General features: G+C 43.5%; 15 protein-coding genes, 7 long non-coding RNA genes, 8 other non-coding genes and 2 pseudogenes across 59 annotated transcripts; 13 read left to right on the top strand and 19 right to left on the bottom strand.

Annotated features, from left to right (window-relative positions):
* The first annotated feature begins 53930 nt into the window (after positions 1-53930).
* On the top strand, positions 53931-54866 carry LOC102951586 (olfactory receptor 4D1). The gene has a single exon (XM_007086711.1). It carries the CDS (start codon positions 53931-53933, stop codon positions 54864-54866), a length of 936 nt encoding a protein of 311 aa, XP_007086773.1.
* A 10927-nt stretch (positions 54867-65793) lies between these two features.
* Positions 65794-67937, top strand: LOC102951873 (olfactory receptor 4D2-like). Its single transcript, XM_007086712.3, has one exon. The coding sequence runs from the start codon at positions 65794-65796 to the stop codon at positions 66727-66729; it is 936 nt and encodes a 311-aa protein (XP_007086774.1). The 3' UTR covers positions 66730-67937.
* A 9574-nt stretch (positions 67938-77511) lies between these two features.
* LOC102952172 (olfactory receptor 4D2) lies at positions 77512-78447 on the top strand. Its single transcript, XM_007086713.3, has one exon. The coding sequence runs from the start codon at positions 77512-77514 to the stop codon at positions 78445-78447; it is 936 nt and encodes a 311-aa protein (XP_007086775.2).
* Positions 78448-86330: 7883 nt separating this feature from the next.
* Positions 86331-101773, top strand: EPX (eosinophil peroxidase). The gene is given in 11 exon segments (XM_042965449.1): positions 86331-86469; positions 86829-86889; positions 87733-88012; positions 89077-89395; positions 90053-90213; positions 90602-90640; positions 90643-90865; positions 91302-91465; positions 91468-91477; positions 94188-94425; positions 101664-101773. Coding segments are annotated over 10 exon segments (1623 nt in total). The 3' UTR covers positions 94415-94425; positions 101664-101773.
* On the bottom strand, positions 96105-108545 carry MKS1 (MKS transition zone complex subunit 1). Of its 2 annotated transcripts, XM_007086714.3 has the most exons (18): positions 108450-108545; positions 107929-108038; positions 106454-106524; positions 105630-105785; positions 104467-104564; positions 104140-104268; positions 103772-103876; positions 103078-103186; positions 102230-102286; positions 101133-101175; positions 100809-100874; positions 99295-99365; positions 98907-98976; positions 98700-98807; positions 97865-97998; positions 97253-97335; positions 97070-97167; positions 96105-96968 (listed from the first exon to the last, which is right to left on the bottom strand). In XM_007086714.3, the coding sequence occupies exons 1-18, from the start codon at positions 108527-108529 to the stop codon at positions 96877-96879; spliced, it is 1680 nt and encodes a 559-aa protein (XP_007086776.2). In that variant the 5' UTR covers positions 108530-108545; the 3' UTR covers positions 96105-96876. The 2 variants fall into 2 exon arrangements, with proteins under 2 accessions (XP_007086776.2, XP_042822876.1); XM_042966942.1 differs by lacking the exons at positions 104467-104564; positions 106454-106524; positions 107929-108038; positions 108450-108545 and having other exon boundaries at positions 105630-105722.
* A 23314-nt stretch (positions 108546-131859) lies between these two features.
* Positions 131860-166077, top strand: LPO (lactoperoxidase). Of its 4 annotated transcripts, XM_042965906.1 has the most exons (14): positions 131860-131923; positions 133015-133104; positions 138073-138147; positions 139014-139101; positions 143296-143456; positions 145090-145207; positions 145556-145685; positions 146452-146658; positions 148147-148471; positions 150362-150522; positions 156158-156410; positions 157268-157441; positions 158444-158681; positions 158868-159515. In XM_042965906.1, exons 3-14 carry the CDS (start codon positions 138075-138077, stop codon positions 159073-159075), a joined length of 2136 nt encoding a protein of 711 aa, XP_042821840.1. In that variant the 5' UTR covers positions 131860-131923; positions 133015-133104; positions 138073-138074; the 3' UTR covers positions 159076-159515. The 4 variants fall into 4 exon arrangements, with proteins under 4 accessions (XP_042821840.1, XP_042821841.1, XP_042821839.1 ...); XM_042965907.1 differs by lacking the exon at positions 133015-133104 and having other exon boundaries at positions 131910-131923; XM_042965905.1 differs by lacking the exon at positions 131860-131923 and having other exon boundaries at positions 132624-133104.
* LOC122233494 lies at positions 133098-136707 on the bottom strand. The gene is made up of 3 exons (XR_006211037.1): positions 136473-136707; positions 134971-135056; positions 133098-133257 (listed from the first exon to the last, which is right to left on the bottom strand). It is a non-coding gene; the product is annotated as an uncharacterized LOC122233494 (long non-coding RNA).
* On the bottom strand, positions 160866-170433 carry MPO (myeloperoxidase). Its single transcript, XM_042965910.1, has 13 exons — positions 170337-170433; positions 170110-170203; positions 169631-169806; positions 169289-169412; positions 169047-169176; positions 168755-168961; positions 167580-167898; positions 165579-165739; positions 164092-164347; positions 163476-163646; positions 162627-162864; positions 161649-161863; positions 160866-160964 (listed from the first exon to the last, which is right to left on the bottom strand). The coding sequence occupies exons 1-12, from the start codon at positions 170413-170415 to the stop codon at positions 161656-161658; spliced, it is 2163 nt and encodes a 720-aa protein (XP_042821844.1). The 5' UTR covers positions 170416-170433; the 3' UTR covers positions 160866-160964; positions 161649-161655.
* On the top strand, positions 169181-172080 carry LOC122233492. Of its 3 annotated transcripts, none has more exons than XR_006211035.1 (4): positions 169181-169312; positions 170131-170439; positions 171346-171460; positions 171870-172080. It is a non-coding gene; the product is annotated as an uncharacterized LOC122233492 (long non-coding RNA). The 3 variants fall into 3 exon arrangements; XR_006211033.1 differs by having other exon boundaries at positions 169181-169356; positions 170355-170439; XR_006211034.1 differs by having other exon boundaries at positions 169181-169356.
* Positions 172081-181868: 9788 nt separating this feature from the next.
* Positions 181869-207811, bottom strand: TSPOAP1 (TSPO associated protein 1). The gene is made up of 31 exons (XM_042965909.1): positions 206593-207811; positions 205682-205789; positions 205271-205396; positions 204510-204689; positions 203771-203956; positions 202433-202510; positions 202263-202346; positions 201959-202048; positions 201655-201777; positions 201294-201398; positions 199819-199869; positions 199393-199413; positions 198382-198586; positions 197599-197771; positions 196298-196413; positions 195903-196012; positions 192265-193095; positions 191964-192115; positions 191247-191624; positions 190943-191161; positions 190414-190605; positions 188982-189842; positions 188248-188347; positions 188002-188156; positions 187262-187430; positions 186823-186894; positions 186367-186399; positions 186086-186189; positions 185930-186001; positions 185559-185669; positions 181869-183133 (listed from the first exon to the last, which is right to left on the bottom strand). Exons 1-31 carry the CDS (start codon positions 206926-206928, stop codon positions 182954-182956), a joined length of 5721 nt encoding a protein of 1906 aa, XP_042821843.1. The 5' UTR covers positions 206929-207811; the 3' UTR covers positions 181869-182953.
* Positions 184525-187840, top strand: LOC122233493. Its single transcript, XR_006211036.1, has 4 exons — positions 184525-184748; positions 184882-185026; positions 186287-186418; positions 187036-187840. It is a non-coding gene; the product is annotated as an uncharacterized LOC122233493 (long non-coding RNA).
* A 15082-nt stretch (positions 207812-222893) lies between the features above and the next one.
* SUPT4H1 (SPT4 homolog, DSIF elongation factor subunit) lies at positions 222894-228963 on the bottom strand. Its single transcript, XM_007086719.3, has 5 exons — positions 228834-228963; positions 228186-228292; positions 224801-224856; positions 224482-224535; positions 222894-224047 (listed from the first exon to the last, which is right to left on the bottom strand). Exons 1-5 carry the CDS (start codon positions 228900-228902, stop codon positions 223980-223982), a joined length of 354 nt encoding a protein of 117 aa, XP_007086781.1. The 5' UTR covers positions 228903-228963; the 3' UTR covers positions 222894-223979.
* LOC122233651 lies at positions 228281-228980 on the top strand. Its single transcript, XR_006211303.1, has 2 exons — positions 228281-228657; positions 228768-228980. It is a non-coding gene; the product is annotated as an uncharacterized LOC122233651 (long non-coding RNA).
* A 1415-nt stretch (positions 228981-230395) lies between these two features.
* RNF43 (ring finger protein 43) lies at positions 230396-293042 on the bottom strand. The gene is made up of 9 exons (XM_015539550.2): positions 292639-293042; positions 246794-246916; positions 239367-239441; positions 239124-239255; positions 238387-238491; positions 236857-237018; positions 236213-236315; positions 234190-235539; positions 230396-231876 (listed from the first exon to the last, which is right to left on the bottom strand). The coding sequence occupies exons 1-9, from the start codon at positions 292888-292890 to the stop codon at positions 231830-231832; spliced, it is 2349 nt and encodes a 782-aa protein (XP_015395036.2). The 5' UTR covers positions 292891-293042; the 3' UTR covers positions 230396-231829.
* A 4763-nt stretch (positions 293043-297805) lies between these two features.
* Positions 297806-341288, bottom strand: HSF5 (heat shock transcription factor 5). 3 transcript variants are annotated; one of them, XM_042967079.1, is made up of 6 exons: positions 340606-341288; positions 335109-335483; positions 323522-323619; positions 320419-320961; positions 317963-318140; positions 297806-300056 (listed from the first exon to the last, which is right to left on the bottom strand). In XM_042967079.1, the coding sequence occupies exons 1-6, from the start codon at positions 341246-341248 to the stop codon at positions 299986-299988; spliced, it is 1908 nt and encodes a 635-aa protein (XP_042823013.1). In that variant the 5' UTR covers positions 341249-341288; the 3' UTR covers positions 297806-299985. The 3 variants fall into 3 exon arrangements, with proteins under 3 accessions (XP_042823013.1, XP_007086851.2, XP_042823014.1); XM_007086789.3 differs by having other exon boundaries at positions 320419-320940; XM_042967080.1 differs by having other exon boundaries at positions 335109-335285.
* Positions 341289-341395: 107 nt separating this feature from the next.
* Positions 341396-359067, top strand: LOC122233518. 2 transcript variants are annotated; one of them, XR_006211085.1, is made up of 2 exons: positions 341396-341594; positions 356141-359067. It is a non-coding gene; the product is annotated as an uncharacterized LOC122233518 (long non-coding RNA). The 2 variants fall into 2 exon arrangements; XR_006211084.1 differs by lacking the exon at positions 341396-341594 and adding an exon at positions 355405-355924.
* Positions 342768-368396, bottom strand: MTMR4 (myotubularin related protein 4). Of its 4 annotated transcripts, none has more exons than XM_007086720.3 (19): positions 368289-368396; positions 367064-367102; positions 363263-363352; positions 362789-362905; positions 362166-362248; positions 359977-360137; positions 359769-359865; positions 359485-359598; positions 358445-358641; positions 358068-358196; positions 357528-357639; positions 356845-357040; positions 356428-356613; positions 356181-356351; positions 355875-356029; positions 348363-349761; positions 345822-345932; positions 345498-345586; positions 342768-345064 (listed from the first exon to the last, which is right to left on the bottom strand). In XM_007086720.3, exons 2-19 carry the CDS (start codon positions 367064-367066, stop codon positions 344887-344889), a joined length of 3588 nt encoding a protein of 1195 aa, XP_007086782.1. In that variant the 5' UTR covers positions 367067-367102; positions 368289-368396; the 3' UTR covers positions 342768-344886. The 4 variants fall into 4 exon arrangements, with proteins under 4 accessions (XP_007086782.1, XP_042822144.1, XP_042822143.1 ...); XM_042966210.1 differs by lacking the exon at positions 368289-368396 and adding an exon at positions 368042-368096; XM_042966209.1 differs by lacking the exons at positions 367064-367102; positions 368289-368396 and adding an exon at positions 364780-364997 and having other exon boundaries at positions 342768-343041; positions 344853-345064.
* A 1593-nt stretch (positions 368397-369989) lies between these two features.
* On the bottom strand, positions 369990-393232 carry SEPTIN4 (septin 4). Of its 10 annotated transcripts, XM_042966047.1 has the most exons (15): positions 391943-392020; positions 391533-391751; positions 390890-390934; positions 389620-389627; positions 376385-376678; positions 375913-376006; positions 375384-375470; positions 374756-374879; positions 371691-371825; positions 371461-371578; positions 371271-371372; positions 370986-371082; positions 370735-370897; positions 370472-370571; positions 369990-370217 (listed from the first exon to the last, which is right to left on the bottom strand). In XM_042966047.1, exons 2-15 carry the CDS (start codon positions 391726-391728, stop codon positions 370158-370160), a joined length of 1623 nt encoding a protein of 540 aa, XP_042821981.1. In that variant the 5' UTR covers positions 391729-391751; positions 391943-392020; the 3' UTR covers positions 369990-370157. The 10 variants fall into 10 exon arrangements, 9 of the variants coding, with proteins under 9 accessions (XP_042821981.1, XP_007086784.2, XP_042821982.1 ...); XM_007086722.3 differs by having other exon boundaries at positions 391533-393230; XM_042966048.1 differs by lacking the exon at positions 391533-391751 and having other exon boundaries at positions 391943-392009.
* Positions 393233-393334: 102 nt separating this feature from the next.
* On the top strand, positions 393335-421777 carry LOC122233507. 2 transcript variants are annotated; one of them, XR_006211060.1, is made up of 5 exons: positions 393335-393529; positions 394227-394274; positions 400913-401186; positions 403629-403897; positions 421585-421777. It is a non-coding gene; the product is annotated as an uncharacterized LOC122233507 (long non-coding RNA). The 2 variants fall into 2 exon arrangements; XR_006211061.1 differs by lacking the exon at positions 421585-421777 and adding an exon at positions 406683-406759.
* Positions 403194-524311, bottom strand: TEX14 (testis expressed 14, intercellular bridge forming factor). 7 transcript variants are annotated; one of them, XM_042966043.1, is made up of 33 exons: positions 524175-524311; positions 508625-508667; positions 494653-494789; positions 467140-467254; positions 461037-461202; positions 459875-460011; positions 455572-455653; positions 454550-454680; positions 452673-452786; positions 451478-451601; positions 448164-448342; positions 443211-443362; positions 441606-441796; positions 440831-440981; positions 438357-439258; positions 434941-435047; positions 432580-432668; positions 430957-431238; positions 429983-430083; positions 428289-428408; positions 426807-426873; positions 423771-423852; positions 420684-420746; positions 420050-420177; positions 418930-419135; positions 417792-417888; positions 416314-416388; positions 413538-413615; positions 412705-412804; positions 408034-408126; positions 405614-405723; positions 404307-404358; positions 403194-403858 (listed from the first exon to the last, which is right to left on the bottom strand). In XM_042966043.1, exons 3-33 carry the CDS (start codon positions 494786-494788, stop codon positions 403822-403824), a joined length of 4467 nt encoding a protein of 1488 aa, XP_042821977.1. In that variant the 5' UTR covers position 494789; positions 508625-508667; positions 524175-524311; the 3' UTR covers positions 403194-403821. The 7 variants fall into 7 exon arrangements, with proteins under 7 accessions (XP_042821977.1, XP_042821979.1, XP_007086786.1 ...); XM_042966045.1 differs by lacking the exon at positions 524175-524311 and adding an exon at positions 432872-432997 and having other exon boundaries at positions 438357-439255; XM_007086724.3 differs by lacking the exon at positions 508625-508667.
* Positions 467986-468200, bottom strand: LOC122233910. The gene has a single exon (XR_006211629.1). It is a non-coding gene; the product is annotated as a small nucleolar RNA U3 (small nucleolar RNA).
* LOC122233912 lies at positions 479926-480080 on the bottom strand (annotated as a pseudogene).
* On the bottom strand, positions 485841-486053 carry LOC122233911. The gene has a single exon (XR_006211630.1). It is a non-coding gene; the product is annotated as a small nucleolar RNA U3 (small nucleolar RNA).
* LOC107180066 lies at positions 487689-493889 on the top strand. Its single transcript, XR_001510808.2, has 3 exons — positions 487689-487797; positions 491969-492028; positions 493674-493889. It is a non-coding gene; the product is annotated as an uncharacterized LOC107180066 (long non-coding RNA).
* On the bottom strand, positions 491124-491340 carry LOC122233909. Its single transcript, XR_006211628.1, has one exon. It is a non-coding gene; the product is annotated as a small nucleolar RNA U3 (small nucleolar RNA).
* On the bottom strand, positions 497267-497430 carry LOC122233830. Its single transcript, XR_006211557.1, has one exon. It is a non-coding gene; the product is annotated as a U1 spliceosomal RNA (small nuclear RNA).
* On the bottom strand, positions 505260-505425 carry LOC122233852. Its single transcript, XR_006211577.1, has one exon. It is a non-coding gene; the product is annotated as a U1 spliceosomal RNA (small nuclear RNA).
* Positions 507166-507300, top strand: LOC122233913. The gene has a single exon (XR_006211631.1). It is a non-coding gene; the product is annotated as a U4 spliceosomal RNA (small nuclear RNA).
* LOC122233506 lies at positions 510014-510514 on the bottom strand (annotated as a pseudogene).
* On the bottom strand, positions 513567-513732 carry LOC122233875. Its single transcript, XR_006211600.1, has one exon. It is a non-coding gene; the product is annotated as a U1 spliceosomal RNA (small nuclear RNA).
* On the bottom strand, positions 514351-514513 carry LOC122233864. The gene has a single exon (XR_006211589.1). It is a non-coding gene; the product is annotated as a U1 spliceosomal RNA (small nuclear RNA).
* On the top strand, positions 524099-561071 carry RAD51C (RAD51 paralog C). 2 transcript variants are annotated; one of them, XM_042966063.1, is made up of 10 exons: positions 524099-524266; positions 524906-524986; positions 527747-528005; positions 528602-528768; positions 529946-530079; positions 539810-539941; positions 548706-548772; positions 549700-549760; positions 557714-557774; positions 559478-561071. In XM_042966063.1, exons 2-10 carry the CDS (start codon positions 524962-524964, stop codon positions 559565-559567), a joined length of 996 nt encoding a protein of 331 aa, XP_042821997.1. In that variant the 5' UTR covers positions 524099-524266; positions 524906-524961; the 3' UTR covers positions 559568-561071. The 2 variants fall into 2 exon arrangements, with proteins under 2 accessions (XP_042821997.1, XP_015395041.1); XM_015539555.2 differs by lacking the exon at positions 524099-524266 and having other exon boundaries at positions 524811-524986.
* Positions 561072-576716: the final 15645 nt, after the last annotated feature.

Here is a 576716-nt window from a genome sequence, read left to right as displayed (position 1 = left end):
CTTGCCATATGTGACAACATGGATAGACTTGGGGTATTAGGTTAACTGAAATAAGTCATTGAGAAAGACAAATGCCATATGACTTCACTTATATGTACAATCTAAAAAACAAAACACGAATAAACAAACAGAAAGCAGAACCAGACCTATAAATTGATGGTTGCCAGAGGGAAAGGGTAGGGGGTGGGCAAAATGGGTGAAGGGGAATGGAAGATGCAGCATTCCAGTTATGGAATGAATAGGTCATTATTCATAAGGTACAGAATAGGGACTATAGTCAATGTTGTAACAGCATTGTATGGTGACAGATGGGAGCTACACTTGTGGTGAGCACAGCTTAATGTGTAGGGAAGTCGAATCACTATCTTGTACACCTGAAGCTAATGTAACACTGTGTGTCAACTATACTGAAATTTAAAAATTTGTAAAAATAAAAGAACGTCCATTGCCTGATGTATAGATAAAGAAAAGTGTTGTATTCATCCAATGGAACATTTTTTGGCCATAAAAAGGAACAGAGTACTGACTCATGCTTATAATATGGATAAACCCTGTGAACGTTATGCTACGTGAAAGAGACCAGACACAAAAGGTCAAATAAAACCTTTAATAATACTAGTAAGATAATAAATGCTTATTGTTTTGGGCCACTAAGGCCTGGGAGGAATCTGTTACATTAGCAATAGATCGCTAATGCAGTGGTTTTATAAGAATTAATATGAATAAGGGGATGTATGTGAAATGTCTAACACATAGAAGGCCACCATAACAAATGGTGGCTAGTATTACTGGGAAAAATGTCCTCCAGCTCCAGAGATTATCTCTTGTAGGCAACCAGGGGTGAGAAGAAGAGTGGGGCCAGGGCCTCAGCCCTTGCCCCAGCTGGGCATAGCCCCCTCTGGTCACTCTCTGCCTGCCCTCATCCTTTATCTATATCCACCTCCTGTTTAGGGTACTATCACTTTGTCTGTTGAATAGAGTTTTATAAACACAGTTATACAATATGTAGCTAGTATTAATTGTTATCCATATAACTAATATATATTCGTTATATAAATACTCCTTAGTATTTATATGGCTGGAGGGCAAAGCCTTGTCTTGTTTACTTCTGCACATCCAACACAGTGCCCTGCACACAGCAATGAATATTTGTGAAAAGAACAAATGAAGAATAACTTGGGAAGTAGTTACTGAACTGAAAAAGAATGACCCGCATGTATTGACCTAGCTCACTCCTGGGAATCTATCAGAAAGTGGGTGTAGGGAGAAAGCCATATATCCGAAGATGATTATTGCAACATTGCTTGTAATGGTCAAGAAGGAAACCTTGGAAACAACCAGACTGTCCATCTTTAGAGGAGTGGGTGAATATATTGTGTTACATCCATACTTTGGGATGTTATGCAGCAATTCAGAAAGGATGAGTTGAGGGTCTGTCCACTGACTTGATGTCAGGTGACATGAGCAAGTGGCAGAGACGTGCTTATGGCATGGTCTTATGTTGTCACACAAACAAGGCCAAAGTACCCTCTAAACAGGGTATGTGTGTCTGGACACAGCTATGTGGGTGTGGAGTTGAGAATAGAGGGCCATGTCCAAACTGCTAGTATTGAGCAAAGTTGGGAAGAGATTAATTACTTTTTTAAGTATGTGGTTGTCTCACTAGATGTAATAAACATGAGTAATTTTTGTCATTTTTTAAGGAAAAATTCTAAAGGAAACCAATGGAAAACTTGGGCCTAATTGTCCACCTCTCAGTTGCCCGGATCAGTGAGTTAGGTGAGAGGAATGTGGACTCACTTCACCCTCAATTTTGAGGCCACCACACTCTTGCCTTTGTGATTAAACCAGGGAGAGTTGCCCATCTCTCACAGGAAACCCCTTTTTAGCCTCAAAGCCAACATCTTCTGGCAAAGAAAGACTCAGAGAGATGGGACTGCCTTTCTCCCACCCGACATCGGGCCTGGGAGTGAACTCTTCCTGTTCTCTAGGGAGAGGTCTCCTTCCTACCCAGAGGAAGAATGTCTGTGGCTACAGCCCCCTTCGTACGGGAAGGGAGAACGGCCAGTGTTTCTCCAACCTGATTTTGTGCACAGTCCTTTTAAAGGGGGAAAAAAAAAATTCCCAACACTCCCAGTGTTGACTAATTTTGTTATAACATTACTTAATATGTATAAGCATAAAACCAGGTATAAATGTATGCTTATAGCTCTTATGTGACCATGAAACTAAAAGCAAATGGGTAAATTAAATACCAACAAAATTGCAAAAACCTATAAAACTCAAGTGAACGACATTAATGGCAATTTGTTTTCTTTCTGTGTCTAAGTCACACTTGCTGCCAGGAACATGTGTCTGCCAGCCACAGCTCGGGGTCTTTTAACTAGTATGCTGTTCTGGGGTGGGCCAGGAGGATCCCTCGTCTCTTCCTCCACTTGGTTTGACGTGAACCCTTACAAATCCTCCCTGCTAACAGTGCTTCTTGGGGTCATTTGACTTTCCCGTGGTATGAGTGCATTTTCCTCTCATTGGCTCTGAATAATTACAGTAGCCACAGCTACCAGAGGCATTAAAATGGGGAGGCAGCTCTTAGTTTTACTCTCTGTCTCAAAAAATAAACAAACATTGAAAAAAAAGGGAGGGGGCACCCGGGTGGCTCAGTCGGTTAAGCGTCCGACTTCAGCTCAGGTCATGATCTCACCGTCCGTGAGTCTGAGCCCCGTGTCGGGCTCTATGCTGACAGCTCAGGGCCTGGAGCCTGCTTCTGAATCTGTGTATCCCTCTCTCTCTCTGTCCCTCCCCCGCTCATGCTCCATCTCTGTCTCAAAAAGAAATAAACATTAGAAAAAAATTTTTTAAGCGGACACTCAGCGTTCATTAAAAAAAAGGAAGTTATCATTGACACAATATGGATGGGCCTTGAGGGGATTGTTCTATGCGAAATAAGTCAAACAGAGAAACACAAATACTACCTCATTTACATGTGGAATTTAAAAGCGTCAAAGTCATAGGATGGAGTAGAAGGGTGGTGGCCAGGGGCTGGGGTGTGGGGGAAATAGAAGATGTTAATCAGAGGCTACAAACTGTGGGTTATAAGATAAGAAAGTTCCAGGGATCTGATGTGCAGCATGGTGACTACAGGTGACAATACTATACACTTGGAAGTTGCTATGGGAGTAGAGCTTTAATGTTGCCACCATAACAACAACAGATGGTAATTGTGCTAGGTGAAGAGTGTATTAACTAAGCTCATGGTGGGAAACATTTCACATTAAATACGTGAAACAAATTATCCCATGTTACATTGTCACAAAGTTACTTATACAATGTTATATGTTAAACCTATACAATGTTTTGTCAAGTGTATCTCAGTAAAGCTGGGGGAAAAAAAAAAGATCAAATGAAAACATAAAGGAAAAAAATTATTCTAGTGAATTCTTGTAACCCCAAGGGCACTTGAGCTAAACTGATTTAGGGGAAGAGGGGCAGACTCAGAGGCTGTGGACCCCAACTTCCGATCTGCTCCTCAGCAGTCATGTGTACTTGGGCAATCTTGCTGAGTCTCAGTTTCTTCATCTGCAAAATAGAGCTAATAATGCTTACTCCTCAGGGTTCCTATGAGGATGTAAATGAGTGTATATGAAAGTGCTTGACGAATTAGCAAGAACAGTAGAAATATCAACTATTATTCTTAGTTGCGGGCCACACTGTGCTTTGGAGTTACCTGGTGATTTGGCCAGATCCCTTATGGTTGCTTCAGTTCTCTCACCTGTAAAGTGGGGATTAAAAACTACCACCTTGCCGCATAAGTAATGAGATAGGCAAAGGCACTTTATTGATTCAGATGTTTGGGGAGAATCTGCTTTGTGCCAGGCACATTGTTCTTCTTCCCATCTCTCTCTGGGCCTCATTTTGCATCTAGAGGACTGAATGCTCTTTTTTTTTAAAATTATTATTTTTAAATTTTTATTATTTTTTTGAGAGAGGGCGCAAGTGAGAGAGGGAGAGAAAGAGAGAAAGCGCGCGAGAGTCCTATGAGGGGCAGAGAGAGAGAGACACGGAGAGAAGAGGGGCTCACCCGGAGCGGGGCTTGAGCTCACCCGACTCGAATCCACAAACTGTGAGATCATGACCTGAGCCGATATCGGATGCTGAAACGACTGAGCGACCCAGGCACCCTGAATGCTCTTTGATCCTGTCACTCTGGCCTTAGGCTTTGGGTCTCTATCTCCAGTTAAAACTCAATACAAACTTACCGATCATCAGCCAAGTGCCCCATGCTGTGAAAACTATAAAGAAGTGGAAATCAACATTTACCAAGCACCTACTTCATACTTTTATCATCTCTGAGCATAAACAGAATGCCAAGTTTTTAAAAGAAGGTCGCTCTGTACGCAGCACGTTTTGCGCACAGAAATGCAGTTGAACGGGCACGGAGAAGCAGCACCATCTTCTGGCTTACGTGGGTAATGCAGGGTCGGGAGCTAATTCTCTCGGGTGCAAGAAACCTCTGAAGGGAGCGCAACAAGAGGCTGGGTGTGTGTGTGTGTGCGCGCGCCTTTGTGTTAGCACTCTGCTTTTCCAAATTTGCAGCCCTCCACCATTAGAATTTTAGCCTGGCAATGGTTGAGGCATCCTGGCCGCTAGAATGAGAGGGTTGCTTTGATGAAATCGAATCTAAACCATCCCCAGCCTCCCTCCTTGCAAATAGGGTAATCAGGCTCAGGTGAAGGGCTGGCTCAGTGTCGCCATGTTACCGTGCAAGGTAGTGCAGTGGCAAGACTGGAACCAACACTCCTGACTCTTTCTTCACGGCTTTTCCCAGAACCCCAGCCAGAGACTACTCTCCTCCTGAAGGCTGTATTTTTGGCTTGTTTTTTTAAAGCCATAATCTCTTTGAAGTGGAAGTGGAACTTGAAAAAAATCATTTGGCTGTTGGTTGCACCAGGGAGCAAGGGTGGGGAGTTGGAAATACCACTTACTGAACACACTATGTGTCAGGCACTTAATATGTACTGTCTTAAACTCCATCATCTGTACAATGGAGATGATAATTGCAGCTATTTGAAGGGGTCATTATAAATAAAGTAATATGAATATAATAACATACGTAAAATGCTAACATACGTAAAATTGCTGGAATATAGTAAGAGTAAGCGTTCCATCAGTTTTAGGTTTAGGTAGATTTTCTAGGATGCAGTGAAGTTACTTATAAACAGTTTGACTGGTTTAGACCTTGCTTTTATGAGGCAGGTCTGGAGGAGTGGTCCATCTAGGACTAAGTGTTTTCTGCTACAGAGGCACGAGCTTCTTGAATATTCTACTCAATGCCCTGTGAGTATGAGTTTTTGTAGTCTGGCTGGTGGCAGCAGACTTCATTTCTGGCCCTGCGAGAGTGCAAGGCACTGCTCTTTCCTTTCACGGGGTTATCTCCCTGGCCTCGGGTAATTTCCTCACATGCATGTGATGATCAGTCCTCCGAGAGGGACCCTCTGCACATCTCCAGGGGTCTGTCTCCTCCACGCTCTGTCCTGAGAGCTTTACCTACCTTGGTCTCTTTAGACACTCAGTTATGTCTCCTCAACTCAGGGCTTCCCCAGGCTTCATCTGCCTCCCCCCCCCCACCCCCCACCCCCCACCATCTGCACTGCCATCTGGAAACTTTCTAGGCAGTAAGCTGAGGCAATCTTGGCTGTCACATCATTTATTTTGCTGTCTTTTGGGGATCACAGTCCTTCATTACCCACTCAGTGTCCAGAGCCTTGCTTGGTTAATTTGGTTGCTTCAGGTAGGAAGATACATCTAACACCTGTTACTTCATCTGGGGCAGAAGCATATGTCTATCAGATCTTGCTGCGTAACAAACTACCCCAAATATGGTGGCTTAAAACAGCCATTTACTTCCTCATGTTTTGGCAGGTTGGTAGTTGGGACCCAGGCAGTTCTGGTTGGGCTAACCCTGGGGTCTGCAGTCAGCTGCGGGTCAACTATGTGGCTTTCCATCCTGGACATTTGCTGGCTGTTGGCCAGGATGATGGGGACAGTTGGGCCATGTGTCTGTCATCATCAGGCAGGCTAGCCTGGGCTTGTTCATATGGCAGCTGGGTTCCAAGAGAGCAATCCCCCGTGACGAGCAACATTCAGGTCTATTCTAGCATTACCTTTGCTACTGTCCCTTTGGCCAGAGCATGTCATGAACTCAGATTCAAGGAGCTGAGATATAGTTTCTTGGTGAGATGAGGTACAAGGTCACAGTGCAAGGGCATAAATATGGGAAGGCAAGAATGTGTAGCCATTTTTAGAGGTTTGTCTTCACAGCTATTATTATTTCATCCAAGCCAGGTGGTAGATCTTATTGTCATGTCACAGACAAGAAAACTGGGGCTCAGAGAGGTTGAGAGACTTGCGTAAGATCTCACAGCTAGCTAAAGGCAGAGTCAGGATTTAAATCAGCATCTGTCTGACTGAGCCTTTGCTCTAGTCACTGCCCTGTGTGCTTGGGGTGGTGTATGCTTGTCCATGCGTGTGTGTGCATGTGTGTGATTCTGATTAAGTATATCTGTATTCAACACCATTAAGTGTCCATGCCCACTTTGGTCCCTGTTGCCTCTGGGGCTGCCCATGCAGCTTCCTGACACTCTCTCCCATCCCCCACAAAAGAAAGGCCCTGGCCCAGGTCCCGTCCTCTTGGGCCCTGTGGGGGTGACAGATGCTCTGAAGGAGACATCTGTGTGTCAGTGTCTATGTGTAGGGGAGTTTGCAAGGGCTGATGACCTCTGTCCCTATCCAGCTTGTTTCTCAGTTTGTTGGCCAGTCCCTTCCTTTCTGTGCTGCTCCAAAAGCCTCCCTGCCTCCATGGTCTTCCGTGTCCCCATTCCTCATTCAGGTTGAAGATGGTGGGCCCTTGAGAGGCCCATGTTGATCACACCACTCTACTGTCTTTAGTCTTCACTGGCTTCTGATTGGTTTTGCTAGAAAAAAGCTAAATTCATTTTCCTGGCACTCAAGCCCCATATGATCTCATCCTAACCGACTTTCCCATCCTATTTCTTACCACACATGTTCAATTGCTCCATAAGTTAGCCAAGGACACCATGGCTTTGTCCCCTCTGGGCTTGGTCCCTGGATCATCCTTCTCCATCCGTACATAGCCAACTCCTACTCCCTTGTAGCACCTCCCTCCTTTGCTCTAATTTGTGTGTCGTGTCTGATAATTCCTTTCAGGCTGCACCTTCTTGAGGGGACATACCTTGTCTCATCTGTGTTTGACCAATCACAGAGCCTGTTTCTTGAAGTGCTCCAGAGAAAGATGATTCAAAATACACCAACTTACTCTCTGCCCCTGGGAGGTCCTGCTGCCATGTTCTGTGTCCTCACAGTAAATTTTCCTTTTCTGCCCAAGAGAATTTGGATGAGTTGCCATTTATGGAGAATCTGAGAATTCTGGAGAATCTTGGTTAAGGTAGGGAAAACGTATTTTAGCTTTCCTGGATAGTATTTACTAGTAAATATTTACTAAATATTTACTATAATATTTACTAGAGTCTTGGAAACCTTAGGCGCAGAGATGATTTTTTAATGGTGAAAACCTTGTGGGGTAGAGGCAGTGAAGAATAGAAGGTACTATTTGGGGATTAGAAGGGTGCCCTTTGCTGCTTTTCAGATCCTGGTCTAACCTGCAGGGTGAAGTCTGGGAGCTCCTTTGGCATCCAAGGCCATGGGTACTGTCCGTGGTCCTGAACTGCCATCACTGATCTTTAGGATATGACTTTCTTCTAACCCAGGGAACACTAGTGACTCTCGTGGGACATCTCTCAGGGATCTTGAAATAGGTAAGGAATAAGAGTGGAGAAAAATAAGAGATGAGGGAGAGAGATTGAAAGTGTGTGTGTGTGTGTGTGTGTGTGTGTGAGAGAGAGAGAGAGAGAACACAAAGAGGCTGTTAGAGTGGCACAGGCCAAAGGGTTCTTTGGTTTTGAAATATTTATTCCTACTATGAAAGAAATCACCTTCGACCTAGACTATGGCAAAAATACTGAAAAGCTGAAGAATATGGAGAAATTTGTACCCAAAGCTAAGCTAATGTGGATGAGTGTGAATAAGATTGGGAGAATAATATCAAGATGGTTCAAGTGAAATAATATCAGTTATTATACTAAGGAGCCCACAGTTTTTATTTCTTTATTATTAAATTAAAGCCATATGAAAAGTTTACATATTATGTAATATGCATATTTATAACTATCATATGATATTATATATGTTTTATGAACATCATGTATAATGTATCATATATTTTATATAATATATTGTGCATAAAATATATTTATATACACTTAGAATTATATAATATTACATGTAAGATCAATAATGTTCCCTATCATATATTTCCTACAAAATTGAGCCATATGGAACACCTTAAAGAAGAAAGCAACAAACTATCCAGTTGTATCACACAGAAATAGCATATATATTTCATCAAGTCTAGGTTTTGATTCTAAGACAAATCATTTTTTATACTGATAAAAAATGCTTCCAATTAAACCATGACACAATGCTTTTTATCATAGTTTTTTTATTGAAAGAATTCCTTTAGACTTACTGAAACATACATTTTATAATATATTATTCTTATGCAAACATAAAAAGACAAATTGAAGTGAAATAAATTGGACAATATATTCCTAAACTATTTCACATTTAGAGTTTAACTCTTGAATCACTTCTTGACCCTAAGTCACTGTGGTGTGTGTGTGTGTGTGTGTGTGTGTGTGTAAATACAATATAACACTTTGTGCTCCAAGAGTACAGGTAATGGAGCATTGCATTTCTTAAAAGAGTGCTCAGCTAACATCTCTGGACTTTTCCTTCAAAGAACTGATACACAGGTATGAAATTCTGATGCTGGCATTTTCTTGATCTTACCAGAAGATGTCAGCAAAAACAACTACTTCACTACTGGCACCTGGCCACCAGCCTTTGTAGGATCTCACTAGATTTCACATTTGTTTACATGAGAAAAAAATAAATCTGTATTTTAGAATGGATGAAAACAAACTCGGACAGACATTATTTCAAATCTCTCTTCATGCTCACAAAGAAGGATGAATAAGTGAAAGAAAGTTTTCAATAAAGTTAGACTGAAATGGGGGAGCCTGGGTGGCTTAGTTGTTTGAGTGTTTGACTCTTGATTTCGGCTCAGGTCATGATCCCAGTGTTGTAGGATCAAGTCCCACGTTGGGTTCCACGCTGAGCATGGAGCTTACTTGAAACTCTCTTTCTCTCTCACTCTGCCCCTCTCCCCACCCTCACTCTCCAAAATTAAAAACAAAATATTTAAGGAGTGCCTGGATGGCTCAGTCGGTTAAGCATCTGACTCTTGGTTTAGGCTCAGGTCATGATCTCGTGGTTCATGAGTTTGAGCTCTGCATCGGGCTCTGTACTGACAGTGTGGAGCCTGCTTGGGACTCTCTCTCTCTCTCTCTCTCTCTCTCTCTCTCTCTCTCTCTCCCTCTCTTCCCCTCTTATATTCTCTCTCTCAAAATAAATAAACTTTGAAAAAAATAAAATATTTTTTAAAAAGTCAGACCAAAATGATTTTGTAAAAGTTGATCCCCACTCTACATTTTATCAACACATGTGCTTAATTGTAATTAAATCCAACAGAAGAGAAAGAAATTGAAGTAGTTCTGAAGGAAGTGATGTACTTTAAATATTTTTCCACCACAGGAGATATTAATTACTAAAAAACCTCCCGAAGGTTAAGGCAAAGTGATTATGAAAACCATAAAACCATAAAGAGGTTAGAGTCATTGATTTTTCAAACCTCACATTTCAATTTGAGACAGTATTGATTGATTTTTTGCTATATAAGTGCCATGGCTAGTGCAGTTACACTTCCTCTCTATCAACCTCCCAATTTTGTTACTTCTGTTGCTTTTCCTTTCATCAGGGTTTATAGTATTCATATTCTGTTCTGTAATTATAATTTCCATATTATATAATTAAATGTATCTAAAGCTGACTGACTAGTCTTTTTACACTGACTTCCCCATTGTCAAGTTCTTTTGATTTTGTAATTCTTTCTTTTCAAAGTAATACATGCACATAGTTTAAAAAGTCAAGTTTTACCACTTGGTTCTATGTGCAAGATAGCATTTCTCTGCTCCATGTCCTTACACATCCAAATCTCCATGCTCTGAGGGAGTAATCCCCATCTCCTACAATATTCATATTTATGAAATTCAAAATAATTATGAATTGAATCAGTTGCTGGATTCACAATATTGCAAATGACTGCAGGCTCTCCGAAGTTCCTGTAGGAAAAAAATCACAACTATTTATCTATGAATTTTTATATCTACTTAATAGACTTTGTAGCTTTGGGATATAGTCTGGTATAATAATATTTTAGGTAAACAATTGTCCAGTAACTATTAGGTGATTTTTAAAAAATAAAACTGAAATGTCTCCAAAAGGTACATAAGAAATTAGTACTCACACTACTAATGTCATTAGTTTTCTGGATCCATTCTTTAGCTTTAAAAAATTAATTAGGAAGATACATTTTAAATTATTCAAATTAAGTAAAAAATTATGAACTAAAATTTGTATTTATCAACCAAATATATTACACCTTGCAGTTTACAATGTTTCACTGTTTTATATTTTAATCACAAATAAAAACTCTGAGTCATTGCATGAAATGATAATTAAGGTAACCCAAATTCTGTTTCTTTGCTCTTACAATTACCATGATTGTTTAAGAGCAAGGATATGTGGTACCACAAGATTGGAGACATGAAGTGTACCTAAAATGAACTTGAACAATGATTCTTAAAACAAAACAATTGCATATAACTGACCCCATGTGTGCTGGAGACCATCTGTACAACTGGAAACTCCTCAACCTAACTTTCATATAAGATAAAATGTTCACTAAAAGATAAATAATAAAAATGTGTTAATTTGAAGCCTACAAATGTTATTAAATCTCAACAGTAATTTAAAATTTCATTTATAAATTAGACACATAAAAGATATTTTTTGTGTGGGGGGGAGGAGTGTTTTATCATTGACATTATCTAGAATTGCTAGTACACAGGGACAGTGAAAACCATACTGACTTTTAGTAAGTTATATTATTGTTTTTAAGTTACCTGCAGAGAATTATTGCTGCCCCTTATTTCTTGTGCTTGGGGCAGGTTGTTCTCATCATCCTGCTTTAGGTATGCTACTGGCTCAGTGGTTCTATTACCAACATAATGCAATTAATATTGATAGGCAAGGCATACACTGTACTGTAATTACATTTCAACTTTTTTATTTCCTGGAGATGATGATTGCCTCCTTTTTATTTACTTAGGTCTCTATACACTAATTCATTTTTAAAATTGTCACCAGAACTGAAAATCTTCTTTGAGCTTATGTCCAGACACACCAAATGAGCTATCTATTCCACTTTTTTCGTGATATCAATCCTCCAGGACCTCTATGTACTCTTACTACACTTACTACAAACTTGACAGATCACTTCATAGACCTGTTGCATGTCTGTCTTCTTGGCACTTCTATTAAATATTACTCAGAAAGTTTACGTTATTTTTCTCTTGCATTGATGCTCATGTTGTCTGGATACCATGTTTTTCTTTTTCTTGTTTAATCTTTTCATCATGATATTATGAAAGAACATCTTTCAGTAGCTTTTGGAGAAAGGGTATGTTGCGGTAAATTTTTAAAACGTGACACATTTGAAATGTCTTTATCCTCCCAGCTTTTTTATTTTTTAATTTTAGTTTTAAATTACATATAGGAAAGGTGACTTTTTGGGTATACAGTTCTATGAATTTTAACACATGTGTTGATTCATGTAACACCACAGGATATAGAACAGTTTCATCACCTCAAAAAAATTCCCTGATGTTACCCCTTATAGTTACACTCTCCCCCAGCCCCTAAGCCCTGACGACCACTGATGTGTTCTTTATCACTATAGTTTTGTCTTTTTCATAATATTATGTAAATAGAATCACATAGTATGTATTCTTTTGAGACTGGCTTCTTTTACTTAGCATAGTGCCTTTGAGAATCATCCAAGTAGCTGCATATATCAGTAGTTCATACTCACTGAGCAGTATTCTATTATATGGATGTACTGCATATTTTTATCTATTCACCCACTGAAGGACATTTGGGTTGTTTTCAGCTCTCTTTTACTCTAGAGTTGTTATAAATCTGTAAATTTATAGATTTTTGTATGAACAGGTTTTTTTTTTTATTTTTCTAGGGTCAATACTTAGGAGTGCAATTGCCAAGTTATACGGTAAGTGTATGCTTAATTTATAAGACTGCAAAACAGTTATTCAGAGTGGCAATGTCATTTTGTATTCCTGTCAGCAGTGTTTGAGCTTCACATTCTTGTCAACACTTGGTATTGTCAATATTCTTTTATTTTAGCCTTTCTAATAGGGGGATAGTAGTATCTCATTGTGGTTTATTTTGCATTTCCTTAATGGTTAACAATGCTGAGCATCTTTTCATGTGCTTACTGGCCATCTGTAAATCCTCTTGGTGAAATGTCTTTTGCTCATCTTAAATATGGATTGTTTTCTTACTGTTGAGTTTTGTAAGTTTGTTTTATATACTATAAATCCTTTTTTTGGATATGTGATTTACAAGTATTATATCCCAGTGTGAGATAGTCTTTTCTGTTTCTTACCAGTGTCTTTCATAGGGCAAAATTTTAGTGTTGTTTGTTTGTTTGTTTGTTTTGAGAGAGACAGAGTGTGAGCGGCGTAAAGGTGCAGTATCTGGGAGAGAGAGAGAATCCTTAGCGGGGCTCAATCCCTCATATGACCCTGGGATCATGACCTGAACCAAAATCCAAAGTTGGACACTTAATTGATTGAGCCACCAAGGTGCCCCCAAATTTAAGTTTTGATAAAGTTCAACTTCCAATTTTTTTTTCTTATATAAATCATGGTTTTGTTATCATGTCTAAAAACTCTGTTTAATTCCAGGTCACAAAGATTTTCTTCTATGTTTCCTTTTAAAAGATTTATAATTTTACGTTTATAATTATAAGTCATTTTGAATATGTTATGTATAAATTGTGACGTTTAGGGCTTAGTTCATCTACTTCTTTATGGATGTCCAATGGTTCCAACACCATTTGTTGGAAAGAATATCCTTTCCCACTGAATTGGCTTTGCATCTTTGTCAGGAATCAATTGACCATATTTATGTGGGTCTATTTCTAGGCTCTATTCTCTTTCATTAATCTATGTGTCTATTATTTTATCAATACACACAATCTTGATTACTTTGACTTTATAGTCTTAAAATCAGGTAGTGTGATCCCTCCAACCTATTCTTTTCAAAATTGTTTTGGCTATTCTAGATCTTTTGTCTTTCCATGGGCATTTTAGAATCATCTCACCAACGTCTACTAAAAAATCTGCTGGGATTTTGATTGCGTTTCATTGAATCTATACATCAATTGGGGAATGATTAACATCTAAACAATACTGAGTCTTTTGGTCTATGAAGACAGTATGTCTCTCCATTTTTTTTTAAGGTCTTCTTTGATCAGCATTTTGCAGCTTTCAGCATACAAATCCTGTACACATTTTGCTAGCTTTATACTAAATACTTCATTTTTAGAGCTATTTTAAATGTTTTTCTTTACATTTTGGTTTTAAATAGTTCATTGCTAGTACACTGCCATCTCGCTAAACTCATTTATTAATTTTAGGAGTATTTTTGTAGATTCCTTGAGAATATCTATACAGACAATCATGTTTTCTGAGAATAGGGATAATCTATTTGAGTTTTTTATTTCTTTCTATTGCTTTTATTTGCTGGCACAGACTTCCAGTAGGATGTTGAATAGGAGTGATAAAAATGAGCATCCTTGCTCTTTTCAACTCTCACAGCTTCTTACACATAAATGCCTAGGCAGGGATTATTAAACATTTGAAGCAAGAGGTCAATAGGAGTCTTTCTTAGTCAGTTTGGGCTGTTATAACAGAATATCATAGATTTTGTGGCTTATAAACAACAGAAATTTATTTCTCACAGTTCTGGATCCTGGCCAGTCTAAGATGTAGTCCAGCAAATGTAGCGTCCAGTGAGGTTCACTTCCTGGTTCATAGATGACTGTCTTCTCACTGTGGCCTTACATGGTGGAAGGAGGGTGAGAGAGCTCCCTGGGGTCCCTTTTATAAGGGTATTAAGCCCATTGATGAGGGCTCCATCCTCATGGCCTAATTACCTCTTAAAGGCCCTACCTCCTAATACCAACATGTTGGGTCTAGGACTTCAACACATGAATTTGAAGGTAACTCAAACTTTGAGTCCATTGCAGAGTTCTTTCATTTGTTCTTGACACTTAATTGATGTTTTGGCTGAGATTGGAACTGTATATTGAAAATAATTCCTCTCTTCCCAAATGCTGAAGACATTCTTTGATTTTCCTCCAGCATCCAGTATGCTCTGAGGATTCTGAAGCTGTTCTGTTTGTTCTTTTGTGGTGGCCCATTTCTTATCTCTTATTCTTATCCTTTCAAAATCTCCTTTTTTTCTTTAGTGTTCTGAAATTTTACAAGGAAGTGTTTAGTACGAGTTTTATTTCTTCTACTGATATTTAATGGACCTTTGCAATCTGGAAAAATTCCTGTATTATTTCTTCAATAGCTTTTTCCACCTCTGTGATTGCCATTCTTTGGGGAAATTCCTATTGAATTAATTTCTAAGCCTCTTATGTATTCTCTCCAGTTCTTTACCACATCTTAGCTTTTTATTCTACATTCAAAGGTAATTTTAACTTTATCTTCTAACTCTTCTGTTGAAGATGTATATTTACATCTGTAAATATATTTGAATTTCTAGGAGCTATTTCTTGTTTTCTATTTTTTCCTATTCTTATTTTATAGATATATCTTCTTGCTTCTTTCCAAAGATACCATTTATATGAAACAGAGATATTTTTTTTAAGTTTCTTATGTTCCCTGCATCATTTGTTCTCTTCTCATTTACTTCTTTTCTCATTTACTTCTTTTCTCTTGGAGGTCTTCCTTAAATGCCTGTTGATCCTTGATTGTTTATGTCCGCTTAAAAGTAAGGCAGTGAGGGGTGCCTGAGTGGCTCAGTTGGTTGGGCATCCAACTTCAGCTCAGATCATGATCTCATGGTTCGTGAGTTCAAGCCCCACATTGGGCTCTGTGCTGATAGCCCATAGCATGAAATCTGCTTCAGATCTGTGTCTTCCTCTCTCTCTCTGCCCCTCCCCTACTCATGCTCTGTCTCCATCTCTCAAACATAAATAAACATTAAAAAAAAGAGTAAGACATTGAAATGTTGATTGAAACCTCTATGTATAGGTGGGGCTTTTATAGTGATAGACTTCTCTTTAGGCGATCAAGTGGGAAATCAGCAATTCAGTAGAGGACCTCCAAGTGCCAGTACATTGAGGCTTATGTTTCTGGGGTTGTTCCTTCTCCAAAGAGAATCCTTGGTTCTTTACCTTTTAGTTAGATGCTAGAGTTTTGTACTGGGTTAAGGAGTGAGATGAAACTAAATTTTCTTTTAGTCAGAGAAGTAAACTCTCACCCACACCCTCTCGTTTACATTATCAGCATTTGAGTTTGTGACCCATGGTATTCTGTACAAGGTAGTCTTTGTACCATTCTCAAGATTCTCTTGTTTTTGGCCCACCACCTTCATTCTTGTTGCTTGGTACTTTACAACAACATGACAGATGCTGAAAGTTGCCTATTCAGCAGCCATTCCAAATGTCTCTCCTGTCTCCTACCAAAGTAGCTGAAAAACAGGTATGTATGTTCCCAGACCACTTAGCAGCCAGTAGTAGTCATGTGATCAATCTAGTAATGACCAATAAGACATAGGGATGCTCACTGGGGAGTTTCGGGGAAAGATTTTTCCTCCATGATTTAAGGCAAGAGATACAGGAGGAGAAAGAAACTTCCCCACACCTCTTTATTCACCTCCAGACTTTGAATGAGAGTGTGTGAGGATACACATGATGATTGAAGCCATGGAGTTCATCTTGGCTCATGAGGGAAAGGCCAGGAGCATCACAGGGTCACTGAAGTGGTGTCTTGATATTATTGGGCCATAGATCCCAGCTGGCTCACTGGCTTTACTCTCTGATTTTTCTGAATCACCTTTTTCTCCTCCTCCTTCTTTTCCTTTTCTTTCTTTTTTTTAAAAAAATATATGTAATATATTGTCAAATTGGTTTCCATACAACACCCAGTGCTCATCCCAATAGGTGCCCTTCTCAATGCCCATCACCCACTTTCCCCTCTCCCCCACCCTCCATCAACCCTCAGTTTATTCTTAGTATTTAAGAGTCTTTTATGGTTTGCCTCCTTCCCTCTCTGTAACTTTTTTGCCCCCTTCCCCTCCCCTCCTTGTCATCTATTAAGTTTCTCAGGATCCACATAAGAGTGAAACCATATGGTATCTATCTTTCTCTACCTGACTTATTTCACTTAGTGTAATACTCTCCAGTTCCATCCATGTTGCTACAAATTGCCAGATTTCATTCTTTCTCATTGCCAAGTAGTATTCCATTGCATATATAAACCACATCTTCTTTATTCTTTCGTCAGTTGGTGGACATTTAGGCCCTTACCATAATTTGGCTATTGTTGAAAGTGCTGCTATAAACATTGGGGTACAAGTGCCCCTATGCATCAGCACTCCTGTATCCCTTGGGTAAATTCCTAGCAGTGTTATTGCTGGCTCATAGGGTAGATTTATTTTTGATTTTTTGAGGAACCTCCACACTGTTTTCCAGAGCGGCTGCACCCGTTTGCATTCCCACCAGCAGTGCAAGAGGGTTCCCGTTTCTCCACATCCTCTCCAGCATCTATACTCTCCTGATTTGTTCATTTTAGCCACTCTGATCAGCGTGAGATGGTATCTCAGTGTGGTTTTGATTTTTATTTCCCTGATGAGGAGCAATATTGAGCATCTTTTCATGTGCCTGTTGGCCATTTGGATGTCTTCTGTAGAAAAGTGTCTATTCATGTCTTCTGCCCATTTCTTCACTGGATTATTTGTTTTTTGGGTGTGGAATTTGGTGAGTTCTTTATAGATTTTGGATACTAGCCCTTTGTCCTATATGTCATTTGCAAATATCTTTTCCCATTCCATCAGTTACCTTTTAGTTTTGTTGACTGTTTCCTTTGCAGTGCAGAAGCTTTTTATCTTGATGAGGTCCCAATAGTTTATTTTTGCTTTTAATTCCCTTGCCTTTGGAGATGTGTTGAGTAAGAAATTGCTGCTGCTGAGGTTAGAGAGGTTTTTTCCCTACTTTCTCCTCTAGGGTTTTGATGGTTTCCTGTCTCACATTCAGGTCCTTCATCTATTTTGAGTTTATTTTTGTGAATGGTGTGAGAAAGTGGTCTAGTTTCATTCTTCGGCATGTTGCTGTCCAGTTCTCCTAGCACCATTTGTTTAAAAGACTGTCTTTTTTCCATTGGATATTCTTTCCTGCTTTGTCAAAGATTAGTTGGCCATACATTTGTGGGTCCAATTCTGGAGTCTCTATTCTGTTCCATTGGTCTATGTGTCTGTTTTTGTGCCAATACCATGCTGTCCTGATGATTGTAGCTTTGTAGTAGAGGCTAAAGTCTGGGATTGCAATGCCTCCCGCTTTGGTTTTCTTCTTCAATATTACTTTGGCTATTCGGGGTCTTTTGTGGTTCCATACAAACTTTAGGATTGCTTGTTCTAGCTTTGAGAATAATGCTGGTGCAATTTTGATTGGGATTGCATTAAATGTGTAGATTGCTTTGGGTAGTATTGACATTGTAACAATATTTATTCTTCCAATCCATGAGTATGGAATGTTTTTCCATTTCTTTGTATCTTCCTCAATTTTCTTCATAAGCTTTCTATAGTTTTCAGCATACAGATCTTTTACATCTTTGGTTAGGTTTATTCCTAGGTATTTTATGATTCTTGGTGCAATTTTGAATGGGATAACTTTCTTTATGTGTCTTTCTGTTGCTTCATTATTGGTGTATAAAAATGCAACTGATTTCTGTACATTGACTTTGTATCCTGCGACTTTGATGAATTCATGTATCAGTTCTAGCAGACTTTTGGTGGAGTCTATCAGGTTTTCCATGTAGAGTATCATGTCATCTGCAAAAAGTGAAAGCTTGACTTCATCTTTGCCAATTTTGATGCCTTTTATTTCATTTTGTTGTCTGATTGCTGATGCTAGAACTTCCAACACTATGTTAAACAACAGCAGTGAGAGTGGACATCCCTGTCGTGTTCCTGATCTCAGGGGGAAAGCTGTCAGTTTTTCCCCATTGAGGATGATATTAGCTGTGGGCTTTTCATAAATGGCTTTTATGATGTTTAAGTATGTTCCTTCTATCCCGACTCTCTCGAGTGTTTTTATTATGAAAGGATGCTGAATTTTGTCAAATGCTTTTTCTGCATCGATTGTCAGGATCATATGCTTCTTATCTTTTCTTTTATTAATGTGATGTATCACATTGATTGATTTGCAAATATTGGAACAACCCTGCAGTCCAGGAATGAATCCCACTTGATCATGGTGAATAATTCTTTTTATATGCTGTTGAATTTGATTTGCCAGTATCTTATTGAGAATTTTTGCATCCATATTCATCAGGGATATTGGCCTGTAGTTCTCTCTCTCTCTCTCTCTCTCTTTTTTTTTTTTTTTTTTTTTTGCTGGGTCTCTGTCTGGTTTGGGAATCAAAGTAATGCTGGCTTCATAGAATGAGTCCGAAAGTTTTCCTTCCCTTTCTATTTTTTGGAACAGCTTGAGAAGGATAGATATTATCTCTGCTTTAAATGTCTTGTAGAATTCCCCAGGGAAGCCATCTGGTCCTGGACTCTTATTTGTTGGGAGATTTTTGATAACTGATTCAATTTCTTCACTGGTTATGGATCTGTTCAAATTTTCTATTTCTTACTGTTTGAGTTTTGGAAGTGTGTGGGTGTTTAGGAATTTTTCAATTTCTTCCAAGTTGTCCAGTTTGTTGGCATATAATTTTTCATAGTATTCCCTGATAATTGCTTGTATTTCTGAGGGAGTGGTTGTAATAATTCCATTTTCATTAATGATTTTATCTATTTGGGTCATCTCCCTTTTCTTTTTGAGAAGCCTGGCTAGAGGTTTATCAATTTTGTTTATGTTTTCAAAAACCCAACTCTTGGTTTCATTGATCTGCTCTACTGTTTTTTTAGATTCTATATTGTTTACTTCTGCTCTGATCTTTATTATTTTTCTTCTTTTGCTGGCTTTGGGGTGTCTTTGCTGTTCTGTTCCTAGTTCCTTTAGGTGTGCTGTTAGATTTTGTATGTGGGATTTTTCTTGTTTCTTGAGATAGGTCTGGATTGCAATGTATTTTCCTCTCAGGACTGCCTTCGCTGCATCCCACAGCATTTGGATTGTTGTATTTTCATTTTCATTTGTTTCCATATATTTTTTAATTGCTTCTCTAGCTGCCTGGTTGACCCATTCATTCTTTAGTAGGATGTTCTTTAACCTCCATGCTTTTGGAGGTTTTCCAGACTTTTTCCTGTGGTTGATTTCAAGTTTCATAGCATTGTGATCTGAAAGTGTGCATGGTATGATATCAATTCTTTTATACTTATTAAGGTCTGTTTTGTGACCTAGTATGTGATATATCTTGGAGAATGTTCCATGTGCACTCAAGAAGAAAGTATATTCCATTGCTTGGGGATGCAGAGTTCTAAATATATCTGTCAAGGCCATCTGATCCAATGTATCATTCAGGGCCCTTGTTTCTTTATTGATTCTCTGCCTAGATAATCTAACCAGTGTTGCAAGTGGAGTATTAAAGGCTCCTGCAATTACCACATTCTTATCAATAAGGTTGCTTATGTTTGTGATTAATTGTTTTATATATTTGGGGGCTTCTGAATTTGGTGCATAAACATTTATAATTGTTAGCTCTTCATGATGGATAGACCCTGTAATTATTATATAATGCCCTTCTTCATCTCTTGTTACAGACTTTAATTTAAAGTCTAGTTTGTCTGATATAAGTATGGCTACTCCAGCTTTCTTTTGACTTCCAGTAGCATGATAGGTAGTTCTCTATACCCTCACTTTCAATCTGAAGGTACCCTCTCTTTCAATCTGAAGGTGCCCTCAGATCTAAAATGAGTCTCTTGTAGACAGAAAATAGATGGGTTTTGGTTTTTTATCCATTCTGATATCCTAGGTCTTTTGGTTGGAGCATTTAGTCCATTTACATTCAGTGTTATTATTGAAAGATATGCTTAGAGTCATCGTGATATCTGTAGGTTTCATGCTTGTAGTGGTGTCTCTAGTACTTTGTGGTCCTTGCAACATTTCACTCACAGAGTTCCCCTTAGGATCTCTTGTAGGGCTGGTTTAGTGGTGATGAATTCCTTCAGTTTTTGTTTGTTTGGGAAAACCTTTATCTCTCCTTCTGTTCTGAATGACAGACTTGCTGGTAAAGGATTCTTGGCTGCATATTTTTCCTGTTCATCACATTGAAGATTTCCTGCCAGTCCTTTCTGGCCTGCCAAGTTTCAGTAGATAGGTCTGCCACTAGTCTTATGGATCTCCCTTTATATGTTAGAGCCTGTTTATCCCTAGCTGCTTTCAGAATTTTCTCTTTATTCTTGTATTTTGCCAGTTTCACTATGATATGTCATGCAGAAGATCGATTCAAGTTACATCTGAAGGGAGTTCTCTGTGCCTCTTGGATTTCAATGCCTATTTCTTCCCCAGATTGGGGAAGTTCTCAGCTATGATTTGTTCAAGTATACCTTCAGCCCCTTTCTGTCTCTCTTCTTCTTCTGGAATTCCTATGATAAGGATATTGTTCTGTTTGATTGCATCACTTAGTTGTTTAATTCTCCCCTCGTACTGCTGGATTTTTTTTAATCTCTTTTCCTCAGCTCCCTCTTTTCCCATAATTTTATCTTCTAATTCACCTATTCTCCCCTCTGTGTCTTCAATCCTTGCTGTGGCCACCTCCATTTTATTTCGCACCTCATTTATAGCATTTTTAATTCATCATGACTATTTTTTAGTCCCTTGATCTCTGTAGCAATAGATTCTCGGCTGTCCTCTATGCTTTTTTCAAGCCCAGAAATTAATTTTATGACTATTATGCTAAATTCTTGTTCAGTTATGTTGCTTAAATTGGTTTTGATCAGTTTGTCAGCTGTCGTTACTTCCTGGAATTTCTTTTGAGAATTCTCCCATTTCATCATTTTGGCTGGTTTTCTGTCCCTTAGGCATTTTAAAAGCTTGTTGTGTGCTCTGCACCAGCAAGCACTGTTACATTAAAGGAGGGTCATACACCGTCCAGGGCCTGGCCCTTCAGGAGGTATTTTTTCGGAGCTTGTTACTTGCTCTCTGTTGTGACTTTGGTTATTTTATTAACCTACTCGTAGTGATATTTTGGACCCTTCACCAGGTGTGCTTTGATTTGTTCCTTGGAGTAACCCTGTAAAGGAAAACAGACAAACAGGAGACAAAACCACACAAACACACAAACAAACAAAGACAAAACCTTAAGTCTAAGAACAAAAAAACCCAAAACTCTGACTACAAGTAAAGAAGAGGGTGGAGGTGGTGCTGATGTAAGAGCACATACAAGGAGAGAAATGACAGGAACGCGATGGGGGGGGGGATAAACATTGACTAGGAGAGAGACTAAAAGACTTAATCCAGAGAGAGAGAAAGGAAAATAAAGAAGGAGACAGGGAAAACAAAAGGAAGATAAAGTTACCCAGACAGAGAAACTCTATGGCTTGATTATTCCAGAGAGAGAGAGAAGGGAGGGTAAAGCAGGAGCTGGAGAACATGTATCAAGACAATGGATTAAATATGTCTATTTAGACAGACCAATAACCAGAGTAAGCAGCCTAGGGGTGGGAAGAGATAAGGAGGAGAAATGGGGGGTGGTATATATCTATATATCCAGAATTGACCTAGAGTTAATCCAGGCATGGCTTGTCGGGAGTAGCTGTCCACAGGGTCTGTGCCACTCTGGTGGATGCGCAGTTACCCAGTGCAAGGGGGCGTGGTTTGGTGTAATCTGAACCCACCTCCACTATGGGCCCCGGGACTGATCCCTGAGGCCCTTGGTGGGGGGGGGGGGAGCAGGGGGGGATGGTGACCCCCCAGTATCTTCTCCATGGAGCCGGACCCAGTGAACTCCGTTTGAGTCGTCCTCACTGTGCGGGGGGCAGTCCTTCTCTCTCCACCAACTCCCCTGACCCTGCTGTAGCCTAAGATTCAAAGTCCCGCTCGACGCTCTGGCGCTGGGGAAGCGCCTCTCAGCGCGGCGATATGTGGTCCCAGCTGGCTTTGTCTATGCCCCCCGCACTTCAGGGAGAACCGCCTTCTACTGCGGACTGAGCCGTTGCCCTCGCCGTGAGACCCGGAGTGGTGGATGCAGGCAGGCTTGGTCTTTTCCCACAGCACTCCAGGGAAATAGCCACCTTATCCTCCTGCAGATTGCGCCCTCAGCCCAGCCACTGTGCTGGCGGGGGAGGGGGGGTGGGGGGGGGGCGGGGGGGTTGCGGACGCAGGCAGATTCTGTGCTACCACGCAGCCCTCCTGGAAGGGAACCACTTTCTCCAGCTGCTGGACTGAGCCCCTGACCTACCACCGCACCCTGGGCTGGTTCCCCTCCTCCCCAGGTGCCAGAAAAGGGAGCTGGCCCCAGTCCAAAGAAAGCCCTGCAGTCACAGATCAGATCCCTCTCAATCTCAGTCCAAGGTCTTTCTCCTGTCCAGATACGGTCCTGCACTTTCCTAGCCACTCTTTCTTTTCCCTTTGTCTCTCCGCAGAGGGGGTCCCCCCTCCGTGCCCACGCGGCCTTTTTTATTTCTCCCAGTTCGCATTTACCTACCCATCTTCTTTCCAACTTCCCCATTTTCTTCCTGAAGATTCAGTCTCTTATCCTCCCAGACTCTAGTGTTCAAAGTCCTTTTTGGCTTCTGCACTTCCTTGTTTGAGAGTCGCGGGAAGTATGGATCCCCCTATTTCTCCGCCATGTTGGCCCCTCCTCCCTAAAATAATCCCTCCTCCTTCTTTTCTTATCTCCCATCTCCTTTCCTTTAACCTCTCTTCTCTTCACTCTCCTCACATCTTTAAGGGTTTTTGTTTTTGTTTTTTTAACGTTTATTTTTGAGACAGAGAGAGACAAAGCATGAACGGGGGAGGGTCAGAAAGAGGGAGACACAGAATCCGAAACAGGCTCCAGGCTCTGAGCTGTCAGCACAGAGCCCGAGGCGGGGCTCGAACTCATGGATGGCGAGATCATGACCTGAGCCGAAGTCGGCCGCTCAACCGACTGAGCCACCCAGGCGCTCCTCTTTAAGGGTTTTGAAGCTGGGATGGTATGAGTCGAGGACGCAGGCAAAGTTACAGGCCCTTACTGCCCTCGTTAAGTCTTTGCTGAAACAAGATGGGGTGTGAAGAAATGGAGGAACAGCTCCCCCATGTCTGTTCCATCCACCCTCTCATCTCCTTCCCCCTGTGGCTGTGGAGGCCTTCATCTATAGGTCACTCTCCTGCATCATGCTCTCCACTGGCTTCTCATGTCCTGTTAGATAAATCTAAATTCATTAACCTGGTTCTTCCAAGCTCTCCAGAGTCTGATCCCTGCCTCCTCTCCTCCCTCATCCCCCACCACTTGCCCTGTGCTCTGGCCTTGCTGAGGTGCTCGGGGTTCCTGGAGTAGATGCTGTGCCATTTCATCTCTGGGCCTCTGTTCTTCCTGCCAGAAACACACTTCTGCCTACATGCATGAACCGTCCCTTTGTTCAAATGTCCCCTCCTCTGGGAAGCTTTCCCTTCTCTTCCAGGCATGGCTAGATGCTCAGTCCTTTAACCTTTGAGTCCTTCCCTGATAGAGCTGTTTTCTCCTTGATGTGAGTGCATTTATGTGTTTCTGGATCTGTTTTCTGCACTAGACTGTGAGTTCATTGAAAGCAAACTGTATGCCTTATATTTGTGTCCCCAGCACTGGACAGAGAGGTGGACCCAGACATGTCTCTTGCTGCTTTTTAATTCTTCAAGACATTTCATTTCAAATGATGAATTTCATACTTCACAAAAGTGTGCTGAATGCTCACAATAGACCAGATATGATATACCAAAATAATTAATCACTTTGTAATCAATTTGTAAAATAAAGAAAGGAAGAGGATAAACAATCCAAAGCTCCACATCCCTTAACACATTTATTGTTGAGTTTTGGGTATTTACTGCAGGTATTTTTGAAAAAAACAACTTTTAAAGTGGTTCCAGTGAGCCTTATTAGCTGCAGTGGCCATGGCTCTCTGCCTGGTACTTCCATTAAAAGTTTACAGGCCCAGGAGAGTTGGTCGAGCCAGCTTAGCCCTCCCACGGGTTCTGACCTTCCACTGGGGCCCAGCAGTGAGTCATTTTCCAGTGGGGATTGCCAGTGAGGTTGATAAGCTATCGTTTGAATACAACTTTTTATTTTCCACGTTCCCACAGTAGCAGTAGTTAATTTGTTCTCATCTATAATCCTCACTGTGCCCACTGCGCAGATGAGGAAATGGAGGTACTCAGTGAAGGGTGATGGAAACAGCATTGGTATAATAGTGCTGTGTGTAAGACCCACTATGCCATTAACCAATCACCTGACTTGGAGCAGATTATATCATATCTGCAGGATTTGGTTTCTGCATATTTGAATGTAGAACGTTGGATTAGATGACCTCTCAAGGCTTCATAGAGCTTCAGAATTCCATGACTTTTTGTGCTCTTCAAGGTTATGTAGGAGCCAAGGGCAAGCTTCCCCAAAATGTGCCACTTTGCCATATTGATTATTTTATTTTATTATTAAAAAAAAAGTCCATTTGTTTTTGAGAGAGAGAGAGAGTGTGTGTGTGTGTGTGTGTGTGTGTGTGTGCAGGAGCAGAGGAGGAGCAGAGAGAGGGAGAAAGAGAATCCCAAGCAGGCTCCAGGCTGTCAGTACAGAGACTGACATGGAGCTCGATCTCACAAACGACAAGACCATGACCTGAGCCAAAATAAAAAGTTGGACATTTAGCCAGCTGAGCCATCCAGGTGCCCCCAATTGATTATTTTAAATAAATGTTACTTAAGAGACACCCTGTGCAAGAAAGACACTCAGCTCCTCCTCTGCCCCCTGAAAGCAGGAAATCAGTCTCCCATATTAAAAGTACCCTCCCTATACCAGTAAGTGAAGAGACACCTTTATCACCACAGACAAGAAATTTAAAGCCAAAAAGGCAGTATAAACAAGACTTGTTACTTTTACTAATTTACTACCCCAGCCCAAATTCTGTTTAGAATTCCTTACTAATTGAGGCTTGCAATGTTGTTTTCTTTGTCCTGTCAATGCCTCACAGATTTATTGTCTTTGTCTAAAAATTGTTAAAACTTCCTGCCTTGGTTATTTCTTTAGTTCTCAATTTCATTGTTGAGCTTCCATGCACACATAATAGCACTTTATTTTTTTCTCCTGTTAATCTCGCTCATATTAATTTAATTCTTAGTCCTGCTGGAAGATCTTGAAAGGTAGAGAAAAAATTTTTCCTTCCCTACAGTTATATGGCTTGTTTGTGGCAGAACCATGGCAAGAATCCAGGTTTTTTGGCTTCTGGTCTAGCGCTTACCCAATCACACCACAAAATAATCTGAGTTCTTCTATGAGAATTTCCTCCAGAATGAGTGGATGCTGTGGCTTCAATCTCTCCACCACCCCCCGCCCCCCACCCATTGCTGGGATAGAAAGATTTGGTTAGGAGGAAGGAACAGGGAGTGGGTCAGGCGGGCTAGAGGGTAAATGAAATAAAAGAACAGAGCTGTAACACTTTGCACTTAAATCTGGGTTATAAGAAAAAGTAATGCAGGGTATAAGTGGTGGAAATCTTGGGGGAAAGTGGCCAAGCCACTTTTTTGGAGCATTTTGAGGAGGAAAAGAATGAAACTCAGTCACATTTCTTCAACCTTGAGTAGTAAGGCAGCTTTAACAAGAATGAGATAAATATAAATCTGATTTTAGGGCGCCTGGCTGGCTCAGTCAGTAGAGCATGCAAATTTTGATCTCAGGGTCATGAGTTTGAACTCTTTGTCAGGAGTAGAGTTTACTTAAAAAAAAAAAGTTTGAATCCATAAACAGAGATATCTTTGAAAGATAACATATGGCAAGGGGACAGGAAAGCCACCTAAAAAGGGCAGAGGTGGAAGTTTTGTGAATCTGTAAAATAGCCTTGAGGTTAAAGCAGAAATGAACTGAATCTGGATAAGGAATGAACTGGATAAGGAAAACTAATCCAAGACAGTTGACCAGAGAAGTGAGAGACCACAGAGCTCTTGAGCTCCTGTAACTCCCATTCACTTTATCATGGGGTGACTTTTACAGCAGAAAAGGGCCAGGAACATGCACCCACGCACATGGAAATGAGACCCTGGAGAGGTGGGAAGATGGTAAATCCACATTATCAGGCCTAGACAAGCTCATCTCTCAAAACTCCAACTACGAGTGAAGTGAGCCAAGTTTGTGGTCTTTTTTTCTCTGTTTTCAGACTGGATAATTTCTTTTGCTCTATCTTCAAGTTCACAGACTCATCCTTCTGTTATCTCCATTGAACCCCATTCAGTGAATATTTTATTTCTATTGTATTTTTCAGTTCTAAAATTTGCATTTGGTTCTTTTTCTACAACTGTCATTTCTTTGCTGAAAACTGCTATCTTTCCACACGTTTCAAGAGTGTTCACTTTTACCTCTAGGAACATGTTGATAATAGCTACTTTAAAGTCTTTGGTAATTTCCACTTTGGCATCATGTTAAAGTTGGTGTTTGTTGGCTGTCTTTTCCTTGCAAGTTGTGGAGAATTGCCCTGTTTCCTTTTTCTTTTAATGTTGAGTAATTTTGGATTGTATCCTGGAAACATTACATTGCGAGACCTTGAGTCTGTCAATATCCTGTGGAGAATGCTGATTTTGTTTTTTGTTTGTTTGTTTATTTTAGCTGTCAGTTAACCCTTTAGTCCTGACCTGTATTGTGTGAGGTGTGCTTTCAAATGTCAGCAGACTTTTCAAACCCTTTACACTGCTATTTGGGTCTGCACCATGTCTCTGGCACCTAGGAGCCAGTCTGGGACCTCATCGGTGGTATACACTGTACCTCAGTTCCTAAAGCCTTTGCTATGCTACTTCATATCAGTGTTGCCTGTGGGGAGATTTAAGGACCCCTTTTTCTCTGTGATTTATGCCGTCTGGCTCCTAGGGACCCCTCTTCCTGGTGCCCTGGCTACAGAGCCAATGTTTTCACATCCTTGTGCTGTTATGAAATTCCTATGACTAAATCTGGTTTGGGGCAAAGTGGTGAAAATTGAGAGAGAGAAAAAAAAAGCATGAGGATTTCTGCCTCACACTATTTGGACCCTGTGAGCCTGTTGATCCAGGGCCTCTGGCAAGAGAGGGCTTTTGGTCAGAGTTTTACATGCCTGTTCAGCTGCTGCAGGATTGTAGTTCTATGACTGGCCTTTTTACTTGGGATAAGGCCAAGAGACGAAATGGAGAAATGGGGGGAAAATGGAGATTTCCCCACATATTCTCAGTTCTGCAGTGGCCCCTTTCCCAGTCCTCTGACTGTAAAGAGAGAGCTTTCCTTGGACTTTTTTTGGGTACATGTCCACTATATCCTTCTGCGACTCTTAGAGTCTAAGGCAATAGCTATGGAAGGCAAAAACAAATCAGGGAACCGGCTACACTACTGGGGAGTATTCAGGTTTCTACTTCCCTTCCCAAACTGCCTGCTCTTGCTTTCAGTTTGGTGTCCTCAGATTTTAGTTTTTGTCTGTGATAAGTGGGAGAAGTTGGATGATGCCTTAGAACCTCTACATTGTACTTTTGATTTGCTTGGTGAACACCTCCTTCTGGTGTGATCATATTGTCCTCGGGCTATCATTCTACTTTTTAGTCTTTTATTATTTTTTATTTTTTATTTATGTATTTTTTTAGTCTTTTATTTCTTATAGCTACTTTGTTTTTTTTTTTTCAATATATGAAGTTTATTGTCAAATTGGTTTCCATACAACACCCACTGCTCATCCCAAAAGGTGCCCTCCTCAATACCCATCACCCACCCTCCCCTCCCTCCCACCCCCCATCAACCTTCAGTTTGTTCTCAGGTTTTAAGAGTCTCTTATGCTTTGGCTCTCTCCCACTCTAACCTCTTTTTTTTTTCCTTCCCCTCCCCCATAGGTTTCTGTTAAGTTTCTCAGGATCCACATAAGAGTGAAACCATATGGTGTCTGTCTTTCTCTGTATGGCTTATTTCACTTAGTGTAACACTCTCCGGTTCCATCCATGTTGCTACAAAGGGCCATATTTAATTCTTTCTCATTGCCACGTAGTACTCCATTGTGTATATAAACCACAATTTTTTTATCCATTCATCAGTTGATGGACATTTAGGCTCTTTCCATAATTTGGCTATTGTCTTGTAACTACTTTGTATGGGATTTTCCCTTGATTTTTTTCCCCCCTGTGGCTCATTTTTAGGCAGAAATAGTTTTTTTTTTTTAATTTTTTTTGCAACGTTTTTTATTTATTTTTGGGACAGAGAGAGACAGAGCATGAATGGGGGAGGGGCAGAGAGAGAGGGAGACACAGAATTGGAAACAGGCTCCAGGCTCCGAGCCATCAGCCCAGAGCCTGACGCGGGGCTCGAACTCACGGACCGCGAGATCGTGACCTGGCTGAAGTCGGACGCTTAACCGACTGCGCCACCCAGGCGCCCCAAGGCAGAAATAGTTTTGCTGAACTTTTGGAAGAGGGCATGGTTCACACATCCTCCCTTCTTTTTTCTTTCTTTCTTTTTTTTTTTTTTTTTTTTTGTAGTATTGAAAATGTGGTTTCTTGCTTTCTGAGATTTACTAGCTCTGTTAGAGCTAGCTCTGTCTTCCCCACCTTTTTTTGTGGATAGCTCTATTTCCTTTGTCTCTTTTGTCTCATCTGGGTCAGTTTTGATCTCATTTCCGGCAGCTTCTCTTCTGTGTGGGGTGTGTGCTGGAAAGAGGCTCTGGTCCATCAGTTCTGGGAGATTTGACTACAAGCTTCTTGCCTTTGTCCTCCACTAGATTTGGAAGAACCACTCTGTTTTAGCTGCTGTTTTTGAAGTGGTCTGCCATCTTTTCCAGATAATACCTGTTGGCTATTTTTACTTCCTTCCTTTTAGGTCTGCCCATTGCTTCCCTCTGCTTCCTCCTTCACAGATGCTGATGCCATGCAGCCCTTATCCAGGGATTTTCTTCACTTGCTTGTCTGGGTCTGTGGAAATACCTCATTATCCAGTTTTATTGTAAATGTTGTCCATGGATATTTACTTTGCTATCTGTTGCTCTGCTGTTTTTTTTTTTTTCTAATTCTTTTATTTTGGAAATTTGGAATAGAAGTTGAGAAAGCCTAAGTGGCATTCCAAAGGACATACTGTTAACTTGTAGTGAAGCTGACACTATAGCATATGTCTTCTGAATGCTCGCCCAACATTTTGTTGTTGTTGCTTTTAATTGAAATTATTGTAGATTGATATGTAGTTGCAAGAAATAATAGAGACTTCTTGTACACTTTCCACAATTTCCTCCAGTGGTAATGTTTTATAAAATTACAGTGTAGGATCTCATCCAAAGTATTGCTGGGTATTTTAAAAGAGTGAAATCACGCAAAGTATATTCTCCGACTACAATGGAAAGAGGCTAGAAATTAATAAAAGGAAAGGTGGAACATTTTTAAATACATGGAAATTAAACAACAGTCTTAAACAACAAATGGATCAAAGAAGAAATCACTAGGGAAATTAGAAAATATCTTGAAATAAATGAAAATAAAAACTCAACACATCAAACCTTAGGGGATGCAGTAAGAGCAGTACTTAGAGGGAAATTTATAGCTATATATGCCTACATTAAAAAAGAAGAGGGGTGCCTGGCTGGCTCAGTTGGTAGAACATGCAATTCTTTTTTTAGAGTCTATTTATTTATTTCGAGAGAGACAGAGACAGAGTGCGAGTGGGTTAGGGACAGAGAGAGAGGGAGACACAGAATCTGAAGCAGGCTCCAGGCTCCGAGTGGTCAGCACAGAGCCCAATGCAGGGCTCGAACTCATGAGCTGTAAGATCATGACCTGAGCCAAAGTTGGATGCTCAGCTGAGTCACCCAGGCACCCCGCAATTCTTTTTTTTTAAGCCTATTTATTTCAAGAGAGACAGAGTGAACAATCAGGGGAGGAGCAGAGAGAGAGGGAGAGAGAGAATCCCAAGCAGGCTCCGCCCTGAGAGTGTGGAGCTTGATGCGGGGCTCGAACTCATGAACCACAAGATCATGACGTGAGCTGAAACCAAGAGTTGGATGCTTAAACAACTGAGCCACTCAGGCTCCCCAAGAGTGTGCAACTTTTGATCTCAGGGTTGTGAGTTCGATCTCTGTGTTGGGTATAGAGATTGCTTAAAAAAAAATTAAAAAAAAAAGAAAAATCTAAAATCAACAATCTAACTTTATACTTTAAGGAGCTGGAAAAAGAAAGCAAACTAAACCAAAGCCAGCAGAAAGAAAGAATAATAAAGATTAGAGCAAGATAAATTAAATAGAGACTGTAAAAACAAACAAACAAAAAGAATCAACAAAACCAAAAGTTGATTCTTTGAAAAGATGAACAAAATTTACAAACCTTAGCTAAACTAAGAGAAAAAGAGAGAGGATGCAAATAAATAATATCAGAAATGAAAGCAGAAACCAACCTTATGGAATGAAAAGAATTTACTAGAATAGAACATATTACCACCTTTATAGAAATAAAAAGGATTAAATAAAATATTATGAGCAGTTATATGCAAGCAAATTAGATAATCCATATTCAATGGACACATTTTTGGAAACATACACATTGCAAAGAAATTACTCAAGAAGAAATAGAAAATCTCAACAGATCTATACAAGTAAAGATTCAATAAGTATTAAAAAACCTCCCGGCAAAGAAAAGTCCAGGAGCAGATGGCTTCACCGAATTCTACCAAACATTTAAAGGAGAGTTAACAACAATACTACTCAAATGCTTACGAAAACGGAAGAAAAAGGAACACTTTCTAACACATTATATAAAGTCACCATTATCCTGATACCAAAGTCAAACAAAGGTAACACAAGAAAATAAAACTACAGTGCAACATTTTTTTATAAATAAGGAAGCAAAAATCCTCAACAAAATACTAGCAAACTAAATCCAACAGTACATGAAAAGGATTATACACCATAGCCATATGGATTTATGCTGGGAATGCAAAGATAGTTTGCCATAAGAAAGTTAATCACTGAATGCACAACATTAATAAAATGAAGGAAAACCCCACATAATAATGTCAATAGATGAATTAAACACCCTTTTATGGTAAAAACACTAATAAAATTTGGAATAGAAGGGGGCATTTATGAAACTCACAGCTAACATCATACTCAATGGTGAAAACTTGAAAATTTCCCCTCCCCTCTCCCAACTAAAATCAGGAACAAGAAAAAGATGCTCACTTTAACCACTGCTATTCAATACTGTATTGGAAGTTCTACCCAGAGCAAATAGGCAAGAAAAAGAAATAAAAGGCAGGAAGAAAATAAAGAAGAAGTAAAACTACCTCTATTTTCAGAGGATATGGTTCCATATATAGAAAATACCATAGAACCCACAAAAAACTATTAGAACTAATAAATAAATTTAGCAAAGTTGCAGTGTGCAATATCCAAAAACACTTTATAGAAACATCATTGTGTTTCTATAAAGTGGTAAAAACCAATCAGATAAAGGGTTTAAGAGAACAATTCCATTAACAATAGCAACCAAAAGAATAAAATCCTTAGGAAAAATTTAACCCAGGAGGTGAAAGACTTGGGCAATGAAAAACGGAAAACATTGCTGAAAAAAATTAATAAGGGTTTCTTCTTTTTATAAAGATGTAAAATAAATGAAATGACACTCCATGTTCACACATTGGAAGGATCAATATTGTTAAGATGGCAATATCTTCCAAGGTGATCTACAGAATCAATGCAATTCCCATCAAAATTCCAATGGGCTTTTTTTTTTCAGAAATGGAATTCACAATCTTCAAATTCATATGCAACCTATAAGAGGCCTCAAATAGCCAAAACAACATTGAAGAATAAAAATAAAGTAGGAGAACCTCACAATTCTTAATTTCAAAACTTACTACAAAGCTACAGAGATCAAAACAGTGTGGTACTGGCATATAAGAATAGACATATAGGCCAATTGAGGGGAATTGAGTGTCTAGAAATAAACCATAACATCTATGGCAATAGTGCCAAGGACATTCAATGGAGAAAAGATAGTCTTTTCAAAAAATAGTTTGGGACAACTGGATAACTACATGCGAAATAATAAAGTTGGACTGCTACTTCACTACACATAAAAATTAACTCAACATGAATCAACTACCTACACAGAAGAGCTAAAACTATAAAACTCTTAAACAAAAACAAGCAATTTAAGAAACAATAGATATATTAGATTTAATAAAAACTAAAATTTTTTTGCATCAGCACATTATCAAGAATATGACAGGATAACCTATAAAATAGAAGACAATATTTGTATATCACACATCTGTATAATGGTTTAATATCTAGAATATATAAAGCATCCTTAGAACTCAACAAAAAGAACTCAGTTTATAAAAGGACAAAGGATTTGAATAGACATTTCTCCAAAGAATATATACAAATGACCAATGATCACATGAAAAGGTGTTCGTCATCAATCATTAGGAAATGCAAATCAAAACCACAATGAGAAGAACAAGACAAGGATGTCCACTGTCACCACTTTTATTCAACATAGTACTGGAAGTCCTAGCTGCAGCATTAGATAACAAAAAGGAGTAAAATGCATCCAAATTGGTAAGGAAGTAGTAAAACTTTCACTATTTGCAGATGACATGATGCTATACACAGAAAATCCTAAAGACTCTGAAAAAAAAACAAAAACCGAAACCCTACTAGAATGAATAAATGAACTCAGTAAAGTCACAGGATACAAAATCAATGTGCAGAAATGTTGCATTTCCATACACTGATAATGAAGCAGCAGAAAGAGAAATTAAGAAACAATCCCATTTATGATTGTGCCAAAAGTAATAAGAGAGCTAGGAATAAACCCAACCAAAGAGGTGAAAGACCTGCATTCTGAAAACTATAAAACACTGATGAAAGAAATTGAACATGACACAAAGAAATGGAAAGCCATTCCATGCTCATGGATTGGAAGAACAAATATTGTTGAAATGTCTATATTACCCAAAGCAGTCTACTAATTTAATGCAATTTCTATCAAAATACCAATCACATTTTTCGCAGAACTAGAACAAAAAATTCTAAAATTTATATGTAACCACAAAAGACTTTGAATAGCTAAAGCAATTTTGAAAAAAGAAAAACAAAATTGGATATATCACAATTTCAGACTTCAAGTTATGTTACAAAGTTCAAGTAATCAAAATAGTCTGGTACTGTCACAAAAATAGACACATAGATCAATGGAACAGAATAGAAAACCCAGAAATAAACTCACAATTATATGGCCAATTAATCTTCAACAAAGCAGGATAGAATATCCAATGAGAAAAAGACCGTCCCGTCAATAAATGTTGTTGGGGAAACTGGACAGCAACATGCAAAAGAATGAAACTGGACCACTTTCTTTCATATATATATATATATATATATATATATATATATATATATATATATTTAGAGGGACAGTGTGAGTGGAGAAGGGGCACGGGATGGGGGGGGAAGGTGGTGGATGGAGGATCTGAAGCAGGGTCTGTGCAGACACCTTCCATGCTGACAACAGCTAGCCTGATGTGGGGCTCGAACTCACAAACCATGAGATCATGACCTGAGCCAAAGTCAGATGCTCTGCTGACTGAGACACCCAACCACCCTGAAACTGGACCACTTTCTTATGCCATACACAGAAGTAAACTCAAAGTGGATCAAAGATTGAAATGTGAGACCTGAAACTATAAAAATCCTAGAAGAGAGCACAGGTAGTAATTTCTCTGACATCACCCATAGCAACATTTTTCTAGATATATCTTCTGAAGAAAGGGAAACAAAAGCAAAAATAAATTATTGGGACTACATCAAAATAGCTTCTGCATGGCAAAACAAACAATCAACAAAACTAAAAGACAACCTACTGAATGGGAGAAGATATTTGCAAATGATATATCCAACAAAGGGTTAGTATCCAAAATACATAAAGAACTTCTATAACTCAACACTAGAAAAACAAATAGTCCAATTAAAAATGGGTAGAAGACATGAACACACATTTCTTTATTTTTTTATTTTTTTTTTCACCCACCCTGCCCTCCCTCCCACCCTGCCCTCCCTCCCACCCCCCATCAACCCTCAGTTTGTTCTCAGTTTTTAACAGTCTCTAATGCTTTGGCTCTCTCCCACTCTAACCTCTTTTTTTTTTTTTTTCCTTCCCCTCCCCCATGGGTTTCTGTTATGTTTCTCAGGATCCACATAAGAGTGAAACCATATGGTATCTGTCTTTCTCTGTATGGCTTATTTCACTTAGCATCACACTCTCCAGTTCCATCCACGTTGCTACAAAAGGCCATATTTCATTCTTTCTCATTGCCACGTAGTACTCCATTGTGTATATAAACCACAATTTCTTTATCCATTCATCAGTTGATGGACATTTAGGCTCTTTCCATAATTTGGCTATTGTTGAGAGTGCCGCTATAAACATTGGGGTACAGGTGCCCCTATGCATCAGTACTCCTGTATCCCTTGGATAAATTCCTAGCAGTGCTATTGCTGGGTCATAGGGTAGGTCTATTTTTAATTTTCTGAGGAACCTCCATACTGTTTTCCAGAGCGGCTGCACCAATTTGCATTCCCACCAACAGTGCAAGAGGGTTCCTGTTTCTCCACATCCTCTCCAGCATCTATAGTCTCCTGATTTCTTCATTTTGGCCACTCTGACTGGCGTGAGGTGGTATCTGAGTGTGGTTTTGATTTGTATTTCCCTGATAAGGAGCGACGTTGAACATCTTTTCATGTGCCTGTTGGCCATCCGGATGTCTTCTTTAGAGAAGTGTCTATTCATGTTTTCTGCCCATTTCTTCACTGGGTTATTTGTTTTTCTGGTGTGGAGTTTGATGAGCTCTTTATAGATTTTGGATACTAGCCCTTTGTCCGATGTGTCATTTGCAAATATCTTTTCCCATTCCGTTGGTTGCCTTTTAGTTTTGTTGGTTGTTTCCTTTGCTGTGCAGAAGCTTTTTATCTTCATAAGGTCCCAGCAATTCACTTTTGCTTTTAATTCCCTTGCCTTTGGGGATGTGCCGAGTAAGAGATTGCTACGGCTGAGGTCAGAGAGGTCTTTTCCTGCTTTCTCCTCTAAGGTTTTGATGGTTTCCTGTCTCACATTCAGGTCCTTTATCCATTTTGAGTTTATTTTTGTGAATGGTGTGAGAAAGTGGTCTAGTTTCAACCTTCTGCATGTTGCTGTCCAGTTCTCCCAGCACCATTTGTTAAAGAGACTGTCTTTTTTCCATTGGATGTTCTTTCCTGCTTTGTCAAAGATGAGTTGGCCATACGTTTGTGGGTCTAGTTCTGGGGTTTCTATTCTATTCCATTGGTCTATGTGTCTGTTTTTATGCCAATACCATGCTGTCTTGATGATGACAGCTTTGTAGTAGAGGCTAAAGTCTGGGATTGTGATGCCTCCTGCTTTGGTCTTCTTCTTCAAAATTACTTTGGCTATTCGGGGCCTTTTGTGGTTCCATATGAATTTTAGGATTGCTTGTTCTAGTTTCGAGAAGAATGCTGGTGCAATTTTGATTGGGATTGCATTGAATGTGTAGATAGCTTTGGGTAGTATTGACATTTTGACAATATTTATTCTTCCAATCCATGAGCAGGGAATGTCTTTCCATTTCTTTATATCTTCTTCAATTACCTGCATAAGCTTTCTATAGTTTTCAGCATACAGATCTTTTACATCTTTGGTTAGATTTATTCCTAGGTATTTTATGCTTCTTGGTGCAATTGTGAATGGGATCAGTTTCTTCATTTGTCTTTCTGTTGCTTCATTGTTAGTGTATAAGAATGCAACTGATTTCTGCACGTTGATTTTGTATCCTGCAACTTTGCTGAATTCATGTATCAGTTCTAGCAGACTTTTGGTGGAGTCTATCGGATTTTCCATGTATAATATCATGTCATCTGCAAAAAGCGAAAGCTTGACTTCATCTTTGCCAATTTTGATGCCTTTGATTTCCTTTTGTTGTCTGATTGCTGATGCTAGAACTTCCAGCACTATATTAAACAGCAGCGGTGACAGTGGGCATCCCTGTCGTGTTCCTGATCTCAGGGAAAAAGCTCTCAGTTTTTCCCCGTTGAGGATGATGTTAGCTGTGGGCTTTTCATAAATGGCCTTTATGATCTTTAAGTATGTTCCTTCTATCCCGACTTTCTCAAGGGTTTTTATTAAGAAAGGGTGCTGGATTTTGTCAAAGGCCTTTTCTGCATCGATTGACAGGATCATATGGTTCTTCTCTTTTTTTTTGTTAATGTGATGTATCACGTTGATCGATTTGCGAATGTTGAACCAGCCCTGCATCCCAGGAATGAATCCCACTTGATCATGGTGAATAATTCTTTTTATATGCTGTTGAATTCGATTTGCTAGTATCTTATTAAGAATTTTTGCATCCATATTCATCAGGGATATTGGCCTGTAGTTCTCTTTTTTTACTGGGTCTCTGTCTGGTTTAGGAATCAAAGTAATACTGGCTTCATAGAATGAGTCTGGAAGTTTTCCTTCCCTTTCTATTTCTTGGAATAGCTTGAGAAGGATAGGTATTATCTCTGCTTTAAATGTCTGGTAGAACTCCCCTGGGAAGCCATCTGGTCCTGGACTCTTATTTGTTGGGAGATTTTTGATAACCGATTCAATTTCTTCGCTGGTTATGGGTCTGTTCAAGCTTTCTATTTCCTCCTGATTGAGTTTTGGAAGAGTGTGGGTGTTTAGAAATTTGTCCATTTCTTCCAGGTTGTCCAATTTGCTGGCATATAATTTTTCATAGTATTCCCTGATAATTGTTTGTATCTCTGAAGGATTGGTTGTAATCATTCCATTTTCATTCATGATTTTATCTATTTGGGTCATCTCCCTTTTCTTTTTGAGAAGCCTGGCTAGAGGTTTGTCAATTTTGTTTATTTTTTCAAAAAACCAACTCTTGGTTTCGTTGATCTGCTCTACCGTTTTTTTAGATTCTATATTGTTTATTTCTGCTCTGATCTTTATTATTTCTCTTCTTCTGCTGGGTTTAGGCTGCCTTTGCTGTTCTGCTTCTATTTCCTTTAGGTGTGCTGTTAGATTTTGTATTTGGGATTTTTCTTGTTTCTTGAGATAGGCCTGGATTGCAATGTATTTTCCTCTCAGGACTGCCTTCGCTGCATCCCAAAGCGTTTGGATTGTTGTATTTTCATTTTCGTTTGTTTCCATATATGTTTTAATTTCTTCTCTAATTGCCTGGTTGACCCACTCATTCGTTAGTAGGGTGTTCTTTAACCTCCATGCTTTTGGAGGTTTTCCAGACTTTTTCCTGTGGTTGATTTCAAGCTTCATAGCATTGTGGTCTGAAAGTATGCATGGTATAATTTCAATTCTTGTAAACTTATGAAGGGCTGTTTTGTGACCCAGTATATGATCTATCTTGGAGAATGTTCCATGTGCACTCGAGAAGAAAGTATATTCTGTTGCTTTGGGATGCAGAGTTCTAAATATATCTGTCAAGTCCATCTGATCCAATGTATCATTCAGGGCCCTTGTTTCTTTATTGACTGTGTGTCTAGATGATCTATCCATTTCTGTAAGTGGGGTGTTAAAGTCCCCTGCAATGACCACATTCTTATCAATAAGGTTGCTTATGTTTATGAGTAATTGTTTTATATATCTGGGGGCTCGGGTATTTGGCGCATAGACATTTATAATAGTTAGCTCTTCCTGGTGGATAGACCCTGTGATTATTATATAATGCCCTTCTTCATCTCTTGTTACAGACTTTAATTTAAAGTCTAGTTTGTCTGATATAAGTATGGCTACTCCAGCTTTCTTTTGGCTTCCAGTAGCATGATAAATAGTTCTCCATCCCCTCACTCTCAATCTAAAGGTGTCCTCAGATCTAAAATGAGTCTCTTGTAGACAGCAAATAGATGGGTCTTGTTTTTTTATCCATTCTGATACCCTATGTCTTTTAGTTGGCGCATTTAATCCATTTACATTCAGTGTTATTATAGAAAGATATGGGTTTAGAGTCATTGTGATGTCTGTATGTTTTATGCTTGTAGTGATGTCTCTGGTACTTTGTCTCACAGGATCCCCCTTAGGATCTCTTGTAGGGCTGGTTTCGTGGTGACAAATTCCTTCAGTTTTTGTTTGTTTGGGAAGACCTTTATCTCTCCTTCTATTCTAAATGACAGACTTGCTGGATAAAGGATTCTCGGCTGCATATTTTTTCTGTTTAGCACACTGTAGATATCGTGCCAAGCCTTTCTGGCCTGCCAAGTTTCAAAGGAGAGATCAGTCACGAGTCTTATAGGTCTCCCTTTATATGTGAGGGCACGTTTATCCCTTGCTGCTTTCAGAATTTTCTCTTTATCCTTGTATTTTGCCAGTTTCACTATGATATGTCGTGCAGAAGATCGATTCAAGTTACGTCTGAAGGGAGTTCTCTGTGCCTCTTGGATTTCAATGCCTTTTTCCTTCCCCAGTTCAGGGAAGTTCTCAGCTATAATTTGTTCAAGTACCCCTTCAGCACCCTTCCCTCTCTCTTCCTCCTCTGGGATACCAATTATGCGTATATTATTTTTTTTTAGTGTATCACTTAGTTCTCTAATTTTCCCCTCATACTCCTGGATTTTTTTATCTCTCTTTCTTTCAGCTTCCTCTTTCTCCATAACTTTATCTTCTAGTTCACCTATTCTCTCCTCTGCCTCTTCAAGCCGAGCCATCGTGGATTCCATTTTGTTTTGCAATTCGTTTAAAGCGTTTTTCAACTCCTCGTGACTGTTCCTTAGTCCCTCGATCTTTGTGGCAAGAGATTCTCTGCTGTCCTGTATACTGTTTTCAAGCCCAGCGATTAATTTTATGACTATTATTCTAAATTCACTTTCTGTTATATTATTTAAATCCTTTTTGATCAGTTCATTAGCTGTTGTTATTTCCTGGAGGTTCTTCTGAGGGGAATTCTTCCGTTTGGTCATTTTGGAGAGTCCCTGGCGTGGTGAGGACCTGCAGTGCACTTCCCCTGTGCTGTGGTGTATAACTGGAGTTAGTGGGCGGGGCCGCAGTCCGACCCGATGTCTGCCCCCAGCCCACTGCTGGGGCCACAGTCAGACTGGTGTGTGCCTTCTCTTCCCCTCTCCTAGGGGCGGGATTCACTGTGGGGTGGCGTGTCCCGTCTGGGCTACTTGCACACTGCCAGGCTTGTGTTGCTGGGGATCTGGCGTATTGGCTGGGGTGGGTAGGCAAGGTGCACGGGGGCTGGAGGGGCAGGCTTAGCTCGCTTCTCCTTAGGTGATCCACTTCAGGAGGGGCCCTGTGGCAGCGGGAGGGAGTCAGATCCGCTGCCGGAGGTTTGGCTCCGCAGAAGCACAGAGTTGGGTGTTTGCGCGGAGCGAGCAAGTTCCCTGGCAGGAACTGGTTCCCTTTGGGATTTTGGCTGGGGGATGGGCGGGGGAGATGGCGCTGGCGCCTTTGTTCCCCGCCAAGCTGAGCTCTGCCTTCCGGGGGCTCAGCAGCTCTCCCTCCCTTTGTCCTCCAGCCTTCCCACTTTCCGCGCAGAGCTGTTAACTTATGACCTCCCAGACGCTAAGTCGCACTTGCTGTCGGAACACAGTGTGTCCGGCCCCTCCGCTTTTGCCAGCCCGACTCGGGGGCTCTGCTTGGCTGGCGAGCCGCCCCTCCGCCCCGGCTCCCTCCCGCCAGTCCGTGGAGCGCGCACCGCCTCGCCGCCCTTCCTACCCTCTTCCGTGGGCCTCTGGTCTGCGCTTGACTCCGGAGACTCCCTTCTGCTAATCCTCTGGCGGTTTTCTGGGTTCTTTAGGCAGGTGTAGGTGGAATCTAAGTGATCGGCAGGACGCGCTGTGAGCCCCGCGTCCTCCTACGCCGCCATCTTCCCTCAAAATCGAACACACATTTCTTTAAAGAAGACATCCAGATGGCCAACAGATACATGAAAAGATGCTTGACATCACTCATCATCAGGGAAATGCAAATCAAAACCACAATGAGATATCACCTCATACCTGTCAGAATGGCTAAAATCAAAAACAAAAGAAACAAGTGCTAGTGAGGATGTGGAGAAAAAGGAACTCTTGGCACTCTGGTGGGAATGTAAACTGGTACAGCCACTGTGGGAAACAGCATGGAGGTTCCTCAAAAAATAAAAAATAGGAATTTGGGGAGCAAGACGCTGCAAAAGGTAGGGAACAGCTTTTGTGGGCAGAAAGAGGACAGAGACTGGGGAGGCGGGGAGAATATGGGAAAAGCACTCCTCCCCAAAAGCAGCTGGAGAGAAAGTGGAAAATTGGAAACAGCTGCAGAGACTAAACTAAAAAGGGAGAAAGGAGAAAGGAGAGGGTTTAAATTCCATTAAGACTGTAAACAAGGGGAGCGCAAAGGCTGCAACTCTGCAGCTTGATACCTGGTGGTGCTCTGGTGGGAAGGGCAAATCCCCAGGAACAGGGTGGAGTCTGGGAGGTTCTCAGGCCACACGGGGAAAAGTGGTTCCACTGCTGGAAGGACATTTGGTAGAGACTGTTGAAGCTACCTGGTCCCAGCAGACCCTGGAAGGCGGCCACATTTGCTGGTGCTGGGGCAAGGCTGTTAAGGGTGAAGCCTGGTGGCAGATATGTGTTGTGATTTTCCACAATCCCTGAACTGCTGCTGCTACACTGTCTCGCAAACTTTTTCTGGGGTGGGCTGGCACCTGGCTGCAGTCTCAGGACACCAGCAGCAGCAGGGTCCAGCAGGGCATTCCTGGGTGCAGCCAATATTCGGCATTGCTCCTTCAGCTGTTGCTCGGTGAGACCCTCCCACAGAGGGGCAGAACGGGTCAAAGCCTCAGTCCTTCAGAAGTAAGGGGCCGGGGAAAACAGCCGCATCTGAGACAAAACTTGGGAGAGAGGTACTGCCTGGAGCCTGGTCACGGAGAGTGAAAAAGTGGTGAGTGGACGAGAGCTGAAGACAGAGGACCTGTGTGCGATTGCTGATCTGGGAGAACAGACTGGGTAGCTGGGTGGCGCCATTTTCACCACTCCCGTGCATGCACATACGCACCTATGAGTGCCACAACAATCCACCCCAGTGGGCTAGCAATGCCATCTAGTGGAGAGTTGAGCCGTTACACTGAGCACCGCCCAACTGGGCTAACTTCACTCTTCAAGAACACAAGTCTCACCGCCGGCTTAATTTATGGGCAATAAAGAGCTACATAGACTGACCTCTAGGGGACAACGAAGTAATTTCAGTCCTACTTCAATCTGTTAACAGGTTCATCTATTCAATTTTCTTTCTTTTTTTCCCTTCTTTTTCTCTTTTACAATTCTTTTCTTTTTCTTGAATACAGAAAGAAAAAATTCATTATTTTTAATGTTTATTAAAAATATTTTTCTTTAATTTTTGTTACTATATTTTTTATTTTTGTGTGAATTTTTTAAAATTCTACTTTATTTCCATCATTTTATTTTAGTCTACTTCAGTGTATTCACCTTTTCAAATTTTCAAGTAATTTCCTTTTTTGTTCTTTTTCTTTTTTTCTCTTTTTTGTTTCTTTTCTTTTCCTTGGACGCAGAAAAACTTCATTTTTACTTTCAATTTCTATTAAAAATATTTTTATTTAATTTTTATTACTATATTTTTTGCTTTTATGTAAATTTTTTCAAATTCTATTTTACTTCCATCATTTTACTTTAGTCTACTACAGTGTATTCACTTTTTCAAATTTTCAAATGATTTCTTTTTTCTTTTTTTATCTTTTTTCTCTTTTTTGATTCTTTTCTTTTTTCTTAAATACAGAAAAAGAAAAATTCATATTTATTTTTAATTTTTATTAAAAATATTTTTCTTTAATTTTTCTACTATATTCTTTACTTTTGTGTATATTTTTTCAAATTCTATTTTACCCCCATCATCTCATTTTAGTCTACTTCAGTGTATTCATTTTTTCAAATTCTCAAATGGTTTCCTTTTTTTTTCTTCCCTCCCTTTTTTTTCTCTAATCTGTCAAACCACTTTCAACACCCAGACCAAAACACACCTAGGATCTAGCATCATCTATTCGATTTGTGTGTATGTGTGTGTTTAATTTTTAATTTTAATATTTTTTAATTTTAATTTTTTTTAATTTCAATTTTCTACCTCATTAATTCCTTTTCTCCCTTCAAAATGACAAAGTGAAGGAATTCACCCCAAAAGAAAGAGCACGAAGAAATGACATCCAGGGATTTAACCAATACAGATAAAAGCAAGATGTCTGAACCAGAATTTAGAATCATGATAATAAGAATACTAGCTGGAGTTGAAAATAGATTAGAATCCCTTTCTGCAGAGATAAAAGAAGTAAAACATAACCAGAATGAAATTAAAAATGCTATAACTGAGCTGTAATCATGAATGGATGCAGCAGCGGCAAGGATGGATGAGGCAGAACAAAGAATCAGCAATATAGAGGACAAACTTATAAGGAATAATGAAGCAAAAAAAAAGAGGGAGATTAAGGCAAAAGAGCACGATTTAAGAATTAGAGATATCAGTGACTCATTAAAAAGGAACATCAGAATCACAGGGGTCCCAGAAGAGGAAGAGAGAGAAATAGGGGTAGAAGGGTTATGTGAGCAAATCATAGTGGAAAACTTTCTAACCTGGGGAAAGACACAGACATCAAAATCCAGGAAGCATAGAGGACTCCTGTTAGATTCAACAAAAACCGACCATCAACAAGGCATATCATAGTCAAATTCACAAAATACTCAGGCAAGGAGAGAATCATGAAAGCAGCAAGGGAAAAAAAGGGAACATACAAGGGAAGACAGATCAGGTTTGCAGCAGACCAATCCACAGAAACTTGGCAGGCCAGAAAGGAGTGGCGGGATATATTCAGTGTGCTGTATCAGAAAAATATGCAGCCAAGAATTCTTTATCCAGCAAGGCTGTCATTCAAAATAGAAGGAGATCGGGGCGCCTGAGTGGCTCAGTCGGTTAAGCATCCGACTTCGGCTCAGGTCACGATCTCACAGTCTGTGAGTTCGAGCCCCGTGTCGGGCTCTGGGCTGATGGCTCAGAGCCTGGAGCCTGCTTCCGATTCTGTGTCTCCCTCTCTCTCTGCCCCTCCCCATTCATGCTCTGTCTCTCTCTGTCTCAAAAATAAATAAAAACGTTAAAAAAATTAAAAAAAAAAAACAAAATAGAAGGAGATATTAAATGTTTCCCAAACAAAAATTAAAGGATTTTGTGACCACTAAACCAGCCCTGCAAGAAATTTTCAGGGGGACTTTCTGAGGGGAGAAAAGAAAAAATATATATATATACACACACATACCAAAAGCAACAAAAGATTAGAAAGGACCAGAGAACACCACCAGAAACTCCAACTCTACAAGCATCATAATGGCAATAAATTCATATCTTTCAGTACTCACTCTAAACATCAATGGACTCAATGCTCCAATCAAAAGACATAGGGTAACAGAATGGATAAGAAAACAAGATCCATCTATATGCTGTTTACAAGAGACCCACTTTAGACCTAAAGACATCTTCAGATTGAAAATAAGGGGATGGAGAACCATCTATCATGCTAATGGTCAACAAAAGAAAGCCAGAGTAGCCATACTTATATCAGACAATCTAGACTTTAACATAAAGACTGTATCAAGAGATGCAGAAGGGCATTATATCATAATCAAGGGGTCTATAGACCAAGAAGACCTAACAATTGTAAACATTTATGTGCCAAATGTGAAAGCACCCAAATATACAAATCAATTAATCACAAACATAAAGAAACTCATCCATAGTAATACCATAATAGTAGGAGACTTCAACACTCCACTCACAGCAATGAACAGATAATCTAATCAAAAAATCAACAAGGAAACAATGGCTTTGAATGACACACTGGACCAGATGGACTTAACAGATATATTCAGAACATTTCATCCTAGAGCAGCAGAATATACATTCTTCTCCAGTGCACATGGAACGTTCTCCAGAATAGACCATATACTGGGACACAAATCAGCCCTAAGTACAAAAAGATCGAGATCATACCGTGCATATTTTCAGACCACAATGCTATGAAACTCTAAATCAACCACAATAAAAAAATTTGGAAAGGTAACAAATACTTGGAGACTGAAGAACATCCTACTAAAGAATGAATGGGCTATCCAAACAGTTAAAGAGGAAATTAAAAAGTATATGGAAGTCAATGAAAATGATAACACCACAATCCAAAACATCTGGGACGCAGCAAAGGCAGTCATAAGAGGAAAGTATATAGCAATCCAGACCTTCCTAAAGAAGGAAGAAAGATCTCAGATGCACAACCTAACCTTATGCCTTAAAGAGCTGGAAAAAAAACAGCAAATAAAACCCAAAACCAGCAGAAGACAGGAAATAATAAAGATTAGAACAGAAATTAATGCTATCAAGACCAAAAACCAGTAGAACAGATCAATGAAACCAGAAGCTGGTTCTTTGAAAGAATTAACAAAATTGATAAACCACTAGCCAGTTTGATCAAGAAAAGGAAAGGACCCAAATAAATAAAATCAAGAATGAAAGAGGAGAGATCACAACCAACACAACAGAAATAAAAACAATAATAAGAGAATATTATGAGCAATTATATGCCAATAAAATGGGTAATCTGGAAAAAATGGACAAATTCCTAGAAACATATACACTACCAAAACTGAAACAGGAAGAAATAGAAAATTTGAACAGACCCATAACCAGTAAGGAAATCATATTAGTAATCAAAAATCTGCCAAAAAACAGGAGTCCAGGGCCAGATGGCTTTCCAGAGGAATGCTACCAAACATTTAAGGAAGAGTTAACACCTATTCTCTTGAAACTCTTCCAAAAAATAGAACCGGAAGGAAAACTTCCAAACTCATTCTATGAAGCCAGCATTACCTTGATTCCAAAACTAGACAGAGACCCCACTAAAAAGGAGAACTATAGGCCAATTTCCCTGATGAACATGGATGCACAAATCCTCAACAAGATATCAGCCAACCGGATCCAACAATACATTAAAAAAATTATTCACTACGATCAAGCGGGATTTATACCTGGGATGCAAGCCTGGTTCAATGTCCGCAAAACAATTAACGTGATTCATCACATCAAGAAAAGAAAAGACAAGAATCATATGATCCTCTCAATAGATGCAGAGAAAGAATTTGACAAAATATAGCATCCTTTCTTGATAAAAACCCTCAAGAAAGTAGGGATAGAAGGAGCATACCTCGAGATGATAAAAGCCATAAACTAGCGACCCAACACTAATATTATCCTCAATGGGGAAAAGCGGACAGCTTTCCCCCTAAGGTCAGGAACAAGACAGGGATGTCCACTCTCGCCACTGTTATTCAACATAGTATTGGAAGGCTTAGCCTCTGCAATCAGACAACACAAAGAAATAAAAGGCATCCAAATTGACCAGAAGGAGGTCAAACTTTCACTCTTCGCAGATGGCATGGTACTCTATATGGAAAACCCAAAAGATTCCACCAAAAACTGCTAGAATTGATTCATGAATTCAGCAAAGTGGCAGGATATAAAATCAATGCACAGAAATCGGTTGCATTCTTATACACCAACAATGAAGTGACAGAAAGAGAAATCAAGGAATCGATCCCATTTACAGTTGCACAAAAAACCATAAAACACCTAGGAATAAATCTAACCAAAGAGGTGAAAAATCTATACACTGAAAACTATAGAAAGCTTATGAAAGAAATTGAAGAAGACACAAAAAATGGAGAAAGATTCCATGCTCCTAGATAGGAAGAACAAATATTGTTAAAAGGTCGATACTACCCAAAGCAATCTACATATTCAATGCAACCCCTATCAAAGAAACACCAGCATTCTTCACAGAGCTAGAACAAATAATCCTAAAATTTGTATGGAACCAGAAAAGACCCCAAATAGCCAAAGCAATCTTGAAAAACAAAACCAAGGCAGGAGGCATCACAATCCCAGACTTCAAGCTATACTACAAATCTGTAATCATCAAGACAGTACGGTACTGGCACAAGAACAGACACTCAGATCAATGGAACAGAATAGAGAACCCAGAAATGGACTCACAAACGTATGGCCAACTAATCTTTGACAAATCAGAAAGAATACCCAAAGGAATAAAGACAGTCTCTTCAGCAAGTGGTGCTGGGAAAACTGGACAGCGACATGCAGAAGAATGAACCTGGACCACTTTCTTACACCAGACACAAAAATAAACTCAAAATGGATGAAAGACCTCAATGTAAGACAGGAAGCCATCAAAATCCTCGAGGAGAAAGCAGGCAAAAACCTCTTTGATCTTGGCCGCAGCAACTTCTTACTCAACAAGTCTCTGGAGGCAAGGGAAACAAAAGCAAAAATGAACTACTGGGACCTCATCAAAATAAAAAACCTTCTGCACAGCGAAGGAAACAATCAGCAAAATTAAAAGGCAACCGATGGAATTGGAGAAGACACTTGTAAATGACATATCAGATAAAGGGTTAATATCTAAAATCTATAAAGAACTTATCAAACTCAACACCCAAAAAACAAATAATCCAGTGAAGAAATGGGCAAAAGACATGAATAGACAGTTCTCCAAGGAACACAACCAGATGGCCAACCGACACATGAAAAAATGCTCCACATCACTCATCATCAGGGAAATACAAATCAAAACCACAATGAAATACCACCTCACACCTGTCAGAATGGCTACCATTAACAACTCAGGCAACAACAGATGTTGGTGAGGATGCAGAGAAAGAGGATCTCTTTTGCATTGTTGGTGGCAATACAAGCTGGTGCAGCCACTCTGGAAAACAGTATGGAGGTTCTTCAAAAAACTAAAAATAGAACTACCCTATGACCCAGCAATTGCACTACTAGTCATTTATCCATGGGATACAGGTGTGCTGTTTCAAAGGGACACATGCACCCCCATGTTTATAGCAGCACTATCAACAATAGCCAAAGTATGGAAAGCGCCCAAATGTCCAACGATGGATGAATGGATAAAGAAGATGTGATATATGTACACACACACACACACAATGGAATATTACTCGGCAATCAAAAGAATGAAATCTTGCCATTTGCAACTATGTGGATGGAACTGGAAGGTATTATGCTAAGTGAAATTAGTCAGAGAAAGACAAAAATCATATGACTTCACTCATTTGAGGACTTTAAGAGACAAAACAGATGAACATAAGGGAAGGGAAACAAAACTAATATAAAAAAGGGGAGGGGGACAAAACAGAAGAGACTCATAAATATGGAGAACAAACTGAGGGTTACCGGAGGGGTTGTGGGAGGGGGGATGGGCTAAATGGGTAAGGGGCACTAAGGAATCTACTCCTGAAATCATTGTTGCACTATATTCTAACTAATTTGGATGCAAATTTAAAAAAATTAAAAATAAAATTAAAATGTAAAAATAAATAAATAAATAAAAATAAAAAATAGAACTACCTTATGATCCAGTAATTGCACTACTGGGTATTTACCCAAAGAATATGAAAACACTAATTTAAAGGGATATATGCACTCCTATGTTTATAGCAGCATTATTTATACTAGCCAAATTGTGGAAGAAGCCCAAGTATCCATCAGTAGATGAATGGATAAAGAAAATCTCATGTATAATATACACAATGGAATATTATTCATCCATAAAAAAGAATGAAATCTTGCCATTTGAAACAACATGGATGGAGATAGAGAGTATAATACTAAGCAAATTAGAGAAAGACAAATACCATATGGTTTCACTCATGTGTAAAATTTAAGAAACAAAACAAATGAGCAAAGGAAAAAAAGAGAGAGCGACAGACCAAGAAACAGACTCTTAGGGGCACCTGGCTGGCTCAGTTGGTCAAGAGCACACAACTCTTGATCTCAGGGGTTGTAAGTTCAAGTCCCATGTTTGGTGTAGAGATTACTTAAAAATAAAATTTTTAAAAAATATTTCTTTATTTTGAGAGAGAGAGAGAGAGAAGAGTGAGTGGGGGGAGGGCAGAGAGTGGGAGACAGAGAATGCCAAGCAAGCTCCACACTAGCACAGAGCCTGACACAGGGCTTGATTTCACGACTGTGAGATCTCATGACTGTGTGATCTCAAGACTATGAGATCTTGATTTCGGCTGGCTGAGCCGAAATCAAGAGTTGGATCCTCAACCGACTGAGCCATCCAGGTGCTCCAAAAAATAAAATCTTGAAAAAATATAAAGAAATAGACTCTTAACTATAGAGAACAAACTGATGGTTACCAGAGGGGAGTTGGGGGGGGGGTAATAAGTGAAATAGGTGATGGGGATTAAGTTTTTGTTGTTGTTGTTCTTTGTTCTTCTTAAAGTTTTATTTATTTATTTTGAGAGAGAGAGAGAGAGAGAGAGAGAGAGAGAGAGAGAGATCACACAAGGGTAGGGGCTAAGAGAGAGGGAGAAAGAGAGAATCCCAAGCAAGCTCCACACCAGCAGTGCAGAGCCCAATGTGGGGACTGAACTTATGAACCGTGAGATCAGGACCTGAGCCAAAACCAAGAGTCAGACACTTAACTGACTGAGCCACCCATGTGCCCCAGGAGTGCACTTGTGATGAGCACTGGGTGATGTATGGAATTGTTGAATCACTATATTGGACACTTGAAACTAATATAACACTGAATGTTAACTATACGGGAATTAAAATTAAAACAAAACCACTATGAAATACTTTATTCCCACTAGGATGGTTATAATAGAAAGACAGATAATAAGAAATGTTGGTGGAAAAATTATCCCTGCTTGTACACTGCTGGTGGGAATAGAAGATGGTGTAGCTGCTGGAAAACACACCGGCAATTCCTTAAAAGGTTAAACATAGAGTTATCATATGACCCAGTATTTCAACTCCCAGGTATATATTCAAGATAATTGAAAACATATGTCCACACAAAAACATGTGTACAAATGTTATATAATAGCAGCATTATTCATAATAGCAAAAATTAGAAACAAGCCAAGTGTCCACAAGCTGACTAGTGGTAAACAAAAGTGGCATGTGCACAAGCGGAGTATTATTTAGTCGTAAAGAGGAGTGCAGTACTAACACAACATGGGTGAAACTTGGAAACATTGTGCTCAGTGGAAGAAGCCAAAAGAAAGAGGACTACATATTCTATAACTCCATTTATACGAAATGTCCAAAATAGGCAAATCTGCAGGGACAAAAAGTAGATTAGTGATTAGTGGTTGCCAGGACCTAGGGAGAGAACAGGCTGGGTAGAAGGTTGCTTTCAGAGTGAGGAAAGTGCCCTGGAGTTAGATAGTCGCTGGTGATGGTTACACAAACCTGTGAATATGGGAAAACCCATTGAGCTGTACACTTTAAATTGGTGAATTTTATGGCATGTGAGTGATATCTTGAGGGTAAACTTAGCCAAGTTGTTTTTGAGAAGGTCACGCTGGCTGTGAGGAGAGCAGATCAGAGACTGGGGTGAGAGATACCTTAACAGTTGGACACGTGAAAAAAGGCTTTGGAGTTTACTCTACCGAAGCCCTGACCTGCACCATGTCCTAGAATAGAGTTCACTTTTTCAGTTACTGTGGTGGTAGCAGAGGGTGGAGGCCTTGCACTGCCCATGGTGCTGACCTGAAAGGCTTTGGTTCTTATAAACCTCCCTGGGAATTCATTTCCTGAAAGGGCTCTTAATCCTCTTCATTGTGGTCCTATGATCAGCGCCCCCAGAGCGTTGGGTCCCAAGACAGTTTCTCAATGATAATGTGCATCTGATGCAACAGTTCACACACTTTTTAATAACTCCCATTGCTCTTGCCCTCAACAGCCCCAGCCCAGCTTCACTGCATGAATTAAGCCCAAGTTTCATACCCTGAGGAATGTCCCTTCCCTTAATTAGGCCAATCCTCTGTGTGTTCTTGGTCTGAGATAGGCCAAGAGAAGAATGGAGCTGTGGGAGAAGTGTGACCTGGAGGGTGGAGGCTCTAAGTCCCCTTGGCCACTTTGGGCTGAAGGTAGGTGATGGCCCCAGTGTCCTTCCCATGGACAAGTCAGCACTGAGAAGGCTCCCGCAAAGTCTATTGTAAGACAAGCATGGAGTGGAGGGAAAGCGTGGGGGCAAGAATGTTGGGGCAAAGGGATTGGGGGAACAGTTGATTTTATCTGGAACTACGACTTTGGTCTGTACTAGCTTATGTGTTGTGTAGAATTTAGGACAGAGGGTGGGAGGGATAGCAGAATATAGACACAGCTGGTTTCTCCCCCATCTCCCACACACATGCTCCAGCTTCTTCCCACACCTAGAAGAAAACACACCAGGTCTTTATCTCACACTTCCCACCCTCTAATGTTTCCCTTTAAGTCCCCTCTTCCACCCACTCTGAGTTTCCATTCCCTCTCTATTGCTATACCTCTATCCTCCTTTCTCCTAAATCTTGTGTTAATAAACCTATTAATACTTCCAAGATGACCCCAGACTAGATTCACCTCCGTTTTTGGAATTGCTTTTTCTCCCTCCCCTCCTCTCTTTCAGTCCCGTGTGGATGGATTTCCTAAGAGCAAGAGGGATGGGAAACAAGGTTGAGCAACAACAGAAAAGTGTTTGGGATCCATCTCTTTATTTATTTATTTGTTTGTTTGTTTAATTTTATTTTCCATCTAAATCTATTCTCTTTGCATGTAGGTGGAAGAATCATTTCCAAAGATTCTTACGAGTTTGTGCTAAGCATGCTGGCCATGCTAAGATGATGCTTTTGTAAATGTGGTGATGCTGGGAATTAGGATTTTGGGTTCCTTTCAAATTCCCTTGAACTGAACTCTTTCATTCGATGGCTACTCCCTCTCTTCTCACCTCCCACAGTGCTCGGGGCCCATGCCAGCACTCCGCCCACCATCAAGCCGCCAAGCATTCTTTTGGGAACCATCTATGAGAAAGGCTATGTGCACCCTAAGGAACTGTGTAGCACTCGACATATCAGACTTGCACTGAAATTACAAACACAAGCGAGAAAATAGAACCATCCTCATGGAAAAATACTAGTCCATGATAATGTAATGGATTGGCTAATTACTCTTGGGCCTTGAAGGAAAGGTGAGATTCAGATAGGTGAAGATGGGAAGGAAATCCAGGTGGGGCACTGGCCTGATGAAATGCCTTGATGCTTAAGGAACTGAAGAGGAGATCAGTTTGGTTGAAGCCAAGGGTTCTCATCAGGGAGCAAGTAGGAAGAGAATAGTAGTTAGGAGTGCAGATTCTGGGACTAATCAGACCTGGGTCAGAGTCCCAGAGTAGCAGAGCTCTGCTACTCACTCTGTGTGACCTGTGGCAAACTATTTACCAACTTGAAGCCTTAGTTTACCCATCTGTAAAGCGGGGATAATTAATAGAATTTACTGTATTTTATAAGCATGCAAAGATTATATGAGAATTAAACAGGCTAATGTTTATGAAATTCTTAGCATAGTGCCTAGCACATAGTAAACACGCAGTAAATGTCTACTACTACAACGACAACGATTCCTGCTATGAGTGCAAGAAACGTTTACTACCTCAACTACTGCTAAGTGACAGATGGGTGTGCAAAGAAAGGTAGGAGCCAGTTTATGTGGAAGCCCTTGAAAACTCATGTAAGTGTGAATTCTTTCTTGTAGACAATGAAGAACCAGGGAAAATTTTTGAAAGTTTGGATCTAGAGGGAAAATGTCTTTTAGGAAGTTGACGTTACACAGTGTGTATTTCTGACTGATAAAGGGATATAAAAGTGCCTTAATGGGGCATAAATCTTAATAGGGATAAAGATAAAAACAAGGATAATAAAACTGTGCTGTTGGCATTTTGGAATCCATGATCAGGTGGGAGGGTTGGGATTGGGGTAAAGAGTTAGGAGGTCAGGAACTTTCTCAGAGAGGTCAAACCAGGCCATTTAAACTGCTGCCCACCCAGATTGACCTTGACACCATGTGGTAGAGCAAGGACACAAAGCCAGAGACAAAGACATATGATCCTCTGTTGGGGTTGCTCTGACAACACCCCTGGAGTGCCAGCTCCATTTTCGCCTGTCTCGGGGCTTATCCCTAGTGTGCTGGGATAAGCCTATTTTAACTCTGTCTCATCACATCATTTCCCACCAAAAGGCTTACAGGGGTTCTTAGTTATCCATGGGGACATTTTTCAAATAGTTTTATGCTGGAAGTTGGTGAAGCCACAGAATAAACAGAGTGAATCTTCCTAGAACGCAGTTTTTACACAAATATTGGGGACAAATGTGAGTTTTAGATAATATAAACATGACAGTATTTTCAATACTGTAATACCTCACAGATAATTTCAGAGATAATTCTGTTTCATATTTGCTAGTAGAAATCTTTTCACACATATTCATTCAATTCCCTGTGAAAAGTACCTCAGTGCAATTGCTGCTGTCCTTCCCATATATTAGGTGGGAACCAGGGAGGAGAAATCTTGTTCTGTTCTATTATCTTCACAGGGTGGGGCCTCAGGGCAAATTTTCCTGAACGATTAGAGAAAACAATTTTAGAAAATGTAACTCAAGTGAATGGGTTTTAATATTAAAGAACTCAGTTTATTTTTCAAGTGAATGTCCTTCTGGAACTTTCACTTACTGAACTAAAGAAATTGATTTCTTCTTTACCTTATATTTTCTATAACACCTTGGCCTTAGCAATCAAAGTTTACAAGCCACAATACTTAAATTTTAAAAAGCCTCTCAAAGATTGTCTAGAGATATGTGTATAATAGAAAGTTACGTAAGTGTTAAAATATAAAGCTTGAGAGTTCAAGGAATTTTTGCATTTGTCCTGGGCTGATTTGAATTACCCCCACAGATGGCCCCATGGCAACAAATACCATTAGAGGAGTTTTTATGTGGAAAAGTTTGAGAAGTGCCAATCATCCCAGCCCAGCTTCAGCCAAGATCATCTGCTTGTTTGCTTTACATTTGTTTCCGAATTAGGACATGACAATCTCTTCTAATCCACACCTCTCTTCCTTCAGTGGTGAATCATGCAGCTCTTCAAATCCCTGCCAGGAAAAAGCATCTATGTGTTTATCTAAAATCATTAGTTTTTATATCCTCTCAAGATTTATGCATCCGGGTTGATGACGTTTGTGGTCACAGGTATTTGCTGATATGTTTATTCATTCATTCATTGATTCATTGTATTTGGGGAGCCTGTAGTTCACAAGGCATTGGGCACATCTGGTGTGAATCAGACTTGAAACCCATGGATGAGGACAGTGATACAAAGGGGAAAAGATCCATAAATGTCTGTAATACATTGTAGGGTGTGGTTAGGGAGATAAGTCTGTGAGAACCTTGAAAATGTATTTATCTCCATGGAAGGCTCCCCTAAACTCCATCTTGAAATATATTCAACAGTGACTTTGATCAACCAATTCCTGACTCTCCAAAGGAAAACAATGGAATTTTCATAATTTTTGTTTTGCACGGTTTTCCCTTAGGCATGTGGGGAAGAGCCCATGGAAGCACAGAATATCACAAGGGTGTCAGAGTTTATCCTCTTAGGATTCTCACAGACCCGGGACCTTGAGAAATTCCTGTTCCTGGTGTTCCTATTTGTCTATGTCACCACTGTTGTGGGAAACCTCCTTATCATGGTCACAGTGACTTTTGACTGCCGGCTCCACATGCCCATGTATTTTCTGCTCCGAAACCTGGCTGTCATAGACCTCTGTTATTCCACTGTCACTTCTCCAAAGATGCTGGTGGACTTCCTTCATGAGGTCAAGACCATCTCCTACCAGGGCTGCATGACTCAGATCTTCTTCTTTCACCTCTTGGGAGGTGGGACTGTCTTCTTTCTCTCAGTGATGGCTTATGACCGCTACATAGCCATCTCCCGGCCCCTCCACTATGTCACCATCATGAACACTCAGCTCTGTGTGGGGCTAGTGGTGGCTGCTTGGTTAGGGGGATTTGTTCACTCCATTGTCCAGCTGGCTTTGATGCTCCCCTTGCCTTTTTGTGGTCCCAATGTTCTGGATAACTTCTACTGTGACATCCCACAAGTGCTGAGACTTGCCTGCACTGACACCTCCCTCCTGGAGTTCCTCATGATCTCCAACAGTGGAATGCTGGTCCTCATCTGGTTTCTTCTCCTTCTGATTTCTTACACAGTCATCCTGGTGATGTTGAGGTCCCATTCAGAGCAGGCGAGGAAGAAGGCAGCTTCTACCTGCACCACCCACATCATTGTGGTGTCTATGATCTTCATTCCCTGTATCTATATCTATGCCCGGCCCTTCACCCCCTTCCCCATGGACAAGGCTGTGTCCATCAGCTACACGGTCATGACCCCCATGCTCAATCCCATGATCTATACTCTGAGGAACCAGGAGATGCAAGCAGCCATGAAAAGATTAGGCAAGCGTCTAGTAATATGTAACAGGGAGTGAACTTAATATATCTTGACTCATGAGTGTCTGGGTGGCTCAGTTGGTTGAGTGTCCAACTTTCAGTTTTGGCTCAGGTCATGATCCCAGGGTCGTGGGCCTCTGCCCCTCCTCCCCTCAAATAAAAAATTAAAAAATTTAAATATCTTCACTTTAAAATGACAAGTCTTCCCTCTGAACTTCTGTTTTCCCATGTGAAAAGTGGAGGAAAGTCTTTATAGAGTATGACATTTGAGATGAAATCAATATTTCTATGGACCCACACCTGTGTCAGGTTACTGTATTGGGCACTTTCTCACTTCTATCTCATTTTCATAAAACTGATAATGGATATGTTATTATTATTATTGTATTAAATGCTTTAACAAATGAGAGAACTCAGAGAGAAGTGACTTGCTCAACGATGAATAGCGAGTGGCAGAGCCTGGCCGGGACTTGGTTCCTCTGACTCCAAGTTTAGAGGTAGGGCTATGGGTGGGATTTGAAACTCGGGATCTCCTACAAACACAAGGGAAAACCTAAAGAGTTCCTCGGCTATGGATGAATACCTGTGATAAATGGTGAAAAATTTCATCTTAACCCTGGAACAATAACACTCTTTTCGGTCCCCTGCTTTTAATCTTCTTTCTTTATCTTTGGAGTTCTGTAACTTTACTCAGCTATGTCTTTGCATTCATTGATGGTTGTCAATTTTCCTGTGGCCTTTCAATCTATTGATTCCATTTATAAATGATCAGAAGTCACTTGCTGGTTTTATTTTTTAAAAAGTGATCTTGAGTCACTTTTTTAATTTATGAAAATTTTACTTTTATGTGATCCAGAACATCAATTCTAAGGATGGTAGGAAGCATAGAAATTCTAATTATAATCTATAACATTGACCTAAAGGAAAGAAATGGGGAGAATTTCCTCAGATTTATCTTACAGGTGATCATTTCACAACACGAGATACTCAATTCTGAACTGACTTGTGGAGACATATCCCCTTTTGATGAACATAGCTATATCCATGAGAATTTAAGACATCTCTTACTGAAGTTATGCTATGTTTATGATATAAATGTGACTCAGATATAAATTAACACTAAATGGTTAGGTGCAATGTCTCTCACTATAAAGAATGTAGAGGAAAAAAATATAAAATACGTTGCTCATAACGGCTTAAATTTAAAAAGAGCTCTGGGAATTCTGGTTAACAGAAACTTTCTTTTTTGTAAATTTTTTTTAATGTTCATTTATTTTTGAGAGACAGAGTGAGAGCAAGGGAGGGTCGGAGAGAGAGAGGGAGACACAGAATTTGAAGTAGGCTCCAGGCTCTGAGCTATCAGCCCAGAGTCCGACATGGGGCTCAAACCCACGAACTGTGAGATCACGACCTGAGCTGAAGTCGGACGCTTAACCAACTGAGCCACCCAGGCGCCCCCAGAAATTTTCTAGTAAGACAGAGGGCTTTTTTATAATTTTATCATGTGGAGAATTGGAATATTTACATATATGCCTACTTTCATAAAATACAAATGTTTTAGAGAAGAGTTAATTCCCCATTTCAGATATTAGGTACTATAGGTACCGAACAGTGGTTCGGATATTTTTTTGTGGGTTGCCTGGCCAGTTCAGTAGGTAGAGAGTGCAACTCTTGATCTCAGGATCTCTTGAGCCCCACATTGGGTGTAAAGGTTACTTAAAAATTTTTTAATGGCTTTAATTAAAACTTTCCCCATGTTCTGATGCTGTCTTAAATTGTATAGTGAGACAATAACAGGATTTGAAGCCATGGCATTCCATCCAGGCTTTAACTCCTGCTGGCTGTGCTCCTTTTGGACATCATTGAATCTCTACTTCTTTAGCTATAAAATTTAGCTGTATTTCCTCACAGTGTTGTGTGGGTCAGTGAGGTAAACGTAAAATTCCAATACAGTACTTGGTATATAGTAGGCATTTAATTAATATTAGTTCCTCCACACATTCCTATTTAAAATTATTTTTTTTTTACTTTCCATCAATACTTTTTATTAAATTTCAATTTCAGTATAGTTAATATAGAGTGTTTAGTTAGTTTCAAGTATACAATACAGTGATTCAACAATTCTAGACGTTACTCAGTAAGTGTGCTTAATCCCCTTCACCTATTTTACCTATTCCCACACTGACCTCCCCTCTGGTAACCATCAGTTTGTTCTCTAGAGTTAAGAGTCTGTTTTTTGGTTTGTTTCTTTTTTTTTTCCCTTTGTTACTTTGTTTTGTTTCTTAAATTCCACATATGAGTGAAATCATATGATATGTGTCTTTCTCTGACTGACTTACATTGCTTAGCATTATACTCTCTATCTCCATCCATGTTGCTGCAAATTGCAAGATTTAATTTTTTTATGGATGAAAAATATTCATACACACACACACACACATATATATATATATATATATATATATATATATATATACATATACCTATATTTTGGGGTTGGAATATATATATATATATATATATATATATATATATATATATACACATATATAGGGGTGCATACATCCTTTCAAATTAGTGTTTTTGTATTCTTTGGATAAATAACCTGTAGTGCAATTACTGGATCATAAGGTAGTTCTGTTTTGTTTTTTTGTTTTTTTTTTGAGGAAACTCCATGCAGTTTTCTACAGTGGCTCCACCAGTTTGCATTCCTGCCAGAGTGCATGGAATCTTTTTCCACATCCTCATCAGCACTCGTTTCTTGTTTTTTTTAATTTTTTATTTTAGCCATTCTGACAAGTATGAGATGATATCTCATTGTGGTTTTGATTTGCACTTCCCTGATGATTAGTGATGTAGAGTATCTTGTCACGTGTCTGTTGACCATCTGGATGTCTTCTTTAGAGAAATGTGTGTTCATGTCTTCTGCCTATTTTTAATTGGATTATTTGTTTTTCTGGTGTTGAGTTGTGTAAGTTCTTTATATATTTTGGAAACTAACCCTTTGTTGGATATGTGATTTGCAAATATCTTTTCCCATTCAGTAGGTTGTCTTTTAGTTTTGTTGATGGTTTCCTTTGCTATGCAGAAGCTTTTTATTTTGATGTAGTCCCAATAATTCATTTTTACTTTTGTTTCTCTTGCTTCAGGAGACATATCTAGAAAAATGTTGCTATGAGTGATGTCAGAGAAATTACTGTCTGTGCTCTCTTCTAGGATTTTTATAGTTTCAGGTCTCATATTTAGATCTTTAATCCACTTTTGAGTTTACTTTTGTGTATGGTGTAAGAAAGTGGGCCAATTTTATTCTTTTGCATGTTACTGTCCAGTTTTCCCAACACCAACAAAGTTGAAGAGACTGTCTTTTTCCCATTGGATATTCTTTCCTGCTTTGTTGAAGATTAATTGACCATACAATTGTGGATTGATTTCTGGGTTTTCTGTTCTGTTCCATTGATCTATGTGTCTATTTTTTGCCAGTATCATATTGTTCGATTACTACAGATTTGTAGTATAAGTTGGAATCTTCCCATCAATACTTTTAAATTAAACCTAGATACAGTAAAACTTTGGTTTGCTAGCATAATTCACTCTGGAAACATGCTCGTAATCCAAAGCACTTACATATCAAAGCGAATTTCCCCATAATAATGGAAACTCAGATGATTCATTCCACAACCCCAAAATATTCACATAAAAATGATTACAATACTGTTATATAGTACAAAATAATAAAGAAAAGTAAACAAATGAGCCTGCACTTACCTTTGAAAACCTTCATGGTTGGTGTGAGGGAGACAAGAGAGAGGAGGGTTATTGTGTAGGATGATTTTCACTATCACTAATGGAATCACTGCTACCTATTGGCTCAGTGGAACCTTTTTTTTTTTCATGCAACTTTAACAAGGAACCTATCCAATGACACTTGCTTTTGCCTTCTTTCAAGGATTTCGTGGGAATGTGAATTGCATTGTCGTTAAACAGATTCATCGTTCACACTGCTACAGCCTTATTTGGGTGGTGCTTTACTACAAAAATTTTCACTGTTTCCCACAATTTACACATCTCCCTAATCTCATCTGAAGGGATTCCTCTGCTTTTTCCCCGTCCTCCTCTGCAGACGAGATGCAGACGTAGACATCTTATAAAATCTTGCAATTTCAGCCATTTGCATACCTTGTTTGTACTTCTCAACGATTTCCTTCTTAACTTCCACCGTAATCATCTCCTTCTTCTTGCCACCTTTCTTCTCAACCTTTTCCTGCCTGGGGGCCATTGTGTACACTTGCACGGATGTTGACTACAGTACAGTATTAAACACTTGTCATATACTGTATTTAATGTAACTGGCAATAAGGCAGAAGAAAGGGTCTATATCTGCAGGCAGCCTGACCTAGAATGAAGCAAATCATTCCTAAGCTTGCTCTTCTATGTAAAAGCAAAGGACTGTCCATAGGTACTTTGAGGTGACAAAAAATACACTAATGCCAGTTTAGGCACCACCCAATGTTCTGAAAAATCACTGATTTCTGCCAGACACCACAGCCTGAGGCCAAGCATCTGCGCATGGGAGCTGATCATCCATAAGCATGCAGCATGACAGAGAGAGAGAGATTGAGAGAAAGAGGGAAGAACCATTGGCTCAGTTGTGATCAGGTGACATCTGGCATCATGTATTGTTCATATTGCAAGACATCGCTTGTTTATCAAGTTAAAATTTATTAGAAATGTTTGCTTGTCTTGTGGAACACTTGCAGAACAAGTTACTTGCAATCCAAAGTTTTACTGTAGTTATCAGGTTCCTTAGGGTCTAAATAATCAGATTTAGTCAAGTAATGCTTTTTAGTCACTTTGTTTACATAGGATTAGTGAAAACAGATACAGATCTCTTAGAAGTTGTTGATGGAAGGCTGTAAATTATTTCAGTGATAGATTTAAAAAATCAGGGGGTGCCTGGTGGATCAGTCGGTTAAGCACCCAACACCTAATTTTGGCTCAGGTCATGATCTGATAGTTTGTGAGATCGAGCCCCACGTTGGGCTCTGAACTGACAGCATGGAGCCTGCTTGGGATTCTCTCTCTCTCTCTCTCTCTCTCTCTCTCTCTCTCTCTTTTCTCTCTCTCCCCCTCTCTCTGCCCCTCCCCTGCTCATTCATGCTCTCTCTCTCTCTCTCAAAAGAAATAAATTAAATAAATAGATAGATGATAGATAGATAGACAGATAAAAAGAGTAAACATTCTGGTTTCTTTATAAAATTTCTTTTCTATTTGAGTGTAACTATACTCAACTGACACAATATTACATTAGTTTCAGGTGTACAACACAGTGACTCAACTTTTTTTTTTTTTAAGTTTATTCTTACAGACAGAGAGCACGAGTGGGGAGGAGTAGAGAGAGGGAGAGAGAGAATCCTAAGAAGACTCCATGCTCTGTGCTGAGCCCCACGCCAGGCTCAAACTCATGAGGGTGAAATCACGACCTGAGTCAAAATCAAGAGTTGGGTGCTTAACCAACTGAGCCACCCAGGCGCCCTATCATCTTCTCTATGTGTTATGCTCCATGGTTGTAGATTGGGTCTGGCTCAAAGGATACTTCACTTCTCAGCCTTATTAATCCGTCCATCTTGCCATTCCAGTTGTATTTATAATCAAGTTCAGGGATGATTGATGTATGAGGAGGAAAAGGCCTCAATCAACCTCACATAAGATGTGTTTTTATTTTATGTTTGATCCATAAAAGGGGGTATATTGGTCAGGGTCCCACCAGAGCAACAGGACCAGTCAGATATAAATATATGTATATTAAGAGATTTATTGCAAGGAATTGGCTTACATGATGTGAGACTGAACCCTGGGCCAGTAGAAATGCATAGGATGGGCATCAGAAAGTGCAGGAGAGGACTCTGTATGAGCTGAAGCTGCAGTCCAGAACACTTTCAAGAAAACCTCAGTTCTGCCCCCAAGGTTTTTTAACTCATTGAACCAGGCAAGTTCCAGATTATTTAGGAAATTCTCTTTTACTTAAAATCAACTGATTATGGGGCACCTGGGTATCTCAGTCCATTAAGCATCTGACTCTTGATTTTGGCTCAGGTCATGATCTCACGATTTGTGAGATCAAGCTCCATGTTGGGCTCTGCGCTGAGCATGGAGCCTGCTTGGGATTCTCTCTCTCTCTCTCTCTCTCTCTCTCTCTCTCTCTCTCTCTCTCTCTCATCCTGCCCATCCCCCACTCACTCGCAGGTATATGCAAGCATATGTAAGCTCTCTCTCTAGATACGTAAACATTTAAAAACTCAACTGAGTATAGACATCAATCACATGTGCAAAGTACCTTCACAGCAACTCCTAGGTTAGTGTTTGATTGAATAACTGGGAACTATAGACCAGTCAAGTTGACATATAAAACCTACCACCATAATGTAAGAATAACTAATTATCAGAGATGCAGGGTCCCCTCAATGAGAATATAAATGAAATTCCTTCTGTATGTATCCTGCATCCATTTAAGTTTGAAGTTGTAGCAACAGTTAAATCTGACAAATATTTATTTTCTTGGGTATATAGTGCATAGGGAAATACTTTTCTCAGTTCAGTTTTCCGTGACTAGGTCTTTAGTGTAAATACTCCATTCCTGCCATCTGGTCTTTGGAATTCATTACATTGGCTAGTGGATGCAGTGGTGAAGAGATTAGGTTTGGAGGGCATTCCGCAGACCCGTATGTGCCTTGACAGGGGAAATATATTAATTGGAACATATCAGCTTTCTCTTAGCGAAAGCTAAGCCAGAATCAGAACTTAAAATCACCCACATGGTAATCAACAAAATACACAAGTCCTGTCTCCTTCCCCAGAATCAATCCAGACCACTTTTTCACATGACTATATTTTAAAAAGGAATGAAGCTCTACATGAGAATTCGTGGTTTGTTTGTTCAAAAAAATTTTTTTAATGTTTTATTTATTTTTGAGAGACATAGAGACAGAGTGTGAACAGAGGAGGAGCAGAGAGAGAGAGGGAGACACAGAATCCGAAGCAGGCTCCACGCTCTGAGCTGTCAGCACAGAGCCCAATGCGGGGCTCGAACTCACGAACTGTGAGATCATGACTTGAGCCACCCAGGCGCCCCTGTTTATTTGTTTTTTTAATCTACATCTCTTGAATGTGGAAAATCTTCACATGGTATTCTTGTCTGCCAGAGGCAGATACTTTATTTAGCCAAGTGTAAACATTTGCAATGAAAGAATTTAGAGTAACCTGGAAATGCTATGTAGATCAGAGAGCTCTAAGAAATCAGGTTTTATGGCACGTCAAGTTTACAACGGCAGTTAATTCCAGTTTTGATCTGTTTTCATAATGAGAAAATAAGGGTTTCTTGCACCAATCCTCATGTTAGAAGTAATAATAACTCACATGTAAAAAATGCTAGCATTCTATAGATAATGTGAGTAGACCTGGATACGGTTGGTAAATCAACACGGGGGTTGGGGGTCTGGTTGGTAAAATAAAGGACAAGATTTTTAATATTGTTCCTATTTAATAAGGAATATTTTATAATAATAAATAATATTAATATTATTAATTAATTATATTATATAATATATATTTTTATATATTAATGTATATATAATATATATAATATAAAATATATATATAATATATAATATATAAAAATATATATATAAAATATATATATAATAATATATTATTATATATTATATAATATATATATTATATATTAATTAATTAATTAAAATAATATTAATATTAATAATAAATAATAATGTAATAAGTTCCTATTGTAGCATACATTTCCCCACTTATGACTTTCTGTAAATAAAGATCAATTAAGTTCAAAAGTAGAAGGAAAAGGAGAAAGAGAAGAAGAAGGAGAGGAGAAGAGAGAAAGAAATCAAAACAGCTTGATGATTCTGCACACACGCATGAGAGAGAGAACAGTCAGTGGTGCTGAATGTGTGGCCCTAGAAACAGGAACATCAGCATTATCTAAGAACTTGTTCAAAATGCAAAATCTTGGCCCTATTATTGACCAACTGAGTGAGAAAGTCTGGGGCCTCGGGGACACACTAATCTATCTTCTCACATGATCTCCAGGGGATTCTTTTAAGGGTAAGAATCACTGGTCTAACAATTGGGTTTGTCTAACACTCCCAGAGTCCATTTCTTTGGAAGAGACTCTCATCCTTTTAGACAGTGGCCTGAAAATCCTACATCCTGAAAATTTCTAAAATTTTCAATGTCCTTGGTACTTTTGGCCCCCAAGGAAGACCTCTGAGAGAGTAAGTGTTTTTGAGACATTTAGAACTTTTTAACAACTCCCATTGTTCCCTTGCCTCAGTGGGAATAGGGCTAGAATCAGCCCAGCTCTGCTTCCTGAGTGGAGCCCAGTCCAATAGCATCTCCCTGAGGATATGCCCTCTTTCCCTAGGGTCACCCCCGCTGTCACACGTGATGTGTGGGCAGTGACCAGGGACCTGACGCTGCAGGGAAAGGCTCTCCAAGACAATGTAAGACCTGAGGACTTTCTCCGGTTCTGGACTGAAGGAAGGTGAGAGACCAAGGTTTTCTCATCTGTAGATAAATCAGCTGCAAGAAGGACCCAGAATCACTTACTGGAACATGGAGAGAATATGTCAAATGACATAGACTTGATGGTAGTAAGTCTAAAGTATGAGGAGAGTCTCGGGAAGTTATTCAGGGGAACTGAGATGTTGAAAACAGATGCCTCAGGTTGCATGTGGAAAGCTCGGCTTTTAACAACCAAGCAGGGATGGAGGGTGCTGAGGGCTGAGCGTGAGGAAGCGCACCACACAATCCCCCACCTAGTTGCATAAAATCAGGTCACATACTTATACATTAAGTTAACAAATAAGTTTTGAGCAACTGCTAGATCAGGGTTGCTGTTAGAGGTGCTGGAGCTAATTTGCTGAATTTACAATCTAGTTTAGAGGGACAAGAAAAGAACGTGGAAGATGCTATAATGTAGGTATTTATAAAACATTATTGGAACCCAGAAAAAGAAGGGATTAATTCTGCATGGGAGAGATATGGGGAGGAGTCACAAGAAGGTGATATCTGAGTCCTTCTAGGTTGAGAAGGTAGTAGAAGATATTTCAGCAAACAGAACTCATTACCAAGGCTACGGAAATAACTGAGCATATGGCACATGTGAGAAGCTATGAATTTCTTGAATGGCATTCTGTTCCTGGGTAACAGGGGTATTGATTACAAAGGCAGATGAAGGCTACATTTCATAGCCTGTGTGACATGCCGATAGGGAGTTGCAGGCACTTCTGTAAGTATGTTTCAACTCTGTATAAATCCACAAAACCTGTGAGGCAGCTTCTAAGAGCTGGAGTTTTAAGCTGTGAGCTCTAGGCAGTCATTAAAGATTATAATGGGAGAGAAACGTGATCAGACATGAGTTTAGAAAGGTCTCATTGACTGTCTTATAGAACCAGACTGCAGTGGAAGCAAATGGAAGCAGAAGGATGAGATTAAAATGACCTTTAATACATAATGGATCTCAATAGGCATGTGAGAGACAACAGGACTGAGACAGGGCAGGAGTGGGGAGGCCACCCACCCCTAACCTTGTGCCCCTCCATCTCTTTCCTTCCACCTTCTTCTCCACCTTTGACACCATTCCCTGCCCCCTCCATTGCCCACCACCTCCCCATTTCCCCTTCCTTCACCTGCTCTGTTCCTCCCTCTCCTTTCTCTTCATCTCCTGCCTTGATTCCTTTGTCTATTTCCATTGCTCTTATTTCAACATCTTCCTTTGTCTTCTACCCTTGTATTCAGTAACATCTTCTAAACTTCTTATTCCTTTCAGAAGATCTCCTTGAGTCCCCATCATACTATATTCATCATCTAATTTTTAATGCATTCTTTTTTAATGTTTATTTATTTATTTATTTATTTAGTACACACAGGCACCTGAGCGAGCAGGGAAGGGGCAGAGAGAGAGGGAGACAGAGAATCCCAAGCAGGCTCCAAACTATAAGTGTTTCTCACGATGGTGAGATCATGACTTGAGCCAAAATCAAGAGTCAGACACTTAACTGACTGAACCACCCAGGCGCCCCAAGAGAGTCTCTCTCTCTCTCTCTCTCTCTCTCTCTCTCTGGACTCTTTCTTGTCTCAGCACACACTCCATCACTTCCCTGGCCTCACTGGGTAAGGGGCTATACCCCATAGCTCCTCTCCCACCCACTAGTCCACACCACATGCTTTTGGAGTGTTGACTGTCCACCAAGATGGGCACTGTGGGGCAGAAATAAAGATCTGTGTTTCTGCCTCTGGGAGTTTTCAGTTAAATTACAGAGGAAAAACATGGACACAGGAACAGTCCATTAAAATGAGGATGGGTTAAATGTTGCATGAAAAATGATTGCTAGAAAAATGTATTGACACTGGCAGAAGGGAGGATGTATTTAGAGGAGGAAACTACCCAGAAAAGAGTGATTGCCAGAGTGATTTATTTCCAGCACTGTTCCAGGAACTTCATGTGTTATTTTATTTAATCCCCTAGACAATTCTATAAAGATGATGTTTTAATTCCTATATTGCAGATATGGAAACTGAGACCCAGAGAGATGAAGTAGCTTAATCAAGGTCAAATCTCAAGGAGGCAGAAGCCCTGAAATTTTACTGATGTTCTGTTGGACTCCACCTATCTCTCTACAATTGTATCACATGGAATCTTTGAAAGGCAGGTTGCATATGTCTCTGGATGTCTTTAAAGATATGTCACGAATGCATATGACAGCACCAACTTGTAAACTCTCCACAGACAAGCCAATTTCATCAGCACCTAGTGATATGGTCTACACATGAGGCTCCATCATCTGGAGCTGGACAACTCTGAGCCCTGAGCACTAAAAGTGACTTCATGCATGTATACCTATGGTTCATTTTCCTTAGGTGTATGGATGAGATGCCATGGAACCAGGGAATCTCACGTGGGTATCAGAATTTGTCTTCCTGGGGTTCTCACAGACTCGAGAGCTCCAGCTTTTCCTGTTTCTGGTATTCCTGATTGTCTACACCACCACTGTCGTGGGAAACCTCCTCATCATGGTCACGGTGACCTCAGACACACGGCTCCACACACCCATGTACTTTCTGCTCCGAAATCTGGCTGTCTTAGACCTCTGTTTCTCCTCTGTCACTGCCCCAAAGATGCTGGTGGACTTCCTCTCTGAGAAGAAGACCATCTCCTACCAGGGCTGCATGGCCCAGATCTTCTTCTTCCACTTTCTGGGAGGCGCCATGGTCTTCTTCCTCTCAGTCATGGCCTATGACCGCCTTGTTGCCATCTCCCGACCCCTCCACTATGTGACCATCATGAACACACAGCTCTGTGTGGCACTAGTGGTGACAGCCTGGATGGTAGGTTTCGTCCATTCCATTGCCCAACTGGCTCTGATGCTCCCATTGCCCTTCTGTGGCCCCAACGTCCTGGATAACTTCTACTGTGATGTCCCACAAGTGCTGAGACTTGCCTGCACTGACACCACCCTCCTGGAGTTCCTCATGATCTCCAACAGTGGGCTGCTGGATGTCATCTGGTTCTTTCTCCTCCTGACCTCCTACTCAGTCATCCTGGTGATGCTGAGGTCCCACTCTGGGCAGGCGAGGAGGAAGGCAGCTTCCACTTGCACCACCCACATTGTCGTGGTGTCTATGGTTTTCATTCCAAGCATTTACCTCTATGCCCGGCCCTTCACCCCCTTCTCCATGGACAAGGCTGTGTCCATCAGCCACACGGTCATGACCCCCATGCTCAACCCCATGATCTACACCCTGAGGAACCAGGAGGTGCAGGCAGCAGTGAAGAGACTAGGGAGGCGCCGGCTGGTTTGTAAAAGGGAGTGACAATGAGTGGGTCACTTCTCTCTGGCTTTGTTTTCCATTTGTAAAATGGAGGGAAAGCTACTGTGTCTGCTGGCTGTCTTCATAGCTTGTGCATATGTTGTGGAGGTCATCATAGAAGTGAGTGAGTTTTGAAACTAAGCAACTGACTCAGATTTTTGGGAAAAAGGGAAAAGTCCCCTTTGGTGGCTAAGGTTTGTGCCAGGTTTCTAAAACCCCTGCTCACTGAGAAGTGTTCTCATGACTCTGGAAAGCTACACCCTTCTTTCCCCCTTCTTGGGGGATCGTTTCCTCTTGTGATGAGGGCATTTCCCCCAGCGAAGGCACTTCTAGTTTATGTGTTTTGACTTCTCTTCCCAGCACCCCTTTTGACCTGTGTCCAGAGTGTTAGAGAAAGCACAGACCTTGAAGACATAGCCTTAGCTTGGGAGCCCTTGACCCATATGTTACCAGACTGCTGACCTTGGATAAGCTACCTGGCCTCTCTTGAACTCATGGATTCCTCCTCACCAAACTGGCATAAAGCAATATCTGTCCCAATAATCTCACAGATTCGTTATAAGATCCAAAACGTGTATAAGAATATTTTATCAACCTTACATAGAACCTATGTGAGGGTTATTGTCATTGTTATGATTATTCCTGACATATATTTTTTCATGGGTTGAGCGGTGTTTTGGAAGTGTTTGGTGGCGATTCCTCAGTGTGGTGAGGGAGGCATGGAGAGGGTGGGAGCTGAACTTCAGAGGGCCATGCAGCATGCCCATGAATGAAACAGAGAACAGAGAGTGAGCATAAATTCAGGGGCATGTCTTCAAGGAAATATTCTTATTTTTATTTGTGATGGATGATTTGAACTCTTCTATGACAGTAAGATATATTCTCATAGGAACATTCTGGAAAGCCACACTCTCACACATTTCTGCCTTCTTGGTGGACAGTTTCCTGTTATTATGACACCATTTCTCCATAAGAGCATTGTATTTTCTTTATTTTGACCCCTTTTTCCAATACTCTGTTTTGGTGTGAGTCTGGATTGGTGGAAATAGCACAAGACTTAGAGGTTAAGCTTTAAATGAAAATCTCTAACCCATAACTTACCAAACTGATGATGACCTGGGATGAACCACTTGACCTCTCTTGGCCTCGTGACTTCTTCTTCAATAAATTTGCTTAAATTATTATCTGACCTCCAAACCTCCCAAATTTATTATAAGAATCAAATAAAAAATCATGTGAGAAAACATTGGGGAAACCATGTAAATATTTTTTCTTCCAGTCTTTTTTTTGATGATTTTATTTTATTTTCAAATTTGAAAATATCATGAATGTCCAGATTATTTCTGCATTACATTTTCAGTGTAGAATAATGATTGTTACAAACAAAGGATTATCTGTAAAATACATGTAAGTTCTAGAACATTATAGCATTATGAGAGCTCCTAGAAAGACTACTTGATTTAAGAAATAGAAGTTACCAGTAACTTATACCTACCCACAGGGTCCTCTGCCTCACATTCACTCTCTCCTCCCCAGTGAAACTGTTTTCTTGAATTTTGCATTTGCCATCCTATTGCTTACAATAGGATGGCACGTTTTTACATAATCAGTAAATATACTTTTATCACGTTTTTACATAATCAGTAAATATACTGATTCTGTTTTGTTTTATTTTGAGCTTTCTGAAAATATCCTACTGGACATAATATTCTTGGATTTACTTCTTTTTCCACTCAACATTATATTTTTAAGCTTATTTGGGTTGTTTCCAGGTTTGTTTGTTTGTTTGTTTTGCTATTGAAAACAGTGCTATTTTGAATATTGCCTTATTTGTCTCCAGTTGCCATGTTGAGGAGCTATGGGCTATACCTTGAGATAGAATTGCTGGGATGCCTGGAATTGCTGGGACGCCTGGGTGGCTCAGTCGGTTGAGCGTCCTGACTTTAGATTTTGGCTCAGGTCATGATCCCAGGGTTCTGGGATCAGGCCCTGTGTTGGGCCCTGAGTTGAGTGTGGAGCCTGCTTAGGATTCTTTCTCTTCCTCTGCCCCTCTCCTCCACTCTTGCTCTTTTTTTTTTTTTAATTTTTTTTCAACGTTTTTTATTTATTTTTGGGACAGAGAGAGACAGAGCATGAACGGGGGAGGGGCAGAGAGAGAGAGGGAGACACAGAATCGGAAACAGGCTCCAGGCTCCGAGCCATCAGCCCAGAGCCCAACGCGGGGCTCGAACTCACAGACCGCGAGATCGTGACCTGGCTGAAGTCGGACGCTTAACCGACTGCGCCACCCAGGCGCCCCCACTCTTGCTCTTTCTATAAAAGGAGAGTGAGAGAGAGTGAAAGAGAGAGAGAGAGAGAGAGAGAGAGATGGAAATGCTAGGTTTTAAGATCTTCAAAAACAAAACTTTACAAAACGGTGCCAAATTGTTTTCCAAAACTGTTGTACCAAATTACACGTCCATAAGTGGTGTCTAAGTGTTCCCACCAATTCACATCCTTCTAGCAGTTGATATTCTGAAACATCTTAATTTTTGCCAGTTTCATGGGTAAAAAATATTTTCTCTGTAGTCTGTAATCATTTGCATTTCTCTCCTCCCTAATGGTTCTTTCCATGTTTTTATTGCTTTCACTTTTCCTGTGAATGCCTTTCGTTAATTTTTCTCTTAACTTTTTCTAGTGAATGTGGGAATTCTCACATAATTTGATTACTGATCAATTGTTGGTTATGTTATATACAATACCTTCTCCCAGTTTGTGATTTGTCTCTGTCTGTGGTGTTAATTTTACTGTAGTTGGATATATTAGTCTTTCATTTCAATATGAACTCATTGATCTCTAATTTAAAAAAAAAATTGCTTCTTACCCAGAGGACAGAAAGATATTCTACATATTTCTTTTATCTTAACTTAAACAAATTTTAACTTCTTGAAAAATCTGAGATTTATAGAAAAGTTGCAAGTGTAGTAGAAGGACTGTTTTTTCCTGAAAGCTTGAGGATCGGTAGCCGATCTGATGCTCACCATTCCTTAATACTTGAACATGCATTTTCTGCAAAGATGTTTTCCTATGATACTGCCACACAGTCATCAACACTGTTGCAGTAACAATATGTTGCTAGAATCCAGTTTTCAGCCTCTATTCAAGTTTTGCCAAATATCACAGTAAAGTCATCTAGAAAGAGAAGCTGGATCCAAATCACATGTTGCATTTAGTTGTTGTGTCTTTTTAGACATCTCGAATCTGGAAGAGCTTCTTGAATTTGGTTATCTTGGCACTTTCAAAGATTACAGGCCAGTGATTCTGTAGAATGTCCTTTAATTTGGATTTGGCTGATATTTCGGGTGATTAGCTTCAGGTGATGCATTTTGGTCACTCTTTCAAGGACATCCCAGAAGCCATGCTGTGTGTTCTTATTGCATGTTATGAGGTGCGATTGATGTTGCTTTGTCTCATTACTAATGCCCTATCACTTCGATTACTTGACTGAGGAGGTGTTTGTTAGGATTCTCATCTTTGTTATCATTTTCTCTTGAAAAATAGTAAATATTTTGTGAGGAGGTACTTTGAGACTATGTCAATATCTGGTTCTTTATCAAACTTGCAGTTTATTCTTTTGTTTATTTCTATCTGTGTGGACTTGTATTTTCCTTTTTTTTAATCAATTGAGTTATAATCTGTTACTAATTTGTCCCAGAGTTGGCCAGTTGGAGTCTCTTCAAGGTGCTTTTTCAAGCACATCCTTACTTTCTGGCACAGTGTCATGCACATGCTTATCTTATATTTTCCTGTTCTGGCCCTGGAATCAAGTATCTCTCTAAACAGTCCTGCCAAAAGCAATTTTGGTGAAGAATGGTGTTTACGGGTCACTATCTGGGTGCTGGGAGTGCTCACTGATTTAGCCAGGGTCATGAAGATTTACTCTAGTTTTCTAAGAGCTTTATAACTTTAGCTCTTATATTTAGGTCTTTTTTGAATTTTTTTTTAAGTTTATTCATTTATTTTTGAGAGAGAGGGAGCATGAGCATGAGCCAGAAAGGGGCAGAGAGAGAGGGAGAGAGAGAATCCCAAGCAGTCTCCACACTGTCAGCAGGGAGCTGATGCAGGGCTTGAACTCATGAACTGTGAGATTATGACCTGAGCTGAATCAAGAGTCAGACGCTTAACCTACTGAGCCACCCAGGCGCCCCTCGAGTTAATTTTTGTATATGGTATAAGGTAGCAATCCAACTTTATTCTTTTTTGTGTGGATATCCACTTGTCCTCATGCCATTCATTGAAGAGACTATTTTCCCCCATTGAAGAGTTCTTTGAAAATCAATTGACTGTAAAATAAATAAATAAATAAATAAATAAATAAATAAAAATAAAAAATAAATCAATTGACTATAAATGTATGAATTTATTCCTGGACTCTCAATTCTATTCTTTGGTATATACATCTTTTCAATGTTTCTTTGGAGGGATGAGTCCTGGGAGTTCCCCACTCTGCCATCACTCTATCCTTAATTTATTAATTTATTTAATTTATCTCCCTCTATACAACCCACTGCCCATACCAGATCCATTTCCTTACTGCACTTGGGCTTTGGTATCACACTGCAGGCCAGCCCCCCAACTCAGTCAGCTTCTTACACTACTCATGCTCCAAAAATCTCACCTCATAATGTCCCCCATGTGGACATCCTCCTCGCCCTGCTTGGTCTCCAAGTCCTGGTGTCAGACTGAACCCCTGCATGAACACGCACCTCATCCCTTTGAAGCTTTGATTCCTTGCACTGAGTGATGTTCTCCTCACCTTGCTTTAACACCCACAATGGGCAGGTCCTAGGAGGGGACACCCAGGCTCTGACAGCCCATACTGGGTCACATCCTATGGACACCCCATTCGAAATATGTTTTCATTCTACATTCAGAAGGGATTTTATCAACTCTATTTTCAAATTCTGCTATTACAGTTTTCATTCCTGTCAACACATTTTAATTTCCAAGAACTCTTCTTTGTTCTGTGACTTTTGTCCATGCCATCCTGTTCTTATGTTATGGCTACTCTACCTTCTTGCTTCTCTCAAAGGATGCTAATTATATAAACTGGAGATTAAAAAAAGTTTTCTTCTGCTTCCCAGGCCATTTATTTTTTCTTCTCATTTATTTTTCTATTTATTTTGCGTTTGCCCTTTCTGTTGGTGGTCTTCCTTAAACTCCTGGTGATCTTCGATTATCTGCATTTAAGAGTAAGGCAATACAATGCTAATTGGTACCTCTATGTATAGTGTAGATTTCACTTCAGGGGTTCAGGTAGAACCCCTGAAGAACCCCCAAGTGACAACACATAAAGGTCTATTTTTCCAGAGCTTTTTCTCCAAAGGAAAAAAAATCTTGATTTTCTGTCTTTGGCTTAGATGCGAGAATTTTGCACTGGGGTGATGAGCCTCAGTACCTCTTAGTATAGAAAGATTCCTACCTGACATCCCTCTCTCAAGTACATTACTCACATCTGAGTTTGTGACCTCTGCTATTACGAATTTTCTTGTGTAAGAGAGACTTTGCATCATTGTCAAGATCCTTTTGCCTCTGGCCCATTATGTTCATTCCTGTTCCTAGGTGCTTTATATGAATATAACATTGCTCTTGGGTGCCTACCCAACAGTCATCCCCAGCCACTTCTCCCTTGGTTGTCCCTCTCATAGGTGTTCACTTTGCCAGAACACTTTAAAGCTAGGAGCGCTCACATGTTCATGTGATCCAGGAATGACAAATACTACAAAAAGTGTGTTTTCCAGAGAGCTTTTGGGAAAGATTTTTCCTCCATGATTAAAGGCCAGAGATGTAGGAGGAAAAATAAACTGTCCCACACCCCTTTGCTTCCCTCTAGCCTTTGAATGAGAGTGTGTGAGGACACACATGATTATTGAAGCCGTGGAGTCCATCTTGGCTCATGAGGGAAAGGCCAAGAGCATCACAGAGTCACTCAGGTGGTGTCTTGATATCATTGGGCCATGGCCACACCTGGCTCATTGGCTTTGACTCCCTGATTTTTCTGAATCACCTTTTTCTCTCCTCCTTTTCTTTTGTTTTTGTTTTTTTTAATTTTTCTAATTAAAAAATTTTTTTAATGTTTATTTATGTTTGAGGGAGAGACAGAGTGCAGTGGGAGAGGGTCAGAGAAAGAGGGAGACACAGAATCCAAAGCAGGCTCCAGGCTCTGAGCTGTCAGCACAGAGACCAATGCGGGGCTTGAACTCACCAACCACAAGATCATGAGATGAGCCAAAGTCACCCAGATGCCCCCTCCTCCTTCTTTTCATATCTCCCATCTCCTTTCCTTTATCCTCTCTTCCCTTCACTCTCCTCACATCTTTAAGTGTTTTGAAGCTGGGATGGGATGAGTCGAGGACACAGGCAAAGTTACAGGCCCTTACTGCCCTGGTTAAGTCTTTGCTGAAACAAGATGGGGTGTGAAGAAATGGAGGAACAGCTCCCCCATGTCTGTTCCATCCACCCTCTCATCTCCTTCCCCCTGTGGCTGTGGAGGCCTTCATCTGTAGGTCACTCTCCTGCATCATGCTCTCCACTGGCTTCTCATGTCCTGTTAGATAAATCTAAATTCATTAACCTGGTTCTTCCAAGCTCTCCAGAGTCTGATCCCTGCCTCCTCTCCTCCCTCATCCCCCACCACTTGCCCTGTGCTCTGGCCTTGCTGAGGTGCTCGGGGTTCCTGGAGTAGATGCTGTGCCATTTCATCCCTGGGCCTCTGTTCTTCCTGCCAGAAACACACTTCTGCCTACATGCATGAACCGTCCCTTTGTTCAAATGTCCCCTCCTCTGGGAAGCTTTCCCTTCTCTTCCAGGCATGGCTAGGTGCTCAGTCCTTTAACCTTTGAGTCCTTCCCTGATAGAGCTGTTTCCTCCTTGATGTGAGTGCATTTATGTGTTTCTGAGCCTGTTTTCCCCACTTGACTGTGAGTTCGTTGAAAGCAAACTGTATGCCTTATATTTGTGTCCCCAGCACTGGGCAGAGAGGTGGACCCAGACATGCTCTCTGTGCTCTCCTGCTCTTCAAGGATAACTTCCACTTGTGCTAACAAACATTTACCGAATTTTCAAAATAGGCCAGCTACAAAACTCCAAAGCAATAAGCCACAGTGTAATCAATTTTAAAACAGATAAATCATCCATAATCTCACACGGAGGAATCAACTTTGGGGTTGACATGTGGTTTAGGAGACATTTTACAGACATTTATGTGCCTTGAGAGGAGAAATATATAAACTAGAACATACATGGGCTTTCTCACTGAGAGGTAAATCAGAATCATAAGGATTTAATCTAGGTAATTTAATTAGTTACTGTGAATTATCTTATAGTTAGTGACATCTGATAGTTAGTGAGATTGATAAAGGCTATTCCCTTTTCCAGCATTAACACAGGCTATTTTTACAAGCAGCTGGATTTTAAAATGGAGTATAGCTCTAAATTTTGGGAAGAAATAGCTTTTTAAGTTTATAGCTCTCGTATGTTGGAAGAAACCAAAGCTTTGCATAGTGTTTCTATATGCTAGAGGGACTTCATTTTATTAAGTATAAATATTTGTACTGAAAGAACTCAGACCAACTTGGAAACTTCATGTGGAACAGAGAGATTCTATCTAAGAAATCAAAGTTTCCATAGTGCACCAAATTTAGGAAGCCAGGCAATTCCAATTCTGACCAGTTCGTCATAATAAGAAAATATATGCACTTCCTGTACTAGTCCTTGTATGAAAGGAAAGATCTTACTGAGTAATAAAGAGTACTAGAATTTTATAGAAGGCCCAATAGAATTGGATATGGATGGGGAATCAACTTTGTGGTCTGGTTGGCAAAAAGAACCCCACAAAGTTTACAGGGTTTCAGTTTCCAAGGTGGTATACAAACATTTTTCCACCTATGAATTGCCCAAGTTAAGATCAATTAAAATTATTTTTAAGATAAATATCAAATAAATTTTTTTTAATATATCAAACTGGTCGTGTTGGTGATGCTGTGAGGGAGAACTGTCCATGTGCTGACAAACCTGAGGTAAGTCGTTCTCAGACTGCGGCCCCAGAGAAGCAGCATCAGAATCATCTGAAAGCTTGTCAGAAATGCCAGTTCTCAGGCGCCCACAAGACCTACTCAATCAGACACTCTGTGCGGGCTGAGTTTCAGTGCACCCTGCAGGTGATTCTAATGCATGCTCGAGTGTGTGAACCACTGCTCTATGAAATGGGTCCTTCCAAAAGTCTCAGACATATTAATTCTTTTGCAGAGACTCTGTCCTCCTAATTCTATATTTCATGAATCTCTACAATTTTCAATGTCTTTGGTAGGGTTTTTGTTTTTGTTTTTGTTTTTGTTTTGCCCTCAAGGCAGACCTCTCAACTAGTGTTTTTGAGAGACTTAGCAACTTTTTAACAACTCCCATTGCTCCCTTGTCCCCAGTGGGAATCATTCCAGCTCTACTTCCTGAGCCCAATAGTTTCTCCCTGAGATTATGCCCTCTTCCCCAGGGTCACACCCATGAGTGTGCATGGGGGTATGGGCTGGCACCAGGAAGCTGCAAAGGGACATGGAAAGAACCCCCCCAGAAAGATGTAAAACCTGAACTCTCTTCTCCCATTCTGGGCTGAGGAAAGGTGAGAGACTGAGGGTTTCCTCACCTACCAATAGGTCAGCAGTAGTTGGGTTCTTGAAAACACCTGCTAGAGGGTGGGCAGAATAAACAGGTGACATAGACTTGAAGGTAGCTAAGTCTAAAGCGTGAGGAGAGCCTCAGGAAGTAATTCAGGGGGAATGTGCTGTTAAAACAGTGGCTTCGGGTTGCACGTAAAACCTAGTCAATTTAGCAACCGGGCGTAGAGGGGGCCTTAGGAGGTACAGGCAGGGGATAAGTAAAATCACTCAAAACTTCTCCACATAATCAGTTGCCTACTTGAGACATTAATTTGACAAAATTTATTGAGCATGTGCCATATCAGAGTTGTTGTTCCAAGTTCTAGGGTTACTGAGATATTGAAATTATAATATACTTGGTTGACAGAAGATGGAACAAATGAGTGATGATAAACCTATAACCGAGGTATTTTTAAAAATATTATAAGAAGCTGAGAAATAGTAGTTCTGCAGGAGAGAGTTGGTGAAATAAGTGGCAGAGAAGGTGATGTCTGAGTGGGTAGTTTCTAAGGCTGAGAAGGTGGGAAACAGGATTCTAGGAAACAAACATGGAAATAAGCAAATATGTGGCATGTTTGAGAAACTACAATCCATTAGAGACAGTGGTTCATCAGATGCAGAGATACTGAATTGGAAGGCAGAAGGAGGCTTCATTTCGACAGCTCGTATGACATGCTGAGTGGATGGTGTGTGTGCATATGCAGGTATGCATTTCCCCTCTGACATGATCTACAAAAAGGATTCAATGTGGCTCCTAAGGAATGCTAGTGAGCGGTACTGTGCGGAAGGTGGACTTGAGGGAAAGCAAATGGGCGCGAGCAATTCAAAGAGAAAGCTCTCTAATAGATACTGGATTGCACAGGCAGGTGAGAGAGGATGGGAGACTGAGGCCCCCCTAACCCTGTTTCCGTTGACCTCTCCACCTCCATCACCTTCTCCAGCTTTGGCCCCGTTCCCTCCCCGGCCCACTGCCTTCCTATTTCCCCTTCCTTCACCTGCTCTGTTCCTCCCCTTGCCCTTCCTCTTCATCTATCCTTAATTCTTCATCGATTTCCATTTCTTTTCCTGTAATATTTTCCTTTCTCCTCTACCTCTGGATTCAGTACCCTCTTCTGAAATTGCTGTCCTTTCAGAAGAGCGGAGTCTTCTTCAAACAATATATTCGTCACCTATCACTTGATGGCATGAAAGTCCCTTATGTCCTCTTGTGTCCACACATGTTCTGGGGAGCCTCACCAAGTAAGGGAACACCTATGCTAGAGGGTGGGGGAGACCAGATATCCCAGGTGTTCAATCATGTCTCCATGGGCTCTTCCATGGGCTCCTCTGCACGAACCTGCATACCCTACTCACCCACCCAGCAGGCAACATCTGGCACTTATTAAGTACCGACTGTGAGCGTGGATGGGGACTGAGGGACACAAATATATTGTGAAATTGAGACCATCTGTCTGTAAGATGACATGGTTGAATTGTGGAGGAAAAACAGACAATATAAAAAGTTCATTAACATGATGATGTTGTCAATATTGTGTGAAAAGTGACTAAAGAAAAATGTCTTTGGGAAGAAGAAAGGGTGTCTTTAGAGGAGGAGGCTACACAGAGAGTGATTACCATTTATTTCCAGGCACTATTCTAGAAACTTTGTATGTATCATTCTACTTCAGCCATCTGAAGAGGCCATAAAGTATTTTTATTCCTAACTTTCAGATAATCAGATAGACCCAGAGAGATTAAGTAAACTTAATCAAAGTCAAATCTTAAGGAAATGGAAAACTTGATATTTGACTGATGTTCTGTTGGACTCCAACTGTCTCCCTACCACTGTCTTTGAAAGGCAGGTTGATATGTCTCTGGATGGCGTTAAGATATCTTATGAATGTATATTACAGCACCAACCTGTAAACTCTCTAGAGATAAGCCCATTTCATCAGCACCTAGTGATATGGGCTACACATACGATGCCCATCATATAGACCTGGACAACTCAGTTCTGAGCTCCAGAGCACTAAATAGACAAGTGGTAACTTCATGCATCCTGTGGTTCCTGTGGTTCCTGTGGTTCCTTTTCTTTAGGTGTATGGAGAAAATTGCCATGGAACAAGGGAACCTCACGTGGGTATCAGAATTTGTCTTCCTGGGACTCTCACAGACTCGAGAGCTCCAGCTTTTCCTGTTTCTGGTGTTCCTGTTTGTCTATACCACCACTGTCATGGGAAACCTCCTCATCATGGTCACGGTGACCTCAGACACACGGCTCCACACACCCATGTACTTTCTGCTCCGAAATCTGGCTGTCTTAGACCTCTGTTTCTCCTCTGTCACTGCCCCAAAGATGCTGGTGGACTTCCTCTCTGAGAAGAAGACCATCTCCTACCAGGGCTGCATGGCCCAGATCTTCTTCTTCCACTTTCTGGGAGGCGCCATGGTCTTCTTCCTCTCAGTCATGGCCTATGACCGCCTTGTTGCCATCTCCCGACCCCTCCACTATGTGACCATCATGAACACACAGCTCTGTGTGGGACTTGTGGTGGCTAGCTGGATAGGAGGATTCGTCCATTCCATTGCCCAACTGGCTCTGATGCTCCCATTGCCCTTCTGTGGCCCCAACGTCCTGGATAACTTCTACTGTGATGTCCCACAAGTGCTGAGACTTGCCTGCACTGACACCACCCTCCTGGAGTTCCTCATGATCTCCAACAGTGGGCTGCTGGATGTCATCTGGTTCTTTCTCCTCCTGACCTCCTACTCAGTCATCCTGGTGATGCTGAGGTCCCACTCTGGGCAGGCGAGGAGGAAGGCAGCTTCCACTTGCACCACCCACATTGTCGTGGTGTCTATGGTTTTCATTCCAAGCATTTACCTCTATGCCCGGCCCTTCACCCCCTTCTCCATGGACAAGGCTGTGTCCATCAGCCACACGGTCATGACCCCCATGCTCAACCCCATGATCTACACCCTGAGGAACCAGGAGGTGCAGGCAGCAGTGAAGAGACTAGGGAGGCACCGGCTGGTTTGTAAAAGGGAGTGACAATGAGTGGGTCACTTCTCTCTGGCTTTGTTTTCCATTTGTAAAATGGAGGGAAAGCTACTGTGTCTGCTGGCTGTCTTCATAGCTTGTGCATATGTTGTGGAGGTCATCATAGAAGTGAGTGAGTTTTGAAACTAAGCAACTGACTCAGATTTTTGGGAAAAAGGGAAAAGTCCCCTTTGGTGGCTAAGGTTTGTGCCAGGTTTCTAAAACCCCTGCTCACTGAGAAGTGTTCTCATGACTCTGGAAAGCTACACCCTTCTTTCCCCCTTCTTGGGGGATCGTTTCCTCTTGTGATGAGGGCATTTCCCCCAGCGAAGGCACTTCTAGTTTATGTGTTTTGACTTCTCTTCCCAGCACCCCTTTTGACCTGTGTCCAGAGTGTTAGAGAAAGCACAGACCTTGAAGACATAGCCTTAGCTTGGGAGCCCTTGACCCATATGTTACCAGACTGCTGACCTTGGATAAGCTACCTGGCCTCTCTTGAACTCATGGATTCCTCCTCACCAAACTGGCATAAAGCAATATCTGTCGCAATAATCTCACAGATTTGTTATAAGATCCAAAACGTGTATAAGAATATTTTATCAACCTTACATAGAACCTATGTGAGGGTTATTGTCATTGTTATGATTATTCCTGACATATATTTTTTCATGGGTTGAGCGGTGTTTTGGAAGTGTTTGGTGGCAATTCCTCAGTGTGGTGAGGGAGGCATGGAGAGGGTGGGAGCTGAACTCCAGAGGGCCATGCAACATGCTCACGAGTGAGTATAAATACAGGGGAGTGTCTGCACGACTCTGACTACCATCAGAGCCTGCCATCTACCCATTAAACCCCATTTTCAGACTCAACACTTCTTGCAAACAGGAATGGGAAGATCCATTCATTTGTTCATTCATTCATTTTTGTAAAGATACATTTGGGGCCTGCTGCAGTACTTTATGCATAGACAGTGCTCTGTAACAGTTTGCTGGCTCTCTGTTTCTCTTTATCCCCATCCCTTTTTCCTTCTCTACCTCCCTGCATTGATTTCTGCCAGTTCAGTCTTTACATCCATCTGGGCTTTCCCTCCATCGCCAGTTCACTGGTGTTCCTTGCTTCCTCTCTTCCTAAACCTCATTGCCATGCACCCATCATATCTTTCCTTCACTATCACACTGGGGCTTTGGGATCAGGTTGTTAGACAGAGTTGAAGAGAAGAAATAGGTTATGGTTAGAGTTGCAAGGGGTTGCAACCCCGACAACTTTCAATAAAAAGAGGAGGTTTAAAGTTCTCTCTGAAGTTGCATATTGTGGGTATAAGAAGCTGTCAGAACTGACACAGCTGGTCTCTCCTCTTTTCCCTCCCTCCCTCCTAATGCGGTCACCTTATATATGGCTCAGATGGGAGCCTCAGCCTGAAAACCTGACTTTCCCATTCTGCTTTCTGCAATCAACTAGCTCAGTGTCTCAGGTTCCAATTCCAAAACCCTATGAAAATAATCTGATTGGCTGAGGTTGGGCCACATGTCCCATATGGCTGAGGGGGTGTGAATATCATGTGACAGAAGCATGACCATCAAGGTCCGTCCCTTCAGCGAGAATTGTGGGTGAAGGTTGTTCCCAGAGAAAGAGCATGTGGGTAGACAGACTCCCCCATAGATATATCTGCCATGAAAGGCACAAGGAGGATACCCTTTAAATGACACCATCCAAGGAACTTGTAATTAGTTATGTCTAGACATTCATGTGTTTATTCATTCATTAAATAAGTATTCATTGAGTGCTTTCCAATTTAGTTTTTCTGTTCTACTTGTCCTTTTTACCCCAGGTTCTTAGGGAAACTGTCTTTGTCTTGGCTGAACTGAGGGGAGAGAGGGCAGTGTCCTGGGGAAGCAGGACATTCTCAGAGGACACATGTGGCAGCAGCAGTGGCTGATCTAGGAGAAGCCATCAGCAGTCGCTGGGGGAGCTGGGATGCAGAGAGAACTGAAAGCAGGAGAGGAAGCAGCTGAGGCACCAAAGACTATGGTGCCTGCCTGGACAGCCATGTACAGGCATATCTCCTGCATCTCATGGATGCAGGGACATACCAAGGAAAGGGCAGAGGGTGCCTGTGCAGGCCATAGAGGGATCTTTTCCTGTGGAGAATTTAAAACAATAATAAAACTGACTAAAGGTGCTTCAAAAAGTACCATGCCTGGGCAACTCTAAACAATGTTGGAGCTAAAATTCTCCCTGCCAAGTGGGTTATTCCCACCACCCTGCCTTTCATAAACCTGGTGTGTGTGTGTGTGTGTGTGTGTGTGTGTGTGTGTGATATACAGGCAGGACCCTGGGAAAGTGGGAGAAATAATTAGAACTAGAGAAGGGAGAAGACCAGAGACCTTATGAGGGAGGAGAGTGTATGCAGTGGAAAGAGAGAACTTCATGCTTTCTCTGATTCTGTACTGATGTCAATAAAACAGCAAGGTTATGGGGAGACCACTGAGGTGAAGGCCAAGGGGGAAAGACGAGTTTGAGCTGTAGCCCTGTCTCCCATGACAGGGAATCTGCCCAGGGAGCCCCTTGCAGCCCCCCTCAAGAACATGAAAATGGGGCCCACAGGCCCTTGGGCTTGCCCCATGCTGTGAATTGACAAAGAAGCTACAAAAACCAGGACACCTACTGCTTTGCAGTGAGAGCTCTCATAAGAAAAAGACACATCATTTGCTCCTTTCATCCTCCCCACAGGAGGTGCTGGAAAGAGGAAGGAAGAAGTGTGAAGGGACAGATGAGTAATAAATGGACACATAAATAATTTCAGGAACAAAACCTATGAAGGAAAGGCATGGAGCAATGTGTCTGGTAGGGTGGGCAGTATATAGTAAGATGTGGTGGGGGAAGGTATCTCTGAGGAGGGGATATTTGAACAAAGATCTGGATAATGAGGAGTCAGTCAGTTCAAGATCTGGGTGATGGGCAAGCATTCCAGATAGAATGAAATAGCAAGTGCAAAGGTCCTGAGGTAAGAATGAACTTGGTGGCCAAAGGAAGAAGAAAAGAGACTATAATAGGAATGTGGTGAACAAAGAGGATCTTGGTAGGAGGTGAGCTCTAAGATGGTGTATTATCTACTACTGCATAACAATCCCAAACCTAGCAGCTTACAAGTAGTCATATGTTATCTCTCATGAGATCCATGGGCCAGGAGTTCTAGCAGGGCACAGCACAGACATCCTATCTCTGCTTCTTGGGCCTCGGCTGGAAGACTCAAAGGTGAGGGGTGGAATCGCTTGACTTTCATTCACCCGACATGTCTGGCTATTGATGTTGGTATCAGCTGAGTACCTAGGTGGGGCAGTGGACTGGTCTCTCCGTGTGGCCTGGGCTCTCTCACAACCTGGTAGCTGGGTTCCAAGGACATATGTCCTGGGGGAGAGAGACAGGTGGAAACTCATGTGGCTAGTCTCAAAAGTCAATGAGCATCACTTCTACCACATTCTGTTAGACGAAGTGAGCCACCAAGTATAGCCCCCATTCAAAGGGGGGACTTAAACTCTATCTTTTGAATGAGGAGGGTCAAAGAATTTGTGGATATATTCTTTTTTTTTAAGTGTTTTGTTGTTTTTATTTTTTTTTCAATATATGAAATTTATTGTCAAATTGGTTTCCATACAACACCCAGTGCTCATCCCAAAAGGTGCCCTCCTCAATACCCATCACCCACCCTCCCCGCCCTCCCACCCCCCATCAACCCTCAGTTTGTTCTCAGTTTTTAAGAGTCTCTTATGCTTTGGCTCTCTCCCACTCTAACCTCTTTTTTTTCTTCCTTCCCCTCCCCCATGGGTTTCTGTTAAGTTTCTCAGGATCCACATAAGAGTGAAAACATATGGTATCTGTCTTTCTCTGTATGGCTTATTTCACTTAGCATCACACTCTCCAGTTCCATCCACATTGCTACAAAGGGCCATATTTCGTTCTTTCTCATTGCCATGTAGTACTCCATTGTGTATATAAACCACAGTTTCTTTATCCATTCATCAGTTGATGGACATTTAGGCTCTTTCCATAATTTGGCTATTGTTGAGAGTGCTGCTATAAACATTGGGGTACAAGTGCCCCTATGCATCAGCACTCCTGTATCCCTTGGGTAAATTCCTAGCAGTGCTATTGCTGGGTCATAGGGTAGGTCTATTTTTAATTTTCTGAGGAACCTCCACACTGTTTTCCAGAGTGGCTGCACCAATTTGCATTCCCACCAACAGTGCAAGAGGGTTCCCGTTTCTCTGCATGTGGATATATTCTTAAGTTACTATTGATGTGTAGATAAGAGCCAGATGATGAGAGAGTTTGAATTTTATTCTGAGCGCAGTGAATCTTTGGAAGGTTTGGATGGGAGGCGGGGTGGTAGCATGACTTAATTTATATTTTAAAAATGTCATGTTGGCTGCTGGACAGAGGATGAGTTATAGAGGTCAGACCTGGTAGAGGGTGGTGAAAATTTGACTTGGAGAAAAGAGAGCTGGATTCAAGTTCAAGTTCCTGCACTAAGTATCTGTTACCTTGGCCAAGTCTCCCAACACAAGGATATAGGAGTACCCTTTTGCATTTATATGAGGATGTACCTCGGGCTTCTCCCTCAAACCTGCAAGGGCCGATGTTTGTTTCATGTCTCTCCCCTGTTCGATGCCTGTTTTTGCTCACCACCCTAATCCCAGTGCCTAGCACAGGACCTAGAATGTGAAGGCTCTCCACAAATATTTGTTCAAAGAACAAATGAACATATAATATTGTAAATATTGTTCCTTAACAGCAGACCTCTCTGACCTTCTGGTCCTGGAGAGTATCCACCAACGCCATAGGCCTTCAGTGATAAGGCTGTGGTGAGGAGGAGCATTGAGGGAGCATCTGGCTGCATCTCTTCTGGAATGATCCTGTGCCCATTGTATTCAGAATGCCCATTGCATTCAGAACCATTATCACTGTCCAGATGTACATAAAGAAAGCAATTCTAAAGGTTCAGAGCCATCGGGGCTGTGGCTGCTGTTGCACTTGATGCCTGCCATCCCCTGTAGCATTGCATATTCTTGCTTGTAAATAGTTGGTTTGATACAGCAGTGAGAACACGGTGATTGCAAAGATGAAGAGACAGAACTTGGGTTCCTTCAGTTCCGTCACTTTATGTGACCATTTGGAGTTATCAGTTGTGTATAAAATTTAAGACCGTGAAACAGAGTATAAACTGCGAAGTACAATGTTCTTAAACGGAAATTTTACTTCATAGATGAATGGTGTACTGAATTTGAGTATCTTTACCATTGAAATGTATTCTTCTTTTAAAATTCCAAATTGTTTATTTTAAAATAAAACAAAAACCACTAGAAACTGTAAGAATATATTAAATATTATATTAAAAACACCAATTTGTAGGTAGTTTTTCTCCTTTATTTATTTATTAATTTTTAAATGCTTATTTATTTATTTTGGGAGAGAGTGTGCGCACACGAATAGGGGAGGGGTAGAGGGAGAGGAAGAGAGAGAATCCCAAGCAGGCTCCGCACCAGTGCACAGCCCCACCTGGGGCTCTGATCTCATGAACTTCAAGATCATGACCTGAGCTGAAATCAAGAGTCACACACTTAACCGACTAGGCCACCCAGGTGCCCCTCCCCTTTATGTAAAACATAGTCACATAATTAAAAAGTATTAATCCAATACTTTTTTCCTTTTTATATTTTAAAAATATTTTTTAAAAGTTTACTAAGAGAGGGGCGCCTGGGTAGTTCAGTCAGTTAAGCATGCAGCTTCGGCTCGGGTCATGATCTCATGGTTCGTGGGTTCGAGCCCTGCGTTGGGCTCTGTGCTGACAGCTCAGAGCCTGGAGCCTGTTTCAGATTCTGTGTCTCCCTCTCTCTCTGCTCCTTCCCTGCTCTCTTTCTCTCAAAAATAAATAAAACATTTTTTAAAAAAAGTTTACTAAGAGAACTTTCACACATTTCCAACCATTATCATTACTTTTTTCATTATGTAAAAGAGGGGCTATCAAAAAACAATCTGCTCCTGGTACCAGATACTCGAGGTTGCCACTGGGCAACCTTGGGGCCACTGGGGGGTAGAGGAGGGCCGTTGAGGTGGGAGGCAGGGGCTGCAGAGGCCGGAGACTGGGTTTAGGTAGGGCATGGGGACAGGAGGTCCGGGGGCAAGGACTCTTAGAGCAGGTGCAGGTCGATACTGAGGAAGGGATGGCCCTGGGGCAGGAACAAGGACAGACAGGCTGTGGGGCCCGGGGGTGGGGAGTGGGGTGGGGTGGGACGACGATCCTGGAGCTGAGCAGCAGCTAATGTGCTCTGCAGGTGGAGTAGGATGTGGGGGAGCCAAGGACGATCTGCGCCTAGCGGAGGACACATGGGAGGAAAGGCCTGGTTGTGAGAAGGCGTGGCCCTTGGGGGCCTTCCACCCTTCTGATGTGGAATTGGAGGCCCGGCTGGGGTCACACAGGTAGTGACAGAGCCGATCCAGACCTAGGCCCCCTACTCAGCTTGAGCCTGCCGCTGATGTGCGCCGAGGAAGCCCGCGCAGGAGCACTGAGCCCAGGACAGGACCTCTGCTTGCATGGAGGCCTGCCACCATCGCTCTGCTGGTGTGTTTCCGGTGACATCTCATTGTCTCCCCCGATGGCCCCATGATGCAACCCTTTAATTTTCAGGGCTCAGCACTGCCTCAGCCATCACCTCACCCTCTCCTGGCATCTTAGAGCTGGCAGGGATAGGGAGTAAGGGGGAGGGGCCTAGTCACTGACCCGAGGTTTTTCATGCACTCAGTAAACATTCATTGAGCACCTGCTGAATGCCAAACCTTGTGCTGAGGGGTCTGGGGAGATACAAGAGTAAGGCAGACCCAATTTCTGCCGGGGGAGGAGAGGAGCCTTTCCAAAGTTCTGGCCTAAGTCCCATTTTAGGGATGTGGAAACAGGCCTGGAGAGGGGAAGTGACTTGCCCAAGATCGTACAACTACTTAGTGTCAGGACTGGGCCCAATCTTCTGAGGCTTGCTGCCCCTCAATCTTCCAGCAAATACACACTGAGCAATGCCTGTTCCAGGCGCTGCCTTATGCCTTGGGAGAAACTCATCAGTGAGCTCAGTAGCAAAGGGGGCTGGGGGTTCAGTCTCACAAGTCCACTGAAGATCAGAGGGAAGTTCCAGAGCTCCACCTCAAGAGGCTGGACTTCCCCTCCCTCACCCTAGGACAGGATATAAAAGTCCCTTCCCAGCTACTTCCAGAAAAGAGGAGGAGGTGAGAGGTCAGTTTGGGGATCTCCAGGTGAGAAGGAAGCAGGGGACCCACCTACGTGCAGGATGTGGGTGTCAATCCCTTACCCCACTGTGGCTGGGGTCTCACGGCAGAGAGGAAGCTGTTCCTAGCCCTGGCAGGGGTCTTAGCTACACTCATCCTGGCCCAGCCCTGTGAGGGCACTGTCCCAGGTGATATCCCTCTGCACAGCCAAGGAGGAGGGCAAAGGAGGGGGAAGTGCTTGGGTCTGGGGGAACCTGTGGTGCCCCTGGACCTTGAGTCCCCTTCCCTCTGGACAGCCTTCCCCAGGACAGTGGAGACCTCGGCCCTTTGGGGCTGTCTAACAGAGGTCCCGTTGCTGGTGAATGCTACAATCAGACTCAGGAGGTGGGCCTGGGAGGGTTGATGAGTGGGGTGAGGGCTCCAACCATGGTCATGTCAGCTATCACCTGCCCCTGGGCACCTCGGGTAGAGAGCCTTCCTTCCATCCATCCATCCTGTCCACACTGCCCTGACTCTCCGCCACCAGGCTGGAACTTCCGCTAGGTAGCTGAGCTTCCTTTCTCCAGCCCTCGCCCTCCTCTTGCAGGTTCAAGCAGCAGCTTCACCGCTGAGGCTTGGCCAGCCCCATGGACGTCCTGTTCTACTTCAAACAACCGTTAGCAGCCACCAGGACAGTGGTTCGGGCTGCTGATTGTATGCACGTGACTTTGGGGCTGCTGGAGGAGCAGTTGCAACTCCAGGGATCCAGTTCCTTCAATGTCACTGGTACTGTGCCCCTCCACGGAGTCAGGGACTGCTCTGGCCTGAGAGGGCAGGATGCCCAGCTGGGGGTGTTGGGAGAAAGAGGGTACAGGGATGGGAGATGTGGAACAGACCAGCTCAGCAATATGAGGTAGGTTTTATACCTGAGATTCAGCTATATTACTCGCCCCAAGTCTCTTAGCTGGCCGAGGGTCAAGCCTGGATTCAAGCTGCCTCTGGGCTGGGCTTTTACTTCCCATGCTTGTAAGTGATGGAACATCTTCCAGACCCTCAGCTGCTACTCACGAGAGGGAGGAGGAAGCCATCGCACCTCTTGGTGGGTGTCCAGCTGAAGGGAAGTGACAGCCTGTCCTCTTACTCAGCTGGCAGCCAGCGGGCCAGGGCCTGGTTGGAGGCCCCCAGCAAGGGTCTTTCCCTGCAGCAGTGAGTGGGCTCCAGTCAGAGGGTTCTGGGGCTGGAGGCCACTCGGTGTGGAGTGAGGGGTGGAGGAGGGGAAGGGAGGCACCCTTGGGTCAGGGGCAGCCCCTGCACCCACTTGTTGCATTTCCCAGTGATGGTCCTTTACTTGTCACTGCACTTCTCCTCCTGGTCCCGGAGAGCACAGCCACTGGCCTGGGACAGAAGCTGAAGCTGGGGTTCCATCAGCATGTGTGGGGACAGGAAAGGTGGGCAGGGGCCTGGGTCCAGGGTCCTAGCTCCTTCCTGAGCTTAGTATAAGCATCTATATAGGGTGTGATCTATTAGTACCAGCCATTATAGTATTGTTTTTTCTACAAGAGTTAGTGTCAAAGTATCTTGCTAAATATAAAGAGTGATGTGCCTTGTTCTATGTCTATTGATCTAAATGATTTCACATTTATCAGTTTATCAATTTTCTCTTCATATGTCAATATAACAATCAATCACCTACTCATCTACCAACATCTATTTATTAATTCTTCTTCCATCTATTCAATTCTCTCTGTATTTATTATCCGTCACCTACCAACTAGGCATCTATCTGTCAGTCCTGTCATCTAGGCATCCATTGGTCCATAAATTGATCTATCAATCTGATCTATTTACCTCTTTGGAAATGCTCGTGGGGTCTCAGCCAGCCAACCTGGCTTCTCCCCTTCTCTACTCCTGGAATCCTCAGGGCCACACCAGAGACCATCCTTCTCGGGATGACAGCCACACAGCAGGTGGGGATGGGAAGGGAGGGCAGGAGAAGAGGAGACACTGTGTTAACTCCAGCAGGAGCAGTCTGCTGCCCCTGAGTCCCAGGGTGGCCCCAACATTTTGTGGGGTCCAGGAGCCCACGCCCCACACTGACCTATCTCCACACTGGGTCTGGGCCATCTCGAACCAGATTGTGCTCTTCTCCAGTGAGAGGCTGACCTCCCACCAGGGCCTGACCCTTATGTTCATGCAGTGCGGCCAGTTCATTGACCACGACTTGGACTTCACCCCTGAGCCCCCAGCTAGAGTGGCCTTCACTGTGGGGGTTGACTGTGAGAGGACCTGCACCCAGTTGCCCCCCTGCTTCCCCATCAAGTTACCCCCAGCCAGTCCCCCAGGCCCCAAATGTGGCCCCCACCCCAGGCCCTGAGCTGGAAGACTACCATGCCCTCCTTAAGAGCTGTCTATGATGTTTGAGTATCAGACCAAGGCAGGAAGCACGGCCCGGGACAGACCCTCAGTTCTGTGCGTGTTTGAGGGCAAGACTCTGGGCTGCTGTTTTTGAGAGCCTGTAGGTTCCCTTAGCTCTTGCCCTTCTCTCTTTCCTGAAGTCGTCCAAGGGCCCTGTATCTCTCACCATCTCCTGGGATCATGTGCGAGCAGGACACTATCCCTCAGGCTGAGAGGCAAGGGTGGTGTGGAACACTAGAGAAGAAAGGATGGATTCCAGGGAGCAGAGCCTCTCTGGGAATCTGGGGCGGGCGGTGGGAGAACACATATGCATACACTCCCACATTCAGCGACATTCTTGGGGCATGACGTGTGAGGGCTCCTGGCTGGCTCCTCCCTGTTGCAATCTCACCCCTTCCTCTGGCTCTGGTTCGGGAGCACCTCCTTGGGAGAATCGTCCCATATTTTCCTATCACACCTTTCGCTTTTGGCTTTTAGATCAAGCATAGCAGATAGCGTCTCAATTTAGAGTTACGTCTCTATGCGTGCATCTGTTTTCACTGAACGCCAGCTTCCTGCAACGTGTGCTGGGTTTTGTTGAACTTCGTAGTCTCCAAAGCACCAGGCATAAGCGTGCTTAGGAAATGTCGAATAAAATGGAATAAAAGAAGCACAGGCCTAAATGTCAAGAGAACTAATCCTTCCTCTCCTGCTGAGTAGTTGTCACTACCCCTCTCTGAGCCTCAATTTCCCCATTGGTAAAATGGGGATCTAAGGCCTTACCCGTTCCTAACCTTTCATGACTCTACCATACAAAGTGCTAAGGCTGCTCAGACTGACCTGACTAGTACTGCGAGCAGCACTAGTCTGGGTGAGTCAGGGAGGGCTTCCTAGAGGAGGGGATTTTCGCCCAAGGTTTTGAAGCAGGTGGGGGATGATCGAGAGGAGTGAGCTTGCTCTTCAGGGGCCCCCGTGTCAGTGGCTCCGCTTCCACCTGAGATCCCATCCAGTGACCCCCGCATCAGGGACCAGAGTGACTGGATCCCCTTCTTCCGTTCAGCGCCCTCATGCCCCCCAAACAGGAACCAAGTCCAAAACCAGCTCAGCGCGCTCACTTCCTTCTCAGATGCCAGCATGGTGTATGGCAGCGAGGTCTCCCTCGCCCTGCAGCTCTGCAACCAGACCAATCACCTGGGGCTGCTGGCCATCAGCACCTGCTTCAGTGACAACGGCTGGGCCCGGCTCCCCTTCGACAACCTGTGTGATGACCCCTACCTCCTCACCAACCCCTCCCTGTGCGCCCCCTGCTCCCCGGCAGGTCAGCCCCAAGCAGCCTACTGAAGAGTATGTTAAATAAGACCTTGTACAAAAGGTTTAGTTCAAAGGCAGCGGATGACTGTGTGTAAGGCCCACCTTCAGGAATTTGCTTTCCTTCCTGGCCTCTAGGAGAAGCTGTGGCTGCAGGAACAGGCTTCTCGTTCTCTTTCCCTGGGGCCCCTGGGGAGAGCGGTCTGACACCAAGGGCACAGCTGGGGAAAGGTCCAGCCCTCAGCAGGGAATGTGCCGATGGATACAGTTCATGGGATGGGTGGGTTCACAGTCCCAAGGCCAAGGTTCCCAGAGTCATGTGGGTCCCTCGGCCAGCCGTGGTCTCGCTGACTTACAGAATAGAATCCTCAGGCCCGAGTCCAGAAGCTGCTCCATGCTTTCCCACCCTGCCTGAATCTGTTCCGGTAACGGGGATCTGAGACCCACAGTCCCCCTGCTCCTGACCCATTGTGCTGGAGCGGAGGGTGGCAGTCAGTGAGGAAGTTCATAGCACAGTTGAGGAGACGGAGGTCTGGCCAGGCCGGGGAGCCTGGCCCAGGTCACATAGTTCTACCACCTCTTTCTAGTCCCCAGAGCTCTGTCTGCTTCAGCAGAAAGACACTTCTCTGGGAAGGGCTGTGGTGACTCTGAACTCGGGGTTTTCAAGGGGACTGTCGACCATCTGAAACCCCCAAACTGGCAGCAATGCATACCCTGTTTATGCGGGAGCACACCCGGTGGGCTATGCAGCTGAGACGCCTGACTCCCCCGTGGAGTGGAGACACCCTGCTCCAGGAGGCCCGGAAGACCGTGGAGGCCACGGTCCACGTGGGGAGTCCTGGGTCCCAGCATCCCTGAGAAGACAATCTGGCCTGAGACACCATTTGAGGGAGTGGCTCCCACTTCCCCTAATGCATCCTTTGGGGAAGTGCCTCAAATCAGCTAGGTCTGGGTGGTTGGGAGTGTACCTGAGATCCCACCTGTACCCCAAACTGTGCCACTAACTGGCCGTGTGTGACACCGTCCTTGTCATCCAGCTATCTGGGCTTCAGGAGCTTCACCAGCCAATGGGAAATAAACATTTCCACTTTTGACATGATGGCAATAAGGAATTAATATGTCTGAGCAGCCCTTCGGAAAGCGGAAGTTTTGTCCAAAGGCAAGGGGATGGGGTGGGCGGCCTCTAAGGTTATGTTCCTCCGGTCTTCTCTTGTAGATCATCACCTACTGAGACTTTCTGCCCCTGGTTCTGGGCGAGGCCCAGGCTCCCCCCGGGAGAAAACCCTGGGGCCCTACCGGGGGTCTTGCTCCAATGTGGACCATCGTGCGGCCAGTGTCTTCACCCTGGCCTTCCGCTTTGGTCACACCATGCTCCAGCCCTTCATGTTTCGCTTGGACAGCCAGTACCGTGCCTCAGCACCCAACTCATGTGTCCCTCTTAGGACTAGCTTCTTTGCCAGCTGGCGAATCGTGCATGAAGGTGACCAAGTTTTAAGAGCAGATGGGAGTGGGGGTGGGGCCAAGCTTAGTGCCAGGAGGCCAGGCTGCTGCTCAGGCCCCTGCTAATCATCTCCCCAGAGCAGTGAAAACAAGGCGGGTGCCACCAAGACCCTCGGTCCTGGGCATCCCATCCCCTCAGGGATCAGAGGATTTCCAAAAATCCTCATGTCTGACTGGTGGCTTGCGGGCCTCACAGGAGCTTGTCTTCTGCTCCTTCTTTAAGAAGTGGGGGTCACTACTTTCTCTGCCAGCCCCAGCACACTTCGAGTCTACCCAGGCCTTTGTTTCCGGATACAAACATTATAGAATACAAGCGACCAGCTTGTCCAGCTCTGAGCTAACTTGGCGTCACGCGATGACCCCAGGGCTCCCCAGAGGCTGATCTAGTGTGTGCTGTTCACGTTCCCCACCACCAGGTGGCATCAACCTCATCATCCCAGGCCTCATGGCCACCCCTGCCACGCTGAACCCTCAAGATTCCGTGTGAGTGGACGAGCTGCGGGACCGGCTCTTTTGTCAAGTGAAGAGGATCGGGCTGGACCTGGTGGCTCTCGACACGCAACGCAGCCGGGACCACACCGCGGCCTCCCGGGTCAGGGGGCTGCCCGTCCCTCCTCCCAGGCTTTGGCCTCGGGTTGCTGCTGCTGGTGGTGAGCGGGTTTCAGAGAAGACCCTTGGTGCATCCTTTCTGACTGCCACTGTCTAGGCGATGTTCTGTGGTCGAGAAGCATGCGAGGCCACGCTTCATGTGGTAAAGCATCCCTGGGACCAGCCTTTGGCCATCCTGTCCTATCTTCTCCAGCCACTGTACGGCCTCTGGCTGTAGATTCACAGCACGGCCAGGACTTGGACACAGGAGTGGACAAAGCAGTTCAGGAATTTCCGGGTAAACAGTAGATCCAAAGGGCAGGGAAGAACAGCTCCATTCCCCACTTACCCAGGCGAGCTCCAAGGAGGAAGACTCAGGTTCCAGAGATACAGAAACTGATTCCTGCTCTAAGCGCAGAAAGGCCAAGAGCCCCAGAGGCAGGAACAGTTGGAGTAAAATTAAGACAGCCTCGGCTGTTTTGTGACGACACAAAAATCCCAGGAAAGAAGAAAAATTCATCCCGGAAAAGAAGAAAACGTAGGCACTCTGCTAGGAATTTTCATGGATATTAATCATTTAGTTCTGCCAATGACCTTGAGAAGCAACGATTACAGCCATTTTTATAGATGAGGAAATAATCTCAAAGATATCTAGTAATTTTCTGAAGGCCACATAACTAGGAAGTAGTAAAATTTGAATCAAGTTCAAAATTTCTTTCTTCCCCTTGTTTAAGCTACAATGTTAGGGGAAGGCTTTGGTCACTACCTTGCTCCCCTCTCCCTCCCCTGAACTCCCTACTTTTTTGTCCAAATGCAACCCAAAGCCCCATCTGCTTTGGCTAATCTTTGGCCGTGTATGACGGAGTGGGGGCAGTCTCTACTGCACCTAACACAGCACTTGGCGGGCACACAGCAGGCACCCAGGAACCTGAGTTTCTTTCCTCCTTACACGCGGGTGCTATTGACAACTAAAGAGCTATGGGCGCACCCTGATGGAGAACTGAGATTGCTAGCCCCCGGCCCCCACCCAAGGGCCACACAGTTTTTGTGCCCCCACCCCCCATACCCTTTCCTCCAAGCTGTCCCAGAAATATTCTCCAGATACTAGCTCTGACAGTCTCCTCCATTCCAAACACCAAACCTGGAGTTGGAAGATATTGTTTGAACTCCACTTAATGGTGGAGTGACCTTAAAAAAGTCACAGTTGGGGGCGCCTGGGTGGCTCGGTTAGGCATCTGATTTCGGCTCAGGTCATGATCTCATGATTCCTGGATTCGAGCCCCGTGTAGGGCTCTGTGCTCACAGTTCAGAGCCTGGAGCCTGCTTCGGATTCTGTGTCTCCCTCTCTCTGCCCCTCCCACACTTGTGCTCTGTCTCTGTCTCTCAAAATGAGATAAATAAATGTTAAAAACATTCATTTTTAAATTTTTAAAAAATGTTTACTTTTGAGAGAAAGAGAAAGAATGTGAGCAGGGCGAAGGGGCAGAGAGAGAGAGGGAGACAGAATCTGAAACAGATTCCAGGCTCTGAGCTGTTAGCACAGAGCCCGACCCGGGGCTCGAACTCACGAACCACGAGATCATGACCTGAGCCGATGTTGGATGCTTAACCAACTGAAGCACCCAGGCACCCCCATAAAATTTTTTTAAAAGTCACAGTTGCTCAAGCAAATATCCATTGATACAATGGGGATTACAAAATGCCTCACAAAGGTATTGTGAGGATCAGAAGAGATGATCACATAACTGTGCTTAGTGAGGTAAAACATTGCATCATTTTCCTTTGCTCAGCTGGAAGGTGGTGTTTGTGAGTTGTTCAATGGACAATATTGGGCAAGCATTTCTTCAAGATTGGGCCAAACCTCTCTCGTATCTTGCTGGTCCCCACCCCATCATCGGGCTTGGTTCTATTGTGGGATCCTAATAGCAGAGAAATCAGTATGGCTGGTCTTTGGAAATTTCTGAGCAGCTGAAAACAAATTTTAAAGCAACTTTATCGAGACATAATTAGCACATCCCAAAAATCACCCATATGAAATATATGATTCGATGACTTTATCAATGACTTCAGTAAATTTAGAGTTGTGCATTGTTGTTTTTGTTTTGTTTTTGTTTTTGTTTTGCCTGTTAAGGTCTTTGGCCCATTGATCTCCATTGCTAATGTCAGAACATTTTCATCACTCACAAAGAAACCTTATAATAACAGTCCCTCCCCATCCCCACTCCAGCCCCTGACAATCACTGATCATCTTTCTATCTTTACATAATTGGCTATTTTGGGTCTTTCGTGTAAATGGAATCATAGCATGTGTTCCTTTTCTGAGTAGATTAACCACATTTCATTTCTTGGTTTGTTCACTTATTTACTTCTTCACTCATTCCTGCTACAAACCTGATTAAGTCTTTTATGTTCTAGGTCCTATCTTATTTGCACCTAATTGATGTGCCTGAGCCCAATAAATCATATCCCTGTGGTTATGAGTGTTGGATTACTACAGCTTCTTACGTTAGGACACACTCACAAAGCCTGGTTGTCTACTTGCTTTGAAAATTAAAGCGCAGTGGTTCGACATTTGGAAGGTTCGGGCCTCTTCTGTCAGCAGGGATCTTGTCCTGCCTAACATTTCCGGACCACAGAGCTCTCTCAGGAGAAACTGGAGAAGTAGAAGCTAAAGGGAAGTCAGACTGAATCCGCTTCTGCCCCTTTCCCTACAGGGCACAACGCTCGGAGGCGCTTCTGTGGGCTTTCCCAGCCCCGGAATCTGGCACAGCTTAGCCAGGTGCTGCAAAACCCGGATTTGGCAAGGAAGCTCCTGAATCTGTATGGGACACCCGACAATACTGATGTCTGGATTGGGGCCATTGCAGAGCCTCTTTCGCCAGGGGCCCAAGTGGGGCCTCTTCTGGCTTCTCTTTTTGAAAACCAGTTCACAAGAGCCTGAAATGGTGACAGGTAAGTGACCCTACCCTAAAGAGACCAGCCCCAGAGGCAGGGCAGAAAAGCACTAGCATTTCAAGTCTCAGCAAGGGGGAAAGTGCCTTTTTTTTAGATTCATTTTTTTTCCAAGTTCACAGGGTCTAAGACCAGGAGGCTCCTCTGGGGAGAGACTGGTCAGAGGGAGAGAGACAGTGGGCCAGGCAAGGCTGATATTGCCTGAGCTACGGACATCTTTAACCCATGAGATGACTGGTCAGCCTCGCTCTTCCTGGCTAGTGGATCCCAGAAAACATGGACAGAAAGGGCTAAATCTGGTTTCCTTCCTAAACTTATGGTTAAACACTTGACTTATTTGGATTTGGTATCCACCTGCGTTTAAATCCAGTCCTGGCCGCTAAATTACTGTGCATTTATACTGGGCAATTTACTTGACCGCTGAACCTGTTTCTTCGTCTATAAAATGGGAATAATACCTATTTCACAGGAATTCTGGAGAAGTGAATGAAATGATGTGAAGCACCTGGCATGCAATGGGTGCCCATCCTGTTAATTCCTCCCTACCACACGAGGCCCTGAGCCAGGTTTCCTGGTCTGGAATTGCGTATGACCATACTGGTATCCCCACCATTTCGAGGGACATCTTCAGGGCCAACACTTACCCCCAGGGCTTTGTAAGCTGCACCGCATCCCCAAGTTGGATCCGTCAGCCTGGCAAGGCTAATGAGGCCTCTGCAGGTAAGGGGGGGGGGGGGCTCCTCCAACAGCCCTGGGTGGGGCCAGGCTTCCACATCCTTCCCTGGACCAGATGGCTGAGACCCTTTAGGCCTCTCAGCAGAGACAACAAAACTCGTCACTAGGGACAGGGTACTCTCCCCTAGTGGCTTCCCGGTATGCTAGTTTCTGGACTGTTAATCCAAGGCTCAGGACTTTGGGGGCAATTGGGAAGTGTCGAATCAACCCCAGCCCAGTCATCAACACCCCGACACAGCTCCATGTCTGCACACCCAGCAAGTTCCACACTGGCCCACTTGTGCTGCTTCCGCAGGAGCCCATTCCACGTCTGCAGCCTCGGACACAGGATCACGTAGGGAAGACCACAAGGCTACCTTCTCCCCCGGAGCAAGCACGCCTGCTGACGCTTTTGCTGGCTATGGCTCAGGGCTGGTTCTGTGGCTGGGAGTCACGGCTGGGGCTCCCAGCAGCAGTGAACCCTCCCACCTTGGGAACCTCTTAGGTAGAAGGTCAGGCATCAGCTCTGGGTGAAAGGAGGTCTTGAGGCCCAGGCAGGAAGAGTCATCTGAACGATTTCCAGCTTCTTTTTTCTATTTCCCAGCCTGTCCCCCACACCTGCCCATGGCTGCAGGCCACCCCACACCTGGTCCTGGCCATCCCACAATCCTCTGCTGGAGCCTGCAGGCTGGGCAGCACGCTCTGCTCGTACCAATAAAGGACGGCTGGGGGGCAGGAGCTGGTTTCTGAGTTAGGCTGGGGAGGGCATGACATTTGGGCTTTGCTCCAAATGTCTAGAAGGAGCACAGCCAGGACACCGGTGGCACTAACCCCTAAGGCTCTCCTGCGGGCTCACATAAGAGAACCGAAAGAGACACTATGGATAGGAAAGGGTAGAAAAGGGGAAAATTCAGAACACCTTGGCCACACCAGCAACCTGAGCAGAAAACCAGCCAACACATCAGTCAATATACAAAGTTTTTATGTACAAGAAAACACAATAAAGGTACTACCCAGCTAGCAGAAAGGACTGGGCACTGCCTTTAGCCTTCATTTACTCCAGAAATAAGCTGTATCTCCAAACACAACAAGCCCAAGCAGCAAGCCCAGGCTACCCTGGAAAGAGGAGGCTGAGGCTCTCGGGCCAGGAATTCAAGATATCTCTCACCTTTCTTTAGCCTCCATTGTTCTTTTTACATTTTTTTTTATTTAAGTAGGCTTCACGCCCAGCACAGAGCCCAATGCGGGGCTCGAACTCACGACTGTGAGACCAAGACCTGAGGTGAGAGATGAAGAGTCAGACGCTGAACCGACCGACCGCGCCGCCCCGGTGCGCCTCGAACCTCCATCTGTAATGCAGGCTGCAGACCAGGAGTTGCCTGCGGCTCTCCGCTGGGAGACGGTGAGACAAGCCAGAAAAGAGGCCGTGTTGAGGACTGAGCTAACTGTGGGGTCACCCCAAACGGAGCTAAACCAATAAGTCTGCCTTGGGGTGACTCCCACTTGCAGTAAATGAAATATGAAGAGGGGGACCATAGGGTCTCCAGCTTTATTGCTTCGCAGCAGGGAGGAGACCCTGCTGAAGACCAGGCAGAGGCACCGGCCTGGGATTTTCTCAGCTTTTCTGGTTCTCGGCAGGTCAATGGGGTCAGCAGTCAGAAGGACGAAGGTAGGGGGACACCAGCGTTAGCCATCACGCATCTTGTCCTCTTGCCCAGGGGCCAGTGCAGCAGTGCGCTAGGACGCCATGGTTCCCGAAGGGCTCACCAGGTCCTGGGGAAGGCTTTCTCGGGCCTCCTGCATGCGGCGCCGGGCGCGACGGAAGGCCTCTGCGAGGGGAGCAAGTATAGCAGTCAGCTGCCACGCTGTGGGGGGGAGCGTGGCTGCTGCTGGTGCTGGGTGGCCGGCTGCGGGGGGCAGGGGGACCTACCCAGCACGCTGTGAACGGAACTCTGCTGGCTGAATCCCTCCAGACGGTCCAGCACACTCCGCATCCTTTTCCGGAGGAAACTGGACTCCATGAAGGCCCTGCACACAAACCCACCACACGGCCACAGCTGCTCTCCAGCCCTCAGGGGTAAGGCTCCCCGAGGCAGAGGCCAGGGTTACTCACCTGGATTGCTGCAGACAGTGCAGGCGGAAGGTGACGCTGCCTGTGGTCTCAGTGCGGAACCCAAAGCGGCTCAGACGCTCTCCCTGTGGTGTGCAGTTAAGACAGCGTCAGGCTTCTGTGGCTTCTAGATCCCAGGAGCACGCTGGCCTCACCCCCATCCTTACTCCCATTCTCGGAGAGAATGGGGAAACCTCATTCCAGCACCCAGACTCCATCATCTCAAGGCTAACACTGGGCTCCCAACCGTACATGAGGGGACATTCCAACCTCCCTGGAGAATAGCAGCCTTATAAGCGGCCTGCCAATCCTCTCCACCTTCGATTACTGAAGCCTCCGTGATGGGCTGGAAGGAGGGGCCAGTAACTCTGACGGGACCAGGGGAATCTCTGAGTATACTCATTTCCAGAGATCTCCTAGGATAGGAGATTTCCTAGGATCTCCTATGTCTGTACCTGGTTCAAGATGTGGCCATGACCTCCAGCTTAAACCACAGGCAGGAAGGGACTAAGTAATAATGATGCAATTAAGGGGCCTTAACCCTGATCCCACCTTCTCCAGAAGAGACAGGAACCTAAGCTCCCAGCATGAAGTCTGCCTAGAGACAAAAGTGACCTTGAAGGTTCCCGGTATCCGCACGTAGGAGAGGTCCTCCAGTTCCAGAGAGCCGCCAATGAAAAACCTCCTCAGCTCAGCCACCGTGCCAAGTTCCATGGGTCTCCACGTGGAGACTGTCAGGGTGTGAGAGCCTATGCAGAAAGGACAATGGGGCCACAGCCAGAAAGGGCATGTGGTCTCTCACTGACCCCCAGCAATGACACAGGCCTACCAACCACGAAAACACCTGACCTCTGGTGAAGGTTATCATGGGGGCTTGGGGCACCTGTTTGGAAATCAATCAGCTAGAAATTAAAAGCTCTGCCAGTTGTTACTTGCATACCCAGGTCAAGTTTCTTAACCCCCATGATCTCCATTCTCCTCACTAGTAAAACGGAAACGGTATAGCGCCTACACATGGTATACAATGGTATAGCGACCTCGCAGAGAGGTCGGCAGAATGAAACGAGACGCGCTTCGTGCAATGCCTGACAACAGAAGACAGTGGCTATTACTTCAAAATGAATGCTGATCCATCCAATACATGTGTGCCGAGAGCCCACCCTGCCTGAGCCGGTCCCTCAAGGCCGAGAGTCAAATCAGCGGAGCTCGGAGCGGACGCCACAGATGCTCAGGCTGCTCTACTTTGCGGTTACTTGCAATTTCACTCAGTTGTCTCTAACAGAGCGGGGGAAATTCCTCAAAACGAGCAAGGAATATTGCAAGTTAAATGCGTCTAATTCCTAACCGTCCCTACTTCTCACTGGAAGCGATGGAATCTTTTGGAAGTGTTAGTCTCGCTCCTAGGAGCTGGGGCACAGAGGCCACGTGGAGGGCAGGGACAAGAGGTCACCTGGGGTGGCGGGCAGCACCACAGCCCCGTAGCCTTCCACGCGATACCTCTGCCAGAAGTCCAGTGAGAGGACCTCACAGTAGAGCACAGGCCACTCTGGGAGAGCATCTGGGAGACATGAGAGAAGCAGCAGGTCACAGGAGGCCTTCACCAAGAGAGGGTACCACCAGAGGAGATGCCGGGCCCAGGATCTACTGAGCTACTCACCAGCAGATTCGTCTTCATGGAGGAAGGAGGCCTCAAATGTGAATGGGTAGGAGAAGTAAGCCACCTTATCCTAAAAAAGAGAAGTTTTATTTTATACTCGGTGTCATGGGATAGGCTAGGCCTCAACGGGAACTTGTTCTCTCTGTGGCCGATGACATACCTTCACGAGGGAAAAACTCTCACTCAAGATAGGAAATAAGAGGCTGAGAGGGGAGGGGACGCCCAAATACAGGCTGCTACCATCCACAGAAAGACAGAGAGGGAGCCCCTGGACCAGGCAGCCCTGCAGAGCCCACAGAGAAGGGCCAGAGCCAACTCTGAATCCTCCCCAGTCCTGATAATCTTCGGAGTCCTGTTCCCCTCCAGATACCCCTCTTGTTTTCCATACCAGTCCCAGGGATTTGGTGGCACAGGTCTGTGTTATTCCTGAGAGCTGCTGGAATGCTGGGCTTGACCAATCTGAAAGCCAAGGGGCATATATACAGTCAGTTGACCTGGGAGGAAGGCAAGTGGTTGAGAAAAAGACAAAGTTCCTTTATCGGTTCATTCACTCACACACTCAGTCATTCACTTAACATTTACTGAGTGTCTCCTATGTGCTATGACCCATCACTGGGGAGAGAAAAGATCCCTGTCTCTCATGGAACTGACATTCCAGTTGGCAGGGGAAACACAACAAACCAGCCAACAAGAGGCTATTGGGTAGTGACAGATGCTCTGCTAAAAATAAAACAGGCTCATTTAGACTGGATGGTGAGGGAGGACCTCTCAAAGGTGACACTTTGGCTGAGACCTAAACTCGGAAGAACCATTCGTGCAAAGATAGACAGAAAGGTTTCAGACAAAGGAAATGATCCCCAATAGGCCCTAAGGTGGAAATGAACTTGGCATGTTCAAGAACAGAAAGTCTGACTGGAATTCTGTGAGGGAGAGATAGGCAGGGGCCAGTTCATTCAGGCTCTGGAGCTTGGTTTTTACACTAAGTGGGAGGGGAAGCTGTTGGGGTTTAAAGCCGAAGAGAGACACAGCTAGCTTCCATTTTCAAAGCCATGTGGCTGTGGCGCCTGTGGCAGATGAGGTATAAAGGAAGCAGCAGGGTAAGTAAGAAAGTTAATGCATTGGCCACGGCAGAAGATGAGAGATGCAGGTGGCTTGGTCTAGGGTGCTCGAGAGAGCAGATGTTCAGGACATCTTTTGAAGACAAAGCTGACAGAACTGCTGATAGAATGACGGGCTGCAAGGAGCTAGAGAAAGTGAGGAATTCAGGGTGTCTCCTGGGTTTTCGGCACCAGCAACTAAGTAAATGACATGGCCATGTCCCTTAGGGAAGGGACTCTTTCCCTAAGATGGGGGAAGACCATGAAGGCAGGTTTGATGCAGGAAGGAGAATCAAGAGTCCTCTGGGTCATGCTAAGCAGAAATGACAAAGAGGTAGCTGGATATGAGCCTGGAGCTCGGGGGAAAGGCCAAGGCTAGAGAGAAATCTGGGGGGTCTGAGACGCCATTACAAGTCATGGATGGATGGGACCACCTAGAAAGGCTGTAAAGACAGAATAACAGAAGGCCCAGGCCCAGCCATGGACACTCTAATGCTTTAAGACCAACAGATGACCAAACAACCAAGGGGACTGACGAGCCACCTACAAGAAAGAAGAGAGAAGTGTGGAGCCAGAAGCCTAAAGGAGTTTCAGTGAGGAAATGCAAGCTGGGCCACGAGCTTCTGAGAGGTCATGTAGGGTGAATGCACAGAGGTCACCACAGGATTTGACAACTTGGAAGTGATCTATGACTTTGAAAAAGACAATAACTATTTCTTTGAAAAAAGGTGGGAAGGAGGCCTGACTGAATTCCTCTAGAAAATTGTCAGAATGGGTATAAAAGAGACTTATGAAAATTACTTACTAGTGGTTGGCAATTCCACAAAGAAGTGCACATAGAGATTGTCATACTCGTAGCCTTGGGCTGAAACTAAGAAAACAAGAAATGATTTCAGCTCATTCTCCTATCACCCTTAGCACCCGACTCAGTCCTGAAAGGCCTACACACTTCAGGAAGCAAGTCCCTGGAGGGCCAGGAACTCTCTGCGTTTCCAGGAAAGACTCAGGACTGAGTTTCCCAAGTAGTGCAGACAACCTGGTGCGTCCACTGCGGCTACAGGAGCTACTTCGCAGCTCTACGGGGCCCCTGCCCAAGCATCAAGGGATCTCTGTCTGGCAAGGCACTTACCTACCTCTCCGTTTACAAAGAGCCGGAGGGCACCTGGGGCAGTCTAAGGTGGAGAGAAGCGGGAAAAGATCAGGGCATCTGGGGGAGTCAGCACTTCTCCTCCAGCCCGTCCACGAACCCCAGGAAGACCTGACACCGGCCGCCAGATCTGGGTGCGTCACTATTGCGCTTCCTCCCTACCCTGCCACTCCACAGATCGGTTTCCTTCATTTCTAAAATTTGTAACAGAAAAGAAAGCACATAATTTAAAGGGTGAGGAGGGCAATGAAGTATGGAGAGTTTACAGGAATAGCCAAGGGAAGCAACAACCGCCGCCCTTCGCCATACAGGGTTGGGGGGCGCAGCTGGACACCCCTGTTCCCTTTCGACCCCTGGTCAAGGAAGGAGGGAGCTCACTTTTTGAATTACTTGTGTTTTCTTATCTAACTTTTTAACACTGCCCGTCTACTGTTAATGCAATATAAAAATAACGAATTGGTTTGGGGAGAGAGGGAGACTGCTGGGTAATCCTGTGCTTGTTTCCTGACCTAGGAATGGAACTCCCGGAATAAAGAAGACAAAGAACAGGACCACAGAATGACTGACATAAACTATTTTGTTTTGGTTGTTTAAGAGCTAAATTATTTGACAAACAGAAATGATTCCCCTTCCCTCTCCATGGGGCATCTTAGGAAAAATATCCACATGAAGAATGAGGAAGACATTTTTCTTCCCTACATTTATTTTTAAAAACAATTATAAAGGAACACCTGCATGTGTTAACCACTGATAAAAACGTAAAACTACTAAGTTTAGGGAATGCAAAATAAACATTCCTGACGTACCCCTCTCACCACCCAACCCCCACCCCAGAGAAAGCAATCCATAGCACGTGTGCCCTTTTAGAACCTTTTCCCTGACATTTTCTTTTTCATTAATGGTTCTGTCAATATGCTGTATTTCAAAACACGTAACAAGAACTGTGCTCTACATGCTATCCTCTGACTTCCTTCTGGCATAAAGAATATGTCCTTTAAGAAACGTGCTATTACTCAGCCACAGTCCGAATGCCCTGGCCAAACCCAGCTCGTGGTGCTGCGGGCAGCCACGCTACTCACCATCTCAAAGTCAGTGCCCACCAGGCTGCTGAGATATTCCTTGTGGCGGCCGTAGAGCTGAGGAAACAAACCACATGAAAACTAAAGATGCAGCCCCAGCCAGGCCATGGGTCAGGTCTGAATGGGTGGGAGAAAAGAAGCTGTGGCAGGAAATGCCGCAGAGAGCTGGAGGCCTAAGCATCCAAGCCACTGACTTTTAAATTAAATTAAATTTTTTGAGAGAGAGAGACGAGGGAGAGAGAGAGAGCGAGCGAGCGTGCACATGAACAGGGGCGGGGGGAAGGGGCAGAAGGAGAGGGAGAGGGAGAGAGAGAATCTTAAGCAGGCGCCACATCCAACGTGAAGCCCGACGTGGGGATCGATCTCACACCCGCGAGATCATGACCTGAGCCGAAATGAAGAATCAGACGCTTAACTGACTGAGCCACCCAGGCACCCCAAACACTACTATCACTGACATTTTAAAGTGAAGCACAGAGGCTCTGGAGTCTGCTGGTCTGGGACCAAATCCTGGCTTTTGCACTTACAAGCCCATGACCTTGGGCAGACTTCTTAGCTTTTCAATCTCAGTCTCCTCATTTATAAAATGGTAATAATAAAAGTATTCACCTCAAAGGGTTGTAGTATTGTCTAAATGAAATAAAGCATGTGAGGGGCCTAGCAAAGCTTGGCAAACACTCAAAATAAATAGTCATTGTTATCATGTTATGTGATCAAAAACTTGTGGCTGACACTCAGCAGTGCTTCCCATGTAAGAAAGACTGCAACTGCGCACATCAACCTCGGACGTGGGCTCAGCTCCTGGGCACCAAGGCTCGTCCCCGCGCTCGGAATGAACTCGCTCTTACATCCTTGAACACACGTTGCTCCCGCTCCTCTTCCTCTGGCTGTGCGAGGGAGGACACGTTGTCGATAGTATACTTCCACAGCTCCTGCTTCTCCCCCTCGGTCTCAATTCTGTCAGGTCAAACCACAAAAAGACCAACTCTCACCAACGATGAAAAAGGCCAAATGATGAGGAGAGAGAAACAAAGCGGAAGAGCAGAAAGGGCATCAGAGTGGACACAGAGTATAGGTCCGGGGCCCCTTTCTGCCTCACAGTCACGGGGAAGCCCTAAAGCACAACTTCCCTGGCACCCGGTTCTCTCACCCGAAAAAACAGACAGGTAGGTTTAGGTCATTTCTAATTTATTGTCCTGTTATTGTAAGACATGGAGGCAGGAATAGCCAGCCCAGAGGAGGAGATGTGGCTGAGCTCCCCTCGCCCTGTTCAGGCCGGTCCCTTCATGCAGCGGCACCGAGGATTATTTTCACTTAACTACACCACCGAAGTTATCCCTTTCAAACTGGTATAGCTGCACGCTTTCTGAGAACGGGGTCCCCACGATCCTATGAGTCTATCAGAAAACAGAATACGAACCATTGCCTGGGAATAAGGAAATCAGAGAAGATGAAGGACTTCTCAGAATCCCAACTAGGGGCCAGAAGTGAAGCCAAGGGAAGGAATGCCAGTCTCCACTCTCCCTTACTTCTTTCCCTCACCTGTAGGGTCCTTTGAGGCCGGTGAAGTCAGGTTTTACTGTGATCACACCATTGCTGTCCACCTTCAGAGTACAGAGGACATGTTCATACTTCTTATAGCCAAGCCTAGATACCAGAAAATCAACACCCAGGTTCAGGACCACTGGTCCCACCTCCAGAGAGAGGAAGACATAGTCAGCCCACGTCAGGCGAGAGGACAGAAGCTATAGCGAGAACTGTCATAGTACCTTCTTCTGAGTACAACTAAGAAGTAAAAGAGGAAAAAGTCCCTCCCTCCCACATACCCCAGGATGACTGTAACAGGTAGGTGATGGTTAGCGAGGGAAGAGGAGGAGAATCTGAGCTGGGGGGTGAGAGGCTTCACTCACTTTCCATAGGGCCCCAGGTCTGCCATGATGTACATTGTCTGAAGAGGGGTGTTGATGACATGGTTGTTCCTGACAAATTCTTCTGATGGTTCCCAGATGACAATTCGCGACTTGAGGATGCCGCCCTCCCTGGGAGACACCACAGGAAGGGTCACTTCCCTGGCACCTCCTAACGAGCCTAAAGGAGGAATCTAGGGGAGCACACCCAGGGAGGACCTACTGCAGAATGGGAAGCTCGAGTGGGTGAACATATCCGGATATTGGCCTGGAAGGACTACAAAGCCCCCCCCCACCCCCACTCCTTCCCCCATACAGATTTGCACTCACATCCCTCGCCTGTCCTGCCGTCGCCGCCTGACATTTGCCATTCGCTCAACCAAGAACGATGGCACCTCCCGGGCTGCGGTGGTCATTTTCTGACAGTGCTAGGAGAAGAGAGCAGCCCTGTGTGATCCATCTGGTCAGGGCCACATGGGATCAGGTACTGAAGGCAAGCCTTCCTTCTGAAACCTCATCTGGGACCCGAATCTAACAGTCACACCTCACAACTGTATGTGTCAGTGGAGGAGAGCAGTAGCACAAACATGGCACAGAAGATTCCTACCATGCCTTGGTTTGCTCCAAGATTTTAGCAGCATATCAACCTTCAGAAATGAGTTTCTTTATGATAATATTAAAAGGAGTCTACAATCTCTGAGTACACACCAACAAAAAGTTGGGCGAGTGTGCCTGGTAGCTGTTGACATTACCAGGTACTTGGAAGATGCCAAATGGGATACAAAGTATCGCGTGAAAAGTCCCTTGCATGGGTAATTCAGCACTAAGTGTAATGTCATTTACTTTTCTAAAATAGAAAACCCAAATTTTATACGCTACCAACCCAGAGCCTTCCTAACATAAGCACCAATCTTTCAAAAACATTCATTTAATACCTGCTCCTTGCAGAGCTACAAGGTCATAGACAAAAATCAGAAAATACAGGCTCCACTCTCAAGGAGCTTAACATTTCCAGGGAAGAAAGAACATGTCCTACAGGGACGAACATGTAAAGCAAGTCCACAAGGGTACGTGAGCCGCTCCCGAGGGCTGTACTGAATCCCTCTTCAAACCCACAGACTCAGAGTTGTGGCTGCATCCCCTGATGAGTTTTATCTAGATGGTTCAGGACTCCACCCACCTGTGTCATCTCATGATGAACGGAGGAAGTCCAGCCCAGGGGCTGCTTCCCTCGGGTCCGTAGTCTGCAAGCCTATCATTAGACACACTACCAGCTTCCCCGGGCCCTCTAGCAGGTGGAGAAGGAGCAGCCACACCACCCGAAAACTGTGCCCACTGTCCAGCTTGGCTGCCAGCAGCACGAGGCAGTTCCTACATAGGCTGTCTGTTGCCCCTTAACAGGCTTCTGGCTTAACATACAGAACCCGGTGAGACCCAGAAGCTAGGGGAGGAAAAGGAGAAGGAAGCCATGGGACCCCAGAAAAAAACAATACCTCCTCCACATTGGTGTATCTATCAGAGTCAGTGTAGGTAAAAATTCGTCGGTTCTTCCTGCCACCCGAAGCCTCCAGCTTCAGGATCTCTTGACGGTACTGATGATCCAAAGGGTTCTGACAGGCCGCTTCATTTCGGTACAGATCCACTTCAAACTGAGGTAACCAGGACACAGAGATGTACTGAGAATATGTCAAACTTTTGTCCCTGTAACTGTTTAGTCAAATCAGTTCTATAGAGTTAATGCTATTTGGGGTGCGTGGGTGGCTCAGTCGGTTAAGCGACCGACTTGAGCTCAGGTCATGATCTCGCGGATCGTGGGTTCAAGCCCCGCATCAGGCTCTGTGCTGACAGCTCAGAGCCTGGAGCCTGCTTCAGATTTTGTGTCTCCCACTCTCTCTGCCCCTCCCCAACTCACACTCTGTCTCTCTCTCTCCCTCAAAAACTAAATAAACATTAAAAAGAAATTTAATTATAGAGTTAATGTTATTTGACATGTTTTCATAGCCAATTTCCATTTATCTGAATTAATGCAGGGCAAGCGATCCAAGAATGTTAGATCTAAAAGGAACCAGAGTGATGGTCTAATCCAACTTTGCTGTTACAGATGGCAGATTTCACCCAGAGGTGAAAAGTGCCTTACCCAGGATCATAAAACAGGGTAGCGTTGGTCACTATGTTATACTGCCCTTTAAACACATCAGGGGAATGTATAAACTGCTATAACTTTCTGGAAATTAGACAATATGTGTCAAGAATCTTTCCCTGCTACCAGCCAGGTGGAGGTAGACCAGGTAGAAGTAGGTAAGTGACACTGGCTTACCTGGCTAAAGAGCTTCTCCTGCCACCCAATCACGACCTCTTCCTCTTCCTCTTCCTCTGAGCGGTGTCCACCTCCAAAGACCACAGAGTGAGTCAAACGTCTGAGTCAAATCAGCACCACTTCTTGCTCTGTGATTGGTTATTACTGAAGTCCCTGCTCTAATATTTGCCACAAAACCAGCTGGAGTTTGGGGATTTATTAAGCACTCACTCTAAACAAAGGTTAGAGAGGCTGTGGATATATGTAGAAGCCAGGATTAGGACCCAAGAAGTTTTAATTACTACTTTAATTTGAATAAAAGGAAGTCGTGGCTCCCAGGAATTACTTAATCTAATTCAGTGTCAGGAGTCAAATTTAGATATGGGCTGAATACCTCTTCCTCAATCCCAATTGTCTACATTTGCTAGATAGGAACCCTGGTGTTTTTACCTTTACTGTTCCTGAAACCATATATCTAGAACCACAAGCCCTATAACCTTTAGGAGACCAAGTGCCAGAAGAGAGGAGGAAAGGTGAGTATTTAAAGAACCAAATTGAATACACTCGTAGCTGAGTATGCCTTTTTCAGAGACACATGCTTCACAACCCACCAGCCCACCCTTGCCCAAGAATATATCTGAACAAAAACAACAAAAGCAGAGAGATTAGTGATTTAACACAAACACACTGTCCTCTCTTCCTCACTCTTCTGGCTTCCAAGATAAGGTAAACTGCAAGACACCAGTTGATGTTAACATGTTCCCTTTTCAAGCAGATGCCAATTAAGAATTATTTTTAAATAGTGTGTATGTGTGTGTGATATAGATATAGGTATAGATATATGTAAAACTTAAAGTTATTTTTAGGGGCGCCTGGGTGGCTCAATCAGTTGAGCATCCGACTTCGGCTCAGGTCATGATGTCACAGCTCGTGAGTTTGAGCCCCGCATCAGATTCTGTGCTGACAGCTTGGAGCCTGGACCTGCTTCAGATTCTGTGTCTCCCTCTCTCTCTGCCCCTAACCCACTCGCATTCTGTCTCAAAAATAAATAAACATTAAAAAAGTTTTTTTAAGTTGTTTTTAAAAGCGTGTGTATATATAATATACACATATATTAGGAATTTGGGGCATATTTTCTCTTAGAAAAAAATGCCACAAGCAGTATTTAGGTTTCTAGGCAGATTTATAACATATCTAAGGTATAATCTTTGTTATTTTACTACATTTGACCACAATTCGGATCAACTCCTGATGGCAAGAATCAGGTCTTACTCAATTTCCATACACAACATAATGGAGCAATTAAAACTGCTTGGGATCAAATCCTTGCTTCAACATTTACCGACCGTGTGACCGTGTGACCGTGGGCAAGGAACTCAACCTCTCTATGCCTTTTCTTAGACTACAGAACCGGGTCTACTAGGTCTTAAAAGGTTACTACCGCCCCAGGCCCTTCCCCAGATCTCCAAAGGGTCGCATCACCACCAAACACCCACTGGCAGTTGGGTGAGGCCTAAAAGTGGCCAAGTCTATGAGGTCCTTCCCAGGCTGGGCAGCAGGCTGGTAACGGAGGAAGTTGCTTGATGTGATTCTTTGCAGGTGGACTCTGTCAGGAAAAGAAAAGCCCGAAATACTGATTACAAGACATACAACCTGGAGATGAACAAAGAGCAAAGATGGGGGGGGGGGAACCAAAAGAAAGAAGAGGGCGGGGCTACCAAGGTGGGCCTGGTGCACCTGAGCGCGGCCCGGGATCCTAAGGGAAAGAGTGCCGATTAGAGAGTGTATTGGGTACACAGAGCTCCGAGGAATTTGAGAAGGGCAGAGACTTGAGAGGGCTTGGACAGGTCTGGAAGTTGTGAGTGGAGAGGGTTGAGGGTAGTGAGGGAGACGCGAGGAGACCAGAAAGGCAGAGATCAGGATTGAAAGCGGAAGTGGGCACTCAGCAAACAAGTGAGGTTCAGGCTCGAATTATTTGAGAGTATAAAAGCACAGGGCTCTGGGACGATGCGACTACCGGAGACGCAAGTTGCGCACGGGGTCCCGGGAGCGATACACAGCCTCCCCGGTGTCAGTGCTCCAAACTGTCTCCGCCATGACAGCTGCGACTCGTCGCGACAGCGCCGGAAAGCGCACAGCCCCCAGTTCCCCTGGCAACGGAGACGCGGTGTTTGGGAGGCGACGGAGGTGCTGCGCGCGCAACCTACGGTTCCTGGCACGGCCCCGCAGGCGAGCGACCGGAGCTGGCGGGACCCTGCCGGAGCTATTGGGTGCGGTCAGGTTGCGGTACCTCTGGATCATGTGCGTGCGACCTTATCGCATGTACGTGCGACAAAGCTCGTTCACACCCAGGACCGGATTTGGTGCCCTTTACAAGTGAGAAAACTAAGGCAGCACCATCGACTCCTTTCACAATGGTGAAATGGTGATTCCGAAATGGTGATGGAGATTCAGACCCAGGTGACCTGAGTCCTCGACTCGACTTGTCTTATCACGCCACACTGCCTTCCACTGATGCTCGAAAACTTTGACCTGAAAATCGGTGAACGTGATTCAGAATGCACCCATTCTTTCAGGGAAGGCGTTGGCACTTATTCAGACATGAAAATATATTCTTGGAAGAAAACAAAAAAAGTGTCAGAAGAGTTATTAGTCCTTGAATTGGTATTCCCTGAGCCGGAGAAAGAAGGAACAAGGAAGCTAACAGTAAGGAAGGAATATTTGTTATTATTGAACAGTTTTTTCCCCTGAATGTGTTGGTTCCGGATATTTAAACCATCTTAAGAAATTGCACTAGCCTCCTGAAAAGCCAACAAAGTGCTATTCGAAAGTCATGTTTCATTGGCCATCAAAGCAAGACACACCATTATATGGAGTATGGCTCTCTGGCACCTTGAGGTATATCAACAGTTACCGAACTCTGACATTTGCTACTCCCCCAACAGAGTAAGCAATTGTCCCCTGAACTCAGCAATCTCTTGCCAGTTTGATTATATGGCTTTGGGAGCCCTGGGCAACCTAGCTGCTGTTGTGTAACACCGAGGACTTAACCATAATAATAGCACCATTTATTTAGCATCCAGTACAGCCTGGGTGCTTTGTTTGCATTGTCCCTAATCCTCATAGAAACCCCTTAAGTAGGGTTACTCCCATTTAAAGGATGACATTAGGGAAGGCCAGGGTTTAAAAGGCTTATTAAGATTGAACTCTAGTAAATGGTGAAGGAGCTGGGATTCCAGCCCAGGTCTGTCTTTTGAAGCCTGAACACCTTCCAGTCTGCCTTGCAGCCTCTCACCCACCATTTTATTTCATAAGAGCACACAGTTTCCAATGTGAGAAATAATTATTTCAACAGATGAAACTGGAGGCAGAATTCTAGCTCTTAAGAAATGGTCTAATTTTTCCTTTTAAAGTTGTAAATAGACAACACTATGCCACATGAACAACAAATGATAAAGGTGGAGGATGCATCAAGAGTTTAGTTTATTGGGGCACCTGGGTGGCTCAGTTGGTTAAGTGCCTGACTTTGGCTCAGGTCGTGATCTCACAATTTGTGAGTTTGAGACCCGTATCAGGCTCGTGTGCACTGACAGCTCAGAGCCTGGAGCCTGCTTTGTATTCTGTGTGTGTGTGTGTGTGTGTGTGTGTGTGTGTGTGTGTGCCTCCTGCCCTGCCTGTGTGTGCTCTCTCTCTCTCTCTCTCTCTCAAAAACAAACGTTAAAAAAAAAAAAAGTTTAGTTTGCAACCAAATCAAACTTATAGCCAAGTCAATCTGACATAATTATAAGCAAAATAGGAACTGTACCACATGGTATGGAAACATAAGTTATTGTATAAGTAACTATAAATGAATTATTTTTATACTGGTAAGCCAGATTTTTGTATTTTCTCTTTGTTTACTGGTATCTATATATCAGGATTCTTAAACCTGGGGTCTATGACTGAGGCTCAATGGGTCTATTAAGTCTTTCCCTAGAATTTTGTGGCATGCATTTTCTGGAACAAGTTCATGGCTTTTATCAGATTCTGAAAGGAGTTTGTACTGTGATATCAAGAATGGTGTGCTTCCCACTACACATATATACTGACATCTTGTTAAGAGTCAAAAGTTTGGGTTGTATTGGATAAAGGACAAAATCTCTTGAACCATCACCAGCAACCCTACCACCCTCATCTGGATGGCTCAGAGTTGACATTTACTGTGTTCTCCCTAAAATAACACCATCATGTGGAGAAACTGGTGTAGAAAGCATTTGTACAAACCATCATGAAGGGCAAATATTGCCTTCATATCACATATTTATAAACCAAGACATTAATTAAATTTTTCACATTCTTATGACAAGGAAGCACAGAACCTGGGCTTATATTAAAGGTGTTCTGACTCCAGTCTGTGGGCTTTTCTTTGCATTTTGATTTTTTTAATGTTTATTTTTGAGAGAGAGAGAGAGAGGCAGAGAGAGAGGGAGACACAGAATCCAAAGCAGGCTGCAGGCTCTGAGCCGTCAGCACGGAGTTTGGGCTCTCCTTTGAATTGTGCTGTTTCCTTATATCTACTCCTGCCCCAACCCCTTCCCTAATTTTTTCATTACAAAACCAGTGAGCCACATCAGAACAGTCCAACACTGTCCCTTTCCCCTCCCCAACTTGTACTTTATAGCTTACTTGGGCTCTCCTTACTCCTTACTTAATAAGACTTTAGGAAAGCATGAAAGGAAGAACATTATTATAGTTCTTCAAAAACTTGTCTCGGTCCCCCAGTGTCCATGCTGTGTGCCTAATAAATATCCCTCAAACTCACCAGTCCCAGGAAGAGATCCTCCTGAATGAAACAACCTTAGGAGGCGTAATAGGATTGATTTCTGCTTTATTCTCTTTTTCTCCAACTTTGAAGATGGAGGAAGGGGCCATGAAATGTAGACATGCCAATTATAAAATTGTTTTAATGTTTATTTTATTTTTAAGAGAGACAGAGCATGAGCAGGGGATGGGCAGAGAGAGAGAGGGAGACACAGAATCCGAAGCAGGCTCCAGGCTCTATGCCGTCAGCACAGAGCCCAATGCAGGGCTTGAACCCACAAACCGCGAGATTGTGACCTGAGCCGAAAGTGGACACTCAACCTTCTGAGCCACCCAGGTGCCCCTAAACATGCCAATTATAAATCAGAGATTGTCAGATTAGATAAAAAGTAAAATCCAACTATATGCTGCCTACAAGGAACCCACTTTAAATAAAAAGATAGTTTAAAAGTTAAAGGATGGAAAAAGATATACCATACAAATATTAAAAGAAAGCTGGAATGGTTATATTAGTAACAGGCAAATAGACTTAAAAATGAGGAATATTAGCAGAGATAAAGAGGTGTATTTTATAAATTTAATTATATATTGATAAATGCAATTCATCAAGAAGACATAAACCTAAATGTTTATATACTTAATAACAGAACTTCAAAGTACATAAAGCAAGAAATTAATAGAAATGAAAGGAGAAATAGGAAAATCCACAATTACAGTTAGAGGTATAACATATTTTCTTAGTAGATGATAAAATATGTGGGGAGAAAATCAGTAAGCTTATAGAAGGCCTAAACAACATCATCAACCAATTTGACTTAATTGACATTTGTAGAACATTTCAGTCTACAGCAGAATGTACATTCTTTTCAAATGCACATGGAACATTGACTAAGACCATTTCTGGGCTATAAAACAAGTCCTAGTAAATTTTAAAAGATTGAAATCATACGAAATACATTCCAAGACCAAAATAGAATCAAAAGCAGAAAGAGATCCAGAAAATTCCAAGTAATTGATATTTAACTTCTAAATAATTTTTCAAGAAGAAGTCATATTGGAAATTAGGAAAGACCTTAAGATTCTCTCTCTCTCTCTCTCTCTCTCTCTCTCTCTCTCTCTATATATATATATATATATATATATATATATATATATATATTTCTGTCTCTCCCCCTTCTGCCCCTCTGCCCCTCTCCCGGCGCGCTCTCTCTCTCTCTCTCATAAGTAAGTTAATTAATTAATTAATTAATTAATCCACCTTGCAGGAAGGTGGACAAATGAGAAACTTCCAGTTATAAGAAGAGTAAGTACTAGGGATGTAATGTATGACATGATGACTATAGTTAACACTGCTATATATTATATAGGGAAGTTGTTAGGAGAGTAAATCCTAAGAGTTCTCATCACAAAGTAAAATTTCTTTTTCTTTCCTTTTTATTGTATCTATATGAGATGATGGATGTTAACTAAACCTGTTGTGGTAATCATTTCACAATATATGTAAATCAAACCACCATGCTTTACACCTTAAGCTTATACAGTGATGTATGCCAATTATTTCTCAATAAAGCTGAAAAAAAGTACAATTTTTTCTTGTACTATCTTTTTTCTTTCTATCAGATTTGAAAGACAATTGCATAAAGGAAGAATTTAAAACTGTGTTGATGAACTTATCAGGAATAAAGATGTAATTTGTAGGACAATAAAGGAAGAGGAAGGGAACAGAGCTATACAGGAGCAAAGCTTTTGTATGTTATTGAAATAATAATGGAATTAATCTAAACTGGGTTGTTATAAGTTAAGATATTAATTATAGGGGCACCTGGGTGGCTGGTTAAGCATCTAACTTTGGCTCAGGTCATGATCTCATGGTTTGTAGGTTTGAGCCCTGCATTGGGCTCTGTGCTGACAGCATGGAGCCTGGAACCTGCTTTAGATTCTGTGTCTCCCCCTCTCTCTCTGCCCCTCCTCCACTCACACTCCATCTCTCTCAAAAATAAATAAACGTTAAATTAATTAATTAATTAATTAATATATTAATTATAATCCCTAGAGAAATCACTGAGAAAATAACTCCAAAAATTTTTTAACGTAGTAAAAAAGACAGTAATGGAATTTAAATGGTACACTAGAAAATATCTAACACAAAATAAGGCAGTAATAAGGGATCAGAAGAACAAAAAGAATACATATAGAAAACAAATTTAAAAAATGGCAGATGTGCTCTGGAAAGCAGTGTGGAGGTTCCTCAGAAAATTAAAAATAGACCTGCCCTATGACCCAGCAATAGCACTGCTAGGAATTTATCCAAGGGATACAGGAGTCCTGATGCATAGGGGCACTTGTACCCCAATGTTTATAGCAGCACTCTCAACAATAGCCAAATTATGGAAAGAGCCTAAATGTCCATCAACTGATGAATGGATAAAGAAATTGTGGCTTATATACACAATGGAATACTACGTGGCAATGAGAAAGAATGAAATATGGCCTTTTGTAGCAACGTGGATGGAACTGGAGAGTGTGATGCTAAGTGAAATAAGCCATACAGAGAAAGACAGATACCATATGGTTTCACTCTTAGGTGGATCCTGAGAAACTTAACAGAAACCCATGGGGGAGGGGAAGGAAAAAAAAAAAAAGAGGTTAGAGTGGGAGAGAGCCAAAGCATAAGAGACTGTTAAAAACTGAGAACAAACTGAGGGTTGATGGGGGGTGGGAGGGCGGGGAGGGTGGGTGATGGGTATTGAGGAGGGCACCTTTTGGGATGAGCACTGGGTGTTGTATGGAAACCAATTTGACAATAAATTTCATATATTAAAAAATAAAATAAATAAATAAAAAATAAAAAAAAATGGCAGATGTAAATCCTCACCTTATCAATAACTATATTAAATATGAATGGATTACATACACCAATCAAAAGGCAGAGATTGGCAGAATGATTTGGAAAAACATGATCCAACTATATGCTGTCTACAATAGACAAACTTTTGTTTCAAAGAGAAATAGGTTGAAAGTAAATGGATGGGAGAAGGTATACCAAGCAAACAGTAACCAAAAGAGAGAGAGAATGACTCTACTAGTAATATCAGACAAAATAAACCTTTAGACAAAAATTGTTATCAAGACAAAGGATATTTTATGATCATAAAAAGGTCAATCCATCAAGAAGACATAATTCCTAAATTCAAGAATTAAATAGGGGCATTACTACAGACCTTACAGAAATAAAAAGGATTATAAGAGATTACTATGAACAATTGTATGCCAATAACCTCAATGAAATGGACAAATTCCTAGAAAGGAAAAAAAAACTACCAAATATGACCAAAGAATCAATTAAAACTCTGAATAGACCTATAATGAATAAATTGCATTCCTAATTTAAAAAATCTTCCCATGAAAGGAAAACTCAGGCCACATAACTTTGTTGGTGAATTCTTCCAAACATTTAAATAATTAATGCCAATCCTTCACAAACTCTTCCAAGAAACAGAAAAGGGAACACTTCTCAATTCACTCCATGAAGCCAGTATTACCAAGATAACAACCAGACAAAAGACAAAACAGGGAAAGAAAAATGTATACCAATATCCCTTATAAATATAGATCCAAAAATCCTCAAAAACTACTAGTAATGTGAATCTAGCAATATATAAAGGGCTAATACCTCATGACCAAGTAGGATTTATCCCAGGAATGTAAGACTCAACATACAAAAATCAATCAGTGTGATACACCATATTAATAGAATAAAGGATAAAACCATATGGTCATCTCAATAGTTGCAGGAAAAGCTTTTGACAAAATCCAACACTCTTTCATGGGAAAAACACTCAACAAATTAGGAATATAAGGAAACTCCCTCAACCTGATAAAGGACACCTAAAACAAAAGAAAAACAAAAAACCAACCATACCTAACATGATCGATAATGAAACACTACAAGATTTGGAACAAGATAAGGATGTCTCTCATCATTTCTATTCAACATTGTTCTTGAGGGTCTAGCCAGGGCATTTAAGCAAGAAAAATAAATAAAAAGCATCCAGATTGGGAAAGAAGGAGTAAACCTATTTCTACAGAAGACATGATCATACTTACAGGAAATCTTAAGAAATTCACAAAATAACTATCAGAACTAATCAATGAGTTCATCAAGGTTGTAGAATATAAGCTCAATATAAAAATTCAATTATATTTCTATACACTAGCAATGCACAATCTGAAAATTAAATTAAACATTCCACTTACAATGGCATCAAAGAAAACAAAATATGTAGGAATAAATGTATTAAAAGAAGCACAAGACTTTAAACACTGCAAACTTCAAAATATCATTGCAAAAAATGAAAAAAGACTTAAATAAATGGAAGATATCCCAAGACTTAATACTGTTAAGATGACAATACTTCTGGGGAGCCTGGGTGGCTCAGTTGGAGCATCCAACTCTTGATTTCAGCTCAGGTCATGACCTCATTGTTCGTGAGATCAAACCCTGAGGGGGCTCTTCACCGACAGCATGGAGCCTGCTTGAGATTCTCTCTCTCTCTCTCTCTCTCTCTCTCTCTCTCTCTCTCTCTCTCTCTCCCCTCCCTCCCTCTCTCTCTCTCCCCCTTCCTCCCTCCCTTTGCCCCTCTTTCCTGCTCTTAGTCTCTCTCTCTCTCAAATAAAAAATAAAACAAAATTTTTAAAAATGACAATTCTTCTTAAACTGATGTACAGACTCAACATGATCCATACCCAAATCCCAGCTTCACTTTTTTTTCCAGAAAGTGACAAGCTTATTTTAAAATTTATATGGATGGGGCGCCTGGGTGGCTCAGTCGGTTAAGCGTCCGACTTCAGCTCAGGTCACGATCTCGCGGTCCACGAGTTCGAGCCCCGCGTCGGGCTCTGGGCTGATGGCTCAGAGCCTGGAGCCTGCTTCCGAATCTGTGTCTCCCTCTCTCTCTGCCCCTCCCCCGTTCATGCTCTGTCTCTCTCTGTCTCAAAAATAAATAAATGTTAAAAAAAAATTTAAAAAAAAATAAAATTTATATGGATACTCTGGGGCACCTGGGTGGCTTTGTCAGTTAAGCGCCTGACTTCAGCTCAGGTCATGATCTCATGGCTTGTGGGTTCAAGCCCCACGTTGGGCTTTGTGCTGACAGCTCAGAGCCTGGAGCCTGGTTCAGATTCTGTGTCTCCCTCTCTCTCTCTGCCCTTCCTCTGCTCATGCTCTGTCTCTCTCTCAAAAATAAATAAACAAAAAAAAATAATAATAATAAAAGAAAAAAAGAAAAAAAAACAAAATAAATAAATAAATAAACATTTAGAAAATATTTAAATAAAATAAATAAAATAAAATTTATATGGATAATCAAAGCTGGAGGACTCACACTTTCTGATTTCAAAATTTACAAAGCTAAAGGAAGATGGTGTGGTACTGACATGAAGATAAACATATAGATTGATGGAATAAAATGAGACTCCAGAAATAAACCTTTACCTTTAGGGTCAATTGATTTTTGACAACTATGCCAAGACAATTTAACGGCAAAGAGTAGTCTTTTCAATAAATGGTGCCAAGACAATTGGATATGCACATGCAAAAGAATGAAGTTAGATTCCTACCTCAGGACATTTATAAAAGATTCAAAATAGATCAAAGACATAAATGTAAGAGTTAAACTATAACACTTTTAGAAGAAAACAGGCATAAATCTTTATGACTACAGTAGGCAAAGCCTTCTTAGACATGACACCTAAATAGAAATGATTTAAAAAAATAAATTGGACATCATCAAAATTCAAAATTTCTGCACTTCAAAGGACAATGAAATATTAAGAAAATGAAAATACAACTCATAAAATGAGAGAAAATAGTTTGAAATAATGTATCTGACAAGGTACCTGTATCTAGAATATACAAAGAAGTCCTACAAATCAATAATAAAAAGATACATAATTCAAGTAAAAATATGAACAAAGGATTTGAGCATACATTTCTCCAAAGAAGATATACAAATGACCAAAGAGTACATGAAAAGATGTTCAACATCACTGATCATTAAGAAAGTGCAAAGTAAAACCACAGTGATATACACTTCACTCCCACTAGGATGGTTATAATAAAAGGATAGATAATAAGTGTTGGTGATGATGTCAAGAAATTGGAACTCTCATACACTGTTGGAGGGAATACAAATTGGTGCAGCTGCTTTGAAATTCAGCCTGGCATTTCCTCAAAAGGTTAAAAATAAAGTTAGCATATAATGCAGCAATTCTACTCTTATGATATTTACCTTGGAGAATTAAAAACATACGTTCACACAAAAAGCAGCTAACATCATACTTAGTGGTGAAATACTGAACACTATCCCTAAGACTGGAAACCAAGAAGAATATTTGCTTTCACCAACTATACACAACATGATCATGTATGTAAACAATCCTAAATAATCTACAAAAATACCACTGGAACTAACAAGGTTAGCAAAGTCACAGAATATAAGGTCAATATACAAAAATCAATTGCATTTCCATATACTAGGAACAATTTGAAATTGAATTTTAAATATTAAAGCCATCTGCAATAACATAAAAAAAGAAACAAAAATTAACAAAACATGTGCAAGACTTATAAAACTTCAAAATATTGGTAAGATAAAATAAAGACCCAGTATATTGAATGAGGTAACAGGTTTATGGATTGGAAAAATTAATATTAAGATAGTCTCCTGGGGCACCTGGGTGGCTCAGTCGATTAAGCATCCAACTCTTGATTTCAGCTCAGGTCATGATCTCATGGTTTGTGAGATCAAACTCCAAGTGGGGCTCTTCACCGACAGCATGGAGTCTGCTTGAAAGTTTCTCTCTCCCTCTCTCTCTCTCTGCCCCTTTCCCGCTCATGCTCACTCATGCTTTCTCTCTCTCTCTCTCTCTCTCTCTCTCTCTCAAAAAAAAATCCTCTCCCCAAAATGATCTAAGTCTCAATAAAAATCCTAGCAGGTTTTTTGGAGAATTGACAAACTGATTCTAAAATTTACATGGAAATGCAAAAGCTTAGCCAAAAACAATCTGACAAGGAAAAACAGTTGAGAGTTTACAATATTTGGTTTGTAGACAATATAAAATACAGTAATTACTACAGTGTCCCATTGGCATAAAGGTAGACATATGGATCAATGGGACAGGACAGAGTCCAAAATAGATCCATACATATACAATCAATAGATTTTAAATTTTTTTAACGTTTATTTATTATAGAGAGAGAGACAGAGAGAGAGAGAGAGAGACAGAGCATGAGCAGGGGAGGGGCAGAGAGAGGGGGAGACACAGAATCGAAGCAGGCTCCAGGCTCCAAGCTGTCAGCACAGAGCCAGACACGGGGCTCAAACTCACAAACTATGAGATCATGACCTGAGCCAAAGTTGGTCGCTCAACCAACTGAGCCACCCAGGTGCCCCTACAATCAATAGGTTTTAGATTTTTGACAAAGGTCCCAAAGTAATTCTATGGAGAAAAACAATATTTTCAATAAACAATGCAGAACAACTGGATATCTATATGCAAAAAAAAAAAAAAACACCCCAAAACAAAACAAAATCAATTCCTTACCTCATAGAATTTAACAAGTTAAAGCAACGTGGATCATAGACCTGAAGTAAGAGCTACAACTACAAAACTTGTAGACAAAAACACAAGAGAAAATCTGTGAGATCCTGAGTTGGGTAAAATTTTTTTCTTAACATCTTTTTATTGTATCTCTCTTTTTAAAAAAATTATAGTTGACAGGTAAAAATATTTTTTAGCTAATACTCAAGATGTACAAACTACAAAAGAAAAAAGCTAATGAATTGGTCTTTATCAAAATGAAAAACCGTTCTTAGAAAACACCTGTTAAGAAACAAAAAGATGAGAAACATATTGGAAAAAAATTGTAAATGCATATGTGATAAAGGACTTATATCCAGAAAAATAAAGTACTCTCACAGCTCAGTTATCATAGGACAATCTTATATTTTAATGGCCAAAATATTTGAACAGATATTTCACCAGTGAAGATATATGAATGGCAATATGTCCATGAAGAGATGTTCAACATCATTAGTTATCAAGGAAATGCATTTTAAAACCAAGATAAGACATTACTGCACATTTATTCTACCTATTAGAATGCTAAAGTTTAATGAGTAGAAAATAACAAATTCTGGTAAGGATGTTTAGCAACTAGAACTCACGATATTGCTGGTCAGAACACAAAATAGTATAGACATTTTGGAAAAACTAGACATTTCTTACAAAGGGAAACATTTACCTACCATATGATCCAGCAATCCCATTCCTAATTATTTACTCAAAAGCAATGTCAACATATGTCCACACAAAGATTTATATGTGAATATGCATAGCAACTTTATTCCTAATAGTAAAAATGGGAAACAGCCCAGATGTCCACCAGCATGTGTATATTTAAATAAATTGTATAGTATTTATACAATGGAATATTACACATTAAAAACAAAGTAACTACTGATACATAAAACTACATGGATGAATCTTCGAAAGTCATTAGGCTAAGTGAAGGAAGCTGGACACAAAGTGATATATTCTGTGTGGTTTCTTTTATATGGCATTCTAAAAAAAAATAAAAACTATAAAGATGGAACACAGATCTGTGGTTGCCTGGGGTTGGGGTTGGAAAGACATTGAGCATAAAGGGGCAGTGGAGGGAATTTGAGAAGTAATGGAACTATTAAAACCTATAGAACCATGTGTGACAATGAGTGCATTTTATTGTATGTAAACTCTTTACCAGATTGTGACAGGTACCTAAACTGTAATGCAGAGTATGACAAAGAAATTGAATTGTGTTATAAGTTATTCACTTAATCACACTGAAGGAAAAGACAGCCAACCTAAATAACCTCAGAAAACAGTATTTTGATTAGAAACCCAAGGCTAAAGTAAAAAGAACTGTACACAAATGCTGTACTATAGTTGGTAAATTTCTTTCTCAGGGGGGTGTGGGTTAGCAATTCTGAAACTAATTTATGTGTATACTAAGTTTGAACTAATACGTAAATATATTGTAAATAATGAGAGACATATTTCTCCCTGCCTGAGATAGAAATTACAAATAAGGGGAAGGGTGAAGGCAAGAATGAACCCTGTGGTGCTGAATTAGAGTTGGAGTTAGCAATAAAAACTCATGGGTATGTAAAAATATGTATAAAAACTGGGTCAGAAATGAATGTAGGTACATATGTATGCATGAGTTGGCATCCATACACAGCATTCTTAGCTCTGTCCACTGAGAGAGCCTAGACGTAATGACTCCCCAGTAGAAATAAGCCCTCCCATACCCAAACCTTAGTTTCTAACTACCATACCACTCCATTACAAAGCAATCAGGGTTTATTGAAGAATTGATTGACTCCCTGAAAGAAGCAGAATAGAACCTCTTAGGCAGCTCTAGGCTAGGGAGCACCCATCAGCCAAGAGCAATCCTGAGACATGTGCATGTATTAGCTGTTGACAGACAACATGCTCAGCAGTTAATCAAGTGGACCTGGGCAGGGCACCAACAGCATCTGTTACAAGTATATTTGAGGGATGTGATCCTAGGAAACACTGGTATGGGAGTGGCACTAAACCCAGGCCAACTTGCTCAGGGCATCCTCACTCAGACAGTGTACCAACAGGTGGAATAGGTAAGACTACATGGGTATTTCCACACTGACATTACCAGAGTTGGTAGGAGAAGAAAATACGTCAGTGGTACCCAGAAGTTCAGCTTCTTCTTTTTAAAAATGTTTTATTTTTGAGAGAGAGAGAGAGAGAGAGAGAGAGAGAGAGAGAGAGAGAGAGAGAAACACAAGTGGGAGAGGGGCAGAGAGGGAGGGAGACAGAGGATCCAAAGCAGGCTCTGTGCTGAGAGCAGACAGCCAATGTGGGACTTGAACTCATGAACCGTGAGATCATGACCTTAGCTAAAGTTGGATGCATAACCAACTGAGCCACCCAGGCGCCCCTAAAAGCTCAGTTTCTGAATCAGTTCACTCATATGCCCCAGTCAGATCTCAAATGCCTTTTCACAAGAAATATACTCAGTTGCTGGTAATTAACTGCTTTTATCTTGAGCAGCCTCATTTTCCCTACAGTGTGTCCCAACAGGTTAGCCCAGGTCTTCAGTGACTGTTCACTCCTATCAGTAGGAGTGTTCTAAATAGTAGGACTCTGATGACATTGGCTTCTATGGTCCCTCCCCCTCCAAGATGCTTCAATTTTTAGAAATACAGAGACTTTAAAATTCACCTTTCACGCTCCTCCCTTTCTTGTATTTCCTCCTGGAAATACAAAGAAAGTAAAGTTTTCAATAAATTCTAATAAGTGGCAGAACTTTCTGCCAGCTGCAGGACTCCTTCAAGTTTAATCTTGTTAAAGTCTACTGACTTTTCCCAAGTCAGAAATGACCTTTTGACAGTCTATATTCATATCTACACAATAAGTTTGATTCAAAGTTTTGGCTATTCTCTCAAAAAAAATTATTTGGCTACAGTTATTGGTATTGAAAGTAGACGGTGATGAAATTACTTTGAGTAAGGATTCTCGGCAATTCTGTCCAAGCCCAAGATGTGGTGGTTATGAGTTTGTTCCACCATTCATCAATTAATTCACTTCATTTATTCATTTAACAAATATTTATTGCTAGCCTCTATGTGTGGGGCACTGTGTTAAGCCCTGGGGATGTACAGTCTCTGACCTCATGGAATCTACATTATGGTCCAGGTAAATAGAAAGTAAACAAAAAAGTAAAACACGGTACAATATATAGTGGTCAGTTCCGTGAAGAAAAATAAAACAAGGAAGGATGATAAGAATTGTGGGAGGAGTTTGAAATGTTTTTTAAGGGAAATCAGGAAAACATTCACTGGAACTGTGATATTCAAGTAAATACCTGAAGATGGTGATGGAGCAAGCTACATGGATATCTGGAGAATAAGCATTCCAAGCAGAGGAAACAATGCAAATCTGGGTGATGGAGCATGGGTATGCATTGTATTTATTCTCAACTGTATTATGTGAATAATTATAATAGTATACATTGTTAAATTAGATCTGGTTCCAAGCTTCCACTCAGCAAAGCTGATGGAAATCCAGTGTCAGTCAATATTAGCAGCCTTTTCCACTCCCTGGAGTAGTGTCCCCCTGCCTTGGAAAGACATCCACTCCATCATGGTCATTACTGGGATGGTCATGGTCTGCACTCTCCGAGGAGCAGCTACTTTCTGATCATCATGTCCATCTTCCTCATGACTAACTCATGTCCATCTTCCTCATGACTAACTTCCTCATGACTAACTAATCCCCAGCCTTAGGGATTAGCCACAGATATCCATGTGCCACCCCATTAGAGGTCCTGCCCCATCTAGGAAAGCTGAAAAGGAGCTGAAGTTCCCTGTTTCTTGGCCCTGCATCTCCAACATAACTAGCAATCCCTCCATCCCTTCAGCCTTCAGAAACCAAGCTGTCTCCTTTCTACTTTCCCTCCTCCCCTGAGTACCTCGACGGAGCTCCCTAACCTTTGTGAGCTACGTTTGTCAGTTATGTTGTTGTTGTTGTTGTTGTTGTTGTTGTTGTTGTTGTTGGCGGCGGTGGAGGTGGTGATGGTGGTGGTGCGGGGGGGTGGTTAATTTATTTGCTTGTTTAGGTAAAACAAACGCTTATTAATTTCCCAGGAGGCAAGGAAAATGCAATCCACCAAGACACAAAACTTTAATTGCTTTCTTGAGGAAGGGTTGAGGGGAAAGTATTTTTATTCTTTCAACAGAAGAAGATAGAGTTAAGGCCTCAATCAGGTTAATCTACCGCATAAATATCTCTGGAATCTTGTTTTGGCTCCCCACCTCCAGGACAACCAATCACTATCTTATTTCAAGTTACCACTAGCTCTTGCCTAGATGACAGCAATAGGTTCCCACCTGACCTCTCCGTCTATAGTCTTTCCCCATCCAACTCTTCTCCATACTGAAACCAGAGTGACCTCTCTAAGGCAATAATCTGATGAGGTTTAAAATCTCCTTGCCAATTAAGAAACCAGCATGTGATCCAATTCAGGCCAATGAGATGTGAGAAAAAACTTGCCAACATTACTGGGAAAGCTATTCTCTCTCTTCTGTGAGATTCTCCGCCTGTCTCTGAATGTGGTTGTGTGCCATCTTGCTTCCAAAGGAAGGATGGCTAGAAGCTTGGAGAAGGCAAAGCCAGGAGAACTGTAGAGTAAAGGAAGCCAGAACCACTGAATTAAGTCAATCCTGAAGTCCGCCTTATCTCTAGACTTCTGGTTAGATTTTTTCTTTTTTTAATGTGTATTTTAGATGATCAAAAATGTGGAACAGACGTTGGTTGCACAATGACGTGAATACATTTAATACTGAACTGTGCACTTAAAATGATTAAAATGGTAACTTTTATGTTAAGTATATTTTACCACAATTTTAAAAAAGTTACAATGATAGAAATATGGAACAAATAGTATTAATGACTACTTGTGTATCTAGCATCCAACTTAAAAATTTCCCTATTAATTAGGCCAACTTGAGTTGGCTTTTTGGTGACTTGGACCCAGCAAATGCATGATAAGTAATGCAGAATTTGGTAGCAATAAGTAGGAATGTTTAAATGAACAAACAGATCATAAGCCTGATGGAATTGGCTGAACTGAAGAGATAGGGGTTGATCATGGGCTGGAAAGTCAGCAATCCTTTTTTAGGTGATTGTGATATACTTGGTTTATCTGCCTCTTGAAATTTAATGGGCAAAAAAAAAAAATAATAATTTAGGGGTCTCGTTCAAATGACTCCAGTTCAATAGGTCTAGGGTGGGGACCAAGAGTCTGCATTTCCTTTTTTTTTTTAAGGTTACTTTAATGTTTATTTATTTTTGAGAGAGAGAGAGGCAGAGTGCAAGAGGGGAGGGGCAGAGAGGGAGAAACACAACCCAAAGCAGGCTCCAGACTCTGAGATGTCAGTACAGAGCCCGACGCAAGGCTCAAACTCATGAACCCTGAGATCATAACCTGAGCCTAAGTCAGACACTCAACCGACTGAGCCACCCAGGTGCCCCAAGAGTCTGCATTTCTTTCTTTCTTTTTTCTAATGTTTATTTATTTTTGAGAGAAAGAGAGAGAGAGGCAGAGAGCAAGAGGGGGAGGGGCAGAGAGAGACAGAATCGGAAGCAGGCTCCAGGCTCTAAGCTGTCAGTACAGAGCCTGATGTGGGACTCAAACCCACAAACTGTGAGATCACAACCTGAGCTGAAGTTGGACGCTTAACCAACGGAGCCACCCAGGCACCCCTAGAGAGTCTGCATTTCTAACAAGCTCCCAGGTGATGCCAATGTTGGAACACACTTTGAATAACAAGGAATTAAACTCATGTACCCTGAAAGAGGGACCTTATATCATGCGGGCTGTTGCATCAGGAGGATAGTGGGCAAAATTCAGGGTATTGGAATGTGTTAGCAACTTATAACCCCGGGTAAGATTTTACAAGAGACATGCTTAGCCTCACACTGGCCTGTGTGCAAACAGAGAAAGAAGAAAATACATCTCTGTTAACACAGGTTCTCAGTCTGTGAACTACAATAAAGAAACGGCTGGAATTCTGATAATGCAATTATGTTTATCTTGGTCAACTTTTTAGAGTATCTCCATATTTATAGAAAATACAAGTGAATGGTGAATAAGTGAACTCACCATAAGAAAAAGCTGCTCGGACACATAATCAGCAAAGAAATTGAATCAGTAATTAAAAATCTCCCAAGAAACAAGAGTCCTGGGGCAGATGGCTTCCCAGGGGAATTCTACCAGCCACTTAAAGAAGAGTTAAGGGGCACCTGGGTGGCTCAGTCAGTTAAGTGTCCGACTCTTGATTTCGTCTCGGGTCATGATCTCACAGTTCATGAGATTGAGCCTCGCATCGGGCTCTGAACTGAAAGTGTGGAATCTCTCTCTCTCTGCCTCTCTCTCTCTGCCCCTTGCATGCTCTCTCTCTCTTGCTCTCTCAAAATAAATAAATAAACATTTAAAAAAACCAACAGAGTTCATACCTATTCTTCTCAAACTCTTCCCCAAAAAATAGAAATAGAAGGAAAACTTCCAAACTCATTCTACAAACCCAGCATTACCTTGATTCCAAAAGCAGACAATTGTAGGACAATATCCCTGGTGAACACGGATGCAAAATTTCTCAAAAAGATATTAGCAAATCTAATCCAACGGAACAGTAAAAGAATTATTCACCATGATCAAGTGGGATGTATTTCTGGGCTGCAGGGCTAGTGTCCTCCCAACACACAAGAAGTTCTCAGTCAGCATAAATACAGTGTGCCCCTTCTGTCTGATATCTGATAGATATCTGTCTGATATGTATTCCTCTACTTCCCGACTTAAGCCCACTTCCCTTCATACTTGCCTCACACCTCCCCTTGCTCAGGGCAGCCTCCTTCGCCCTCAACTATATTAGGCCCCTGCCATGTGCATTCAGATCATATGTACCCTTATTTCCTACTATTCATACAGCTGAAGTTGCACAATTAAAAGTGTGATTTAAAAAAAATTACTATCAACTCTAAGTTCCATGAAGGCAGAAATCATGTCTATCTTGAGTTCCAAAGCATTCCCAGAACTTAAGAGCCCAGCACATAGTAGGCACTTGCTCAATAAATGAACAATTATCTTTTTATATGTCTTTCTGCTCCACTAACCAGTGAGCTTTATAAGAGGAAGAACCCAAATTCAATTTATCTTTGTATCCTCAGATAACCCAAACAATTGCTCAATGCATAATTATTTGGCTTGTACTGAACTGAATTCAACTATCAGGAGGAGCAGTGCCCCAGGGACTTGGCTAGAGTTTAGGAGGAAGTTCCAGGGTTTGGTCAGGAGAGGGTAACAGTGAGGCCATCTACTCAGAGGCCCAGGTATTTAGATGAAGGTGGCCTTCTAAGGTCTGCAGCCAGAAGAGAAAAGAGAAAACACAGGTTGCTATCAGCACTGCAGATTGGTTTGAAGTGTAAGGCTAGGAAACCCTGCTAGGCTGCTTTCCAGGAGACAAGCATCACCACCTGCGCAGTAGTCGGCCCACAGGGACTTCTGAGAGATGGGAGCAGCTAGCCTGGGTTGCTGGGTTCGAGAGCAGAAATCCCGTCTGGGCCAGCTGCTATCCCCTAGGCTGTGAACATCCACATCCCCTCAAAAGGAAAACCGAGAGCTGGCCCCTTGGGGAACAGGGTGGTCTCCATGGTCCTCATTACTTCTGTCTTTCTCATCAGACACCAAGTAGGCCACAGGGGGGTTCTACAGTCACCAAGGCAAACAGGAAGTCCAGCAGCAGAAGCCAAAAATTTTTTTTTCCATTTCCCTCTTTCACATCTGTGACATGCAACCCAGCAATGAGAACATAGGATTTAAGCAGTTTCCTTTCTTAGTTTCAGCTTTGGACCCTCCTTGGGACTATAACTTGAGAGCCAGAAGAGACTATGAGAACATGGAACGTGATGATTCAAGAACAAGGGCACGCTGCAGTAGCTGCTCCCCCCCATGACTAAGAACTCTTCTTGATAACTAGGTATGACATGTGAATCATGCTTTATGTGTCTGCACACACAATCTCAGGTTATGACATATGCTGGTGCTACTGCTCCCTTTTGCCAGAGGAGGAAGCCAAGGTTCAGAGATCAAGTGACCAAGTGACAGCTACTGAGCAGGGTTGTTAGGATCCAGTGAGATCTGCTGGCCCCACTCCAAGTTCCCTCTCTGCCCAAGCTAGCTGGACACCTCTCCAGGGGAGCAGGAATAGCCCAACGAACCAGAACACAGGCTAAATGTGCCTCACACTGGGGTGTCTGCTTTAGCTAAATAGTAAGTAAATTTAAATTTTTTTAACGTTTATTTATTGTTGAGAGACAGAGAGAGACAGAGCATGAGCAGGGGAGGAGCAGAGAGAGGGAGACACCAAATCTGAAGCAGGCTGCAGGCTCTGAGCTGTCTGCACAGAGCCCGACGTGGGGCTTGAACTCACAAACTGTGAGATCATGACCTCAGCCGAAGTCGGACACTTAACCAACCGAGCCACCCGGGTGCCCCAATGGTAAGTAAATTTAAAATGTTTATATAAAAACAAACACAGATCACTTCTGCGGGACATGAAAGCAAATCTTTTTAAAGTTAAAATGTGAGATATCAAACTTTTAGTTGATAATAAGGTAACAATGTTGGTTCATTAATTGACATAAAGGTACTGCAGTGACATAAGATGTTAATCACAGTGGAAACTGCATATGGGTATAGGGAACTCTGTACTACCTCTGCAATAATATTGGAAATCCAAAAGTGTTCTGAAGTAAAAGTTCTATTAAAAAGTATGAGATATTAAAGAAATTGTAGAATCTCAGGTTCTTCCAGGGACACACGCTCATAGTACTCTTTTGTTAGAGGTACACAGAGGCAATGTTTCAAAAGCTTGCCCATGCCCTATTGTTTGCAGAGTAGAAGGACATTATACAGAATTCTTATTTCTTAAGGGAAGAACAAGAAGGCAGAATAGTAAATATTCTTTCACTGCCCTCCCTGGGCCTCTGTCCCTTCTTAGCACCCCAAGAAGAATAAGAGGCAAATAACCACTTAGCCCTCCCCAGGTTCCCACCAGAGTGGAAGGGATTCTATTATAGAGTTAGCTGAAGCACCTCACCATATTCTAGCCTCCACAACAATCTTCCAGAGCATGTTATTCTTGCACACCCCCAAATCTGGATGGAGCGCCATCAAGAAGTAATGAGAACTCATCCACTTATAGTAAGTCTGGGAAGCACACATCTTGGCACCCAGCGTGCACCACCCACCAGTGGTGGGCTAGTCAGCAGGGGAGCAGGGTGCCTTCTCAGGGATGTCCATTCAGTACTCCAGCCTCCGTCCAGCACAGAGACCTAAGCAACTTTACAAGACTGGGGTCACATGGGTCCTGCTGCTTCTGAAAGATTCTTCAGCCATCTGGGAAATAGACATTGAAGTTCTACCTTAAGTTTGAGAAGGGTATTTAAGCTACTCTTTTCTCCCAACTATAAAAGGACCAAGACTCAGATGTTCCTTATGATCACTTGGCCCTATTTTTGTGCAGCTTAGGATGGGCAGTGGGGCTGTAAGTTGGGGAAAGTAAAGGAGAAAAGAGAAAAATCCAGAAATTATTTCCTCTAGCTTCACCTTAAATAGTCACAGAATTTTAATCAGTCTAGGAAATGGTTTCTAGAAACAGCTTTAGAACTGACAGTCAAGAACTTGGACTTCAATGACTAAGTTAAGCCAAGTGATTTTTACACCACTGTCATCATCTTTATAATAAAAAAAAATATTATTGATTACCTAATATAACTTAGAGCTCTTAAGATATTGAGAATCTGATTTTGGCAACAGAAAAGATGCATAAAGAGATAATAAATAGGAAAAGCAAAAGGGAGAGAAAATAAACCAATGGACAGTGCTCTCTGGAGCTTGGCAGATAGGGAAGGCTTCATAAAGAAGATAGGGCTTGAGCTGAACACTGGACTTGGAAAAGAAGGGAGAGAACAAGCCAGGTATGGAGGACGGCAGAAGGAAAGGCACAGGAGCAGGATGTGCTTAGCATGTTGGAAAAAAGGAGCAGGTGAATTTGACTGGAATGGAGAGTTTGGGTAGAGGGATGATGTGTGATGGGCTTGGAGACATAGGAAGGGATTTATGGAGGACAATTGTACAGGAGTTGGTGACTGAGATGTGAGACAGAAGGAAGAAAAAGAGAAAGAAAAGAAGGAGGAGGAAAAGAAAAAGGAGAAGTAGGGGAAGAAGGAAGAGGGGGGAGGAAGAGAAAGAGGAGGAGAAAAGGGAGAGGAAGGAGGAGGAGGAATAGAAGGAGAAAAGTAGAAGTAGTAAGAGCATCCAGGGGGACTCCCTGGTTTCCAACTTGAGTGACTGAGAGAATGATCACATCCCTGCAGAATTTTTCTTCCTCTTTCTCAACAAGATTCCTCTCATCTTTTATTTCAGTTGTCCCCCAGAACTAAAGAAAACCCCACCTCAGCTGGTCCTGAAAGTGAATAACATAGGATTCTGGCCCCCTATTTGTGTAAAGAGGGTAGGTGAGGGTATGTGACTTGCACAGGATTGTACAAGGGGGCACGGGCAGACTGGTACTGGGACCTACTGGATCTGATGACAGAATCCTAAACATCAGAGCCTAGGGGAAGCATCACACTTATTTAGTGGATCCACTTCTCTTTTCAGATAAGGAAACTGAGACCTGCAAATAAAGAGTGACTTCCCCAAGGTCACACAGCCAGTGTGAAGCAAGCTACGACTAGGACCTGACTTTCTGAGTCTTACTCCAGCACTCCTTGCTCTTCCACTTATTGCTTAATGTTTCATCTATGTGTTCGCATGTGCACACGCAGCCTTGCTTGAGCAACGGGAATTTTATTGGAATGATATTTTCTTGTGTATTTACCCCCAAGGTATACCTCATTAGACTCCTCACATAGTAACAATAATAATTTAAGGTTGCTTTTGTTGAAAATTCTGAGTTTATTCATGACATATATGATAGTTAGCTTCTCTCCCCATCTCTACCTCAACTGTTTCTGGATTTATTTTGGGCCAACTTGTCTTGGCTGAACTCCGAGGTCTGTGCTTCTTCCAGTCCTATCCCTACATTACCCTCCCAAGGCACAGAACTGATCTGATGCCTTTTTCAGTTGAAATAAACTTACAAAAATTTATAATATGTAAGCTAAGAAGAGAAAGAATTGAGAGTAAGAAACAAAACAAAACAGGACACACATAAGACCAGGTGCTCAATGAATATCCAAGAGGGCAGAGAATAAGAGGAAGGAAGGACAGGACATTGGGGGAAAAGGGAGAATGGTCTTGACCAAAAAAAGGATTTTCACTGAATGAAGAGAAGGAAGGGGTAACATTCTACCCACTCCACCAAGGTTCCTGAGGAGGCCTTAACAAGACCCAGCACTTTAGTTCCCAGCATACTGTGGCTAATTGGAAAAACTCATTGATATGAAGTTTGTCACTCAGAATCCTTATGTTATGCCAATCTCAGAAACCACCAAACATTTGGCGAATCTTCCCACTACAAAATACTTTGAAAAGACAATGGAGCCCCTTCCTGTCTGTTGAGGGAGGCACACAAATTATCCCAGACATTTTTATCTTCTGCAAATCCCTCCTTGCTCTGATGGGTTCCGCCTGGCAATGTGCCATGCCTCTCAAGGGCCTGTGCTGCCCAGAGACCAGATTCAGAGAAGCTTAATCATCTCTACCCCACTCCAGAGGCCAGGATGGCTCAAGCCAGAGCACCTTCCTTAAGGTTCCTTCCTTCCCTGGGGTAGAACAAATGGACAATGCCCAGACAGGGTAAACATTGGTATATGGAGCCATGCTGGGGACAAGAAGTCTGTTTGTTTGGTGTTCTGGGAAACAAGAAGGGGAAATGCATTTTAACCAGGAAAGAAAAAAATAAACTATCCAGCTCTGAATGGCAGCCAAGCCACTGGGAGATCACTGCAAACAGACATCTGAGGAAGGGACTGGCAATGCTTCCAAGGAAGATGGCACCTGAAATGGTGGAGATGGTGGGGAGGCCATGGGACAGGGTGAGAGCTACAATCACCTCATAGAAACAGTGGCCACTTTGGCACTGACCATGAGTGTCCCTTTGATCAGCCAAAGGTTTTGTGTGTAGCATTCAGAATTCTAATTTTGGAAGGCAATAGAAAAAAGCAACCATGTCTGAGGTCGAATGGACTTTATATTCATTGAGTACTCCCAGCTGCTGATGCTCTATTACTAAAATATCTTGAAATCTCTGTGCTCTTATATGAGAATCTATTGGCCTTTTTAGCCTTCTACTGGACTTTCTGTCTTCCTGTCTCCATTTCTCAGGCCAGTTTGCCATTCCCTAATTGGAAGACAAATAACTGTGCTAAACAGATTTAACTATCCTGAGATAAGTCCATGATAACATGTCATTGCATGTCAACAAAGTTCTGAAAACACAAATTAGCCACAGGACAGTTATATGTCCGCTGTGACTGCCTCCAGGTATACTTCACGCTAAGAACAAAGCAAGGGCCACACTGGTCTAGAGCAGACACTGCCCCATCCTTGCCCATTACAAAAAGGTCAGACCTAGGACATATAACATCTTATTATAACATGATCAAGACCCAAAAACAGTCAGACCTGCCTTTTGCTGTTACCCTGACTCCAGCAGTTCACTATATATTGCACATGGGAAAGTGGTGTTATCTCATAGATCTTCTAGAAGGAAATTCCACCTTGAAATCAATTGAAACCAACTAGGTCAGATTCATCTAATGATGTAGCTCTGTTAACCCATAAAGCATGAAACCCAGAGGTGAGAGCCTGGAGAAGCATGTTCCAAAGTTCAAGGAATGGTCACACAAAGAAAAACAATGCTTGGCTGAGGAACAGAAATGTCTTTCAAAGAAAACAAGAGCCTAAAGTCCCTCACTCCCCTTTCCTGGACGGCTGCCTTTTTCTGGGATGCCCAGCTCATTTGCCTGGGCAAATCACAAGAGAAGCAGCTTTTAACTACCTTCCATAAGCTGAAGAAAAGGGATATCACTTTTTGGAAGGTAAACCCAGGGGTTTGGTACATGGTTGTTGAATTTCTGACAGTCTCTCAGAGTATTTTCAACCCAAGGCATAATTTCATGAAGAGCATATGGGTTTTGTTTTTTTTTTTTTTTTTAAAGTGTTTATTTTTGAGAGAGAGAGAGAGAGAAAGTGGGGGAGGGTCAGGGGGGCGCAGAGGATCTGAAGCAGACTCTGTGCTGACAGCAGAGAGCCCAATGCAAGGCTCAAACTCACAAACTGTGAGATTGTGACTTGAGCCGAAGTCAAACGCTTAACCGACTGAACCACTTGGGCACCCAAGAACTTATGTTTTTATCTGTCTGTCTGTAAAATACATTTCAATGAAATTTCATTTTCCTGAAATTTCAGGAAACTTCCTGTTTCCTTCCTTTGTGGAGTTAACTTGAAATTTCAAAGTCATTGAGGTAAGGGTGGTATATTACATATAAGTTCCCAGATATTGGTGTTTTTTAATGGTCATCCTATAGAAGGCATGAAGTTACAGACTCCTAGTAATCATTTCAACTATCAATTTTCTAACTAGAGAATGTGATATACCAAAAGGTGAAATGACTTTCCCAGAGCCATATAAATGACAGAAATGGGGACTTAACCTACCACCCTGACAAGTTCAGGGTTCTTGTGACCTCTCTGGTGGCCAAAAGAAGGGGCAGTATTCACAGAAAAAAAAAAGTCAGTTTTTTTTTATTGCTTTAAATCCAGGACAAATCTATCTCCTTCTACAAAGAATCAGGTGAAAGGTAAGGGAGGGATCAAAAGGCAGTGAATAAATGAGTGGAGAAGAGGGCCATTCAATTGTTCCCAATTTAAGAGTTTTTCAGATGCCATAAAGGGCTTAAGAGGGACAAGCGTGCTCAGAATTTGGAGTTTTGCCTTCCACAACTACAGCAGGACCATGTATTTAACCTTGAAAATGGGAAGAAGAGGTTCTGTTTCCACCCAGTCAGTGATATTGCATCAACCAATCCCTGCAGTTTCCTCATGCATCTGCCTGGAGTCACAGGGTGTTTCCTGCTGAACCTCCAAGCCACCTCAGTCCCTCAAAATCTCCCTTCTTGGCCTTTCCCAGAAATAAATTCTTGGTGGAAGCTATAAAACACCAGTTCTTCCTAGCAGAATAACTCCACTGGCTGCCACCAGAGGCCCAGGCACTTGGCAGGTAAGACTCATTAATTTTAATCTTTCATGATTTCTGCAAAGTTGATGATGAAATTTCCTAAAGGCTTCTCAGAAAGCTTGGTACTGCATTTGGACTTGTCTTCAGTGGGCATTTTCTGGTGCCAGATTTGGCTGCCACAATGGCAGATCATTCCTGTTTGGTGTAAGGAGAATGTGATTAAATCCATGTGGGGCAAGGCAGATTTTCCAAGTCTGAAAACAGTCACAGAATCATAAACTCTTAGGGCTGGAAGGTACCATAAGACCTCTCATCCACCATTTTTAGGAACTGAGGCCCAAGAGATAACACACAGAGTTGGGGATAAATAATAACAGAATGATGCTCCAAGTGGTGTTCTTAAGATTGCTATCATGTAACCTCTAAACTAGAGTGAAAATTTACAGTGTTTTAAGAGTTTCCTAAGATAGGGCTCTCAGATCTTTATCTTGTTTCCAGCATCTTATGCCTGGTATTTATAGCATATCTGAACATCTAGTTAGCCCTGAATGCCTAGTCCCATATGTCTTCAATGCTCTTGTGGACACCTGAATCTCAATCAGGTATATGAATTGCAGCAATATGAGATGGCCTTCATTTTGGAAGAATGGAGTGGTTGAATCATATTGTGTTTTATGTGATTGGGTGTCCCAAACCCTGTGGCTGAAGTAGGGGATTGTTTCTTCTAAGAAGATCTTGATAGGGGCATCTGGCTGGCTCAGTTGGTAGAGTGTGCAACTCTTGATCTCAGGGTTGAGTTCAAGCCCCACATAGGTCATGAAGCCTAGTATAAAAAAATTTTTTTAACTAAAAAAATAAGAGATCTTGATAAGAACTTTCTCCTCTTGACCATTTTCCTCTCGATCCTGGAATTACTCAAAAGATCAAATAGAACCTTTTCGGGGGTGACGGCGTGTTTGTTAGTTTTCCTATGGCTCATCCTACCACCCTCAACAGAGCTCTTGCCACTCATGGAAAAGAATCCCACTGATTCCTTCCCTTCTCAGGCTTTCCTGAAGCCCCTCTTGGTGACTTCTCAGCAAGTTTGAGAGCCAGACTCTGGAAGGCCTTGGTGCTCAGAGTGTGGACTGCAGACCAGCAGAAGCAGGAGCATCTCCTGGGAGCCTGTTGGAAATATAGGCTCTCAGGCCCTTCTGTTTCCTTCTGAGTTAGAATTTGCATTCAATCAGGTCCCCAGGTGATTAGTAGGCACATTAAGGTGTGGGCTAAGGGACTGTCACCATCATGACTCTCTGTACCTTCCAGATGCTGAACTTCTCTGCCCTTGGAGTTTCATTTATTCAGCATGAACCCAACACCTATTATGTACCAACACTAGGCTTGGCATGGGAAAAAACAAAAATAAGATATAGCCCTTGAGGAGCTCATGGTCTGATAGGGGAAACAGACATGAAAACAGTGATATGTGATATGAGTGGAGTCCAACGGGAGGACAGAAAAATGAATGACCTAACTTTGCGTGGAGAAATCTGCTACACTTCACAGAGAAAGCAAAATTTGGCCTGGCTGTTGAAGAATGAATAGTTCATCAGGCAGAGAGAGCACTGCATAAGAGGATGTGAATAGAGGCAAGGAATTGTGGACCAGCCCTGCCATTAGAGGGGCAGAGGCTATGACTCTGTCTCAGGATATTGCTTCATGTCCCAGAGAAGGCCCCAGGCTTTGCTGCAAACCAAAGGGCTTGGGAAATAATTTCTGCACTGAGCATGATGATAAGAATGTGGATAAATATCCAAACATCACAGAAGCCTCTTGGTGACCTCTTACACCTGAAGCCCTATGTCTTCCACCCTCCACCCTGCTTGGCTCTGGCTGCAGACAGTGTCCCTTCAGGATCTTTTAGCATACCTTTTTTTCCAGCGCAGTGGCATAACCTTTCATTTGCCTGGCTCTGCTTTCTGTCCCACATCCTTCCTTCACACACACCAGGGAAGCTGGCCAAGACATGGAAAATAATTTGGCTTTGGCCTTGAGGTCTCTCCCTGCCTTCCAAGTGAGAGGAGTATGAGGGGGAAGGGGGTCCAAGGAAGGGAGAAGAGAAATGAGCATGGAAGTTGATTTTCCTGTTTAGATTTCTCAACTGTCGTGTCTTCAACTACGATATTTCTCTTCCTCTATCTCAGATGATGTCTTTTTTCATAGACTAACCTTTTACTTTTGTTTTTAATTTATTACAAAATACATTACTCATTGAAAGAGCAGTATAATGAATACTTGTGTGCCCATCAGCCCTCTTTAAAAATCAATGATATGGTTGTTGCTAGGGGAAGAAGGAAAAGGGAGTTGGTCTTTAGTGGGTATAGATTTTTAGTTTTGCAAGATGAAATAGTTCTAGAGATCTGCTGTACAACAATATGAATATACTTGTCACTACTATGTACTGTATGGTTAAAAATGGTTTAAAACAGGGGTGCGTGGGTGGCTCAGTTGGTTAAGTGTCCTACTCTTTTTTTTAATGTATTTTGTAATGAATAAATAAATAATAAATAAATAAATCCTATTTATTTTTGAGGAAGAGAGAGAGACAAAGCGTGTGCAAAGGAGGAGCAGAGAGAGAGAGAGACACAGAATCTGAAGCTGTCAGCACAGAGCCTGATGTGGGGCTCGAACTTCTGAGCCAGAAGATTATGACCTGAGCAGATGTTAGCCAACTGAGCCACCCATAATTGTCCTATTCTTAATTTTGGCTCAGGTCATGATCTCATGTTTCTTGAGTTCAAGCCCCCAAGTTGGGGCTGTCAGTGCAGAGCCTGCTTGGGATTCTCTCTCTCCCTCTCTTTCTGCCCCTCCCCCGCTCTCTCTGCCCCTCCCCTGCTCTCCCTGTCCCTCCCCTGTTCTCTCTGTCTCTCAAAATAAATAGATAAAAACTTTTAAAAAATGGTTAAGATAATAAATATTATACTACATGTTTTTACCAGAATTAAACACATATATATATACATATACATATATATATATATATATATGTATATATATGTATATATATGTATATATATATATCAGTGATACATTTTACTCCAAACCCATCATGCACTTTATATGCCTGAAAGGGCAGATTTCTGGCTGGCTCAATGTTCTCCTCGAATTACAAAGAGGAAGACTATGGTTCTACTCGGGATCATAGAAGTGTAAAAACAAGATCCCATCGAGGGTTAAGCCATTTGAGAACTCCTCTTGGAAATAAATGGAAGTGCCCAGGAGAACCTTGGCCAGAGAGGTACTTATTCATACCTTGCCTTTTTTTCTAGAGTTAGCTTACAAAAAGTACACTCAACAAGATAAAAATTGTCAGAGGAATCATAAAAGGACAGAGGGAAAGACTGGGGAAGTGTGGCGGAGACCAAAATTACCTGGTCCAGATATAGTCCTCTTCTGGACTGGCCGAATTCAAGGGGAGAGTATCTAAGAGGGTGTCCATAAGACCACCTAGGTGGCCTCTCAGGCAAAGCTCCAGAACCACAATTTCTCTTAGGAAGCTTCAAGTAGATATGGAGGGAGCAGCCAATCTGAGATGTTCTCCCTGGTGTGTTTCTGGAATCCAACCAGTGAATGCACACTGAGGGAAGAACCCATGCCCACCTGTGAAATCTGAGGGACCTGTTGAGAACATGATAGAAACAAATGATCATTCCATCTCATGCCGTGGGTGCTTCCTGGGGCTGGAGCCAGAATCTCCTCAAAACATATTTTGGTTCAGGGGGCGCCTGGGTGGCTCAGTCGGTTGAGCGTCCGACTTCGGCTCAGGTCATGATCTCGCAGTCTGTGAGTTCGAGCCCCACGTCGGGCTCTGTGCTGACAGCTCAGAGCCTGGAGCCTGTTTCGGATTCTGTGTCTCCCTCTGTCTCTGACCCTCCCCCGTTCATACTCTGTCAATCCCTGTCTCAAAAATAAATAAACATTAAAAAAAATTTTTTTAAAAACCCATATTTTGGTTCAGGGGCACCTGGATGGCTCAGTCAATTAAGCATCCAATTCTTGATTTCAGCTCAGATCATGATCTCACAGTTGGTGAGTTCGAGCCCCACATCAGGCTCTGCGCTGACCGTGCAAAGTCGGCTTGGGATTCTGTCTCCTTGTCTCTCTCTGCTGCTCCCCTGCTCCTATGTTCACTCTCTCTCTCAAAATAAATAAATAAACATTTTTTTTTAAATTTTGGTTCTATACCACCAAATCTCATGAACACTCTACCCCCCAAAGCCCCTCATCAGCCAACAAAGCTGCAGGTATTTTTGTCTGATGATTTACATTCAGGGTTAAAGCTCACAATGAAGGGGTTAATCTAAGATCTGGAATCTCTCCAGGCAGCCTGGGGCACAGCTGTGGGCCCAGGGGAGCCCTGAGCTTTGTCACAACTTTCATTCATGTGCTCCCATCAAATTGGCTCTTTGAGGAAGGGTAGAAGCCCTTGCTGGTTTCTGAAGGGAGGAGCTGAGTGCGTGCTTCTCAGGCATGCTCCCCGGATGCAATACATCCCCAGGGGAAGGAAGGAGGGGAACTCCAAAGACCTGTTCCAGGTTTGGTAACAGCATTTCTCACACTTGTGACAAGACAGGTACAGGATCTCAGGTCACAGGCTATCAGGGCAGAATCAGACATCCTGTATCACTTGGCCCTCACTTGCCAGGACAGGGGCCCAGAGACGTTAAGTAACCTGCCAATGTCACAGAGCTAGTTGTAGCAAATGCAGAACTTTAACTCCAGATCTCCTGACCCTGAAGCCTGAGTTCTTTCCCTTCCAGCCCTGCTTCTTTCCATGTCTCCCAATAGCAGGCATGGGTCTGCACAGATGATTGATGCTAACTTAAGTTATTGTAGCTTCCCCACCTCTACTCCAATATTAGGGCATCTGCTGTTCCCTGGGCTTTTTATGCTTTACCATCCCTTTCTGTGACTCCGTCCCTCCCATGGGGGCTCTACAAGGCTCATATCTGATCCTGGGTCTCGTTTCAGCAATGCAAGCCCTCCATCTCTCAGTCCTCTTAGCTTTCCTGACCTTGCTTCAGGCGGCAGCATTGGCCACAAATGGTAAGTGTCTCCATATTGAATTCGTGGGGCTGCTGTGACAAAGGATCACAACTGGGTGGCTGAAGACAACAGAAATGTATTCTACAGTTCAGGAGGCTAGAAGTCCAAGGTCAAGGTGTCAGCAGGGTCCTAAAGTCTCTAGAAGGGAATCCTTCCTTGCCTCTTCCTAGCTTCTGGTGGCTCCAGCAATTCTTGGTACTCCTTGGCTTATAGCTACATCAGTTTAATCTCTGCCTCTCTTCACATACTTCTCTGTGTGTATCCTGTGTGTTCTTTTGCTATAAGACCACCAGTCATTGGATCTAGAGCCCACCCTAATCCTATACCTTTATGACCTTATCTGAATTAATTACATCTGCAAAGATCCTATTTCCAAATAGGGTCACATTCTGAGACATGTATTTTGGGGGGACACCATTTAACTCACCACACCCCACCTCCCATGCTCCAGACCCCAATACAAGTGAGAACAAGAATTCCTAACGCTCCTTCTCTACCTCAGGGCCCTGGTGATCAGCTAAGTCCTTTGATGGACACTTACGTGTCTACCTCACCAAAACCCAGAAAAATCCCCACAGCCCAGTAGCCCAAGCCAACCTGGACGGTCACACACCTTAATCCCATCCCTGGGTATTCTAGTGGACCTCTGAAGAGCAATTCCGACATCTTATCAAGGATCAGAGAGCATTCTTCCCATTCTATTCTTTTTCTCCTTGAGGATTCTTGTGAATGTTTCCTAATCTCAATCTTCTGCCTGCTTGGATTTGAGGGGTGAGGGTAATGGCTGAGAAAGAGGGAGACAGAAGCAGAGGGTATCTCAAAGGAATGGTGTCAGATACTCTGTTCCTTGTCCCTCCTCCTCCAAGCACGGGCCACCACGACTGCTGCCATCTCTGATGCTGTGAATCAGGTCAAGATCCAAGTCAACAAGGCCTTCCTGGATTCCAGGACCAGGTACGTGAGACACAGACACAGCGTACTCCCCTTGCTAGGCTTCCAGTTAATGATGAGCACATCTAGGCCAGCCCTGACAAGCCAGTGAGAAAGCAATCATCCAGACTGTGCTACCACCACCCCCCAACTCTGAGTGTGTGACAAATAGGAGTCTTAAAATCCTTAGCCTGTAAATTACCTTGAAGAGGATGTTTAATCTAATCCTGGAAGCACTTTCTTCCACATGGCCGGATGTTTCCTTGGGTCATGCATTACAGAGTCTCAGAAAGCCTGTTGGTAGAATTTCTCCACTCATTCAACTAATATTGACTGACATAAGCCCGGTTCCCTAGAAGCAGAACCTGAGACATGGATTCACGGGCAGGTGACTAATTAAGAATTACTCTTGGGAGAGCTGTAAATGAAGTGAGAGGGCAAAGCTGGAAAGGTCAAAGAAGGAAGTTAAGCAAGGATTGGCTCAGTAATCACACAAGGGTACAGGTGTGAGCCGTCAGCAACTACACCCAAAGCAGCTAGGGGGCGCAGCACCCCAATGCCATAAAATGATCCAAGGGCACTTGGAGATCCCACAGCCCACCAGCAGAGTCAGCCACCCTCGAACCACATGTTAGGGGCTGGGATCTTTGAAATAAGCAATGAAGACTGGGTCCCAGCTCTCAGGATGCCCATCAAGCTAGAGGCATACAGACAAGAATAACCACTGTGTTGCGCAGAAAACAACCTTATTCCTTCCTCTTGCTGTCTCTTTGCACTAGAATTGGGGCTTCCTTCCTCCTTGGCCCTTGAATGACTTTTAAGCAGTTCCATACTGTTTTTTTTACTTTTAGAAGACAAGAGGTACTCCAGCTACTTCTAGTCCCAAGAACAGTATCCTTTCGGGAATTTAAATGTCAGCGTAAGAAGACAAAGCCTAGAGCTTCCTACATCCCTGGGCTCAGAGCTGCTTTATTAGGTTTATAATGAGAAATGGAACACAGTCTGCTAGTTCCTCCTTCCTGGGCTCTTCCCAATCCCCCAACACAGGTTTCTGACTCCTCAGGGTTAAGCTGGGGGTGGGGGGGCGGTGGAGGAGAGATAGCAAAGGGCAAGGTCTAAGTCACCTCACAACTTAGTGCCCTGAAGGGGTCAGAAGGTCTTCCCCACCTTGGGCACTTGTTGGCTGTCTCAGAGATTCTGCTGCCAGCTCCCTGACCCAGAGAAGTTTCTGGCCAGTAGCTGACAGCTCCAACCTTCAGTACAGAAGCATCTGGCTCACTTTCTCACCTCCCCACACCCTCTTGAGCCAGGTGCCTTTTAAGCAGGCTCCAGAAGACTACAAGCTTCACCCTGCTGCTGGAGGATATACAGATCCCATGCAGTGTGGCCCTGTCTGGCTTACTCTATTAAGTGCGTGGTGCCAGCCTCCACTCCTGTAGGCTCTTTGGGCAGGTATCAGCCACTGGCCATGACTCTAGCCCACCTCTTAAGTCCCTTATCACTAGAATTAAAGCACAGATGAAGCCCCATGGTGGCAGTAGGGAAGTACTTGGTATTTCAGTAACTATCTCCAAACAAAAATTCTCTCTCCCTCCTTAACTTCAATCCTTTTATAGGCCCAAGGTAAGGATACAGTAAAGGCCACAAAATCAGTGTTCATCACCTCCTTTGCAAGCTGTGCACTGACCAGCCATGCTTTGGACTTCATTCGTACTGGTTAGTTCTTGGACTTAGGGGCCTCATGGAGACATAAAGAATCACACATAACCATCTTGTTACACAAACAATCCAATGAAGGAAATAAACAAAGCGATGGTTGCTACTCTAGGCCCAGTGATCAGGGAAGCCTGATGGAGGATGAGAAGCAGCCAGCCATGTAGAGAGCCGGGAGGATAGCATCCCAGGGACTGGGAAGGACAAAGGCAAGGGTGCTGAGGCGGGAAAGAGCTTAGGGTGCTCGGGAAACAGAAAGAAGCCCAATGCTGGTGGAGGTGGTAGACAGGGAGGAGCACACCGTGCAGGTAGGCCAGAGAGGTGGACGCTAAGGGCCATAGAGTCAGAAAGCAGATTAGAGGTTGCTGGCGGAGGAGGGCAGGGGAGGAAATGGAAGAGACTGCTTAATGGGTATAGGGTCTCCTTGGGGGGTGATGAAAATGTTTTGGAACTAGGTACAGGCAGTGATGGCACCACAATAGGAGTGTGTGTGCAATAAGCAGATGGATTCATCCATGTCCCAGGGTAAGCAGAGTGCCATGGTCTGCTTTTGACCCTAAGTGCGCTCCAGCAGCCGTGTGGGGAACAGACAGCAGGGGGTGGAGAGAGACAGGGAGTGGGGCGGGGCCCTGGTCAGGAGGCCGCTACAGCCGTCCAGATGAAGGCGACGGTAGCTAGGATGAGGGTGGAGGCCTGGAGATGGGTAAAGACTTCTTCCCAAACCCTGGCTGATCCCACGGAGCCCAGCCCTGAGCAAAGCAGGAGGGATCCCGCATTCAGGCGGGAGAAGCACGCAGAGCCCAGGGCACAGGAGGAAGGAAGGAGCGTGCAGAACCTTGCGTGGGACCTTCCAGGTGGAGCCCTGGAAGGCCCAGCAGCGCACCTTGTTTATTGGGTGGGGGACCCTTTGGGCCCTGGCCCATGAGGACGGTGGCGCTGAGGCTAACACGTGTGTATTCCACGCCAGATACAGCTCAAGAAGCTTTACAGCCCTTCCTCCCCCAAACCGTATGAAATGCTAAATTGAACTACATGAAATAGCTTGTTTTTGAGGTCAAAATGATCAAATAGCATGGCTCAACGAAATGTCGTTATTTCATTTTATGGATAAGGAAGCTGGGTACAGAGAGGTTAAGTAACTTGCCCAAGGGCACATAACTAGTAAGTGGCAGTCACAAGTCAAACCAGCCAATGTTCAAATCTTGCTTCCTAAGCCCCAACTCCAGGTGAGTGCGGGCCCACAGAACTTTCCGTGATGGTTTTCTGTGTCGGGGCCATCCAATACAGGAGCCAGTAACTACGTGTGGCCGTTGAGCACTTAAAATGTGGCTAGTACCAGTGAGGAACTGAATTTAATTTAATTTTAATGAAGTTCCATTTAAATAGCCACTTGTGGCTGGCAGTTACCATACTGGACAGAGTAGCCCTCCTGGCCACTGGGCCACGCAGTCTCTTACAACAGCAGCAAAAAGACAGTCTGGCTTACTGTCTTGGGTCTTTTTAATTGAGGTTGGGGGAGGCTGGTCGGGGGCAGGCCTGCCAAGTAGAGCGCAATCATCCCAGTCATCCTTGTCCCTGTCCCACCTGCCCAGGAAGTCCCTCAGACTGAGACACCATGTCCCCTCACCCTGGAAATAGTTAAGGACCTAACCTATAGATCAGGCCAGCTGTTGCAGCCAGCGAACTGTACCCCAAAAGCAGAGCTGTCTTTTGTGAGAAGCTGAGCAACTTCCAATGTTTCAGAGTCTCAGAGCCATAGATATCATCCCACGGAACCCTTCCTCCCACATGTGTGGAGACTGAGGCACGGGGAAGGGGTGGTGGATTCTCATGGAGGCACTTTTCTAACACCACCTTGCACTCAGTCATCTCTGTGTTTGTCCCAAACTTCTTAGTAGCAGGGATTCGGGCTTCTCCCTTTACACATGGGAAATTAAGAATAAAAAGGCTGAACATCTTGCCCCAAAAATGGTCAGCAAGAGGCTGGATGCTACAGCCCACATCGAAGCAAACTCCACGCTAACTCCAGGGCTAGCTGCAGTTAAGGATGTTTCCATGGGAAGAACTGAAGGCCCCTAGGCTTGTTATCTCTAGAATTCTCTTGTTATTTCTAAACTCCTACATGACAGGAGTTCCTCAGTCTGAGTCAGGACATCCTGGGCTTAGGTGTTTTTAAGTTTCTCTAATTAATTCTGACCCAGCCAGCACAGCTACAACCCTCTGATTCTAATTCAGGAAGCGCTCACCTCCATCTGCCTGCCCTTTCTCAGAACCAGACCCAACAAAGCTTAAAGACACACTGTAGCTTCCTCCTCCCAGAAGAGATTTTCCAGAGGCATCAGAAAGGAAATGAGAAAGATTCTGAGAGCGCGGGAGTGCTTGTCTCCTGGCCGTGCTGCCGCCACCCCCTGTGGCTCCTCCCCATACACACATCCCTTCACACCCCTTCTAAAGCTTCAGAGCTGGAGGGCCCAGTCTTGACTCTCCTATCGCTCTCCATTGTAGGCTAAAGGCCGCCATGAGCTCAGAGGCACCCACCACTCGACAGCTCTCAGAGTACCTCAAGCATGCCAAAGGCCAGGCGCGCACAGCCATCCGCAACGGGCAGGTGTGGGAGGAATCCTTAAAGAGACTGAGGCAGAAAGTGGCCTTGACCAATGCCACAGGTACAGAAAACCCACTGACCCTCTGATGGCGGGAAGGGGCCATGACCCTGCAGGAGAGAACAGGAGTCACCAAAAGCTGTATCCCCTATTAGGAGCACCTCCTTGGCTCTCCCTGCTCAGGTTCGTGGGCTTGCAGAGCAAGGAGGGGCTGAGGGGACAGCTGTGCCAGTATGGTTTTGTTTTATTTTGTTTTGTTTTGTTTGCAGAGAAAGGAACTCAAGCCCAGCAAGGTCACACTGCCAACTCCAAATAAGGGGACATTCATGCTCTTTGTGTAATGCCATCTGTAAAGCCTCTGTCCAGAGGAAGTACTAAAGTCAACAAACATGGGCTCCCTGTCCCAAACCAGTGTCACCACTACTCTGCTTTATGTCTCCATAAAGGAGACATGTAAGCCACCTGTACCAGGGGGATTTACTGGGATTATGTCACAGGAAATGAGATTTCCATCTTGTCTTGCATAATATGGAGCTGAAACAATGAGGTGACAGATTGATTGTGATCTCCAACCCGTCCACTCCCACCCCTACCAAATGTCACAGCTTCTGGAGGGTCAGGGAGGAAGGGGCTTGGTCCCAACCAGAGGAAGGGGCTGCAAGTTCTTCCTGGGAAAACAGCAGGTCCAGGAATATAGCAGGCTTAGGACTTGAGCAAATTCCAAAGTTCCAAAAGAAGGAAACTGGGATGAGGTAGGGAGAAACAGGGATCACTTTAGACTCTGAGACTCAAAAGGTACAGAGGGTTGAACCCCTGCCCCTGCCGACCTTCACAGATGGTCCCCTGAAGAAGCCCCCATAGAGCAAGATTCCCTTGCTTCTCTTTCATGCAGGCACCAGGATGGATCACAGACTGCTTTAGGAGGTTAGCAGTTCTCTCCTTTCTGTGCCAGCACGGGAGCCTCTGCTGCGTAAAGCCCCACTATGTTACTCCTCCCAGGACCACAGCGCCCCTCACTTAAAAATTACCTGTCCCGGGGCACCTGGGTGGCTTCGTCGGTTGAGCATCTGACTTTGGCTCAGGTCATGATCTCGTGGTTCGGGAGTTCGAGCCCCACATCGGGCTCGCTGCTGTCAGCCTGTCAGCACAGAGCCACCTCTTCAGATCCTCTGCCCCTCCCCCACTTGCCCTCTCTCAATAATAAACAGTTTTTAAAAATTACCTGTATCTTCCCAACATCTTCCTTATCTAGGTTCCTGCTTGCTTGGTACTTTAGATGTCAGTGAAGCTTTAGAAGAAGAAAAGCAGTCTTATCAGACTAACTCCTACTAACATGTGCTTAACCTCTCAGGGGTATTTTCGTTCTAAAAGAAAGATCTGTTGATTCGAATGCCCTGATTAAAAAAAAAAAAAAATCACTAACAATGCTAGCACTTTCACAGTTACTACCTGTGTGGCCTTGGGCAAGTCCCTTGAGCGCTGTGGCCTCAGTTTCTCATCTGTAAAATGGGAATTAAACCTCTTACCTCAATGAGTTGTCAGGATTAAACAAGAAACCACCTGAGAAATGCTTACCTAAAACAGACAAATGCATTCCCAGAAAAGTAAGTTCCCCTCTGCTTTCGGTTTCCTGCCTCCCCGCCGTGCCTCAGAATGGAGAAAGAACTCAGCCCCTCTGGCGTCCCTTCTGTTTCAGAACCTGGCCTGGACTTGACTGCACTGTCTTGGGAGGTGGGCTGTGGTGCCCCCGTTCCTGTGGTGAAATGTGACAAGGACAATCCTTACCGAACCATTACAGGAGATTGTAACAACAGGTAAGGGGGCACGGGCAGTTGTCGGGGGCGGCCCAGCTAGGGGTTTTGCCGCTTGGCCATTCCCGGCAGAACCCCCGCTGCCTCCCACTCCCGGGCCTGCGGCCCACCGGAACCCGTTCATATTGGAACCTTCCCGAGCTTCCCCGTCTTCCAAAGGGGCCGCCGTAGTCCCCCGCCTTCAGAGCGGACGCAGTTCAGCGACCCCCCTCCCCGTCTGAGAGGCGCCTCCCCCGCACCCCCTTTCCCTCGGGCGGAGTCCCGCCCCTTCCCTACGGGTCCCCCAGGGCTTTGGAGAAGCGGAGCCCGGAGCGCGGGCCGAGGCTGAGGGCGCGTCTTGCTCGATTTCAGGAGGAACCCCGCTCTGGGCGCCGCCAACAGGGCGCTGGCGCGCTGGCTGCCCGCCGAGTACGAGGACGGGCTCTCCCTGCCCTTCGGGTGGACGCCGGGGAGGACGCGGAACGGCTTCCCGCTCCCGCCGGTGAGGGCGGGCCCGGGGTGCGCGCGAGCCCCGAGCGGGAGGGTGCAGGGGGAGAGCCCAGAGAGGACGGGAAGCGCCCCCAAACGCGCACGGAACGGAAGAAGAAATAGGTGGGAGGGCGGAGGTGCGAGGTGGGGCCCGCAGCCGGGGAGAGGTGGAGACTTGGACGGGCTCGGGCCGTGCTCCCCTAAGTGCCACTAGAGGGCAGCAGAGCCCGGAGCCCAGGCACGTGGTGGTCACGTCCCAGCTGCCCACAGGCCAGATACCCTGGGGTCTCCCAGGCAGATGGCCTCCCTGCCCCATCCTGCCCGCGCTTACCCCGCCCCGGCCCCTGGGGTGCATCAGCTGTTGTTTGCCCGGAGGTCCTATCTGTTGGCCTCTTCTGAGTTGGCAGCCCCTCCCCCAGAGCCCCTCTCCTCCTCCCAGACACCTGGCACCTCCCTGTGGCTTCACAAGCAGCCTGTCTTTGTTTTCCCATTTCCATAGTGGAAAGGGCACTGGCCTTGCAAGCCATCAATTCCCGCAGACGTGTGTTCAGTCCCATCCCTACTATCCCCTTTTGTAGCTGCAGGACCGTTGGAAATTGGCCTCACCTCTCCAGTGTCCTCACCTTCGGAAAAGGTGTAATGCCACCCACCTCACAAACTTGTCATGGGGATTAAATGTACCTGTTATACCCTGGGTGTTCAATAAAACTGCAGTTGAATCTGACTCCTCAAAGCACTTTTTCCTCCAATCCTTCCTCCCCTTCTGTCTCCATCTGTAGGCCCGGGAGGTTTCCAACAAGATTGCAGGCTACCTGAGTGAGGAGGGTGTTCTGGACCAAAACACGTCCTTGCTGTTCATGCAGTGGGGTCAAATTGTGGACCATGACCTGGATTTTGCCCCCGACACCGAGCTGGGGAGCAGCGAGTACTCCAAAGCCCAGTGTGACAAGTACTGTATCCAGGGAGACAACTGCTTCCCCATCATGGTAGGCCCCTGCAGCTGTTGGTGACAAAACCCCTGCCTCCCTGACTAGCAGGGTACCTCATGGTAGATCTCGAATGCTGACTTGACAGCTTCCCAAGCCTCACACATCCATTCATTCACTCATCCATTTATTCAATAAATAGACATTAATCATCTACTCCGTGCCAGGCACGGCACTAAGCACTGGGGATTCAAAGGTGAATAAGACACTGTTCCTTTCCTCAAGGACAGAGAGCCTGTGTGGGAAATGGACAAGTAACCACTAATGGTGAAATTGGGAAGCTCTGGGGAGGGGCGGGTCGTCTATGTGCCTGGCCCAGCAGCATTGGCATCACTTGGGGACTTCTTAGAAATGTAAGATCTCAAGCCTCATCCCAGACATTGGGAAACAAAATCTACATTATACCAGGATTCGTTCTATACACAGTGAAGTTTGTAGAACGCTGCTGTAAGTCATCGGGGTCTGGGACGGCTGCTCCCAGAAAGAGCTGCAATTTGATGGATGAATCAGTGAGAGCAGGGATTTGTGGGCAGCAGGAAGAGAGAGGCACTTGCAATGGTGCCCCATTTTTTTCTTATTTTACAGTTAGAGAGTGATTTATTCACTCAAACAAATCAAGGCTCTGTGCTGTGGTGTAAAGAACACGGACTGTGGAGAGAAGTCAGTCTAGATCTGAATCCCATATATTTCCCTTCCTGTTTACAAGTTCTGGAACAAATTACTTAACCTTTCTGAGCCTCGATTTTCTCACCTGTAAAATGGAACTGAATTATCTACCTTACATTTTTTGAGGACCAAAGTGAGATAAAGTATGCATAATGCATAGCACATGTTAGATCCAAAATAAATAAATGGTAGCTGTTTTTAGTAATTTTGTTATTGTTTATTTCTTTTGAGAGAGTGCATACAAGCAAATGGGGGAGGGGTCAAGAGAGAGGGAGATAGAGAATACCAAGCAGACTTGGACTCAGGGGCTCATCACAGTGTTCACTGGGGGGAGGCTTAATGGGAGGAGGGAGTTCGTGAGGGAGGACTCGTGCAGGAAGGGCTCAACGCTGGACTCGAACCCATGAACCACGAGATCATGCCCTGAGCCAAAATCAAGAGTCGGTCGCTCAACCGACTGAACCCCCCCAAGTACTCCGTTCATAGTAGTTATTAACAAAGCCTTTCCTATTTCTTGTCCTGCTTCCCTGTCCAGGGATCTCAGGACTCCCTCCCCACCAAAAGTTTGGAACCTCTGCTATAAAAGAGTGAATGATTCCCCTCAGACTTTTTACACAGTGGGATGTAATGAACTTCAGGGCATTGTGGCTCAGGATGTATAGTGTCAGCAGGAGGCATCTGGAATCAGTGTCTGGTCCCAGGGTCCCAGGAGGGCTCCATCAGCATCTTTGCCAGCTGCATCCAGACCCACCCTGGGGAGAGGTTGCCAGATCCCAGCTGTGCCACCTCTGCCCAGTCACCCACCCCCCAATCTCTCTGCAGTTCCCTCCCAATGACCCCAAGGTGAAGACTCAAGGGAAGTGCATGCCTTTCTTCCGAGCTGGGTTCGTCTGCCCCACTCCACCCTATCAGTCCCTGGCTCGAGATCAGATTAACGCTCTGACCTCCTTCCTGGATGCCAGCCTTGTATACGGTCCTGAGCCCAGCCTGGCCAGCCGCCTTCGAAACCTCAGCAGCCCACTGGGCCTCATGGCTGTGAACCAGGAGATCTGGGACCACGGACTGGCTTACTTGCCCTTTGACATCAAGAAGCCAAGCCCCTGTGAGTTCATCAATACCACCGCCCAAGTGCCCTGCTTCCTGGCAGGTGAGTCCAGGCTGGGAACAGAGGGGCCCAAGGACTGGGAGCAGAGAGAGACCAGAAAAACTTCAGGAGGCTGCTAGGTAGCTTCCAGAGAGGCTTTACTGCTGCTGCTTCTCGCATGCTTTCTGGAAAAATGCACACCAAGCCCCCATTGCCTCTGGCACTGGTCCAGGACTGGTAGAAGGGCCCGGATGAATACAGAATCTAAGAACATGTGTTCACCATCAAACAAACAAACAAAACAATTAAATCCAGAGAAGCACAAATAAGAAAAACCTACCACCCACAAATGATCATTGTTAACATTTTTAATGCCCACCTTTCCAGGTTTTTTTAAATCATAGATATAGTTCTACATTGTTTTACATAATTGGGGTTATACTATCAGTTATGTTCTATAACCTGATGTCTTCACTTAATATGTCACATCATTAAATATTCTCCAGCATGATTTTTACTGGCTGCCTGATATTCCCTGACATACATTATCATGATTTATTTTCTCAATCCTATTTAGAAACACTTAAATCATTTCTAGTTTTCCTGTTTTTTTTAATTTTTATGTTTTATTTTTTTATTTTAATTTTAATTTTTACTTTATTGTTTTTAGGTAATGAATATCCTTGTTGATGAATCTTTGCACTCATTTAAAAAAATTTTTTTAATGTTTGTTAATTTTTGAGAGAGAGCACGAGCAGGGGAGGGGGGAGGAGAAGAGAGAGGGAGACACAGATCGGAAGCAGGCTCCAGTCTCTGAACTGTCAGCACGGAGCCCTATGTAGGGCTCGAACTCAGGAACTGCGAGATCATGACCTGAGCTGAAGTCGGATGCTTAACCGACTGAGCCACCTAGGAGCCCCTGGACTCATTTTTAATAATTTTATTAAGATAATTTGTTAGAAGAAGAAATTTTAGATTAAGAGGAATGCATATTTTTAAGGCTTTTTATAAACTTGGTACAAGGCCCCTGCTCCATACAACCTGTGCACAACCAAAGCCCCCCAATTCTGTTCATTCTGGGGGCCTCATGTCCTCCTGGTCCTCTTTGCCTTGGGCTCCTGGAGGCCTTTCCTCTTCCAAAAATCTACTGTGTCAGGATAACCCCCGCCCCCGCCCCACCCACCTGGACATGGCAGAAAGCCAGTCCATAGGCCCAGATCTCTTGGGTAGATCTCTTCAATTCTGTGTTCACACATATCTCACATCAATCCAGATACAAAACTGAGCCCTTTCCTGTTTTCCACAAAAATATCCGGTAAGACCAAGCATTTGGGAATTTAATAGACTTTTCCTAAAGATTAGAGGACACAAGAAATCCCCTTGTGAACACCTGGTCTTTTGCCAGTTAGTTGACCTCCTATCCTGTCACTCTCTTCTTTCCTTTCTTCCAAAGGCCCCCATCTCTAGATACTCCTCCCATTGTTACATGGACAAATTCGACCCTACCTAGGAACCTGCCCTCAAACTCCCATTCATAAAACTTTTCAAAGTTTCTCTCCACCAAAAGCCCTTATCTGTTTGTACTGCCCCATCTTAGAAGGAGTTGGGATTGTAATTAGCAAAATTTTCCTTTTTCATGTCATCTGTAGTTTTGAGCACAGTCTTGTGCAGTCAGCCTTCTTATCCCCGTTTTCACAGATACAGGGACTGAGGCTTAGAAATGCCAAGTAACTTGTCCAAAGTGACCCAGCTAAAAATCATGTGTGTGGAGCTGAGATTCAAACCTCTGAATCCCAACCCCCATCCCATTCCACTTGACTTCCCTTAGGTTAACTGGAAGGAGGGGCTTAGGAGAGGGTCCCTTGGGGGCACTATCGTGTGTTTCTTTGTGCAAGTTACTGGGTTTTGGGGCTACTCAGGGGGAACCAACCTTCCTGCCTTCTGGACTTTCAGGAGATTTCCGAGCTTCCGAGCACACCTTGCTGGCCACTTCCCACACCCTTTTTCTGCGAGAGCACAACCGGCTGGCCAAAGAACTAAAGAGACTCAACCCTCACTGGGATGGAGAGAAGCTCTACCAGGAAGCCCGGAAAATCCTGGGAGCCTTCATGCAGGTACAGAAGCCCAGGAGCACTACCTCCCTCACCCACCTAGCTTCTGCCCCCCCGCCCCACCACCCCTGCTCTGCCCACAGCCACCCTCCAGCTACCTCCTCTGTGTTCCGCACCTCCTCTTCCCTTCTCCTCCGCTGCTTCCTTCCCACTGTCTCATTATTTCAGCCCTCCTTCTTGTTTCTTTAGCTTCTCTGCCCCAAAATGAATCCCTGAACTCAGAGTGTTGGAGAGTCATTTGTCTGTTGGTCACTCAGTGTGCCTGCCCAGATGCCACCATCACTGGGACCAAAGGCTCCGTCTCTCCTGGGACTGACTGTTGCAGAGCTCTTTGGGTTATTTCAGTTGGATTGTCTTCTTTTTCAATTCTCTGCACCTAAGCCACATGTCACAGGCAGAGTCCATTGCTATTGTAGATTGGCTGATTGACTAACTAGAATTAACTGTGCACATATTTTTTAAGCATTTTATTTTGAAATTATTATAGGTTCTCAGGAAGTTGTTAAAAAAAAAAAACAGTACACACACCCAGCCTCCTCAGTGCTAATGTTTTTGCATAACTACGGTACAACATCAAAAGCAGGACATTAACATTGACACCAACCAAAGGTCTTATTCAGATTTCACCAGATTTAAATGCAATCATGTGTGCGTGCGTGTGTGTGTGTGTGTGTGTGTGTGTGTGTAGCTCTGTGCAATTTTATCACATGTGTAGTTTCATGTAACCACCACCACAATAAAGATACTTCACTCTCCCATCACCTCAGGACTCCCTCCTGCCCCCCTCTGATAGCCACATCCACCCTCCCCCTTCCCAGGTCCCTATCCCCTGACAATCACTAATCTGCTCTTCATCTGTACTGTTTGGTGAATGTTACCTAGATAAAACCATGCAGTATGTATCCTTTTGAGGCTGGCTCTTTACATTCAGCATAATTGCCCTGAGGTTCATCCAGGCTGTTGTATGTGTACAGTCCCTTCCTTTTTGTTGCTGAGTAGTATTCCCTGGTTTGTTTAACCATTTACCCAGTGAAGGACATCTGGAGAGTTTCCAGTTTGGAGCTATTATGAATGAAGCTGCTATAGACATTCGTATACACATTTCTTCATGCAACTAAGTTTTCCTTTCTCTGGGAAAACTCTGCCCAAGTGCAGTGGGTCATATCGCAAGTCCATTTCACGTTTTAAAAGGAACTGCCAAACTATTTTCCGGAGTAGCTGTACTATTTTATGTTCCCACCAGCAGTGTATGAAACATCCAGTTTCTCTGCATCCTGGTTGTGATTTGTTGTCATTGTTTTTTATTTTACTCTTTCTGATAGGTATGTAGTGTTATTTCATTGTGGTTTGAATTTGCACTTCCCTAATGGCTAATCATGTTGAACATCTTCTCCTGTGCTTATCTGCCACCTGTATATCCTCTGCAGTAAAATACCTGTTCATATATTTTGCCCATTTTCAGATGGATTATCTTTTAATGTTAAGTTTTGAGGGTTCTTTATGTATTCTAGATACAAATCTTCCATCAGATATGTGACTTATATTTTCTCCCAATCTCTCATTTTCTTAACAGAATCTGTTGCAGAGTAAGAGTTTTTAATTTTAATGAGGTCCAATCAGGACACATTTTTTTTTTTTCTCTCATGGGTTGGGCTTTTGTGTCAAATCTCAGAACTCTCTGTAGTCCTAGATCTCCAAGATTTTTATTGGGTTTTTCCTAAAGGCTTTATACTTTTATGTTTTCCACTTAAGGCCATGATCCACTGGGGGTTAATTTTTGTATAATGTGTGAAGGTTAGGGTGAGGCTCATTTTCTTTGGCCACAGGGTGTCCAACTGTTCAGCACCACTTACTGAAAAGGCTATCCCTCCTCTAGTGAATTGCTTTTGTTCCTTATCAAAAATTTTTTGGGCATGTTAATATGAATTTATCTCAGAATTATCTATTCTATTCTGTTAATCTATGTGTCTATTCCTATACCAGCACCACAGTGTTTACTCTGGCTACACAGCAAGACTTACTATGGGGAACCATGATTCTTCCCACTGTATTCTTTTTCCAAATTGTTTTGGCTGTTCCAGGTCTGTCCCTTTCCTATATATTTTTAAATAAGCTTATCTACATCTACAAAAAAAAAAAAAAACCTTGCTGAGATTCTGATAGGAATTGTATCAAAACTATAGATTAATATAGGAAGAATTGACATCTTTACAATATTGAGTTTTCTAATCTGTAAATGCAGTGTGCCTAAGTGTTTAGGTTTTCTTTGCTGTACTTCATCAGCATTTGGTAATTTTTATCATACAGATCCTGTACATGTTTTGTTATATTTGTACCTGAATATTTCATTTTCTTTGGGTAAGTCATAAATGGTATTACATTTTTTCTGACCTGCCACTTGCTCTTTATCAGTGCATAAAAATGTAACTGATTTTTATATGTTGACCCTGGCCTTGCTGAGCTCAGTTTGGGGAGTTCTTCTTGTAGAATCCTTAAGATTTAAAAAAAAAAAAAAAAAAAAAAAAAGATTTTCTATGCAATCATGTCATCTGCAAATAAAGACCGTTGTATCTCTCTTTTTGTAATCTATGTTTTTAAACATTTTTTTCTCTTGTCCTATATCAGTGGCTATAATTTCCAGTACTGTGTTGAATAAGAGTGGTGAGAACTGGCATCCTTGTCTTCCTAATCCTAGAGGGAAAACATTCAATCTTTCACCATTAAGTATAATGTTTGTTGGGGTGCCTCAGTTGGTTGGGTGTCCCAGTTGGTTAAGTATCTGACTCTGGATTTCAGCTCAGGTTATGATCTCATGGTTCATGGGTTCGAGCCCCGCATCAGGCTCTGTGCTGACAGTGCAGAGCCTGCTTGGGATTCTCTCTCTGTTCCTCCCCTGCTTGTGGTCACTCTCTCTCTCTTCCTCTCTCTCTCAAAATAAATGAACTTTAAAAAAGTGTAATGTTTGTTGTAAATCTTCTGTGGATGCTCTTGATGAGGTTGAGGAAGTTCCGCTCCATTCCTAGTGTATGGAGAGTTTTTATCATGAACAGATGTTGAATTCTATCTAAGGTCTTTCTTCATTAATAAGACTTTTCTTCTTTAGCCTATTCTGTTTGCTTCAGGTTTATTTTACTCTTCCTTCTGGTTTCTTTCAGCACTTGGAAAATGCTATACCCCTTCCTTCTGGGCTCCATGGTTTCACATTGGTGTTCATTTGTAGATAGTGTGTCACTTCTCTTTGGCGATATTTAAGACTTTGTGTTTAGTTTTCAGAAGTTTAATTGTAATGCATCTTGGAGTACATTTCTTTGGGTTTATAATGTTTGGTATTCATTCAGCCTCTTGAATCTGTAAGTGTATGTCTTTCACCAATTTGGGGACGTTTCTAGACATTATTTCTTCAAATTCTTTTTTAGTCACCCCTTTCTTCTCTATGTCTGGGACTCCATTAATAGGAGTGTTAGCTCTTTTGTTATTGTCCCACAGAGCCCTGAGGTTCTGGTTTGTTTGAGGTGTTTGTGTGTTTGTTTTGTTTATTTTCTCTCTGTTGCTTAGATTGAGTTAATTCTACTGATCTGTCTTTAGTTCTACCCTGTCATCTCCACTCTACTACTGGGTCTTCCTAACAAGTTTTAATTTTAGTTAGTATTTTTCAATACTAACAGTATTTTTCAACTGTATTCTACAGTTTCAATATTTTTTTTATAAATTCTACTTCTTTGCTGAGATGGTCTGTTTTGTGTTTCAAGGTAACTTGTAATTGATTGTTGAAGCGTTTTTATGACAACGGTTTTAAAATCTTTATCAGATCGTCTCAGTACCTGATTCATGTAGGTATTGGCATCAATTGATTATCTTTCCATTCAAACTGTGGCTTTTCTGGTTCTTGGCATTATGAGTGATTTTTTAAATGGTATCCTAGATACTTTAGTTATTATGTTAGGAGACTCAGGATCCTATTTAAGTCTGATTGGGTTTAACATGTATGTCTGGCATACTTTTGTGGGCTTTAGTTCATATGACAGGTTTTTTTTAAGTTTTTTTAAATTTATCTTTGAGAAAGAGAAGCGGAGGGGCAGGCAGAGGGACAGAGGATCTGAAGCAGGTTGTCTGCTGATAGCAAATAGCCCAACACAGGGCTTCAACTCACAAACCTGCTAGATCATGACATGAGCCAAAATCGGACACCCAACTGACTCAACCACTCAGGCGCCCCCACCCCAAGTGACAGTTGTTTCCTGAGCCTTTGCAGTGCTATTCTGGTCTGCTTCATTCTTCTGGTGACTCTGGGGTTCACATTCAGTGCCTATGCACTGCTGCAATTGCAGGCTGATGCAGTCTGCAAGGCAGGAAGGCCCTTTCCTGGCTGCCTTCTGTTGCCCAGCAACCGTCTAGGGGAGCAGCAGCCACTGCACCTGGTCTCTTTATGGCTGTTGTGTGAAGAACAGAGAGATATGGGGTTTCACTGCTGCCACCATTGCAGGCATACCAGACCATCCACCAGCCTGAGTTGTGGACGGCTCAGAGCTTGGGTTGTGAAGTAGGTCTGGGGGCTCTCCACTAGGTTTCTGCTGGGTTCCCCCGTCCCAGTCCTTTGGAGAGAAAGAGCAGGCTCCCTTTGGCTCCTTTTGTGTATTCCTATTGGGGGTTCCAGGTTGCCAGGCTCTCCTGCACTCAGTCTGGGGGCATACAGGAACTCACTGTGCTGTCATTCCTCAAGTCCTGAGGTCGTCAGTCAGTCCACCTTCTTTCCAGCTTTGAAAGTCTATTTATGTTGTCTATGGAATAATTTCCAGAGTGTTTACATATATTTAGTGTGGAAGGTTAGGGGGAAATGAGTCTCCTCCATCTTGTTCTGGGACCAGAAGCCCCATGCACTTAGTTTTAACCATTAAAGAGACATATCCCCTTTATTTCTTCTCAAAAATCTCCATAATTCAATATTAATTTTTAAATTGGATCCAGAAATCTTGCTGCTGGAGATGTTGGTAGGAAATCATCCAAGGAATGAAAAGTATCTACCTAAAGATGATTTGAGTTAAGGTTTTATATTGGTTTGTTTGGGCTGCCATAGTAAAATATCATAGACTGATTAACAACAGGCTTAAACAACAGAAATTTATTTTCTCACAGTTCTGGAGGCTGCAAGACCACGGTATCAGCAGGTTTTATTTTTCCTGAGGCCTCTGTCCTTGGCTTGCAGATGGCCGCCTTCCCTCTGTGTCCTCACATGGTCTTTCCTCTGTATGTGTACCTCCCTAGTCTCTCTCTCTCTCTCTTCTGATAAGGACACCAGTCCTAACTGGATGAGGGCCCCACTCTTATGATCTCATTTAACCTTAATTACCTCTTTATAGGCCCTATCTCCAAATACAGTCACATTAGGGCTTCAACATATGACTTTGGAAGGGACACAATTCCATCTATAACACGAGCGGCCAGCAGAAAGAGGGTCATGATCAATTAGCAATGTCTGCTATGGTCACAGGAAGGGAAATGGGCACATATGCTATCCATTTGCCCTCCTAGATTTTTGAACACTCATCCCCCTCAGCTGCAGCTTCCTCCAGCCTCACTCTGCGGAGATTTAAGTGTTCTCTTACCCTTTCCTCATGATATGTATCCCCACCCCCTCCAGATTATCACCTTCAGGGACTATCTACCCATTGTGCTCGGTGATGAGATGCAGAAGTGGCTCCCTCCATACAGAGGCTACAACCAATCTGCTGACCCCCGAATCTCCAATGTCTTCACCTTTGCCTTCCGCTTTGGCCACTCGGAGGTCCCCTCCACCATGTCCCGCCTGGATGAGAATTATCAGCCTTGGGGTCCAGAAGCAGAGCTCCCCCTGCACACCCTCTTTTTCAACACCTGGAGGATGGTCAAAGAGGGTACGTCCTTTTGGGGAAGCACTGTCACCGGGCAGTCTCACTCTGCGGCCTGCTTCTAGGGAAGCCTGGCGTAGAAGCCAGACTCCAGGCACTTCCCCCGTGACCTTGGGCAAGTGAATTCACCTCATTGAGCCTCATTTGTAAAATGGGGACGATGGTACCTATCTCACTAGGATATACAAAAAATTAAGTGGCATAAATGTGAGAGCACCCCACAATGGTTCCTGACACACAGGGAGTGGTCGATATATATCAGTTATTATTCTTTCTCTCCTCCTCTGGCCTCGAAGGTGCCTGGGCTTTCCCTGCCTCAGGCTTCTCTGACCCCTGTACAAAGAATGCATGGGCTTGGGAAATAAATTGCTCTTTCCTGCTCTCCTCTAGGTCTTCCTACCTCCATCACGTGCCAAAGGTTGGCCCCAGCTCCCCTTTACCTTGAGTTGGGCTGTGTCGCAACTGGCTTTGCTTCAGGCCTCACAAGTCAGGGCCATTCTCTGTAGGCTTCCGCCACCTCTTCTCATACTTCCAAGTTCCTGGGGGGAACATATGGAAGGAGAAGGAGCAGGCTTTCTGAGCTAGAGCTCCAGAAAACTTCTGAAGCTTATAGGCAGGCCATTGCCCCAGTAATGCCTCTGTCTTCCCCACCCCAGGCCCCAGGCAGGCAGTCTGGACTGCCCTCCAACCCCAGCATACCCTGCAGGCTGCACCTTGCTCTTCTCTCCCGGCCTCCAAGCTGATGTTCAGCTGGCCCTACTTTTACCTGAGAAGAAATGTCTAGTGGAGGGGGAGGGGCCAGCAGTGGAAGATAGCTTCACGCTACCCACATCCCCAGGACGGCCTCTGGCTCTCCTTTGCAGGTGGAATTGACCCTCTGGTCAGGGGCCTGCTGGCCAAGAAGTCCAAGCTGATGAATCAGAATAAAATGATAACAGAAGAACTGCGCAGCAAGCTTTTCCAGCCCACTCACAAGATCCACGGCTTCGACCTGGCCGCCATCAACATACAGCGCTGTCGAGACCACGGGATGCCCGGTGAGTGGGCCTGAGGTCCTGTCTGGCCCAGGGAACTTTTAGCTTCTTTCTGGGGTTCCTGGGGACTCCCTTCCATTAACCCTAAGGATCTGACCAATTCTAAAACATAAGGCAGAGATACCAGTTTTTAAAATTCATTTTGTTCATCTGTGAAATGGCATCTTCCATTTTCCCTAATGTGGAGACAAGAGAACATATCTGATACCATCTTGGAGCTCCTCAAATGAAAAAGAGATCAACAACTGACTTGTAAAACCAGTTTAAAATCCCAGAAAAGTCACAGACCTAGAGCAGCGATGATAAAGATAGTATATGTCTAGTGCCGATTCAGATGACTGATCAGTAGGGCCTGTGTTGAGATGAATCAGGAGAGGAGAATAGAGGGGCTCCTGGGTAGCTCAGTCGGTTCAGCATCCAACTTGCAGTTTTGGCTGAGGTCATGATTTCATGGCTTCATGGGTTCAACTTCTGCATTGGGCTCTATGCTGGCAGTGTGGAGCCTGCTTGGGATTCTCTCTCTCTGCCCCTCCCCCATTCATGCTAGCTCTCTCTCTCAAAATAAATAAACTTAAAATAGAGAGACAGAGAAAGAGAGAGAGAGAGGACAATAGAGAGAAACCAATGACTATCGGACCTTTCTTTTATACCCATGAAAGGCAATTTAATGTAGTAATTAAGAGCCAAACTGCCTGGGTTCAAGTCCCAGCTGTGCCATTTCTAGTTATGTGACCTTAGGCAAGTTACTGAACATCTCTGTTCTTCAATTTACATATTTTTATGGCGCTTAGAATAGTGCCTGGACCCATAGTAAGCACCACATAACCTGCTAGCCGTCTCATGCCTGAAGTACCGCGAGTGTAAAACAATGGATCCCTGCTCACCCCGTCCCAAAGGCTAGGAGTCCAGACTTTCTGGGGCTGATGGAGCTGGGGCAGGTATGTCCCCAAGGGGGGCTGTGGTGAGAAGCTCCTGGGATGAGACAGCGTCAGCCCCTCTGCCTAGGGTACAACTCCTGGAGAGGCTTCTGTGACCTCTCACAGCCCCGGACACTCAAGGAGCTGGATGCTGTGCTGAAGAACAAGAGGCTGGCTAAGAAGTTACTGGATCTCTACGGGACCCCTGCCAACATCGACATCTGGGTTGGGGCAATTGCTGAGCCCCTGGTAAAGAGGGGCCGAGTGGGGTCTCTCCTGGCCTGCCTCCTGGGGAAGCAGTTCCAGCAGATTCGTGATGGAGACAGGCAAGTGAAACCTTGTGAGGAAGGCAGGGGTGAGCAGACCCTTCTGCGATGTGGACAAGTCCTGTGTGAGGACTAGTCCAGACCTCAGAGTGTTCCCAGTGACCTCCTTCCTTCCCCTTTGGCACAGTGGGGAGGGAGGGGCCACCGCCTGAGCTGTGTGGACAGACCCTGCTTCTGTCTCTGCAGATTCTGGTGGGAGAACCCTGGGGTCTTCACTGAGAAGCAGCAGGACTCTCTACAGAAAATGTCCTTCTCACGCCTTGTTTGTGACAACACCCACATCACCAAGGTCCCACGGCACCCATTCCAGGCCAACAACTACCCTCAAGGCTTTGTGGATTGCTCAGCCATTGACACGCTGGACCTTTCACCCTGGGCCTCAGTAGAGAATTAGGGGCTCAGATTTCCCAGCCTCCCACACTGTGCAGTTTTGCTCCCTTTGGTCCATGATGCCATTTCAGGCAAGTTCAGTGACCCCGTCCCTTAGAGCTGCACACCCCATCCAGGGCCTTCTATTCAACTGGGTTTCTTGACACTCACCAGATGCACACCTCGCTCAGACCCAAGGCCAGCACCTCTGCCTTTCCAGCTCTTCCACCTGAATCCCACTGTTTCCATGCCATCTGCTCTGTCTGTGGGATGTCACCCATCCTCTCCCTGCGGCAAGTCTTGACTGAGGCCATGGTCTTTGCACTCTTAACTTTCTTCCTCTCCTTTCAAACTAGATTGTGAGCTCCTTGAGCCAGAGACTTCTGTCTGCTTCCCAGTGTCCCCCGTGCCATCAAGCATGATGCTCAGCACACAGCAAGGGCTCAATAAACATCTGATGATTGACTGATGATGGTATGGTGGCAGTGACACTGTTCCCTTCCAAAAGCAGGCCTTGGGACCACTGCCAAATAAGTAACTAGATGTTTACAGTGCAGACACGTCTTACCACTAAGATGTGTGCATGGGTCTGTGGGGCAAGAAGGCATGGTTTGGTGAAATTTCAGAGTTCTCTAAGAAAAGTGGAAGGCAAGGGGCTCCTGGGGAAAGAAACAATGGCCGTAGATTGAGGGAGAGGGTTTGAAGTGCCATCAAGGGGTCAAACAGAAAGGTTGTCCCAGCCTGGATAATCCTACAGCTAAAGTTGATTTTTCTTCCAGAAATCCTTCTGGGAAATACCTCCTTCTTCTAGGGCAGTCCTTGGAGCCTGTGAGATCTCTGAAGGGGCATGGCCAGAATGTTCCTTGTACTGCTGCCCAATACATATTCATGTGTTCTTTTAAAATGACCCTCCGGGTAAGGTCAGCCCAGTCAGCACCTCCAGATCCCCTGACTGGTGGAGTGGATGGAGCCACCCTGTGGGAGGAGCCCAGGACCCCGAAGACTTGGCTGCAGTCCTGGCTCTGGCACCCACTTCTTCAAGCCTTTGGATGAGTCTCTTTCTTCTCTGAGCGCCCCTCTCATCATCAGTGAAATGGAGAGAAGTATTTCTCCTGCTATGGGAGGTCCTATTGTGGCCTGGGGCTCCTATGGGTACATAAGCCTCAGCATCCTGCACACCTTCAGGCTCCCAGCTGCCAGGGAAAGGGAGCCAGAGAGGCAGGGGAGAATCAACCAGTCTCAGACATAGGGCTCAAGTTCCAGGCAAGATTATTTGAGAAATACGCTCCTTCCCTTCCCTCAGCTCTGGCCCTGTCCTCCTGGGCCCAGCCATCTGATGTCTCTGCTCTTGGAAACTGGCTACATGAAGCCAAGACTGAGAGGGAGTCTACTGTCTTGAGGGCCTCTGAACCACCGTGCCAGGCTGCAGGGGTGCAGGATCCAGAGGCGCCCCATCATCTGGGAAGGACCTCCTTTCCCATGACACCTCTGTTCTTTCTCTCCCGCGGGACACAGTGTTTTGTTCCTGACACAGAGTGAGCACGTAGCAAGTATTTGCCAGAGCAATAAATGAACATAAGGGCCTGGGGACCACTGTTTCTGTTCTCCGGGGTGGCGTGGGTGGAAGGTGAGAGGCAGGATGGTCTGACCTGGCCCGGAGGCTTCTGAGAATTGACTGCCTTCCATGTGTGGGTCAAAGGACAGATCCTCGATACCTCACCCCCAGTTTACAGGCACAGACCACACTGGTTCAAACTGAGATCCCGGAGCAAGCCTCATGCTGAGGCTCCAGCCCCACAGCAGACATGGACAGAGTAAAGGTTCCCATCAGTGGTGTTTTATTATCATAGCCGTCAGGTACAAACAAATGGCACAAAAGGGCCAGTGCGTCCCAGTTCCTCTCCAGGTGGGCTCCTGTGAATAAGCAAGAGAACAGTGTGAGGAAGCAAACGGGGAGCCACCGAGTCCTGCTCACCTGGGCCCACACCTCACCCACCACGCACACCCTAACTGCTAATGGCCGTTCCTCCAGGGGTCACTGGTTCACTGTCAAGTGTAAGCTCCCCGAGGACAGAAAGTGTCCGACTTTCCCTGAATGTTTCTCAGGCTACACAGTGCCCGTCAGTAAGTGGTAAACAACTAGAGGATGTAAGTGGGGCCACTAACGAGCCAAGACAGCTTTTATTAGCAAAGAAGAAAACTCAAGCTTAGCGAGGTCGAGTAATTTGTTCAAGTCACACAGTGGAGAGCTGCGAAGTCAGGATTTTCGCGTAAGCAATCTGGCTCCTGAGCTTGTATCCATTCTGGTATCTTCCCTATACTTAATACATAAACAGCAAACACACACTCACATAAATGACACATATACGCAGCACACAAAACACTACCCACATTCACAGGAAACACACACATATGAAATGCAATTTATATACGTTGCATATGCATGCACACACACACACACACACACGAATGAATGTCTAGTCATTCATGTTCTTGGTCAGAACAGGGACGGGCTCACCTAGGGAAGGGAAATCCCTGTGGTCCCAGTGGGCCAGCCCAGGGACGCCCAAGCTTCACCTCACCACCATACCCCCTTACTCAGCCTCTAGTCACTCTGCCTCCAGGGAGTCAGGTCCAATGCAGGGAGCGTATTGCAGCTGACAAAGTCCCGGGGGAACGTGTTGGACATGAAGATGTTGTTCCTGGACACGGTGGTGATGCCCGTGTTGTCACAGATGATGCGGGACAAGGAGATCTTGGCCAGCGCCTGCTGCTGCTGCCTGGTGAACACGCCCTGGTTCTCCCACCAAAACCTGCATGGTGATACCCAGGGACATTGCACCCGAGGCTGTCCTTGGCTGGGAAGGCATCAGCGGGCTTGAGCTGCTCCCTGGATGGAAGAGGACCAGCACACACACCCGCTCCACAGCAGGAGATGGCTCCAGGCCCTCAGGCAGCCCAGGGGTTTTCAAAGGAGTGGTGCCCTCCTCACAGTACAAAGCACAGCTGCCCGGTTGCCTCCCCTCTGCCTCCACCCCCCACCCCGTGGCCTCGGAGGCCCCCCTGCTACACAGGGAGCTGGGCCCACACTCACGGACCCCTGTGCCCTGGCCCAAGGCTGTGACCATGGGGGTGGAAAGAATCTTGGGGTTGGTTTATAATGTGTCCACCCAGAGAGGGACACCTTTCTCTAATCTTCCCAAGGGCACAATACAGGCTAGGTAAGAACCGGGTATGACACATGTCAGGGCCACGATGAAACGACACTAGTAGGAGAGGCTTGGAGACCGTTCAGCAGTGAGTGACTGCTGTATGGTGGCACCCTGAAACCAGGGAAGGCATCGGTAAGACTTGCAGTTTCTATGTCTCCCTTCACACCCATGGCTCCAGGCCCCTCCTTGCTGTACCCCAGCAAGTTCAGGGCGCATTTAGGGATGACCTGGAGGCCCCGGAACACACTGGAAAGTCACGGATTCCTTCCTGCCCCTCACTTCACAGGAGAAAGTCAGGGCCCCAAGAGGTTGGGGAATAGGCCTGCAACCACACGGCGGGCCTGAACTGCTCGCCTTGCCTCACCGGTCACCGTCTCGGAGCTTCCTGAACTGGGTCCCAATGAGGCAGGCAAGGAGCGGGCCCACGCGGCCGTTGGGCTCCAGAGGCTCGGCCACACCACCCAGCCAGATGTCAATGTTGTCGGGGGTGCCGTACTGCTGCATCAGCTTCTCGGCCAGGCCCAGGTTCTTCAGCACTGTGGCCAGCTCGCCCACCGAGCCGGGCTGCGGGAGCCCACAGAAGCGCCGCCAGGCATTGTACCCTGCGGGGGCGGGGAGCGGGGGCTGTGGGTGGGTTCCGCAAAACTCACCTCCCCAACACGCCGTGGCCACATACAGAGGGACGTGAGGGAGAGGCCGCGGAGGGGCTTCTCCCAGGCTCTAAGCCCCGAGAGAACCCTGAACTGAGGGGCCAAGACTCTTCTCTTTCCCTTGCCCTCCCACTGTGAGGAAAACCCAAAACTGCCCGGAACTCCCGCGGGGTCCAAGAATAGGGACATCTCATTGTCCCCCTCTGAAGATCTCAGATCTGAGGCTTGAAGTGTGTCTAGAAGGTTCAGCCACACTAGCTGTCCCATAATGTAGGCACAGGCTTTGGGGTTAGGCTGACCTGGGTTCAAATTCAAGCTCTATCCCTGATTTGGCTGGAGAAGAGCCTGGGCAGGTTCTGAAGCTCTCCAAGCCTTAGTTCGCTCATCAGTAAAATGGAAGTGATGATAACCTCTTCCCCTCAAAGTTCATGTAAAATGAAGCAAAATGAAATGTGATGTAGACAGTTTTCCAGCCAGTGGGGAAGCTTGGGCAGCTGCGGGGCACTGGAGAGGGCAGGGCTAGAGAGTGGTGGGGGGCAGGGAGGCTCCTGCAGCCCCCTCACCTGGGAGGCCGTGGTCCCGGCTGCGCTGCATGTTCAGGGCAGGCAGGTCCAGCCCGATCCTCATGACCTGCTCAAACAACCGGTCCCGGATCTCATCCACCGCGATTTGGTTCTGGCGATTCAGCTTGGCAGGGGTGGCCATGAGGCCCCGAAGGATGGGATCAATACCACCTGGGACAAGAGGAGCAAGACTTGAGGAAGGATCTGGCTCCATATCCAGAGCTCAGACTGGACTCAGGGTTAAGTCCCAGGTGCAGTTGGGGGATGGCAGAAGAGGGCTGGGCACATGCAGCTCCTGGTGCCAAGGTCACCCCAGTGGGCAGGTCTTCACCAGGGAATCAAGGTCTCAAGGTATAATGCCATTCAGACTTGCAAGTTGGGATGCACTCAGGCCCTGGTCTCCTGGGTCCCCGAGAAGAAGCCAGTTCCCTACAAGCCACCCCACCCTTTGTTATTATATACAGAAGCAGTCAGGTGAACCGAGGCTGGAAAGTCAGATAGGATCCCCAAGGATGGAAGGCAGAGTATTTCTCCTGTCCTAGCTTCCTGCAGCCAAGCCCACCCCACCACATCCTCGGCTGCCAGCCCACTGTCTCCTGGCCTAGGTCCTGCTCACCTTCCAGCACTACTCTCCAGGTAGCAAAAAAGACCTTGCTGAGTGGAACGCGGGGGTTGGGCCCCATGGGCTGGTACTGGTTATTCAGGCGGAACATGAAAGGTTGGATGAGGGTGTGGCCATAGCGGAAGGCATTGGTGAAGACATTGGAGATTCGAGGGTCCACCGAGTCATTGTAGCATTTGTAGCGTGGCAGGTACTTCCTCAGGGCCTGTGGTCCCAGCACCAGGGGCAGGTAGTCCCGGTAAGTGATGATCTAAAGAAAAGTCACGCTCAGAGTGGCCTCTCCACGCCACCTTCTCTACAGAGTCTCCACCTGCACTCCTGGCTTGGGGAGCCCCTCCATTGACTATGGCCAGGGTTGTCTCCCACAGCACTGGACCTGGGTCCAACAGAGTGGCTTCTGAGTGGTGGCTTATAAACAGAGCTCTACTGCTTACCTTCTGTGTGACCTTGGGCCTGTTATTAACCTCTGTGAGCCACTGTTACTCAAATGTAAATTAAGGATAATTATGCTGCCCTCTGACTTAAAGGATTAAATAACAAAGGGCTTTCTTAGTCAATAGCTCCTTTGCCCTTGAGTTATTAATGTTTTGCTTCTCCTAATTTATAAGCTCCTGAGGACAAGGGTTGTAGCTCATTTCTCTGGAAATTACTCAGTGCCCAGCAAGCACTTGGCTCACAGTAAGGTTCCATACGTTTGTGGAGGTGGGGGAGGCAAAAAAGAAAAGGGCCACCCTAGATGATTTCCTCAGTGAAAAGAGAAGATATGGCACAGTCTCACTCTTGATTCTAGAGTCTGGAATTTTCTGTGAGGCTTAAATGAATCTCACTTAAGTTCTTGGTGCAAAGCAAAAACTTACCCTCAGCACCTGCAACTCTCTCCCTCTCTGGAGTCTGAGAGTATTGAAAAGGTGTGTGCGTGCATGCACGCAGGTGTGTGTGTGTGTGTGTGTGTGTGTGTGTGTGTGTGTCTGTTTACGTCTTGGGGAGAGGATGGGGGTATTGAAGTATCAAAAGTTGGGAGAGAGAACCAGGAACATTTTGCAGGGGTAAATAAAGGTGAGGAGATTGGGTGAGCTATGATAGAGCCAAATGAAGAGGTGAGTGGGTGAAGGAGCCAGGAGACGGGGGGGCCGGGGGGGGCGGGGGCACGGAGAGAAAAGGAGAGGCATTTATTGACCAGCTGCTACACACCAGGCACTTCAGACCCACCCCTTTAATTCTCCCAAAACCATCCCAATGGACAGGAAAGAAGAAATAGGAGCAAGCCTAGGAGAGAGAGGATGGAAGGCAAGTAACCTTCATCAGGCACTCAGTATTGCCAGGTGTTTTCATATATATCATTTAATCTTTACAGTGTCGTGGATGAATATGTTGAGGCTCAAAGCACTGGCCCAAAGTCACACAGCTAGGATGTGGCAGAGGCACATCTGCATCCCAAGCCTGCCACATCCCTGGCATCATCAATACTCAGGACGGCATACCTGGACCATGGCTCCCACGATCTTGCGAGCTTCTTGGTAGAGCCTCTCTCCATCCCAGCCTGGGTTCAGGCGCTTGAGTTGTGTGGCCAGCCGGTTGTGCTCCCGCAAAAAGAGTGTGTGCATGGAGGCGAGCTCGGGCATCTCACTTGAGCGGGGGTCCCCTTGGGGAAGCAAAAGCTACTGTCATTCCTAAGACCCATCAGAAAGGACTTGCTCCACAAAGACCCCCTCCCCAGCCAAGATCTGAAACCCAGACTTTGTTCCATCCATCTTTCCACACCATGTTCAGTTTACACCTCCTCCAGGAGGTTCCCCCTTGATGCCCTGGTCCACCATGATAAATTCTTCCTCTGTTTAGGGGCACTGCTGCTTGGAGATGCTCATTCAATAGGCATCAGATCTGCCTCATGACTTGCCACCTTCTAATGCCTGAGACTGGGAGCTCCTTGAAGACGAAGACCATGGCTTGTCCCTTTTTGTATCTGACCCTCCACCCAACTCACACACAGACACATGGAGTTTAACACAGTGCCTTCTACAAAGCAGGAGATCCGTAAACATTGCTTGGTTGACTTATTCTCTTGCTTCAGGCCAGACCAAAAAGTAGCATGCATGTTAGCACTCCTTACTTCCATGCCCATGTCAGACATAGCTAATGATCACAGCACTCTCTCCTGCTAAAATTGGAAGCAACCTCAGAATCCTTCTTAACACAGGACTCTAGAAAGCCACTAGCCACCTGATCAGAGTTGCCATCCTCGCCCTTACTACATGCTAATTTGCAGCCTGCTCGGGCTCCAGAGAACGGGGTGGAGGGTAGATTTTTACAGTCCACATCTGAGACTGTTAGAAAAAAAAAAAAAGAAAACCAAGTGAGACCCCTAATCCCTCCAGTCCTCCCCAAGCCTTCTCTGGAAGGGCCAGAGTTAGGACCAGGCCCGTTTAGCAGGACACTGGGTTCAGTCTTTATAAGTTCTAGAGGCTGGTGGGAAAGAAACTCTGGGAGCAGCTTTACCATCCCATGAGCTGCCAGAGGGCACGATGATCCAGACCCAGGACATGTGGCTCAACACCAGGATGGAGGCAGCCATAGGTCGCTGAGGAGTGCTGCTCTTCCTTCACTAGCCCAGAAAAGTCTCACAGGAGCCGACCTGGATCCTCCTGCCCAGGACCAGTGGGGGAGAGGCCACGGGGAGCCAGCCATCAGGAGAAGAAGTTGGGAGGCCAGAGGGAAGGGCCTCAGGACCTTTTTTGATCCACTATTGGATTTACAGTAAAAAACATTGGAAGTTTCTGGGCATGGGCACCATTATTGCTCCAACCATATCCCCAGGGCTTCCAGGTATTTAAATTTAAAATCTCACCTTCTCTAATTACAGGGAATCAAGATGGCAGGAGGTGATATTCTGGAGCAGCACTGTCCCATAGAACTTTCTGAATTGATGAAAATGTTCTACATCTGTGCTGCCCTATATGGGAGCCACTAGCCTATGAAGTTATTGAATGCTTGAAATGTGGCTAGTACAGCAGAGGAACTGAATTTTACTTTTAAGTTAATTTAACTTAAGTTCATTTTAATTAACTTAAATGTAAATACAAATAGCCATGTGTGGCCAGTGGCTACCATAGTGGATGATGCAGTTCTAGAGAGTGAGGGTGCCATGTCTCCTTAGTTGCCTGTCCCTGGGGACTCAACTCTCTGGCAGAGTCCAGAGGGAAAGGGAGAGATGTAGAAAGGGATGGACAGATGGAAAAGAAGCTCCTTGGCTATCCCTGGGTCTCCTTCTTAGGTTTGTTCTGTTTTTGTTTTTGTTTTTTGTTGGTTTTGGTTTGGGGGTGGGGGTTGGTCTGCTTTTTGGTTTTGGTTTTTGCTCCACCCAACTTGTTACCAAGGCAACTGGATTAGTATCATGAAGTTGATGAGGACAGAGTCACAAACAGCACCCCCGCCCCCAGCAGGGTGTGCCCATGCACCAGCCCAAGTTCCTACTCGTGGCTGACCTGCCAGGAAGCAGGGGATGCGCGCAGAGCGGTTGGTGAGGAGGCAGGGGTCATCATGCAGGTTGTCAAAGGGCAGCAGGGCCCGACCATTGTCACTGAAGCGGGTGTTGACGGCCAGCAGCCCCAGCTGGTTGGTCAGGTTTCGAAGCTTAGTGGCCAAAGGGTCCTCACTGCCATACACCATGCTGGCGTCCATGAAAGAGGTGAGCGCATTGATCTGGTTGCGGATGGTGATGTTGCTCTCTGTGCAGGCTGGGGAGGAGCGGAAGAAGGGGAGGCAGTCACGCTGGTTCCTGATGCGGGGGTCATCTGGTGGGATCTGTGACACATAGACAAGCCCCGCTCACCAAGGGCAGGGACAGAGTGGCTCTCCCCCGGTCCACCCCCCACCCCAAGGCCTTGATCCCACCTCCAAAGCAGCCTGGAACCCAGGACCAGACAGGGAGACCCAGACACCACAACGGGTTCCTCAGGACTTCTGGCCGCCCTCAGCCGGCAGGGAGGCCTCTCAAGTCCCACGGACGATCCCCGTCTGCGGTTGCACCTGCAGAGTGCTTCTGAGCTAAGGGGTGATGACCAGGACTCTGGAATGGGGGATGTGCACCCCTGGAAGAAGAGCCAGCCAGTCCTCACCTTAACTTTCTCTCCCTCTTTCTCTCCCCCAGTCTGCCCCTCCCTCCCCTGTTCTCTGGATGCAGTCCCTACACTCGCAGTTGGCTTTTTCTTCCTTTTCTTTTCCTGCCCCCCCCCCACCCTTCCCCGTCGTCCTTTTCCTGTCCTTCACTCTGGCCCCTGCCTATCTCTCCTCTTCTCTCTCTCTCTCTCTCTCTCTCTCTCTCTGCCATTCTCCTTCCTTTCTCTCCTCTCCCACTCCCCTCCAGCCCTCCAGCCCTCCAGCAATGGACAGCCCAGGCTCTGTGCAATGTGCCCGGATGCGGGAAGGTGCCCCTCTCTGGTCAGAGGAAAGGGGGACTGAACATGCAGCACCTACACGCGGAGGTTGGAGCGAGGCAGGAAGGTCCTGCGCCAGGGAGGCGGAGGGGAGTGGGTGAGCAGGGTGAACCTTACTCAGGAGCTGGGGAAGGGGTTCAGCACAGAGGGAGATGGCCGCTTGCAGGAATCATGGCCCCTATCCCCACCGGGCAGGCAGCGGCGGGGCAGGAAGGAGGAAGCACCTTGAGCGGGAAGCAGGGAGGCTCCTGCTCGCAGCTGGTCTTGCAGTCGACACTAGTGATGAAGGACGCCAGGGCGCCGGGATCCGGGCTCAAGTCGAGGTCGTGGTCGATCAGCTGGCCCCACTGCACGAACAGCAGCGAGCGCTCCTGGTCCGGGGTCAGCTGCTCCGTGGGGAAGCGCACGATGGCGTTGGAGACGGCGCGCGCCTGCGGGACACGGGGCGTCAGGGGCCGCCTGGGGCCCCGCGCGCCTTTGGGCCCGGCCTCGCCCCCTCTGTCGGCCGGTGCTCACCAGGGGGACCGGGAAGCCGCCGCGCTTGACCCCGCGCGTCCAGCCGAAGGGCAGCGAGAAGCCGTCCTCGTACTCGGCCGGCAGCCAGCGCGCGAAGGCGCGGTTGGAGGCCCCCAGCGTGGGACTGCGTCTGCAGGGATCGGACGGGGCGCTGACACGACGTAGCGCCACGGGCCGGTGGGGGACCCGGACGCGACCCCGCGTCCGCCGCCCGCCCCGGGGCCGCCCCCAGCCAGCAGCACCTGTTGTTGCACTGCCCGGTGATGGTGCGGTACTTGTCGTTCTCGGGGCACGTCACCCCCACGTCCTGGTAGGCGCAGCCGCTGGACTTGGACAGCAGATTCAGCTGCGCGGGTGTCAGCACGTCTGAGGCCGGGGAAAGAGGGATGTGGGAATTGAGTCCCTCCCCCCCATTTCCTATCTTAAGCTGGGGAGCCTTGATTTGGGGGCACAGAGAGGAGACTCCGATGTGCCTGAGCCTCCCCCCGGGAAGACGGGGTGGGGTGGGGGGACGGAGGGGGGCACTGGGAGATGCCTGAGGTCCCGAGTAGAGCAGGAGACTGAGGTTGTAGGGGCAACGGTACCGGTGATGTTGAGGGGCCCTGGCCGCAGAGGCCGCAGCTTCCTCTCCAGCAGGCTTAGGGCCACATGCAGATAGTCAGCAGCCCTCACGGCTGTCCTGGTGGCTGCCACCGGCTGCTTGAAGTAGGACAGGAGATCCATGGGGCTGGCCAAGCCACTGCGAAGCTGCTGCTTGATGCTGTTTGCAGAAGGGAGGAGTGAGGCCACAGAAGGTGGGGGCAGAGACACTCAGCAGAGCCCGCAGGACAGTGGAGACAGACCCACGGACAGGAAGCAGGTTTCTGTTTATAAACGGACTACGGACCTGGGTATCCAGACAGAGGCAAGGCCATGGGGAGTGATGTTCTCAAACCCAAAGACACAAAGACTGACAGGCAGACAGAGGGTCCCCATCCGTACCCACGAAGTCCCTGCATCAAGTTCCTTCTCCAAAAGACCTGGGGCAGCCTTGCCCAGAGCTGGGAAGTGCCCAGTAACCCACCTCTCCCGCTGTTCCTTGTAGGCCGTGTCCACTAGCCGCTTGGCCTCCTCCATGCAGGTCAGCACCACAGAGGTCTCCACCGCCTCCGGGACAGCTGTCCAGAACAGGAGTCACATAAGTCAGGAATAGGCCCCAGAGCCGGGGTGGCCTGCGCTGAGGAAAGGGATCCTTGGGACTCACAACCACCCCCAACACACCACCTTTTCCCCTTCTTTCTGCCCTGTTACCTGGACCGGCACCCTCAGAGGGCTGGGGCACCGCCAGAATGGCCAGGAGGAGCCCTGCAAGCGCCAGCAGCAGCTTCATCTCTGCAACAAGACCCCAAGCCCAGTAAGTCCAAAGCCCACAGTGCATTCGGGAGAAGAGAGCCCCACCATCCCTCTCCTTCTGGCCCTTCACTCCCACCTTCATACCCCTGTCCAACCTCCATGGGTCCTGCCTACCTCCTGGACGGAGGGGTTCACAGCACGCCTCTTTCACCAGCTTCAGTCTCTCAGCCCCTCAGGACCTCACCTCTGAAGTTCACCTGGCATTGGCCATGCGGTTCAGCTGAATCCAGGCCTTTATGTCCTCTAGGCTCAGTGGGGGGGTGGGGGGTGGGGGAGTGGGGGGGCAGACAAAACCCGCCCCTGGAGACTAAACGCTCTCTCCTCCCCCACTGGGGTTGGGGTGCCCAGAAGGTGATCGCTTCTATGGGAGAGAGGGACAGGAAAGGAGAGACCAGAACTGTGCCCAGCCTTTGAACTTAGCATTCCACCCGAGTTTCTCAGCTCCCATTGTGTGCCTGGACAATTGTTGTCCCCAGGTATATAGGCAACTAACCCCCCTCCAAAATTCTGTTTATTTATTTATTTTTTTAATGTTTATTTATTTTTGAGACAGAGAGAGACAGAGCATGAATGGGGGAGGGGTAGAGAGAGAGGGAGACACAGAATCGGAAGCAGGCTCCAGGCTCTGAGCCATCAGCCCAGAGCCTGACGCGGGGCTCGAACTCACAAACCGTGAGATTGTGACCTGAGCTGAAGTCGGACGCTCAACCGACTGAGCCACCCAGGTGCCCCCAAAGTTCTGTTTAAATTTAGTGTCCAGGGATCCTTGGAAAGGGACAAAAGTCAGGAACCAAGAGCCTAAGGAACTATGGGAAATAGAGTGACCCCAGAGGAGGAGGGAAGGTGTAGGGGACTCTTGGAGTAACAATCTGATCAGCCTCGGGGGGTTGTCCCCCACCCCCAACAGTACGCTGGCCCTTGGCAGCCCCCCCATTCTTGGCGAAGGCTAAAGGGACAGGAAATCTGGCTGAAGACCGTTGGATTTCACAGGAAAGCCTGGGGGCTACAGGCTCAGGACCAAGGTAACTTCCTCTATCCCTCTCCTCCTCCCCTTTCTTCTGGGCTCTGGGTAGCCGGCTATCTTCAGCACTCCTGCCACCTGCTCCTGGATTTCAGGAACCAGGAAACAGCAGAGCTGGATGTGGTTAATGGTCAGTTAGGTGACACAGCCCAGGGCCTCTCTGGGATCAGGTCAGTGCAGTTAAGAGGACTGGGGCTAAACTGTAGGATAGCTCTGGAATAGAATGAGATAGTGCTTCCCCTGAAGAACGCTGGCAATGCAGCTGCCATTCTCAGGCAGGACAAGTACCCCATGACTAATGGCTGTTTGTCCATCTCCTTGGGCCCTTGTTAGGCTCCCCTGTTATTTGGTCTAGCCACACCTCCTACCCTGGCCACCTTCCTGCCCTCACTCTTGTCATCTATGCTCAGACCACATCTTGACCGAGGAACAAAGGACAGCAACACATCCAGAACACCCTCCTGGTATGCCCACAGATCCTGTCACTTGAGGGAAGTGGAGCCCAGTGGAGCCCATGAAGGAGGAGGCCATTCTTCCAGCCTGGCTCTGCCAACAACTTGTTATGTGTGAACTTGGACAAGTGGCTCCTTGTGAATCAGATTCTAGAATTTTATACTTTTGAAAATACTTTTTTTAATGTTTATTTATTATTGAGAGAGAGAGAGAAAGAGAGCACAAGTGGGGGAGGGGCAGAGAGAGAGGGAGACACAGAATCCGAAGCAGGCTCCAGGCTCTGAGCTGTCAGCACAGAGCCCGACGCGGGGCTCGAACTCAGGAACCGTGAGATCATGACCTGAGCTGAAGTCAGATGCCAACCGACTGAGCCACCCAGGTGCCCCGAAAATACTTTTTTTTTTTTAAATTTTTTTTTTAACGTTTATTTATTTTTGAGACAGAGAGAGACACAGCATGAACGGGGGAGGGGCAGAGAGAGAGGGAGACACAGAATCTGAAACAGGCTCCAGGCTCTGAGCCGTCAGCACAGAGCCCAACGCGGGGCTCGAACTCACATACCGAGAGATCGTGACCTGAGCCGAAGTCGGACGCTTAACCGACTGAGCCACCCAGGTGCCCCCCGAAAATACTTTTTTAATCCTACAAGTAATATATTTCCACTCATGAGAATTTAGAGAACACAAGCAAAAATAAAAATAAGTCAAAATCACTTATAATCAAGTGAGGTTATGGGTAAATTTTTTCTTTCCAGGCTTGTCATTTTTCATACAAATAAGCAGGAAGAAAATAATTCCTCATAATCCCACTACTCGTAAATAACCCCATTTAACAATTTGATATCCTATATGTAGATATAATATGTATTTTTTTTTTTTTTTTGGAGAGAGAGAGAGAGCAGGGAAGAAGGGCAGAGGGAGAGAGAGAGAATCTTCTTTTTTTTAAATGTTTATTTATTTTTGAGAGAAAGAGAGAGAGAGAGAGAGAGCATGAATGGGGGAGGAGCAGACAGAGAGGGAGACACAGAATCCAAAGCAGGCTCCAGGCTCCGAGCTGCCAGCCCAGAGCCCAATGCGGGGCTCAAACTCACCAGCCTGAGTCAAACTCATGACCTGAGCCAAAGTTGGACACTCAACTGACTGAGCCACCCGGGCGCCCTGAGAGAGAGAATCTTAAGCAGTTTCCACATTTAGCATGGACCCTGACACAGGGCTTGATCTCACGACCCTGGGATCATAACCTGAGCTGAAATCAAGAGGCAGACACTCAATCGACTGAGCTAACCAGCTGCTCCTAGATATAATATGTATTTTAAAATGTGATAAGAGCATACTCTAAATTTTGTCTTACAACCTAGTTTTAGTACCTAACAATTTAGCCTGGACATCTCTCTATGTCAATAAATATAGACTCAGTCCATTTGTATATCTGCATAATATTTTGTATGAAGTACTATGTACTAGTATATGAAGTACCAGTATTATTCACTAATTCCCTCTTGTTAGATACTTGGGTTGTTTCCCATTTCCAGTGTTATAAGCAGTACTAGGGTCAACATCTGTGGGGTTAAATCTGTAGTCCTATCTTCAGTTATTCCCTCAGGCAAGAAGTTCTAGATGTAAAATTGATGCATATTTGGGTAGCAACATTTTTAAGGCTTTTTAAAAAAAAATTGTCAAATGGCCTCACGAAGATTGCACCTCACCCTTCCATTAGCCATGCCTGAGCGCACCTGTTCCCCGTTGCCCTCATCAGCTCTGACAATTAGCGTCCTCTTACCCTTTCAGGGGAATTGTCAAGGCTCAAGAGGACAGAGATAAGCCCCATGCAGCTCAGATGAGAGAGATGGAGCTCAGTGAGGGAAACGACTGTGTCAAACGCAGCAGTGTGGCACAGCTCAGAATGATCTAGCTGTCAGGTCTCCTGACTTCCACACCAGCACTCTTCACCCGGTGGCCTCTGCATCCTCACTCCTGACCTTTCTTTCGGGCATTTATTCAACAAGTACTGAGCCCTTGCAGGGGCCGCTTGCACTGTGCTGGCCACTGGGCGTACCCCGCTGAGCACAGTGCGGGCTTTGTCCTCAAGGAGCACACAGGAGAATACGGAAAGGCAAACTGATGGCACATGAGAGCCTTGTGCGGTGTTCTTTGGGGGCATCAAAGAGTAGCACGTGGACCAACTGGAGGTACTTAGGAAAGATTTCTTGAGGAGCTGGTGCTTGAGACAATCTTGAAGAATGTTTAGAAGTTGACCAAGTAGGGGCACTTAGGTGGCTCAGTCGGTTAAGCACCCAACTTCAGCTCAGGTAGTGATCTCGCGGTCCGTGGGTTCGAGTCCCATGTTGGGCTCTGTGCTGACAGCTCAGAGCCTGGAGCCTGCTTGGGATTCTGTGCCTCCCTCTCTCTCTCTGCCCTCCCCCACTCACGTTCCAGCTCTGTCTCTCAAAAATAAACATTGAAAAAAAAAATTAAAACGGGGGGGGCACCTGGGTGGCTCAGAGTTAAGTGTCCGTCTTCGGCTCAGGTCATAATCTCGCAGTTCGTGAGTTCCAGACCTGTATTGGGCTCTGTGCTGACAGCTCGGAGCCTGGAGCCTGCTTCAGATTCTGTCTCCCTCTTTCTGCATCTCCCCTGCTCACGCTCTGTTTCTGTCTCTCAAAAATAAACATTGAAGAAAAAAAAAAAGAAAAAGAAAAAAGAAAAACTAAAGCCTTTTCAACGAATGATGTTAAAATACCCTTCACTCTCTGCTGCTGTGCAGGTGGGAGAATTCTTAAGATGTACAATCCCAAACCACCTGCTTTTGGCTCAGGGCTGGAGCCGTGGGCTTGCATTTACCTGCAGAGACTTGAGATGCTCCTTGACTTTTACAATGTTTCCCACCACTTAATAATGAATCAACTGGGCTGACCGCAATGCTGTCCAGTCTGTACCTCTGCTGATCCCTCATGTAGGCCGTGTTTATTTGAGGCCCAAAGGGCTTCTCAGCGTGCAGAGTAACCAGAAGGAGACCATGTCTGTGGGAGGAAATATTCCAAACAAGCCTAGTCCCTTAAATTACCCCCAGTTCCCATCCCAGGGGTGGCCTCTGGAGGGCGCTGCAACTACTCCATCTCAAGACTATAGTCCTGGGAGGAAGTCCGCCCCCCCCAAACCCTCCCCGCGCGGGCGCCTTCCCTTCTCCCCACTTACCTTCCCAAACACCCCCACCCCAGGGTAAAGTCCAACTGCCTGTGGGATAACGGGCCCTCTGCTACTGCTTGCAAAACAGTGCGCTCTTTCTTAATGCTGTTTAGGAAACAGTTCAGTTGGGATTACCGCCAGATTTCCTGTGTGTGTGTGTGTGTGTGTGTGTGTGGTTGGAGAGAAGGAGGCTATGGAAGCTGGGCGGAGGCAGGGTCAATGACCCCTCAGACACAGCAATTGCACCTGGCCCAAAGACCTTCTTTTCTTGCTCTTTAAATTTTTTAAAATTAATTTTGAATCGTACAGGTAATACGTGGATACATTGTGAATAAAACTAAAATGTCACAAATCCTGTGAAAGCTCTCTTTAGATTAGGTTATTGCACCATCCCTAATTCCAGTCTCCTTCCTCCACTCCTCAGACCCACACCCTGTTGCCATTTTTGTGTTTGTCCCTCCAAGCCTTTTACTTTACATTCATTTATACATATGGATCTGTGGGAAACATTTGTCTTCCTTTGTTTTCCCACAAATGATAGTACATTAAACATTTTGTTGGGCAATGTGCTTCTGTCATTCAACAGGACATCTTGCAGATCTATCATATACTACTTAGAAAACAATCTCACTGTTTTAAAAACCTCTCGTACATTCTTCTGTGAAGTTATACCTCCATCATGCGACCATTCCTCTCTTGATGGGAACTGACATTTTCCCATTTTTTCACTATTAAAAACAATGCAGCAAGAAGCCTCTGTACACACACACACACACCCACACACCTTGTCCTCCAGGGTAAAGATTGAGAAGTGAGCCACAGGTTTGTGCATTTAAAATTTTTAATAAATCCGTAATACCAAACTGTCCGCCAGATTTATCAAAATTCTCAAGGGCAAAGACTGGAATCACATTATTCGTTCAGTTTTTATTTCTTTCGATAATAGCCAGCGTCTTTTTATTTGAATTAGCTGTTCTGTAAATGTCCTGTGTTTGGCGTTGTCCGTTTTTCTATCGGATTGTCATTGTTTTATTTATTTGTAAAAGTTACCATATATTCTGAATAATACTAATCTGTTAGCTGTTTTGTATATTGTTAATATTTTCCAGCCTGTAACTTTTCACTTGTTTTTTATAGGGTCACTAAAAAAATTTTTTTTTATGTTTATTTTCGAGAGAGACAGAGCACGAATGGGAGAGGGACAGAGACAGACGCACACACACAGAATCCGAAGCAGGCTCCAGGCTCTGAGCTGTCAGCCCAGGGACTGACACAGGGCTCAAATTCACGAACTGAGAGATCATGACCCGAGCGGAAGTTGGACGCTTAACGACCAGCCACCCAGGCACCTCTATAGGGCCATTTTTTACGAAGTGGTCAGATTGATCAATCTTTTCCTTTACGGATTTTCCTTTTCAGACTTGTTTAAAATGATCTTTCCTTTTTCAAGAACATAAACATACTCTCCTAGATATTCGATTTTCCACATTTAGATCACTAAAGCATCTGGAATTTTTGAGTGTGAAAAGTGTAAGTGCACAGTGCAAGAGTGGACTATATTCATTTCCAAATGGGTAACCAGTTGTCCCAATGCCTTCTGTTTTTTCCCCAACTGAAATGAGATACTGCCTTTTCTCACTTAACATAAATGTGTGTGTTTTTCTGGAATATTCTATTCTACTGATCTACTAGTCTATTGATTCCTATGTCAATATCATTGCAATTTCCCTAACTTTTTAATATTTTTTATTTCCATTAAGATAAATTCTTCTTCCTCATTCTTCTTTTCAAAGGAATCTTCAACATTCTAACATATTTACTCTTATGAATATTTCAATATCTAGTTCCATGAGAAATCGTATGGATATTTTCATTGATATTGTATTCAATTTATACATAAATCTGGTGACAATTGGTATCTTTAAGATATCGTCTTCCTATTCATATACATCCATTCATTCAACATGTTTCCCGAGTACCTGTGGTCCAGCACTGTTCTGGGAACTAGGAACAGAGCAATTACCAAATCACTCTCCTAGAATTTACATTCTTGCGTAACACAGTACATCATTTTATTTGTCTACCTTTATATTCTTCATTGAAATGTTATTGTTTTACCTTCTTGTTAGGTTTGTTCCTAAGTACTCCCTTTTTGAAATAGGTATATAAATTTTGTCATTAAGTTTCTCCACAGAACTTGTAAAATCGTATAAGTGTTTTCTTTCTTTAAAAGTTTTAGTATGCTTCTTTTAGTTCTCTAGAAGGCAGAGACATAGATCTGAAAAACACTGGACATTTTTAACCCCCACCCCCATCCTAGAAAGGTTGTGTTCTCTAATGAACAAGGTTTAAACAAAAAAATTTTAAGTGACTATTCAAGCTATTGTTAGTTGCAAAAAATAGTTCCCAAATTTGTTTCAGGTAGTATTGTAGAGATAAAGACAAGTCAAATGATATGATTATACAAATGTTGAATGGATATTCAATTAAACCCCTTTATACCTGTGGTTATTGGTAGTGGGGGTAGGGTAAGTGTCCATGAGACAAAGTTAAAAAAAAAAAAACACTAAAAACATGAAGCACTAAACTCAAAGTAAAAGAATGCAACAGCAACTCTACCAATCAGATTAGTTAAAATCGTAAAAAGCTAATAAAGCCAGCACCAGTCAGTATGTGAAAATATAAGTGCAGATTGGCCCCCACGACACGGGATGGCAATTTGACAATGTCAGTCAGAATCCAAACTGTACATTTGTTCTGACTCAACAATTCTACTTTCAAGAAGAAATGTATCCTTCAGATGCTTTGTTAGGAAATCATAAAGATACCTGCCCAAGAGTGTTCATTTCGGTCTCATTTCCAACAACCAAAAGACCAGAAACAAGCCATATGTCCATCAAAAAAATGTTTGACACACTGGTCATTCATATAATGGTGTTTTATGCAACCTTTGAAACTAATGAAGGTGGTGGGGGGGGGCGCTCCTGGGTGGCTCAGCTGGTAGAGCATGTGAATCGTAATTTCAGGGTTGTGAGTTCAGGTCCCACGTTAGGGCCTTCATAAAAAAAAATAAAAACTAATGAAGGAGGCCTACACATAGGAATACAGAAAGATATGTTGCCAAAAGAAAAGAGCTAGTTACAAAGCATATACCACATGATACAATTCATGCAAAACACACAGACACACATGCATGCTATGGGCATATATATATACATTTAAATATGCATAGAAAATCCTGGAAACAGGCACAGAAGCCTATTAAGTATGGTTACCATTTGGGGAATGGAACTGAAAGGGTTGGGTGGAGGGTGGTTATTTTAAAACCAATGCTCCTCTGATAGTTTCACAAAAAAAAAAAAAAATAACTTCATTACCAAAAAAAAAAAAAAAAAAGGCAAGACAAAACAAAACTAGTAACATCTCCCTCCACCTAACCTTCCCAAAGTAGCAAATTTTGATTTTTTTTTTTTACATAATCAGTGGTTTTGGATTACTTTTGCTTTGGTTTACTTAATATGAAGTCAAACACTACCAAAGATTGAAATGATAGCATCGGCATATGGGGTAAGCATTTTGCCTGTGGGAGACTTCAGTAGCATGACTGATAATGTGGCTAAGTATAAAACTCAAGTTCAAATTTCTTTCTCTTCAGCACTTGAAAGACATTGCTCCATTATCTTTACACATCCAGTACTACAATTAAGTTCTCTGTTACAAGTAGACTCAATTAAGCCCAATTTCAGGCAAAGCAGAATTAACATGAGCTACAGGATCCATCGGCCAAATCTGACTATGGAGATGTCACGGAAATGAGACACAAAAGTGAAATTGTTGGAGAAGAGAAAATAAAAAGAGCTGGTAAGGGGAACACAGACTAAGAGGGAGAGGGGCCAGGTTTCTCCAGCACGGGATGGGGCTAGGAGGAGCTACCCAGTCCCCCTCCTCTCTGCACGTTCTAGCCCTCATCAGATCAGTGCCCACCATGTAGAGACAGCAAGGCGGGGAAACAGCCCCTCAAGGCCAGCAAAAGTTTGTGAAAGGGGACGTTACATAGTGATGCTGGACCCTGGCTGGGCTGGGGAGTGGAAACACAGCTCCTTTCCTCTACCCTGACGACTAGACTATTATGACCTAATGGGAAGTTCTCACTTGGGCACAAGTACATGGAGAATCCCTAATGAGTAAGATTCCCCGGGTAAGTGCAGGGTGGAAACAGTGGATGAGCCCAAATTATAACCACAGAGTCTCTCTAAGCTGTGAGTCTCCCACCAACGCCCTTATCCGTGCCTTGTACACACTCTTCAAACTCAACAGGAGGGGGACATACCAGCTCGTAGGCTTTCATCCTCTATCCTTCTCCCAGGTCATGACCAAGTGAAATTTATCCCAGGAAACTCAGGTTGGTTTAACGCTGAAAAATCACTGAAATTTACCACAACTAAGACAGAAAACCATATAACCTCCCATTAGATGCAGAAAGATCGTTTGACAAAGTCCAACATCCATTACTGACTATTTAAAAAAAAACAAATCAAAAAGCCCAACTCTGCAAACTAGGAGTAGAAGAGAACTTCCTTGAATCTGATGAAGGGTATCTACAAAAATATATGTCACTAACATCATTATTCATAGTGAAAGACTAAATGCTTTTCTTTTTCCCTAAGACCAGGAACAAGGCAAGTGTGTCCACTCCTATAATTTCTATTTAGCACTGTACTAGAGGTTCCATCCAACGCAGTGGAGGAAGGAAGGAAGGAAGGAAGGAAGGAAAGAAGGGAGGGAGGAAGGAAGAAAGGAAGGAATGGAGGGAGGAAGGGAGAAAGAAAGAAAGACAGACCGAGACAGAAAGAAAGAAAGAAAAGGCATCAAAATTTGAAAGGACGAAGTAAAACTCTTTGTTTATATACAGTATGATCACATATGTAGAAAATTCTTAAGAACCTACAAAAACTACTAGAACTAATAAGTGAGTTTGGTAAGGCTGCAGCATACAAAGCCAAAATATAAAAATCAGTTGTATTTCTATATACTAAGAACAAAGAATCTGAAATTTTAAATAACAATACCATTTATAATAGCATCAAAAATATGAAATAATTAGGGGAGTGCCTGGCTGGCTCAGTGGAGCCTGTGACTCTTGATCTTGGGGATGTGAGTTCGAGCCCCACGTTGGGTATAGAGATTTTTTTTTTTTATTTTTGTTAACCTTTATATATATGAGAGACAGAGAGAGGCAGAGCATGAGAAGGAGAGGGTCAGAGAGAAAGGGAGACACAGAATCCAAAAGAGGCTCCAGGCTCTGAGCTATCAGCACAGAGCCTGACGCAAGGCTCGAACAAACTCACGGACTGTGAGATCACAACCTGAGCTGAAGTCGGACGCTTAACCCACTGAGCCACCCAGGTACCCCTGGGTGTAGAGATTATTTAAAAATAAAACCTTAGGGCAGCTGGTGGCTCAGTTGAGCATCCCACTTCAGCTCAGGCCACAATCTCATGATTCATGGGTTTGAGCCCCTTGTCGGGCTCTTTGCTGACAGTGTGGAGCCTGCTTGGGATTCTCTCTCTCTCCCTCCCTCCCTCCCTCCCTCCCTCTCTGTCTCTCTCTCTCTCTCTCTTTGTCCCTCCCTGATTCGCACTCTCTTAAGATGAATAAATAAACTTAAAAAGTAAATAAAATCGTTAAAAATGAAATAATTGGGGATAAATTGGACAGAAGATGGACAAGATCGAATTACCAAGAGAAATTAAAGACCTAAAGAAATGGACAGGTGTACTGCGTTCATAGGTCAGAAGGCTCAACATTGTTCACATTGTCCCAACTGATGTTTGTCGAGTCTCAATGTTGAGTTTGCCTTGGCCTTAGTAGTTGAGAGCCCCTGCAAGACAGGGCGAGCAAGGCTGCTGACCTGCAGGGATTCGGTGAGAGGGAGGGGGCACTTTGGTGGCTCCTCGCCTGGGCAGTGATACTTCTGGTTTCTCCTGGGTGTCGCCAACCACCTAGAGTACCACCTGGTCTCTGACCTACGCTGCCACTCTCGCTGTTGTATCTAAAGGCAGACGCCCTCGAGCTCGAGCCCCACTTTGGGTAAGCCCACTTCTCTATCTCTGCCCCTCATGGGATTCTCTCTCTCTCTCTCTGCCCCTTGCTCACTTGCTCCCTCTCTCTCTCTCTCTCAAAAAAAATAAATAAATAAAAAATAAAGACAGACACCCTCACCTTTGCCCCTGGGCCCCTGGGGAGGAGAATGTGCAACAGTCAGTTGAGCTGGTTGCTCCCCACACAGAATCTGGACTAAGCAAGCTGCCAGTAGCCCCCAGGGTTTCTTCTGCTCTGTCTGCGCCACCTCTAGGCATGGAGCAGCACACGGGGCTCACACACACACCCTGCTTTGAGGTTTCTGAGGACGTTCTCCCATCTGTTTTTCTGTCCTCTCTCTGCTGTTCTAGTCTACTAAGAGTCCCCCCCGCCACCGCCCTCCTGCTTTCAAGTGGAACTATATAGTTTCCTTGCATTTTTCTTACATCTGTTGTTTCTATGCACTTAGTATGGGAAAGTCAACATTGCAGGAGGTGTTCAGTCTGCCGCCCTGAAACTGGTGCCTTCTCTGGGGTTTCCCGTCCCCTCGCCAGGTCTCTTTCTCCCACCAGAACCCCGCCGCAACTCCAAACACCCGGCCCTGCCACCAGGGGCTCGGGAAGCTGCCACACCGTCTTCTGTGGAAAAGAAACTCAAGAGCTGCTTGGTGTTCTTGTCCATTGGTTTTGCCCCAGTCACCCTCGGATGTAACTTCTGAATTCCGAAGTCAAGTGCAAAGCCCAGCACGACCCGCCCCTCGAGGAGCCCTTTGCCGCAGTTAGAGCCCAGCATGGATTTTGTGAAAATAGACTTTATTATAATAAAATGTCTTTTTAAACAAATACCCCCACCATTCCACACCCCTGGAGACCAAGGCCGGGGGTGGGGGTTCAGTCGAACGATCTCCCACCACAGTGAAGGAAACATGCAGAGACACTCACCCAGCCGCAGGGTTAGAGGGGGTGGTGAGGGTAAGGGTGGAGAGCTCTCTATCCCATTCTGGACAGGGAATGTATGAAAATAGCTGCATAAATCTGTCCTCTTCCTCAGCCCCCAGACTCCAACAGGGGCCAGAGGAAAATGATGCAAACGAGAAGTTGAATCCAATGAGCAAAATAAGGCAAACCCAACTCCTGCTTTCTGCCCGCTGGCCCCAGGGCCTTTGGGGGTGGGACACACAGGGGCCAGGAGGCCAGGCTGGCAGGGAGGGGTGGAGCACTATGGAGCGGGGTTAGGCCCGCTTTGGCATGGCCTGTCTCCTTCCTGGGCCTGTGCGGTGGAAGCGAGGTGGAGGAGGCTGGACTGAGGCACTGAGTATGTACATATATACAGGGTTCCGCCCGCCTGCCCCATGGGGAGGGGGCTCCAGGGGATCCAGTGCAAACTTGCCTTCAGGGAAAGGAAGACATGTCAGGATAGCCTGCGCCATCGGAGCGGGGAGGATCAAAGAAGGGACTAGCATCGTGTGGCGGGAAAGTAGGCATAGGTGGATGGACGGGGAGTCACAGGTCCTGGCTCTGTGACTGAGGTGCTCAGCAACCTTGACCAGAGTGATTTCCTCATTCTGCGGCTCAGTTTCCCCTCCTATAAGAGGAAGGTGCCCCTCCAGAGGATTCATCCTTGAGGACTCATCTAGCTCTGACCTTCAAAGAGTCTCTGATTCCCATCCAAGTGCCACAGTGTTAACTCAGAAGAATGGGCGTCCAAGGCCTTCCCCACCCCGTGACCCCAGGGGCCTCAGCGGGCCGCTTCTGCCTGCAGGATGGGCCACAGCATCACTCCTTCTTCCCAGAGCCCAGTTTCCTTAGGAGCTGCTTTCCCTTGGAGAGGAGACCCCACACCTTCTCGCTTGTGCCCTGTGGCCCACCCAGTTCAATTGTGGGGAAGCTGCCAGGGCCAGGGGCACAGGACCAGACTCTGGGCAGTAGGGGCCCTTGTGCTGAGCTGGCCCAGTCCTGAAATGTGAGAGAAAAGGGACAAGGTCAGGGCCTGGCTCCCTGCCCCAACCTGACACCTTCGCCCTACAATCTCAGGTACTTACAGCCCTCCATGTCACAGACCCATGGTCAAGAACCAGAGCCCCACTGCCCCCCCTCACTTCCCCCAACACACAGAGCTCAGAGAGGTGAATGTGTATGATGATGCTGAGGGAACACTAAGCTGGGAGTCAGAGGGACAGACATAGAGTCCAGTTCTGCTTCCAGAACGTGGGCAAGCCGCTCCCCTTCTCTGGGTCTTCCTAAAGGGTACTGGGGCTGACAGAGCTCAGGAGTCCTCGGACCTACCCCTCGGGATGGGTGCCCCCAATTCCCCCATGTCACCCCCTCACAGCAAGGAAGACCAGGACCACTTAGAAGCAGCCACCGCCGCCCCCCTGCCCCACTAGGGAAAGCAGTTCCTGCACCGCCTCACAGACAGAAGCAGCACGCTCAGCCAGTCCAGCAGATGCAGTGCTCCAGTCCCATGAGGAGGAGATTGGGACTCTTCCTTAAATGACCTCTCCGAGGGCTGTGGGGAGCCAGGGCCAGAGCCGCACCACTCAGCCCCACCACTAGCTCTGGAGGCTGCCCTGCTGCCTCTGTCAGCATATGTCCCCTGCTGAACCTCCTCCTAGCTCCACTGGCAACCATGAATGGCTCCCCTTGCCACAGGCCCAGCCAGTGCCATTAGTGGCCTAAAGGCCAGGGATTGGGTGAACAGGAGAGCCACCGGGAAGCCTCCCTACCCCTATTCCCCATTCCCACATCCTTACCTCGACCTCCTGTCCCTGGCACAGCCCAATCAGATCTTGCCCGCCAACGAATTCCCCACCCCTGCCCTCCATTCCCTTCCTCAATGCCTGCCCCCGACTCACCACCACAGCCTGGCAGTCTCCTGGCCAGAGCCAGCCATAAAGCCCAGACCAGAGGCAGGAGAGCTGGGTGCCCAGCCTAGGACCCCCCAACCCAAGGCCCTGGTGACATGGCAGGGCCTGCCCTCAAAGAGGTTTGCCGGCACCTAGAGGCCAAGGTGTCTACCACTAACCAGCCACGCCTTCCCAGGGCTCCTTCCATAGCATCCCAGGAGGGAGGGGTTGCTGGGGAAACAAATGAAGGGGCCTCTGAGCCCCAGAGATGAATGGTTTGGGGTTATCTATGGATTTCAATCGTTTAAGCCCCCCTTTTATTCTCTCTGGCAGAGAAGATTGAGAATTGGAAGTAAAATCATGCATCTGATCCCCTAACAGGTCATGATGCAGAGGACAAGGGTGGGGAGACTATTATTACTGGTGGAATTACCATATCATCCTTCTGTCACCAATAATAATCACAATATTATAATACCATAGTCATATGGTATCATAATACACAGATGAGTCACAATATGGATGTTACACCACATTCTATAAGCCGCATGAGCTATAGAATATGAGGAGTCAGCTAATATGGAGTCAGCTAAAATGACATGTATTCCTATAGCAGCTGGCACTGCCCAAGGTAAAAACAAAAGGAGAGGATGATCCTGCACCCAGATCTGGCTCCACAGCAAGATCTCCCTCCCCCAATCCCTAGGAGAAAGCAGAGAAGCCAGGTCAGCTCCAGTATTCAGGACAAAGGAGTGCTATCTGATTATGGTGACGTAAGGAGTGGGGAGTCACATGAACAGAGGGGGCCAGTCCCCCACTTACATGTTGCTCTCTCTATATATATCTATCTCCATCTAGCACTGGACTCGTCTCCTCCTCACTCTCTGAAGAACAGGGAACAAAGAGAGGAGTTGGGTTATGGACTGACTCACATACTCCCTGCCCAGTCACCAGGTCACTCAGCTCACAGGAACTGGTCCTGCTTTGCACAGCCTTTGCTTCTGTAAATATTGCAGACAGATGCCCAGGGTTTCCCACTGGGGCCAGGACCCATCCCCTCTCCCTGCGCCGTCAGGCTGTTAACTCAGCTGTATTCCACCCACCCCAAGGAGAAGCAAGCTCTAAGAACAAGGACCCAGGAAGCTTGCTGGGCCTTGCTGGGCAACTGGCTTTAAAAGACACCTGGGAGACAGGGTAGGAGGTTCCCTGAAACCCGGGCTATGACTAGTTACAGGTGTGAGGGCTAGAGGGGTCCTTTTTCACAAGGCCCCTCACCAACATCAGCCCGCGGGGCGCGGGTAGCTGGGAGAGATGGGCCTGGGATCAGGGTCACAGCCGTCATTCCTCTGCAGAGAGCGGCACATACTGGGAGGGAGCTGGCCCTGGCAGGGCTCTCCCTCGAAGCCTCACTCTGCACAGTGCTCCCCCAGATTATAGCCAACTGCTCCCCTCCCACAACACTGTCTGAGCCCCCACCACCACTCTGGCAGGGTACAGCCCCAACTCCTGAGCTGGGAGCCCAGCTCTTCACTGACCTGACTCTCGGCCTGGGATGTCCCAGGCTCCCTGTCTGAGCTGCCCGCCTCAGGTCCAGGGCCTTCCAGGAAGTTGGATGGAACCAAGCCCCTCTGTCCATTAAGCTCCCCCTGGGGAAGAGATGCTGATGAGGCTCAGATTAGGAAAGAGGCCTCAGCCCCACCCCCTCAGCCCTGGATCCCCTGGGGGAACAGCCTGAGGTCAACATCACTGTCATGGCCTGGTCCATGTCAATGCCTGGTCCATTCCTCCAGGTTTCCTTCAGGAACCCTTGCTCATCCCTGTCCCTGGCTCTGGTAGAGCCCTCCCTGGAAGGGCTGGTGAAGGGGGTATATATAGCAACTCCCCGCCCCCCCCCCCATGTTCTCACATAGTAGAAACCATCATCGTCCATGTCACCGAACACAGTAATGATGTCGCCTGCCCGGAAGGGCAGCTCTGCCTGTGGAAAGCCCAAGAGGCCGACGTCAGCCCTGGGGAGGCCCTGCACCACCCCCTTGGCTGGGCTGTCTGTGGGGGTCCTCACCTCCACATCCATGTTGGGGGAGCTCTCCCGAGGGTTGTAGTCAAATGCAGCCACCATGGAACAGGAGGATTTCAAGCTGGCAGAGGAGACCTGCTGGGGGTGGCCTGCAGGAGAAGGGGGAGAGGACTGGGGACTCTCTGGACCCCCTACACCATACCATCCTCCACACTGCTGAGCCCCTATTCACTACCTCTCCACTAGCTGCAGCCCTTGGAGAGAGCCCAGAGGGGCCACCCAACCCCACCTCTCCCCAGTCTCCCCTGCACAGGAATGGCCCCTACCTGCACAGAGTTGGGCAGAGCCTTCTGCCTCAGCTGTGGAGAGAATGTGCAGGTGAGCCCTGCCCCTCACTTCCCTCCTCATCCCAGGCTGGGGGTGGTGCAGGGCAGGCAGGATGCTCGGTCTCACGCAGGGGATACAGGAGAAAAGATGTTCAGGGAACAGAGCCCAGCCCTTTGGATTTGGTAGTAAACTAAGACCCAGAAAAAGGTCAAGGACTTGCTCCAGGCTGCACAGAATTTACAGTCAGGTGCTTTTTGGAGCAGAGGCCCCGGCAAATCACTCCCCGTCCCCATTAAAAGGACACTCCCCAGTGGAGGGAATGGATGTGGATGAAGGTCTTCCCTAATTCCCTTTACCTGCTCAAAACCCCACTCATGTCTCCCCAGAAAGCCAAGCAGTGCTCCCCACCCCCACTCATCCTCACAGGCCCCAAGGGAGAAGGGGGTCTCACCCACCTTTCTTGGAGCGGCGGGGCTTGGGGGGAGGCCCAGCTGTGCGGGCTGTAGAGTACACAAAGGGACCATTCCCTGATCCAGAAAGGAAAATATATGTAAGAGAGAAACTGAGGCAAGGGAGGGGGACAGAATAGTGTCTCTGGAGTCTCCTCTTTGGACTGTGCCAGGGTTCTTGTGCTCAAGTTTCTAAAGGGCTTTCCTCTCCCATCCTAGACCTCAAGGACCCAAACTTCATGGCCCATCCCCTCTGCAACAGACCCCCGTTCCACGTGGCAAGCTAACTGCTGTGGCCACACTGGCCACACTGGTCTCTACAAGGCTCTACAGGTTCTGCTAGACTCCGGATAAATGATGTTCCCTGGACATACAGATGGCTCACGAGGGACTGAGTTGGAGCTGGGGTGGTGGGAGGTAGGTAAGGGACAGCAGCAGGACATACCTGAGCCTTCAGTGAGAATATCTGGGGACAAATAACCCCGCTGGAGCAGCTGCTGTCTCTCTGTGGGACTGTCCACAGCCACCTCAGCCACCATGTTGCAGGGGATGTAGCCTGTCCGACCCCCACCTTCACCGCGGTAGAAGCCATCGGCATCCTTGTCCCCAAACACCTGAAGGCAAAGACCAGTCATCTCAAGAGGCCAATATGGCTTGCTCCCTGGCTCCAAGGCCCTGAGCCCCACAGCACCACACTCAGAATTGAAGAAGAATGCTCTACCTTCTGTGGGTCGTGAAACAGGAAACAGGGGGAAACAGCCAAGAATAAGGATTCATACAGCATCACTCACTGCCTGCACATCCATCCCCCCAGCCCACCCCAGGCTAGATCTCTGTAACCTCTGAACAGCAGCAAAAAGCCTGGAGTAAATACTTGGAGACTCAGCGAAAACTGTAACGTTACCAGGAGCAGTCGCACTGTGCGGTGTGCCCGGGCCACTAAAGTAACCCACATGCCCTGAACCTAATCCTCAACCATCTCTGGGAGGTGGACATGAACATCAGCCCCATTTTACCAATGAGGAAACTAAGGTCCAAAGCAGCTAGCGCATCTACTCAAGGTTACACAGCTACAAGTGTCAGAGTCAGGACTCTGGCTCTGGAAGCTGCGGTCACCCCCGTGAAGGCTAGGACACCTCCAGTACAGGAGAGGAGAGAGGGTGGGGGACCTGGACAGTCAGTCACCTTCAGGATCTGGCCCTCCCGGAAGGGGAGCTCCTCTTCCCCAGCGTCAGGGTTGGGTGACATTGACACCGGGTCATAGTCAAACAGAGCCACAAAGGCCCGGACAGGTAGGTCCCGGTAAACCGGCGCTTCTTCCAGGGGGCTCCTCAGAGAGGCTGTGGAAAGAACGATGACAGTAAGGTCTCGCCAAAGGGTTAGGTTAGGAAAGGCCCCTTCGGCCTCACCCAGCCCCCCTCGGGTGCTCACCCAACTCGGTACCGCCCATCCTGGGGGCCTGGGCCCCTCTCCGCAGGGGGCCCCTCCGCCCAGAGCTGTCCTGCCCTCTGGGCTCCCCAGTCTCTGTTGCCTGCAAAGAGAGCGCAGCAGAGAGCAGAAGTGACACACCAGCCGCTGGTGGGGCATCAGCAGGGGCAGGACCCCACACGCGCTCCCCAGCTCTGCCCCGTCAGCATAAGCAGCACAGCAGAGCCGGGACACAACATTCCTCTCCTGGAGCCTGGGCCCAATCTCTCGGAGACATCAGACACCCCCACGGGGGGAAGAAGGGTGGAAGGGGAGACCCCGGCTCCGGCCACCCTCGTTGGTGAGTGCAGAAGAGGGAGGGTCTCAGAGCTGGCCAAGGAGCATGGGAGAGGAGGGCCTCTTCTCAGCATCGGGGTCGGGTGATGCTGGACATCACCGTCAGTGTCCTGAAAACGTAACTAAGCTAAGCACAGGGCCACCCTGCCCAGAGGCAGGGGGCTGGCTGGCGGCAATTGGCGACTAGCGGTAACAGAATATTGTGCATCCCAGTTCCGACAGGCAGAAGCAGCAAAGCAGTGGAATGCGGGTGGGAGGAGGCGGGTGAGGGAGCCCAGAGGCCCAGCCCCACCTCTGCGGATGGAGGCGGCAGCGTGGAATGGGAGTGGCTGGTGGGCAGCAAGCAGAGCCACCAGGCGGCAGCAGGCAGGGGGCTGCCAGGGTGGGCAGTGGGCACGGACCCGGGAGGGTGGCTCCTTGGCTCTGCCAGTCGCACCACGGCCTCTCCGCTCTGGCTCCCCCTTCTCCCAGGCCGAAAGGCGTGGGTAGGGGGTGGGGCCCGAATTGGCCTTCAGAGGCCCCCTGGACCTTCCTATGGGGGCCGTGCCCCAGGCCTCCCCATCTCCAGGGTAGCAGGAGCTGGTGATGCTGATGCCACCGCTGCCCGCCTCCTGCTCGTCCTCAGAATCATATTCGATGCTGATTTCCAAGCACTTGGGGGAGAAGCAGCTGGCCAGGCTAGATTCTGGAGCCCGGCCACGGGAGCATCTCCGGGAAGGGGCCGGCCGCCCTCTCCCACCAGCCTCTGGCACACCCTTGGTCCCCTCGCCCACAGGGGGGCTGCCCCTCTCCCGTGTGGGGCCCGGTCGTCCGGAGGCCTGGGGCCCGCCGTTGCTGAGAAGTCGGCTGCAGTGTTCACGGGGATCTGGGGACCGCCTGCGGTTTGGGGGCTTCTCAGGGGAGCCACTTCCTTTCCTCCGGATGCTTCCACCAACTAGTCCGGGTATGTCTTCCAGGCGGTCCCCACCCCTGCAGGGCTCTGGAGACAAGGGACACAGGCCAGGTCCTCGAGGCTGACCACTGTCACAGCCCAGCCCCAGCAATGCAGACTCGGGTGGGCCGGGGTCTCGAGAAGAACAGCCTGCCCCTGGCCTCTCCTCGTCTTCCTCATCCTCCCCCTCATCTTCCTCGTCCTCCTCTTCTTCCTCTTCGGGGATGCTAAAAAGCTTCTTGCTGCAGAACTGCAGAGGCAGCTCCAGGATCTGCTCCAAGATCTCCTCGTCGCTGTCGGTCTCACAGAAGGGGTCAGGCTGGGGCTGGGGCTGGGGGGAAGGGCAGTGGGGAAGAGAGGTCCGTGGGAAGAGGAGACAGCTGTGACCTTTGTCCTCAAATGAGGGGAGGGGTTCCATGCAACCCCACAGCCCTCCCTCAGCTTCCTACAAGAGGAAAGACCAGAGAGGGGGCTGGCCCAAAGCCACACAGCAAGTCCAGAGCACAGCCAGAGGAGGAATTAGAGAACACACCTCAGGAACAGGCTGCACAGATGTTGGGGCCCGAGGGACAGGAGCCGCAGGGAGCAGACCACACCTGTGACAGCAGGGAGGCCTCCCCACCCCTCCCCAGAGGCTCCCAGAAAGGATCTCAGGAGACCAGGGTGCTGCATGTGGCAAGCTGGAGCGGGAGAAGGGGCAGAAGAGGGCTCCTCAGCCTCTCCTTTCTTCCCAGGAGGGCAGAATCCTGAGTAACTTCCTATCTACTGCTCAGGACAGGGCCCAGGCCACACACCTAGAATGTTGCTGGCACTCAGTGGCGGTTGGAGCAGCTGCTGACACGAGGGACAGAGACCCGAGAACCAGAGGTCTAGGGCCCACGAGCCCATCCTCACCCCGTTACCTTGGCCCCATTCTCCCCGATGCTGTTGCCAACAACCTGCTTCTGGAAAGAGCAAGTCCTGGAACTCAGGTCCTCTTCCTCCTCCTCCTCCTCCTCCTCCTCCTCCTCTTGGATGTCTGAGAGATCGGAATTGCGGCCATGGTCCACAAGGGAGTTCACCAGACGGACCCCGAGCTCTGCCGTGTCCTCCCTCTGCAAGAGGTGAGACAAAGGAAGACAGAGGAAAGGGTTTGAGGAGGCATAGGGGGCTCCAGAAGGATCAGCCCTAGCTGGAATGACAGGGGTCCCTTGGCAGAGGGAGAGAGAGTCATGTCCCAAATGGGGGGTGTGCACAAGGGTGGGGGTGGGGGGAAGAGGAGAGTAGCCAAAAGGAAAAGAGGAATCTGGGAAGACAAAGTGGCAAAGAAGCAGACACGGAGCACACACCAGAACAGAAACTAGATGGAGAGGACACCCAGATTTTGGCTGGCAGAGGCAGGGAGGCAGGCCCCAATTCTCTGGGTGGCCCAGCGTGTCCCCAGCTCCGTACCTCAGTCCTGGGCCTCAGCCCAGACCCTGCCTCTCCTCCGCGGCAGGCCTCAGCACAGGGCACCCGCTGGGCGAGAGCTCCTTGGGTGGAGCAGGGTGCCAGAAGGGCCTCTTCCTGGGCCAGCGGTGAAGCTGCAGGGTCAGGAGCTCTCTCTCCCACAGCTGGCTCGCGGGCCCTCCCGTCCTCTGAGGTGCCCAGCACAGCTGCCCCAGCCTCCTCCTGGAATGGTGGGTACTGAGGAAGGGCCCAAGCCCTCGGCCTCTGTCCCAGCCTCCACCTGTTCCCCCTCTCCCCAGCAGGGTACCTGGGAGCAAGGTGCTGGGGGCTCCTCGGGGGATCCTTTTGCTGCCTCTCTGGGAGGGCTTGCTGGGGGGGCCCCAGGGGGCTCTCGAGTTCCGTGGGGGTCAGGGCGCCGGAGGGGAGAGCCGGGGTCTCCAGGCCCCGGGGAGGCTGGAGCGAGGGGTGGTCTGGCTTCCGAGCCCGGCCGCGGTGAGGGGCAAGAGACCGTGGCTGGTAGGCAGGCCGCCACTAGGGCTGGGGGGACAGGAGCTGGAATGGAGTCAGCTGACTCGCCGTGGGGTGACATGGTGCGCACAGCCACCTCACGGCACACTTGCATCAGCTGCAGCTGGGACAGCTCCACCAGCACGCTGCCTGCCGTGGGTGACGCCACCTCCATGATCTGCAGGTAGAGGGTAGAGGTGGAGGTGGCTGAGTCGAAGACACGATGATGGTTAGCAACGGCAGTCAGCATTATGCCAGGCAGCACACTAAGGCCTTGGCATGTCTTATCTCACTTAATCCTCCTGGCCACAGGGCTTCAGTGGTGGCCTGGTGTTTGAATCACAGTCGTCTGCTCTCAAAGCCCATGCCCTCGACCGATCTGCTTGCCCAAATGGGCACCCAGTGCCCAAATGCCAGCGGCAGGGCATCTCTGTGCCAGGTTGGGGAGATGAGGTCTCTGAGCACGGCAAGGAGAGACCCATATCCCAAGGAGAGACCCAGAGTCCCCAGGCCATACCTTTTGCCCATCAGCATAGATGGCATAGCCCGTGACCCGGACGCCATTGGAAGTGCCAGCAGCATCAATTGTTACTGGGAGCCAGCTGATGATCAAGATTCCAGGGGAGGGTCCCGGCTCAATCTGCACATCCAGGGGGGCATCAGGTGGGCCTGAGGGGGGGGACGGTACCAGACCCAGGTATGCAGGACACTCACCTGCAGAGGCACCAGCCTCGTTTCCCACCTCCCTGAAAATGCACTTCCCCTGGTCTGGCCTTCTGAGTATTACGGAGCGTCAAAGCCCAAGCAAGCCTGCATACCTGCTGGGAGTGTGGTGAACTGCAGGGTGGCAGCCCGCTGCTCCGGCCTTTCCCAGCCTGGTTCCCAGGACTCTCGAGGTGGGAGCTGAGCCTCCACTCGGGCCTGATAGAGAGTACCAGGCCGCAGGTGACAGAAGGTGGCCCAGTAGGTGCTGGGGCGGGCAGGGGGGCACTCTTCCCCATTGAGGTAGACGGCATGGGCCAAGTTGCTATTGCCGGGCACCCAGGTGATCTCAGCAGACGTGGCTGTCAGTCGATGGACCCGCAGCTGGCTAGGTACCACCCCGGCCCGGGTACCCACCACCAAGCAACAGCGCAGAGGGTCGGAGCTGCCCTGGCTGGTCAGGGCCTGCACAGAAACACGGAGGGGCCCGGCCCGCAGGTCCAGGTTCTCGAGCACAGCCTTGGGGGGCACCCCCGGCCCCAGGGCCTGACGCAGCTCCCCGTTCACGCAGATATGGTAGCCGCGTAACTCCACTCGCTCAGGAGGCGGCTCCCAGGCCAGCACCACACTGTGGGCCAGCTGCCTGAGGACCACCAGACCCCGTGGGTAAGGCACAGCAGGGGGCCCGCCCAGGCCCTCAGGCTGGGGGCTCAGACTGAGCTCGTCCCCCGCAGCCTCGTCCTCAGGTCTGGGCTGGCTGCGTCCCCCGCTGCTCTGGCCCCCGCTACTGCTGCCACCCCCGCCTGCACTCAGGAAACTGAGTTCGGGGCCTGAGCTGTGGGACAAATCGGCCAGCTCCGGAGGGAGGGAGGTCAGGAGGTCATCGTCGGACACACGCTCTACAAAATTGGAAGGGACCAGGCCCCTTCGGCCATCCATGAGCTCCCCTGGCAGAGGGAGGGCAGGGAAGGGGAAGACAGAGAGGAGGTAGAGAAAAACCAGTCCAATAAATGCATTTTAGCAACGGTTAGTGGGTGATCTTAAGCATTTGATCCAAACCAACATTTATCTGTGAGCACTTTTAAAAGGCAAGAACACTCAACATCTGCAGTAGAGGAGTCATTGCTAATATTCGTAGGTGTAATAACAGCACTGTGGTGATCTAGGACAGCGCTTCTTAAATGTTAATGTGCATATGAATCGCCTCAAGATTTGTTAAAATGCAGATTCTAATTTAGTTAGGTCTGGGTGGGGCTGCGAGTCTGCATTTCTAACAAGCTCCCAGGTGCTAGCACCACAAGGCTCTCCGAGAACCATGTTCTGAGGAGATGCATGCTGAAGAAGGGCTAGGCGAAATGTCATGATGTCTACAACTCTCTTTTACATCACTTTTCATTTTTAACCTACAGATGGAAAAAGCAAATATGGCAGAATGTTAACCACTGTTGAACGTAGGTGGTGAGTATATAGGTATTCGCTGTATTACTCTTTCATTTTTCTGTACATTTGAAAACTTTCAAACTCCAAGGGACTGAGTAGTAGGGACAGGGGCGCCCTTGAACTTCCCTTTGTGGAAAACAGACATCCTCAAAGGGAGAGGAAAGCACCACCTGATCAGGGTAAGGGAAGGACTCTTTAGCCACAAAAGGCCTAAGTGCCAGAGAACAGATTCCCGTATGGTTCTAGAAGGGATGAGGACCCATAGCGAGCCTGTGTCTAGGAACATGACTGGTGGTCAGTCCAGGCGCTGACCAAAGGTAAGTTCCAGTTCCCCTGAACACATGACAACAGAGGGATGTCAAGGAAGGAAGAAAGTGGGCACACAGCATGCCCTGTCACTGCTAATTTGGGAGAAGGCAAAGGATTCCCAGGGGACAGATGAGCCAATGGCTGCTATGCCTTATTAGGAGGAAGGGAAAGCAGAGGCCAGGGTTTAAGAAAGAGGGTGCTGAAGAGGAAGACAGGTCTGAGCTGCAGTGGGGGGACTTCCAGCTTCCCCAACACCCTCGCTCTCTGCTTATGCTAGGAGTGGGGGGAAAGCATGGAAACTTGAAGAAACAATAGTGATTTTCAATACATTAGAGAATATAAGCACTTGTAGTGAATCAAACGGTGACCTCCCAAAAGTATGTCCACATCCTAACCCATGGATCCTGTGAATGTGGCCTTATTTGGAAAAAGCATCTTTGCGGATGTAATGAAGTTAAGGGGCCTGAGATGAGATCATCCCAGATTATATGGATGGGTCCTAAATCAAATGACAAGTGTCCTTATAAGAGTCACACAGGGAGAGACACTGAGAGAAGAGAAGGAGGAGGTAACGTAACTACAGAGGCAGAGACTGCAGTGACGTGGTCACAAGCCAAGAAGCACCTGGAACCACCAGGAGCTGAAAGGGACAGGGAACAGAATCTCCCCTAGGGCCTCCTGAGGGAGTGTGGCCCTCCCGACACCTTGATTTCAAACTTCTGGCCTCCAGAGGTGTCACAGAATACACTTCTATTGGTAATTTGTCATGGGAGCCTGAGAATATTAATGTCAGCACTAACACTTACGAAGGTAGGAGCCTCCACGCTAAGCACATCTACCGCCCTGATGGGCTGGCGCTAAAGCCCTAGTCAGAGGCAGGCACACATTCCCGAAGCTCGAACCACCGACAGCAGTCCAGGCAGGACCAGACATAGAAGAAGCAGTTGCTTAGCTAAGTGTGATGACGAACATGGCATCCCAGCCCTTGTTGTCTCCATGCCTTTAAACCTATCCCAGATCGTATAGTTCAAATTCTAATCCTTTGTGCTTAGTGAACATTTGTGTTCCTGCTGCCCCCCTCCAAGAAAAGTTGTTGGCTTCTGGGTTTTTGTTTTTGTTTTTTTTTTTCATTTAAAAAGTCGTTTTCTGGGAAATATTTAATCCCACTTTCGGTCACCCATCCCTCTGAGGAGTTTAGCTCTTCCCCCGCAGTTCACGGCAGCTACTCAAAGAACAGATGCAGGGCCCGGGGAAGGCATGCTGAGTGGGCACTGAAGACCTGGCCTTACAAACCCAAAGCTTTGGGTGTTACGGTTTCAGATCTAACCTCTTTCCTAAATCCCCGCCCCTGGTTATGGCCCTCACCCTGCCCTGCCTACACCGCAACCCAGTCTCAGCCCAGGGCCGTTCTCCCCGCTATCTGGCCAGGGCCAACCTGGGTCTCCCAAGACCATTTCTTCGGCAGGCCCCACCCTATTGCCCAGTCTCAGTAATGGGGCTTCTGTTCAGGTGTCTGAGCTTCCCACAGGCCCTGGAGCACTGCCCTGAAGCCCACGCCCTGCCTGGGCCCTGACACCTGCTGACTACTCACTGACACCCTTTCCTGGGCTCTGGACCCTAGTTCTCCCTCCCCCACGCCCAGCTGGAGTCCAGCTTCAGATCTTTGCTACATGCCCAACTTCAAGGTCACTAGTGTTAAGCACTGCCATGCCCTGTCTGGAAGCACAAAAGCAAATTCAGCCAAAATTTCCCGTGACCCCATTCATCATCTGGACTGTGGTAGGCACTGCCCTGCCCTGCTTGGGGTAGGTCTGCAGTCAGACAGTGGCTCCCTTTTCTAGACCCCTTCTGTGTGGGCTGCCAGGTCTCTATATGCCTTTTTGCTGAGTCTGAAACATCCTGGTGGCCTGAGCATGCCAGGGAGACCGTGTGGGTGGGTGGAGGTCTTTGTGAAGAGGGGCTCAAAAGCAGGGGGATGGACAGAATAACCCTGCCACCTTCCTACCTTCAAAAAAGCCATCCTCGTCCATGTTGCCATAGATGTAGATGTACTCGCCAGCAGTAAGCGGAAGCTCTGCCTCTGGGTTCTCATTGGGGCCCTCGAAGGGGTTGTAGCTGTTGAAGGAGGTGCAGAGGAGGAAGAGGACAGCGACCCACATCTTACCTCCACATCCCGTCTCCTCTCTCCGCTGTACTAGGCCTTTATGGAGACTTGGTTGTTCACCGTCAGCCAAGTAGAGCGCTAACTGTGCCCACCTGGCCCAACTGGGCAAAGAGGACATGTCCAACTGGGATCCCTGAACGACGCCTGCCACCTCCGGAAGCCTCTATCTTCACCCAGCCCCTCCTCCCATACACCCCAAACGCTAGGAAAATGGGGGGCCGAGGGGAGGGTCCCACCTATAGCGTGCTAGGAACACCTGGATCCTGGCTCCTCCGCGGCTGCCCTCCGGTGCTGCTGGGAGCAGGGAGACACTGTCTGCCTCCAGCTCCTCCACCTCACTGGCTGTGTCCACCTGCAGGCAAACAGAAAGGGCCAGTCCTCTCCAGGCTCAAGGGCCAACGGCAAAGCAGACAGGTTTCCAGAATGAGCCAGAGGACCTACTACTTTGAGAAGGGAAAGACAGCACATGCTGGACAAGGCCAGCAGCAATGAGCCTCCGTGTTTTCTAAAGCAGCACCCAAGCCAGCAGATCCTGGCAGAGCCAAGCTGCCCTGGCAAAGGGGAGTGAGTATAACCTGGATCTCTCCTGAGCCCTGGCCTCTACTGTACCATCCCAGTAAATATGACCACGTTCCCCACTGAAGAGGAAGCCAACCACTCTGATGCACAGTGGGTGTCCAACGGCAGTTTGTCTCTTTAAGGGAAAAACACGGCAAAGCACTCCGACTGTGAAGAGCTGGAAGTCAGGAGGCAGAAGGTCCTGAGAAGCCCCCGTAAGGGGGGCACCCAGGGGGCAGACAGCGCAGCCCCTCCACGGCACGGCCAAAGCCCGCACCATCGTTCCATCCCACAAGGGGGCAGCAGAGGTTGGGGCTGGGTTCCACCGCTTTCCTCAGCCCCGGTCGGCAGGGCTGCTCCTGCCTTGCCCCCTCGGATTTCTGAGGTTTAGGAAGAAGTAGAGAGAGGGACAAGGTGATCAAGCACTTGGTAATAATAATAGCGGCCACACGTTAAGCACCTACTGCGCATCCTGCGGTAGTGCTCTTCCTTTTATCTTTTCATGTAACCCTCACGACATTTCAAGGCAGGTCCAATTAGCTCCAAAATCCAGACAAGGAAGCCAAAGCCCAGAAAGAGTCAGACACTTGCCTAAAACAGAGCTGGGATCTGAATCCCAGAACCCGTGTTCTTTCTCACACAACCATCTGCTTCTGCTACAGACACTCACATGAACAGTCTCATTATATGGATCCTGGCGCCCAGGCGTCTCCCTCCATCCGGCTCAGGACTCCAGGGCCTCTGTGAGCCCCAGAGGGGTGGGGCTGGGCGGCCCAGAGTAGGGCCGGCAGGTGAGCCCTGGAGAGCAGGGCAGCCTCCACCCGAGCTCCTGGCCCATAAAGAGGAATCTGCAGGCCCTTCTCTCCCAGGGCCTGGCTCCACTTCCCAACTTGGGCCCCCACAAGGCCCAGCAGCCACCCAACCCCTGGGGACCCCAGAGGAGAATAGGGCCAACCCCAGGCCCCTCCCCAGCACTGACCTCGGGTGTGGGGCATGACTTGGGGCTGTTGTGGACGGATTCAGAGCGAGAGGAGTTGGAGAGGGACTCTGCCTTCTTGGCCGTCCTTCGAGGGACCCCGACAACGGTTGCAGGGGCAGGCTCAGAAGACTTTGGGGTGCAGCGCCCAGGAGAGCCCGGAGGGAGGTCAAGGTCTAAAGAGAAGATGGCACATGGGATCTGTGACCTGAGGAGGGACTAGGGAGCAAGGGCGGGGGTGGCTGCTTGGATATGGGGTCAGGCCCTCCATAGCCACGTTTCCTTACAAGAGGGAAATATTTGAGGAAAACTTACTAAGTAGAGGTGGAAGTGATTTACATACATTATTTCGCATGATCCTCAGAGCAGGTCAATGAAGTGCACTGAATTATTCCCATCTTACAGCTTAGGAAACCAGAGCTCACGGGTTTAGCAGCACACTCAAAATCACATGGGCTGTTAAGTGAGAGGGGCTGGGGATTCCGGATCTGACTGATGCCCAGCCCAGCTCTTTACAAACCCTTACTGCCGGCTGCTGATTCCTAGTGCCCAATTCCCAGCCATAACCACAGAGGTCTTGCTGAAGGAGAGGAGCAGTGGTTGAGATGCCTGGCCAGACTCCAGGAGAGCCACTCTTGTGATCTCATTTCTCCCCCATCAGAGCCTTATTCCAGCCTGGCCCTAACTTGCCGTGTGACTTTGGGTGAGTTGTGCACTTTCTCTGACCCTGAAGTCTCTGCTCTATACAAAAGCATTCCAGACAAAATGTCACTGGGGTCCGCTTACCTTTGGGGCCAGACCCACGGCAGGGGTGGGGGGTAGAGCAGCAGCAGGGGGGTGGTGGGTGGTCCCCAAGGGTACTGTAGCCCAAGGCAGAGGTGAGTAGATCCAAGGGGCCAGGGTGCAGGCGGAAGGCCTGGAGCTCCTGTGCCAGGAGGCTGAAGCGCTCTGTTTGGCTGCGGCACTGCTCTTCCAGCTCTCGAACCCGGACCTGGGCCAAGACCTCCCATAAGCCACCAGGCCCAGCAAAGCTGCCCAGTCCATCCTGAGCCCCCACACCAGGCTTCAGCTTCCACCCACCCAGCCCTAAGCCTGGGCACCAGCCCTCACCTGGCTGCCCCACTGCCTTAACAGTGTCTGAGCTGGGGTGAAACACCAGAGCGGTGGGCGGCCTTCACTCCCAACCCTCCCCCAGAAGGGCTAAACCCACCCCCCACTCAGCACACCCTCACACCCCAGGCAGTGGCACTCGCTCCTTCCTGTTGCTCCCGGGCCAAAAGGAATGGCTCCCACTCCCAGCTCCACTGCCAGTATCTCCTCAGGAGTTTCTTTGGCTCTGCTGCTTATCACCCTCTCAGTCAGTGACCCAAATCCCCACCCTCAAGAGAGATACTGCACAGGAGCCAGGGACATCTTTGTGGCAGGAAGGAGCCAATTCTCAAGAATTTTTCTCAAGTATCAGAAAAGTCCCAACATTTGGGACTCTCTCCTGGCCAATATCAAGAGGGTCACGGGTTAGACTGGTGAGGAACTTCCTCATGGTCCGAGCGGCTATGTTTTAGAGGAGGGTCAGCCCCGCATCTGCCAGGCACTGTGGCAGCTCTGGGCCGAGGAGGTGGCCCACACGTCCCGCAAGAATGCCAGTCCTTCTACAGGTTCTCGGGTCTGCTACACCCTCCTCTGTTCCACATGAGAGCTGGGACCACTGGGCCCTGAGGCAGGAGACCCAGCTCAGGCAGCCTGGACAGGTGCATGGGAGGGGACAACCCAGGGAGGTGGGGGGTCAGGAGGCTGTACCTGCATGGAATCCAGGGTCGACTATGGCAGGAAAGGAAAGCAAAGAGGACAGGTTAGAACCCTTCACCCTGCGGGTCACTGCGCAGAGAGGGAGAGAGGGAGCAAGGGCCCAAGTGGACACCACCGGGTTGGCTCCCTGGACTGACTGAGCAGTTCCTAAATGGAAGGGTATTTCAGGTGAAGGCAGACTCTGGGGGTGGGGGGTAGTGGGGGCTGATGCCACCAGACCCGGGAGCCCCTGCCCAGCTGTGTCCCTGCCTAAGAAGTAGGCCACTAGTGGAAGGGATTCCCGAGGCTCTGGAGCACCTAAGGGCCCTTCCTTAACCCCACACCCTCCACACCCACACAGTCCATTCCAGCCCTCTCTGAACGTCCCTGCCTTCTCCCCAAACTGGTGTTGCTGGTGGCCACTTCCAAGGACCCTACCTCCAGCAGCTGCACAGCCCCTTCATGTTCCCTCTTGGCTTCTGCCTGGGCCTACAGGTAGGAGGAGGCAAAAGTTGGAGAGGAAAGGTGAGTAACAGGGGAGGAGAGAGAGGGAGATGGATGGGAGGGGGGAGCCGTAAGGGCAAAGCGAGGGAAGAAAAGGAAAGGGGAGCTGGGAAGGGGGAGGCTGAGGGCTCCTCCCTCCCAGATTCCCACCCCAGAACCATACCTTAGGTCAGAAGGTAACGGTGTCAAGGAGAGGCACGTCTGATACCGTTTCTCTCTTTCTGGGACATCCACCCTCTGGGTTTCCCTCCTACCTCTTGGGACGCTCCTTCTCAGCCTCCTTCACCTGCTCCCTTTCTTTTGCCCCTTTTGAGTGTTAGGGTGCTACAGGGCACAGGGATGGGCACAGGGCACTTCACACTCTTCGCTCTCCCAAGGAGTCCCATCTAGTCACACGACTGGACACACTGATGACTCCGAACCCTATCTCCACGACCAACTTCCCCATGACGCCAAACCCATAGATCCAACTGTCTTTGAAGTGTCCACTTGTATGTTTAACACATAACCCAAACTTAGCCAAGACAGGACTCAGAACTCAGGACTCCCTAACTCTCACACCTGTTGCTCCTTCATCCATCACCTCCTAGAGAGTGAAGAGCCCCACACTCCATTAGGGTTTACTCAGCAAATGGCTAAAAGAAGCAGGAGCTCAACTAGAATCCTATGGAGTTTTGTCAATTCCATCTCTAAAATATACTTCAAATCCTTCCACTTGTTTCCACCTGCATCGCCTGCACCCTCATCCAGACGGCCGTCATCTCCCGCCTGAACTGCAGCAGCCCCAACACCTGACCACCTGCCTCCTCACCCACTCCCCCAATCCACCCTCCGCAGTGCTGCTCATGTGATCTTCTAAAATGATTAATCAGATCATGCTACTCCCCTGCTTGGGACCTGCCAACAGTTTCCAACCCCTCAGAGAACAAAATACCCACTCTTCTTTAAGGTCCGACAAGATCTGGCTCTTGCCTATTCCTGCTGTTCTAACCTATTATAATCTAGCCAGCTGGTCTGGACCCCCGTGCTCTTTCCTGCCACAGGGCATTTGTGCTTCGATTCTCCTACCTGGAGTGCTCTTCAGCCGGCTCCTTCACACCCTTCACACCCTTAACGTATTAGAGGCCTTCCCTGCCCACCTCTCTAAAGTGGCCCCTGGCCCCACCCTAGTCACTCCGTCACACCACCCTGCTCACTTCTCCCCACCAGGGCCCGTCAGTGACTGGGGTTGCCTCACTTGCATATCTGCTTATTTGCTGGTTGGCCTGGGACCTGATCTTTCCCCACCGCTGTCCCCAGTGCCTAGCACAAAGCCTAGCACTCAGTGGGTGCTCAGTAAATGCTCACTGGATGAGCAGCTGACTGAGGAGTCCAGCAGCCTACCACCCTTCCCTCACCCCTGCCCCCACCTGCTGCAGCCTCCGGACCTCCTCCTGCTTCTCCTGCAGGCTGATCCGAGCCTGCTCATGCTCCACCTCGAGCTGCTGCCTCCTCTGGGCCACCTCCCGCATGTGCTAAAACACAAGACCTTGGGTCAAGGCCAGAGCCCAGCTCCACCATTTCTGTAGATCTAAGATGTGGGAGCTCTGGACACCATGTGTTCCAGATGCCTTCTGTTAAGAAGGAAACCGAGGCCAGAGAAGGGCAAGGCTGGTGGTGCCAGGACTGGGGCTCAGACCCCAGTGCCCCACATAGGGCACGTTCTACCGTCCCACTTTCTCCTTGCATCAGGGACCAAGACCCTCCCCCCCACCTATGCAATCTCCTCACCTTCAGCACCTGCTCCAGGCTCTCCAGCTTGCTCTGCAGGCCCTGGCTCTTGCGAAGGGCCGAGTCCCTCTCCTGTGTCACCCCCAGGAGCTGGCCCCTCAGCTCTGCATTCTCCCACTCCACCTGGAGAGGGGGGAGTGGCAGGGAGCTGGGTGTGTGAGCCTTGTCCCAGCAGCTCCCTCACCAGGGGGAATAGTACCCTTCATACTCTGGTCCAGTTCAGGGGGCACAGAAGACAGCCCCCTGCCCAGGGACCAGGGCCCCAGCGAAGCCCAGCCCCACAGCCCGTGGGCAGAACCGCTACCTGCTCTTTTTCCGTGGCTCTCCCACTGAGCCGAGAATTCTCCTCCACGAGGCGGGCATTCTCATTCTGGGCTTCTCTCAGCTGAAGTTCCTGAGAGACCAAGGGAGCTCTGGGCGGGGGTCTGGCACCTACACCCCTCCTCTCCCCACACAGAGGACCCTGCCCTCCCAGACAAGGTCTTCCTCCCCCACCTGGACCCTGCGCCAAACAGGACAGGAGAGCCCCGAAGGACAAGAAGGGTGAAAGCAGAGCTGAGAGGGAGCCCACCACCTGGCTGGCCTCGGGGAGGCCCTCGGGAGCTCACCAGCTCCTCACATCGCCTCTGCTTTTTCCGGGCTTCCTGCTCCAGGCTCTCGCATTTCTTTCGCTTCTTGCTGAGCTCTGACTCCTGTGGGGTCGGAACCAAGGGCTCCTCATGTGAGAAGGCAGACCTGCCCACAACTGGTCGCCTCCAGCCCTTGACCTGGGACTTACCAGCTGCTGCACCCTCTGCTGTTTCTCTGGCTCCCCTAGGCCCGTGGGTGGGTTTTCCACATCCTCTTGGGGCCTGGCCTGCAAACGCAGGGGGTAGTGGGGAGGCTGGCACCCAAGAACAGGGCCTCAGGGCAGCCTGCCCCTCTGCCCAGGCTGTCTGTGGCAGGCTCCCATGCCATCTCACGGTCAGCAAAGAGATCCCTGCCCAGGAATGGGGGCTGTAGGGAAGGGGGTGCTGCCTGCCCATGCCTCCAGCTGATGTGGGAGTTGCAGAGGCTGTGCCCCTGTGTCCTCCAGACATACTGCTTTGAGATCCTGAGACCCATGTGTGCCCTGGGAGATGGGTCCCTTATCCAGGCCAAAGCTTTCCCTTTTTAGCTTCCAACAGCAGCCCTGCTCTGCACTCAATAACTGTCCTGGGTGTCCTTCAGTGACTGGCAGAGAACTAGGAGGCTGCCTGAGCCCCCCAGGGATGCGGTGCTCCCAGAGCTAGGAATTCTGGATCATCCGAACCTGGGCTTTGCCTAGAGCAGTGCAAGCCTGGCCAGACCCTCCTCCTAGCTTCCCCCAAGCCCACCCTGTCGCGCTTCAGATTTATCTGTGCAAACTCTAGGGGAGGACAGGCCTTGATGGGAGCCGCATCTCCCTCCCTGGGCCAAGCAGAGGGGCAAAATCTGAGCAAGAAGGACCCCCACCCCCACCCCGCACCGAGGCCTCGGTCCCTATGGAATCCACCTTCTCCCACCCTTGTTTCCAGAACGAGGTGAACCTAGGTGCCGACCCAGTAGAGAGGATGGAGAGGAGCCAGACCTATAACTTCTGGGGGTCCGGAGTGGGCTCCCAAGCCCTCGCGACAGAGGCCGCCTACGCCCAGCACCCAGCGAAGATCGCTCGTACCTGGAGCCGAGGGGGACGCACCGCCACCCCCGGGGAGCCGGGGCCGGGCCTGGAGGACCAGGCGGGAGCTGAAGGGGGCGTCCCCGCGCTTTGGCGGCGGCGGCGGCGGCGGGAGGCGGCGGCGCGGGCTGGGCCCCGGGCGGCTGCCAGGGCAACCGCGGATTTGCGGCCGGGCCGTACCACTGGCGGCGCGGCAGGGGCGACGGGGCGGGCCCCGTGGGGCGCAGGCCTGCGGAGGGCGGACCCCGAGTCGCCCGGGTCCGGCTCAGCGCAGGTACGGGCGACCCTGCCCCCTGGGGTCGGGAAAGCTCCCCAGCCCTTGGAGCGCGCACGCCACCACCGAGTCCTCGGGGCTCCGAGCGCTATGCAGGGAGAGATACCAGAGCCTCCCCCACCCCCATCTCCGGACGCCCACACACCTGCCCTGGCGCCAGAGCTCACCTCTCCCGGGGCGCCGGGGGCGGGCGCCCCTGCTCTGGCCGGGGCAGCGGGGCCCGGGGGCCGGGGCGGCGGGGGTGGCTCCTGCTGGTTGCGCAGGGCGATCTGCCTCTGCAGCCGCAGCACCTCCCGCTGGGACTCGCGGAGCAGCCGGTCGAAGTCCCTCACGTGGAGCCACTGGGGGCCCTCCTGGTTGGGGGACACGGAGAGGAGTCAGGCCTAACCCTCGCCCGCCCCCCACCATCCCCGGCGGAGCCCGCGCTCCTCGGTGCCGGAGCGGCTCCGATGCGCGGGAACGTGCACAGCCTCCCATGCATACATGCCTGGCCATAGGTGCACGCGTGCACAGCCACATGCTTCCGCGAGCCCGTGTGCAGACCGTCAGAGTAACTCATTTACTGGGCACTCACGGTGTGCCCGGCACTGTGCTAAAATGCCTTGTGAACATCGCTCCACACAAGTGTGAGGTATGCGTGGATTCGTACAGCCAAACCCGCTGGCATACAGCCTGAAGCCTGGAGCACAGAAATTCCCAGGTCTGGGATTCATAGCTCCACCCCCTTCAGTTTAGGCTCCTTCTCCCCGCTCCCACCTGGGCCGTTGCCAGGGGAACCTACTCCCCAGCAGCTTCTACCTTCCCGCTTCATTTGCATCTCATCAACATCTCGTCCACATCCCACCAGTCAGGCAGGTGGCCCTGCGGAGGGCTGAACTGGAAGGGGTGACCAGAGCCTCCTCGCACCTTGCCAACCAGGGTGAGCCTGGCCTGCAGCTCCCTGCACTCCCGCTGCAAGGCAGCAATCTGCTTGTCCTTCGCCAGCAGGGCGCTGGCTGTCTCACTGAGGTCCCGGGCTCGCTGATGGGCCAGGGCCTTCCGGCACAACTCCAAGCTGGCCCCAGGACGGGGCACAGGGGCACTCACCTGGCCAGAGGAGGAGTAAGGCCAACGGTCATCTGAGGGCTGGGGCACGTCTCCCCACTCCTCAGCTCCGCCCAATGGAGGGATTCGGATGAAAACCTAGAAGTTGGCCTCCTGCTTCTACCCTGTATCTGGGGCTTTAGGGGACCACTAGCCTCACTTGACCCCATCCCAGCAATTCTCAGACAGGACTGGAAGGGTTAACTCCACATCCTAGTTTAAGCCCAAAGGCTGCTGCTAATTGAGGGCTGCCACTGTCATGGGTCTTCATCCCTGCCCCCACCAGCCCTTCACCCAAAGATGAGCTCAGCGGGAGGCTGCAGCCAGCACCAGCACGTGGTAATCCAGAAACCTGCTCCCCGCCTGTTCAGGAACTCCCAACCCTTCCCTCCCTCCTGTAACTCCAGAAACCCTCAGCCTCCTAGCCCAGCCAGCATTTGCCCTTTCTACACCGTGGCCCCTGCGTTCCCGCTTTCCTGGGTGCCAGGAGTCCATGACTCCCGAACCCCACTCCCTCAGGCCCAGCCTGGCTCCCCTCTCCCTGGTCACCCAGCCTCCATCCAGCAGCCTCCCATCCTCACCACCTTCAGGTTAGTCTCCTGCAGCTTCCGGGCCCTCTCCTCCAGACGCTTGGCAATGACCGCCAGCTCGGCATTCTTCCGCTTCAGCCTCCGCACCTTCTCCTCTGTCTCAGGGAAGCTGCTCTTCCTCTGACAAGGGGTCAGCCAGAATTGGGGTGTGCGGAGAGCACCCCACAAACCCAATCCTAACTGTCCAGGACTTGAATTGGAGCCCTGGGCTCACAGTGGAGTCCTTGGGTACGCTAAGTGGGGGTTCACCCTCTCTGCATCTTGGGATCATATCACCTCCATGCAGCCCCCACTTGGAGGGATGCTTTATGGGATGAGGAGGGCACTGAGGCAGAGGGCTGGGGTGTCTGAGTCTGCCTTCTCCCAGCCCCAACCAGGACCCAGGACTCTCTTTCCAAGCCTCACCAGCATCTGATTTTCCTCCTTAAGGATGGCACAGCGCTGCTGCAGCTCCCCCAGGGCCCTCAGCAGCTCCGGATTGGGCCTGTCCCCAAAGCCCATGCTCAGCTTGCCCTGGCATGGGAAAGGACAAGACACGGCACCTCAGAAACACACCCTGCCTAGTCAAAGCCCTCCTATGGAAGCATCCTGCCCCCCAATGGTCTAAGGAGACATGGAGACGAGAAGGTTCTCCCCCATGTCCTAGGCCTTCAGAGGGGAGCATGGGAGGCCTAGAAGGGGCCCCCACCGGCCTCCCCTAGCCCTGAGACCCTCTCTGCTAGTCCCCAGTTCTTTCCATCTCTGCCCATTTCTCCCTGGGAAATGCCAGCTCAAGCTCCCAGCCCCACCCCTCCAGGCTCCTTCTGGCTGCTCTGGCCCCTTGCTTCCCCCAAAGCCCTGGTCCCTCCATCTTCTACAGGAGGCTGCTCACACCTACCCCAAACCTTGTCCTTCCTGGCTCAACCCAGCACTGAGCCCCCTCCCTTGAATCTGCTTCCTCTGGTCTCTGATTCCACCATACACCCCCACCACCCCCACCTCCCCCAGGATCCTCCAGCCCCCAAGGACAGAGACTCTCAGAGGAGGAGACACAGACAGACAGACTGTTAAAGAAAGACTCACGGAGGGAAGGGGCAGGGGCAGGGCCAGATGTAGACAGACAGGCAGAGAGTCAGAAGGACAGACATATGGCAAAAAATGGAGCCACTGAGATTCCTGCCCAGAGAAGGGATGACACACAGTCACAGAGAAGGACCCACAGACAGAGACAGGCCAGGAGAGGAGGAGTGGGCAGCGGGGTTACATATCGTGCCCAGGCTGGAGGGCGCCAGTAGAGGCCCCAGCTTGGAGACCCCAGCCCTCCCCAGCTCCCTTACCTTAGGGAGAGCCTCCACCTCCTCGTCCTCCAGCCTCGGGCAGCTGGGTCTGGAGCTTGCTGCTTGGTGCCCCAGGCTGCTCAGCCCGGTTTTGGTTCCTTCAGGGTCAATGCCCCCCATAGCCCTGGGGCTCTGGGCTCCCTCAGGCTCCGGCTCGGAGCTCCCCCCGGGCCTCAGCTCTCCAACCTGCCCAGCTGCCGGAATCTCAGCAATGCTTGGGGCTGCGCCTCCGGGTTCGCTCCCCTGGCCTGGAGTCCAGTTCTGCCAGGCGGGCAGGGCCCACGGCTCCATGGCTCTGGGGTCCCCCAGCTGTGGGAGAGGTGTCAGTTGCTCCATGATACTGCCAAGGGGCCCCAGGACCCAGGCCGGGGGACATCACCCAGCCAAATGGAGGGGCTGGAGAGGGTCATGCCAGGCCAGACCCTTTCCTCTCTGAGCTCTTGGCTTCACCGAGGCTCCATCCGAGGTTGGCTGTTCTTCCTCACCCACAAAGGAGGCTGCAGGAGTCCGAGCTTCCAGAGCTGAAGCTAGGGGTATGCGAGCTATGTTTGCTCGTGGCTATGTGTGTGCGCGGGTGTGTGGAGGAGCGAGGGTGTCCCCGTGGGGGCAGGGAGGATGTGCAGAGGCCACCAACAGCAGCGCCTGGCTGAGGGTTTGCGTGTGTCTCCAGCCCTGTCTGTTCAGGTCAGCGCTGTCTTGTGTGTGTTTGGAGGACAGGTGCCCCCACTCGTGTGTGCTGGGGGTAGTGGCTCTGTGTGTCACCGTCTGCCTGTTTCGGAGTTACCAGTTGTTTCTGTATGTGTGTGGGTGTCTGGATTGCAGGGCTGTGGCAGTGTGTGATGCTGTCACTGGTTGTGTCTGAGCAGCTCAGTGTTGTGCAGCCGTGTGCATCGGTGTCATTGTGTGTCCGTCAGCGTCTGTGAGTCTGGCTATCCATCACGACCCTCAGCCTGGCTAGGGTGTGCGGGAGCTGCTGGGGGTGATCCTCGACCGTCCGTTGTGGTCCTTTATCTCCTGCCCCTCTCTCTGCTGCTGCTCTCCCGCTTGCTGGGCAGTCGGCTGGTCCTAAGGAGGCCTGGGTCGGTGGGCTGCTTGCCTCATAGTCTCTGTCCCTGCTGGCCTCAGCTCTGGGGACTGCAAGGGTCCCCTACAGTCCCGGAGCCCCGAGATGGTGGGCGCAGAGGAGGGCTGAGCCTCAGAATGGGGGTGATGAGCAGGGGAGAGCCAGCCCTCCCCTCCCCCTCCCTGTCTTCTCCCGCCCACCAATAGGAAGTCGGCTGCTGGTTTCCATGGTGATGGCGCTGGACTGGTGGGCTGGACCAGCAGGCAGGGTCGGGACAGAGGGAAGAGCAGGTTCCTCACGGGATCCCAGCCCAGTACCCGCTACATGTGGCCTCCCGCCCCTCTTCCCCACACGCCCCTACGCCTTCCTTGTACTGAGGCGAGGGGGCTGCAGATGGTGCTCCCCACATCGGCCCCAGCCCAAGACCAGTAGAGACAGAGACAGGAGGCGGTATGACAGATAGACAGAGCCAGCCATGAAGAGGGGCAGGTAGAGAAAAAATGGGATTTGAGATGAAACAAAGAGAGAGAGAGAGAGACAGAGAAATCAAAAGAATGAAAACAGGAAGATAGAAGCAGAGACAGTGATAGAAACTGACTGAGAGAATTGCTTCAGCTTCCTCCTGGCAGACTTCATTTCGGGGGCAATCTGGCCTTCTTGCGCCAACAGGGGGGACAACACAGGCTGTTGGGCTGGCTTTGCCCCAAACGGCAAGGAAGTTCATCTTCCGTCTAACCTTAGGCCTTTGTGCTATGGGAAAATGGCTTTGGGGGACAAGGACATGGGAACTCTCCTACCCACAAGTCAACTTGTATGTGGGGGCAGGGGCCTAGATGGGGTCCCCAGAGACAGGGGTGTTGGGAGGGGCCTCAGAGAGGCAGCCCCTTTCCCCTCTGAACGTGGGACTCAGTCCAACCGCACACAAGCCAGTCTCTGCCGAGGTTGGGGGCCCTCGTGTGGCACCCTTGGGGAATAGCGGCAGCAGCACTGAACCACAGGGCCCCTGCGTGTGGGCTCCACCCAGGCTGACGGAACAGCCGAGGAGTTCATGGGGATGAGGTGACATCCTCACTTCCCTAAAGTAGTGTGTAGATCAGCATGTGCACCACTACACGCATGTCGCTGGTGTTTATGTCAGGGGACATATGCATGCCATTATTTGCAGGTATGCGTATAGAATAGGCATATATTTATGTCAGTGTGTGTGGGAGGGGGCCGTTGTATTAGTTTATGTGTGTACACAGAAGCATGTATGTGTGTATGCGTGCTCTTATGTTTTTGTGGGTCTCATTGGGTATATATGCGTGCATGTTTCTACGTGTGTGCCATTGCATACATGTCTGCTCGCCACAGGGCGTGCTATTCTGTGTATTTGAGGGAGGACTTCGAGTGTAGAAATTACAACACGTATGTCACAATACATGTATATGCGTGCCGTTACATGACATTACACAACACATAATGACACACTCTCATATAGTCATGTAAGTATATGTAACGACAATGACATGGCTTTATTTAGATCTGTGTATCTAGATATACGGGCCACCATGTATCTATTGTATATTTATAATCACGTATGAATGTGTCAGTATAAGTGAGTGTGTATGGAGCAAATGTGTTTGTTACACGAATATCACTATGTGTTTGTCTGCTCTTCTATGCGTAGCACACATCGTACGTGTTTATATCATTGCATGTGTGTATACTATTGAATATGTATGTGTCCTGAGTGTGACTATATCTGTGGGTCATTATTTGACATGCCAGCCATGTCACGTGTGTTATGCCACTGTGTGTGGGGTCCTTATGTGGAAATGCACATGCATGATTGTGTATGCTTTGTATATGAGTATCTGTGCCCTTGCTTATCTACAAGATGCTTTGTGTGTGTGCCGCAGTGTGTTTATACCCAATTCTTACATCACCAAGGACCCACTGGACTTCCCTGGATTGGAACTGGAGGTTGGCCGCCTTCAGTTTAGGGGTGTAGAAAGCAAGTAGAGGTCAGGGCAGGGCCAGAGCAAAGGAAAAAAGTAGGAGGGCCCCTCATAACCCCTCCCCTCCATGTCCTGCCCCCTTTCCTGGGTTTGCAGGGAGGTCTCACCACCCCACCCCACCCCACCCCACCCCTGACCCTTCCTTCCCCCCCCAGGCTGGCCAGGCCAGGCCAGGCCAGAGGTCTCTTCTGGTCTCACAGGCAGGGCCAAGACCATTTCTCTCAAGGGAGTGGGTGATTCTCCTTCCCAACCCCTCTGTGTCCCCACCCCATCCATGTGCCTGCTAAGCCCACTCAGCAACCTCCTCCCCCACCCCCCCTTCCTGGCCCCGTGCCACCCAGCAATAGAGTCTCAGACAAAACAGAAGAAGAGTCCATTCTTTATTAGTGTTGGGATCCCCGGCACCCCCCTCATTCCCCTCCATCTACTCTCCTTTTCAGCCTCTTCCTCGTCCTGGCATTCTGTCCACTTGTGGCTGGACCCCTGCGCGGGGGGCCTCTCCATAGCTGCGACAAGTCCAAATGTGCAGCCCGCCCAGACCTCTGGGCGGCAGAGGAGCTGATGTGGAATTTTCCTGGTTGGCCAGAACCAGGAGGGACAATGCCGTGGGGGGCAGTGGAGGCCTTTCAGAGATCTGGGCTGGGTCGGGAAGGTGCCTGAGGGGCTCACCTGTCACACACACGATCCTGAGCGTGGAGAAAGTCGGCGGCGGGCGGCGGCGGCGTGGTCTCCGAAGCCCACAGTACACTCATCCATAAAGTAGGAAACACTACACCCTCCAGTGCTGTTAGTAGTGCTTTCTACTTTATGGGTGACTGCACTGTCTGTCTGTCCGTCTGCGAGTACTCTTCAGGCCGCCCGCTCCTCCTCCTGACTCCTGCTTCGAGAGCCCCCAGCCCTCCCTGTGTCTTCCTAAGACCCTGCCACCCTGCCCTATGGCCCCCAGAGGGCCTTCTCTGGGCCTTGTGGGCGGTGACTCAGCATGGCGCCAGACCTTGCCTCCTCCACCTCCCTCCCCCCACTTCCTCTTTGGCTCCCTCTTCCCTTCCCCTAGAGCTCCACCCCATCCCCCCACTTTTGGAAACACTCAGGTAGAGGCCATAGCTACTCTGGTTCTGACCCCCGGTTCTGACGCCCTGGGTGACCCCTTCCAGCCACACTACCCACCCTCCAGAGTCCAACTGAGGCAGCCACAGCTTCCTCCCACCAAGGCCTCTGTCCCCAGCCTCCTCACCAGCCCAAGGCCCTGACTCCCTCATCATCCAACAGCTCCCTAGGCAGAAGCCCAAGGCGATCACAGCAGAGGTGGTGGCCATGTTGGGGGGAGGGAGACACTGAGTGCCTCTCAATGACACCGAGTCCCACTTTTCAGCCTCCAGACACCCCCTGCTATCCCCACCCTACTCTCCGGCCCTTATCCGTTGAAGCCCTGGACCCTTCCTTTCGTCATCTGGGGCCAGGAGCCATTTTACCTTCCTTGTCTAGAGGGAAGTCAAGACCCAGGATTTTGAGCAGCTGTCCCACCACGAAGGCCAACAGACCTGAGGGTTATTGCACCTCTTTGCCTAGAGCTTCCCTAGTAAACCCTGGCACCCAATTTCTCAAAGTCCTTCCCCTAAGTGTCTCCACCCAGAGCCTGCAACCCAAAACCCTCATCACCCCTTGAAGCCAAGAGTTGAGGAGCCCCTGGTTGGGGCTGAAGTGAAGGTTCAGATCCTTACCTGATGCTGCAAGGCCCAGCGGAGCAAGCCCTGTGCTCCAGGCTCTCAAGTGGGGTTCCCTTCAGGGCGGGCAGGGCTTATAACCCCGAGGCCACGTGGGCCAGATCTCAGGGCGCCCAACGGTCTTGGAGCCCGCCCCCACACCGCAGCGGAGATTAGCGTGCCCCTCCCCTCCCTGGGGAGGACAGACTGACAGGAAACCAGAGACAAGCCTGGGTATTGGCGGGAGGGGGGCTGAAGAGACCATCTCACACACCCTGGACAGGTGGCTTCCGGGACCCCGGGCCTGCCCTTCCCCCATGGCACCGAGTCCAGGGGATGGTTCAAGAGCCTGGGACTGACTCAGGGTACTGGGGGCGACCCTAGGAGATAAGGACTCCCTGTCAGAGCCTTTGGTGAGTGCCAAAAACACAGGGTCCTGAATGCAGCATAAGAAAAAAGGACCTTTTTTTTGAGCTCCACCCCCATGACCCTAGCCCAGAAAACTCCCTTCCCTTTGGGACAGCAGTGACATTCAGACCAAGCCACGGCTCCTCTGTATGTATTGTCTAGAGAGGCCACAAAGGTATAGATGCATGAAGGGAGGTCCAGGCCAGCACATCACAATATCCTTCACATAGTCAGAGGCTTCAGCACCCCACAAAGCGACCCCTCCCCCAGACCCAGCCTCTGGAAGACCAGGCCTGTGCCCTCGGCACGACACAGAGGTCACACTCGGGTCAGGTGGACCTGTTGGCACTAAACTGGATGTTTATGCTTCCTTGGGGTCCTGGAAGGCCTACAGGGATAGGAGGGCAGGGCAGAGCAGTGGTGAGGACCAGGGTCTAGGACAGGGCATAGGTGTCATTGGGCTTGGAGGAGTGAAGGGAAAGAGACTCCGAGGGGAGGTTCTGGCAGCCACCGGATGTGGGCACGGGGCCCGCCCACCTGCGTGCCACCCCCGCTTTCCCCATGGGGAAGGCAGGAAACTGCCCATCCCAGGGCCCCTGGCTGGGGGTGGGGAGCAGGGTGGGGGGCTGGGGCACGCATTTTCCCCAAGGTTCTCCAAGCCTCTCAGTGGGCTTGTTTCTGGAATCAGGAGGAATAGATTAGGGGAATGGGAGGGTGGTAGGCGTGGACAAGAATCACCCAGTGACTCCTTCTCAGAAGGCCATGGGCCTCTTCTCTGGGACCCCCATTCAAGGTCAGGCCCACACAAACTTCAGGGAACTCTTAGATTCAAGGGCCAAAAGAGGATTGACATGGAGTAGGGACCAGTGGGGAGATAGATGGCCTCTCATTCTTTCCTTCAGGAAAGGCGATCCTCAACCTGGAGAATTATTATCCATCCCAGGCCCCTAAATGGGATGGAGAAAAGGAGAACAGGGCCCTGCATCCACTGGGATCTGAAGAGACAGTGGTGAGAAGGGCAAGCTGGCCAGAAATGGGACAGTGCTCCTTTAACAGACCACCACTGCTTCAGACCCTGGGTGGAGGGGAAGTGGCTGCCCTTGACGATAAGAGGATAAGAATATCAAAGTTGTGCAGTAACCTGAGTTCCTGGACCCCCACCCGTCAGGGCCCCTCCTCCTGGAGCATCTTGCCCTCCCACCACCACCCTGTGCCTAGAGTGCCCCTGGAGCTATCACCTCAGAGGCATGTTGTCCCAGCAGACCAGAGTCACAGACTGGAATCCAGGGGCATGGCTTCAGGGCTCAGACCTGCCATAGACTCCTTCCACATGTGACCTGCAGCAAGTCAGACCTGAGGTTCCCTCCCAGGGACCCACACGTCCCTCAACAGTCTCCCAGTCCAGCCCCTTTCCTGTCCTGAGCAGGGTGAAGGTGTCCCTGATGCCTGCTCCCTGTGACAACAGAGGCTGCTTTTCTTTTATATGTCCTCACTGCTCAAGGCCAAAGACCACCACTGATTTTTTTTTTTTTTTTTTTTTTTTTGTAGGAGAGAGACTGAGACCCAGCCTCTCTACCCCAGAGCTTCTGGAGTCAGGAGGTTTCTGGAGGGCTGGGCTTTTGCTGGTTCCCATCTTGATCCTGAGGCTGGGGTTGAAGAGAGGTGGAACAGAGGTGGGGCTCAGTGTCGCTGCACACTGAACTTCTCTCCCAGCCCAGCAATGGCTTCCAGCACTGACGGGCCCCAAACCAGGAGAAACAGGACAGGGCCCAAGACAAAATCAAGGACCGGAAGGGGCCGGGTCTGAAATAAGGACACACAGACCACAGGAACCACCCAGGTGACTGGAACAGGAGCACTGGACTGGAAGTGTGCTCCAGGCTGGTACAACCCATGTTTGTCCTGCATGACTGAGCAACAGGCACCTGAGGGAAGAGCAGTGGGTGCCTGCGCAGACACACACACACACACACACACACACACGGACACGGACACACAGGGCCCAAAGGGCCCAAAAGATTCACAGTCTCCTTTCCAGAGAAACACAGCGGGCCCAGAGCCGCACAGACATGCTGTGGGTAACAGCCCAGCTCAGGCCTACACGCACACCTGGAGGAAGCCCTGCGGCACATCCGGGACACCTGTCTCCTCCCCGGAAACACTCAGGAAGGTTCACTTGGGAATCTGAGGCCAGCACTTGGCAGGGTGACCGGAGGGACCTGGGGATGGCTTCAGAACACAGGCACCTCAGTGTGCGAGGTGGGACTCCCGCTCCTGCCCCCAAGGCTGCCTGTCGCCTCAGTCCACTGGGATGAGAGACGACGGCCAGAGGCTGAGAGAAGAGGTGGTTGAGAAAGGATGCCTCTCTTTGTGGAGGAGAGGGGCTGAAGCTGAGTCTTCAAACTCCGCCCCGTGGCAGTAGTCAGGGCTCCTCCAGACACTCACTGGGCAGCCTCGCGTTTGGACTCTGCTAGGAAGTGTCCTCCACAGTCCTCCCCAGTCCTGACACTCTTAGACCAGGGATCATGTTCCTGCTCAGAGGTAACAACAGGGGAGGAGGAAGTAGGGACCAGGATAAAAGGTGTAGAGGTGGGGCAGAAAAAAAGAAAGCGGACAGCCTTTCACCGGGTGACGGGGCTGAGGCCACCGCGGTCTGGGATCCTGGAGGACTCCAGGCTCTCGACCCCTCACTCCTACACCAACCTCGCTGACCTAGGGTGCAGCCATCTTTGTGTGCCAAGCTGAGGCTGCGAGTAGGTAAACGTGGGCCTGAGGAGAAAAGGGGATGGGACCTGTTTTCAGGGACTCTCAGTCTGAGACAAGACACAGATACATACGAAGGATATGTGAGTTTTATGTGTCGGTGTGAGAGCAGTTTGTACCAAAGCAGGCACAGAGCTTCAGAGCTCCTACCTGAGCAAGCACTGAATTTGAGAGGTGAAGGAGAACACACCTCCACACCTCCACACGTACCTACATCTTTCAAAATTACGGCAACGGGGGCAAATTCGTCCTGGGGGGGGGAGGGTTGAGGGGTCCACAGGGCTGCCCTGACCGATGCTGCAGTGGCGACCTCAGAGTCACAGGGGGCCCATCAGATACAGATGAAAGAGCTTTGGAAAGAGAGGGGATAGGGCAGAAGCTGACTGGCCAAGGGGGAGAAACAGGGGGAAATTAGTCTTTTGAAGGCCTAACACTTGCAGAGGAGAGCAGGCCCAGCAGCTGGAGAAATGACGAGGGCATTGTCTGCACATGAAGGCAGAGAGGAAAACCGAGTCTTCCCTGCAGCTGCTCAGGTCTGGGGCCTTGGCAAGACAGGCAGGCCGAGATGGCAGCCCAGATAACCTGCCTTGTGAGGAGACAACAAGACAGAAGCCACAGGACCTAACCACTCACAAACAGGAAGTCAGAAGGCAGAGCAGGCCCGCCCTCAAGGGAGCACAGGCAGGGGGGATGGGGGGACACGCCTGGCTACAAAGGATGGAAACTGAGCCCCTAGCATTACAAAATGGGACTAAAGAAAATTGGAGTCGGCAGTCCCAAATGTGGGGGCCTTTCACCACCCTCCCTGGAAGGGCTGCTAAAGGAAGCAGATTCTGAGAAAAGGAAGTGCCTCAAGAACCTAAGACAGCTCCTGTCCCTTGCAGAGGTCAACTCAGCACCTAAGAAGGTCCCCTGACTCCTCTCAAAGCCTTGGGGAGTACCAGTAGTGCGGAGAGGCCTCCAGACGAGGAGAGTAGGCACGTTTCCCCCTCAGCCCTGTCTGCACTGCCCAGACATCCTGCAGGGTCAACTTCATGCTCTCTTGCTCTACTGGGGTGAGAGGCAGCTGCACTGCACCCTGGGAGGCCAGCTCTGCTCTAGGACAGGGTTCTGGCTCAGCTCTCCAGACCATAGTATTCAAGGCCTTTTAAGCAGCAAGGTCAGGGAGTAGTAACCTAGCCTGAGTCAGAAAACTGATCTGCAAGCCCAGAGAGAGGCAGACGGCAGCCTGAGGTCACAAAGCAAGTTGAGGCCAAGTTCTGGGTTTCTTCCACAGCATCTGGGAAGAGGCAGGATGGGCTGGGTAGGAAATGGGGGGTGGGTGTGAGGAAGAAAATCACCCCGACGACTGCTGTGGGAGGAGCCATGAAACCAGATGGCCACTGGGATCTCCCAGGGACACATGCAGAGAAAGCACCCTCCTGGCTCTCTCCAACACAGGTGCTTGGTTTAACTTGCTACATCTGGTCCAGATTTAACCTCTACCAATAAACTCTGTGTTCGTTTTGTGTGTGTGTCCCAAGAGCTGGGACCAGGTAGGGTGTCAGTGCCCGGAACCCACTATGATCTCTCATCAGCCTAACTCCCTACCCCAACACCAGGACCACTAAACAGAAGGCAAAACCAGGAGGCAGGGGCCCCTACCAGGGGCCCAGGCCCCACCCTGTGGCTATTTACAGTAGAACTTTGGACCAGTCACAGAATCTGACCCCCAACCCCTAGTACTTTGTTTATCCACCTATAAAACTGAGGAGGAGGTTGACCAAGGACCTATTTGTACTCTGGAAAGTTCTTAAAAGCAAGGGGCCCTAGGGACCTTGGAGGAGGAAGCAGCAAGGTCTGTGTTCCAAGACCTGCCCAGCTACTGGGTAGCTGATGGATTTCCCCAGCTGGCTCAAGAGCAAGAGCTCCCATTACTCAGAGAAGGCAGGTGGCTGGGAAAGGATCTAGAGCAGAATCCTCCCCTTATCTTGGCTGGGAACAAGGGACAATGGGCTGGGGCGGGGGGTGGGGGTGGGTGGGGGGGATGTTCCTTAGTCCATCTATCTCCTCCCGCCAGCATTCTGCCCCCCACCCCCCCACAGCATTCCTCATATCCCAGGGACAGCTGGAAAGGTAGAAGGTGAGGTCAGCACTGTGCACTGCTCTGGGCTCACTTTCTTCTTTCACTCCCACGTTGCACACACAGAGCTGAGGGGGAGGGCAGCAGCCAAGGCCTCTAAAGAACTTTATAAAACACATTCAGTCTGAATCTCATTTGATCCTCACACTGAGCCAGTGATGTAAATGATGGTATCCCCAACTTAGAGATGAAGAACCGGAAACTCAGCGAGGTTAAGTTTCACCTTCCTGAAAACCAACCAACAGTCTGCATCCCGTTTCTCTCCCCTAAAGGATTTCAATTCAAAGTGCCTCTGAGAAGAACCAGACCCCAGAGGGTTACCCAACAGAGAGGGGAGATGTGGCCTACATCTGCTCACCTACCCAGCCAGAAAAGGGGATTGGAAAAAGCGGTGGGAGGAACTCGGGCAGACGTCCCTGCTCCCCAGGCTTGCGGTGGGGGGGGGGGGGGGGGGGGGGGGAGGCAGAGGGCTCTAAATGGGTGACCGAGTGGTCTACAGAATCTCTCCAACAGCAAATGGCACCCCCAGCCCCTTCCCTGGGAGCCTGTTAGGCAGTCAGATGAGGGAGAATTGGCCACGAAGGCTGGGGCCCCCAGCAGCCACAGCAAGCAGCTCACAGCCCTGGAGCCGTTAAAAAATGACTCAACCAGAAAGTGCGTTTGAAGCGACGCCTGCCAGGGCCCCAGAGCCAAACCTCAAAAAGACGAAGTGAGAGAGAAGAGCCTGTGGGGGCCAGGCTGGGGGTGGAGGCCCGGCCTGGAGCTGGCCTGGCCAAATAAGGGCAAATGCTCCCAGGCTGACCAATGGGGCGCGTGCAACCACGTCATGGGGCTGTGGCTGGAGGGGCGGGGTGAGAGGCCTGGGGCAAAATGGGAGCTGGGGACTGGGGCAGGGGGCCCAGGCTCACCAGGAAGGGTCCAAGGGTGAGTGAGCCTGAGAAGGTGTTGAGAGGCCCTCATCCCCATCCCCTACTTACGTCAGTAGACCCCCGCCCACTGAAAGCCCCACCTGCAGGCTGGGGCTCAAGGGGGCAAAAGGAAGACAAAGAGGACCCCCTCACCTCTGCCCCAGTTATGGGCCCTAGGTCCCCATCTGCCATAGCAGAAATCGAGAGAGGCCGTAGGACAGCTGGGCTGACACACCAGTGTAGCCTTATCCGGCTACTGACCTTGGGCAAGTGATAGAACTGAAACTCAGTTTTCTCATCTGTGAAAGGGGAATAATGCCTCACAGGTGGTACTGAGGATCAGAGGCAATAATGAAAGTGGCCACTTTTGAACCTGGTAATTGCCATGCTGATACAGTAGATTATTAGAAGCCCAAAAACTGCTTCTCACTCAGATTCTTACCTCCCAATTGCTGTGAAAGATCCCTTTGCAAGGACACCATGTGGTTCTCAGTTTGGGCCTCTGATGTCTCTAGCAGGGGAGGAGAGGTGTGGAGGTCAGAGGTGTCCTTCTAATCTAAGCCTAGTCCCTCCTGCTGCAGAAGCAGAACAGACACTCTTTCCTCAGGCTCATTCACCAGGAATGTGATGTGCCCACCTTGACCTCCTGCACCCCAACTTCCCTGCCTGGCCCCACTGAGCTCCACACCCTGCCCCCATCTCCCTACTCCCCTGGGATGCAGGGCTGAGGAAGTGAGTCTATTCAGCTGCCTAGAGAAAGTGCCAGTGTCTCAGCTGTCGGCACAGGGTGGGGGCAGCTGCTGGCTTCTACCAGGACCTGTGATCACTCCTTGCCCCAGGCCTCTGCAGCCCCAGTTGGGACCACCGCCCAGGAGGAAAGCTGGGTGATGGCCACCACCCTCTTCCTCTCTGTAGAGTCCTTCTTTCTCCCCAGCACGGATTTGCATTTCCCCCTCTGCCCTCTGCTACTCAAGCCCCCAGGGAGAGGGTGACCGTTAAACCCCTTCCTCTGCTAGTGGCCCCAGAGCACTCACTTCCTTCCAGGTATTTTCCGGGATGGGGGGAAGGGTTGAAAGAGTGGCAGTTGTCAGGTTTGGGGAAGAATGAGGAATCCATTTTGGAGAGAAGCTGGGGTCCCTCCACCCTGGTGTTAAGCAAGCTCTCTCCGTAGCACAAGAGCTCAGTGTGGAGGAAAGAGTGCATAGGCAGGAAGCAGCACATAGGAGTTCTCAAAATGGGCCTGCCAGGCCCCTGACTTCTTACAGGCCCAGGCCTCCATCTGTGGGATGGACCCCCCAAGGAAAGCTTGGGCTTTATGTCCTCTGTCCATGACCCCATGACACCTGCCCTCCACTCCGGGAGGAGTATAGGGAATACGGGTGCCAGAAGTCTGGAGGAAAGAGGTTTTCTGTCACATTTCTCAGAGGATCTGGCATCTTGGTGCCAGCAGCACAGGGCAGTTTTCTCTGCACTCAGTTCCTGCTTTCTGGGATCTTAAAGTAAAGAGAAACAGAAACATCTGTAGGCAGAAGGCACCAAGCCAGGCAGTGTAGGACATATAAAGTGGCAGTGACCCCTTTGGGGTCAGACTGACCACTGTCTCTGGTGCTCAGTCTTCTCACCCATAAAGTGCGTGTTGGGGAGAGGGGAGCTGGCCTAAGTCAGGACTCTCCCAGCCTTCACCTTCTCTGTTTGATCTGCTGAAACTCTACAGCCCCAACACTCTGGGGAAGGCCTCTGAGCCCCAAAGGCCCAGGCAGGCAGCCATGTGCTTTCTTCCTCAGTCTAAGCCTACTGGCTCACCGATAGCAATTTTTACCAAGTGTGGCTGTCTGTTCTCTTAGTTCAAACAAGACTGGAAGAGGGACAGCTACACATGGGCAGCAGAAGTGACAGCTGACAGGCTGACATGAATCCAAGAGGTAGAAAAATAATCAGTCCCAGAACCATTTCACCACATGATACAGAAATGGAGGTTTATAACAATGACTTTGTGCCAAGTAGAGCTTAAATCACATCCAGAATCCTGTATCCAAATAGCAAGAAAGTATATATTTAACACACACACACACACACACACACACACACACACACATTTTTTTTATTTTAAAATAAAAAGCCATGGTGCTTAAAGGAAAATGTTTCAGTTGTGATATGTCTGTGTATGATAGATGTATTGAAACACGCATTGTCCAACAATATTACAGGGATAACATTCTTGCCACACTTACCTAGAACTAATCTAGAGGTGGACAACTTTGGATAAAGATGATTCCCTAGAATCATTTTATAGTTTACAGCTCTCAAATTGCTTTTACATAAATTAATGTATTTCTCACAACTATCCCAGGATAGGACTGTTGTCTTTAAGTGAACTTTTTACTTGAAGTTAGCATACAAACAGAAAAGTGAACAAACCATGAGTATATAACTCAATAAATTTTCAGAAAGTGAACAAACCTATGTAACTAGCATCCAGATCAAGAGACACTATAACCTACACCGTAGGACCCCCTGGTGTGCCTTCTTCCACCCCCACTTTTCACAGGTAATCACTATCCTGCCACCTAAACCAGAGTTTTGTCAGCTGCATTTTATAGAGAGGAAACTTTGTTTTAAGGCAGTGAAGTGACTGGGAGGCAGGAGCAACACCCCCAATTGGATATATATGTAGGTTTTCATCACGAGTTTCAGTGTCCAGTGGAGGGTGAAGGTGCCATAACTGGGCTGCAGATGAAGGTGGTTGGTAGGAAAAAAGCAGAAGAGGTTGGGGATTATGAGGCACAGGTCAACAGATACCTAAGACCTGCTGGAGTAGAAAAGAAGATGCAGTCAGGAGGGAATTGGAGAAGGGCTGGACCAGTTTCCCAATGTCCCACGTAGGGATCCTTGAGTAAATCCCAAGGATCACCTCCCTGGGCCATTTCCCCAGACTGCCTCTTTGGTTAATTTTTGTTGTTTTGTTTTAAGTTTACTTAAGTAATCGCTACACCTGATGTGGGGCTCAAACTCACAACCCCGAGATCAAGAGTCACATGCTCTCTCGACTGACCAAGTCAGATGCCCCTCTGGGGGTAATTTTAGATTTGGGGACTAGAGATATAAGTAGTGGGCATAGGGTGTTTGGGGGATCAATGTGTAGGGACATGTAACTTTCACTCAACAATAAGCTAATGCCTCATAGGTGGTTCTGTGGAATACTCATGAAGGGAGCAAGCCCTAGGAGTCTGGGTATAACTATGCTGGAAGGAGTTAGAAGCCCTACCTTGGGTGTGGGCAATGTATTTCTTGAGCTAAGGCCCTACTTCTTGATCATGGCCAAGTCACTTTGACTGTCAGTCTGTTCATCACTAGGTAAGGATGTTAACTATGACATAGAGGTTTTGTGAGGATCAGATAATGGACATGAAATCCCTTTTGTCAACTGTAAAAAGTTATTTAAATGAAAGGCTTTACTGATCAACATGAACCAGACTTCCAAAGTAAGACATCAGTCTGTTCTTCAACCTTACCTGTCTCTTTTATATGTACTCGCAGGATCAGGTACCAGGGAGGGGGCATGAAGATTGAATGGCAGGTTACAGGGGTGCCTGGGTGGCTCATTCAGTTGAGCGTCCAACTTCAGCTCAGGTCATGGTATCACTGCTTGTGGGTTTGAGCCCCGCATCTGGACTCTGTACTGACAGCTCAGAGCCTGGAGCCTGCTTTGGATTCTGTCTCCCTCTCTCTGCCCCTCCACCACTTATGATCTGTCTCTCTCTCTCAAATATAAAACATTTTTAAAAAAGTGAATGGCAAGTTATGGACAGGCTTGGAGTAAGAAGGTAGTGGCCATACCCAGAGAAAATGAGGCCAAACCTAAAGAGCCCAGACTGAGCTTAACCCTCCCCAGCTCATCCCCATTACTTTTGGGGAAACGGCTTCTGACCAGAATTTTCTGACTTGTTCTATCAGCCACCAATCACTGCCTAGGGCCAGAGGCTGCATTCAGCAATGCATTGCCACTTTAGCCAGCCTAACCCCACAGGCAATAGTGGGTAGGAAGTAGAGAATGAGGAATGAGCAGACAAGGAGGAAGGCAGCCTGGCCACTACTCTTGTCTGACCTGCATCTGTCTTTGTTGAACTAGGGGGGAGGAGCCTTGCTTTCTGAAAAGAGAAGCCAAATTACTGAGCGAGAGGCCAAGACCATAAGTAGACCTCAGGAGTCAGAATGGGGTGAACCTCTGACAGGAACAACGAGCAGGCATAGCCAGCCCTCAGGTACGTGCAACAGGGGCAGTGGCACCAGCACCTGGAACCTCTCCCACATAGCACTGCTCTCTCCCAGGGAGCCTTGAAGGATCAGAGATCTCTCTTTCAGTTTCTTTGGGCTCCCTGCAGGGGATTGGACTCTCACACCTTAGTGCCTGTCTGAGCTGCCAAGTGGCACCATCAGCAGGTTCGAGGACCAGAGAAAACAAGAAAGCCAATTCAGAAGCAGCTCCCAGGCAGGGCCCACTTGGCACCGAGTCTGTGAGATCCGGTTCCAGCAACTGGCCACCCCTCCCCCACAACCATCAGGGCCTGTGTCTTTCGCTTCCTGCGAGGCTAACAGTTAGGGCCTCAGCTCAGAGTGGGGCTGAGGCAGCCTGAGTGTGGTTATTTGTGCATGGCTCCTCCTGTCTCCCCTCCCCACAACTGTTTCCATTCTCACCAAGCAGCCACGTCCGGGTCAGACACGCAGGACAGCAGCCGGGGATTTCCAAGGGACTTTTTGAGAAAAGCCAGTGAAAGTTAGGTGTTGGCTGCACAGCTTAGGCACTCTTGCTGAAACCCACTTCTTCCCTCCAGAACGTAAGGCTGGCCTCGTGGGGCTACTTCCCAAGGATCCTTTCAGATTGAAACTGAACAGAAACCGCCACCCCTTGAGCTCCTTCAGTTTGCTGGGCTGGAAAAATCCTCTAAAAACTCAGTTGAAATTGGAGTTGACAGACCATTCCTTCAGAGCTTGAAGGCCTCAGCAAAAATGGTTCTGGTTTGGGGATCTGTGAGCGACATGAGGCACCAGGGCCACAACCAGCCTCCTTCCCATGGGCCCATGAGAGGACAAGGACAGTGGTACCAAGTCAGCAACTCTCCCTCCTTCCCACACATTCCAGGCCACAGGTAACAGGAGACACTGACTCACTAGAAACACCAGGTGGCTAAGATACACAAAGCCCTAGTGTAGGCACCTCTGCTTATGAGTCAAGAGCTCATTCTGCAGTGGTGATTCTGGGCATTTCTCCCACTATTTTGGTTGACTGTGTGCACACTGTATACATTAAAAAATAACTAATAAAAAGAGAGTAGGTGAATTTTACCTTTTATAAAACCTAAGTTCTAGAATTTTCACATTGCTTCATTTTTATAATCACCACAATACTGAGGTAAACAGGCAGAGTGTTATCATGGTTTTACAGATGGAGAACAAGAAACTTAGGGTATCAAAATGGGGATATTGATAGGATTCTTTGTGGAAATTTAAGTAAATAAGAATTTATGGTAAATTTTCATTCCAAAACAAGTAACTTGTCTTGACCAATAACAAAACCCCCTACTAGGCCAAAGGAGAGAGGGACGGGCCCAACTCCTACAGAGGCATAAACTAACCAGACCAAGACCCAGCAGCCACCAGTCTCCAGTTACAGGAAGCAGCAAACGTGAGTAGGTGGGGGAGAGAGGGCCAGGGTTACCACTGACTGGCCTAAGGTATAGGAAGAGCAGCAAAAAGAAAACAAAAAGTGTGGGGGGGGGGGGAGGGGTGTATTAAACATGATCAATGGGCAAAGAATACTTATGAAGTCTCAGGATTTCTTTCAGGGGACACCTGCTGTGCCAGGTCTAGAGAGCAAAAGTCTGCACGATGGGGTTCCCTAGACTCAGGACAGCAGACCTTCCAACAGGACCCAAGGAAGCACACTAGAAAGGCTGCAACTCTGGAGCCTGAAAGATGGGTAATGGAGAGCAGGAGGGCTTCTGCTGCTCTGGGAAGGTGCTTACAGGGTTAAGGGGGTTTTACTGCACCCGAGTAAAAGGAAGGAAGGAGGAGGTAAGGCGTCTGTCATGGGCTTAAGAACTTTCCTAGAGATTCGTGTTTATTGGCATTTGACCCAGAGTCTTGCCCATGGGTAAGGGCATAGACCTGGGCTCTGAGTAGGAAGACCAGTATCCTACCTCCCATTCAATTCAGTCTCTGTTAATCCACCAACCCAAACCACCCCCACCAGTAGTCCAAAGGTAAAATGGCCCAGGGACACGCTGTGCTCTCAACAGTCTGCTGAGTCTCAGAACTGGATGGTGGGGAGTATCTGAAGTTCCGCCCCCTTAGTTCCACAACAAAAAATAAACAGAGGCAGGAGGTGGGGCAGAGGCAAGACGCTGGCAGCCATGCATCTTGCTAGGTCTTTATAGCTGTGTCTCTGGATTTGTAGGCCACTCCTCGACTTTTCAGCTCTCGCACGATTCCTGTGGCAGGAAAAGAAACAGCTCTGTGAGGGAGGAAGATTCCAGAGGATAAGAAAAGTCCCTCTACTACCACTTTGTGGGAAGAAACGTGTTCCTAAGCAAAGTGGAGTTCCTAGACAGCTCATCAATGATCCTGCCAGGTTGGCTTGTTACCACTGAAGATTAAGGCAAGTGTCTGGCAATGACTTGGTAAAAATGAGAGAAAAACAGAAGACACATTGTAGTCATTGAAACCAAGGGTTCTGGAGCCAAAATGCCTGGGTTCAAATTCTACCTCCTTACTTAACTAGCAGGTGACCTTGGACAAGTTATTTAACCTCTCTGTGTCTCAGTTCCCTCACAGAGGTGTGAGGACTAGTGTGCAATCACAACAAGGACTTCCTCAGAACTTGGCACAGTAAATGAGTATCAGCTGCTATTATGATTATTATTACCTTGGGGTAGGCGACCAGTGACTGACACTGCATACACACCCGGCTTAAAGTTACCTAAGAGAGAAGAAAAGAGATGGCAGTGAGAGTAAGTTAAGTCTAAAGACCAAATGGAGGTTTAAGCTCAAAACGAAAGAAATGCTGCAGCGCCGCGAGAAGAGCAATCACCTCTTTTGGCTACAGTGTTAAATGACAGGGGACAGGACACTCTCGTCTTTCTCACTCTGAGGACACGTACCCAATGATTTAAGACTCCCCCACTGAACCCAAGGGACAGAAACAACACAACTAGGAGAAGGAAAAGGAGAAGGGAGACACTTACTGACTCGCTGCCACTTAGACACCCAGCTGTCCTCTGGACTCATCATCGCAATGATTCTGGGAAAGGGAAAGAAACAGAAGTCAGGCTGAGCCTTGCCCACTAGAGAAGAGCGATGGAGGAGACTGCCCACGTTACTCTGCTACAGGCCAGCAAAATAGTTCTGGGAGAGGAAACACAGGAAAAAGCCAAGTATTGAGTCTCTGCTAGAAAGCAGGGGAAAGTGACTTCTAATGCTGCGAAGGAGCTGACCCAAAGTTAGTACTGAAAAAGTTTCTTTGCCCGCCAATCACAAGTCAGTCATCATCCCCAAAGGACTAGCTTCACCAGGCTCAAAAACATCTTTAGCCCAGACTCCCTGGGAAACCAGCTCTTCTGATTACAACCAACATGACCACTAGGGGGCTGGCCTTAATGCAAAGGCAGAGGGTGAATGAAAACAATGGGTCCTCCTACCAGAAGTAAGTTAGACTGGGCCAAGATCTGCCTCCAATGAGCTGTGCAGCCTCACACACATATGAAACTCAAAGACCAAGCTAATACATGAAAAGCACCTAGCACAGAATAGGTGCTGAATAAACATTAACTCTCCTTATTATCCTAATAGTTTTTCCTAGGATACCTCTGATTCTAGAGCACAGGCAACAGAAAGGCTACTGAAGAGCTAGAAGCCTGCCTTTTGGGCTTGACATGTAAATATCAGGTACTTTCAGAAGCTTACAGAGGTCATTTCTGTCACTCGTTGATTCAATCAAATGCTTAGTGATTGCCTATTGTGACAGGTCTGTTCTAGACCTGACATTTGTTGATTACCTCCTCAATAACCATTCCCTCTTCTCTTGGCAAGAATCTTGGATTCTTATTTGGGGGGGCCTTCCTCCCCATCCAAATCCTACATTCTCAGTCATACACTGAGTGGAACTGATCCCATTCTCCAGGGTGGTTACGTAGGGTTAATACTTGCCCTGGCCTGGCAGACTGATGTGCAGCAGACACATATGCAGGCCATTCTCCTGACCAAAACTATATTCTCCTCTGTCCTTCACAACCAATCTTTCTAGCCTTAGAGTGTCTGTTACCCAACCTTATGATTCAATCTAAACAGAATTCCCACCATTCTCCAAACATACCCTAGTTGTCCCACCCCTGATTTTGCTCAAGTCATTCCCTTGTTTAGAATGCTTTTTCTAAAATGCTGTCTCACCTCAACCTCCTCAAAAAACCTGCACTTCTTTAAGAGCCTGATTCATATGCTATCTCCTCTGCTTCTGGCTGAGTTCATCTGGCCTCCCTCTGATCTCCATTGGCCTTTGATATACCCATTCTCCAAAACCTAATATGCACAGGGAATACACAAATAACTCCAACAACTCAACAATAAAAAGCCAAATAACCTGATTCAAAAGTGGGCAAAGGACCTGAACAGACATTTTTTCTGAAGAAGATACACAAATGGCCAATAAGTACATCACAACTGATTAGCGAAAGACATCACCAATGATTAGGGAAAGACAATCAAAACCACAAAGAGATATCACTCCACACCCAACAGGGTAGCTTCTATCAAAACCAAAACAAAACATAAAACAAAAAATAACAAGTGTTGGGTAGGGTGTAGAGAAACTGGTGGTGGGAATGTAAAATGGTGCTGCCACTACGAAAAACAGTCTGACGGTTCCTCGAAATACTAAACACAGAACTCAGCAATTCCACTTCTGGAAATATATACCCCAAAGAAGTGAAGGCAGGGACCTGATCAGATATTCGTAAAGCCATGCTCACAGCAGCATTATTCATAACAGCCAAAAAACAGAAGCAACCCAAGTGTCTATCGACACATAGATAAAATGTGGTATTACAAAAATGGTATTATTCAGCTTAAAAAATGCTTCTGACATGCTACAATATAGATAAACCTTGAAGACATTACACTAAGTGAAATGAGCCAGTTACAAAAGGACAAATATTGTATGATTCCACTTATATGAAGCACCTACAGTATACTTCAAATTCAATCGCTTCTCGGCCTTTTGGCTAAGATCAAGTGCAAATTCATACAGAAAGTAGAATGGTAGTTGCCTGGGGCTGTGCGGAGGGGAAATGAGGAGATGAAAAAAGTTCTATAGATGGATGGTAGTGATGGCTGCACAACAGTGTGAATATACTTAATGCCACTGAATGCTACACTTAAAAATGGTAAATTTTCTGTCACACATATCTTACAACTTAAAAAAAAAAATTCTAACATGCAAAACTTTACACTGCGTCTCTTACTAGTAAATACATCACTGTGTGACTCCTGACATCCTTCACAGCAGCCAACACAGTACGTTACCTGTAAATGGGAGTTCTTTTATTCATTTGTTAGCAATTTTGTTACAGTGCAAACAAATAATCGAAGAGACTGAAGATTCTGACTATGCACATGCATGTGTAGGAAGTAAGATTCCATGACAACATCTTTTTTGCCCAATTCTTCATGCTTCCTTAAAGGAAATCAAAGAAGGGATGGAGTTGGCCCCATCTTGAAGGTTCAGCAAGTACTGGGTTTGAGCCTAGTCGGTGTGTAAATCTTCAATTGGCCTGGAGACCAAGAGACACTTTAAAGTATCTCCTGAACCCCCCAAAAATACTGCCCTTTGGTTCCTACCTTGGGGGAAAAATGGAGACCTGACTACTTATGTTACTCTCACTTCCCTTTCTCCCCATTGGACAATCTCACTAAGGGAAAATTTTTCTTACAGGTTCTCTTAGACATATCTAAAGGGAACAGCTTTCGGGCAATAATTTACCATTACTCTACCTAACCTTCATCTTCGAAAGGATCTTCATGCATTCAACAAACATTTATTAGCCATTTGCCACCTTCCAGGCCCTGTGCCAAATCATGGTGCACAAGATAAACATAGTCCCTACCAACAATGAGCTGACCGTCTTTAATGAAGAACTGTACGGCAGAAATATAATGAAAACCACACAAGTCATTTTGAATTTTCTAGTAGCCATGTTTATGAGTAAAGACAAAAAGATGAAATTAACTTCAATACCATATCTCATTTAACCCAGTATATCCAAAGAATTATCACTTTGGCATGTAATTAATATTTGAAAAATTAAAATATTTTATATTCTTTTTTCTCGTTCTAAGTCTTGTCAATCTAGTGCATATTTTGCAGTATGAGCAAACCTCAGTTTGGACTAGCCACATTTCAAGTGCTCAATGCCACACATAGCTAGTAGCCACTGTACTGGACAGCACAGGGCTACTATGTCTCAAAATAACTTTGAGAACAACTAGGATTATGGTCTCAAAAGTCTGCCTCACATTTACTTGGTGGGGTGGTGTGGGGAGGGGGTGGGTGTAACAAAGGACTCTAAAGGGGCTTACCCATCAAAGGAAGAACTGGTGCAGTCATATACCATCTCCCGGTTACCCTTCATCTGAAGGTATGCATCACAATTGTCACATCCGTCATATTCAAACTGGTCTATAGTCTAGGAGAGGGAAAAGAGGGAGAAGGAGTGAGCATAAACAAGGCCAAAAAAGGAAGTAGCTTTCTCCATACTTCTACCTGGTCAAGTAGAAGCCTCCCTATGTTGGCTCTGTCTCATCAGATTCCCCACCCACCACTCCCACAGCCCCATTGCTAAAGTTCCACCCTCACAGTCCTCCCTCTCTTATTACCAGCTATGTTTTACCTACTCCTTTCCCTAGTCTCCTCAGGGTCAGGCATCCTCTCCGACTACTCCCTCAGCTGCAGATCCCCACCCTCCTCTGAATCCCAGCGGCCTTCGGCTTCAACAGAAGTTCACTGAATGTCGTTAAGGATCAGACCTGTGTGCTGAGGATTCAAAATCATGTAAGACTGCCTGCGTTCCTCCCGACTTAAACAACGGCCTCCAGCAGCTTCCCACATCCCCTGCCAACCCCCGGGTCCTGGACCTTACTTTTCTCTTCGCTATCCCCCAGCTCCGTTCCACCTTTTCCCCCACCTTGATACCCCATCGCCCCTACAACCGCCTCCCCGACGGACACCTTGACCAGAGAACACAGCAAACAAGCCCGTAGATGCCGTAGGTCCTTCGGCACCGTCTCCAGGGCCATCCTCTCCGACAAATGAACAGCAAAGATTTGGGCCACGGCCTCCTCAGCCGCAGGAAGTAAACAGCGATTTACCCAGAATGCCTCCCACTTCCGGTTTTCCGCACTTCCTGTTCCGGTGTGGGGAGCCGCGGACTCACGCCTCTCTTTCTCTCTCCCCCGCCCCCCCCCCCGGTCAAGGAGATGGTTTCTCCCGCCTGGAGGCGGGGCCGGCCGGGAGTCACCTGGGCCGGCGCGCGCACCCGCCACCTGGGCCGGCGCGAGGGCGAGGCCGGGAAGGCGGTTGCGCCTGTGGGTAGGGCCCGTGGGGGAGGGGTGGCGCGGCTGGCGCCTGCGCGGGAGCGCGCCGCGGCTCCGGCCAGAACTCCCGGCGGGGCGGGCCGTTTGATCTAGGCCGCTGGCAGCCGGCCGCCGGTCCCCTTAGGAGGATCCCAGGTGTCAACCGAGATTCTTTTTTGTTTTCCCGTTTTAAAAGCGCAGGGCCAGAGTCCACTGTCTCCATCTGGATTATCTCTGCAGAGAGGAAAATCAGGGACAGCCCCTTTCTTTCCTGAGAGCAGTGAAGGGTTTCCATTCGCCGTCCACGGGAATGCTGGCTTGTGAGCCCATGGCGGATACCAGGCCCATTCTTTTTTAAAACTCTTTCCGTACTTTCCTTGTTCCAGCTGATAATTTGTTTCGTGCAGCATTTAGACACAGGTCCTTTACTTCAGAATATCTGTAGGGGATTGGAGATTGTGTTTTGTTTTGTTTTGTTTTGATTTCACCCTATAGCAAGCTGGATGTTTCTTTGCTCTCCTGTTCAAAACTGGGCAACAGACAATGACCACCCCCTAGGAAACCTGTCCTGGAGAAGCAGAGGGGAAAATGTGCTTTGTGAGGATGAGAGCAGAGGCTGCCCCAGGCTCTGTGGAATTCATACCAACATAGCACCAGCTCTTGATCCTCAACCGTAGTCCCCTGGGGAGGCAGAGCACAGTCATTTGTGTTTATCAGAATTGGAGCTCTGGGATAGTTTCAGTAGTTTCAGGCCCTACTGTTCTATCCTCCCAACCAGGCGTCCCAACTGAAACAGCTTTTTCAAGGTGGGGGGCGTGTGTTCAGATGGGTTCTGTGACTGGGGTTAGAATGTTCCCTGTCACTGGATACTTTCCAAACATACTTTCACGCTTATCTCATGGGAGCTCTGCAACCACTCTGTGAAGTAGGCCTATTTTATGGGTGGAAAAAAGTGAGGCACAGAATATTTGCCCAAGGTCACAAAGTCACTGAAGCATCATAAGAATGTGTGAAGTGAAAAGTACAGTAAGTCTGATAATGACTGGACCACAGTGAGAATCTTGTCATGCTTCCCCCTTCCCTTATCTCACCAAATCGTTTTTAGGGGCTTACAAATCAATTCTTGTTACCTAGTCTACCACTCTGTCCTGTCCTTTCATAAATCAGAGCCTAGCCTCTGATACCAGAAATAATTTATTTCTGTCAATGGAGAAGATGAATTTGTTACCCTGAATGACAGTCATGAGAGAACAAAAACCACAAGACCAGACCGCATTTATGGATAAATATATTAGCAAATAAATACATTTCTCAACATAGTGCCTGATTCAAGCGTCTTTCTGTCTGGTTCAGATATAAATACCCATGTGGGTGCTTCGGTAGGTGCTAGTTCCCCACTGACTTTGAGGGAAGAAGATTCCCAGGTAGGGTCCTGTGCCCACTTTGCTCCCACATTCACATTCCAAATGGGATAATGCCTGAGGAGCCAGCAATGGTCAAGCTGCCCTGGGGTGAATGTCACCGTCAGGAGGCCCCTCAGCCCTTGCCACTCAGTACCAGCTACCCAGGCCAGATATCCTGCATGCACACCTTCCTGGGCATCCCTGGTCTATATGGCTTATAATGGGAAGCTGGGCCTTGGGGCCATCTAAACCCAAATGTCCCACCTTGCTTTTCCTTTGTTCTCCCGTTTCCCATCCCTGCTCTGAGAGAAGACCCCCAGATTCATCGTTGTCCTTGTTCAGCTGTAATTCTGCCTTTTCTACCTTCATTCCATCCTCCCTTTTCTAGATGAAGTTCATCAGAAATCCTTTTCTTTCCATCTACTTTGGGACTTGGAGATAGGCAATCTCTAGAAAAGAATTATTCCCTCCCCACTGCCACCCCCCCCCCAATACCCAGAGGAACTGGGAGTTGCTGGAGAGAGAAGGGAGTTTGAAAGTCAGAGGGTCCATCCCAGGTTCTTCATGGTGCCAGAACATGGTGCTGGGACACGACTCCACACCCTGGCTTCCCACAGTCTCCCCTCTGACTTAATAGAGTGGATCTGATAATTAAGAACAAGAAGGGAAAAACATTCTCCCTTATGCACCAGGGTAGGCACCGCCTGGAGAAGCTGCAGAGCTTCCCTTTTTAGGGCTCAGGCCTCACCTATGTTCTTGCAAAGAAGGAAAATAAGAGCCAGGTTGCTGCTGATGCAGCAGCTTTACCGAGGAGTCAAAGCTGGTGTGCAGGACTCACCCAAGAAAGGAGGTAAGAAGGACCCATTGGCAGGTATGCACATGAGACTTGGGATGAGGAAGACCTGCAGGGTCTGGGGAAAGGAGCAGCACCTTTTCAACACCTAACTACCCACACCTAGCTTCCTGCACTCCCTTAAGGAGCCAGCCCACATAGGCAGTAGCTAGTTGCCAGGCTGGACACAGACTTGCTGCCCTGCAAATGCGTTCTGCACGCAGGGTCCAGAGCTGGGAGCAGGGAACACTTCCTGCCCCCCCCCATCACCACCCCTCTTCCAGAGGTTCCAGGAAGTATAGCAAAAAAGAGGGGTGTTTTCCGAGGTCCTTTCTTCTCTCAGGAGCATGACTCTGTGCCAGACAGGGCCCCCAGGTCAGCCGGAGCACACTTGGTTGAAGCGAAGTCTGCGCATCTCACACAGCCTGTTCGCACAGCTCCTCAAGCTCCTCCTCCTCCGAGCCTGCGTTTACAGAGAGAGAGGAAATTGGTCACTGAGTGTCAGGCCAGCCTCTTGCTTGTTCCACCTGCAAGACAGTATGGCTGGCAGGGAACCACACAGGGTGGGAGCAGGGAATGTGTCCAGAAGGGGCAGTTAGATCGAAAGCTGGGAGGGGTCCCAGTTGGGACACAGGGAAGAGGGGGGGAAGAAAAGCTAGAGAAAGAGAAACATATATAGCAACCAGTGTGTTACAAATACTTCCTATTCATTCATTAACCCAATTAATATTTATTAAGCACTCATGAATCTGGCCTGTTACCACACAGCAAATAGAAGACCAGAAAAAAAAAAAAAAAAAAAAAAGCCAGGAACCTGACAGTCTTGTAGAAGAGAAGGTGTGCATGCAAAGGGAAATTCTGCCAGTGAGACAGGACTGGGTCCTAAGACCTTTCCTGGGAAGGGGACAGATCATGTTCCAGTGGAACAATCAGGAAGGGCCTCCTGAAGGTGAAGATAAATGAGCTGGTCCTGCAGAAATACGTAAGAACTCAGTTTATGGGAATAGGAAGGCAGCAGAATATTCTGGGCTATAGGAACTGAACAAGTATTTACTTGGTTTGACAAAAGGATGGAACAGGGAAGAACAGGAAGAACAGGAAGGGGAAGAGGGAAAAAAAAGGTTGGGAAGGAAGATGGGGGCTAGCTGGTGCTAGAGCCTTGAAGGCCAAACCAGGATGGGTTTTTCTTCACTGTGGACAAAAGAGAACATTTGGAAATTTCTGGACAGTTTATTTGAGGGTGATGAGCCTGGCAGCAGTACGTGAGCAGGGTAGCTGTGCTGCATGACTCTGTAGGACACAACACTGTATATACAGTGCCCAGCCTTCATGGACCTGTAAGAGGGGGAGGAAGGGTAGGAGGCTCCTGCTTCCATCTTTAGGCTGCATCTAAGACACAGGCAGGGGCCATCAGTTTTGAAGAAGGTAAAAAATGCATCAAGGATACATTTAACAGAATCTGGCATTGATTGGATTCGAGGAGCAGGAAAGAGGGAGACATTGAAACAGGTTCTGAGTATGGGAGAGAGGGGAAGTGGTGGTCTGGGACCAGCAGCACATGACAGGGTCCAAAGGGAATCATCAAACACATAGCCAAAGCTTACTTTACCTGGTTCTATGGAAGCAATTATTTTCTCTACTGTAACTGTTTACATGCCTATGACCCCACAGACCTGGATCTCCTGGTTGACAAGTTCCATGTGTTCAGAGCCTAGCCTGGAACCTAGCATAGAGCAAACATACAGTGCAGGAAGGAAAAAGGAGGGAAGAAGTGAATGAATGAATGGTAACAGCTCTAGATCTTAACTATTGGGTTCCTGGACTGTGAGGTCTTACGTTTCAGGACCTTTGGGTCCCCTTTTGGGGTGGCTGGTGATAGCTGTAGGCAAAGAGCTGTGTCATCCACACTATGGGAGAAGATGGGGAAAATGGGGAGGTAGGGGGCTCTGAAGGAAGAAGAGGAGGATTTGAGCAAAAAAACACCAAGTTAAAGTTGAGGATTTATATTATCACCGTTGGTTGTAATACAGTATCAGGGATGTACTGAGGCCCCAGGAAAATGAGGTCAGTCTTATTAACAAGGGTGCTTAGAAGGGAAGCCTTAGTTGTTCTTTTACCCTCAGGGGGAGAGGAGAAAACCTAAGGACCCACAGGGTTGCTGAGAACCATCTGTGATCTTTTTTTCTTTTTCTTTCCTTTTCCTTCCTTCCTTCTTTCCTTCCCTCCTCCTTTCCTTCCTCCCTCCCTTCCTTCCTTCCTTCTTTCCTTCCTTTTCTCATTTACATAGCTCTTCTCATATGGCCTAGGATTATGGATCTGCAATTATTTCTCCTATAACACCTCATATTGCCTAGGATTATGGCTATCAGTAATTTTCCATGCTCTCCTCAAGAGCAAGGAACCCTTTTTGGCCTTCTTTGTATTTAAAGCTAATAATTGAACTGTGTGCATTGGTACAGCTTTACTAATTATTAAAGTATTGAAACAATTATATTGGAGCTGTTGTCCCAAACAACCACAAGTGCCAGATTTCTGATGTTTCATCCACACTGTATTTCCCCTGAGACCGCCCTATGATCTGGCAACTAAAGGAGTAATACCTGGCCGAGTCAGAGTGCTTCAGCCAGCATCCTATGCTATGCCTGTTCAATATTTTGAATGTCGCCCCACTGCACCCTTCTCAGCTTCTGTCAATCCTTTGTTGGCTGACTTTACCCATCCTGCAATAACCCCTAGTATCCTCTCCCCACCACCCCCTCTCCCCCTGAAAACTCACCAGGCTGGGCTGGCGGCACCTGGCAGTGTGGGTAAGGGCATGACCTGCCCTCCAGGGTGCCACACCTCCATTCACAAGGCCCTTCCCCAGGTGGGTGTGGTTCCAGGGACTGGCGTGGAGTCAGACACAACCACACTGGCTGTGAACTTGGGTAACAGGGGCCTGGGGTTTCTGGTAGCAGCCTCCTCTCCAGGCCTGGAGGTCCAAAGATCAATGGATGGGCCTCTGGGGACCAAGGGTATGCCAAGCTGGTAGCATAATGGGGGAAAACCTGGCAAGTTGGGTGTGCAGTCAAGTCCTGGGGCCGAGAGGCTGGGGTGGGCTCTGAGAGGCACCCTCGCCTTTTCCTCTGTGGATGTCGAACAGGGAGGCTGGATTTCTGCAAGTGGAAGAGGCTGCTGGGACTGGGGCTGGAGGCATCAGCTGGGCCTGGGGCTGCTTCGATGAGGGCCTTGGGCCGTTGTGGATTGGGGAGCTGTCCTGAAGGGGCAGCTGGGTTGGATCTGGCAGCTTGCTGATCAGGGGAAGGCGGCTCTGGCTGGGGCTGTGTCCGAGGAATGGCAGGCCTGGACTGGGGCAACCCAGTTTCTGGGCCAGGCTTCCGGCCATGCCACTGGAAGCGCTTTTTGTAGTGGTGGTGCCGGTGCCGGTGGTAGTGGACGTGGCTGGAAACCTGGGTTTCTCCTGTGGCTACCACTGAGTCCAAAGAACGGGGCCGAGAGGTCACACTAGGCTGGGTCTCCTCCCCCCGGGGCTCCCCTTCAGGGCTGCAGTACACCAAGGGGTCAAAGTCACTGCTCAGGGAGCTGCGGAAGGTAGAACTGCTGCCATGGATGCCCTGCAGACTGATGTCCGTGCAGTTGACCACTGAGTCACTTGAAGAGCCGTGACAGGGCCCCGAACTGGAGTCACTGGCTGGCCCATCTGCCATGTAGCCACTGCGTTCCGTGCGGTAGCTTTCTCCAGAACCGCTGCTGTCGTGAGGCCTGGCCCGGCGTGGGGGTGCTGGGCAAGCGGAGAGGTGCTGCGAGGTGCATCGGAGACGGCCTAGCCCCCAGCCCTGCGCGTAGGGATGCTGGGCCACCGCCAGGCGCTGCTGCTCGCCTGGAGCCCGAGGATGTGCGGCTCTGGGGAGACGGTGGTGCCGGGGGCCTGTGCCTGGCTCCTGCGAGGTTGGGAAGGGACCAGATCGCGGGGGCCGAGCCACTGCACTCCGGGAAGGGCCCAACAGGTATGCAGCAGGTAGGTGGTAGTGGGCATGGCCGGGATGCTGGCGAATGAGGTGGAGTCTCCGGCCTGGTTCCTGATAAGATCGAGAGTGTCCCAGAGACTGGGAAAACGAATCACCCTCTGGAAGAAAGAACCAAGAGCATAGGTGTTTGACCCCACAAACCTACGGAGCGTGCATTCAGAAAAGTGTGGCTGTAGCACCTATTTGAGCCCACATAGCCTGTGTGTTCGGTCAGAGTTGAGGGACCAAGGACATTCCTAATCTGCCTGTGCCCTGGGACGCCCTGGCTCCTTCCAGTCCATCTGTCTCCCTGGAAGTTCCACTGTGTATGTCCATCCCTGCTCCTCCCATCAGCCCACCTGGGGCTCTTTGACCCAGGGCCACCACCAGTCCATAGTGCACCTTTGGGCAGATTGGAAAAAGGCTCTCCTTCCTCAAGATACTTCACTTTCATCTTTTAGAAAATTTTCATAATATCCTGGTTTTGTTAGAATAAGATACTTTGTTGCCAGAAAATCAGAATAATAAATATACAAACCACCCAGATTTAGAATCAACAAAGTTGTCATAAAGATACAATGTTTAAAGTAATGAAGATGTCTACATCTTCATTATGTATGAATGGCCCTCCCTGCCCTTCACAGGAAGCACTCTTGAGCAGTACACAGCTTAAAGAACTATTATGGCAGACCTGCTTTCTCCTCAGCTTCAAGACAAAACCGTCCCTCAGAGAGCAACCTTGTTCTAGACCCATCTGCCTGCACATAGGGGAGGACTTGGCCCACCTCCTACCTACGATGTTGAACATGCAGAGAGGGCAAGTCCGATGCTGATGTAGCCAGGGGTCCACACACACACGATGGAACTCATGGAGGCAAGAAATGACCCGTAGCTCCTAGAGAAAACAAGGGGGTCCAAACCGAAGTTATCTGTAGGTTCAGGAGTAACCAGGATTTCCCTGACTCCCTCTGGCCTCTCCTTTTTGCCCTCAGCTTCTTGTAAAATACCCCATGGTAGAATAGAAAGAGTAAGGGCTTTGGTGTCCAGTAAACCTGGATCTTGCCACTTTAGCTGCATGACCTTGGGCAAGTTTCTTAACAGAAATGCTCTAGTTTTCCGCTCTAAAATGAGTATGAAAAACTAACCAACCCCCACCCTGCACTGTCATGAGGCTAAAATGAGATAATACATCTAAAGCACCCACTACAGATCCTAGCACGTGGTACACACTCAACGAACAGTAGTTGTCTTTCCCTGGAAGACCAGGAAAATAACTAGACCTCAGTGCTGTCCCCTACCTCTGCCTCATTGCAAGATACACGGGACACAGATGCAACCAGGGCACCCACACCTGCCCGAGTGCCTCCTCCAGCCTCCCAAAGTCCAGCTGCCCTCCCCAGCCTGGTCATGGAGGTCGCCCGCAAGCCCTGCCTTACCTGGCCCTCAGAGAACTCCTCCAGGCAAATGGCACACACAGGGGCTGAGCTACAGCTGCTACTTGAGTCCGGCCACTCAGCCCGGGCCCTCCTGCAGCTGGCCTGGTACCTCCTGGTGGCCAGCTGGCTGATGGCCCAGGCTGTTCGCTGTTGAAGGGGATCCTGAGAAGAGGGGTGGGGCTCACAATAGGGCAAGGGCTCCTCTTCCCTCACCCCTGGACCTCAAGTTTGTGCTTGGCTCCCAGTCACCCAGTTAGATCATATGGCCGATTGACTACTCCTAGGAGTTTGTCGTCTTCAAGCTCATACGTGGCTCTGCCAAGCAGGCTAAGCCCCGCCCACCCCACTCCCCCATTCATACCATCAAGCTCTCTTTTCCTTGATGACCCATGGGAGAAAATTTTCATCCAACTGCCTGCTTGACATCTTTGCTTGGATATCAAATAGGCCCATCAAACTGAATTCCTAATCCCATTAACCACCGAACCACATATCCATCCTACCGCCTTAAAATGTAAGTCAGATCATGGTACTACTTCTGCTCAAAACTCTCCAATAGCTCCCATTTCACCCAGAGTAAAAAAACAGTGTCCTGCCAATGGCCTACACAGTCCAGTAAAAGGGGCCCCCATGGACCCTCTGTCCTCGCCTCCTGCTCTGTCCTCTCACTCACTGCACTCCAGCCACATGGCCCCCTTGCTGTGGCTCAGACATACTGGACACGCTTTTGCCTCAAGGCCTTTGCCCTTACCGTTTTCTCTGTCTCGATCATACTCTCCCCAGATATCTGCACATATCACCCCCTCACCCATTTAGGGTCTTTCCTGTAAATGTCGTCCTCTCAATAAGGCTTTCTCTGGCTTTGCTTTTAAAAATTAACTCTGTCCGGGGAGCCTGGGTGGCTCAGTTGAATAAGCATCCGACTTTGGCTCAGGTCATGATCTCACAGTTTGTGAGTTCAAGCCCCGCGTCAGGCTCTGTGTTCACAGCGTGGAGCCTGGAGACCACTTCGAGTTCTGTGTCTCTCCCTCTCTCTCTGCCCCTCCCCCACCCCTGCGCACACTGTCTCTCTCTATCTCTCAAAAATAAACATTGAAAAAAATTTTTTTTAATAAAAATTAACTCTGTCCTTTTACATTCCCTTTTTCCTCTTCCATTTTATTTTTCTCCTGGGAACATGTCGCCATCTAAAATACTACATATTTTACTTACTTATTTTGTTTATTGTCTGTCTCTTCCCATGAGAATGAAACCTCCCTGAGGGATCTTTTTGTTCAATGCACAATCCCCAATACCTGAAACAGTGCCTGGTCCATACGAGGAGGTCTCTATGTTTGCTGAATAAATAAATGAATGGGCAAGCTGATGTGGAGAGGCTGCTGGAGATCAACAAGTCAGATGCCAGGGTGTTTAGATGTAAACTATTTCAAGAGCATAAGGGCATCTTCTTTCCTCACTTCTCCCTTCCTGCTCTTTACCCTCCCATATGCATAAACGTGCCACCTCCATCAGGGAGCCCACCCTGCTCACCGGCCTGTTGTGGTGGGGGCGGCATCGGATGCGCAGCACTGAAGCCAGGATGACCACAAAAATGGTGCCCACCACCGTCAGGAGGATCCACACATCATAATCTGGCTGGAGGAGTGAGCAGAGATGGAAAGAGTCATATTTCTGGAAGGAGTTGGGCCAATTTGGGAGAAATTCAGGTGCTCGGGAGAGTGAAGGCTAGAGATCCCCATGAGTCTTCCAGCAGAGGGGATGAGGTGAGGAGGAACCTGCAGGTGGGGTTAGGTGGTCCCTGTCTGCCCAAGGTCAATCATAGGAGAGGGTCCTCCAGGTGTCAGCTGTGAGAGGTACTATCTGAAGACCTGTGTGCTTGGGAAAAAGAGGAAAAGGACCCTCTGCAAAGTGGAAGCCACCCAGTGCACAGCTGGGTGAGGTTTCTAGCTAGTGGAGAAACACCAGCCAGGGTGTCAGGGGCTAGGGGGTCAGGGTTTCATTCTGGCTCTGCTCCTCTGTGCCATGAAACCACAGAGCTGAAAACAACTTTAGAACTCAGCTGGCCAAATTGATGCGTTCTGCAGATGAATCCCAGAGGGGGAAGAAACCTGTCCTGAGGCACACAGCTGGTGGATAAAGTTGAACTATAGGGTTTCTAAACTCTCTTTAGCTCCAGGAGTCTAAGGGCTCTCGATGGGAGTTGCCACAGAACAAAGTGGCAGTGAGAACGGGCGCTAGGGCAAGGCCTGGAGATCTGGCGTGCTTACCCAGGTTGGGGGCTCCTTCAGCTCAATCCTAACATGAGCCTTTCGGTTCTTGTACACAAACTCCATCAGCTTCTCGGCATCTTTACCCCAGATCAACACCACTGGCCAAGTCAGCCCCAGGGGTTGCTGTAGCTGTGGGAGGGAAAGTGCCCACGAGGGCTGTTATGTCCTGACTTGTCTTTTCCCAGGTAACTTTATCGCCCTCCATCCAGCTCCCTCAGACACCCCAATGTCCCTGGGTACCTGCTCAGCAGCAGCTCGATCCTCAGTGATGTCAAAGAGGACTGCACTAGCTCCTCGCTCCCCTGCCATCCGGGCCTGCAGGGACACACAGCAGAGGTCCAGCTGAGGTCAGAGAAGGACACGGCCCATCTGTCCATCCATGCCCCGGCCTCACCCCTCACACGCCTGTCCCTTCCTGGGACGTTGCACACACTGCATCTTTGCACACTCAAATATAACATGTGCGATCCGTGTCCTGCCCTCAGCTCACCCAGGTCCCACTGCCTTCAAGGACAACATTCAATCCTTCATTCTGTCATGGAATAAACCCGTAACAAGGGTTTAGTAGGAGTCAGGTAGTGGACCTGGCTCTAGAGCTAAGGACAAATAAGACATTGCCTGGCCCTCAAAGTACCACAAGTCTGCCTTCACTAAGAAGTGTGAGAACAGAAGGGAGTGGCCAGAACCACCACAAACCCCCACCCCAGGGAGTGGGGGGAGGGTGACCAGTCCCTGGAAAGGGAGGGAGAAAAGACAGGTGGAGAACTCCTTCAGAATAGAACTGGGCTTTCCAAGATCCAGCCCTGCCTGACAAGAGGAGCCTACAGGGCATCCCCTCAGCTTAGGCAGAGTTTCAAGGGCCTGGGACCCTGCCGTCACCCAAGGTCTCTATGGCAGACCCCAGGCTCAGCCCATCTCTTGATCTCTTTCTCCCTGCCACACTTTTCCTGGCTACAATTCAAGGACTTAATGGAGTCTCTGTCCAGTGCTTTATCCCTCATCCCTTCCCTGAAGGTGGCACTGGAGGCTGGGTGGGGAGGGACTGGGGGGCTATTACCACAAGGACACAACTGTGCAGGTACGCACATGCACGCTTGCCAGGGCTCCAAGAGCAGGGTCTAGCCAACCAGGCAGAGCAGAGCAGAGCCAAAAAGAAAGAGAGAGAAAAAAAAGCAGGAATCTAGAAGCTGGGTGTGGGGTAAGAGAACTGAGATAAGAGCCAGGAGTGGGGTGGAGGTGCAAGGGCAAAGGAGCCACAGACAGATCCTGCCTTGCCTTTGTGACAGCCTCCCTGCCCAGCACAGCCACTCGCCAGCCTTTCCCCCCACAGCACAGGCTCATCTTGCCTTGGTATCAGGCTGGGACCTCGTGCCCCCAGGGCCCTGCTGAGTCTTTGCGGCCTTCCTGCAGGCACTGAAGGAGTTAATCCCTCTGCCAGTAGTGGTGGCAGGAAGGGGAGCCAGGGCTGGGGCTTACTCACACTCTTAGGGCTTTGATCTCTGCTTTCCTTCCCGGAGAGAGCCTGTCCGGGCAGGTCTCCTGCCAGGCAGGCCAGGGGAGCAGCTTGCCCCAGCTCCCTGCTCCCTACTCCCCAGGAGGCAGCAGGGGCCAGAGGGCCCCCTCAGAACTGGCAGCCCACAGGCAGGGGAGCCCAGGAAGAAGGTGGTGGAGACACTCGAGTGGGGCCCTGTTTTGGTCAGAAGAGTAACTTTCCCCCTTCCTCCCTCTCTCCCTCCCTCCTTGAGCTGCTGAGGAGCTGGGCTGGGCCCTCTACCAGCACCCAGGCCCAGCCCAGGCCCAGGCTCGCCAGCCTAATTGACTGGAAATTCACAGGACTCCAGAATGGTATTGCTGAAGAAATTGACAGGTCACAGCCTTCATTGTCCTCCTGCTCATTTACTCCCAAGAAGTCCAGCCCAACTAGGTGACCCCAGGCAAAGAGAAACTTCTGAACCCTCCAAGCCAGGGTATGGGAGCCACACCAGAGGAAAAGGAGAGGGGCTCCCACTGCTAATGTCATAGTCTAGAACTTGGCCAAGGCATGGGGAGGTCACCTCAGTAGTCAATGAATTGAGACTCCTGGATCCAACATGCTGACAGGGCCTCATGTGTCTCACGCCCAGATTGAGACCCTAGACCCAGCCTGGCCTGAAAGAGCATGAGAGAAGGGCACAGACTTCCTTCTCCAGAGATTTTCTTACTTACCAACCCCTCTCTCTTTGAAGGACTGGGGTAGGAACAGTGGAAAGTAATTACCCTGATGTTCAAACACCCCAGCCCATTACAGCCCATAATTACAAAGTTGTAAAAAGGGATCAAAGAGAGAGTACTGGCCAACAGGGGAAACAAACAGGACTTTCAGGCAGTGGGTACCTGTGTTCAGAGTTCTAGGAACCAAAAAGCACGATTTGGGGCCAGATGGCAGCCCACACTGGGGCTATCCATGCTTCCCTCTGGTCCACCTGCCCCCAAGAAAGTGGGAGAGAGGGAGAAAAGAAAGCACTTCTTGGGAGACCGGAATCTGGAAGGCAGAGACAATAGGAAGGCCCTCTGCATGGGAAGACTCGGCTTTAGAAAAATTACCCAGAGATCTCTTTTGGGGCTGCAAAGAGTCAGCCATCTCTCTAGGGGCAGCAAGCAAAGCTGCCCACGGCCTCTAGCAACCAGGACTAGTACACTCTAGGACTCATACACTACCCTCTGTACCTCTCTGGGCTGTAGGTTTTCCTCTCCAGACACAGTGACAGTCTCTGTAATCTCCTCATCAAAGATTGGCTAAGTACCTACTGTGGCCAGGGCACCAAGCCAGGGAAGGCCAAGCCCTCTAGAACAGCTCATTATCTAGTTGTACATATCCATATGTACATATCCATAATATATCCAAAGACATATCCATAATATAATGCTGATAACATTCCAGAGTACAAATGAATGAAATAGACCAGTAGTTTTCAAACCTTTTTTCACTGCAGAAAGTCCATCCCCCACCACACACACACACACACACACACACACAATCTGACGCAAATCTTCAATACACAAAACAGATAAGACTCAGCTGAGTTTGAGGATGGGGGTGGAGTTAAGAAAGAGCCTTGGTTTCCCCCTCCCCACAAAGCACCTCCCTGAAACCTGGCATGGACAGAGACCCTGGCAGTGTGCCAGAAAAGAGGCATTCCCTCCATAATAGGCTAGCTGGGCTGAGCCAGTCAGGAAAGATTCACTAGAAGAGGTGGAATTCATCTGGGCTTGAAAGCAAGGGTAGGAGGAAGTAGAAGGGATACTAACCTTTACCGAGACCCACTCTGCCCAGACTGCTCAGGTTTGAGTCCTGAATATGCCACCAACTATTAGCTATTAGACTTTGGGTATGGTACTTAACTGCTGTGTGCCTCCGTTTTCCTTTCTGTAAACTGGGGATTATAATAGGCCCTACTTCACAGGGTTGTTTTGTGGGCTGTATAAGTTAATCCATGCAAAGCTTTATGCTAGTACCCAGCACATAGTAAGTGTCCCCTAAGTATTAGTTATTGTTATATCAGCTGTTACTATATGCTTTGGGTATGTGATTTCATTCACTCTTCACAAAAACTCTATAAGACAATTATCCAGTTTTGAGTTGAGAAAACTGAGGCTCAGAGAGACTGAACAACTTCCCCAGGGTCACACAGCTGATCAGACCACTGATCTAGTCCAGGCATGAGGTGATAAGGGCCTGGGTAATCACGAGGATGGCTGTGGAGTTGCTAATAGAGAAACAGAAACCAAGTTGGATGACTGGATCGGGGGAGGGAGTCGGTGGTGGTGACAAGAATGGATGAGTCCAGAAAAATTATGGTGAGGGTTTCAGAGAAGATCAAGAGAGGCAAGAATGAAAGAAAAACCCCAATCTTGTTAAAAGCATAGGATGATGATGCCAGTGACGACAACAGTGGTAATTGTAATCATTTATTCAGTGATTACTATGTGCTTAGCATGGGAGCTTCCATCTGTACTGTCTTATGGAGCTTCCATAAGAGCTTCCATCTGTACTGTCTCATTAAATCCTCATAACTGCTTTATGATATAATCCCATTATTATTCCCCTTTTACAGATGAGGAAACAGGGGCCCAGAGAGGTGAGCTAAAATGTCTAGGTCACACTGAGGAGCAGTGGAGATGGCAGGCTTCAGACCCAGGGCTGTCTGGGTCTCAAGAGCCCCAGCTCTGTTGATGGTGATGACATCACTACTACTGATGGATATTCCAGAGCTGATTGAGGTTAGAATTTTTCAAACTTTTATCACTAAAACCCGCCTTTCCCCTCTGGCTTCTGGGAACCATATGTTTTTTTAACATTTTACCAAACTAACTGAATTCATTATGTACAATTCATTTTCCTATGAGATAACTTGTAACCAAAAGCAACATACAAATATTTTAGTTAAGCTTGTGGGACTTATGAAACATTGGAAGTAGCTCAAAGACCTCCATTACTACCCTCACAGACCTCCTTTGAGCCAGCAGATCTCAGGTAGGAGCTGCTTGGTCAGGTCAAAGGATGAAACCCAAGGGAAGCCTTGACCTGACCAGTTGGAGAATGTGGGGCTAGAGCCATCCTGTCCCACCGAGGTGGGGGAGAAGCCAGGTATGGAGAAGCTGAGCAGCTAGTGAAGGAGGAGGAAGCATGAGCAGTGACCACAAAGGCTGTGGAAGAAAAACAGGTCCTAGGGCAGCAGCCAAAGTGCCTCTTCTAAACCCCTAATGACTTTTTGTTCCTTTGTGCATTTTAGCTCAGGCACTATTTGGTAGCTGACAGACATCATTTTCATCCTCACAACGACCACTGGGGTAGAAAATAAGTCCCATTCTATGGTGGTGGCCCAATAAGGTTAAAAAGAGCACCGACCGGGGCGCCTGGGTGGCTCAGTCGGTTGGGCGGCCGACTTCGGCTCAGGTCATGATCTCGCAGTCCGTGAGTTCGAGCCCCGCGTTGGGCTCTGTGCTGACAGCTCAGAGCCTGGAGCCTGTTTCAGATTCTGTGTCTCCCTCTCTCTGACCCTCCCCTGTTCATGCTCTGTCTCTCTCTGTCTCAAAAATAAATAAATGTTAAAAAAATTAAAAAAAAAAAAAAAAAAGAGCACCGACCACACGTTCCTTGTTTCCTAGTGTCTGTGCACAGGACTTATTCCTCCCACAGCACTGTGATCCTCTAGGGGGCGAGACGAAAACCTCCTACGTGGACAATGTCCTGCCATGTTGCCCAGTGTTCACATGTGTGTGAAATGCATACACTGTTTTAGAAGAACAGCAGAGCATCTCTGAGCCCTTCCTCTCCCATCTTTCTCTCCTCTCCCACCTCTGTATCTCACACACTCACACTCACTCACACACACACATACACACACTCACACCCACTCACACACACTCCACACTCACATTCATACCACGTAACACTAGGCACTCATCTACCAAATGAGCAAATGAATGACATTTGCCCACATTCTGTAAAGCAAGGGAAGTGAAATAGCCCAAAGCAGGGTACCTTCAACCTAACAAAATTCTGCTGCCATCAAGGACCTGCCCAGTCTTACACAGAGACAACACTCTCCAGATCCTCCACGTGTGCTGGCCCCGACCGCCCACATCCTCCGTAGCCCTCTTCTGCATCAGCGTGGCCTGGGCTGGGAGAATATCTCCACCCACCTGTGGGTGCCACAATCAGAACCCCGCCCACATCTTTCCCCCTCCATGGGACCAGGTAAGAGCCCAGGCTGTTTCCTTGAGACTCATGGCTCAGGAAATAGCCCTCAGTAGGATCTGGAAACCAGGGAGAGTCTGGGCCTGAGTACAATGAGCGGGCACACTGGTTGGGACTGTCACCGTCCTCTTTCCCCACACCGGGGAGCTGGACCCTTTCCACCAAATCCACCTGACTGTGCCACACAGAATCTAACTATGCTCTGGCTTATGCCACCAGGAGAATCTTTTCACATGCTTTCAGTGTTCCTAGCCAAAATGGGAGGCAACAGAGCAGAGAGATTAAAAGCCCAGGTTTGAGAACTAGACAAGGCTCAGTTCAAATCACAGCTCCACCCCTTCCCAGCTGGGTCACCCTGGCAAGTTAAGTTTTTTTTTCTTTTTCTTTTTTAGTTTATTTATTTGCTTTTTAGTAATGTCTACACCCAATGTGGGACTCGAAATCACAACCCTGAGATCAAGAGTCACATGCTTCTCTGGGACACCTGGGTGGCTCAGTCGGTTAAGTTGGTTAAGTCCAACTTCAGCTCAGGTCATGATCTCAGAGCTTGTGAGTTTGAGCCCTGCATCAGGCTCTGTGCTGACAGCTCGGAGCCTGGAGCCTACCTCGGATTCTGTGTCTCCTTCTCTCTCTGCCCCTCCCTGGCTTGCACTCTTTCTCTCTCTCTCTTAAAAATAAATTTTAGGGGCGCCTGGGTGGCTCAGTCGGTTAAGCGTCCGACTTCGGCTCAGGTCATGATCTCACGGTCCGTGAGTTCGAGCCCCGCGTCGGGCTCTGTGCTGACAGCTCAGAACCTGGAGCCCGTTTCAGATTCTGTGTCTCCCTCTCTCTCTGCCCCTCCCTCGTTCATGCTCTGTCTCTCTCTGTCTCAAAAATAAATAAACATTTAAAAAAATAAATAAATAAATTTTAAAAAACATTTTTAAAAAAGTCCCATGCTCCTCTAACTGAGCCAGCCATGTGCCCCAGTTACTTAAGTTTTCTGACCCTCACTTGCTTCACATGTCAAATAGAGAATAAAATGTCTAGCTTTCCTGATTGTCATGCAAAATAAAGGGGATAATGTATAAAGAATCTGTCCCATGTGGCACATGGTCAGCACACAGAAAACAGTAACTAACATTAGAGCAGGACAAATAAAAATGTTCACAGGACCTTAGAGGTAGCAGGCCAGTGAGGAGCATGGCAAACCAGACAGTCCACGATGGTGGAAACCTGGCAACTGCCACCAGCTCCAGCCAATGATGCCCTCTGGAAATGTGGAGCCACCGGTTTGCAATCTTAGAGGAAGAATGTGAACTTTTTTTTATGTTTATTTATTTGATTTGAGAGAGAGAAGGAGAGAGAGCATGTGTGCGCTCGTGAGCAAGGGAGGGGCAGAAATAGTGGGAGAGAGAGAATCCCAAGCAGGCTCCTTACTCTCGGTGCAGAGCCCAACATGGGGCTCAATCTCATGAACCCTGAGATCATGATCTGAGCCAAAATCAAGAATCTGGTGTTTAACCTACTGAGCTGCCCAGGCACCCCAAGAATGTGAACTTTTTAAGGAAACATGGCTTCTGTTTCTGCTATTCTTGCATATGCTCAGTCAATGTTTCTGAAAGATGGAAAAGCCCTTCAACTGACTGCCTCTTTGCCCTGATGCTGGTTAGGGGAAGGGGTTTAAGAATTTCCAGGTGATGGGGGAGGATATGCGGTGGGGCACCTGCCTTAGATGACAGTCAGAGGTTCTGCTGGTAGATGATGGTTGGTGGGGAAAGGATGGAGGCCTGAATTTCCACCCCTCTCAAACCAGTCATGAATGAGGAAAACCAGAGCAAATTGGACACATCTCTCCTAGGTGAGAAGGGGACAGAGAACAAAGGGCCCTCTCACAGCCTGGAGCTGGGTGAAGTTCAGAGTGTGTGGAGGTCAAGTGCGAACCTACCTTGCTGGCCAGTGACAGGCAGGGGCGGGGGGCCCGTTGGGGACTCTCCAGCTTGACAATGCTGATGAATCCAGGCTCCAGATTGTCGTCATCGCTGGCATTGCACAGGTACAGGGGGTGGGACTGCAGAGAGAGGGAGAGAGAGAGGTTAGGGAGGCTCTAGGGAGCAGGAATAAGCTGTGGGAGCCAAGTACTTCCCCGCTGTTCCAGGCAGGGACCAGGCAGGTCTCCTAGTGCTATGAAACAATCAGCCTTCTTATTTTTTCTTTCTCTCTTTTTCTTTCTTTCTTTCTTTCTTTCTTTCATTCTTTCTTCCTTTCTTTCTCTTTTTCTCTTTCTTTCTTTCTTTCTTTCTTTCTTTCTTTCTTTCCTTCCTTCTTTCTTTAATTCTTTCATTTTAATTTGCATCCAAGTTAGTTAGCAGATAGTGCAATAATGATTTCAGGAGTAGAATCCAGTGATTCATCCCCTACATATAACTCCCAGCGCTCATCCCAAGTGTCCTCCTTAATGGGCCTTCTTACTAAATTGCCTCAGAGGAAGCTAGTAAGCATCAGTTGTCATTTCAGGGCCACCAGGGCCAAGGATACATGGAGGTGGGGTGCAGGTAGGCACGAGGGGTGTCCAAAAGGGGGAACCTCAATGAAGAGCCTGCTGCAAATCTGCCCCAACAACCCTCAAACTGCCACAGACTCTCTCACCTCCTACTTCTTTCACCTGCTCTAAAACCCCAGGCTAAGAGCCCATATCAGTGCCTTCAGAATCTTGCCTTCCCTCCATGCTCTCCCAGGGCAGTGCTGGGTGCTGCCGGGTGCCTCCTGCCTCCTTGGGATGCCCGCTGACATCCCCATCTTTCCTGTGGCTTGGGTCTACTCACTCTGGGTTTCCCTGATCTTCTCAATATCTCCCTTTGCCCCTGCCCTGGGCCCATCCTGAGATGAAGCAGGGAGAAGACACCATCTGGGGATAAGCCTTGGCTAAGAGCCTTGAACATCACACTTCCTAGGAGCTCATCCTTTCCCCAGGAATGATGCAGTGGAGGTGAGCCAGCACATGTTCTGAGGGTGTGGCAGGGTCAGTCCAAGACCCTGTGGCCTTAGCCTAGCTGGTGCAGGGCAATGGCTCGGGGGGAAGTGGGCCCAAAGTGTGCTAACAGACCAGAGAATCCCCTATCAGAGGACAAGAGTGTCCTTCTGTATACTCGCTTGTCTCTCAAAATGATTCGAATACCCACTTGAAACTAATCTTCCCATAGTGCTATGAGAAAAAAAATATTTATCTGGCCCTAGATAATCCTATGGGCTGGAGGTTCCTATGTGGTGGAAACCCAGTGTATCCTGCAAACAAGGGGATTTTGTATGAGGGAGGTGCCCATACTTCTTCTCCACTGCCGCTGAAGTCTAAAGGGCTTCCAGAAAGAACCATCAGACGAACCAGAGAGCATTTTGAACTCATGAAGATGTTGGTACTGATGATGGATTTAAAAAGCACAGTCACTTTTTGGGGGTGCCTCATTTGGTGGAGAGTGTGTGACTCTTGATCTCGGGGTTGTGGGTTCGAGGCCCACATTGGGTGTGGGATTACTTAAAAATAAAATCTTTAAAAATATACAAATAAATAAAAGCACAGTCACTTTTTGAAAGCATTTTCATGCTATTTCTTCTCACCATGTCACTGCAGTCCCTTGAACATAGTAGGTTCTCAAAAACAAGCACCACCCTGCTTTGAATTCTATCCTTGTGAATACAAATCTTTGGGCAGGGGGAATTGAAATGAGAGGGAGTTCCATTCTTGCTCCCAGAATTTAAGGAGAATTACTCTGGTAGTCGTCAAAGTTTAGTGTGGAAGAAATGCTATGTGCATCCCAACCCCCCTCAGAAAAGGGTCAGGGCCAAGATTAGGGGTTGTTCTCACTTCACTGAAGCTGTAGCTCCTGTCTCAACAAGTTCCATTAGTCTGTCCATCTGCCCATTTGCCCAACCATGCATTCATTCATTTCTTCATTCTTCATTTCTTCAACATTCAACTATCCCAAACCATGCAAATTCAACCATTTGCCCAACCATGCATCCACTCATTTCTTCAACAAGGAGGGCCTCCTTGTTGCCATGCACTGTACAATGAGTTGGGGAGTCAACAATAAATAAGATAGGCTCTTTGCCTTAATGAAGCTCAGAAGACAAGTGTACAAACACATTGTATTGTGATGTTGTGATGCTGTGGGAGGGCTCAAGGAGAGGGGACTAAGTATCCCATGTAGGAGAGCAGAGTGACTTTAGTGAGTCCTTGGGTACTGAGTAGATATGTGCTTACCCACTGGATCTGCAGGAAAGGGGAAGGTACATTCCTGGCAGAGGAAGCAGCCTGTGCCCAGGCATGGAGGCACAGGCAGGGGGCAAGGAGAGGCTGCAGGCATTTAGGTCTGGTGTGGAGGGGAAGGCAGGAGATGAGGCCAGAAAGGTTGGCAAGCACCAGACTAAGGAGGAAAGACTGCAGATTTGCGCTTGAGAAAGGTCTCCCTGGTGATGAGAGAAGACTGTCTAGTGTGGAAGGAGTCAGAAGTCAGCTGTTCCAATAGAACAAAAGATGTGAGATCTTCAGGAACTACAAATCGTAGCCATGGGACTCTATTGCTTTGCTTGCTCCCCTACCACTACCCACGGTCCAGCTTTCTCCAGATAATTCCAACGTGCCTCTCACTGATTAGAGTGTCAAATGAGGGGGGAAGTCACTTCAGAGAAGAGTTGTCTTCTTTTTTTTAACTTTTCTTTTCCTTATTCTTTTTTTTTTTTTTAATTTGAGAGAGAGGGAGAGCACACGTGAGCTGGTGAGAGGGGCAGATGGAGAGGGAGAGAGAACCTTAAGCAGCCTCCATGCTCAGCATGGACCCCAATATGGGGCTCCATCCATAGCCCTGGGATTCTGACCTGAGCTGAAATCAAGAGTCGGATGCTCAACTGACTGAGCCACTCAGGAGCCCCAAGAGTTGTCTTTACAGAAAGATTTGCAAATATTTAACCACCACTCCGCCCCCAGGCCCTCGCAGGGGGAACCAGCATATACAAGCAGTGCTATATTGTAGGATGCCTCTGAGGTGATGCAGGAGAAAAAACTTGGTGTCAGGGTCACCAGACTTCCCTGATCCTGAAGGGACTATAGAAGAGGGAGGGGGAGGAAATTAACCATTAGTAAACACCTCTTGCCTGCCAGGCCCTCTAGATGTTATCTCACTATGAGGTAGGTGTGATCATTCCCATTTAAAGAAGAGAAAGAGGCTTAAGGCACAGGGAAGTTAAGGTCACACAAGATTAGAACCCAGCTCTATCTGACTCCAGCCTCTGGAGTCCTGTAACTCAAAATGAACCCAGAGTCAACCCTCCATTGTCCAAGCTAATGGGGATGATGATAATGCTAGTTTACATTTATTGAGTAAATACAGTGGGCCAGTGATGGGTCTAAGCACTTTTGTGTATTAACTCTTTCCATTCTGGTAACAATGCTATGTTAAGGTAGAAACTACTATTGTCTCCATTTTAAAGATGAAGAAACTGAGGCATTAAGCGGTTAAGTAACTGACAAGATAGAAGTAAAACTTTCACTATTTGCATATGACATGATACTACATATAAAAAACCCAAAAGACTCCACCAAAAAAGTGCTAGAACTGGTACACAAATTCAGTAAAGTCGTAGGATACAAAATCAATGTATGGAAATCTATTGTATTTCTATACACCAATAATGAAGCAGCAGAAAGAAAAATTAAGAAATCAATCTCATTTACAATTGTGCCAAAAACAATAAGATACCTAAGAATAAACCTAACCAAAGAAGAAAAAGATCTGTACTCTGAAAACGACAAAATCCTGATGAAGGACATTGAAGACAACACAAAGAAATGGAAAGACATTCCATGGTCATAGATTGGAAGAGTAAGTATTGTTAAAATGTCTATACTATCCAAAGCAATCTATACATTTAATGCAATCTCTATCAAAGTATCAACAGCATTCTTCACAGAACTAGGACAAACAATCCTAAAATTTGTATGGAAGACCCCGAATACACAAAGCAACCTTGAAAAAGAAAAACAAAGCTGGAAGCATCACAATTCCGGACCTCGAGCTACATTACAAAGCTGTAGTCATCAAGACAGTATGGTACTGGCACAGACTCTCTCTCTCTCTCTCTCTCTCTCTCTCTCTCTCTCACACACACACACACACACACACACACACACAAATACACATAAATCAATGGAACAGAATAGAAACCCCAGAAATAAACCCACAATTATATGGTCAGTTCATCTTTGACAAAGCAGGAAAGAATATCCAGCGGGAAAAAGAATGTTTCTCCAACAAATGGTGTTGGAAAAACTGGACAGCGACATGCAGAAGAATGAAATTGGACCCCACTTTCTTACACCATATATAAAAATAAATTCAAAATGGATTACAGATCTAAATGTAAGACCTGAAATTATAAAAATCCTAGAAGAGAGCACAGGCAGCAACTTCTTTCTAGAAAGATCTCTGAGGCAAGAGAAACAAAGGCAAAATAAACTATTGGGACTACATCAAAATAAAAAGCTTCTGCACAGTGAAGGAAACAATCAATGAAACTAAATGGCAATCTAGCAGAATGGAAGTAGATATTTGCAAACAACATATCCAATAAAGGGTTAGTATCTAAAATATATAAAGAATTTATATAACTCGACACCCCCCCCAAAAGTAAACAATCTAATTTTTAAAAATGGACAGAAGATACGAATGGACATTTTTCCAAATAAGACAAACAGATGGCCAAGAGATACATGAAAAAATGCTCATCATCACTTACCATCAGGAAAATTCAAATCAAAACTACAATGAGAAATCACCTCATACCTGTCAGAATGGTTGAAATCAACAACACAAGAAACAAAAGGTGTTGGCGAGGAGGCAGAGAAAGGGGAACACTCTTACACTGTTAGTGGGAATGCAAACTGGTGCAGCCTCTCTGGAAAACAGTATGGGAGTTCCTCAAAAAGTTAAGAATAGAACTATCCAACAATCTAGCAATTGCACTACTAGGTATTTACCCAAAGAATACAAAAATACTAATTCAAAGGGATCCATGCACCCTGATGCTTATAGCAGCATTATCTACAATAGCCAAATTATGGAAACCGCCCAAGTGTCCATTAACTGATGAATGGATAAAGAAGCTGTGGTGTGTGTGCGTGCGTGTGTGTGTGTGTACATATATGTATATATATACAATGGAATATTATTCAGCCATAAAAAAGAATGAAATCTTGCCATTTACAATGAAATGGATAGAGCTAGAGAGTATTATGCTAAGTGAAATAATTCAGTCAGAGAAAGACAAATACCATACGATTTCACCCATGTGGAATTTAAGAAACAAAACAAATGAGCAAAGGGAGGAAAAAAGAGAGAGAGGCAAACTGAGAAATAAATTCTATAGTTTAACCATAGAGAATAAACTGGTAACCAGAGGGGAGGTGGTTGCGGGGATGGGTTAAATAGGTGATGGGGATTAAGAAATGCACTTATCAGGTGTGTATGGAAGTGTTGAATCACTATATTGTACACCTGAAACTAATATTACATTATATGTTAACTAACTAGAATTTAAATAAAAACTTTAAAAAAAAAAAAAGGTTAAGTAACATGTCCAGAATTACACAGCTGAGATCAGAAGAAATGGAAGAAGTAGGATAAAGTAAAAATAAATAATAATAATAATAATAATAATATAATAATAATAATAAACTAAGAATATTTCCCATTTTACTTTGAAAACACGATGCCTCCCCCAACTCATGACTAAGAAAACTTACCATCCTAATTTTACATTCCTAAACAAATCCCTGAAATATTGGATTCTGTCCTAGGCCCTCCTCTCTTTTTACCCTCCATGCACCCCCTACGTGACTCCAACCAGTGAATAGCTTTGGTTTCCATACAGAGGTCATTGATTACACATGTGCAGCCTAGACCTCTCATGAGTTCCAGACCTATATGTCCGACAGGTAGGGCTTGGACATTTCTGCACGAAGAACTTTATACTGTTTATTTTTGAGAGAGAGAGAGAGAGAGAGAGAGAGAGAGAGAGTCAGAGCGTGAGCAGGGAAGGGACAGAGAGACAGAGAAACACAGATTCCAAAGCAGGCTCCAGGCTCTGAGCTGTCAGCACAGAGCCTGACAAGGGGCTCGAACTCACGAACCGTGAGATCATGACCTGAGTCGAAGTCAAACGCTCAACCGACTGAGCCACTCAGGCACATGAAGAGCTTTAAATGAGACATCTCAAACTCAGCATGTTCACAATTGAACTAATCATTTTATCCCTCAAAACTGCTCCTCCAGTGTTCCCTATTTTAGGGAATCGCTATCTACCTACTCCCCAAAACAGATGTTTTCCACCTAGCCTCCTCCGTCTCCTTCACCCCTACCCCCACCAGCAACACCCACCAATCACCAGCTTCTAACAATTCTATCTCCTAAACATGTCTCTTATTTGTCCTCTTTCCTCCGTTTCCACTCTGGCTACTCTAATACAGGCCACCATCATTGCTGTTCCAATTTACTGGGAACACAGTTATTCCAAATAACTGGGGGCATTTCACCCCTCTCAGTTCTACACACTGCAGCCAGAGTGATCTACAATGCTAACTTGAGTGCGTCACTCTTCCACATTAAGCTCTTAAAAAGCTTCTCATAGCTCTTGGAATAAAGTCTGTATTTATAAAGACAGCTTAAAAGGCTCTGCCTGCTCTGGGCTCATGCCTATACACCTTGCCCCATGGCTTCCCATTCCCTTCCCATACTTCTTCTCCCCCCTTGAAACCCATGGTCCAGAAATAACGTGTTTCATGTCTCCAAACACTTCTGGCATTTGCTGCTCTGTCAGGATAGGTCAGAGGCCCCTGCTCTGGGCCCTCTTAGCACCCTGTATTCCCCCATCACAACTTATGCAGTGGTATTTCAGTTGTTTGCTTACTTCCCTCTCTTCCCAGGCTATATATAACTCACCTCCACCGCCCCTTCAGTGCCTGCCACACAGTAGGTACCCGGATCAATATTTTTTTTATTAAATATCAACGGTCTACAACCAGATAGCTGACAGTTAACTCTAAAGGCAACACAATGCACACCAAAATTCTGGTAACAATGGCTTTGGGAGAGGATTTAGCAAGGAGATAGTGAAGAGAAACTTTGGTGTTTTGCTTTGAACATTTCAATCATAGAATGATATATTGAGATATTAATTTGAGTTTTGCTTTTTTGCTGTTGTGGAAGAACAGAAAAGAATGAGAGCTATTTATATTTTGTATCTTTTCTCTCCTGCCACTCCAGGAAGAGAGCCTCTCCTATTTCCCTGCCTTAGGGGCATTTACCCAAAACAAGTGATGCTAAAGCTATCTTCCTGGCTTTTGTGAAAGATTGAATTCCTTGAGGAAAATGTGAGTGTCCCGAAGACAGAAAGGAGTGTGTATGGGGGATAGGGCAGGGGCCATTAGAGTCCCTGGAATCCTGGGGGAATGGGGGGAGGAATCTGGGGATATGCCAAGATGTGGGAATCTCCAGACTGTGCCCCAGAAGGAGTAGACCCCAGAAGCCTGGACCCTGGTGAAGATGATGTGCCTACATGGATTTCAAGGGAACACTTGGGCTTGAACAATGAGCGTATTTGTGGTGACCAGTGTCGACAAATATCAGAGGGGTGTCTTAGATATTTCTGTTTTGGCTGCTCTGTGAGGGGAAGCTCTCAAGAAAACCTATTTCTTGTATAGTTGTATTGTGGCATGAAAACCATACTCACTGCACTTTTGTATGGTTGGACTCTTTTACAGTAAGACTTTTCAAGTATGCTCAGATTAGAAACAAAACCAAGAAAAAAAAAAAAAGAAGACCATTCAGCCAGGACACTGCTCATTACCTAGCAAGGCAATTTTAGTCTTCCTTGGGTGTAACACGGGCTGTCTTTGCTCCCACCTGCAGGGAATTCTAGCTGGGGAGAGGACCCCTGAGAGAAAACAGATCCAAATGTACCTGCCTCCTTAGGATGCAAGGTCTCCTAATAAGGAGATGTCACCTGTCCTCTCAGGACACCAGGAGAGAGCCAAGGGAGTTGACTGGTAGGATTCAGTGAGGGTGTGGTTGGGTAGAGCCCCTGAAAACTGGAGGGGCTTAAGGACTGGCTATCTGTGACTTCCTGAAAAGTCAGGAGATGGGATGCCCCTGTTCCAGACACTGCCTTCAGGGGCAAATTAAGAGGAGCCTGAGCTTGCTTTCAGGGTCCAGGCCACTCTGGCTGAGAACTCAGCTTTGCACACATAGTTTCCATGCCTGTGTAAAGACGTGAATACTGTCCTTTTAGTGGCATGTGTTGTACTTCATATTTTCGGATGGATCTGGTCTCTAGGTCTCTGTCCTCCTCCTTTAACTTATTTGTTCTGATTTTCCCCTCCCTTCTAAAATAGACCTAAGGCTCAAATTCTGACTCCATCATTCGCCTGTGTGACCTTGGACATGTTACCTAGGCTTTCTGAGCCTCATATTCTTCACCTACAGAATGGGATGATTATCATGAAGACTGGAGATAATGGATATAATAAGTACCTAGCACAGAACCCGACACTCAATAAGTGCTCATTAAACGGTCATTGTTTTATTATCGTATTTGCAATAATAAAATCCCTCCTTATTGCTGGAAGGGACAAAGACCTTCTTCTGACTGCTACTCCCTTGGCGATTGTCAACAGTGCTTCTGAATGCCAGTGTTCTACAAGGCCCAGTCTGGGACAGCTCATTATCCACGGTCACTTCCCCCCTGTGCTCAGCCCTCCAAACCCCACTGAACAAGCTCTTCCAGTTCTCAGCCCGCCTCCTTCCCATGAAGGAAGCCATGTGATCTCATTACCTCCTCACAAAGGGCATTCCAGGGCTCAACTGAGCCCCAAACTTAATGCTGGTCTTTCTTTATCCACGGCATCTCCTCATCTTGGGGTGTGTGCTTTTGCAAGCAACTCTCTACTGTCTCTTGTTTCCAGCCACCCTCCTCCCCACCCCCACCACCCCCCCGCCCCCCCCCCCCCCTCCGCCGACCTCTGCTGCAATAATCTCTTAGTTCTCTGATTCCACATACGGACCTTCACCCAGGCCTTGGACAGGTAACTTTACTGCCTGCTACAACTTTGCCTTTGTAATCAGGAATACTGGCCAGGCATCAAAGGCACCTTTCCCCCCATTTCCTCTTTTCAGATTTTATAATCCATCTCTCCTATGCAACCTCCATTACCTGAACTTAGAACCACCTGACTCTTATCTCCAGCACCGGGACACACCAGCATCATAAAGTCAAGCTCCTATAGCTCGGGAGTTGGGAAAAACAGAACAGCCTGAAGTTGCTGCTTCCTGCCTGCAGCACCGAAATAGCCTCTGAAGCCCAGTTTGGGCACTTTGTCCTTTTTATTGAAAGAGGTCCAGCTCACATCCGCAGGTTAGGCCCTACTGGTGATTGTTTAGGCTTGGATTTGGAAACCTCTAGACTTCATTCTCTTCCTTATCTCAGCCTGTCACTGTCTTTGGGATGACTGAGTTTCCTACTGAATTAAGTTGGGAGGCTGGGGAAATTGTCAAAAGGAGTTTCCCTTTATTCTGTTAATTTTTTTTTTATAAGGAAAATGTATTCCTGCTTGATTGTGTAATTTTTTTAAGGTACGAAGGAAAATAATATCGGTGGGGCGAGAGCAGCACAACCTTGGGCCCCCTGATGAGAGTGGACTGACACAGAGAGGATGGGTGACAGAGGCCTCCTGTGTTTCTCACTGGATCCAGAAGACCTCCCCAGTGGACAGGTGTGCTGGTGAGCAAGAGTGCTGAGAAGATTAGAACTGAAATGATGTGCCAGCTTCCAACAGGAAGCAGGGGGACAAAGGCTGAGGGGGGTAAATGAGCTCATCAAAAGTCTAGTCTGAGGCTTTGCATTTTGGAGGCCCTTGGTCTTTGCTGGAATAATGAATAAAATTTCATTTGAATCCAGCTGCCATACAGTTTACAAAGAGATGTGATTTGCTAACAGCTGAGCCTGGTTCATACCTGTAAGGGCCCTTCAACACTTCCTTTTTTACAGATGAGGAACATAAGACTCAAGTCACAGGCTGCCCATGGTTACACAGCTAGTTAAATCCTGGAGGTCTCCAGAATTCAATCCCAGTACCCTGTTTACCCTGCCATGCCACCTCCAGGTACATGCAATGGGAGGTATTCTGTGTGGTACAACAAACATTGCTGGGTACTGCGGTGAATGGATGAAAGGCTTCACGACCTCCATTTCTAGAATGTTCAAACTTGAATCATTCTTAGCAACAGGACAGAAGCAAGGTCTATCTGCTCATTTTCCCTCCAGGCCTAGGCTCTTTCTTCCCGGCAGCCTCAGCTTCCTTCCTCTCTCCTAGGGCCTATCTCATCTCTTCTAGCCACAACAAAGGCAGCCAGATCCAGACACTGCTCAGAGATGCTTTCCCAGTGAATAGTCCATGTTTGTTTAGGATGAGAAAGGTGTGTCCTGAAATTAGAGTTCACAAAAGCTTGGACCCAAATAATGGTCATTCAGCCAGACTGCAATTTCCCGGTCTTGCTCCACATTAAAGACTTCATTCTTCAATTTTAAAATTTACCTATCCTCTGGGGCACCTAGGTGGCTCAGTCGGTTAAGGGTCTGACTTCACCTCAGGTCATGATCTCAAGGCACATGGGTTCGAGCCCCATGTTGGGCTCTGTGCTGACAATTCAGAGTCTGGAGCCTGCTTCAGATTCTTTGTCTCCCTCTCTCTCTGCCCCTCCCCACTTATTCTCTGTCTCTCTGTCTCTCAAAAAATAAATGTTAAAAAAAATAAAAAAGAAAAATAAAAAAAGTTAAAAAAATTATTAAAAAAAATTCACCCATCCTCATCTCAGATCATATCCAAGCTCCATGATGTAGATGGACCTCATGACCTTAAAATGGTTCCCATGGTGTGGTTTTTCTGCTTGGCATCTATGTATGGGTGGTTCACAGGGTCAGGGTCATAAGCAGAGTCATGGGCAGGAAAAAAAAGGGGAGGAGAAAGAAGAAAGAGCTAACTAAGTTGCTTTTGAAATAAACTGATAATCAGAGAGGAAGCTTATTTGGCAATAATCAGACAGAGAGAAGGAGAAAAATCTCAGCCATTTTTGTCCATTATATTCTCACACAGAAACAGAGTTTGTCCCGACTCAGCCCAGAATGACCTCTAGTTATAGGGGCACCAAGAAGCTAATCAAGAAGTTAGGAACAAAGGAGTGGGAGCCCACTAAATATCATTTTAGTTACATCAGTGCTCTTTAGAAGAAAAGCTATGAAATAGGATACCCAGGTTCTCAGGCCCACAAAGGTCAAGATCTTAGAAGATACTTCAGGCACGAAGTTTGAACTCCTTTCCTCCACCAGGTTAGGATCTCAGGGATCAAACCTCCAAGACTCCTATACTAAGATGTCCTGAAATATCAGCTGAATTCTGCTGCTCAGTTAGTGACCACTGTCCCAGGGAGATCCTACCACCTTCACTGACCTCCATCCTATAGGAAGCACCACTTGAGGCCCCTAATTTACCTAAGTCTTGTTAAAAGAGGTCATCTGCAGAAAAGCTGAGGTCTTGTCACAGGTGGCAGTATTGCTAGGGCAATACTTGCCCTCAAATTTCCAGGATAAGGGGCTCTAGAGGCTTTGGCTAGGGCCCTTCCTAGGGATGGCCTTAACTCTTAACTCTGCAGTAGTTAACTGCACTCCCACAAGTGCTCCAACTGAACCCAATGTGCTACTTGCAAACAGCCTTGACACAGTCTGCTTTATGATTTTGCTATTCTTGTTTCAGCCAAACTCATGCCAGAGATGATGGTAGAAATTTAGAAATCTGCTGGAAGCAGTTAGTATTATTGTTTTTTTTTTAAATTTTTTTTTAACGTTTATTTATTTTTGAGACAGAGAGAGACAAAGCATGAACGGGGGAGGGGCAGAGAGAGAGGGAGACACAGAATCGGAAACAGGCTCCAGGCTCTGGGCCATCAGCCCAGAGCCCGACTCGGGACTCGAACTCACGGACCGCGAGATCATGACCTGAGCCGAAGTCGGATGCTCAACTGACTGAGCCACCCAGGCGCCCCAGTATTATTGTTTTTAAGTAATTATTGACGTTAAGATTTTAATGCTGAAAAGACCAAAGACTAAAACCAGACAGCCCTTGTGAAAAAAAGACCAAAGAAATTAAATTTGAGGAAATCAGGTTATTTATTTAAATATGCCAGAGGCATATCATGACTACCAGTAGAACTACCCAAGTATTTCTAAGTTTGGTGAGTTTAACACAAGAGTGTGAAATAGATAAATTAATCTGGTTATTTCACACATTCTGTGTCTTTCAGGCTGGTCTCCTGCTCAGGGATTGTAGGGATTTCAAGTTACCCTGCACACTCTGTTCCAGTCATCTATGACTGGCTGGCTGTGGTGCTTATGAGTCCTTTAAGGGCAGATATTGTATCCAGATGGGCCAATTCAACTAAATCTATGCTCAGGTTTTAATTGCCACATTGTGAGTGGTGATGGGAAGTTATGGCATTTGCTTGGCTGATCCCAGGCCCCAGCTCCTGGGCAGCTAACACACAAGACTGCATTTACATTGGAAAGGGGAAGGGGGAGGGGTGGAGCATGGGCCTAGTTGTACTTAGAAATTACATTAGGAGGGGAAGGACAAAATTATTCAAGCCACCAGCCAACTCAGATGCCCAGAGTCTCTCCTCAGAAGCCACTGGGGGTTGAGACCAGGCCAAGGAGGCTTCTGTTCAGAAGAGGCAACAGTCAGAAGAGGCTTGTGTTGGAGACAACCCAAAGGCTCCAGCCTGACTGCTGACAGCCCTTTGACCACAGCTCTGAATCCTTGTCCGTGGGGTGGCCCTGGGGAAGAGGCCTGCTTTGGGGGGACTGTTTAATGATTTGCCAGCAAAGAGCAAGGCAAACAGACTGCTGGCAGCTTCCTGGATGCAACAGGAGAGTAGATTTTTATTCCCACCCATGGTGTAGCCTCCCAGGCAGGAGATAAAAGAAAAAGCGAAAGATGGTGTTGTGAGAGCCTAGAAGAGATTGCCATTTGGAGCTCAGCACTTCACTGGGTCTCCGTGGATAGTGCCTGGATACCTTGGCATCGGTGCCAGTTGGTATTTCCATCCTCTGAATATTTTAGTAGTTTCTTTTTTTCCCCACAAATATTTTATTTTTAAGTAATCTCTATGAGCAACACAGGGCTTGAACTCATGACCCCAAGATCAAAAGTCATGTGCTTTTCTGACTGGGCCAGCCAGGTGCCCCTATTTTAGTCATTCCTTTTTTTTTTTTTTAATATTTATTTTGAGAGACAGAGAGCATAAACAGAGGGAGGGGCAGAGAGAGAATCTCAAGCAGGCTCCACTCTATCAGTACAGAAGCCAATGTGGGACTTGATCTCACAAACCACGAAATCATGACCCGAGCCAAAATCCAGAGTCGGATGCTTAACCACCTGAGCCAGCCAGGAGCCCCTAGTAATTCCTAATAGCAGCATCTCCTGGGCTCCGAGGAACTAAAGAGTAAGATATGTAAGTAGCCTCTTATGGCAGGGTTCTAGGAATTAAAGAGAATGAAACCAGAAAAACACTGTCCTGGCCCTTAACAAATCTTTTACCAAAAAATTTATGAGCTGGGAAAGTAGTTTGGTTCTTTGATAAATTCCTTTTACTTTCTTCTCATGGGCCTTTCCCTATCTTCTTGGCTCCGCATAGAAAAGAAAAATGGCACCTCCCCTTCCCCTGGGCACCAAAGAGTCCAACGTCTAAGTCCTACAGCTCTCCCCCTCTTTTTGCCCTCAACCTTCCAGACTAGTCTTCTCTACTCTTCCTACTGGGCTTTAAGTCCCCAGAATTAAACACTTTCCCCCATTGTTCCCCTAAAGTGTTATATTCCAAATTCTTCTTCTTCTTTTCTGTAAATGTTTACTTTTGGGAGAGAAAGAGAGAGAGAGGGAGGGAGGGAGGGGCAGAGAGAGATGGACAGAGGATGGATCGGAAGTAGGCTCTGTGCTGACAGCAGAGAGCCCGATGCGAGGCTCAAACTCACAACCCATGAGATCATGACCTGAGCCAAAGCTGGACGCTCAACTGACTGAGCCACCCAGGGACCCCAGATTCATTCAAAATTCTTAAATGACACTTAACATCTTACAGTTGTATCAGTAGAGTGCCTGATTCTTAGATTTCAATAAAATATTAGTCCTTTCCTCCTCCCTCTAACGTAGATCCTGAGCTACTTCAAGTCAGGGACTAGGCCTTATTCATCACTTAGCAGAATGCCAGGCACACAGATGTGAAGAAAAAAATGCATGCATGTTGAATAAACAGATGTGAGGTCAAATAAATTTGGTGGTTGCCTTGTCATTTGATCAGGATATGCTTATTTTTAGATTTTGGCTTTCTCTTCAAAAACCTTCTGTATACTCCCTATAAGTTAAAGTTTTAAAGTCAGCTTTTATAGTATTTTTACCTCTTAGCAAGGGAGAGGTCACTTCCCTTTTATATCACACCTAAATCTCCTCCATAACCCTGAACAAAACTCACTTCTTTCAGGAAAACCTTCCTACTTAATAACCCAGCCTCGGTTGTTCTTTTATTGTCTTCCCTCAGTATCAATGTGCTGAGTTGAGCATAAGCCTTAAGGGAGAGAAAGCAGCCCCCCTGCCAAAAAAGGGAAAGGGCTCCTGCTTTCAAGAGACTAAAGCCTAACTGTAAATCTACAGCCATGCATACATATGTGCATGCATACATATGCACACACACAAGCGGCTCAAGCCCATTTGTCCAACAATACACAGGGAATGTACATTCACAGGTCACAGCACATACATACTGAGCAAATGTAGAACGAATGGGCAGACCAACTTATTCTCGTGCTTTGTTTTTGAAGTGTTCTCTTGTCCTTTGGGCCCTTCTGTCTAATCTCCCAGATCTGATGGGAAGCTCCTTCAGGATAGGAACCGTTTAGAAACCATTAAAAACAGTTTTATTTATTTTTTATCCCTATAGTGTTGATTCAAAGAAACTCTTAGGCTGCCACACTGGCCTTAGGCCATGGTGTTGGCTGAGTGTCTCTGGTGAACTTCAGTTCCTACCAAGATTTTATGAGGACCCAGGCAAGTGATCTGCATGGAAAAGGTCTGGAAAAACTCAGAGTTGATTAACTCCCAATAGTACTCCATATTTTTTCTGAGTGGGTCAGATTAACATTAAATGAAGTAACATATTTAAATAACATTTTTCTTACCTTAAATGAAATGAGAGATGAATTATATTTCTTTCCTCCATCCTTAAATTCTTTAGGGTTGAAGTGTCTGAAGCCTGAATTTTAAAGACTTCAGTTGAGGAGCCACATGGGTTTCAGCTTCCCCGCAGCCTGCTCAGCCCTCCAGCCTGCTCTGGTCCTGAGGACGTAAGAGGGCCACCCCACGCCAAGTGTGGTCGTATGTTCAAATATTCCAAACATCCCTTGACTTGCTCTTTGTGAACTATGAGTTCTTTGTTACTTCCTAATTGCTCAAACCTCTTTATTTTTCTTGCTAAGCGCAGATGGTGAGAGATATGAAAAGATAATCAAAGTGCTGATAAATGGAAGAAGAGTCTTCTCAGTTATCAGGTTGGCTCTGTGGAACAGAAGTTCCTGTTTGCACTTCTCAGGACATTCGGAGAGATGCCATCACCAGACCCAGTGGGTGAGGGAAGTACTTGGAGGGTCAGGAGGGAGGGGAGCCAGACTCCTGAGTTGAGAGTTCACAGGGCAATGAGGATCAATAACAGCACTTCTGATTTGTAGCCGTTATCAAGGTACAAAGCAACACTACCCTTTGTCCTTTTATTTTTACTTTGCTAATGGAATCATTCGCCCTGAATTAAGACTATTATCGGCTTTGATGTTGCGCTGTATATTAGCAAAGTGCTTTACAATCCTTCATTAGCTCTTTTATTCTCCCTTTATTAGTACCACCCATTTCACAAATTAGGTTGAAGAGACAACACAATGCATATTAGGCTTGCAACCAGGAACCCTGAATTCTGGGCATGGATTTCATGTACTAAATATAACAAGAGATGTTGCTGACCGTAGAAAGAGTCACAGAGCAAAGGAATAAAAGCATCAAAATTATAAAAGCCTTCTTGGGAAATAAACGTCAAGACCTGAAACTTTTACTTTATTTTGCCAGCAGTAAAACTGAGAGCTCTCACGAGTTTAAATGTGATCACCAAACACATCTTTAATAGGGAAACAGTTCTGGTTGACTAATTTCCTCCATAACAGAATTGAAAGAGAAAGGAAAAAAAGAATATATCTGAACCTAGTGGTGCCAGTTCCCCGAGAAAAGGGATTGACACTAAAGCAAGACAAATATTGCTGACTTAACTTCTGACTTGTGGAATATCCCTTCTTGACACTCTCCCTACTGCTATTCCTGACCTAATGCTGTTCTAGTTCTTCCACTTCTCTGACTGTCCCTCATTTGTTTGTTGCCTCTGCCTTCCTCTTTTCTTCTTCCTTTCATTTAAATATAAGCATATGTTCTCTGATTTCTATTACCTTTTTTCTGGGGTTCTTATTCATTCTAATATCTTCAATGCTAATTCCAAAATTTGTTTCCTAAGTCCAGTTATCCCGCACTATAAAATGCCTGTCACACATTATTTCTTTGAAGTCTTTCTGGTACTTCAAACTCCAATAATACCAAACCTACATATCATCTTCTTCCTGCACTCCACCTTAAACCAATAGACTCTCGTAACTCATCTGTTTTTGTTAGTGGTACTGTCATTAGAGACCCAGCCCGAGCACCTCAGAGTCATTATGACCCCCCCATCCTGCATCCAATCACTTAAACTCCTCTTTGGAGACCTACCTCTCTATGTCCCTGGAGTCTGAACCATTACAATAGGCTTCTGACTAGCCTCCAGTCTCTCAACGTTCTAAAGCTCTCCATGCATCTTTGCAAGAGCAATCCTCCTAAATACGGCACCAATCATATTGTTGTCCTATTCAAATACCATCAGTGACTCTCCACTGCCTTTTGAATTAAATCCCAAGCTCCTTAGCCTATCAAATCAAGGCTTCAGACCTCTCTGCCCTGGCTTTGGAATCAGAACACCTGGTTTCACATTTTGGCTCTGTCACTTGAAAAATGTGTGCAACTTTGAGTGGGGAGGCTAACCTCTTGAGTCTCGGTTTCTTTATGGATAAAAAAAATACCACTACCTACCCAAGAAGATCATCCTAGAGATTAAACAACATATTTAAAGTACCAGCATCTCTTGCACTAAAAAAGTATTAATTCCTTCCTCTTCCCCTCTGCCTTTTCAACTTTATCTCCACTTCTCTCCTAAATGTACCATACTGCTTATCCAAACCAAACTGTCTTACTCTTCTCTCATGTTCTCTTGGAATGCCTTACTCCTATCCTGTCACTTTTTAAAATGCTACTTATTATCATTCAAGGCAGCGTGTTTTTCTGTTTGTTCATTTTGTTGTGTTGTGCTTTGTTTAAGAGAGAGCGTGAGCAGGGGAGGGGCAGAGAGAGAGGGGGACAGAGGGTCCAAAGCGGGCTCTGAGCTAACAGCAGTGAGCCCAATGTGGGGCTCGAACTCACGAACCATGAGATTCAAGGGCATGTTTATATGCTACTTCTTTCATGAAGAATCTCTTTTTCCTCTGAAATGTCTCAATCACCTTGTTTGTATTTATTGTGTGGCACTTTTCACCTTCTGCTTTACATCCTTATCTACTAAATTGAGGGCAGAGATTTCTTTCTCTCCCACACAGTACAATGCCCTAACAATAGCAGGCAACCAGTAAATGCATGCTGAATTCACATTGAAAGCTTGTGCTTTTGGTCTCCCCAGAGTCCATTTGTTTGTGATTCATACTTCACACTGAGAACTCTTTAGAAACAGTCTCTGGCGGGATATCAGAATTTCAAACAACTTTAACAGAGAAGCTGAGTCAGTCTAGGATTAAGTTCAGTCCTAGCTCAGCCAACAGGAAATGTCTGGACCCTTTCCTGATTAAGATAGCATAATTTAGTAATTTGTGAGCTACAGAGCTCATTTGAATAAATTCAGATGAGAACATATCTGAGGAATAGGCAAGCAAAAATGCATGATACCTATAAAAACCAACCACTATTAGGTTGACAATGGCAATGACTTCACTGGTATAGGGAAAAGTCCCCAAAAGCCATCTGGTTTCACAGGTTTTGACTGTGGCTCAGCTACAAGGTATACCTTATTCTGGCTTTCATCCAATCCATTTCCTCTTGGTCCAGTTAGCAAATGGGTGGGTAATTATATGACATCAGCCACCATGGGGTGGCTGGAACATAAGGTGGCTTCATGGTGCCATATAATGCGGTCACCAAGTTTCTGAATCACCAAACACAGGTGCGTCGACTCTTCCCCCCACCACACCCCCCACTCTATAAAAATCACCCTATCTGATATTGCTGTTGACACAGTGACTACACTTAGGTCCTGGGCACTTTCTTTTGCTTCTTCATAGGGCTTGTTCGGGTGGGTACTTCCATGTAGCCTATAAATGAGTACTCACACTGCGGGAGTAATCACCCAGTCACCAGGCCATACTTTTGCCTTTAGGTAGGCTTACTTCAGAAAGTAGCAGCATATCTAATTGCGGAGTCCACACCTACATGAAATGCTTCAGAGGCTGAACTCCCTTCCTAGCAAAATACCTAACTAGCAGAGTTGCTGTCTGGCACTAAGTTTGATTCTTAGCCTGGACACTATCAGGCCTATTTCTGGAGCCATCTTTCTCACTAAAATAGCAGCTGCTACAATTTCTTCCCAAACTCTTTGTTACAGGGAAGATCAATAGCTTCCAAATGTTCCTTGTCAAGATATGGACAGTCACACAATGTTGCTATTGAGTGGATGCTGGATGGGTACACATGGAGTCTTGCCCCATGGGCACATCAGAATGGGCCTGAAATATGGCCTCTTAGTTGGCAAGTGTTTGATGAACATCAAAATTATGTTTGATCCAGCCCAGGGGTTATAGTCTTATTAGGGAGATAACACATAAACACAGCTAAATGGTGACATAAAATGATGTATGACCAAGTGTCACATTGTGTGGTATAGCCCATAGGTCCTGTGGGTTTTGTGGAGGAGATGAATTAAGCTAGCCCCTAAGGAATTTGAATTTGGGGATTCAGGATTTAAATAAGAGAAGAATAACCACATATGTAAAATAAGCAGGATCTGATCCACAGGATCTGTCTAATGGATTTTGGGAAATTCCCAGCTACAGCCTTGAGAAAACACATGGGGCCAAGTGAGAGGAAAAGCGGGGTTCTTGACCAGTCTCTCGCAAGTCTTCAAAGTAAGAAGACTTACGTAACTAAAAAATAGACCGGCAGAGATAGTTTAGATAGCTGAGGTAGGGTCAAATTGTGAAAGCCACTGAATGCTGAGATAAGAGCCAGACCTTGCTGGCATACGAGAAAAAGGAACCACTCTGGATTCTTAAGCAAGGGGATCTCATGATCAAAACAGTATTTTAAACACAATTTAGTATCGGAATAAAAACTATAATGGGATGAAAAGAAAACTGGTGGTAGGAAAACCAGTTAGAGAGCTGTTCCAGAATCTAGCATAACATGATGAGAGCTTGAACCCTGGTGGCAACAGTTAGAAGGTGAAAGGATGAATCACAGAAATCACAAAGGAAATGTAGAAAGCACTTGCTGACACACTGAACCACAAGAATAAAGGAGTTAAAGGTTCTAAACCTGGAGAACTGGCGGCAGGTAGAAGGGGAGTTGCATCAATCCAAAGATGGACATTGGAAAAAGAAATTAATTTTGCACAAAAGAAAATGAATTCATTCTAATTCTGAATTAGAGATGAACATTTAAATCCTATAGGCGATTTGAAATAAGAATCAGAGTTTGAGTGAAAAGACAGGACTAGAGACACAAATTTGCCAAATACTGTTTACATCTTTCAGATATAGTACTATGGATATAATATTGTAAATACTAAATTTAATGCATGAAAACACTTAGGAAAAGTTAAAACGGCTACATAAGTGAATCCAATTAAAAGTAGAGCTTGTGGTTGTTGGTTCACTTGAACTATTCCCACTGCAAGAAATCCAGAAGAGATGATGCTGTGTAGCCTGCCACACTAGAATGAGATTCCACTCACTTAGCTTCTAATATCGTCTAATGTATGACCTAAAATGTTCTATAGTTCAGGGCAGTGGAGAGAAGAAAAATGAGAACTCCTAAAGGCAAAGCAACCTCGGAATCTCCTCTTTGAGGATGATACAGAAACCAATCAAAAGCATTGGGTTTCATTCTCCTTATGTCATATTGCTACTTCTATAGCCCAGCTAGTAGTTTTTCTAAAAGTAAGCTCCCACCAGCTACCTGCTGCTTAAAAGTCAAAAAGTGTCTGCCAGGTGCCTATAGGTAAATGATATAGCCTTACTCTCTGCAAGTAGGACAAATTCTCTCATAACTAAGGGTTCACTTTTGGATATTAAAGCCACAGCCACTTCAATGCAAGCTGTATGCTGTGCCCTACGAAGGCAGCTGATATCTGTTAAAGTCTTCATGGTTATAAAGTAGGCAGTAACCTAGAACAGTGGATCTCAAAATTTGGTCCTTGAGACCCAGCAGCATCAATATCACCTGGGAATTTGTTAGAAATGCAAGTTTTCAGGCCTCACCTTCAGACATATTGAATCAGAAACTCTGCAAGTAGGGCCCAGCAATCTGTATTTTAACAAGCCTTATTTTATTTTATTTTATTTTATTTTATTTTATTTTATTTTATTTTATTTTAACTTTATTTCATTTCATTTTACTTTATTTCATTTCATTTCATTTCATTTCATTTCATTTCATTTTATACAGAGAGAGGGGGCATGAGAAAAAGAGAATATCTTAAGCAGGCTCCACACTCAGCATGGACCCTGACCCAGGGCTCAATACCATGACCCTGGGATCATGACCTGAGCCGAAATCAAGAGTCGGATGTTCAACTGACTAAGCCACACAAGCATCCCAACAGGCCTTCTAAAACTGATTCTGATATACATTAAAATCTGTGAAGCACTGATCTAGAGGGACCAAAATAATTCTAGAAAGTTTCCATACTACACACATAAGGAAAACGATGAAGATGGGAAGTCAAAATTCAAGAATGATCATTTCCCAAAAAACAGACTATATTCAGGTAGAAGAGCAGGGACTTCCTCCATTATTTCCCTGTCATATTAAACCTGTAAATGACCTCAGAATTAAGCAGGGCATTGAATTGGGTGGATCAGATAGCAAGCCACAAAACTTCCTTGTAGAAATACCTTATAAATTTTGTATTTCTGCAATTCTACTGTATAAATGTGATTTAACACATCTTTTCCATTAACCACCCTCTTATTTACCATGAACAAATAACAATGCTGAGCAAATGGTAAAGAAACTTGGTTTCGTTTTCTCTATTATTTGTTTTCTTCCAAAGGATTTGATTTCTTTCTCTTTCTTTCTTTCTTTCTTCTTTCTTTCTTTCTTTAATATCGAGCTGCTTTTTTCTAGGAAGTAGGGGAAAGTGTTAGTCATCCTAGATAACAGAAAATGTTCATCATCCGAGATTGGGAAATCAGAAGCAGAGAACATCCACAAGCCATGCCTTCTCTTTTATTTTATCCGTGCTTCCCTCCCCTAAAGCTACATTCAGAAACAGTAAAGAAAATATGGATGGTAAGTCAGAAGCAAACCCCCAAATATGTATAGGAGATGAAAAGGTGATCCAGAAAGCTGAGCAAAACAGAAAATAAAAGGCACGACATCAGAGCTTTCTAACTAATTAAGTCGTGAGGGCCCCAGTCAAGTTGACTATACAATACACCACCCTGGCTTTTTTTTGGAAGAACATCTCATGGCTCTATCATCTTCCTTCAGCTGAAGTAAAAAAGGCAAATCTTAAGACACTGTTTTGTAGAGAAAAAGAGTCTAGTTGCTTTACACTTGGGGTTCTGGTGTAAAGGGCAAAATCTGGAGCTTTGGTGCTCACCTTGAATATAATGAGTGTAGGGTTTTATTTCTCTTGTCTACTTAACACCTATGGCCTAATCTAAATTTTGCTCCTGTGCTATGGAGAACAAACTGCTTCAGCAACAATACCCTAAAAACTAATGTAAATATCTTCAAAAATATTCATTAGGAAAGGGCCTTCCACAATTAACATGCTTAGAATAAGTTGTGCTTGATTTTCCTGCACCATCTTTCAGTACCAGAATACCACAGGGGAAGGCAGGTCTCATAAACTCTGCTTCTGCAAAATTCTATTCATCAGAAAAATTCTAAAAGAGGCTTAATGATTCCATTTACTATTTGCCTGGAATGCTCAAAATGTGGCTAGCAAAATGAGCAATTTAATGGAAAAGGCAAAAGAAAATTGATGAGAAACATGAAAGAAAATAAACCAATAAAAAGAAAAGTACTAAAAAAAACCTGTCATAGAATTGGAAGGGAGTTTCCCTAATCACTCCTGTCCATGTTGCTGTTCTTTCTCCTTTCTGTAAACTCCCACAGAAACTCACTGTACACCTTAGTTGGCACTTATTATAAACTCCCATGGTGGTAGTTATCTCTAGTATATATCCAGTATTATCTTAAGGTCTCAATTAGTAAGCACCTTGAGGGCAGGATGTCTGTTATCTTATGCTCCTTTGGGCCCTCTCCAGGGCCCAGCATTGTGCTTTTTACCTAGGGTCTAGTAATACTGAATAACTGTAAAGCTAATTCAAGGTATGGGGTATACTGAGGACCAAAGTTGGATTCAATTTGGAGCAAAGGGGAAAAAATAAAAAGGTAAATGGTGAGGTTGTAAATGTTTCAGAACACGAATATGGGTAGGAAAATTGAGCTGAAGAATGAAATTTCCAATCCCAGATGATAATTCCTTCCCCCTAATTATTTCTGGTCAGGATTTTCTTTTTTTCTTTTTTCTTTCTAGCATCAGCCAGGTGAAGAACAAAAGGAAATTAATGATTTAGTTACTGCTCCAATGCTGAACGCTTGGAAGTCAGTCAGTCGGAGCAGGCTCCATTGTATGTCCCTGCATGTCTCGGACCTTGGTGGCTGTGCATAGAGCACTATGGTTCCAATCGCCACAGTAGGGGCCAATACTGGACGCCTGGCTTCTAAGCAAGAAAGATGAAAGGCTTCTTCTAATGTAATAACTGACGGCCTCTCAGTGCCGTTTGAACTGTTTACAGACTGAGTTAACGATTACAGGCTATGTGTATCTTGGCCAGGTGCCTGAAATTCTTACCCACCCGTCAGATATTATCAAAGAACCCTTCCATGCCTGGCTGGAGTCCTTCCAAAGCACCTCACAGAGATGCCGACACAAAAGGAGGAGTGTTCAGAATGTGCTCTCTCTCCTGAGGCCAGGGCAAGAAAGTTAGAATATCAGGCATGAATTAGGTGCTGAGGGGCAGAGTTTCCAGGACTGCTCAGGACTGGGGAAAGGGTCAAGGTCAGCACGGAGTCCAGAAGAACCAGATTCCTCTCTAAGCCGTTTAGGAGGTGTAGGTAAGAGTCTTCACAGCTGGCATCTAGAGGTTGATTAGAGTAGGGAAATAAGACCCTTGAAATGAAGCAGAAATCTGCACCTACCACAGGACACAGAAGCCCCTAAGACATTAGATCTGTAAGGCTGGCTTTCCTATGGGGCAGCATACAGAGGGTGGATGGAAGTATATTGCTTTTTCTGAGAGTAATATACAAGTTGAAAAAGAATACCATCTCAAGACTAAGAAAGAATAAGAGATTTCAAAAATGACAGTAAATAAAGTTAAAGGGAGCTATGAAGACACCTCTACTGAGGTGAGTCCCAAGAGACAAAATGGCAGCTGTTTGAACATTAGCAAAATGTTTTTCACACAAATACATACAACTACTAATTATGAGATATAATGGAAAACTGGCTAGCTTATAACTGAAAAATAGACTTAACACCAAGAATGCCAGAAAAGCTTTCTGGAAGCAGCAAATATTAAAGAGAACTCAAAGCCAGTGAACACCAAGTCTAGTTATTATTTAACTATATGCTAGCTTATGGACTCCAAAGAAAGACAGTAGGAATTTCTACTATTTCTTTATTGAGTAACTATTGGCCCCTGAACACATTTGAAAGTGGAATAAATGGCAGTTTCTACAACTAAGTCTTATAAATCTAAAGTCAATACATAAGACATTTGCACATTCACTCCAGAACTACCATCATTACTACAACTCTCTCAAAGGGAATACATATCTTCAAAATCTAAGGAAGGGTTATATGGGTGTTTTTTTTTATTTCCATACATGGCCTGATGAGGGAACAGACATCATATAACTTATCACAAAATACTCTCACAAGAAAATTTGGAGACAGTGCATGCAATTCATATTCTTCTATTCATACATAAATATAGTCATCATTATTACATTGTGTTTCCTTGAATTTCCTTTGCAGCCTCAACTAGATACGGTTGTTTTATTCTCCTGTCCTAACTTGCTGAGCAATGTTGCTATTATGGAGCAACTAGTGACCCACCCTGTGTGGTAGGGGATAGGCCATCATGTTAGACTATCTACCTTGAGGTGGAGGCAAACGTGACATGACTATTTTGATTGCGGTGTAGATTAGGAAATTGACCTGATTTTTGAGATTCATTGTAATATTTGTATTTTCTACAGCAGGCCATACCCATGTGCATTTACTTGCACAAAACTTGAATAGAAACACAATTAGGTACTGTTGAGTTGCTTCAAAAAGCACCTCCAATATTCTCTAGACTCCTATCTAATGGGGATACTTTTCTCTCCTGGGGTAAGATTAGATGGAGTTCCATTTTATTTTTAGAATACAAAAAAAAAAGAATACAAATAAAAATACTGTTTGCACAGAAATCATAGAAACAATATGACCCAGTGAGTGGTAAGCTTGAGGGGTAAAATTACAAAAGTAAATCCTATCAGTTGATGTTGAATTTTATGAGGAAATTCCAGATAATCTCATAGAATATGGCTCCATACTCTTCTAGAAAATAGCCTCAAAGAAGGAAGAGAACATGCTTCTAGCCTCTCTATGTAGGTAGTTACCAATGACTTGATATCAGATAGAATAAAAAATCAATGCACTGGATACTGCGCAAATGAAAAGAAATAATTTAGAAAATTGTTAGGGAAACAGAAGAAGTCACACAAACAAGAACTCAGAGGATGAGGCTATTGCAGTTTTTAATATGCAGAAACAAGATAGTTCAACAATTCTCCTTATACTGCATGGAAGAGAGTACACCTGCAGTACTTACTCTGTACTGCTTACAGCCCTTGCTTTGTAAAAGAGAGGAATACCCAAGAAGTTCAAAGCAGGCCAGCAAAAGGGTAGAAGGAGTTGAGGAGATGATTCCCAGGGAAGGATAAGAGCCACCTGATGAACCCTTTAGAGGATACCAGGAAGGCTGTAGTGTCACCTCTCTAGTAATTGGACTGCTCCAGATGCACTGGTTCTACTGGAACACCAGCTGTGTCTTTCAATTTTAGGAGTCTTGGGCGTGGGGGGATGACCCTCTTTCATCCTCCCAACTCCTTTCACCTTCAGGGTTGTGAAAATCTGTGGAAGCACAATGGTTCGGCTATTTTACAGATATTCCACCTTATCTAGAAAGCTGAAACTCCACCACAGCGTTCTCCAAAGTGGGGCATGGTGCTGTGCAGGCAAGTATATCAAGAAGAAAACAAAGTTCTTTATCAGTTTTCCATATAATGGGTTTACTTGCACAGATTGACAATATATGGAAAATAGATAAGAAACACTGATTTCCTTCTTCACAAGATTACTACTACAACCTCCATGCCTTCACTACTTAGCAAAACTAGCAAATATTAAATAGGATCTGAAATTCCTTTGAGTAAAAATATAAGGTAAAAGTTCTGAGGCAGCCAAATGGTCTGTCATAGCATGACCTATCTATCCAAAGATTATGGAAACGATATTGTCAATATGAGGCAATATAATGTGTTGGTAGGTTCCTAGTGTCAACATACACATGACTCAACTATTTCTGATCAGAGCTCTGGGTCCATGCATGGTAAGATGCACCCAAACCTACTATCATAGCAATACCATGAAGTTATCCCTTCTTCATAAAAGATAGTTTATTATTGTGTACACTTGAACTCCTAGAGATATCCACAGTTCCCTGACAAGTAAATCTATTATGGCAATGAAATCAGAAAACTATGAAACACAAAGATCTGAGAAATATTCTTTTGGAAGAAAGATCATGTAACTTAGTCCCTCACCATAAATATCAAGTATTAAACAAACTCAAAAAAAAAAAAAAAAAAAGATTAGACCGGTTCTGCAGCTTGAGAAAGAAAAGAAATGTGGTTTCTCTAGCTAAAAGTTTTCTAGATGATGCAGGAACTGATGCTTAGAAACTACTTTCTAAATAAACTGCAAAGGGATGACTATAAACATTTCATCAACATATTATAATAAAATTCTCTAGGAAGCTGCTTTATCATTAAGGATAGAGAAAACCACAGATACTGTGATTTCAATTCTTCTCTTTCATTTTCTGTATTTTGTAATTTTCTCTAAACTCTGAGCTTTCATTTGGTAGGGAAGAAAAAAGGATTTTTTTTTCTGATGGGAAGACACTGCTGTCAGCATGTATGTAATCTGATGTGCAGCTGTCTGTTAATGCTGCCTGCAGAAAACTATCTCCAGAGGAACAATAGCAGCAACACACCAATTTATTAGACAAAATTATGAGTGAACCTATACGGTGAATCGGGTGCAGTACATGGCATACAGAGAAACAGGCCTGGTCGTCAAAATCCCAAACTAAGTAAGACCAACATGATATGGAGGATACAAAAGTGATAGCAAATTTTCATAGTGAGAAGAGACATTTGATTTGACAGTGGGCACAGATTCTTTAATGACCCCAAAATGAAAATGAGAGAAAAGAAACCGGACCATTATGTAGATAAAAATTCTTAAGGAGATAGTCAACAAGAAAGAGAAGAAAGTCAACCCCAACATCCTGAATCTGAGACAAGGCTGAAACAAAGCAAAAGACATCACTTTGGGGTTAGAATTGATTGTTTTCTGCTAAGTAAATTTAACTGAAAGACAGGTATCAGGGAAAAGGGACACAGAGGGGGACTGTCCTAAGGTTATCCATTTTGCCTGTGACCATCCTCTCAATAGGCAAAATTTCAAAAGCCACATAAGTAATTTGCCTTTAGGGTCTCCGAAGGCAACTGTTTTCAGAGACCAGTCTAAGGTTCGCATAGAGGAAGAAGCTTCCTATAAAGGATGGAAAATAAGTATTTAGAATATATACATATGTTCTATATTCCATATACATGTTCTATATATAATATAAACAACATATATTCTATATAGAGCATATACAATATGTCATTTATAAGGGTGCCTGGGTGGCTTGGTGGGTTAAGTATCAGACTTCGGCTCAGGTCATGATCTTATGCTTCATAAGTTTGAGCCCAGCATCAGGCTCTGTGCTGACAGCTCAGAGCCTGGAGCCAGCTTCAGATTCTGTGTCTCCCTCTCTCTCTGCCCCTCCCCCACTCACGCTCTTTCTGTCAAAAATAAACATTAAAAAATATATTTAAAAAGATAAGACTGTAAATAACATTTTAAAAATATGTCATTTATAAGTATATCTAATACATATTATTCATTCTAATCTAAACACTCATCTTCAATTCTTCAAGTGTATATACACATAAACACATATTTACCATTATTAGTAGTTTCAGGGTGGCTAAACATGCTGTTAATTTCAAATAATTTTATTTTTTAATTTTATTTTTGAGGGAGTGTGCGCACGTGTGTGCGCATACACCCACGCACACACGCTCGCGCCTACGCGCGCGTGCGCATACACACACACACACACACACACACACACACACACACACGACGGGGAGGGGCAAAGAGAGAAGGGGACAGAGGATCTGAAGGAGCCTCTGCCCTGACAGCCCCATGCAGGGCTTGATGTGGGGCTGGAACTCACAAACCATGAGATCATGACCTGAGCTGAAGTCAGACACTTATCCCACTGAGCCACCCAGGTACCCCAATTTCAAATAATTTTATATTAGTGGTTGGCATAATGTATACCATCCTCATATCCAATTTCCTATAGAATCTGTTGAGTCTCCTTTGGTTCTGATGCAAATATTTAATTCTTTTTTCTACATTTCTTTGGCAAAAGCTAAGCTTAGAAATACAAAAACCTGTGTGTTGTATAGACGCATAAATTGGGGTGGGGATTGAAAAAACCAAACTCAACTGAAAAAATTGAGGGGAAAATATATGTGTGTGTATAACCATTTTAAATCTAAAACAAAAAAACCCAACTCATCAACTAGGGTTGTCTTTTCTTTTTTTTTAGCAACACATAGCAACCCCACAAACTCAAAAGGAAAGACCAGCAGCATTTAAAAAAAATTGAGCATTAATTCTACTCAATTCTCAAATATAGCTGCCAATCAGGGAAGAGAATATTCTGATTAGCATGAGTCCTTGAATACAGAAGGCAGAAAATAAAAGTTTGTGATTTATTTAGCTTGCTAAGGACCAATTTAATCTGTACCAGACAAACCCTTTCCAAAATGTTTAGTATACTTTCCTGCCTAAATACATTATGCTGAACATAATATAGCCTTTATTTGGTATCTTTGGTATCTTCTAACACTATAAAGATATCATTATGATCATTTTTAGCATGAAATAATTTATATTCTGAAGTATAGGAGATTGGCTGAACTTATTATGGTGCCCCTAGGAAATTCTTGTATTATTTCTGGAAGTTCTCATATTATTTGTTTTTTATATCCTTTCTATCTGCTTCTTCCTTTTAATTTATCTCTAACTTATAAGCACAATACAGAAAAATATCCCAGTTTATTTAGTAATTATTGTAGTTAATGAAAATTTCCCTATAAAACTCTGGTTCTAAGGAATAGAATTGGAAATAAAAATTCAAATGATCAGATATTAAATTAAGTTTGCCACCAAGATTGCCAAACTTGAACAACAAGGTATCCAAAGACAGACAGACACCTACTTACTTTAAACACACTTTCAGACATTTGACCCATAGAAATGGAGGCTAGCAGTCATTCATTGTTAACACCCTATTACTTAGGATCTCAAGACTTTGTCCAATAGCCTCAATAAATGTATAAAGCTATCAAGAGGCAAAGGTCAAAAAAGGAATCAGGAACATCAAAAAATGCCGCTGGAAGTGACCCAAAACATCACATGCTGGGTTTTCCTTTGTAATGATAATAACAATGATACTGAGTGTTTATCCATGCCTTTATTTCAAAGAGCTTCAAATGCTTTACAGACCTCTCTCACTAATCTTTATTAGGCCTCGGGAAGAAAACAGCTTTCCCCAAGAAGTCTTTTTTTTTTTTTTAATGTTTATTTATTTATTTTTGAGAGAGAGAGAGAGAGAGAGAGAGAGAGCGAGCCGGGCGGGTGTGCTCATGTTTGTGCACACACAAGTGAGGGAGGGGCAGAGGGAGAGGGAGACACAGAATCTGAAGCAGAGTATCTGAAGCAGGCTCCAGGTTCTGAGCTGTCAGTGCAGAGCCCAACACGGAGCTTGAAGCCATGAACCATGAGATCCTGACCTGAGCCAAACCAAAGTCAGATGCTTAACCAACTGAGCCACCCAAGCGCCCCTCCCCAAGAAATACCTTAAGAGAAGAAAGACACTTCTCAAAACCAACACAAGAGAAAACATTTGCCCTCTCCATCATCCCCATACACACTTGTCTCCTGACTCCCACTATATTGCACTATGATTGAAATGGATTATAATACCATGCAAGTGTTGAAAGTATAATAATGGTAATTCAGTTGGTTTCTAAAAGAGTTATAAGCCACATGTGTTTAATCACAACAAGGAACAGGCAAGCAGAAAAGATGAGAAACCCCATAATTACCTTTATCCCATTATTTACCTATTTTGGGGGTAGACTTCATAAAGTAACTGCATGGAATACAGATTTTTCCATAGTGCAGAATATTAGTCTCTGAGATGCCTCAAAGGATATCTTTACCCAAAAATGATTTCCGGGCTACAAATATTTGATAGGTGCTATGCTTAAAACTGTTTATTCTCATTTTGATCTAATACTTCTCAGATGGGGAGCTGGGAGTCTCAGGGACCTGTGGGATAATTTCCAAGCAGGCTTTAGAACCTTATCTGCCAAGCTTCAAAGAACAACATGTTGGGACCAGCACAGTACAAGTATAATGAACTGGGTAAATTAGTTCCCTTCTCAATCCTGAACTCCTTTCCTTCTATCCCTTAGAAAACAACTGTAAACCTACACAGGAGGCTGAGAGCTTCAGCATTCTGAGCAATCATTTCACAGCAGCAGCAATGAAAAGAATACTCCAAAATTTCCAAAAGGGAAAATGTAAGAGTAGTATGTATAATATGGTTCTAGGATCCCTCTGACGCTGAGAAGTAAAAACTTAGAAAGTAGCTGTGTTGTGTTGTGTCAGTGACCACCTCATTGGTCCTGGAAGGAACTTAATGGGCTCACCAATACAGAACAGCCACATGTACAAAGGTCCAGGGAGGGCAAGTGATTCACCATGGCACAAGCAAGGCCATAACAGGACTTAAGTTCCCACCCTAGAACATATATGCCATTAGTCATTCTCTAAGCCATTAAGGCTACCTGCCACTACATTATGGTAACATTTAATCAGCCCTTTAACCCACAAATTTTGAATCTAAAGCTTTGTCTTTTTAGTCACATAAAAAATATAAATAGTCTTATACTTAGTTATTTCAGGATAATGCCAAAATGAATTCAAATAGGTTAACTGAGCTTAAATCCATAACCCTGAAACTTCATATTTCTTAACAGTCATTAGGTGAATAAGAAAGAGCTCAAGTCTAATTACTATTAATAATAATAATAATACCTTACATTTGTAATTTCCAAAGACAATCCTCATTTCATTTCAGGTCGGCAGACTATTACTATTATCCCCATTTTAATCATGAGGATACAGACTCAAAGAAGTTCAACAATTTTCCTTAAGGATTAGAGCTGTGATTAAAACACAAGACTACTGAGAACTCTTTTTACTGTGAGATGTTGCCACTCATTTTAGAACACCCTTTATGCCTTATTATATTATATCATTATATGTAAATACTGTGCAAAGAGTTTGGTGGGTGTGTTATTTTCAATGATCTGATTGGTGACAGAAATTATGTTCTTAGGCCAGAAGGCCTCCAGTTATACATAAAGTTAGAACATAATGAAGTAACTCTACCCTAAGCGAACCCAAAATACACGCTGATAATTCAAAAGGAAAATGTCCTCATCATGGAAGTTAGATGGCCTCCAAAACAATTACCTAATCAGAGAGCATTCACCTGGTGACCCAGAGGGTGACTTACATTTCTGGGAGATGGAAAGAGCAGCAGGGACAAATGGTAGCTTCTTCTCCCGGCAAACACTGCATGGTGTTCTGACTTTGGAGATCATGTTCCTGATCTCTTTTAGATAGTTCAAATTCTCCTTCATGCTTAGCAGAGACATAATTGTGCAAGGCAATTTCTACACATAAATTACCAAATGATTCATCATCATTGATAGATCCTGACAAAAATCTTAAAAACCGGTGAACCAGAAAGTTACATCTCCTCCATTTGATAAGTAATAAAATAGTCACTGAATGCAATACAAAAGACTACCTTAGATGTCAGTGGAGAACTAGTACTAGTGTCCTCCTAAAATTGGGACATCCAAGTTTTGGGGTATATGTACCCACTGTTTAGGTGCCAAATGCTATAGTTTCTGGGTAGAGTTTGGCTACAGGAGAAAACCAGATCTTCTGGTAGCGCTGACGAGGTAGGTGCAGCCATAAAGAACTTGACTTTTGATTCCATAAAGAACTTGACTTTTGATTCCATTGTCTCTGCCAGGGCAGGTGGTTTGGTAGAAGTATGAAATCCTGCCAGACAGGCTCCAACTCAAACTTCCCTTTAGAAAACAAAACAATAAAAATGGAAACAAAATGCCAAATCCTGTTCCATACCTTTGCTGCAAAAACTAGGGCATTTCATATAATAATATTAATTTAGTTCCAGTACATATCAGCTCAGGAGACATCAGATTATAACAATGAAGAGTTGCAGGTCAGGATCTTCCCTTCAGTTCAATTCCCTGTTCCCCTATATAAACTAAAGGGATATTCTTGTATTTCAGTGAATTTTACCCATATATTCTTAGTGTAAAAAAAAAAACCCAAAACTATAATCTAATGTCTGCATTGGAGTAACACAGGGAAGTTAGTTTAACACTGCTGAGTGGAATAAAAACCTCTGTCAAATCCTGCCTAACCTATACCTCCTGACTTACCTTTCTAGAACAAACTAGTGCATTTAAAATTTTGTGAGAATGGCCAGTTGATGATTCCTTCAAAGAAACTGTCTTCCTCTAAAAACCTATAGAGCATATTCGTTTAAAACAGAGTAAAAACATAAAGGATTGTTTTTGGTGGCAAAGATAGACAACTGACATTTTTACCAGGTTTGTCTTCAGGACAAGCCTTTGTGATTGATGATGTAGGCTCCTAACCACAAGGACACCACAAGAAGTTTCTGAGGAAGAGTGCTCAAAGAATCCTTGTTGGGGCACTGGAGCTGCCACTATTGGAAACTGTGAGCATTTTTGGTGTTCCTGGAATTCTATTTCCAACCACTACTTTGTGGTTGCAATGAAGGGACAGAAGAGATTGGACGTCTCCTAGACCAAATACTCTCTTCTGTTCATAACCACAGAGCGAAGATTAAAATAACAAGAATGTACTTTGCCCAGGGCATAATTCTGCCTAAATCTGTCCTATCCATCACTTTATTTTTTTCTAATTCTTGTTTTTGTTGTTGTTAATCTGCTTTAGGAAGGAAAGTCAGATAATTTATAACTGGATTCCAGAAAAGCTTGGAAAAATTCATAGACTCAGAGGATATTTAAGAAGGAGCCCTTCAGTCGGTTGAGCATCCAACTCTTGATTTCGGCTTAGGTCATGATCCTAGGGTCATGGGATCCTAGAGTCCTGCATCAGCTCCTCACTGAGTGTGGAGCCTGCTTAGGCTCTCTCTCCCTCTGCCCCTATCCCCCACTCACACTCTCACTCTTTTTCTCTAAAAGAAGGAGGAGGAGGAGCTGCCATAATGTCTTAGAACAACAGCCTATAAATGTCCCAATTGCAAGAACCAAAATATTAAATCAATCATTGCTCTGACCCAGAAAATAATTTCTTAAAGTTACAGTGTTAATTCTCCCTAGTACTTAACATGGTTGTGCCAAACAGTTTAAACCCAGAAGTAAGTTCCTCCTTCATTTACCTGCCAAGACCTGAGTTCAGGCCCTCGGGGTGCTGGGTTTTCCTTTGTGAGAGAAAATGACATCATCAACACCTCGGAGACAGCAGAGAATGCAGGGAATGTGGCTCCCAACATTGGTGATATCATCAACTGCCCTGGGAGAAACCCCAAATTCCCAAGAGTTGAAGTGTTGAAGGTTAAAAAAGATTTTTGTTGTTGTTGTTTCAAGTTTGCCAACAAATGTTCACGTTTCCCAATATCAGGTTTTAAAAGGGCAGGTGGAGTAAGAGTCTCTCTTCCAGTAAGACCCTCAAGAACCAAACATACAGGAATTAAGTCCAGATAGAGCTATTCAACTCATTTGTATCTTACCGGGGCACATCCAACCAAGGAAGAATACAGACTTAGTTATATTAGGCTCTCTCCCAAGTCTGAGATGAGTATATTCTTTGGGGGGCCTGCTAATGTTGCAAGTTTGCATTCAAAATAAATTCGAGGCATTCACATAATCCCCCAGTCTCCTCCAAACTTTCTTTGATGTCCAACTAAGGACAAGGATCTTTGATTATAAAACAATTTCTTTGGTTGGAAGAAAATTCTTTGCAGGGCGTGAACAGCAGGAGAAAGAAAAGATTTTTCTGAAGTGCAAACTAGTTGGAAACCCCCTGGGGAAAGAATCTGATTCCCAGTCTTTGAGAGGACTGGGCCTGCCTGTACAAGCTGCCTCTGCTGCAGGCCTCTAAGAAGGCGCTTTTGTGTCTACTGTATGGCCCTCAGTAACAGCACCGCAGCCCTTCTCTTCTTTTTTTGCCAGCGGAAGTTTTCCAACTCTGAGGATGTACAATGCAGAAAGTCACGGTTTAATAACAAGGCATAGTTACTAATCAGATGGCCCCATTTCCACTCCTCCCAGATGCCTCCAGATGCTTATATACTAGAGCTCTATCCCACAGCCCCACACATGAACACCTACCAGCTGCTCTGAAAGTCTTATTTCTAGTGTAATTAGTTAGCTTATCTCCAATAATTCAACTTTACCAAATATTTTTTTAATTTTTTTAAAATGTTTTTATTTATTTTTGAGACAGAAAGAGACAGAGGAGTGGGGAAGGGGCAGAGAGAGAAGGAGACACAGAGACACAGAATCTGAAGTAGGCTCCAGGCTCCGAGCGGTCAGCACAGAGCTCAACGCGGGGCTCGAACTCACAGATCAGATCATGACCTGAGCTGAAGTCGGACGCTTAACCGACTGAGCCACCCAGGCACCCCCCCCCCCAAATATTTTAGAATCAGATGCATCATCCTCCTTTACTACTATGGTCCAGACTGGCTCTAGGTTATACGTGGCTTTTCCAAGCCTTTCCAAAGGTTCAGATTCACTTAGATGTAGGCTCATGATTGAAGTCAGTGTGGTTTGATCACTGAGACACCTTGATGAAGAATTTAGAATAAGGGTCCTCAATCCACAACAGATATTTTAAAATCTAAATCTCCAGAGAAAAATTCCTTTTTGTGTGTGTAACTGAATGTAAAGACAGTATAGGACCAGAGGACCCAGAGTGCACCTGAGTCTGACACTTCGTTTTGCTACCAATCTGTTGTGTGATTTTAAGGAATTTGGTCAGATTTTTGTACCACCTACAAAACAAATTTTATCTCAGGGAAGAGAAATCAATAAGCAAGTTACATGTCTCTTTAATACAATAAGTCTATTTCTAAAGTAAACATAAACTCTCAATGTTTAGAGCTGGAAAGGATCTTAAAGATTATTTACTTACCGACCAACCATACCCCAACAGATGATAGGTTTCACAACTTACTCTTATTTTTTAAATGGTCATGAGGCACCTAGGGACTTTGCATAGTTACAAAGGGGACAATTGCACTCCACATAATCTCCAATGATCAAAATATATGATGTATAACCATACAGTTTACTAACTTCAGAGCAGGTAATAACCTGTTGCTGTTCTCATAGCAGATATGTACATTCTTCTAGAGTTAAGTGTCTATATTCCTCATATTATACTAAAATCACAACACATTTTAGAGAATGGAAATAACAGATACAGAGGACTAAAGTCAATAATTTTTTAACATCTTGGTATTATGAACAAATTTTGCTGGGGGTGCCTGGTTGGTTTAGTCGGTTAAGTGTCCAACTTCGGCTCAGTTCATGATTTCGTGGTTTGTGGTTCAAGCCCCACATTGGGCTCTGTGCTGACAGCTCAGAGCCTGAAGCCTGCTTCAGATTCTGTGTCTCCCTCTCTCTCCCCCACTTGCGCTCTGTCTCTCTCTGTCTCTCTCAAAAATGAGTAAACGTTAAAAAAAATTAGAAATAAATTTTGCTGAATAGAGATGATATTCAAATATTCACCTTTTACATAGTATTTATTTCTTCTTTTATGCAGTTATTAAAGAATTAAAACTGAGCTACTGAGATTCTCCATTCAAACAGAACTAATACGTTGCATTCTGTTTAAAGCTAAATGTTCTGTTTTAATTTCACTACAACTTAACAGAAACTTCTTGTACATTTTAGAAAGACAGTTTGCAACTTGAGAAGAAAACCATGGTGTTTAGTTCAACTAACTAAAGAAAATGCTACAGATGAGTATTATACATACAGGAATATTTACACAGACAATATTATAACGTATATTTAACTGATAACAGTAAAATTAGAAGGTATGATTGTTTGGGTTGTACTTGTCCTCTAGCTTTAAGCCACTTGAAGTTGTCTGGGTTAAAATTTTGTGTTTTTTGTTTGCTTTTCCTTTGGCCCTAGGGGACTGTGAAACAGAACTACCACAGTCATTTGAAAGACTCCTGAAAGAATGAAAATCAGCACTCTAGAGCATCTATGCCTGAGCCTCTTGCTTGGCATTCATCTCATACTGGCTTCTGCTGTTCTCCCCCGATGGACTAGGCTAGGGTCCTGTGCTTTGTACTCCTACAGGAACTGCCATAGTGTTTGGTACGCACTAGGAGATCCATATTATAAGACACTGAGAGACTCCAGTGGTGCCCCCAGTCTGGGTATGGTTCTTGGCCTAGATTTCATAAGAAGCCTCCACTGCTTTGAGGAGACAATCCAGGTCAACAGGCCATGTGGTGCACAGTGGCTCTACAGCAGAATAAATGACATAAGCACCATGTGAAGTAATGCTAAGTTGTGGTAAGATACTTTATGTTTGTTCACTTATTTTAAAGTATGCCTTCTGGTTGACTAGGGATCAAAGAGGAGAAAGACCCAATGGCAGTTTATAATATCTTCTTAATGGAATGCTCAGGGGAAAATCTCTGCCAACATCTGCTTTTTAATCTCCTTGCAATGACCCCCTAAAAAGTTTAAAATAAATAAATAAATACGGTTTGCTAAAAATGCTGGCCAGTAAGATATGGCAGTAGATTGGCAGCTCCTTGGCAAACTACTAATCTGAGTCTATTTCTTCATCTGTAAAATCAAATGATTGGATTAGGTGTTTTTCTAGCTTGAAATTTGCTGGTTATATTTTATAAATGGAATAGGCTGCCCTTCTACCCTTCCCCTCTCCAAACTGTATTTTACCATAGGTATGGAAAACTGAATAGGACTTAATTCTAGTGTAAGTCCAAAGAAGTATTTCACCAAGTTTAAAAAAAACTGGCCACAGAATTGTAAAGTCAGATACCTATATGGTTCTAGATAGAAGATACAAAAATTAAAGGACCTAAAACCTAAAACCTGAATCATGTAAAATATTTTTCTGAGTGGCTAATTCACAAGACTGTACACAAACTGTACTTTTTAGGGAAAAAAGAATGGGAATCCATAATCAGTTTTTAGGAACTAGCAAGATAAATAGGCGTAAAACATAAGGCCTTCAGTCTCATCCAAATTATTCTACAGAAATAACAATAGCAACAGTGTTTCTCAATTATCATATATTTAAATATGCATAATAGTAACCTTTTGATATATAAGCATGCACGAAATTGACAGGCATATGATAACTGAATATGCTACTTAAATTACAGTTATATTATGGTTGATTTCCATCATAACAGAAGTATCCTAGATTTAAAAAAAAAACATACAGTGGTCTTGAAGATAGTTATATTGCTGTCTTAACTACCACTGCTTCAAAATCCAGGGATTTGATTTTTTTTTTTTTTTTTTTTTTTTGAGTGAGAGACAGAGAAAGAGAGCATGAGCGGGGAAGGGGCAGAGAGAGAGAGAGAGAGGGAGGGAGAATCCCAAGCAGGCTCTATGCTGCCAGCATAGAGCCCAATGCGGGACTTGAACCTGCAAACTATGAGATCATGACCTGAGCTGAAATCAAGAGTGGGACGCTTAACCAACTGAGCTACCCAAGCTGCCTTCAGGAATTAGAATTTCTAAAGAATCTAATGTCCTATTTCCAAGGAAAATGTGAGCCTTGTGTTTATAATTCTCAGGAAAAAAAACCCTCTAACTTAAATCATTTTTATTATTTTGGTGTTCCTGAATTTGCATATTAAACACAAACTCTTACTAAAAAGTATCAAAACAAAATGTATTCATGAACTGTAATGTTTAGAGCCCAGACAAAAATTAGAGTATATAAAGTAGCTTAGCAAGAATAAACCTTTTTAAGAAAGATTCAAAGTTTTCCATTATAGCAAATTTTAAGGGCTCAAAGAATTCTACCCTAGGGTAGAAGTGAAGCTTAAAGGATAGAAACCAAAAAAATAGAAAGTAACCAAAGTTAGTGTTACAGCCTCTGTTTTTTGAATTTAGTAATCAAACGGACATATACAGCTACAATTGTTCTACCTACATCAAAACAAATCAGTAAAATATCCTTCATTCTTATGGACCTTTTAGTGAAACCACCATGATGAAAGGGTTGTAAGCATTTCTTGAATTGATGGAGTTTCACTTAATATTTGGAAAGCACAATTCCTTCACTAAATAAACATGAGCAGATCTTTGTCATATGCCAATTTTTACATCTGAGGTAATCTTAGGCCAACCTTCTTATAACTGCCTAATAATATTGTTGTCTGTTTGACTTCAAGTAATATATACAAATACTTTTTTTAGTGTTTATTTATTTTTGAGAGGGAGAGAGAGAGGAGTGGGGGAGGGGCAAAGGGAGAGAGGAGGACAGAGGATCTGAAGCAGGCCGTCAGTTCAATGCGGGGCTTGAACCCACGAACCACAAGACCATGACCCGAGGCAAAGTCACACGCTTAACCAACTGAGCCACCCAGGCGTCCTATAAATACTTTTTAAATTAAGTAAATTGAGGGTAAATTAGTTTTGAGAATTTGATATCATTTCTTGAAATAATAGGGATTGTTCTAGGATAGCAGCCATTAATCTGGAGTCCTTAGATCCCTACATCTCAAAGATTCAACTCACTGAGATTTTATGCAAAATTATATGTTCAAATACATGTAGTCAGCAATTTTTCTCAAATCTTCAAAGGGGTCTGTGGCACCAAAAAAGGATAAAGAATCACTGTGTTAGGGTAGCTCAAAACCAGAATTAGGAATCACAAGCTTAAGGATTAAGAAGGTGAGGTCCTTTGGATATACACCAATATCTGATAATCACAGATTTAAAGTCAATATCTCAATAAATCTTTCTTGGAAAATCAGAATTTCCTAAAAAGCAGATGTTGAGCTATCTATTAAATCAAATAAATGTTGTGTAAAAATACTGTGTAAAGGAGCACCGCAAATGTATTGATTATAGCCATGTTTACAATTTGGAAGAGGCAATCAAGGAGCTACTATGCTGTCTATAAGTCAGAGTAAAGGAATAGAGCATGTTCTTTCAAACCGAAAGCACTCAAAATAATTGACCTCACAGTATACTTAGAAATGTGATGACATAATAAATCTGTTTTATCCTAAAGTTATCTCCCAGCTATTAGAGTTACTTAGCACCACCATCATGTTCCTTACATTTATTCAATAAATGTTTACTGAGTACGTATTATGTCTAAGGCACTAAGTATACTAAGGCATTACTCCCAAGAATATAGCTCTGAACTAAGAAGACAAAAATCCCTACTTTCACAGAGCTCATATTTCACTGAGGGGGCAGAGACAAGTACAAAAGTAAAATACTACAATATGTTACATGGCGATAAGTTTATAAAGAAAAACAAAGCAGAGAAGGAGAATATGAGCCCCAGAGGGAATAGGAAGAGCCCTTCAGAATAGGATGGTCTAGGAAGACCTCACTGAGAAGGTGACATATTTGACACTTGGGGGGGGGGTGACATTTGAGAGACTAAGAGAAGAAAATACCTGGGGCATAAATCCCATAAGTGGGACTGGCATGTGGAAAGGCCCCAAGGTGGGAGTATGCCTGGTTTAACTGAAGGACAGCAAGGAGGTCAGAGCGATGAGAACTGAGTGAGGGCAGAAGCAAAACATCAGAATGCCAGGTCAGATCCTGATGAGCCTTACCAGTCGTTGCAAAGACTTTGACTTTTACCGTAATAACAATGCTGAAAAGAACAATGAATGCAGGTTAGAGCAGTGGCTCATAGGGCTTTTTGAGACATAAAGTTGGCAAAATTGCTTCACCAATAGTTTTTTGACTGAATTATCACACTGAGCAACATAGGCTCAAATAGAGTAGATATTTCACTCTTTGACAATATTTTAGCTTTTTAGGATTGCCACTCTGCAGAATTGATCCCAGAGAAATCCATATCCTTGGATACCTTAAAAATTGGATTACTCCTTTATCTCCTGCAAAGCAGATTGGGCCCATCTCTGTGCAACTTTGTTCTTGGATAATTTATTTGCTTTCTCTCCCCCATTACGTTTCCTTTTCTGTAAAATGGAGTATATATCACCTATTCTTATTTGGCTTGCAGGTATTTGTGAATCATTTTAAGCTTCTTGGAAGAAAACTACTATATAAATTCAATGGAACATCATTACTACACTCTTCTCTAACAATACCCTGTCCTACCAATTCTGGTTCCTAACAGGACATTTATAATAGTACAGCACTCATTTATAACATCTTTTTCCTCTACTGTACTTAGCAATTTAAAGGGAAAAAAAGTACCAAAAAGTTCCAACATTTTCCAATGAATAAAATGTAAAGGGCCTTCTATTAAAAACAAAAACAAACAGGGACATCTGGGTGGCTCAGTTGGTTGAGTGTCCGACTTCAGCTCAGGTCATGATCTCACGGCTTCTGAGTTCAAGCTCCTCATCAGGCTCTGTGCTGACAGCTCAGAGCCTGAAGCCTGCTTCAGATTCGGTATCCCCTCTCTCTCTGCCCTTCCCCTGCTCACGCTCTGTCTCTCTCAAAAATAAACATTAAAAAAATTTTTTAAACAAAAAAACAAAACCATGAACTCCAGAAATGTCTTTAATACCATATAAAAAGTAAACTTTGGGCATGCCTCGGTGGCTCAGTCAGTTGAGCATCCAACTTTGGCTCAGGTCATGATCTCATGATTCATGAATTTGAACCCTGTGTCAGGCTCTGTGCTGACATCTCGGAGCCTGGAGCCTGCTTTAGATTCTGTCTCCCTCTCTCTCTGCCCCTCCCCCACTCGTGCTCTGTCTCTCTATCAAAAATAAATAAACATTAAAAAAATTTAAATTAAAAACAAAGGTATATACTGATTAAGTAAACATTCTTTGGGTGCCTGGGTGGCTCAGTCGGTTGAGTGTCTGGCTGTTAATTTCAGCTCAGGTCATGATCTCGCAGTTCATGTTATTGAGCCCCATGTCAGGTTCTGTGCTGGCAGCATGGAGCCTGCTTGGAATTCTGTCTCTCTCTCTCTCATCTGTCTCCCTTCCCCTGCTCATGTACTCTCTCTCTCTCTCTCTCTCTCTCTCTCTCTCTCTCTCTCAAAATAAACATGAAAAAAAATTAAATAAACATTCTGATTTACAAATATCTTTGCAAATGAAACACAAATGAGGGAAATAGAATGAATACAGAATACAGAGATTCTTAGAAACTAGCAGGATACTGTGTATTCTGGATCAACCTCAGAAACTAGTACTCATCATTTTCATTCCTTTCTAGTCTGGAAATAAATCATTTATACAAAGTCTACGCTGGTGTTCTAGTCATCTGTGGCATTCTTTGATGTACAGAATTTTCGAGCACGAAAAGCTTGGGCTTTCGGGTTCAAGTTCCAACTATGCCACCTACTAGCCACATAACCTTGGCAGATACTAATATTTGAGCCTCAATTTCCTTATCCGTAAAATGTGAAGAATAAAAGTATTGCGCTTCTCTCACAAAGTTATTATGAGAATGCAATAAGCTAATACACGCAAACTGAATAGCACGAATTTGCTATGCATTATTATATTTGAATCTCTCAATTTTACAGATGGGGAATCTAAAGCCTAGAAAACTGTAATAACTATTTTGACCCAAATCACCCAACTACTTAGTGACAGAGCCAGAGCTAAAATCAAATCCCTTGAGCCACAATGTAGTCACTTTGTCAACTACAGTTTGCTAAAGCATCGTCTCACTGGCTTTGGCCAAAACTTTAACTATTAAGATTTCTCTCCCTCCTCAAATAATTCATTTCAGGCCCTGACTACAAATAAAGCAAAAATGCAAAGATAGGATAGCTACTTGTTGACTAATAGGTAAATTAAGGGACAAGCAGAGACACTGTGTAAGGGGGAATCTGTCCAGGAGGTGTTCACTGTTAGTGGCCAAATGCCAAATCACCACAACTCCCACTGTAGGGATGAAGCCACAGGACAGTACATTCTAATCTTGATCATAACTTTATCCTACAGCCTAAGAAAATCCAAGACAACCAGCTGAGCAGGAAGAGTGTGATAGTCAAAGAATTGTTGAGCTCTCTTGTGCTATGCTAAAATCCTCTTGGGTTTTTTTTTTGTTTTTTTGTTTGTTTGTTTTTTTTTTTTTTTTTGCTTTAAGAAAAAAGATTGAGGGGCGCTTGGGTGGCTCAGTCGGTTAAGTGTCCGACTTCAGCCCAGGTCATGGTCTCACGGTTCATGAGTTCGAGCCCCCGTGTCAGGCTCTGTGCTGACAGCTCAGAGCCTGGAGCCTGTTTCAGATTCTGTGTCTCCCTCTCTCTCTGCCCCTCCCCAGCGCATGCTTCCACTCTGCCTCTGTCAAAAATAAATAAACTTAAAAAAATAAAAAATAAAAATATTTTTTAAAAAAGATTGATTTCAAGTTGGCCCTTCAAATGACATATATAAATAATGAACAAGAATTGAAAAAGAAAATAGGACTGTAATCATTTACAGAAGAGGTAGCAACACCATTACTAGAAATAATAGAAATAAACCTCAACAAGAGGTAAATAAACCAGAAAACTGGACAATTAGGCCATGCATAAGCTCTAGCACATTTTCCATCTACAATGGTATAAACCAGGAGAAAAGGATATACTCAAATGAAAAATAAAAACAGTAATAAATCATAATCACTATCATCTAGTCCTTTTTATCAGACATAGACAAAGAATTAGGAAATCTAGAAAATTTCCTTGACATGGATTAATTGAGCAAAATGTAAAGAAATGTTAGATTTTCTGAAGCTCTCTGAGAATTCCAGAAACCATAACAAGGTTACTATTTTTTAAAATCATTGTTCTTGTACTTTTACATTTCCCAATGCCTACATCCCCAATCTTACATCCTCAATCTTAAAAAGACCTGACGACATCTTTGAAGACAATCAAACTTAACAGGCAGCTAGAGTAATTCACAGGCAGAAGGATACATAGAATTATCCAAAATTCCTCAAAGCCAATAGAGAAGACTGTCTTCAGATTTGTGACACCAGGTTACAGCTATCTATCAAGCAAACTAAAGTGCAGCAAAGCACAACTTTAAGAGATATAAACTTCAGTTAAATGGAAGGCTTGGTTAACCACAGTTGAGTAAACCTGAGTTGTAGTGTAATCTGATAAGGAACAAATAGCATGAATGCTAGAATTAGAAACCATGTATCGCCACTCTAGAGTTCTTTGAAAGAGTTAATCAAATAGTGGATAAAGAAAAACTGGTGCATATTATTCAAATAGTTGTCTTTGTATTTTTAAAATAAAGTCTCTCATAAGAAGCTATTAAGAAAATGTAGTAGCTATTGTGGATTAAGAATTGGTTAATAGACAATAAACCAAGACCAATGCTGACAGTGTCCAGTGATTAATACTAGACCTGTGTACAAGTTTATTAATGACCTAAAAGAAGCTTACGTGGACAGAAAAAGTGAAGAAAGACTAAAAATTGCCAATGATGCAAACCACCCTATAATAAAGGGTGAAAGGCCTTGCTAAATAATAGATACAATGAAATTCCCTCTTCACAAAGTAAAGAAACAATGTGTAAAGTATACTGATAGGCTCAAAGTTAATAGTTAATAATAATAATAATAATAATAATAATAATAATAATAAAAAGATTGGCAGGATTTACCAGAGAAAAAGGGTAGAGCAAGAGAAGATATGATAAAGACTGGTAAAATAATGAATGGCAAAGAGAACACCAGCTAGTCTCTGTTATATACCTTTTCCTTTCTGAATACACAGAGGTTTATGATAATAAAAGGTAACACATTTAAAAGAAAAGAGACACTATACAGCATATAATTAACCCATTGAACATGCTGCCACAGGACATTAATAAGACACAAAGCTTAGTATGGCTCCCAAAGACCACAGAGATATTAAAATATGGTTCTATAGTAAAACTACTTAGGGTAAAAAATGAAAATGGAACACATACCTCATGCTTTAGGGTGTTAACTAGGCAAGGCCAGGAAGTCTCCTTTCCAATTATATTCAAAATTCTTTGTGACTTCAATTTTTAAATATTCCTAATTCCATCCTACAGTTCAAATTATATGTATAGACTCATCCAAAAAGCCTTTGGCCATTTTTCCCAGATACATTATTTTTGCCTGTTTATTTCTCTGAATAGTTAAGCCTTCCATGTCATCCAATTCTTCTTCTACTTAATTTATCCCAGTTTCAAAATATTGCTTAAAAAGTGACCATGAAGTACCACTAAATCATATATGTTAAAATCCATGTTTGGAAAAGAGAGTTCTATACTTTGTTAAATTTTCTCACCTCCTTTAAGTAGACAAAAATTGAAATTCATACAATACTTTGGTTCTGTTCAAATCACAAAATTAAAATCTGAGTTTGGATACTGGAATAAATCATATTTAATAACATTTTAACCTATATCCAAGAGCTACAGCAAGTGTCCTTTCATAAAATGAATTATAATCAATAAGCAACATAATTTTATGGAATAAGACCCTAGAATGCCACAGCAAAAAGGTATAGCCCTTTGGGCTCTATCTTCACCATGGGGAATGGTAATTCATCTATGAAATGCTATGGACCCAGTCAGTTCATAAATTCAACACATAAAGAGTAGGCTATGAATGAATCACAGGCAAAATTCACAGCCTGAAAGCCTAACAAACTGTGTCTGAAAAGATCTGTGGGTCAATAAAAAATAGATGTTAAATTAAAAATTTTTCAAAAATAAAATTATGTATAGACAAGACCAAAGGAGGCAAGTTTACACCTTGTGTCCATTTTGTAATTCAGTCCTCTCCATTTTGGGCTTAGCTATAGGGTGCTCCACGTGGTATAAAGCCAGCCATAGCATTCAAGCTTGGCTGAATTTTAAAAGTGACACAGTAATCAGATATGCTCCAAGGGCATTCTAGAATTTCAGGGTGCTGCTGACCATTGTAACCTCCTTACAATTGTATGGGTAACAGATGGTAACTAGACTTATTGTGGTGATCACTTTGTAATGCATACAATATCAAATTATTATGTTGTACACCTGAAACTAATATAATGTTATATACCAATTTTAACTCAATAAAAAAAAAAATCAACCTCCTCAGTGTTCACTTCAAATTTAAACAGGATATAAAGTATGATCCTCATGTCAATTAAATACAAGTCCGTATATTTAATCTATCAAAAAATAGCGTCCAGAGTACTGGACTTGCAAAGAAAGGTCTTACGTGGATCTAAAATGGCAATGTAATACCAGAGTTAAAAATAAGCAGATGATCTTCTAAAATGTGGAATTTGTATGTTTCTTTTTTAGAATAAGAATTTGCTTTAGAATGCCAATAACGCAATATCCTTAAAAGATGGAACAAACAGAAAACTCAACAGCAGAAGCTCTTGTATGGTATTTGGTTTGGGAGACAAAAGAAGAAAGACACATTTCGAACAGATGGAAAGTGAAACATAATAAAGTTATCCTTACCTGCATTAATTTTCCTTCTGCTGGAGTTATTTCAGCAACACCAGCAAAAACACCTTCCAAAGTGAGATTCAGTTTTCCTGTGGGGTCCATTTTCAAGGGGATCACTCTGATAATAGCTTTCTGCTCTGCTGATCTTTCAGACTCCACCGCTGCTGCCAATACCAGTCCTGTGCGTCCAAAGCCTGCCTGCAGGGTAGCCATCAGCAGCCAGGGCCAGAGGGCAGCCAGCTGCAGCTGGTGGCCACCACTCATGCTACCAGCTGCAGCAATGCACCTCGGCCATACATACTGCTTCCACTAGCTAATACCAAATGCAGGTTCTCAGATCCAGACAAATATGGAGGAAAAGAGAATTTATGCTTCAGTTTCTGAAAGCCAAGTCGTAGTTTTGGCCCTTCCTTTCTCTAAAGTATATTCCCAAGAACAGGTGGCATTCCTGATCTGGCAGAGAAGAAGGTGTTTTCAGCCCACTTCTGCTGCAGGGATGTCATTTTCTCCCATCTTCACTATGATTAGTAAAGATATCACCACTTCTGTTTGGGATTTCCAACTTTGCTTGAGGTTGAATGTCACATCCTGAATTTTTATTATGTCAGATCACTTGGTGCTGGTCTTCCATATGCATCAAGTTGCTGAGCCACTAAATCCAACGTTAATGAACAAAACAAGGCAAAGTAAACAACTAAAGCCATGCACTGAAGGTGAGAGTGAAACACGCCAGCTCGGAAAATGAAGAGATGGTCCTTTTTAAGCCACAAAACTTGTCAATGGTCATAGGAGGATTTTTGTTTTAATGGAGAAGGAGAGGGTACAATATATTTCAGGCCACACCGCGAGGGATGTCCAAAGATGCTATAACACGTATTCATAAAAGTTTCCACATTAAACTGTATTTTAGGGTAGCCAAAGTTCTAGACCCATTGAATTTATAATACTTTTCATGAACTTAAATATACTATCATTTTTAATGTTCTACCTAAATTTGTCTATAAATTAGATGCTGATTTATATGTCTTCACATATTACAGGATAATCCTGAGTATCACCGCTTTTTCCAACTTTCAAAATTTGAAGAATATTTGAGAAGTTTAGCTTTCCAATTATTTTTCCCAGTTAAAATTGATATTTCTATCTTTATTTTCCTTTCTCTGTTAGGGATTCCGGCTTTTATTCTCCTGCTTGAGAATGCCAAGTACTTTGATTTCCCATGAGATGATTTTGGAAACTACTTTATTATCCAGATTTTATAATCTGTAATTTTCTAGGTTCATAAGTAAAACAAAGGACCATTCCTAACACGTTTTCAAATTCCTTGAGGGGGCGGGGAATAAAAGATAGGGGGAGTAGGGAGGTGATTAGTCTACAGGCTCTAAGTAGAACACCCTGAAAAAGTATAAATAAGCCTGAGTAGAGTAGATCTGTGCTATTTCTAGGCACACTTGAGAATTTGGGTCTTTGTACAAACAAAATCTGAGTTCTAAGATATTAAAATGTGCACCCTTAAGTAAATATAAATGCACTTCAACCATAAAGCCCGCCGTGTTCAGAGGTCAAGTTAAAAAGTCTTATAAAGTCTTCAGAAAAAGTGCTGAAAAGCCAAGCAATTGAACATGAACCTGTTACATAGATCCTTTTCTTTTGCTGAGGCAGAGGGAGAAAAATAAGAATTTCAAAAGAAATCTGCAAACCTGTTGCGCTGTCGGGCCCACTGGAATCCACGGGGGTGAAACAAATTCAATTATGCTTTTATAGGTCCTGCTCAAAAAAGGTTTCAACTGCTTAACCAAGTACAGCTCATTCTTCCACCTTCTTACACTGCAACCAAACCAAGTGCCCCACACTGTAGGTAGGTGCCGAGAAATTCCGCAGCCTGAAAAAATAATCCATGCAGGTCAAAGGCAAACATTTACTCCAGGGTTAGAGCTACTGTTCCCAAGACTCTAAAAGCACTTATAAAGGATCCAAAATCATTTCTGAAATCTCCTTTCTAACAAAAGTTCTTTTTCTCCCCGAACAGCATATAAAATGATCAAATCTTGAGAGAGAAAAGGAGCAAAGTAGCAAATACATCAGCAACAATTCACTACCAGGAACACAGAAAATCCCAGAGGGAGAAAGCAGTGTCTCTGAATCATGGATGGGCTTGGAAAGTTCGGAAAGATTCGAGTGCTTCCCTTCCAGAAAGACAATTCTGGATCAACTCCCTAGAGGAGGAAGCCTGTGGTTTGTAATTGGTGTTCTAGCTCTGACTCCCTCCCCTGGGACTGCAATCACGCTCTCTACCTGCTGACACAAAGTGAGGGTGGAGCAGCTACGGGCAACCACCCCCCCTCCCGCCCCTCCTCCTCCTGGCTGGCTAGGGCAAGGGCTGGAGTGCGCGCACACTTAACTGAGCCAGACATGTCCTTTTGCTCTCTCCTCTCTCAGCTCCTCTACTCCCTCTATTGAGCCACGGCCAAATTGCATCCAGTTCAATGGGTAAGCAAGCTACCACAGGTAAGTCAGGTTCACTCAAACAGGTATCTAAGCAGATTGCACCCAAGAGAACATAAACGGTGGTATAAAGAAATAAAGAGAACAAAATAATGAAAACGCGGAACATGAAAGAGGGGACACAGGGCTTTGCAAATGTAAGTTCAAAGGGGTTTCTGCTCTTTTTGGGCTTTCGTGTCTGTTAGTGGCACAAAGCCAGAATAAAGTCATCCAGTGCTGTAGTGTTTACTGCTGTCTTATGTCTGCTACCCTGGCAAGAACTCTGTCCATTTTATGCATACTTTTTCTTCTGTTTTTACTTACTTTAAATTCAGTATCTCCTTTCTAAAACTGTTCCTGTATGGAGCTTTTAGTCAGGTTGATGTCAGAGGTCTTGAGCCTGTTATTTTCTTCCCACATCTTTGGGAGGTCAGACCTATGCCCTCAATGTAAGATTGCAAGTAAGTCTATGTCATAAATGCAACCAAAGGGGCAAAATATATATGATTAATGAGAAGCCTGTAGGCAAAAAGAAAACCCATTTTGGCTAATAACCACATTCATGAATTATATATAACCCTTTTAGTTACCTTGTCATTAGAATGCAAAAATTTCTCATATATGTTTCTAAAGTTTGAATTTTCATATTTACCAGATTATATTTGACTGTGGCCAGACATTTTATTTTTGACCTTTTGACAATAATCTTTCCAAATGGTACAAATGTACAACAGTATGAATGTGGTTAACACTACTGAACTGTACACTTTAATGTTTTAAATTGTGGTAAGAAGCATATAAGATTTAAAAATGTTTTGATTTTACAAATGAAAGCATACAAATTGATCATCTGTAAAATGTGGATAACAATAATTGCATTGTAGGTTGGTTGTAAAGCTTAAATGACATAATACCTCTGAAAGCAAAAAGTGTAAGAGCTCTCTTCACCTTGAGCATTTTTTCCCTAGAGAAGGTTTATGGGAACACTTTTGACATTTTAGGCCTAATGACTGACATAGAGCAGAATAAAATAAATTCTTAATTTAGCATTTTTCTTTGTTGCTTGGACCTTAAGAATACAATGCAAGTATAGACCTTTACAGCTCTTTCCAAAAGAATATATCTAATTCTCAATCAAAAAGAATGCAATCTTGCCTTTCGCAACTACATGGATGGAACTAGAGGGTCTTATGCTAAGCAAAATTAGTCAAAGAAAGACAAATATCATATGACTTCACTCATATGAGGACTTTAAGATACAAAACAGATGAACATAAGGGAAGGGAAGCAAAAATAATATAAAAACAAGGAAGGGGACAAAACATTAAGTCTCTGAAATATGGAGAACAAACAGAGGGCTGCTGGAGGGGTTGTGGGAGGGGGGATGGCTAAATGGGTAAGAGGCATTAAGGAATCTACTCCTGAAATCATTGTTGCACCATATGCTAACTAACTTGGATGTAAATTTAAAAAATAAATTAAATTAAAAAAAAAGAATATATCTAATTCTTCTAGAAAGAATTTTTTACATCTGTGGTTTTATATTTTTATTTTATGTATGTTGTGTAATAGTATAGCATAAATAATGCAAAATACACATTACTATATATTTGATATATGCAAAATTATCTTAAACAAAAAGTGACCTACTAATGGACTTTACCTCACCTATTCCTGCTTGAAACTTAGAAAGGAGTTAATAAGAGACCTAAACCTAAGAGTTAATAAACACACTTAGTTGAAAGAAGGAAGAAAATATAGATGTGGTTGCCCTCTCTTGAGGAAACTCCAAGATCTAGGAATGATGAAAATATGTATCATGAACCTGGATATCCACTTAGATACTCAGGATCAAACTAAACAGTCCAATGTACTTTACTTCAATGATACACTGTATTTACTGGGTCACCAGAACTGACAAACAAGAGAAATTATTCTCTGGCTTATCCCTCAGGTTATCTACTACAACGTCCACAGAGATATCATAAAGACGTCATTACCATGGTAATGAAATGCCATGTCACTAATATTTACTACCTAATCTTACCCGTGAGAAATACCATCCTTCAGGATCTATTTTCACATCTGGATTGACTAAAGTTACTGAAGACATGAGTCCTTTTCCTAAAAAAACAGATTTCTATAAATATGTCCAAGAATTGTCCTTATCCTTAATGGCATTTTAAAGATTCAATCTCCATTCAATCACAAATGAAGAAAAACAAAAAAAGCCAGGACATTTTTTTAAGTAGATTCTTTGAAAAACAGAATACATTCTCTTTCTTTTTTTTGTTTTTGTTTTTGTTTGTTTTTGTTTTTGTTTTTCAATATATGAAGTTTATTGTCAAATTGGTTTCCATACAACACCCAGTGCTCATCCCAAAAGGTGCCCTCCTCAATACCCATCACCCACCCTCCCCTCCCTCCCACCCCCCATCAACCCTCAGTTTGTTCTCAGTTTTTAAGAGTCTCTTATGCTTTGGCTCTCTTCCACTCTAACCTCTTTTTTTTTTTTCCTTCCCCTCCCCCATGGGTTTCTGTTAAGTTTCTCAGGATCCACATAAGAGTGAAACCATGTGGTATCTGTCTTTCTCTGTAATACATTCTCTTTCAAATTTTGCTGTTATTAATACTAGTCATAATGACTTAGTTTTGTATTGATCACCAGTTAAACAGTAAAAACAAGCAAGACAACTCCAGTTGAAACACTCACTTTATTGTTGACTGATTGAAATTTATTGTGCTTAAGGTGCTGAAATACTGAGGAGCTAGTCAGAAACCTTGTTAGTATGCGTCAGACCCTACTGGCCAATTCACACAAAGATTTTATTTTATCTTCTGACATTTTTCCCAAGTCAGCGATGATAGCTTTAGTTGATAGATAGCAGGCATGTGAGTATAACAGGAGATCCAGCTCCTTGGTCTGTTGTATTCACATATAAAAAAGTTTGGAAAGCTGATAAAGGCATTTCATTAATTAAGCCATGCCAAGGTTTCTGCTTGACATATGTTCCTCAAAGGATATTATCTCTTTCAACAGATACAGAGCTAAAAAGGCATATTAAGGGAAGGAATGTCACCTACACAGTTTGTCAGCTTCTCAACATGACAGAGAAAAGGCAAAGTTCCTTCATTTGGAAATTGGGTCTCCTCTTCACATACTCTGCCAAAATACATAGTCTGGCCAAAAGATGGAGGAGTCTTGATAATCTGTTCATCTTTTTTAAACCTTGCTAATAAAGATGAATAAATGCCCATCACGTGGACATCAACTAATCTAATCAGACGGACCAAACAGGTCACTTTTCAGAACCTACTTTCATATCTAAACTGAGTCACTGCAGACCAATACAGAACTCATCCTTTTCCAAAAAACTACTATCTCTGTTAACACGTCTATGGTTTGACATCATTGGGAAGGCACAATGCAATTTAAGAGATGAATTGTTACACCCACAATGACTAGCATAGTATTTATGTCATATCACTAAGTGCCTTTTCTTTTTAATTAGTTTCATATTCCTACACTTTCCTTTTGTTTCTGCAATTCTTATTAGGACAACCAAAGCAGAATCCAATAAGAAAGTTCTAGTCAGTGTAAAAGACTTTAAAATCATAAAGTTTCTTGCTATCACTAGATGAGCAAGTGAGGGATCAACCACAGAAAGTGGACACCCAAGATACCTCTCCTAAAAACCAGTCCCACAATCCTACTACTTGAATTTAGAATCCTTCAGAGGGGATAAAATAAAAATGTTATGGTATATCCCACTATCCAAAATTCTCTCAGAAGCTTAAACCAGACATAAACTATTAAAAATGTCAGAGGTATAGCTTCTGTTAAATGACTGATCAGGTTTTCCCAAAAGTTTGCACACAGTATATATAGATGAGAATTTACACGTACCGAATGTAAAAATCTAAAGTAAGAAAACAGTGTTAAATCTCTTAATGTTTTTGTTCACACATTTCCCCTTCAAAATAAGTATCTTACACATGCATCCTTTATCCTTCTATTGTGCAATCTTAATAAAAATATAAAGCTTTAAAACTTTTAACTCTACCAGCATTTATAAATATATTAAACAAATTAAAAAAATTTTAGAAGACATTTACATAAGTGATATATAACAAAACCTTCTTACCATTTATGATAATGTATCATTAAAATTAAAGAAAGATATGAAAATAGAAGAATGCTCCCATTAATATAAAACAATCAGGAGCTGTTAAGTGTGATGGATGGTCCAAGTCCAGGTGCCTCGCTTTTGAAACAGAATGTTGGGTTAGGAAGTAAGAGCATTTCCTGGTTAATCAGTTAGAAAATTAGCTCTTTCTCAGAGTTTCTTCCCTGGAATTCCTGACCCATTTAGACCTGCGATCTTGGTGACCTCACATGCCTTTGTTTCGCACAGTCTTCTCTAGAAGGATCACAGTGTGACTTGAAACAGATAGACTGAACTCCCCCTCTGGAATTGTGCTGACTAAAGTTGGAGAGTGGCAAGACAGCAAATCAACACACACACACACAGATTATTCTCCAGTACCATAGCTGCAGCAGTTTTTAGATGCTTCTTGACTGTAACAGAAGGCCAGGACTTTCCATTTGAAAGGGATCTGGACGCAAAAAAAAAAAAAAAAAAAAAAAAAAGGCTGCTAGATGTTTAATAGTTTGTCAAGGTAAATAATCTGAACTGAAAAGCTGTAGTAAATACCAAAATCCCAATTCTCAATTAACAAAATTCTCAATTAACAAAACAAAAATACTTTTTTTTTCCTTAACAGAACTGAAAAACTCCCAACAGTGTGTCATGTGCAAGGCTAGTCTGCCCTCAGCTACAGCTAGTGCACAATGTCACGTATGTCCTCCATTCCTCACTCTTTTAATTCTTCCTCCTTTGGAAAGTGCTCCTGTTTGCAGGCCACGTCCACCAGCAGATGAAGATCTAGAAAGAAAGAAGATTTGTTTACTCACTCTTGGCCTCTCAGATTGGAGAGTTTGATAGACCAGTCTTCAGACAAGAAGAACAAGTTGCTCGCGGTTAAGTGTAGAATTGGTTCTAAAATGCTATGATCTCAGTTTTGGGACATTCCTGTACCTCTAAAGAACACAGATGCAGCCCAGTTGTTAACCCAGTGAGACCAAAAAGTGTACAGTTGCTATCTTTTCAATGATGCAGCTAAGCCTCTTTTCACTTCAACTGCCTTTTAAGTGAAAAATTAAGGAAAAGTGTCAAAGGGATCAAAGTGAAATATACACACACAAATGAAAATTCATTTCTTTGATCCTATAAAGATGAGTGGGTGGGTGGGTTGTGGGAATATGAGAAAATAATGCTTTCAGAAATACAATGTTAAAATAAGTAATCACTACTTTTCCAAAGTTGATTGACTCCATACAATTTCCCCTTACTGACAACACAGCTGATCTCTTGTAGAAGAAACACCTACCTGAACTGTGTGTAAAAAAGAAAGCATACCCTTCATGGAGGTCAAGAGACAAAAAGGGTTCACTAAGAATGGAAAGAACTAAAAAACTGAACTCTCAGCTCAAGTACTAGGTTTTGTAATACAAAGAGGCCATGTATGGGAGTAGAGCTAAACGGCCTGAGTAACAGAGGATCTTACTGTGGCTTCTAGACTCAAGCTAATTAGTTTACAACTTCCAGAGCAACATACAGACTTCTAGTTTATAATTTCTAGGGGAACCAACCTTTCTAGGTTTGTTTTGAAGCTTACGATTTTGCCATAGTAGCATTTGGGAATGAAATTAAACTAAACTATATAGCATAAGTCCTTTATTTCACTCTAGACACAGACTTTTGTCACTGTATTTCTAGAACACAGCCTCTGTGGGACTGATCCACAGACTGGGCAAGAGAGCTGATTCAACAAAATAATTCTACCACCGTATTTGAGAAAATCCAGAAAGCATATGGAACAATAGCTAATTTTGCCATATTTTGTAAAAGGTAGACCAGTCACTAGGGGCAGGTCATCTCATCTGGTGAATTACACTACAACCTAACCATAAAGAACAAGCAATTTATCCAGATGAGCATCTTATAGTGGGAGAAAGGCCATAATTTTATCACTTAAAATTGGCTTCTTGTATATCCACGATCATAGCAGCATTATTCATAATAGGCAAAAGGCAGAAGTAATCCAAGTGTCCAAGGACCGATGAATGGACACATAAAATGTGGTCTATACATACATTGAAATATTATTTAGCTTTTAAAATTAGGAAATTCCGATACATGCTACAACATGGATAAACCTTGAAAATATTGTGCTAACTAAAATCAGTCAGTCACAAAAGGACAAATACTGCATAATTCCACTTACGTAAGGTAACAAGAGCAGTCACATTTATAGAGACAGAAAGTGGCATGGTGGTTGCCAGGGACTGTTATGGGAGTTACTGTGCAACGGACAGTTTCAGTTTGGGTACATGAAGAAGTTCTGGAGGTGGTTGGTGTTGATGGTTGTGCAACAAATGTGAATGGACTTAGTACCACTGAACTGTACACTTAAAAATGATTAAAATGATAAATTTTATGATATGTATATTTTACCACAAAAGTCTTTCTTTAAAGTCTATATAGTAACAAAAATAGTGATATGTTATATTTATATAACATCTTTTTTTTCAAATAGTTTAAAGTGCATTATTATAAGGTCATCTAATTAATTCTGAGGCGTAAGTTGATACTGGGAGCAAGAACCTCTACGCTAAGTCTACATGGTTATTAAGTAAAGCCAGTGGTTTCTAAACCTTGTTGCACATTGGAATCACCTGGAGGATCTTTTAAAAAATACTGATGCAGGGGCACCTCGGTGGCTCAGTTGGTTAAGCATCTGACTTCGGCTCAGGTCATGATCTCACGGGTTGTGAGTTCAAGCCCCGTGTCAGCCTCTGTGCTGACAGCTCAGAGCCTGGCGCCTGCTTCAGATTCTGTGTCTTCCTCTTTCTCTGCCCCTACCATGCTCATGCTCTCTCTCACTCTCTCTCTCTCTCTCTCTCTCTCTCTCAAAAATGAATAAACACTAAAAGATTTAAAATAAAAAAAATACTGATGCATAGGACTCCTACCCCCATACATTCTGATTTAATTGGTGTGGAGTGCTACTTAGGCATCAGGATCTCTAGAAGTTGACCAGAAGATGTAGGAGTAACACCTAATGATTATTCTCTAAACATCTCAGCTCCATATTAGGGCGGGGGGGGGGGGGGAAGGGGGAAGGACAGGCCAAATGGTAATAGAACATATTAAAATAAGACTTGGGAATATGAATAGACCCAGTTATAACCCAGCTTTGAAAGCAGAGTAGGAATTCTTGATAATGACAAAGGTAAAGGCTATTAAAGCAACTACAGATTTCACATGGGGAGGTAAACTGAAAAACAGCAGCAACAAACTCCCTCTTTTTTTAAGTTTATTTATTTTGAGAAAGAGAGAGACAGCACAAGGGAGGGGTGGAGAGAGAGAATCCCAAGCAGGTTCTGCACTGTGCAGAGGCCAACACGAAGCTCCATCTCACAATTTGTGAGATCGTGACCTGAGCTGAAACCAAGAGTCAGAGGCTTAACCTATGAAGCCACCGAGGTGCCTCAAACCCTTTTTTTTTTTAAATCAGTGAACAAATGTCATTCATTTCATTGCTTATTAAGACTTTACCATATTGATAGGTTCAAATAATGGATAAGAACACATCATAGATAGGCATGTTTAAAATAGAAATAGCCTGTGTGGCTCTTTAATAGCCTCAGAATTAGTTATGTAAAGTAGTGTGAACAACAAACCCTCTTAACCTTAATGATTGGGCTTTAAAATAGCACTTGGCACACAGTTTCTAATAATGAGCATCTAAACATAGTAATTTTATTAAAGTGAACTTCCTTCATTAGCAAAGCTGCCAATCAAGGAGTTACAAGAGTATAGAGACCAATAAAAATATGAGAAGACAGACTAGCCTGGTGCTACTAGAGGTTTATATGACTTCATTTAGAAGAGAAGCTTGCATACTCACCAGAGAAGGTAAGTATTTGGGGATCACAGTAGCTCAGTTGGTTTGAGAGTTGAAAGGCCTTGAGAGCCAAGAGCATTGCATCTACTTGTTTGGGAATGTTAATTCCTTCCAACAGCACCCTCTAGGGTTTGGGGGTTATTATCTAAATGAAATCTCATCCATAATCCAAGAGCTACAAAATGAGAAGTCCTTCCTTTAGGAATGAATAGAACTTTGGTTGTAAACCTTCAATTTCCCTTAACCAGAAAGTTAACATCCCATGAGAACATGAATGAGTGTAGCTTCTACTATAAAATTAATATTTGGGTGTATTCAGTTTAGAGTGATATCATTAAAGAAATTGGAGGCGCATGACTGAATCTAATTTCCTTTACCTTTTGGTATTTTTGATCCAAAACGTATTTCCTTAAGTTAACTTGTGCTCAAAAAGCCTATGCACAGCATGGCAAAGACTGTGACTGACCATCCCCTTCTAACAAAACACACATCTATTGAAATCAATACAATCTGGATTATTTAATCAACTTGTAGTCTATTTGAAAAAAAAAAAACTCAAAGAAAGTTTGAAGTGTGACATGTTCCTACTTAAACATGGCAGACATCTTCAAAATAACTCAGTTACAGAAGGGCACTGATAAATTCTGGAATATAGGATGCCACTGTTCAATGAGATATCGAGCAACAAAATGACATCCAACAGTTAATGTTAGAATCATAGTATTTCAGAATTTGGAAGCAAAGGAGCCCTTAGAGGTGATTTCATGAAATTTCCTTATTTTTATCATAAATAATGTACTGTGAGAGTTGAAACCATACTGAGGGGAGATAGTCCTAATGATAGCGACAGTTGAAATTTAAGTGATACTTTAGGAATTTTACCTTTGGTTTCTATCATTACTTCTTTAACCTTTTAGTATCAAAATAAAAAAAAACATTTGGTCATCTGTAAGAACTAAACTGAATACTAGTCAATTTGAGCCCTCCTCACAAGTACCTCCTTACTCTCTTAAGGGCTTCTCTGGTCATCAAGGATCAGGGCTGTGAAAAGATCAGAAGCTAAGAACAAGAACTTTCTAACACAGGGTGCAACAGACTGAATGTTTAACTCCCTGAAATTCATATGTTGAAACCTAACCCCACTGTGATGGGTGTTAGAAGCTGGACCTCTGGGAGGTGATTAGGTCATGACAGCGGAGCTTTATGAATGATATTAGTGCCCCTATAAAAGAGATCCCAGAGAGCTCCCTCATCCCTCCTGCCATGTGAGGCAGCTCAACTAAACCTCATTTATTATAGACACTGAAATGTGAATTTCATATCATCTTTATGTGACATGAAATATTCTTCTTTTGATTTTCCTCCAGCCATTTAAAATATGAAAACTATGGGACGCCTGGGTGGCTCGGTCAGTTAAGCATCCAACTTCGGCTCAGGTCATGATTTCACAGCTCGTGAGTTCAAGCCCTGCGTCAGGCTCTGTACTGATAGCTCAGAGCCTGGAGCCTGCTTTGGATTCTGTGTCTACCTCTCTCTGCCCCTTCCCCACCCGTGCTCTGTCTCTCTCTCTCTCAAAAATAAATAAAACATTTAAAAAAATGTTTTTTAAAAAGCATCCAACTTCAGCTCAGGTCACAGTTTGTGGGTTTGAGCCCTGCGTCAGGATCTGTGCTGACAGCTCAGAGCCTGGAGCCTGCTTCGGGTTCTGTGTCTCCCTCGCTCTCTGCCCCTCCCCTGCTCATGCTCTGCCTCTCTGTCTCAAAACAATAAATAAGCACTAAAAAAAATTTTGAAATATGAAAACCATACTTATCTTGCAGGCCATTTAAAAACAGGCAGTATGTTAGATTTGGTTCACAGGCCATAGTTTACCAACTTGTAACACTCACTAGGGCTATAATCAAGAGATTTTTAACCAAAACAGAAGATTTCATCAAACAGAATATTGTTATAATAGTTGTAAAAAAAATTATCTTTTCTCCAAAGAAGATATACAGATGGCCAACAAGCGTATGAAAAGATGCTCAACATCACTAATCATTAGGGAAATGCGATCAAAACCACAATGAGATAACACTTCACACCTATGAGGATGGCCATAACAATAATAAAAGGGGAAAAATAACAAGTGCTAGCGAGGATATGAAAAAAATGGGAACCCTTCTACACTGCTGTAGGAAACGTAAATGCTAGAGCTTTTATGGAAAATAGTTTGGCCGATAGTTAAACATAGAATTACCATATGACCCAGCAATTCTACTCCTAGGTATATACCCAAAAGACTTGTAAACAGATACTCCACTACATGCGCACATGTTCACAGCAGCACTATTCACAATAACCAAAAGGTAAGAACAGCCCAAATGTCCGTCAGCAGATGAATGGATAAATGAATTGTGGTATATATATACAATGTAATATTATTTTGCCATACAAAGAAAGTTCTGATACAAATGTTATGACACGGGTGAGCCTTGAAAACATTATGCTAAGTAAAATAAGCCAGACACAAAAGGTCACATATTACATGATTTCATGTATATGAAATATCCAGAAGAGGTAAATCCATAGAGACAGAACACAGATTGGAGGCTACCAAGAGCTTGGGGGAGTAGGAATTGGAAGTAACTGCTTAATGAATACGGGGTTTTCTTTAGGAGTGATGAAAATGTTTTGTAACTAGATAGAGGTAGAGGTTGCACAACATTGTGAATATACTAAATGCCACTGAATTTTGCACTTTAAAATGGTTAATTTTATGTTTTGTGAATTTTATCTAAAAACGTATATTTTCCGGGGCGCCTGGGTGGCTCAGTCGGTTAAGCTTCCAACTTCAGCTCAGGTCATGATCTCGTGGTCCGTGAGTTCGAGCCCCGCATCGGGCTCTGGGCTGATGGCTCAGAGCCTGGAGCCTGCTTCCGATTCTGTGTCTCCCTCTCTCTCTGCCTCTCCCCCGTTCATGCTCTGTCTCTCTCTGTCTCAAAAATAAATAAACGTTAAAAAAAATTTTTCTTAATGTATATTTTCCTATTAATTTGAAATGACCAGACAAAAAGAAGGGGAAAACAGAAAATAAATGGCTACAAAAAGTAAAATTCATAACCAAACATATCTTGGTTTTAAATGTCAGAACACAGGGGGCTCCTGGTTGAGTGTCCGACTTCGGCTCAGGTCATGGTTTCCGAGTTTGAGCTCCGCGCTGTTGGGTTCTGTGCTGACAGCTCAGAGCCTGGAGCATATTTCGGATTCTGTGTCTCCCTCTCTCTCTCTCTCTGCCCCTCTCCCACTTGTGCTCTGTCTCCTCTCTCAAAAATAAATAAACATTAAAAAATATATAAAATAAATGTCAGAGCATAATAACGAGATATGGAATGACATCTTAGTAAGACATCCACAATTCTTGGTTCCAGAAGAATAGAACTATAGAGGACATGACTTGTCTCTATTGTACCTGGTATGGTACCAAGCCCCAGGCAATTGTTCAATAAATACTTTTTAAAAGAAACCTGAGGAGCGCTTTGACTCCTCATATGTTCAAAACTTATCTTTTGGTGGCTAACTAAAAGATTGCTCAGATAGAAAGTGGAAGAATAGTGGCTTCCAGTGGCTTGGGGGTGAGGAAGAATAGGGAGTTATTATTTAATGAGTACAGAGTTTCATTTTGCAAAATGAAAAGAGTTCTGGAGATGGATAGTGGTAATGGGAGCAAAACAATGTGAATGTACTTAATGCTACTGAACTATATACTTAAATATGGCTAAGATGATAAACTGTATGTTATATATATTTTACCACATTTTTTTAAAAGATTGCTTTTTTTCCAAGGATTTTTTTTTGAAGTACATCAGTAAGATTAAAGTGGGGTGGAAAAGCATGTCATTCATTCAACAAACACTGAGTGCCACAGCTAATGCTAATACTGTAGGTGCTGAGGATACATCATTTAACAAAAGAAAGGCCTTTCCCTCATGGAACTACCTGTAAAGAGGGGAGAAAAATAATAAATAGAAGGTTTTTCTAATACCAAAAGCCTTCTTCGTATCAGCTATGCTATACAGACTCTAACAGATAGTACATAAAACTTAAACTGACTTTGGTTAAGGTCTTTAATCCCATCGAACCTTATTTATAGCCATGTTTTCATAACCCAACCATTAGGTTAAGTTCTATCAAGGTAGAATAATTTTGTACTTCATGAACCGTATTTCTGCTTACACTCTCATTACAAAAGCTAACTTTTTAGTAAAGAGGTTCTAGCTTAAGTAATTTACTCCTTGCCCCTAATAAATGGAAATGTGACCAGTTGTCATAATAATGCTAATATGTCACAACTCTTCTATTTCACAGCAAGAATTCAAGGCCAATTAAGACTCGGCTATCAACAACACTGACCAAAGGATAAGTCTTTACTTAAGGAAAAAAAGAAAATGAAGAGATAATAAAGATAATGTCCTAATTATTTTATCAGCTACACTTATAACCTTAATAGTGAAAGAGATGAAGTGATTATTTTAACAGTAGGCACCAGAGTTCCTCTTGGGCACGTAACTATCTTTGTAGAGACTATACTTGACAAGCTGTTTTGGTTGGAGAAAGTAAGGTCTCAAAGACATTAGGAAATAGAGGAAATATCTAACGTCTCTCCCCAAGGCACAGAAAAAAAGACCAGAGAAGAGAAGATACAGTGCTGGTACAAGTAAAGATGACAACATGGCAGAGGCCATAGTGATTAGTGACAAAGAAAGGTGAGAAAATGGCAAAGTGACTGACAGCCTTTTAAAGAGAAAGGTGGATAACATTCCATCTAAAATTTTATGCAGTATTTTAAATGCAAACCCTTTTTACCTCCCCAAAACTTCAGAAAAGAGTTGAACACATACAAATGCCTAATGTAAATGCATGGGGAAAGGCTGGAAACAAAGGAAGAGGGCCAAGTTCTACATCTGGAACAGCATGGAGCAGATAAGAGAGAAGAGCTGTAGGAGGTGAGAAATGGATGACTTCGGAATTAAACAGAAACAGGAAATTTAAAACTAAAAGTCATAGTAAGCCCTAGAAATTCTAAAAAATCTTGGAAAAGCATTTTAGGTGTGGGATACAGTTAGCTTGGGTCAATCATATCTAAACCTTGAAGTCAGGTTAATAACTGGGATATAAATATTTTTTCAAAATATTCTTTTTAATTTCCCATTCCTATTATTTTGATGGTTTTAAATTTACACTGAAAGAATACTTTAAAATATTTAAGCAATTTTTAGTATTTTTGGATTTTTTTTTCAATTTTAAAAATCTATAAAAATACAAAAAGGGAGTAAAAATTTTCCATAATCCTACTATTGTGTATATTCATACACAAATTGAAAAGTAAAAAAGTACCTCTCTTCACCTCCAATTCTACTTTCCTAGAGGTAACCACTATTACATGAATCCATTTTATCATATATTGCTATACTTTTTCCTATAATTATATAGTATATACTTCCTTTTTTTCCTCCTAGAAAGGAGGCTGTCCTAGACATATTGTGCTGCAACTTGCCTCCTCCACTTAACATATGTTATGAACACTTACTACCTTTCTAGGTAACAACATATCAAGCTAATTTTCTTAAATGGTTGCATAGTATTTCATTAATTTTTTATAATTTATCTAGCTCCCTATTAGGCAATTATACTTTTTCCAAATTTGTGCTATCATACATGACACAACAGTGAACTCTGCCAGGACTGGAATTCCTGAGTCAAAGCACATGAGCATTTTAGTTATTTACAAATAATGCCGAATGCCCTCCAAAAGGCTATACAAATTCATTCCAGTTACAGTGTATTAAGATGTTCCTTTTTCCCTAAACTTTTATCAAACCTGGATATTATCAACAGCTTAAGTTTTGCCAATCAAAAAAAAATCTTTTGGGTTGATTTAATTTGCATTTCTCTACTTGATTTCTCTGAGGGGTTCAACATCATTCTACAAGCATATTGGCCACTTTATTTCTTCCGAACTGCACATTAATATCATTTTCTTTACTTTTATTGGGTTGACTTTTTCTTATTGATTTGTAGGAGTTTTTATGTATGATGAATAGAATACTTTGTATTTTGTTAGTCCATGTAACAGAAACTTCTACTTGTCTCCTGATATTTATTCCTCCTTTAAATCATGGTGTTGTTTAACTAGGCAAATGGTCCCCAGGTAAAGACTACATTTCCAAGCTCCCCTTCAGCTAGTTTGACCATGTGACCAAGTTCTAGTCAAACTGATGAGAGCGTAAGTGATGATTATGCTCATAAAAGGAAAGGATATTTATAGCAGCCTGCTGGCCAACATACTGATATAGTGGTGAGCCATTTTTAACCCTGCAACACCTGAGGGCTACCAGAGAGAGGTAAAGCTGCCACATCAGCTCTAGACAGCTTATCCTCAGACTATATCGTAAGGGAAGAACAAACTTCTAAACTGTTTAAGCTACTAGTTTTTTGTTTTGTTACAGCAGCCTAACTTATACATGGACTAATATGGAATTTGGAATCTAGAAGTGAGGTACTGCTATTATTCAAATTAAAATACACGTTATGAGCTTGGTGGTCAGACTGCAGGTAATTATGACACTAGCTAGAACACTGGTGATCTTTGTAACCCATGTCAAAACATTTGATAAAATTGTTACCGTGATACCCTGGAAGACAGGCCACATGCCAAGTGAGCAAGTAACCATAAGGGAAAAGGCTGACAAAATTCACAGTGTTAGTTGTTTCTTGACACATTCAGCAAAGTCCTAAAATAAGAGATGAACTCAGGCTAGAGGTAGCCAAAGCACAAGCAAAGATAGAAGGGAATACTTCTCTGCCTGTAGTTGATAACCTATTGTCTAGAGATCAGCAATTTGGACTGTGCACCCAACCACTTCATTATCCCAACGTGAAATAATAGTAAGAGGGCCTGAAGCTTTTCTCAAGTACTTCTGATAGACAATGGGAGAGAGCTCTGTGGCAAAGATCAGTTAAGAATATTATCTTTCCAATGGAACCCATTCTTTTAGATGACCTCAATATAGGTTCCATTAGGTTGAATGAAAGGGATGAGCAAAGTACACAGTAAATCAAATACCAGACTTTTCAGGCTTAAAAACTACCTAAATAAGATCTCTGCTATAACTCACATTTGGAATGAACAAAGGCAAACAAATCAGTAGTCTACCTTTTTTTTTTTTTTTTTAAGAATTGAAATGCCAGAGAAATAACAAACATGCCCTGCTAAGATATAGGACTGTTCAGCTTCTTAAGTAATCCTCACACCCTTTACACACTCTCTAACAAAATGTAGGCAACAAAAACTGGACTGCTCCGAAACCATGTATATTCCAGGGGTGCCTAGCTGGCTCCATAAAGAATGTGACTCTTGATCTCGGGATTTTGAGTTCAAGCCCCACGTTGGGTGTAGAGATTATTTTAAAAATAATAAAATGTTAAAAAAAAAAAAGAAAGAAAAGAAATGTATATTCCCCAAGGACCACATCAACGTAATGATTTGTATGTATCGATAATGTGTTCCTTTTTATTGCTGAATATTATTCTGTTGTTGTAGGGATACACTGTAATTTATATGTAATTCATAACTTGTGATGAGTGTATGCTTAATTTAATTTTTAAGAAACTGCCAAATGGTTTCCAAAAATGGTTACACTATTTTTATTCCCCACTAGCAGTGTATGAAGAGTTCTAGCTGCCTCATCAACGCTTGGTACGGTCTTGTTTTTTTCTTTAAAAATTTTAGCCATTCTAATGGGCAGGTAGTGATGTCTCCCTGTGACTCCCAATGACTTCCCTGATTATTAAACGTGTTAAGCATCTCTTCATGTGTTTATTGACCACTTGTACCACTTAGTGGTATGTCTGTTCATATATTCCCCCCACTTTTGAATTGCACTGTAAGAGTTCTTTTTATATTCTAAATATGTCCTTTGTTTTCACATATGTGTTGTCGATATTTTCTCCTAGACTTTGGCTTGTCTTTCCATTTTCTGAATGATGCCTTTCCAAGAGCAAAAGTTTTAAATTTTGATGAAATCCAATTTATCAATTTTTTCTTTATTGATCACGTTTTTGTGCTCTAAGACATCTTTGTCCGCTCCAAAGTAGCAAAGCGTTTCTGTTATTTTTCACCAAGCTTTGTATGTTTGAGTTTTATATTTAGGTTTGTTCACTCCAAAGTAGCAAAGGTTTTCTCCTTTTTTTTCAAGGAGTGTTATATATTTGGGTTTTATATTTAGATCTGTAATTCATTTTGAGTTAATTTTTAATTATGGTGTGAGGTATGGATCAACGCTAATTTTTGTTGAAAAGACTTACCTTTCTCTACTGCATTGCCCTGGCACCATTGTTGAAAATCAATTGACAACAGGGGCGCCTGGGTGGCTCAGTGGGTTAAGTGTCCGACTTCAGCTCAGGTCACGATCTCACAGTTGGTGAGTTCGAGCCCCGCGTCGGGCTCTGGGCTGACAGCTCAGGGCCTGGAGCCTGTTTCAGATTCTGTGTCTCCCTGTCTCTCTGACCCTCCCCCGTTCATGCTCTCTCTCTGTCTCAAAAATAAATAAACATTAAAAAAAAAAATTTAGAAAATCAATTGACCACATATGTGTGGATCTATTTCTGGACTATTTTGTTTCATTCACAAATAGAAAAGATATGTCTATCTTTTTCACCAATATCAAACAATTTTCATTACTGTGACTTTGTGGTAAGTCTTAAAATCAGATAAAATCTCCTTTCAAAATTGCTTTGTTAACTCTATAACCTTTGTATTTCCTTTTTTTTTTAATTTTTTTTAATGTTTTATTTATTTTTGAGACAGAGAGAAACAGAGCATGAACAGGGGAGGGGCAGAGAGAGAGGGAGACACAGAATCTGAAGCAGGCTCCAGGCTCCGAGCTGTCAGCACAGAGCCCGACAGGGGGCTCGAACTCACGGACCGCAAGATCATGACCTGAGCCACCCAGGCGCCCCTGTATTTCCTTTTAAATCTCGGAATTAGATTATAATTTTTAAAAAAGTCTACTGAAGGGGCGCCTGGGTGGCTTGGTCGGTTAAGCGTCCCATTTCGGCTCAGGTCATGATCTCGCGGTCCGTGAGTTCGAGCCCCCTGTCGGGCTCTGTGCTGACAGCTCAGAGCCTGGAGCCTGCTTCAGATTCTGTGTCTCCCTCTGTCTCTGTTCTTCCCCTGATCGCACTCTGTCTCTCTGTCTCTCTCTCAAAAAATAAATAATTTTTAAAAAAAACTTAAAAAAAAAAGTCTACTGGAATTTTGATTGAGATTGCACTGAATTTACAGATCAGTTTAGAGAGAGCTGTCACTTTAACAATGTTGGATCTTCTTATCCATGAATATGGCATATCTTTCCACTTTACTTATGTCTTCTTTAATTTCTTTCAGCAAAATTTAAAGTTTTCAATGTAGAGGTCTTGGACATCTTTGGTTCGACCTATTCCTAGGTATCTTAGGATTTTGGTCTTACTGTAAATGTTTGGTATTTTAATTTCATTTTCCAATTGTGTGCTGCTAGTTTATTAAAATACAATTGCTTTTTATATATCAATCGTATGTCCTAAAACCTTGCTAAATTCATTTATTTGTTCTGTGGTAGATTCCCTAGATTTTTTTTATATAAGTAATCATATCATCAACAGATACTTTTACTTCTTTCTTTTCAATTTTTATGCCTTTTATTTATTTTTCTTTCCTATTGCAATGGCTAGGCCCACCAGTATAATACTGAATATATAAGTGGTGACTGTAGGCATCCTTGCCTTGTTCCCAGTCTCTAAAGTATAAAGTTTGGTTTTCACCATTAATTATGATCTTTGCCATACATATTTTATAGGTGCTATTTATCAGTTTGAGGAATTTTCTACTATTCCTACTTTGTTGAGAGTTTTTATTATGAATAAGTACTGACTTTTGTCAAGTGCTTTCCCTGCATCTTTTAAAATCATCGTAGAGTTTTTCTCCTTTATTCTGTTAATATAGCAAATAACATTGTTTAACATTTGAAAATCAATCAAGCCTTGCATTCCTCGGATAAATTCTATTTGGTTGTAGAGTATTATCCTTTTTAAATATTGTTGGACTCAATTTACTATTTTGTTAATGATTTTTGCATCTATATTCAAGAGGATTAATTGGTCTATAATTTTTGTTCTTATTTTGGGGAAAGTTTTTAATAACCAATTCAACTTCTTTAATAGAAGTGTGTGAATTTTGGTAAGTTATATTTTTCAAAAAGTGTGTCTATTCCATTTGTATTCATTGATGTAAGACTGTCCACAGTATTCTCTTATTCCTTTAATATCCATAAATTCTGAGGTGGCAATCTCTTTCTTTTTTTTTAAGTTTTATTTATTTAAGTAGCCTCTACAACTCAATGTGGGGCCTGAACTTATGACCACGAGATCAAGAGTCACATGCTCCACCAACTGAGCCAGCCAGGCACCTTGGTAATCTCTTTCTCATTCTTCTTTTTTTTTTTTTTTTAATGTTTGTTTCTTTTGAGAGAGACAGAGAGGGCCACACAAGTAGGGGAGGGGCAGACAGAGAGAGAGAGACACAGAATTAGAAGCAGGCGCTAGGCTCTGAGCTGTCAGTGCAGAGCCCGATGTGGGGTTTGATCTCACGAACTGTGAGATCATGACCTGACCCAAAATCGGATGTTTAGACACCAAAGCCACCCAGGTGCCCCTCTTTTTCATTCTTGATAGTTATGATTTGGGTTCTCTTTTTTCTTGATCAGTCTAGCTAGAGGCTTGTCAACTTTGTTGATCTTTCCAAAGAGCCAGTTTTATATTTGTTAATTTTCTCAATTGTTTTCTATTTCATTGATTTCTATTCTTATTTTATCGTTTCCTTCCTCATGTTTACTTTGGGTTTACTTTCCTCCTTTTTTTTTTTTTTTTTTCTAGTTTCTTATATTGAAACTTCAGGTCATTGATTTTAGATCTTACTTCTTTTCTAATATTAGCTAATATTTTCTAATATTAAAATTTCTGATTTAATTTAATATTAAAGCTACACACTTCATGCTAACATTGTTTTATTTTTTTAAGTTTTTAAAAAATGTTGATTTATTTATTTTGAGAGAGAGAGAGAGAGAATACGAGCAGGGGTGGGGCAGAGAGAGAATGAGAGAGAATCCCAAGCAGGCTTTGCACCATCAGCTCAGAGCCCCACATGGGGCTTGAACTCATGAACCACGAGATTATGATTTGAGCCAAAATTAAGAGTCCGATGCTCAACTGACTGAGCCACCCAGGCACCCGGCTAACATTGTTTTAGATGCATCTCACAAACTGATATATTTTCATTGTCACTCAGTTCCAAATATTTTCTAATTTTTCTTGAGATTTTGTTTTTGAGTTATGGTTTAGAAGTATGTCACTGTATTTCCGGATATTGGAGGTTTCCCTGGTTCCTTTACTGTCATTGATTTCTAATTTACTTCTGTTATATTAAGAGAATACACTTTGTATTACTGTAATTCTTGTAAATTTATTGAGACTTGTTTTATGGCCCAGTATACGACATCTCTTGGTGAATGTACTATGTGCACTTGAAAATAATGCATATTCTGTAGTTGTTGGATGCAGTGTTCTATAAATGCCAATTAAATCAAGGTGGCTGATTATGTTGTTCAGATCTCCTATGTCTTTACTAATATTTTGTCTAGTTATTCTATCAATTACTTAGATGGTGTATTAAAATATCCTACTATATTGGGGCATTGCCTGTTTTTCCTTTTGTCAATTTTTGTTTCATATATTTTGAGGCTCTATTACTACACAAAAACACATTTATAGTTGATATGCTTCACTGATTAACTGTCCACCATTATGAAGCAGACTCTCATTATAATACTCTGTCTTAAAGGCTGTTTATCTGATATTTAAAAATAACCATACCAGGCTTCTCATACTTCCTGTTTGCATATTATATCTTTCCCCATACACTTACTTTTAACCTATGTGTCTCCTATAATCAGTCTATTGTAGGAGTTTGTTCTTTTATCCACTTTAGCAATTTCTGCCTTTGAATTAAAGTTTTACATATAATCATTGTATTGGTTGAATTTGGGTCAACCATTGTATTATTTGTTTTCTCATTGTCTTCTTTATTTTTCCTTCCTTCCCCCTTTCCTGCCTTCTTTTGGATTATTTCTATTGTGTTGGTGATTATCCTAGAAACTACAGTACCTACTCTTGATTCATCAAAGCCCATATTAATCAATACCTTTACCACAGTTTCCTTCTGCCTGAAGAACACCCTGTAGGGGTGTCTGGGTGACTCAGTCAGTTAAGTGTCCAACTCTTGGTTTTGACTCAGGTCACCATCTCATGGTTCATGGGTTTGAGTCCCACTTTGAGCCCTGTGTCAGGCCCCACACTGTCAGCACAGAGCCCACTTTGGGTCCTCTCTCTCCCTCTCTCTGCCCCTCCCCTACTTGCTCTCTCTCTCTTTCTCAGAAGAAAAAAAAAAAACTTAAAAAAAAAAAGAACACCCAGTTGAATTTCCTTTAGTGTTGACCTGGTGTGGCACATGCTCTCAATTTTGTGTTTATCTGAAAATGTCTTCATTGTCTTGCCTTCATTCTTGAATGATCATTTTCGTGGGTAGAGACTTCTGAGGTTGCAGTTGTCTTTCAGTATATTAAAATGTGATTCTAGGGGCGCCTGGGTGGCGCAGTCGGTTAAGCGTCCAACTTCAGCCAGGTCACAATCTCGCAGTCCGTGAGTTCGAGCCCCGTGTCAGGCTCTGGGCTGATGGCTCAGAGCCTGGAGCCTGTTTCCGATTCTGTGTCTCCCTCTCTCTCTGACCCTCCCCCGTTCATGCTCTGTCTCTCTCTGTCCCAAAAATAAATAAAAAAACGTTGAAAAAAATAAAATAAAATAAAATGTGATTCTACCCTTTTCTGGCTTCCATTATTGCTGTTCAGAAAGAAGCTGTTAGTTTAATTCAGATGTTGGCAAATTATGACCACTGGGTTAAACTGGGCCCTGCACCTGTTTTTGTAAATATAGCTTCACTGGAACATCACCATAACTGTTCATCTACATATTCTCTATGGCTGGTTTTGTGCTACAAGGGCAGAACTGAGAGGTTAAACAGATCATATGGTACTAGCATAAAGAGAGACAAATAGACCAATGGGCTAGAATAGAGAAACCAGAAACAAATGCTTACTTATATGATCAGATGATCTTTCACTAAGACACCAAGATCACTCAATGAGGAAAGGACCATCTCTTCAACAAAAGGTGTTGGGAAAACTGTATATCCACATGCAAAAGCATGAAGTTGGACCCTTATCTTACATCATATACAAAAAGTAACTCAAAATGGATTAAAGACCTAAATGTAAGACCTAAACTGTAAAACTCCTAGAAGAAAACACAGAGGAAAAACTTCATGACATTGGACTTAGCAATGATCTCTTGGAAATGGCAACAAAAGCAAAACAAAACAAAACAAAATCCAAAACAAAACAAAAACAAAAAACAAATTGGACTACATCAAACTTAAAAACTTTTATGTTTTGACACAGTCCTTTATGTAAGGACACAGTCAACAGAGTGATTGTGAGTAGAATATTAGCTACATTAGTTAATGTGTGACCTTGAACAAGTTATTAATCCTCTCCAAGCCTAAACTTCCCAATCTTCAAAATGATGACAATACCACTTTCATTAAGTTTGGTTATGGCATTAAAAATGGGTATGCACAAATATTAGTTCCTGTCCTTTTCTAAATCACCTTCAAAGTCTATGCCATTGTTTTAAACATCTCTAGTGGTAAGGAATCTTAATCTCTTAATCTTTTATCATGGATTGGACCATATATATTCAACTAAAAGTGACTGTACAAGCTAAGTCCAATGAATAAGAGTAGTGATCAGGATAGTTCTTTGCCTAAAAGGTGTTTTGCAGAAACAACCCTATGAGTCTGAGCAAGATCTTGACCATATCACTATTAGTTTACTTTTTGGAGAAATTCTCAAATAATTTCTCAATATTTTTTAAATTTTTTATGGCTAAAATGATTGTCTGACCTGATTAATTCTACCTGGATTGCATGCCTCTGACATGCATACAATTTGAGAATATTAAAGCTGGCCATTGAAGACTCTGATGACTTGTTTTTGAATCACATAAAGAAACATGTCTTATTAGATGTTACTATTTTCTTAAAAAATGGTTTTGTCCAATTGCCTTACAAACAATAGAACCAACTCTATGTGCCTAAAACAATCATTAATTTTGGGTTCCTATAAATTACAGGAAAAACAATGCCACTGCAAAAGCCACTCTTGATACTATTATCATAATGTGTTCAGGATAATGTTATTAATGACTATCTAATTCTTTACTGCTACAATTTTAAGTATATTCCCTCTTATCCTACAGTCTGCTAATAAGAGAACAAGTACATCAATAATTACAAAGTCTTTGGCATCTATCTGAAGCAGTGATTAAATCACCCTTCATCTTTGCCTTCTCCAAGTTAAATAACCCAAATTCCTGTGTTTTTACTTAATATGTTCTAGCTCTTTGAAAGCTCAAATTTTTACATGCAATATTAGGAAAATAACTTTTACATACTTTATAAGGACAATTAAGAAAACATATAGAGTTAAAATTACAGTTATGTAAAAAAGCAATGTGATAAGTATCATACAATTATGAATAAAAAAAATGAAGGCTCAGAAAAAAAAACTGTCATTCATACATTTATTTTACACCATGGTTCTAATTCTAGTATTCTGAGCACAGTAATCCTTACCAGGGGACTTTCCTTGCTGCGAGTTGCTTCTTCGCTCTCTGTATCTGGCTGGAGTGGATAAACCTGTGTCTTTACTAGGCTTGCTAGCAGGGCCCATTTCTGAAATGAGGAATCCCATCTGTTCTGAAGGCAAGATATCCTCAGGTGGATTGGTCTGGCATTTTATACTGGCATCCACCTAAAATATTAAACCCACTAATTATTATGAATTTCCCTCAAATATCTACTAAAAGTTAAGATATTTTATCAGAGGAGTTCTATTATTGACACATGATACAACAAACATGTTTGTAAAGGCTTTTCATTCTTATGAATGATACCACGTTTAATTTTGTTGAGCTAATCTGAATATTCATTTGTAAGATATCTATTTCCCTATACACAAACCACTGAAATGTATATGGAGTTAAAACATTTACTTATGATCAGAGGAAGATTAACCATGAAGCTTGTTGATTTTTTTTTTTTTTTTTTGGTACAATTCACACACACACACAAATTTACAACTGGTTAAGACCACTATCTTTTTCCACTCTAGTATCTCTTCCATCAGATTTCCACCCCCATTGGTAACATTGAGATGGTCATAGGCATAATCCTGTTGGATAATGTCAGTGGAGCTGAGGACACTTTATTCTACTAATTTTGTATTCTTTGTCTTAGAGAAGCTCTCAAAATTGTATAAGCTTCAACCCCTACAAAATCTAGATCTGTTCTGCTTATGAGATATGAGTTTCTTTCTTAGAGTTCCTAAGTTTTCTTTGGAATGTCAAATCCTTTCATAAAGATGACCAACTTCTGAAATATTCTTATTTCTTTATGAATTTATTTTAAATAAAACTATATGGGGCACCTGGGTGGCTCAGTCAGTTGAGCATCCGACTTCGGCTCAGGTCATGATCTCACAGCTTGTGAGTTCGAGCCCCGCGTCGGGCTCTGTGCTGATGGCTCAAAGCCTGGAGCCTCTTCAGATTCTGTCTTTTTCTCTCTCTCTGCCCCTCCCCCGCTCACACTCTGTCTCTCTCAAAAATAAACATTAAAATTTTTTTTTAAATGAAACTATATAATGAAATAAAGCTAAAAGTTAAAAACACAACTTTTAACAGCTGTTGTTCAAATATATTTTTTAAAGAGAAAGTAACTTTATAAATGCAATTTTAAGGTATGAAATATAATATTTTGGATGTGAACTATGAAGGAACAAAGACAAATTTTATGTTCTTTCCACAACACATTTGAAACACAATGGGCCTATCTTTGATCTACTGAATTTATAAATATTATTTTAACACATGATATACTGGATTTCCACAGCTGGACTCAAAAAGGACAATGAGTTGATAGATACGTTAAGACTTTGGATCCAAAATTAGAGCTAAAAAAGAATGCATTAAAAAACAACTATCAGGTACTTGGGTGGCTCAGTCGCATCCGACTTCTGCTCAAGTCATGATCTCGCTGTCCGTGAGTTTGAGCCCCATGTTGGGCTCTGCACTGACAGCTCAGAGCCTGGAGCCTGCTTCAGATTCTGTGTCTCCCTCTCTCTGCCCCTCGCCTGCTTGCACTCTCTCTTTCTCTCAAAAATAAAGAAACATAAATAAACAAAACAAAAATACACAAAATAAACAAATAAACAAAATAAAAAACTTTTTTTTAATTAAAAAACAAAAACAAAACACAACTATCTAAAAGTTATCTTGGGAATCTAACAGTGACAATATTTTCAGTCCCATTAAAGAAAAAAAAAATTTAAAAATATATATCAGGCTAAGATCAAGAAAAAAAATTTAAAGTAGGAAAAATACTTAATTCACAAAAAGTGACTGTAATTTAGATGTGCTTTTATTTAGAATCAACTTTATTCATTTTCTGGTCATAAACAATAAAGGAATTAGCTTCTACCTTCAGAATATGTCTCTCAAACTAGTCAGAATTCTGCTTTAAGAATGTAGATATTAGTAAGGAAATTCAAACACAGTATGCTCACAAGTGAAATAAGAATTCAATAATGCTGTAAGAAACTATGAACAGACTTCTAACCATCTCTTTACCCCCAGGCTACAAATAGCTTGGAAAGTCCTGATACTATCTGTCAGATAAACCATCCCTTCTGAGTAGTGGATTTGAATCAGCCAGGCACACCTTGTCCATTCAAATTAAGATAGGAAGCAAAACTCAAGGGATGCTTTTAACATGAAAGTAAGTTTTATACCACAATGCTCAGACTGCCTCTCTAGAGGCTGACTTCAGACCATAACATAGTAAGAACACGTCTGGGGCTTAAGGTTACTTCTGAATTTTTTGTGCAGAATCACTGGGACATGATCCTTCTGGAAAGCATAATGAACCAGTATTAAACCCAAATTAAAGGTGGACAAACTCTCCACTAGACCAGTTTATAGCAAGAAGCACTAGGTACTTTGAGCTTTATTAGGATTTTTTCTTTGCCCCCTTACCTGGTGTGTGCTGAATGGTAGCCCTTCTTGCACAAATACTACTGAAGATGGAGATGGATTATGACTTAGCTGCTCCTTCAGTTTGACATGAGCTTGTTGGATGGCTGCAGATTCCTGCACTGTAGTATTTTCAACAGGCTGAGCTGTGTGGATGGTATAGATGTACTCAGGTGACTGTGGTAGAGAGCAGGTAATTGCTTGTTCTGTTCCGACTACAAAAGATGTAATGTCTGAGCCTACAGGAGTAAGTGGCTCCAGCTGGCTAGCCTGACTTGTGGAAGATGGATTGCTGTTGTTTGAATTAGCTACGATATGCTGGCCTCTGTTAGACTGAGATGTTGGGCACTGATTCTCAACAGGCTCCACCTTCACCATCTCCAATTTAGGGGAGGAATGCAACTCATCTACTATCTGAAAAACAGCCTCTAGGTTTACTTCTGTCTTTTTATTTTCATCAGTAGTACTGCAAGGCCAATTAGAAGGCAGAAATTCAACTGGATAGGAGGATTGCATTGGAGGATTCTGGGAAAAGAGAAAATAGGACTGTTTGGATAGAAAATTGAATATGAGATTAAGGAGGAAAGCAACAGTGTTTAGGCTCATAAGTGTTAAACAAATAGATTAAATTTAACTAAAGCTCACTGAAACAACATGAACACCAATCAACTTTTCAGCAATGGTAGCTGCAATTCTATTGTTAACATTTACTTAGCAACTAATAGATGTCAACCACTATGCCAAGTTCAATACTGGAAAGGACCAATAATTTTCAGTGTTAAAGTATACAAAATCAAAAAGCTATAGTACTCAAATACCTATTTGCTGATAAAATGTCTATATACCAAATTCTTCCATAAAAGTTGACAGACAAAAACATCACTTATATCTATCATATACTGTTTTAGGAATGTAGTAGTGAAATTTCAAACACAGGATGCTCACAAGTCCACCAATGCTTCTATACATTCAGGGGGAGGTACTGATATTCTGTTCCAAATGATCTGGGAAAAAATGGATGGAATATCGAATGTCCTTTGGTTCCTGAGATTGTTTATTTTTAATAATAAAACAATAGATTAAAAATAGCTGTCACTTTTAGATGTATCCTTTATACCTTTAAGATGCATTCTCTTATACCTAGTACTTTGCACAGAGTAGACATACAATTACATGTTTAGTGATAAATAATCTCAAGCTATGAACGTAAATACTAAAGAGTAACAACTAAATAAAACATGTAATGGGTTGATATTGCCAAACACACTACAAAGACTGTCAATTATTCAAAGGACATTAATGCCAAATAATGTAAATTTAAATGGTGTAAGCATCAAGCCACTTTACTGTAGCCAATAGCACCATTTATTGAGTTCTTACTATGTGCCAAGCACATGCAAAGTACTTCATATACAGTATTCCTCTTAAGAGGTCTATAAAATGTGATCATCTCCATTTCCAAATGATGAAATTGAAGTTCAGAGAAACTCTGTAATTTACCCAAAGTCACAATGAAATAACTGACATATCCAAGTTTCAAACATAGGTTGCCTAGCTCAAGAGCTCTTGCTCCTAACCATTATGCTATCCTGACCACGCATGCACACTCTCACCAATATCTGCAATCCAACCAAATCCTTTAATTCCAGAATGACACCTAAAACACGTTCTTTTTTCCATTTAAAAAATTTTATGTCTACCTATCTTTATTTTCCTGTAACATGTATTGTCTTTGTAGTAAGAAAAGGTCTTCTAAAGATATTTTTAAAAATTTATTTAAAACATAAACATAATCAAGACATAAATACTGTCAGAGAATCTCCAGCATGATCCAAGGGAGAGAGCATCTGGATCCACAAATAAAAACATCTAATTTGTGGGACAGATATGTCCCTCTAGTGAAGATGAACAGACTGAACTATCATGCCCGATGGTACCTGCCTTTAAAAATATCCAACTAAGTCCATCTGATCTGATTCTATACTCTTTGAACAACAATCTGACTTCCTATGTAGCTTTGTCAAAAAAAAAAAAAAAACACAAAAAAGTAATGTTCCTTTACATACTGGAATGCCACTAGTAAGATATTCTCTTAGAAGCTATCTCAGGGACGCCTGGGTGGCTCAGTCGATTAAGCATCTGACTTCAGCTCAGATCATGATCTCACAGTTCGTGGGTTCAAGCCCCGCATCGAGCCTCATGTCAGGCTCTGCACTGACAGCTTGGTCCCTGGAGCCTGCTTCAGTTTCTGTGTCTCCCTCTCTCTCTGCCCCTCTCCCGCTTGTGCACACATACATGCGCGCTCTCTCTCTCTCTCTCTCTGTCTCAAAAATAAATAAGCATTTAAAACAGAAGCTATAGGGGTGCCTGGGTGGCTCAGTCAGTTAACACAGAAGCTACCTCAACTGGATGATATCAAAGGCAAACACATAATTCCAATCTTTAAGCAATTATAGCATAAAAAGACAAAGCATGGAACTTAGCTTATCCTAGAAATAGCAGTCTAAAACACTTAAATCAATGCAATTGCTTAACAGTAAATAATCAGAAAATAATTAAAATATAGTGTGTACAATATGGGGGCAAAAGGGGATCACCACTTAAATTTCTCATTTTTTATTTCATTTTTCCTTTCTCATTAAAAAAAAAGTAATTATCTGTACTATCTTGGAAGAATCTGTTAATAGTGACATACACTTTTAAAATTTACCTGGTATTCATTTTACCATAGAAGAGCCTAGAACAGCAATGTTCAAACTAATTTTCAGCAATGATGAAAATGCTATCTCTGCTGTACAATTTGGTAGCCACTGGCCATGAGACTTTGAGCACTAGAAATGAATTGTAGATTTTATTTAGTTTTAATTAATTTAAATTTAAACAGCCACATGTAGCTAGTGCCTACTGTTTTGGACAGTGCAGGCCTAGAAGAATCCTCAGACACCATTCATATCAACTCCCTTTTTTTAGAATTGAGAAAACTGAAGCCATAATCCACAGCTTACCTCTGGCTACTCGTTCAGATAAAATTACACTTTAAAACTGTGCAAGGTCAATCGTATTACACGTGAAGTACAGAGTGTGTCCATTGTTCCAAGAATATTACCTGGAAGTAGTTGCAGTGTGCATAGGAAGAGGCAGTGGGAGTCACACAACTACTTAGAGCGTCCATGTGGGTAGAAGGAGAGCAGCACTGTAGTACAGCTGGGACAAATTCAAACAGAAAAGAGGCATCAACCAAGTTAACCTGTGTAGCATTTAAAGCACTCCCCTTTCAACTTGGAAAGAAAAATTCCAAACGTTTTCCTTTGGGGATGCAATAAAATTAGATTTAGTACAATCAGGTGCTATTATTTGTTGACAACAACATGGTAATTAACCAATTTAAAAAGTCATTTTAGGGGCGCCTGGGTGGTGCAGCTAAGCGTCTGACTCTTAATCTTGGCTCAGGTCATGATCTCATGGTTCATGAGTTCAAGCCCAGCATCAGGCTTGGTGCTGATGATGCAGGGCCTGCTTGGGATTCTGTCTCTCCTTCTCTCTGACCCTCCCCTGCTTGTACTCGCTCTCTTAAAATAAACAAACTTAAAAAAAAATTTTTAAGTCATTTTAAAGGGTCATGTCTACTTTTCTAAATGATTTCTCTGGCACCTAAACATTTTGTCACCTTTCTAACCAAATATTTATTCTTATTGAATGTAATTTCATTTTGCTGAAGGGGTGCCTGGGTGGCTCAGTTGGTTGGGCATCTGACTTTGGCTCAGGTCATGATCTCACCGTCCGTGGATTCGAGCCCTGCATCGGGCTCTGTGCTGACAGCTCGGAGCCTGCAACATGCTTCGGATTCTGTCTCCCTCTCTCTCTGCCTCTCCCCCATTCAAGCTCTGTTTCTGTCTCTCTCAAAAATAAACATTAAAAAAAATTTCATTTTACTGAAAATATCAGAACATGTTTGGAATTCCAAAATAATTGTTTCAAATATTTTAATAGTAACAAACATTTGGAGGAGGGTGTGATTTTAAGGATAAAATAAGTGAAATACTGTCCAAATGTTCTTACCATTATATAACGCATCCAGTAAAATCCAGGCAAACATGTTTTAACCACTTAAAGAAATTACTAAGAATTTGGATCCAAGACCAAAATCTTAATTGCTACATAAACTTGAGCAAGGTTAATCTCTTTGGGCCTCAGTTTCTGCATCTTATTAAAATGGGGGTAATAATAGTACATACCCTAGTATGTTTCTTGTGAGGAATGAATGAGCTAATAGGCATAAAGCACTTAGAATAGTACTGGAATACAGTAAGCAATCAAAAAATAAATAGCTAATGCCATTATTTTAACTAAAAAAGTAGGTTTTCCTAGTTTTCTCTTTACAGTTAGGATACCATAAAAAGATTGAACTCTTTGTATTGGGATAGTTACACTTACAGATGCAGTCTTTCTTTTTTCTTTTTTTAAATGTTTATTTATTTTTGAGAGAGAGACAGAGTGTGAGTGAGGGAGGGGCAGAGAGAGAGGGGACACAGAACCTGAAGCAGGCTCCAGGCTCTGAGATGTCAGCACAGACCCCGATATGGGGTTCAAACCCATGAACCGTGAGATCATGACCTGAGCCAAAAAGTTGGATGCTTAACCAACTGAGCCACCCAGGTGCCCCACAGATGCAGTCTTTTTTCTTTTAATTTTTTTTTAACGTTTATTTATTTTTGAGACAGAGAGAGACAGAGCATGAACGGGGGAGGGGCAGAGAGAGAGGAAGACACAGAATCGGAAGCAGGCTCCAGGCTCTGAGCCATCAGCCCAGAGCCCGACGCGGGCCTCGAACTCACGGACCGCGAGATCGTGACCTGAGCTGAAGCTGGACGCTCAACCGACTGAGCCACCCAGGCAGATGCAGTCTTAATAATAGGTTGAGTTTCCTCTTTTCCAGAGAGAGACTCTCCAGAATGAATGAGAATCAGTTATAACACATCACATCTTTGGATTAAACAGAGGATGACATTTATTGAGCGCCTACCATGTTCCAGGCACAGTAGTAGGTGCTTTACATATATTGCTTCATTTAATCCAAACAACAATTGAATGAGGTATTAACATTACTTTACAAAAATAAGGAAACTAAAGCTCAGAGATGTTAAATAATTTGCTGAAAGTCACAAAGCTGATATTGACAGGGTCAGCATCAAACTCCAAAGCCCAAGCTTTTTTTTCTTTTTTCTTTTTCTTTTCTTTTTTTTTTTTTTTTTTTTTTTTTTTTTTTTTTTTTTGAGAGAGAGAGAGTGTGAGAGCAGGGGAGGGGCAGAGGGAGAGGTAGAGAGAGAGAATCCCAAGCAGGTTCCACACCCAGCACCAGTCCCACAACCATGAGATCAAGACCTGAGCCAAAATGAAGAGTTGGACTCTTAACCAACTGAGCCACCCAGGTGCCCCCACATGCTCTTTAGTGTACCACAATACTTCCCAAATCTTTTCTTCTTCCTAAAATGTAACACTTTAATTTTACTAGAACTCCATTTGATGAATGTTTTTGTCTTTGTTATAAGATGGCAGCTTTCTACTTTTATGTCCACATTTTTCATATTTTGTATATGCTAATAAAATTACTTAAAAAAAACTTATTCTATAATCTTTGAAAGTAAATCAGCCTAAGTGTTATAAAAATTCATTGCAATGTTTCCCAACTTATCTATTATTGACTACTGATTTTTAAAATGTCAGAAGTTCGGGGGGTACCTGGGTGGCTCAGTTGGTTAAGTGTTCGACCTTGGCTCAGGACATGATCTCACAGTCCATGAGTTCAAGCTCCATGTAGGACTCTGTGCTGACAGCTCAGAGCCTGGAGCCTGTTTTGGTTTCTGTGTCTCCCTCTCTCTCTGCCCTTCCTCCCCCTCAAAATAATAAACATGAAAAAAAATTTTAAATGTCAGAAGTTCATAAAGGTATGCTAAAAATAAATATTTTCTAGTATCTTATGCAGTTTAAGCCATTAAATCTTGCACATGGAAGGAAAAACCTGAAATAATGGACAGAATTCTAGTTCTAGTACACATGTAAGGGTTGATGTTTTCTGAATTACATCATTTTAACAGTTCCAGTGATTTAAAAAGCCAGACATGACTAAGATGGCCATATAAAATTCATATTCTTATCACTTCCAATATAGGTTAGGCAAACAGGTTCTTACACTTTAACCTTTGAAGATTATTCAAGTATATAATTTCAATGTTATGGATTTGAATTTGATTTCCCAGGATATTTATGCTTTCAAACATCCTGGGAAATAACTTAAATCCAAAAGGAAAATACCAAGGAAGCATCTGTAGGGTTTGCCAAAACTCTGAAAAAAAAGTGGGACTTTTTTCTAGAGTTTTAACAGCTAAGGAAAACCTAGCCCCCTAGTGGCAGGAAAACACTCAGTCAGGAGCTGCAGTATTTACCCTTCAGGGTACCATAAAATAGTGTTTTCATTACAAATAAAACAATGAAAGGTATTAGGTTTACTTTGCTAATACTGCTCTGATTCCATTGCTTACATATTTTGAATAGTTGTTAAAGTGTACATTAAAATAAATCTCTTGGGGGCTCCTGGGTGGCTGAGTCAGTTAAGTGTCCGACTTCAGCTCAGGTCCTAATCTCTGGTTTGTGAGTTCAAGCCCCTCCTCAGGCTGTCTGATGTCAGCACAGAGCCTGCTTCAGATCCTCTGTCCCCCTGTCTCTCTGTCCTTCCCCTGAATGCACACATGCTCTCCCTCTCAAAGTTAAAAACATTAAAAATGATAATAATAAGGAGCACCTGGGTGGCTCAGTTGGCTGAGTGTCCAACTTCAGCTCAAGTAATGATTTCATAGTTCATGAGTTCAAGCCCCACATCTGAGCAGACAGCTCAGAGCCTGGAGCCTGCTTCGAGTTCTGTGTCTCCCTCTCTCTCTGCCCCTCCCCACTCACACTGTGTGTCTCTCTCTCAAAAATGAATAAACATTAAAAATAATAATAGTAAAATTTATTGGATAAATAAAGTAAAATATACAATAGAGAATATATTAGTATATAGTTGATAGCTGATTTATTATCTAAGGAAACAGCAAAATGGATACTATCCTTTTAAGTGTCCAGTAACAAATGGAAAGTAGAAAGTTACCTGCATGAAGAAAAGGGGAACATGAATAGATAATCCAAAAAGATTCCTCAATGGCTATTTCCTTACCAGTGCAATCCCATTTTGTATAATCAACAAAATAGAACAAAGTAAGATACTAGTTAGCTTACAGAATATGAAAAACTTAGCTATAGAACAGCAACTGTGTGCTTAGTACATGAAAAATTAACCTAGTGTGTATTATGAAAGCATTGTGAAAGCACTGACATTTATAAAACTGAATTTATCACTATGTCCTAAGGTACATTCATCTGCATAAAGAACTTCCACTATCTTCCTGAAGGCATTGTTCACTTAAGGTATTAAATTGCATGTAGAATATAAAACTGGAAATAATGGACAGAATTCTATTTCAGGGGTGCCTGGGTGGCTCAGTTGGTTAAGCTTCCCACTCACGATCTCATGGTTCATGAGATTGAGCCCCACGTCGGGTTCCTTACTTCCAATGCAGAGCCTACTTGGGATTCTCTCTCTCTCTCTCTCTCTCTCTCTCTCTCTCTCTCTCTCCCAAAATAAATAATAAAACTTAAAAAAAAAAGAATTCTATTTCAGATATAAATATAATAGTTAATGACATTTTTAAAAGAATTCTGGTAATTAGAAAAATTCAGGATTACTAAAAATTATCCAAAAGTAAAAATTTTCACTCCTACTAAAGGTAAGGAAAACAAGTTCATACTTGTTTATCCTATGGAGGTTATTCAAATATATAATTAAAATGTTTTGGACTTGAATCTACTCCAGAATAGTAGTGTCAGCAGTGAGAAAATTCTCAATATAAATGCTCAGCAGGAAAAACATCCTAATAGTAAATTTAGTTTCAAGATAAGTTACTATATATCTAGGACCCCAACACTTCCTCATTTATAGTAAGGTAAAGGTCTTCTGGGAATATACCCAAAAAAAGTGAAAGCAGGCACTCAAACTAATATTTGTGCACCCATATTCACAGCAGTATTGTTCACAATAGTCAAAAAGTGGAAGCAACCCAATGTCTACCAACAGATCAATGGATAAACAAAATGTGGTATATACATACAACGGAAAATTATTCAGCATTAAAAAATCAGGAAATTTTAGGGATGCCTGGGTGGCTCAGTCCAGCATGGAGCCTGGAGCCCACTTCGAGTTCTGTGTCTCTCCCTCTCTCTCTGCCCCTCCCCTGCCCCTGCTCACACTCCGTCTCTCTCTCTCTCTCAAAAATAAGTAAACATTAAAAAAATTTTTTTAAATAAGGAAATTTTGGCCCATGTAAAAATATCGATGAATCTTGAAAACAGTATGCTTAGTGAAATAAGCCAATCTCAAAAGGGCAAATATCGTATGATTCTTTTTTTTTAATTATTTTTCTTTTTTAGGAAGGGGAGAGCACAAAACTGGGGGAGAGGGGCAGAGGAAGAGAGAGAATCTTAAGTCTCTCCACGCTGAGTGTGGAGCCAGACGTGGGGATCGATCCCATTACCCTGGGATCATGACATGAGCTGAAATCAAGAGTCAGATGCTCAACTGACTGAGCCACCCAGGCACCACTGTATGATTCTTCTTAGATGAGTGTCAGAGAGTTGTCAAGTTCATAGACAGAAAGTAGAATGGTGGTTGCCAGGAGCTAGAGGAAGAAGGGAATATGATATTAGTGTTTAACAGTATGGCGTCTCAGCTGGAGAAGATGAAAAAGTCCTGGAGATGGAAGGTGATAATGCTAGTATAACAATGTGATTGTATTTAATGCCACAAAACTGTAGACTTAAAAATGTTTAAAATGGTAAATTCTACATTATTTACATTTTACCTCAATAAAAAGAAAGACAAATATAATTGTGCTTTTGCTTAGTTTCTTCTGGCAGCTAAAGAGAACTTCCTCTTTCCATAAGAAGAAAATCAAACCTTTTCAAAGAAACGGACAATAAAGGCTGCCTGACCACAAGAATAAGAGCATTGGAAAGCTCTTATAACTTCAGTTCTATATTTGTCATGTACATTATATAGAATAGAAAAAATAAATTCTTTAGAATTTAAATATACTTTAAAACAATAATAAGCAATTCTTTTTGCCCAAGATTCAATTAAAAAAAAATAATGATACAATATTTATTTTTTCAATAAAAAATAAAATATCATAGGCACCTTGCAGAGGAAGTTGTATATTCTTACAAATGACTGTATTTAACCTTTAAGATGTTAATATGTAGGGTCTTTTGAAAGATAGCTTTTAAAATATTTTATTCTTTTGGGGCGCCTGGGTGGCTCATCGGTTATGAGGTCATGATCTCCCAGTTCGTGAGTTTGAGCCCCACATAGGGCTCTGTGCTGACAGCTCAGAGCCTGGAGCCTGACTCAGATTCTGTGTCTTCCTCTCTCCCTCAAAAATAAAGAAAAGAAATGAGGTGAAGGGCAGCTACAAATTGCTCATCACTGCTTTAAGTTTAAAACTTAACTTTAAAAACAATGCAAAACTGACTTTGGGTCAATTCAGCATTATAACATTAGTTAAAGGAAAACATTCCTCAATATAGGCCTCTAGATAAATATGAATATTTTGGGGGCACCTGGCTGATTCAGTCAGTGGAGCATGTGACTCTTGATCTCAGTGTCATGAGTTCAAGCCCACATTGAGATGAGCGTGGAGCCTACTTAAAAATGAATGAATGAATGAATGAATGGATGAATCAATCAATCAATCAATCAATCAATCAATCAATATTATTATGTATGTTCAGATATGTAGAGAATTAATACAATAAAAAGATCTAGGGGCACCTGGCTGGCTTGGCCGGTGAAGCACGTACATGACCCTTGATCTCAGGATCATGAGTTCAAGCCCCACACTGGGTGTAGAGCTTGCTTTAAAAAAATTAAAAATATATGGGGCACCTGGGTGGCTCTGTCAGTTAAGTGTCCAACTTTGGCTCAGGTCATGATCTCACAGCTCATGAGTTCGAGCCCCATGTCAGGCTCTTTGTGCTGACAGCTCTGGGCCTGGAGCCTGCTTTGGATTCTGTGTCTCCCCCACACCTTTCTGCCCCTCCCCCAACTCTGCTCTGTTTCTGTCTCTCTCAAAAATAAACATTAAAAAAAATTTTTAATTAAAAATATAAAATAAAAAATAAAAAGGTCTAAAAGTTTTGTATACAAAAGGGAAACTGGGGCACCTGGGTGGCTCAGCAGGTTAAGCATCTGACTTCTGCTCAGATTATGATCTTGCACTTCATGAGTTCAAGCCCCAAGTTGGGCTCCCTGCTGACAGTTCAGTGTGGAACCTGCTTGGCATTCTCTCTCTCTCTCCTCTCTCTCTGCCCCTTTCCCACTCACACTTTTTTTCTCTCTGTCTCTCAAAATAAGTAAATAAAAACTTTTTTAAAAAGGAAATTAAATTACAGTAGCATGCTACGAAAATAATATCAAAAGAAAGAAATGAATCTAAGATAGGACAAGACTAAAAAGAGTCAATCAATACTGGATCTACAACATTTTGTCTTTGAAGCGATGATAAGAGTGGAAAAAATGTCATCAACTAGGCAAAGAAAATAAGCACTTCAAGAGAGGAATGACAAATGTAAGAAATGATTCAGATGAGTCATTCTGAGTCAGTTGGACAGCAATGTTCTAGTCTCAATGTTTGGCTTTACTAAAGAAATTAATTTATAAAATACTACAAAATTCAAACTTTACAGACTATAATATTTGAAGACCAGATTCAAGTTTATTAACAATATAATTTTTAAAAATTTTTAATGTTTATTTTCTTGAGAGACAGAGACACAGACAGAGTGTGAGAGGGGGAGGGCAGAGAGAGAGGAAGACACAGGGAGAGAGGAAGACACAGAGAGAGAGAAAGAATCTGAAGCAGGCTCCAGGCTCTGAGCTGTCAGCACAGAGCCTGGTGTGGGGCTCAAACCCACAAACCCGAAATCATGACCTGAGCCCAAGTTGGATGCTCAACCAACTGAGCCAACCCAGGAGCCTCTATTATCAATAGAATTTTTAAATGAAGTCAGCTGTTGCTGCTTACTAAAATTTGATCCAAACTTCAAATCATATAGTTCACTTCAAAAAGATTCAAGTGTGACCATTATTCCAAAATTAGTTACTTCATTATTATTTCAAGAGCTGAGTTTGAAAATGATCATTATCCTGCCTCTGAGAATGATATTCTATTTAACTTTGGTTAAGTCATTTGTAATGCTCTTCATAAACAGGTACTCATTAACTACTGGTTAAGTTGCTCACTACTTTTTGCCTCCTTCACCTAAAATTTGGAGGAGTCAAATACTTCTACAGTATTTTTATGGCACTTTCTTTTCCATAGTAGGTCTCTTTTACTTACGAATACAACCTTTTTTTTTTAAAGTTTATTTATGTGTTTTTGAGGTGGGGGGCGCTGAAGGAGAGAGAATCCCAGGCAGTCCCCACCTTGCCAGCACAGAGCCTGATGCGGGGCTCAATCTCATGAACTCTGAGATCATGACCCGACCTGAAACCAAGAGTTGATGCTCAACCAACTGAGCCACCCAGGCACCCCAACAATACAACTTTTTATTTATATAGTACTTTAGAATGTTCAAAGCAGTCTTGCTTATTACATTATAGCATAGACCTAGTCTATGTAGTAGGTATCATCATGAGATCATGAAACTTATTTTCAGAAGCTCAGAAACTTTATAGTCACTTCAACGTTCCCAAAACAAAAATTCAGATAACACAAGATTCTATTTCACATGTACTGTACACTATCAAAACATCAGCAGCACTTACCTGTTCTTTTAATGTCTGTTTCCTAGCCCTTACCTTGAACTCTTGGACATAATTTTCAATTAATTAATCTATTCACCTGTTTATTTCTTTATTTGACAATTTTCAACTTATAATTTTACATCCAAGCTAACATAAAATATTTTTTAAATAACATATCCTAAATCATAATAATTTAACAAACAGTATTTCTATAATGAATGAATAATAGTAACTATTTGTAGTGTTTTCTGGTAAATGATACTTAAGTGGTTCTCAAAAAATTTAGAACTAGGTGTTTCTGAGAAGATTGTCTGGAACTTGAAATACATGTTCCCATAGAAACAACATCATATAAGTTAATTTGGCTCCTAGACCAGATTATAACCACCTGTACCATAAGTGTAGGACTAATAGTAATATAGAACCTAACCACCATATCTAATATGTCCATAGGAAAATGCCTCCAAAATTCCAAATTGGAAAGCCAAGTACATTTCTACATTTCTCTTGCTGCAGGCCTTCTGAATTTAAACTCCCCAACAGCTTCTGAGTCTTTAGTAGTTTGAGGAAGGGGGTTTGGATGGAGTTTAGGAAAGGAAACACTTACTGGTAAAGGGAAGGGAGGTAAGGGTATTATCCAGTTGATGGGCTACAGAATGTAAAACAAGTGTAAAGAAGACACAGACTGTCTCTCTCTATATGCATATGTATTGTATGTATGCATGGAACACAGCTGAAATTATAATTTAGATAGTAATGCCTAATCTGTTCATTAAAATGTTGAACTAAACTATTCACTAGAAGATATAAAACTTCTAACATGAACTTAGTCATCTATTTTTTGTTTTTCAAAGAAGTAGCTGAAAATATGAAAAAATACTAGGCTTCAACCTTTTTTAAAATTTCTAATAGGCAAGGGGCACTGGGGTGGCTAAGTCGGTTGAGCATCAGGTCATGATCTCTCAGTTCAGGTCATAATCTCTTGGTTGGTGAGTTTGAGCCCCACATCAGGCTCACTGCTGTCAGCGCAGAGCCCACTTCAGACCCTCTGTCCCCCTCTCTCTGCCCCTCCCGTGCTTGTGCACGCATGGGCGCTCTCTCTCAAAAATAAACATTTAAAAAAATTTTCTAATAGGCAAAATGAATAAAAGTGCTAAGTCATCCTTAATCCATATACTTCCTTTGCCTTTTCCTTCTCAATTCCATCCACCAAAACAGTAGCAGCTCTAAAAATATACAAAACCCAATCTAATTTAAATTCTTGTTTTATTATTTTAATATCAAAATATTATATATTTTGGGAAAATCAAGCAATCTCTTTTACTGCTATATTTAGGTAGAATGCAATAAGCCGATAGTAAAAGAATACAGTTGGGTGATACAGCTAGAAAATAGTGAGTACTGTTACAAACAGAAGTTAACAGATTTATAACTTTTAAAAGTCAACAAATTATTTAATTCCCCTAATTTACATTCTTTTCACCTATTCTAGCTTTGGATTTCCTCCTGCCTGGCAGAAATGGTGCTTCCAGATCTACATATTTGAGAAAATTAATATTCCTAGAGCCTTAATTCATTGGGCAAAGGAATACCCTCTTTCTTCTCTCTCTGGTCTTTTCTGAAAGCCTTGACCCTTGTCATATGTCTATTGCCCCTTTTGTCACTCAGTATTAAAGCACTTTACATGATGATATACACCACGATTATATGGTGTTCCTGCAAAACAGAAAATACATTTGAATGGAAAGGTAAGGCTATTATCTTGCAAAAGTGTACCCCCCCCCAAAAAAAAACACTCTCCCCACCTACCCCAAGAAGCTCAACACATGGTCACTATCATAAGGATTCCTGATTAGTGGCTTGAGATCTACAGTATGTCTTCAATACCCTTGGTTGAGCTCTAGGTCAGCTGTCACTGTCAGGTTCTCTTCTCTGCTACTCTGCAGTTCTTAGTTGGCTGGGATTAACACTGCAGGGACTGCCCTGTCAAACCACACCATCACATTTTTACTAGAAGAATATAATTTAGTTTTAAGAGATAGAAAGTATGCTCTTTTATTAAACTTCATTACTGAGATGCTAAAATGATTTCATTATGAGGTAATCCCACCTATAACATTAAAAAATGTAATATATACAGTTGACCCTTGAATAACATGAGTTTTAACTATGTGGGTATTTTTGGATATTTTTGATACAGTACAGTATTGTAAATGTATTTTCTCTTACGATTTTCTTAACATTTTCTTTTCTCTTACTATGTTATAAGAATATAGTACATAATACACATAACATACAAAAAATGTGCTAACCAACAGTTTATGTTATCTTAGGTAAGGCTTCCAGTGAAAATAGGTTACTAGTAGTTAAGTTTTGGGAGGATGAAAAGTTACACACAGATTTTCCACTGCAGGGGGTCAGCATCCCAACCCTGCATTGTTCAAGGGTCAACTGTAACATGTATATAAATGTTTTTTAAAGAAACAAAATACTGCAACAAGAGCAGAGTCGGAACAAGGTCCCAGTGTAGTTATGTCCTAATTTCATTACTAGGACCCATTTTGAAGATATAAAAGTTTCACTAAAAACATACATCTTTCTGTACCAACAAAATGTTCACAATCTTTAAGAACACAATGAAATTTTATATATTGCTCAAAAATATGTTCTGATGAGAAATCTTTGACATTTCTTATGTGCATATTCATACTATTTTTAAGAATGCAGAAATGCATTTAGAAATACAAATGCCCATTATAAAATACTTTAAGAGAAGCCACTGAACTTGAATTTCTCATACCTGTTGGATAGTAGGCTTGGGAGTACTGCGCTGAGGGTGTGTAGTTACTGTATTTTTGGGAGGAGCTGACCATTGTTTGAGGACCTTGCTGAACGTGTACAGATGTGGCGCTTGGCTGCAGGGTATAGGTAACCTCAGTTGGAAACCTCTGCAGTACAGGAAATGGAACCCCTTTATCTGAAAAAGTGGGAGACGTTTCCACTTGTCCTGGATGCATTCCAAGGGAGTTCTGCCATGTTCTAGGAGGAATCGGGGTCCGATCTAAACCTTTCAGAGGGAAAGTACTATGGTTGTGGGATGAAGTTGATACGTAGGAGTAAGGAGACAAACTATCTCGCCGGAATGACCGGTGGAATTGTCCTACAGCCACTGGTCCTGCATAAAAGAGGAAGAGCGCGTTTACTAATTTTATATTGTACCACTGGATGTAGTAAACTAAAAGTTACAAAACATGAATGTGTTCAATTCTCAGCCATGTTTAACACAACAGAAATTTAGTTCTGGTAAAAACAAGTTCAGAATCCAGAATACAAGATTACACATACAATGCTAAAAAAATAATCAAATAAACTTTTGCTTGGTTCTCAATCTTAGTAAGAGACAAAGAAGCCAAACTCCAATATCAAATCAAATGTTAAATCAAATGCAATGTTCAAACACTTTTATAGATGATTCAGTCATCTTACCTTTTTAACCTCAGTTGATTAACCCAGATTTTTCCAATCTATAAGCTACTTCGTAGAAGTTTTAGAAATTCCACTCAGTCTTTCAGATCATTGAGAAACCTTAGTAATATGCACAGAAGTAAACACTTAACCATACACATAAAAGAAATAAGTGGGGATCAAAGAAGAACTATAACACAAACCAAAAAGAAAATGCTCTTTACTCCTTTTCAATTTTTTTTAAAGCTCATCTTTGCAGAAAAGTCAGGCTTGAAAACTTTGACTCAGTTCTTTTCTTCCTTTCTTAATCAAAAATTTTCTATGATCAAAAAAAAAATTTATTTTCCATAGTCTTTTTTTCCTCAGAGTATCCCCAGTAGAGTCCCTTCCTAGATATCCTAGGTATCGGCAGCTCTCAAACATTGATTTACATCTGAAATCACCTGTAGAGTTTGTTAAAAATCCATATACTCAAGCCCAGGGATTCTGATATTTGCTTTCTCCTATCTAGTAAGGTAGAAAGGAATTCAAAAGTGGAGATGATGAAGAGAGAGAAAGGGCATTACTATATAATGAGGAAAAAAGAAAATATACATGTTGCAGGCTGAACTTATTTTTCAGACTGTGATTCTTGAACACAATAAACAAAACTAGCCTGGGGTGCCTGGGTGGCTCAGTTGGTTGAGCATCTGACTCTTGATTTCAGCTCAGGTCATGATCTCACAGTCATGGGATCAAGCCCCATATTGGGCTCTGAGCTGAGCATGGAACCTGCAGAGCCCACATGGGATTCTCTCCCCCTCTTTCTCTCTTTCTCTGCCCCTCCCCCAGTGGTTCTCTCTCTCTCTCAAAGTAAATAAATAAAAATTAAAAAAAGAAAAAAGCTAGCTTTATTTTCCCAGGGAGGATGTTAAATTATGTGCTTCACAAATTCCTTTCAATTTGTTCCATTAAACTAATCTATAAAACAGAGGGGACGTCTAATTCATGTGCTACTCCTCTATTAAACTATATGGTAAAAGATGGCACTCAAATACCTACTTTTCCAAATATTTTAATTGTAAACCCATTCAACATGTTATACATCTTTCATTCTATTTCTGTGGTGTTTAATTTCCTCTAAAGAATACAGCACTAGGAGCACTCCTAACCACTTCTGGTTTGGCACTGCCTGATTCAAGCCAATTTTCTTAATATAAACTCTTAAAAAATAATAAAAATTAAAAAAATAAAGCATTAATGACAAAAACAAATACATACACACATATATATACACACAAATTCTAAAGTAACCTGGAAATCAAGAAGTCTAAATCTAATGGGGGAAAAAAAGTCTAATTCAGAAGACTGAATGTATTCAAATGATACATACCTCTTAAAAACTGCTTTTCTTTTTTTTCCTTTAAAGTACAAAAAAACAGTTTTTATGGTACTGGACTAGCAATTCCATATGTATACACACTTTGAACTACCAGAAACAATCCTTTAAGACCTAAAGAAACATTTTTTGCTCTTCACAACAGGTGTTTCTGAGATCTAAAACTACCCACCACTTGATTCTTCCTTGGATGCTTCACATGCTAAAACTATATATCACTACAGTGTGAAATAGCTAACCCTTCTTCCACCTTCTTTAGGGTTAAGATATTGATGAATTTTCAGATTGTCAGTAACTTAAACAGCTAATTAAAGAATTCTTTACCTTGATTTATCAAAATATAAAATCTACTTCTATCATGATAAAGTGATGGCCAAACATTCATATACTTTTAGATGTTTTTAGATGCATATGAAGACTGATAGGATTAGAAGGGCATTCTTTTACATTTGTTTTTTAAAAATAAAGAACTAAAACACATTCAGCTCTTATTTATTGTTAAGGGTTACCTCATAGGGCTCTATTCTGACTAACTTCACGGAATATCATCTGTATGTTTTCAGAACATCTGCAAGATATATTTGACAAAGTTTAAATCCAGAATTTTAGAAATGTAAGGCAGGATGCATTTCTGTTCATAAAGGTCTTATTCCTTTTATATAAATGGCTCTGAACTAATCAATTCCCAGGAAAAAAGTCTGCCTCTTGAGAGCTTGATATCCCCAGGCCAAAACAGATTCTCTACTATTACTCAGACTTGTTACTTAGTTTAGAAAGTTTTAACAAATATTGTAAAATAAACTGCCACTAAAAACAAAATAACAAAGTGGAGCAAAAGAAAAAAAAAGGGAGAAACATGTGATTTTCACATTTCTTATCAAGGACATTCCTGAAAGGTGAACAAGACAACTATTTCAATGGATCTAGATAAAAAGGTACTAGAACAGAGGATGCTATTGTAAAAAAAAAAAAAAAAAAAAAGACATAAGTATTCAAACCATAAGCTGAAGTAGAACACAGAAAACAAAGTGGAGACTAAGAAGTAGCAGTACAGTCAGACATATAACTAAAGAAATGGTCAAGCAGAATAAAAACTAGGTGAAGAGAAACAGAAGAGCCAAGGGCTTAGAACACAGAATTAAAGCGAACGAAGTTGGCCCAGTATTCTTGAACTTAGAATTACATTCCACCCACATCAGAAACACAATTCCCTAGTGACCCAAGCCTATCGTGTAGACAATACACAACCGACATACCTTCTGCACATACCAACAGGCAGAATGGTAAAAAATAGGAAATGTGTGAAAACTACAATAATCTTAGGTATATGTGGATTGATGTAATATCTACACTGCAAAAATATGAATTAAATTCATGTTATTCAACAAATAATCTTTAAAATGCTGACCAACTGAACTAAAGTTCATCTATATAGTTATAGAAGTTCAATGTGTGTGTGTGTATACATATATATATATAAACTCTTTATATATATATTATATATATATAAACTCTTTATATATATATTATATATATATAAACTCTTTATATATATATTATATATATAAACTCTTTATATATATATTATATATATAAACTCTTTATATATATTATATATATATAAACTCTGTATATATATATATACACACACACACATTGAATTTCTATAACTATATATATATACATATATGTGTATATGTGTATATATATATATGAGTTCAACTATAAGAAAATCTGACCGTCGGCAGCCCCTGTACTTCTTTCATTAAAATGGACTCTATTCTTAGAATACAACTGGGTTTAGGATATGTGAGGAGAAAAAGAGAAGTGAAAAAAGTGAGCAAGACTTGGTTTTTATGTACGCGCATTTGTACGTTTCTTTGCCTGAAGTAGTTACCCTATTACTCCCAAGAACACACTTTCCAGTCTTTTCTCCTTACACCCACCAGATACACAACCTAAAAAACAAATACCCACGTCAGAGATTCTGTCAAATGCATGCCAGGGTATTGTCTCCAGTGCCTTTCCCCATGCAATTCCCCACCAAAATCAATGGCCATCACATGGAAGTGGCTTAATATTCCTTTAGAATTCCTTTAGAACATTCCTTTGCCACTGCTATTTTTCCAACTTGTTACTAGAACTCTAACCTAATCCCTTATCTTCTAAACTCCACACACAAGCTAATCTCTTATCTTCTAAATTCCAAATGAACAAAATGCTGCCTCATTCATAACCCTGGGCCTAGGTTAAATCAAACAAAGTGTTACTTTTATTTGTATATTTTTAGCTTCCCATAACTAAAAAATAATCCTTACATATTTATGCTAGATCCAAATTAACATGGTGAAAATGTTTCTGTTGAAGACAAGAATGAATTCTCACTATTATATCCAGTTGCTGTTTTGAAATACTGCCTCATATCATGGACTCTTTAAACAGAGAAAAGGAATATTTGCCACCCTCACCTTCCTGGAAGAGGGGGAAGAGCATCGGAAGCCAAGTTTACAAAATAATTTTCTATCAGAAAGAATTTTTGCGTTTTTAGTAAATATATTTATACAAAGTTTTTTCATGACTGAAAGGTTGTAGCCAATAGTGAAAGATTCAAAGACATAAATGTGAACTTCCTAAAATTCCTCTTAACTACAACTTGACAGACAGTAAAGAAAACCATTTTGCCTTCTGTTTGTCTAACCATAACACCTCAAGTAAAGATCAGCTCTAATTAGCTATGATGAAAGAAACGTTTGGCCAATTCGTTCTATGCAGGAACAGGATCTTATGAAGAATTAATATATTATTATATATTTGCCCTTAAGATACACAATGTTTACCTTTCTATATATTACTTGGAACCTAAAATATGATTATTGTCAGAACATCTCTTCAGACTTCTTAGATGTGTCAATGGGTAGAAGATGGCACGTCTCTTCAAGGGCAAACTTCCACGTATAAATGTTCTACGTTTTCCTGGCTGACTTTGTTCCTTCCCACCTTGGCCATCATATCCTCACCCTCTACAGTAACTGTTTTGCTTCCCATTAGAGCAAAGGAGACCCTCCGGTGTTTCTTCCGGACCTAGTGCTTCAACAAAGGGCTACTTATTCTAGATGTTCGAAAAGGGAAGGGAAGAGTCTCAAGAAGGTAGATGGCTACGGGGGATTGGAGTTCAAGAGAGGCCAGGTACAGCAGAAAGACTGCAGCAGAGGTCCCTTTGGCTGCCAGTGGACAATTAACCGGAACGGACTAAAAATGCCAAGTCCTTCCAGGGGACACACCGGCGGAAAGGGGGTGCTGGCGGTCGTGGGAAACGGTGGGGGCGACGTGACCTATTTCTCGGGAAGCCCAGCAGAAAGTGGATCACCTTCGCACCTGAGGATGTGTGAAATGCCCTCGGAAGTGGCGGTTGCTCCCCGTCGCCCCATGGGCCTGGTAGTGGTCATGGACTCACCATGCGGCTCGGGCCGGGGCCCCGCGGGTGGCGGCGGCTCTTGGTGCTGCAGCGGGGAGGTGGAGGCCGAGGCCGAGGCCGAGGCCGAGGCGGAGGCCGACGTAATGAGGAGCCTCTGGAAGCGGTTGGGCGGGCGGCAGGGCACCTCCAGGCCGGCGGCCAGCTTGGCCTTGTTGGCGCTGGTGAGCCTCTTGAGGTGCACCAGCAGCTGCGGCTGGTCGCGGCGGAAGTGTGGGCTGTGGAAGTGGTGGAGCGGCCCGTCGCCCGCCGGTCCGCCGCCCCCGGGCCCCGGCCCGGGCCCCGCCGCGCCCGGCCCGCCCAGCACCACCTTGCGGAAGCCGTAGAGGTTGAGCTGGCGGATGAAGCTGGTGAAGTTGGTGGTTTTGAAGAGCTCGGGCTCGGCCCCGTTGCCCCCCACACCGCCGCTGCCGCCGCCGCCGCCACCGCCGCCACCGCCACCGCCCCCGGCCCCCGCCCCGGGCGGGCTGAGCAGCTCGGCCTCGAAGAGCGGCTGGTCGATGAGCAGCCCCTCGCCACGGCCGTCCCAGCGGATCGAGCGGTACCGGGGACTGTTCACCAACCGCCACAGCTTGGCGGGGAAGTTGTTGGGGTTGATGGGGGTGGAGAGCAGCGCCTCCTCCATCGCCCCCGCCCGGGCACTGGGCCTCGCCCCGCAGAGCCTGGCTCTTCCACCCCGTTCTCGATCCCCTCCCCCTTGCCCGGCCTTCGCTGCGCCCTGCCCCCTCCTGCCTGCGCCAGGCCCGCCGCGTACCCCGGGACCGTTGGCGCACGAGCCTCTGCCGCGCCTTCCAACGCGGCCAATGGGGCCTCGAGTTCCCACCGCGCGGCCGGACGTGGCGCGAGCCAACCCTCCCCCTGGACTCCGCGTCGTCCGACCCTTGCAGCAGCGTGGGGCGCGGCGGCAGCAAGGCACATTTCCTCGGCGACGTCCCCAAACCGCCAGACTCCGTGGTGTTGCAGCCCACCAGGTACTATTAAGTCCTGAAAATAAATAAACCTGATTATCCATGGTGGAATACCAAGATTCATCCTGATCACCGCAACCAGCGTGTGAGGTTTTAGAATTCGGAAACTGTGCACTTGCCAATTCAAAGTCAGCCATTCTTGAGAACAAAGGGTCTAACTCTATAATCTGAGAAGCCATAAACTAAGTATAAACTAACAGTTTAATTGCTTGTCTTCCCAAAATAAGAATGGTGATGGGGGTATGGTATCCTGAGTAAACAAAGTGATCTTTTAAAGAGTAGCATTTTATGTTTTTAGATATACTCTTTTACGTCAATGTTTTGCTCAGGACAGGTTTATTCAAGGTGGGATGAGAACTGAGGTGGCCATGAGGAGGGAATCGGAATATAATTACAATCCTCTGTACCTGGTCAACCAGCTGATGCTATTTTAGACATTGAAGAGAAACCTGACATGAGATGGGGTAGAATTCTACAGTAGCCATAATGATAAATCCCTTTCTATCAATAGATAAGAATATGGTGAGAGCTATGCTGATAGAAAGGTCCATTTGGAGCACCTGGGTGACTCAGTAAGTTAAGCTTTGATTTTGGTTCAGGTCATGATCTCACTCAACACTTTGTGAGCTGGAGCCCAGCAGTGGGCTCTGCGCTGACAATGTGGAGCCTGCTTCTCGGGATCCTCTGCCTCTCTCTCTCTCCCTCTCTTTCTCTCTCTCTGCCCCTCCCCAGCTTGGAGTCTCTTTCTCTCAAAAGTAAATAAACATTGAAGAAAAATTATAAAAAAAGAAAAGAAAGGTCCATTTAAAAATGGAAATTGGGACACCTGTGTGGTTCAGTAGGTTAAGCCTCTATCTGTTGATTTCTGCTCAGGTCATGATCTCATGTTTCATGAAATCCAGCACTCATCTCCCTCCCCCCTCACCCCCACCTTCCAGTTCTGCACCAACAGCGTGGAGCCTGCTGGGAATTCTCTCCCTCCCTCTCTCTCTCTCTCTCTCTGCCCTTCCCCCTCCTCACTTTCAAAATAAATAAATAAACTTTAAAAACTTTAAAAATGGAAATGGTTGGGAGGAAGGAGTATAATGTTTTAGTCCTTTCTCATGGTCAAAGAAAAAATGAGTATTAAGTTTACTTAGAAATTAAAATGAATAAAAAGACCCAACAAAGCAGCACTAATATAGAGATTTTATTTAAATTGTATTGAGTTTTTACAGCACATTGCATGTTTGTCACAACGCAACTGCACAGTTTGGATTTTTGGCCACATCATGTCACTTACACCCACAAGAGCTCTGAAAGGAGTATTTGATGAATACATCTGAGCTGAGAGCCCAGAGTCTCTCTCCAAGGCCATGCAGTATGTTCACTGATGGGACAGTCCCTCAAAACAGCCACACGAAGTAGACAGATACAGTCTCCTCAAATGTTACCACCAATCTTACTCCCCCTGAAAATGGGCAGAGTGAAGTGCAATGAAAGTTAATTAAAAAGCCACTCGCAACTGGCAGTAAATTTTAATGATTGAGAAAATGCTTAGAATTTTACGTATCAGAGACAAGGAATAGTTTGTTACTTTTTCAATGATCTCAGGAATTTCCCAGACACAAATCTCCATTATTCAACTCCGTTTAAATGAAAAAAAAAAAAAAAAAAAAAAAAAAAAAAGTTCTGCTAGGCTGACCTAAATACGCCAAAACTTTTTAGGTTACATCCATGACAAGTATAAAAGCACAGATGCTTCTCTGTAGGACTAAAGAAAAGGTCAGGACAAATAACAATTCTTGTTCTAAATGCAGATCCTAGTTATTTTCAAATGAAAAATTTTTTTCTAGGAAGTAACATGAAAGTAGCAGTTAGACAGACAGCTACCATAGTTTTAAAACAGGATAAGCCTAAGTGTAATTCACCTTTTATACACCAATGGATTAAGGAAAATGTATAAAGGAAATACTAGTGGTTTCATTATAGATCAAGGAGACTATATCTGTCCCAACCACAGTACATGGCTATATCACTGTATCTTTTGGTTAAGTGCCACTGGTACATATTAAGATGAAACAAAACAACAACAACAACAACAAAAAAAAACAATGTTTGGTCCAAATGGACACATTTTCTCTTCCAATTTTGGTATCAAGGCTTTATTCTCTTCTGTTTGGGTTCCATTGTTAAGTGCACAGAAATAGACAGCAGCATTTGTACTGAAACCCTCACATACCAAACAGCATATTCTAGGAGGTAAAAACCAAATGCTAAATTCTACCCTCAAGGTGTCAAGTGTTCAGGATAAGAAGCAGTGTGACCCAGAGGAGGCAGCAGCCAAGGGAAAGACAACATGAGGGAAGTGGGCAATGGAACAACAACAAAAATCCATTGTTTGATTTTCATGCCAGGAGAGGATCAAGGTGTAACTCCTGTGTTAGCACCAGGACAACTAGGAAAAGTCAGGCGCAAAGGGCAGGGCACGATCAGCAAATATTTGACAAGGATCATTTCTGCTTTTCCCTTCTCATTCTTCACAGTGCATACCTCAAGAGCTGCCACTGAGTAACAGAGACGACTGCCTTCGCAGCTCAAAATAACTGATTTTTGCCAGGACTGAACATCAGCAGAGCTTTCCTCTGCTCCCAAGAATGTCTGACTCCTTAGAACTGTCCCTCTAAACTGAATATTCACTGATGTTGGCCGATAAGCCAAGTGAAAAATACAGCAAAACCTCCACTTGCTTAACCAGTCTTTAAACCAAACTCCACAGAGACAGAACTACTGCAACTAGAGGGAGTGCCTCTAAAGACTGAGCCTTCATGCACAGACACAGAGCACAGAGGAACAGGATATAGTTCATTTCAAATAGGATAGGAATTCCTATCTTGTATACTAAAATCTGCTTTTTTCAAGGTGGAGGAGAGATGGATCTGTTTATCACTTGGAGTTTGGTTATACTTATGCCTTTCTATTGCTGTTTGGGGCATGTATCACCAGGCGGTATCTATGAAATCATCATCTTGTGGCCCCTAGGACAAAAGCTGGAGTCACCAGCTCAACATTAAGCTTCCAGACTCTGGGTCTGGATCAGGACCATTACCCCAAGGTGAGGGTCTCACCAATAGAGGACCTCCTGCCAAATTGGAATTCCTCTGCTCCAGTCTCATGGTACCAAAGAGGATTTCTCAAGACGGTATCTTTGAGCTCTGTTATTTCATGAGCCACACCAAGGAACCTTCAAAACTACACCTGAAGCAGATCCTCCCTTCAAACCTGCTAAAATTGGACAGGTCATCTCCTCTGGCATTCAGCTGGAAGCTGTAGCAATGGGTTTCTTCAGATGTTGGCTCATGAGTTCCCTGGCACGAGATACTTGGATGTGTTCATAACAGGAGTTACAGACGAGAACTGGGTCATAGAGCTGTTGATCAGGAATGGGCAGCTTCAGGTGGCAGCAGCCAGCACAAAATACATTCCCACAATTTCTGCCAAAGAACAAAGAGGGAAGAGCTCATCAGAAATGAATGATCCTCACGGCCCCTGAGTGGCTCAGTCAGTTAAACATCCAACTCTTGGTTTCAGCTCGGGTCATGATCTCATGGTTCATGAGTTCAAGCCCCACATCAGGTTCTGTGCTGACAGTGCAGAGCCTGTCTGGGATTCTCTCTCCTCTCCCTCTGTCTCTCCCCCGCTTGCATATGCTCTCTCTTGCTCTTTCAAAATAAACACTAAAAAAAAAAAAAACCATGAAGGATACTCTAAAAGGCCTTACATGAGTAAATAAAGAGAAAAGTTGGCAGAAAACAAAAGTAGTCCCTATAAAGATATCTCCATTTTCAGATTAACTCAATTTAGCTCAGATACACATACATCAATCACTCCTTTTTGAGCCTTACAGAATCATATAAAACATCTTACCGGCAATGGTGTCTTCGTTTGGCCAACCAGAACTCACAGTCACAGTTATAGCAATGTGATGCCATATGGTCTGGAACCCAGCGAGTCACCTAACAGAAGGCACAAGGAAAAATTCCAGGTCCTTGTCAACAAAGTAGAAGAGCAACATTGCAACAAGGAAAGCATTCCAGGAGAAAATGATGAGGTCTGTCTTTATAGTTGGCCTCTACTTGCCTAAAAAGAAGACACTCACCCAAGAGAAGGTTCAGTTTATAGCATGTCACTCATCTCTGAGAAATATGAGAATTCAATGCTTCACAAAAGCATGTATTTGCCTGGACATACCTCAGTCTCTTTCTTATCAACAGGTTCCCAGCTTGCTTCTGAAAGGCAGTCTTCACTGTGATCAGAGCCAAAATCTTCTATATCACTGCCATCGGACTCCTTCAAACATGTCTGAAGAAAGGCAAAGACATCAACACCATCTTCACCATCACTAACATGTACTGTTTCCTATGCATTAGGTACTATTCTAAGAATATTACATGCATGGACTTCTTTAATTCCTCCCAAGAATCGTATGATGTATATTATTATCATCATCCTTATTTTACAAATAAGGAAATTAAGCACGGAGAAAATTAAAAGGTAGTAAGTAGTAAACCTGAATTTTCAACGTTGTACAGTTGACCCTTGAACAACACAGGTTTGAATTGCACAGGTCCACTTGTATGCAGAGATTTTTCAATAAATATAGTATAGTCCTATGAATGTATTATTTTCTCTTCCTTATGATTTTCTTAGTAACATTTTCTTTTCTCCAGCTTACTTTATTGTAAGAACACAGCATACAATACATCTAACATACAAAATATATGTTAATTACTGTATTATCAGGCTTCTTAGGCTATTACTAGTTAAGTTTTGGGGAACTCAAAAGTTGTATGTGGATTTTTGACTACATGAGGGTTCAGCACCCTAACCCCTGCATTGTTCAAGGGTCAAATGTATTTTGGATTCAGACCTATGCTCTTAACCAATATGCTTTATCACAGCACGGACATATTTCTCATTACATTCTAAACCAGAGATTCACAAACTATGGCCCACAGGCCAAATTTAGCCCACTGCCTGTTTTTGTAAATCAAGTTTTACTGGAAGACAGCTACACTCATTTTTATACGTATTGTCTATGGCTGTTTGTGTGCTGTGACAGCAGAGACAAGCAGCTGGGACAGAGACTATATGTCCCACAAAGTCTAAAGTATTTAATATGGCCCTTTACCAGAAAGTTTGCTGACTCCTGTTCTAAACCAACACTCCGAATATTAGGAAGTTGTTAGCCCTGACCATCCCATCCCAGTAAGTGGGCAGCAGGCAAGTGGGAATGTGTTAACAGAAGGAAGGGAAGTGTCCGTGTTGATGACATGATACTGTGACCAAGAAACTGACTCCTAGAAGCTTCTTAAGAATTGTGGACCCAAATCTGAAGGCTCCCAACACAACAAAGCTTAGTCTTCATCATCTCTCACTTTGATTGTTCCAAAACATCTTTTTTTTTTTTTTAAGTGTTTATTTTTGACAGAGACAGAGCGTGAATGGGGGAGGGGCAGAGACAGACAGAGACACAGGATCTGAAGCAGGCTCAGGTTTGAGTTGTCAGCACGGAACCCGACATGGGGCTTGAAGCCATGAACCGTGAGATCAGGACCTGAGCCGAAGTGGGAAGCTTAACAAGCTGAGCCACCCAGGCACCCCTGGATTATTCCAAAACATCTTAACCAGCCTCCCAACCTGCATTTCAAGTGCCTCATCCACTTGACACACCATTGCTAGAGTAGTATTCTTAAAATACAAATCTGATGGGGTGCCTGGGTAGCTCAGTCAGTTGAGCATCCAAGTCTTGGTTTTTGGCTCAGGTCAGGATTTCACAGTTCATGAGTTTGAGTCCTGCATCAGGGTCTGTACTGACAGCATGGAGACCCTGCTTCAGATTCTCTCTCTCTCCCTCTCTCTCTGTCCCTCCCCCACGTGGGTGCTCTCTCAAAATAAATAAATAAGCTTTAAAAAATATTTTAAAAAATACAAATCTGGGGTACTTGGGTGGCTCAGTCAGTTAAGTGTCCGTCTTCAGTTCAGGTCATGATCTCACGGTTTGTGAGTTTGAGCCCCATGTCAGGCTGTCTCCTGTCAGCACAGAGCCCACTTCGGATCCTCTGTCTCCCTTTCTCTCTGCCCCTCCCCTGCTCACACACACACTCTCTCTCTCTCAAAAATAAACATTAGAAAAAAAAATACAGATCTGATCATGATTCTCAGTGGCCAAAATCGTGCTGCCTTGAGGGTAGAATCCACACAAGAAGGGATCTTGAGCTGACCTTTCCAATCCCTGTCTACTTCTCCAATATCAGCTCCCACCTCACTACCCAACTCCCTCCTCCATGGCCCAGCACACCTGTACATACATGTCTCACACATGCACACGTGCACATACACACATATCCCCATCCCTTTGTTCGAGTCATCCCATCAGAATACTTATTGCCTCCATGCTTTTGAGAATGGTATTTCCTTTTTATGGTCCACCTAGCCAAATATGACAAGTTCTTCAGCACTCACCTCAAGTACTATCTTCTCAGGAAAGCCTAAGCCCCCAACACCTGATGCTTCCTTCCAGGATAACATTTAAAAAAATCATTCTAGTTGTCTGCTTTTCTCTCCTATAGACTGTGAGCTCCTTGAGAGCAGGGACTATGTCCTTCATCCTACAGACCAGCCACCTAACACAGTGGCACATAGCAAGTACCCAATGAATAAATGTTGAATGCGTGGAAGGCTGGATGGAAAGAATATATGAATGGATGGATAGCAGTGGTGAATACTTACAAAATCATCCTCATAGTCCATGGGGGGCTCTGCTGGAGGGGCACAGCAGTGACGGATATCCAACCTCATCTGAAGCTCACGCACCTGTCGGCGTAGCTGCTCTACCTCTTGCTTGTACCCTGCTTCGATTTGCCGTAATCTATGCTGAATCACATCCGTGGGAAAGGGCAGTCCATCATCATCCAGGTAGAGAGGAGGCACTGGAGAAGGGCAGCTCAGTGGAACAGGCTTTGTGCTGGAGACCTGCTTTGGGTGACCGGACAACCACATCCGGTTGTTTTTTCCCCCTGGACCAGTACAGTGTCCATTGGAATGACTAGAACAGACCGGTGATTTCACCCCTTCTCTCTGAGCCCACTGGCCCCCAAAGCAGGGCCCTATTGCCCGCACCTGCTTGTTGCTTGACCTTTTGCTGCAACAGCCATAGGAAAGCAGCCGCCGAGGGGTGGTCTCCCCACTTGGGAATGAAGTCACCATCCCTTGGAAGCTATCCCAGTTGGATCCTAAAAAGGAAAACTCACTGATCTGGCTCTGAGAAACTGGCTTTCGGGCCCATTCCAATGGCACTTTCCCAAAGCGAGGATTTTCCAATAACTGCCCATTCCTATTATTCCCTCTTTTGCCAGTGTATTCCTCCCTATGAATCAGATCTGGCACAGAGCTGGGCTGTTCCTGGTGGGAACTCCTTGCCACAGACCCTGGGGGATCTTGGCTGAGGAAGTCAGTGCTTGGCTCCGAAGGAGTTTGGCTGGTAGCACTCAGTGGGTCGCAAAGGGTACCCAGACTGTGATCTGCAGCACATCCAGAGGGCACACCTAGCATGGAATCTAGCAGGGCCTGTTGGGGGGCACCCGAAAGGGAGTCCTGGGAAGACTCAGGAAAATCACAAACTCCATTCCATTTGTTGGAAACAACTTCGGAGAGTGTGCTGACAGCTTCTTTCTCAGGACAATGTTCAGGTGGCTCCTCTGTGCCATCTAAAGTCCTATTCAGCTCATTGTGGGCAGGAGGGTCTGGAGCTGCTGCTTCAGTCTCTTCCAAGACTTTGATCTCAGGATCAGAGATGTTGCTCTTCATTTCCTGGGGCACTGCAATACTAAACAGTTTGTAACTTGGAGAACAGCTTCTCTGACTCTTAAAAGGTTTCTTGCTCAAGTAGTCTTTCTGGCTGCTGGGCAGAGGGGAAGGAAGACCCATTTCTCCTACAGTCTGCTGAGGACCTCCTACCACAGATTCCACAAAGGTCTCTGAGCCCTCAGGATTGCTGTGCCGGGGCTCCAGGCCTACTCTGGCCTCCTGACAGTGGTTATTCAGGTTAGGGTCACTGGATGTGCGAGTCAGGGGGCTGCTTGTGTCACAGGCAGAAAGCAGATCATCCATAGATCTGGTTTTAGGTAATCTAGAAAGACAAACACACCTCCAGGTCAGTAAATGGGAGCTACCTCTAATATGCAGAATCAGGCCATCAAAGCAACATCAAAGCCAGAGTTCCCAAGATACAACATTTAAGATTACAAACAACCAATGTTCACTGCAACAAGTCTACTCTGCAAAAAGTGAAGGACATGAACTCTGTCCTCCAGAACTGAGCATCTGCCCCCAACTTTTATCAGTCCTCACTCTACACAATCTCCCTGGGCGATCTTGACCACTCCCATGGTTGCAATGCTTTCTATGTTGATGCCATCTAAATCGACTATGCTAGCCAGGACTATACCTGAGCCTTAAATCTAATGTCCAACTACCTCTATCACACTCGGTAAGATGGAAGCAAGACAGTTTTGGAGCTAGACAATACTGGTTCTGACAATGATTAGCCATATGACTACAAGAAAGTTATTTAACCTTTTAGACATGTACTATCATCCTCTGTAAAATGATCATCATAAATTATACCTTATAGAGATGCTATGAGGATTCAAACTATAGGCAGCCAAGAGCAAACTTACTAAGACTACACTCACAACTTCTCATTTTTACTGCCTTCCTTGTTAGAAATGATCTTTCCATCACAGTAGTAACCAGCACAGCCTTTTACAACCCCTTAGCAGCAGTGCATGCCTCAGAGTCCTAAGTCACCATGGAAAATTCCCCTAGCATAAAGCACTCAAAAGAGTTCTAGAAGCATTCGTGCACACCAAACGGGTAACAGACATTTTCAAGAATGTCTGATTCTTCATTTCAAAAGTCCTTTGAGCAACGAAAACTTCAGGGAAATTTGCCAGGAAACAGTGGAGACTTAATTGGACTCCTATTTTCAGATGCCTCAGTCAGTCCAGCCCACACAGAAAAATCCCTCAAAGATGGAGTTAAAATATAGCTGATTTTTTAAGTGTTTGGTTTTTGAAACTTATGGGAGTTTTTTTAGGTTTTTTTTAAGTGCTTATTTTGAGAGAGAGAGACAGAGAGCACGTGCACATGTACAAGTGGGGGGAGGGGCAGAGGGAGAAGAGAGAAACCCCAATCAGGCTCCAAGCCGTCAGCACAGAGCCTGACCCAGGGCTCAATCCTGTGTAATATGAGATATGACCTGGACCAAAACCAAGAGTCAGACGCTCACATTAAAAAAAATTTTTTTTTTTTTATGTGGGGGAGGGGGGCGGCACCTGGGTGGCTCAGTCAGTTAAGTGCCGACTTTGGCTCGGGTCATGATCTCATGGTTCCTGAGTTTGAGCCCCACCTCAGGCTCTGTGCTGGAGCCTGTTTCAGATCCTGTGTCTCCCTCTCTCTCTGCCCCTCCCTCGCTCATGCTCTGTCTCTCTCTCTCTCAAAAATAATAAAAAACATTTAAAAAATTAAAAAAAAAAAAGTCAGACACTCAACCGACTGTGCCACCCAGGTTTAAAAAACGCCTTATTATGTTTTTTAAGTATTTTTATGTGTGATTACTTTTGTGATCAATTTTGATTTTGTGTATGTGTATGGTATGAAATGCCAGGAAGGCAATGGCAATGGTTATGATTACACAGTCTCTGGAGTCCCATAGCCTCAGCTCAAATCCTAGCTTGGCAATTTTTTAACTATGTGACCTTAACTTCTTTCTCTAAGCCTCCATTCCCTCATCTATCAGAGAAAGGTAATGGTATCTATCTCTTAAAACCGTGGTGAAGATTAAACAAAACAATCCACTTCAAAGCACATCGCTCAGTACTTCCTACATTACTGCACTTACTATTTACTTGTTTCTCTCCTGCTATAAAAGTGCCGTGAGGGCAGCACTGTTTCTTATTTGAATTCCCAACACTGGCCAATCAAACAATTTGAGAAATGAGTAGTGAGCTTAAAATCTAACATCAAGTGTTCACAGCTAGGTACCAACTGAATGAAAAAGACAAGTGAGATTCAATATTTGGTGCACATTAGGAGCTCCTATAGATCTTCTAGATATATAGACAACCAGACCCATCAAAGACCTATGAATGAGAATGGCCAAGAGTGAGACCCAGGCATCTGTATTTTTAAAAAGTACCACAGCTAACTTTGGTTTTTTCCCCCCTTTATTTTGTTTTACTTTTTTATCATGGAAACTTTCAAACATACAAAAGAAGTAGAAGAGTATGAAGACCTTCCATGTATTGTTGACCCAAATTCAACAGTATCAACAGTCTGAAATCCTCAATAGCCAATTACTACCTACACAGAAGGTTTAATCAATAATGCTGGTAGAAACAATAATGCCTGAGGAGTTTAGAACAGAGACAACTCATCCAACGAGGGTGGTCAAAGAAAGCTACGTAGAGAAGGTAGGATTTGAGCTGGGTATAGCAGAATGTGTTGTACTTTAATGGAAAAAGAGAAAAGAGGGCAGGATATTTTTGATCTAGAGAAAGGTAGAACCAAGTCAGGCCAGCTGTTAAAGAAAGCATTTTTTTTTTTTTAATTTGCATGCTACTTAGTCCTCCAAATCCAACTCTCCATCTTGAACTGCCTATAGCACACCTTCTCTTTGCTAATAGTTCAATCCCAACCTGCCTGTATCTCTTCTTCTCTGAACTGACTCGTCTTCTCAACTTCCCAATGTCTTTAGGTTAGTACTAATATCCATCTAGTTTCTAGGCTCGGAGAGTCATGACCTTTGACGAGTCCTCTTCACTTCCACACTCCCACACTCAGTCACATCATGATCTGCTAATGACTCCTCTTCAAGGATTTTAATCCTTTCCTTTTCCAAGGACTCTTCCCCTCATATCTGAATTACAACAGTGTTGGCTGTTCTCTGTGTCTCCAACTACCCAGCTCAGTGATTCATTCTCCAAAAATCCCATGTTCACCAGGTCACAATGACTTCCTACAATGACTTCCTATTGACAACTGACTCAAACTCCTCAGGGAAATGTTTAAAGCCCTCAATGAACTATCCCATATTTCTTTCTTTCTATTCCTCAGAATGGCTCCTTCCTAACCCCTGCCAGTTCCAAAGAGGTTCCTCTTTTTTTCTTTGAACTATCTCTTACATAAGGTGCATGGGTGGCTCAGTTGGTTAAGCATCAACTTTGACCCAGATCATGATCTCATAGTTCATGGGTTTGAGCCCCATGTCAGGATCTGTGTTGACAAGCTCAGAGACTGGCACCTGCTTCAGATTCTGTGTGTGTGTCTCTCTCTGCCCCTCCCCTGCTCATGTTGTCTCTCTTTCTCTCAAAAATAAGCAAACATTAAAAAAAATTTTTTTTTTTTTTAAACAAAACAACTAACTCTCATGTATCCAATTCCTTTGGACCCCTCTCCACTACTTATTACCAGGTATTCCATTCATTTGTTTGTTCATTTAAGCATTTACTAAAGCACCTATTATGTGCCAGGCCCTGCACCAGATGCTAGACAAAAAAGCCAAGGTTTCCTGCTTGGTCTTCCATTAAAACTTCTCTGAATGAACAGTCACCAAATGACCCCTTTCCGACTTCTCATTTCTCTAATAGCTTTGAACTACACACATTCTTACTTGCTTGGATGCTGACTTAGAAATGTTCTCTAGTAGTAGTTCTCCTATGTCTATCTTATTACAGCTTTTAAAGAATATCTTAAATAGAATCAATATCTTGTATTTCTTTGGCCCATAAACCTAGTATTAGACAACTAGTAGGTTTAAAAAAAAACACTTATTGAATTGAAAAATTAGATATTAATTTAAGACAGTGATTTTTACACAAGTCACAGAACTTACTGAGAATTTGATAAAAAGTTCTGAGCCCTCTCCCTGGCAAAGTAAACTTATAAACCTATATTCAAATTCCGCACAGTTTGGGGAAAGAGGAAAACCACAGAATTCTTAAAGCCTATCCCTGGGCAGCTGACCATGGACTCAAGACCCTAAAACCAGTAATTTATAGGGGCGTGTTTTTTTTTTTTGTTTTCCTTTATAATATTCAACCAGTAATTTAAGCTATATTTTAGCTTTAAAAGTCTTCCACAAGGGGTGCCTGGGTGGCTCAATCAGTTAAGTGTCAGACTCTTGATTTTGGCTCAGGTCATGATCTCACAGTTTATAAGATCAAGCCCCACATTGGGCTCCATGGTGACAGCACAGAGCCTGCTTGGGATTCTCTCTCTCCCTCTGTCTGTCTGCCCCTCCCCTGCTCACATATGTGCTCTCTCTAAATAAATAAATAAACTTTAATAAATAAACAAATAAATAAAAAATAAAAATCTTCCACCAAGAAACAAAGATCATACATATCCTTTGAACCCAGCATTTTCATTGCTTAGAAATTTATCTGGCAAAAACACTAGCACAAATGCCAAGATACACATATAAGGTGAGACTACTTAATTGTACACCTAAAAATGGTTCAGTTGATGGGGCACCTGGGTGGCTCAGTTGGTTAAGCAACCAAATCTTCGTTTCAGCTCAGGTCGTGATCTCACAGTTTTGTGAGTCTGAGCCCCACATCGGACTCTGTGCTGACAGCATGGAGCCTACTTGGATTCTTTCTCTCTGTCTCCCACTCTCTCTGTCCCTCCCTGGCTCATGCTGTCTCTCTCTCAAAATAAATAAACTTAAAAAAATTATTTTAAAAAAATGGTTCAGATGATAATTATTATGTGTATTTGACAACTGTTTTAAAAAACTTACACATAGTTAAGGATGTTAATTAAAGCACTCCCAGTAATGGTTAAAAAAAAAAAATCACCTGAATGATCACCAGTTGGAAAGTGGTTATATAAATAATGCTACACTCTAATTTTAGACTAACATATGCAGCCGCTAAAGCAATAAAACAGCAGCTTTACATGTGCTTTATAGGGGTGACAGCCTAATACAAAGCGGGCAAAACATTTTGCAGATCAGTATGCAAAATATGGTTCCGTTTTTGTATTTTATTTTGTTAAGGTTTATTTACTTTTGGAACAGAGCACGAGCGGCAGAGGGACAGGGACAGAGAGAGAGAGAGAAAGAAAGAGAGAGAGAGGGAGGGAGGGACAGAGGATCCAAAGTAGGATCCAAAGCAGGCTCCGTGCTGATAGCAGCGAGCCCACTCGAACTCACAAACCTCAAGATCATGACCTGAGCTGACCTGAGCTGACCTGAGCTGAAGTTGGCCGCTCAACCAAATAAGCCACCCAGGTGCCCCTGTTTTTGTATTTTAAAAACATTTCTATATGAGAGCGTGGATACATGTATGTAAACATAAACATCAGGAAAGACACGCAAAGTGTTACCAGCCTGTGGGGACAAGGATCAGGGAGGGAGGACTTTCATTTTCTACTTTTACATCGTTCAACTTTTTCTAAAATAGGAACTTGTGTTACTCTTATAACGTAAACAACATTGACTGTACTTCCCCCAAATATTCAGCCAGAAGATAAACTTTAATTTTTATGTCTCCCTTTAACTTCTGGCCTTTTTGGCCAGGTGGCTCACCTGGTGAGCATCCAACTCTTGATTTTTGGCTCAGGTCATGATCTCACAATTGAAGGGATCGAGCCCTGCATTAGGCTCTGCACTGATGGCAAGGAGCCTGCTTGGGATGCTCTCTCTCCTCTCTCTCTCTCTTCTCTCTGCCCCTCCCCAGCTCACGCTTTTTTTTTTTTTTTTCTCCTCTTTCTCTCTCTCAAAATAAATCAAAAAGATAAAAACTTTAAATTCTGGCCTTTTCCTGTGGGAGAACATGAAGGCCATCCCTCTTCTGGAAACCACTTCCCTGAGAATCAGATGCTTCTGGAAGTGCCCCAATCAATGCCTTCTATCAGTGAACATAAATCAAGCCCATTCCCACAAACCTTCCTAAAACAGTCCTTTCTGTTCTGTTCTCCTGTCCCCTGCTTGGCTATGTCACAAAGGGTGAGAGCAGCTCCAGGAAAGAAGGTAACCAATCTTATCTTAGGAGAGGACCTTGAAGACACACAGAGTACACTCCATGCTAGCTGCAAGTCCTGGGCCAAGTTTCTCCTTCAACTATATCAAGAAGTTGCTTTTAAATATCTCATAAAAGAAGGAGAATGTTAGGCTAGACACAAAGCAGTATTGCCTTCCTGGTGGAGAGAGAAGAGAGCAAGAAAGGATCTTCTTACCTGTCCAGAGAACGGCCAGAAAACTCCTGGCTCTGAGCCACCGGGGAAAGGTAAAGATCCATGGTCTCTTCCCCAAGTGTACATGGAGACGACGCTGGCAAATAAACAGCTGTCCAGAGGTGTAGGGCCCGTACGTGACACACAGGATGCAGGACCTAGGGAAGCAGCACCATACTAGTGTTTTGTGAGCTGTTCCGGGTCCCTCTTCCTTCCCCAAGCTTTTGGCTCTACGTTCTCCCCACTGACTCACCCTGTTCTCCTTACAGGTCTCGAAGAAGCACTGACAGGATAAGGATTTGGACTTACCATGTCTGAGCCAGGTGTGTAGAGGAAGTTATGGAAGTTCTTATTGCCAGCTCGCAGGAGAGCCCACACAGAGCAGGTCCGCTTATAGATGTTACGCTTCTCTCGCTCCCAAGGGTTGTTGGCCAGGAACGTGCCGTAGAGGCAGGAGTATGTGTGCTGCACCAGCTTTACCTAGAGGGCCAAGACAGCTTGCAAATGGGAGCCTCGGCCACCTTCTCCCTGACCCTGGCCACAGGCTTTAACTTACCAGGAATGCTTCATTAAACTCAAACAGGCAGGGGAACTGCTTGAGCAGCTGATGAACGGAATCAAGCCACTGGAGGAACACAGGGCATTGCTCATTTTGGTCCTCTGCATTCTCCTGGTGGCCACAGCGATCTCCAAACTTGTGCCCAAAATCCAGCCAGTCAGACTCTACTAAAACTTGGAAGCCCTGCGAAAAAGAGAGTCCAAGTATAGGGCCTTTCTGGAAAGGCTGGTATGCTACTCCCCAGGGGATGCCCGAAGCAAGGAGCTGGCAGCTTCAGAGAAGAGCAGAACCAATCCTACAACTCAAAGCCACCCATGGCCTCCACTGAAAGATCCCCAAGACAGATCCAGAGGACCCAACGCCTTCTCCGCCCCCCTTTCCCTCTGTTCTTTCCCACCCAACCCCACTCAATACCTCCAACGTCCTATAATATGGGTCCAGTAGTATTTTGGCCAGGGCTACAATCTGCGGTGTCCGGTCCCAGCCATCTGAGCAGTGCACCAACACAGGCCGGCCTTCCCGGTCTACAGTATTAGCCACAAGTACGGCTGCCTTTAGCATCACCGACAAGTGCTGTAGCCATTTGGTGCTCTCCAGTGCCGACAACCAGCTACACAAGAGCAGAAATCAAGTCTGTCACCAAGGGCGCTGAGGATCCAACGGTCTCTTCCACCGCCCATGGCCAGCCACAACTAATGAAGTCCCTAGGGAGGGCTGAAGCCAAGCGGTCCAGTCCGTGGCCTTTCTGCCAGGAGGTATCTGGCAGGAAAGGAAGGAAGACAAGACCTGAGGTAGACAAGAGACTAGGGACCGAGGGAGAACAGGAAGCATCACACGCACATTTAGCCAGTCTTTCCCCAGTTCTCTGTGTTCTTTAGGTAGGAGAGGATCCAAACAAAGGGAGCCCAGTGTCCTGTGGCTGTTCCAAAGTGTTGGCTAAAAAGCAGAAGGAGTGATCTTGGAACTGGCCCACTGCACCCAGGCTCTCAGGTCTCCCATACCTCTATACTCCCCAGTTCCCTCTCTCACCTCCTAAGAACTAGAACTGGGTGAAGGACAAGACAAGAGAGGATGGAACTGGGGCAGGGACCACCTACTTGCTGGGATCAGGCATCTGGCTACACACAGCCCGAAGGTACTGGAAGCTGTTCCGGATGGCATGGATATTGGCCATTCCCATGAACACGACCTCACAGTTGGGATAGTATTCTGTAGACATACAGAGGAGAGTGGAGCATAAGAGCATGTCCTGAAAACAGGGGTCCAGGACAAGTGGGCCAGGCTTCCTTGGCAGTGCAGACCACTTATGTCTGGACGCTCAGGAGCCATATACTAACGGTAGTAATAATGATGTTAATGACAAATGATAGTCCTAGTACTACTAGCAATGGCAATACATAGTAAACTCTCAATATATAGCAGCTTCTCTAGCCAGTAATTGTTATTATCATCCCCATTTGACAGATAAGAAAATAAAACTTAGATTAAGCAATTTAGTCATAGCTAGTTAAGTGGCAGAGTCCCGATTCCAAGCCAAGTGTTTGGCTCTTTCCACTGCACGAGCTGCCCCCAGGTCCCTCCTCACCAAAGCCACCCAGAGCACAGACTGACTGCAGACACTGGGGTAACAGCAGTACCTTCACACTCACAGCCTCCACCCTTGGCCCGGTTGGCCACAGCCGCCGTGTAGGATCTGGCATCCAGGATCAGCAGTTTCTGGGGGGCCGCTGTGCTCTCCACTCCAGAGCATGCAGTCAAGGAAGAATCTAAACATGTGGCAGGGAGCAGACCCTGGGTCAGCCAGCCCAGCCTCACCCTACCCTGGGACACTCCCTTTCAGAGGAGAACATACAACTATAGTCCCCTGCCACCCCACAGCTTCCCAAAGGGCAGGGACCCTGGCACCCTGTGTGTTGTCATCTTCTTCCCATCCTCTCACTGGGGACTCCCTGAAAGCCAATGAGACCAAGGAGGGGACCTGCTCCCCAGGGCGTCAGCACCACCCACACCTTACCGAAGTCAGTGTCACATGCCTCGCTGGCATCACTATTCCCAGTGCTGAGGGAGCCCCCAGTGGCCCTTGTCCCCGGGTCCAGAGCACAAGCTTTAGCGATGGACGTGACCAGATACTCATCATCAGCATTGCGCCAGCCCCACCAGCTGATCTCAGGCTGGCTGCAGCGGGCAATTGCAGCCCCATTGCGTAGGTGTCTGACAAAATGGAAGAAGCCATCATGCCCTTGCCAGTTGCAGCTCCCACCCCCCACGCCTACTACCAAGGCCCCAAGAACTAAGATCTCCAGAGCCAACAGGGGCTACCAGTTCACCCAGGCCATGATAATAAACACCAAGAGCCCTTGACATATCTAGAGGGCTTTATAGTTTAGAAAGTGCTGTCATACACATTTCTCAAATAGGCTCTGTGTTGCCAGGGTGACCTTGACTTCTTGAATCTGCACAGCACCTGCTCCAGGTACAGACACCAGCAGGAGAGCAAGCCTGAGCCCAGAGCAGAACAACTCCAAACCTCCTCGCTACTATATGCCTCGCTCTATGTTAGCTATAATGTTCTACTGCAGGGAACCCGCAAGCTTTTTCAGACAGAAACAAACAATAAATGTGCAGCTTCACACGTCATAGCCAGTCTCTGTCATACATTCTCCTTTCTGGTTTTCTTGGTTTTTGTTTTTTTTTTAATAACTTTTTAAAAATATAAAAATCATTCGTAGTTCTGGGCTGTACATAAAACAGGCTGCAGGCTAGATTTGGTTCACATGCGACAGTTTGCCAACTCTTGTTCTAATGCAACATTTTACACACACACACACACACACACACACACATACACACACACCCTCCAAAAAAGAGTAAAGTGAATGTACTCTCCAAAAGCCTCATCTTTAGGAGAAAAAAACTGAGGCAGTTTTTGATTTGAAATTATTTCATTCCCTGCAGGGTGTCAATTCCCGGTCAACTAGGACAAATCTCCAGTTTTGACTCTTTCCTTATTGCATAAAAAGTATCCTCTCTACTTCCTGTCCCCTACTGCCTCACCTATACACAACCACCGGGATCCGCTTCCAGGAGCGGAAGGAAGCCACGTTCTCCAGCTCTTTGTCTGTGATCCATACAGGAACCAGCAGCTTCTGGGGGTAACTGGGGCACAATCTGCGAAGAGAACAGATGGGATCACCAAGCTTGATCTAAGACATGTGATGACAAGATCCCCAGGGATGGCTTTGTGAGTCAGGAGTCCTCCCCTCACAGAACCAGGGGCTGTGCCCGGCAAGGTCTAAGTCTAGATTGGTATTTTGGTTCCCCCGCCCCTGCCCTCTCACTTGTAGTTGCTGTTGATGTGGGAGACTCTCCAGACATTCTGCAAATCAAAGCCCATCCTCGCGAGCTCAGCCTCCTGGCGACATCTTATGTGCTCTCCTGCAACACAGCCCCCACGCCTGTCAGCATCCAACAGAACCATGGCCAGGGGTGGAGGAGGGTAAGAACCAAGAGACAGGAAATCTCCCAAAGAAAACAGCCTGGCCTTACCTGGCTGACATAGGTGAGTATGCTGGTCCTCCTCAGTCAGCCCCAGGCACCAGGCATGGTAGGCAAAGGCAAAGAGGTCTTCAGGCTTGGCAGGTCTCGCCGTGGCCCGGCTTAGCCGTGACAGCCACTCTTGGCACTGCTTGAAAGTGGAGAAGTGGCACCTGCCAGGCAAGAAGCCACAGAGTGAGATAAGAGGCAGGTGTGCACTGGGGCCATAAGGGTCAAAAACAAGGCCACAAGAAGGCTGTGGGGAGAGGAGGCTTTAAAGCAGAAGGTAAGGCATGGGGTTCCTGAGGAGAACCAGGGATACTGGTGAATACCCAAGAGAATTTATCTTTTTGACAATTCTCTTCCCAAGAACTCTAGTCCTTGAGACATACTTGTCCCTTCTAGTGGGGGGCCCTACCATTTCATTTCTCATATCAAATCTAAATGCTACCGCATGTCCTTGAATGTCTGCTATTCCACGTTATCTCCCATGACTCCTGCTTCAGGCAGGAAGTCCTGTTCACATCATTCCTGTCTCCTTGTTTCTTCACTTCTGCTTGATTATACCTCGTCTTGGCCAAGCCACATCCTACTGACACTTTGAAGATAGTTCTGGTCACAACTCTTTTTTGAAGCCTTCCCAGCCCACTCCATTTTAAGACCCCTTCCTCTTTTATTCTTAATATGCTTAGAGTATTAAACAGTATGTTTTTCCATAGCATACTGCCACTGTTAAATCTTCCTTCAGCAACTAGACCTCAACCTCCCTGAAGGGAAGGCCACTGTGGATTCTCTTTCTGAATCCCTACAGACCTGAGCACATGACAGCCTCTAAACTGAGCATTCTTTTAATAATCCGTGGAGTCATTCCAGATTCCTCTTTCTCTCATATCCAATCTGAGAGCAAATTCTGTCACTTCTACCTTCAAAAATCTGACCACTCCTCACCAGTTTGACCACCACCACGCTAGCAAGGCCATCATGCTCTGTCACTTGGCTAACTGCAATAGCTTAACTAATCCCTCGGCCTCTGCCCTTGCTTTTGCCCCCAACTCACTTCCATCTATTCACAATATAGGGCCAAAGCAATTCTATAAAACATTTAATCAGATCACATCTCTCCTTTGCTCAAAACCCTGCAGCGGTTTCTCATTTACCTCAAAGTAAAAGCCAGTCATTATGACAGCCTGACACCCCCCCTTACCTCTCAGATCTTACATTCCACCACCCTCACCCACATGCACTCCACTCCAGCTATACACTAGCTTCCTTGCTCTTCTTCCAATATGCCAGGTACATACCCACCTCAGGGCCTTTGCACTCGCTGCTCTCTCTCTCTCTCTGGCACCCTCTTCACTCAAATATCCACATGGTCACTCTCTTTAGGTCTTGACTCAAATGTCACCTTTGCAATGCAACCTTCTGTGATCACATTGTTTAAAGCTACAACCTTCACCTCCATAGCACTCCATATCCCTTTTACCTGCTTTATTTTTCACCTTTCATTTACCATCATTTAACATATTTTACTAATTATTTACTGCTGGCTATCTCCCCGATGGAATATAAGCCCCATGAGGGTAGGAAATTTTGTCTCTTTGTTCCTGCTGTATCTCCAGTGCTTAGAACAGTCTGCCATAGGAGCACCTGGGTGGCTCAGTGGGTTAAGCATCCAACTTCGGCTCAGGTCATGATCTCGTGGTCCGTGAGTTCAGGCCCCACATTGCGCTCTGTGCTGACAGCTCGGAGCCTGGAACCTGTTTCAGATTCTGTGTCTCCCTCTCTCTCTGACCCTCCCCCATTCATGTTCTGTCTGTCTCAAAAATAAATAAACGTTAAAAAAAAAAAAAAAAGAACAGTCTGCCATAGAGGAGAGTACTCAATAAATGTATGTTAAGTGAATTAATAAACGAACCAATAATAAAGTAAGTGCTGTATGCTAACCCTAGGTGCTTTCTCATACATTATCCTATTTAATCCTTATGACAACCCCATGAGCTATGCATTATCCCCATTCTTCCAGGTCAAGATACTGTGGGTCAGTAAAGTGACCTCCCAACCTAGACAGGGCTTCTACCTTTTCTTCCAAATGGGGAAAGTGAGGCAGGATTTTTCCTTTCTTGCTGCAGAGAAACCCTGCATCAGAGAGGCCTGGGCAAGACTAGGGCCAGAAGACCTGCGTGCAGCCCCGTTGTTCTCACCTCACCACTTTGGAGTCCTTGCAGGCAATGTGCAACTGGAACATATCACGGCTCTCTACACTGTCAATCATCCGGAGGGGGACCTTCAGAGGAAGGGCAAACGAAAGCTCAGATCCCCACTCTCACCCCTCCTCATGCCCACCCCAGCCCAGATGCTGATATATCAATACTAGGAAGGAAACCCACATTTACTGAGGGCCAGTTAAGTGCCTAGGAACTGTGTTGGGTCCTCTACATACAGGGCCTTAATTAATAATCACAAGAACCCTGCAAGCCAAGTGTTTTCACAACAAACTATTAGGGAAGAAATTGAGCCTGAGTAGGGTGACTTGACCAAGGCCACATGGTTGGTAAGTGGCACTCTTCAGACAATGCCACTGCACCCCTTAGAAGGGCCAGGAACATAGTAAAAGGAAAGAGAGAAGAGGGGATGGAAGAATAAGAGACAGGCAGAAAGACAGGCCTATAGCTAGGAGAACGAGGCAGGAAAATAAAAGGTTGGTGAGAAAAAGAAGGGAACCCCAACTGTTTGGAGACACGATCAAGTAGAGTATTGGAACAATCCCACCTTGAACCAGACAGGGATTCTACCGTGGTTGTGGGAGAACAAGACAGGAACTCACGTTGATGACAGAATCTTTAAACTTGATATGCAGTCGGTAGTTGGAGATGGCAATGAGGGCATCAGCTGCCCGGCCCAGGAACTCCACTCCCTCACCCTGCAGCACTGTAAAGGGCACCTGTTGAAGGGCAGAGGAACCCTCAGTCCAGAAGTGAGTCACCCCTCCATTCCCCTCCCCAAACCCTGATCTGTGGGATTCCCTCTGGAAAAGCTGGGCCAAGGCAGAACAGAAGAGTCCTCTCCACGGTAACAGCACCAGGCAACAGCTGTACAGGAAAGCTGCCTTTCCCTCCCTGGGGCCAAAGGCTCTACAATGCACATGTAGACAGAGTCCCCTCCCTCCAGAGACCTGGAAACAGGAAGCCAAAGCCCAGAACTGGATTCCCTTGGAGATATTTTTTGAGGGGAGGGAAAAAAAGGTGTTTTTAATTGGGCAGAGAGTTCAACCCACCCTGGGCCCCCAACTCCTCCTTACCTGCAGATTCTCCTCCTCTTTCACTAGTTCCTTGGGGGGAAACAGATCCTTGGCTTGGATGTACTCCAGGCTGGGGGGCCCTTCCTCACCCTGTGGGGAAGGCCTCAGCCCTAAGTCACCAGGCTCCATTTGGCCCATTAGGTCTCATTCTGCTCCCCTCCCCTCAACAAACCGGGATATACCCCATACACACTTGTAAAGGTTCTGGTCACCAGAGGAGAGAAAAGAGGCCTGGCTTGGTTGGGACAGGGGGGTACTCAAGCCTATTAAGCCTAAGGGAAGAGTAAGGTCCAAAGAGGACCTGGGAATCTGCACTCCTCAAAAAGCAGCAGAACCAAATAGAACCAAAATTTCCCAAACGGAAGAAGAGAGAAAACTAAGGAAAAGACTAATGTGAGGATAAGACAGAAGTAAGAATGGGAAGTGCTGTCCTGAGAAAAAGGAACCAGGTGTGGTTGCTGGTTTTAGAGATGAGAGGGAAAACAGGCACCTAAGACCACGACCTGTCAATCTGGTGGGTGAAGGAGACAAAGAGGAGTGGGTTGGGGGATTCAGTCCCAAGCCTCTAGAGGGCCTTCATGGTTGCTTTCAAAAGGAGGATGTCTTTTGGAGCTGAGCTTATCTTCCAGTTAGGCCCACACTGCTAAAGAGCCCCACCACCTGCCAAGCAACCTGCCCTGCCCCCTGATCAGAGGGGAATTCCTAAGGAATAACCACAGCAAGCAGAAGTAACTCCTCTCCCAACCACCAGGGAGGGGTGAAGAGGGGATCCACGTACCTGGGAGAAACCGGGAGACCCAAGGAAGGCCAGGGGAGAGAGAGGAGGCCTGGCAGCCACCCACGAGGGATGGGGGAGGGGGGTGGTGAGAGGGGAAGGGTGGGAACATCTGAGAGGACAGATGGGGGAAGCTGGGAAGGAGCATTAAGCCAAAGGGGGTGGGGGAGGACTGGGAATGATGCAGAGGTACAGAGCCCTGCAGAGGCAGGGAAGATGGAGAAGAGAGGCTGTCTGGGGGACAGTCAAGGAGAAAAGACTGGCGTGTCAGGTGAGGGATGGAGTGGTAGAAGGGGGAGGGGACTGGAGCCAGGGGAACAGCTCAGACATTCTGTGCTCCCCGACCTGCCCCCCTAACATCCCAGCCACATCCCACATCCCCATGCAAGGATGCAGCGGGTGGGACCAAGATGGAGAGGTGGAGGTAAAGGGATGTACCCCTGCAGGGCGGGGCCTGGAGATCTGCAGTCAAGGGCAGTGGCTCCGGGGCCAAGATGGGTCAAAGAATTTCCATCCCGTCCTTCCACATCCCCCGGCACCCGAAGATGAAAGCAAGTCCAAGAAAGAAAAGGGAACCACCCGCCGCCCCCCGCACCCCACCCCCCCGCCCCGCTCCCCTGCCCGGGGCCTAGGGAAGGGGGATGGGCGAAAATCCGGAATCTCAAGGGTTGGCCCTGGGCGGGGCTGGGGGTGCAGCATACATTAGGACCCCTGGGCCCCCGCAGGCGAGGCCAACACTTACGAAGCAGCTGAGCATAGAGCAGGAGACGCGGGCGGTCAGGCTCATGGTCGCGGGCGGTCTGGGCCAGCGCACATGTCCCCGGAGCCGCTGCGCTGCCCGCCAGTGCCGGGTGCCCGCCGCATCCCGGCTGCGGTGCCTGCCAGGGGCAGCCGCGGCGGCCAGGAGGCGAGCGCGCTGGTAGCGGGGCCTCCGCGCGACTCCCGCGCGCCTCTCCCCTACTCTCCACAATGGAGCGAGCCCGGCTCCGCCCTCCCGCACGAGCGCAGAAGGGAGGGGAGAGACCCAGGCCGTGAGAGGAGGGATGGGGCGGAACCTTGCGGCCCCGCCCACAGTTCCAAGGCTCCTCCCTCCTCGGAGCCCCACCGCAGCGTGCGAGGGCGTCCTCTGGGGAAGTCTAGGGGCTTTCGAAGTCTGGGGTGCGGGACTGCCCCCAGATCGCGTGAAAGGGTAAGGCAAGACCTCCTACATCTTTTCATTTCCCATATTCCCAGGTGAGCCACCCCACACCCCCCTTTTCCCACTCCATCCCCATGCTCTCCCCACCTTGAGTTCCCTCAAAGCCTGTTCTGAATTCTCAAAATGGAGCTCGCCTACCTCCACCCAGTGACCTTTCCAGTTCCAAGGCTTCTTCCTTTCCCTCCCAAACCACCACCCACCATACCCCTGTCCATCAGTCACCTCCCATCCCCTAACGTCACTAAATCCCGTTCCCTTTTTTTGCCTCTTAGAACGTACACTGATCTATGCCAGTTAGTCACTCCACACTCCTGAAAGGGAAGTTCTCTAAGTGTTTTATTCCAAGACCCCTGCCCAACCCTACTCTTTTAAGCTCCACATCTCCCTTGTTTCACATCCTCTGACATCTGGCTAAGAAAGTCTTTCTTGGAAAAGAATTTTTTAGGCTGGGAAAGAGAAGACTGGAACTAAAGACCACAGAAGCATGCAGAATAAAACTTGAAACCCGAGAGTATGGAGGGAGTTGGGTAGAGGGCCAAGGAATAGAGAGCAGTGAAAGGCTCAAAGTGCCACCAGGAGTCACAGAAGGAGCTGGTCAGAATCCCACACTTTCCTGTGCCTGGTTACTTTCAGAAACCAGGGCTTTGGTTTGGATTTGAGGGCAAGGGAAGAATAGGAGAAAACCTGACATTGCATTAAGCATCTACTATGAGCCATACATGTTCCAAATATTATCTCACTAAAACCTTTCAGCTCCCCAAGAATTAAGCCTTATCCTGTTTTACTGGTGAGACATCAGGCTTAAAAAGAAAGTATGCCATTTACCTAAGCTATTTAAGTGGTGGTGCTAGGATTCAAAATTAAACTAGGCTAACCCTGAAGCCAACAGTCTATTCAGGGTATTACAGAAAAGAAAAAGGAAAGGGGCTATCAGTTGGTGGGGACCAAGACCAGCAAGCTTTCTAAGAAGATACCAGAACAGTACCGCACACACCACATACCCACATGCCTAGGGAGGGAAGGAGAGAGTCCTCTCACCAGCTGAATTCCCTAACATGTCCCCAAGTACAGAAGATACCTAAAGGAACTGAAAAGAGCAAGGGCCTGGTATGGGCCAGGGCCTACAATTCTCCACTCTCTTCTCATCTCACTGCTTCCTCTCCTAGTTCTCAGGGATAAAGTAAGGGGTTCCCTGAATTTGAGGTGAGACAAGGGCACTTAGAGTCAGTGGAAGAGTATACAGGATCATTACAACCCCCTCCCTAACCCACCCCCAGCACAGCCCAGTGATATTCTGGGCATCTTGAGGCTGCTGTCCTGCTGTATATCCAGTCAGCTATTGGCTGCAGTAGCTTAACAGACAGCAGCACCTTAGAGCTGGAGAAGCCCCAGTGTTTTGGTGGAGTCACTCCTGATACAGGACCCACAATATCCAAGGGGCCCACTAGGAAGTACAAGAATCTTGAGATAAAGGAGGCCTGGTTTTTCAGGCCAGAACAGAGAGAACAGAGAGCTTCCACCAGGGACCCAAGAAAAGCAAGAGAAGGGCCATTATAAAAGGCTAAGAGCCCCAGTGGTAGGTAGTATAGGGAACGCATGGCATAGCATGTGCAAAAAAAGACTTCTACAGGCTTCCTGTCCCAGGGCCATATACTGGCTGATGTTTTGCAATCTACAGAAACCCTAATTTATTTCCAGCGCAGATGAACCCGTTTAGGAGATGAACAGAGTAGCCTGGAGCTCAAGGTCCAGGAGGGGCAGGGCAGCTTCATGGAGAAAGACAGGATTACAGAAAACACAACGATTTGAGGAAAGGGAGAGTACTCACCATTCTACTGTGGTGAGGGTCCTGGCTGCCTGCTTCTTACTGTAAGAAGAAAGAGAAACATAGGATTCAAGAGCACCATTAATATTACCTTAGAATCAGCAAATGCCACACACCTACTCCGGACCTCTACAGAGAATCTCACAGAGAATCCAGCCTCTCCACAAGTCCCGCATTGCCAGACAGAGGCAATGCGAGCTACATGGGGAGAAAAGCAACAAGTGATTCTGCAGGGCGTGAAGTCAGTTACAAAGTTCTGGAGCAGGAATGAGTGTCATCCAAAATTATTCAGCAAAATTCAAGAGTCCTGATTCTGAGACCCGAAGGAGAACACTCCAAACCCTATTCTTTTTGGGAGAGCAAAAGAACTTACAACTCTGAAACGAGAAGCTGCACAACCAAGACTTACTTCAGGCCTTGGTAGGGATATGAATCCACAGGAATGCTCTGCCAGCCTCTAAGTCTGGGAGTAGCACCCACCTGACCTGTTTACTGGGGGCAGAGTCCAGAGCAGAGGACAAGAGGGAGGGGACCACAACCTGTGAGCAGAAGGCAGCGGCGTTGGATAGGTCCTGCTGAGTGTACTTGACACCAAGTGGGATGCAGGATTGTGGGAGGCCACACACAACAGGGACAGAATCAGGCCAGTTCAAGGCCTCCGAGTCAGTACCTGTCAAATGGGCCTAAGCAACAGAAATTCAGGATGGGCCTCCTTGGCCCACTTAGGGAGCCAGGCCCCGGTTTTACTGACACTTTCCTTCATGCCTGCTATCCGAGCTCAGAAGCAGTCCAGCAGTGCCCTGAGCAAGTCTGTGGGGATAAAAGCCTCCATCTGTGGTGTTGCCCGCCTCCCTGATCACAGCCCACCCTTCCTCACGGGGGAGCCAGCAAGCGGCAAGCCAGAGGTGCTGCCTCACCGCCCACTGGCACGCAGCCTCAGGGAAACGGAGGGAGGGAGGAAGGGAAGGACAAGGACCAGACCTGCGATGCCCAGGGCTCCCAGACCAAGGGGATCTGGCCCCGGGGCGAGGGGGAAGAGGGGGGGCGGGCCAGGCTGGCAGAAGAGCCCAGGTGTCCAGGTTCTAGGGGCGGAGCCTAAAGATTCGGAGGCGGGGCCCCGAATGACAGAGGGCGGGGCTCATGAAAAGCGGAGGGGCTGGGGCGGGGCGGGGCAAGACGCAGTCGTTGCGGTTCCCAGACTGGCAGTGCACGGGGCACGGTGACTCACCCAGGCGGCGTCCGCCCGACCCTCCGAGGCCGCGCTCTCACCACTTCCGTCTCCCCCAGCTGCTGAGGCCGCGCAGCTTCGACCCCACCACGGTGCCTCTTACCCCAACCAATCGTATCTCCGGTCTGTGCGCGCCCTGGCCAATAGCCACACCAAGTCCCGCCCTGCCCCCGCCACGCAGCCGCCGCCCTCACTCTTCACTCCGCTCATTGGTCAAGTAGGGCAGACGCCCTCCCAGCCTTTAGCCTATCGGGTGTCGGAAGACAAGACAGTACCTGGGAGGAGGAGGTGCGGCCCCGGAGAGGAGGCTCGACCAATGAGAAATCACAGCGCGTCCCTGCGGCAGCCAATGGGAGAGCAGTAAAAGGGGGGCTGCTGGCTTAGGCTCCAGGGGCCGGAAGTGGGGGGTGGCTGTCGCCTACTGGTAGCGCAATTGGAGGCGGAGCCTGGTAGTGGCCCTACAGCCACTTCCGGCAACGACCGTGCTTTGGGTGTAGTTCTCAAATAGATCCCCGGTGGCACCTCAGTTTATCCATTTCAGTTTTGGTTTCGCTGCGGTCATCGCGTCCCAAACCCAGAAAGGGAGAAAAGACCCCGCGGGCTAAGGGAGGAGGCAGGCCTAGGCTCGAGGCTTTGCCTCGGTCTTCTTCGACTGGAGGCGAAAGGGTTTCCTCTCTTCTGCATCTTGACGGGTTCCTCCAACCCTCATTTTGCATCGGTGAATCGACCCTGCCGTCCTTCGGGACCTGCATGGTGCCGTCAGTCCTGAGTAAAAATCTCTCACTTGTGAGAGATGAAATCTGGATCTCAGGTTGCCACTAGCTAGCTGCGACCTCCTAGTCTGTAAGGAGTGGGAACAGGACTCACCCAGCTCTTCGCTCCTCCCTTTCTCTCTCCCCGGCCCCGGGGAACCAGAGCAGGCAGCATGGCTGAAGGTGGCCGCTGGAGGTCGCCGTGGCCGTGCGACACCACCAACCTGGCCTAAATGGAGAACCGTTGATTCAGACTCTCGACCAATAGCTTCACTTTGGGAGTTGGCCTGAATGCTTTAATACTAGCCCCTGGGGACAAAACTGTCTTCACGTGTCTTTGTTTATAGAACATTGGAACTTTTACCACAGCTGGTAAATTCCAGCAAAACAGGAACCTTGCCCGTGTTCGCTTTAACTCCAGGATCTAGAACAGTGTCTGCAACCTAGCAGATGCTTAATATTTGTTAAATGACTACTGAACTCTTCCAGGACAACGATTGTACTCTACTCCTAGCACTTACTACAGTTTTTGAAGATCACAAGCGTTTCCGTATTTGTTCAGTGTTCTATCACAGGCTTCCTAGAGTGCAGAGTTTAATTCTGTATATCCCTTTCCCCAAATCAGGGAAAAAAGGAAGTCAGGAGGCTGCATGCAGGTAATACCATGTTTTCCCAAGAGCAGATTTCAGATCCAAATCTTCTATAGAACTGAAACTACTGTATGTGGGAAAGATGAAGAGGGATCAGGCCCTAGATAATAGAGCTGTGGTCAGTGTGATGGAGAGGCCAGATTGGATTCTAGGCAGGGACTGAAACCTGTCATAGGAAAGGAAAGTTTTCCCTACTAAAAGCCAGAAACCAGCACCCTCCTTCAGCACCCTTTCAAAAGTGGGTCCTAAGATCTTTTTGGTCTCCAGGGGCTGGTAAAAATACAGACAGTGACACCATATGGCAGCCATAGATTTGTTAAACTTTATTTCCTCTGAGTCTCTGGGGAGGCAGCAGGGATGTAAGGCGAAGTGGCAGTAGCTGCAGGGGCCTGAGCAGAGCTGGTGCTGGGACGGGCCGGCCTGGGCAGGATGAAGAGGAGATTTAAATATCCAGGATTGAAAGCCAGCTAATGGGTCTCCTTCATCTGTCTTTGGATTTTGTGCAGCATCTCCTGCATCCGCCGCAGCTGGAACAGGCACACGCATCAAAATGGGGCCTTTTAGAGAGTCCTATAGTGTTAACAAAGTGCCCCCAAGCTCTAATCCCTTGAGCCAGGGCCATGGAAGCCCAGAGGTGTGATGGAGACCCTGGGTAGAACCATTGAACCACAAGTCCAGGTAGTTTAATGGACCATTAAACCCAGATAGAAATACTGAGGTTTATAGTTAAGCAGGGACTGCCCCCAGGCTGTCAACCCCTACCACCCCACACTGCTCTCACCTCCTCATCTTTCTCTCGGATCAGCCTCTCAGTTTCTGGATCTGTCCCTGGTGGGACAGCAGGGATGGGGAAGTCGGTACCACTCTCTCGAGTCAGTTTGCTGAGGGGAAGGGGAAAGTAGGGTTGGTAAGGCTAGGGGGACCCCAGCACCTGCTTGGATTGAGCCCAGGGTCTATAGAAGAACAAGGGAAGGGCTTGGTCTCACTCAAGGCTGTGCTTGGGATCCCCACCCTTGCCAGCTCTGTCCTGGCTTCTGGTCATACTTGCGATTCCTCTCTTTCACCACCAGGCGGGTCATGCTCTGGATGCACTGTGCCCGGTAGTTCTCATAATGTGTCTCCCGTGTCACATCCTTCAGGTCCTGCATGTGAGTACGCACCAGCATTGTCCTCAGCTTCACAAAGTCGCAGTGTCCTGGATTTTCCACTGCACAGCAAGGCTAGGGGTCAACCAGGAGCACTGGGAGAGCCACTGAGGGCAAGGAGATACCCAGGTCACCAGCTCAATGCTTTACCTTCCACGATGCCCCAGGGGTAGAGACGACCCCGAACTCGCCGCCCTCTGGCCTCTACCACAGTGTTGCTGCCAATTACAGCAAATGGGATACTTTCCTGGAAGAAGTTAAGGGTGCCTGGTCAATACTCCCTATTCTCACCTGTTCTTTTTCACCTATATCTTTATCTTTTCTGCTTCACTCTAGAAAACCAGCGTGCTCTCCCACCCCTTATATATAGAGTTCCACTTCCCTCTTCTGCCCAGAAGAAACAAGATGGAAAGGGATGCCCTCACGTAGCCCCACCTTTAGGGCTTGGTCCTGTAATTTGAAGTCTTCATCCTCATCAGAGTCACAGTCCGGGAACTGATAGACCTTGATTCCAAAGCGCTCAATCTCCTCTCGGATCTGGCAAACACATGAGGGCCCACAGTTCTGGGGACCCCATCCTTTCCAGAAGCCCAGTTGCTACCCTCCCCCCACCGGCTTCCCTCACTTTGCGTTTCTTGCGCTCCACTTCAGGAGGGGTCAGTGTGTCCGCCTTAGCCAAGATAGGCACGATGTTGACCCGCTGATGCAGGGCCTTCATGAATTCAACATCCAATGGCCGGAGCCTGGGAGATAGGAATCTGTGACCACCTGCTAGTGGCAGCCCTGCCCTGGTGCTCCCAGCCTGTTCCCTTGGCAGCACCTGGTAGTGTTGGGAGCCTCAGGCTCAGACCATACCCGTGGCCGAAGGGTGAGATGAAGTACAGGCAGCAGTGCACCCTGTTGTCTTGAATGTTCTTGCGGTTCAGGCCACTCTCATCTCGGAAATACTGCTCAAACTGCTGATCGATGTATTCTGCCACAGGCTTCCAGCTGGAGCAGGGACAGACAAGCAGAGAAACTGTAGGAGTGGGGGCTGCCTCGTGAGCTTTGGGACTACAGAGTAGCCCACATCCTGAGCAGTGTTTTCAAGACTCTGTTATCCCCTGGCTTGCTTTACTACATCTTCAGGGAGGTCCCTGGGTGGGACAGGGGTGCATCTGACATGTCCCAATAGAAAATCAGACTAAGCACACAGGCAAAGTTCAATAAATGCTAGTTTGATGAGAGGAAAAAAGCCTAGGTGACCAAACAAACCAAAAAGAATAAGGTGCCTGCAGGTGAACACCAATTGGAAGCCAGGACAGCCCTCAGTCAGGTTCACAGTCCAGCCTCAGAACCTTTATTTATGTGGTTCTACTCTAAACCCACCCTTCCATGAAGGCTCCTTCCAGTGTACATCTATGTACACTATTCTCCCCTTCTCTCCACCACACTGTAAATATATATGTATACATATACACACTTGGCCTTCTGACTCGTCTCTGTGTCTGCCACTACACTGTCTGACCTATTTACTAACTTAAGTTGATTGACACGTATGTTAGAGAACTGCTGCCCCCCCTTCCCATCCCCGCTGCCACTAGACCATAAGCCTCTCAGTGACAAGGATGATTCATACTTGTTCTGTATCCCTTAAAATGCCCAGCACTGGTTGGACACCTAGTATATGCTCAATAAACTCCTACTTGTTGACTAAAGTATATGTGGAGGTGCACTGTATACTGTGAAGTGCCAAGCAAATGAAATGATTATTCTTGTGGAAGGAAAGGAAAGGTACATAGGTTGATTGAAGGAGAAGGTGATACTTGCTACAGTAGGAACCAGGTGCTGGTTTGGGTACAGTTTCATGGCAAGCCCAGTGTACTGAGGCATATACCGAGAGTAAAAAGGGTAATGATGACATGGAGGCCACCTCAATCCATCAGGAATATTTACATCAGGAGACCATGTACCATGTGCCAGCACAGTGCTGTGGCAAGAATATAAGAACAAATGGCCCTCCCCTCAAGACTAAGACACTGAAGCTGAAGATGAACCAGTGTGCCGAGCTGAAAATCACATGTTTTAATGATAAAGCATGTGCTGAGGATTCAGAGCACAGAAAGGTCTGTAAGAGTCTGATGAGTCTGTGAGGCAATTACCCAGGGTCAGCTTTCTGGGAGTGCAAACTGTGCAATCAACACCAGGTCCCGATCTCAGAAGGGCCTATGCTTGGTTTGCTTCTCTGCTGTGGCTGTCTTGAAATTCTTAATCATTCTAACCAAGGGGCCCTGCATTTACATTTTGCACTGGTGCTGCAATTATAATGGGTATAATGTAAACAACCCTTTACTTTAGGGTTTTTTTTATGTTTATTTGTTTTGAGAGAGAGAGAGAGAGCATGCACGTGAGCAGGGAAGGAGCAGAGAGAGAGAAAGGGAGAGAGAGAATCCCGAGCAGGTTCAACACTGTCAGCCCAGAGACCAACACAGGGCTCCATCTCATGAACCGTGAGATCATGACCTGAGCTGAAACCAAGAGTTGGACACTTAACCGACTGAGCCACCTAGACACCCTACTTTAGTTGCTAATACACATTCACATGCATCATTCTGGGTGATTTTCAGATCAACTGGATAAGATGGTAAGGGCCAGTATGTTTCAACTGAAGAAACAGGAATGCAGTCATTTGCTGAAGACCACGCAGTTACTATATGCTGACCCAAGATCTGAACTCTTGGGCTAGCCATCTTAACACTGCCTGCCTAACTTCTTCATCAAGGACACCACCTTTTCTCCTGTCTTTATCATTCATCCTCCTTCTCATCTACTCACTTAGGTCTGACCATTATCTAAGCATCCCTCCAGTTTCTGAAAAAATAAAGCCAAGGATGATGGGGTATGTGGCAAAGCCACCTCTTCTTCTGGAAGGTAGCCTAGAGGACGCCTGGAATTTAAACAAAGTTCAACCTATTTTTTTACCCTTTGCCTCCTCTTTCTCCTCCTCACCACTCCCTCAGTGCACTCTCATCCCTTTAATAAACTTGTTTGTGGCACCTAAAATGTTGCTGGTGAAAGAAAAGGAAGGAGGGGAGGTGGTGTTTATTGAGCCCCTACTAGATGTCTGGCCCTGTGCTACATGTTTCCACATGTGTTTGCTTTTTTTGAGGCTCTTCTTTCTTATCTTGTGTCTTCACCCCCATTACAGAAAGTACATTAGGTCAGAGTCAGAAAGTTCATTAAAGATCATCTATTCCCAGATAAAGAAGATGTGATACACACACACACACACACACACACACACACACACACACACACACACACACAATGGAGTATTATTCAGCAATCAAAAAGAGTGAAATCTTGCCATTTGCAAGATGCTAAGTATTATGCTAAGTGAAATTAGTCAGAGAAAGACAAATATCATATGACTTCACTCGTATGTGGAATTTAAGATACAAAACAGACGAACATAAAGGAAGGGAAGCAAAAATAATATAAAAACAAGGAGGGGGTCAAAACATAAGAGACTCTTAAATACAGAGAACAAACTGAGGGTTGCTAGAGGGGTTGTGGGTGGGGGGGATGGGTTAAATGGGCAAGGGGCATTAAGGAAGACACTTGTTGGGATGAGCACTGGGTGTTATACATAGGGGATGAATCACTGGAATCTACTCCAGAAATCATAATTGCACTATATGCTAACTAAGTTGGATGTAAATTAAAAATAAATAAATAAATAGGAAAAAATAAACAAAAAAAGATCTTCTATTCCCACTCTTTTCCTCTCACTTCAGCTGCCCTGTAAAGGGTGGTGGCATGCTCAAAGGCCATAAACTCCTGACAATTGTGGCTATGTCTGTGCTTATGCGTGCATCCGTGGATGTATGTGTGTGTGTAATGGGAAGGGGGCAGCTGGGGCTGTGCGTGGTCAGACATACCACTCTGTGTTGTTGACTGCATCCCCAAAACCCGGCGTGTCCACAATGGTGAGCCGTAGCCTCACACCCTTCTCTTCTATGTCCACTGCATGTTTAGTGATCTCCACAGTTTGCATGATCCGCTCTGCAGAAAAGGGAAACTGAGACCAGGGCAAGGGCAAGGACCTGCCCAGTCAGGACAAAGCGCCCACCCCAATCAGCTTTGCTGCCCAGAATGCCTCATCCACACTGCCCCCCTTCCCACCCCAGGCCGCCTGGGGGCCTGTTCTCTGGGAACCAGCAAGGAGCACATTTCCCAACACAGGAAATGCCGGTGGCTGTTGGCTCTGGCCCCAGCCTCTTCTCTGCTCCCGGCTCTTTTCTTGGATTCCTGGAATCCTTTGGGGGTCAGAGACTCACTCAGAGAGCAGGATTCTGGTCCCTGCCTGGCTTCAGCACCCAAATCTTTAGGGAGCTGGCTGGTGGGCTGCCAGGCTAGATAGGCCTATGGAGAGATGCCATCAAGGCCCTCTAGGAAGCCATGGTTTCCTGCATGCTGGGGAAGGCCCCAGCCCCCAGGCTGTGGCATGAGTTTGATTTCCCAGGTCAAGTCTGCATGCCAGTCTCCATGCCCCTCTCCTTGCTTTACCTTCAGCACTGAGGAGTTTCCGGTCCCGGTACAGATCAGTGAGGAAGAGGCTATTGATAAGAGTGGATTTCCCCAGTCCAGACTCTCCTGACAAGCGAGAGAGGACAGAAGATAAGATCTATAGCCAAAAGGCAACCCCACCAGAACAAGGTGTGTAGAGAGCTGCTTTTTCATCAAATTGGGAAGAGACCAACTGAACCATAGCGTTTTAGAGCCAGAAGGAAGCAGAGAAAACAGCTTGTGTAGCCTTCTTATTTGAATGAGGCTCAGTGAGGATAAGAGGTTGCCCAAGGTCACACAGAACAAGGCAAATACTAGAAAATTGTTGGTCAGGTGTTCTTTGTACCATTTCAACCCCCCTCCCCCCAACACACACATACACACTTTTGGCCACCCATGGCTCCTGGCTACTTTGCAAAACTGCATGGCTGCTGGCTGCTTTTTCCTCCTTACCCATACCTCCTCCCCAAATACATACCAGCCCCACCTGAAACACCCCCTGCCTAGCCCAGTCCTTCCCCAGCTCTACCTGCCACCATGAGGGTAAAGTCAAAGCCTTTCTTCACAGACTTTCGGTGAACTTGATTGGGGAGGGTCGCAAAGCCCACATACTCCTTGTCATCCTAATGGACAGGAAGGCAGAGTGTGTCAGAGTGAGAGGCAGGAGGGGTCCCAGGACCCAACACCTTCTCCTTCCCTCCTAGGTCTTGGCCCCAGCCCTAGAGGAATGGTGTCAAACTCCCTTGAGGCCCCATCTGGGGCCACCAGCAGGGCTCCTGCCCTGCTGATAGTCAGTTTCCAATGCACGTGGGGGCCAACACTGCAGAACTGGTGCTGACACTAGACAGGAGAGGCCCCAGCTCAACATGCATGCATGCATATGTGCACACCTATACACACACATGCACATACATGCACAGACACTCGGTATCTCTCTGCTCCCTCCCTGGGTCTTCCAGCACCAGCCCACTGAAAGGCAAAGACAGGGCTGGAGGCTCTACCTCAGAGGAGTCATAGGGATCAAGCTTGCCCCATGGGCTGCGGGGTCGGGCTGAGGGGCTGAGAGGGGCTGAGGCAGAGAAGTACTGCTGGCTGTCAGAGGGCTGGGGCCACGAGGGGCCTTTGAACTCCAGGTCATCCTGGTAGAGGTCCGGGGCCTGGGGCTTTGGCTCCAGAACTTGGGGCCTGGACACCCAGGTCTTGGCCTCTGGTTGGTGGCAGCTCTCGCTTCCTGGGAAATCCTTCACGAACTTGTTCAGTTCTGCATCATCCGTGTCCTCCAGGAAGCGCTTGATCTGGGGGTTGGAGGGGAGGTGGTGGGAGGATGGGGGGAATGGGTAGGTGGCATGAAGGGAAGAATGAAGGAGGAAGTCCAGAGAAGGTGAGAGGGAGAGAGAGGAAAGCGATTGTGGTTAGAAGGGAAAAGAAACTGCACTAGCAGCTAAGCCAGAGGAAGTGCTCACCATTCCTCCCTCACCTGCTCATGTGCCTCCCCAGCCGAGATGCCAGGAAAGACCCTGGAGTCCTGGAGCAGCCCTAGGCAGCCCCCAGTTGTTGCAGGCAGCAACTGTTCTTGGGATCAGAGAAGCTCCAGTCCTGATGTTCCCTCTTGACAGGGTGCCTGCTGCCCTGCCCTTCCTGGGGGGTCTGGCCAAGCCAGAGGCCAGAGAATGCCCTAAAGGCCAGGAAGTCAGACTGAATAAGGGGGAGCAACAGAGGCATTAGAACTGAGACGAGGATGTGGGCTCAGGATTCAAGGACAGTGCAGAGAGTCAGTCAGAATGGGACAGGGGCAGGAGGGAAGTAGGGAGGGGAGAAGGGACCTGCCAGCCCCAGGTAAATCAAGAGCCAGCAGGGGGCCCTGTGCCTCCTGTCACTGCAGGTCAGTGAGCTCTGGGAGGGAGATGCAGACTCTACTGGGGGTGCTCACTCTCCAGGGCTCACTGCCCGGAGCTCAGTACAGTTGATCTGACACCTCTGTCCCTTATTCCAGACACCGTGCCACACCAGAGCCTGAGGGTAGGCCCCAGGAGACTAGGGCAAACCCGCCAGTGGATGCTGAGTGCAGGGTAGAAGGGAGCTGGAAGGGACCCAGTGAGGGAGGATGGGAGGACAGTAGGCTGCTGAAAGCCCCTACCTGTGAGGGACACATAGGAGACAGCACCCATCGGTTGTCTTTTGCCCCCTCTGCCTGGAGTAAGATTCAGCCAGCCACACAGGAGGGGATCTGGCCCCAATGGTGAACCACAGTGGGGTGGACAAACAATGACTGGCTCTGTGTAGAGACCTGTTCCACCCCATCTCCCAACCTGGAAGAGAAGCCACTTCCCCCCACTCCTGCCACCAACTCTAGACCCTAAAACTTCCTCTCTCCTTTGGGGGCCAGTCCCCTTTGTGGAGTGCCTGGCAGTGCTGGGCTCAGCTCTGCCTCACAATACCCACATGCCACCTCCAGACAATGGACAAGGGCTGGCTTCAGAGGCTGACTCACTCCCTGGGGATTGGCCAAGCCAGTGGGGGCTATCCCGGACCACTGTGGAGACCCGGCCAGGGTGGAGGGAGAGAAGATGGCCACAGTCTTCTGCAGGTCCCCTTTTTACAAAGGGAAGAATTGAAGGAGGCAGACATACACATTGCCAGGTTTATGCTAGAGGGAAGTGATTTAGAGGCTACAGGGAAAAGTCCCCTAAGAACTACTTCTAGGCTGTCACCTCTCAAGTCCCCACACCTGCTTATAGCCATCATCTCCAAGGCTTGCCTGGACAGAGGGGAGGAAAGAGGCCCTTTAGACTGAAACTGGAACCAGCATGTGGGGGCTTAGTGACCAAAAGAGGGTGTCCTGAAGCAAGCCTGACCTAACAGGCTTTTCTCAGCAAAAGTATTTATGGGATCCCATGGAGCAACTGTACATCTCAGTTTGTTTGTTGTTGCAGCATAATGATTAATTGTGCCCCTTTTCACTCTCAAAAGTGTCCCAGCTTGGACAATTAATTATATGCAACAGAGAAGAGATGGGACTGAGGAGGGTGGGGTCCCACAGGTCCTGTTTTCCGGCAGCTAGAGTCTGGGGAATTCCAGGAAATCCCGCCTCTCTGCATGACCCCACAGTGACCCAGCAGTTGGTCAGGGTGGAAGAAAGAAGACTGTGTTCCACCTGGTTTCCCCAGGAGCACTGAGCAGAGGGGCAGCAGTTAAAAAAGAAAGGAAGGCCCTGATTGGGACCCCTACCATCCAGTCTTCCAAAAGTCACCAGGAACCCAGCATCATTCTCCCTGCCAGTCCTGGCTACTTGTCAGCAGGAAGCGGCCCACAGAGGCCCTAGACAAGGCGTCAGGCACTAGGCTCCTCCTCACCTGCTGCCTGTCCTTCCCCACCCCCAGCTCCCAGGGTAGCACCTTACCCCAGCTTCAGTCCTGTCCTCAGGGACAGAACTACCTTGCCATCCCAGTGAATGGTCCATGTCCCTCCCACACTTCAGATACCCTGTCGGCAAGCTCTAGGTCTAATTTTATCGCCCAGGAAAAGTTGCTCACACACGGAAACAACCTGGTCTCAATGCTCTTGTAATCCAGCTTCCTGGCTTGCTCCTTTCCCTTTCTCTTTGGCCCCCCTCCCCCCTCCCTGTCTCTGTCAAGGGCCAAAACAGCTTGTGGAATGTCGTTCCCCACCCCATCCTCCTCCCTTTCCCTTGGCTCCCACCCTCCAAGGACAGCTCGGCTGCAGCAGGATCACTCTGTCTCTCTGCAGTCCCCTCCAACTCTGATTGGCTGTCTCATGACGCCTGCCCGCTGCCTACCCCGGTGGGCACAGCACCAGCCTCCCGAGTCTGTCTGCAGCACAGGCTCTTGATCCACCTGGCCTCTCCTGTTAACCCCCAAGGGCACCGAGGCCTGCCAGAGGGTCATGAGCTGTCCCCAAGGTGACCTGGCCCATCAGTACACGGGGACAGCCACCCAGGAGACTCCACTGTCAAAGGACTCCAATCTCTTTCACCTTAACTTTAAGCAGTGCTGAAGTAGGGTGGGATGTCCTATAATCCCCTAGAAATATGTTCTCATGAGAACAGCCCTGCTTTTCTTCCCAAACGTCCCTTTGTGTTTTCCAGCAGAGAACCCCAGTCTCTTCAGACATCTGCCCCTAGATTTCCCTGCAGAGTCCCAGCCACAAAAGGACTCCTCCCACCCTAGGATACCTGACCTCTGACTCATGGGGACCCATATCACTTCCATCACCCCACTGCTTCTAGAGAGTCAATGGAAGAGCTGCTAGCACTCGTTCTCTGAGAGACCAAAGGGAGGCTGGCATCCCAGAGGCTTCAGAGTTGCCAATTAGGTGGGAGACAAACTGAAGGGCTTGGCTGGAAGGGTGCAGATGGAGCACCTGACTGGGAATCAGGAGGCCAGTGTTTCTGGTTTGTCCAGAAACCTTTGTGATTTTGAATATTGCCTTAATTTCAGGCCTCTAATGTCCAGTTGTGAATGGCCCTTCCTTGCCTCCCAGGAAGGCTGGGGAGAGATAACTCAAGCTGTTTTGAAGCTGAGGAGAGACAGTGTACATCTCAAGTCACAGGACTGTTATTAATGTTGGCCTATCATTCTTTTCCCATGCAAACTAAAACCCCCTGGGGAGGTTTCCAGGGGAGGCTGGGGAGCTCTCCCCACTGTACCCACTGACCTCCATAGTGGCTGGGACACTGATCTCCTTTCACAGAGAGACCTCTTATAGAGAAGTCTGGCTTGACATGAATCAGTCAGCCTAAGAACTCGGCCTAAGAGGCCTAAAGCTGAGGACTGTGGTGATGGTGGGGATGTCTTTTAATTAGAGGGTGGCTTCAGCCAAGTTGAAAGCACCAAGACCTCAGCTGAACTGAACTTAGTGTGTGGCAGAAAAGCCCCTCTTGGTCCCTGCTGGGCTTGGCAATGGGGACAGTCAGTTCTCCCCAGGCTTCTATCACTGGAACAATCAGTGTGACGGTACCCATGTGGAGGGAAGTGGGGCAGGGATAAAGACCAGTACCACTTGGCCTCTCCCAGGAACCCCCTCTGGGGAAGGTCACAGAGTCACCAAGACTTCCTAGCCAAAGCTTGGGCCTCAGCCTGGACACAGCTTGAAAGACAAAAGCCCAAAAGGTTGGCCTTTCCAGACCTGGAAGCTTCTGATTCCATGGGGCCCAGGGAGTTCCCTTCTGGAGGCTGCCCACAGCCAACATCCTGCCCCACAGGCTGGTCATGGATCTCCTCCTATTGTAAACAGCCTGTGCCTCCTAATGCAGTGGGCAAATGTTGGGGGGCCTCCAACCTGGGAGGAGAGGCTGGCATGGGGCCCGGAGGCATTGACACCCAGCATAATGTGTTTGTGGCAGGCTCTGGCAAGGATGGCAGAAGAGCTGGCACCCTTACAGTCAGACATCAAAACTTCCTACCTGGGGGTATCCAGGAGGCTGACTGGGGTTAGTATCTCTCCTTCCAGTACAGGCAGGTGGCAGGAATGAGTTCCCCCACCCCCACCACTGCAGAGGGACCTGGTTTGGGGTAGTGTAGGATGCAGCAGGAGGAAGCTTCCCCATGGGTCCTGTCTCAGAGGCAGTGATGTATAGATGATCCCGAGGGTAGGATGGTAGGCTAGGCTTCCCTCTCTCAGGGGTCCCTGGGCAGAGGGCGCTGTGGGAAGAGCCAGGAGATGCCCTTTGCCAGGCTGCGGGAAGGAGGGCCCAAGCGTCTCACCATCCCTCTCCGGGAGGCAGGCAGTGTTTGTAGGCCTCCTCTGTGTGTTTTCCCAAGGAAGTTGGTGCTGCCCCTGAGCCCAGGGTAGGTGGCTGAGGAGGGGTCATCCAGGTAACAGCTGACTCAGGAAAGGGCGGGGGACCCTCACCTCCGCGTGTCGCTGACGCGCCTTCCCCAGCCTAACACGCGCGTCTCTGCCGGCGGGCCCCCCCACCTCCCGTCAGCACCGACCCACTCCCCGGTCCCAAAACGCGCCCAGCACCCCAGCCCTCGGGGGCCGCTCCGCCGTTGCTCGGATCAGAGCGAGAAACTTGGAAGCGGCGACGCAACGCCGTCCACCACCAGCAGCCAGAGACAGCGCCTCCCGCCCGGCACAGCCGGGGCTGCTGCGCCGCTGGTCCCCACGGAGCCGCTGGGAGCAGCGGGCCCTGCGCGCCCCGGCCCTGCCCCGCGCCCTCGCGCCTTACCATGGCTGCAGCCCGGGCCGGGCCAGCTCCGCAGGGACAGCGTCCGAGCGACCCGCGGCCGGAGCTGCGAGCCGACCTCGAGGGACCGCCGGCCCCCGCCCGCAGCCCAGAGTGCGGACCGGCCGGGGGCGGGGCCGGGGGCGGGGCGAGTCGGCCCTGGGGCGGGGCCTGCCCTCTGAGGCGCGGGCGCCTGCAAAGCTGAAGGCGGCCGCGGGCGGCTGGCTGCGGGGAGAGGCGGGCCTTGCAGCCCGCGACCCCCCGGATGAGCAGAGGCGCTCAGGACAGCGCAGCACTGCTCACCTGGCTCTTCCTTACTCAGCCCCTAAGAGTAGCCTCTTCAGGCAGCACATCACCGTGGGGGCTTGAGCAAATCCCCCAAGAAAAGGGAAAGGCCAACCTAGCATCCCCAGGAGAGGTCTTTCGAAGGAGAGGGGTTTGCCCCACGAGTCGGGAGAGACTCCATTAGTTACCGAAGGTTTTCAGGAAATGAACCCAACTGATGTCCAAGTTAACTGATTGTCCCTACCCCCTCTACACCTTCTAAGGTAGAATGTCAGACTTTCTCTACCTTTACCCAAGCTATGAAGAAGAGACAAAATGTTCCCTTCCTGCAGGACCCTAGATTAAAGATTAAAGAGGATTTGCTGCATAAATTATCCAGGGATCATCTGCTGGAAAGGTGGAAGGGAAGAGGCTGAGTGGCCTTTATGGGGCAGTAGAGTCTTGTCTGGGGCTGAGGGAAGTGGGAAGTGGCAGCCCAGGTGTGAGCCAGTCTATGCTGGGCAAGCAGGTGAGATGCTGTGGGGACAGATGCCTCAGCAGCTTTAGAAGCATTAGAGGCTCAGAAGGGTCAGCAGCAGCAAGGAAGAAGTAGATGCTTAGAGGGTGGGGGTTGGTGAGGATTTTCCGAGCTAATACAGGGCTGAGCTGGTCAGGCTTCTGTGAAAGTTTCCAGAAGCATGCCTCTTCCTGACTCCCACAAACTCTCCTCCAGGGCAGGCTGATTTGCCTGAATACACTTTGAATAAAACAGGTCCACAGACATGGCCCTCTCTATTGGTAGAACACCCAGAAGCCTGCCTATTCTATTTCAGTCTGATCTGTGACCAGTGGTCATGGTTGGGATCAAGTTAGAACTTAGCAGAGGGATGGAGGGGGGCCTAGGTATACAGATGAGAACACGTTCAGAAAACATGGGATGGCTATTGGAGACGTTATTAGATATTTGGCACTGGTGGACTGAAGGACGGAAGGAGTGCCATTGCTTAAAGAAATCAGGGGCATTCACGGGCTAGCAAGTTGAGGAGGAAACTTCCTAGCTGGGTGACCTTGGGCAACTCACTTTACCTTGCTGGACTTCAGTTCCCACACCAGAAAATGAGGGGATTAAACTAGGATACTGCCAGCAGCTTGGCTCAGATAAGAGGGAGCCTCTGAATGTATAGAGAGTTTCCTGGAAAAGGCCTGGGGTAGATGAAGAGATCTGAAGCTGTACTCAGGAAAACAAAGACATGAAAGAGTTTCTTTAGAGAGAAACCAATGGCTATTGGAAGGCTACAGAAGTAGCAGCAGCTGCTGCCGTCAGACCTGAACATCAAACTCACTACACAAAGCCCCACTGTTGGGAACTAGCTATAGGCCACTAACACTCACGTATGCACTCATAAGACTACTTCTTGAGTGCTTCCACTGGCATTCTGCATGGCCTGGGCTGGGAGTGCTGGGCCGAGGGGAGAAAACCTATGTCAAGGAAGACAGGCCGCATCACGAACAAACCCTTGTTTTCCGCAAGTGTACTTCCCTCCTCCCCCCAGTCCTGGTTGTAGTCCAAGTGGGGACACAGACACGTCTCAGAAGGCAGCCCAGCTAGCTCATCCTCAGCTGTGGCTGGAATCCCAACTCTGCTCTGGCACCAGCTGCCCGGGCCCCCAGCAAGCCCTGTGTGTCCTGAGGCATGTTGGTGCCAGCTTGTTTTGAGGGAAGTGAGCCCCAAAGAGAGGCCTGGGACTGTGGAACTCATCTCTACACCAAGACTCTTAGGGTCTTGATGCTCACCAGTGTCTTTGTAATCACTACATCAGCTGCCCAACATGAGGCATGTTGGATGAAGTAAAAGCTAAAGACAGACTTTGAGCCATTCCATCTACATAAATCTCGCATACTAACTCTGAAGCACTGTGAGTTTCTGAGAGAACTTGGCCTTGGCTTAGGACCCCATACCAGCTTTGGCAATTAGCTCACTGCCTGAATATCCCTTCTCCTTCATGGGCCTCTTTTTCCCCCACTGAGAGAGAACTGGACTCCCCCCAACTCCAGCTCTTGTGTTCTGTGATGGTGCAGGTAGCATCTGACACCTGGTCAGAAGCAGGGCCAAAATATAGCTGCCCTTGTATGAGTCACTGACCATTGAGTGCTCCTCCCCATCTCCAGTTAGCATGTGGACTGGCCAACCTTGCCTCAGGTACCCCTCAGTCCTTAGAGTCTGACTCTTCCTTGAAATTCAACATCACACCAGGAATTGATATCCTTGACTAGAGTACAATTTCCCATGCACTGCTGGAGTGGGGATTTCAAGCCAAGGGTCTGGGGAATGAACACTTTGTTTGGCACAAGGGATGACTCTTCTGGGAAACTCAGATCAGCACACACCTCCAGTCTGCTATCAGGAGGTCCCTCTGCTTAGGTCAGGCTAGCATGGTCTATGTGGAAAAATTCCTGGCCCCCTCCATTGGATCTTTCCTGCCTACCCATGGGTGAAGGTTGTGTGGCACCAAACTAAATAAGGTTGCTGTACTTGGGCAAAGTCAAGGTCCAGGTTCAAAAGCCAAGAATAAAGAGTGATTATCACAGGAAATCAGGATTTCGGATCTGCATGACTAGCAAAGGCCACTTTTGCCTCTCAGTAGCAGAGTTTTCTTAAGTGGCACAAGAACTAATTGTATCTCCCTTCCCCCAGAGGTGATGAGTCACTGATGATATAGTCAGAGAGCTCTGGTAGGGGCAAAGAACTATTACCGGGTTGTGTCTTTCAAGGAAACCTTAGCCAGCCTGTCCAGAAAGTTCTGTGCAAAGGCAAGAAACCAAAATACCCTCAACCTCACTCCCACCCCTAATGTTCCCCAGTGTCTCATGATGCTGGATCAGGCATGAAATGTGGGTGGTAATGTCAGGGAGCACTGTTTCCTGGCACCTGTTGTCTAGCGGTGGTAAGAGGCAGTTCTGGAGCCAGTAGAGTGCCAGAGGCCTGCCAGAGGGCCTTTCCAACACCTTCTCTGCAGTAGGGCAGGGCACAGGAGCTGAGAGATGGAAGAGACTTACATATGCATTGGTGTGTGACCCCCTTCAAGAGCCCCCACCCTACATCCCATCTTCTTAAAAGTTTCCCACGACTAAAAACTGACTCTACTGCCATTCAATCTTTGGGCAGTGTTATCAAAGGTCTTCATTACCTGGAGTTGAAACCTGTGTGTACCTGGACTTTACCCTCCAAGTGCCTCCATGCTAGAAGCTTTGCTAACTCATTTCACTGGACTTTGTTTTGTTCTTTGATGTCCACACTCTTTCAAGTGACCCATCTATAGACTTTTCTCTTCCAAACTAACCATAAGCCCCTCAAGGACAGCGAGTATGACCTCTATTCACTTCAATTCAGTGAACATGTGATATAATGTCCTCCTGAATGACCAGGACTCTGCCCCCAGGAGGTGTCTGATCAATATGAATTGACTGAAAGGATTCATTGATTAGTTTTCCACTCTGATTTTGGAACACAGACAAGCCTTGAGGCTCTGGGCCTCACTGACCCTTCCATAACTTGCCCTTCATTCTGGCTGCTTGCCAGCTCATACTTCATCTCCCAGCCTTGTAATTTCCATGCAAAGACACAAATGTTACCCTCACTAAAACCTTTCCCTTCATATTTTGTGATATCTGAAGGTGCTGCTGAAATATTGATAAGTTACTTTCCAGGAAGATGTGGCTATGGAAGAAGGGTTTCTACACCACATATGAATCCCTGGGGCAGGGTGCTCCCTAAAATGCTCTCAGTCTTGAGGAGCCAGCTCTGCAAAATGGGGAGCAAAAGTTCACTTCATAAGGTTGCTGTGAAGATTCACTAAGGTAACACACTTAGAATGGTGCAGGCACTAAAATGAGTGGTAGCTACTATCTCAGCTAATAAGAAAATTATCAACACCATATCAGCAACTATCACTGTGACAATTTCAAATGCTTTCTCTACAAACAATTAGGAATGTGCATGTGCAATAGTGTAGAGGGATGGGAAAAGAGCCCTTGACTAAAGTGACATTGGAATGACCATGCTGCCACCAACTGTAGAGTCAGCTTCTCCAGCTGAACCCCACGCCATCTCTAGAAAACTAGTCTTGGTTTCAGACTTACTGAGCTGAATTCCCAAAAACAGCCATCATAGAGACTCTTGGAGCTAAATGACTTTGCCTATGGTGGGTGTGCCAAGGAAATGACTTTGGCCCTGCCCTCCCACCTTCAGCGTCAGAGCCTGAGCTTCTCTCAGGAGCTGCCTCACATTCTGTCCCCTTCCTTCAAGCGCGCACTTGGCCCCCAAGGTGCAGCTGTCTCTGGCCTCTCCCCTCATGGCAGCTGGGCCAAAGGCAGCTGAGCAGAAGAGGGTAAAGGGACATGGTCATTTCATCACTCAGGATAGCCTTCCTCTGGCTGAGCAGCTGTCAGGGTGGCTTCTGTGTTAGAGATTTTCTTCCTCGCCCAAGTATGCTTCCTTGCTCTCTGAGGCCAAGCTCTCTAATCTATCCAGGCCTGCTATTTCTCCTCTTACTTGAAAACCCCACCATTTCAAACACCACCAAACTTCTCTGATAGAAAGATAGAATGTTGGAGATGGGTTCCAAGCAGGGAACCAAGTAACTTCTGGAAATACACCAGAAAGTCTAAAATAAATGGGGCAGGTTCTTCCCTATGTGGTATCGTTCTGAGAAGAACAAAAAACTAAAGGATTCTGGCCTCAGTTCTACCATCGACCACAAGGGAGGGGCATAGGATTTTCCTGCCCCCATTTTATAGTCAGAGGGAGCAATCTGCTCAGATCTCACAGTGAAGGCAGGACATCACCCCCCTGCCCTGTGCTTCCAGTGGCTCTTGCTGAGGCATAATACACTTTAGCCTGTCCTACGGTCACCATTTGTCCTAGTTTGCCCAGGACTGGTGGGGGTCCCAGGACACAGGATGCTAAAACCAGGAACATCCCAGGCAAATCCTGAGTTGGGTCAACGTAGCCTGTCCCCGGAATAGCAATGTGGGTCAGAGGTTACCAGCCTCCCATCCAGCTCTGGACTTTGCTGCCCATCGTAGCTGAAAATGAACAAGGTGCCATCTGACACGAAAAGAAGCTGGGTATCAAGGGTCAGGCTGCTATGAAAAGCCTCCCAAGGTGTCCTGCCCCATTTTTAGCAGCTCTGCTCCATTCTTTCAGTTCTCTCTCGTCTCAACTATAAGCCTTGGTACAAAGCAAGAGAAAATAAGGGGAGTGGGAAAGATGGTTCTAAGGTTCCTTTCAGACAGCCCATATCCTGGGATTCTGTTAACATTCCCATGAATGCAGAGACTCCCTGTGTTCCTCCTGGACTCTGGATTTTTCTCTGTCGAGGAAGTCTGAGCAAAACTTCCCTGAGACTCAACAGCCAACAGGAGGCTGGTCATACCATCCCCCAGGGGCCAAATGACAGGTCACGCTAAAGACACTGAAGTTTTCCTTAGGTGTCACTGAGATGGCCTCCCCTGTTTCCTGGCCTATTTTCCAGAGTTGGTTTCTTGCATAATTGATAGAGATAGAAGGGAGTAAACCACCTTGTCTGCTGACAGCCTGAGAAGTCATTTGCAAGGGCAAGTAGGTTAGGTGCTTTGAGGACAAGGTTCTTAGGGCCAAGGCAGCTCCATCCATCGGAGCATTGAAGCCCCTCCCATCAAGAGCTGCTTTATTCCAAGGAATTCCCCAGGACCGTGTGGGAAGACAGCCCCAGCTGACACCATAGGGCACCCTCAAGACCTTCCTGTTGAGCTTCTGCTAGTCTTGATACAAAAAAACAAAATCATTAGGAATGATTCCCTCATTCCAGCATAACCTTCTCTGGGGAGATTCCAGCCCCTAAATTACCAATCCAAGGATGAGAAGCATCTGTAACCCCTGCTCCTTAGACAAAAGGGCCTTGAGGAGCCACTTGGGAGGAGACTGACACTTAAGAGAGAGAGAGAGAGATGGTTGAATCAGGCTCCATCCTCAACTATGGACCCAGAAGGGCCTGTGAAGGTTCAACAACAAACATGCTGCTGTTCACAAGCCAGGAGCTGTGGCTGGCCACCAGAGAATTCCTGCCAGGAATGGAATCTGGTCAACCATTCCCAGATCGGAGGAACTAGAGGCCTTGGACACTAGCACCATCGTCTCTAATGTGGGAAGGTCTGTTGGCCATTCAGCCTGGAGGACAGGCTGGGGAAAGCCTAGCACTCTCATGGTTTGTGAGGAGTCCCTGGCCCACCTCCATGACACCGCACTTCCAAAGAGCCAGAGAACACCAGCAGGCCCAGCTGGTCTCTCCCCAGCTTCTTTTCCCAGCTTCTGGGGAGCAGCTCTGCCGCCGAACAGGGCTGGAGAGCTGCAATTATCCAGACAGGATAAGAGCTATTTTGGGAAGGAGCCGTTCTGCTGCCAAGGCTTTTGACTTTCTAAACTAAAACAAGATGCACAAAGAAAGGGGGTGAGGATGGGGGAGAAAAGGGAAGAATTTTCTCAGTCAAAACCGTCATATCCGGAATGAGGGAAAACACTAACCCCTTCCCAAAAGTAAGAGACTAGCTACGAAGATATCTCTAGCTTTGAGAAGGAGAGTGTAACCTGACCACCACCACCCCCCCACACACACACATCCCCTAATGACTCCCTCTCTCCTAAGTTCCTCCAAGAGCACATATTCAGTCTGTTGCGTTTATTTGGACATTTGAGCACAAACTATTTCATATGGTTGTTTAAATGTTTCCTGTCCATGTCTTATCTCCCCAACCAGATGGTAAGTTTCTCATGGCCAAAGAATGTGTGTGCTCTGAGGCTTCAATGCTCTCTCCAGTAGTGCCTAGCACTCTGCTAGGCATCTGAATGAAGTTGTTTATGAAAGGAAGGGAGAGAGGGAGGAAGGAAGGACGAGCAAAAGGAAAGAAGGAGAGAAGGATTTACTGTCTCTCATGGAGGTGATCTCTAAATGTAGTTGTTCCCACCCACAGTTGAGCTCAGGGCATGGGGCTGAATAAGAAGCCATGGCAGAGGGAGTGGCAGCCACATTTTTGGCACCTCCCCTTCAGCTGTTCCATCATCTGAGCTCAGGCTGTCCTGCTCCACCTCCTTTATTTGTTTTCTATCTGTAATTAACTGTCCATCCTGGGCTAACCTATGGATGGGACCCATTAAAAGCCATGCTAGGCTCTAGGTAAGGGAGAGATAGGGTGAGAGAAAGAATGGAGGCAGGAAGAGCTCAGACTATCTTATCAAACATGGGCCAAGAAGAACTAAAGTAGTTATAGGAATAATGCACTCTGAAATCAGGACATTCTTTGCCAAATTCAGGACACAGGGCTGCTGAGAGCAGAGTTTACCTTGTGCCTTTCCAAGTTGAGGACTCAAATAGTGTGTAACCCAGAAAAGTGTTCCCTTTCTGGATTGCCCTAGGCTGAAGAGGGGAGAGCCAAGTGGGGGCTGATCCAATGTATGGTTTCCCAGACAGCTTTTAGATCACCTTTGTGCAAATCTCCTTCTGGGGAGATGCAGCTCCCCCCCCCCCCCCCCGCCGCCAAGTGCACAGCATGGCAAGTAGAACACAGGCTAGATTTCAGCCCCCACTTGCCCTCTCTGCTAGGTACCTTTGTGCAGTGAACAACTTGCCCAACCATAGGGAGAGTTCTGTCTGTCTCCCTCCATTCCCGCTTCCATGAGAGGTTAAGAGAGGGACTTGGATAAGGGGGAGCATGGGAAGACTGAAAGTAACTTCCCAGGGGTGTTCTTACCTCCTCATCTGTCATAATGGAGAAGTAGAAGTCAGGCATTCCCAAGGGACAGCAAATGGAATTCAGAGAGTACCAACAGGAAGGGAAAAAGAGAATTTTACTAAAGATCTCCAGTGGACTTTGGCATAACCTGGCCCAACATCCTTTCTAGTGAAAGTGGCCCAAATAGCAACAGCTAGTAAATTTACAGCAGTAAATACTGAGGACTCACTGTTACCAGGCACCTTGCTAAGTGCTGTACATGTAGTAGCTTGGTTAGTCCTCTTATAAACCCTAGAGGTAGCCATTGTTCCCACTGACAGTTGGGGCAACTAACAATTGGAAAAATAAAATAACTTAACCAAGGTCACAGTGAAAAAATACTAGACACAGGACTCAAACCTAATACTATAACTCCAGAGTCCACACTACTAAACCTCAGCTTTATAGAGCTTTGCTCTCTCTGAGGGGCAGGGACGCCTTTCTCTGCTCTTTGCTGCCAATTACTTTGATAGCTCATGCGGTTGGGACTGGATTGCATTCACAGGACTCTCTCCTCCCTAGGGACTTCCTCATCCAGAGCCCTGGACTCCCTCATGCTCACAGGAATAAAGCATATCTTGGGCCACAACATTCAAGGCAGGAACTCTTTGTTACTCATATTCACTATATGAGGGTTGGTCCCCTCTCTCTCCACCAGAGAGGTCAAGAGTACAAAGGGGGGGGGGAGGGTGTCACGAGGCCCTGGGGATACTTAAGGATTCTAGAGTTGGCTACAGGACCCACTGATGGCCTCAAGACAGAGGCCTGGACATCCCTGGAGATTGTGCCTGGGAAGCAGCCAATAAATACCTCCCAAGTCGGGGCAAGGGGGCTTGAGGAGAGTTCTGACACAAGACCCAAGAGGAGACCCATCAACCTACATTAGGGCGGGGTAAACCCTGAGTAAGACTGTGAAACGGGTAGTTTGTCTTGGTGACTTTTTTTTTTTGGGGGGGGGGAAGGAGGGGGTTAAAAATCACATGAGAGGTAAGACTAGCTAAACTGAAAGGCATAGGCTTAAATTGTTCTCCATTTCAGAAATGACTACTTCCCATTGAAAGGAGGCTCTTGAAAATGAAAAAGGTTCCAAGTCCCAAAGGAATGACTCTAATAGTGGAATTATAGTCAACCCTCTAGTATGTGTGGTGCTAATAGACCTAGCTCTGTAGATACATAGCGGTCATCCTTCCACCTGTCCTCCTGCCTCCCAAACCCTGACAACGGACCCACAGGAGGGAAAAGCACAGACCTTTTAGCCACCAGATGACACGATTATACATTTCCTCAGACACATCTGAAAGTAACAGAAATTGTTGCTCTTTTTTACTGTGGGATGTATACCTCTCTCCCCACTACTTAACATTTCCCTTTTAGGCTCTACATTTCTCCATCCAAAGGTGCCCTCAGCCCTTGATCCTCTCCAAGAAGCCCCTGCAGTCTAGGACTAAATCCTGCCCCACCCTTTTCTCCACCCTCTGTGCCACTGTTAATGCCTTTCCCCTCTTGGAAGTCTAGGTCCTAGCGTATCTGTGCTTCACCTTCTCCACTTTGTTGTCAGAATATTTACCTGAGAACCTTATTTTCTTTACTAGCCCTAACCAGCCCTAGTCCCAACTCAGTTCTTTATCTCCATTCTTGGGAAGCGCTTCCTACCCTGAAAACCACTCTCTATTACCTTCCATTGAAAGGTTAAGCAGCTTTGCCTGGAAGAATCAATGCCTGATGCCTGCCCAAGCATCGTCATTGATGTCATTAGCTTGGAGCTCAAAAAAGCTGGCAAGGAAGGAAAGGGGCAGGCCCAGAATGAAGAAGGGGACTGACTTTCCTACCCACCCCAATGTCCCACCTCACTAAATTGGGGCTGCACCTGGGCAGTCTGCTTCTTCACATACCCAAGAAGAAAGCACTAAACCTTTGAGTGGGTTGTTTGGAGGTCTGCTTGAGGGCTTGTGGCATTTCCCTCAATGGTGCCTGGTTTGGAGACTCCTTTGGTGGTGATAGTGGTGGTGGTGTTGCTGATGGTGGTGGTGATGGACTTGCCTTCTCTCTCTGGAACATCATTTCCTCACAGAAAGGACTTGAGTCCATTTCAAAAAAGGACAATAAAGGGTCTGGGGGAAGAGGGGACTTAGACTCAAAATCAGGTGTTGTCGGCCGGCTTTGGGATGTTTCAGCTTCAGGATTGAGTAAGGCCCACCATGAACAGTCAGGTCCATACCTAGGTAAGGACCGAGGGGGTAAGGGCCGAGGGGACAGTTCCAGTTCTGCATGGACCGAGGGCTTTGGGGAGGGTTCTGGATACCTGAGTGCAGGTCCTGGGGACATGCAGACACTTTCTGAGGGTCTTTGGGTGTGCTGCTTATAGCTGGGCTCTGGAGTGACAAACATAGATTTGTCGGGGTTCTCAGACACTGCTCGAGATGTCACACGGGGAGCTGAGTATAACTGTTCCGCTGAGGAGATGGTGACCCTGCGGCTGACCTCGCCATCTCCTCTAGTTGAGGACCTCAGGTTGGACTCTACTTCTGATGATATTAAGTTCTTTGGGGAGGTCTTGGTGTCAGTGTAGACAGACTGCTTAGGGATAGTCTCAGGATCTGAACGCCTAGAAACTCGGTGTCCACCACTCAAATCCTTTAGGATAGAGAGTCTGACGGATGATTCCAAGTTCATATTCCTATGCAAAGTCTTGGGTTCTGTGTAAATTGGGCTGGGATGACTCATTTCACACTCTTGGCCAGGGATCTTTCTTTGGGCTGTCCGAGAGTCTGCATTGACTTGGCCACTGCTATGTTCTGGGCTAGAGGGTCTTCTTGGAGATCTGATCTCAGTAGCAGTCAAACCCTTTTGGATGGGTTCAGTTTGGACTGCTTCATCCTTTGGGTAAACCAAAGTCCTACGGGGAACTCTGACCCCTTGTGGGTACTGGACCTTGGAGGGTGGGTCTTCTTGCAAGATTTGTAAGTTATCCTTCTGGTCTACAAAACTCAACCGGCGAGAGGATTTGGCATCAGGGGTTAATGAGTAGCGATTACTGATGTCACGCCCTGGCTTGCTCTCACCCCCTCTTCGTGCTGATTCCTCTCTGGATGGGCTAACATTCCGTTGCATCTGGACAGCATGGGAAGCTGATGTTTGAGTTTGCTGGATCTTTCGATGAATAGAGGGATGGCGGTATGATTCTGATTTTGATCGGGCCTCACTTCCTCGAGGGATGGGTGTTCCACTGGGCCCTGACTGGGGGGAGATAGAACGTGGATAGTCTGATGCTGAATGGAAAGAGGGGAGATGCCCAGCTTCTGATCTTCGATGGGGCAAAGGACTTAGGGGGGCTGCAGCGGTTCGTGAGCTCGAGGCAATAATATATCCTTGTCCCCGCTGAGGGGTTGTGTTAGTAACCTCAGACCCTTTCTGTGCTGAAACTGCTACCTTGGACCCAGTTTTATTTGTCTTGACCATCTGATAGACTGAGCTCCTCTGGGTAGATTCCATATTTTACTGGCTGGCTTGTATTGAGGATCCTAATGAAGTCTGAATGTTTACCCTTGGTTTTGAAAGCTGCTGCTCTTGTACCCACAAAAGTGGCTGTTATTCTAAGAGTGTCTCATATAGTCCCCTTAGCTACCTGCCTGGTGATGTCATAAAGGAAGGAGCTTCCTACTAAACATCCTAGCATACTGCCACAGTTCTTCAGAGAATCTCAAGCAGTAACTGCAAGGAAACTGCGACTTGTCTTTGGAGTTGACACCACCAGATCTTTGGTCAAGTCAGGGAAGGCTCCAGACTCTCCGTTACTCTCCACAGATTCTAGGAATTCCCAGACTCATCTAGAGAAGGAATCAGTCTGAATATCCTGCTAAGGCAAGGCTACTCAACTCAATCACTCTGTGTTAGTACCAATTTTAATAAGATGCAAGTACAAAGTTGTCCCCAATTTAGTTGTATAGAAGTAAAGAAATAGAGCTCCATACTTTTCCAGGTATCAGAAGTGGTTTGGTTGACCCTGGGGTAAAAATCCAGATTTCTCAAATCATAAAGTCTCACATTCTTGGCCTAGGAGTGAGTATAGGATTGTAGGAAAGATTTGGAATTAGTCATTGGTTTCAATCGTAAATGACTGTGCACCTTAGACAAGTTATTTGACTTGTCTGGGCCTTGGTTTCTTCATCTGGAAACCAACATCTGGTAGGTAAGTGTCACTCAAAAAATGTGAGTGTCTTTTCTCACAATCCTCTCCCTCAGTTCTCCTAATTAGCTGGACTTTGGTTCTTTCTTGATTTGAAAAGTGCCTTTGAATCTTGGATACCATTTGGGATGAGAGACACTGTCATCTTTCTTTCCCTTTCACATGCTATTCTCTACCATATCCACATTCCACTATTGACTCTGAAGGGTCTTCATGGTTACAGGACAGTCAGATTCATTGTTTCTGGATCTTTAAAATCAGCTTTGATTAAAGACAAAGTTGAAACAAAAACCAACACGTTCTTAGGTAACAGGAATCTCAATAGGCCAAGAAACCTTGAGCTACTGACACGTCTTTAGAATATAAAACATTTGGCTAACCATTATATCTTGTTTTACAGAAAAGGATAAAAGTAGAATACAAGTCAGATATCTTGAAGACACTAAGGGTAAGCCAGGTTGAAATGAAGATGGTTCCTGTTTATACTTATTTGATATCTTGTTATAAAATTGAGACTGGCTGACTTAAAAAAGCTTTCCTAGGAGATTCTCCTTTCAATGCGGTGACTTGTTGATTTATAACCTTTAACCACGATGCTATAATGCTTATTTGTTTGTCTGGGAAGATTATATTTCTCTTTATAAATTTATTGAGTGAGTTTTAATTTCTCCATCAACATGTAACGTTAAGTCTGCTATCACTTTTTTGTTCTTATTAAAATCATCTCAGTACTGGTTTGAATAATTGTTTATATTCTCTTAATATTGGGGAAAATATTTTTTTCAGTGTTCAATTTCAGTACAAGTAAACACAAAAGGGTGATTCCTGCAAAAATGGGCAAAACAAAAAACAGAATCTTGATATTTTCCTCATCATGAATAATCTAACTTGTATTAATCCATGCTTGAGTTACAAGTGGGTTCTTTCAGGGTAATCACACTCTCACTTCTCCTGCTCTTCCTACTGGTAGGGGTATGATGAAGATAAAATGTGATGAGATGTAAAAGCTATATTAAACTGTTTTATTTTGAATGGAAAGCATACAGCAAAGGACAGGATTGCCAGGAATTGCCACTTGGTTGATGGGATTTGTGGTAGCCAGTCTCCAAGATGGCCCCCAGTGATTCTCATCTGCTAGTATTCATGCCTTTGTGTAGGCCTCTCTCATTCTGAATCAGGGCTTGCCCTCTGTGACCAACAGTTTATAGCAGAAATGATGGTTTAGGACTTCTGAAGCTGATCATAATGGCACTGCACCTTTTGCCTTGGTGTAGGCAAAATCTCTTGGATTGCTCACTCTGGGGAAAACCAGTTGCCATGTGGTGAGGAAACTCAATGGGAGACCCAGGTGGAAAGAAACTGAGGTCCCTAGTCAATAGCCAAGACAAAATTGCCAGTCATATGAGTGAGTCAACTAGTAAATGCATTAAACTGCAACGTCAGGAGAAACCCTGCGCCACAACTGCCCACCTGAGTCACTTCCAAATTCCTGATATATAAAAACTGTTAAAGATAAATGGTTATTGCTATTTTAAGTCACTAAGTTTTGGAGGTAATTTCTTATGAAGTAATAGATTATGTAAATCAATTTCTCTAGTGTCAACTGTCATTAACCAAGCACAGAGACCAATATATAAACCAGAATAACAACCCACTAATATACTTTGAGAAACACACTATTGAACTGATTGGAAGCCAGGTCATTCTTTCCCTATAGACACACCAACTTCAAGAGGAAGAAAAGTTGCTTGGTGAACATGAAACTGGATCAAGAAGTCAGTATGATATTCCACAAGAGGGCAATACCTGTCACAGAGCACTAGGCATACCTAGTGCACTCCCCATCCACTCATCCATACAGCTTTAGCTGAGCATCCATCCCCATGTCTGGCACCTAAAACTTCCTTTTCTTATGCTTTACACTAACCATTCCTTTCTATTAAGCAGTTTTCCTTCAAATGAGTTCTAATAAAATTGACTAAGTTTATAGTTACTTAACTATGACATTATAGTTCTGCCTCCCACTGATTTAAGTATTCCTAAACCTTCTATTCTCCAAACAGAAAACAGCTAAAAGAATTATGAAAAGTTGAAAGGACTATTTTACTACTTTAATAAGCATCTTTCCAGATATCTATGCATTTATCAAATGTAGACATTTATGTATAAATTTTCATGGGGTCATATTATACCTACTAGCATGAGTCCATAATATGTCCTGGACACCTTTCTACTTAGTCCACTTATGCTTTTCCATAATTAAAAAAATTATTGTGGTAAAACACACATAACATTTACCATCTTAACTATTCTGAAGTGTACAGTTCAGTGGTATTAAATACATTTACATTGTTATGCAACCATCATCACCATCCATCCCCATAACTCTTCTCATCTTGTAAATTTACTGTTCTAGCCATTTTTAAATGCACAATGCATTGGCATTAAGTACATTAACAATGTTGTGCAGTCATCACCACTCACTATCCATTTCAAGAACTTTCTCAGCATCCCAAATAAAAACTCCATACCTATTAAACAGTAACTCCCAATGCCCCCTTACCCCAGCCTTGACAACCACTATACTTTCTGTCCTGATGATTTGGACTACTGTAAGTAACTCATGTAAGTGGAATCATACATTATTTTCTTTTTGTGATTGGCTTCTTTCACTTAGCATAATGTCCTCAAGGTTCATCTATGTTGTAGCATATTGCAGAATTTCTTTCCCTTTTTTAAAGTTCAACAATATTCCATCATATTTACCACAGTTTGTTTATCCCTTCATCTATTTATGGACACTGATGTTTCCACATTTGAGCTATAATGCTGCTATGAACATTGGTGCAGAACTATCTGTTGGAGACTCTACTCACAAGTGGAATATATTGCTGGGTCATATGATAAATCTATTTTTAATTTGTTGAGGAACCACCATACTGCTTTCCATAATGACTGTGCCATCTTACATTCACACCAACAGTGCACAGAGGTTCTAATTTAAAAACATTCTTGCCAACACTTGTTTTGTATTTTTCATAGTAACCATCTTAAAGAATGTGAGGTGGTATTGCATGGTAGTTTTGATTTGCATTTCCCTAATAATTAGTCATGTTGAACATCTTTTCATGTGCTTATTTTGACCATTCATATAACTTCTTTGGAAAAATGTCTATTCAAGTCCTGTGCCCAATCTTGAATTGTTTTTTGTTGTTGAAGTTAGGAGTTCTCTGTATATTCTGGCTATTAATCCCTTATCAGATATATGATTTGCAAGTTATTTCTCTCATTCTAGGGGTTTGCTTTTTTACTCTGTGGATAGTGAAGTTTTAAATTTTCATGAAGTTCAATATATCTATTTTTTTTATTTTGTTGCCTGTACCTTTGATGTCATGTCCAAGAAATCATTGCCAAATCCAATACTGTTAAGCTTTTGTCCTATGTTTTCTTCTAAGAGTTTTATTGTTTTTGGCCTTAGATTTAGGTATTTGATCAATTTTGAATTAATTTTTGTATACGGTGTTAGATAAATGTGAGGTAAGAATTTCACTCTTTTGCATGTGGATATCCAGTTTTCCCAGCACCATTTGTTGAAGAGACTGTCCTTTCCCCATGGTCTTGGCATCCTTGTCAGAAATCATTTGAACACATTTGCAAAGTTTTATGTCTAGGCTCTCTATTCTATTCCATGGATCTATATGTCTATATGCCAATACCACATTATGTTGGTTAGTGTAGCTTTGTAAGTTTTGAAATCAGGAAGTGTGAGCCCTTCAATTCTGTTGTTCTTTTGAAAAATTGCTTTGGTTATTTGGAGATTTCATATGAATTTTAGGATGGGTTTTTCTATTTCTGCAAAGAACATCATTGGGGTTTTGATAGGTATTGCATGGAATCTATAAATGGCTCTGGGTAGTATTGACATTTTAACAATATAGTGTCTTCCATTACATGAACATAGGATGTGCTCCCATTTATCTATGTCTTCTTTAATTTCTTTCAGCACTGTTTTGTAGTTTTCATAGTACAAGTGTTTCACCTCCCTGGTTAATTCTTAAGTATTTTATTCTTTTTGATGCTACTGTAAATGGAATTGTTTTTGTAATTTCCCTTTCACATTCTTCCTTGTTCATGTATGGAAATGCAATGGAATCTTGTGTGTTGCCTTTGTATCCTGCCACTTTGCTGAATTCATTTATTAGTTCCAACAGTTTTCTTGGTTATGTCTTTTTTTTTTAATTTTTTTAATGTTTATTTATTTTTGAGAGAGAGAGAGAGAGACAGAGACAGAGACAGAGCATGAGTGGGGGAAGGGCAGAGAGAGAGGGAGACACAGAATCTGAAGCAGGCTCCAGGCTCTGAGCCATCAGCCCAGAGCCCGACGCGGGGCTCGAACTCACAGACCGTGAGATCGTGACCTGAGCTGAAGTCGGACGCTTAACCGACTGAGCCACCCAGGCGCCCCTCTTGGTTATGTCTTTAGAGTTTTCTACATATAAGTTCATATCATCTGCAAACAGAGATTACTATTTGAGATTACTATTACTATTTGAGATTACTATTTCCTTTCCAATTAGGATACCTTTTATTTATTTTTCTTGCCTAAATGCTCTGGCCAGAACTTCTACTACTATGTTAAATAGAAGTGGTGAAAGCAGGCATCCTTCTCTAGTGTCTGATCTTAGAGGAAAACCTTTCAGTCTTTCCATACCATTGAGTATGATGTTTGCCAGGGGCTTTTCACATGTGGCTTTAATCATATTGAGAGAGTTTCCTTCTACTCCCAGTTTGTTGAGTGTTTGTCATGAAAAGGTGTTGATTTTGTCAAATGCTTTTTCTGCATCAAGTTGAAATGATGAGGCTTTTCCCCCTCTTTATTCTATTGATGTGGCATATCACATATTACATTGTTGCATAACAGTACATATTATGATTTTCATGTATTGAGCTATACTTGCATTCCAGGAATAAATCTCATTTGATCGTAGTGTATAATCTTTTCAATATGCTTAATTTTGTTTGCTGCTGTTGAGGATTTTTGCATCAATGTTCCTAAGGGATCTGATCTGTAGTTTTCTTGCGAGTGTCTTTGTCTAGCTTTGGTATGAGGGTAATGCTGGCCTCAGAATGATTTAGAAAGTGTCTTCTCTTCAATTTTTTGGAAAAGTTTGAGAAGGATTGGTATTAGTCCCTAAGATGTTTGGTAGAATTCATCAGTGAAGCCATCAAGTGCAGGGCTTTTCTTTATTGGGAGGATTTTGATTACTGATTCAATCTCCTTACTAGTTATAGGTCTATTCAGATTTTCTCTTCATGATTTAGTCTTGCAGGTTTTGTGTTTCTAGGAAATTGTCCATTTCATCTGTTATCCAATTTGTTGGCATACAATTGTTCATAGTACTCCCGTATAATCATTTTTATTTCTGTAGAATAAGTAGTAATGTCCCCACTTTAATTTATGATTTTGGTAATTTGAGTCTTCCCTTTTCTTAGTCTATCTAGCTAAAGTTTGTCAATTTTGTCGATCTTTTTGAAGAATTAGCCTTTGGTTTCATTTCTCTATTGTTTTTCTATCTCTGCTCTAATCTCTATTATACCTTCCTTCTGCTAGTTTGGATTTAGTTTGTTCTTTTTCTAGTTCCTTAAGTTGTAAAGTTACATTGTTGATTTCAGATTTTTTTTTTAATGTATTTATAACTTATAAGTTTCCCTCTTAGCACAGTTTTTGCTGCATCCCATAAGTTTTGATGTTACTTTTGTTTTCCTGCATCTCAAAGTATTTTCTAATTTCCTTGTAATTTCTTTTATCCATTGGTCATTTTAAAAGTGTTAACCTCCACAATTTTATGAATTTTCCACATTTCCTTCCTTTTGTTATTAATTTATAATTTCATCCTGTTGTGGTCAGAGAAGATACTTTATCATATCTATCTTTTAACATCTGTTGAGACTTAAGTGGCCTACAATATGGCCTATCCTAAAACATGTCCCATGTGTGCTTGAGAAGAATGTGTATTTTTTTGTTGTTGGCTAGCGTGTTCTATATATATCTGTAAGATCTAGTTGGTTTGTTAACTCCTCTGTTTCCTTACTTATCTTCTGTCTGGTTGTTCTATCCATTATTGTGAGTTTTTGAAGTCTCCAATTATTGTTACAGAATCGTCTATTCTCTCCCTTCAATTCCATCAGTTTTGCTTCATATATTTTGGTGGTCTGTCATTAGGTATATAAATATAACTGTAATATATTCTTTCCCTATTGAACCTTTTGTATATAATGTCCTGGTCTCTTGTAACCTTTTTTGATTTAAAGTTTACTTTGTCTGATATTAGTATAGCCACCCCTGCTCTTCTGTTTACTATTTGCATGGAATATCTTTTTGATCTTTTCACTTTCAATCTATTTATGGCTTTGAATGTCTCTTATAGATAGCATATAGTTAGATTATGTCTTTTTATCCATTTCCAATCTCTGTCTTTTGATTGGAGAGTTTGATTCATTTATGTTTAAAAAATTTTTTAGTGTTATTTTTGAGAGAGAGAGTGAGTGGGGGAGGGGCAGAGAGAGAGGGAGACACAGAATCTGAAACAGGTTCCAGGCTCGGAGCTGTCAGCACAGAGCCTGATGTGGGGCTGGAACTCATGAACCGCAAGATCATGACCTGAGCCAAAGTTGGGACGCTTAACCGACTGAACCACCCAGGCGCCCCTGATTCATTTATGTTTAAACTAATTACTGATGAGATCGTCTGTCATTACGCTATTTGTTTTTTGTCCCACATTTCTTGCATTACTGTCTCCTTTTGTATTTAGTTGATTTTCTGTAGTGAAATGTTTAAATTATTTTCTCTTTTCCTTTTGTGTATATTCCATAGCTATTTTCTTTGTGGTGACCATGAAGATTACATTTTGCATCCTAAATGTGTAACACTCTAATTTGAGTTTATACCAGCTTAACTTCAATAACAATAAAAAACTCTCTTCCTTTACAGCTTCATCCTACCCCTATTAATTGTTGATGTGACAGAGTTATATTCTTGTGTATAGTGTGCCCCTAAATATAAACTAATGATTCTTTTATATACAGAAACTCTGAAAGACAGAAGACAGTAGGCCAATATATTCAAAGTGCTAAAAATAAAAAATAAAAACCCTTGTCAACCAAGAATCCTATATCCAGAAAAGCTGTCCTTCAAATGTGAGGGGTAAATTAAGACATTCCCAGAAAAACTAAAGCTGAGGGAGTTTGTAAGCACTAGATCTACCCTACAAGAAATGTTCAAGAAATGCTTCAAGTTGAAATAAAAGGACACTTCATAGTAACTCAAAGCCATATGGAGAAATAAAAGATCTCAATAAAGGTAAGTACATGGGCAATTATAAAAACCAGTATTAGTTTTTATACTAATTTTGGTTACAACCATTACAATGGTTTGTAACTGCACTTTTTGTTTTCTCCATGATTTAGGAGATCAATACATTTAAAGCAAGAAAACAGCAATAATTAGTATAAAAGTTAGTGTTACTGTAACTTTGATTTATAACTCCAAATCCTGGTTTATTTTTTACATAATTTAAGAGAGTAATGCATTAAAAATATTATTAGCTTTTATTTTTGGCCACACTTTACATAAAGATGTAATTTCATGACAACAACTGAAAGGGGTGGAGATGGAACTAAAGGATCAGGTTTCCATTCTGATGTCAATACCATATTCTGTTAATTATTGCAGCCTTATGCTATGCTTTCACATCTGGTAGGACACATCCCTCCTCCTTACTCTATTTTTTCAATATTATTTCCAAATATCTGTTAAGTCACACATTTATAGAAGGTCCTTTAATTTTACTCCACTATACAATTAATCATATTCAGTGGGACACTGGATTTTTACTTATATAACTCCCAGAGGACCAACTTATTTCTAAGTTCTTGGGAGGCACATCTCTAAAATCCAATTCTTTTTTTTTTTTTTTAAGTTTATTTATTTAAGTAATCTCTACACCAAACATAGGGCTTGAACATAGGGCATGAGATTAAGTTACATGCTCCTCTGAGTGAGGCAGCCAGGCACAACTAAAACACCCTTCTAATAGCAACCTATAAAACAGTACTATTAGCATCCAGAAAAGGGCCAAAAGCTACGTATTTGAAAACAATAACAACAACAACAACAACAACAGCAACTAAAATCTAATCTGGAAATTTCTAATAATCAAATTTTCCAAGGGGAAAATTCCATTCAATAGTGAGCCAACAATAATTTATTAGCCATCTACTATGTGTCTAGAACCGTTTATGTATTTATTATGTTTCCACATATTGAGGAAAAGTGAAGGACTCCGTATACTCCAAAAACTCAGCACCAAACCCACCGGACAGATGTGAGGATGGGGACTAAGTTCATAAAGGATATATCACCATCAGTTTTAACTTAAATTTGCTCTTGGTTCACTTCCAACAGTGCGCAGGGCACTCTTGAACTACAGCCTCAGGGAAAGCTACTCTGTTTTACTGTGAAGTATACAAACATGTTTGCTCCAGTATGGTCTTGAGCAGATCATGGAACCCTGGCACCTAACAGTTACTCCATAACCAATAAACATTATCTACCAACATTATTATTGTTAATGTTGGCCAATATTAGTGATTATAAACCACATCAGTGAGAGTTTATGTAGGACTTGTAGCCTTTATGAATACTAATAGATAATGCTGTAATATCACAACTCACTATTTAACATGCTATGTCTATCACTCCATACATTTTTTTTCCTGTGGGTCCTGGACACAAAGTCCTTACATTTTTATGTATGTTGGTTTTGTTGCACCAATTAAACGTTTTTGAGAGGAAGGACTATGTATTACAAGTCTCCGTATCCCCCCAAGTTTCTTATACACAGTATTATTTGTAAAGTAATTTGCTTTGGTTTTGCTCTGGTTACAATGGCAAGCAAATGTTTCCTTGTTTCAAAGTAGTCAAATAGATTTGTACCTTCCTATTTTATTTGTGCAGGGTAGAATTCTGGGATGCTAATAAAAACTGTATGATACGACCATCCTCAACAGGAACTATCCAGTTTTCACAAACAAAAGACCTATCATTCACTTGCTAAGAATAAAATGTTAGCTGGTAGCTGGCTAGTACTGCACAACAGCACATAACTTCTAAGAAAAGGTTTTTATTCACATGTAAAAGCTCCAAACTTGAGGCAGATGAAGGTATATCAATCCTCTAAATACCATGCCAGACACATGTATGCATCTGCCCAGGAGTCACTAGAGGCTAAATTAGAGAACACGTGATCTTCATCTTCCCACAATTTCACTCCTCTACGACACAAATGATGTGAGGTATACAATCCAAAATACTCAGAAATGATGTTTATTCACTTTAAAGGGTTCAAAATATCTTGGACTTTTACTCCAACCTGTACTTTCATCATGTAAGTAAATTCTAGCTGGAATGGGAATATGGCAATCCTGGCCAAGAGGAGGGCATTATTTCTGTTCTAAAATATGGATGACTGGTGCCGGCTTATATGAGAGGTGGTAGCAGTCGTTGCTTATCTGTCAAACTTTATAACAGATATTGAAGCCTCTTTGGGTGGCAGTTCCTCTCCCAATAACTAAAACACAGAAATACCTTACACAGCTAAAACCTAAATGGTATTAAAAGTAAACATTTTATTATATAACAGGAATTAAAGTTTTCAAAAATCTGTACCAACAAAACCAAAACCAAAGCCATTCTGGGAACAATGAGAAAATTTTACAATAAAAGCTACCTTTCACTTTTCAGAAATCTGAACTGAAAACAGATGGTTAACTGCGGTGCAGACAGGGCCAGCCATTCTGTCTATTGTGGCAGCTGAACAAAGTGTGAGCTACAGAATCACTGCCCTGATGGTGACTGAAGCAGATGAGGAGAGACGGGAGCTCACAAGCAGGATGCTCAAACTCAGGCCAGGAGTTCATGTACGATCCAACTCCCATCAGTCTGACAAGTCACTCTGATCCAGCACGATTATCCTGTGTATTTTTTAAACACACACACAAAAAGAGTTTCAAGTGAGTATGTTTTTAAAGACACAAACAACAGTTTCCTTCTATTCAACTGAGTTCAAGGGAAGGGATTTTGATCTTTATAGTCAAGGGGGATAATCAATTAGTATGTCATGGGAACGTACAATGACTACAAATCAATTGATAGCATCATCCTGTCCTCCCTCTGTCCAAAACTGTTCTTGTGCTGACTCTACTGATGACTTAATCAAATCTGGCATTAATTTCACCTTGTATTTTAATTAGCTGTAAATATTAACACATAAAAAACTGAGCAACTTTGAATTAATTATCAAACAACTTTATCAATAACTTTAACATTAATGTTTATTTACATGCTGATAAATGTTTAAAGCCTGTTCATGTGGTCTATAGACAGTGAACTTGGACCTACAAACATATGCCAACTCATTACCTGGATGGTTCAGACCAACCCAGTCGCTTCCAAAAACAGGGTTTTAGTTCCTCTTGATGAAATATAGAAAGAAGAAAACACAACCAGGTTACTTTCTGGGTCTAAAGGTGCCAGTATCCAGAAATTGCTTTAGTGCTCTCTCTCAAGTTTAGGGTGGACTGTTTTACCGGTAATAGTTGTTTTCTGCTAGAGACAGAATCTTTCCAAAAATAGTTAATGGGCTTCCCCACCTAACATTCTGCAGCTCCCTGTCACAGCAATGGATACTAATGATGTTAATTCACAAAGTCTCTGCATTATGTTCTCAGTGAATTCGTGTTGAATTCATGTAGCTAAATGCTTACACACTCTGGGTCCTGTGCCAGTCCAGGGTCCCAGAGGAAAAAGAATACACTCTCAGGCCCTTTAATGAAGTGACTACTTACATAGGTATAGTCAGAGTTAAGGGAGCAAACAAAGGATGGCAAGGCACCCAGTGACTAGCAGCAGTGGGAAGCCATTATCAATGCTAAGTCAAAAGGGACTAGGGTGGAGCTAGGGCAGAACAGTTACTGGAACCCAGTGAGAGCTGGAACTGAGGACAGGCTGCCTTACAGAAGCTGTGCTGGTGAAGGGACACCACTTCTATCCAGAGATAAGGTGCTGAAGTAGGCAGGTAGGGGAAGTAATACCCAACCACTCCTCTGCCCTCTTCCCACTGGCCAACAGGAAGCCTGCTGGCCAGAAAGCCCTGGAGATAGTTCACAAAGCACAAAATAGGGCAGAGAAAGGAGGATGAGAATGAATTGGCGAAGGAATGAAAGGGATACCAGGTGTTCTGAAAAAATCAGTATCTCTAACTTCTTAAGTAGGAGGAACTTAAATATAGGAGGGTGTCATTTGTGAATGGTGCCTAAAGCTCTATCAAAATAGTTTTGAAATTAAGATCAATTTACACCTTTCACATTACTTGTAGATTCCACTTAAATTCCACAGTTTATAATTCCTTCTCAGATTCTGCAGCCTCTGTGTGAGCTAAATTTAGAACTCTTTTGAAGACATTAGACAATTAGAAGCAAAACATCTTTCTAGACAATGTGCAAGACAAGATGATGAGATTGGCCAAAGGCTTGCTTTAGAAATAAAATTGGATGTTACTGTTTTGTGATTAAGGTATAACTGGCAATTAACAGAAAACCTGGGCTGAACTACAGGAGGAAAGCATAGAAGGATTATGTATAGCATCTGGGAAATATTTCTAAATAACTCTGATGCTCATCATAGCCCAAGGACTCCAGGTTACATTATAAACAACCATTCATTCATACCTTCTTCAGAATTGCCTAAAAAGCTGTCTGATTTCCTTCTCTCTGACTTGAAGCTTTCTTCCCCTTTTCTCTTCTTTTCACCAACTTCTTGATCCTTGGTATTTGCCTCCCTTCAAAGACAATGATTTGGGGCATCAAACCATATGCACAATGGCCAGGGTAACAGGACTACTCCAAAGGAAACATAATAGCTATCACTAATGGCCAGGCATTGGCACATGTGCTATAATGTACAGTAAGCCATTTAATTCTTATCACAACTATATAGTTACCATTACCATTCCCAGCAAGTAATAAGGAAACTGAGGTACACAGAAGTTATATGCCTCAGGAGTCCTGGATCTGGGATCTGACCCAGGCAGTCTGATTCAGACTCTATCAACCTCTAGGCTATATTATCTACCTCCCTTCCCAACAAAAGCATTTCACTTATGTTGTAATTGGTGCCCTTTTTTGTAACCACCATTTATTTTATTACCTTACTTCATTTCCTGAAACTCTCAAGTATCTCTGATTGAAGTATCTAACAATTTAAGACCATATTTGCCAAACTAGTAAGCAGAAATCATCTCCCCTGCTCAAGTGTAAGCTCCTGAAGGGCAGAGACATCCCACTCCTCCGCTCCTGCAGCACAGCACTTGGTTGTCAGCACTCAACAGATGCTGGCTGAACCAATTTGACACTGTACAGGGATTTTTATTCTTTTTTCATTTATTAAATCTTCAAAACAAAATATGTAAAACAAGAGAGAAAATAAAGCCACCTAAAGCAAAAACGATTTTTTTTCCCTCCTAACCTCTAATAGAATCATAGGTTCTAGAATTGGAGGAAGCCTTCAGGTTCTCTTCCACCTCTGTCCAAATGCCCAGAACCAGAGTTGTCTAGCCTGTGCTTGAGTGGGAGGAGCTGTTGATAAACTGTAAAGGCACCTGCTTTTTCTATCAGATAGCAATAGCTATTAAAAAGCATGTGCTTTACTGGATAAAATCTCTAACTGCAGTTTCTAGTCACTAGCTCTGCCCTTTGGGGCAGAAGAGAGTAAGCTGACTCTCTCAACTTTACATTTCAGGTATTTGAGGGTAACTATCAAATATTCTCCACTCCACCTGCACTTCTCCAGCTGAGCCTCCCTAACTCCTTCAGCTATTCTCACATGATATGGTTTTCAGACCTCTGACTATTCGATGGCCACCCTCTTCTGTTTGTCAACATCGCTTTTAAAATACGGCACCCAGGGGCACCTGAGTGGCTCAGTCAATTAAGCATCTGACTCTTGATTTCGGCTCAGGTCATGATCTCACAGTTCGTGAGCTTGAGCACATCTGGCTCTGTGCTGACAGTGTGGAGCCTGGTTGAGATTCTCTTTCTGCCCTTCCCCTGCTCTTTCTCAAAATAGATACACTTTAAAAAAACAAGCCTATATCTTTAAAATAAAACAAACAAAAAATAAAATAAAACAAACAAAAAATAAAATAAAAAAATAAAATAAAATAAAATAAAATAAAATAAAATAAAATAAAATAAAATAAAATAAAGTAAAATAAAATAAGATAAAATATTGCACCCAGACTCTGCACTGACAGTGCGAAGCCTGCTTGGGATATTCTCTCTCTCTCTCTCTCTGCTCCTCTCCCTCACTCTCTCTCAAAATAAATAAATAAATAATTTTAAAAAGTAATAAAATATTGTGCCCAGAAAGTAACCCCACACTGTGTCCTACGAGTCCTCTCTTTAGCATGAGACATCACCTTGGCCTGGGCAAGACACTGTTGTTTGTTCAGCATTAATGCTGCATTGACCATTTTAGCAACTGCATCAATGAGGCTTCATGGAGTCACTATTTATGCCTTCTTCAAGAAAAATTTTTTGAATTCTTACCATGTCTCAAAATGGATGCTAAGTGCTGAACATATAAAAATAAAACGACATACTTCCTACCTTCAATAAAACCAGTGAGGAGGAGATTCCAGTCAAAAATTCTCCATTAGGTCAGATCCCTTGCATTCTACACATCTGAATGCTCACTTTCATCTTTTAGAAGCATTTAACATTTCCACTTGTCAAGACCATTTTGAATCCAGTCTATCACCTATCACATTAGTATTCATTCTTAGATTTGTGTTACCTAAAAATTTGATAAGCATGCCTTTTCTGATTTAATTCAAATGGCTGATGAAAATGTTGAAGGTGACAAGGCCAAGGTATAGCAATCTTAGAGGCCTCTCTGTATACTGATATCAATCTGCTAATCAGTATCTTGAGCACTGTGTGTGGAGGAAGAGGGGCAGACAGGAGTCAAGGCTGGCTTATCTACAAACACTCATTCTCCAAAGAGTCAAGGTATTTTTTTTTTTAAAGACTAAAATCTAGTCCTCCTTCTTGACAAAAAAGAAAATGACCCCCTGATGGAAAACAATAACCTTGTAGAGCCTCCGGGGAGATCCTGTAGCTCCGTGCTGTCCTCAGGTGGCTGTAGCCATCTTTCTAGGTCCTCATCAAGAGTAGAGTGAGCTCTGTCCAAGGACAAGTGAAGAGAACTGAGACAATTCTTATCCCATGACAAGGAGGTACAGTGTTTTAGAGTGGGAAAGGACCTTAAAACGTGTGTTTTCACTGTACAGATAAGAAAATGATAGCTAGGTGAGATTGTATTTACAGTTGCAGAGGTCACTTACATACAATTTAGATGCACACCAAAAACTTTCCTTAGCTTCTTAATAAAAAGCTTCAGCACCCATGAGAATAGCCACCTCCCAAAGTCCAATGCCAGACTCAGTCTCCATTCTAGGCCATTAAGTTAATTTCCACCCTGGGCTAGAACTGTACACTCATTCCTATAAGTTTTTTGAATGAAGAACTGCCTCTGAAGCTAAAGGATGCACAGTGTTTTCAGAAGGCCTGAAAAGTCCCACTCTGGGCATCTATCTATGTCCAGCACAGCCAGCCCTTTTGGAAAATAATAATAGTAGCTAACTTTTGATCACATGTAAAGTACTTAATACAACCAAGTTTAACTCAGACTTCTTGAGCTAATCTTCCTTGGCTTGAATAATGATGTAGATTTTTACTGAAGGTGTTTTGAGGAGATGAGAGGACTGGAGTTACATCATACATTATAGATAAAAAGATTTCTAAAACTTTTAAAATGTATTTCTCTTCCTCTCCCTTTGCCCTTGTCTTTTCTGTCTCCCCAGGACCTTCCTTGCAGGTCCCAGGGCTCATCTCCTCTTCCACCTCCCAAACTTTCCCTTCCAGGTCTCTTTCTTTTTCTTCCTCATAGAGAATAATTTAGCCTTTAAAGAGTGGGACAGGAACTAGATTCACTACCTAAAAGTTATTCGTAGCACTCTTCTTCCTTCCCTTCCTCTTCTATAGCAGCTGAAAAGCTAAAAACTCAATTTCTAGTCTCCCTTGTAAATGAGGGTGGTCATGCATCACATTTGGCCAGTGTAATATAAGTGGGCATCTGCTTTCCAGATAAAAAAAGGGGCAGAGTCAGAATATTCCTTTTCCCCACCCGCCTGGTGTGTAGATAGCAGCGATCCTGAAACCAGGAGGTGACAAGTCTGAAAATAAAAGCCAACATAGTAAGGTAGCAGAGCAGGAATATCCAAAGAGTCTAAGTCCCTGGTGGCATCACTGAGCTGCTACACCAGGCATGACCTGCCAACCTGTGGGACTGCCTCCTGTGTGAGACAAACTCATTTAAGCATGAAGGTAGAGTTATCCATCATTTGCAGTTGAAAGAATTCTGCAGGGCTACCCTAAGGATCCACAGGACCAGGATTAGGATAAGGCAAGTGTTGCAAGGACAAGTTCAGATCCTCTTTTTCTTCAACAAAATTTAGACACTTTGCTCATCTTTGATTTCTTGGCATCAGTTTTTATTTTTTAAAATAATGTATTCAAACAATTTATCTTGACTCTGAATTTTTTGGTGTCCCCTTTAATTTTGTGCCCAAGGAGTGTCTCACTCGCTTCATGCCAGTCCTGGCCCTGAATGATGGTTAGGGCAAGGTAAGAGAAGTCAGGGGGCACAGGAGGTGAGTCGAAGTGAATCGGGAACAGAATCGGGTTTCTTGAGGCAACCTTGTGTTTTTAGACTGAATTGTCTGGATGGCTGCCCCCATTTTCTCTTATCTGGCCACAAAGATCTAAAACTTCTCTTCCAAGGCCTTTAATTAAAATGTTTGGGGGCACCTGGGTAGCTCAGTCAGTTAAGCGTTGGACTCTTGATTTTGGTTCAGGTCATGATCTCATGGTTGGTGGGATCAAGCCCAGTGTCAGCCTCATCTGCACTGTGAGCACAGAGCCTGCTTGGTATTCTCTCTCTGCCCCTCCCCCACTCATGCTCACTCACTCTCTTACACACACATACACTCTCTCTCTCTCTTTCTCTCTCAAAATAAATATAAAAATACTTTTAGGGGTGCCTGGGTGGTTCAGTTGGTTAAGCCTCCAACTTTAGCTCAGGTCGTGATTTCACGGTTTGTGAGTTCCAGCCCCACATCAGGCTCTGTGCTGACAGTGCAGAGCCTGCTTGGGATTCTCTCTCTGCCCCTCCCCCACTCACTCTGTATCTCTCAAAAATAAATAAATAAATTATTTAAAAATATTTTTAAAAAATTTAAAAAACAATAAAACGTCTTGAAAGAAGCTGAAGCCTGTGTCTGCCTTACAAAATGAAAAACAAAAACAAAAAACAACTTGGCAAAAAAAAAATATTAAAAAATGGGTAAAGGACTTGAATAGTTACTTCTCCAGAGAAAATATAAAAATGGCCATGGATACATGGAGAACTGGTGGTTCAGTGGTAGAATTCTTGCCTGCCAAATGGCCATGGAGGCATATGAAAAGATGCTCAACATCACTCTTAATTAGGGAAATGCAAATCAAAACCACAATGAGATATCACCTCATACTTGTTCCATTAGAATGGGTACTATCAAAAAAACAGAAAATAACAAGTACTGGCAAGGATGTAAAGAAATCGGAGCCCTTGTGCACTGTTGGTAGGAATGTAAAATGGTGCAGCTGCTGTGGAAAACAGTATGGTATTTCCTCAAAAAATTAAAAATAGATTTACCATATGATCCAGCATTACCACATCAGGTTACATATCCAAAATAAATGAAAGCAGGATGTCCAGGAGAAATATTGTATACCCATATTCTAGCAGTATTATTCACAGTAGGCAAAAAGGTAAAAGCAACCCAGTGTCTACCAATAAATGAACAGATAAACAAAATTTGATACACACACACACAGACACACACACACACACACACACACACACACACACACACACACACACACTGTAATTCAGCCTTAAAAAAGAAGGAAATTCTCAGGGTGCCTGGCTGGCTCAGTTGGTTGAGTGTCTGACTTCAGCTCAGGTCATGATCTCAGTTTGTGAGTTCAAGCCCCACATTAGGCTCCGTGCTGACAGCTCAGAGCCTGGAGCCTGCTTCGGATTCTGTGTCTCCGGCTATCTCTCTGCCCCTCCCTGCTCACACACACACACACGCAATCTCTCTCTCTCTCAAATATAAATAAAGAAGGAAATTCTGTTGGCTGCAGCAACTTCTTACTCAACACATCTCCAGAGGCAAGGGAAACAAAAGCAAAATGAACTATTGGGACCTCATCAAAATAAAAAGCTTCTGCACAGCGAAGGAAACAATCAGCAAAACTAAAAGGCAACTGATGGAATGGGAGAAGATATTTGCAAACGAAATATCAGATAAAGGGCTAGTATCCAAAATCTATAAAGAATTTCTCAAACTCAACACCCAAAAAACAAATAATCCAGTGAAGAAACGGGCAAAAGACATGAATAGATACTTCTCCAAAGAAGACATCCAGATGGCAAACCAACACATGAAAAAGTGCTCAACATCACTCATCAGGGAAATACAAATCAAAACCACAATGAGATACCACCTCACACCTGTCAGAATGGTTAACATTAACAACTCAGGCAAGGATGTGGAGAAAGAGGATCTCTTTTGCACTGCTGGTGGAAATGCAAACTGGTGCAGCCACTCTGGAAAACAGTATGGAGTTTCCTCAAAAAATTAAAAATAGAACTGTCCTACAACCCAGCAATTGCACTACTAGGTATTTATCCAAGGGATACAGGTATGCTGTCTCAAAGGGGCACATGCACCCCAATGTTTATAGCAGCACTATCAACAATAGGCAAAGTATGGAAAGAGCCCAAATGTCCATCAACTGACGAATAGAAAAAGAAGATGTGGTATATCTGTACAATGGAGTATTACTTGGCAATCAAAAAGAATGAAATCTTGCCATTTGCAACTATGTGGATGGAACTAGAGGGTATTATGCTAAGTGAAATTAGTCAAAGACAAATATCATATGACTTCACTCATATGAGGACTTTAAGACACAGAACAGATGAACATAAGGGAAAGGAAGCAACAATAATATAAAACAGGGAGGAGAACAAAACATAAGAGACTCTTAAATGTGGAGAACAAACAGAGGACTAATGGAGGGGTTGTGGGAGGGGGGATGGGCTAAATGGGCATTAAGGAATCGAGTCCTGAAATCACTGTTGCACTATATGCTAACTAACTTGGATGTAAATTTAAAAAATTAAATTTAAAAAGAAGGAAATTCTGACCATGTTGCATGGATGAACCCTGAGGACAGTATGTTAAGTGAAGTAAACCAGCTACAAAAAGTCAAATACTGTATGATTTCACTTATGTGAGATATCAAGAGTAGTCAGAAAGCAGAATAGTGGTTGCTAGGAACTGAGGAAAGGGAGCAGTTGGTTTTTAATGGGCACAGAATTTCAGTATTGTAAGATGAAAAAGTTCAGGAGATCGGTTGCACAACAATGTTAATATACTTAACACTAGTGAACTGTACACTTGAAAATTTTATGTTTATGTGTATTTTATCACAATTACAATTAAAAACAAAAAACCTTTAGGAATAGGGGCTATTAGGCTAGTATGAAGAAAGACCTTTTTTCCCCATTCTTATTTGTCAATATTGGAAGAAAAATGAACACACTAATACAGTTTATTAACTTTTAGAAGCCCAGCTTTTTCTGTTACCTCTCTGTGTCCTCTTCTAGATCCTGAGTTTCTTTGGTCCAGAGCATACTGCTATCTTCTTTTTTACTGTTAGTTTCTTGTTCTTCTAAGTGCCTTTGATCTAAAAATGGTTGAAAGACTTAACTTTATTAGAACAACAACAAATTGAGAAAGCCTGCCTTGAAATGGAGTGCAAAAAATTAAAGCTAATCAGTGGTCCCTGAAGTATATATTGCACTACTTCTTCCCAGGAGAGCAGGGGCCAGGTGGCAGTCTGCAGGGTGCCTGCATTCACAGAAGCTGCTTCTGGGGTCTTGGGAGCTCTCTGGTGCCAGATGAAGCAATAGGAAACCTTACCTGTGCCAAGACTCAAGAGAGACAGAAAAAGCAGAGGAAAGAGAGGGCACATAAAAGAGGAGCCAAGACACCCTGAAAACAAATTGCACTGATTCACTTTGGGTGACCACCCTATTCTCACCTGTAAATGTTTCTAGGTTGGAGCCCCGAGGAAAGAATTTGGGTGGGGAAAGGTAGTTAGTACCCTTTAATGTATGCCAGGCATTTTACAATACTGTCTCATTTCATCCTGCCAATGGTCCTATGAAGGGAAAGTTTGTTCAGTATCTTACAATGTACCAGACACTGTTCATAGAGCTATTGTGTAAACCAGGAGGTAAGAATTATCATACCCATTTTATAGATGAGGATGACAGAGGCTCGGAGACATTAAACAGCTTAATGAGGTGGAATTGTGCCTGACCTCAATGCCCACAGTGTCCCACATGTACCATTGTGCTGCCAAGGGCAGTGTTATAGCAAGGACCTGATGAAAAGGGTCTGGGCAGCTGGCTTACCATTTACAGTGACACCCAGATAACTTGCTGTGTTCTCCCGCAACACTGTGGATGAGGCCTGCTGTCGCTTCAAGTGCTCTGTCACAATAATACAAAAGCAAAAGACAACTTATTTCTTCCTTCAGATGTCATACCATTCTCTAGGGCAGTGGTTCTCAAAGGGTGGTCCTTGGATCAGCAGCCTCAGTATACTCAGTACTTAGATATGCAAAGTCTTAGACCTCATCCCTGACCTACTGAGGCAGAAACTCTGGGGGTGGGGCCCATCAATCATATTTTATAAGCCCTCCTGGTGATTCTGACAGCTGATAACCTTTGAGAACCACTGGTCTAGAGCATTCAATTCTATCCAACACTAAAAATAAAAATAATAATGATAACAATGATAGGTAACACTTGCAAAGCCCTAGATGGCAGTTACTGTTTTTAACTTACACACATTCATTCAAGATTCATGTTCACAATCTTCATAACAACCTTACAAGACTCATCGTGTGATTGTCATTCCTGTTGAGCAGATGAGGAAATGAAGGTAAAGAAAGGTTGAGGACCTAGCCTGGAATCACACACAGCGTAAGAAGCAGAGATAGGATTTGAACCCAGGATGTCCAGCTCTAAGATTTATGCTGTTAATCTTTATTTTATACTCTGTGAAGTTTGTAACACATCAAAGGAGGTTCCAATCTCCCCCATCTCTGTGGCCTATATTTCCTATTTTTTTACTTAGTTTATGAAAAGATAGAAGGCAAAGAAAATAATTTCCATTTCCTAAAGAACTGACCATTACACCAAGACAAGCATCTGCCAAACTGCATACTGCTTTGCATTTGTGGCTGCACAGTATCCTTCAAGTGCTCCCCACAGCAGAGCAGTGAGACAGCTGCGAGGCGGCACACACAGGGACCCTGGACTCCCTGGTGCAGCCCTGTTGTGTGCAGGCACAGGAGTCTCTCTTCCTGCAAGTCAGGAAGCAGGCCTTTCCTGGCAGCTCCTGGGCATCAAGGGGCCCCCATTTGATCACTTGAAATAACTTGAAATAAAAAATTCATTTTTATCCTTGTTAAAGATAGTCCTTTATTAATCTTAAAAGATCACCTATATCCTAGAGTTCGAGAGGATCCTCCCTGTTAGGCCCTTGTCAGAAGCCTAGAGCTGTGGATGTGAGCCCTCCAAAAGAGCACAGGTGTCGGCACCAGGTCACTCTCCAAAGCTCTCTTGAGGTGAAACAACGGAATGATGATTTATAATAATCAGGTGGGAGTGCCCATTATTAGAAGAAACTACCCAAGTGACCTCTCAATTTTGTCTTTCTGGGAAATTACTGACCTGTGTCAAAGTACAGACATCACCTAGAAACCTGGTCCAGATAATTCCCATGAGTAAAATGAGAAAAGGTTTCTGCAGAGTGTGTTGGGGTACAGCTGTGCCATGAGGCTGGAACCTAGGAGGAAGGCTGCTAACAGCTGCTGAAATGGGGGAGTCTATATGGTGACTAAGAGAGAAGACAGCAGGATCCAGAAGAAAAGTATCACTAAGGTCAAACTGCAAAGGAGCCTACAAATACTGCCTTAAGTCATGACAAAAGAAAAATGACACTGAGAATCTATCTGAGCTGGACATGTGTGGGTGACCTCTACTCTCATAAGCAGCAGTTCTATTACTGTACTAAGAAAAACAACTGGAGAGAAAGAATTCGCAAGGACTCCTTGGGGCATTCTAGAGAAGGAAAGCCCTAAGGGGTAGGCACCCTAAGAGCCTGACCCAACAACCCTATGACCCTGTGGCTTTGGGGAGGAGGTGTGATGAGGTGAAGGGGCCTATGAGTACAGAAAAAGAAAAAAGGAAGGTCTGGCAGCTCTGACTGGCTCCACCCTAGTTCATCAGACCAATAATCAGGGGCTGGGGGTTGTGATAGCCTAGATGGTAGCTGTCCATTGAGTCAGACCACATAAGTCCTCATTTACCTCCTTCTTCCTGATGAGACACAAAACCTCAGAGACCCTGAAAAACAGCTGGTGCATATCGGGAAATTCTCTAGAGGCCCCATACCAAGAACTGGACTGTGAGAGGTCTGCCAAGATGCGTTCTTTCAGAGTTAGAAGCTGGTCAACCAGGCTGTCAAGGAGAGAACAATCACGTCTCTTCTCACTCTTCAAGTGAGAAACCACCTGGCCCAATGCTTCCATGTACTTTCAGCATCGGCTCAGCTGGGCAGGGCCAGCCAATCCAGCTACAACTAAAATTGAGCAGGTATAGCTGGGTCTCTGTCTGAGATGGAAAATTCTGGTCTCATTACGTCTTGTGCCACTGACATCTCTGCCCCTGAGAAGGTGATTCATCCATGATGCCAATACCTCTAATACCTCCTGCTAATGGCAAAACTGAAAGTACAGGATGTCTCAACCTTAGTAGCCAGACTTCAGGCCTCCAAGGTATAGCTGGTTTGGTTCAAAAAGGAGGTGAAATATTCCTTTAATAAAACAATTTCATCATAGTAAACCACTTAAATATTGTTATTCCTCTTAGAATCATTACCATAGGCCCTTTAAAGTAACAAAATGACAACAGACACAGGCTAATATCCTGGCCAGGTTTCAGTAGTAATGTGAGGCCCACTTTATTGGAAAACTGCTCCTTCCTGAATTGTTCATTCAGTTAGACCTTCTTATTAGGGCCATTTGTACTCGTACCTACACCTGAGACAAAGAACTATATTGTGGTCAGTGACCATAACTAACAGGGCCATGGAGTACATTCTGTATTGAACATCTCTTACCAATTTCGTCAAGCAGCTCCTGAGATGGTGGTGGTAGCTCATCAACATGATGCTGTGAAATGGCTTCTACTAATGCTTAAAAAACATAAAGAGAAAAATGGCTTAACACCTTTCTGACCCTGAACTGGATTTTCCAGGCTTCCACATGGATTTGACTTAGGACTTCTCAGCAATGAAACAAACTGAGGCAGGAAGACAGCTTCTTACATTAGCAGTTCTAGTTGAGACCTCCTAACATGTGAATGGATTTACTCCCCTTTTTACTCCAAATCCTTTCCTGCTTTACCCCTTATCCCAGTATTTCTTGATCTGTGTCCCTCCCTCCCAAAGATATTTAGGGTAGGGGAAGTATAAATTCTTACTAAGAGGCTGGGGGCCTAATCTGGCACAGGGCTCCTGGAGGGATACAGTCTGGGCCAGTCAAAATGAATAAAAAATAAAATGGAAGGTCTTTTATAGGTTATCAGGCCAGGGGATATAAGAACAACCACTCTTTGGGCCTTCCCCTCCTTATAACCTTAAATAAAACCCCTCAGCTTAATTCACAAAATCCAAGAATTGTACCAAAACATAAGACATTAAAATTAATATAGCAAAGGCAATATGCCTCAAGAGTTGTTAACATTCTCATATCCTTTGATCTGAAAACCATCTCCTAAGAATCTATCCTAAAAAAGGGATCAGAGGTACAAAGATTTTTATACAAAGAACAAAAATTAGAAAACAATATAAATCTTCAACATAATGGCATAGTTAAGCAACATATGTAGAACGGACTATTATGAAGCCATTACATATATTTAACAAATAATTTTCACTAAGGGGAGATCCTCAAAACATAGCATCAAAAGAAAAAAAATAGGCCAGAGATAATACACAATATGATCTCAACTATGCTAAAAATACATACATTTTTGTACATTTCTAGAAATATGAAAGAGAGAGTGCCTGGCTGGCTCAGTAGGCAGAGCCTGAAACTCTTGATCTCAGGGTTGTGAGTTCGAGCCCTACATTGGGCACAGTTTACTTTAAAAAAATGAGGGCACCTGGGTGGCTCAGCTGGTTGAGCATCAGATTCTTGATTTCAGCTCAGGTCATGATCCCAGGGTCGTGGGATCAAGCCTGTCATCAGGCTCCACACTGCTTAAGATTCTCTTTCTCTCCCCCTCTCCTCCTCTCCCCCACTTGCATGCTCTCTCTCTCTAAAAATAAAAAAATTTTTTTTAATTTTAAAAAGAAAAACTATGTACTGAATAGTACAAGAGGTTAAAAAATGGTGGTAGAATTAAATGATAGTTTTCTTTTAAAGCTCTTTTTATTCTCCAAGTTTAATGAGTATATTTTACTTTTATAATCAGATGGAAAATAGCATTTTTGTTTGAATTTAATGTAGCATCAACGATGAGACTAAAGTTCCCTTAAATTGGCTTACTATTATTTTGTATTTTGGTTGTATTTTCATATTAAACACAGGGTACCTTTCTGCAGGCTCCTTCTCTGGGTGGCATGGGATGATGTGTCAGGTGACTTAGCAATGCTGGAGGAACCGGCCCCAGTAAATGCAGGCAATCTTTTCTATAAGTAAGATGTAAACATGGTAATTGACACATGTACTGAGCTCAAAAGGCAAATGCAGTTCAATCATTTCCAAGATTAAGCCTGTGTTTCATTGATGGAATAAGCCACTTGTTTTGTTGATTGAGTCAAACTCTTTCAAATGTCCCCTCCTCTGGGATCCCTTCTCACCCAGTCTTTGCCTCCATAGCACCCAGTACTTACCTCTGTATTGTGTTAGCCAGCCTTTCTCACTAGGTGGGGAGCTCCTCTGGGGCAGGGACTAGGTTTATCTTATTCACATCTGGTGCCTAGAAGAGGGCTTGGCAGGGTACCTGGCACTTAAAACCTGCCCGGTTAACAATGTATTGAATGAAAGCATAAAACTCTATCTCCCTACTTTAGAGTGAATCTTTTGTTAGTCAAATGCCCAAAGAATATAACAATTGATTTTTAATTGAGGGCCAAAGCAAGTAATCAGTCTGCCTATAGAATGGTCAACATTTTTAATGAACAGTGCCAAGTAAGGAATTTGTAGTTTTCTTGAAGAGTCTACACATATGGAATATAAGGGAGAGAGAAGAGAAAAAGAAAGAAGGACGGCAGGGGGAGAAGGAGGAGGGGAGGAAAAGGTAGCACACAATTATGTGTTTTTATTGCAGACTGTTAGTTCAGGAGTTCAGAGAAGGTAGAGAGCAATCAAACCTCTCAGGGAACTAAGCAGAGGAGGCATCAAAGAGGAAGCAGAACCCAAGCCTCCTCAAGTAAGTAGGATGTGGGTAGACAGAGAGTACAATGCAGGTGAAGGCAGCATCCTAAGCTATGGCAATTTGGCTCTTTGGAGAAATTGCCAGATGTTATCTCTGGGGCAAAAAAAGGCACAAAAACCTAGGATCTATCCTAGAATACAGACTCAGAAAGATACCTCAGGGAAGCCCAGAGAAGATCCAACTTATTTCTTGCTTTCTTTGTATAATGGATTTGGAGAAATCTTGGCACTTTGGATCCCTGAGGCCTTTGGGCTGACTCCATGAGTGTGGAAAGCAGAATCAGTATACTTACGAGATCGGTCAGTCTTGAAGGGGCAGTTTCAGAGGAAGTAAGAAAGGAATCTAGGCTCTTTGCTTTCTCTCGAACAGTTGTAAATCTATCAGATGAAGTTTGAATGGATTCCTGACTGTTCCAGCATGAGGTAGAACCTGTTTTAATCTGAAATGTGATACTTTCAAGGCAGTCTTTATACCGACTGGCAGCTGAAGAACTTGACCCTGTTGTAGAAAAGAGGGCAATTAGTTTCCGAATCCTCTACATTATTTAAAAACAAAACCACAAAACTATGTATCTATACCAGGGATTCTCCAAGTTGTTAATAACTAAAATAATCACAGATATGAGATATAGCTTCTCAAAGTATAAAAACAATGACAGTCTCTATATTTGGCCATCCAAAGAAAGGGAGATTATTTGAACCACAAATATACTGGAACTAAGGACACCAGAGAGAGGCTATGTGATGCTGGCCATTGAGGTTGCAAGACTCAAAACTATGTGTGTTTACTCATATGTGGAACTTGAGAAACTCAGCAGAAGACCATGAGGGAAGGGAAGGAGAAAAACTAGTTTCAAACAGAGAGGGAGGCAAACCATAAGAGACTCTTAAATACAACAAACTGAGGGTTGATGGGGGGTAGGGAAGGGGGGAAATGGGTGATGAGCATTTAGGAGGACACTTGTGGGATGAGCACTGGGTGTTGTATGTAAGTGATGAATCATAGGAATCTACCTGAAAAACCAAGAGCACACTGTATATACACTGTATGTTAGCTAACTTGACAGTAAATTACATATTTAAAAAATTTAAAAATAAGAAGTGTTTCATAAAAAAACAACAACAACTGTGTGTTTAAGCACAAGATAGGTTTTAAGTAGTGCTAGAGTACAAAGTACAGTTTGCATTTGCCTGTCTCTACCACTAAAGTAAAAAAACTCCTTAGAGCTGCTTATAACCAGCACCACCAACCCCTACCTGGCCCCCCATGGGGGGCCTTCAACTCTGGTGCTAAGGAGACACCTCTACACTGAGGAAACACCTGGCAGTCTTTTCTCACAGCCTGGCTTCCGAAAGCCAATGGGGCAGGGGCTGTTAGTTCTTCTCCCCAAACACTTCTCCCGCAGTGATTACCTGGGCTGAGTGGAGTGCTGACACTTGTAGGTGCATGGTTTATTTTGGGTGTTTTGCATGAGACTTCCTTAAAGGAACCATCTCGTTCATAGGAAATACTAGACAGGTCTTGAATGTCTGTCAGTGATCTAAGAAATTTAAAGTACAAAGTAATTAGGAGAAGATGTTTAGAAAAATCAAACAATATTTTCCTGAGGGGTGCTTTTTAAGGATGCTCTTGACAACAATCTTTACTTGGCAGCAGACCAGAATTAGAGACTATCTTAGAATATCTTATGTATCTTAAAGAGAATCTCAGAGAATATCCTAAAAAGAGTACTAACTTTAAACATATCTCAGCAGCTAAAACTATTTCCATAGATGAAGGTATATTACATGGAAAACAGATTTCATTTACCTCCAGTATAAACTTATTAATATCATCATCATCATCATCATATTTCTTTGATTGTAAGATGCTATTAATTTAGATCATATTGTTAACAGCTTTTTGGTGAAAGAAGAAACACGCTCACATTAAATGTATGAATAAAAACGGGAGGAATATATTTTCCCACAAATAAGGAAATTCCTCATTTTCCCCTAAAACCAAGACTTTACACAGCATCCTTAGGCAACCCTTTGGTGGCCCTACATGTCTTTCTCTTTCAGCTCCTTTGGTGATTCCTTTAATGTCTCCTCTTGTTCACCTTCAGTACTGTAGGAGAGAAAATGAGAAAATTATATGAATCCCCGGTCAGCAGAGTGCACTAACCTGGTACAATGGACCAGTTTGTCAGCCCAGTGTAAGAAGCAGCAGAAAGGGCGCTAAATCAAAAATAGAAAGTTGGTGGGAATGCAAGCTGGTACAGCCACTCTGGAAAACAGTATGGAGGTTCCTCAAAAAACTAAAAACAACTACCCTACGACCCAGCAATTGCACTACTAGGTATTTATCCTAGTAGTAAATACTAGGGGGATACAGGTGTGCTGTTTCGAAGGGACATATGCACCCCCATGTTTATAGCAGCACTATCAACAATAGCCAAAGTATGGAAAGAGGCCAAATGTCCATCGATGGATGAATGGATAAAGAAGGTGTGGTATATATATACAATGAAGTATCACTCGACAATCAAAAAGAATGAAATCTTGCCATTTGCAGCTACGTGGATAGAACTGGAGGGTATTATGCTAAGTGAAATTAGTCAGAAAAAGACAAAAATCATATGATTTCACTTGTATGAGGACTTTAAGAGACAAAACAGATAAACATAAGGGAAGGGAAACAAAAATAATATAAAAACAGGGAGGGGGACAAAACAGAAGAGACTCATAAATATGAAGAACAAACAGGGTTACTGGAGGGGTTGTGGGAGGGCAGATGGGCTAAATGGGTAAGAGGCACTAAGGAATCTACTCCTGAAATCATTGTTGCACTATATGCTAACTAATTTGGATGTAAATTTTAAAAAATAAAAAATAAAATTAAAAAAAAAAAAGTAGGAAGTTGGTTCTGGTCCTGGCTCTGCTACTGATTAGCCATATGTTTTCAGGCATGTCTGGGCCTTACTCTGGGCCTCAGTCTCCTTTCAGCCCATCTGAAATCAGCTGATGATACTACATGACAGTGAGCAAGTTCCTGAGGAAATCAATGGATCACAGGAAATTTGCTGGGGATGGAGGCTGGAGCAAAGGGCACAGTGGTGGGGCCTTACCAGCTGTGAGACAGCGTCCTACATGGAACATCAGGTGGGGCCAAGAAAGACTTATGCCAAAAAATGGCCAGAAAAGAATACTGAAGACAAACTTGACCTTTTTCTACTTTAACTAATAGGTAGGATTCAATTTCAATATCCACTAAATATAAACTATAAGTCAGCTCCCATGCGAAATCCTTCCATATGTTTTCATATTTTTAATCATTGCAACAATCCTGAGACCAAAGGTACAAAGGAAAGAACATGGGTTTTGGATTGAGTTATGACTTTATTAATTCTGTTCACTAGAGTATTTGTTTCTCCTTTTAAGTATACAAGTACAACAGCACTTTTTGGCCCTCCTAATTTATATAAATGGCTACCTCACTTGTTTTAACCAGTGAAGTATAAGCAAAAGTGATGTGAGTCACTTTGGGCAGAAACCTTAAGGATAGTGCACAACTCATGTTCCCTTTCCTGCCTCAGCAATCAAGGAAGTACAAGGATGGAGTCTCCCTAAGCCTGGATCTTGGATAGAAGGTAATAGAGCACTGCACACTCCTGGCCAACCCATGGTGGACTTGGAGCATGAGCAAAAAATAAATGTTTGCTGTTTTTAGCCATGAAAATCTGGAGGTTGTTTGTTATATAGCATAATCTAGCCTATCCTGACCACTTACTAACCATTTGCTAACTTACAGTTAGCCACTTACTAACTGCGACCTTAGAAAAAATACTTAAAACTCTCAGAACTTTGCTTTCCTTATTTGCAAAATGGAGATGCCAGTATGTGCCTCACAGGGCTGAATATGGTAGTTACTTAGGAAACACTAGCTGTAATTATTATAGGTAAGGAAATTGAGACCTAGAGAGAGGGAAAGTAAAATGAATGTTGTTGTGTCAGGTACTTTACCTCTATTATTAGTGTTTTTAATTAAACTTTTTATTTTGAGGTAACTGAATATTCACATGATGTTTAAAGAAACACACTTGACCCAAGTTTCCCTGAATGGTAGTATCTTGCAAATCTACAGAACAACCAAGATATCAACACTGATACAGTCAAGATACAGAACATTTCTACCACCACAGGGATCCCCTTAGGCTGCCCCTTTTATAGGCATGTCTACTTCCCTCCTACTCCTTACCTCTTCCCTATCCCCTGGAAACCACTCATTTGTTCTTTATTTCTATAATCTTATCATTTCAAGAATGCCATATAAGTGGAATCATATAGTAAATAACTTTGAGGGATTGTGCTTTCCATCCAGCACAATTCTCTGGAGATTTATCCAGGTTGTTGAAGGTATCAATAGTTCATTCTTTTTTACTGCTGAGAAGTATTCCATAGTATGGATGTACCAGTCTGTTAAATCATTCACTTGTTAGACAATGTTTGGGTTTCCAGTTTTTGGCTATTACAAATAAAGTTGCTATAAACATTCATGTATGTGTTTTTTTTTTTTTTAATTTTCAAATGTTTATTTATTTTTGAGAGACCAAGACAGAGCTCAAGTCAGGAAGGCGCAGAGAGAGAGAGGAAGACACAGTATTTGAAACAGGCTCCAGGCTCTGAGCTGTCAGCACAGAGCCCCACGTGGGGCTCGAATTTCGGAATGGTGAGATCATGACCTAGGCTGAAGTCGGAAGCTCAACGGACTAAACCACCCAGGTGCCCCTCATGTATATGTTTTTATGTGAACATAAGTCTTCATTCCTCTGCAATGAATGCCAGGAGTTATAAGGATTCTTATTCCTAATTTTATAAATGGGGAAATAGAAGAGAGGAGTTTAGAAACTTAACCAAGGTCATAGGGATAGGAAAGGCAGAGTCAGGATCTGAATACAGATAATGACTCCTTTTCACGATCCCTCACAATCCTGCTGAAAAAGTCCTAAGAAAGTTAAATTCCCCCAAAGCAAATGTTTATAATGTGGTGACAAACATATTTGAAGACAAGCAATATATAAATATGGGACATTATCAACATTTAACGTTACTTCTGTGAGTCTGAAACTGTGACTAAAATACTAGCACATACGTTCGTATAGGTTGGAATTGACACCTGGTCAAAATCTCAGCATTCCTTCCAAGGCTTTTTCTCATTTGGAACTTTTCTTCGCCTGAAAGAATAAAGTAAATGCATCTTTTTTACTGAATTTTTACCAACCCAAATTATTGTTTTCATTCTCTAGAATTTCCCTTGGTCTGGTTCAGAATGAGAAATAATCTGGATAAACAAAGTACTTCCTAATTGGGTTTGGATTGAGTGCTATAGGAGAGGTTTTTGCTCTGAAAGTTTATTTTCCTTGCTCAGAGGGAGTAACTATATTCTGACACTCAAAATACAATCAAGCCATTTACTGGCCTTTCAGTTATAACAGCACAGTTATTTCTGGAGACAAATGTTGTTTTGTCTTTTCAGGAAGGCAAACTGACCTGGTTCCTGTCAACAGACACCAGGGGGCGTTGAAACCAAGAACTGTTTGTTCACTAAAGATTCCAAATAGAAAAGACCATTAGCTGGGCATTCCCAGAGTGCTGAGCCTCTTGGCCATCATACTCCACTTAAAGAATGGGGGTGGGGGGCTTGAGTACTAAGGAGCTAATTCAACTATCTTCCGTTCTTTTTTTTAAGTTTATTTATTTTGAGAGAGAGAGAGAGAGAGAGAGACAGAGACAGAGACAGAGACAGTGTGAGTGAGGGAGGGGCAGAGAGAGAGAGACAGACAGAAAATCCCAAGCAGGCACGGCACTGACAGCACGGAGCAGCCCAACATGGGGCGTGAACTCATGAAACTGTGAGATCATGCCCTGAGCTGAAACCAAGAGTCAGATGCCTAACTGGCTGAGCCACCCAGGTGCACCTCTTCTGTTCTTCTTGATATCAAGTATCCAAAGTTACTCCCCACCAGTTCTCAGGTTAGATACTATGCAGACCTCTGGGCAGACAGGGCCACTATTCATTATTCTTCCCACCAGTGTACTGCTTTGTTTATAGAGAAGGGGACAGGCAGAGCAGCCTGCCCTCTCGGCAAATGCTCATGATCCCAAGACCATTTCTTAGAGCAAGTAGTATGATGGACGATGGGGAAGCTCACCAAAACAGTGTCACCTTTAGCAGGTACCAAGGAGGTCTGAAACGTCAGTAGAGAAGCATGAGGGCTCTTCTTCCTGTGACCCTCTTTCAAATACCTAGGAGGCATAAAGCCCTAGAAAGCATTAAGGAATTCCTAATAAGCACCATTACAGCTGGAAAAAAACTTAAGAGATTTTGCAGTCTGACCCTCTCCTTTACTTTATACAAAGAGAGAATGGAGCCCTGGGGTGAAATGATCATGCATGAAAAAAAAAAATCAGTGGCAAAACTGGGCTTGGAACCTGGCATGTGTCCGATTTTTACCTGTGGCATCGCCTGGTGTGGAAGGGGTATATGTCAGAGCCCTAGTGGAAAAGGAGGAAGAGAAGGGTGAAAGCAGGACATGAGTGGAAATCAGAGGTTTCTTCATGTACTTCAGATGTCTGTATCAAAGTAGCCCTGGATTTCTGACCTACCTGCCCCACAACTTCTCTATCCCACTCAACCTTCTTCTAAACAGAAGTGAAATGGCTATGTGCAGGTCAGGCTCACACAGAAAGTAACTGCGGGCAGAGGCCACATGAAAGAAGTGGGTGACCCAAGATCCAGGTCTGGAGACTTTTAATACACGTTGTCCTGAGAATTTAACTGTTCATCTAAAAGCCTACTGCTTCTTAAGATGCTGTCAACTGTGACAGGGGCATGAATCAGGTTAGAGATAGAAACCAGAGTATATAGCAGGAGGAAGGCAGTAAGTTCAGAATCCAAGCCCACCTTGTCTGGGTTCAGAATGTTGAGACATGACTGAAAATAGCTACATGGCTCAATAGATAGGTAACTCTGACTTTAAAATAGACAGTTGTAGGGATGTCTGGGTGGCTCAGTCGGTTGAATGACCGACTTCGGCTCAGGTCATGATCTCACGGCTTGTGAGTTCAAGCCCCACGTCAGGCTCTGTGTTAACAGCCCAGAGCCTGGAGCCTGCTTCTGATTCTGTGTCTCCCTCTCTCTCCATCCCTCCCCCACTCATGCTCTGTCTCTCTCTGTCTCAGGAATAAATAAACATTAAAAACAATTTTTTTTTAAATAGACAGTTGTAGGGGCACCTGGGTGGCTCAGTGGGTTAAGCATCCGACTCTTCATTTCGACTCAGGTCACGATCTCACAGTTCATGGGTTCAGGCCCCACGCTGGGCTCTGTGCTGACAGTATGGAGCCTGCTTGGAATTCTCTCTCTCTCCCTTGTTCTCTGCACCCCCCCCACTTGTGCTCTCTCTCTCCCTCTCTCCAAATAAATGAACTTTAAAATAGACAGTTGTATACCTTAAAAGAGTAAAAGTACACAGTTTTTTAAATGTCTGTATCAGAATCAGTGGTTGACTTCTATCTTATCTTGTGCCACACCCAGGTTGCTGATTCAAGGTTAACTTCCCATGTAATGGAAAGCAGTTGCTGAGTTATACAGAACCCAAGGCCTCCCGAGGGAAGGATGTTATGTTGACTATGCACTATTGGCTGTTATTAACTCTTTGCCAAGATTCTAAGCAAGCAAAGGAAAATGACAGTCAAACTCTGCCTCTTAGGGTGAAGGACATGAAAAGCTAGTTCTAGTTTTTGTTATATCAATAACCAGTTGTACAGCCTGGGTCAATCCCTCAGGTCAGCTCAGTGAATATAACCAAGCACCTGCTATGTGCCACAAAGGGGCCAGAAATCTAATGAAAGGCTGGGAAGGTGGGGGGAAGCAGCAGCAACCACTAAACATATGCTATAAGGATGCAAGGGGAAGTACAGAAAACATGATATGCGGATGTTATGAGGCTGGTGAGGAGCAGGAGATTCATTCTAATGAGGAGAAATCACAAAGCCTAGGTTTCCTGATCTGTAAAATCAAAGGCCTGGAGGAGGTTATCTCTAAGGACTGTTCCAGCTTTAAAGATCTGTCATCCAACAGAAAGTAAAGGCAAGTGAAAAGGAATCTGCCTTAAGAGCTTATTACCAGAACCTCGAGGTTGGGCAAATGCATCTCGTATTCCTTCAAAGTCTTCTTCTATAGGACTTGAAGTCTACAAAAGAATAAAAGAGCAAAGAAAGAAGGGTCACTGGAGGCCATCATATCATCAAAAGTAGAGGGAGAACTTCTTGATGTTCGTAAACCTTGAAAATCTTCCTAAGGTTCCTGCATCTTTTATAGAAAAAGAATAAACCTGCTTCGAAGACATTAAGTGCTCATTTGTACTTTATGTTCCTCCTCAACAAGCCCTCCCCAGCCCCCACTGTGAGGAAGAACTGTGTGACTTTTCCCTTCTTTATATTATCCCCTCCACTCCCCCAACCTTCCCACAAAGATGTTTTGATTCCTAGGACTTTTATCAGAAAAGCTAGAAAGTTGGAAAAATGGCCCAGACTGCAAAGCTACTTTCTGGGGGGTGAGAAGTCAGAACACTGGTTCCTTTGAGAGGTGACAGTGACTGGGAAGAAGCCCACAGGGGTCTTCTGGAGGACCCATAATGTTCTGCTTCTTGATCTGGGTGGTTACATGAATGTGTTCAAGTCTGGGAAAGTCAATAGGCTGTACACTTAAGAGCTGTGTACTTTCCTCTATGTTACACTTTATACGTATATGTATACATAATATGTGTATATGTACTGTATATCTTTTTATTAAAGATTTTCTTAACATGCCAGTCTGCTCACATTAAAAGCCAGAATAGCTGAAGGATTAACAATAGAAAACTGTTATCAGAAGTGCAGAAGAGTGGAAGTGATGCTTTTGTTGCATCACTGAATTCCTGCTAGTCAAATATTGTGTTTGAGATCTACAATCCTCCCTTTCCTCTATCCCACCTTCCATAGTGGTAAAAGGTCCAAAAAATGGTAGGTCAGTAGAAGGTGAGGTAGAAATTATATAAATAAATAAATAAATAAATAAATAAATAAACAAACAAACAAATACGTAAGAAAATGTAAGGAGCTTCATTTTATAAATGAAAATACTCTGTACAAATAGATGTTTGCAAAAGTTGGGCAGGTTCCCAAGAAAGCCCCATGCACTGCACAGCTCCACATTCATGCTGAGCCCTGGCCTCTAATTCTGGCTCTCTTGCCACTAAAGCTTGGCAGGCCAGGGCGAATTCCCTACATCTGTGGATCACCACTTCTTCACACAGAGGAATAACAGCAGGCCTTCTTCTCTTCCCCACAGGAAGGATATGTGAATTAGGTAACATGAAGAAAAGTGTTTTTAAAAAAAGTACAAAGTGATGTACAAATACAGGAACCACAGTTTTGGGAGAAACTGCATATGACTTTCCATTCTCACAAATCTTATTTTTCAGATGTCTTTTCAAAACACATGAAAACACTAAGTCGAAATTAGACGCTTTTATGTGTAAGCTATTTTTCTCAATAAAAATAATTTAAAAGAAATAAGGCAATAGAGAAAGCTGAAAAGTACTTTACCCTAAACTGTGGTTTTTACCTCTAGAGCTAAGTTTTCTTGAGCAGTTGAAGAATGAAAATATTCATAGTCTGGAGTTAAAAATTCATCTGTTACATCCTCAGAAGACTCTGGTGAACAAGTTGATTGCATGGACTGATCCTATTAATAATGTAGGAAATCACTTTTAGGTCGGTGTTCATTGTAAACAAATCCCTTTATAGTTGGATGCGGTGTTAATAACGGGGTTATCTAAAATCACTTGGGCCGCCCCCCTCCCACCTGTTTGCACCACCTGCCTCTGCCTTCCTTCCCCACAGCAAGCTGTGAACCGTTGCAGCAAGTGAGGCAAATGAAAATCCTGGGACTCATCATCCTCATCTGTACAATGGAGGCGGAGGGAGTTAGGTGACCTTTATGCTCTGAAATTCTAAGAAGAAAGGCCCTAGACAACTCAAGCTGGCACTGAGTTTGAACACCCACAGACGCAGTCCATGTGTTGGCATCGTCTTCCAGATGAGGAAGCTGAGGCCGCTCAAAAATAAGGAGTCCCCTGGGCACTACAGTTTAAAAGTGAAGGAGTATGATGTTAAAAATAGCAATGCAATCTCGATAATAAAAATAAAACTTGAAGATTCAAAAGTAACAGCTATTTCTTCACCATCTCCATTCCACCCCTTCCTTTTCTGCTTATTTCTCCATGTTCAGGCCCTGATCACCACATGCACAGGCAACTAACTAGCTTCTTTCCACACCTTCAATGATCCCTTTGCAGAGGTTTTATGATTTATTTCCTTGGATGCTGCTTTTGCCACATGCTTCCTCTTCCTGCACACTTGGCAGCTGCTCCCCTTCACCTCTTGTATCAAATTGAAACTTCTCAGACAAGCCTGGCCTCACATACCTTCCCCGTTTCCCTGACAGACCTGCTTCTCCAGCCAAGCCAGTATGCTTAACATGGCCTATCCTTCCAGCCCCCATGTGAGAAAAAGAATAAACTGTCCTAAATTGTCCTGTGGGTGGTTTGTGTGCCGTGATTAAATATAATAGTATGTTCTTTGAAAGATCTCAAATGTTATCACAATTGTATTTTTATATTATTTCATTTTCAGTTGCTGTTTATATTCTTTAAGTGACTGTGTCCTCCTATCACAACGATAACACACTCTGGTTCCTTAGTCTGGCTGGACTGTGGCCCAATTACATACCTCAAGGATGTGTTAAACCCCTGATGCAGGGCTGCAGCCTCAATGCACAGATCCTGCTGAGGTGCAGTTGCCAGGCAGAAACACATTCCTTCTACTGAGAGCTGAATTTGGGTCTCAGAGGACACTCTAGGTGAAGAAGGCCCTCTCATCACAACCCTGGCCTTGCTCTTCCTACTCCAATTGGACCTCAGTCACCTGCTGGGCCATGAGCTTTGATACCTGACCTCACACTGTGATTCCAGAGTTGGTCTCATCATCTACGCAGCTAGAAAGAAAGCTCAAGAGTTTCCAGAATCTGACACTTGTCTGTGTTCCACCCAAGCCCCAAGATACACAATGCTTTGAGTTGAACTGACTCAAACAGTATCTAGGCAGGGAGAAAATACTTTTCCATTCATGTGAAGCACATACTCCAACAAAAAAGAACTACTATAGATATTATTTCAATGTCATAATATATAACAACAACTCAGTTCTACTTTATTAGGTCCTTGGGTTCAACCTGGCTCTGCAGGCCATATTACTTACACTGTAAGATTTCTCAATGACCACAGATGCGTCAGAACTTGCTTGAAAGACTTCACTATGCTCTGGATACACATTTTTGCTGGGAGACAGGTGCCTGATACCTAATGATTATAACACAACCAGGGCCATAGTCATTCCATGATATTCAGATGGCATGGAAGGGAAGAGGAGTGGCAGGAGAGAAGAGATCTGTGAATATTCTGCCAAGGATGGCCATGTCCCATATGTCAGGTTCAGTCCAGGAAGTGGAGACTGTAAGTTTGGCCTGGCCCCAACACGTGGTCCTGTATCATCAATCCTTTGGCCCACCCATTCAAGGGGGATGGTTGATAAGGAACAGATTCTAAATACTAAAAGACCTCAAGCCAGTAGGTTTTCTACCTAACATAAATGAAAATTTTAGATGTACCTTTCTTTGATTTGTAAACAACTGTGAAATAATATTCCATGCCCTGATTGCATGCAAATTACCAGGTAGAAATGCATAGCCTTCAGTTTTAACCTGCAAATCTACAAAGTGATGACAGTCAATGCCATTTGTCTCTAGATTCCTCTAGCACAGAATCTCTAGGAGCCAGTGAAGTTTTTCTGGCTGAAAATGCAAAGAAATAGGCAGTAGGGAATGGCCATCTACTACTGTACTCAGGTGAAAAAAAAAAAAAAAAAAAAAAGGTTCAACTCCTTGCCAGGTTAGAGCTAACAACAGGGTCATGGTATACAGATTATTTTTCTCCCTTTGAGCAAATGGTCTGCTCCAGTAACAGAAAAACTCACGAATTTCTGGATTTTCTTTACCTACAGGAAGGACAATGGAATCAAAAGGGTATGCTGTTTTCCCCTGGAATTCAGGGATCCCAGATATATGGGAAAGGGGAGAAGACCAAGCAAAGGAAATATTCCAGGATGCTTACTTATATTTGAGAGCTAATAACTTGATAGAGCTCAACCATCCCAATTCCTCCAACTGCACTTACTGTTGAAGCTTTGAGGTCCAGGCTGTTTGCCATGCTGGTCACTGTCACAGTCACTGTTACCCATTTTGTTACATTTGCCATTTTCTCTTGACTCATCATTTTCCCTGGGATACTCTACAGTGCACTGCCAACCCACTTTCTCAGGGTCCCCAAGCGGGGGCTGCAGCAGGGAATCAGGCTCATCTTTAACTTCATCCTCTAAAGCCGCACTACTCTGAGGATGCCATGGTGGTACTGCCAGCTGCCCGGTGGCTGCTCTCTCTGCCATTTCTTTCACCTCCACTGGACAGAGAAAAAGTAGCATTTAAAACAGAACTGTGAACATTGGAGACAAAAGCTTTTGCTTCTTGAAGAGCTACAAAATACTTTTAAAGTTCATATTATCACAGTAATTGCCTTTGTAGAACTGCATCATCCTTAGCTTGCCCTTTTTGGTTCGAAGGGGAGGAGAGAAAAGAAGTGATAACACGGAAGGACAGAATTTCAGTTAATTTCTGAATTCTGGAGTAGAAGGTAGCAGAAAACTTGTAGACAGACCTTCCTGCTATGAAGATTTTACAAGAAAATAACATCTGCAGCCTGTAGAAACTAGTGGAAAGGATTCTATTTGAGTTTGTCTAGCCTCTCTGGACTATGCTGAGTTCATATTTTGGGAGTGTGTATATATGTGTGTGCTTATGTGCATGTGTCTTCATTCTAAATGTTCTATACTTTTGCTAATGTCATTTAACATTAGTATTAAAATACATAGACATCGTACCCTTTTAAAGATAAAACTGATACGAAAGGAAAATGCCCACAAGGTATATCCAAGTGACACTGAATGTTCTTTAATAATGAATGTTATATATTAAATTTCTATATCGTGTACTGTTTTTGCTATAGTTGTTATGTAATATCCATCAGTATACATACATATGTATATATATTAGTATTATAATCATCAGTATTATATACTGATATATATAGTATATACTATATATATATATAGTGATATATATATATAATATGTGTATATATATATATATAATGGAAATATTCCTATAAAGTCTAGAAATGAAAAAAGTTTTTTCCAGAAAAAAAAAACACTGAACAAAACAGTATACACAGTGGTGGACTTGATAATCTCTTTTCTTTGGACTAATAACACAAAATATGTTCATTTAAACAATGTTAAAAGACATAGGTTATCTTTCCTGACTAGATGGTAAAAAAAGAAAGAAGAAAAAAGCATTTCCCTTCTGTAATTTGTAGCCAGAAAGGCCTTGCTTTTATTTTTTTAATGTATTTTTTTAAGTTTATTTACTTTGAGAGAGAGAGAAAGAGAGAGAGAGGGAGAGAAAGGGAAAGAAAGAGTCCTAAGAAGTCAGCATGGAGCCTGACAGGGCTTGAACTCACAAGCCGTGAGATCATGACCTGAGCCCAAATCAAGAGTCAGACACTTAACCAACAGAGCCACCCAGGCACCCCAGAAAGCCTTGCTTTTAAACTGGAATGATCCAACAGTAGAAAAGAATGTGGGAGGCTGGTGCAATACTGGCTGTGTACTTAGAGATAACAAGCAGGTTAGAAATATACTTTAAATTTCATTTTGCCCAACAGAACTTAGGATGTTTTACTCACATTTCCATTTTAAGTGTACCTCTCCATCATCTTCGTTATTTCTTAACTTTGTATGACAGATTTCAGAAGACACAGATTCCACACTGATCCTAAATTAAATAAAGGGGGGGGGGGGACAGGGTAGACACAAATATAGTAGTTTGCTCAAGTTCCTGACACAACCCTGAGCCCTGCAGCTCCAGCCCACCCGGACCATCCTTTACTCTCAGAGCCATTCCTGGGGTTGCACTGACTCCTGCCTGCCACCAGAGAGTGTCAGACTCCCCAGCGTTCCGACAGCAAGACTCCTTACCTAGTAGAGGCCTGGCCAGGGCTGGATGACACCAGAGGTCCCTTCAGGTGGCTTGGCACAGGGAAAACTACACTATTAAGCTGAGTCAACTTGGTTCGGGCACTAGACTCTTTAGACCTTCCCTGGCTAGGAAATGAAAGGACTGGGCTAGAAGACCTCTGAGGTTTTTTTTCAGTTTCCAAATTCAGATTTCATGATTCTAAAAGTACTCTTGAAAATTTTTCAGAGGTAGAAGAAACCCCACAATTGAAACACAGTTTCAGTAGACAGACTTCTAGTCCCTGAGCTATTGCAGAGCCCCCGACCCCAACAATGCCACAGAACACAGGTGATGGTTCAGTAACTGTTCCTACCCTTTGTTCAGAATTCTTTTATAACAGGCCCACCTGCATATCAGTGATAGCACAATAACTAACAATTGTAAGCATGGTCTTAAGGCACCAGGGAACCTGAAGAACATTCAGAGATCTTCAGCTTAGTTTCACTGAGCTCCAGACCCTACCCACCACTAACTAGCTGCCTGCCTTTGGCACACTTTAATCTCTCTGTACAAAGGTTTCCTCATCTGAAAAACAAGGGAATCTCTTTTCCTCTACATATCCATGATTATATATGTATCTTATCATCTATTAAACTAACCCTTTGAAAATGTGTGACTTGTGGCATATATATGAATTCCTTGTTATCCTGAATGCCCTACTTCCCTGCTGGACCAGAAAGCAGAGAGACTGAATTAGAAAGGTCAAATCTGATTGGCTTCTTTAAAGAGCAATCTGACAGCAGCTATCAAGTTATCTTTAAAATGTTTAAACCCTTCACCTAGTAACTCTACTTCTGGCAATCCATCAAGGACATAATTCCAAAGTGCAGAAACAGTTGCACTGACAAGTCACTGTGGCCCTATTCAAAATGGACAAAAAAATAACACAACCTAAAATTCAACAATGGGGGAAATCCAACAATTATGAGTTCACAGAAGGTTTTCCAATAATGTGAGATAATGCTCTTGTTCTAATGTAAGGGGAAAAAATCAGCATATAAAAGTACCTATATATGTTTACACGTCATTATAATTTTATATCTAAAAAAGATATAAAAAGACTAGGTGGATTGGCAGCAAAATGTCAAACTTTTCTTTGGTCTGTTTTTTTGTTTTTTGGGGGGAACACGGTGAATAGGGGCTTTGATTTACCACCTAATGCCTATACTGTCACCGCATCTGCTTCTCTCAATGATGTGAGCTCTAACCCCTTTGGTGCCAGTTAGTTGGTTCTCCAGTAATTCTCTTTGTAAAGGTAACATACACTGAACTAAGTCTGGGTATTCTCCTTGATACTCCCTTAGTGAACACATTTACCAACATGAAAGGAACAGCAAACTCTTGTTGCTAGTCTCAGTCAACACTGGAAAAGAAACAAAAAGTTACTTCTTTCCAGAACTGACTTCAAAACCATGGATTAAAATCATTTAACCACAGAAAAGAAAAACTGAAATTGATGGACTAGTCTATCTTGAAACACACTTATTGGCCCTTTAATAATCGCCCCTATGCAAAATAAAATGTTTTACATAAGTTCTTAAAAACTCACTGTACACATATGCTCTCCTTCCTGTGATATGTGCTGAAGCCAATTCATTTCATTGATTTGGCTGGAAATCAGAAGCTGCATGGTTAACAGTTGTATTGTTCAACCCTGCTCCGACGTCAGGGATGTTTATTTTGAACAACCCTGGTTTCCAAACAGTTTGGTTTCTGGAGCACTGGCAAATGGGGTACCTGGCATCTCTTTTTATAAGAAAAACAATTTTGGTAGCTTTGGAAAGGCAAGGTGCTTTGCTTTTGATAAATGATGAATTCTGATTAACCTGCAGGTCCTTTACCTTTGATGTTTTCTCCTACAAGTTCCCGTTACACAGCTCCTTCCACTCATTCAAAGGAGAAAACCTGCCAAGATCTGTTTCTGTGTTACTGTTTTTCATCACTCACAGTCTCTTTGTGACAAGACACATGAAGATCATTAAGTGGTTTTGGGGTCACATGAGAGTCTAAGAACAAAATGTTAACCCACCTGCTGGTATTTGGGCTCCTGTTTCTTTCCAAACTGTGCTTGGCTCCTTGAGAGGGCTGCGATTGTTCACTTGTGCCCTGTTTTCCAGGTCCACTAAAAGTTGGCAGCTTAAAAAGAGTAGACATGTTTCAGTGCTTTGATGAAGGAATTCCTCTTCTCTTCACTCTCACATTCTATTTTTCAAGCCATTCTTGCTAAATGTGCAGAAATAATTGAACCTACTAAGATGATTTCCCTTTTCATGTTTCATACCTAATAACTCATATATTGCGTGGAGGTCTTTTACATAGAGAAGCCGGCCCCCAACAACCCAATCCAGACTGGGAGCAAGTGAAGAATAAGCAGACAAAACAGACATCAAAAATCCCAAAACTTCCCCCTATATTATTATTGAGGCAGCAATCTTTGTGGCAGGAAACCGGGGCCCTGGGTTCTAGTCAAACCCTTACTCAGAATAACCTAAGAAAGTCTTGTGCTTCAGTTTCCTCATCCATAAAACTGGGATGTAGTATCTATCTGAGTCCACCAGTGAGGATGCTATGAAAATAAAGCACACTAAAATAAAAGCTACAATACTTGGAAATAGAAGTAAATTAAATCACAGGCGCCTGTATGGCTCAGTCAGTTGAGTGTCCGACTCTTGATTTCAGCTCAGGTCATGATCCCAGGGTCGTGAGATCCAGCCCTGCCTCAGGCTCCACACGGAGCCTGCTTAAGATTCTCTGTGTCTGTCTCTCCCTCTGCCCTTCTCCCCCACTCATGTTCTCTATCTAAAAAAAAAAAAAAAAAAAAAAGTAAATTAAACACTGTATATTTTATCCCAAAGAGAGAATTTTGGATCTGCTCATTCCAAGTTTAACAAACTTAGTTCATTGTACTTCCTAACCTTCGGCAAATTGAGACAACAAATGTGGTATTTTGGGATGACATCAAGATGCCTAAAAGTGAGAGGATGTGCAAAAATGATCATAAGCTCCCTAAAGTATGAGCTCCAGAGGACTCTGTGTGGGGAGAAGATTCCTTAGCAGGGGCTAAGGGCAACAACTTTATCATGGAGCATCAAGTAACAGATGTTCTGAAAAATGTCATGGTCACCAAGGAAAGATTAGAATATATTCAAAATAGGTATTTAGGATAATGGGAAGTTTGTAATGTTTTCATTTAGTATGATTAAAAATTTAAGAACTGATAAATTAATGGATTTCAATTAACTGAAAAATCCATTTAGATGGAAATGCCTTATTCCGTGATTATGCTAGAAAAGCAAGGTAAATTTTTTAAAGAAAAATTCAATATGGTACAATTGTTTTATCCATAGTCATATGTATTACTAGATGGTTTTCAATGAGGCTTGCCATGAATTCCTTCCCTTGTTGTCCACACTGCCACAAGATAGCTGGAACCTATTTCCCTCCTCTTGAATCTGGGCTGGCCTTGCGGCTTTGACCAACAGAAAGTAGCAGCAGTAATACTGTCCTAGGGCTGGGACTAGTTTTTAAAGAGGCTTAGCAGTTTCAGCTTTCACTTGGGAAGGCAGCTGCCATGCTGTAGAGAAGCTTGGATGAGATTATTTATTGGATGATGAGAAGCCAAGTGCAGAGAGGGGCCGCTTGGAGGAGGCCAAGGCACCAGGCATGCCAATGAGGCCTTGAACCTTCTTGCCTATCCCAGCCTCCAGCTGAATACAGTCAGGAGAGTGATCCCAGCCCATGCCACACAGAGAGAATCACCAGGTAAGCCCTGTCATATTTCTGACCCACAGAATTGTGAGAAATAAATTATTGTTTTAAGCCACGAAGTTTGGGTTTTTGTTGCTGTTATTACATAGTGATAAATAACCAAAACATAACATACAAGGAACCTTTTTATTATTATTATTTGAGAGAGAGAGAGACAGAGAGAGAGAGATGGCTGGCAGGGGAGGTGGAGGAGGGAGGGGGGATAGGAGAGAGAAGGAGGGGAAGAGAGGAGAGAGGGAGTGAGAGAGTGAGAGTGAGAGAGAGAGAGAGAGCAAGAAGAGAATCTTAAGTAGGCTCCACACTCAGCATGGAGCCTGACAGAGGGCTCAATCCCATGACCCTGGGATCATGACCTGAGCCAAAACCAACAGTAGGATGCTCAACAAACTGAGCTACCCAGGAGCACCAAGAAAACTTATTTCTAATAGTTTTCTAATGAATTTGAAATTTCAACATAAACAGAAATTAGAGTCTAAGTAAGTTCTTTGTGCCTTCTTTTTATAAAAAAAAAAAAATGCCAACACTTTTCCAAATGTTTTAAGTGAGGACTGAAGTCTGACATTCAGCAGGGCACAGTGAAAGAACACTAAACTAGGAGTGAAGAAATCTGCCCCTAATCAATTGTGAGCCTTGGCAGTAGTGTAGTAAGGTGGGGGGGGGGGGGGGGGTGGCGAGGGTTGCTGTCTGCCCTGTGCAGGCAATTAAAGGATGTACTACAGGTAGAGAATTTTTAAACTATAATAAAACCCACTAAAAGCTGGCCAGCTTTTTATCACTGCAGGCCAGCAATTCTAAATAATTTCAGTAAAAAGTCCTCCTTCTAAATGAGGCTGACCTCTCCTACCTCAACCCCACCTCTGTAACACCTGGACATTAGGAAGTTTAAGGCACTGAACTTGAGCTTCATACTCTGTAAAATGATGGGGTTGATCCATCTCTAAAATCCTGGTTCAAGAGGCAGCCAGCATTCCATGTGTGAACTTGTTCAGACTCATTCATTTATTCATTCCCTCAGTGACCATTTGCCAAGTACCTACTATGTGCCAGGCACCCTTGCTAGGACACAGAATGAGTAAGACACAGACCCTGTCCTTAAGGAGCTCATGGAAGAGCTACAACCTCACTAAGCCTCAAGCTACACCTGCCAAGCCAGCTCCCATGGTATCTTCTCGCCTTCTTTGAGGTGTCTTCTTTGATGACCAGGTCCATCTGTCCCATACTGGGGCTACTCATAGGTAGAGTCTGTGGGTCATGCATCATCATATCCCAGAGTCTAATGCATAGCCTCTGGCTCTATAAATGTTTATTGAATGAGTGAGTAAATGAGTGACTAAACAATTTAGAATGGGGATTAATACCGGCCCAAGATACCATATTTAGTAAGTTGAACCACGTATAATTGTCAATACTTGAATATTTTGACCTATAAGACAGCAATTTCAAATAGTTCAATCTGATGCATGGATTACAAAGAACATGGGCTGTATGTTGGGTTTGGAATGAGAGATGAAGAGTATCTACCTTGGAATTCCATCCTAGAGGCCTTATTTCCCAAAGCCAAGAGGACCCCACTATGAGTTGGTTGTATTTAGGTTAGTCCTTTCACATGGATTAGGGGCTATGCTGAATCATGTTCCAGATCCTGCTCACGCTGCCCTGCCTCCCACTTAGCTGTACCTGATGGCTCTTCTCTGACTGATCCCCAGTGCTTTCTTCAGAGACTTGGATGACAGGTTTCCAGCCACAGTCACTTCTTTTCCTGGACCTTTTGCCAAAATGTCCTCCTTGAAAGTCTCTCACCATGGAAGATCTTGTCAGGGTTTGGCAATTGCCACTGGGGTCCAGCTGCTGGCCTCTCGGCAGCTGCATGACAGGTGGAACATAGGTGGAAGCTGGGGGGCCCAAGGCTGAAGGTGAGTCATAAATGTTTGTAAACTCTCTTGAAGAAGCCCACAAAGACCTGTACTCCTCCTGCCCCTTTTGTATCATCTCAAGTTTATCAATTTTCTGTTCAGTATTCCTCAGCAAATCGGCATTCTGGTACATTAATGTCTGTGAAATCTTCAGATTCAGCACACACTTACTGATGTACTCCTCGGTCATGCACCTATTGCTCCCATTGCCCTTGGCTTCTCTGGCTAGCTCAGGTAGGCTGGGTGAACTAAGAGAACCATTTTGCCAATCCCAGTCCTCAAAGGAGAGCTCTGTGTCAGCTTCTGAAGAGCTCTCGTCCTCATCATAAAAACAGCATGCTTCTCTCTCCATCTTTTCCAACTCTTCTTCCATGGACTTTAGTTCATCTGCTTGGCTTGGTCCAGCTCCCACAACAGATGAATCAGTTCCTGGGGGCTCCTCCTTCGTGTTATCTCCCCTGTCCAGGCAGCCTGAGTAGATTTCATTGATTTCAAAGCTGCAGAGGCTAGCCTGACCTGGGCTGGGCCCCCTGGCGTCCTCTTCCATCACAGAGCAGGCAGGAGAAGCAGCATCTCGGTTCTGAGTCTCCTTGGCCATCAGACCTGGATCTAGGACCTGAGGATCTGGTGTTGCTTTCTCCGTGGGTGAATGAAGCCGACTGCCTGCTGGAAAGAGTGGCAACATGCAACGGATTAAAGTGATCACATGCAGCAACTTAGCAGCCTTAGCATGTTGCTCCAGCGATATGAGAATGGAGAAAGAAACTTTTTAGTTTCCCATTCCCTTCCCAGGTGTGGAAGACTACAAGATACGCTCCCAGAAGGTGAGGGAGTATTTCTAAGAGATGAAAATTCCCATTTTGACATGAGTTGAGGTAGAAAATTGGGGAGGGGTCAAACCCTGGGGAAAATGTTCTAAGCTTAAGTTACAATGTGTTCAAAACATGCCTAACTATCAGGACATGCAAATTACAGGCCCCTGAATCTTAAAAACTAAATTCATAGCTTTCTTTACACACACAGGAGTTTGAATATTCATGTCAGTTAAAGTTATGCTCTTGGCGAGCATCTGATAAAAGTAGCCAAGACACTGCTCGAGAAGCCACTACATAATGGGAAGAATAATTAATTCAAAAAATACCACTAGAACTGATCACCCATCACCTCTGGTTGATGGTATACAGCTCCCAGAGAATGGGATGGAGGAGCCAAAGTAATGAAAGCTTGTGGGAGGTCATTCTGGAGGCCTCCAGCCCTGTCCAAAGAGAGGCAGAAAGAATGGTCACTTGGCCTGGATTCCAGCTCTTTAGTAAGTTCTGGAATCCTGAGCAAGCCATAACCTCTCTCAACTTTAGTGTTCTCATCTGGAATATGAGGATATTAACCCAGATGACTGCAAGGTCCTTTTCAGCTCTGCATTCTAAGATTTCGTTTTTTTTTTAACGTTTATTCATTTTTGAGAGACAGAACAGAGCACGAGCGGGGAAGAAGCAGAAAGAGAGGGGGACAGAATCCAAAAGCAGGTTCCAAGCTCTGAGCTGTCAGCACAGAGCCCAATGCGGGGCTCAAACTCACTGACTGCGAGATCACGACCTGAGCTGAAGTCAGACACTCAACCGACTGAGCCACCCAAGTGCCCCTAAGATTTCTAAATGTACGAACAAAGCTATAAAACTATATGAAAAGCTTGGAGGGAAACACCAAAATATTAACAAATTATTTCTAAGTGGCAGAATTAAAATAAGTAATTTTCTTCTTTGTATGATTTCAAGTTTTCTATAATGAACAGATAATAGTTTTAAATATAAAAATCACCATTTTGGGGGATGCCTGGCTGGCTCAGTCAGTTAAGCATCTGACTATTGATTTTGGCTCAGGTCATAATCTCACAGTTCATAATATTGAGCCCTATGTCGGGCTCTGCCTGCTTGAGATTCTCTCTCTCCCTCTCTCTCAAAATGAAATTAACTTTTTAAAAAATCACCGTTTTTATTTGTGAAGCAATTAAATAAATTCCTAAGAATAATCATACTAGAAATAAACTGGCTGTTACTGCTTAGTTCTGGAGTCAAAAATATTTAACTTAGTAATTTCAAGGATCTTGATTTTTCTTGAAGGCATCAATCTTTTCCCAGTGTAAGTGATGTGTACAGTCTGGAGGAGTTGATTAGTTGTAGCCTGCAACTCTTGGAACCCATTCATGTCAATTAATGCTTAACCTGTGGGTTAAGGCCATACCCGTTTCCTTTAGCTCTTTTATTTCCAAGTTAGGGGTCTCTTTCAAATGTTCTGACATCAGTCCTAGACAAACATTGACATCAGGATGGAGTTCATATCTCTGCATCTTGGGGCTCTCAGTTGGCTGAGTTCTCTGGGCTCCGAGAAAATCCTATAATAAGGGAAATATCATCAAGGACATATTTGCAATTATCTGAATGTCACTAGTATTTTTTAAGCAGGTCTAGGTATCAAATAAACTTCTTCTTCCTGTTGGGTAGACTGACTGTAATCCAAATTGGCTAATTCATTGTTATTACTGATATATATTTTTTTAATTTTAGAGAGAGAGCATGAGCAGGAGTGAGGGGCAGAGGGTGAGATGGGGGGGGGGAATCTTAATCTCCGTTCAGCAAGGAGCCAGACATGGGGCTCTATCCCATGACCCTGGGATCATGACCTGAGCCAAATCAAGAGTCAGACGTTCAACCAACTAAGCCACCCAGGCACCCCTAATATTTTTTAAATAATAACAATAGCTTCCAGTCACTGAATAGCATTATGTGCCTACAGGATACCTCTACTATGTGCCAACCTTCTCCAGCCCCCCTCATCAATTTCCTGCTGCCCTAACCAAGTGAAGCAGTTAGCAGCTCCTTTTCTTGGGAGCACAGAAAGGATATGATGAAATGAGGATTTCCAAAACTTCTTTCAACTAGCTTCTTCCTTGTCTCTAACCCCCTATGCCTCTGTGACGAGTAAGCAGAAATAAAGTCCTAACAGCTTCAGAGCTTACCTTTAAGTCGTTCTTCAAAATGTACCGGATATCTTGAAGGTTCATAGTTCGGTCTTTCTGCTTGACCTGGATGCCTGACTTAACAATATCATAATAAGGTTTTGGAAGCCTTACATCAGCTTCTAAATAATTTCCCAAGACTATGGCTTCTTTAATAACTGAGCCATCTAAGCCATTCCAGGGTATGTTATCTGGTAAAGAAAAGGTCACAGGAAAAAGTAACATAAAGAAATCATGTTTTAAAAACAGAAGAAATCATGTAAAATTGGGTAATTGGGGTAACCTTAGTTAAGTCACTCAACCCCTTTAAACATTAATTTCTCTTTATAGAAAAAACTATCTGGATGACCAGTCATAGACAAGAAACCACTTTACCCATTTACCAGGGAAATCCCTGCTACGGAGACAGGAACAAGCACTGTCAGAATTATGTACATGTGGGCTCCCTGCTGGCAGACCTGGAGACCACAGGAAATGTTTCATGGCATCAGGATGGGCAGCTCAATGCACTCCTCTCATGGAAGGTGTGGTTTTGCCTCTCAGACTGTAAACACTGCTAAATGAGAGGGAACACTCACCTCCTCAGTGAATGTGGTTTTACTGTGTGTGTGTGTGTGTGTGTGTGTGTGTGTGTGCGCCCTCTCTTGAAAGATTCCTTCTATCTTCAGATATGTGATCACTTCCTTAGCATTAGGGTCTTGAAGGATTGAATGGCTTCCATATCTGTCAGGTGACACTGCTTATATACACATTGAACTCTAGGTGTGTTTGGTTTCATAGTTTATTTCTCAGAGGCCAGTCTTTTCCCCTCATTTACAAGTTCTTAAAGGGCACCTCACAGAGACCCCTAAGCACTGACAGCAATATTCAGTTTAAAAACTTTGTTTGGATTGGGGCACCCGGGTGGCTTAGTCGATTGAGCGCCTGACTTTGGCTCAGGTCATGATCTCACAGCTCGTGAGTCCAGGCCCATCAGGCTTGCTGTTGTCAGCGTGGAACTGACTTCGGATCCTCTGTCCCCCTTTCTCTCTGCTCCTCCCCTTCTCACGCGCTCTCTTTCTCAAAAATAAATAAACATTGGGGCGCCTGGGTGGCGCAGTCGGTTAAGCATCCGACTTCAGCCAGGTCATGATCTCGCGGTCCATGAGTTCGAGCCCCGCATCAGGCTCTGGGCTGATGGCTCGGAGCCTGGAGCCTGTTTCCGATTCTGTGTCTCCCTCTCTCTCTGCCCCTCCCCCGTTCATGCTCTGTCTCTCTCTGTCCCAAAAATAAATAAAAAACGTTGAAAAAAAAATTAAAAAAAAAAAATAATAAAATAAATAAATAAATAAATAAACATTAAAAAAAAAAAACAACTTTGCTTGGATTAAATGCATCACCACTAATAGGAGGATAGGTTGGCTTTGCTGAGTCTCAAAGAACAAGTCAAAACAGATTTCTGGACAATCACCTCATATCTTCTATTAAGTACAAAGAAGTTTCCGTGAAGAAATCTCTTTTTCCTATGTTCTGAATTTTCATAAAAGTAACTCTTGTGAAAAAAAAGAAAAAAACCCAACCTAAGAGTAGAGACTCTGGTCATAGTGAATGTGCTCTTGGATCTACCTGTTAAAATCTCCTGTATGATCATAGAAAAGCTGTAGATGTCCGACTTCACTGTGGCTGCCTTCTCTAAGATCACCTCCGGGGCAGCCCAGTTGTACAGCTGGGTTGGGAGGGGCACTCGAGTAAGGTCCCTGTGTACACGTCCATCCTGGCTACAGAAGGAAACACAAGGTCAGGCTCATGTCTTAAAGGATCATCATGACCATCACACAGTACCTCTGTGAAACATCTACCTCTGAAGACTGGCAACCTCCTTGAGCTTCTAGAAACCCAGCTAGACCCTAAGCTAACCCTCGCTGCCTGCTGTTTCAACCTACCTGAGTGGGCCCTGCCCACCCTCAACCTCATCTGGCTCTCTCTCACTCAAGTCACGGGGGCTCTCTTTGAGTTTCTCCAGCATGCCAAGTACATCACCATTTCAGGTCTTTGCACTGGAAACTGGCTTCTTCTGCATGCCATGCTCTGCCCAGAGATCCTAGCTTGACTGGCTGCTTCTTATAAGAAAGGTATTAGCTTGAAAATTACCTCTTCAGAAAGGCCTTCCCTGACCACCTGTAGTCCTGTTTTATTGGCTTCAGAGCACATATTATCTGAAGTTTTGTTCATTTACTTACTGTTTATTATCTGTCTCCCCTCTGCTAGAGTCAGCTCCATGAGAAGAGGCACCTTATCTGTCTTTTATATCATGTATCTCTAAACTTACATGAGGGCCTCAATGCCTACTTAAGACTCTGTCAAGACCCCCCTCAAGCTCCATCTGCTTTATCAAAGTCCCTTGTGGGACTCCTCCAATTCCTGTGATTGCTTCTCTTCTGAACTCTGCCCTCTTGGGAACAAGTCCTTTCAGTTCAACACTCAAAGGTTCACTGATGTGTTTGAAAAACTCAACTGGGTCCCAACTAGACTCCTTGAGAACTAAGTCATAGCATCCTCAATATCTGCTGAGCCAACAAGAGTCCTCAGGGTGAAGTTAGCGCCCACTTCCATCTACAGGTGTCATGAAAATCTAATGAGACCTTGCATGTGGAGAACACTCTGAGCCATAAAGCACTATGCAAGTAAGTTATTAATATGAATGTTATGGTAGGCATTTGGTAAAGACTGAGGACTGCTAAGTTAAGAATTAAGTTTTTGAGGCACCTGTGTGGCTCAGTCGGTTAAACATCCGACTTCGGCTCAGGTCATGATCTCACAGCTTATGAGTTCAAGCCCTGCATTGGGCTCTGTGCTGACAGCTCAGAGCCTGGAGCCTGCTTCGGATTCTGTGTCTCCGTCTTTCCCTGACCCTTCCCCCACTCATGCTCTGTCCCTCCCCCCACCTCAAAAATAAACATTAAAAAAAATTTTTTTAAAGCAAGTGACCAGAAGTTCTTTGCTGGGCTGGTGAAGGCCAGATTTGAGGATGGGATGGGCTTCTTGGACTTTGAGCAAACCTCCCTAAATAATATTTCTTCCAGCAGAGCTTTTGGTAGATGGCAGTGAGTTCAGGAAATCATGAAATGAAAGCTGGTATTGACTTTTTGGTTGTATTGCTAAATAGTTAGATGTGGCCTAGTATAATGTGAACAGCATACAAGCATGCCAATATCACAGGAAAAGCAATGGAGTGTTTTCCCACCAGAGATATACTCTGAAGACCTAGTATGTTTGGCTCTTCACTTCACAGGCTGATTCTCCAAGGGAAACACTCACTACATTCTCAGGCCTCTTAGGCTTGTCTAAGGTTCAGATAAGGGTAAGTCACTTACAACCAGTATTTATATCCTTTCTCTTTTACTTCCACTCACCTTCTTCTCCTATAATCCTCCTTTCCTCTCTGTTAAAGCTAGTCGTAGGGGGGTGGGGGGTGGCGCTTCTTTTCTGGCTATCATTCTGGGGCAGTTATTTTTCTAAGCTTCAGCTCTGACATCATTAAAATTACATTTGGCTACAGCTATGTGATACCACTTGCAAAGGTCAATCCCAGCTCTAAAGATTCCATTAAGAAGGAGTTGAAGAATAAGAAAAACTGCTCTGTCATTTTCATACCATGAGATGGAGTGTTACCCTTGACAATGACATTCAACAAATAAAATGTTTCCAAAAATAAACGTGGAATTGAAAGCTATTTTGGATTCTTGGATCCCAGCTCATGTTATCAGCTGTCAAAGAAGGATGTGCCGTTGTGGCTGTAACTGCTTGCTGACTGACATTTCTGCCTGAAATTCCATTCTGAGGTCAGCAAACCCAAAAGGAAACACACACCTTCCTACTCAGTTATCTCCCAGCCCCTCATTTGACCAATTTATGAACACCAGCTTCTCAATGCATCTCACATTTTTCACTTCTATTCTGATTCTGTAGTCACCACCACACCCTACACAGTGGCCTCCTAGTTGGGCTTCCTATCCTCAACCTCTGATCCATTCTCTCCTGATAGCCAGGAAACGTCCTCTACCACTTGGTTGTAGCCATAGCTGGGTAACTTCAGACCAGCTCTTCACCTCTCTGGGCCTTGGTTTCCTCATCTGTAAAAGACAAGATTGGGCTGGGGCATCTCCAAAGTTCTAGTTCACTCTAGGATTCACATTTCTACAGAGAGCTCAGGCAGAAGAAACTGTTATACCTCCATGTAAACAACAGATGGTGCTCCATCACCAGCAAATAGATTGTATTCTTTCACAGGCTTCCTGAAAAGCCTTTGTTATGGAAGACAAAAATGTCCAAACGCCTTAGCTTTCACTGCTGCTGAGCACATAGCCAAAGTGACCAATCCCATTCTGAACAATTTCGAGTTTTCCCATCATCTACACTCATCTGTTCACTTAACCAACAAATACCGAGGACTTACTACATGACAGGTCCTGAGCTGAAAATGAACATGCACCCTTCCTGCCCTCTCAAAGGTCACCATCTGGTGGGACAGACACATAGCTGTAGAGGAAAGGAATATGCTAAGTACTCAGGGACCAGAACTTCAGTACAGGCTTCACGGGTGTGGTGAGAGACTGTGCCTGAGGAAAATTTAAAGGATAAACAGGCAAGTTATTCACTGAGAGGTGGCCTATACTGAAAGAGGCTTTGGAGGGCCAAGCAGGGAATGGGAAGTGAGAAGGTTGGCACTGTGGGTAGAGCCTCACGTTGGAAGGCTTCCACACCCTGCAAAGTGCCTGGACTTAAATCATGTAGGCAATGGGGAGACACTGAAAGGTTTTCACTGGAACTGAGAATGGACTTGATCCGAGGCTGTGCAGCTCAACTGGGGACAGCTGTCTGGCCTCTACCAGTTCTCATGTGGACAAGTACTACAGTTACACCCTAACTGCTTCCCTGCCTCTCTCCTGTCTCCTCTCAGCCCCTTCTTCACATGTAGGAACGAGAAGGATCTTAGCCTGTCAATCATCCATGACACCATCCGATAAATAAATAAATAAATAAATAAAGAAAGAAAGAAAGAAAGAAAGAAAGAAAGAAAGAAAGAAAGAAAGAAAGAAAGAAAGAAAGCCCTTCAAGCATCCCAATGTTCTTAGGATAAAATAAAAACTCTCCACCAAGGTCCACAGAGCCAAACACAACCAATTCCCCCCTTAAAGGACTAAGGGCATGCGTGGTTTGGGAAGCAAGACTTTCTGTTTCATTCATTCAAAAAACATATGCGGAGTGCCCACCACATGAAGGCCTGCTCTAGGCATTTGAGATACAGCAATGGATAAAATGGAAATCCCTGGAGCACCTGGGTGGCTCAGCGGGTTAAACTTCTGACTTCCGTTCAGGTCATGATCTCCTAGTTCGTGGGTCTGAGCCCTGCATTGGTTTCTGTACTGACAGTTTGAAGCCTGGAACCTGCTTCAGGTTCTGTGTCTCCCTTTCTCTCTCTGCCCCTCCCCTGCTCATGCTCTCTCTGTCTGTCTCAAAAATAAACAAAACATTTAAAGAAAAAAACGGAAATCCCTGCCCTCATAGAGCTTTTCACATAGTGAGAAAAACATTAGAGGGTATGCAAGAAGGAATGACCAGCAGAGAGCCTCCGAAACAAAGCTTCAGTGATTGGTGGGTTGGTGGGGGCAAGGATAAGCCAACATAGGCAGGTCTGATCATGAGCTCTGCCCAGTGGCTCAAGCTTCACAGCAGAGCAGAACCAACAACGGGCTGAGGCTCAGAAGGCAGAAGGCAGCACAGAAGCACAGAGGAGATCCTCTGCCTTCCAGAACCTAGGGGCAGGAGATGGCACATGCCCCCAACTCTCTGGAGGACTTTGACTCTTGCCAACAAGGAAATGAATGCCATCCACCAACCCTGAATGAGGGTGTTGGTTTGTCTCCACCTACCTCACTGTGTTTAGGCCCTTGAAGGCAGGGAATGGCCTTAGTGCCCACCTAGCCAAGCACCTGGCCCAGGAGTAGGAGGTGTGACCAATTGTGAGGCTCATCAGCACCCATCACCTTCTCTCTCCTTCCAAGATGCACAGCTATGGCACATTTCCCAGCCTCTCTGCAGTGCAGAGGTGACTGCAAAGTGGGAAGCCATGACTTAGCCAATTCAGACTGGACCTTAAACACCATGTGCCCCTCCATGTTCTCTCTTCACTGACCAGCAATGCAGAGGACACAGTGGGGGACTGAGACTTGGGGACAACTGAACCATGGATGGGAGGAACCTAGAACCCAATGGGTGCCCCAATATACACACTAGACTGCAATGTGAGTGAGAAACACACCTTGGTTTATTAAGCCACTTAAAATTTTGAGTTGAATAGTTAGGGCATTTACACATATTGGCTAATATGGGCTCCTTGCTTGTTAAATGTGCATTAAAATGATAATGTCCTGAGCAGAAGTAACTTCCCTAAAGTCCCTCTAACGTTGGCAGACAGGTCAAGGCATTTGGGAAACCTCTTTCCCCAAAAATGAAGAGTTCAGCCCACCAATGAGGAAGAGTCCTGTCCAGATCAGATTCTTTCTCTAGAGCACCCACCTTTCCATCATGTACTCCAGGTTGGTCAGCCTTGCTTCCCCAGCGGAGACAATGTGGATGGCGTAGGAGCTGAGGGAGCGGTGGATAAACCCCCGGGAATGCAAGTATCTCAGGGCGTCAGAGATCTGGAGCAGCAGATGCACAATCACCTCCATGTGGAGCACGGGGAACTGGGACCGCTAGAAGCAAGGGATAAAACAGCAAGGAACAACGCTGGGCTCTGGACACTACAGAATGCTTTGCAGTTTCCAAAGTCTTTTCAACTGATCCTCACAGCTACCTAGGGTCCTCATTTTATAAACGGGGACCCAAAAGCTGAAGGTTAAATGACTGGCTTAAGGTCCCACTGACCCTGGCCCTCTGGCTCCAAGCCTAGACTCCTTTCTCTGAACTGAGCTGTTTCACACCACAAAAACTGAAGAGACAGTTCTGAAAGCCTGGTATGTACATCCAGGGTGGGCTCACCACCACCACCAATGAGCCTGCCCTGCACCCATCTAAGCCTGTGCTGCTGAGAACTTGGAAGCTTAAAGGACCAGTCCAGCCCCTGCCCTGGGCAGATGACTGATCCTAAGGGGAAAGAAATTCACTCACACCAATGTAGCTGACTGATCAAAGTCATACTGGTCTCTCCTAAGAGAAATGGCATTCTTTTTTAAAAAAAAATTATTGAAATATGATTGACATATAATGTTATATTAATTTCAGGTGTACAACACAATATTTCAACAGTTCTATACGTTACATAATGCTCATCATGGTAAGTTTAGTCACCATACATTACTACGACATTGACTATATTCCCTATGCTATACCTTTCATCTCCATGACGTATTTTGGCTTGTTTTTGTTTTTGCTTTTTTGAGAGAGGGTGCAAGTGAGCGAGGAGCAGATAGGGAGGGTAAGAGAGAGAATCCCACAAGGGGTGAAGAGGGAAGGAGGGGGGGGGGGGAGATAAGCGGGGCTCACCTGAAGCGGGGCTTGAGCTCACAAAACCGTGAGATCATGATCTGAGCCAAAGTCCAATGTTTAACTGACTGAGCCACCCAGGTGCCTCTCCATGATTTGTTTTGTAACTGTTAAGTTTGTACCTCTTAATCCTCTTCACCTATTTTTCCCACCCCCTACCCTCTACCCCTCTGGCAACCACTAGTTTGTATTTATGAGTCTATTTCTGTTTGGTTGGTTGGTTGTTTAGTTTCCACACACAAGTGAAATGATATGACATTTGTCTTAGTCTGACTTATTTCACTTAGCAGAATATCCTCTCTAGGTCCATCCACATTGTTGAAAATGGCAAGATCTCAATCTTTTTATGGCTGAGTAATATTCCATGGGTGAAACATATTTCATATTATCATAATTTCACATTATATATATGTATATTTACCATATATATTGTATATACATATATACACACATTATACACATATCATATAGATATATACATATATCTCACCTCTTCTTTATCCATTTATCTATTTGTCGACACTTAAGTTGTTTCCATATCTTGGCTATTATAAATAATGCTTAGGGGTGCATATATCTTTTTGAATTGGTATTTTCATTTTCTTTTCATAAATACCTAGTAGTGGAATTGCTATATCATATAGTAGTTCTATTTTTAATTATTTGAGAAACCTCCATGCTATTTTCAACAGTGGTTGCACCAATTTACATGCCTATCAACAGTGCAAAATGGTTCCTTTTTCTTTTTTCAAAAAAATTTCTTAATGTTTACTCATTTTTGAGAGAGACAGAGTATGTGCGGGGGAGGGGCAAAGAGAGAAAGACACAGAATCTGAAGCAGGCTCCAGGCTCTGAGCTATCAGCACAGAGCTTAATGTGGGGCTCGAATTCATGACCTGCAAGATTATGACCTGAGCCGAAGTCGGATGCTTAACCAACTGAACCACTCAGGCACCCCAAAGGGTTCCTTTTTCTCTACATCCTCACCAACACTTATTATATCTTGTCTTTCTGATACTAGCCATTCTGACAGGTATGAGGTGATACTGTGGTTTTGATTTGCATTTTCCTGATGTTTGGTGATACTGAACATCTTTTCATGTGTGTTTGCTAACTGTATGTCTCCTCTAGAAAAATGTCTATTCGAGTCCTCTACCCATTTTAATCTGATCATTTGGCCTCCCTCTTTTTCTTTTTCTTTTTTTTTTTGGTATTTAGTTGCAATATATCATTTGCAAATATCTTCTTCCATTTATAGTCAATTGGCTTTTTGTTCTACTGATGGTTTCCCTGGCTGTGCAAAAGCTTTTTATTTCAGTGTGGTCCCAATAGTTTATTTTTGTTTGTGTTTCCCTTGCCTGAGGAGATATATCCATAAATTTGTTGCTAAAGCCCATATCCAAGAGATTACTGCCTATGATTTCTTTTAATACTTTGATGGTTTCAGGTCTCACGTTTAGATCTTCAATCCATTTTGAGCTTATTTTTGTGTATGGTCTAACAAAGTGGTCCAATTTCATTCTTTTGCACATAGCTGTCCAGTTTTCCCAACACCATTTGATAAAGAAACTGTCTTTTCCCTATTGTATGTTCTTGCCTCCTTGGTTGCACATTAACTGACCATATAAGCCTGGGTTTATTTCTGACCTCTCTATCCTATTCCCCAGAGAAATGGCATTTTAAGGTATGCCTTCATCAAATGACAGGAGAAGAAAGGGGAGGAGAGGGAAAGGGAGGGGAAGAGAAATAACACTACTAAGTTCTTAGGCAGGAGGAATGGCTAGCCATTTTGGGAAAGGACTCTTTCTGGAGGGTCTCTTCTCATTCCAGCCTAGGATCTTTAGAATAAAGTCATAGAGAAAGAAAAACAAATGCTTCAGGACCTCTCTGAAGGCACATCTCAGCCCAAAGCACACTTCCTAGGGAGTCAATGGGCCCTGAAAGATGTTCCTACAAAGAAATCTGAAAAGTGAAAGGGAGTGATACAGGTCTGTATATAAACAAACCTCTCTCTACAGCAAAGGCCCTGAAAGAAATAAGTGAAACTACAGGAAAACAAAGCCAGGGGCTGTGTGATTACAGTTAGCTAGAAATGCATCTGTGTGTTTTCTGGGTCTGCTGAACTCTCAGAGGTTTGATGAAGAAACAGGACAGACAATAAAATCACACTAGTTCCAATCAGGTCCTTAAGTGGTGCATTATATACCCTTAGAAAGTAAAGAATTAGGAGGTTTATCGTCCTCACATACACAAATGGGAACTCCACTGCTGGGGTAGGGGGAAGAGGGCAGCGGTGAGAAGCAGAGAGGGCAGCAAGAGAAAATTCACCAAAAACAGCCATTTACCCGTTCGTGGAGAACACCAAACAGTGTGCCGACAGTGATGCGCTCGTAAACAAGGCGGGTCTTCTCTAGGTCTTGGGACAGGCACACAGCCATCAGCTGTAGCAGGTGCGGGTGCCGCAGCTTACTACAAAACAAAAGCAAAAGCAGCTTCACATGAGGTAGAGGGCAGAAAGATATGATGAAAAAATGAGTGCTTTCCTTCCTCTAGGCCCCTTGAACACATTCTAAACAAATACCATTTGTACCTAATGTCTTTCTAAGAAAACAGGATGGGTGGGGTGAGATAGGGATAGGGGAATCTATGGTCTCTCACTGATCAGAACCTGAGGGCTTAGTCATCGACAATGATGATGACAAGACACAACATCACCAAGAGCTACTGATCAAGGTACTTTACATGCATCATCTCCATCTTAACAACCACCTGTACGAAATACTTTATACTCATTTTTGAGATAAGGAAAACAAGGTCAGGGAGATGTCAGAAACTTGCCCAAGGTCACACACCCCTCAGTCTCACATCAAAGCCCACATTGTGTATATGCATCCTTCCAGCCTCCTGGGGTCCCTTTAGGCTGATTTCCCCCAAAAGGAAGAGTTTGGCCTCTGATACATCTCTTGCAGGGGTTGAGTGTCCTACTCAAGGAACTGGGTCCATTCACTCAGCAGTCCTGGTGTGAAACCATGATCCAAGATCCTGCTTTAGCAAGAGCTAAAGGATTAACCCTGGAGCCGTAGGAAACTTAAGGTACTAAGGTACACCCATGGGCATGTCCTCAATGGCAGAGACTCAGTTCCTCAGTTGTGTGGATCTCATGCACAGCCATCATCTATGAAGACAGGACTGTGCATGCTGTCCTCTTGGGTACAGGGCCAAAAAGCCTCAGGGGCTACTGGCTTGGAGGCTGGCTTGGAGACAACTGTTATGGGAAGTCAATCAGCTAACAGAATTAAGCCCCTCAGCACCACCATTCCCACCCCTCAGGCTATCCATTAATTTCCCTTTCTCTCTCTCTCTCTCTCTTTCTCTAGAAGTCAAATGAGCCCATTCCAACAGTCAGGAAATGCTGAGGCTGAGGGGGGCTGGTCTCCACACCTCTGCAAAAGCACCAGCACCAGCACCGTATAGCCCTGAACTTGGGTCTGTAAAGAGACGTGGATTGTAATGCACCAGGCTCTTGGGCTTCTTTCTCACCTGCTGTGTTCCTGCTCTGCAATTAACAAGTCAGCCAGCCGAACCCTGCTGCAGTGAGGATGGGTGGGGAGATTCAGCTCCTTCACTGTGACCCTGCTCCCATTCCACACCAGACTACAAGGGCAGGAGAAAGTGCGAGAGCAAGGAATGAGCAGCTCTCCCAGGCAAAAACAGGAGAAGGGGCATTTACACAGAATCTATAATGCAACTCCACTCTGCACCATTGGGTCCTCCCTTCCCCTACCCCCCTAGTCCTAAAGCACCCTCTGGAACTCAGTATGAGTGGCAGGAAGTCACTGAAGGATTTGAGGGAGGGAGTGACTTCACCAGGTTTGCATTTCTTTTTCATTTTTCAATGTTTGTCTATTTATTTACTTATTTAAAGTTTATATTATTTATTTTGAGAGGGACACAGAGAGTGTGAGTGGGAAAGGGGCAGAGAAAGAGGGAGAATCTCAAGCTTTAGCTGCGCTATCAGCCCATGCTGGGCTCAAACTCAGAAAACTGAGAGACCTGAGCTGAAATCAAAAGTTGGACGTCCAACCAACTGAGCCACCCAGGAGCCCCTATTTATTTATTGGGGGGGGGGCAGGGGGGGCAGAAAGAAGGGGAGAGAGAAAATCCTAAGCAGCATCCATGCTATTAGCACAGAGCCCAATGTGAGGCCTCTATCTCATGAATCGAACCATGAGATTATGACCTGAGCCGAAATCAAGAGTAGAATGCTAGCCAGGTGCCCCTGGGTTTGCATTTTAGAAAGACAACAGCATTAGGGGCACCTGGGTGGCTCAGTCAGTTAAGTGTCCGACTTCAGCTCAGGTCATGATCTCACAGTTCGTGGGTTTGAGCCCCGCATTGGGCTCTGTGCTGACAACACAGAGCCTGGAGCCTGCTTTGGACTCTGTGTCTTCCTCTCTCTCTGCCCCTCCCCTGCTCATTCTCTGTCTCTCTCTCTCTCTCTCAAAAATAAATAAACATTAAAAAAAAAAAAAGATAACAGCACCAGCAGTGTGGGGAATGGTAGGGAGGGGTGGTCAGAGAATGGGGAACTGGCTAGGAAGCCAGTCTGTGTGAGGGGCACTGATGACTTGAACAAAGACCACAGCAGTAGGACAGAAAGGAGGGGGACCTGGTAACAAATCTGTGGCACAGGCAGGAAACTAGGGGATAGAGGGCCTCAGGAGTCTGGCAGAGGCCTTTTTGGAAAGGTGTTTCTTCTAGACAGGGAAGAAGCATCCAGGTTCAAGCAGGCCAAGAAACCTTGGCCAAGACAACTCTTGGGACCCTGCAGGTGCCAGGTCTCTGGGGACTGAGAATACCCCAGGCACTTTTGTCATAGACAAATCCCATTACCGCTTCCCCCGCCCCCGCAGTTGGCTGGTGAGAGCTGTAGCTGATGCCTGTTCTGGCTTCCACAGAGGCCTCAATCAATACCCTCTGGCCTATATCAGAGACCAGACGGTAACCACTAAGCTGCCTCTAACTCTAGAAAACAGAGAGATTAGAACATCATCATGAGTAATCTTTCAGATAAGTTGTTCTGGGGTGGGGGATGGGGGGCATCTGGCAATGTCTGTAGACGCTCTGAGTTGTCACAGTCACAACGGTGGAAAGGGGTCAGCAGAGGCTGGTACCGGCATTCAGTGAGTAGAAACCAGAGATGCTCTTAAACATCCTACACTGCACAGGACAGCCCCCAACAACGAAGGATACCAGCCAAAAACATCAATGGTGTCCAGGTTGAAAAACCCTGATTTTGACGTATATTCTTCATTGTTTGTGTTTTGGGGGAAACCCTCCACACATAAGGGAATCACATGAAGCCCACCCTTCCTGTGGGACTAAATCAGACCTCCCACTGGCCAGCTTCTGCTTACTTGGTCATGACCATGTAGGGGCCACTGAAGAAAGAGAAGGTAGGCTCATCATCAGCTTGAATCACTTCCTTTTCTCCAATTACTGGAAGAGATCCCAGGTAGGCCAGCTGTGCTCCCCCTGTGAGATAAAACTGAGAGCAGAGCACAGCTTCAAATTGAGGGGAGAAAAGAGGAAAAGCAAAATGCCCTCAGAATCCTGTGCCAGCTAAAAATAATAACTGCTATTTACCAAAAGTTGCTGAATTCCCCTATGCACTGGACACTATTCTTTAATTTGTACTATCTTTAATCTGCCTAGAAACCCTGCAAGGTTGTAATATTCTTTCCCTTTTACTAGTGAGGAAACCAAGGCTCATGAAGAGAGGTCAGATGCCTGCCTGAAGTACCAGGCTGGGGCTCACAGGCCTCTTGTGCCCCCACAGAACCCAGACCTATGTGCAGCCAAGGCCAACATTCCTGCTCCCTCCTTCCCACCCAAGGCTGCCTAGGCACAACCAACAGATGCAGGGCTAGGGAAAACTGTCAGCAAACATCACCCAGACACCCAGTTACATTCCCAAATGTCTCTCTTTGATGGGCAGAACCAAGAACCCAAAAGATATTTTCCCTCAACACATTTCTCAGTTCAAAATCTCAATGCCTTAAAGGCATTCCAACAAAAAGTTATGGAGGGCAAGTCAACCACCAATAAGACCTATGGGGTCAGTGTAGCCCTCTGCTTCTCTTCAGGGAGACATGTCTGGGGCCCTCACTGGGAATTAATGAAAGGATCATTTTCTAAACTCCCCAAATCTAGCCCAATGTCATTCAAGGGAACTTTCCAGGGCTTTCTCCGTTTTTCAGTAAGGACAAGAAGACTAAGAGTTATCTGTCCTGCAAAAGTAGTAAAGAAGAAACAGAACACTCTGGAGAGGATAAGGAAAAAAGAGTTGGACAGGGTTGGGGGAAGTGGGGCCAGAGTCAGGGCCAGTTGGCTCTCCAGTTGGCCCTGCAAATGCTGGGTGTCAGTGGCAACCTCTTACCTTCCCAAAGCCAAAGCTGTAGATATTTTGCGCAGAAATGACTCCAGCTTTAAGCAGTCGGTTAGGAGAGCCACTAGGGTTTCTAGAAGTATTTTTAAAAGGAAGAAAAGTAAGAATTAACCATATCCAGAGGAACTGAGCTATGAATTAACCATATCCAGAGCTATGAGAAAGTGTAGTTCATTTTGTCTTTACTACTTGACTGTTTATCATGAAACTACGTAAGAGCCAGCCTATGAGAGGGCCCTGTGATTTCCACCTCCTGGTAATCTTGCCTTTGTGGGTTTCAGATAGGGCAGACCTGTTAGGCCAACTGGGCACTGAATAAATGATGGAGTGGTTGATTTCCAAGGCTAGATCCACCAGAGCTTCTGTTCTGATCACTCTCGGATCCCTTGCTCTGAAGGAGGCCAGCTACCATGTTGTGAGGACACTCTAGCAGCCCGATGGAGAGGCCCAACACCCACTACCAATTTGCCAGCCATGTGAGTATGCCATCTTGGAACTGGATCCTCCAGTCCCAGTGAAGCCTTCAGATGATAAAGCCCTACCTGACATCTTGACTACAACTTCATAAGAAACCCTAAGCCAGATCCACGTAGCTAAGCCATTCCCTGAATTCTGACCCACAGAGATTGTGTGAGATACAAATGTTTATTGCTGTTTGAAACTGCTAAGTTTGGGTGGCTTGGGGGTGGATTCAATATGCAGCAATAGATGATGAGTTCAGATGGTCAAAGTTGGAAAGAATCAAAACATGTCTTTTTTTCTTTTAAGAACAAAACATCTTATCCAGCTTTTATTTTTATAGATGGGACAAATGGAGCCCAGAGAGGGGGAACCTGCTGGTCTGAGGTCACAGAGCAGCAGGAATGGCCAGACAGACCCTGATACTCATTCCAGCCACTGCTCTTTCCACATACCACACCCAAACCACCACCGTGGGACACTGCACACTGGGACCCCCCATGAACTGAGAGTCTGGCAAGGAATGGCTTATATTTCTTTGGCTCCCCAAGGCTGGCATGGTGCCATACATGTAGTAGGTGCTTACTTAATGCTTTCCGAATGAGTAGTTGAGGCTCAGATTGAAGGACAAAACATTCTGCTAGTGCTGGAGCCATTTTCCCTCCCTCAGCAAATGGCAAAGGAGCTGCAGGTAACAGTGTGTACTCATCCTCACCCCACATCAGCTCTGTGAGGCTCCATGTGCCCACTTTTCACGCACAGAAGCAAATTCTTTACTCTGCTTTCAGAGATACTTTTAGGCTCTATCTCATTGGCAACTTAGGCCAGGCTGTCCCTTCCTCACTTTTAGCTGCTGTGAGGTTTAAATGAGGACTCCACAGTTTGGACTGAGATAAACTGGACATCCCAATTTATACGTAATGTTCCAGTATCATTCGTGGTAGCATCCCCTTCACTCGCAAAGCAGCCCAGCATGGAGGATAAGCTATCTGGTCAACGTAATCTGAGTGGACATGCCCCCTTCTTACACCAAATTCTTAATCTCCTCTAGAAACAGAGGCTACATGCTCAGGCCTCAAATATCCAGGGGACAACAACTGTTTCCTGCCCAGGGGAACAGATTTTGAGGTGGCAGCAACAGCATGCCTCCCCAGCAGCACCAGAACAGGAGGATACCATTGACAATACTCCCCCTTCCCATCTGGGGCTTCTCAGGTATGTGAGTGGCTTTTTAAAGGGTATGAGCTCCGTTTAAGCAGAGGAACTGGCTGTTCTCCAGCAGGGACTTGGACTATAACTACAATCAGATCAACATTTCTTGCTTTTACCTGAATTTCTCAGGCCATGTCTATTTAAGTAAATTCAGCTGGGTGGAAGGGGGAAAACGGACTTCCGTTATCTATAACAATACAACCATCTGTTCTTCTCAGTTCAGTGCTTTTTCTTTCCCCCCAACCAGGCTCTGTGTAAACACGTACCTGTGAGGAATCTTACCGACATGGGCCTCACTCACAGATCTGAGAAGCCAGTTCTTATCTCAAGGATTCATGTGTTTTCTTCACATTAAAAAGGGGGATGTATGTACTCCCACTCTACTTTCCATTAAGTACTGCATGGTCCAACCCCATTAAAAAAATAATGTTTCATCTAACTATAAAATAAATGCTACATCTAGATTAGTATCTGAAATTTGTTAGGTTTTTTAACACTTAACTTGGATTTTCCTTTAGGCTGGCCCTTGTACCCCCTCACCTTGTACTCAGCCCTACCATACAACAAGCAGTGAAGGGCTGGCGATGGTGAGCAAGACACACACAGGCCCTGCCCTCTTGGGGTTGTGGAACTGTATAAAATTTCTGAATGTGACAGACTCCATTTTGAAGTTCCATCTTCCTTTCCAACTAATGAACTCCTGAACTGGGCCAGAAGCAGCAATGGTTTCACAAAGCAGTTGCCCATAAAATTCAACAGAACAAATGGCATTCACGCCATAAAACTGTTGGTATGAACTTTAAGACAGAATAGTTTACTAATGCACACCAAGAATAGTTTTATTTGACGGCACCAAAAAAAACAGAGAGTAATCAAAAATAGCTCAAGGGGTGCCTGGGTGGCTCAGCTGGTTGAGCTGACTTCAGCTCAGGCCATGAACTCACTGATCATGAGTTCGAGCCCAGCGTCGGGCTCTGTGCTGACAGCTCAGAGCCTGGAGCCTGCTTTGGACCCTGTGTCTCCTTCTCTCTCTGTTGCTCCCCTACTTTCTCACTTTCTCTCTTTCTCTCTCTCTCTCTCTCTCTCTTAAAAATAAAGAAAGGTTAAAAAAAATTAAAAAAAAAAACCCAGCTCAAGCAGTTACTTAGTACCAGTTAACAGGCTTTTTCCTCTTCTTTATCTAAGTTCTATAATTAGCCCCCTTCTTTCTCACAAAAAAGACTCACTTTCCCCCACTTTTCTGCTTGGTACCAGAATCTGTGCTCCCTGAATTGCAATTGTGAGACCCCAAATAAAAGGTCTTTGTGTCTTGTTCAGTTTTGCCTCCTTTTCTCAGTTAGCAGTGTTCAGTCTTATTAGAAACAGGCAAGAACATATATAAATACAATAATTACAAACTGGGATAAGTCTCTCCAAACTCTGAAGGAGGGAACTCCACACAAGGGGGAGGGCAAGGACAGGCAAGGAGGCGAGCTCAGCAGAGCCTCCAAGGTCAGATGAGGAAGTGGGAGTTTATTCTGATAGCTATGGGGAATGACCTAAAGGGTTTTTGGCAGAGACTGGCAAGAGTGGCAGGGGGGCATGGGGGGAGCAGTTAGAAGTAACTAGACCATGGGGCACCTGGGTGGCTCAGTCGGTTAAGCGGCCGACTTCGGCTCAGGTCACGATCTCGCGGTCCGTGAGTTCAAGCCCCACATCGGGCTCTGTGCTGACAGCCTGTTTCAGATTCTGTGTCTCCCTCTCTCTGTGACCCTCCCCCGTTCATGTTCTGTCTCTCTCTGTCTCAAAAATAAATAAATGTTAAAAAAAAAAAAAATTAAAAAAAAAAGTAACTAGGCCTCGAGGGAATTAACTCATTTTTCCTAAGAAGCCAAAGGCACCCAGAAAGAAAACCAGGACTTGTGCAGGGAAGGACAGGACAAGGAAGCCTTCGAGGGTGTGACAAGTCTTGCAACTCTGACTACAGAAAGTGATGCCATCAGAGAAAATCAAAATGGAAAGGATTCTCTGGATACAAACCCTGAATTAATAAACCCCTAAGAACTTTATTTTATTTTGTTTTATTTTAAGCCCTAAGAATTTCAAATAGCTAGGCAGTTGAGCATGGAGATAAACCTGAGGCCCACCTCCTGCAGCTGTGATGGGGTTAGGTGGGCTGCCCACTAGCTGGCAGCAAATCACGCCAGCTTAACACAGCCTGAGGACGCTAGGTTAAGCATTTGTATTCTTTTGTAGTCTTAGAGATAAAGGAACACTCTTTCCATGGTTTGGGAGAGGACAAAAAATCCAGTTGGCTGCTCTGCTGGGAAGGAGTTTTCTGCAGGGCTCCTCAGACCTGAAAAGTTCTTTCTTTGCTAACCACAGGGTGGTGCCCACTAGAGCCCAGAACTCATTTCCCCTGGACATTCCTGGATAGGGGCATGACAGCTGAAGGCGCTCCTCTGGGTACATTTTTAAGCGGCCACATCCTCTCCTTCAGAGCTCAGCACTTAGGGTGGGCCAGATCCTGGAGGGGACCAACATGGAGGGGACCGTGGTGGCTCACGGTGCAGGACTCCTACAAGAAAGGCTGGGGTGATGCCCGCCGAATATTCCACTTGGCTCAGCTCAAGGCAGCACTCACCCCTGTATGAGGCCACCAAGCCTGGGTGGGCCACTGATGAGCCGCTGAGGGGAGTCAATCTTCTTTAGGAGGTCATAGGAGAAGCCCTGTATGATGGCCTGCATGTGCGAGGCACAGCGCTGCATGAACTCCACCATCTGCAACACAGCGTGAAGATGCTCAGTGCTGAGGCAACTAGTGGCTACCCTGGCTTTCAGTGCAACTGGAAGAGTCTGACATGAATGAGCTGAGGAGCCAGGAGCCCCTGACAGGGAAATCTCTGGAAAGGGAAGGGCTCAAGTGATTTTTTTTTTTACAGAATGTTTCCAGAGAGGTGATTTGGCAATCATTTCCTCCAACTCCCTCCATTAACAGATGAGGAAACTGAAGCAGAAGGAGCAAAATTACTTGTTTAAGGCGAACAGCTAATGAGTTGGAGAACCAGGGGGAGGGAAGGGAGGCCTCTGCCCACCTCCCTCCTCCCTCCACATGCCAAGTATTGTGCACGCACTTTATGCTTTACATCTGTTATGTTATTTAGACCTCATTCAAACGCATCACACCTGCCAGTGTGCAGCCTCAACAGGTTATGTAATGTCAGTGGGCCTCAGTTTCCTCATCTGTTAAATGGGGACAATAACAGCATCTACATGACCGATTTATTGTGAAGATTAAATGACTTAATACTGAGCTACTTTAATTCAGAACCTCTGATGTGTAGTTAAGTGCTAGTCAAGGGTCAAAATTACAACTGTTCTCCCTCCTCAGGTGCCTGGGAGGCTCAGTCGTTTAAGCGGCCAACTTTAGCTCAGGTCATGATCTCACTCACAGTTTGTGGGTTCAAGCCCTGCATCAGGCTCTGTGCTGACAGCTCAGAGCCTGGAGGATGATTTGGATTGTGTCTCCTTATCCCTCTGTCCCTCCCCTGTCGCACATGGTCTCTCAAAAAAAAACTCTTCTTCCTTCTCACTGAATGGTTGGCCAGGAAAGAAAAGTTCACTAATCTTGCCTGAGGTTTTATAGCTGGGTAACTTGCTTCAACCCAGGCCTGTGTGTCCAGTGCCGATAGCAAGACCACTACAAGCCCTGTGCTGTCCCCAGGATCAGCCCCTGATCCCTGGGCTCCTGGCTTCCAGCCCAGTGCTCTGCCTTGGCTGTGGCTACAGAGTGGGCCCAACCTTACCACGGTGCTACGCTCCTTCCCTGCTGTCAGGGCCCAGGTCTGTGGATTTTGACCCTTCTCGTCGTGGAGTCGAAGATCACCCCCTGCATCCAGCAGTTTACTGAGGATCCACTGATTCCCTGAAAATGCTGCTGCATGAACAGGGGTGCTCCCATCAAAGCAGCGGCTGGAGGGGAAAGTAGCAGTATTAAGGTGGCGGGATTCAATGGGTGACACAAAAAGCTCTCTTTTTACAAAGGAAACCTTTGGGAGGATTATAATAATATCATTTGTGAGGCTTTGCCAACAGGAGCTTTATACACATCCTCTTTTTCCACCCTTACCTCTACCCTTCAAGGTGGTATCATTTTCCAATATACAGATAAGGAAACAAAAGGGCAAAGCTGAAATTCATACCCAAGTATGGGTCTGGTTCCAAATCTGGTATCCCTTTTCCCATTGCCCTTTGATACTGGCTGCTCTGAAACAATTTCTTCATGTGTGTAGGGTCTCGAGGTCAGGCTGGTGAAGCACAAACTAACCAGACACCATCCCTCTCTTGTGAGAATGTCTCTATCTCCCAAATCCCCCAGTAGAGGCCCGCAAAACCTTGGCACCAGCAATCTGATCAAGAATCTACAGGGCCCAGGGACGCCTGGGTGGCTCAGTAGGGTTGAGCGTCCGACTTTGGCTCAGGTCATGATCTCATGATTCGTGAGTTTGAACATCGTGTCGGACTCTGTGCTTGACAGCTCAGAGCCTGGAGCCTGCTTCTGATTCTGTGTCTCCCTTTCTCTGCCCCTACTCCGCTCATACTCTCTCTCTCAAAAATAAACATTAAAAAAAAAAAGAAAATTAAAAAAAAAAAAAGAATCTACAGGGCAGCTGGGTGGCTCAGTTGGTTAAGTATTGACTCTTGGTTTTGGTTTAATTCATGATCTCATGGTTTGTGAGTTCAAGCCCCACATGGGGCTCTGTGCTGAGGGTACTGAGCCTGCTTGAGATTCTCTCCATCTCTGCCCCTTCCTTGCTTGTGTTCTCTCTCTCTCAAAATAAATAAATAAACTTAACAAAAAAAGTCTGCAACTCAGGAAAACGTCACCAAAGCCAATTAACAATCTGAAGCATAAAGGGGTGGCATTTATTGTGTTCAGAATACAGTGATATGTGATATATAGCTGTGGTTTCTTAACCTGGCTGCACATTAGGACCACACAGGAAGCTTACTGTGGTTCTTGTGAAAAAGAAACACAAACAGGAGAAGGCAGAGGGAAAAGAGAAGGAGAAGAAGAAACAAAATGAAAATGGAGGAGGAAGTTGAGAAGAAAGAAAGGAGTCTGAAGGTGGTAGTGCCTGACTGGCTCAGTTAGTAGAGCATGGGACTCTTGAGGTGATGTGAATCTTGAGGTCATGAGTTCAAGCCCCACACTGGGTGTGGAGCCTACTTTAAAATTAAAAAAAAAAAAAAAAAAAAAAAAGGAAAAAGAAAAAGTCTCCCTGGACGGCTTAGTCTGTAAAGCATATGATTCTTGATCTCAGGGTTGTAAGTTTGAGTCCCATGTTAGGTAGACAGATTACTTAAAAATAAAATCTTGGGGCACATAGGTGGCTCAGTCAGTTAAGTGTCTGACTCTTGATTTCAGCTCAGGTCATGATCTCACAGTTCATGGGTTCAAGCCCCACATTGGGCTTGCGTTGACAGCACTGAGACTGCTTGGGGGTCTCTCTCTCTCTCTCTCTCTCTCTCCCCATCCCTCCCCTGCTCACAGTCTCTTTCTCTCTCAAAATTAAATGAACTAAAAAAAAAAAAAACAAGAAAAAGAAAAAGAAAGAAAGACAAAGTATTTAGAAAAATAAAAAATAAAACAAAATCTTTAGGAGCGTCTGGGTGGCTCAGTTGGTTAAGCCTCCAACTCTTGATTTCGGCTTAGGTCATGATCTCATGGTTATGGCATCAAACCCCACATCAGACTCTGCGCTGAGCATGAAATCTTCTTGAGATTCTCTCTTTCTCTCCCTCTGCCCTTATCCCCAACATGCACTCTAAATAAATAAATAAATAAATAAATAAATAAATAAATAAATAAATAAATAAAATCTTTAAAGAAAAAAAAGTCTCCTAGTTCCAGATCCTCAGTTCTCTTGCTCAAAGACAGCTATTGTTACAAGTTTTTATATCCTTTCAGAAATCTTCTCTGCAGGGGTGCCTGGGTGGCTTAGTCGATTAAGCAGTTAGGCCTCAACCTTGATTTTGGCTCAGCTTATGAGTAATCTCACAGGTTCGTGAGATTGAGCACTGAATGGGCCAGGCTCCATGCTGACAGTGCAGATCCTGTTGCAGATTCTGTTTCAGACCCTTTCTCTCCCTTTCTCTCTGCCCCAACCCCACTGGCACACACGCATACTCTCTCTCTCCAAATAAATAAACTTTAAAGAAAACTTTTTAAAAAGAAATGTTCTCTGCATATACAAGTAGGAATAAGAATATGCTATATAAACTGTTCTGCATTTAAGTTTTTTCACTTAATGTATCTTGGAGAAATTTCCATATGACAACATACAAGTCACTCCAATTCTTTTTTTTTTTTTTTTTTTAATTTTTATTTATTTTGAGAGAGAACGAGAGTGTGAGCAAAAGCTAGGGAGGGACAGAGAGAGAGGAAGAGACAGAATCCCAAGCTGACAGAACAAAACCTGATGTGGAGCTCACACTCACAAACCATGAGATCATGACCTGAGCTGAAATCAAGAGTCAGACGCTCAACCAACTGAGCCACCCAGTTGTCCCAAGACATCTCAATTATTTTAAACAGCTGCATAGTGTTCTAATGTGTGGGTATACCATAATTTAGTTAATGAGCCATTAGGATATTTGTCAAAAATACAGATTGTCAAAGAACACACCAGACTGAGTCAGAATCTGCAAGCATGAGGCCCAGGAATGTGTGTTTTTTACAAGTTCCCCAGGTGGTGCCAACAAGGTTGGCCTGTACACACTTGAGATTTCATTGTGAACACTCTCCTGTTTCTGGGTCAGTCTCCAATGGCACACTAAACTGTAGGAACTATAATATCCTCCTAGAGGATGAAACTAGAGGCCTGCAGACTGATTTGGCAACCCAGAAGCATGTTTTATTTGGCCCACACAATGTTGTAAAAAAGAATTTAAGGGGTGCCTGGGTAGTACAGGTGGCTAAACGTCTGACTCTTGATCTTGGCTCAGGTCATGTTCTCATGGTTCATGAGTTCAAGCCCTGCATCAGGCTGTGCACTGATGGCACAGAGCCTCTTTGGGATTCTGTCTCTCCTTCTCTCTGCTCCTCCCCAGCTTGTGTTCACTCTCTCAATGTAAATAAATAAACTTTAAAAAAATTAATAAATAATAAAAAGGAATTTAAAACAACAGACAATATTTACATTTTATTTATTTTTGAGAGACAGAGCACAAGTAGGGGAGGGGCAGAGAGACAGGGAGACACAGAATCCCAAGCAGGCTCCAGGCTCTGAGCTGTCAGCACAGAGCCGGATGCAGGGCTCGAACTCACACTGTGAGATCATGACCTGAGCCAAGGTTGGATTGAGCCACCCAGGTGCCCTAACAACAGACAATATTTAATACTGGGAGACTTCACATTAAAAACTGGAATTTTCAGCCACTTGGAAATTTGGAAGATCTGGTCTCCCTGGCTCCCTTTCCTGCCCAGCAACAAATTCCTAACCCTTCTTAGAGTCTGTACTCATTGACTCCACTTGGTCCCACAGGCATCTGACCCTGGGCATTCAGTAGGCTCCAGCCACCACAGCATTTCCTTTGAGTACTTAAGAATACAACTTCCCCCCAGAAATTTCCCTTCACCTTGATCAGAAGATCAGAAGAAGATAAATGTGAAAATGGTCCTATCACAAAATACAAACCCATGTGGTTTGCCTTCCTCCCTTTGACAACATCCTTTCCTACCTCCCCCTGGTACTATGGGGACTTCTAAAAAAGGAAAGTCAAACTGAGTTCTTAAGGCCTGGGCTCCTGGTCTCATCTCTATCATTAGTGCACCATTATGGGCCAGTCACTTAAATTTTCTGGGCCTCAGTTCCCTAAACTGGAATATTAAATGTTTGAATGATTTGATCTTTAAAGAGCCCAACTCTAAGCCTGCACAAAACAGATGTAATTGAAGATGACTGGAAAATACTGCATTTTTGCTGAGAACTCCAGGGATTCCCCACTGTGGCCTCCTACAATGCTCTTACCTACAAACAGGTGAGACAGCCTTTCCTTTCTGAGTTTTGAAATTATTATTTTTTATTTTTTTTTAACATTTACTCATTTTTGAGAGAGAGACAGAGAGACAGAGAGACAGAGACAGAGCATGAGCATGAGCAAGGGAGAGGCAGAGAGAGAGAAAGAGAGAGGAAGAATCAGAACCTGAAGCAGGCTCCAGGCTCTGAGCTGTCAGCACAAAGCCCCACACAGGGCTTGAACTCATGGACTGCGAGATCACGAACTGAGCCTAAATCAGACACTTAACAGACTGAGCCACTCAGGCTTTGAAATTAAACCCTGAGCCCCTGAGCTTTGAAATTAAACATTAATACAGGACAGGAAAGTGTATGTGAGTCTAGAAGGAAACAGCAAAATGTTCACTGTATTAAGTTATATCTGGGTTATACAAATCTAATACTTGTCTATTGGCATTTTTTCATTATACTTTTGCAAGCTTCCAAGTTTTCTCCCACTAAGCAAGCAATCTTATAACAAAAAACAAACCCCCCCCCCAAATCTTCTGACATCAATAATTTTTTTAAATGTTTATTTATTTTTGAGAAAGAAAGAGATCATGGGTGGAGGAGAGAACAAGGGAGACAGAATCTGAAGCAGGCTCCTGGCTCTGAGCTGTCAGCACAGAGCCCTATGCGGGGCTTGAACCCATGAAACATGAGATCGTGACCTGAGCCGAAGTCGGACACTCAACCGACTGAGCCACCCAGGCGCCCCTGACATCAATACTTTTTAAAGTACATTAAACAGGGCCTCCTATTGTGAGATGGGAATGCTATTTTATGACTTTTATTATTGTATTCTGGAATTCCTGTGAAAATCAGCCAGAATCAAGTAAGTATTCAAAATCTGTTTCTGGTTCTGTCCAATAGGAACTGTAAAAATACCTACTGTCCCCTCCCTCTTGAGAAGGTGGTTGTAAAGATCAAGTGAGCTGGTGCCTGGGAAAGCCCTGGGAAAAGCAAAAGTGCTACACAGAGAAGAGATGTTCAAGCATAGCTTATTGATTACATTACACTGCTGTACCATATTATAAGTTGGGCCAACGATTAAACTCAGATTCTTTTAGACCACAATTACAAGTCATCCTGAGAAACTGATGCCAAGTATATTAAAGAAGAACTTGGTTGGTGGGTATATTAAACTGCTTAAGTGAATCATACAAATTGTAACCTGGGGTGGAAATATGGCAATTGTGCTGTTAATAACTAATTAATTAAGATCCAATTATTTCACTGGGCCTAGTAAAACTGCTTAGAAAGCTTTTTATTAGCAGTTAAAAGTATGTCTCAACATAGCTAATACAACTATTTTTCGCTGATATAAATTAGTAAGACTCTTTTAATATCTTCCCAAATAATTTCATAAATGCCCCAACTCATTTTAAAAACATACTACTGGGCCACCTGAGTGGCTCAGTTGGTTAAGCTAAGGACATGATCTCACGTTCAAGCCCTCACATTGGGCTCTGTGCTGACAGCTCAGAGCCTGGAGCCTGCTTCAGATTCCGTGTTTCCTACACTCTCTGCCCCTCCCTCACTCACTCACTCCCTCTCTCTCAAAAATAAAATAAACATTAAAAAAAATTTTGGAGGGGGGTTGCCTGGATGGCCCAGTCGGTTAAGCGTTGAACTTCGGCTCAGGTCATGATCTCATGGTTCGTGAGTTCGAGCCCCACATCAGGCTCTGTTCTGCTGATGGCTCAGAGCCTGAAGCCTGCTTTGGTTTCTGTGTCTCCCTCTCTCTACTCTTTCCCTGCTCGCTCTCTCTCAAAAAATAATCATTAAAAAATTTTTTTAAATAAAAGCATACTACTCATTTTCTAGACAGCGATGTTATTGTACTTACTGATTTGGATCTGATCCATAATCCACCAGAACATCAACTACCTTCGTAAGGCCTAGTAATGCCGCAACAAAAAGTGCAGTCTGGCCCAGGGAGTTAACTGCATCAACATAAATTCCTGCAAAACAAATGCAAGGGTCAATACAAACATCACGAAATCTCCTAAAACTAGAGAAGTTCCTACCAGGAGAAAATTTTAATTCCCTTACACAGCATTTTTATGTTTTACTACTGTAAGCTTTTTTTCAAACATAAAAACTCACAAATTAGCTATAAGCAACCAGCATTCCATTCATCAAAAATACTACTTACAGAAGGTTGTATGAAAGCATCCCACCCCAGCACTCTAAAAGCCCAATTAAAGTTATTTCCAGGTTATGGAGCACCTGGGTGGTGCCCAAATAATTTGAGCATCTGACTCTTGTGGAGCCTACTTCAGATTCTCTCCGTAGCCTCCCAGTCTCCCGCACCTGTGCTTTCCCTTTCTTACTAAGAAACGGGGGTTTAAGTTACTATCAAGTCCCGTGACTGACAACCTAGTTGGTTCAAAAACACACAAACCAGCGCTGAACCCTACAAAACTAGCTTCACACTCAAGAAAAGTCAAAAAAAAAAAAAAAAAAAAAAAAGCCCCCAAACGAAAAAACACCAGCTAATAAAAAATACCCCAAGCGAAAAAACACCAGCTAATAGAAAATAAACACAACCACTAAAAAGTACGTACCAAAACACAACACTACAAACTATTCCCAAACCGACTAACCTCTTAAAACACAACAGCCCCAAACGTCCAAGAGCCTTAGCTTACCATAAAAGCCTCCTAACCCATAGCGATTGAAAGAAAACAAAACCACTCAGACTGTGCTCTCTCCCTCTTACTCTCCCAAAAGAAGAGAAAGAACGATCATCAATGGCAATCAGCAACTATAATGACAGCACCAAAAGCCAGCTTCACGCTCAGGAGAGAACACTTCGCCTCCTCCTCGTGGTTTCGGGTACTCTACACATTCAGAGAAACTTCTCTAGTAACAAACTATAGAAATGATCCCTGAAAGTATAGTCTTAACGGTAAACAACCCAATTTTCCAGAGTGAAAGAAACCCACCTACATTACACTGATGGTGAAGTTTTTTTTTCTTTATTTAAACGTCAATAATTTTTCAGATGTACACTGGTATGTGTTTACCAAAGAATTATTCATTACCAAAGTTCGACAAAGCGTTTTTAAATAAACTGCATTTCAGAAGACATTTCAAGTCATCACTTTGATTACCATACAGTTGATAAGCAGCCAATCACACGCCATTTTTTTGCAACCTCCACCCCCGTTGCCGCAGCGTCAGGTTTAAGTGAATGATGACGACTACAAAGCGCGCCGGAAGTCCAGGATGCGCCTCAGTTTAGACCAACCGTGTAAGTGAGGAATCTTTTTGCGAGAAATATGTTAAGAAGTAGATGATGAAACTTAAGCCCAAAGCCAAAGACTTGCATTTGCAAAGCACTCCGTTTTTATTTTTTATTTTTTGATGTTTATTTTTTTTTTAATTTTTTTTTAACGTTTATTTATTTTTGAGACAGAGAGAGAGCATGAACGGGGGAGGGGCAGAGAGAGAGAGGGAGACACAGAATCTGAAACAGGCTCCAGGCTCAGAGCGGTCAGCACAGAGCCTGACGCGGGGCTCGAACCCACGGACTGGGAGATCATGACCTGAGCCGAAGTCGGACGCCCAACCGACCGAGCCACCCAGGCGCCCCGATGTTTATTTATTTTTGAGAGACAGTGTAAACTGAGGAGGGGCAAAGACAGGGGACTGAAAATCTTAAGTGGGCTCCGTGCTGACAGCAGAGACCCCATGCAGCTGGAACTCATAACCGTGAGATCATGACCTAAATGGGAGGCTTATCAGGCTGACCCACCCAGGCGCCCTACCACTCCCTGTTTTTAAACTTAATCCTGTGATTATTATGTCAAAATACCAGACATAAATGTTCTTTTGGAGATTTTTTTTTAACAAATGAAGGAATTTTTATTTACATAAAAGTTGTGTTTAAATAAACACAATACATTAATTCTCCTGCTTAAAGTTTCAGGAGCTCTCAGCTCTTGGGCTAAGGACAATACACATAGCTTACTAGGCCGTTCACGGTCTGGCCCACAATCAGCTCTCCAGCCTTATTTTGCACCAAATTCCCTCTCACTTCAGCCATACTGAACTTAACAGCTCTAGGCTCACCATTTTACCTTCTGCCACAGAGCCTTTGCACAAGCTGTTCTCTTACAGGAATTCTCTCCAAACCCCTTCTCAACTTAACTTCAATTCATCATTAAGACATCTGTCCAAGTGTCCTCTAAGGGCACCCTTCCCTGACCTCCTTAACTACATCAAACATCTTCTCTGTGTGTTTCTTTGATTAATGCCTGCTCTTTGCACAAGACTGTGTCTCAGAAGAGCAGAGACTATGAACTGCCCTTGTATACCAACAATATCCCAAACACCTAGTATCGAATAATGAATCCAAGCAAAGGTGTCAGTGCAGAGAACTGGGCAAGATAGGGGTTGTAAACATTGTAATTGGCCATTTTAAGCCATGGGTGAAAATGAGTCACAAAATATCCTACCTAAATAACAAAGAGTTGAGTATGGAGCCCTGAGGCCCACTAACATCTAAGGGGCAAGCCGAGAGGACAAAGCCAAAAAGTAGGGAGAAGGAAACCAAAAGAGGTAACAGAAAACCTAGAACAAGTGGGTCACAGTGACAAGGGAAATAAGAGTTTCATTTAACTTTTTTAAAAAGCTTATTTATTTATTTTGAGAGAGAGAAAGAGGGGGCGAGAGAGAGAATCCCAAGCAGGCTCCACACAGGCAATGCAAAGCCCAATATGGGGCTGGAACTCAGGAATTATGAGATTATGATCTGAGCCCTCAAATGACTGAGCCACCCAGATGCTCCAGGGAGATAAGGAGGATCAGTCAACAGCATCAGAGCTGGAGAAATCTAGTAAGAAGGATCAATGTTCTTGGTGAGAGCAGTACTAGTGGGGTTCATATTTCTTATTGCTCAGGTCTCACTGTGTTACAAGTATTTGTGCCATGTCTGTCTTCTTTACCAAACCTTCTCCCCTAACCTTGAGGGCAGAAACTGCCAAATTAGTCCTTTGGTGCCAAGTAAACTTATCTGACCAACAAAAGCAAGCCTAAGGGTAGAGAAGAGCAGCAAAGAACAATGTGGGAAGACAATTCTCCCACATTCTCCGTGGATGGCTCCTGTGTCTACATGTCATGAGAGTGAGGCACTAACTACCCTGTGTTCTAGACTTTTTTTAAAGTAGGCTCCATGCCCAACGTGGGGCTTGAACTCATGACCCTGAGATTGAGAGTCACATGCTCTACCCATGAGTGAGCCAAGGCTCCCCAGACTATCTTTATGAAGATGTCTGTATACCAAACTTCGGAAGATACAGTATCTCCTTTAGAGCAAAGTGCAGGCATGCTTACTGCCCAGTGTAATAAAGATAATGGCTCTTTGTGGAGCAAAGGGCATACTGTCTATTATAGAAGATTTGGATTCCCCAAGCTCAGGATACTTCTGCTGTAAAGCAACCCACTACGTGTGCAATATTACATAGCTCTTTGCATGGCTCTGAGGGAATTAGGGCCTGAGGAACCAGGACCAAAAAAAACTAAAAGTCTAGCTATTGCTGCTGCTATGAGTAATAAATTATCATTCAATTCTCTACCCAGGAATCTCATGTTTGCTGCCTGAATTGATAAACCTGTAGCAGGCTAATTTGTAAAACTGCAGACTATTCATAATTCTTGACAGGAAGGAACTACAGTTTAGGGAAGCAGACTGGTTAATCCCTGGGGTTCATGAAGTAACAAATTAAACCAACCAGGGCCTCTAAAGGCTTAGAGAAACACTTAGGGAGGCAATGAGCAACAAAGTCTTGAAAATATACAGATAGCTGCAGAGAAAAGTAGGTTGAAAACCAGTGTCCCCACAACTTACACAAACAACGGCTTTTCGGTGATTTCCTAGTAGAAAACATTTATTCATTTACTCATTAATTCATTCATTCAACAAATATTTATTTCAGGCCAGTCCCACTGTAGCCATGTTGGGACTGATATAAAGGTGACCAAAGTAACCCCCCCAACAAGTGGCCAAAGGCAGCTTTCACAAAGACTGACTAAAAAGGTCAAAAGACCTGGGTTCAAGTGTTGAAGTCCTAATGACAACTTTTTTAGCCTGGGGCCTCCAGATGGGTCAGTGACCTAATTTCTGGGCCTCCTAGGAAGCAAGACCTGATATTATTTTTTTAACTTTTTTAATTTAATGTTTATGTATTTTTGAGAGAAACAGAGAGTGAGAGAGAGAGAGCATGGGCAGGGAAAGGGCAGAGAGAGAGAGAGGGAGATACAGAATCCAAAGCAGACCTCAGGCTCTGAGCTGTCAGCATACAGCCTAATGCAGGACCTGAACTCACGAACCCTGAGATCATGACCTGAGCTGAAGGCAGACGCTTAACCAACTGAGCCACCCAGGCGCCCCAAGACCTGATATTAATAACCATGTGTGCCAGACACCATTCTAACTCGATCCTCACAACAGTACAATGGGAGGAAGATACCATTATCACTGTTTTATGGATTGAAAAAACAAGGTTTAGAGAGGTTCAGCAATTTTCCAGGGATCACAAAACAATCTGGCTCCAAAGTCCCTGCACTGCAACATATTGTCTTCCTCTCATCCTAATTCCTCAGCCTTGCTGCTCAGTATTACAGAAGCCTTTAGTAACCAAACAGTGATGTCCATGGCGTTAAACACAAAGGGGAGAGAAAGTGTTAATTTCTGAGAGCAGGAAACCTCGACAGCTTTGGGTGGAAGTAGGATGATAAAGGGTAAAGGGAATGAGAGGATAAAACAAATAATGGGTGTATAGGAAGGATAGATATTTCACTCTACTCTGCAATAGTCCATGAACCAATATAAAATGGTGCCTGGGCTGAAATAGAGGAAAAAAACATAAAACTTCCTGTGAAGCCTGAAAAAAATTTAAAAATGAGAAAACATTCACACTTGGAGAAAAGGTGGGAAAGTTGACACTTTCCTAAATGCAGTTAGGAGTATGAAGTGTTATAATGCTTGTGGAAAGCAATATGGCAATATCTATTAAATATCTATTAAAAGCTGGATCCAGAAATCCCACTTTGAATATTAAAAACCCATTATGTAAAGATATATTACAAAGTATTTTATCAAAGCTTGCCTCCAATGATACAAACTGTAAAAAAAGAATCTTAATAACCATCAAAAAGGGTATAGCTGAATAAATTATGGTACATACAGTTAAATATTAAGCAATTATTAAAATGGATGAGTTAGTTCTGTATCAATTGGACTAGAGATGGATAAGATGTAATGTTAAATGCAAGTTTCAGAATGCATATAGTATACCACTTTTGTAAAGGCAGATTAGTTATGTCTATCCATCTATCTTCCATCTACCTATGCATCCATCCATCTACTTTTGATTCCACTGGTTAAAATAACTTCACATTACTTTTGTAATAAAAACATTTTTTAAAGTTCATTTATTTATTTTGACAGAGAGACAGCCGGAGAGAGACACAGAGAGAGGGAGAAGAAAGTGAATCCCAAGCAGGTTCTGTGCTGTCGGCATGGAGCCTGACGCAGGGCTTGAATTCATGAACTGTGAGATCATGACCTCAGCTGAAACCAAAAGTCTACTTGAACCACCCAGGTGCCCCAATAAAAACATTTTTAAGGGTGGTGGGGAACTGGCTGGCTCAGTTAGTAGAGTGTGCAACTCTTGATCCCAGGGTCTTGAATTCAAGCCCCCCGTGTTGGTAATGAAGCCTACTTAATTAAAAAAAAAAATTCTTATAAGGATCACCAAAGGAAGCATGTTCTACACATTTCCTGAGAAGAACAGAGTTTGCAGTGGCTTCTCATAGCCATGAACTCAGGTGGAACAGTGAGAACAGAAGAGTGATAATCCAGATTTAAGAACAGAAATAGGGCTAGTGACAAATAAGTGAAACTGCAGAGAAACAAGTGAAACTGCAGTGGCTTTACTCACTGGCCTAAGAATTGAATCAGCTGAATATATGTTGCCGTCTTGGTGTAACAGGGCACTATGAAAGGCATTGCTACCTCCAACAAGAAATGAAGACTGCTGGGGTGCCTAGGTGGCTTAGTCGGTTAAGCATCCAACTCTTGATTTTGGCTCAGGTCATGATCTCCTGGTTGGTGAGTTCAAGTCCTGTGTCAGGCTCCGCACTGACGGCACAAAGTCTGCTTAGGATTCTCTCTTTGCACCTCCCCTTCTCTCTCTCTCTCTCAAATAAATAAATAATAAAAAAAATTAAATAAAATGAAGACTGCTTGTACAACTATATCACGTAACAGTCAGTAGAATTAGGAGACTGTTGATTTTTCTACTCCAGTGTGCAACAAGCATGGTGCATTAACAGCCCCAGTGTAGACCAGGAATAGTTCCCTAAAGCAGAAGTTAGGAAAAACATCTGATTAACCTGGAATAATTTAAAAGTGAGATTCAAAAATCAAAGAAGAGTTCTAAAATGAAAATATAAAAACTTTAGCATCAAAGCTAAAATCAGGTGGTCCTGGGGCGCCTGGGTGGCTCAGTCGGTTAAGCGTCCAACTTCGGCTCAGGTCATGATCTCATGGTTCATGGGTTCGAGCCCTGTGTTGGGCTCTGTGCTGACAGCTCAGAGCCTGGAGCCTGCTTTGGATTCTGTGTCTTCCCCTCTCTCTCTGCCCCTCCCCCACTACACTCTGTGTCTCTATCTCAAAAATAAATGAACATTAAAATAAATAAATAGGGGCACCCGGGTGGCTCAGTCGGTTGAGCGTCCGACTTCAGCCCAGGTCATGATCTCACAGTTTGTGAGTTCGAGCCCCGCGTCAGGCTCTGTGCTGACAGCTTGGAGCCTGAAGCCTGCTTCGGATTCTGTGTCTCCCTCTCTCTGTGCCCCTCCCCAGCTCATGCTCATACTCTGTCTTAAATAAACTAAAAAAAAAAAAAAAAAAGTTTTTAAAAAAAATTTAATAAAATAAATAAATAAATAAATAAATAAATAAAATTGTATTTGGCTGAGAAAATAGTTAAAACAAATAAATCATAACACTGAAAGGCAAAAAAAAGAAAAGAAAAAATCATCTTAAGAAAATATCAGAAGCACATTTAAAACTACTTTAAATGGCTGTTCTTTTTAACTTGTAAAGAGCTATCACTCACTGGTTAAGTTTATTCCTAGGTATTTTATTACTTTTGGTGCAATTAGAAATGAGATTGTTTTATTAATTTCTCTCTGCTGCTTCATTATTGGCATGTAGAAATGCAACATATTTCTGTACACTGATTTTGTATCCTGCAACTTTACTGAATTTGTTTATGAGTTCCAGTGGTTTTTAGGTGGAGTATTTCAGGTTTTCTGTATATAGTATCATCACCTGCAAATAGTGCATGTTTTACTTATTTATTTTTGTTGTCTGATTGCTGTGGCTAGGATTTCCAATACTATGTTGAATAGAAGTGGTGAGATTGGACATCCTCGTCTTGTTCCTAACCTTAGGGGAAAAGCTCAGTTTTTCCCCACTGAGTATGATGTTGGCTGTGGGTTTTTCATATGTTCCCTCTAAACCTATTTTCTTAAGGGTGTTTTTTTTTTTTAATTCAGTAGGCTCTACGCCCCAACATGGGTCTTGAAATTGAGTCACTTGCTCCACTGACTGAGTCAGCCAGGTGTCCCATTGAAGGTTTTTATCATGAATAGATGTTGTACTTTGTTAAATGCTTTTTCTGCATCTACTGACATGATCATATGGTTCTTGTCCTTTCTCCTATTGATGTGATGTATCAACTTGATTGACTTGCGAATATTGAACCACCCTTGCAACCCAGGAATAAATCCCACTTGATCATGGTGCATGATTTTTTTAATGTATTGTTGATTTCGGTTGCTAGTATCTTATTGAGGATTTTTGCATATATGCTCATCAGGATACTGGTGTCTTTATCTGGTTTTGGTATCAGGATAATGCTGGCCTCAGAAAGAATTTGGAACTTTTCCTTCGTTTTCTATTTTTTGGAATAGTTTGAAGAGAAAAGGTACTAACTCTTCTTTAAATGTTTGGTAGAATTTGCCTGTGAAGCGATCTGGTCCTGGACTTTTGTTTGTTGGGAGTTTCTGTTTGTTTGTTTGTTTTTTAAAAATTTTATTTTTAAGGGGGTGTCCACATGGCTCAGTCAGTTAAGTGTCAGACTCTTGATTTGGGCTCAGGTCATGGTCTCACACTTGGTGAGATACAGCCCCACCTCGGGCTCTGCACAGACAGTGCTGAGCCTGCTTGGGATTCTCTCTCTCCCTCTCTCTCTGTCCCTTCCAAGCTCACGTGTGTGCTCTCATTCTCTCCCTCAAAGAGCCCCACATTGGGCTCTGTGCTGACAGTGAGGAGACTGGTTGGGATTCTCTCTCTCTCTCTGCCCCTCCCTCGTTCACTCATATGGCACACTCTCTCTCAAAATAAATAAATAAACGTTTTTTAAATTTTATTTTTAAGTAATCTCTACACCCAACATGGGATTCAAACTCACAACCTCAAGATCAAGAGTTGCATGCTCTACTGACTGAGCCAGCCAGGCACCCCTGTTAGGAGTTTTGAGATTACTGATTCAATTTCTTTGCTGGTTATCAGTCTGTTCAAATTTTCTATTTCTTCTTGTTTTAGTTTGGTAGTTTATATATTTCTAGGAATTTATCCATTTCTTCTAGGTTGTCCAATTTGTTGGCATATAGTTTTTCATAATATTCTCTTATAATTGTATTTCTGTGATGTTGGTTGTTATTTCTCCTCTCTCGTTTGTGATTTTATTTATTTGAATCCTTTCCCCCTTTTGTTTTCTTGAAAAATCTGGCTAGAGGTTTATCAACTTTATTGATTTTTTTTCTTTTCAAAGAGAAGCTCCTGGGTTGCCTGGGTGGCTCAGTCCATTGAGTGTCCAACTCTTGATTTCAGCTCAGGTCATGATCCCTGGGCCGTGGGACTGAGCCCCACATCAAGCTCCACACTGAGCATGGAGCCTGCTTAAGACTCTCTCCTGGGGCGCCTGGGTGGCTCAGTCAGTTAAGCTTCTGACTTCGGCTCAGGTCATGATCTCGCAATTCGTGAGCTTGAGCCCTGTGTTGGGCTCTGTGCTGACAGCTCAGAGCCTAGAACCTGCTTTGGATTCTGTGACTCCCTCTCTCTGCCCCTCCCCTGCTCACATTCTGCCTCTCAAAAACTAAATAAATGTTAAAAAAAAAAAAAAAAAGACTCTCTTTCCCTCTGCCCCTCTCTCCCACTTGCACACTCTCTCAAAAAACAACCAAAGATGTAGTATATACACAATGGAATATTATTCAGTCATAAAAAAGAATGAAACTTTGCCATTTGCAACAGCATGGATGGAGCTAAAGAGTATAATGCTAAGCAAAATAAGTCAGTCAGAGAAAGACAAATACCATATGTTTTCACTCATAGGTGGAATTTAAGAAGCAAAACAAGTGAGGGTGCCTGGGTGGCTCACTCAGTTGAACATCCAACTCTAGGTTCGGCTCAGGTCATGATCTCAGGGTTTGTGAGTTCTAGCCCCACATCGGACTTCGCTGAAAGCATGGAACCTGTTTGGGATTCTCTCTCTCTCTCTCTCTCTCTCTCTCTCTCTCTCTCTCTCTCTCCCCCCCCCCGCCCCTTCCCCGCTCACGTGCATACTCTCGTGCTCTCTCTCTCAAAATAAATAAACTTAAAAAAAAATGAGCAAAGGAGAAAAAATGAGAGAGATAAACCAAGAAACAGACTCTTAACTATAAAGAACAACCTGATGGTTACCAGAGGGAAGAAGGGTGGGGCAAAATAGGTGATGGGGATCAAGAGGTGCACTTCTTATGATGAAAACAGGGTGATGTATGGCATTGTGGAAAGACTACATTATACACCTGAAACTAATGTAACACTGTATGTTAACTGGGATTAAAAACTTAAAAATAAAAGATATTCTAATACAGTGCTTACAGTGAGGAAGCTTATAGTGTGGTGACACATACACAACAATTAAAGTGTGGTAAAAAGCAATAAGCAATATAATGATCGATTAAAGTATAGAATCCAAAGGGCGCTTGGGTGGCTCAGTCGGTTAAGCGTTTGACTCTTGATTTTGGCTCAGGTCATGATCTCATGGTTTGTGAGTCTGGCCCCTCAGTTGGGCTCCTCTCTCTCTCTCTCTCTCTCTCTCTCTCTCTCTCTCTCTCTCTCTCTGCCTCTCCCCTGCTCATGCATGAGCATGCACATGCTCTCTCTTTCTCGCTCTCTCAAAATAAATAAAACTTTAAAAAAAGTATAGAATCCACTGTCTAAAGTTTTGGCAATAAAAAAAAAAGAATTTTATGAAAATTTTCTATATATATTTTCTTAAGTTTATTTTTTAAACTTATTTTGAGAGAGAGACAAAGAGCAATCGGGGTAGGGGCAGAGAAAGAGGGAGACAGAATTCCAGGCAGGCCCCGTGCTGTAAGCATAGACCCGGATGCAGGACTCAAATTCACAAACCGTGAGATCATGACTTGAGCCGAAGAGTCAGATGCTTAACTGACTAAGCCACCCAGGCACCCCAAGAATTTTATGACATTTTTAAGGACTTAAAAACATGAGTGTCCAGGTTCAAAGACCTCCCTAAGTAACACATCACAATGAAGATAAACAGATCTATGCTGAAACATCATCATGACATTTCAGAAGACCAGGGACAAAGAGAACTAAAATTCTTCAGAGTGAGTAGGAGACCACTTCATATAAAAAAAAAAAAAAAAAAAAAAAAAAAATCAGTAATCTGAACGGCATCAGGGTTCTCAATAACAAGACTGAAAGCTAAGAGACAATGAAAAAATAGCTTCAAATTCTAGAGGAAAATTATTTCAACCTAGAATTTTGTGCCTTCCAAACTGTCAATCAAATATGAGGATGAGAGAGGGGCACCTGGGTGGCTCAGCTGGTTGAGCATCTGACTTCGGTTCAGGTCGTGATCTCAGGGTTCGTGAGTTCGGGCCCCGCCTTGGTCTCTGTGCTGACAGCTCAGAGCTGTTTGGAGCCTGCTTTGGATTCTGTGTCTCCCTCTATCTCTGCTCCTCCCCAGGTTGTGCTCTCTTTCTCTCTCTCTCAAAAATAAATAAACATTGAAAAAAATTTGTTTAAATGTATGAGGATGGGAGGAAAAAACACTTTTCAGATTTTCATATTTCTTTTTTTTTTTTTCATATTTCAAAGTAAGTATGTTCAGTGCACTCTTTTTCTGTGTTTGGTTAAATGTAAGAATGGACTAAGATAGAGAAATGGAATCCAGAAAAGATGAGCTGTAATCCAGCCATGGGAATTCCCAAAATGGTGGCTAAGAAAACCAGGGGTTCAAGTTGTGCTAGAGAGACAGTGGTACAGCTTGGAGCAGAACAGTGGAGAATTATCAAGAAAATATTGAAACCAACAGATTATAAATTTGACAAAAAACATGTATTGAAAGTGTTCTGAAGAGTCAGGAATGTGTGGTAAGAGTTCATTGATTTACATAAAACCGAGCAATAAAAAGGAGTCAATTTTAACTCTAGGTAGTCTGAAATTAGGCTTGCTGACTTTGCAGTTCCTGAGTTGTCTGCTTCTTAAAGGAGAGATTTTTCAGACTTTGAGCCTAAGACTTCAGCTCCCAGGGACTGTGACTACCTTTTTCATCTCTCAAGGCAGTAGAAACTCCTGGGTCCTCTTTCCCAGTTGTTAACAGTAGAGGTGCTGCACCAAAGCATTCATCTCTCTCTCTCTCAAAATCTGTAAGCATGAGAACCCTGGAGCTCTGAACAAAGTCCAGTGCAATGATGCTGAGAGTGGGTGTAAATAGTTTTACCTGGAAATGACCAAAGTATTTAGGCGGGGATGTGATTATACTCACATTCACCTGGGCATTTGGTGGAGCATGTAAAAATAAAGATGGAAAAGGAATGGGAATACGGTCAGTGAGAAAGCATCTTTAATTCTTCTCCCTCCCTTTCTTCATTCATTCATGCATTCATGCATGCATTCATTCATTCATTCATTCAACAAAAACAATAAAAAAAAAGGAACAACTTAAGATGATATGCCATTGCTCAAAACACAAACAAGGCCCAAACTCAAACAGCATAAAAAGCTCAAACTACACTCAATGAGCTATTTGAATAAGGAAAAAAACCAAAAAACAAAAAACAGGGGCACCTGGGTGGCTCAGTCAGTTAAACAGCTGACTTCAGCTCCAATCTGGAGCCCCCAATTAGCTCTCTGCTATCAGTGCAGAGCCCAGTTTGGATATTCTGTCTCCCTGTCTCTCCCCCACACTCAAAAATAAACACTTAACATTTTTTTAAATTTATTTACTTATTTTGAGAGAGACAGAAACAGCACAAGCAGGAGAGAGGCACAGAGAGAGGGAAGTAGGGCCTGACGTAGGGCTATAACTCACCATGTGTGAGATCATGACCTGAGCCAAAACCAACAGATGATTAACTGAGCCACCCAGGTGCCCCAAACACCTAACATGTTTTTGTTTTTTTTTAAGAAAAAAACCCCCACATGCAAAAAAACAAAAAAAACACAGACTGAAAGTAAAACGCCACAAAGCTCCAAACAAATAAGTCACTAGCTACCCAGCAAGATTAACATACACAAAAGAGGAAGAGAAAAACCACTCAGACGGTGTCCCTTCCCTCTTCCTCTCCCAAGAGGAGAAGAACGATCATCACTTCACGCTCAGGAAGGGACACTGCATCTCCTCCTCGTGGCTTCAAGTACTCTACACGTTCAGAGAAACTTCTCTAGTAACAAACTAGTTTTAACTTTCAGCTCCCCACCTTTGCTGGGTCTATGGCTGCCATGCACTTTGGACTGACGGCAAGGTATTTGCCCCATTTCTGATTCTACTCTAAAAAGAGAAAGAGGTAGGGCCGCCTGGGTGGCTCAGTCGGTTGAGTGTCCTACTTCGGCTCAGGTCATGATCTTGCAGTTTGTGAATTGGAGCCCCACGTCAGGCTCTGTGCTGACAGCTCGGAGCCTGGCGCCTACTTCAGATTCTGTGTCTCCCTCTCTCTCTGCTCCTCTCCTGCTCATGCTCTGTCTCTGTCTCAAAAATAAATAAAAACATTTTTAAAAAATTAAAAAAAAGAGAGAAATGTTTTGTAATGCAATCTTTCAAATACTATCACTTAAAAATGATAGTGTTTTAAGTGGAAACGTAAGATCTTAAAAAATATATTTAATGGCCATGCTTAATTAACATAATACTGAATGCCAGCCAATCACAGCCTGAATCTTTAAAGCTGAGGAAACATTCCCGTTCTGTTAAAGCAGCCTCACCCACACCGAAAGCTAAAGGAAATGGTAGGCCTTGGCCTTTGTTAGTGAGAAGCAAGCTGTTTGGAGTGATCAGTAAATTTTAGCAGTTGCATGAAACAGCTGTCCTAAGAGTTTGACTTTCAAATACTGGTAAATTAGAGACAGGGCACTATGACTGTGGCAGGGAGGGGAACCAGGTAGCTGAGAACCAGTGCCGAAAAACAAAACCTTTTGGGTTTTGTGCCATATGTTTGCACTACCTATTCACACTTTTTGAGTACGTATGTACGTATTTTTTAAGTAAGCTCTATGCCCAGTGTGGGGCTTAAACTCATAACCCTGAGATCAAGAATTGCATGCTCTACTGACTGAGCCAGCCAGACACCTATGACCTCAAACTTTCTAACTGATTAAAGTTTTTTTCTCAAGTTTTTTTTTTTTTTTTAATTTTTATTTATTCTGAGATGGCAGGGAGGGGCAGAGAGAGAGGGAGAGACAGAGAATTCCAAGCAGGCTCCACGGGACAGTGCAGAGCCCTATGTGGGGCTCAAACGCACAAACTGTGAGACCATGACCTGAGCCGAAATCAAGAGTCAGGTGCTTAACTCAGTGAGCCACAAAGGCTCCCCTAAGCTTTTCTTTCTAGCTTATCTCTTAACTCAGGCAAAGATCCTGCAGAAAAAGCATAACCTGTTGGGAACCAAAACTACTCCCTCAAGCAACAAGGACTTCCCTGAGCCAGCAAGACCCTACCTGGGGTTAACTTCAAGACAATTATCGATTTAACCTTCACTGCCTACCTACATGTGCCCACCCACCTTTACCCCACATTTTCCTTATATAAACCTGGAAGGATTTGGGACATTTTGGAGACAGTCTCACACACTAGCCTGCTGTCTTCCCGGTGTGGGCCTCACTGAAATAGATTCCTTTCTTGTTTCACCTCCATTCGCTTCTCTGCCTTTGGGTTTTGTCAGTGGCAAATGGCTAAGCTGGTCTATTTGGGAACCACAGACCCAGGTGCTCTTGCACCCCTTACACTCCTGGGCGCCAGCTACAATTTGAGTGCCAACTCTTGATAATACTAGCTACTATTTATTGAGGGCTTGCCAGGTACCAAGCATCGTTCTCAGTGCTTTGCATATTAGATAAATGCAATTAATTGTTAGTCATCCCAGTTTTATGGATGGAGAAACAGACACAGAAAGATTAGGTAACTTGCCAAAGGTCACACAGCTCTTAAATAGCAGAGGTTACCTTAACCATTATTCCACTTTTCTATGTGCTAAAGTACTATTCTAGGAATTGGATATACAGAGGTATGGAGGTGAGTAAAGGTCCCTACTCTCACACTGAGCTTACACTCTAGTGAGGGAGAGAGGATGTCAGATAATGAGGCATGCTGAGAATTTTTTAAGTGTTGAAACAGAGAGATTGGTGGCTACTTTAAATTTGGGTAGTCAAAGAAGCCTCTCTTTGGACGTTACATTTAAACAGAAAAAATAACTAATGTAAAAAGATTCAAAGAAGGGAACAAAGTGGTATGTTCCAGCAACTTGAGGGTAGCTAGAGAGCATACGGGTATGAGGGAGAGGGGAGGTTTTCTAGGCAAGGGCAAGGCCAGGGGAGTCTGGATTTTAAGTGTGACAGAAAGCCACTGAGAAGTTTAAAGCTGTGGGGACTAGTTCTGAGGCCACTGCCTCAGGTGTCTATTGGAGTCATCATCATGGCTTGCATTTGGAAGGAGAAACTTGACCTGTTCTGGAAGTTGAATCAATAGAACACATTGATGGACACACTGATGGGTAAAGGAAAAAAGGTTTCAAAGGTGACAAGTTGGTTTGTTCCTGGAACAACTTGGTGCATGGTGCTGATAATAGGAAAGACTGGGGAAGAAACAGGGATTTCTCATCTCAGGGAGGGGCTTTTTTAGAATGGGGGGAGTATTCTACTCCACTTGCTTTATCTAATTTACCTTTACAAGAATCCCACGTATTGATGCTATTACTACTATATCTACCTAGGTTAGAGGGAAAGACTGAGGTTAAGAAACTTCCCAGGGCCTGGGTGGCTCAGTCAAGTGTCTGACTTCAGCTCAGGTGATGATCTCACAGTTCATGAATACTGCTGACAGTTCAGAGCCTAGAGCCTGTTTTGTATTCTGTGTCTCCCTCTCTCTCTCTCTGCCCCTCCCCTGCTCGCACTCTGTCTCTCTCAAAATTAAATAAACTAAAAAAAAAAATCTTTAAAAAAATTTTTAAAAACTTCCCAAGAACCCACAGCTAGAAAATAACAAACCAAGGAGCCAACTCCAGAGCATATACTTCCCTCATAGCCCCCAACCTGTAAAGATGACCAAGAACTAATTTACGGCTCACAGTAAAAGCCTAGTCACTGTAGATCCAAAAGGAGAAAATCAAGGAGGAACTACATGGTACATAGCTAGAGTGGAAGAAAGAGAAATTAACTGTGATCTGGGGAGGTACTTCCAAAACCAGGAAGCAATCTCAAAGCTTCAACGCCAGGAAAAGAAAGGAGGTACACCCTCAGGAGGTGCTGTTTCTTTCTTTCTCTTCTTTTCTTTTTTAAAGTTTATTTTGAGAGAGAGAGAGAGAGAAGGACAGAGAGAGAGAATGAGTGGGGGAGGGACAGAGAGAGAGGGAGGGAGAGAGAGAATCCCAAGCAGGCTCCAAACCTAACATGAAGCCTGACTTGGGCTCAATCCCACGTATGAGATCACGACCTGAGCTAATATCAAGAGTCAGACGCTCGGGGGACCTGGGTGGCTCAGTCGGTTAAGTGTCCGACTTGGGCTCAGGTCATGATCTGGCGGTTTGTGGGTTAGAGCCCCGCATCGGGCTCTGTGCTGACAGCTGAAAGCCTGGAGTCAGCTTCGGATTCTGTGTCTCCTTCTCTCTGCCCCTCCCCCGCTTGTGCTCTGTCTCTCAAAAATAAATAAACGTTAAAAAATTAAAAAAAAAAAAAAAAAGAGCGAGAGAGATGCTCCACCAACTAAGCCACCCAGGCACCCCCTCTTTCTTTTTAATTTTATTTTTAAGTTATCTCTTTACCCATTGTACTCCACCAACTGAGCCAGCGAGGTGCCCCTCAGGAGGTACCTTTTCCACACCTGCACCCTGGAATGATTACTTCAGTCCTCCCTTTTTTTTTTTTTTTTTTTAAGATTTTATTTTTAAGGGGCGCCTGGGTGGCTCAGTTGGTTGGGTGTCCAACTTTGGCTCAGGTCATGATCTCACAGTTCGTGAGTCTGAGTCCTGAGTCGGGCTCTGTGCTGACAGTTCAGAGCCTGGAGCCTGCTTCAGATTCTGTGTTTCATCTCTCTGCCCCTTTGCTGCTCTCTCTCTCTCTCTCTCTCTCTCAAAAATAAACATTAAAACAAAAATTTAAGATTTTATTTTTGAGTAATCTCTACACCCAAAGTGGGGCTTGAACTCACAATCCTGAGATCAAGAGTCTCATGTTCTACCGACTGAGCCAGCCAAATACCCTTCGTTCCTTCTTTTTTCTCAACTCTATTCTCAACCCTCCTCATCAGCCTACCTCAGCAATGATTTTACCTCACACTTGGCCCAGAACTTGAAGCTAGCAGTTGAAAAACCCTCAGTGTGGTCTCACTACAGGGACAAACCACCTACACCTGCACTCCCCATCAACTCTGGCTGCCCACTGGGAGCGGCTCTCTCCTAAATCTCAATTTCTCCTGCTCTACTCAATCCTTCCATCTGCACTCAGACTTGTTCTCCCATCTTTAATTAAACCCCATCTATATCCCATATACCCCCACCCCCACCCCCACCTCCCTCACTCCCCAACCCCCTCACCCCTACCTGCCGCCCCCCTCACCACCCCCTTCACCCCCCAGCTAAATGCACATCTACCTCTATACTCTCCATCACAGCTTGATTTTCTTCTGGGAGCTCTTTACACCCATTTAGTGGCAAGCCCTCCCACCCCTTCACTGATCAGCTCATCCCAAAACAGTTTCTCTATCACAAGACCAAGAAAGTCACCATTAAATGCCATGGATACCTTTCTAACTGCCTCTTAATCTCTCATCTGCTTTCTACACATTTCTCTGTCCCCACTCCCCTTCCTTGGCTTTGGTCAAGCACGGCTCATGTGGTTTCCCTTCCACCTGTCTGGCTGTCCCTTATGCCATTCATGTGTTAAAGGTCAGAAATCTCTCCTAAATGTGCCCTAAACTGAATTCTATCATCACTTCCCACCCCACTGCCCTACCTAATTCAGTTCTTCTTCCACTCTCCCCATCTTAACACAAGGAACCCATTTGCACAAGTCATAAATCCTGACAATTGTCCTTTTTTATATTTTTTATTTTTTAAATGTTTATTTTTGAGAGAGGGGGTAGGGGGAGAGAAAGAGGGAAACAGAATCCAAAGCAGGCTCCAGGCTCTGAGCTACCAGCACCAAGGCCAACAACGCAGGGCTTGAACTCACAAACTGCGAGACCATAACCTGCACCGAAGTCGGATGCTTTATTGACTGAGTCACCCAGGCGCCCCTGATAATTATCCTTAATAGCCCCTCTCACTCATACCTACATTGAGCCAATCCCCCCAATTCTGCCAATATTACTCAAATATCTTTCAGATCTGAACAATTTCTCTTTCTCCATCACCACCTCCATCCTCCTCCCATGTAGATGAATGCAGAAGGTAGGTGCCTAACCTGGCCTCACATTTGCACCCCAACTCCTGCCGCTAATTGCCAACGCGGTGTTAGTCACTTTAAGCTACACAGGGCACTAAGTCATTCTTTTAATAGCATACTACTAACTTTAGGATGACAAGGAAAATTGAGTTCTCACAAAGGCTTAAGGGCAAATCTTTCCATTTAATCTAACACAATCACACACACACAACTAGGGGCGCCTGGGGATGGCTCAGTCGCCTAAACATTCAACTTTGGCTGAGGACGAGAGCTCAGAGCTCACCGTTCCTGAATTCGAACTCCACCACGGGACCTGTGCTGGCAGCTCAACCCTGCTTCGGATTCTACATCCGCCCACCCGCCTTAAAATATAAGTGAGCATTTAAAAAAAAAAAAAAAAAACAAAACTCGAAAGTAACAGGAAGGAGCGACTGCACGTAAAAATTAAACAGCCTGGTTACAAATCTACAACTGCAGTAACCAACTCAAAAAAAAAAAAAAAAAAAAACTACCAAAAAAAAACCCCAAATGCGAAAGTTAAAAAATGTTGCATATACTTAATTACGCTAGTAGAAACCACTCAGACTGCATCCTTTCCCTCTTCCTTCTCCGAAGAGAAGAAGAACGATCATCAACGACAAAGGGTAGCTGCAGAAACAACGCCCAGTATCAACTTCACGCCCAGGAAAGGACACTGCATTTCCTCCTCGTGGTTTCGGGTACTCTACACGTTCAGAGAAACTTCTCTAGTAACAAACTATAGAAATGATCCCTGAAAGTATAGTCTTGGCTTCTGGCCCCCAACCTTTACTGGGTCTATAGCAGCCGTCCACTTTACGCTGATGGCGACATTTTTCCACGTTCCTCCTGGTTGAGAAATACCACATAAACATATTTCCAAGTATTGTTTCATACGCCACCTTTAAAAAAAAAATTCTGAATACTCTTATGAGGCTTTTTCTTTAAGATGCTAAGCCTTTTAGTTTGTAATTAACCTATTACGGATTGACAGCCAATCAGAAGCTCTTGTCTTTCTGACTCTAAATTACACACAAGCACTTCCGGACTAGTTGGAGACTAGGTGCGCTTGGCGGCGCCAATTAATATTTGCATCTCAAGTACGACACGCAGGGTCTGTGGGTGGGATTTTTTTTTTTTTTTTTTAATTTTTTAAGCCTCTAAGATCCGAAATTTCGAAAGCTAATAGGTAGGTTAATTTGACATTTTTACTTTGAGACGGGCTGCTGGTTACTCACTTGAGTGTGGACCTGAGGGGCACTTATCAGATTCACCTGGGTAGCTTTTCAAAACAATGTATCCAGGCCAGTCTTAAATGGGGAACGTATTAGTTTATTTTGAAAAAAGTTTTTTCCCTCCAATTTTTTTTTTTTAATTAGGAAAAAAGTAACGACTGTAGTGTGGTTACTTCGGGGACTTTAGGGAAGGAGAGGTCTGCTTTAATTGGTAATTTTGTATATTTTTGTATTGTTTGAATTTTTTTAATTTTTTAACGTTTATTTTTGAGACAGAGAGAGCATGAACAGGGGAGGGTCAGAGAGAGGGAGACACAGAATCTGAAACAGGCTCCAGGCTCTGAGCTGTCAGCACAGAGCCCGACGCTGGGCTCGAACTCACAGACCGTGAAATCATGACCTGAGCCCAAGTCCGCCGCTTAACCGACTGAGCCACCCAGGCGCCCCTGTTTGAATTTTTTTAAATCTTAAATTGTATCACCTTTATTTCACATACCATCAGGTCTGTCTAGACAGATCACAGCCTATTTTTAGCTTTCTTCCCAGTGCAGCTCAGTATTAATAAATAAATCCACCTAAATAATTTTTTTTTTTTTTTAAGTAGGCTCCAGGTCTAGTGGGGAGCACAAATGCAGGGCTTGAACTCACCACACTGAGATCAAGACCTGAGCTCAGATCAAGAGTGGGACACTTAACCAACTGAGCTACCCAACTGCCCCTTGTGGGACCCAAGAAATTTAACAAAAATCCCCTATCCCAGACAAGCAGAGCAAGACTAACTCCATTTTGTGCTACACCCACCATCTCATGTATAACCCCCATATGACCTACTTATTGCTTAAGACACTCCCCCACCCTAGTCAAGCCGCTGAGCACACCCTTACTGGAAACCGGCTCATTTAGGAATGCGGAACCCCTAACCGCCAAAGAATGTAAGTCCCGCCTTTTGCTCGCTAAACTTGCGCACCAATTCTGACCAGAGTGATAGGCTAGTTCAAACAGTTACTATAGGGTAAATTGTAATTCAATTGGCCACCTGCGTGTGGACTGACATGAATGTGCAACTTTCTGTGTGTGTTACAATCTCATTGGCCACTGGCCCCCATAAAACTGCTACGCCTGCCTCTTAACCTAGGAGTCCAAGTCCCTGCTCCACTGTGTCGGGTATAGTTGGGCCCAAGCTCGAGCTTGCAAATAAACCCTCATGCGTTTGCATCGGTATCGGCTCCTTGGTGGTCTCTTGGATTCGAAATTGGGGGCATTACACCCCTCAACCTAAGTAAGTCTTAGTTTTTTTTTTTAATGTTTATTTATTTTTGAGAGAGACAGACAGAGCATGAGTGGGGGAGGGGCAGAGAGAGAGGGAGACACAGAATCCAAAGTAGGTTCCAGGCTCCGAGAGCTGTCAGCACAGAGCTCAATGCGGGCTCGAACTCACAAACCGTGAGATCATGAGGTCATGACCTGAGCTGAAGTCAGACGATTAACCGACTGAGCCACCCAGGTGCCCCTTAGATTTTTTTTTTTTTAAGTAAGTTGCCAGGTGAGTCTGACAGGTTACAAACCTCTACTCTTCCCCTCCAAAAAACCCAGACTTAAATGTGATTTCTTATTTGTTAAAAAAAGAAACAAAAACACAAAAACAAAACAAAACAAAAAAAGCCTATCATTTCTCCACTACTTTACGATGTTCCAGACCTTCTACTAAACCCTTTTACATAGATCATCCAATTTAATCTTGGAAATAACCCTAAGAGTTCAAGGAAACAAATGTTAAGTGGCTCACCAAGGCCAGAAGGCTGTCTCCTGCTGCCTTCAGCACTGACATTGTACCTTTCTGTATCTTGTAAATCCTTATCTCCTTCCAGTAATTCACACGAGAGGCTCTTTGTGTTTTGCGTAAGACTAGAACTAGGTAAACTCAATAAACTGACCTAGCTAAAGTAAACCCATAAGGAGAGAAATAGGCAGAAGTACTGGGGGGTGGCGTAGGGGGTGCAGAAGTTGCAAAGGGAAAAAAAGGGGGAATCCAGGTGCACTGAGGAACAGTGACACATCACTTTTAGGCATTTCTTACAGATGCTAAGGAAGCAAATGATAGGGCTGTCACTCCTGAGAAAGGGTGGCTGGGAATGAACCACTGATGGGAGCTGGCTTACTCGTCAGAAGTGCTACAAAAAGAAAAAGGCTAAGGATACAGGATATCCTGACCTGAAGGCCCTCTGGTCATTTCCTGACAGACAACAGCCATGTATTGTTTGCCCAGTGAACAGTTCTGGGCAACTCTGTGACAGATCAAAAAGAAAATGACACCCCAAACTCCTGTCCTCAAAGAGATTACTAACTAACGGCAGTTTGTCTTCAGTAGACTTAGCGAGTCATCAACTGGGTACTCAGACAAGGTAGGCCTCCCTGGAGGAAGCTGAGACTTCGCCCTGCATATCTCACACCCATGTGATACACACATACACGCACACACACACACACACACACACACACACACAGAAACACCCCACTTCTGAGTACAAGAGTGAGATAAAGGTAGTGGGGGGAGAAAAAGAAACATAACCTTTAACTATAAAATGTTGAAATAAGGAATTGGACTAAATGACCTGCTTTGATAGTCCCTTCTAACTCTGATAATTTCAAAGTACTTTATTTATTGTCTACAATACCTGTATGAGGGGTGTTATTGTTATTACTTCTGTTCTACAAAGAAATGGAGGCACACTGAACTTAAGAAACTTCTGTTTGCTGAGAGACAATGCCAGACCAGGTTTCAATCCAAGAGGTCTGACTCACATGCAGCACATAGCAGACACCAGACCCCAGCTGTAGATCTGCTTACCTGACATCTAGTTGACTGACATCTTGAATTGAATGTCTCAAAAGCACCTTGAACTCAACATGACTAAACTACTCGTCTGCTTCCTAAAACCAGGCCTCTTCCAGTTCCCTGCCTTGGTGATGGTATCACTGTCTACCCCACCAGGAGCACAAACCAGAAAACAAGGGTCATTTCTGACAGCTTCCTTCACACCAACCTGTCATAAGGCTGATGATTTATCCCCCAAATACCTCTCAGATTCCTCCACTTTTCTTCACCACTACCACCTCCCTGGCTGGTCGAGTGATCATCTTTCAGATGGACAGAGCTTAGCCTATACTCACCATTGCCCTTCTCTATCTAATCCATTCCCCAAGCAGAGACCAAGTTCCCTTTCAAACTTTTTTTTTTTTTTTTTTTTTACATTTTTTTAAGTTGGGGTGCCTAGGTGGCTCAGTTGTTCAAGCATCAGACTTCGGCTCATCTCATGACATCAGGGTTCATGAGTTTGAGCCCCACCATCAGGCTCCATGCTGATAGTGCAGAGCCTGCTCAGTATTCTCTCTCCCTTTCTTTCTGCCCCTTTCGAGCTCTTTCTCCCTCTCTCTCAAAATAAATAACTTAAAAAAAAAAAAAAAAAGTAGAGTTTATTTTGAGAGAGAGAGCAAGAGTGAGGGAAGGGCAGAGAGAGAGGAGAGGGAAAGAATCCCAAGCAGGCTCTGTGTGGGGCTCGAACTCACAAACTGCCAGATCATTTTAAGGTTTTATTTCTTTTCTACATTCCACATGGGGCTCGAACTTGAGACTCTGAGATCAAGAGTCACCTGCTCCTCCAACTGAGCCAGCCAGGTGCCCCAGGAAGGGTTGTTTTTTTCTTACTTTACTTTACTTAAAAAAAAAAAAAAAAAAAAAAAAAAAAGTTTATTTATTCGGGGAGAGAGAGAACAAGCAGAGAAAGGGAGAAAGAGAATCCCAACCAGGGCTCCTCATTCAGCATGGAGCCTGGTGGGGGGATGGGGGGTGGGGCTGGAACTCACAAACCGCAAGATCATGACCCGAGCCAAAATCAAGCCATCAAAGCGCCCTTAACAGAGTATATCTTGAAAGTGCTCATCATGCGGTACCTGGCTGGCCCTGGGTAGAGCGGGTACAGTATGTGCCTCTTGATCCTTCAGTGTCCTGAGTCTGAGCCCCACCTTGGGCATAGAGATTACTTAAAATCTTTAAAAACAAAAAAAATGCTCATCACAAGAAAAATTTCTGTATGTATAGTGACAGATGTTAATTAAACACTGTGGTTATCATTTTGCAATATAGACAAATGCACAATCACGTTGTATAGAAACAAACGTTTATGTCAATTATAACAAATCTTTAAAAAATACTCTTGAAAACTAAAACACACAAAGCATTTAATACAAAATTTAATAATAAAAATCAAAAGACCCAGAAAGTAACACAAACTAAGAAACTTAAAAATTGGGTCCTTCAGAAATTAGTCCAGAAGGCTTAATACCTACCTCAAGAAAGTTGAAAAAAGCCAGTGCAGCAAAGGTGTAGAAAAACAAATACAAACATACAAAAAAAAAAAAACGCTCTCTAAAAACACATAGCCATACGTGAGTCAAAAATAAAAGAAACAAAAAAGACCCCCAAAAAACCCCAAGCCCAAAAAGCCCTATGTAACCGCTAAACCAGTTACCAACCACCACAACTAAAAACACTGTTTGGAGCAACAGACAGCAAAGCTCGCTCCTGAGATACTTAGTCAACAAGGAACCACTCAGACAGTATCCTTTCCCTCTTTCTCTCCCCAAAAAAGAAGAGAAGAACGATCATCAACGACAAAAGGCAGTTGTAAACACAACACCCAGAGTCAACTTCACGCTCAGGAAAGGATACTACACCTCCTCCTCGTGGTTCCGAGTACTCTACACATTCAGAGAAACTTCTCTAGTAACGAACTATAGAAATGATCCCTGAAAGTATAGTCTTAGCCTCTAATCTGCTGCCTCTTGCAGGTCTATGACAGTCACATACTTTATAGTCATGGCGACATTTTTGTCAATTCATTTGCCTATTTAAATACATTTTGTTTTCTATTTCATAACAATTCAGGCAAATGACAAAGTTCAAAATACCAGTTTTTGCCTGGAAATCTTCCAGAAACACTTAAAACAGTAACAAGCCTTATTAACATGCGGCTTCCTAGCAGCCAATCACACGCTGCATGCTGCCGACTCCAGCCCAGAGGGAACTGTATTACCCCGCCCACCGCACCAGGCACAAAATGGGTCCCAGTCGGGTCGCGCCGCCCCACTACAGGCTAAGAAAACGGTGTTTAGGCCACTGGTTAGCGTTGTACTGCCTCTTGCTTGCTACAGTCCCGCTGACTTGAGGAGGCCAGGTTTCCTTTGCCTCGAAAGAGAGAAGAGGGGGGAAGAGGCAGCGAGGAGATAGAAGCAGAATTAAGAACCAGTGTACACTTCTACTACCACATAATAGTAATCATAACCATGATGATTTATTGAATGCCTACTTGATGACAGGCATTTCAATCCGTTGTTTTGTTTCATCCTCTAAACAACTGAAGAAAGGTGTCATTATTTTCTCGTTCTTACAGATGCAGGCTATAACATCAGTTACACAGCTGGGGGAACGAACCACTGTTGTTGGAACCTAGGTATGTCTGGTACTAAATTAAGTCTGGATTCTTTCTGGTAAGCCATAGCGGTCTTCCTCAGGAAGTCTAGTCTCCAATCAAATCAATTTCTCTAATAAAGCACTGAGTACATCATCCCTCAAAGTAGTTCAGTAGTGAATGATTTGTATTCCTGATTTGTATGTAAATCTCAGAAACAGCCTACCCACTTACTGTGGCAAAAGTTACTCCCAGTTTCTCCTCAAAGAACACACCTTATATACGAATGTGTGTTAACTGTTTTTATCACTTAACTCTGTTGTAAAAATGCTTCTGCCCCGTATCTTCCAGGATGCTAGGAAGCACAGTGCCATGTGGCCATGCCCATGGCTTTCTTAATCAACCACATTTTTCAGTGCTTCATACTAATATGACTAATATGACCATCAGGTTTATCTCATCTAACCACTTCTAACAGAATGCTCTGTAGTGTAGCTAATCCAACTGCTGGCTTCTCATGCTTACCCAACCATCAAGAGCAGCTCCAGGAAGGAGGCAGATGACAATCCTCCTGACCCCTAAATTCCAGGTCACATGCCAGGTTCTCTTCACACCACCTTGGTGACAGCTGGTGTGGGCTGACGTCTAAACTGTTCAGGAGGCTGAGACAAAGGCTCCCAGCTATCCTGCTTGCAAGTGCTACAGTTCTCTGCATGAAATTCACCTGAAGGGCCTCTTACTTGGCTTGAAGCTGGGAAGGAGGGGAAAAAAACCACAGTTTTCTATTCCTATGAATGCCTTTTAGGGAATCTTTTCCACTGATACCCCACCACTACCCCACTGCCTTCTCCTAGATAGGCCCGAGGTGGGTGATGGAGTTTAAGGTCCAAGGACTATTTTGGCTATCTCCTAAGAAGCCCTGCTTGAGACTGTGGAGGAACTTGTCACCCCTTGTTCTCTACTCTGAGGCTTTAGATGAAATTCCCAGACACAGATGAAGTCCTGTTTCATATCCAGTTACACCTGTCAACCCCATCTCCTGCTGTAGCATAGTGTCAAGAATTTGAAGATGCAGGACGTTCAGATGTCTAAGATATAATAAATGTTCTAATATTCTGCTTCCCACACTGGAGAGTGTGGATAGACAGACACTAGGAGTCATAGCATACCTATCCTAAACATCCATTTTTATGTTAACAAACACATGAATGTGTTATGGAATAAAATGCAAAATTTTGACGGGGAAAACCAACAGGACCTTTCAAATAAATTATTGAATTCACTGTCAGCTATGTCATCTGTAGACTCTAGGGCTGATACATGGAAATGTCTGAGAACCTTCTGGGTGAATTATTTTGTGGGATAGTTGGATCCTGCAAAAATTGGGAGTTACCTTTCTGGAAGTCCTCAGGAATGCCGTTAAAGCAAATAGGAGAAACACTGCAGGGAAATTAGGTCATCCTGACTGTCTCACAAACCAGCTGAGAGAAGCTTCATAAACCTCTCCCTTTATACTAAGTAGGGAGAGGGGGGAATTCAGCAGGACTTCTAGTTACTCTAAAAAAAGCAGGTCTGGATCTGTAGATAGAGGACAAATACCAGCAGTGATTTTGTCCATGTATGGTTTAGTGTGTGTTTGTTCTTTTGAAGATTGCCTGAGCTACATCTATTTCCATCTCCCTTGTAGGCAGAGCTGCCTATAGCATCCAGCAAAACAAACAAACAAACAAACAAAAAACCCTGGAAACCAAAAGCACCAAGGGCCCTGGAGGAGCAAAGGGGGAAGAGAACTGTGAAAGCTGGTCTCCTCACTCCACCACAGGCTTCAGAAGACTCCATCAGATGATGTAGATTAAAGAAAAGTTGGGGCGCCTAGGTGGCTCAGTCGGTTTGGTGTCCAACTTTGGCTCAGGTCATGATCTCTCTGTCCATTAGTTCGAGCCCTGCATTGGGCTCTGCGCTGACAGCTCAGAACCTGAAGCCCACTTCTGATTCTGTGTCTCCCTCTCTCTCTCTGCCTCTCCCCCACTCGTACTCTGTCTCTCTGTCTCTCAAAAAAATAAATAAACGTTAAAAAAAAATTTTTTTTTAAGAAGAAGAAAAGTTAATCAGGTAGAATTAAAAGTGGGTGTGTTGTGTGTGGCAATAGCTTAAAAAATACAAAATAAATAAATAAACAAACTTTATTGAAAAAAAAAAAAAAGTGGGTGGCTGGGGGCCTGAGGAGAAATCTTACGAGTCTAATAGTTGGAAGACTTATGGTTCCCTAGTACAAAACAAAACAGTCTCCAAAAACAATTTAAAACCTCTACTGAGCAATATGATTGCACTGGTAGAGAACATCTCATCTCTAAATTTAACTTTCTATTTCTCCAAGAACTCCGAGTTTTATGATTTTCCTTCCAACACTATTCAGAAATGTGGACCAAGGCACCTGGGTGGCTCAGTCGGTTAAACGTCCAACTTTGGCTCAGATCATGATCTCACTGTTTGTGAATTTGAGCTCCGCATCAGACTCTGCTATCAGCGCAGAGACCCCTTCAAATCCTCTGTCCCTCTCTTTCTCTACCTTTTCCCCCAGCTCCTGCTGTCTCTCTCAAAAATAAACAAAAAAAAAAAAAAAAAAGAGAGAGAGAAATGTGCTGCAATTTCAGTACAGTGCTTACCTTTCTTAAGAATCTTCTTCACTTTCACATAGTTCCCTTGTTTGACATACTCATGAAGCTGAGCTTCCAAGGAGTCATTTCTTAAGGAACCAAGTTGAACAGGACAGGGGACTGGAAGATGAACAGCCCTAGACATCCTGTTTCAAAAGAAAGCAACATGCTATTTTAACTGAATCAGAAATGCAAGCACACAACTTAGATTCTTTCACATTTCTTTCACTTTTTGTCTACTTTCATTTATAATTAACAGGATTAGGGAAACAATTACTGAAACCCTACAAGATTAATTTTATTCTCAGTATTACTGGTGAAATTGAAAAACAATATATTTAGCACTAATTCCCAGGACTAAAAAGTGATGACTCCTGAAGTAAAATTAGAAATATATATGTTTGTTGTATCATTAACTAAGAGCCTATTAACTTTGAAAGGTTAGTACACAAATGCAGTTACTGTGTGGGGATGTAGAGAGTATACTGTAGTGGGTTACGTTCACAGTTCAGACTCCGAAGCTCTGGTCCTGGCCCTGTCACCTCCTTAACTGTAACCTTGAAGAAATTATTTAACCCTGATAGGCCTCAATTTCTTCATCTGTAAATGGAGATAATAATAACCAGAGGTTTGCTGAGAGGTTTAAATGAGCTAATATGTGTAAAGTGCTTAGAAATGTGCCTGGCACCAAGCTAGCTCTGTGTAGTTGTTAGCTGTTAGTATGCACAATAAGATCCGTGCAGAGAAATTTTAAGTTTCCATGTGTTGCAACCACACCTGACCATCATATACAATCAAGTGTTTGTGGTATACCTACCATGTGTCTCAAACGTGACAGGTACTGTGTAAGACACCTAAAATTGGATCTCTGCCATCACAAATGCTTGGTCTAGCAGGGGCCAGACAAGAGGTATCATGTTGATGCTCCATGGACAGTGGATTAGAGGGAATCCGCAACTACATGAATTGACAACATGCACATCAGGGGCATAACTGTTTCTTGTATGGAGAGACATAGAGGGTGTGAAAGAGGTAAAGCAAAAGAAAAAGCCAAGAAGGCTAACACATTCAGTAGGTTTTCACCATCCAGGAAGCTTATCTAAGAATTTCTTTCCTTTTTAAGGGTGAATAATATTCCACTGTGTGTATATACAATGTTTTGCTTATTTATCCATCAATGGACATTTGGGCCGATTCTACTGTTGGCTATTGTAAATAACGCTGCTATGAACATGGGTGTACAAATCTCTCTTCAAATCTCATTTTAAATTCTTTTTCTTTTACTCTAAACTTATTTTTCTAGTAATCTCTACACTCACTGTGGGGCTCAAACTCATGACCCCAAAATCAAAAGTCGCATGCTCTTCTGAGCCAGCCAGGCACCCCTGTTTTCAATTCTTTTGGGTATATACCAAAGAAATGGGATGGCTAGATCACGTGGTAACTCTATGTTTAATTTTCTGAGGAACTGTTTTCTATACTGGCTATACCATTTTACATTCTCACCACAGTTATACAAGGGGTCTGGTTTTTCCAGATCCTCATCAATAGGTGTTATTTCCTGTTTTGTTTTGTTTTTTTCCTTTTCTTTAGTAGCCATCTTTTTTTTTTTTTTTTTTTAAGTAGGCTCCACACTGAGGAGCCCAACATGGGGCTTGAACTCATGACCCTGATCAAGACCCGAGCTCGGGGCACCTGGGTGGCTCAGTCAGTTAAGCGTCTGACCAGCTCAGGTTATGATCTCACGGTTCATGGGTTTGAGCCCTGCATCAGGCTCTGTGCTGACAGCTCAGAGCCCCAAGCCTGCTTTAGATTGTGTCTCCCTCTCTCTGCCTCTCCCCTGTTTGTGCTCTCTCTCTCTCAAAAATAAATAAAAAAACATTAAAAACAAAACAAACAACAACAACAATAACAAAGACCTGAGGTGAGATCAAGAGTTGAATGCTTAACCCACTGAGCCAACCAGATGCCCCTTAATAATGGTCATCTTAATGGTTTTTGATCTCTCTAAAGTTATTTTTTATATAATTGCATTTACACTAATACATGACTACATTCTTAACATAATAAGTTCAAATAAAACATAAGTAAAAACCCTGAGACTCACTTTAGTGTCACAGGATTATTTTTTCTTAAAACTCCAGAACACATACATCCCTTGAGAACTGAAGCATGGATTGACATTCATTCCCTTAGTATTTCTAGTCTTCCTTTTTTTCCAGTAACCACCAGAGCTTACTGTCAAAAAATAGTCTCTAGGAAGTAGTGGACCTTAAAGCCTATATAAGGTGTGGAATCAGCACTGCAGGAGCAAGGTAAGACAGCTTTTATCCAGCTCTTTAACCTTGCTGTCCATGTTCCTTTGCAGAACAATCAACATCCCAACACTAGAACACTAATCACTGAAATTTGCATGCGTGAATGAACAGGACAAAACTTATTTCAAGCATCTTTTTGTAACGTGTCATTTCCATAATGTCATGACCTGAAATGGAAACCTAAACTACTGACTTCACCTAGATACTCCTAAAACTTACATGTAACACACACCACCAAGCCATACACAGCAGGCAAGAAAGAGAAACTATAGCCCAGATGACAATTCTGCTTTTAGGACTTTCACCAGGGGAAAGCGCGAACGCAGTCCCCCACTACCACAAATTATGCAGTCGAGTTTCCCACATTTGGGGAAATCGCAGGGGTCAGCACATCCGGAGTGCAATGGGTGAGCCTCGCCCTGGGAAAACCACCTTCATGATCATGGTATCTCCCCTGCCAGGTAAGTATGAATTCTGACACTTGCCTGGTACTTCACCCTCATCCTCAACACACTATACAGTCATGGTCAATTATACTCCAAGTTCTTTAGGCCCTTGGTTCGAAACTATGGCATTGTTCACATGACACTGACCAGAACACGCCAGTGGATATTTAGTGGAAATTCTGCCTCGTGAAAAATGAGCTCCAACACGCAGTCACCTCACCCTTCATCTCCATATGCCCGCCTCTTGTCACTTGTCGTCACTATTGACGTCACTCCACTTGTTAGAGAAACGGAAAAATTCATTTTAGCTATTCTTCGCAATGATTCAAAAGACTGTCACCCGCGGGTGTAGCTGGTTAGATTTTAAAATCCTTGCCTTCCCAAGCGCGTACGCAAAGGTTCCGGCCTTGCATCTGCCACGAGTCTAAATTCTGTGCTGCAGGACAGAGCAGTTTGGGAGGCAGTGGCTTGCCACCGGGAGGGAAAATCACACGGTCCGTTACGCTGGTCTGAATTGCTGTTCCACTGAGGGTCTAGGTCATACTCCCAGTCTCCCTCAGCCTCCATTTCCCAAAATTGTAAAGAAATAATACTGTGAGGACGGAATAAGAGAATACACGTGAAATGCAGCCTCAAGCCTCTCCACCTCCACCCCGGCCATTCCAGGGTTAGGTGCCCTGTGTAGTTGGGGACCCAAAGATGGCTTCACCATGATTTGAGCCTGCAATTTTCCACACAAAGGGAAAAAGCAACCAGCCTGGATTTGATAACAAACCAAGTGCCCCTCCTTCTTTTTAGAGAACAAAAATAAATAGCACATTAGGTTATCCTTTCTGCCCCTGCTGACCAGGTGCTCTGGGCAAAACCATCGTGTTTGCAACAGCTGTAGTATTGAAGGCTTTCATGGTGTAGAGAGGCAAAATTCTACCTCTGCCCTGTTAGCGTCTCTGACTGGGCCTGAGAATTAGATTGGCATAGACAGGTCAGCAGGATTAAAGCATTAGAAATTTAACAGAAATTTGCCTGACACAGAAGTTCTTATAAGGAAATAAAGAAATGGCAAAACTAAATGCTTTCATATCAGATTGAACAAGGAGAGGCAATTGTGCAAAAGTAACATAAATGAGGAGGTTATAGATAGACACGAATTCTTTTTAACAAGGTTTGTACAAAATTCTCTCAGGAATTCTGACTCCCCTTTTCTGAGAACATTTCTTATCCCCTGGTATAGGGAAGACATCTTTTACATGGGAGTTTTATTTCCTGATCTCAGGAAGAAAAGGGTAGGTCAGGACCCTCTTCTTATATGCTGTTTTTCAAGTGCTTTTAGCTCAAAAGAATCCTTATGCCAAGGTGGGCATATTTGGGGGTGGCATATTCTGCTACCCTTCATTTTTTTTTAAGTAGTCTTATGCCCAACGTGCAACTTGAATTCACAACTCCGAAAGCAACAGTTGCATGCTCTACCAACTGAGCTAGCCAGGAACCCCAGTACGTGTGATTTTAAAACAGCTTTGCTTTGGGGCACCTGGGTGGCTCAGTTCATTAAGCAGCCAACTCTTGATTTCAGCTCAGGTCATGATCTCACAGTCTGAGCCCTGCATGGGGCTCTGCTCTGACTGTGGGAGCCTGCTTGGAATTCTCTGTCTCCCTTTCTCTCTCCCCCTCCCCCTCTTGTGCACAGGCACAAGCACTTGCTCAAAAATAAACATTAAAAAAAATAAGTAAAAAGCTTTCCTTTGTTTAAAATTTTTGAGGGCATTAAAAAAATTTTTTTTATGTTTATTTATTTTTGAGAGAGAGACAGAGCGTGAGTGGGGGAGAGGCAGACACAGAATCCAATTCTCTGAGCTGTCAGCACAGAGCCCGATACAGGGCTTGAACTTACAAACCGCAAGATCATGACCTGAGCCGAAGTCAGATGCTTAACCAACTGAGCCACCCAGGCACCCTGAGGGTATTTTAAACTATTACAATTGTGATAAATGTCCCTTGTAGATAATTTGGAAAAGGCAGAAAAGTGTTATTAAATTGTATTTATTTATTTACTTATTTAGAGGCAGAGAGAGAGACAGACAGACTGCTTGAGCAGGCAAAGGGCAAAGAGACGGAGAGAATCCCAAGTAGGCCCTGCGCTGTCTGCATAGAGCCAGATGAGGGTTGTGATCTCAGGAACCATGAGATCATGACCTGAGCCAAAATCAAGAGTCAGACACTTAACTGACTGAGCCACCCAGGCACCCCAAAGGCAGAAAAGTGTTTTTAAAAAATTAAACCACAGGGAGCAAGGGCTCCATTATTTCCCATGACATCTGGGGCTCCTTCTTAGCCCAGGTCTGCGTGTCTCCAGGGGAGACCTCTACCAGGGTGCTCCACTGGTCTGACCATCTCCCACAGACAAGAAATGAGTGATTCCTGGAGTTACATGATCCCCCTCCAGCAGCCTGGTTTACATAGCCCCCTCATTTTTTTTTTTTTTTTTTTTTTTTTTTTTTTTTTACAAATGCAAAATCTATTCTACTCAGGCTTTGGGACTTTTTTCCTTGTTCACACTCAGTTAATTAAACGTGTTGCTGGCAGCATGCTCCTGAACTCCATGCCATTCCTGTAGCCTGCGTTCGTGATGATCCCCCTTGCCCTATGGTTTGAATTCGATGCCACGGATTGTAGGCCAAATTTTAAAACTGTGTTTCAAAATACCTTCGCCGTTTCCTTTAATTGGATTGAAAGTACTTTTACCACATGGAGAAATATATTTTTAATTTGTGATGCTTTTCTACAATGTCCACTATTGGTGAGTTTAATGTGTTTCCAACACTTAGGGAGACTATAATGAAAGCTGATTAATTTTCTTTTCTGTCCAAATAAAAGAAAAAATAAAAGTCTATTTAGATGCTGGAGGAGAAAAAAAAAAAAAAAAAGGCTGTCTCAGTCCATTAGGCGTCCAAACCGATCAGGTCAGATCAGATTAGGTCAGGTCAGATCAGGTCATGATCAGATCAGGTCATGATCTCGTGGTTTGTGAGTTTGAGCCCCGTTTGGGGCTCTGTGCTGACAGCTGAGAGCCTGGAAGCTGCTTCAGATTCTGTCTCCCTCTCTCTCCGACCCTCCCCCACTCGCACTCTGTCTCTCTCTCTCTCTCAAAAATAAACATTAAATTTTAAAAACCCACAATTACACTACAAAATTATTACTGTTAACACTTTGATATTAAACATGGTTAATTTCAATATAAATATATAGGGCGCCTGGGTGGCTCAGTCGGTTGAGCGTCCGACTTCGGCTCAGGTCACGATCTCGCGGTCCCTGAGTTCGAGCCCCGCGTCAGGCTCTGGGCTGATGTCTCAGAGCCTGGAGCCTGCTTCCGATTCTGTGTCTTCCTCTCTCTCTGCCCCTCCCCCGTTCATGCTCTGTCTCTCTCTGTCCCAAAAATAAATAAACGTTAAAAAAAATTTTTTTTATCAATATAAATATATATTTGAATAGGATTATACTTCATGTGCTGCTTTATGTTTTCCATCCTTTTGCTATATATACTGGGTCACAGATAACTGTATAATCAGTATTCTATTGCTTCTAGTTTATTGCCACTGTTCATATATATATGAACAGCATTGTAGATATATCTTTGTAAGTAATTAATGATGATTTTGGGGGTAATTTTAATTTTATTTGTTTACTTATTTAATTAAATAAATTTTTAAGTATACTGCATACCCAAAGTGGAGCTCAAAAACACGACCCTGAGATCAAGAGTCACATATGCTACCAACTGAGCCAGCCAGGCATACCTCTTGGGGTAATCTTTAATAGTTTTTTTCCCTGTTATTTTACAGTCATCTTAAGAAGTGCCTTAAATTATTGGGGGGTGGGTGTGGGGAGAAGAGGTGACATGTGATAAATATTTTCAAGTTCTTTAGAAACAACTTTTCTTTTATCTTTCAAAGTCTAGATCTCTAATTTCAGGGTTCATAGCTAATTATAAAACTAACTTCAAGTTTGTTAAGAATGAGAAGAAAGCCTAAATTATATAATGTTGCATGCCATAAAAGCAGCATACAAAATTGAATATATAATATGATTAAAACTATTTCTGGGACACCTGGGTGGCTCAGTCAGTTAAGCATCTGAGTCTTGATTTTGGCTCAGGTCATAATCTCACTGTTTGTGAGTTCAAGCCCCCTTGTTGGGCTTTGTGCTAACAGTGCAGAGTCTGCTTGGGATTCTCTCTCCTCTCTCTGTCTCTGTCTCTCTCAAAAAAAAAAAAAAAAAAGCTATTTCTAAAGCTATTTCTAAGTTTAAGAGACTTAAGGGAAATACACCAAAATGCAAACTAATATAATTATGTTAGTGTCATCAAAGAACTATGGACTAATATTTTTTCCCCTAAATATTCTGTAACATGACTGTAATATTACTTACAGCAAAAAAAAAAAAAAAATAACCCTAATTATATACATCTCATGCCAAAAAATGCTCATATTTTTTGACCCAGAAATTTCTTTTAATTTACCTGAAGGAAGTAATTCTAGAGAAAGACAATGTCCTATGTACAAAGGTATTCATCATAGATTTATTTACCATTGCAAAAACCAAAGTAGCCCAAAAACCTTTGACGTCAAAACAATAGGGGAAATATTAAAAAAACGTAATAGTAAATAATAATAATTAACAACATGAAAAAATTATATAAAAGGTTAGGAGGAAACAGAATATGAAATGGTATGTATACCATGACCACAATTTTGTAAAAATGTGTATCCTTAATGAAAATTACTGAAAGGAAATGCAAAAGACATAAATTTTATTAGTTGTGAAATACAGGTTACAGAATTTCAATAATATTGTTAGACTGTTTTTTCTTCATAATAAGGAGATTATGAATAATAAGGAAATACCAGGGGCGCCTGGGTGGCTCAGTCCATTAAGTATCAGGTCATGATTTTGGCTCAGGTCATGATCTTGTGGTTTGTGGGTTTGAGCCCGGCATTGGGCTCCGAGCTGTGTGGAGCCTGCTTAGGGTTCTCTCTCTCTCCCCCCACCTCTCTCTCTGTCTCTCCCATGCACTCTCACTCTCTCTCAAAATAAACAAATAAATTAACTTAAAAAAAATATGGGGACCACCAAATCCTAGTTGAATCACTACAGGAGTATTGCATAGTATTTAAAGAATTTTGAACACAGAGTGCCTGGGTGGCTCAGTCTGTTAAGCATCGGTCATGATCTCACAGTTCATGGGTTCGGGCCCCACGTCTGGCTCTGTGCAGACAGCTCAGAGCCTGGAGCCTGCTTCAGATTCTGTGTCTGACTCTCTCTTTCTCTGCCCCTCTCCCACTCATGCTCTCTCTCTCACTCTCAAAAATAAATAAACATTAAAAAATTTTTTTAAAAATAAAGAGTTTTGAATACTGGGTTTAACATCAAATAGTCTTAGGTTGAAATTGTGATTTAACCATATTTTAGGTATCAGTGCTTAAATATACCTTCTAGAAACAATGATAATTATCAGTAATAATTTGTATATACATAGAGAATAAAACAACCAACTACAATGACCAACTAAATCAAAGGCCCCAAATAAGCCAAGATGGAGAAACACAGCCCCTCCCTCAGTACAGTGAGTATTTGGAGAGTTCCTAGATCATGGCTTCCCTGCCAATTCAGATGTTCTGTTCCAATTGACAAGCCCCTCAGTCTGTGAGTCTCATCTCCATCTCTCAATCTCCATCCATTCCTTAGACTCATGGGACCAGAGAAGGAGTGATATGTAGAAATATAATGAGGGTGGCATGTATATTCAATTTTTAAAAGCTGAGTTTTGTTATGTAAGTTTATAAAGCAGGTGTAACTGTCAAGAAGTTGCCCACAGCACCAACAAACGGAATCTAATCCACTACCAGGAAAGCATGAGTAACACTCTACAGCCACTCTACCCTGGGTTGCAGGTAGCTGATCCCATTCGCACATCGGCCCTGGCTTCAGTCACGCTAGTTAGACATTTGCTAGATAACTGCATCTACAAAGTGTGACCCAGCCCACTTCAGATATATAAAGGTATCATTTCATTATTGAACTACCTTCCTAATTTCATTCCGGGAGATTTGATTTCACAGAAGGAAGGTAAAACTTCGACTGTTTCTATGGTATCCATGAATGCCAGGCTAGCTATAGCCCTGAGACCTCTAGGACTATTTGTGTCCCCCACAGATTTGACTTCACAAGTACTCAGAGACTTTTTGCTATTCCGAGGGCCACACCGTCTACTCTAGTATCTTCGGTAGTCACAAAGTATTCTTGAATTTCTATCAGTACTGCTAATGATTAAGCAAAATGAAAAACTGTTCTCAAGTCATTACTTAAATGTATGTAGTGCACACTTCTCACAGCTACCTAAGCTTTTTAAAAAATATTTATTTTTGAGAGAGAGAGACAGAGAGCGAGCACCTGTGCACGAGTGGGGGAGGGGCAGTGACAGAGAAGGAGACACAGAATCCCAAGCACGCTCCATGCTGCCAGCACAAAGCCCAATATGGGGCTCGAACCCACGAACCATAAGATCATGACCTGAGCTGAAGTCGGACATTCAACCCACCGAGCCACCCAGGCACCCCAAGCCACCTAAACTTTTAAGGTGCCAGCTACCAGCCTAAGCACTAGAGATACTAAAAGAAACAATGCAGGGGCGCCTGGGTGGCTCAGTCGGTTAAGCGTCCGACTTCGGCCCAGGTCACGATCTCACTGTTTGTGAGTTCGAGCCTCACATCCGGCTCTGCTGACAGCTCAGAGCCTGGAGCCTGCTTCGGATTCTGTGTCTCCCTCTCTCTCTGTCCCTCCCCTGCTCATGCACTCTCGCTCTCTCTCTCAAAAATAAATAAACATTTAAAAAAATAAAAATAAAAAAAAATAAAAGAAACAATGCAGAGATAGATTCTGCCTTCAATAATAAGATCACAACCTGTAAGGAAAATAGACCTGCCTGCCAGAACTATATGAAAAGTGGTGAGAACTAATGAAAGTAAGAATCGGCTTCAGTCAGGACCATGTTATGATTTTAAAGGGCCCTACACACTTTTGCCTTCATGGACCCTTCCTCCATTAAAAAAACCATACACATTAAAATTATGTGACTGTATTTATAAGAAGATAGATATATTATTATACATGACATTTCTTTTCTTTTTTTTGAAAGTAACCTCTACCCCCAACATGGGCTCGAACTCATAATGAACCTGAGAGCAAAAGTTGCATGCTCTACCGACTGAGCCAGCCAAGCATTCCCATATATGACATTTTCTTCCACCTAAAAATTCACCTTTTTTCTTTGATTTTAAAACTGTTTTAGGCACCCTGCCTACAGTACCTAAATGTTTAAACCAACCCTGAATTCAATAGTGGCTTCTGTGGATCCCAGGTAGCTCTTTTTCTTTTTAACATATATTTTTAAACTTCATTTATCTTGAGAGAGAGAGAGCACACGCGCATGCACGCGTCCTTGAGCAAGCAGGGGAGAGGCTCCACACTGGCTCACTCTCTAGAACTCTAGGCCCTCCCTGTACCCGCACCCCACAGCTTTCACAAAAGAAAGCTGAATGTGGGAACTTTTTAGGTAAGGGTAGCAGTGCTGTCCAATAGGATATAAAACAAGTTTAGCACGGTATAAAGAAACAAGCTTAGTAATTATAGAATTAACTTACCCAAACATAAGCAATTCACTACCACCAAAAAGCATTACCAACTGAATAGGCTAAAACAGAGCAATCTTAGTAGCAAGAATTTCAGGCCAATCTCCTCCAAAATGCCTTAGTAACGCACCAAAAAACAACTACAGTAACTGTTCTTGGGACACAACCACATAGGGGAAACCAGAACACAGTTCCCCACTACCAGAAGTCATGCAGCTTAGCTTCCCACATTTGGGGAAATCACAGGGACCAGCAGCACACCTAGAGTACAATGGATAAACCTCACCCTGAGCAGCTACCTTTGTAATCATGGTATTTCCCCTGTTAGGTAAGTATGAGATGGAAGTGATCACAGTGATACCCACTGCTGCGCACACCACTTTGAGGTTGGGGTCACTCCTGAAACGACTCTAATTGGCTTTTATCTATATAGCGACACTCAAAGCCTGATTTTCTTACTACGTACCTTAATTGGTAACGGCAAATAATCATGCACATCTCTCCAGAAAACAGTTCCAAAATGCCCTGAGTCTTGAGTCTACATACTCCACTTCCACCTATAATGTCATACACCCTGGGCGGGTTAAGCCTACACCTGAGTGAGTCCCCTTGAGGCTGCCTCTTCAGACCAGCTCCTCCTCTATTTGCCTCAACCTAACTGATGTCTATAGGCTATTTTCTTGACAAAAATCCATCCATCCCTCTCCCGAATTTTGGTGTAGCTGGTCTTCAGATCTCCCTGTGTGAAGTACCCTTCAGCAAACCAACACAAATGAGCCTTTAGCCGCAAGCCAGTTCAGCTTCAGGGTTTCTAGGGATACCAATGCTCCATACCATTTTCTCCTATTCCAGGAGGTGGAAGAGCAAGGAGTGGAGAATGTCGCGGCTACATGCTGGCAGGGTGTATTGCAGAGTAAGGGTTTTGGAATCCAAGATCTTGAATGCAATTCAGCGTACACACTGCACAATTCTAGATAAGCTTTTAGCCTCTGAATCTGTTCCTCAGTTTGTACAGAAGGGGGAAGAACTATTGAGCCAGCTCTCCCACCCAGCTCAGGCTCCAAGCTTTGTCTCCTACTCTTGCCCATGGTCAGTTAACACCTAGCCCTCTAAGGACGGACTGCTTTCCTTGAGAGCAGTTTAGCCTGTGCCTATATTGCTTCTTTACTTTCTCTCTGCCTGGCATTCAATTCCCTTACTCACTAGACTGTGGGTCTCTAGAGCAGGGTTTTTCTTGTTTGTTTTTTTTCAAATAGTCAAGACAGGGGCACCTGGGTGGCTCAGTCAGTTAAGCATCGATTAGGCGGACTCTGGATGTCGGCTCAGGTACTGATATCATGGTACCTGAGTTCAAGCCCTGAATTGGGCTGCATGTGTTCTCTCTCTCAAAAGAAACAAACTTTAAAAAATTAAAAAAACAAAACAGTGAAGACAATACAACATATAATTATAACATATAATTAATTCATACATTATTTTACCAACTAACTTCATTCTCTCTCATTAAAAATATACAGGAAGCATGACTTTAAATTTCTGCATCTCTGGAGCTCTCTGGAGAAGCTCAGATGAAAACTCAAAACTTCTACTGAAAAGAAAATGTACATATACATTCCAAAGGCTGAATGCTGAGACCTCCCTCTCAACTTCCATTTGATTTCCAGGACACTGGCAACCAACCTTTACCTTCTAGGATATTGGAAGTTTCCTCTGAAAAATGTGAACACCCTAAAACAAAGTCCCAAAGATGTCAGCCATGGGCTTTCTCTGCTACAAGGGCCTATGCAGATTACTCTACAGGGAAGCCCTTGCCTTGGCCCTAAGTGCTTCCAATTAACTCCCTACTTGTTAATATAATTTTAAATTTCTGGGGCACCTGGGTGGCTCAGCTGGTTAAGCACCCGCCTTCAGCCTAGGTCATGAGCTCACCACTCCCAAGTTCAAGCCCCGTGTCGGGCTCTGTGCTGACAGCTCAACAGAGCCTAGAGCCTGGAGCCTGCTTCGGACTCTGTGTCTCCCTCTCTCTCTGCCCCTCTCCCACTCACACTGTCTCTCTCTCAAAAATGAATAAACTTAAGCTTTGCACAGTGGCAGTATCGTAGCCAATGAGGTTTATCCGAGGCGCGATTATTGCTAATTGAAAACTTTTCCCAAAAATGAATAAACTTAAAAATTTTTTTTTAATTTTGGCATGACAGTCCATCTTATGGATGGCCCATAATTTATATAATCATTCCCCTAATGCTGGACACTTAGGTTGGTTCAATTTTTCACTACTGTAAATAATTCTGGGTAATGGGTAGAGATGGTATATTGAACACTTATAAATAATCAAGGAACACTGAACCACCAAGGATGACCAGACATCTGGTCAGACAAAAGCCTCTAACATGAAAGAAGCTAAACAAACCAACCACAAGAAGACAGTTTGGAGAAGGCAGATTATGCAAAGGGAAGAAAACTAAAAATGAAAATAAAAACTATCATTAGAGAGCTGGGACACCTGGGTGGCTCAGTCGGTTAAGCGTCCGACTTCTGCTCAGGTCATGATCTCGCAGCTTGTGATTTTGAACCCACATGGGGCTCTGTGCTGACAGCACGGAGTCTGGAGCCTTCTTCAGATTCTGTATCTCCCTCTCTCTCTGCCCCTCCACAGTTTGCACTCTGTCTCTCTCTCCCTCAAAATAAATAAGCATTAACAAAAATTTTTAAAAAATCCTCAGCTAAAACACCTTGCACCTGAAAAACAAGTACAAGAAAGTAGATGGATAGAAAAGAAAAACAAATAAAGATCTTAAATATATGATTGTAGAAATAAAAAATTGAATATACAGGTTGGGAAAAAACATGTAGGTGGAAAAAATGTTTTTTATTTTTTCTTTTTAGAGAGAGAGAGAGAGAGTTCAAGTGGGGGACAGGGGCAGAGGGAGAGAGAGAGAGAGAAAGAGAATCCCAAGCAGGCTCCATGCTCAGCACAGAGCCTGATACAAGCCTGACGCAAGCCCATCGCAAGGTTCGATCCCACGACCTTGGGATCATGACCTGAGCCAAAATCAAGAGTTGGATGCTCGGGGTAACTGTGTGGCTGGGTTGGTTGAGGTCTGACTCGGGTTTTGGCTTAGGTCAAGATCTCGTGGTTCATGGGATTGGCTCTATGCTGACAGCAGGGAGCCTGCTTGGGATTCTCTCTCTCTCTCTCTCTCTCTCTCTCTCTCTCTCTCTCAATCTCTCTCTCTCTCTGCGCCTCTCCCCTGGTCATGCTCTCCCTCTCTCTCAGAAATAAATAAATAAACAAACAAAAAAACCGATAGGGTGCCTGGGTGGCTCAGTCAGTTAAGCGTCTGACTTCAGCTCAGGTCATGATCTCACAGTTTGGGGGTTTGAGCCCCATGTTGGGCTCTGTGCTAACAGCTCAGAGTCTGGAGCCTGCTTCGGATTGTGTCTCCCTCTCTCTCTGCCCCTCCTCTGCTCATGCTCTGTCTCTCTCTCAAAAACAAATAAACATTTAAAAAAAAAAAAAAAAAGGGTAATATACCTGGTTATTTTAACAGCCTCAAGAGTCCAGAATTCAAACTGACCTAGAGAAAAACAAACCAGCCAGAAATAAATCTTAAACCTCCTTTTTCACAAGAGATAAAATCAGGAAAAACAACAAATAAAGTTAGCATTCCAGTGCCACAAATTAGGTGGTACAGGCTTACCTGCTTGATAAAAATACAGAATAGAAAAATAAGCAGAACAACAGAATACTACTTAGCAATAAAAAGGAATAAAATAATGATAAATTTATCAGTATGAATGAACTCAAAAACATTATGCTACATGAAAGAAGTCAGACACACTATACAGTATGTGATTCCATTTTATATGAAATTTCTAGATAAGGCAAATCTATAAAAGATAGATCCATTGTTGCCCATGGCTAGGGTTGGGGCATGGGAACCAGGGCAACTGCAAATGGGCACAGGAGAATTTGGGTGGGGAGGGTCATAAAAATGTGCTAAAACTGGATTGTGGTAATGGTTTGACAACTGTATAAAATACTAATCATTAAACCAAATAATGGGTGAATGTTATTTTATATCATACTTCAATAAAGTAGCTAAAGATGTCAAGAAAAAGTACAGCCATTATATTTAGAGATACATACTGAAATAATCATGCCTGAAACACCATGATGTATGGGTTTATTTCAAGATAGGTTTGGAGGTTTAAAGTGTAGAGGTATAGATGAAACAAGATTGGCCTTGAGTTGTTCATTGCTGAAGCTTAACTTAGTGTTGCTAAATAGGAGAATACTATTATTATTAATCTATTTTAGTTTACATTAGAAGTTTTTCACACACAAGTTTTTTTTACAATGTAAAGAAGGAGACCATCCTTTCCCATATGATTTTAAGTACCTTGAGATGTTGATACCCTGGCCTCCCCATCTGTGAATAAGAATGATGGAGAGGAGGAACAGGAGGTACAGCCTCCTGGATTCTACATTTAATAGGTGGAAAAAAAAAATTAAAGGTACAGATAAAACTTAGGGGTCATATTTTTCTCCTTTCTTTCCTCTTATATAACACATTCAATCCACAGCAAGTCTTTATCATTTTTCCTTTAAAAATATGTTCAGAATCTGACCCCTTCTCACCACCTCCAGTGCTACCACTTTGGTACAAGCCATTCTCATCTCCTGCCTAGAAGAGTGCAGTAACATTCTAAGTAATCTCCCTTCTTCCATCCTTTCACCACTCCCAGTCTATTAACAGAGTAGCCAAGTATCCTGCTAAAGCCTAAATTCAATCATGTCACTCTTCTGCACAAAACTAATCTGAGAAAACAGAAGAGAAGGAAACATTTCCTACCCCATTTTTTTGGACAAGAAGTAGGTTTTATTGGTGGGTATGAGTAAGGAGGGGCAGCACTGAAACCCTCATGAGTGCAGGGCCTGACATTTATCCAGGGGGACACAATTAGGGATATATCTGATCCCACAGCCACCAGAGATGAGCTGCCTTTCAGCCATAATGTCTTCAAATTCACCCACATAAACCTTGGTAAAGTACTACTTCTTGGAGATGTAGATGTTCTGTCAGCCAAGGAACTTGAACTCAACCCTGCACAGGACCTCTATCACATGATTCTTGTTCTGCAGTTTGGTGTGGATGGATATGCTAATTTGGCCAACGTGGACCAATGTGCCCTGCAGCTTTCTGAAGACACCCCTCAGCCTCAGTGCAGGACAACATCTTGTTGATGTGGATGATAGGAAGGAGTGGAGCCACACACAAATATGAAAGCCATCTTTGCCACAGCTTTTCACCATATACTCGTTGGCACAAATACCTGGACTTGTGAGGAGAGCTGCTCACATTCATCCAACACCATTTGGCCAGAGTGGGAACCCAACCACTTTTGCCTTTTTCTGCCCCATGTGACACCAAGGACCTTCAATGGCGCACCCAAGGGATGAAGCCAACTTATTTTATGAAGCAGCATTACTCTGATACCTAAACCAGATGAAGACCATGTAAGAAAAGTACCGAATATTATCCCTCATGGACATAGATACAAAATTACTTTAATTCCTTTAAAACTGCAAACCAAATCCAGCAATAAACAAAAAGAGTAATAGTACATCATGATCAAGTAGGGTTTATCCCAGGAATGCAAAGTTGGTTTAACATTAGAAAATCAAGCCATATAATTCATCATATCAACAGATTAAGAAGTAGTTGCAGAAAAAGTAGTTAACAAAATTCAATATTCATTTATGATTTCAAAAAACTTAGCAAAGTACCACTAGATTGATAAATGGTATCTATGAAAATCCTACAGCTAATACACTTTATGGTGAAAGTATTTTTCTTCCAGATAAGGAACAAAACAAGCATGATTACTTTAGCCACTTTTATTCCAGCTAGAGGTTAAGGCAAGGAAAATAAATTAAAAGCCTTAGTTTGGAAAGAAAGAAGGAAAACAGTTTCTATTCACATATGACATGACAGTTTATGTTGAAAATCCTAAAGCATTTACACCAAAAAAACCTACTAAAATTCATAATTGAATTTAGCAAAGTCACAGGATACAAGATTAATACACAAAAATCAACTGTATTTCTACATACCAGCAATGAACACTTAAAAAAATATTTTTAATGTTTATTTTTGAGAGAGAGACAGAGTGCAAGCAGGGGAGGGGCAGAGAGAGAGGGAGACACAGAATCTGAAGCAGACTCCAGGCTCTGAGCTGTTGGCACAGAGCCTGATGCGGGGCTCAAACTCACGAACTGTGAGATCATGACCTGAGCTAAAGTCGGATACTTAACTGACTGAGTCACCCAGGCACCCTCCAGCAATGAATACTTAAAAAATGAAGGTTTTAAGTTAAAGAAAGACAAATCCCACATGATTTCATTTATATGTAGAATCTATAAAAACGAAATGTTTGTTAGACTCATCAATAGAGAGAACAGATTGATGGTTGATTGTCGGGGTGGGGGGGTGTGTGTAATGGCTGAAGGGGATTAAGAAGTACAAACTTCCAGCTATATAATAAAGAAGTCATGGGGATATAATATACAGTATGGGGAATTTGGTCAATAGTATTGTATTAACTTTGTAAGGTGACAGATGGTAACTAGACTTACTACGGTAACTTTTTCACAATGTATACAAATGTCCAATCACTATGCTGTACACCTGAAACTAATATAATATTGTATGCCAATTATATCTCAATAAATAAAATAAAAAGGAAATGAAATTTCAAAATCAATACTATTTACAAGTGGTAAAAACTTCACATTTTCCTACCACTCACATTTCTTCCTGTAGACTGTACATAGTCTACAAAAATGTTATTTTTTTACAAAAATATTATTAATAAATTTCTTTTTATGATTGGAAGGGGAAAAATCATAACACTTTGTTTTAAAACCCCAAAGTCTTTCTAATATCCTTGTCTTTCTTAGTGAGGACCTAACAAATAATAAAGATACATGACTTAAAGCTACCAAGGGAACCGACTAAAGAAGTTAAGAGATTATTCCAGGAATATAAATGACAGGATAGAGGAAGGAATGTACTAGGGTGGGGAAGATCAGCCAAATCCTTCATATAAACACTAGCACAAACATTTATTGTAGTTGACTATAAAAAACAGCTAAACAAGTTTTAAAAGTAGTATTCTGGGAGTCCCCTAGCTCAGTAGGTAGAGCATGTGACTCTTGATCTTGGGATCCTGAGTTCAAACCCCATGTTGGACCTCTAGCTTACTTTAAAAATAAAAAAAAGTAATGCTCTGGGGAGAGAAATGGGGGCAGAGTGTGAAAGGGTGGATCAAGGGAGTGTTACTATTCAGATGGAGTCTTTCTGTATAATGCTTTTCACATGCATAACATTACTTTAGTAAAATTATTTGGGGGCAAAAATCAAGGTCTAGGAGAAAACATAAAACACTGTCACTAGCAGAGATTATACTGTAGTCCAGTTTCTCATTTTGGGGAGAATCTAAGGATACTGCTCATGAGACATACCTGAAAAGGAGTGAAAAACCCCTCTGAAATTATAACTACTCAGTTAAGAATATAAGTGGTAAATTATAAACTCCCAGTTTTCTTCAAAGTAATCTGTCCTTTTGCACTTTTTTAAAAGATTTTATTTTTAAGTAATCTTTACGCCCAGTGTGGGGCTCAAACTCACAACCCCAAGATCAAGAGTTGCATGTTCCACTGACTGAGACTGCCAGCCATCACATCACACTGTTAATCAACAAAGTGAAGACAGTCCTTTAAATTATTTACACCCTTTATCCCCTGTCCTAGGTGCATTTCTAGGTGCTCAAACTTTCCTAGAAACCTCTTCTTCCTATTCTTTTACTGTAAACACCTAGGGAACGATCAAGAGCAGAAACAGATGCAGGTAGCTTGAGGTGGTGCAAAGTGAGCCCTCTAGTGGTCGACAGAAGAGTACACTCCATTTGGCTAGACAACTTGGTACGAAAGTGAACACCCACGCAAGCAATAACGGCCGCACACATCAAGTTATACAAAATGATTACAGGGACGCCTGGATGGCTCAGTCCTAGAATCCTTTGTCCCCCTCTCTCTGCCCCTCCCCCGCTCACACTCTCTTTCAAAAATAAATATACATTAAAAAAAAACCTGTGAAAAATGACAACAAAGGGGCGTCTGGGGTGGCTCAGTCGGTTAAGCGACCCACCACGGCTCAGCTCACGATCTAGCGGTTCCGGGGTTCGAGCCGGCATCAGGCTCTGTGCTGACAGCTCAGAGCCTGGAGTCTGCTTTGGATTCTGTGTCTCCCTCTGTCTCTGCCCCTCCCCCACTCGCACTCGGTAGGTCTCTCTCTCTCTCAAAAATAAACATTTTTTTTAAAAAAGAATGATTACAAAAAATATTGATGGCTTAAAAGCCAAGCAGTAATAAGTCAATCATCAACTGTCTTTTCAAAATGCAAGATACAAGTGGAGAGCACAGACATAATCCCTCTCTACCACAAATCATGCAGTCCAGTTTCCCATAGTTGAGAAAAACCACAGAGGCCAGTGCACCTGGAGTGCAACGGGTAAGATGTGCCCAGAGAAAAATATCACCTTTGCAATCCTGGTATCTCTCCTCTACCAGGTAAGTATAAGCAAATGGCATTGTCGGTACCTCATCCTCATTCCAAGCACTAGACACGTGGTCATTCTCTTCACTCTTCATGCAAACTCTAGCTTGTCACTTAGGAAATGAAGACTTCTCCAAACTGTAAAAGCCAGACAGTAACATTTTGGGTACCATAATACTTGCAAAACGGACAAATGTATGTACAACATAAACCAGCAGACACTGCTCATTTACATATTCTAAGTCCCTCTGGGTGACACTGCTGTATGCTTGGTTTCGATGATGTGGTACGCTAAATAATTGCCTACAAAAAAATACCGCTCTCCTAATCTGAAAAACCTGTGAGAGTATTCTCTTACTTTGTGAGGCATGATGTTGACGTTGTGGCCAAAAGATCTGCAAAGGGTAGGACATCCCTAATCATCCACACATACGTAATGTAACCATAAGGCTATTGTATGAAGAAAGGATATAAAAATTGTAATAGAAAACACTTACACAAAATTATACAGAACAAGCCATACCCTTATAGGTAAATGAAACAGCTTACTACTACACCCTAAGAAAAGCTCTCCATCTTAATGTGGCCTGGAATGTGCAAGACATACTCTTTTTTTTTTTTCTTCTTTTTAAGGGAAGACCAGGGTAAAGCACAAATGCAATCCCCTACTATCACAAGTTATACAGCTGAGCTTTGCACATTTGGGGAAATCTTTGTGGTCAGCACATCCTGGATTCAATGGGTAAGCCTCACCGTGGGAAAGCCACCCTCCTGATCATGGTATGTCTCCTACCAGTAATGGTCTTCATGCCTTGCCCAGCACCTCACCCTCAGATTCAAGTCATTCTACAGGTAGGATCACTTTCCTCATGCATTCTATCCACCCCACTGCTTCTGAAATAAAGAGTTTCCAAACTATAGTTACTATGCAGAATTATTTTGTACATCTGAATATTGCCAAAATCTTGGAAAATATATGCCTAAATGTAACCATGACCAGCAGTCACTGCGCTCATCTACATATTCCACACCCCTTTTGTTGATCTCATTTAGCACATCCTATTTCTACTATATAGTTAGTGGTGCTGTTAAAATAAAATTTAGGTAAAGATGCTCTACAGATTTAAAGATAAACAACATAAATGAGTTCCTTCTTTTAAGGTTTTGGAGCTGATGACATCACTGATGTCTGGCACAGTTCAGTAAGCTGCTATCCACATGACTGAAATACCAAGACTAAAAAGATTAAATTTGGCAAAACTGCGTATGAAAATCCAGTCTTAGTGGGGTGCCTGGGTTGCTCAGTCAGTAAAGTGTCTGACTTCAGCTCAGGTCATGATACCAAAGTTCATGAGATCAAGCCCTGCTTCGGGCTCTCTCCTGTCAGCACAGAGCCCTCTTTGGATCCTGTCTCCCTCACTCTCCCCTCCCCTGCTTGCACGCACTCCTCTCTCTTTCTCTCTCAAAAATAAACATGAAAAAAAAAAAGAAAAGAAAATCCAGTCCTAAGATTGCTAAATAGGTTGTCCAAGGCTTCCAGCACAAGTACAAACTATGCTCTTTCAAATATGCAGCAAATGATCACCCTTACTTAAAAGAGCAGGTGTATAGGAGGGCAGCTGGCTGGCTCAGTAGGTCATGCTACTCTTGACCTCAGGGTGAGTTTGAGCCCCACGTTTGGGGTAGAGGTGACTTTTTAAAAGAAACTCTTAAAAAAAAAAGAGCAGTTGTATAAACACTAGTTGTAATTCTGAGCTGAGTTAATTAGAGAACAGCTCAGGTAGCACTGATGATGGTCTATAGGATTGGAAGCCTGACTGACCAGGATGTCTTCCCAAGCAAAAATAAGTTGTGCTTCCAAATATCCTTAACCCTCCACTCTTCCCTGAACGGGTATCTCTGAAACCCAGAACGATACTACTGGCGATTCCATCCTACAAGAAGCCACCCAGCCTTCATTGATTCATATTAGACTCTTCAAAAGGAGTAAATCCTGTCTCAGGCAATGGTTAATGATTCAAATATTTCATATCGACATATAAATAGTCTTAATCCTCTCCTGCCTTCTTCACTGTAAATTAAAATTGGAGTTTACAAGTTCCAACTGTTCTTCAATTGTTTCTCCAAGACCACACCAGAATCACCTTATTTCCCAAGTCTTTTTATTATACAAAACTCTTCTGGTGTTCTGTCCTCTGCCAAAACAAATTAGCCAGAGTTTCATATCGTTAAAACAGGAAGAAAAAATGCTGTTCAAAAATCTTATTAAAGATTAACAAGTAATAACTGAGAACATACAGGTGTCTGACATGGAGAGAGAAAAACATTCTGGGGCAGAGTAGGGAGGAGACTCTGTGATGTGAGCTGCAACTATTCCTCAAATCTGGCCTTTTGACAGTAACCAGTTTGATTTTTATAGATTTTCTCCCCCAAAGAACAACTATGTAATATATATCTATATATACACATAAACATATATATGTATACACAGTCTAATCTATAAACAAAATATCTACGTTTTGTTTTGTGAAATAAAAGTTAAGATACCTTGAAATCTGGCAGGAACCACTCATGTAAGGGAGAAAGATGATGTCTAAGAACTAAACTACTGTTACCACCAAACAACTCTTAAATTCAAAATGCCATTTTCAGATTTCTTAAACAAATAACACACAGCTCTTAAACCACCCATACCCTTCACGAGACTAATTCCAATATTTCACAAGAACTTATTGCTATCGGCCTAGTTATCAAAACATTCATCTGACACAGTGTGCCTTATGGCAAAAAAGGTAACTTTCTCTCACTTTCTTGTAGCTCAAGTAGGTTAAGGAAGACATTAGTGCTGGAGCACCTGGGTGGCTCAGACAATTAAGCATCCGACTTTGGCTTGGGTCATGATCTCACGGTTCGTGAGTTCAAGCCCCACATTGAGCTCTGTGCTGACAGCTCAGAGCCTGGAGCCTGCTCTGGATTCTGTGTCTTCCTCTCTCTCTGCTCCTTCCCTACTCATGCCCTGTATCTCTCTCTCTAAACAATAAACATTTAAAAAAAAAAAAAGAAGATAAAAAGACATTAGTGCTATAATCCTCACAGAAGCCCTATAGAACTCAGTATCCCCCGAGGAGAGCCATATTTCTTTGACTGGAAAAATATAAGGAAATACAGGTGTTTGTTAAATAATAACATGTTAACATAGAAAAACTAAAGAAGCTTCTTAGTTCATTTTTCAAAGGTTGCAAAACTTTATTGCCAAAACCAGACAAAGTAGACATAATAACTTCACAAATTAATCTCACAAATAAAAATGCAAAACTCTTAACCAAATTCATAACATCTTTATGAGTATTAACATCTTGTAGAGTATTAACATAACATACACAGTAAATTAAATAGGTTTTATACCAGGAATATAGGACCTAAGTACATAAAAGTATATGTATAAAAGTGTGTGTGAGTGTGTGTGAGTGTGTGTGTATGTATGTATTTATATTTATAATGTATAAAAATAGCGTGTCATATGGGGGGAAAGATTACCTCATAAAGAGTGCTTAGAGGGGTGCCAGTGTGGCTCAGGCTGTTATGCCTCTGACTTGCAGGTCATGATCTCATGGTTGGTGATATTGAACCCCATGTTGGGCTCTGCGCTGACAGCACAGAACTTGCTTGGGATTCTTTCTCTGCCCCTTCCCTGCTAGTGTGTATGCACTCACTCTCTCTGTCTCTCAAAATAAATAAATAAACTTAAAAAAAAAAAAAGAGTGCTTAGAAATTTGGCTCACCACTGGAAATAAGGAAAAAATTACTTTCTTCCTCCTACTTTACATTTAAAAATAGATAGGCTAAAATATCCAAATTAAATTATAAATCATATGTAGAAAAAATACAGGTAATTATGTTTATAATTTTGAAGGAAAAATTTAAAATTAATTTTTATTTATGTATGATTATTTATTTATTTATTTATTTAAATGTTTATTATTTTTGAGAGAGAGGGAGAGAGAGAGAGAGAGAGAGAGAGAGAACAAGCAGGGAAGGGGCAGAAAGAGAGGGAGACACAGAATTGGAAGCAGGCTCCAGGCTCTGAGCTGTCAGCACAGAGATGTAAGGCTTGAACTCACAGACCATGAGATCATGACCTGAGCTCTAGTCGGCCACCCAACTGACTGAGCCACCCAGGCGCCCTTATGATTTATTTTTTAAAGTTTATTTATTTCAGAATAGTCTTTTTTTTTTTTTTTTTTCTAAGTAGGCTCCATGCCGAGCACAGAGCCCAACACAGAGCCCAACGCAGGGCTTGATCTCACAACCCTGAGATCAAGAGTCAGATGCTTAACTGACTGAGCCACCCAACCACCCCTAAAGTTTATTTAACTAATCTCTACCCCCAACGTGGGGCTCAAACTCACAACCCCAAGATCAAGACTCTCACACTCTTCCAACTTAGCCAGACAGGCGTCCTGAGACTTTTTAAAATATTTTCTTATTTAAAGTAATCTCTACACCCAATGTGGTGCTCAAATTCACAATCCCAAGATCAAGAGTCACATGCTCTTTCAACTGAGCCAGCCAGGGGCCCCAAAGAAAACACTTCCTAAGCATGTTACCAAAGTCAGAATTAAATACAAACTTTGACTATATTTGCATACAAAAAACATCAACAAAGTAGAAAATCTCAAAGTTTAAATTTTTTTTTTATTTTTACACTTGATCTTAGCCAAAAGGCCGAGAAGCGATTTTTTTTTTATTTTTAAAAATTATTATGTTTATTTACTTAGAGAGAGAGAGAGAGACTGAGTGTGAGCAGGGGAGGGGCAGAGAGAGAGGGAGACACAGAATCTGAAGCAGGCTCCAGGCTCTGAGCTATCAATGCAGAGCGCAATGCAGGGCTTGAACCCACAAACCATGAGATCACGACCTGAGCTGAAGTCAGACGCTTAACCGACTGAGCCACCCAGGTGCCCCTAAAATCTTTTTTTTTTTTAAGTTTATTTATTTTGAGAGCGAGCACGTGCAAACAGGGGAGGGGCAGAGAGAGACAGCAGGAGAGAGAGAATCCCACGCAGTGCAGAGCCAGATGAGGGGCTTGAACCCACAAACCATGAGATTGTGACCTGAGCCAAAACCAAGAGTCAGATGCTTAACTGAATGAACCACTCAGGCATCCCAAAAATCTCAAAGTTTAAATACACATGACAAAGTAGGAAGATATTTGTGATGTACAGATTAGGCAAATAGCCCGTATAACACAATATGCATATCAGAGAGGGTAGGCAGCATACGCATTACGAATATGGGTTTTGATGTCAAAGATGAGCAGAATGCTTGGCCTACACTAAGCACAATAAATATTAGTTACTGTTTCTGATAATTAAAAAAAAACAGGCCTGTTACAAATATATATTTAATTTAATTAATTTATTTATTTTTGAGAGGGGGGAGAGAGAGAGAGAGAGAGAGAGAGAGAGAGAGAGAGAGAGAGAGACAAGCAGGGCTCACCTGAAGCGTGGCTTGAACTCACCTGAAGTGGGGCTCGAGCTCACCTGATACGGGGCTCAAGCTTACCCAATGTGGGGCTGGAACTCACAAACCCTGAGATTATGACCTGAGCCAAAGTCAGATGCTTAACCAATTGAGCCACCTAGGTGCCCACAAATATGTTTTTTAAATTAAAGTACTTCAGTTATAAAGTAGGAAAGAATGTACACAGATGTTCATTGCACCATTATTCACAATAGCCAAAAGGTGTCCATTCCCAGATGAATGGACAAACAAAGTGTGGTATGGATATACAATTGAATATTATTCAGACTTAAAAAGAAAATAAACTCTGACACATCATACAACATGGATAAACCTTCAGGACATTATGCTAAGTGAAATAAATCAGTCACAAAAGACAAATACTACTTGATTCCACCTCTGTAAGGTATCAAGAGTAGTCACAGAAACAGAAAGTAGAACAGGCTGAGAGAAGGGGGACTGGGGAGTTATTGTTTAATAGGTACAGAGTTTCAGGTTTGAAAGATAAAAATGTTCTGGAGATTGGCTGCACAATATTGTGAATATAATTAACATTATTGAACTGTACACTTAAAAATGGTTAATATGGTAAATTTTATGTTATGTGTGTTTTACCATTTTTACAAATTAAAAGTGGGCAAAGGATATAAATGAGATAGTTACAATGATAAGGTATATTTATCCATGAAAACTATATGAAAAAAGTTTTAACCTCTCTTAGTAATAAAAGATAACAATTTAAAATCAAGCATTCTGTGTCTCCCTCTCTCTCTTCCCCTCCCCTACTCACACCCTGTCTCTCTCTCAAAAATATTTTAAAAATTAAAAAAAATAAAAAAATAAAATTAATTATACCTCAATAACAAAGAAGGGGGGAAAAAAGCACGTAAAGACTGCTAAGGGCCAGTGCTGGGGTGGAGGTGGGAAAACTAGCCCTCATATGCTGTCAATAGGAGTATAAGTGGTACAAATATTTGGCAGTATGATCCAAAATGAAAATGTACATACTCTCTAGAGGACCCAGGAATTCTTCCAGAAATGTATCCAGAGAGAGAAAGAGAGAGAGAGAGAGAATGCTATTTCATCACAGCAAAACAACTGGAAATAATTCAACTGTACATTTATAGGCCACTGATTAGAAAGATGGCCCTCAGGACAGAACAGTATGCAACCACTAAACTTAATTTTCAAATAATTTGTAATTACACAGGAGAAAGCTTCTGACAAAATATTAAGTGTAAAATAAAAGATATACAAATTTCTTCATAATTTAACCACAAATATGTAAAATAAACACTTTTATGTGAACTTGTAGAAAGATTAAAATAAACCAAAAAAATAAAATAAACCAAAATTTATCTGAGTTAAACAGAAGGTGAATCAATTTTATTTTCTTCTTTATATTTCCTACATTTTGTTTTCTACAAGTATATATTTCCTGTAAGTATATATTTTCTACCATATATTTTCCACCAAGGTACAAAATAGAAAAGTATAGGGAGAGAGGTGCAGGTCAATCATCTAATCATCCTTTCTTTTAACAGGTATCTACTGAGTACCTACTAAAGTCGTACACTGGGCTAGGGGCTCTAGGAAAACAACAGTGAGTAAAATCCATATGGTCCTGCTCTACTGAAGTTTTCAATCTAGTTGGGGAGACATATGTTAAGTAAACGATCACACAGAGGCATTTGGTGCTATGATAGCCTTAAAAGGGAGTCTAAGAAATTTGGTCTGTATCCTAAGAGCAAAATAGGAAGTGACATGAACTGAAATGTACTGTAGAAAGAACATTTTGGCTGCAGCATGGGTGAACAAACTAGAGAGGAAGAGAAGATGCAAAGAGACCAACTAAAATGATCTTATGTACCTGCAAGCAAAATGGTGGCAGCTTGGCCTAGAGGTAGAGACATGAGTATCATCAAGATATGTCAAAGAGAAAATTGATAGTACTTGCATGTGCATCAAACATGGGGAGTTGAAGGGAAGTGGTCTGTGCACATGGAAGGGTGATATTCAATTCTGGAGGCAGGAAATGCAGGAAAAGGACAAGGTTTTGGGAGTGGGCTGAAGAAGATAAGTTAGGTTTAAGACAGGCTGAGTTGAGAGACTTTGCACTGCTCAGAACGCTATCAGATATTTGTTTCTGTAGGTCAGAGAACAGGGCAGGGCTAGAAATATAAATTTAAGAATCACTGGCATATAGTCACTGAACTGTGAATGTGAGTAAGATAGCAAAGAAAGGGAGAGAGAGAGGGAGAGAGAGAGGGAGACAGAGAGAGAGAGAATGAGAGGGAACAAGAGAGGAGAGAGACAGAGAAAGAGAGAATGAGAGGAAACAAGAGAGAGACAGAATAGTTAGCAACAGGTCTGCTATGAGGCTTTAAAAGAACTGTAACATTTCAGGGCCAGGTTATGGAAGAGGAGTTTCCAAGGGTGACAGAAAAGCCAGCTGGGTAGGAAGGAGGAGTGTAGCATCACAGAAATGAGAAGAATGTTTCAAGAGTTTATGGAGGACAAATATATATGGAGCTCCTACCATGTATAAGGCTTTGTGCAATTGACAGTGATGTTCCAAATATGTGTCTGAGGCTACAGGCTTTATTATAACCACCTTTTTTTTAATGTTTATTTTTGAGAGAGACAGAGAGACAGAGCATGAGTGGGAGAAGGGCAGAGAGAGAGAGAGGGAGACCCAGAATCTGAAACGGGCTCCAGGGGGCACCTGGGTGGCTTGGTCGGTTAAGCGTCCGACTTCGGCTCAGGTCACGATCTCGCGGTCGGTGGGTTCGAGCCCCGCGTCGGGCTCTGTGCTGACAGCTCAGAGCCTGGAGCCTGTTTCAGATTCTGTGTCTCGCTCTCTCTGTGACCCTCCCCCGTTCATGCTCTGTCTCTCTCTGTCTCAAAAATAAATAAACGTTAAAAAAAAAATTTTTTTTTGAAACGGGCTCCAGGCTCTGAGCTTTCAGCTCAGAGCCTGACTTGGGATTTAAAGTCGGAAACCACGAGATCATGACCTAGGCTGAAGTCAGACGCTTTACCGACTGAGCCACCCAGGTACCCTTATCATAACCACCTCTAAAGCTAAGCCTGGATGCAAAGTTTTTTCTCAGTCCAAACAGCACTCATTTCTCTCACCATTCCCAAATCCACTTGAACATGCAAGGTCACCATTTTTAGAAGTTCTATATTTTTAGGTTAAAAGAAAATAAATTTCTCCTCAGCCATAACAGAAATATTCAGATTACTCCTCTCTAGTATCTCTAGAAAATGGCCCAGTAAACAGAATTATTGTAAGCATCAAGTTTAATTAAATATATATAAAAGCACCTTTCCCTGGCACTTTACAATTGTAGGCATTTAAAAAACATGTTTCACAGCATTAGCACTCTGTTGAGCTAGTGTGTAATAAAGCTTTATTCAGCTGAATACACATATTAGAGTATTTTAAAATGAAGAAGCTAAAATTTATTATGTACCTTTTCTGTGCTAAAGACTTTATATTTGTTAATTTGATCTTTCCAATAACCCCAGGAAATATTACTTTCCACCTGAAGGAGATGAAACTGAGTAACTTGCTGCAAGTCTCACAGATGGTAATTTCCTGAGATGTGATAGAAACTCAAATTTGTATGACTCCAAAGCTCATGCTCATTTGTCCATAGCAGTGCCTCTCAAACTTTTTCATCAAGTGACCACAAATTGCAAAGGAAAACACACCCATATTCCCAGGAGGCTTTGGATGATTACAGAGGTATCCAGTTTGAACTGGATCTTTCTTCTTATATTTATCCGAAAATTTATGTTTGCATTTTACTTTACAATATATTCGTTTATTTAATGTGTTTTAAGTAGCTTACCAGTTAAATGATTCAATTCTTCCCTCTCAAAAAAAAAATTTTTTTTTTTGAGACTCTGACAGCATATGAAGGTACATAAAAATCTCATAGCTTTGTTTAGTTCCTAGTGCCTGGCCTCATAAATCTGGATCCTACTTTGAAAGCCTAACTATAGAGCAAAATGCATTAAAGAAATCTTAAAAATTTTCTGACAACAATTATAGGCAATTTCTGACAATAATTATAGGCAACTCAAGGGTCAAAATAAGATATTAATAACGCTTAATTGTAGGACTACAGATAGAGTCTACTTTTAACTCTCCACTGTCAATGAAACTAAGTTCTAAACACGACCGGTTCCACTGAGTTTGAGCAAACTAACTGAAGGACTAACCCTGAATATGTTAACACCACCTCTTCTTCACCCAAGACTGGTTGCTTTATAATCATGAATTCTCCTTACGTTTATGCAATGCCCAGTGTGCCCAGATGTGACTCATACTAGTAGTTAGCAATGAGTGGCAAACAAGCCTTATTTTGATTTGTCCTACCAGACCTTCCCCGCCTTACCAAATGGGGGACAAACACTTCTTCCTTTCTACTTCCCAACCCCCACCCCAAGATGGGCTCACAATTTGGAGGTAGTTCAGGGTAGAAGAAAGGGTACTAGGTTTTAATTTTTGTTTCAAGAAAACTGTCTAAGCTTGTATGTCCTTGTTTTACACCTCGTGGTATGATTGTGAGCATTTAAAATGTGTGGGATTTGCTAAAGTGCTCAACGTGTTTCCTTCCTTAGATCTTAAGTAGTTAGGGAGCTCTGATTTGCAATATTTAGGCAATTCCTTTAGGCTAGGGGGAAAAAAATCAAGGCTAAGAATCTTACCAAAAGGTAGTGAACGAGTTACTCCCTTAAAGAAATCATACTCACCTAGCCACAGAAAGACTGCGTAAACCACCTTCCAAACCGCCTCAATTCCCTCAAAGTTCTCTTTCAGAAGCGGGCCCTTCTCAACTCTGTACCAGAGCAGGAGATCTTGCGTAGCCCAACTACTTCCTCTTAAGAACGGGAGCCCAGCCCACCACGGGGACATTACTTGCTTACTTTTCCAGCTACTTCTTAAGCCAGGTAGGCGCTGAACCAACGGTCTCTAAAACCACCATGCTTCACACTGGACTCGCGGAGAAAGAGAGTGGGTGAGTGCGGGGATTGGGCGCCCAGTGCTCCCCGCGGCGTTGGGGGGCTGGCCCACAATCCCTCGCGCGGGCGAGGGCCGGAAAGGAGAAGGGGGAAGGCAAGGGGGACACCCGACAAGAAAAGCCAAGAAAGTGGAACCCTATAATGGAAACACGGATTAATCCTTATATGACCATTCTATATCCCAAACCGGTAACTAGCCAGGGTGTGCGTTACCCCCATTCAGGGAGCTCATTCCTATTAATAACTCTGAGGTTTCCACTCAAGGGGCAGGGCTGAGGTGAGATGTCGTGTGTAGGGCCTGGTCTCTGTCTTGCGGTCTTCATCCATCTTTTTACTGTCAGGATGTGCATTTTATGGGGAAACCCTACATGATGGGATTTGGAAGAACCACGACTAAAATGGTGCGGATGCTTGAAAACCTAGCATTCCTCCTCAGTAAGGCCAAGTCCTAGGCCTCGAGCAGTCAGGCCGCAGACCCCGCCCCTTCCGCTTACGTGTGGCGTCACACGGCGCGGGCCGGCGCGAGCGTGCGGCGTTGTGGCAGGGGTTTAGCAACTTTGGGTTGGCGCCGCTGCGCGCGTGGGTGTCGGGCTTTGAAATGCAGCGGGATTTAGTGAGTTTCCCGCTGTCCCCAGCGGTGCGGGTGAAGTTGGTGTCTGCAGGTTTCCAGACTGCTGAGGAACTCCTAGAGATGAAACCATCCGAGCTCAGCAAAGGTAATGACTCCTGATGGCAAGTTGAGGTACACGGACCCCCGTTTGTGCCGCCTCCATCTCGGTTCTTCCGCCTTCAGGCTTCAGCCCAGTGTCCGTCAGTTTCCTCCGCCCAACGCTGCGTTTGTAAGGTGAAACCGCTCCTTGACTCCAGTTAAACACGATTTGAACGGTTAGAACTGTGGCCTCGAAAACATTTACTCATTATCTCATTTACAACTCAAGAAGAGCCCTTTTAACGTGGATTATTATGTACAATATGTTGATGAAGGAACAGATGCTTGAGAGGTTAAGTAACTTTTTATGATGACTGGGCTAGGATATCGTGGAGCCAGGATTGGTACCCAGACAGTTTATCTAGTTTTCGCTGTTCCAAAATCCAAGGGGCAAGGGATTACATTTGAGAAATGGAGGATTTGTGAGAGGATTTGAGACACTGAGCGAGAAAGGGAGCAGAATCCCCAGAACTTGGAGAAAGCAATACAAAGAAGACATTGCTTCTTTTATGTCATTCACTGGAAAACAAAACAAAACATGCCCCCCCCCCAAACCTCTTATTCCAGAACACTGTAAATGATACATTGGTGGGAACCACTGTGTCATGAGGTATACAAAAATGAAGCTGTATGCTGTCAGTCCCACTCCACATGCTATATTATGGTGTGCTCAGAACTGTCCTCTTAAGATAGAACAAAATTTTAAATCCTGGCCCTCAACAATGGAAAATAAGGAAGTTTCAACTTGTCATTCAAGAATAAATGTAGACCGAAGTTAACTGTTTTAAATCTTAAGCTGCACATTGCCTCCCAAATTTTAATGGGCTCTTTCAATATATTGATTTTACAAAAAAGAAATGAGAGAATCTGCATGATAATAGCTAACAGTTATTGAGCATTTTGGATGGCTTCTGTATTCTACCAAACTTTTCAACATGTATTGTGTTATTTCCGTTTCACAAAAGAAAAAAATCTGATGGGGAGCCTGGGTGGCTCGGTCGGTTGAGCGTCCGACTTCGGCTCAGGTCATGATCTCGAAGTTGGTGAGTTCGAGCCCCGCGTCGGGCTCTGTGCTGACAGCTCAGAGCCTGGAGCCTGCTTCAGATTCTGTCTCCCTCTCTCTCCGCCCCACCCCTGCTTGTGCTCTGTCTCTGTCTTTCAAAAATGAATAAACATAAAAAAAAAAAAATTTAAGAGCGTTTTACAAAAGAAAAAATCTGAGGCAAAAAAAGTAACTTGCCCATACTAAGTAACTACATAGTAAGTGGTTCAGTCAGGGTTTACAAACCCAAGAAAGCTGACTCCAGAGTTTAGACTCTTTAGTTGGGCATGATTTTCATTTCCTTATCACCATTGTTGTCTTTTGTTAGCACCAAATTTACATTCATATCCTAACTAAATCAAGCACTGACATATCAAATTCATAAGTGATGTCACCTTCACCATTGTTTCTTTCATTAGCAGCTTGTTTTTGTTTTTTTAATGTTTATTCCTTTAAAAAATGTTTTAATGTTTATTTTTGATAGAGAGAGTGCAAGCAGGGGAGGGGCAGAGAGAAAGAGACAGAGTGTGAGCAGGGGAGAGGCAGAGAGAGCTGTCAGTGCAGAGCCCGATGCGGGGCTTGAACTCATGAACCGTGAGACCATGACCTGCGCCAAAGTCGGAAGCTTAACTGGCTGAGCCACACAGGTGCCCCTGTTTATTCCTTTTTGAGAGAGAGACCATGAGCAAAGGAGCAGAGAGGAAGAGAGAGAGAAAAAGAGAAGGACAGAAGATCCAAAGCAGGCTCCACACTGACAGCAGTGAGCCCGATGTCGGGCTTGAACTCACAAGGCATGAGATCATGACGTCAGCCGAAATCTGGTGCTTAACTGACTGAGCCACCCAGATGCCCCAGCAGCTTCTTTTGTAATTGCCATTTCCTTAAGCCATATTGTCTGATAGGAATGAAATTGTGTAGATGAGGAAGCATAAGTGTATTGTTTAAAATATTTGTGCATTAAAATTATTCTCAGTAAATAATTTTGAAGTGATATATGAATTTTTCATGACTGTTTCCATAAAAATTTTTATTATGAATAATACATGCACATATACTTCTTTTTTTTTTTCAATTTTTTTTTCTTTAATGTTTATTTATTCTTGAGACAGAGACAGAGCCTGAACAGGGGAGGGGCAGAGAGAGAGGGAGACAGAATCTGAAACAAGCTCCAGGCTCTGAGCTGTCAGCACAGAGCCTGACGCGGGGCTCGAACCCACAAACTGTGAGATCATGACCTGAGCCAAAGTCCGACGCCCAACCGACTGAGCCACCCAGGCACCCAGTGCACATATACTTCTTAAAGTTAAATCTTGTTTTAGGCAGTTGGAGGCCATTTTGTTCTCTTCTGAAAATAATTTAAATACCTTATTACAGCAAGATAACTATGACTTCATGGGACCAAAAGGGACTGCGGGTACATTTTTATTTCTACCTCTAGATACTCTTGTAAGTATTCAAATGCTTTAAAGGTTTAGGTTTCTGAATTCTATTTTTGAGGTAATAAGTAAATCATAAAGTATGTAAAGAGTAAAAAATATAGATACTTGCCTTTATTAACTTGAAAAATTCAATAGTGGAATGTTACGTTTTTATGTTTCTTTACTCTTGGCATCCCTCTTATTATGTAAAATTAGAATTAATGAAGACAATCCAATAACATGTTAGACTTTTAAATTTCTAAAATCAGGGTGTTTTGGTTTTTTTTTTTCCTTATTTTTCTTTCAGAAGTTGGGATATCTAAAGAGGAAGCATTAGAAACTCTGCAAATTATAAGAAGAGAATGTCTCACAAGTAAACCAAGATATGCTGCTGTAGCTGAGTCAGGCAAGAAGTGTACAGCACTGGAACTTCTTGAGCAGGAGCATACCCAGAACTTCATAATTACCTTCTGTTCAGCACTAGATAATATTCTTGGGGGTGGAATACCCTTAACCAAAACAACAGAAATTTGTGGAGTACCAGGTGTTGGAAAAACACAACTATGGTAAAGTTAAATGTTCCCCTCTTAAGGGTAGGCTTAATAACATTTTATGTAAGTAATAGAATATGGTGCTGTGGGTCTATATTCAGGAGACATGTATGTGCTCTTAATTGTGTGTGTGTGTGTGTGTGTGTGTGTACATGCATCAGACAAAAATCAATTTGCCATTTGTGTTACATCAGCACCCCATTTTGATAAATTGATATGGATTATTTTGATATCCAAAAACGTTTCTTTTGCAGCATTGTAATGTGTTCATTAGGGTAAATAGGCAGTCTTCTATTTTATTATATAATTAATTCCTGGGAGTATATTTGAAAGTCAAATATTTGAAAGTACATTTATGTATAAGAAAGGGTTTCCTTCCCAGAGGCCTAAAAACCACTAAAAAATCCTTAGTCATGGTTTTATGAGTATACCCCCTGCCCCACTAATCCAAATATCAATTGATATACGTATATTTGGAGCAGAGAGTTAGCCACATCTGTAGCCTAATGGTGGTACCTAATGGATGGTGATGTGGCATTGAAAACCATTGCCTTAGAGGATTATGATTATGATGATGATTATGATTTGGTCATTCAGCTTTCTCTTGACAGTATGCAGTTGGCAGTAGATGTGCAGATACCAGAATGTTTTGGAGGAGTGGAAGGTGAAGCAGTTTTTATTGATACTGAAGGAAGTTTTATGGTTGATAGAGTGGTAGACCTTGCTACTGCCTGCATTCAGCACCTTCACCTTATAGCAGAAGCACATATGGGAGAGGGTAAGTTAGCAAGTGATCCTCTTTCTTCTGTATAATAAAAGTAATTTGCAATTGTACCTTTCAGGCCTCAGCAAGAAACCATTTAGAATGAAGCTTAATGACTTGACAGTGTCCTAGTGTTCAACCTTCAGATCTCTTTTACAGAATTAGAAATGCCACAACTTAGTCTGGGTTTTTCTTTTCTTTTATGACCCTTGCTTCTGGGCCACATAACTTGTGTGTGTATTTCAGTGTATGATTTCAAATCATCATGCTCTGACCTGCCAGGTGTAAATTAATGTTGTTGGACACTTAACGTAAGTAAATGTTGTCCCAGTGCATTCAGTATATTCAGTGCATTCAGTTTATATTGACTGCCATACTGGTTTTTTTAATAAACCAAAGGTAGCTTTGAAAAACCATGTTGGAAATGTTTGGAATATTAAGCTGATTGACTTTAGGGGGCTCTGAGTAGAATGTAATTGACTTCATGGCTGTTTAATTGTATCATTAAAGTGTTTGGGAAGTTTTTTTAAGCTTGTGATGTAGAAAGAGTGTTTGATTTTTTAAAAAACATTTAAAGATGGGATACCTGGGTGGTTCAGTTGGTTAAGCATCTGACTTTTTAAAAATATTTATTTATTTATTTATTTATTTATTTATTTATTTAGAGAGAGGGAGAGAGAGAGAGATTGAGAGAGAGAAAGCGTGAGCAGGGGAGAGGCAGAGACAGAGACAGAATCCCAAGCAGGCTCCACCTCACCAACTGTGAGATCATGACCTGAGCTGAAATCAAGAGTTGGTCGCTTAACCAACTGAGCCACCCAGGCACCCCTTAATTTGCAGTCATATGAAAAAAAACAAAGAGAAATTCCGTTATGTTACTTCTATTCAATGAAAGTAATAACTAGAAATACGAAAAGGCAGGCATTAAGACTGTAGTTGTATATGTGTATAAACAGTTTCTCAATAGCGTAGTATGTAAGGAAACAGTGGAGAAGGTGAAAATAAGAGGCCAGGAATTATGCAATGATAGTTTATAGTAATTTTGTTACAATTTTGTTATCTTTCAATTCAAGTGGAGAGTTTGTTATTCACGGTGAAGCATTTTGTTTTTCAAAGGTATTGTTTTCCTACTATCACCAATATATCAAAACAAATAAAACTAATTATTTTAAGATTGTTTTGTTTATTTTAGAGCACCCAAAGGCTTTGGAGGATTTCACTCTTGAAAATATTCTTTCCCATATTTACTATTTTCGTTGTCGTGACTACACAGAGCTATTGGCACAAGTTTATCTCCTCCCAGACTTCCTTTCAGAACACTCAAAGGTATGGCTCAAACTATTGAAATATAGTTAACCTTTGGAGTATCTTTGGAGGTGTTTGAGTAACATGAAAAATAAGTAAATAGTATAGTGGCATAAGCCCATTCAAAAATCTCTTCCTTGTTCTACAGTTTATTTGTATTTTCATATATTTAGCATATATATATTTTATGCCCAAAGTAAGAAATTGAAATAATATAGAAAGAGGTTCTGCCTCCAGTAATGGTGGAATACTGAGGCAAACTCTGTAGAAAGGTATAAAATGGAAAATAAAGCTACCCTTCTATTGTTTCCTGATACCTCTCCCTAAAGTTGACCACTATTGTTTTTTGTGTCTTTCCAAAAATTTTTTTATGTATTTTGCAGTATTTTAATATTTGTTAATGGGATAAGACTGTAATATGGTTCTGCACCTTCCATTTTGGTTTAGAGTTTTGCCTATCTTTCTATATCACCACATGTGGATAGACCTCATTCTTTTTGTAGCTACATATTATTTCATTTTAAGAAGGTGCTTTTTGCTCTTGGTGGGAACATAAAATGATACAATTGCCTCAGAAAACAGTATGGCAATTCCTCAAAAATTGAAAATAGAATTACCATATGACCCAGCAATTCTACTTCTGTGTATATAACCAAAAGGATTGAAAGCAGGGTCTTGAAGAGATATTTATACACCTGTGTCCATAGCAACAATATTAATATTACCTAAAACATGGTAGCAACCCAAGTGTCCATTGATGGATGAATAGATCAGCAAAATGTGGTATATACATACAGTCTAATTTTGACATATGCTACAACTTGGATGAATCTTGTAGACATTATGTTGAAATGTTGATTTTGTTGGTGAAATAAGCCAGTCACAAAAAAAAAAAAGATATGCTGTATTCTACTTATATGTGGTGTCAAGAGTAGTCAAACTCATGGAGACATAAAGTAGAATGGTAGTTATTAGGGCCTAGGGGGAAGAGGAGAATGGGCAGTTATTGTTTAATGGGTATAGAGTTTCAGTTTTACAAGACGAATATTTGTATTTTACTATATAAAAAAAATTGGGGAAAAATCACCTTAATTTATTTAACCAATCCTATTATTGGTGATCTTTTAGATGCTATTATTAATAATTGTTTGGAGATAATCCTTACACATACCATCTTGGGGTACATTTGTAAGTATGTTTATAGGATAAATTCTAAGTATTAGAATTACATTAAAGAGTATATGCATATTTAATTTTGATAAATATTACGCATGAGAAAGATTCTCTTTGACCAAACTTTAGTCAGCCTCCTCTGTGCCTTCTTTTTCAATAGGCCTTGAACTTCATCCACATCTTGTCTTAGGCCTGACTAATCCAGTTCATTACTGTGAATAATCCTGCTGTGAATATAGGGGTACAATAATAAAGAATCCTGTAAATTAGACTCTCCTACCCTTCATACCTGATCAACCTTGGTATCTCAAGTTCCTCATTCCCCACTTTTGATGTATATGTCTTTGGTCTGCCTGTAGCAAGAATTGTGTTAGGTCACTTTAACAAGAATCCTACCCCTGATGTCTCCTCTTAGTAATTTTCCATTTTTTGACACTCACCCTGTTCCTTGGCTATAAATCCCCACTTGTCCTTGTTGTATTTGGGTTTAAACCCAGTCTCTCTCTCCTGTTGCAAAACCCCTATTGCTAAATTTTTCAAAAATTTTAAATGTTTATTTCGAGAGAGAGCACAAGTGGGGGGAGGGGCAGACAGGGGGGAGAGAAAGAATCCTAAGTAGGCTCCACACTGCCAACTCAGAGCAGGGCTCGATCTCAAGACCATGAGATCATGACCTGAGCTGAAACCAAGAGTCAGATACTTAACTGATCGAGCCACCCAGTCGTCACCCTGTTGATATCTTCTTGAATAAATTCTTCATTACTGTTTTAACAAGCGTCAGAATAACTTTTTTGGTTAAAAAAAATTTTTTTTTATTCTTAAGAAGACTCCACACCCAGCATGGAGCCTAACGTGGGGCTTGAATCAAGACCTGAGCTGAGGGGCGCCTGGGTGGCGCAGTCGGTTAAGCGTCCGACTTCAGCCAGGTCACGATCTCGCGGTCTGTGAGTTCGAGCCCCGCGTCAGGCTCTGGGCTGATGGCTCGGAGCCTGGAGCCTGTTTCAGATTCTGTGTCTCCCTCTCTCTCTGCCCCTCCCCCGTTCATGCTCTGTCTCTCTCTGTCCCAAAAATAAATAACGTTGAAAAAAAAAAAAATTAAAAAAAAAAAAAAGACCTGAGCTGAGATCAAGTCCGACATTTTATTTTCTGGTGCCCCAGAATAATTTTTTTTTTTTTTTTACACAAATTGCCCTTTAAAAAGGTTGTACCAGTGGATCAAAAAAACAAGACTGAACTATATGTTGACTACAAGAAACCCACTTTAGGATTGGCTTGCTGGCTCAGTCACTGGAGCTTGTGACCTTTGATCTTGGGGTTGTGCGTTTGAGCCCCATGTTGGGTGTAGAGATTACTTAAAAAAAATAAAATCTTAAAAAAAACATTTTAGATATAAAGATACTTGTAGATTAAAAGTAAATGATCAGAGAAAGATCTATCATGCCAACACTAATCAAAAGAAAGCAAGAGTAGCTGTATTTAGAGAACAGACGTCAAACCAAGGAAAGTTATCAGGGATACAGAGGGACATTACATAATGATAAAACGGTCAGTTCCCCAGAAAGACATAACAGTTTCTAACATGTATGTGTCTGACAACAGAACACCAAACTACATGAGGCAAAAACTGATAGAAGTGCAAGGAGAAATAGATGACTTCACTATATATTTGGAGACTTCAGCACCTCCTAGAAATGGACGGAAAACCAGTAAGGACATAGATGAACTCAATAACACCATCAGTCAATTGAATATAGTGGATATCCGTAGACTACTTCAACAACAGCAGAATACATGTTCTTCTCAGTTCATGTGGAACTTTCACCAAAATAGACATTTTCATAATCTATTAGATTTCCTGCCTATTCCTCTAAGGGCCCGTTTATCTTTCCTGTAAATATCCTTTCTCCATTCTGTGAATTTTCTTTTCACTTTCTTGATAGTGCCTTTTTTTTTTTTAAGTTTATTTTTATTTTTTTGAGGGAGAGAGACGGCAGGGGCAAGGGGTGGCAGAGAGAGAGAGGGAGAGAGAGAATCCCAAGCAGACTCCACACTGTCAGCACGGAGCCTGACACAGGGCTCAGTCCTGCATACCTTGAGATTGTGACCAGAGAGAAATCAAGAGTCGGACACTCAACTGACTGAGCCACCCAGGTGTCCCTTGATAGTGCTCTTTGATACACAAAAGTGTTAAATTTTGGTGAAGTCCAATTATTTATTAGTTGTTGTTAGGTTTTTGGTGTCATGTATAAGAATCTATTGCCAAATCGATGATCATGAAAATTTACTTCTCTAAGTAGGGGAGGAAGAAGTTTTCTTCAACCCTCTGAAAGTCCATGGATGGATCTGAAAAAAAACGACAAAGGCAGCATAACAGGAGAAAAGCACACAAATTTTACTGAATTTTTATGTGTACATGGCAGCCTTCTACAAGACAACCCAAAGAAATGACCAGAACAATAAACTTTTATACCTTTTAGGCAAAAACATGTAAATATGTGAGGAATTGATGAAGGGATTTGGGCTAGAGGTGGTAATTTGTGAAGAAATAATTTTGAAAATAAGAATTTAACAGGGGCACCTGGGTGGTTCAGTCTGTTGAGCATCTGACTTCAGCTCAGGTCATGATCTCAAGGTTCATGAGTTTGAGTCCCACATCAGGCTCACCGTTGTCAGTGCAGAGCCCCCCTTCAGATCCTCTGTTCCCCCCACATACCCCTCCCCCACTCACGTTCTCTCTCTCTCTCTCTCTCTCTCTCTCTCTCAGAAATGAAATAAACATTAAAAAAATTAGTTTAACAAGGTTTGTTTATATGCCTTCTCAGCCCTAAATACCCTGTCTCTGGTGATAAGGACATCTCCTTTTCTTCTGATACCTTTCATACAGGAGATTTATCTCCTTTCAGGGAACAAGGGAGAGAGTAGGAGGTCAAAGTGACCTTCCTGCTTCTGTCATTTTCTCAAACTTCAACTTAAGATATTCAGTATGCCAAGGTGCCAAATTTGAGGGTAGCATGCCTGAAATACAGGTTGATCTATAAATATACATCAGACCAGTTAATGCCATGCAACATGTAATAGAAGATACAAAAAGGGGAAATAGGGGCCCCTGGCAGGCTCAGTTGGTGGAGCATGTGACTTTTAACCTTGGGGTCATGAGTTTGAGCCCCATGTTGGATGTAGAGATTACTTATTTATTTTCCATTTTTATTTATTTTGAGAGAGAGAGCGAGCGCACACGCAAGCGGTAGAGAAGCAGAGAGAGAGAGGGAGAACAAGAATCTCAAGCAGGCTCTGCACTGTCAGCACAGAGTCCAATGCAGGGCTCCACCTGGCAAATGTGAGATCATGACCTGAGCTGAAATCAAGAGTTGGATGCTTAACTGACTGAGCCACCCAGGCGCCCGTAGAGATTACTTAAAAAAAAAAAGAGTGTGTTGTTTAATTTCCACATATCTGTGAATTTTCCAAATTTCTTTCTGATGTTGGTTTCTTTTTTTTTTTAATTGTTTTTTAATGTTTATTTATTTTTGAGAGAGAGGGAGACAGAGCATGAGCGGGGGAGAGGCGCGCGCACACACACACACACACACACACACACACACACACACACACACACACACACACACAGACTCAGAAGCAGGCTCCAGGCTCTGAGCTGTCAGCACAGAGCCCGATGTGGGGCTTGAACCCAATGAGCTGTGAGATCATGACTTGAGCCGAAGTCAGGCACTAGTTGACTGAGCCACCCAGGCATCCCTGATGCTGGTTTCTAATTCCATTCCATTCTGGTTAGAGAAGGTAACTTTATGTGATTCATCTTTTATATTTATTGACACTTATTTTGTGACCCAACATCCAGGTCTATCCAGGAGAATGTTCCATGTGCATTTTCGAAGAATGTGTATTCATTCTGCTGCTTGAATGGAACGTTGTATATATATTTATATGTTCATTTTAGTTGGCTTCTAGTGTTAGGTTTTTTCTTTCCTTGTTTATCTTTTGTCCAGTTCTCTCCATCACTGAATGTAGGGTGTTGAAATCTCCAATTGTTATTGTAGAATTGTCTCATTTCTTTCTTTAATTTTGTCAGTTTTTGCTTTAGATATTTTAAGGTTCTGTTGTTAGCCCTATTGTGTATATGTATTGATGATTGTTTCTTTCTTTAAAAAAGGTCAGTTTGTCTTTATTGGTAAGCAGGCAGGTGGTAGGCGAGTCAGGATGCTGGGGAGCAGCTGAGGAGAGGGTTCTGCAGTTGCCATCACAGTATATAATTGCTATATCTTCTTGATGAATTGACTCTTTTATTATTATACAATTATTTTATGTAAATTATTATTTATCATTATTCTTTGTCTCTTGTAACAAGTTTTCTCTTGAAGTCTCTTTTGTCTGATATTAGTATAGCTGCTACAGCTCTCTTTTGGTTACTGTTTGCAGGCAATATCTTTTTCTATCCTTCCACTTTTAACTTATATGTATTTTTGAATCTAAAGTGAGTCTTTTGTAGAAAGTCTGTAGTTAGATCATTTTTTAAAAATCCATCTGCCAATCTGTGCCTAAGTCTCTCACTTAGGGTGGTTCAACTTAAAATTTTTTTTCTTTTACAATGGTACAGAAGTGGTACACATTCAGTAAAAACTACATCAAATTTTGATCTTTTCTGGGCTGGTGATACTTTGTCCAATACCCTCTTGTGTTGCTGGATAGTGGCAGTGAGCCACAGTTTTCAGTCAGCATGCAATCACAAGGGTAAACAACCAATACGCTTACAACCATTCTGTACCCATATTACCATTCTGTTTTTCAATTTCAATATAGTATTCAGTAAATTATGAGATATTCAGTGCTTTACTGTAAAATAAGCTTTGTGTTAGATAATTTTGGCCAACTGTAGGCTAATATAAGTGTTCTGAGCACATTTAAGGTAGGCTAGACTAAGCTATGATGTTCAGCAAGTTAAGTGTATTAAATGCATTTTTGGCTTAACAGTATTTTCAACTTGGTATAGGTTTATTGGGATGTAACCCCATTGTGAGTTGAGGAACATTTCTATTTTATTTCTCAAATTCTCCATTACTGTCTTCTTTTTTGTTAGATATTTTCCAGTGTACCATGTTGATTCCCTTCTCATTTTTTTATCATGTATTTTTTAGTTATTTTATTAGTTGCTCTGGGGATTATAATTAACATCCTAATTCATAGCAGTCTAGTTTAAATTAGTGCCAGATTAGTTGCAACAGTATATAAAAATCTTGCTGCTGTATAGCTCCATTTACCCCCGTTTATGTTGTCATTGTCACAAATTGCTTCTTTATACATTGTGTGCCTGTCAACATAGAGTTATAATTATTTTTTTATATTATTTCTATATGGATTTGAGTTTCTGTCTGGTGTTCTTTCATTTTCAGCCAGAAGGACTCTGTATAGTATTTCTTGTAGAATAGATCTAGCAATGAATTCTGTTTATCTGGGAATATCTTAATTTCTGCTTCATTTTTGAAGAATACTTTCGCCAAATTCACAGTTCTTGGTTGGCAGTATTTTTTCTTTCAGCAATTTGTATATGTTATCCTATCACTTTCTGGCCTTTGAGAACCAATGAATGAATGAGTAAATGAATAAATACACACAAACATGCGTGTGTGTGTGTGTGTGTGTGTGTGTGTGTGTGTGTGTGTAAAATCTCATTTTTACCTCTCCATTGGTATGCTGGTAAATGTTTAGTGACTGGCTTTCCAGGAAAGAAAATTTATGCACATATATGCATACATGTTTATTATAAAGTTGCTGATATAAAGGATGTATAGTACACCATTTATAAATAATAATAAAATGTAGAATACTCTTTTTTTTTTTTTTTTTTTTTTTTTTTAGTTTTATTTATTTAAGTAATCTCTACACCCAGTGGGGGGCTCAAACTCATAATCTGGAGATCAGGAGTTGCATGCTCTTCCAACTCAGCCAGGCAGGTTCCCCCAAATGGTACTCTTTATTGTAAATCTGTAGCCAACTAAGTCTTACAGAAAGCTTTCACTGATTTGATTTTTTTATGGAGATTAATTTCACATAATAAAATTCACCATTTAAAAGTGAACAATTCAGGGGCACCTGGGTGGCTCAGTTGGTTGAGCATCCAACTCTTGATTTTGGCTTCAGGTCATGATCCCAGAGTTGTGTGATCGAACCTCGCATTGGCCTCCATGCTGAGCATGGAGCCTGCTTGGGATTCTCTTTCTCTCCTGCCTCTCTCCCCTGCTCTTTCTCTCTTTCTAAAAATAAATAAATAAATAAAAATAATAAAAGTGAACAATTCAGTGCAGTTAGGACATTCACAATGTTGTCAACCACTACTTGTATCTAGTTCCAAAACATTTTTATTACCCTCAAAGGAAACTCATTAAAGAGTTGCTCCCTTTCCTCTCCCCCTGCAAAGACCCTGGCAACCACCAATCTGTATTCTGTCTCTATCGATTTACCTATTTTGGATATTGCATATAAAATGGAATCATAAGATACATGATCTTTTTGGTCTGGCTTTTTCACTTAGCATAATAGGTTCAAAGTTCATCTGCTTTGTAGCATGTATCTGTACTTCATTCCTTTTCATGGTGGAGTAATATTCTGTTGTATGTATACACCACAATCTGTTTATCCTTTTATCTGTTTGGGCAGTTTCTATCTTTTGATTATTGTAAATTGTGCTGCTATGAACATGTATATACATACTTTTTTTTTTTTTTGGTACCAGTTTTCAGTTTTTTGGGGCATATACCTAGAAATGAAATTGCTGGGTCATGTGGTAATACTGTGTTTAATTTTTTGAGGAACCACCGAACTGTTTCTTCATAGTTGCTGAACCATTTTACATTCTTACCACCAACATATGAGGTTTTTTGTTATTTTAATTTTGCTAAACTTATGTATCCTTATCTAACCTATGGAATTGTTTGGCAAAATCACACTACCAATTAGCATTTGATTGCTATCCAGTTCAAAAGAAGTTGCTAACCTCATGGTGAACAAGTACTATTTTAACGTGAATGCTGATTGATATTTTTGCTTATGTTAACAAGTGTGATGAAAGTGAAACAACAAAGGCATATTTTTTAAATTGAAGTATAATTGATGTAAAATATCCTGTTAGTTACAGGTGTACATTATAGTATTTTGGTATTTTTACACATTATGAAATAATCCCCACAATATGTCTAGTTACCATCTGTCACCATACACAAAGGTATGTGTGTATGTCTTTATATGTGGGCTGTCTTTCCCTCCTGGAGGTTCTTATCCAGGACTCAGTTCTGTTGCCTCCTGTTTCATTGATGCCTTCTCTCACATCTGGTCTGAGTTAACTTCCCTCTACTTTATCACCTACTTATTCATCATCATTTCACCCAGTGTAGTTTCTTTATAACTCCTAGTATTATCAGAAATTATTCATGTATTTGCTTGCATGTTAATTGTCCTTTACTCCACTAGACCATAAACTCCAAGAGAACAAGGACCTTGTCTCTTGTTCCCCACTGCCTGGAACAGTGACTAACATATAGTAGGCATCAATAAATATTTGCTGAAAGAATGAATATTCTAAATAAAATATAAAAATGGCTTCCTTACACATGGCTTTATCAAATTCTCTTCTTTAGTGTAATCCTCATTAGATAGAAAAATATATAATCTTACAGGTTTTTAAAACTTGTTTATATTTGGATTAGTTTGCAAATTCTGTTTGTTCTTGGATTTTAGATCTTGGACTATATTGTAACTGTCATGATGAAAATATTTATCATCTATAAGTGAACCTTCTTGATTAGAACTTCAACACAAACCTGTCTCATGCTGAATTCTATATTATAACAGATTCTGTAATGATTAATTGCCTTATAGTATATTTAAAATTAAGGGGAGAAAGTATGCTAAGAATTAGGTTTTGAAGAAGGTATAATAATTTAATATTTGATGATTTTTTTTAACCAAAAAATCTTGAAGGTAAAATGACATTGAATCGAAGAATTTGTTTTACTAAGACTTTAGAAGTGCTTTTTATCAGTGTAAAATGCCTCTGTAACGATTGTGTTATAGTGGTAAAGTATAAGAAAATTACTTCTTTTTCTTTTGTTGAATTACCTTTTTAAGTTGATAAATTATCTTTTGTTTTTAAAGTATATTTATTTTTGAAAGAGAGAGAGCATGCACATGAGAGCATGAGCATGGGGTAGGGGCAATGAGACCCAGGACTCTGAACTCAATCTTAAGCAGGCTCCACGCTCAGTGTGGGGCTCAGACTTGCAGACCATGAGATTATGACCTGAGCTAAAATCCAGTTGGATACTTAACTGACTGAGCTGCCCAGGTGCCCCAAGTTGATAAATTATCATACCAGAGTACATTTTAACTTTCGATGATTAATGCAGAAAGCATTGGGTGAATAGATTTATAACTCTCCAAAATAAAGCTTTTGGAGAATTAAAAATAGAAATAGAAGGATTTTTTTCCTGCAATGAACTATGCTTTTTGGATGTCATTTTTAAAATTTTAACACCAAACTTAATATCCTTATCTCTTCCACATTTAGGTTCGATTAGTGATAGTGGATGGTATTGCTTTTCCTTTTCGTCATGACCTAGATGACCTCTCCCTTCGTAGTCGATTACTAAATGGTCTAGCCCAGCAAATGATCAGCCTTGCAAATAACCACAGATTAGCTGTAAGTATTATTAGTCAAGAGAACTTTATAATGAAGTCAAGATTGTATAACATAGTAATGTCTAGAAATAGCAAAATAGAATTTGACTAAAAGCAAATAATGCAGACACAGTTTTGAATGTAGTTTTGGTTTGATTTCTGGAAAAAATTAATTCTAGACATAAATGTTTCTATCAGTTTTCCTAGAGAATAATAAGCATAATCAAGATGCTGTATTTTATTTTTATTTATTTATTATTTATTTATTTATTTTTATTTGTTTTATTTTTTAAATTTACATCCAAGTTAGTTAGCATATAGTGCTATGATGATTTCAGGAATAGACCCCTTAATGCCCCTTACCCATTTAGCCCACCCACCCCCCCACAATCCCTCCAGTAACCCTCTGTTTGTTCTCCATATTTAAGAGTCTCTTATGGTTTTGTCCCCCTCCCTGTTTTTATATTATTTTTGCTTCCCTTCCCTTGTGTTCATCTGTTTTGTCTCTTAAAGTCCTTATATGAGTGAAGTCATATATTTGTCTTTCTCTAACTAATTTCACTTAACATAATACCCTCCAGTTCCATCCCTGTAGTTGCAAATGGCAAGCTTTCATTCTTTTTGTTTGCCGAGTAATAATCCATTGTATATATATACCACATCTTCTTTATCCATTCATCCATCGATGGACATTTGGGCTCTTTCCATACTTTGGTTATTGTCGATAGTGCTGCTATAAACATGGGGGTGCATATTACCCTTCAAAACACCACACCTGTATCCCATGGATAAATGCCTAGTAGTGCAATTGCTGGGTCCATAGGGTAGTTCTATTTGTAGTTTTTTGAGGAACCTCCATACTGTTTTCCAGAGTGGCTGCACCAGCTTGCATTGCTACCAACAGTGCAAAAGAGATCCTTTTTCTCCACATCCTTGCCAACATCTGTTGTTGCCTGAGTGGTTAATGTTAGCCATTCTGACAGGTGTGAGGTGGTATCTCATTGTGGTTTTGATTTGTATTCCCCTGATGATGAGTGATGTGGAGCATTTTTTCATGTGTTGGTTGGCCATCTGGATGTCATCTTTGGAGAAGTGTGTATTCATGTCTTTTGCCCATTTCATCACTGGATTATTTGTTTTTTGGGTGTTGAGTTTGATAAGTTCTTTCTAGATTTTGGATACTAACCCTTTATCTGATATGTCATTTGCAAATATCTTCTCCCACTCCATCGATTCCCTTTTAGTTTTGTTGATTGTTTCCTTCACTGTGCAGAAGCTTTTTATTTTGATGAGGTCCCAAGAGTTCATTTTTGCTTTTGTTTCCCTTGCCTCCTGAGACGTGTTGAGTAAAGTTGCTGCAGCTGAGGTCAGAAGGTTTTTGCCTGCCTTCTCCTCTAGGATTTTGATGGCTTCCTATCTTACATTTAGATCTTTCACCCATTTTCAGTTTATTTTTGTGTATTGTGTAAGAAAGTGTTCCAGGTTCATTTTTCTGCATGTCGCTGTCCAGTTTTCCCAGCACCGCTTGCTGAAGATACTATCTTTATTCCATTGGATATTCTTTCCTGCTTTGTCAAAGATTAGTTGGCCATACGTTTGTGGGTCCATTTCTGGGTTCTCTATTCTGTTCCATTGATCTGAGTGCCTGTTTTTGTGCCAGTACCATACTGTCTTGAAGATGCCATGTTTTAAAATGGACTTGTTTGATAAAGAAATACTACCTTTGGTAATTGCAATCTTGGGTTTTTCTTGTCTAAATATACTTGATTTTTTGGGAGGCAGCTGAGTGGCTGAGTCAGTTGAATGTCCAACTTCAGTTCAGGTCAGAATCTCATGGTTCATGAGTTCGAGCCCTGCATCAGGCTTGCTGCTGTCAGTGCAGAGCCCTCTTTGAATCCTCTGTTCCCCACCCCCCCCTCCTCCCCTGTCTTCTCTCTCTCTCTCAAAAAAATAAACATATAAAAAAATGTTTTTTTTGAGAGACAGAGCGTGAGTGGGGGAGGGGCTGAGAGAGGGAGACACAGAATCTGAAGCAGGCTCCAGGCTCCGGGCTGTCAGCACAGAGCCTGACGTGGGGCTTGAGCTCACAAACTGAGATCATGACCTGAGCCCGCAGTTGGACATTTAACTGACCAAGCCACCCAGGCACCCCTAAAAAAAATATTTTTAAATAAATATGCTTGATGTTTTTCAGGTAAGCTCTTTTAACATCCCCAGTTTTCTTTTACTCTGGGCCTTTTTATTAGTACGTGTTGTATAATCACAGACCCAGACCGATAGAAAATTTACGTAGTGTGAATAACCTGGATGATTGGAGATGGAGCTAACTCTTCTAGATTTCAAATATGAGGTTAGACGTAAACATAAGTTCAGAAGTGAAGACATAAAAAGGAGTAACAGTCTTTTTTTTTTTTTGACTATTTGCCATCACTTTCCACTTCTGCAACCCATGCCACCTTCTCACACAAATACACACACTTGTCCAGGAGGGAGATGGGAAAAGAGTAAACTGCTTAATTTTTTTGTATTTACCCTAATTAGAGAGTCTTTAGCACATATCCATGATGCAAGTAGATAAAGAACTCCTTGATGAAATCATTTCAAAACATCTTTTTTTTTTTTGGAGTTTTTATTTATTTATTTATTTTGCCATATACCAAAAAGCATAGTGTCCTGTGTTTGAATTATTGTCATTAATTTGTAATTTAGCATTCTGTTAATATCAGTGAAGAGCGCGCAGTAGGGGGCACTCAAGACTATTGGGTTGCATAGTTCCTTAGGGTTTTTTATTTTTGTTTTTTTAACAGAAATATTTTTGATTTTCTGATTAAATAACTAATCTAAACAGTGGAATACTACGCAGTGCTTAAGAAGAGTAATGTAAATATATAATGTAATGTAGTAGAGTAATGTAAATGTAGACATACTAGCACAGAACAAGATATATCCAGATATATGATTAAGTGAAAACATTCAAGTCACATTATAATATATTTTATGTGATCCCACTTTTGAGAAAAATAAAAATTATATATGTGCATTTATATTTACATGGACAAAAAGATCTGAAAGGATCAAAATGGTCATAATGACTACTTCTAGAAGTAGGATTTTGTAGGGCTGAGGACATACTTTCCCCTCTTACTTTATAAATTCTTCTTTGCTTGATTTTTAATTTCCAAGTTTCTATGTATAGAATCATGTGTGACCTTTGACAATAAATACATTTCACTGGGCGCCTGGGTGGCTCAGGTGGTTGAGTGACTTCGGCTCAGGTCATGATCTCAAGGTTCATGGGTTTGAGCCCCAGTCGGGCTTTGTGCTGATGGTACAGAGCCTGCTTCAGATTCTCCATGTCCCTTTCTCTCTGCCCCTTCCTCACTCTCGCAGGAGTACGCTCTCTTTCTCTCTCTCTCAAAAATAAACATCACAAAAAAATTTAAGGGGCACCTGGGTGGCTTAGTTGGTTGAGCGTCCGACTTCAGCCCAGGTCATGATCTCGCAGTTCATGTGTTTGAAAATCATGATCTTGCAGTTGGTGAGTTTGAGCCCCACATTAGCGCAGAGCCCACCTCGGATCCTCTGTCTCTCTTTCTGCCCCTCTCTTTCCTTGTGTGTGCTTGCTCTCTCTCTCTCTCTCTCTCTCTCTCTCTCTCAAAAACATTAAAAAAACCTTTTTTAATATATTTCACAATTTTTTTTAAGTTTATTTTTATTTTTGAGAGCGAGAGAGCAAGAGCATGAGCAGGGGAAGGGCAGAGAGAGAGGGAGAGAGGGAATACCAAGCAGGCTGTGCATTGTCAGCATGGAGCCTGACGCGGGCCTCAAACTGACAAACCACAAGATCATGACCTGAGCCAAGATCAAGAGTCGAATGCGTAACTGATTGAGCCCCCAGGCACCCCTACATTTCACAATTTTAAGTTATATATGTTTTCTATAAAAGAAGTTTTAAACTTTCTAAGTAGAAAGTAAGTAAATTATCTATTACCCAGAGATGATTATTGTTGAGTTTGGTATACATATTTTTCCAAACTTACCCTTTCTCTATATATGTATATGGACATATTTTTTTTATTTTTTAAGGTTTTTTAAAATTTAGTTTTTAATGTTTGTTTATTTTTGAGAGAGAGACAGAGCATGAGTGAGGGAGGAGCAGAGAGAGAGGGAGACACAGAATCTGAAACAGGCTCCAGGCTCTGAGCTGTCAGCACAGATCCCTACATGGGGCTTGAACTCACGAACAGTGAGATCATGACCTGAGCTATAATCGGCCACTTAACCGATTGAGCCACCCATGCGCCCCTAAGATTTTTTTTAAAAGTGGGGCTCAGACTCACAACCCCTGTATCAAGAGTTGCATGCTCTATGGAAAGAGCCTAAATGTCCATCAACTGATGAATGGATAAAGAAATTGTGATTTATATACACAATGGAGTACTACAGGGCAATGAGAAAGAATGAAATATGGCCCTTTGTAGCAATGTGGATGGAACTGGAGAGTGTGATGCTAAGTGAAATAAGCCATACAGAGAAAGACACAGATACCATATGTTTTCACTCTTATGTGGATCCTGAGAAACTTAACAGAAACCCATGGGGGAGGGGAAGGAAAAAAAAAAAAAGAGGTTAGAGTGGGATTAAGCCAAAGCATAAGAGACTCTTAAAAACTGAGAACAAACTGAGGGTTGATGGGGGGGGTAGGAGGGAGGGGAGGGTGGGTGATGGGTATTGAGGAGGGCACCTTTTGGGATGAGCACTGGGTGTTGTATGGAAACCATTTTGACAATAAATTTCATATATTGAAAAAAAAAAGAAAAAAAAAAAGAGTTGCATGCTCTACCAACTGAGCCAACCAAACACCTTTATATAGACGTTTGGTTTTTTTTTAACTTTCACTATTTTTTTTAAGTTTATTTATTTATTTTGAGAGAGAGAGAAAGAGAGAGCCCACGTGTGCAAACAGGGGAGGGACAAATAAAGAGGGAGAGAGAAAATCCCAAGCAGGCTCCAGGCCCAGCACAGAGCCCAATGTGGGGCTCATTCTCAATGACCATGAGATCATGAGTTGAACTGAAATCAAGAGTCAAACACTGAAGGGACTGAGCCACCCAGGTGCCCCAAAAAAGTAACTTTTCTTAGGCTTTTCTGATACCTTAGGACAGATTAATTTGGTGCACGAAGTAAATCAAGATAAAGCACAGATGCTTACAGACACAGTTCAAAGCTATGGTAGCTTGATGCTAAGATGCTGAGTATTGTTCCTAGGGAAAGGAGCTTGGTGATGCTGCTCTCCCTGTCTGGGTACTCTCTGCCTCTATAATGGTTCACTGCAAAACAAATGCTTTAATGCTGTATTTGCTTTTTGCTTTTTTTTTTTTTTTCCATAAAAGTGCGAATCCTCTTTGGATTTATTTTGGTTAGCAAAAACAGGTACTAATGTAGGTCTTTCATAAAAGTGAAATGGCATAACAGGAACTTTTGAAAATCAGGAGATACCTGTACTCTGTAAACCAGTGCTGTCTGATAGTACTTTTCTGCGAAGATGAAAATGCTCGGTGTAATATAGCAGTTGCATAGCTATTGAGCACTTGAAAAATGGTTAGTGCTACTAAGGAACTGAATGTCTAATTTTAATTTAATTTTTTAAAGAGTGTTTTTAAAAAAAATGTTTATTTTTCAGAGAGAGCACGAGCAGGGGAAGGGGAGAGACAGAAAGGGAGACAGAGAATCCCAACAGGCTCTGAGCTATCAACCATAGAGCCTGGTGTGGGGCTTGAACCCAGAAACTGTGAGATCATGATCTGAGCCAAAATCAAGAGTCAGATGCTTAACTGACTGAGCCATCCAGGGGTCCCAGATTTTACTATAATTTTTAAAAGCTCTATGTGTAGCTAATGGCTGCAGAATTGGATGGTGCACCTCTAACCAAAAAGTGGTGGTATAAATAAATATCCCAGTTACTAGAGTTTAAATACTTGGTAGTCTGTAAAGGGTATTATTCAGCATGTTGGGGATGCCAGTTAATCCTGTATTTCAGGTAATTATCAGTTTACATTCCGCTTAGCTTGTTCTAAGATGCATGGCATGAGGTAGTACATGGGGAAGCCATTGTGGCACTTAAGGGAAGAGGAGCTAGAAGAAAATGTGTCGTCCAGTTGGTGGCTAATTGAAATCTAGATGGAGCACAGATTTCTCCTTTGTAGACAAATAAAAATACCACTGCAGTGGGAATAGCCAAACAGCCTTTTCTTTCTCCATTTTCTTATGGAACTGATGACTTTTTCAGAACAGGTAACTTTTTTCGTTGCTTTTCATAGAAGTTCTTTATCAGTTTCAGCTTGCAATTGTATCTGTCATATTTCTGGTGGGAAGGTCTGTATTGGAAGAATATTTAAAAGAACTCTTTCTGGAGAATTTGGGGCTGGGAAGTGCCAGATAATCTTTTACTGTATTAAGTCAGCTTTAAACACTCATTTTCTCTACTTTAAAATTACTGTCCTTCATTTTGAGGCAAGGGAAACAAAAAAAAAAATAAATTATTGGAACTACATCAAAGTAAAAAACTTCTGCCCAGCAAAGGAAACCAATGAAACTAAAAGACAGCCTACTGAGTGGGAAAAGATACTTGTGAATGATATAACCAATAAGGAGTTATCCAAAATATATAAAGAATTTATACAACTCACTGCTTACAGGGCAGAATAAATGTCTTTTGGGTTAGGACAGTATAAAGAAAATTAAAAAATTTATACAACTCAATACCAAAAAACACTGAATAATCCAATTAAAAAATAGGCAGAAGACCTGAACACATATTTCTCCAAAGAAGACATACAAATTGCCAACAGACACATGAAAAGATGCTCAGCATCACCAATCATCACAGAAATGCAAATCAAAACCACAGTGAGATATCACCTCATACCTGTCAGAATGACTAAAATCAAAAACACAAGAAACCGCAAGTGTTGGTGAGGTTGTAAAGAGAAAGGAGTCCTCAAGCACTATTGGTGGGAATGCAAATTGGTGTGGCCGCTATGAAAAACAGTATGGAGGTTCCTGAAAAATTAAAAATAGAAGTAACATGTGATCCAGTAATCACACTACTGGGTATTTACCCAAAGGATAAGAAAACACTAATTCAAAAGGATATATGCACCCCCATGTTTATTGCAGTATTATTTACAATAGCCAAGATATGGAAGCAACCCAAGTATCTATCAACAGATGAATTGATAAGGAAGATGTGTGTGTGTGTGTGTGTGTGTGTGTGTGTGTGTGTGTGTGTATACACACACACATATATAATTGTTGAATGACTATATTGTACACCTGAAGCTAATATAATACTATGTTAACTATACTGGAATTAAAAAATAGAGGGGTGCCTGGGTGGCTCAGTCGGTTAAGTGACTTCAGCTCAGGTCATGATCTCACAGTTCATGAGTTTGAGCCTGGCATCAGGCTCTCCACTATTAGTACAGAGCCCTCTTTGTTTTGTTTTGTTTCCCTTAAAATGTTTTAATGTTTATTTACATTTGACAGAGAGAGCATGAGTAGGGAAGGGGCAGAGAGAGGGAGACACAGAATCTGAAGTAGGCTCTAGGCTCTGACCCGTCAGCACAGAGCCCAATGCAGAGCTCAAATTCATAAACCATAAGATGATGACCTGAGCTGAAGTTGAATGCTCAACCGACTGAGCCACCTAGGTGCCCCAGTGCAGAGACCACTTTGAACCCCATCTTTCCCTCTCTCTCTGCCCCTCCCCAGCTCATATTCTCTCTTTCTCAAAAATAAACATTAACAAATTTTTAATTAAATAAATAAATTTAATTTAAAATACCAAAAAGAATAAAATAAAATTGCTCTCCTTCAAACCATGGAATCTTTTCTGTAAGTCACTATTTAATCCAAAAGAATTAGTAATATTTTTAGCCTTGAGGGCCATCTTTGAATAAAGTAACACCTATATCTATTATCAGCAGACGAGTATAGTCATAATTTGGAGTCATTTGACCTGATTACTGGGTTTCATTTTTTCCCACTTCTTCTGTATTTTCTTTATGATTTTAGGTCTTTTCTCCTAATTTTTGCTTCAGTTTTTTTTTCCTATAAAACCAGAAATGGTAATACTGTATTTGTCTCTTTCCTGAAGAGGAAACAGTGAGTATTTATTAAGTATGTCACACTCTTTTGATTAAGTATATTCTAGAGAGGCAACAGTGGTTAAAAAAAAAAAAAGACTCAATCTTTGTAAGCTTCTGATTTCTCATGTGTTAAACTGGAATAATAATAATACTTCATTCATGTAGTAGTTGTGAAGGCTAAATAAGATAATGAAGGTAAAGCACTTAGCATAGCTTCTGATATTTATTAAGTACTCAATAAATGTTTATTACCACTACTGATATTGCTACTGTTGGTCTGGTGGATTCTATTGGCTTATCCAAAACTTAATTTTTAAAAGTGAGGTTTTTCCAATACTCCCATTTAGGAAGTTTTTATACATGGTCTCTTTAGACCTTTATGTATTATGTATTATCTATTTTTATTCTTCCATTTTCACAATTAGAACTTTGTTCTTGTCTGTTAAAAATGTTTATGTTCAATAGAACCTGTTTTCAGATAACTAGTCATTTTAATGGGTAAATTTTTAAGAATTTATCAGAAAAGTTTTCATTACCTAAATATGTTTTTCTTTAAATTGTATTCAGAATAGTAAAGTCACAGGATTATTTGATAATTTTGGGGAGAGACTCACCTAATTTTCTCACCTTTTTTAGGTACTTTTAACTAATCAGATGACAACAAAAATTGATAGAAATCAGGCCTTGCTGGTTCCTGCATTGGGTGGGTAATTAATCAGATAAGAATTTTTAATTTTTTAAAGTTTATTTATTTATTTTGAGAGAGAAAGAGTGTGTGTGAGTAGGGGAGGGGCAGAGAGAGAATCCCAAGCAGGCTCCACTCAGTGCAGAGTCTGACATGGAGCTCAGTCTTAAGAACTGTGAGATCGTGACCTGAGCCAAAATCAAGAGTCAGATACTTAACTAAGCCACCCAGGCACCCCGCATTTTTAATTTAACAGTTTTTTCTACCTCTTTCATTTGATGCTTGTTGAGTACTGTAGGTTCCATGAAAGCAGAGATTGTATCTGTCTTACTCACTGACAAGTGAGCATGGAGCACAGTGTCCTTAGACACTGACTCATCCTTTCAGTTATTTAACAAACATTTATTGAGCATCTACTATTCGGCAACCATTGTGTCAGGTACTGAGCATATCAGTATTCATAAGATGACTCTTGCCCTCAGAAAGTCTTAGGCAGTAAGAAGGGTAAATCCATTTAAATACTGATCACACTACAGTGAATAGACTTATGATTTTTCCTAACCTCAGTCATGGTTTTGTTAGGACACAGTGTTTCGAGATTGTTTTGTACTAAATTCTTTAAGAATATTCTGTCCGAGTTTTTGCTTTTCTTCTGGTAGCCGGAAATATGTTAGTAAGTGTGATAAGGAAGATTGACAAATATGTTGACTCAAACTATAAAGTTTTCTGAAAGCAAATAAAGGATAATGATCTGCAGTATTTGCATAGATAGGTAAAAATCTATTAATCTCAAGTTGCCACCCATATACAAGGGATTTTGAAAGTGTAAGTATATTCTTGTGTTAAATTAGGTAAAATAAAACTGTTTTGGTCAGAGGCATTCTGAAAGACTTATAACCTTGTCAGTAAGGTAATATACAGTTGTTCTGTTCTTGTTCCCACTAGGGGAAAGCTGGGGACATGCTGCTACAATACGGCTAATCTTTCATTGGGACCAAAATCAAAGGTCAGTATAGAAACAAGTTAATAATTTTGAATATTGGGTTAATTACACCAACAGTTATGTTTTCTTAGATCTACTCCAGTGGATGAAATCTACAGTGCCCCCATGAACTAAAGCTTTTGTTGCCTTGTTCTCTATCACCTAGAGAAATCATAGAAACATATTGTTAAACTACACATTTAGCTAACATAGGAAATGCTTTGGAATATTTAAATGATGGGGTGCACCTGAAATGAGTAGGTGGCCAAGGAATGCTACCTTCTAAAGCTCTTTGAAACCAAGTACCATTTATTAGTCTTGCAGGAGGTGGGTACTCTCTGTTCCTAGAAGGGATTTAAAGAAGAATAAAATCAGGACAAAAGGAAAACTTTGAGGTTAGCTTTAGGCCAATTTATGTGGAAAATAGGATGGTTTTTCTTAGTTGCTAAATATATTTTGGGTATGAAATTGTGTTTATTTTTGTTTTCTTTTGTATTTTGCTATCCTACTTTTGTTATCCAGTTACTTACCTGCCTTTCACAAGTATTGTTCTTTATTCTTTTTTTTTTATTTATTTTTTTTATTTAAGTATTGTTCTTTAAAATAAAACTATGGCAGCGTGAAACCTTTGTATTTGTTTTTAAAGCTGCTGAGCAAGTGAACAAACCAGCTTTCATTTTCTTTAAAATAGGCAAATGAAAGCTGTGGAGTCTTTTATTATACACTTCTAGAAATGTCAGATTTATGCAGCTTCTCTGCTTTGAGATTAATTGGTATAACTGAGAGAACTTCATTTGGAAGTGCTCTAATGAATGGGGGGAGAGTGAGACAGCAGGTGGGCAAAGATGAAAAAAAGAGTTGCTTAAATATAAATCAGGTCTGGTCAGTGATATTGTCTAGTTCTTTATCTACATTTGTCTGTTCTCCAAACTGAAAAAAATCATGCCTGACCAAATTAGGTTTTACTTAACTCTGAACTCATAGCAGAATTTATTACTTTTATATACATCTTTTGAAACTAATTCACATGGTTTGTGTCCCTTTTAAAAATGGCATTTCCAAAGAGCTCAGGTAACTCTCCTCCCCCCCCACCCCCCATAATACATAGTGCTTTACAATTAACTTCCATCCCCCAGTTCTGTAAATAAGTCATTGTATTCTGGATCACAAAAGGAATTCTTTCCTTGGCAACAAACTCTATTGTAAACATTTGGCAACAGTTCTGCAGATGAGAATCTTATGAACATATTACTTGTATTTTCTCAGATTTAGGTTTTCTGTAAAGTGCATCCCACTGTTAAATGTTTTTAGGAATTTCCATTTTAAATGGCCACTTTTATTCTACTATTAAATATTCACTAATAGAATACATCTAAAAAATAAAAATAATACAAGCAAAGCAAGATGTTTCAGTCTTTTTGTTTGGGGTCTTTTTGTTTTTTAAGATGCTCCATCTTTTTTTTTTTCTTTAATGTTTATTTATTTTTGAGAGAGAGAGCAGAGGAGGGGCAAAAAGAGAGAGAGACACAGGATCCAAAGCAGGCTCCGGGCTCTGTAGCACAGAGCCCAACGCGGGGCTCAAACTCACTGTGAGATAATGACCTGAGCTGAAGTCGGATGCTTAACTGGCTGAGCCACCCAGGTGCCCCAAAGATGTTTCCTCTTTTAATGCACTCATTGGAAGGAGATGTTTGCCTTCTTTGTCAAATTGTAGAAGTTAGCATTGGTTAGGTACCCATGAGATCAGAAGATTATGCTTACTTTTTAGGAGTTAGCCATTTTATGACTTCCAGCTTCTTACTGATCCTTTCCAAGAAATTGGAGAATGGTGTAGAACACTTGACAATGAATTAGATGGATTTAGGGGAAATCTGTTCCATAAGTTTTTTCTATATCCCAGACTATTATTTTAGTGACTACTTGCTGATACTAGGTATTTAACTGGGCAGTTTTTGTATACAACATTTCCTTCAATAATCCCTTCGATAATTTTTTGAGGGATCTATACTTACATAGAAGTGAGAATACCAAGGTTGCCCAGAAAGATTAATTAAGTAGTAAATAATAGCTACCATTTATTGAATATTTATTAACTATCCTTTACTAAGCATTGTATGTGTATGTATATATAATACTTCATTTTATTTTCCAAATAACTCTATGAAATAAGTAGTAGTATCCAAAGTTTATAGCTGACTCTATAATAGTCTCTTTTCCTATAATTGCTGTTTCTAGAATGTAATTATAGTATTATGTTGATTGCCAGCAAATCTGAAAGTATAGCTCTTATCCTCCTTTTTAGATAAAATCCTTTTTCTCCAAACTGTTTTTTTCTCCCCAGCTAGAGATATATAAGTAATTTGCATACTTTATTATGATCAGAATAAGTTGACCTCATTTAGTAGAATTAAAATAGTTTTGTTCTTCATTGTTTGAAACCAGTTATCTTTAAGTCATTAAAGTTGCATGAAGTCTTGTATGTGTTTTAACATTTAGTTTATCTTGAAAGGATGAAAATAGAAATTCACACTGGGGAAAAATAGTTATAAAAATGAACACTTCCAGTTAGAGTAGAAAACTAAAAACCTTGACTAGCCAAATTTATATTGAGAATTGAACTTAAGTGTCCTATCTTATGCTTCAGTCCCCATCTTTTAACCAGAAACCCCTTTTACCCTCTGACTAACAATGAAATAACATTCCAACAGTTATTCAAATAAATACTTTTATCTCTGTCCTATATATTGTGTGGGATTTCCTCCAAATTTCATATTCATGATAATATGAGGCTGAGATTTTTCAGAATTATATCACTTTTTGCCAGAAAGATCTGGTGGTAGAGTGGAGTAATACATCAACACCCCCACATAGTGTTTCATATGTGTGCTCAGCTTTAGAGCACAAATTGTGCTTATGTCTTATTTCTTCCTGACCCAAACTGTGTAGTTCAGCCATATGTTAAGCTTCATCATAGCTGGGGCCATGAGCCAAGTGATTCTTTGGTTTAGTTTGTTGTTTAAAAAGATCTCTTGAGATGCAGATATGAAATATAAAATTTTATTTTTACCTAGAAATTAGAGGAAAATTTTCACCCTGAATATTTAATGCCTACTTGACTTTAGGATTTTTAATAAACATGTAAATGCTTCTGAAAAGCTCATTTACTTTTTAATAATTTTCTCAGAAAATTCAGATGTATTGGGTATCTTTTTGGACATATTGTGATATGATGTGATTTAGATAATTTTTCAGAAGGTTAGCTAATTTTTGTTTTATTGAATCAAAAAGAATGATTTTTTAACAAGACAGGTTAAAATACACCATACCCCTCTCTCTCTCTCTCTATATATATATATATACACACACGTATGTATATATACGTATATATACATATATACATACATGTATATATACATACATGTACACACACATGTATATATACATATATACATGTGTGTGTACATGTATATATATATATTTTTTTTATATACTTTTTTTTTTTTTTTTTTTTACTTTTATTTTTAATTTGTAAGTAATCTCATTGCCCAAAGTGGGCCTCTAACTCATGACTCAGAGATCAAGAATCCCATGCTCAGGGGGCTGGGTGGCTCAGTTGGTTAAGTGTCTGACTTAGCTCAGGTCACGATCTCACGGTTTATGGGTTTGAGCCCTGCATTGGGCTCTGTGTTGACAACTCAGAGGCTGGAGCCTGCTTCGGATTCGGTGTCTCCCTCTCTCTCTCTCTGCCCCTCCCCCACTCATGCTCTGTTTCTCTCGGTCTTTTTTTTTTTTTTTAATTTTAAATTTTATTTTTTAAAATTTACATCCAAATTAGCATATAGTGAAACAATGATTTCAGGGGTAGATTCCTTAGTGCCCCTTAACCCATTTAGCCCATCCCCCCTCCCACAACCCCTCCAGTAACCCTCAGTTTGTTCTCCATATTTATGAGTCTCTTCTGTTTTGTCCCCCTCCCTGTTTTTATATTAGTTTTGTTTCCCTTCCCTTATGTTCATCTGTTTTGTCTCTTAAAGTCCTCATATGAGTGAAGCCATATGATTTTTGTCTTTCTCTGACTGACTAATTTCGCTTAGCATAATACCCTCCAGTTCCATCCATGTAGTTGCAAATGGCAAGATTTCATTCTTTTTGATTGCCGAGTAATACTTCATTGTATATATATACCACATCTTCTTTATCCATTCATCCATCGATGGACATTTGGGCTGTTTCCATACTTTGGCTATTGTCAATAGTGCTGCTATAAACGTGGGGGTGCATGTGTCCCTTTGAAACAGCACACCTGTATCCCTTGGATAAATGCCTAGTAGTGCAATTGCTGGGTCGTAGGGTAGTTCTATTTTTAGTTTTTTGAGGAACTTCCATACTGTTTTCTAGAGTGGCTGCACCAGCTTGCATTGCCACCAGCAATGCAAAAGAGATCCTCTTTCTCCACATCCTTGCCAACATCTGTTGTTGCCTGAGTTGTTCATGTTAGCCATTCTGACAGGTGTGAGGTGGTATCTCATTGTGGTTTTGATTTGTATTTTCCCGATGATGAGTAATGTGGAGCATTTTTTAATGTGTCGGTTGGCCATCTGGTTGTGTTCCTTGGAGAAGTGTCTATTCATGTCTTTTGCCCATTTCTTCACTGGATTATTTGTTTTTTGGGTGTTGAGTTTGATAAGTTCTTTATAGATTTTGGATACTAACCCTTTATCTGATATGTCATTTGCAAATATCTTCTCCCTTTCTGTCGGTTGCCTTTTAGTTTTGCTGATTGTTTCCTTCACTGTGCAGAAGCCTTTTATTTTGATGAGGTCCCAAGAGTTCATTTTTGCTTTTGTTTCCCTTGCCTCCTGAGACTTATTGAGTAAGAAGTTGCTGTGGGCAAGATCAAAGAGGTTTTTGCCTGCTTTCTTCTCGAGGATTTTGATGGCTTCTTGTCTTAACGTTTAGGTCTTTCATCCATTTTGAGTTTCTTTTTGTGTATGGTGTAAGAAAGTGTTCCAGGTTCATTCTTCTGCATGTTGCTGTTCAGTTTTCCCAGCACCACTTGCTGAAGAGACTATCTTTATTCCATTGGATTCTTTCCTGCTTTGTCAAAGATTAGTTGGCCATACGTTTGTGGGTCCATTTCTGGGTTCTCTATTCCGTTCCATTGATCTGATTGTCTGTTCTTGTGCCATCTTTCGGTCTTTCGAAAATAAATAAATGTTTTAAAAAATTAAAAAAAGAATCCCATGCTGTACCAACTGAGCCAGCCAGGTGCCCCAATTTTTCTGTTATATTTTGTATTAAAGTTAGAATTATCAACTCTAAAGCATTGTAAAAACTTATAATCTCAGTCCCTAATGCTATTCTTATATTACATATTACTCAGCAATTATTTCACTTTTGTATACAGTTGCAGTTACAGAGTATATGACATTTTGGATTCTGCCATTTTTGTCCTAAAAGTACAAACCTAAGACATTAAGCTAATGGACTGTGATCTCTGATTGCTTCTCTTTTGAATTGTGCCTGTGTGGAGGGGCAGTTTCAAGATTTGAAGAGTAACAGATCATAAACCAAGATGTCCTTTTTGAATTTTCTTTGAAAACAAATTAGACGCTGCTTGCATCTTGGTCAGGGAGTGGCCTTCTGTGGCTTCCTCTCCTGTGGGCTATGTGGCCTAGCGTCCCTGTCCCTCCACCTGTGATCACACACCAAGGCCCGTAAGGGATTGGTGCCAAAGTTTCCATCAGCCTACAGGCAACAGCATGGCAGTCATCCTCTCCAGTGGCTCGCTCGTGGCCACCCATGACTAATACTGGTGCCTCCAGCGTTCCACTTCCAGTAACAGGTCCTGCATAAGTGCAGAGTATCCTGGGGAAGCCATCCCTTACCACCCTGGTCTCCCCAAGGCTGACTTGGGTCAGTGGTAAGCAAGCTTCTTTTTTCAGGAAGTCTACTCTCCTGTTCATGGCTACAGTGTTGGAATCCCCAGGCCTCCAATGGCACGATCACCTGTGACTTGGCTCTGGAAACCATGAGGAAGCAGCTTGGTGGCCAGCCTGGCAAAGCCAACACAGCCCTGAGTGGCCACTACCAGCCACTAGGCTTTAGGAGACCCTAAGCTCATATCACAACCCCTACCCATCTTTCCCCTCCTCATAGACTAGGTAGGCTGCAGCAAGCAGAAGCAGTTGGGTTCTTTTATATCAAAACGGCAAAACACCAAAAAGGAAGTTGGGAGAACCCCACTCTTTACTTTCTAAGCCACACACAAGGCATCTTGACATACCTTGTAACCTTGTGCCTTGCACCAAGTGGAAAATAAACTCCAAGCAGCCAATAAAAAAAAAGGAAGAAAAATCAACATTATATTGTATGGAAATTAATGAACCTTTTAACTCTGAGAGTTTGTGATTTTTCTCTGTGTTAGAAACTATTTGTGCAGTTTTATCCATTTTTAAAAATTGTCGTAAATCTACCTGGCTCAGTCAGTAGAGCATGCCACTCTTGATTTTGGGGTTGTGAGTTCAAGCCCCATGTTGGACGTAGAGCTTACTTAAAAAAAATTTTTTTAATAAAATTGTGGTAAATTGTACATATCATAAAATTCATCATTTTTTTCATTTAAGTGTACGGTTTAGTGCATGAAGTACATTCACATTATTGTGCAGTCATCACCACCATCCATCTCCACAGCTTTTCCTTTTTCCCCAACTGAAACTCTTCCCATTAAACACTGATTCCCTATTCTTCCCTCCCATCAGTTGTGGCAACCACTATTCTACATTCTGTCTATGAATTTGACTACTCTAGGCACCTCATATAAGTAAAATGATACAATATTTGTCCTATTATGACTGGCCTTTTTTCACATAGCATAGTTTTCAATGTTCATCATAACACGTGACAAGAATTCCTTTCCTTTTAAGACTAAATAATACTCCATTATGCATAGAGTTAATAACTTTGCATATGCAAAGTTAATAAGAACTTAGAATTTTATTTCTAACTACTTTCAGCTTTTAGTTTTATATTACTTTGCATAGTACATAATAAAATTCTACCTAAACAGGGGTGCCTGGGTGGCTCAGTCAGTTAAGTGTCCGACCTCAGCTCAGGTCATCATGATCTCATGATCTCAGGTCATGATCCAGGCTCTGTGCTGAAGCTCAGAGCCTGGAGGCTGTTTCAGGTGCTTCGGATTCTGTGTCTCCCTCTCTCTCTGCCCCTCCCCTGCTCTCTCTCTCTCTCTCTCTCTCTCTCTCAAAAATAAATAAACACTAAAAAATTTTTTGAATTCTGCCTAAACAGACCTTGTTCTTGTCATGACAGTGATTCTTCTGGACGCAATCATTTTGAAAGAATGTGTCTTTCTTGTTTATTTGTATTAGTATGAGTATCTGTTTCTCATTTATATCCCAAGAAATTGTCTTAATACTTCTATCATAACAAAAAATACATGATGACTGCAAAAAGTTGGAAAAATATAAACAAAAAAACTCCTTTTATCCTGTAATAACAGCTTAACTTTTTGACTGTGGTCTTCTACTAATTTTCCTGTCTATGTGTATTTACATACTTACTCATAAAGGTGGGATCATACAGCATAACTTTTACTTAATATATTATTAATGTTTTCCCATCTAATTAAATATTTTCTTCCACATTATTTTCTTAAGCATCAATAGTATTTTGTCACATAGAAAATTATTTGAATTAGTCATTGGACTTTTAGATTGCTTAAAATTCCACTTAGGTAAACAAGTCTATTATTATATAAAATAATTATTATGTGCATACATATAGCTATTGATTAAAGGGAGTATTTTTGATATTTCTTTGCTTTCTACTTTCTGTGTCCTTAGAGAACAAAACAATAGAATTGTAGGAAAAAACTAAATTTAAATTATTAAATCAGTCATCTGAACTAATTAATTAAGATCATGTATTTGTGTATATTTATTCTTTTTCTCTAAGCAGGTTGGCAACATTGTGCAAATCACCAAGCCAGAAGGAATCTACAGTACTGTTTCAAATCACAGTCAGTATCATTTGATTAGAGTGGGATTTTGGTGTTGGTGGGCAGTAATTATCTGAAGAGAGCATTTACAAATTGCTTCTGTTAACTCCTGTAGGCAGCAAGCATATTTGAGGACAGCTTTTGATGCTTAGAACATTATCCCCAAAATAGTAGTATATATACAGAATATTCTAGTCACAATTGGACTGAAATTTATTCTTAAGAACAGAGGAAATACTTATTTGTAGGCTAGTGTGTTCCATGCCATATGTAATGTCAGGATATTAAAAATTTTTTAAGTGAAAGTTGTTAAAGATTTTCCAAGAAAAAATACTAACACTACTCATTTTAGTCTGTAGATATTATAGATCTATCATAGCCACCAAATATATCCTGCTTTAAAATGTTAATTTTCCTATAATTTAAAATCATAGAACACACTCTTTTTGGCTGAAATATGCATATTTATCAGTAGTGTTGAGCCAAATATATTCTTGGCGTCTCATTTTTAAGGACAAAAACAGAAATAGAGATTCTGAAATTGAATCATCGATTTAGTCTTTGTACTGCCTAGGTGCATTTAAAGTATCCTAACTGGAGGGGCACCTGGGTGGCTCAATTGGTTAAGCATCTAACTGTAGTTCAGGTCATGATCTCGCAGTTCGTGGGTTCAAGCCCTGCATAAGGCTCTGTGCTTACAGCTCAGAGCCTGGAGCCTGCTTATGATTCTGTCTCCCTCTGTTTCTGCCTCTCCCCTACTCATGTGTGCTCTTTCTCTCTGTCTCTCTCTCTCTCTCTCTCAAAAATAAATAAAACACTAAAATTTAAAATAAAGTATCCTAACTGGAAAATTTTATTTAGTTGTGAAAATAATTTGTAAAGCACCTAAGTAATTAATACCTGTTACTTCCTTTTACCTCTTCCAATAGAGCCACCATAAAGTTTGTTAGGACTGTCTTTTAGGGACACCTGGGTGGCTCAGTTGGTTAAGCGTCCCACCCGCTCAGGTTATAATCTCGCAGTTCATGAGTTCGAGCCCTGCATCAGACTCTGTGCTGATAGTTCAGAGCCTGGAGCTTGCTTCAGATTCTGTGTCTCCCTCTCTCTCTGCCCCTCCCCTGCTCACACTCTGTCTCTCTCTCTCTCTAAAAAATAAACATAAATAAATAAAAGGATTGTCTTTTAGAGTATATGTTTATAATGCACTGAAATTTGTATGTATGTATGTATATATGTATATATATATATATATATGTATAAATAAATACACTCATACATATAAAAAATACTCTAGATATAAAATACTTTAGTACAGCTCTGGTTTGGACACGTGCTCATGAGGTTTAACTTCTTCATTCACAGTGGTTGGTAACTTCTGTCTCAGTAAAGTAGCTCTCTTATCAATTAAAAATATTTGGAAGACCAGTTGTTATTTTATTTTATTTTTTTAATTTTTTTTTTTCAACGTTTTTTATTTATTTTTGGGACAGAGAGAGACAGAGCATGAATGGGGGAGGGGCAGAGAGAGGGAGACACAGAATCGGAAACAGGCTCCAGGCTCCGAGCCATCAGCCCAGAGCCTGACGCGGGGCTCGAACTCACGGACCGCGAGATCGTGACCTGGCTGAAGTCGGACGCTCAACCGACTGCACCACCCAGGCGCCCCGACCAGTTGTTATTTTAGATGTTCTTAAAGCATACTTGTATATTTTTTCATCTTCCAGCCTCAGGGATTTAGAGATGCTGTTGTTGCTCCTGCATGTTCTTGGCAAACAGAAGGTTCATTGAATTCCCGGAAACGGTCACGAGAATGAGAAGAACAGGAATCCAAAGACTAATCTTAAAGTATACATATGTATTGATGCTGTAAGATGTAATGTATACAAAGTAGTAGACTCATTATAAAATGTAAACACACACTATGGGATGTTTGAATCAAGAGCATAGGAACTGAATGTGAAAAACATTTAATTAGTATGATTCTCTGAATTTTTCAAAAGCAGTTTTACAATTATATTTTGCCCCATTTTCTTTTTTAGTAACATTCAGCAGAAACGATACAGGTATTGTATTTTTGCAGATGTGGAAAGCTGATCTCATGTGACCAGTATGAATTTACCATTCAGACTGTTTTTTCCTCTTTTGCTAATTGCCTAGAAAACCCTTGGAAGAAAATATTTTTTTCACATTCCTATTTTGTTCTCCTCTTTAAATGTAGTTTTCATAATTCTTAAAAATGACTTGTTTTTATTATTGTAATGAAAAGCCAGCACCATGAGTCAGCATATTATTGTATTCAGTTTTAATGGTAGGATATAAACTTTACATGGCCAATGTGATTTTAGTCACCCCAATCCTAAAATCTAACCCATTTGTGTATTTTTTTAATGTTATTTTATAATGTTAAGGGAAGGACTTTGGAGCTGTTACCCTATATAGAAATTGTCTATAACATACATCTTCCAGAATAGTCAAGTTGATAAATTTACAGTTATTTATCTCTATATTTTTGAAACACGGTGTGATCCATTCTAGAATTCTAGATGTATTGACATTTTCCTTTGAATAATCTTAACACTGTTTGTATGAATTAAAAATTTGGATTCTTGAATGGTTTTAAAATCATCTAAAAGTGTTTTGGCACCTGATTCTTTTTAGTACTTCTCAATTCATTCACAAAATTTACTCTGGTTCCCAATGGAAGAAAATTATTTAAATAATTGAATATTATGTACTGTGACAACCATGGTCTCCACATTTTAGAGGCAATTGGTATTTCCTCCTCTCCCAGAGTGAACACTAAATTTATAAAGTTTTAAAAAACACAGTTATTCTGTAATTGATTATTCATAGAATAACTATGGTTTGCCAGGACTTTTTTGAGAATGAAATTAGACACTGCTAACAATCACATCAGGACACTGGACATAAACCAGGACCATCCCAGGCAAATCAGGCATATGGTTGTCCTAATTATAGAAGACTAATTTCAAATGACTATTTGAGTGTAGGATGACTGATTATAATTATTTTTGAGGTCTTTAAGGCATATATTTTTATTAATGCAGTCATTATAAAAAAATTACCCATCATTTTATATTCTCTATGCTCAAATCACAAAATCAAGACAGGGGTTTATTAGTGATAAATATCAGTGTTACTAGAGAGCAGAACTATAGGAATCTCATTTTATAAAGCATCATAACACTGTAAAGAACTATAGAACCCAGGATATAGACAAAGCCACGTGTATTTCTTTTTGGTTGTAACTTTTTTGTGTGTGTGCAACTCTTTATAAATAAACTTTATGTAAATATCCTTTCAAAGTTGTTTTTGCTAAAAAGATCACTGTTCTTCTAGTTATAATATACTTAAATCTTAGTCTGCTTGGGCCGCAATAACAAAATGCCATAAACTTAAGCAACAGAATTCTCTCACAGTTTTAGAGGCTGGTAGTCAAAGATCAGTGTGCCCGGATATTTGGTTCTGGTGAAGCTTCCCTTCCTTGCTTGTAGACAACCGTCTACTTATTGAGTGCTCACAGGACCTTTCCTTGGTGAATGTGCATGGAGAGAGAGAGATCTTTTTCTCTTCATCTTCTTTTTTTTTAATTTTTAGTTGATATCTATATCTTTTTTTTAACTTGTTTTATTTTTTATTTTTTAAAATTTACACCCAAATTAGTTAGCATATAGTGAAACAATGATTTCAGGAGTAGATTCCTTAGTGCCCCTTACCCATTTAGCCCATCCCCCCTCCCACAACCCCTCCAGTAACCCTCAGTTTGTTCTCCATGAGTCTCTTCTGTTTTGTCCCCTTCCCTGTTTTTGTATTAGTTTTGTTTCCCTTCCCTTATGTTCGTCTGTTTTGTCTCTTAAAGTCCTCATGAGTGAAGTCATGATTTTTGTCTTTCTCTAATTTCACTTAGCATAATACCCTCCAGTTCCATCCATGTAGTTGCAAATGGCAAGATTTCATTCTTTTTGATTGCCAAGTAATACTTCATTGTATATATATACCACATCTTCTTTATCCATTCATCCATCGATGGGACATTTGGGCTCTTTCCATACTTTAGCTATTGTCAATAGTGCTGCTATAAACATGGGGGTGCATGTGTCCCTTTGAAACAGCACATCTGTATCCCTTGGATAAATGCCTAGTAGTAGAATTGCTGGGTCGTAGGGTAGTTCTATTTGTAGTTTTTTGAGGAACCTCCATACTGTTTTCCAGAGTGGCTGCACCAGCTTGCGTTCCCAACTCTCTTCATCTTCTTATAAGCCCACCAGTCCTATCAGATTAGGACTTCACCTGTATGACCTCATTTAACATTAGTTGCCTTCCCAAAGCTCCAAATATAGTCACACAGAGGTTTGGGCTTTGACACATTAATATTGGGATGACGACTCGGTCTGTAGAGATCTAGGAAATTTAAAATATGTACACGTAAAATTTTTTTTTAAAATCTTTACCTGCTTTTTAAAGAGCCTAATATGGGGGCAGCTGGGTGGCTCAGTTGGTTGAGCATCCAACTTTAGCTCAGGTCATGATCTCACAGTCTGTGAGTTCGTGCCTGTGTTGGGCTCTGTGCTGACAGCTCAGAGACTGGAGCCTGCTTTGGATTCTGTCTGTCTGTCTGTCTCTCTCTCTCTGCCCCTCCTCCGCTCATTCTTTGTCTCTCTCTGTCAAAAATAAATAAATATTTAAAAAAAATTTAAAGAGTCCAATATATACTCATGTGTTCCACATAATTTTTCTATGATAGTTTTTAATGGTTGTGCATAATTTTAAAGTTCTTTTTGGAGTTTTACTACTGTAGTTTTAGAGTTATAAACAATGCTTCTAATAAGCATACAAGTTCCTTTTTTAAAGAAATTGAAATTATGGGGGTGCCTGGGTGGTTCAGTCGGTTAGTGTCTGACTCTTGGTTTCAGCTCAGGTCATGATCTCTCGGTTCGTGCGTTTGAGCCCCGCGTGGGACACTGACAGTGTCACGCCTGTTTGGGATTCTCTCTCTGCCCTCTCCCCCTGCTCGCTCGCTCGCTCTCTCTCTGACTCAAAAATAAATGAATAAACATTTAAAAAAAAATTGAAATTAGGATTTGAATTAATTTTTCATTGCTGCTGTAAAAAATTACCACAGATTAAGTCCTTAAAAGAACACAGATTTATTATTTTACAGTTCTGGAATCTGTAATCAGTTTCACAGGGCTAAAACCAAGGTGTCAGCAAGCCTGCGTTCCTTCTGGAGGGTCTAAGGAAAATCGATTTTCTTGCCTTTTCTAGCTTCTAGAGGCTGCCTGCATTCTTTGGCTCATAGCCCATCTTCAAAGACAGCAGTGTAGCATCTTCCAATCTCTCTGTTTCCAGTCTGTCTCAATTGCCTTTTTCCAACTCTGTGTCCTGCCTTCCTTTTATAAGGACACTTGTGATTACATTTAGAGCCCAGTCAGATAATCCAGGATAATTTCCCTATCTCAAGACCCTTAATCACATCTGCAAAGTCCCTTTTGGCATGTAAATTAGCATTCACAAATTTTAGAATTAGGTTGTAAATGTTTTGGGGGAGCCATTATTCAGCCTCTCACTTCATTTGGTAACATTCAAGAAATAATGGTCCTTGGGTGATAAACACACTGAAGTTTGAAAAGCACGGAGACAGACATTGCCATTTTTTAACTGTTTTCATAGTCATTCCCATGGGAATGAAGGATATATAATATATGTACATATATATTATATATATAAATTATATATTTATATATTTACATATATTTATATATTTCTTATATATATTTATATATAAATTATATATTTATAAATATATATAAAAGGATATGAAAAGATAGTTCCTGTTAGGATGTCCTTGGAACCACAGTAGAGGAGACGGCCATCTTGCCAGCGCAACCCAACGAAAAGCCCCTAGCGGGGCACCAGAAAGAATTGAAGGTCAACCAATCACCAAGCGACAGCATGACCTGCCATGAAAAAGGCCCACCGGGACCTAAACCTGGAACTGCTGCAGCTTAAAAACCCCACCCCACCCCACCACACCCAGGCGCGACTTCCCTGACTCCTCTCTCTCTCTCTCTCTCTCTCTCTCCCTGAGTCACAGAACCTCGCCCAAGACCTTAGTTCCAATAAAGCCTTTGACTGCTAAAATTTTTTAGCTTCTGACTCTTATCTTTACCCTGCCTTACACCTGACCCTAACAGTTCCTTAGCTTTTTGAAAGCTTTTATTTAAGTACTATTATTCTTTCTTAATTATAAAATATACAGAAGTATAAAATTTTCCACCGGTCTTTTCTGTTTTAACTCATGATGTGATAGAATATCTATCATTCCACAATTTATATGTGTATTTGCCACCTAATGCTACCAGTAAATTAGTTAAAAGTCTCCCCATCCATCTTTCGAGGTTAGGCAGTGTGGTAAATCCAAAAGATCGTATATTGCCTTTTACTCTTTTTATTTTGATTTTTTTTTTTTTAAGTTTCTTTATTTTGAGAGAGAGCAGGTGAGCAGGGGAGGGGCAGAGAGAGAGAGAGAGAGAGAGAGAATCCCAAGCAGGCTTTGCACTCACGGTGCAAGAGATCATGCCCTGAGCTGGAATCCAGAGTCAGACACTCAATGGACTGAGCCACCCAGGTGCTCCGGCTTTTACTCCATTTAAATGCCATTGCTATGATCACTCTTTCTGGTAATTCATATATACACATTGATATATTTGCACACACACATACAAAACATTTATTTCCAAAATATTTGTTAAGGCAATTCCATATTTTGCAATGCCCTGGCCACAGTTAGTACAACACAGGCCATTAAAAGTCTACTTTAAAAAGTACTCATTCTGGGGAAAGTAAACAAATACTAGCAACTCAGAATTTGTTCTTCTTTGAGAAACTTTTTCCATGCTAATGGACTTGGAAAATAAATTTTATTTCAAAAAAGTTATTAAAGGTATAAAATATAATAAGGTATAGAATTAAAAGCTCAGACACCCTAACTCATGACTTTTGTTTTGTTTTCAGGATAGAAGCTTAACATTTCAATGCAATGATTATAGACTTTTATTGCTAGAGGAAACCATAGAGATAATCCCAGTAATATCTTTAATTCATATATCTGCAATATTTCAAACATGCAGTAGGTTTTTTCTAAATTAATTCTTTCCTGATTTTATAACAATTTATCCTTTTTTAAAGTATCTTTTTCCCAAAGTATTATAACTTTTAGCTTGAATTTGCATAGTGCCTTATGATTTTGAAACACCTTTACATAATTTAATTTGATCCTCACAGCAACTCTGTAAGGTAGATGGGATAGGATGGTTTGTCTGTTTTAATTCCTTCTTCTATTCATCCAAAGCCTTAACACATGTACACATTTAACAACTACTTGTTGAATGAATAAGTATTTCAAATAAAATTTAGAATAAATTCTGTTTTTCTAGGGTGCCTGGGTGGACTGAGCCAGCCAGGCACACTCAATTTTTTTTTTTTACTTTTAAAAATTGTGATAAAATAGATATAAAATTTGCTATTTTAATCATTTTTAAGTGTGCAATTCAATGACATTAACTGCATGCACAGTGTTGTATAGTCATCCCTATTTCTAAAACTTTTTATCACCCAAACAGAAACTCTGTACCCTTGAAGCAATAATTTTCCATTCCACACACTGCCTCCCCCCAAGCTCCTGGTAATCTCTAACCTACTCCATTTCTGATTTGCCTATTGTATGCATTTTATTTTTATTTTTTATTAATTTATGTATTTTTATTTGAGAGAGAGGTGGGGTGAGGGAAAGAGGAAAGAGACAGAAAGAGTATTAATTAGGCTCCATGGTCAGCATGAACCCTGACTCAGGGCTTGATCCCATGACCCTGGGATCACAACCTGAGCTGAAATCAAGAGTTGGTGGCTCAACTGACTGAGCTATCCAGGCATCCCTGTATTTTATATAAGTGGAATCATGCAACATTTTGCCTTTTATGCCTGGTTTATTTCACTTGGCATAATGTTTTCAAGGTTCATCCATGTTGTAGCATGTGTAATAACTTCATTTTTATGGCTGAACAATATTCTATTGTATGTATATACCACATTTTGTTTATTCATTCAACTCTTGATGGACATTTGGGTTATTTCTAATAGTGATTGAATGGTTTATAAATTTATATGAGTTAACACTTTTTGTTTTATTGACTTTTATTGCTTATCAAGTTTGGGACAGTTGATTTGTCTTTGGAATATTTTCAAACTATTCCTACTAGCTTAAATTTTAACCCTAATAAATTTAACTTTCATTTCTTAGATCAACTATTTTTATTTTCTAATTACTGTTTTTGTTGTTAATAATGTTCCTACTAAAATGTTTACATCTAGTTACCAGTGATAAGTTATAGTGTGGTAGAGAAAACATAGGCCGAGAGTCAGAAGACCTGCATTCTAATTTCATCTGAGACGTTAATAAGCTGTATCAATATTGGCACCTTTATTTTCTTTTTTTTTAAGTTTTTTTTTTTTTCTAATGTTTATTTATTCTTGAGACAGAGACAGAGCGCGAACAGGGGAGGGGCAGAGAGACAGGGAGACACAGAATCTGAAACAGGCTCCAGGCTCTGAGCTGTCAGCACAGAGCCCGAAGCGGGGCTTGAACCCACGAACTGTGAGATCATGACCTGAGCCGAAGTCGGACGCTCAACCGACTGAGCCACCCAGGCGCCCCTGGCATCTTTATTTTCTTATGCCTTTCTCTTATTTATAAAACAAGACAGGTCTAAATGATGGTAAATTCATTGTTGGATATTTTGTGGTTTCTCCTTTTGTAGAGGCATTATTAATATTCACTTAAATGAGCAATATTAAAAATATGAAAAATACTGACATTTGCACTTTTTTTAATTTTCAAAATCAATAATACTAAGATTTTTATTCTAATACACTGCATTTCAGTTTTGAGACATAATGTTGAAATGTTCTATTGCTTTAAAAAAAAACATTGAGTTGCAGAAGAGAGGCTGGCTGTTCATAATATGTATTTTTAGTTAACGTCAGTGCCTAAATTTACTGTTACTGTTAAAAATTTACAGAACATTGTGCTCCCTCAGAAATGATTTTGGCATAAAACATGTTGACAAGAGTTTGTGTATTTTTGACCATGGTATAATCCTTTGTTTTCAGATTTAGTTCACCATTGACATTGGCCTTTCTGTGCTTCAACTATGCATGTGACTCTCATTATCCATTTGACTCTCGTTATGTATAGAAGATGTGAATTTTTATTTTTTTATTATTAAAAAAATTTTTAGTGCTTATTTTTGAGAGATACAGAGTGTGAGTGGGGGAGGGGCAGAGAGAGAGAGGGAGACACAGAATCTAAGGCAGGCTCTATCTAGACTCTGAGTTGTCAGCGCTGAGTCCCACACATGCTTCAAACTCACAAACTGTAAGATCATGACCTGAGCCAAAGTTGGAGGCTTAACCGACTGAGCCACCCAGGCGCACGGAAGATGTGCGTTTTTAAACACCGTTACTCTGATAATGATTTTATATGTAGCCTGTTTTATGAGAATATAAAACTTGGGTTCTCTAAGAAGGGCTTGAGGGGTGTCTGGATGGTTCAAACTGTTAAGCATCCAACTCTTGATTTTGCTCAGATCATGATCTTGCACTTCGTTAGTTCAGTCCTCGTATTGGGCTCTGTGCTGATGATGGGGAGCCTGCTTGAGATTCTCTCTGTCTCTCTACCCCTCCAGCACTTGTGCAAAGAATAAATGAAAACTTAAAAAAAAAAAAAGAAGGGCTTGAGACTCATGGAAACATGTCCTACCAATTTTAAAATTTAAAAATTAATACCGGTAAAAGTAGCAAAGAGAAATTTGTATTAAGAAGTCATATAAGCCAAGGCAAAGAGAAAAACGTAATTGATTACATAAACTTTTGGTCTAATGATAAGAAGTATACCAGTTCTTTAAGAGAAAAAAATGTTTTTCTGGAGGTTTTTTTTTTTTTTTTGTAATTTACATCCAAATTAGTTACCATATAATGACTTTAGGAGTAGAATCCAGTGATCCATCTCCTACATACAACACCCACTACTCATTCCAACAAGTGTCCTCCTTAATGCTCCTTGCCCATTTAGCCCACCTCGCTCACCCAGAACCCCTCCAACAACCCTCAGTTTGTTCTCTGTATTTAAGAGTCTCTTATGTTTTGTCCCCCTCCCTGTTTTTATATTATTTTTGTTTTCCTTCCCTTATGTTCATCTGTGTTGCATCTTAAATTACACATATGAGTGAAGTCATATGATACTTGTCTTTCTCTGACTAATTTTGCTTAGCTTAATACACTCTAGTTACATCCACACTGTTGCAAATGGCAAGATTTCATTCTTTTTGATTGCCAAGTAATACTCCATTGTATATGTATACCACATCTTTATCCATTCATCAGTCAATGGACATTTGGGCTCTCTCCATACTTTGGCTATTGTCAATAGCGCTGCTATAGATTGGGGTGCATGTGCCCCTTCAAAACAGCATACCTGTATCCTCCGGATAATTATCTAGTAGTGCAATTGTTGTGCTGTAGGGTGCTTCTATTTTTAATCATTTTTTTAATGTTTATTTATTTTTGAGAGGGGGGAGGGGCACAGAGATGGGGAGAGACAGAATCCCAAGCAGGCTCTGCATTGACACTGGCACAGATAGAGTCCTGTGTCGGAATCCATGCTGAGCATGGAGCCTGCTTACGATTCTCTCCTTTCACTCTGCCCCTCTCCCCTGTTCATGTGTCTCTCTATATATAAAATAAAATAAAATAAAATAAAATAAAATAAAATAAAATAAAATCTTGTGCAAATATTACTTTAAAAATTAATTGAAAAACAGAAAAGAAAGACGAGGGTCACCTGGGTGGTTCAGTCGGTTAAACTTTAACTCTTGGTTTTGGCTCAGGTCATGGTCTCATGGATTTGTGAGTTCGAGCTACATATTGGGGCTCTGTGCTGACAGAGTGGAGCCTGCTTGGGATTCTCTTTCTGCCCCTTCCCCACCCTTTCCCCACTTTCATGAGCTCTCTCTCTCTCCCAAAATAAATAAATAAACTTTAAAAATGACATCTTGTACTGTGATACTACATTTTTCTTGTTCTTTTTTTATATGTGAGGTTGGACATCCATCTTTTCATCTACTTTAATGTTACTCCTTTTTTTTTAAGTTTATTTATTTTTGAGAGAGAGAGAGAGAAGGGGAGGGGTAGAGACAGAGGGAGAGAGAGAATCCCCAAGCAGGCTCCGCATTGTCAGCACAGTGCCCGACACAGAGCTAGTACCCACGAACTGTGAGATCATGACCTAAGCCGAAGTCAAGAGTTGGACACTTGTCTGACTGAGCCACCCAGATGCCCCTCTTTTTTTTTTTTTTTTTTTTTTTTAAGTAAGCTCTATGCCCAACGTGGGGCTTGAACTCAAGACAAAGAGATCAAGAGTTGCATGCTCTACCAAATGAGCCAGCCAGGTGCCCATAGTTACTCTATTTCTTTTTCTATGAAGTGACTGTTCATATTTTTTGTCCATTTTCCATTGCGTGGTTGGTCTTATGAGTCAGCAAGAGTTCTTTTTTTTTTTTAATGTTTATTTAATTTTGAGAGAGACAGAGACAGAATGCGAGTGAGTTAGAGGCAGGGAGAGAGGGAGACGCAGAATATGAAGCAGGCTCCAGGCTCCGAGCTGTCAGCACACAGCCCAACACGGGGCTCGAACCCATGAACTGCAAGATCATGACCTGAGCTGACACTCAACCGACTGAGCCACCCAAGCACCCCAGAAATATGATTTTTATATAGTCATTTTTTACCATTATTTTGTTTCTGAGTGTTCTAATTAGAAACTCTCACTCCATGATTATTAAATTCTCCAATTTTTCCTTTCCATTTGGAATTTATTTGTATGTTAGCTGTGGCCTTGGGTCCTGAATTTGACAGAGGATTTCTGATTATGGGGCATTAAATGATATCTTAGAAGGCAGTTTTATGAAAAATGCCAGTGTATTCTATCTTATGACAGCCAAACTCTAAAGGCAAGTTCTATAGAGGACAGTTAGTAGAATATAGTAGTAGTTTGGCTAATGCAGTTTTCTTTGTGAATTTTGGGTTTTCTTGATTTGTTTATATTTATTAATGTTTGTATGTATGCATTTATAAACACTCTATACCCAACATAGGGCTCCAACTCAAGACCCTGAGATCAAGAGTCACATGCTCCATTGGCTGAGTCAGCCAGGTGCCCCTTGATTCATTTATTTTTAACAAGTATTTTTTTCCATGGGTAATATGTTGGTTAGATTAGAAAACGGCAGATAAGGAATTATTTCAAATTGATGAAAAGGATACTTATATGTATATTCAATCCTTATTTTTCTTCTCAGCTCCAGATTGGTATAACCAACCATCAACCCGACATCTTGACTTACTTGTGTAATAAATATTTCAAACTTAACTCCCCAAATCACCTCCCAAAAGAAGTATATCCTTTATTTCAGTGTGTACCACCATCCATCCAGTTTTGTTCAAACCAAAAATTGAAGATACTTGATTTCTTTAATATTCTCAATCCCACATTCCATAACAGCAAGTCCTTTCACTTATACACAAAATATGTCTTAAATATAATCCTTCCATTGCCATTTACTATCCATACTGTAAGCCAAAGTCTTTTCTCACATGGATAACAGCAATAGCCTCCCAATTAGTCTCCCTACTTTCACTTACCTCCCCTATAATCTATTTTCTACAGTAGCAGCTAGAGGGATCTTTTATTCATTTATTTGTTTTTTCCCTCCAACCTTGGAAGAATTATCCTATTTGCTTATTGCAATCGTCATGTTAATCCTTTTTTGTATCCCAAATCAACATTAAGTTTAATCATTCATGCTCCAAACCCACTGCAGTCAATTTTCAATTTACTGTGTCATAATTCTATCAAATTAAAAAAATTTTTTTAATGTTTATTTATTTTTTAGAGAGACAGGGCATGAATTGGAGAAGGGCAGAGAGAGAGAGAAGGAAACACAGAATCTGAAGCAGGCTCCAGGCTCTGAGCTGTCAGCACAGATCCCAATAAAGGGCTGGAACTCACGAGCCATGAGATCATGACCTGAGACAAAGTTGGACACCTAGCTGACTGAGCCACACAGGCACCCCTATCAAATATTTAATGTATATAAGACAAATATAATTAATGTATATTTAATGTATAAAAGGCTGGCTCAGTTGCTGGAGCATGTGACTCTTGATCTCAAGGCTTGTGAGTTTGAACTTCACATCGAGTGTAGAGATTACTAAAAAAATAAAATATTAAAAAAAACACCAACTCTGTTTTTCCCAAAATTGGTTCTCTTTTTTCTACTTCCCTTCTCTATCTTTTTTTTTTTTTTAAGTCTATTTATTTTGAGAGGAGGAAGGGGCTGTGCAAGAGGGAGAGAGAGAATCCCAAGCAGACTCCAAGCTGTCAGTGCGGAGTCCAACACAGGGCTTGATCTCACTAACTGCGAGAGCATGACCTGAGCCTAAATCAAGAGTCAGATGCTTAATCTACTGAGCCACCCAGGTGTCCCAACTTCTCTTTTTTAAAATTTGTTTTTATTTATTTAAAATTTATTTATTTTTGAGAGAGAGAAAACAGGAGCATGGGAGGGGCAGAGAGAGAGGAAGAGAGAGAATCCCAAGCAGCCTCCACCTGTCAGTACAGAGCTTGATGCAGGGCTTGATCCTGCAAACCCTGAGATCATGCGAAATCAATAATTGGATGCTTAGCCAACTGAGCCACCCAGGCATCCCTTCTTCTCTCTCTCTCTCTCTCTCTTTTGTAATTTCATGTCATTTATTTTAATTCTGGTATAGCTAATGTACAGTGTTATATTAGTTTCACACGTACAATGTACTGATTCAATATAGTGATTCATATATCACCCAGTGCTCATTATAAGTGCATTCCTTAATCCCCACCTGTTTCACCCATCCCCCTACCCACCTCCCCTCTGATAACCACCAGTTTGTTCTCTATTTCACTTAATTTCAGAATCTTTCTCAAAGATCTACTCTCATAATCACTACACATCAGTTGCCAAATTATTAATTCTATAAGAGGTACACTCAAGTGTAAGTGAGTTGTATTCTAAGAACTTGAAATTTAGAGAAATAAGTTTGCTTTCAGAGTTAAACTATAAAATCTTCAAGACCCTTACTAATAGTAGCTAACGTTTATTGTATGATTACCACATGCCAGGGACTATGCTAAGTTCTTTACATGTATTATTGTAAAATAGCCCATTCAGCAACTTTGTTAGGGGTAGGTATTTTTAGCCTCACATAAGTTGCATCTATTAGGATCTTTCAGTTGTAAATAATGGAAACTTACTGGCGATTTAAACCAAAAAGAATTCATTGGAACGACATAAAAAACTTACAGAAATGATAGGAAGGCAGAGGAAACCAGCTTGGAAATGCATGATCTGGTTAATTCCAGAGCACCACATAGCAAAGACCATGAGAGCGGTCTCATGGTAGAAGCCCCACTGAGATGTATGAACTATCACTCTTCTTCTATCCTTGTTTCTTGCTCAAGATTCAAAGTCTGGGGAGAGAGCATTCTGTTGACTTAACTTAGGTCAGTGTCTGACCCCAGAATGTGATAGAATCTGTGAGAAAATCACTAGAATTATCTTTAGCTTGTGTAAGAGGAGGCCAGGAATCCTATCCAAACTACATAAAATGGAGAAGTAACTCCCTCAAAGAGATTGAGATGCTGCTAGGAAAGTGTTATAGCTGCTGGGCAACCAAAAACAAGGAATGTACATTGTAAATTAAAGCTTGCTTGGGGCGCCTGGGTGGCTCAGTCGGTTAAGCGGGCGACTTCAGCTCAGGTCACGATCTCGCGGTCTGTGAGTTCGAGCCCCGCATCAGGCTCTGGGCTGATGGCTCAGAGCCTGGAGCCTGCTTCCGATTCTGTGTCTCCCTCTCTCTCTGCCCCTCCCCCGTTCATGCTCTGTCTCTGTCTGTCTCAAAAATAAATAAAACGTTAAAAAAATTAAAAAAAAAAAAGCTTGCTCAAGTAATACCATTAGGAAACAGCCTATCAGAAATTCAAAATAAGGCTAACTCCAGAGCCTATGCTTTTTGGGATGATTTTATCTCCCAGGGGACATTTGGCAGTGTGGAGATACTCATCACAACTGTTGGGACAGGTGCCATTGGCATTTAGCAGGTAAATGTCAAAGTGTGCTGCTAAACGTCCCAAAATATATATTACAGCTTTCCAATAAAGAATTATTTGGCCCCAAACGTCAATAATGCTAAGGTTGGTAACTCTAAACTGAGAAAATATGGCATGGGGCCATATTCTTAAAATGTGTCATTGAGAAGTCTTTTTTTTTTTTTTTAACATTTATTTATTTTTGAGACAGAGAGAGATAGAGCATGAACGGGGGAGGGTCAGAGAGAGAGGGAGACACAGAATCCGAAACAGGCTCCAGGCTCTGAGCGGTCAGCACAGAGCCCGACGCGGGGCTCGAACTCACGGACCTCGAGATCATGACCTGAGCTGAAGTTGGACACTCAACCGACTGAGCCACCTGGGCGGCCCCCCCCCCCCCGAAGTCTTAATAAACAACACAGTATGGTAGAAAAGGGAAGGTCAAAATGGAGCAAACTTCTGTATAAATACTCAAGCTCTATTCAAAAGGTTGAGGATCCTTCTTAGATTGGTCTTGATACCTTATCCTTATTTTAGAAATGGCTGCATCAGGCTATCTCAGTCTGATGCTAGTAAATATTTGAAACATAGTGAACTCTTATCTGATTCTCTGCCTATCAGTTCTCAACCTGTTGATAAATTGGGTCCCAGTCACTTTAGTTACAGCCAGATCAATGCAAATGTCTGGTTTCAATATAAGTAATATTCTCATTGTAAATTTGTATGTTATTTTGATTTTTATACATCAGTTTCTTGTGAGATTTGTTAATTAATATTCCTCCATGTAGTTAAGGTTGAAACACTCACACTTCTGAGCCTCCAAGTTCAAACTGCTATATTTTGTCATAAATTTCGGCAGATAATTGTCAGGATGGTAGTTTTAGAACATTCTTTGACACTCCTCTCATCAGGAGGTAGGATGTATTTTGTCCCTTTCTCTTGAATCTGAATGGGCCTATTACTGCTTTGACCAATAGTGTACCACAGAAGTGATGCTATTGACTTATGACAAGAGATTATAAAAGGCTATGCACCTTCTGTCATACTCACTGGAACACTCACTCTTGGAAACCTGAGCCACCATGTAAGAAGTCAAACTACTCTAAGGCCATCAAGTTGGACACATTTTGTGTAGGCATTCATAGGCCCAGCTGAGCACCCAGTTAACAGCCAGCTTCAACCTCTAGTTTGGAAACATAGTCAAATTAGTATCTTGAAAACAATGTACATATTAGTCATTTTTTACTCAATTTTTCCAATATAAAGGAAAAAAGTATAATGTGAGTGAGTCCTCTTGGACATCTAGCCCATTTGAACCTTCAGATGACTTTATCCCCAACCAACTGCTATCTGACTGCAACCTCATGAGACCTACAAGTGAGAACCACCTAGCCAAGCCCAGTCAACCTACAGAGCTGTGGAATACTATAAAATGGTTTTTGTTTTAGCCACCAAGTTTTGAGGTAGTTTGTTATGCAGCAACAGATATCCAGAATAGCCTCTTGAGAGTCTCCCTGGGTAGGGTGTCAGATCTTTCCAATTTGTGTCTTCAGGTGCCTTCTTAGAATTTCAGATTTTCCTGTACAGTGTCTTTTAGCTTCCTCTGTTCCTTTTCATTCCCACTGACATCATTCTCTTCTGTGTTCTCATTCTTTCCCATTGCCCCACTGATCTTTAAGCCTTCAATTTCTCTTTTTCAATCTACCCTGCACTCATCTGAAAGAATATTTATATATTAAATTTTCTTAGAACATGGTTTTTATCATGTTTCTTTCAAATTCAGTATTTTTGCCAAAACTGGGAACAAATTCCTTCTCCCAAAACAGCTTAGATTTAATCTTGACCTTTTGCCTATGTCCATAGGCTTTATACATTAAAGACTCATGAAATTATTGGCATATATTTCCAGAGATACAAAGTTCCAAAATTTTATATAAGAATTTAAAAAGATATTTGAAAAATAATTTTATACATGAAGGACCCAAGTTTATTTTGCATACATATTTTGATTTGCCTTTGTGCAAATAACTGCAATGTATTGTGCTGTTATTTAGGTAGATGGAGGTTCATCAAATCTTAATAGTCCTCAACATGCAGGATTACTAAAAACCACGTGTGCTATACTGGTGCCAGATATGTCATTTATAGATCACTCTTTCATAAGGCAACAAACGGCTTCATATGCCCAAATCATTTCCTTTCTGGAGAAGATACATTATGTCAGCATGGTTACCATGTGTGGTAATTGATAATGTCTGTGCCACATGGCTTACTTCTACCCTTGTCCAACACAGCTATTCTACCACCTATGATTACCATATGTTACAGCACTCTAGGTTAATGGAATCATTTCCATCTTCCCTTCTAGTCACAAATGTCATTGTGGCTCAATTCCATCAGATCCACACTCCACAAAGAATAAAGTGTTCAGAACACTGAGCATAGAAGACACCTTTGTGAAGTTTTCATATTTAGTTGCCTGCTTCATTTTTATTTTAAAAAGCAGTTGGATTTTTTTGATGGATGCTCCAGAGTGAGTAATGGGCATCTGCTGACTAAAATAGAACATGATCAATATCACTCTCAATTATTGCAGGTATTTACTCTAAATAAATATAAAAAGGGAATTAGAAATTAGATGATGATGATAAAGATAGACTTTTACTACTATAAAGCACTTTTTAGTTTCTGTAAAGTGAAAACTTGTAGCAAAATATTGAAGTGGATTTTTTTGTAATAGAGTCCATTCATTTTCGAAGAACCATTAATTACAGAAGGAATACACCACGTTAGCCATTTTTAATACGTTCATCAGAAACTACCACGAACCCCTGCCCTCTTCCTCTTTCATAAGCATGTCATAATAAATTCACAAATAATTTTGCTTCCTCAAAAAGCTATACTAGATAAAAACAAAGATTGTTATCAGTAGTGGTTAAAACACTAAGAAAAAAGAGGCTGTGTGGGGAACTTCTTTGCTTGTTAAAACCAATGAAATAGTGCATATAGGCCTATTATTACCTGATGTGAATATTAACTTTGACAGTTTTGGACTGTTGCAGCAATATGACCATATTAGCTAGCAATAGAGAAGTAGTAAAAATTAATATAGCAGTCATATTTTTGGCAGCAAATGGAGATTATTTTAAAGTTATTGAGGGGTGCTTGGATGGCTCAGTTGGTTAAGCATCTGACTTCAGCTCAGGTCACGATCTCACGGTTTGTGAGTTCGAGCCCCACGTCGAGTTCTGTGCTGACAGCTGGGAGCCTGGAGCCTGCTTCAGATACTGTGTCTCCTTCTCTCTGCCCCTCCCCAACTTGTGCTCGGTCTCTCTATGTCTCTCAAAAAATAAATAAATGTAAAAAAAAATAAAGCTATTGATCTAGAATGGAAAAGATGTAGCTAGGGTATATTGAGGAGAAAGGAGGAAAAATTCTTATTTGAAAACATTTCCATGTGCTTAGTTTTTTCATTTGTCAGGTATTCTATTGCTCCCTACTGGTCAGTTTGACAACACAACTGAATTAATATCTTAACAAGTACTTATATATTAGCCATATTTCCATTCAATTTTTAAGATATGAGTGAAAATTTACACATTCTTATATTTACATTTTAACATTCATCATTAGGCCTGGTCTTAACCATTTTCCTAGGCAGTAGATATGAGATTATACATTTTATTGTTATTATACTTTTTTCA

The sequence above is a fragment of the Panthera tigris genome, chromosome E1 (genome assembly GCF_018350195.1).
Source record: "Panthera tigris isolate Pti1 chromosome E1, P.tigris_Pti1_mat1.1, whole genome shotgun sequence".
In the NCBI taxonomy this organism is placed as follows: Eukaryota; Metazoa; Chordata; class Mammalia; order Carnivora; family Felidae; genus Panthera; species Panthera tigris.
Note: the sequence above shows the minus strand (reverse complement) of the source record. Positions and strands in the feature narration are given on the sequence as shown.

Bases quoted from the DNA above. Each gene is read 5' to 3' on its own strand.
- LOC102951586 (XM_007086711.1), top strand. From the start codon at position 53,931: ATGGAAGCACAGAATATCACAAGGGTGTCAGAGTTTATCCTCTTAGGA.
- LOC102951873 (XM_007086712.3), top strand. From the start codon at position 65,794: ATGGAACCAGGGAATCTCACGTGGGTATCAGAATTTGTCTTCCTGGGG.
- LOC102952172 (XM_007086713.3), top strand. From the start codon at position 77,512: ATGGAACAAGGGAACCTCACGTGGGTATCAGAATTTGTCTTCCTGGGA.
- MKS1 (XM_007086714.3), bottom strand. From the start codon at position 108,529: ATGGCGGAGACAGTTTGGAGCACTGACACCGGGGAGGCTGTGTATCGC. The intron at 108,039-108,449 runs GTAGTCGCATCG...TTTTCCTGACAG, and splicing joins GTGCGCAACTTGCGTCTCCG to AGTCCACCTGCAAAGAATCA. The intron at 98,977-99,294 runs GTATGGAAAACA...TCTCTTTTTTAG, and splicing joins CCACCAAATCCCTGGGACTG to GATAAGGTGGCTTACTTCTC.
- LPO (XM_042965906.1), top strand. From the start codon at position 138,075: ATGCAAGCCCTCCATCTCTCAGTCCTCTTAGCTTTCCTGACCTTGCTT. The intron at 143,457-145,089 runs GTACAGAAAACC...CTTCTGTTTCAG, and splicing joins GGCCTTGACCAATGCCACAG to AACCTGGCCTGGACTTGACT. The intron at 145,208-145,555 runs GTAAGGGGGCAC...GCTCGATTTCAG, and splicing joins ACAGGAGATTGTAACAACAG to GAGGAACCCCGCTCTGGGCG.
- MPO (XM_042965910.1), bottom strand. From the start codon at position 170,415: ATGAAGCTGCTGCTGGCGCTTGCAGGGCTCCTCCTGGCCATTCTGGCG. The intron at 169,413-169,630 runs GTACCGTTGCCC...CCCCGGCCTCAG, and splicing joins AGGGCCCCTCAACATCACCG to ACGTGCTGACACCCGCGCAG. The intron at 161,864-162,626 runs GTGAGGCAAGGC...ATCACCATGCAG, and splicing joins AAGCTCCGAGACGGTGACCG to GTTTTGGTGGGAGAACCAGG.
- TSPOAP1 (XM_042965909.1), bottom strand. From the start codon at position 206,928: ATGGAGCAACTGACACCTCTCCCACAGCTGGGGGACCCCAGAGCCATG. The intron at 205,790-206,592 runs GTAAGGGAGCTG...TTCCCATGCCAG, and splicing joins AGGTGGAGGCTCTCCCTAAG to GGCAAGCTGAGCATGGGCTT. The intron at 201,399-201,654 runs GTGAGGAGATTG...CTTGTGTTTTAG, and splicing joins GCCTGGAGCAGGTGCTGAAG to CACATGCGGGAGGTGGCCCA.
- SUPT4H1 (XM_007086719.3), bottom strand. From the start codon at position 228,902: ATGGCCCTGGAGACGGTGCCGAAGGACCTACGGCATCTACGGGCTTGT. The intron at 228,293-228,833 runs GTGTCCGTCGGG...TCCCTCTCCTAG, and splicing joins TGCTGTGTTCTCTGGTCAAG to ACTATAGACCAGTTTGAATA. The intron at 224,536-224,800 runs GTAAGTGTCTCC...CTTCTCTCTTAG, and splicing joins GTCTAAGTGGCAGCGAGTCA to GTAACTTTAAGCCGGGTGTG.
- RNF43 (XM_015539550.2), bottom strand. From the start codon at position 292,890: ATGAGTGGTGGCCACCAGCTGCAGCTGGCTGCCCTCTGGCCCTGGCTG. The intron at 246,917-292,638 runs GTAAGGATAACT...CTCTCTCTGCAG, and splicing joins CAGAAGGAAAATTAATGCAG to TCCCACCCCCTGTACCTGTG. The intron at 239,442-246,793 runs GTAGGTTCGCAC...GTGTCCCTGCAG, and splicing joins GCCTGTCACTGGCCAGCAAG to GCCCGGATGGCAGGGGAGCG.
- HSF5 (XM_042967079.1), bottom strand. From the start codon at position 341,248: ATGGAGGAGGCGCTGCTCTCCACCCCCATCAACCCCAACAACTTCCCC. The intron at 335,484-340,605 runs GTGAGTCCATGA...TCTTTTATGCAG, and splicing joins GCCCCGGCCCGAGCCGCATG to GACCAGTGGCTGTAGGACAA. The intron at 300,057-317,962 runs GTAAGGATTACT...CTTTCTTTCTAG, and splicing joins GCAGCAAGGAAAGTCCCCTG to ATCTTCATCTGCTGGTGGAC.
- MTMR4 (XM_042966208.1), bottom strand. From the start codon at position 364,824: ATGAGCCTGACCGCCCGCGTCTCCTGCTCTATGCTCAGCTGCTTC. The intron at 363,353-364,779 runs GTAAGTGTTGGC...CCTTCCCCACAG, and splicing joins GCTCTATGCTCAGCTGCTTC to GGTGAGGAAGGGCCCCCCAG. The intron at 358,197-358,444 runs GTAAGGTGTGGG...CCACATGTTTAG, and splicing joins GGCATGTGACACTGACTTCG to ATTCTTCCTTGACTGCATGC.
- SEPTIN4 (XM_007086722.3), bottom strand. From the start codon at position 393,132: ATGGAATCTACCCAGAGGAGCTCAGTCTATCAGATGGTCAAGACAAAT. The intron at 376,007-376,384 runs GTAGAGCCTCCA...CCTGTCCATTAG, and splicing joins ATCCCTATGACTCCTCTGAG to GATGACAAGGAGTATGTGGG. The intron at 370,572-370,734 runs GTATGACCAGAA...CCTTCCCCTCAG, and splicing joins GTGAAAGAGAGGAATCGCAA to CAAACTGACTCGAGAGAGTG.
- TEX14 (XM_042966045.1), bottom strand. From the start codon at position 494,788: ATGTCTAGGGCTGTTCATCTTCCAGTCCCCTGTCCTGTTCAACTTGGT. The intron at 432,998-434,940 runs GTGGGTTAACAT...TTCATTTCCTAG, and splicing joins AGGAGCCCAAATACCAGCAG to CCAGGGAAGGTCTAAAGAGT. The intron at 417,889-418,929 runs GTAAGTATACTG...TCTTACTTATAG, and splicing joins CTTCAAGACTGACCGATCTC to AAAAGATTGCCTGCATTTAC.
- RAD51C (XM_015539555.2), top strand. From the start codon at position 524,869: ATGCAGCGGGATTTAGTGAGTTTCCCGCTGTCCCCAGCGGTGCGGGTG. The intron at 524,987-527,746 runs GTAATGACTCCT...TTTTTCTTTCAG, and splicing joins ACCATCCGAGCTCAGCAAAG to AAGTTGGGATATCTAAAGAG. The intron at 530,080-539,809 runs GTATGGCTCAAA...TTCCACATTTAG, and splicing joins TCCTTTCAGAACACTCAAAG to GTTCGATTAGTGATAGTGGA.